At 41.8% G+C, this 576,716-nt stretch overlaps 5 protein-coding genes and 8 long non-coding RNA genes across 42 annotated transcripts in view; 9 read left to right on the forward strand and 4 right to left on the reverse strand.

Annotated features, from left to right (window-relative positions):
* Window positions 1-18,857: 18,857 nt before the first annotated feature.
* GRIN2B (glutamate ionotropic receptor NMDA type subunit 2B) lies at window positions 18,858-303,529 on the reverse strand. 14 transcript variants are annotated; one of them, XM_081928541.1, is made up of 19 exons: window positions 303,273-303,529; window positions 294,210-294,349; window positions 292,287-292,359; window positions 289,876-289,956; window positions 284,140-284,254; window positions 280,818-281,012; window positions 275,492-275,987; window positions 213,666-214,094; window positions 150,613-151,211; window positions 101,027-101,141; window positions 58,793-59,001; window positions 58,034-58,205; window positions 56,538-56,691; window positions 54,717-54,842; window positions 50,582-50,811; window positions 29,310-29,470; window positions 26,945-27,132; window positions 26,164-26,402; window positions 18,858-23,858 (listed from the first exon to the last, which is right to left on the reverse strand). In XM_081928541.1, exons 8-19 carry the CDS (start codon window positions 214,074-214,076, stop codon window positions 21,960-21,962), a joined length of 4,503 nt encoding a protein of 1,500 aa, XP_081784667.1. In that variant the 5' UTR covers window positions 214,077-214,094; window positions 275,492-275,987; window positions 280,818-281,012; window positions 284,140-284,254; window positions 289,876-289,956; window positions 292,287-292,359; window positions 294,210-294,349; window positions 303,273-303,529; the 3' UTR covers window positions 18,858-21,959. The 14 variants fall into 14 exon arrangements, with proteins under 14 accessions (XP_081784667.1, XP_081784670.1, XP_081784661.1 ...); XM_081928544.1 differs by having other exon boundaries at window positions 280,818-280,853; window positions 289,876-289,959; XM_081928535.1 differs by having other exon boundaries at window positions 289,876-289,959.
* On the forward strand, window positions 176,147-235,480 carry LOC309379451. Of its 3 annotated transcripts, XR_014172497.1 has the most exons (4): window positions 176,147-176,291; window positions 194,091-194,180; window positions 230,643-230,808; window positions 235,355-235,480. It is a non-coding gene; the product is annotated as an uncharacterized lncRNA (long non-coding RNA). The 3 variants fall into 3 exon arrangements; XR_014172498.1 differs by lacking the exon at window positions 230,643-230,808; XR_014172499.1 differs by lacking the exons at window positions 230,643-230,808; window positions 235,355-235,480 and adding an exon at window positions 226,830-227,106.
* LOC309379390 lies at window positions 244,832-256,471 on the forward strand. Its single transcript, XR_014172473.1, has 4 exons — window positions 244,832-244,911; window positions 247,357-247,449; window positions 251,213-251,306; window positions 256,184-256,471. It is a non-coding gene; the product is annotated as an uncharacterized lncRNA (long non-coding RNA).
* On the forward strand, window positions 302,785-307,007 carry LOC309379453. Its single transcript, XR_014172501.1, has 2 exons — window positions 302,785-302,984; window positions 306,497-307,007. It is a non-coding gene; the product is annotated as an uncharacterized lncRNA (long non-coding RNA).
* Window positions 307,008-349,699: 42,692 nt separating this feature from the next.
* LOC309379459 lies at window positions 349,700-364,665 on the reverse strand. Its single transcript, XR_014172507.1, has 2 exons — window positions 364,299-364,665; window positions 349,700-349,819 (listed from the first exon to the last, which is right to left on the reverse strand). It is a non-coding gene; the product is annotated as an uncharacterized lncRNA (long non-coding RNA).
* Window positions 364,666-364,673: 8 nt separating this feature from the next.
* Window positions 364,674-386,770, forward strand: LOC309379457. The gene is made up of 4 exons (XR_014172505.1): window positions 364,674-364,786; window positions 368,330-368,358; window positions 375,551-375,589; window positions 385,663-386,770. It is a non-coding gene; the product is annotated as an uncharacterized lncRNA (long non-coding RNA).
* A 17,721-nt stretch (window positions 386,771-404,491) lies between these two features.
* Window positions 404,492-474,233, forward strand: ATF7IP (activating transcription factor 7 interacting protein). 9 transcript variants are annotated; one of them, XM_081928554.1, is made up of 15 exons: window positions 404,492-408,348; window positions 439,766-440,856; window positions 450,075-450,155; window positions 452,645-452,790; window positions 454,081-454,218; window positions 455,373-455,438; window positions 456,359-456,432; window positions 457,297-457,385; window positions 460,133-460,783; window positions 461,015-461,100; window positions 464,156-464,225; window positions 466,067-466,222; window positions 466,768-466,953; window positions 467,338-467,450; window positions 469,523-474,233. In XM_081928554.1, the coding sequence occupies exons 2-15, from the start codon at window positions 439,773-439,775 to the stop codon at window positions 469,937-469,939; spliced, it is 3,357 nt and encodes a 1,118-aa protein (XP_081784680.1). In that variant the 5' UTR covers window positions 404,492-408,348; window positions 439,766-439,772; the 3' UTR covers window positions 469,940-474,233. The 9 variants fall into 9 exon arrangements, with proteins under 9 accessions (XP_081784680.1, XP_081784681.1, XP_081784679.1 ...); XM_081928555.1 differs by lacking the exon at window positions 404,492-408,348 and adding an exon at window positions 408,685-408,833; XM_081928553.1 differs by lacking the exon at window positions 404,492-408,348 and adding an exon at window positions 412,751-412,859.
* Window positions 474,234-479,852: 5,619 nt separating this feature from the next.
* On the reverse strand, window positions 479,853-507,697 carry PLBD1 (phospholipase B domain containing 1). Of its 3 annotated transcripts, none has more exons than XM_081928582.1 (11): window positions 507,381-507,697; window positions 497,074-497,293; window positions 495,459-495,542; window positions 494,752-494,890; window positions 490,731-490,886; window positions 489,112-489,256; window positions 485,238-485,438; window positions 485,003-485,143; window positions 484,325-484,510; window positions 481,027-481,133; window positions 479,853-480,119 (listed from the first exon to the last, which is right to left on the reverse strand). In XM_081928582.1, the coding sequence occupies exons 1-11, from the start codon at window positions 507,496-507,498 to the stop codon at window positions 479,952-479,954; spliced, it is 1,665 nt and encodes a 554-aa protein (XP_081784708.1). In that variant the 5' UTR covers window positions 507,499-507,697; the 3' UTR covers window positions 479,853-479,951. The 3 variants fall into 3 exon arrangements, with proteins under 3 accessions (XP_081784708.1, XP_081784710.1, XP_081784709.1); XM_081928584.1 differs by lacking the exon at window positions 507,381-507,697 and adding an exon at window positions 506,906-507,058; XM_081928583.1 differs by lacking the exon at window positions 507,381-507,697 and adding an exon at window positions 498,911-498,989.
* LOC309379449 lies at window positions 499,976-509,749 on the forward strand. 2 transcript variants are annotated; one of them, XR_014172494.1, is made up of 4 exons: window positions 499,976-500,151; window positions 501,409-501,533; window positions 503,727-503,791; window positions 509,690-509,749. It is a non-coding gene; the product is annotated as an uncharacterized lncRNA (long non-coding RNA). The 2 variants fall into 2 exon arrangements; XR_014172495.1 differs by lacking the exon at window positions 499,976-500,151 and having other exon boundaries at window positions 501,199-501,533.
* On the reverse strand, window positions 509,458-558,838 carry GUCY2C (guanylate cyclase 2C). Of its 2 annotated transcripts, XM_081928575.1 has the most exons (28): window positions 558,734-558,838; window positions 554,167-554,585; window positions 553,007-553,125; window positions 550,714-550,781; window positions 548,885-549,100; window positions 547,219-547,340; window positions 545,388-545,484; window positions 543,166-543,298; window positions 541,612-541,747; window positions 540,931-541,013; window positions 539,756-539,867; window positions 536,578-536,659; window positions 535,580-535,682; window positions 533,952-534,014; window positions 531,665-531,736; window positions 530,888-530,992; window positions 530,214-530,300; window positions 526,863-526,995; window positions 526,137-526,274; window positions 525,319-525,407; window positions 522,548-522,639; window positions 522,210-522,368; window positions 520,547-520,739; window positions 519,755-519,929; window positions 515,711-515,809; window positions 514,962-515,056; window positions 513,973-514,049; window positions 509,458-510,657 (listed from the first exon to the last, which is right to left on the reverse strand). In XM_081928575.1, the coding sequence occupies exons 2-28, from the start codon at window positions 554,372-554,374 to the stop codon at window positions 510,486-510,488; spliced, it is 3,228 nt and encodes a 1,075-aa protein (XP_081784701.1). In that variant the 5' UTR covers window positions 554,375-554,585; window positions 558,734-558,838; the 3' UTR covers window positions 509,458-510,485. The 2 variants fall into 2 exon arrangements, with proteins under 2 accessions (XP_081784701.1, XP_081784702.1); XM_081928576.1 differs by lacking the exons at window positions 553,007-553,125; window positions 554,167-554,585; window positions 558,734-558,838 and adding an exon at window positions 551,964-551,981.
* LOC309379458 lies at window positions 513,061-514,083 on the forward strand. Its single transcript, XR_014172506.1, has 2 exons — window positions 513,061-513,339; window positions 513,954-514,083. It is a non-coding gene; the product is annotated as an uncharacterized lncRNA (long non-coding RNA).
* On the forward strand, window positions 521,581-522,552 carry LOC309379455. The gene is made up of 2 exons (XR_014172503.1): window positions 521,581-521,688; window positions 522,287-522,552. It is a non-coding gene; the product is annotated as an uncharacterized lncRNA (long non-coding RNA).
* A 3,196-nt stretch (window positions 558,839-562,034) lies between the features above and the next one.
* The window catches only part of IFT56 (intraflagellar transport 56), a 29,863-nt gene continuing 15,181 nt past the window's right edge, over window positions 562,035-576,716 (forward strand). Inside the window, exons 1-11 of one of the 3 annotated variants that reach the window (XM_081928885.1) lie at window positions 562,035-562,145; window positions 562,447-562,584; window positions 565,132-565,224; window positions 566,397-566,511; window positions 566,709-566,758; window positions 567,859-568,004; window positions 569,056-569,227; window positions 569,922-569,996; window positions 571,243-571,345; window positions 572,818-572,873; window positions 573,961-574,014. In XM_081928885.1, the coding sequence (XP_081785011.1) occupies window positions 562,447-562,584; window positions 565,132-565,224; window positions 566,397-566,511; window positions 566,709-566,758; window positions 567,859-568,004; window positions 569,056-569,227; window positions 569,922-569,996; window positions 571,243-571,345; window positions 572,818-572,873; window positions 573,961-574,014 (1,002 nt within the window). In that variant the 5' untranslated portion in view covers window positions 562,035-562,145. Of the gene's footprint in view, window positions 562,146-562,189; window positions 562,317-562,446; window positions 562,585-565,131; window positions 565,230-566,396; window positions 566,512-566,708; window positions 566,759-567,858; window positions 568,005-569,055; window positions 569,228-569,921; window positions 569,997-571,242; window positions 571,346-572,817; window positions 572,874-573,960; window positions 574,015-576,716 lie in introns of those variants that run through there. The other 2 variants (XM_081928884.1, XM_081928886.1) reach the window with 2 other exon arrangements.

Consider the following 576,716-nt stretch of genomic DNA (forward strand, 5'->3'; position numbering starts at 1 on the left):
TCTCACACTCAAGGACTAGCTAGACTCTCAAGCATGCTTCACCAACATCATGTGTGCAAATTGCACACACTCTGGTCCTAATCCAGCTCAGTGTTATGCATTCACAAACCTACTGAAATAAAGAGGCTTGCACAGGCCTCACCACACTGCCTTGTGGCCATTTCCTATTGACCCATCCCTACTGCTTTCACCCTCGGTGACCCATGTTTAGCTGATTGTGTCAAGGTAAGTCAGGGCTGATCAGCTCGTGGCCAGGCAATTCACCAACAGGATGGAACTTAAAACTCTTGGATGCTCACATTGTACAGGTTATATTCCAACGCTGAGGGACTTCGATGGACAGACAACATAATAGCACGTTGTGTGCCTTCTTGATGGGCAAAAGGATGGTGCTACAGCACTGGAAGGAATGTATGTCCCATGTAAACTCCCCCTCCCATTGCTCAGTGGTCAGAAGACTCATGTACCCTTACACCATAGGAGAAGTCACCTTCAGCAGACAGCACAACGGAAATTAGCACTAGAACACTGGGGCAGTGGTGTAACATGGGTTGCTGACCATCAGGGCGTCAGCAGGGGTGGGGGCACATGCGAGAGGGACGCAAAGCCCACGCCGAGGGTGAACGGAGCCCGCCTCCAACAGGCCCCTCACCCACTGCTTCCTCCACCTGCCCACTAGACCAAGCCACCTGCTGCCATGCCTCAGCTGCCAAGACTCCATGCCTGTCGTGCGGGCACCTGATTGCATCCCTTCAAAGATGTGCACCTGGGGCCATGTTCCCCCCTGCCCTTCCCCCACACTACACCTCTGCACAGGTGTTCTCTCTGTGGGATTGTCTGCATGAAGTACATGCCCAGCAGACTCTGCTGGAGCATATCCCTGCCCCTGCCTTTTTTCCCTTCCTCCCTGACCAAAGTCCCTCCCCCCTTTTAGGCTTGTTCTGATTGTATTTACTTTAACCGTATGAGACTGCACCACAAATTACTATCAGCCATTGCTAAGCTGTCTTTTTTCTTATGCCGTTTTTATTCATTGACTGTATAGTTGAGGATAACCAAAAAAGAACAACGAAAGGAAAGATTGCAGGTAGGGAGACAAAGCTCCACATGAGTGTGTTGGCAGTTTGACTGTGGGGGTAAAGACAGCATGAACTAGAGAGTTTCAGCTGCAAGTTAGTAGAATTCAAGGCAACTCAGAGGGTTGTGTAGGTCCACAGTTTTGTGCTCTGGGAATCTAATCTAGGGCTTAGTGGCTGTGCTACCTATTTTATAACAGCCTGCTTGCTGTTTGTATGTTAAATAAGCAGTTTACCAAAGATACCTTAAGAATACCATGCTCTTTCTCCAAAGAAAACGAAATAGAGGGATGCTATCCCTTTGCTTCCCACTGCTTGAGGAAGAGGAGAGCACTTAAGATTGGTCACAAAGAAGGAAATTACCCACCCACCCTGGAGGGAAACTGTGAGTTGGCGTGAGTCAAAAAAAGAGAGCAGCAGAAATTACAGCAACTCCAAACAAGAATCCGGAGGTGGCATATCAACAGGTAAGAGCTTTACTGGATCGTCAGCTACAAGGAAGTCAAGACAGGCCCAGAGACCCAACAGAAGAGCTGCCATGTGGATAGCTAAGGAGTTCCCTATCAATTCTGAATGTGTTGAAGGGTTAGTAGCTGAGAAACAACAGACTCTTGTCTGTCTTGGGTGCTTCCAGCAGTGATCCAAATGAAAAGCTAGGGGAGAGTCCTATGAACTGAAAAAGAACTGGAGATCATGGTACAAAGGTAGAGTAGCTGAGGCCTGCAGTCAGGGGAAAGTGGTAGAGAATATGTGAAAAATGCAAGGGAACATGCAAGGTGGCTTGGAGGATGACTGACTGCAAGCTGTAGCCATGGATGAGGAGAAATCCCTTGCCAAATGTATTATAGCATGTGCAGCCTATGAAAGCTCAGGCCCTTACAGCTGTTGTACTCCAGGGTCACGATCCAAGAGAAGGAGTGATCCAGAAGCCCATGAATTATGAAGGCACTTCAGACCAGGAAGCCTATCTGCCTAAGCTTGGGAAAAGGCCCAGTATAAGTGACTGGGATGGTGGAAAGAAAGGAGAATTACTAGCAGTCAGTCCGAGTGAAGTATCCTTGGGCCCTCTGATAAAGACTTATTGGTTTGGACCAGGCATAAGTAAGGCACCCTGAGCCAGGATTGTCCCTGAGCAGTCATCAGTCCAGGGACAGAGCTTAAAGGATTCATTTTCTTTAGATGAAAGAGGAGCAGGGTCATATGGTGGCTTCACAATAGCTCAAGTATACACAAGTATTCGTGGAAGCAAAGTAACTCCTGAAGCAGGCAGCAAACCACTGATCCTATACTGGATTCCTAGAGAGCTACTGTGTGGATCTTCACAATCCTCCAGACTTCTTACATTCCTTCTGAAATCCAATATAAAGTATATAACAGGCACCATTCACCAAGAGGTTTTCTTGTGCAAGCCCCATTGAAATGAGTGGCAATGGAGTCACATAACTCCCACCGATGTCATAGAGTTTGTGCAGATTACCTGGCAGGTGGTGCTCCCAAAGTATGATCCAGTCATACTTAAGCACTTTATAGACACACTGATTTAAATGTGAGGCATTGAAAGATAAATTTAAATTTTCTCACTGAAATCAACTGGCCCTAAAAGTGGGGCTGGATCGTGCCCATAGCCTGCAGTCTCTGATTGCTTTTTGTATTATTTGTAAATACCCAATTTATTCATCAGCAAATACTATGTAATTGTGTACAAGGCAAGATTATGCAAAACAATTTGCATAATGTATATAAATGATAGCATCTGTCAATTTACCAGTTAATGTAAACTCTTAACATAAACACATTTAAGGTTAATGTCTAGATAGTCAGTGAATCAAAGGAGCGGTCTTAATCTTCACACCTGTCTAGAAACCATTTAGATCAGGCATAGGCAAACTTGGCCCTCCAGATGTTTTGGGAATACAACTCCCATCATCCCTAGCTAATAGGACCAGTGGTCAGGGATGATGGCAGTTGTAGTCCCAAAACATTTGGAGGGCAGATTTTGCCTATGCCTGATTTAGATAGTGTGCAAATCCATGATAAAACATGACACTCAGAAGTAGGTATCAATGGTGAGGTGTTTCAAGACTTACTTCAAAATGGCCTGATATAGTCTTCACTGCAGGCTCCATGAGATTTTAGTCTGCATATGGAGCTGAGAGGGGAACCTCTGGCCCAGAAGCTGAATGCGACCCTTCAGATCTCTCTATACAGTTCTCAGGACTTTTCCAAGGTAATTTCCTTCTCCGCAGGCCTCACCCCTCACTACCTCTATAACACACCCTCCTTGAGATGGGCGGGGTATAAATTATAAATTATTATTATTATTAGCTTGGCTGGAATGTGTCCTTGCAGAGGCAGACTCTGGGTTTTCAAATTTCAGTGGTGCCCTGTGCAACGCCAAAATTCGGCACCCTCTGGTGAATTATTTCAAATGTGTTTTCAAATAAATTGTAGTTTTCAAAATGGTCTCTGACAAACAAACAAACAAAATCTATTGGAGTGGCTAGAGTGCATGATTGTCCCAAATGCCCCTGGGGGAGTGATGGCATGTGGTGAGGTGACATTCCTCACAGGGAAATGGTACAGAAAAAAAAGATGGCTGCCTAAATGGGGGCAGCCATTTTCTTCCCATACTGTAGCCCTGTGAGGGACTTGCAGCCACATACTGTATAGCATGCAGCAGATATTGCCTGTTAAACAAAGCGGATTTTAAAAGAAAAGGAAGGAAGGAAGGAAGGAAGGAAGGAAGGAAGGAAGGAAGGAAGGAAGGAAGGAAGGAAGGAAGGAAGGAAGGAAGGAAGGAAGGAAGACCGCCTCATAGAATTGGTGGAAGCCTGGATTCTGTAGAGTGCTATGTTCTAATCCACACATCAGTCCCGGAGACAAAGTCCACTTCAGATTTCAGCCTGCCAAATTCCTCGAGCATCCTCCCTTTGAGATCCCCCTTTTCAGCTGTCTGACTTTATGAGATTAGAAAGGATTGAATTGTTTTAAATTTGCCACATTATTTAAATGTGTCCCTATCAATTGAATTATGACTTAATCTAATGAAATCTAGCACTGCTTTTCTTTCTCATGGTTGAAAGCTGCTTGATACTTCCCTGTTTAGGAATAATTTGTTTTTACCACCATAGAAACTGAAAAATGCACGTTTGCTATGAGAGAAAGGTTTGCCTTTGGGCCACAACTTTGTAGACACAAAGATAAATCAAAATAATTTAGAAAACTACCTACTTATAGACAGGGTCTGTCACTACATGTTGGCCCTTAATACTCAATGGGCATATCTGTGCCAAACATGGTCATTCCTTCCTTCCCCAGGGAAATATAGTTGAGCGGGGTTAGGAATCTCTTACAGAGAATGCTCACAAATCTGTGGGAGAAATCATGGCAGTGAAAGTAACACAAACTAGTGTAGACAGAGCAATGATGACCCGCCCACCCCATACTCTAAGCCATCTGTGTGCTGTATACCAATAACCTCGCCTCTGCCCCTCAGTGGCTGTCAGACAGTTGTTCTCCCTCATTCAAACCACACCGTTAGATATTTGCAAACGTGTTGTCATGACCCCCATTAACCTGCTTTTATGACATGCATCAGTCTTCCCTCTCCTGGGCTGCCTATATGGGCATCAGTGACAGACATTACAGAAAAATTGACACAACATCCCAAACCATCATGTTGGATTTGGCCGTGGGTAGGAGATGCATTAGAGCACCCAAAATGGCAACCTCATTGTTTGCACTGTGTAGGGAAGGTTTTGCTTGAATTTTAAGGGGAATTTCTCCTTGAAAAAAAGTACTGAAACTATCCACAGTCCCTCTGCATGCAGGCACACGTACACAATCTCCCACATTACTTATCTTCAGAGAGTTCCACTCACACAGAGAAACTCACTTAACATTCTGCAGTGTCCACCACAGCTAATAGAAAGAGAGCAAGCTGCTGAAGGGCAATTGCATAGCCCGTACTTAACCTTGAGCAAGAGGATTTGATGTCCAGGCCTCAGTTTCGCACCTCCTTGGCAAAGGCTGGCTAATCGGAGAGAACAGCAGAAAATGCTTCATGGCATTCAGCTTAACAGTTCAGATAAGGAAGCAGCCCAGGAAGCCATTCTTTTCTGGATACAGGAGGGATATATAGCTAGTGGTTAAGATAGGGCAGAGAAAGTCACAAAATGCCTGGAATTTCTGCTTGTGTGATGGAAGGTGATTTTCCACACAGCGGCTCAGAGGTGATAATATCTGTTCCTCTTTGGTCTAAGATCTTACCGACCCAGAAGAATAAGGGAAGGGAAGAAGTGAACTCAGTAGAGGCTACCTGGAACAACATTCAAACCCTTATTGTGTGCTGGCATTCTAGGGAAAAGAGCCCGGTTTACTTAACCACCGCAAGAGCGCACTTATGCATGATCAAAAAAGAGGAGAAAAGGGTATTTATCTGCATAAAATTGGCCTATGCTAATTTATATGTAGAGATACAAATTTAGAAACAATTTCCATAATTTATGCAAAAATGCAGTACATCTCATTTGGGAAAGACTGTGACGAGATTGGCTTGTGTGCCAGCTGATTCTACCACCCACTGTTGTTGATGGGCAACTTCCAACCTCCTTTTCTCCCTCCTTCAAGGCCTTTGCTGTGCTCCCTTCTTAGGTTCCTTTCTCTTTAAAATGGACATGGGCCAGACAGACGTTCAAACAAAAGATACCTTCATATAGAAGGCTGTGCTCTGTAAAGTAGAACCTATCATCTGCCCTGCACCTGATTAAAGAATGGATGGAAGGGGGAAGTTTTACCACATTTCCAGATTTACTTTGAAGTAATAAGACAACCTGTTTCAGTAAACTACCAACCAATTTTTGCTGTACCACTAAAGCCTAATAGAAACTGGGCAGTATATGCAGAGTGGATGAATAGATTTGCTTCCTGTGATTCAATATTAAGATCTTGGCCAGTGGTCCATTTGGATATGAAGATCAAAATTATTTCTGGAATCAGACAGATCAGGAGGGACGCCAGAAATTATGGGATTACTTTGAGGGCTAGGTTTAAAGAGGGCAAGGGAACATATGTACACAGAAAAACCTCAGGGATGCACAATACAAAAGCCACACAAGAAGTGCTAGTTGGTGCTTCAAAATATGCTTCTGCTAATGGAATGCTTGCAAGATGGTAAACACCAAAACAGGTGCAACTAAAAGTCTAGTTGTACATCAAAAACAGAACTGGGGCACAACACTCCAGTAAAGTTCTCCTGCACAAACTCCACTGAAGTGAATGGGAGACGTGTAAGCAGCTCTCCCAGATTGTTCCTCAGATGTTTATTTGTTTTTAAAGGGAAAAATGGAATGGTTACAGGGTTGTAGAATTTTAATGTTAATGTTTTCACAACCCAATACTGTATAGCCTTGATGGTGTCTGTATTATGTATTGTGTTACAAGCTGTGGTCATGTTAAGGACTCTGGGAGTATATATATTTAATAAATAACAAAAAAAAACAAAATTTAAACCACAGAAGATAAGTGCAGCATTTGAATTTGCAAAATATCTAATGAGAGTTCACATGTTTAAGGAGTTGAAGAGAACAGTGAGTCTTTTTATGCATTACATGCAAAGAAAACAGACCCTTTGCCTTTTACACATTTCACCAGTCAGGCGTGTCATTTTAGTGGTGAAACTTAATTTCAGCAAATTTCTTCAGTGAAGAGCGGTGAAAATAAGTTTTGGGGTGTGAGGAATTCAAATCTGCTATTATTTTTGTGATTGGACAACATTTAGCTTGGCAAATCTATGTTTGATTAGAAAACACATAAAATGCTTTTGGAAAACCAAAGAATTTTAATTTTACCTTCTGGTCAGGTAATGCTAAATAATAATAATAATAATACAAGTCTCCTGCCAGTCACCAAGCAATACAATGATATCAGGCCCACACAGATCAACAATCCAGAGAAAACCTGGGAACCCCATGTGCAGAACAAATTCCTCAAGAAACTGAGCCAAACCACAAGCCACAAGTCAAGTCACACATGAGATTGATTATATGATCAAGATACTGAGGGTGGAGAAAACTTTCTGGAACACATATTCAGGTAAGGGAAACAGGATGCAAAGCGTAAGAAATGAACAGACAATGCCATTACCTTCATGCCCTGCTTATAAATTTTGCAGAGGCATTTGGGAGGCCACTGCTGTAAACAGTGCTGGACCAGTTGGAGACAATCAATTTGTTCAAGGCCACACACCCAATACAAGGCAGAAGTGGGATTTGAGCCCTTAAGTACAATTTCTTTGACACTACATACTGCTGCATCACAACAGCAACTTTACACAAGGCCAACCAGTTAACTTACTATACAGATCCCAACCCATATTGTTCCCCTTGAAGAGATCTACTCCCTAAAAGAATTTCACCTGCATTTCCATATATTTACCCCCTCTCCTTCCTCCCACCCAACCCTGAAGAAAATATCTTCTCCCTTTTACCCATCTCCATGGCAGGGTCAGGCAGACAAACTATGAGCTTCCTATCCCCTTAAATCTCTCAACTCTTTTTGACAGGGAAAAGAGGTGGTTGACAGGGAGCTCCTGGGGTAGGAAAATTACGGTACAATAATTTGGAGAAATCAGTGGACCAATCAAGCAGCCAACCTCCAAGGAATGCCACCAATGAGGAGCCAGCCTTCTCACATCACCCATTGGCCCCAAACCACAGGAAGCAGACATGCACAACTGCCAGCAACCCACAGGGGCAGGCAGGGAGCAAGTTCTCTGAACTACATTTGCATTCCCTCAGGAAATTTCCCCTCGAGGTGGCAACATGATATGCTGTGCATTGGCCAAATCCCAGCCTATTATTTCCCCAAATTGTAGACAATTTTTGCCCCAAAGTGCCTCAAAATGGTGTACAGTATTCATGCACCCAGTTTGGCAGAGGCCATCGTTGTACACATATTGTCGAGTGCCAGTCTGGGAAGCCACCCCCTGGGATGTCCTACAAGTACCACAATTGCCTTCCCTAGTAAGAGATGACCTTTACTTCAAGGTGCTTCATGTTTCAACAACACATAAACATTCATGGCTGCCATTAACCCCACCCCACTCCCCATCATGCATTGCAACTTCCCTCCCTTCCACACAAACGTTTTCCCCACAACCTCCCCTTTTCCCATCACCGCCCTCAATCAACAAAACTTCTCGCCACAACTTCTGTTCTTGATCATTTTATTTTGGTGACTTTCATGCTACATAAAAATTAGCTTTTCTATAAAAAAGTATTCACAATTTTCCCCCAAAATATTTCAAGGTTATTTTTTTTAATATTTGTAAGTTTTCTTTTTGCAGCGAGGGTTACCAGTCATCCCATATCCTCCTGCTGCCATCATCTTCGTTCTCTTTACATTAAAAATAAATATATGAGATGACAAGATTCAACACAGGAGGGATTTATTGACTCTAACCAAAAGACTGGGAAAATCCAGGTTTTCCCCAGTGGATGGAGATACCCACAAGAACATGGCACAGAGTGCCAATGAAATTTCACTGGGGAGGAACATTTATTTCTCTCCTGATTTCTGAGTCGCCCTTCTCTGTGAATGGGTGTGATTTCATAATGCAAAATAGCTGGAACAATTGGAGGAAGCTCCAAGAATTGTGGACAAAGGTATCTGGGCAAATGTGAATTATTTTAAAACTTCAAACACAATTTCCCATCTCTCATACTAGAATTTCATAGAAATTTCTCAACTCTACCAGATTTAAATCTAAAACCTGAAAACAGACTATCTATACTATAACCAACAGATCAACTAACTAGGACTTCTAACCAGAAGTCTTGACTGTCAATTCTCTTTGACAGACATATTTTGGAACTGTTTATGGCACTTTGGAGGTTGTTGATTGTGATAAATGCATTGTTTGATCCAAAGTTTACAATTACCCACCTAAATTGGAGTGAATTGGTTTCCAGTGGGTCTTGTTCACCCAAACACCACTTGCATGCATCTGGTTACATACATGGGAGATTAAGGAATAATATATTGTTTTCATCTGTCTCTTCATCTTGTTCTGTATGAATTCCATACTCCCTATAAGTGACTACAGATGTTCATGGACCAATTGGTAACTTACCAGGTACATATTTATTGCTTGGTATGCCAGTCAACTGAAACATCCTGCCAAGTGATGAATTTTATTACTACAGTTTCTAAATATTTCTGAGCAGATTAAGAAGTGTGGTAAATGTCTCATCACTTGACAATCTGTTTCAGATGACCAACATTCCAAGTGTTGGAATGTATATGATGTGCTTGGTAACTTGCATAGGCTTCAGAAAACTGTCTTCCCCCTCTTCCCCAGTAATGTTAGCTCCAGAAAACACTGGAAGAAAGACCAATGGAGGTGAAGAGAAGGGCAAGACTGAGCTGCAATATATGTTACAATGCATTCAAAGAGAATGTGGCTCTGATTTACACAAGTCACTATGTGAATACCTATATGCATAGCTCCTGCTTCCTCCAATCCTTTCAACTATCACTCCATTCCCTATTATGAGATGACACCCACCCACATAAAAAGATGACTAAGAAATACTGTATATAAGTAAATAGCACAATATAATATTCAGGACCCTCAGCAATCCATGTTTGATTAACAGTACTCTATATAATCAATCATAGTGATTCTATGTATCAATCAATCAATCAGTCAAGCACACACAAACACACACACACACACCGTAAGGAAGCACTAGCTGAAGTAAATGTACAGAAATCAGATTTTGAATGAGACAACCTGGTGGATTTAGCCATTCATTATGGATAAGGATAGGGAAGTTGTAAAAACCCATAAAAGAGAAAAGATGAAGAGCATTGGGTCTTTGAACAGCAGCAAGCCTAGAATCATACAGTAATGCGGTTCATGCTGACGTTCCTTGCTGTTTTGGGAAATGCTGCTTGAAATTGTTATTTCTGTCAATTGTAAATTGTGTTCTCTCTCTATAATACAGACAAAAGAATGAAATCTACATTTTTAGTTACATTCATTTTCAGAATCTCTTTTGTTTCAGATGAATCATTCTAACTTGGTCTCACCATTCATTCCACATACACAAAACATTCATTTTAGTCAGTTTAAATTATCAATTAAGCTCCATTTCAGTCTGGAGATTTTTCTTTTCTTTTACTAGTGGCCAAATGTTGGCAAAGTGCTTTTTTCCCACTAGGAAAGTTTTGTTAGAAACTTCCTAGTTAGTTTTTAAAAGGGAGGGGGCTTTCCAGATGATCAGTTTGTTAAAGCACATTCACAGTCCAGTCCTACACCAAGTTTGACATGCTTAATCCTACAAAATTCAGTGGCTTTAGGGGCCTAACTACACATTACATTAATGATGTGATTAGCAAACACATTGTGTGTTGTTAAAAATTAAATATCAAGTGCAGCGGAAACAACTGTTATCAGGATCCTTCCTCCTCTTGGCACAATCTCCATAAAATGCCCCCCACAGCACAGAAATTACCATTGGGGAGGGAGAATCTCCACTGATGCCAATGGGAGCTTGGTATGTAATGCGAGTAGCTGTGCTGGGCAGGGAGGGGAATTTCATGCAAATTGCATCTGAGTAGAGCTTAACCCTTCTCATCCTGTGCACTCTGATCTTATTGACACTCACATCCCTGCACCTGTATTCTTTTTCAAAAAATAGCATGCAATGCGATTGTAAATCATACTGTTAATATTATATGTAGTTAGGCTTCTGGATGCACAGAGTGCTGCGCAGAACTGGAGTGTAAGTGTGTTGCCATTACTCATTTGTGATATGGGATCTACATTTCTAGCAGTGTCTCTATTGCAGCATTTCCACAAGCAGTGAAGGCAATGACTGCACATTACCTGCAATACCACCAGTGAGAAATGTGCTCACTTACTACCACAGCTTGTGACATTCTTGCATTTACAGTTTTCAACTATTTATTTTATAGAATGCCCTTGTTTACTGTGCACTGTATCAGCTGTCTACTGCAGTGATGGTGGAGCCATTCTGTACTAGTTCTAAACAAAACTTCAGTAAGCAAGGCAAACACATGTTGCCAATGAGGATGTTTTACGTGATTTCCCTTAAAAACGTCTTTGCTGGCTGCACCCTTTCCAGCTGTGCTTTTCGAAAGCTGTGAACGACAGAACTGCTGTCTCCCACAATATGGTGATTTTGGAAGAAGATGCTTCTGGAATCAGGGCTAGCATCGCTATATAACTAGAATAGGATGCAGGGTTTTTTGCCCCCTAATCATTGGAAAAGCCCCCACCCCACCCCAAATGAGAGAGCATGAGACAGAACAGCAACTTCCTGTTGCACAAAAGACCAGAGAGGTATATTGCAAAGCTCTGCTCTCTAACAATGACATCTCAGAACTGTCCTACCATCAAACACATTACAAACACAGATTACACGGCCTCCCATCTGAACAACACAGACTGGAAACTATCTTAACGTTGTATTGTAGGCTACGCCTCCTTTACCCCCCACCCGAGCTCCCCTGACTTACCTAAAAGTATGCATACAACATGCACACACATTTCACAGTGGTTTGTGTGCGCCTGCCTGCCTGTTTGAATAAACACAGTAATTGAGTCAGGCTTCCAAAGCCAATGATTTTTCTAGGAACTAAATATTTGACTGTGAAATGTTATGGACTATAAGGAGACTTTGCTCCTGTCATTCCCATGCCTCTTATACCTCCTTTATGCTTTCCTTTTCCCAACTCTCATCTGTATCTCTAGGCTAAGGTGCATCTTAATACCAAAGACCTATGATTGAACCTCTCAAGTGTTTCTTGCTTAGGCTTAAAGCAGCCATGGGAAGGAGGAATTTTATCATGGCTGCAGAAGGGTGGAGGTTCAACCCTTTCCTGGTGCTTCCTTCCCAATATGTGTATTCCCACCGAAAGCTTCTTTTTAGGCATAAAGGGGGAAAATTGGTCCCTGCAGTGCTTCATGCTGAAGACTGACCTCCACCCATACAGCTCTCCTATCAATCCACAAACTGGCTTTGGGAAATGAGAGGATTGCAGTAAATGCACCTTCCCACTTTCCCCAAATGACCCTGCCAGAGTCTTGCAACAAGACAGGATGTCAGGTACTGGCTGTAATATGCCTTTTAGCAATTGCATTATTCAGCAAAGAAACACATTAGCCTAAATCCAAATCAGTTATCTGCTAGCTAACAAGACTTAGCTTATGGCTCAAAGTCTAAATTTCATCCTGTTAAAGAGTAAAGGTGGCCATGATAATAGTGCAAATTGAACCAACAGAGTATGAACAATTAATTAAAGGGTGTTGATGGGTTTGCCATAGTCTCAGGAGTCACCCAAAGGGCATTCCAAGCAGAGATGTATGAGAGGTTACTCAGTGATGTATGCACCACAGCAGTTGGTAGCAAGGCAGAAAGAAGCTTGGCACCAAGTGAAAGACGCCTGGCACCCGGCTGTGAATAAGGAGGACATGGCAGAAAAGCAAGGCGCTGTGCTGCAGACAGTGCAGCCCTTGGCTGTGAAGCAAAAGAGGCTGGCACACTAACAAGGATGATGATGCAGTCGATAGCTGAAACAGAAGCAGCACGGAGGAGAAATGTTGCACATAAGAGCAATAGGCAGTCACCAGTGACAGTCAGAGGCATCTGTGACATACTGTCCACATACTGAATAACACATTGCCCTACATCTGACAGCACCATCCACTAAGAACATAAGGGAGTTGGTGGGTTATGGGAATAACAGAATCCAAGTTGCAGAGGGGCAAATTCTCCCACTTCTATGGAATGATGTTTGGCTAGCAAGGAATCCTTCAAATCTGTTCTTAATCTCTTCTGCCTATCATGAATTGCACAGAAAAATAGGCCACACATTAGTCCTTCCTGTCTACAAATCTAGCTATATGTACACTGTGAAGCTACTCTCAGTCCACTTTATTCAGGTGGCAAATGTGCACCACGTGCACACAGGACTTTTGAGCTGTAAAATCAACCTTTCAGAGGGAGCCAAAGTCCTTTGCCACACCCATTGAGCCCCCAACCAAGAGCTTTAAACAGTTTTATACTTGGCAAAATAATAACTCATTCCACAAGGCTTTACTTTTGCTCTCTGCTTACAGCAAATCACAAAAACTAACACCTGCCTTTAAGATAAAACTATATATACTCTCAGCTTCCCTCTCACAAACTACTATGCAAGTGGAGCTTATATCTTAGTAGAGAGAAACATCAGCATCCTCTCTGGCTTTAGTCATGGCTCTTCATGATATTCTACACATTCTTTATCCAGAACAGAACTCCCCATGTCCAGTTCTTGCACATTTGCTCATATGGTTAGATGGAAGGGTCACAGAGACAGTAGAAGGGCATGGCTTGTTCCACAACCCTGTATATATTCTGGGATGTGATCTCTATAAAGGCAATTGCCCCTGCCTTTGTTGTAGAACAGTTAGGTCACACAAGAGTAGTTCTATGGTCCAGAGAGAGGGAGGGGCGCAAGATTCCCCCTGCCCCTAGGCAGCACCCTGCGATTGGGGCTTGTACAAAGGGAGAATTGAACTTGAGCTAGGGAGATTGCAAATCATTGTTTCAGATGCTGCTACTAAAACAAACAGATTGGATTGACCTGCAAATTGCTACATAAATGAAAAGCACACAATAAGCATTACATAACATTATGGTAAAAATCAGTACAAATAAAGCTAGTTAACTGGCCAACCAATAGATTTCAATTACCAGTTTTCCATGGGAAGATATTATTAAGCAAAGTTATTTCCAAATCAGTAAGAATAATACAAAGGCACAATGCAAATCCAGGTGCTTTTAACTGAAAAGGCAAATTGTTGGGCTGAAAGGCTACCCTGAACCCCACTTTACTTTAAAAGATGGTCAGGCTGGCATGCGCTCATATCCCCACCCCAATACACAGTTCAGAAAGCCAAACAAAACATTAATATCCTTATTCTGCATGTGACAGAAGGGTGAGGGCAGTTCCTTGGGTAACCTGCAGCTGCTGAAGAAAACATCAACTACCACAAGCCCTTTCTTTCTATTTTGTTTTCTCAGAGAAAACATTCTAAGGCCATTGTTTTCCACACCACTACTGGTAGCCTAAAACACATGAACTTGATGCTAAGAACATTTGAAAATGACCAAAATAAAAGGAGCAGGTGAGGATTATGTAATGCAGGAACATCCCTTAATGCAGTGAAGGGGGGTGAGGAGGCACCTCTCTACAAACAATGGGCGGAATCCAGCACAAGGAGTGCTCAATGGAGCTTGTGCAAGAGAATATTCTGGTAGGTTGTACTCCTCCCAAATGGAAATCATACCCTCAGACACTGAGCCTTTGGAAATAAAAGAAGGCCTGTTTCCTTCACCAGGGATAAGGAGATATGAGTCAGGCTGGCTCAGTGAAGAGGGGAGTGAACATTGGCCACTTTGTGGGAGGAGCTCATTATTCTGCCTCCACTGTTGAAGGCAGTAGGTGTCTGAATACCAACCACTGGGAATCAAGGGTGGGGAGAGGGCTGCTGTGGTCAAGTCCTGCTTTCAGGCTTCCCATAGGCATCCCATTGGCCACTGTGAGATGCTGGACTAGCTGGGCCACTGGCCTGATCCAGCAGGCTACCTTGTGTTTTTGGATAACAAGATCAGGGTGTCAAAAGGGCTGATGTTAGACAACAAGGGCAGTAGCAAGAGGGAACAGGGGAGGGTAAGCGTACTAGATATACTTTTGATTTTATTTTGCACTTTTACAAAAGGGTGTTGAGAAAATAACGATGAGCAACCATCCATATAAAGACTTATGAACAAGATTTCTTGTAATAAGAAGGCAATTTTAAGGTAATACAATGTTAGATGGTTGATATGAAGGCTGACAAAGTGCATTTGATGGGATTTATGAGGACCCTCATGAAAGAAAGCATGGTGAAAAGGCTTTGTGTCCATGCCTCAATTGTCAAATCATGCCAACTGTTTATTAGAGTCAAAAGAACTTTTCCAAGGAGATCACAGATGGTACACTGCTCTGCCGCTACCTGACTAGCTGAAGAGCAATACCAGGTGATTTCAGAAATGTACCTATTAGCATGTGGGTGGCTGGGTAACAACATCTTTCAATTATTTACATTTTAATCATATTAAATAATTAAAATCCTGCCCTTCCTTCAAATAGTGCAGGGTGGCATATCTAGGATAATCCCAATTTCATCTCTCCAAGAGTAGGCCATCTAGCAAGCTTCATGGCTGAGTAAGGATGTGAAGTACAAATCTAACACTCAGTCTACCACACTAGTTTTACTACCCACAATGAAAGGGTTCTGCTTGGAAAAGAGATGCCATCTTTAGATGCCCAAAATCACACATGCACAGCAAGAGAGCAGGAGGGAGTGAGGTGACAGCCAAAGAAGCAGAGTAGTCTGAACAAAAAAATGAGGTACAAAACCTCAGAAGAGATCTGAACACAGTTCAGTAAGGTGGGGTTATGGTCAGATTTGAACAGGGGGAGTGAGGCTCTGACATGGGTTTTACGTAGAAGATCCAGAATAACAACCTGCTGTGTAGGAGGGATGTTAGAAAATGGCTTTTCCTTGCAGAAGAAGTGGGTGAAGAATACTCTTGAACAATGTCAGAGAAAGACACACATATCAAAATGGTGGGTGTTACTAACATCCCAGGAAAAGGAAGGGAGAAAAACATGGGACAGTTTTCAGAGGAGAGAGAGGGGGGAAAATAAAGACAGACAATCTAAGGAAAGGGGTAGCCTGGTGTTTCAAACATATAATCTCAAACATGTAATCTCTAGCTATCAATACATGTTCTAATTAAGGAAACTATTAACACCCTTTTCCTCCCCACCCGCCACCAGCCCCCAAACCTCCCCCAACATGAGTCCCTTTCTTAGCACACACATAGAACATCCAGATAAACTTCCCAAACTGGCAAAAGCAACCACTGAAACAACTTCAAACACCACAGACCAAGGAAAACCACAACTCATAAGTCATTTCCCCCTTCCCCATGCCTTTGCTTAATATGGAAATACTGTACATATAAAAAAATTACCCTCTTCCCCCAACCTGAATATAGCTGCTGTAATTAGCTCCTGTACATATGTACACTTATATTTACATATAACCGCAATCAAATAAGCGGATGATATATATGGCACAACATGAATACATAACATTAAAAACAATGTCAGGAAATGTTGCATTGTTTCTGCTTTGATAAAATGTTTTATTGTGACTAAAAAGAGTCAAAAATGTTTGCTGAAATATATTGATTTTGATGTTTGAGATGTGTCCATACATACTCAGGCTTTTTGCTGAAGTTATGTGAGACCTACATATATATTATTCAGCTTTTTAGTATGTGGTGTGTGTGTGTACACACAAACACCAGTGTTTATGAAAGAAATGCAGTTAACTCAGTATGGAATAGGTCGGACCTTCCAAGAACTTAACTGTGGTATTCATTACAACCACTTGTGATAGGTTAAATAAATTAAATTATGAATAACTGATAACACAGATTTTATCTTGAGCCCAGTTCAGATGATTGAATTGGCATGATGGGCTTGCTGACCAAATGGATCCAGCTCAGTCTGACATGTGGTCAAATCATTGCATACCCCACAGCTTCGCAGATGGCATGCCATGTGAGCTGGGTATGGTATTAAGCTTTACCACGGGCAGACCTGAACCTGGATCCACTCACTCCACCAACTCATCATGGAGGAGGGCGATTTAATTTGAAGCTTATGGGGGTGCCCTTTGTCTATGCCCCTCCTTGGCTCACTGGTCTATCACCAAGCTGGTCTGGTTGTGTGAAGTGATCTTCAATTTTCATAGCACTGCTTTGTTGTTTTTAACTGGACTTTACTAATAGAGAATATTCTAATTTTGTCAAGATGTACTCTACACTAATTCACATTATTGTCAACAATAAAGGGAATTTGGTAACATTCAGAGGCTGGAAAGGGCGGGCCTTCAAAGTATTTAAAATAAAAGTTTTTAAAATGTGGTGGTTTAGTTTGAAGTTTGTCTGGATGGGTGCCAGAAATGGAAACCCATCCATAATGAAAATGATGCTATATGTCTGGATCTATAACTGGCGGTTATAACCCTAACCAACTTTTCCAGTGGTGAGGGTGTAGGGAATATTAAGAACAGAATTATGGCTTGGAAGCCTATTTGGCTACAAACTGGAAATAAGCCCTTGGGGGACAAAGCTAGTGTCCCACTAATTACTTTCTTCATATTCGAGCAGCGTCCAGAAGTAGAGTGGACGTTTTCCACTTGGACAGACCTGGTATGTTCAATATGTAATTGTAGGGAAGCACTTATGGGAGAGGATGCAAAATGCAAGCTTGAGGGGTTGAGGTCCTCTTCTATTGTTGCCAGGAACTTCAGGGCCCGATCTTTCAGGTAGCTTCATGCGCATATATCTGATGGATGTGATGGAATGAAACCAACACAAGCCCCATTTGGGAGCAGGTGGGCAATATGGAGTACAATCATGAATATAGGCTGCCAGCTCTTTTGGACAAGAAGGGATACGGCCATGCTTGATCTAAGCAAACTCATGAGGCATACATGTTTGTTTTGACAACATCCTGGAACAAAATAGTTCCTCTGTGCAACTAGCCTCTGATTATCCTAACGATGACTGTATTTAGGAATGATGTAGATTTTTATTAAAGGAATTTGAAGAAGAATTCCCAGTGGCAGGAAGTAGGTTGTAAGAAACTGCCGGAATACCTGTGCCCAAATTGGGATTGTGTTGGATTTTGGCAAGTATGAGAGATACTAGTTGATTTACATGTGCAAGGGAGTATGGGGTGGGGATGGAGAGGGGCAGTATACCTTTAAAAACCTGTAGATTAGTGCTGATGCAGGGACAACCCATTTTCTTTGATATGTTTGTGTCATGCATAGTACCCCACTCACCAAATTAATGGAGCACCACACATTATGGCAGGATATAACATAACATAACATGGTGTATTGCTACATTGGCAGACATACCACCTCCATTAAAGAATGCCAGAATAAGTGGTCCGGCAGCATGCCATACTAATGTCTAACAGCATGGGAAGTCTGCCATTCCCCCACCCCACCCCATCTTTTCCTCCTTTATACCATAACATTTATTACATACATATTGCCATGGCTCCAGAAGTATGAGCATTTAGAAAGTATTTCAATATATCCTCCCAAAAGACATTAATGGCAAGATATGCCAGACTGGAAAAAACACCATACCAGTTACATTATGTATGTTCAGGTACAGAACCACTCACCCATGCAAAACAAACACCCTTAGTTCATGGTAGGGGGGATCAATGTTATGAAATGACAGAAATATTAGGAACACACCTCATTTTTCTAAGAGGAAGAAGAAACTGGGTTTCTGAGCTGATAAACATTCACTTTTGTTGGCCTCTCGTACAAAGTCTCATGTATTTTTTTGGCAAGTTAAGTAACCAACATCACAGCCTCCATTCTAGCATAAACAGCACCTGCTGCTAAAATTTCCTGTTATGTTCACTCGATTATTTTTAGTGAAATAACACTCGGAATTTTAAATTATAAAATTGTAATCAGTGTTCCAAGAAGTAAGTGTGTGTGTGTGTGTGTGTGATATCCAACCAACCCTTTCCCTCTTGGTCAAATTTCAAGAGAAAGAAAAATGTATGTTTCAAATGAAAGAGAAGGGGAAAGAAAGCCAGAGGCTCATTTCATGTGTCAAGGCAATACACAAGACACCTGCAAATGGATTGTTGTTGAAAGTCCTCCAACATTTCCTGTTATCCTTAAGCAGACAATTTTCACACTCTGTGCACACAAATTAAAATTTGTAAAGCACTTTAATATTATCAAACCTAAACACTATAAATGTAAACATGTCATTCAACGTTTAAATTGAGCTAGGGTCAGAGAAAAAGGTTATAAGAAAATGTGAACCATAGTGAACCGTCATCCAAAACAAAGATCTGGAATCATTCTGAGAGTTCAGTTAGCATCTTTTTGGTTTGTTTTTCAGTTTAATTTTCTCCGAAGTAGCATTCTCAACTGTATTTGGTTTCAGCTGAGGGATGGGAATACTGACATAGCTGCCAAAGGCAAGCTTAATCAGTAGGATCAAACCCAGCTGCTTAATAAACCTTAAGAAGTACTAGTAAACTGATTTCCCAGTCCCAAGGTTTCCAAGCCAACATTAACTTTGGAGAAGTCCCTGTAGTGTTGGGTGATGATCTAAACTGAACATTCAAAATGATGGTTTGCTTCATCACCAAGGGAAAACAGCACAATGCCCAGGACCCAGATTCCAGAGAAGGGTTATGGTATGGAGTTTAGAATCAAGCAAGGGAGATATAGTGTGCTTCCATTAGAACATGAAAGCCCTGCTAGCAAGGCTAGAGGTGATCTAATATATTTTCGAACCATGAAGAAAAAAGGTGGCAGGTGTGTAGATAGAGGTATTCAATGCATGCAGTTTTCTCTCCTTCTCCCCCATTTTTAACAGCCTGGGCCCACATCAAACAACTTCCAGACACATCGCCTGAAAGTTGCAGGGGTGGGAGGACAACCTAAAATCCCTCTTCTCTCCAAACCTGAATATTCACAAGAAGAGAAGCACTAGTTTGTACAAAATGTAATAGAAAAGAAAACCATATTTACAAATGAAATGAATGCCTTCTCAACTGCTCTTGTCAGAGGGTTCACTCCATGTTCTGCAGACTGCTAAGCAAGCATTATTTTCTTTACAGGAGAAAGAAGAGAGGAACCAAAAGGCGTTCTACTCCTTCAACCATAGAGAGGGCGTCCCTCCTTCCATAACTTGCTTAGTAAATCCAGAGGAGGTGGGGGAATCCGATTTCACAAAATGTTCAGGCCCTTCCTCCTGGCCTCTGCCTACCAAAAAAACAAGGCCTTCAGTTGGCTTAAATGCAAGAAAGGTATTAAGATAAAGCCAAGTAGGGTATGGTTGGAAAGATACACGAGAAGAGAATCAGCTGCAGGAAATGTGGCTCGAAAAGAATGGCTGCTTCCAAAGCTCAGGGCCTGTGCCTGTCCATGCATTCAGTTCTACTGCAATGTGCCCAAGATAGCCGAAGAGCACTTTTCACAGTCCTTTCCAGTTAGGAAAGCAGAACAACAGACCCATGAAAAAGTGAGGTGCTTTGCCACATTTTTGGGAAGCAACAATGGACCTGTTGCCCTTACCTGAGGGTTCCTGCTGTAAACGAAACAATATCGCTTCTAACAAGTGTCTCATTTTAACTTGCATTTACAGTTATTCCTCCTTGGTAGCCAAACTGCTGTTATCAGTACCATATGCACTGGGGACAGGGCCAGAACAACTCTCAAGATGCTAAGTGATACCGCTTTTGCACTTTTGAACCTGCCGGTCCCCTTCACAACAATATTCCCCACATCTTTCCAACTCTGCTCTCCAGTCGTCACCATAGCATCTGTAGGATCTGATGATTCATCTCCTCATGCCCTGTGGAAGACAAGCCGTGTATTTCCACAACACTATAATTATCAAATATAAGAATATATTCAATAAATACACATATACATATGTCTGCGTTGTGCTGGCCCTATTCCCACCACCACCACCGCCGCCTTCTTCCACTTTCTACTCAGAGGAAATACACCATCAGCAGAGAAAGCCTTTCCATTATTCATCTTGCTCGTGTTGCATGATATGCTAGAGGGGGAGCAATGGCTGAGCCTTCTCCCTGCCAGATTAAATTCATCAGAACAACAGTGAAGCTTGAGTTGCCAACCCTGCTCTTCTTTTCATTCACTGCCCTTTATGTTCCCTTGCATTGGAAAGGTTTGCTCTGCTGGGTTCGTCTACTAAATCTCATAGCGATAAAAAACTCATGTTGTTATGATGGTTCGTGTCAATTAATTTTCACATTTAAGCTTGTGCATAAACCAACCCATATTTGATATTTCACCATTTCAAAATTAACAAGTTGTTCATGAGTAGCACAAAACCTGCAACAAAACCTCCCCTGGGACCCCAACATTTGAATTTTCCCAAGACTTTTGCTGAAAGTTTCACTGGCATTCGCTTTTATCATTCCAATTCATCTCTCAGAAGTGACCTCACTGGGTTACTGTTGACTGGACCACTGGCTAGATCTGCATACATATCAAACCTCCCCTCCCCCTGGTAAATATACCAAGATTTCAATACATTTTTATCTTCAGTATATATATATATGTATATGTATATATGCAACTCCATATTTCAGCCTTTAACCCACAGAGTCTTCACAAAAGAACTGAATGATTTTTTGCATGTAATCAACATAAAATGCATTAAGTTGATCCCACACTATTCACGTCCCATCAATTTTGCTTAAAAGTACATATGTAAGAAGACCTGTATCTTCTTCATGCCCATTCTATCTCTTCCATTCTCCGCCTCAGGCCACCTTCTCGTATCTGTACTAACCATCACAGTTTGGTGCCGAGAAAACCCCAAACTCTGTGGCTATTGCTCCCACTCGTATGCTGGCCTCTCCTCAACCATGCCTTTGCCTTTCCCAACTGTGAAAACACAAGCTAAGCTACTAAGCTCTGACATGTGATGGCCAGGAATGGAACTGTGAGTGGAGAAATGAAAAGAGATCATCGGGGATGGGGGATCTGGGGAAAGAAAGAGGTGGCACTTCGCACCAGCGCTGCCTAAGCAGAACTCCAATACTCCACAAAGAAAAAAAGAGTAGCAGAAGAGTAGCAAATGGGAACTAGGTCTGAACCCACCACCTGCCCCTCCCACATGTTGCATTTCCAGCACCATCCCCTCCCATGCTTTTCCCCATCACTCAGACATCAGACTCAATACTGGAAAGTTTCTCATAAACATGCCCGTTGCTGGAGCCATTGAAAGCCCTGGGGTTTTTGTTGTTAGGCACACAGGGGTTGGACTGGTTCCCTATACAGATGTCCTTCTGGAAACGGGCTGGCACAGCCCCATGGAGGGCCGAGACCACCGGCTTGTTGGTGGTGACAATGGCTCGGAAGTCTGGCCTGGCCTTGGGCCCTCCTGCCACCACAGGCTGCCTGAAGAAATAGGATTTGCTGCCGTGGAGCAAGCACTGGTCATCCCCAAAAGTGGGGATGAAAGGGTTTTGAGTGACCCGGTCGGGGTAGAGCGACTTGCTGAGCATATAACCACCACTAATGCCAGGATTGTTGTGGTGGTGGTGGCTGGTGGCGGGCACTGAGGACTTGTTGTTGGCAAAAGTGGACTCGCTGGCTGGCATCTCAAACATGTGGGCATAGGGGCTTCCCTCCAAAAAGCGGCCCTTGTCCTTCAGGCTGACGCTGCGGGGGGCCAGGGCGGCGTCTTCCTTCTGCAGATCCACAAAGGTGTCGTAGGAGTGCTGCCGGCGTAGCTTGTTGCGATTCTTCTTCTGCACCTTGGAGGCAGAGTTGGAAGGGCTCTGAGGATACTTGGTAGTGGAGGTGCTGGTTGCCACGGGCACAGGAGCAGATGGCTGATCCAGCTCTTGGAGGGAGTTGTCCTCACTGATGTCGTAGAGGTTTCCGGCCTTCTTGCAGGCTTCACACCGGATGCATGGCTGGCGGGTGGAATTCTGACCCACCACGGTCGGAGTGTAGTTATGCAGCTTTGATGGGCAACTGCGGCAATAGTTAGCGCCAGGGCGTTCCTCCCAATCGAGATTGGTGAGGTTTTTCTCCCATGGCGCTGGTACCCCACTCACAACACTGTGCTTGTGCTCATTGTTTGCTCCAAACTCCCCCGACCCGTGTTTGTGGTGGGTCCTGTTAGTACATGTCCCTGCTCCCCCTATAGTGTCACGCTTGAAGTCATCTCCCCGCTCTTTATAAATATCCGTCAGATCCACATGTTCCCAGTGCGGTGAGTTCTCCTTAGCCCGGAACTGGTCCAAATAGAAATCCCGTAGCCCTTCCTTGTCCCTAAAGTAGCGCTTGTGGTCAGGGGAACGGGGACGCCGGCGATAGGCCAGTTCAATCTCATCAAACTCTCTCCGTGACTTGGCCGAGGCTGGCCGCTTCTTTAGACTATCTTTATACTGCTGTTTTCGCCGCTTTGCAGCGTTGCCCTCAATGTTGCCATAAGTCACGGTATGAGTCGATATGTCCGAGACATCTGAACGAATCAAATCGTCGTGTGCCCCTCCACCGCTGTATCGGTCACTCTTGAAAGACAACTTGCCATAAAGGTCACCTAACTGGCCATGTTTGGCCGGCGGCAAACCGATATCTAATGGCTTCTTACTGAGAGATCGAGGCTGTGCGGAGAAGGGTGGATTATCACAGTCATACAGTCCATCGATGGAGCTGGCGCTCCCTATGCTATGGGGGCGATGGTGATGATGATAATGGTCTTGGTAAACATTGCTTTCTTTCAGCTGCAGATTACCAAAGGTCCTTTCCACCTCACTAATATAATCACTGAAGAGGTTTTCCTCGCAGGGGGGGTTGTTATAAGACTTGCAGTCGGAATGAGTGAAGCTACGGCGGTGCTCAGAGATATCGTAGACAGAGGATTCGCGACGGATAAAATCCAGGGCACTTTGTGGTGAGCCATTGACACCTGAAAGGTTTGCCATGTTCTTTGCTGTTCGGAGCAGGCGCAAAATGTTGGAATGGGTATTGTTCATGGTGGCAGTGGGGGAGTTCATGGAAGAATGGCGGTCCTCGATAGCCACTCCGTGGATGCAGCTGTAAATACCCTGCAATGGGGGAAAGCAAAGGGAGGTTAGCAGAGGAGCATTCCAGCAGGGGAGATACAGAGCTTGGAGGACTGAGACAAAGAACCTTGTCCTTTGCTAAATAGGATCCTCAGTGGGATATCATTGGGAGATGAGACAATCTAGACACTATCATAATGGTTCCACTTTTAATCTTCCTCCACCTTTGCCCCTCTATCCCTTGCCCTTTCGTTATTAAATTGAAATAAATCTAGAAATTTATTCAGACCTTTATTGAAGTGGTTTGGTTTTTTTAGACATGGTTGCAGATGTTTCTTACAGATCAGATGCTCAGAGTGCTGTGGTCAGGAGTACTGTTTAAGGGTTACACCTTAAGCACTAGCTGCAGGATTGGATCACAGTTTTCCAATGCCCTGGTAAGCACTTCAGACAGTTTGTAATCATGCACATGAGATTATTCTGAATCTCCAACTACTGCAGATAGGCCATTAGACAAGCCTTTGATCCACAGCACTTGTTTACATTTAGTTTCTAGGCATGATTCAAGGAGGTACTTCGTACTTAGAATACCTAAAAGAGTCCAACTCCTTCCTTTGCAAATATTCTTTAGCTTACAGATTTTGGAAACGGGTCTGAGGAAACATATAACCAGTCAGAAATTTGAGGCTGTCAGGACATGACTTTTAGAGGTACAACATATTGGTTCACTTGGCACAGTTTCCTGACCCTCTGCATAGCCTCTAGTCATTGTTATTCATCTTGATTACAGACTCTGACCCACAATTGCTGTATGAGTTCCAACTCTTTCTCCCTAGTCCTGATAAAGAATTGTATAAATTAGGAAGTTGTACAAAATAGATTTTCCCAACCAGAATTATGCTGTCTTAATACTTTGTCTGAGATTGACTCTTTTGGTCAAAGAATTCCGCATTTTAAAAGCATCCTAAAAATGGATCAGAGTTTTACAATTAAGAGCCTAGTCTGTTAAGCAAAGAAAGTAATGATGAAAAAATCCACATTTTAACAATGAACATTTACACTGTCAACTCCAAATCATCTTTAATCCTAGGAACTCAAACTGATTAGTTTATTAAGTAAAAGGCAGCTTATGCAGGAGCATCTGATTCCTTAGTGCAGCATCACACAATGTAATAATATTAGCTGGGATCTGTCAATGCAGCCTTGTGCAGTTCATAATCTCTAACTGGACAGAGAAATGAACTTGTATATTTTTCACAGCTCACGAATTGGAGTGATAAGCAGGGCCTTCTTACTGGTGGTGCCCTGGCTATGGAATGCCACCCCTCAGGAAGTTCTGCTTGTGCTTTAATTGTTTAGTTTTTGCTACTTTGAAAACTCATCTCTTTCTGCAAGCATTTGGAAATAATTGGATTTTTCAGGCTCTGATCTAATGATAGCTGCTGTTTTAATGTTTTTAATGTAGTAATATAATTGTGTGTTTGAGAGAGAGAGAGAGAGAGAGAGAGAGAGAGAGAGAGAGAGAGAGAGAGAGAGGCAGACAGACAATTTGTTGTGTAGCTATTGTATGCTGCCATGAGATTGTTACTGCTGAAGGGAGATTTTAAAAATCTACTAAATAAATGATAATATTTGAAATAATGAAAGGGAAAGAATTTTGGAATTCAAGGAAATTCATACAGAAATTATTTGCTAGAGAGAAAGTTTCTGATCTAAGAGTCCTTTGTTTCTGTCAGTAAAATCTACTCAGAAACATGGGAGGGGGGAGTTACCTAAAAGTCAGAGTTCTACACAATGTTCTGCTCCAAAGAAACCCCCCTTCTTGTTTTGAGTCTTTCATTATGCTTCTCCAAGACATTTACTCTGAAGCAAAGCTGAAATAGTGGCCACTCTCCAACCCCTGAACCAACACTTGAGAAAGTATTGCTGTACCATTCAGAGACCAGGTCCTGCTTCATCCAAGGACCTCTTATAGTGCTGCTTGAAACAGGTGGCTTCCACCTGCTGCCTGGCAAGGATGCTCTTGTTCTTTCAGATAAATTACCAAGAATTACAGAAAACCTTTTCACACCTTGTTGAAGAAGTGGCTGAGGCCACTGTCCCAAGAATTTAGATTCTCCCAACCTTTCAAAGTTCCATTTTCTTTTCCTAGAGGCCAAATGCCTCTTACATAGAGGCCAGAAATGACAGCCATAGGCACAAGGGGAAGTAATGAGAAAGGCTAGTTTGAGGTCTAGAAGCATAGTAGATAAAATTGCTGAATAATAAAGCCACAGGCCTGAGTTGGCTTGGATGGAGGGAACAGTTGTGATGGTGGCTTTCTTTCCTTGAGGCTGAAAGTACTCACCCTGCTGATGGAGAAGACAACGCCAGGTTTGCCAGAGCAAACGCCCATGAAGCAGTGGCGGAATTGCCAATAAAAGAGATGTTCACAGATGAAGGTGATGAGGCTGAGGGCCATGGCTGCTCCCAACATATAGAAGACTCCGGCCATGTTATCAATGTCCAGCTGGCTGCTCATTACCTCATTCTTCTCATTATGGCAGATGCCAGTGAGCCAGAGAGCTTCTAGCTCCTCCATCTCACCTGGAAAAGATGGGTGGGAAGGAAGCAGAGTGAACAGTGGGTGAGTTTTAAGCACAGTGTTTCCTCTCATGAGCCACTATTTAGAAAGGAAAGATGCTCCCCAGGGCTTGTTTTTCAGCTGGAACTCGCTGGAGCTCAGTTCCAGCACCTCTCTGGTGGGCGCCATTGCCATTCTAAGAGAACAAGGGAGGCATTCATGGTGAGTTCCAGCACCTCTTTTTCTAGAAAAATAGTACTGATCCTCCCTAACCCTCCAGTCCTCGAATTTCATTTCCACTTATGTTGGATTTACCTAGCCGGAAAACTATACTGGGGCAGTGGGGTGGTGGGTCCACATATAAATTTATTTTTAATAAATAAATAATAGCTACAAAGTAGAATAGCCACAATACACCAGAAGTTCATAGTACGGGTGAGTAACAAAAAAATGATAGCATTGCTGCTGACTAGTTGTTCTTGTTGTCTTAGCATTAGTGGTAAGTAGGGGATAATAGCTTCACTCAATGGAGACGCACTCCTAGTTCCTCATCCAGATCACTTACCATCACCAAAGAGCTGTAGGATTGCCAGATCCACTTGCCGCTTCCAGCCTGAATTCTTCTGGATGGCAATGCCGTAGCCCGTTGAAGCAAAGACCTTCCCACTCCCAATTGTCACCAGTTTGCAACCTTCATCTCTGCCAGCCATGTAATTTAGCACAGCTGCATCATAAATAAAAGCATCCAGCTTCCTGCATGATGTCAAGAAACAAGAGAGAATGAAGTAAAGAGAAGAGTCTGTGCAGACCTAAATCATGTGATGGTGAAGGAAGTTGAGAACTCCCATGTGACCTCAGGTAACCAAACACAGAGGAAGCCAGGCTGAACAATTGCTTGGGCACAATCAACATTGAGATGAAGGAAGGTTGTAGCATCACCACACAAATCTGCAGCATCTTCCAATGGATCTAAACAGACAGTATGGCCAATGGTCAGAGATGATGGGAGTCTAGCAACATTTGGAGGGCCACAATTTAGTTAACTTTGATTTAAAGATGCCTATGCAGCCCATGTAAACCATTTCATTTATGACTGAACAACGCTTTCTTCTTCAGCTTGTGAATTCAGCAGCATTTCTACCGTAACTTTGTTGTGAATTAAGAAAGCAAAGCAGACCATTTCCCCAACCAAGCAGCTGGAAAAATAGCATTAACCAAAATGTAATTACTCAAATTAGCTTCAGCCAGGACCCCTGCTTATGGGAAGAATCCCATAGGCATCTTTAAAGATGACAAGTGGTTAGAAGATCAAGTTATGTCTCCCTATGAGGGCAGTAACGTTAGCTTTATGGTGTCCCACTAACCTCAAATGAAAGAAAGAAGAAAAAGAATTGGTGCCCAATTGGAAAAATAAATTACTAATCCCAGCAATAAGGGTGTGTTTGCACCAGCTACATTTTGAAGCATTCAAAGATAGAATTGCTGCCTTGTTCTGTTGCACCATGAAGCATTTCCTGTCTTCATTGCTCAAATATTTCCACATGGATTTACATAATGTGTAGTTTGTCTTTATATGAGTAGAAAGGGTGGCATAGTGATATTCCCTTCCCCTCCCCCTCAAACAAGAAAAATAGACCCAAAGCTACCCTGTCTGGTCACCTGGAAATTATCCTTATTTGTTCCAGGTTATCAGGTGAGTAGCAGCCTAGCATGACAAATAAAAACTTTAATTTGCATTCTCCAGGGAATAAACTGTGTATAAGCAGTCCTCCCTCCACCAGTAGAATAATCTGATTTCTGGGCAATGTAGAGGAGGAAGAGGAGAGATAGGAATTAATAACATCAAATGTAATGGAAAAATCATAGCTTGTCAGGTGGGTCAGAAGGTTTCTGGGACAGCAGCAGCTGCCCCCAAAAAGAAATGTGTTGAGAAATAACTTAAGTCACATGGCAAGCCAGTTACATAGGTGCAGAAGTTGTATGGAGCCTTTGCAAAATGATTCAGTCATAGTTCCCTGGCACCCAAGAATTTAAAAGTTCTATTCAGGCAACCTGAATCATGCCTTGCAGCAAAGCATAAGTGGAGCCTTTACCCTCTCCCATTATAAAATGTGCACCGACTAGCTGTACCCTAGTATCCCCATCTGCAGGGAGGAAGCCTTTGAGGCCCAGCGTGACATGTGAAGGCCTCTTCCTTGCAGACATTTGTGCTTTATGTGCAGATGCCAAAGGCATAATGGAAATATATTCGTTGTATGCAAAAATGACAGCTACTGAACATAGAAGACCCCAAAGAGGTGCTGTGATTCTCCACAAATGGTTTTTACTCATAAAATTGCTATTCTGTCACTGATGATCTAGACTCCTTCATAAAACACCTGTGTCATCAAGAGCAGGGTTAGTCAGTGTAGTCCTGCTCCCAGTTCATATGCGGATACAGAACACGAGCTGAATCAATGGAATAGGGCTACCTGTGAGTTTACACAAGTATAGTATGTGTGTGGAAAAGATGCAGCCCTCATATAAAAGTAGTTAGGATCCCCAACTTACTAATATTTTTATATAGCAATTAACATTAGGGATTAAGATAATATCATAGTTATTTCAATAATAAAGAATTTTAGGTGATGTCTGGCCACAACTATTGCATTGCAGCTTAAGGCAGTATTTCCACCAGCTAATCTGATTTTCAGAAAGTCTGCATTGATGCAAGAAGGGGAAGAATCATTGTTATATTACTTGCACATATCTAACCAAAAAGAACAAAAAATAATACTAATTGATGAGATAAATTGTTCTTGACAACGTTGTGGTGCATGGATTATATGCAATGTTTTAGCAGTAGGAATATTAGGGAGAAGGTTCTTCAAAATCCCAAGAGAATTACACACACAGGTTTACATTAGCAACCTTAGAAAAGGCAATCTCACCCTGTCTTTAATGAGGATAGCGCATCTCCCACCGATCTTTGGTTGAACTTCACCATGTAGGCGTGCATCAGTTCATAATTGTTGCGAATGTTCCTCTCTGTACTGCCATTAGGAACTGTCCCAAAGCGGAAAGGTGGTGAGAAAGCATTTGGGTTTTGGAACTGGAGAAAAAGAGAGAAAGAAAAGCTCTCAAGTTGTTTTCTCAGTGGTTATTTGAGAAAGAACCAGATTTTCTGGGATATCAAGTTGGTAGTTATTTCAGAGCTTTAATGGCATGTTGGCAACCAGGCCACAGCATGCCATGCATAAGGACTGTAATCCAAGAAAGCTATACATGTTCATGAAGGAGAGCCATGCACGATGCAGTAGCTTTATTTGATATTTTCACTGTAACACTTTCTACTGCCAAAGAGACAAGAGGCTGAATTAAAAAGTGGTACAGCGATTCCACTATCAAAACCAAAGCAGGGGAAACAGTGAAATCACCTGCTGCATTTGCAACCACATACAATGTATTTCAACTGTAATATTTGTTTTAAAGCTGACACAGAGCAAAATTTTTCCCTAAATAGAAAAATATTTTCTACTACACTGTTGAAATTATCTTCAAATGTGATTGCCAATCCTGAGATGGCAGACGGAATGACTAGCCATTTTAAAAAAATCTACACACAAAAGAACATTCTAACTTATAATAGTGGTATGCAGATGAAGAAATGCAGCTATGCAAGTATAAGTAGGCTTAGACATCCTGGATAGCTCAGTTGCTTAGAGAATATGATAATGCCAAGGTTGCAGGTTTGGTCCCCATATGGAACAGCTATATATTCCCGCATTGCCGAGAGTTGGACTGAAATAATCCTCAGGGTCCTTTCCAACTCCACAATTCTATGATTCTATGTAGAATGCTCACGATTCCCATTGGCTGAGTCCACTGGCGTTACCAGTCTCAGGAAGCAAGTTTAGACATGCACAACAATATCCATTAGTTCACCTTTTTACTTTCTCCTATATAAATTGATTGCTGCCATTTTTTTCCTAGGGAGGAAAGTAAACTGCTGCATTTGAGGATATTGGTACAGTAAGGGGGCAAAACTCTTCCCCAAAACTGAATGGCCTATCTCATACTTGTTGGGGTCTCATTGTGTGTGCAGTGGGGGGTGCAATGAATGTTTGTAAACAGAAGTACAATATATTACATACAACCTCATGAGTCTTTAGTATATACAAACTCCCTTCCACTCATGATCATGACCGAGATTTTACTTGCCGTTCTCTTCTGGGACCCAAAGGTAATAATAAATAAAGAATATAGAAAAATACAGCTGATACAGAAGGGACACCATAATTACACTGGAACTAAAACTAACAACATCATCTGAAAGCCTACTTGGTCCTAATGATTCTCTGAACATTCAGCTGGCATGGTCTGAAACAGGTGTTGGAAACTCCCCCCCCCCCCCCAATGTTGCTGAACTTCAACTCCCAACAATAAGAGCTGGTTACCAGGAATGATTGGAGTTGAACTTCAGCAACCTCTGGAACTCCAGAGGTTGTCTACATCTGGTCTACAATCTAAATCAGTGAGATCCACATGTATCATCCATTTTAATTTATGTAAATTTAAAATTGCCTGCCATTGAAGTGGAATTGAAAAAATACAGTGACTCGTCTTCCTACTAAACATTATAGCATTTTATGGAAATAATTTCTCAAAGAAATAGTATGATCTATTGCAAGAGCTTCAAGTTATAAGTTCATGAATCAAAAATGTTAATGCAAGATAATGATTTCTTAAGAATGTTTTGCACATTTTCCTAAAGGGGAAGACAGAAGTTTACAAATACTTCTGGGAAGTATTTTCCATATCCACAAGCCCCCTGCAGAATAAGTATGTCTGCGTTAATTCCCTCTGCTGCCTTCACTTTCTTCACATAATGGATTTTGAGTAAAGGGGATTCTAATCCCCGTCTTAATTTGATATGTTGAACAGTTTCCATACATCATCCAGTCAAAAGCACTGCTGTGAGTATTCACATTGTTTAATAATATGCTCTGTGGCTGATTCAGAACAACACTTCTTCAAGCTTCTGTACCCTCCTCTTCATTGAGGACATCATTATCTAGACCCACAGTCAGAAGACCCTTGAGAAATTCCACTTCAATAAGTTTTGACCCCACCATCGAGATCAGACAAGAGCATTCCATGCACCAGGTTCACTTTGGGCAAATACTGTGTCCGGTAATGGTCATATACATAATCACCACTGTATACTGAAAAAATGCTGAACACCTCTCATATCTCTACATTGTCCTAGTTCCTACCCAGAACATACCACAAGGCCCATCGTCTATGTGAAATTTAATCTGTTTTAGTATTTCAAATTATTGTATGTTCTAATGTAATGCATTTTTTTCCTGATCTTATGGAAGAACTGGAAGAAAGAACAAGATCTTCAGGGTCCTTGCTTACTGTGGGCATTCTTAAGCAGATGATTACAGAGCAAACAAAAGTCATTCAATAAAAATAGAAGTATTAGAGGAAAAATAGATACAAAATTGACAAGATTAGAAGGAGCTGACAATGAAATGAGGAATGAAACTAAACCAGAGAGGATTGAAATGGAAAATGGGAACAGAAATTACCTAGAGGATCATTTCTCAGATATCCCAACAATACTTGTATGGAATTTAATCATTTTCATTGGGACGGCAAAGTTTTAATCCTTCCCCACCCATGAGTCTGACAAAAATGGCCCTCCACCACAATTAGTATTACAAAAAGTTTCCCATTGGCACTAATGGAGCTTGCTTCCAATGCTGATTGCAGTTTAATGTTGGTGTTCTGTGATTGGGGAGGAAATAGTTAATTGTCCCCTCTTTGTGCATTGTGGTTCCAATAAAACACACACCCTCCTTCCATGCTGGGTGGCAATTTTTCAAAAATTTGTAATCCATGCAATTATTGTCTGTTTTGGCTATGAGACAGTAATTTCTACCTTCCAGGCTTACAACAGGTGTTAATTAACATAGCAAAGCTAGGGTGATTGTGTTATCCCCAATTACTTGTGTTATGAATGGTCACTTAGCTTATCTTAAGCTTCACACAGAATTTTTACAGACCGCACTTTTTGCAACTCATGGGAATATGGCTCCATCTATAACCTCCACCCACATGTGCATGTGTGGCCACACAACTGAATATAACACTTCATGCATCTGACAAAGTGAATTCTAGTCCATTAAGACTTATGCCATAATACACCTTTTAATCTTTCAGGTACCGCAAGACACTAGGTTACTTTTTTCTGTAGCAGATTCACAAAGCTATTTGTTTCGAAGATGCTTCCAGATCTTTTCTAGGACCGCTGGCATCTCCCTTCATTTGAAGTGATGCTCCTCATTCCACAATGTATTGAACAGACCATATCTAAAGGCAGCAAAGTTTAACTGATGGCTACAGTACAGAGAACATCTCACTCTCACTCCTCTTATTTTATTTTGGCAGAAAGGGGTAGAAAATGGGATGGCAGCCATCTTGCAGGCCCCTTGCTGCTCCTGGTAAATTCATCCCTCATAAAACTCTTTTCAGGCTGAACTGCTGTAAGATTTTATATGCTACTTGGTTTACCCAAGTCACAATCAATGCTTTCTGGGGTTTTATGAGCAGTAAACTTTAGCACTGACAATTACGAAAACTCCTTAAAATCCATACACAGAGAAATAGTGGTGGGAAAAGTGAGCCGAGATGTAAGCCAAGGGCCCAAAATCAGAATTAAGAGGTGGAAATTATGCCAGGGGCTTTCAAGTAAATGGAAAATTCCCACCTCTCTGCTGCAGAGGGCATTTTGTGTGGCTTAGTAGCTACTTTTGCCAATCTAATAACGGGCACAATGAAGGAGACAGTGAAAGTTGCTTAACAGTCAAACCTGATATTGATATTGTAGCAAAAATATCACACCACATCTCTGAGCAGTGTGAGATTCCAGGGGTCAGGCACTTACCCGGGGTTTGTGTTTCCTTTAGCAATGAGGCATTGTGGAGAATGTGGTGTCTTTATGATAATATGGTTTATTGACAAATATATACCACCTGAGCTATGATGGAGGGGCTTTCAGCATTACACACTGAGAGGGTCAGACAGTCAGCCCACATTGCTCTGACACCCGCTTTTTCCAGCTCACAAAATGCAACTATCTTTCCTCTTGCTTACATCAGGCAAAAACTCTTGTCCTGAATACAACTGCTCTCCTTCCAACTCTAAAACTCTACTTCAGAAACGGTTTGTCTTCATAAATAATTCTGAGTTGAGAAAGAGGCCCCTCCCATTTGCTCTCTGGCACTGAGCCACTCCCTTTGTCCCAGCTAATGACTCATCATTAGTATGCTATCACCAGGCTGGCCCCTGGCTTGTATTTCAACATGCTAAATTCAATCAGCGCTGGATTCAGGGAGGTGCAGGTGGTTCCCCCATAAAGGGTGCCAAGACGAAACAGCACAAAATTGAGAAGATCCATAATTGAGAAGATCCATTTTGGGTCACCAAATTTTGGCTTTGTACAGAGCACCATATGATGAAAGATGACCAAAGTCTGTCTCTCATTCAGTGTCTGGCATCCCAAAGTTAGGAGGGGAGTCCAGGAACCCCACAAACTTGTAACCATTGGCGTAGCAAGGTCAGGTGTTACCAGGTGTGGAAAATATCTTGTAACCTCTCCCCCATTTATAACCAGCCTGCAATAATGGTCTGACTCTTTTGGGGAGAGCCAGATTTGTTGAGCTTTTCTGGGGAACGTTTTGGCAGTGGGAAGCCTGTGCACGCAAAAGCCACGCTGTCTCTCACAGACGCTGAGTGCCGCACAGCATTTTGTCACCCCCTCAGAGATGGCAGCCGGGGCGGACCACACCCAACACACCCACCTTGCGACGCCTTTGCTTGTAACCATCTAAACTATGGGCCTATGCGGTGCACACACAGTAAACTTATCTTACATGGAAACAGCAGTTACATGAAAACTATACTAGGGTTGCCATATTTCAAACAGTGAAAATCTGGACAGAAAAGTATTCCATATATGTCTGGGGAAATCCAGATGTATGGCATCCCTAAGTATACAACATCACTTCCTACTGTAAAAAACATCAGACTGCCAATGTGTACATATAGTTCAAAACCTAGAGCTCATTGAAAATAGCTGTGATCCTTACCAACAGGGGTGGTACATTTTTCTGTGGTAATACCAATACCTTCTGCTGGCAGAACAGGTAAAATCCCCACCAGTACTGTGCAGAAATGTGCATTAAGGAATACTGAGGATGGCACGAGCGTTTCTGTGCTGCTAATAGGTGGATGGGGGGGAAAAACATTTACTGGAATACAGGACATTAAAAAAACTTAGACATGATAAGCCTGATAAGGTACATTGCACAGAACACAAGAATACATTGCAAAGGGACAAAATAAAAACCTTTTAGAAAGGCAAAGAAGGCTTTGTACCTGTAAGTCATTCCAAATCAATAGTACTTAGATGTGCTTTACTCTGCACAGTAGTGGGTAGGTAGGTGTGGGAAGGGGTGTGGGATCACATGTGTTGCAAAGTATCATGCCACATTTTATTGCCATATATAAAGTGCAGGCTAAATCCATGATCCCAGCACTCAGCCCAAGCTACCCTAGGAATAACCAACAATGGGCTACATGTATGTTTGCCAAGGTTATGCAGATGACACAACCTTGATGGCAGAAAGTGAAGAGGAATTAAATAACCTTTTAATGAGGGTGAAAGAGGAGAGCGCAAAATATGGTCTGAAGCTCAACATCAAAAAAACGAAGATCATGGCCACTGGGCCCATCACCTCCTGGCAAATAGAAGGGGAAGAAATGGAGGCAGTGAGAGATTTTACTTTCTTGGGCTCCATGATCACTGCAGATGGTGACAGCAGTCATGAAATTAAAAGACGCCTGCTCCTTGGGAGAAAGGCAATGGCAAACCTAGACAGCATCTTAAAAAGCAGAGACGTCACCTTGCCCACAAAGGTCCGTATAGTTAAAGCCATGGTTTTCCCAGTAGTGATGTATGGAAGTGAGAGCTGGACCATAAAGAAGGCTGATCGCCGAAGAATTGATGCTTTTGAATTATGGTGCTGGAGGAGACTCTTGAGAGTCCCATGGACTGCAAGAAGATCAAACACATTCATTCTTAAAGAAATCAGCCCTGAGTGCTCACTGGAAGGACAGATCATGAAGCTGAGGCTCCAATACTTTGGCCACCTCATGAGAAGAGAAGACTCCTTGGAAAAGACCCTGATGTTGGGAAAGATTGAGGGCACAAGGAGAAGGGGACGACAGAGGACGAGATGGTTGGACAGTGTTCTCGAAGCTACAAACATGAGTCTGACCAAACTGCGTGAGGAAGTGGAAAACTGGAGCGCCTGGTGTGCTCTAGTCCATGGGGTCACGAAGAGTCGGACACGACTAAACGACTAAACAACAACATGTTTGCCAATACACTGAGCCAGCTCGTGTTCCTAGGGCTGTAGAATCCAAATCTTGAAGATATGAGCTCCAGCATCTTTTTAAAGAATTGCTAATTGTTCAATCAATGGCAATTGTACCTCTGCAACTTGCAACCACTCCTATCCTCCAGGCACCGTATCCAGCTCTGCAGTCCAGTGCAGAGAAATCTTAAAAATTAAATGCAAAGATCCATAGGATACACAAACCCTGAGATCTTTGGCTGCAGACTTGACAGGAACACACATAAATATTCATCCCTGGTCTGCAGGTTTTGTGTTTGTAACACTGAAGGGAACTAGCTGCCACTCACGTACCCATGGGGCCTAGAGGAGTGAAGGAAGAGACTGAAGAATATGCCTTATTTTTTCACAGAAATTATTCTATCAGAAAACACCCCCCCCCTGAAGAATAGCCTCATTTCTGCCCCTAATAACTAGTGATTTGGACCAATTCATTTTGAGCCTGTAATACCTGCAAATGCAATAAGCCTTAAAGGGCCAGGAAAAGGGCGGGCTGTGAAAAGAATTTGTGACTCTGCTGCTGCAGAACTGGGAAAATTAGTGAAAGAGCAGGAAAGTGGCTTCCTTCCCCTCCCCCAGAAAGCCTTAGCTGCCTATCAGGGCCTGGTGCATACCAGGTCATCATAGTACTTTTGCCAGGCCAGGGAGCTAGAGGCTGGAGGGAAGTCTGGGCATGGTGAGGCAGAAACAATTCAATGGCAGAAACAGCAGGAAGACCCCAAATACGGAAGCTTTTAGGGGATGGGCAGGGCCAGTGCGGGGTGTGGCCTGTGAAGAGGGTATGTGACCAGGGAGTGGGTGTGGCTTAGGGAGAGTCCTGTGAATCTGATAGGCCTGGAAGACCACATATTGCTCCTAGGCCTGAGGTTCTTCACCTCTGACACATAGGGTGAATGCCTCAGGACCCATTGCAGGTTTGAGTACCTTAACACTTTCAAATGGAAAGCAAGTATGTCCTCTTGCTAATAGGAAATACGTAGAAGGTGGGTTTTTAGGAACTCTCGGATGTTCTGAACTAGGAATGCTTAAGAATTCTGTTTCATTTGCATTTTTTAAGCAAAGCAACCAGATGTACAAATTGAAACAAAGTTATCCTTTGGTTGTCACACTCCTCCAAACATTCTGGTCCTGTTCTCAGCTCAAAGAACTACCAAAAAGCCTATTAAATTGTGTACTTTAGGCCAAAGTGCACACAAAATCATATATTTTAGGATAAAAAGTATATTTTATCTAAAGATATGTAAAAAGATGTGTGTCCTGTGAGGAAATAAGTAACAAAGAATGCAGATTTCCATGCAGATTTATGAAGAACAAGAGAGAAGGCACTTACGAATGAACACCACCCAACCATTCCTTCTCAACACCCTTCTCTCTCCTCTGTTGGAAGACAGAACTGGGTGTGTCATGTGGCTTGTCATGCAACCCCTGCACTTAGGCCTGTTATCCTCAGGTGCAGTGGAGGATGCCAATATTGAAGTAGAATTCCACTGCTAGTCCAGTCCGCTTCTGAACACGGAATCAGGAACAGTTCATAATTCTATGCATTTACCTGACAGGGTGATGCTGCAGTGATAGCTTCCAAATAGGAGCATCACTGCTGCTTACAGGGATGGGAAGGGGCAAGATGGCAGCAAGGTTGGTGCTGTGCAGCCACACTGGTAGAGCCAATCCAGTGTTCCCACCTATGCATCCACACAGCCCCAGCCTTGCTGGTGCCTCACCCCTACCAGTGTGTGGCAAGTGATACTGCTATCCAGAAGCTATTGTGGCAGCTCTGCTCCACTGGGCAAGCCACACCTGCATGCAGTTGGTGTGTGTGGATCATCTTTTTTGCCTCAGGCAGCAAAATGTCTTGGGCCAACTTAACCATCAATCATTATTCTGAACTCACTTTAAAAAGGAAGAACAAATGTGTTCTAAAGAAACATCAAAGTGTAACATTGCAAAGAATAAACATATAAAAAAATTGTCCAGTAGCACCTTAGACACCAACTAAGTTTGTTCTTGGTATAGGCTTTCATGTGCTTGCTCACTTCTTCAGATACACAAAGGATACTTTTGCGGTTCATATAATTGAAGCCAATGTCTTGGAAAAAACAGAATCAGTTTACATTCTTTGGCAAGTTATTCGTGAGGCAAAAAAGAATAGATGCAGCATTATTTAGCTATAGCTGCTCTTCTAGACACACAGGGGAAGCAGCTTTTTAAAATGAAAGTGTCGCTTTTTAAAGTTTGTCTTTAAACAGTGAACAGAATTTTACATGGCAATTTAACAAGGAAGTTTGCATCTGGGGGATATTCAGCAGGGGTAAATGTTTGGTGCAGGAGGTGTTTATCTTGCAGTTTTGTCTAGTTTTATCATATCTGCTGTGGACTAAATTAGTGCTGACTTAAGCTTAACCACAAGGCTGTGGTTTTGAGTTTCCATAAAGCAGTACTCCTGTTTTGCTAGGTGAAGATAACCTCGGGGCTTATTCAAACTCCTGGAAGGAACATGATAGGCAATATTTGATTTCAACAGCTAAATATAATATTATTGATTTCTGATGTTCATAGTGCTATCAGCAATATCTAAATAAAACAACAAAATTGGCAACAATATGATTGCAGGGAAGGAATGTGGCTATGATAAGTTTTGAAAATACAGCTTTTCAAAATACAAAAAACAAACAAACCCAGGCTTTGTGCAATTATCAGAGTGCCAGAGCTCCCAATTCAATTGTTTTCCAAACACCCTAGAAATTTGAAGTTTGGTTATCCCCCAGACCTATGAAAAAACAGTTGGTTAATATTTCATCAACCATTTTGGTTATTATTATTAAGTCTCTATAAATCCCTCACTAAAGTCCTGTTTAATGTGAGTTAATGAAAGTCATTCTGGATAAGATATCTGGAGTTATTTTCTTTTGCTCACTCACCTGCCTGATAGATGCCACTCCTGCCCAACTGTAGCATGTTACTTACATCTCAATCAATCCTACAACCCAACCCCAAATACATTCATGCAGGAGAAGGTCCCAATGTGTTCTGTAAAATGTACTCTCTGGTAAATAAATAAGTTTAGGGGTTCAATCGAAAGGCTACTGTCTTTGTGAGAAGAAAAGAAGCTTTCTTTTACTTTTGTTTGTTTGCCACTTGATCTGCCCCTCATTTTTTTCATTATTGTCTTCTAATGAGAAGTTTGTTGTTATTAGGAATTTACAAAGCTGCCTTATACGAGTCAGACCAATGGTCCATCTAGCTCAGTATTATCTACGATGGTTGTAGCTCCCCAGGGTTTCAGAGTCTTTCCCAGCCCTACCTGAGGGAGCTGAGGAGCAAACCTGGCACTGTCTGCACACAAAACAGATGCAGGCACCAAGAAATCCAGTGAGGGATGTTTTCCTTCTATACTGATGCATCACACACTCAAATGCTGCACCTGTTGCTTCTCTACCTATCACAAAGCTCTGAAACACACAAGAGCCAGTAAACAAAACAGGCAGAAACTCCCTTCATCTGTAATTTAGCTTAGTAAGTTCTCATACATTTTTGCCCTTTTGTGAGCTTAAATGGGAATTGCTGTAGCTACGGGTGGCACTAAATGGCCAAGGGGAAGGGGACCCACCAATTTCCTTGCAGCCAAGGGCCCAAAAAAACTTGGAGTCGAGCCTGTCTATACAAAAGTCTATATGAAGGAGGAATATTTCATCTTCCAAATGTTGACATGCGTAACTCATGTTGCCTCCAGTGTGCTGAATGTCCCAAGATATGCAACCACATTGCTCAGTGAACTAGAAGCCATCGTGTGTCCACAATACCCCCTTTTGATATATTCCTTCTGACAGGAATTTGAGATGGATAGGATCCACCATGTCCTCATCATGAATCTCTGACAACGAATTTCAACTAAACTGTCACTCCACTTTTTATGTTCTACATAATGATGTTGATAGTGTGCTATCTATTATCACTGATGCTTGTTTCCTGTCTGGATTAGAAAACACTTCCCAAATTCAGTGTTCATTTATCTTGTAGGAGTTTTAAACTAGTTTCATGATGTAATGCATTGCAGGGGTGGAGAACCTGTGCTACTTCAGGCCTTGTTGACTCTTAACTTTCATTAGCCCCAGCCAGGATCTTGGATTGTCAGAGACAATGGGAATTGTAGTCCAACAGCATCTGGAGTGTCATAGGTTCCCATGCCTGCTATAGCACCTCAAGGCTGTAAGAAAACACTGCATTTTTTAAAAAAAATCAAACCTGGTTTCCCTTATTTCCCCTGACCTTGCATAACCCCTGCAGTTTCAAAGTGTTACCCCCTGTATTGTTTTCAACACACATTAACTATGTAGTATGGATTACTGCAGAGGGTGCCAACCTTGGGGGGGCAGTGGCCATATCTAGAATTTTGAGGATGTTCCGTGGGTGTGTCCCAAAAAGGCTGCCATGGAGTGTGGCACAATAAAAAAATGGCTGCCACATCTAAAAGAGCAGAAAAAGCGAAAGGACCACAAAATTACTTAGGCATCTCCCCCCCCCCCCCCGGGGCCTCCAGTCAAGAGGTAGAAGGGCACCTGCATTAGTCACCACCACATTCAGTCACAGAGGAAAGCTCTTTGCACCTCTCCTCTGTTCAGATTTTTCTATTATTGTCTCTTGCAGTTATTACTGTTGTGAATTGCTTTGGTATTCACTGAATGAAAAGTGGCATGATGATGATGGTGATGCCTGGACCTCCATTGTAACCTATCAAGGAAGCTAGACTGGATTACCTTTGAAGTCCCTTCCTGTTCTATGATTCTATAATTCAGGAGGGAGGAAGCTTTCTGACTCCAAGGTCCACACTCCCTCATTGCTAACCATCCAGAGTCCATGCGTCAGCAGCGGGAAGGGCCATACCCTCATACATAACCCACATTCATATTCTCTCTCTCTCTCTCTCTCTCTCTCTCTCTCTCTCTCACACACACACACACACACACACACACACACACACACCATTTTCCCAGAATTAAAAGTAAAAATTGGTCAGAAGGTATCCAAATTGGAAATTGAATCTGCAAGAATGCCACACAATCCCTAATCAAGATATATGTGGGTGACTGTCTAAATCTGATCCCTGGAAGAAACCCCATGCAGAGGTGTATTCTAAGAAATTTTCCAGACGATTTCCTCAAGAAGCCAATGTTAGGCAGAATCCTGATTTGAGACCTCATGAGTCCCAAGCTGGCTGAGTTTACTTAGGGCATCTCCACACAATACATTTAAAGCACATCTAAAGTGCATGGCTTCCCTGGAAACTATAGTTTACCTCTCACAGAGCTATCATTCCCAGCACCCACAAAACTACAGTTTCCATGAGTCTTTGAGGGAAGCCATGTGCTTTAAATATAGCATCAACTTTTGTCACTATTTCCCTCAGAAATGCAGATTCTGAATCATCCTCTCAGATATACCTTTACCAGATCCTAAGTAAGAAATCAAAGCCAGGAACTCAAAGCAAACTCTGAGACTTTCACTTCTTCCCTGTTAACGGTGAAACATATTACCAAAGTGCTTCCTGAGTAAGCCACTTCCGATCCTGGGGAGGAGATGGGGTGGCGGGCTTCACGCCCATCCCACATGCGCGGGGGCTGGCTTCAGCCCCCGCGAGACTGAGGGAATCCTGGCTGCATCGCCCACCCAGCCAGCCAATCGGGTGGCTGGGGGGCGTGGCCTGCCCTATTTAGGGCCGGCGCGGCCGGGGCTCGCCCTCTTTTCGCCGCGCCAGCCAGCTGATTTTCCCACCCTCCCTCCCTTTAGGTAGGCTCCTGACATTGCTATGGGCTTCGGTCGGTTGCCACAAGGGGCCTGGTAGGAATTTTTTTTCCAATTGGCGATTTCAACCAATCGGTTTTTCACCTACCTCATAGCAACTCATCACAACTCCTCGGCATTGGCGGTTAGGCATTGGTAAGAAGGGTTTAAGAGGATGGGGGGGGGGAACGCCATCACCTCCCCCCAAAAGCTAAGGGTAGTCCGTTAAAGGATTCCGGGGTGTGTGTGGCCCTGTCCGAAACCTATGGGGGTGTGGGCCTAAGGCACGCCCCCGAGCGGTGACCCGGGGGGAGCTCCTAGTTGACGTGCCTCAGCAGACTCCCCCTTCTGGTGTTAACCCATGCCGGTCTTCATGCAGTCGTGCTGGGGCCGGTTAGTCGATAGGACCAATGCCTAAGCCAATACCTCTCATTCCTGAAATCAATATAGTTGTGGCCTAATTTGCCCATTTAACCTTAATACTTGGTGTCCTATGTCATTATTTCTCCTTCCTGTGGGGGGCGGAAACTTGCCACGCAAATGTTGGTGCACTGGTGTTCTCAAATATGACTTGTGCTTGGCACCAATATTTTAATAGTTGTCACTGTAAATTGTAGTCAGTGATATCACTGAGTTGGGAATAAGAAAAGAAATAATTAGCAAGGAACTCTGAGATTAAAAGAACATAAAAAGAAGCTAAAAATAGCAAGTTTAAAGAAGGTTGTTCTTCTAAAATGGCTAAAATCATAGCAGGGATCTAATTAGCAAAGAAATCTTCCATCACATTTTGTCACATGCAGTAAAGTGCACATAGTAGGTTCAGTAGCTTGACTGAACCTCCATGCAGAATTCAAATTTATGCAATCTCTGCGTTAACTAGACTGTTTAGTGATTCAGAACTACACAACCTCTTCTCTGACTGTATTGAATCTCTGATCAGAGCAGCTTCCTGCAACCAAGTTACTACATAGGCTCTGCATTGACCTTGTTGCTAGGCTACATCATCCCTTCACTGCATAAAAATTGAAGACTTATAGAATCATAGAATTGTAGAGTTTGAAGGGATCCTGAGGATCATCTAGTCTAACCCAATGCAAAGCAGGAAGCTCAACTAAAGCATCCAAACTCCAAAGTTCTCCATGCTGGCAGAGATAAGGGATCACATAAGCCCTCATTGTTACATCTGAAGCAGCACCCCAATTCTACAAGTTGTATCCTGAATTGAAGAGTTCACTTTGAGTGATGTTTTCCATGTAACTTCATTGTAATAATTCAAAGGCAGGTATCTGGGTGTCTGCCATTCAATAAATTTTCTGTTGGTGATAAATTCTGGCAAGAGGTTTTTTATACAGATGTATTTATGGGAATAATGTCAGGAGATAAAATACGGATGCAAAATGTTAGTGCTAAATTTGGTCACCAGTCTTCTCAGCACAAATATGCACACCAGAAATATACATCATTTTACCAAATGCTACCAATATCTGAAGCACGTAAATCTCTCTGTGGAGGAAACATGTGAAGCCACTCTTAGTGCACCAATGTGAAAAGAGGATAAGCAAAGCAGTCAGTCACACTCCCTGGACTGCCTGGTCCTGAATAGGGTAACTGAGCTTGTGAAGGACCAGGTGCGCAGCCTGGGAGTCATTTTGGACTCACAGCTGTCCATGGAGGCGCAGGTCAATTCTGTATCCAGGGCAGCTGTCTACCAGCTCCATCTGGTACGCAGGCTGAGACCCTACTGCCCGCGGACTGTCTCGCCAGAGTGGTGCATGCTCTAGTTATCTCCCGCTTGGACTACTGCAATGCGCTCTACGTGGGGCTACCTTTGAAGGTGACTCAGAAACTACAACTAATCCAGAATGCAGCAGCTAGACTGGTGACTGGGGGCGGCCGCCGAGACCACATAACACCGGTCTTGAAAGACCTACATTGGCTCCCAGTACGTTTCCGAGCACAATTCAAAGTGCTGGTGTTGACCTTTAAAGCCCTAAACGGCCTCGGCTCAGTATACCTGAAGGAGCATCTCCACCCCCATCGTTCTGCCCGGACACTGAGGTCCAGCACCGAGGGCCTTCTGGCGGTTCCCTCATTGCGAGAAGCAAAGTTACAGGTAACCAGGCAGAGGGCCTTCTCGGTAGTGGCGCCCGCCCTGTGGAATGCCCTCCCATCAGATGTCAAAGCGATAAATAACTACCTGACATTCAGAAGACATCTTAAGGCAGCCCCATTCCGGGAAGTTTTTAATCTGTGATATTTTAGTGTATTTTTGGTTTCTATGGAAGCCGCCCAGAGTGGCTGGGGAAACCCAGCCAGATGGGCGGGGTACAAATAATAAATTATTATTATAATTATCATCATCATCATCATCATCATCATCATCATCACACATTTCTTCTTTCCAACTGATCCAATTAATGTAAATGACCAATTTGCTGCATCTCCAATGGATTAAAATACTAGGGATAAAATACCTAGTGTGAGTGAGCTCACAAAGTATTGAGGAGAAAATAAGGGGGCAGGTATGTTAAACACTTGTGCAATCATGGCAACAGGGTGAGGAGGTCAGGGCAGTGAAGTCTTAATGCAACTGCCTACCTGGTACACAGGCTGTGGATGTCATGTGCCATGTAGATCATGTGAGAGAGGAATGAATGGTTTTTGCATATCAGCACCAGAGATACTGGGAAATATAGTTCTGAGGTCCCTGAGCAAAAATATATGTTACAATGATTCTCCAGTGCACAAAATTCTATGCACAGAGCCTGCTACACAGAGTGTCAGAGTCTCAATGCATTGACATCTGTATGTTAGCCCAGCAGAGAAAATAGCAGCTTTGAGGGGATTTTAAATGGACAAACAACATGGTAGAAAATAATTAACATCCCTCCTCCCTGGCCGTGGTCCTGATCAAATTTGCACATGCTTGGCTGCTTTTAAAAGAGACAGGACATCTGATTTTGGGCCACCAATGTCTCGTTTAATCCGGCCCTTAGGGAAGGGGGTTAAACAAATGCATGGAAGATAGGTCTATCAACAGCTGTTAACTACGACAGTTAAATGGAATCTCCAGGCTCAGAGACAGAGACAGTGTGCCTCTGAATATCAGGTATGAGCAAAAGAAAATAACGCATGTTGACTGTTCTAGTTACACAGGCTTCTTGGAAGCATCTGGCTAGCTGAACTAGGTGGACTCTTGGTCTGACTTAGAAGGGCTCCTCTTATTTAACTCAGTAGTCGAGCACAGTCCCTGAAATCTCTAGGCAGAAAACCCCTTAGCTAAAACCCTGGAGAGCCACGGCTAGTCAACATAAACAATACTGAGCTAAATGGACCAATAATCTGACTCAGGATAATGGAGCTTCACATTTTCCTATTTTCTTATGGGCAGCTTCAAAGGGAACAAGAGCAGAAATATAATGTCCAAAACCCATCATGTAATATTGCAGCGAGATAAGAGGGAAAGACAGCACAGAATTACTGTTAGCCGCACCTTGAAACTGTAATCTTTTAAATCATGTGCTGATTATTACTTTCCATCTTGCCTCAAGTGTAGCCTATTGGGAGATTTTCACACATGCCCCTCTTCCAGCATGAGTGAAATCCAAGTCCAAAAGTCAGCATGCCTATTCTCTGCATGTCTTTAGGCTTTATCTGCTTAAGGTACTGAGAAAAAACACATTTGTACTCCCATTAATCCTGAAGAGTCCCATTACAAGTTTTTACCACCATTAATCCCTGCAGCGTTGAGGAAGAGAGAGGATCCTATGAGGAATGAGTCAAAGCTAAAGCACATCACAGTCATACCAGTGTTTTAAGCCATTCCACTTTGAGCTGAGATTTAAAGGGGGGGCAGGAAAGACAAAAAATATATCACATGTTGGTGTATTTAAACATTCATAACTTTATAACTAACCAGTCTATTTTCTTCCAACAAAGAAGCTTCTATTGAAGGGCACAAGCAACTTAAAAATGCCAAATCTGAAAACTCAATGGTACATCGTGATTTGCAACTCTTTGTCCACAGACCTCATAAATCACTTTTATTCTTCCTACTTCCTAATGGTAGCAGCAGCCCTTAAACAGTGTGTAAAATTGAAGCATCCAGCTAATGTGAAAAGTATTCAATGAAGAATTCAGATCAGGAGTAGGAAACCTGTTGCTCTCCAGATGTTGTTAGACTCCAGTCCCCCACCCAGTCCCATCTATCATGGTTAATGGTCAGTGATGATGGCAGAGCCCTCCGAAGAGTCACAGGTTCCCCACCCATGTGCTAGGTGAGATCTCTTCCTGTAACAAGTGTTCCATAGCTTAAGAACTGGAAAGTGCTGCCTGGCACCTCAATCCTGAATATATTTACTCAAAAGCAAGCCTAATTGATTTGAAAGGAGCTTAGTTTCACAGAAAGTATGCTTAGGATCCCAGTTTATAACAATGAGGATGTACTTATCTTTAAGTAAAATCCTACTGATTTTTAAACTAGGCTGTTCAAGTGTTTAAAGGTAAGGATGTGTTTTGCTAGATTATGTTTCATATCCAGGGGCCTAGCCGAATAATAAGATTTATGTGCCTTGGATTTTAAGATTAAAATGTTGAAAAGAATAACACTAAAAACCAGTAACATGGACAAATCAACTGCACCAAAAAGCACAGAATCATAGAAATAAACTGCAATCCTATTTATATTGAGAAAAATAACCACTTTATTTCAAATAAGTTCAGCATCTTCTATGAATGTATACATTCAGAGATATGAACACCTGCCTGTTACACTATCACCAATTTGTCCTTTAACCATTGGCCCTTTCCTTTGATCTTAAAGAATAAGGAACTGGGAAATGAATATTTAAGGGAACAATTATCTGAAGGGGGAAATAATTGGAGGCATATCTACATGGAAATTTGTTTGGAAGGATCTGCTAGAGAAAGAAAATAGGTTCAGCAAAATTGAGCCATGAGAATGACGAAACTGGGTTTAGCTATGGCATCAGAACATAGGAAGATCCCTGCTAGACTCACAGAAAATCCCAACTAATTCTACATTCTGTTTCAACATAAGCAAGATGTGAAAGTGAGACCAACACTGCCTTTTTCGTTTATTAAGAGTGAGGGGAACAGGGATCTCCTAACAACTCCCAGCACCTTTCACAAGCTATAGGTCTCAGACTTGCCTGGAGAAAGCCATGACTGTTTATAGTGTTATCATAGCGCTGTAAATATATAGTGTGAATGTGGCCACAGAGAAACAATACCAGTTGGCCTTACCATTAGGAAGAGTGAGGCAGCCACCTGAGTCAATCTATTTTTGGTATCGTTAAATGGTGCCAAATAATTCAATAGCTATTACCATTGTACTTCTCTAGTAGTTAGAGAAGGGGAGAGATGCATGTGTTTGCATCCGATGCCAAAATAATTTAACTGGCCTTAGGTACTATGGATCCTAACTGGGTGTGGGGCAGGGAGAGCAACACCTTTTTCTGCTCCGCTACAGGCAGCAAAATGTCTTGGACTGGTACACACACAAGCATACAGAGAATACTGTCACTAAGCTGGACACTCAAGTAGCAGTTAGCTCAGTTGGTTAGAGTGTGGTGCTGATAATGCCAAGGATGTGGGTTGGATTCCCATACAAGCCACATGCATTGCAGAGGATTTGCCTTGATGACCCTTGAGGTCCCTTCCAACTCTACTGTTCTATGATTCTAAGCAAGATACTACAGTGGTACCTCGGGTTAAGTACTTAATTTGTTCCGGAGGTCCGTTCTTAACCTGAAACTGTTCTTAACCTGAAGCACCACTTTAGCTAATGGGGCCTCCTGCTGCTGCCACGCCGCTGGAGCCCAATTTCTGTTCTTATCCTGAAGCAAAGTTCTTAACCCGAGGCACTATTTCTGGGTTAGCGGAGTCTGTAACCTGAAGCGTATGTAATCTGAAGCGTCTGTAACCCAGGGAACCACTGTATACTGTAACTCAAGAGACCCAGAGGTCTTCAAGTATTTAACACTGGATTTAAATCAATCACACCAAAGGCCAGAATTTAGGGGCTGGGGGTGAAGGGACAAGACTTAGCTCATAACTAACACTCAAGACAGACACAAACAACAGCAAGAGAAATCAAAATTAGGATGCAAGGGATTTTAGGAAAGTAATGTTCTAGATTGGAATAAGAAGGCCACACCTGCAGACTACAAGCCCCAACAGCTCTAACAATGTCAGTGTTGCTGCTCCCAGCAGGAAAGGATTTATAGGTGTGTGTGGCATTAGGGCCACATGGGTCTGAGGGGCCTCCAAGCCATTAGTGTGCCTTGTTATCTGAGAGGATAGCTTTGAAATGTGACTACAAGCAATGAATTGAGATGGTTGAATTCTAGCATTTTAGTTGTTTTGTTTCTACTGTTTGCGTCTCCTTCTTTCCAATTAAAATCAGTGGAGGCTGGGCCGTTAGGGCAGAGGTCACCAACCTGGTGCTCATGAAGGCCTTCATTGGCATCCCTGAAGGAGGTACCAGACTCAGAGCTTTCATTAAAAAAGAAGAAGTTTCTAGCCCTTCTAATAAGAAATTTATCAATCATAACATGCAGGTACCTTTCTGAATAATTTCTTTCAAATGAGCCAGCCTGGCTGTTACTGCCTCTCAATGTTTTTAGCCAATAAGTGAGGTCAGAGCTGTGACTGATATAGTAAGTTGTTTGGACCCCAGGCAATAGGAATCCATGCAGTGCTAACAGAGATGGATTTATAATGGTGCAATTGCAGCAATTGCACCAGGGCTCATGGCAGCAGAAGACCCAAACACTGAGTTTTAATTTTTTTAAACAGTATGTCTTCAGCCCTTCTAGAAATAAAGCTACAAAGTGTAATGTGCAGGCAGCCTTCAAAGCTGTCGGTTGCCAACCTGATGCAAGCAGAGGGACGACTATAATCTATCCTCAAGCTCTGCAGCGTGAAGCATTTGCTGGAGTTGGAAGGACCCACCAACTTCCAACTCCCATTGGCTATGATACTAACTTCTCCCCTACTTTCTTGAAGGATTTGCCTGGGCGGCTGCTGTGGGACAAAATGAGAGGAGAGGAGAGGAGAGGAGAGGAGAGGAGAGGAGAGGAGAGGAGAGGAGAGGAGAGGAGAGGAGAGGAGAGATAGCTGCTACACCTCTGGTGTTGGGGATGGGGGAAAGTGCCAAGACCATTTCACCTCCTCTTCTTTGGCTGCCCAGGGAAGGACTTTCTGAAAAGATGGGGAGCTAAGAAGTGTGGAGGCAACACACATATAAAAAAATGATTAAACTCCCTCATCCAAATCAGGCAGATCTTTTTGTAATGGGAAAAGACAACAGGAATTCCAGCCACAGAACCCTTACATTACATGAAGTTTGGCCATCTATCCAAGAACCTGAAATCCAGAATACACCTTAAGGTAAAGAATAGCCCATGGTTTGGTACAAATTGCATTTAATATCTCAAAAGGGAGGGGGGGACATAGGAAGAAAAGCCTTTCCCCCAAGGATTTGAATCTACCAACAATAATCCTGTGCTTCTTATATATGCTAATTCATCCATCAGCAACCACCGAAGATTCATCATCTTTGATGGTTTGTGAGGTTAAAATGGGACAGAATGAAAAATAAAAAAGGCACCGAGAAGGTCACAAATATTACAGACATCCTTCTTGAGGACATCTAATCTAGGAGACTGTAGTGCCACCCTTGCAGCATATCAGACAAGCCTGGTTTGAACAAAGTATGATAAGATAATATTGTACTAATAAATATTATTATTGTTAAAAAATAAACCAATGCACTAATGATAAACTAGAGCTTACAACACTATATTCATCAATAGCTATGACCCATAAGCACAAGGAGTCCACCTCTGTGACCACAAGCCAGTGACCTCTGTCTAATGCTGCTGCACAGCCCAGCCTACCATAAAACATCTGCATCTATAATTCACACAATTAAAAAAAAATCAGGAAATGAGAGCAAGGAAGAAAATAAATTAAGAAAATGGGTGAGGGAAGATTTCCTTTCAGGGTTGCATCCCCATCCCTCATTCACCGATAACAGCAGAGCCCCAAATTATCAACTACATTGTAACTACATTAACTTGAATGAGGGTATTTTTCTCTCTCCAGCTTAAGTACTTCCAAATATAGCTATTTAGCTGATATTCTTCCATTTTCTGAAGCTTCATGCTAAAATATATAACCTATCGCTGCAATCCTGTGCACACTTATTTGGGAGTAAAGCCAATTGAATATAGCGGGATTTCCATATAACTATGCATAGGAGTGGGCTATTGTGTATGGGGTGTGTGTGCTTAAATCCTATTTCTGCCATGGACTTAAGCATATCAGTGTCTGTTCCTCCTCTTTACAGGGAAGATAATCATAACCTCTCAGAGCATTGCTGTGCAGCACTTCTCAGCTTGTGAGAAATTCCTACAGAAACTGGAAAGCAGGAGAACAAAATCAGCCAAAGACAAAATGTTGTATTTGTCATACTTGCCCCAAGCAGAGTTCAAGTGGATTAAAGGGTAGCAGAAGGAATGGGAGGCAGAGCACTAGTTTATTAGTTCACAGTTGCTAAGAAGAGAGCAGGCACACTCTATTTCTTTGCCCAGTCAAGATATATACAAAATCTGGTTTTATCAGGGAGGTTGTTTCAGTTCTCCTGGCAACTGTTCATACAGTTATAGGATGCCAACACATAGGGATGCTCACTTTATACTTTGAGAAACTTGGGTTTAGATATTCACAAATCAATTAAAAACACACACACAAAATAAAATTAAAAAGTTTTCTTATTATTTGAATTATCATGTTATTTATTACTGACATCATAAATTAAATTATGGCTGCATTATTGCTAACCAAGCTCAGGGTGCACTCAATTAAAATAAAGAAGAAGCAAAAGGATTTCATGACAAGGAAGCAACCCTCTGAGGTTGCAAATGCATTACCTTTTTGTCGCTCAGCCCAGACACCTGGTCTACATACTCCTCTTGGATCATGAAGGCAGCCAAATTGGCAGTGTAACTGGCCAGAAAGATGACAGCAAAGAAGGCCCACACAGACACCATGATCTTGCTTGTAGTTCCCTTGGGATTCTGCACTGGCACAGAGTTGTTGAATACCAGGCCCCACAATAGCCAGATAGCTTTGCCAATGGTGAAAGAAGGACCACCAGGCTCTGAAATGACCGAAAACATAAGCAGAAATAGTGATCAGACTGGCAAAGTCCGTCATTCCAAGTAGTTAGTACAAAATCCTGACACTTTACTCTTATACATCACTTTGTCTAATTGCGCAAACATAGGTTGGTATACTGGAAGAATCCCATAAATTTGCACACTTTTCTTCCTCTCTTTCTCTGTTCTTCCTGGTTAATATCAACTAATTTACAGCAGAATTCTAACTATGTCTGCTCAGAAGTAAGCCCCAACAGGACCTACTCCCAGGTAAGCGTCCATAGAATTGCAGTGTTAAATCTGAAGAGGTAAAATAGCAGTTGGCTTCTAAAACAGAGACTGAAACCAGGATTAGAAGTTTACCTCAATCTCTGGTTTAGAAGCTAACTATGGTCAGCGGTAACTGTTCTTATGCCAGGTCAGGTGTAGCAATGAAACCTTGCAGTTAACACTAACCAGAGAAAGATGGGGAAATTCATGCAGCTAGAGGAAGTTGGGAGATGGCACAACCTTGTTGGATGTTCCCAGTTATCAAAGCATGGTTTGGCAGTGTGATGGGTCAGTGGTAGGCTTCAGGTTTCATGGCAGAGCCAATCAGTTATCAGCCAATAGGCTTCCCAGTTCCCCATGTAACTGAAGAAAGAAGTCATGTTTGGGGAGAGCCTGACTAGTGTTCTGGGAGGGGGAACTCCTTTTTACTACTCTAAAACAAAACAAAACAAAAAGGATGTGCTCTCCAACCCTAGAAAGGGAAAGCACATCAAAAATAATAAAAACTATTGAAAAACACTTGGCACTGCTGATGTTCACCTGTTGTCTTTTGAGGGCTAATGAGTGTTCTTGGGATTGAATGATCCTCTAACAAAAAGTAAAAACAGTCCCCAAGAAAGCACAACTCTAAAAGCTGAACTTTAAAAAGTACAGAAAATTGTGTTATGAGTGTAAATGAGTGAGGGTGGGGTGTTTTGCTCATCTCTATTTGTTGTGACACTGACATTTAGGTGGGTACAGTGGAATTCCGGTGGCCACATTCTGCACAAAGGACAACAATTTGCATTTCCCATCCATAAAATGCTGTAGGTGGAACGCAGGGGAAATGTGACAGTCCTGTAGCAGAAAAGTGTCTTAAATAAATATGCCTGGATCCCACAAAATAAATGAGTAAAAGGACCCTAACGTTCTGTGGGAAACCCGGAAACAAATCTGTCCTTGGCTGCTCAGCTCAGTGGGTGACCTTGGGCAACTCACCTAGTCATCATCTTCTGGTTGCTGTGAAGCTAAAAGGTCATTTTGAGTACCTCAGATGAAGGGTGAGGTATAACAAAATGTCATCTGCCTTAACAATACATGCATGCATTTTTGTTTATCCAAACGTTATCGTAAATACAGTCACTGAAGCGACTAACTCCGCAAGCCACTCCTGCAACCTAAACTGCAACAGGGAGGAAGTGATACACGTGCCTCCCCGTAAGATGAAAGTATGCAGTGCTGCTCTCTGAGTCTTGGCATACTTATGTATGACTTGCAAACAGAGGCACACATAAATCTTTTTCACATCACGAGTTTTAGACATTCAGGAGCACTCCCATGAGTAGGACAGAAATTTCATGACGCCTCTAGCTCTATAACAAATTGTGGCATTTGGTATCATAGCTATTGCTGTTCTGTTAAGTAAGTGTGAGCACAGGTTTTCAAAAGTTCTTTAAGTCCTACAAGGTCACTGTGATCTAAACAACTAGAAACATCCATGCAATGAAGTACAAGGCCAAGAGAGTTCCTTCACACAGCTGCTCTTTTTCCGTCTGCATTTTAATGGAACTAACCCAAACCAAGTTCACAGAGTCTATTAGTTATGCTTATTAATGCAGGCTTATGTGCCACAACTCCAGCTGACTTTCAATAAGAATTGAATGAATGTATCTGATGGCAAATCTGGCTCCCACATATGCAATGCAGATGAGATAAGTTATTATGAGAAACATTCATTTTGCATTTTTTGGCTTTTTGAATACTTAACAGTGAAGCATTTCATCAACATTTATTTTTGCATGCAAATTAATTTATCTCTGTATTGATGTTTATAATTTGCATTTTAAAAATTTGAGGAAGTGAGTAAGAAACTTTTAAAGGAAACTTTTAAAGGGAAAATGGATAAATAAAATAAAACTTTAAACTAGCTCCACTGCATAATTGCAAAGAAACATTGTTGAACATTGCATATTTTCAGTTTTGCATGGTTTATATTTGCTGCTTCTTCATCCAGAATCACCATAGATTTATAAAGCAAGAGTACCTTTTCAGGATACCTTAACAGTTAAGATATGACTATCATCCTCAATGACTACACAGAAGTAAGTCCCATTGAGTTGCATAGGCTAACATCATGTGGACTATGCAAACAGCTGCAAACACACAGTGAACTCTGTGTAGCATTTGGTATCCAGAAAAAAACACACATGAACATATCCATATTGGCCTTGTGCAATGCATGTTTCTCATAACAATGTATGTCATCATTTCACATATAGAATCCAGTTTTACCCCAAATAATTCATTCAAGCTATTCACCATTCGCATCTGTTCTGCTACCTGTACAAAAAATATGTGCATGGTGTGTATACAGAAATTTCAGCATGAGCATCTTCATGAATATTCACAACTCTGCATACATCTCCTTAGATATGTGCATTGGTCCATGTATGCTGTCCACAGCTTGTGGACAACAGCTCCCTTTGGCATGACTATACATAAAGCTCTGACTAAATTTCCATTTCAAAATATCTTTTCTTCAGGGCTCAAAAACTTGGTGGCATAGATACGTTCAGGGCAAATTTGAGAAGCGGGTAAAACGATTTTCACACAAATATCTCAGTTCAAGCATCTTCATATTTTCAGCCTGTGGGTAAACCAGAAGGTCTTACGTAGGGGGCCATTTCACAGCTCAACGAAGCCAAGGGAATATACCAGTATCTTACCAGCATCCAAGTGCTTTCACTTATTTTCTGTATTCTGCCTTTGCCCTTCACTCATAAATCAACTCTCTAATCAGACAGCTTTGCACCTTTTGCTCCCCGTCCCTCTGCAACTACTCCATCTACATCCCCCACCCACCCGAGGATATTAAATTAATAGTTAATATGTCTCAAATTTATGGAGACAGTAGAGTATGACACTGGAGATGGTTTGTCGTTTCTGCTGCTTCAAGCACCCCTAGATTGCTGTAACTTCCTTATCCCTGTCCTTCTTCTGACACACAATCTAGATGTGAATTAATTTGCAAGGGGTTAATGTGCAGAGGTTCTCCATTAGGCACTTTGGGTGAATCTCTGGAAGGAAATAATTCCATTAATGCAATTAGTGTAATGAGAGATAGATGAATGTAACATTACATAGCTTTGTAATATCATCATCATCATTGTCGTCATGTAAATTTCCAGTTATACAGCCAAGGCAAGCAGAACCAAAGTAGGAAAAGCAATCAAGGGTTGCAAATTTATTACGTTAAAATTCATATGCATGACAAAATTTGCAAAATTTTGCACATTTGCTGGGTACCAATTCAAATGTGAACAGTTGTCCAAGGGAATATATATTTCAGTTTAACAAAGTAGCATGTTTACTTTGGAGAAATTATGAGCAAACACACATAGGGTCAGGAAGATAATTTCAGGTCAGCTGAAAATTAGTGGCTCTGTATTGTGAGCCACGCAAATGCCCAATCATCCAAAGAGATCCATTTAAATTTTCTGCTGTTTGTGAACCTATTGATTCAACTTCTTTCCTTGTTTACCCAGAGAAAATACAAAATCTGTAAATGGTTGACATATATGCAGGAGGAGGATAAAATGAAGCCAGGCTAAACAAGCAAGACCATAATCGTTGCATGTTGAGAGATATGTCTCCTTACCTCTGCCATCAGCCAGACACCGGTTGTATCCCACAGGGCTGAAGTACTCAAAGACAAAGACAGCCACCGCAGAGATTATAAGCAGCATTACAAACATCATCACCCATACATCAGCACTGAATGGCTCTAAAGAGAAAAAGACAGAAAATTTGTAGGTACTTTTCCATCCTACCCCAAAATACAAGCCAGCCCCATCAGTGGAAGCCAAGTGCAAGGACTTCTACTTATGGAAAGGGCCTTTCCCCCTCGTCTCCTCATACTGCCCCCTAGGGAGGAGAGCTGGTATTGTTCCAACTGGCAAGCAGAATTGCTTATGTGGGTGGAAAGATTGGAAGAGACCATCATTAAATTCCACCCCGAACTGATTTGTTTACTTCTTTACAGTTACTGTTACTCTAAATGGCAGTTGCTTTCAGGTACAGAACTTACACAGGAGTGAGTTTTTGCCAGCACCTTACAGTATATAATGAAGGGGTCAGGTGAGCTTCCCTGGAGAGAGCATTCCACAAGCGAGAAACTACTGCAGAAAAGGCCAGTTCTTGTATTGCCACCCTCCAGAACTCACACAAAGAAGGGCCTCGGGCCCTTCTTGCAGGCTCTGGGTGGGTTAGTATGGGGAGAGGTAAAGGTAAAGGGACCCCTGACCATTAGGTCCAGTCGTGGCCGACTCTGGGGTTGCGGCGCTCATCTCGCTTTATTGGCCGAGGGAGCCAGCATACAGCTTCCGGGTGATGTGGCCGGTGTACAGCTTCCGGGTCATGTGGCCAGCATGACTAAGACGCTTCTGGCGAACCAGAGCAGCGCACGGAAACACCATTTACCTTTCCGCCGGAGAGGTACCTATTTATCTACTTGCACTTTGAGGGACCAAGCAACGGCAGCTCACCCCGTCGTGGGGATTCGAACCGCCGACCTTGTGATTGGCAAGTCCTAGGCTCTGTGGTTTAACCCACAGCACCACCCGCGTCCCATGGGGAGAGGTGGTAATATGCAATTGCAGTACTTTGCAATATGTTCTAGTGGTCCTGCCTTTGAAATGTGTTTAAAATACTGCTTTCAGGCTGATGTTGGGATCCTGTTCTCTGGAGCACGTGACTCCATTGTTAGTCACTCTGCTTTGACTCTCAGCCTGGTTTAACCCAAGCTCTGGAACTCTCTGCCCCAGAAAGCCAGCCTAGTCCTTTCCCTTTCTGTAGACTGGCACAGAGTGCCATATTGATGTAGATCCTCAGAATGGAAATGCACTAGCCAGTTAAGAATTAGTATTTAGTTTTTTTGTCAGTATATTTTCTCTGCTGCTATTGTGATTTCATTTGATTTTTTAAAGTTTTATGGTGCTTTGAGGGCTTTGCACACAAAAAAAGGCTTACAAACTTCAAAAAAGAAAGCAAGAAAGAGACTCTGCCTTCACTTTTTTGGATATAAGGCAAAGTGATAGGAAAAGCTTCTTCTGAACGTCTGCATGTCATACTGCTGGGATGCCAAATGATTGTCATAGGTCAACTCCGGGCTTTGGGAAGCAAAGATCAGGGGAAAGCTGAAGAAATGTATTTGAACATAATTAAACTTCTAGTTCTGGAACCTGGGACCAATATTTCTGAAGTTATTTGTTAGTATTCTCATTTTCACATCTAGAACCTGGTTCTGAAATCTAGTTCAGGATTGAACTTCAGGGTGTATGAAGTTTCTTTCAAGCAGTGTGTGTGTGCTGTTTGTTTTTTAAATTTGAAAAAGAACAGCAAACATTCTGGTTGTTTTTCTTAAAATATTTTCCCCTGCACTTTGCCTCAATGTAAATATATATAATTTTAAAAACTTTACCTAAAAAGGCAGAAGGTGAGACAGTCCCATTGCTTCGCGACACCATTACACTAATGCCTGTCTCAATGAAGGGTACAGAAAAGTCTACCACTTCTGAGCGTTCTGCATTTATGGTGAGGGATCCCACCGCCATATAGGCACGTTTGTCAACCACCTGAGACAAGGAGACAGAAAAATAGTTAATGCAGAGACTAGAGTCTAGCATGCAGGAGCTGGAACCTGTTCAAGAATAAAGGATGATTTCGGGTAAGTTAAAACAAGGACAGGATGCCACACATTCATAAGGTTTTGTATATATGAGGCAGGAAGGGAAAAAGCAAGGGCAAATGGTGTTGACATCACATTTGGAAATGGGAACTGGGAAAGATAAAGGAAAAAGAAAATAGGAGGAAGGTGGCACATTGTGCAATAAGCGAGGAGAAAAAGAGTGGCAAGCTAGCTAAGGATTATTTCACATCATATTTGAACATTCAGAATGGAAGGTCAGATCAGTGAAAGGAAAAAAATAATTCCTGGGAAGGACCATCCTTGTTTTCCATTTCCCTGGAAAATAACAACAACAACAACAACAACAACAACAACAACAACAACAACAACAACAACAACAACAACAACAACAATTTATTATTTGTACCCCGCCCATCTGGCTGGGTTTCCCCAGCCACTCTGGGCGGCTTCCAACAAAGATGAAAGATACACTAAAATGTCACATATTAAAAACTTCCCTGAACAGGGCTGCCTTCAGATGTGTTTTCCCACAAGTGTGCCCTTTTAAGGCAACCAATTGGTTGTGGGTTGGTTTCAGTATTTGTGTACACACATATGTACACATACCTGCAAAACACTTTGGGTGTTGGGATCAGAGACGATGTACATTTAGGAACACCATAGGAGGCTGCTTTATGCTGAATTAGATCACTGATCCATCTAGCTCAGCACTGTGTACACTGACTGGCAGCAGCTCTCCAGGGTTTCAGGCAGGGATGTCTCCCAGTGCTACCTGCAGATGTCAAGGGTTGTCCCTGTGACTGAGCTGTTGCCCACAGATTTAGAGACTTGGAGAAAGGTGGCAAAAATCCTTTAAACTTTACAGTTGTATATACTGGTGTTTCCCTTTGTGTTATTGCAAGGCATACCTCGCATCACCTCCTCCATCAAACACATGCTGAGAAATACTCTGGCAGTAAATGGACCACAAGCAGCAGAAAACAACATTATTTCTATTGCTCTTCATTTCCTGCTTGTTCCAGAAAATATTTTTTCTTACATTTGCTTTTATATTAAAAAAAAACCCATGTAAATATCATATAACTTCACAAATTTGCTTGGTGATAATTCCAAGATGATAATTTTTCCCAATGGCAAAATTCAAATTGCTACACAGATTTGGAAAGCATGACTCAATTTCTGCCGTATTATCCGGCCATAGGGGGGAAATAATTCATTCAGTCTGTTGGTGAGCCTGTAAGTAAAAGCAGGTACCTTTCATGGCTTACCTCGCCTATCATTCCATTCCAAGTTCCATTGATCTTCTTCCCATGTTTACCATTGGTTACCAAGTAAAGGTCATAGGTGAACTTGACAAACTTGGAGATTTTCTTGAGAATATCAATACAAAACCCTTTGCAACATTTCTTGGTGTACGCAGTCTCCTCATCCGTCTTGTTGCTAAACAGCCACAACAAAAAGTGATTAAGTGTAACTGATAAATGATATTTTAAAACTAAAAACAAAAACATATGGCCCATTTTTTCCATCATGCTGCACTCAGAAAGTGGATTTAATCTTGAGAAATTCCATATGATCCTTGAAAAACACAGAACTACCATGTTTAGTTCCAAATTCAAACTTTGTGTGGCATTCTCAGCAGAAACTGAATGTTATAAGCAGAAATTTTGAAAATATATTCTTGTCATTTTTCTATTTTCATCTTCTTCCTTTTTTTAGACAAAGGTGCTAATTTCCAACAAAAATGTGATTTGGACAATTTTGATCTGTGCTAGAATTTAGAATTGTTGAAAATTGCCTACTGTTATCCCCTACTTCTTTCCTTGGCTACTCTCTCTTTCATTCTCCATTACATCCCTAGCTGAAAACTCTGCTTGATGTTTTGCTGAATGAGCCAAGCTGATTGGAACGTTGAGTTAGTGGCAAGTGGCAACAAAGCCAGCCTGAGACAGTCCAGCTGGCTTTGCTGCTGTGGAGAGAAACATGCTAGGAGGAATCAGCTGGAGAAAGATCCTGTTGGCACTTACTCTGTCACATTTCTTTTTTGGCATGGGACAGTGTTTCTCATACAGGTACCGCTTAGGGGGTCCACATTTTCCACAATGACAAACGGTGCTTCTTCTAGGGTCACTATGCTGAGATGGTCGTCCGCACGCTCCTCACTGTCAGGGTAAAGCTCAGAACGTGGCCACACATAATATTTCATCTTGAGACGCTTGTCCTTCCACCATCCCACCTGAAGCAATGGAAAAACAGAAAGAGATCATTGCTAAAACCATCACCCCCAAATTACAGTCCACATGGTCAACTGAACTTTGTAGAAATACATGAAAACTGAAGGTCTGGATTAATTAATTTTAAAACTACTCACGAATCCCTGATCCAAAAATGAAGCCGGTCTTAATGAAGCAGCAAAAGCATCCCATTAAAACCCACAGAAACAAAAAGCCTCAGCTGTTTCCCAAAAGACAAGCAGCGATGGGGCCAAACACATATGCACAACCCTCAGGAAGGTGTCACACAAAAATAGCTCTGTCTCTTATGCCCATTTCCAACAACAAGAAGGCTTGGAACAGGGCTCAGAAGTAGATCTCAGTGCTTTGATCAGGTTCATATGGGAGTAGGTGATTATTGAGATTCCCTGGTCTTAGACCATTCAGGGCCTGAAACGTCAAAGTCAGCACCTTGAATTTAGAAACAAACTGGTAACCAGTGGAACATCAGAATAATAGGATCTAACTTGCAAACTCCGTTTAGAACTCTGGAAGCTGCTTTCTCAACCATCTTCAAAGGTAGTGTACATTACAATAATCTAACCTGGGTGCAACTAGGGAAAATGGATAAATGGCCATGCCCAGTTTCTCCAGAAAAGGGAACAGCTGCAGATTAGCTTGAAGTTTTTAAGAAGATTCCTGATCATGATGGCACTGTTCCCTGGACATCCAAGAGCAAAGCTGAATGCTGACTTTAAGAGGAATGTAACCTCTGCTTCTATGTGAAGTACTTGAATGGGATGTTACCACAGCTAACACCACATTGCAAAGATAAAGGTTTTCCATGTTCCCTGGCTGAATTATTATTATTATACCTATTATACCTTTAATAAACACCCATTTAAGATTTTGCTACAAAAAAGTAAAAAAAGAAAAGAAAAAAGAATATATTGTTCAGTTTTCTGCAACACATGACAAGGAAGCTTAAATAAGCTTAGTTTTATGCTACTATGTATGACATTATGAACCTTCATCTTCCATTAATACCCAAAGTAAGTTCCTGGGAACTTGACATTACTGTGTTTTCTACATTGAGTACAAGATATAGGAAAAAAAATTCTTTGAAATTGGTTCTGATCCATTCACAAGTTGACATTTTTAGGACTAATGCTCCTTGAGGTGCAATATTCCCCACAGAAAGTCCAGAATACCTATCAATGATGCTTTCAGACATGAAAAATCCTGCCTTTGTGCCCATTATTTCCATCACCATTGACACTAATTACTGCCTTGGTTAGCAGATATGAGACAAGAGGGCACAGGCTGAACAAACTCCCCTATATTTTGTGGCTGTGGCTGTGGCTCCCTCAACCTCCACCCACTGGGTTTTGGTCAAGGCAAGGTGAATAGGGGAGCAGTGTGGGTGGAAGACTAAAGTGAACTTTGGTTGCTCACTCTTTACCTGCTTTGTGGGCTTTAGTTCCTCATGCCTGTCAGTTCACCCTCTTCTACTATTGCATCTGATGTTTTAGAATCACTGGACAAAAGCACTTGTTATAGCCTCTTTGGATGTCAAAGGTTACGTCAGTATAATCAAGGATTTTTGGGTATTCTGAATTTAACAGCACCCAGATCATTAAATATTTATTGCTCCTTTTGAAAAAAATAATATCAAATTAAGGTTTTAAAAAGAGAGAGAGAATCCAATGTGGGCTTAGTAAACAAGTTATTTCAAGAAAGGAATAAAAGTCATTTACAGGCATAGGTGACCTGCTTACTCAGGACAGTGGCGTAGCGTGGGTTGTCAGCACCCGGGGCAAGGCAAGTAATTTGCGCCCCCTAACCCTAACCCCCAGATGTTGTGCCCGGTGCAGCCGGCCCCCCTGCACGCCCCACGCTACGCCACTGACTCAGGATCCCAAAGGGTTTACAGAGGACTTGAACAGTCAAATCCATAGGTATTACAAGAATTATGATAGGTGGGTCCGACATTCTCCTGAGTAGGCAATAAAATACATTGTAGTGTTATGAATTTTGGGTTTGTTTAGAAGCCTAGAAACTCATCTTGGCATATGTGTGCAGTGCGGAATGTGTTGCACAATGTATGGAGGTGATACTAAGTAAAACACTGCTAAAACCTTCAGTTGCTGGTGGAAAGTTTAAACACTTTGATGGATTTCCATGTGCACAAACCTCCATTACAGAATCCCACATGGGTGGTAGGTGCATCTAAACATTTAACCACAGGGGCAACAGGAAGCCCCTATCGGTCTCTTTCACAACAACAGCACCAAGTTTTAGGTGATGGGGCTGGTAAGACTCCCTTAGCCCTGACCATATAGTTGGGTCATATAGATGTTCTACAAAACATAGAACAACAACAAGCAAACATATAGTGGAAAACCGCAACTGTTAAATGCTTCACAAGACAGGGGATGCTCCAATCTGCAGTACAAAGGGTGGTCAGAGTCTGTGCTAGCAGCTTTTGGCAAATATGGCAGTGTGAGCAAGCTGACACACTACAGACAAGGAACTTTGTGTGGCTACAATCCCTTCAAGACATCAGGCAAGTACCTCCAGATGGCTGAGTGAACATTTAAAGAGCATTTCTGTGTCTTAATGAGGTCTCAGAGTTTAAATGATTAAGGCAACATCCAGTCACCTGTCAACAGCAAACTATCAACTGAAGGAACCCAGAAATAAGTATTATTAGGCAAAGAGGTTCTGACTGCATGGTTACAATCCTATGTATGCTTACGTAGAAATGAGTGACTCGGAACTGAGTAGGGCTCACTACTGAGGATCTTGGTGTGAGAGACATTCCTTTCCTTTCTTTTTAGGGTATATCAGACATCACATCATTTTAGATGAGAAAAGCATAGCAAGGACATGAGTGCAGCAAACACAGCATTCTACAACCTGACAATCTGTTTGCATGCCTATGAGAGGAGCAATGAAATATGAAAAAATCATTCCATTCCAATAAGCCTCATATCAATTGCCCAAAGTAGAGGGAAAGGGAAAGTTGTATGTGTGTGTTGGACCAGGTAAATACCACTGACACAACATTTTGTATTTAAAATAACACTTTAGCACTTCTAACAGGCAGATTTGAGTCTCTAAGTGTAGGCTACAGATATCATGTTAAAAACTCCTTCCTCAGAGAACTGGATCGGAAGAGAGGATCCCCTTTCGTTTTTGAGGTGGATAATGCATTTGCATGGATGTGAACATGCATGACTGACTCTTATAAAAACAGGGGAAAGATCTGAGGAGGGAGGCACTGTGGAAGGGGGGAAATATCCAAAGTAGCATTTAATACTATATGCAATTTGGAGGGTGCAATGTGTTACAAAGATGGCACTATTACTAACAGAATTAAAAGTCACATTTTTCAAGGCAAAGTAATTAAAAGCTAAGGCTTCCAATTAAAATAATAATGATAATTCTGAAAGGCTGTACAAACAAAAGGAAAGCATTCTGGAATTCCTGCAGATTTTGAGCTAGCAGTAAGTACATTGTTACAGCCATGGCTTTCGCACTGCACCAGCTCACCTTCTAATTGGTAACTACCTGTGCAGTTCTTAGAAGTCACACTTGTAAACCTGTAAACCTCCTGTTTAGTACAGGGAAGTACAGCTGGGAATGCCCCCTGTCTGAAACCCTTGAGAGCCCCTGCATTTCAGTGTACAGACAATAGTGAGCTACATGGACCAACGTTCTGACTTGGCGTAATACAGCATAAGATTCCTATGGACCTGGAACTTCGGGGCCTTCGCAAAGAAAGCAGGTTCCCACAACATTTTTATATATGCGTGACTCATTTCATGCACTTGAACACACTGAATTGGTCTTCTAATTGTTCAGTCTGCCTAATCCAATCGTTATCACCCACTGGAAATCTCTAGATGAGCTGACTGAACTGGAACGAACGACAACTGGGCATGTGCTAAATCACTCACCAGGCTGGTTCAGTTTGCAAAAATCCATTTGTGTTGATCTTAATATGTGCAAAAGGAATAACGAGAAGCACCCCCAAGTAACTTTATTCATTGCCTGACTCATCCTGAGTACCCTATTCAGTCAGTCAAGCTATGTTTTATGCAACCCAGTGGATGCTCTGCTTTTAGTTGGAAGCCCCTGTTGGCAGCAGCTCTGCTATTCTTTATGTCTCCACTATTAGAGCCACACATCATCAAAGAGGTCAGCATGCGACAGTTGGAGAAGGAGTATGTAGAAAATCTGTTTACAAACACTTAGGGTAATTAATTAACCATGTTGGTCAAAGGAGATTAATATTGGTGGAAGCTTCGCGTGCAGAATTAATTAAAATGAAACGTGCTCCTTCACAAGCTTCAAGTTCACCTTTCAGCAGCATCTGGCAAAATCTCTCTTTTTCACTACACCTGCAAAACAGGTGATGGTTATTAATGGGCTTTAAATTTTGCAGAACAGGACAGCTACAGAGCTAAAGAGATCGCTGCTTCTTCACATTCGTATAGCACCTAACAAAGTGGATGTGCAGGAAATAAATGTCCTTAAGAGGAAATGTCATTATTTAGTTCTCATCTCTCACTTCTTTCAATAAAATAATCACTTCCCAAAAATGCATTCTCCATATCACCCCCGATTGACATTTATGCAACTCTTGCCAATTTGTTTAAAAGACATTAATTATGGGTTTCCTTATTTATTGCTCCATTTGCATGCTTTCTGCAGCTGCTGAAATCATGCCCTCTGACCTAATTAGCTGAGGAGTTTAACAAGGTAAACTTTAAAAGCTTCTATGTTTAGCACAATGGATCAAATATAGTGGCACAAAAGTGATAAGGACTACAAGAGTCATGTGTGGTGCACCCTTAAATAATTATTGATGTCTTTTGGTACCTTATGGCAAGCAAGCTCACAAATATTCCTGAAGACGGGCCATGTGGTTTCCTGTTCAGGATGGTAGAATCCTTACAAGTACTGAAAACTAATAGAGTTTAATCTATAATAAAGGCTTTGTTGACAGCATTCTTATACTGCGCTATATGCCCTCATGTAGATGTTCAAAGAGAATTAATGCTATCATTACTGCTTCACCCTGTGTAAAGTGAGGGTCTTCTGGTGATATATTGGAACTCACAACTGGGCTGCATCAGTATCCCTACTAACATATACATACATAGTAAGTAATTTAAAAAGTAGATTTCATGTGGTATGCTTAAGCAAGGGTTGGTCTTCGATCTACAAGCTGAAGGCCTTTATGTGGAGTTTTCTCCTCCTCTCATAATTCTAGAATTTGGCATCATACAATGAAATTTATTGCAATAGTGCCATTGCACTTGGAGTCCTGCTTGAAGGCTCCTCATGAACTTCTCGTTGGCTACCATGAGTAAAGGGTGCTGGACTAGAAGGATACTTTGAATGATTCCAGCAGAGCATTTCTTATATACTTAAATAGATTTGGGACAGGCAGAAGCAAAGGCTTCTTCGTACCACATAGAATCATTGTATGCAATTCACTGCTACAAGATGAAATAGTGTCCCCTAACCTCTGATTCCTTTAGACGAGGCTCAGGGCTCAGCCACACTTCTGACTGACCTGATGCTTTTCTGCAGTTTGGTCCCTTCCAACTCTACAATTCTATGAATCTCACCATCCCACAATGTCACAAGAGACTTGGCAGGAGTTGCAGCCTTGCCAGCTGAGAATTCACCCCCCACCCACACACACACAACATTCAGGAATCCCTCATATTTCATAAGTGCAGGCCATCTCAATAGCTCTCCCTATCCTGCAGCATTAAATAATTCAGCCCAAACCTCAAAGTACATATATTAGGGGAAGTGTTTCTAAAAATGCATGTATCAGTGAAAAAAACAAACAAAAATGCATTGTATTAGTGGAAATTGCCCACAAAAATGTGTACAGTAGATTAGTCAAAAGTGCAAACAAAAATGAGCGCATTTGAAAAATCTGCACAAAAATGCTGCTGGATTTTCATGAATAAATTTTATTTTAAAATTTGCATATTGCTGCAGAAATGCAGAGAACTGAATATAAGAAATGAGGGGAAATGATGAACCAAGAGAAAACGAAATTCACAACTTTGTTGATTCCTATCAGTGATATTTATACTATATCTTGGCTATGCAAAGCATGCCAGAAAGTCTGGGGTTCATGTTTTACAACAGCAGAGAGTTTCTACTGCCGTATGAAACTATCCAATCTCCAAAAGCACAAAAATCTGCATTATACAGGTTTGTCTCTGCACATAGTACGTGTCCAGGCATGTAATTCCTTTCCTAACGATTTTTTTCCCCTTGGATTTTCTTCTTGAGCAATATTTTTTGCTGAGCTTTCTTTCCTTTCACTCAAGTTTTTTCAAGCATGTTTTCAGCAGGAGGGGATCTTGCCAATCTACATCATGGCCTGAGAGACAGTTTAGCGCTATTACTGATTAGAAAAGTAATGAATTTGCTTGCTATACAGGAGAACTATCTAAGATCCACTGACCACTCTGTAAGGCAAAGGCACAGGTTATTTAACTAACAAGCAACCTGGGCAGTTCTGGGATCAGTCACTGCCTTAAAACTGCAGACCAAAGAGAATGGATGTTGAAGGCAGACTGTGGGCAAGGAAGAAAGAAGCATACAGGGTTACAAAAGAAAGCAGATTGTCTTTTTCAAAGTTGTTGTTTTTTTTCTGAATAGAGCAAGGCCAGTAGAAAGATCCACTGTGGGGGGGGGGCAGGTCCTGTGGGAATAAGGAATATCTCCCCTCCCCCCAAAAATTACTTGCTACAGTGCCACGTTTAGGGAGTGCATTCTTGCTTCTGTCAAGTTTTCAGACAGAAAACACAGACTTGTTCCAAAAGCACTGCACAGACGGCCTGGGCACCTGACCGTTTTTTTCAGAGTTCTGCAACAGACTGCTCAAAATCCAGTAAAAAAAAAAAGCAGCATTTTTAAAGTGTCACTTATTTATATATTTATATATGAAAAGAACATGCAGCTGGATTGTGCCTACTATTTCTGTGACCTTGGATAAGCTGTTTAACCTCTCTGTCACTCATTTTCCTCATCTGTAAATTGGGAATAGCAATTCTCAGTGCATCAAAGATAATCTAATCAATGTAAATGCATCAAAACAGATGTCTCGGGTGACAATATCCTAATTAACAGATTCCTTGACTTAAGAAGGTAGTGCTGTGCATTTAAAGCAAAATTACCAAAAAGAAAAAGAAAGCAGCATTAATCCTGTAAATGGGCACCCTTCCCAAGTAACTTTGTGTAAATCTGTAGATTCCTATTAGTGGCAAGAAGTTCTCAGCATTAATTTTTAAAAATACATTTCTAGCTTCTTGCTTTTTTCAGATAATATATTGAAACAGTGGTGGCAGTGTGTCTTAATCGATCAGAATCAGGAAGGCAACTAGTATGCATTGGAAGTATATTTTCTTTGATTTCAGATTTCACATCATCTAAGCCTATTTCATGGTTTTGAGAGACTTAGCACACTCTTTAAGCATTTTCTACCAGAAGAGTTCTGGGTCTCATGCTCACTCGAGGGAAGAGGAAAACTCGGGAATCATTTCACAAAGCCGACTTCTTTGTTTGGCACTACGTGCCTGAGTGAGCAAGCTTTTTACAGTTGCAGTTAAGTGTATGCCTGTGTCACAGAACTGCTCCCTCTCATACATTTTCTTGGAGGCTTGACTTAAATCATTCCTCTGGGTCTGCCTCAAAGATAAATAGCTGCTACTCACTTCACCCTGGTAAGAAGCACCTGAGAAAGGCTACACTTCAAGGCAGACCTAAGACCTCTAGTCTCTCTGGGCACTGAGTCTTTTCCACCTCTCTCTATCCCGCTCCTCTTAAATCAGGATTGAACATGATGTTTAGACATAGGGGCAGGGCAAGAGTGAGCTTCCAGCAGCACACCAGTCTAGATCACGCATATATTTATTTATTTATTTATTTATTTATTTGTGTGTGTGTGTGTGTGTGTGTGTGTGTGTGTGTGTTTGGGTGTGAAATAGCTTTATCTAAAACTGTTTAAAGAGGTTTGCCATCTGCCTGCCTCTGTAACACAGTTGGGATTTCAAAAGAACACTGTGGACCAAGATGCAGTTTTAAGAACATTCAGAATGGATAGGTAGCCATGTTGGTCTGCCATAGTCAAAACAAAAAAAATTCCTTCCAGTAGCACCTTAAAGACCAACTAAGTTAGTTCTTGGTATGAGCTTTCGTGTGCATGCATCTGAAGAAGTGTGCATGCACACAAAAGCTCATACCAAGAACTAACTTAGTTGGTCTTTAAGGTGCTACTGGAAGGAATTTTTTTATTCAGAATGGAATCTTTCTAACCACTGTGGCATGTGCAGAAGTGTTCCTGTTGTTGTTGTTGCTGTTGCTGCTGCTGTTGCTGTCATGGCTAACATTTTATTGAAAAGTTTCTGATTGTATACACGAACAAACAATTCCTCCACCACCCCCATCCCCCATCCATTTACCTCCTCCCAACTTCAATCGTAGCATGGAAATCCCAAACACTTTTGATTCTTCCCCGCCCCACCCCGCCCCCCATTTCCTTGTCTGATAAACAACAATTATGGTATGGTGGTGGCGGCGGCTGCTGCAGGGCAGCACTTCTTGTTTTGCCTCAAGTGTCTAAATGGAACATGCCACCCCTGCTTTCAGATTTCCTCAAGCAGAGAGTGTGAGTACTGTGTTCAGAAGGGGAGCCAGGACTTGTCCTTCACACAGATCTCAGTAATACATACCAGGTATAGCACCTCATCCATGATCAAATCATGGAAGATAGATGTTTTATAATGTGCCAACCTGGCAGATGATCAGTGTCTCAAAATAATATCCAACATTCATGACCACATTTGCAAATCTTACACATCACTTGTTATAGTCCATCCTAATCACACGTCCATTTCTTGGTTGCTGATTTTAGTGATAGTACCTATTTTACAGGATATGGAATCAAAGCACAAAATCTCTCCATGTTCTGACTAGTCCAATTTTGAAGTGCTCTTTATCCAGTCTCATTTTCTCGCCTCTAATATTCTATTCATTTTGGAGTGTGCTTTCCCCCCTTTTCTTTTAACATTTTAAATCTGACAGCACATCTACCTTTTCACCAATCTATAATGACCACCTTTGTCACCATCCGCAAATCCTACCATGTACACTTCCCACAAATAAGGCAAACAGTTTCCCCCCAGTCCCTCCTCTTTCACATCCATATGCTACAATAAATAATCTGCACAGCCCATTGACTTTGTATTGGGCACTCAACAATCTATATAAACATTTGTTATTGCTCAAAATAAAAAAAACTCTCCCAAATGTTTTTAAGTAATACACAACAAACATGAGAGAAGAGAATGTGTGCAGATAGCATGCAAAGTACTGAATGAGGACAAGAAGGCACAAAGGCAAAAGAAAAGGCTACAGAGGAGTGTTGGCTCAAGGACATCCAACATGTCTGTGGAAGAATCAGTAAACTGATCATCTCCTGAATGTTCTGGGAACTGCCTTTTCCAAGTTGAAATTTCTTGCATGGTGTTATCCAAAAGCACAATATGTCTACCGTCTGTGGCCTTATCCATCTATGCAGAGCACATACATTTTGGGGAGATGTAGTCTGCATATGTGGCTTGATACATATCTTGCCTACAGATAAGTATGTACATTCTGGAGTTCAAGTATATTTGCATTTATAAATATCTTTAAAGTTCTCTTTGCTTATTTCGATAACGAATACCTGCCAAGTGTTTGATATACTCTGGTTTCACCTCAGATTGTTTGATATCCAGTTTTCAACGTATCTGATATCTTACGGTATTTAGAGTTTGGCATACAACAACAAACTGGAGACTGAAGCTGGAAGGCACAAATCTCACTCCAGAAACTAAGTGGAACAAATGTTAAGTCTATGTGACATGGAACTGAATGTGCCAAACATGGAGACGTTATCTGTGAAAGTTACCTCTTAAATTGCAGAGGACTATATATATTTCCCCATAAAAAGAAGATCACGAAGAGCAAAAGAAAGCTGGCTGGCATCATGCTATATGGCTCTCTCCACCCTGTTCAGAACTAACAGCAATGTACAACAGATTACAAGTCCCTCCTCAGAACATGGCATCTCACATGGTGTGAGCCTCTTCACATTTAGTCAGAAGTAAGTCCCAAATAAGTATGCAGCCTTAGACAATGAAACTGGGATTTGGCTGGAAGGGAATGCTACCCAGGACTTTACCGACGTGGATACAGATAGAATGCAGATAGGTTCTGACAAATTACTGAATGATGTCTTAAACAGTCAAAAAGCATTCCCTTAAATGCTAACCAGCAACTATCTAAAAGACCCTGTCCAAGTCTAAATTACTTTTTGAATTTTGAGTCCAAATTTAAGAATTTAAATCCAAATTCATAAATTTGAAATTAATAGATTTTGCAAGTCTACATTTAAAGAAAAAACAGCTCAGATACATTAAAAAAAATCTTGCAGCATTTAAAAAAAACCCCAGAAGAGAATAAATAGTTTATATGCTGAGTTTAATTGCTAATGTCAGAGAGACAGCAAGTGATGGATGAGAATGAATGGATGCCACAGATAAAGACTGTATAGGAGGATAACAATTCAATAGCTGTTGTAAAGAGTTGCCTACCTAAACATTTGAAACTCCAAGAGGTTGTTATGGAAACATCAAGTTCCACAAAAAATTCAAAATCCTGCTGATAGAAATGATCTTTCCCCCCTTTTTATCCCCATCACATATTGTTCCCTGGGAGCAGAAACTTTCTTCTTTAGTGCAGACTATTCCAGCAGAAGACCCTTACATAGTCAATGCACTGAGAACAGTTTCTTCAGGGGTGGCCTGTGGGGACTAATCTTGGGGGCAAAACAAGAGGAAGCAAAAGAGGTCAGAGTTTTGTTGGCAGCGGGAGGGGGGGGGTGTGGATTGCAGTGCAGCATCTTGCTAAGGGGCAAAAAAGACACAAGCCTTTTTTACAGGTAAATGTCAACATATAAATTTTTTTTCCCAAATCTATGCATATATACAAATATGCCAGAAAAAGACTCATACTGAGTGAAGACACCAGTTATAGATTTACAGAAGTCAAACACTTTGAAGGTCAACTCTGTTTAGTCATAGATTTTTCTTTTCACTTAACCGTTCATCATTATTAGTATTTTTCAGCCCAACAAGCTACATCAGTTTGCAGATATATAAAATACACAGAGTCTTGTGTAAGCTATAGATACAGCCAAGCAGAATTTTCTCCCAGGCTATGAGGAACCATGTGCTGCTGGGAAGATAAGTTCCCCAAGGTTTGCATTAAAAATCAGATATGATGTATGACCTAAGTGTTCATAACCTCTACAAAGGTAATGCAAAGGCAAATGTTCCGTCTGTCCTTTGTCAGTTTTGCTAAAATGTTACTAATATGCAAGGGAAGCCAAAGAGCAGAACTAATTAATTACTGTAACACAACTTGTTTGTACATCTGGAAGTTCTCTGCTCAGGAGTAAAATATTTGGGGCACTCTCCAACCAAAAGAAAGTGCATTTAATTCTCATAGCATTTAGTGAGAGATTTAAGCAAGTACTCAGCTCTTCTCCATTGTCTTCAATGAGACAAATGTTTGAGTTTGGATGTCTTTCATGTATGCATTTGAGTATATGTGAATGTATGAAACTGCTTAGTCCCAAACTACTGGATCTACAAAGCATTGCAATTATTTAATCATGCACACTTGGTTTTATTTTTATTCTGCTAAGAGACACAAGGGTCCAGTCATTAAGTAAGAAATACCATTCATTCATTTCGCTGATATGCATCCTATAGTAAATTTTGGATATTACTTACTTAATTATTTTATATCAGCCTACATAAGAAATAAGCAGATGCCAAGGGATGGACAAACTGTATCATAAGAATGTAAGAAGAGCTTTGTTGGCCAATCTAATCCAGAATCCTGTTCTCATGGTGGCCAACCAGATGTCCATGGGAACATCTCAGGCCTGTGCAAAGCATGTCTGAATCCTGGGGCAGGAGTCTCGTTAGAGTAAAGTAATCAACTTAAAAATAAAAGCAGCTGATCCCTGCTTAGCACCCTGAGGCCTGGGGAAAGTGTACCTAGATCCCCACACCCCAAACGGGCCTGGGAAGCCTGCAAGCTCAGTCACAGCTTTGTGATTTGGGCCTGTTTGCCTTTTACCTAAACCCAGGGGAGGCTGTCTGTTAGGGCAAACGGGGAACTGTCCATGGTCCTCAGTCTGCCTTCAGTCAGCCCCCACCTGCCTGCTTACTTTCAGTCCAGGGTGTGGCACTAGCTGTGTGTTTCCTCTTTCTTCGTCTCAGAGTCACTCTTGTAGAACTTAGCTGGGAGGAGCATTAGTCTGACAATCATTGGCTCTGACTCCACCAGTTGTTGACCTCTCTGTCTTCTGCTCTACTAGTCCCAATAGGCACTACCTAAACTGGCGCTGTGGGTTCAACCACAGAGCCTAGGACATGCCGATCAGAAGGTTGGCGATTCGAATCCCCGCAACGGGGTGAGCTCCCGTTGCTCGGTCCCTGCTCCTGCCAACCTAGCAGATCGAAAGCACGTCAAAATGCAAGTAGATAAATAGGTACCGCTCCAGCGGGAAGGTAAACGGCATTTCTGTGCGCTGCTCTGGTTCGCCAGAAGCGGCTTGGTCATGCTGGCCATATGACCCGGAAGCTGTACGCCGGCTCCCTCAGCCAATGAAGCGAGATGAGCACAGCAACCCCAGAGTCGGTCATGACTAGACCTAATGGTCAGGAGTCCCTTTACCTTTACCTAAACCTACATTTACAGCCCAGTTCCAGCCTTCCTATTTCCACCTCCCTACACCGATTTCTGTCAAGGCTCTAAAAGAATGATTAGGGTTAGAAAAACAACAAAGATGGATCTTTAGCAGCTACAACCTTTATTAAAAACAAACCAGAGCTTGTTCTGTATTCTTCCATGCTTGCTTAAACCTTACTGAAGCATTTAGAGGTACGAAACTCCACTTATGGAACAAGAATGCATGTTTGCCTGCTAAGTTCTTTGCAAAGCCAATCACTGTGCCATGTACCAAGCATGTCACACCTTTTGTTTTATTTCCTCTGGCTTATCCACTTGTCATCCAGTTAACGATTGGGCAATCAAAGCTATATAAATTGCCTGTATTTCCTCTTGGGGATTTCAACAGATTGCACCCACTCTCATAAAGTTATTATAAACTTGCTACAATACATGCTCAGTTTAATAGACAAAAGGAATCCTTCCCCATGCATGCCCTGGGCCTTTGGAGACTCTAGGGTCTTTGTCACAGCTCCTTTTGTGTAGGCTCTACCAATGCCTAATTCTATACCTTATAAACGCACTGCATGTTGCTTAAAAAGCTTTCCTACCTATCACATTTCCTTTTCTTAAAAAAAAATAATGCTGGATTTTAATAGATGCACATATGAAGTGTTCTTGACTAAAGCAGTGATTTAAAGAGCTTGAAGAGCCTTTAGGAAAAAATGTATACAATATTACTACTGTGCAGCATTGTTGAAGGTTTAGAAAGGAACAAGGTAGGATAAAATATAACTTTGATTTAAAGATACAGATATGTTGTCATAAAAGGAGCTCAAAAAGTCAATGAAGAAGCCTGTATGAGCAGAGTTTTTATTTCTTATTGCTTTCATTTGTACCTCGGAAGCTTACATCATATGAAAGACACTGCTTAAGACGCTAGCCACTTTCTTTATGCATTTGACAGTCTCTGATTAAACTCCTGGATAATAACCTTGTAAGGCAGAGCCAAACTCACAGAAGTACAGGGTGTTCTTATCATTGCCTCCCAAAAATAACTCCTTGCCAATAACAGTCAATCAATTCAGCCTCTGCCAAAGAACACTTGCAGTGTCCCCACATCGGGCAACTGCTGACTATGTTTGTCCACGTTACTGGAGGGCTACATGGCACCCAAAATAGATGGCAGCTACAAATGTGGACAAATCTCATTGAACGTACTTGTGGTTTGCAACAGTGGATTAGTATCCCCACCCCAATCAGTACTGGGCAGCTTGGTCTAACCATATTAATCTCTCACAATGCCCCAGAAGAATGTTATGTCAGGGTGGGAAATATAAATGGTGGCTAGGCCCAACTGCCCAGCACCGCTCAGACTGCTGGGTCAGAAAAAGGAAGTAAAGGTGGGTCTTGGGTAGGTATCAGCACTGAGCTGTGAATTTGTCACATTAACGTGTCCAATTTATTTCAACAACACTTAAATTAGGACTAAAGTTTGCTAGATTAGGGCCTGTACGTATAACAATCCAGTGAATTTCCTTCTGCAAACTTTGTTTTTGAAACCCGATGTTTGCATTTGCCAAACCCCAGGTTTTCCAGAAGTTCATAATAAAGCAAATTCATAATCCAAAATCTGGTCTCAAATCTATCAACAGAAAATAGTCTACTTAAGTATAGGGCTGTCTCAAAATAACGATCATTTCACAGCCATTTCAATCACATCCAAATGGGTTGTTTCGATTCATTAATTTTGTTGTGTGTGTTGTTTATGTGAAGTGGCAAATAAGGAATAAATAAGAACGTCTCACTAAACCTCAAAACTATGTCGTGCAAAAGGAGACCCAAAGGATTAAAAGACCAATTTGAGGGTGATCAGAGATTAACTGTGCAATCCTGTACATGTCTTCTTTTTCTTTAGAAGAATTTCATTTATAAACAGAAGGAATGACAAAAAGGGAACAAAAGAAAGAAAAAAGTGAGTGAGCATGAAGAAGGGGGGGGATACTCAGTTACATTTCCATACACTAGAATACAAATGTCTATAATCTTCAATCCTGCACATGTCTAATCAGATGTTAGTCTTTCTGAGTTCAGTAAGGCTTGCTCGAAACACACTAAAGTAGGTGGCCAATGTCATAGCTCAGTGGCAGAGCATAGTCCCTGGTTCAATCCCAAACATCTTTGGGTCAATTGGAAAGAGACACCTGCCTAAAATCAGGGAGAGCTACCAGTGGTGTTGCATGTGTTGACAGCACTTGGGTCAAGGCAAGGAATGTGCACCCTAACCTCATTGTGGGTCTTGCATGGGAGGCAACAGGCGGGCTTCACTGTACCCCTGTGGCGGCTGCTCCTCACAGAGGTCGCCTTTTGGTCCTGCGTTCATCCTCCCATCTCAGCGAGCTCCCGGCAGGAGCAGTGGCTGGAATTCCTTGGCAGGCTTGGCAGCATCCCAGCAACACCTGAGACACAGCTGCAGCAGAGAAGGGCTGAGGTACCAAATGCAGCCCTTCCCAGTTGCCTCTCCTCAGCCACACAGTGCGAGGACAGGCACCAGCAGGTCCCAAACAAGAGGTTGGCTCTCCTCCCCCAAGCGCCTCACCCAAGGACACAGGCCAGGAGGGAGACCCCAGGGAAGGATTGCTATGGGCCAGGAAAAGTCCAGGCTCCAACCGGCCTAGTTCCACCCAGGGGCACAACTAGCCACAAGGAGAAGAAGGCACTGCCACAGATCTGAAGGCCCATCCCAGGTGTGGCTTGCCTCCCTGCGGCTCTGGAAGGCAGCAGCCATTCAGCCTCAGCAAGGCAACCTGTTGTGGGGGGCACAGGTTTGTGCCCCCTCAGAATTATGCACCTGGGGCCATGGCCCCCCCCCACACACACACACATGCTATGCCACTGAGAGCCACTGCCAGTCAGAGAAGACAATGCTAAGTTTGATGAACCGATAGTTGCAGATAGATGGAGCTAGATGGACTGATAAAGCAACTTTCTTTTTTTCTGTGTTCCTATCAATCTGATGTATGGCTCATGCCATCTTTTTTCTTCTTTTCTTCTTTTGCTTTTTGATGCCTTAGCTTTCTTAGCTTCTTTTTTCTTAGTTTCTTGGGGTACTAAGAAATAGCTGGCTGTGTTTTAAAGGCTGAGGCCCTCCTTGTATTGTATGACTGTGTTTTATTCATGTTTCATTATAGTTTTAAATTGCTTATTCTACTCTACCCTGGGGTAGATCATTCATGAAGAAGGGCAGGCTAAAAATATTTTAAATAATACATAAATAGCAAAATGAATCAGTGAAACGAGGTTGGGGGAGCCATTTCAAAACCCATTTCTCCCTGAATTACCAGATCAGTTTCATGAATTTTGGACTGAACGTCTGTTTCCCACCAGCTCTAGCACAGGGCCTTCAAATACAGTGTAAGGGAGGGAGAGGCATATTTGAGCTCAATATCTAGAAATTCAAATTTTGCAGGCATTTGGGGAAAAACCAAACCATCTGGTAAATTTCTTTACAAGGATTTGCACTGGCCAATTCACCTGCTAGTTTCACAAGGGAGATTTATAACAAATCTTTAGACAATTCTCTCCCCTTAAGTCAGTAAAAGCTAAAATGCATGTATGGTATACTCTTGGTGAGTTTAGAGAAGTGAGACTGTAAAGAAGGAGCCGTCTTATAAACCAGGGATTGCAGGAAATGCAAGCTATAGGGAGAAGGAACAAATCAAGAGATGGTTAATGGGACCTTTAATTGGGAAAGGCTGGCCAAGCCAGCTTATGGTAAGTCATTTTAACTTAAGACAAATACTCATAAGGCCAGCTGATATAAATACATTACCTTTCCCTTATATTTCTTCCAATCAAAACCAATATATATAATTGGTATCATGGCAGCTGCAGAAAGAGGGCTATGGAAAGCCTAATAGAACCAAAGGACAAGAGCATCTGTCTGTGTATGAAAAGGAGCTGGAGAAGCAAGGAAACTGGAGGCATTTGGTCAGTGGCCTGAAGATGTCAAGGACACAGGAGATTGAATTTCACATATTGATTTGAGCAAATCAAGCCAAACTTGGACTGAAGATTACCTTAACTGCTTGAGACAAAAGTAAGTATCTACTTAGGACAAAGGTGAATACCGGCCCTCTAAGAAACAACTGCACTGCCTTTACTCAAATCTGTGCTTATTTAGTGCCAACCAAGCCAGGTGCATCTGCACAGGATGAGCAATTGGATGCCTTTATATGAAGTGGCAGCCCCCACAGCATGAGGATGGTAGCTGGTGAGGCAAGGGCCAAGGGTCCCCTGTCAAAATCTGACTAGCACACAATGGTGTAAAAAGACCAAAAGTAGCTGAAATCTGTGGAATCCAGCAACCTGTTTTACTCATACACTTCTAAACATCAGCATTTTGCACAGAATTTTGCATGTCATCTGCATCACAAAATGCTCCTGAAAGTCAGGCAGCAACAGAAAGAATACACTGGTGCACTGATTAAGCAGTGCAAACAACCGCATGCCGCAATTTCACCCTTTTGAAGCTGCTGCAGAAAAGCTCATTTATCCACAAGAATGCTGTGTTGTTATTCTGTGTCGTCTTGAGAGGGCTCTGATCTCCTTCTGCAACAAACCACAAGGCCTCTTCCCCTACCAACCATAAAATTGTTCAGAACATATAACTTCTAGCAGTGACTGAATGTTATGGAACTGTGCAGACCTTTCTGAAGCCAAGGGTCTGAAAAACAGCCCAAGAAGAAGTGATTTATCTTGTCAGGTAAAAAAAAAAGCCCATATGGACTTGGCTGTCCTGGAGTCATATTCCTGTTTTAGCACTGGGTATATTTCAAAAAGTGAAAATCCACAAAAGCTGTGGATAGCTTTTTGAACTATTTTTAATGGAATTTACTGAATTCTACACTTTTGACATGGGTTGCCATATGCCTGGATTTTCAGCAAATTCTGCCCAGACACTGTTTGCAACGGCCAAATCCCGGTTATGTCCAGGAAATTCTGGACGTACGGCAACCCTACGACTGGGCTTGAGAAGTATTGACTACTCTTCCAACAGCCCACCTGAATGCAGAATCAGACCCCAACAGAGTGCAGGGATGGAGCTGCCAATTGGTTGGGAGGGGGGATGAGAGGAAGAAGTAGTCCCCTTATGTGCATGCAAGTCCTTCTGCACATTTTTTTTAAAAAAAAAAAACCAACTGTTTAGATGTGCCCGTTTTTCTCATAAGGAAAACAGGGTTGGAAACATTTCCAGTGTGGCAAGGAAAATTTAAGAGAATTAATTAATAAAGGAAAATCAATCTGTTTTGCTTAAGGTTGACTAAACGGTGCATAGTGTGACATGTGCTCTGTACCTGAACATTAATACCACAATAGCAGAAATACAGTCCAAATCAATAGACACTGAGAACACAGAGTCCTCCCACTGAAAAGCTGACAATCAGGTTACAGTAATTTCAAGAACTGTGCCTGTAAACACATAAAAATAAATGCAGGAGCTTTGCATTGCAGGAGCATCTGTAAATGCTTCTCACATGGAGATAAAGCCATGGGATGTGAAACAGGGAAGAGATAGATTCAATCACCATCCTTTTTTATACATACTGTAATCTCCCTTGAATACGCAAAAAAAAAAAAACTGCTAAGAATAACAACTTCCAAAGAAGATTTCAAGAGTTCGCATTTGGCACAACAATGAGAACAAGTGCCTTGGGATGAAAGCTCTGTGACTGGCAACAAGCTACTTCAGGCCAAATCTTCCAGTAGCAAGAGGTTCAGGAGGAGGGCAATAAAGTAATGAGTTTAATCCATCTCAGGAACCTTGATTCCTGTTTACAGCTGATCAGTTCTGACCTGGGGCATCCACACTGGGCTCTGCTCTGCTAGTTGTTCTCGGACACTGGAATTTTCTTCCAGTTAGGGATCACTTAAGGGATGTCCTAGCCATATAATCTCATACCAGTAGAATCCACTCGAGTTTCCGACATAGAAATTTGACAAGAGGTATTGTTTTATGTGGGAAATTCCTAAATAAACTGCTTAAGACATAACACAATGAGAGAAAGCAGTGGAAAGAGGGAGCCATATTCTGAAAGCATGACAGGGCTTTTTTCCCAGTCAAAACTCATTGGAACTCCGTTCCGGCACCTCTCCAGTGGGTGCCATTGCCATAATAAAAGAACAAGGGAGGAACTCGTGGTGAGTTCCGGCACCTCTTTTTCTATAAAAACAGTACTGCAACATGCCAATGCTGAAAGTTTAGCTGGACAGGGCTACACAGTTTCATCACACACAGTTCCACAATACAGACTGTATTCTCTTGTTGTATTGCCCTGTTCACCCCTTCTACCATCTCACATTGCTCTCATTGGAAGACAGTGCTCTATACTTTCAAACATGGTCTCTAAGAGTCACCACTTGTGACACTGCAATACTTCATTATTTCTATATTTCTATACCACCCTTCATTCAAGGATCACAGGGCAGTTTACAATATAAAAAGGCAAAAATATGTAACAAACAGAAACAATAACTCCCCCCAACAAAGTTTTAAAGGCCATAGACTGCTTAATTAGCCAAAGGCTTGGGAGAACCGGAATGTTTTGCCTGGTGCTTAAAGATATGTAAGGTGAGCCTCCCTGGGGAGAGCATACCACAAACATGGATCCACAGCAAAAAAGGCCCGTTCTCATGTTGCCACCCTCCGGACCTCTCATGGAGGAGGCACACAAAAGAAGAGGTTCAGATGAATATTGTAGAGTCCAGGTCAGTTCATATGGGGAGAGGTAGTTCTTTAGTAATTGCGGTCCTGAGCCGCTTAAGACTTCATAGATCAAAACTAGCACTTTGAATGGGGCCTGGAAACTCGTTGGCAGCCTGCGCAGTCAGGACAGGATTGGTGCAATATGCTCAAACTGTTTTGCCCTGGTGAGCAACCTGGCTGATGAATTTTGCACTTGACAAAATCAATTTCATAGCATCCCCTGCTATTTTAGTCCATTCTCCCCACCCCTTAGGCCACATATATATGCACAAACAGACAGAAACCCTGTCCATGTGCCTCAGCTATGGTTCACAGTGTCTGTTCCTAATAGTCTCTTGCTAACTCCCATCTCTAATACGAGGATTTCCAGTGCCTTTCAGCTTGCCATTCCAAACTGACGTAAACAGTTTATTCATTATACTTTCCACCTGCTATTTGAATCAAAATCATTTATTTATCTTATGTTTTTAACCCTACCTTTATTTTCCAAAGGTAGGAAAGACAGCTTACAACACAATTTAAGGTCTTCATACTAGTTGTTCACATCAACAACGCTACAGCAGAGCTTGCTGTCTACTCCCTTCACTTTGCGTTCCTCCTTCATAGGATGCCTTTGTCACCCCACTAGCCTTTTCTCAAAAAAGCAGAGCAGGAAACTCTGAGGGAGCCTCAGGTTACTGAACTTGTTACTGCATTGTGGAGAAAAGGTGAAGCATGAACATCATAGAAGTGCAGCTTGCTTCTTTAAATGTAGGCAAAGTGGATATGTTCACATCACACTTACTCTGCATCCAGTGCACTCCCACTGCTAGTTTTTGAAGTCACATTTACACAATGTCAGCCACAATCCATATTGACCCTGTAGTTTCTTGAGAAATACTGCTGTTTGGTGTGTTTTCCTTTCCTCAAACCAGCTTCAATCTGCCTAGAAAACTGGATGAAGATTAAGTGATCATGTGAGCATATTCCAACAGCAGTTATGCATGTACAGTGATGCCCAACCTGGTAATAACAGAATATATGGTGTAAGGAGGGAGCTACAGCTCAAGATAGGAAAAGAGGTAGTAAGGGAACACCAACTACTTTAAATAAATTCAAATCTCCAGGGCCTGGTGAGCTGCATTCAAGGGTACTAAAGGAGCTTGTGGATGTAATCTCAGAGCTTTTGTCTATGATCTTTGAGAATTTTTGGAGAACAGGTGAGGTCCCTGAAGACTGGAGGTGGGCAAATGTTGTCCCCTTCTTCAAAAAAAGTGGAAGGACCCAGGTAACTACAGACCAGTGAGCTTGACATCAATACTAGGAAAGGTCCTAGAACAGATAATTCAACAGTCGGTCTGTGAGTACTTAGAAAAGAATGCTGTGATTACTAAGACCCAGCATGGGTTTCTCAAGAATAAGTCATGCCAGAGGAATATCATTTCTTGGTGGATGCAGAGAATGCTGTGGACATAGTGTATCTTGATTTCAGTAAGGTTTTTGACAAAGTCCCCCCATGATATTCTTGCAGAGAAGCTGCTGAAATGTGGGTTGAACGAGGTAACTGTTAGGTGGATTTGTGGTTGGTTGACTGACCGAACCCAAAGAGTACTCATTAATGGTTCCTTATCATCCTGGAAAATAGTGGCAAGTGGGGTGCCACAGGGTTGTGTCCTGGGCCTGTTGTTCAATGTCTTTTAAAAAATGGATTAAGGAATTGAGGGCATGCTCATCAAATTTGCAGATGATACCAAGCTGAGAGGGGTCGTTAATGCCATGGAAGATAGAATCGGGATTCAATATGACCTCAACAGATTGGAGAACTGGGCTCAAACTATCAAAATGAATTTCAATAGGGACAAATGTAAGGTTCTGCACTTAGGCAGGAAGAAACAGCTGCACAAATATTAGATGGAGGCCTGCCAGTAGTACATGTGAAAAGGATCGGGGGGTCTTAGGAGACCACAATCAACAGTGTGATACAGCAGCAGCAAAAGAAACCCCCAGAACTAATGCTATTCTAGGCTTCATCAATAGAAATATAGTGTCCAGGTCAAGGAAAATAATAGTCCCACTCTATTCTCCCTTGGTCAGACCCCACCTGGAGTCCTGTGTCCAGTTCTGTTGTTGTTGTTTAATTGTTTAGTTGTGTACGACTCTTCATGACCCCATGGACCAGAGCACGCCAGGCACTCCTGTCTTCCACTGCCTCCTGCAGTTTGGTCAAACTCATGCTGGTAGCTTCGAGAACACTATCCAACCATCTCATCCTCTGTCGTCTCCTTCTCCTTGTGCCCTGAATCTTTCCCAACATCAGGGGCTTTTCCAGGGAGTCGTCTCTTCTCATGAGTATTGAAAGTATTGGAGCCACAGCTTCAGGATCTGTTCTTCCAGTGAACACTCAGGGCTGATTTCCTTAAGAATGGACAATTTACAAAAGATATTGACAAGCTAGAAAGTGTGCAAAGGAAGGCAACCAAGATAATAAAGGGTCTGGAAACCAAGCCTTATGAGGAACAGTTGAGGGGGTTTGGTATGTTTAGCCAGGAAAAGAAGATACTGAGAGGAGATATTGTAGCCATCTTCAAATATGTAAAGTGCTGTCACACAGAAGATAGAGCAAGCTTGTTTTTTCCTGCTCCAGGTGGTAGGACCCAAACCAATGGCTTCGAGTTACAAGAAATGAGATTCTAACTCAACATCAGGAAGAACTTTCTGTTGGTAAGAGCTATTCGAGAGCAGAACAGACTCCCTTGGGACACTGGAGGTGTTTAAGCAGAGGTTGGATGGCCATCTGTCAGGGGTGTTTTAGCTGAGATTTGTGGCAGTGCAGGGAGTTGGACTAGATGACCCTTGGAGTCCCTTCCAACTGTACAAGTCTATGATTCTATGTGAACAACACTGTGCAAATGCATCCTGCGACACTGCGGGGGGGGGATGACCTCACTGAATTTCAAGCTGTGAATGTGGATATAACCTAAGTGCCTGATGCTGCATCACTCTGTTTATATGTATGCAGACTCTGCACAACTCTGTAACTCTGTCTGACCCAGTCCTTGGTTAAATATTAACTTCACAACTTTTGTGATAGTTATATGAAGTGATGGCTGATGAGAACGGTTTGGGGTGAGAGTATGGGAAATGTCTCTGTGAGATCTTATGTACCTTATTCTGTGCTATAGTATTAAGCTGAGGAGATGAAAAAGCCTTATCCAGACCCCTAAGCAAGAAGAGTATGGCATAACCCACCGCCCCATAGTTACATTACTCCCAGGATGGTGTGTACAATGCTCCCTGAACTGGTCTTGTAACTGCCCGTCTGGAATGCAGATAAGCAAGTAGACAAGGCTGTTCTAAAAACTTTAGCAATACATGGCTTGCAAAGGATTAGATATGTTGGGCAAGTGTGTGCCTGATCCCAAGAACTCTGCTACGCAGATGAACCTTTAAGACAGGATTGCCAGTGGTGAATAAGAATGCCTTATTTCTTGCAGAAAAAGGGAGGAGTATCAACAGGGCCAGAGAGAACTTCAGTTTTGCTGAGTGGAGTTAACAAAGAGAACACGCGCAAGGAGTGTTGCATCAAGGAAGTTGAAGCAACTGAGACCGTTGAGACAAGCATAAAGCCACTGGGTTTCATGGAAAGAACAATTAAATGGTATCCTGGGGAAATGGTGTTGTATCTGGGATGAGCTCTGATGGGCCAAATGGCATTTCTGTGTTCTGAATACCGCCCGTGTTCTTTCGCGCGGAGAAGGGCCTGGGTGCTCATCAATTATTGAGATTGTTTAAAAAGGCATTTAGGAAAGTGCACAGCAGGCAGATTTGCAATTCTACCTCAGTCCCAGCTGGGTTGCTCTTAGAAAGGGAGCACAGTTCACAGCCAGTGAGAAGAGAACAGGGAAAGTATAGGACGGAAAACGGGTAACCCAGACCCTTTCAATAGCTTACACGAGGACACAGGGCAAGTCCTCATCCCAATGTCTGCTCTGGGTTATTGTTATTATTAACCAGACCTTTTGAATGCTTAAAAATCTGACCTCACAGATTTTTAAGTTTTGCTAAGTCCTATGCATATTTTATTCTCTAAAAAAAATGACCTATCAGAACTGCATTTACTTTTATCACCAACAGAAGCGCTTTTGGATGTGCCACAGAGTGCAGTTGTCCATCGGGCCACAGCAAAGAGAGCCTTATCTGTGGTGCATCCGCACTCTGGAATGGCCTCGCTGCAGAACTAAGGTGTGCCGCAACAGAAACATTTTTGCCCCATGCTAAAAACTTTGATATTGTGTTCCACTATGCTCATACAAAAGGATATTTCTACTTACTTGCTTTCCGAGCCCTCACTCAGTAAAACTTCTGGCATTTTAATATGCATATATTTATAATGGCTTCCAGACATGGTTAGTATGTCTTGATTCCCATGACTCTCTGGACAAAGACCCTTAAAATTAGGACAGGATCTTTAAATTTCTATGATTTTACTTTGCAGTAGGTTCCTAAAATACAACGTTCCAAAAATAAACAATCTCTTTCTAATCCAGGTATCAGTCAACTGTCTTCATTTCTGCAAATGAGACTAACACTGTCAACCAAACGTCGCCTTGTTAATCTAGTACTCCACAAATCTTCAGAAAAAGGTTCTAGCAAGTCATGGCTTTTTTCTAAATAGCAACATTTATTCCATGTGTTCCTTTGACAAGTCCCTTTATTCCTCAAGGTGAAAATTTGTCTATATGTACTGATGACAAGTTCAGAAAGCAGGCTTTTATTAGTATTCTGTAACCACTTACTAACTAGGAACACAAACTGAGCATGCATTCAGATTGTTTTAGATTCAGAAAAACAACTACTGTTCATTGTTATCAAATGGATACACATTTCTGTCTACATTATGGAAGGGGTAATGGGCTCCATGCAAGCATTTGCTGAGCCCAATCCCCCATAAAACAACTGACTGACTGCATGAGAGAGCAAAGGAATATAATAAAAAAGTGTCCTCACTTCCTCCTCCCAACCCCCCACCCCCCAAATTTATTGCAAGTTCCCACTTGCTTTCTTTAAAGCATCCTTTCTTTAAAGGATGTTGGTCTGGCCACATGAATGCACAGGGATCATTTCAGCTACCTGTTCCTGTCTCTCTGAGGTCTTGAGAGCATAAAGAAATTTTGAAATGGGACTATCTGGGTATTACAGGCACTGAAATCCGCATCCTCTTATCATCATCCCATATGCTGTCAGAGGACTGCAGTGTATGTATATGATGTTGCAAAGCTGACAGCTTTTCCAATGCGGCGAGGCTTCTACGCAAAGAGCAAGTGCCAAATGAAAAGTCAACATTGTATGCCCCCACATCACCCTAACATGGGCAGATTCAGTTGAGGCCACAGATAATTCCATTCAGTGAACAAAGCACAATTGAAGTGGTTTGCTACCATTCCTGCCTTAAAAAGAAAAAAAATCACTTGACTGGTCCCTATCATAATAGCTTGAAAATAATTAAAGAGCTTGTAAAAGAATTCTCCTCATTCAAGTTTTCTTACGGTGCATTAGTATTTTCATCCTTTAAAGTGGAAGCCCAAACTTCTCACAGGGGCAGGATGTGTGTGTGTGTGTGTGTGTGTGTGTGTGTGTGTGTGTGTGTGTGTGTGAACTACCACAGGATATTTTGAACCTAAACATTCCACTACTTCATGTTTAATTGCTTGATCTTATATGACTATCAGTCGGCACACACGAAAAGCTGTTTTTAGATAGTGCTTTGCAAAGCTCTAGAGAGAAGGTGATCTACTTGTCACTATATAACAATGTGCTAATATTAATCAGACACTGTGAACATGATAGTATGATAAGTCCTCCCTCGTGAATTTCCTTGGAAATCATTTTTGCCACACATTTTTGGTATACACATTTTAATTACAACCCCCAACCCCAAGTGTACCTTTCCATATGAACTGATGCTTGGCTTCTGACCTCTTGCAGAAGGACCTCAAAAGTCAAAGGTCACAATTCTGTGCACTGTTACATTTGCACATACTTAGAATTTGCGCTTCCCTTTATGCCTGTTTCCAGTAACTAAATTTTGATCAGTTCAATGTATTATAACTCTACTCTTAACTTTTTTTGGAAACTACCTTAGGCAAGTACTGTTGGAAAGCCAGGCTAAAAATAAATAAATAGCTTTTTTTAAAAAAAAATCTTAATTCAGGTAACAGTGTGGAACTAAAGCAGGGATAGCAGATCAACCTATTTCTGTTCTGTGTTAGTTCAGCTTGTGCTCAATCCTAGGACCATTCCATCCTGATTCTTGCGTATTTTTAAAATAAAAACATACACAATTTTTTTTCTCTTAAATAGTACACACTTTATATGCACCCCCAATACTAGGTTTGGTGTGCTTTTCAGTGCATTTCTTCCTAAAATATACATTTTTATGCATTCCTCCCACATTTAATAAACATTTGTGTTCATATTTTTAAATCAAAACAAATTCCAAATTCAGAGAAGTGCTTAGTCTGACTGATAGTTGTGTTCCAATTTATATATAATACAGGTCCAGTGATTTCAAACTGCAAACCAAACTAATGTCTCTTCAATGCCCGTTTACAAGAACCTCAAAATATTGCAAAGAAGCAGATGCATCTGATTACAGTATAGGTATTACAGAGTATAGGTATATACGCTTAATGTGGGTGTCTGAACCTTCAACTGTATTTTCCCAAGCTGGCGTACAAAACAAAGCAAGGCACCTAGAAATGACTCTCTACTTTACAGGATAAAAATACTTTACTGTAAGAAAACTTAAAAACTAATGCAGAGAAGAAGCTTATTCATTATATTTAGATCTGCTCTTGGGACATAAGCACTTTTTACGAGAGTAACTCCAACAACTTTCTAATCTGCTCTTTCCCATTAACCTATAGCCCATATTATTTGCTACCTTTAATCCAAATCATTTGTTTAAAGCTACAGTAATTACAGGTCAGCAACTGACAGGACCAAATCCAGACTGGAGGGGGGCTTCTTCTACCTGGCCCACCCATGTGAAGAAACTGCACCTAAGGCTGCAAGCAGAACTAGACAAAAATGTGGGCAGGAAGAAAAATGAATGGGGCAGCATGGCAAGCGAGAAATTTATAGAAGAATGCCCACAAGCTGGTGTGTAGCCTGCCACTGCACTGCAGCTTTCCAAAACAACCATCTAAAACTACTATACTTTCACTTTTTTCTCCTGATATAAATAAAAGCATTTTGCTTTTACACAAATTTCTCATATCTGCCCTAGAATCTAGTTATTTACATCTATGGAACATTTTGTGGGAGAATCTGTAAGATGCACCATATTGGAAATTAAATTGTATTGTTGTGTGCCTGCAATTATCATGAAGTAGTTTGTAACCATGCAGCAATTTCAAATGCTTCAAGTTATTTTAAATACTTTGATCGAAATCCAGATGTTGACCAAGTCAGCTGTGTTCTAAGAATGTATTTCAATAAGTTGCTTTCCTCTGATTTTTATTTTCTGTTGTGGGGCGGGGGAGTCGCTGGAAAATTCCATCAATATAAGTGGAGCATGGATAGCAAGCATTGGGGGACAGCTATATGCCTCAGCATTCAAAGAGAGACACTGAATGGTAAAGTGATACGTTTTATGGGCACAATGAATTTAAACATTTTGCAAGCTCCATTTGCAAGCCACCTTACCAAAATATAAAAGGTCATACACCAACACTCTGGCTGCATTCATACCGTTCATTTAAAGCACACTCACACCATGGGAACTGTAGTTTACCCCCTCACAGAGCTGCAGTTCGCAGCACCCTCAACAACAACAGTTAACAAAATTCTAGGGGTGGGTGCTATAAATGTGCTCTTAATGTATTGTACGCTGCCTCATATTTTACTGAAAAGAGAAGAGGGGCTTTTCAAAACAGGCATCAGAAAAGGACAGAAAAAGTGACTTGCTATGAAAACTAAAATGTTCAATGAGGATTGTTACACTATCAGAATAAAATCTCTGCTGGCCCAAACTCCACTAAGATGTACAGATCAAAAATGAACACTTTTGCATTTAAACATCTGCTGCAAGTCATGGGAGAACAGAGCACTCACTGTAAATGCAGCGAAAGCAGGGAACTAAGGAGATATATGTCTCATCAAAATTGGGGACTTAAATTGTCTCCAACATACAGAACACATGCACGTGGTACTCTAACACCAATTTTTATTCATTAAAAAAAATCTAAAACTGCAGGCTATAACCCCTGAAAAAGCCTAGTTTAACTAGCCTAGAATAAGTGAGCTAGGATTATCATTCTGAACAGAATCTAATGTGAGACAGTTCATTCCTTATAGAAGGAGAAGTGTACTAACTCTGAATTAGAAAAAGACCCTTCAGGGTTTTGGGGGTCAGGCATCTAGAATGTGGGTCTTGTCGACTTATAGACTGTGGGATGTGGTCTAGCAAGCACAGGGGGTGAGATTTTGGTAACCATCAGCAGAGGTTGGTTGATTAGGGCAAATGGGTTATTGCCCCACCAATCTCAGCCAGCTCCTAGCTGCCTGACTTACAACCAATTAGCAGTAGGCTCTGCCGGTTATTGGCTTAGGCTCCACCTGCTGTTGGTTTCCCTGCCTTCTGCCCTTTCAGTCCCAATGGACAACCACCACCAATGGCTTGGAAAGTTGTTCTACAACTGAACAGATATCTCCACTATAGAAGATGTTAGTATATTCAGTTTGCATTTTCTGTAGCTTTGTTTCATCCAAATATAATGCCCTCTTGGATCATCCCAAATAAACCTGTGTTCTTGCACGTTTCCCATCAAATATTTGTAGATTGCTTTAAAGACTGCACCTATTCTTTGTTTTGCAAAACCACATCATTTATACACATGCTAAAAGCTCTTTTAGTAATAGTGTAAACCTCTGAGAAACCTCAGCTGCCTAATAGATGTGGGAATTCATTAGAATGCATAATCCTTCATAGTGCCTTAAACAGGGTGTGAGACAGGTGGTTTTTTATTTAAAGTGGGATTTATAATAGTGCAGGTTTTACTATTATCTTTTGCATGTTTTTAATCTTTCTTCATCTATTTTTCTCCTCCCCGTCCTCTCCCATAACAAAGCAGTGAGTGAATCCCCGTATCAAAGCTGCAACACTAAAAATGAAATCCAGACTGAAGATAAGGTGGGGTGGAAGTTAACTCGGAGATATGAACATACCTCCCCAGCACCTTGTGGCCAGAACTATATTTTATGAGGCAAAACACAGAGCTATCAACCCTGCATAACTGCCTTGGCATTAATGTGGGAAACAGAAGCATTTAAGAAAGCCTGTCTCTAAGCATCTTCATGCTGCAGGTTGCAGGCCAAACTAGATGTGGCATAAAATGCATGTCTAACACGCATGTTTTTTATTATGTAAATAGCAACCACTTCAAAGCCTTGAGATTGTAGGGTGGAGAGTTTAACTCATTCGTTCCCTGCCGTGGTCCAGACACCCACCACCACCACCCCTTCCTAAGTTGCTATTTGCTTTTCAAGAGAAGCCTCGTTGACACCAGTGGGAACCAGCGGCGGAGCATATGCATGCGCTGCCCAGGGCAGGCGCACTCCCAAGGGGGACGGAGCGCACTCCCAGGGGGGTGGGGCATGGTCCCAAGGGGGCGGGGTAAGCTCCCAAGCGGGAGGGGCACGGAAGGTGCCCTCCCAGGTGCAGGATTGCTGCTTGGGTGCATGGAGCGGCGTGCACACCCTGCAGCTAGGGGCAGAGCGAGCCAGAGCAAGCCGCCGATAGCGGACATTCGGCATGCTGCCCGTCCGCGACTCCCAAGCCTCCCCCAAGCTGTCAAAACGAAAGGGGAAGGGGGGAATGCCACCGGCAAAGTGGAACAGCTCCCTGCTTCCCCCAATGGCTCGGAGTAGGCTTGGGAGTTGCAGGCGGGCGGTGCACCAAATGTCACCCCCCTCAGCGAAGACACCTGGGATGGTCCGCCCCCACCACACCCTCCTTCCTCCGCCCCGGTGGGAACGTCTCCTAAAATACAAACAGCAGGTTCAAATTGGTGATTTTTACCAGGCCTATAGCATGTAGAGAAAGAGTTAAACTCCTACTCCACAATCCTGAAGCTTCGTCACAGTTATTGTATTTATTAAAGATGTTCACATTAATGGCATTCACACAATTAACATCACATCCAGTTTGGCCCTGGGGGCAGAGATGAAGAAGTGAAGAGAGTGATCTTGGCTGCCCTAATGGTGACAGAACTAATAGTACCAGAACATGAGGAACAGGCTGTCGCTAAGGTACTATGCAGGACCTAAACCACTGAAGACTTTATGGGTGAAAAATAGCAACTTGGATAGTGTCCAGAGGAAATCAGGGCACCCAATGGAGTATTGAGGTAACCAGGGATGAGTCTTGGGGCAAGTATAGATTAACTGTGCCTTGATATACTTCATTCCTGGCAGAAAAACAGGAACTATTCTGTTGTGTCTAGACAACTCTGACATGGAAAGAGCTCACATAAGCTAAGCAAATTTTGATCCAGTAGCTAAAATCCAGCCAGGCTCCTCAGTGCAGGACTGAGCAGGTGCTGAGCCATATGACCCAACAACTCTTGAGCCAACATGCCTATATTGAACTGGAAAAATGAACTTATTCAAATGATGTTGCATAGAAGTAGTGCAAAGCAAAGAAGCTGGCTACATATTGTCATTTAGAATCTTCTGGTAGTTGTTCCTAAAGCTGGTGATGATAATTCAGGGTTGCAAGCAAAACTGCAATTCAGTTAATTATGTGCTGTTGACTTGAAATTCCTTCTTTGTTTGTGGCTGTTGGGTACTGTAGTATCCCTCACTTTCTATTCAAAATTACTGCGCAGGGCTGTATTTTGCAGCACTGATTTACTCCTCAACGTCAAGAGTAAGCAATGCTGAAAGAATACCTGTATTTATTTATTTTTTGTGAAGCATCTAGGATCCTTCTTAACAAACAGTATAATAAAAAGATACATTGTCATCATCTATAGTGGATATGAAATATGTCCATCATAAACTGTTTCACAGGTGAAGCTGACAAGAATATGGCTATCACTAAACTATACCTTGGTGCATAAGAACGGAAGATGTTACGGAGCACAGTAAATTCATGAGTATTAAAATTTAAAACCCTGTAAAAAGCCTGACTCTGTGAAAGATGGCACAGCTCTAGAATATAATCAGAAAACTGAAATCCAAGCAAAACTATGAGGCAATGCAAGAGTGAACACTAGTGTCTAACATTACTGATGGCAGATTGGAAATCCTTCAGACTCAGGGAAAATACGATCTGGGCACGGGGACAACAAACAGCACAGATACATTACATTCATAATCAATGACATCAAACACACAGAGGAGTTCACAAAACGTGACTGTAACATGAGCACACTGTAAATATAGTAACAACCACCACTGCCCATCAGGCAGTGTAGCAAATACCATAGAAATCCAAAGAATTACACAGAACAGAAGCACAGTAGACGAAGTGCAGCCCTTAAAATGATGAGAAATTATTTGTTTCTATCATTTATAAATTGCTTTTCATAAGTTCCAGAGTGATTTAACAATGAAAACCTTGACAATGAAAACATGCAAGTTCAAATGCAATACGGATTAAAATGCCCACTTAAAAGGCTTGTTGGAAAAGGGTAATCTCCAATAAGTGCCAAAAATATAACAGAGGCGGTATGTAATGAGAAGGAGTTACAAAGAATGGATGCCACCACACGTTAAGGCCCTACCTGTAACACAACAGACCTCCTGAAGAGATGTTACCTGCAGGAAGCCCTTCACAACAGAGCACAGTAATCAGTTGGATATATAAGTAGTGAGGCAATTTTTTACATCCAAAAGATGTTCCAATGGGTGGGGAGGAGAGAGGGAAATGCTACACTAAAACAAAAACAAACCAAGTTTTTCAGTCTACTGCAAATAAATATTTGGATGTGATGGCAGGTAACACATTTGGTTTACGATGGCAGTAAAAAGTTGAGAGGGCAAACAACAACAGGTTACCAACAAGATTATGGGCTAACCAAACCAGTATCTGCGGTGGGAGAATTGGCTCTTGGCAAGCTGAGTGAAACTTACAACAGAAGATGTATTAATAGTATATTTTGCCTGTTTAACGTCTCAATGAAAGCAAACCTCCAGCACTAAAAAAACAAAATTTCAGGGCACACTGAATATGCAAGTAAAATAAGGCATGCACCCTTCCAAAAGTCCAAAGGAGAAAACAATCATCTCCTGTTAGTGAAACACAGCAAGTAAGCAAACGAAAAAAAGCCAAGGACTCTCAGGCCAAGAAACAACGTCAAAATGAGGCACAGTCTCAAGCAAATGGAACAGAACAGACGAAAACACATCCTCAGGCTCTGAGAGCAGTTTTATTCTCTGCAAGTTTCCTTAAGCACAAGCTAGGCCTGCTCTTATTGTTAGATTTTCCTCCTCCTGATTTTCTGCAAGCTTGAAAATGTTACGGCAATGAATGTTCCCTTGTTTCTTCCTGCTGCTATTTGCTAATGTACCCAGCAAAATGTATTAAAAAGCAGAGGTGGGCTCATTCAACAATGCCTCGATGGTTCATTTTGTTCATTTGTGGTTAAAATGTGATGTTTATTGGCTTCACTGATTTACAGTAAAGCTGAAGGTGCCAACATATAGAGAAATGCATGTCAAGTGCGGCACCTGGGGCTCCCAGAGAGATGCAGGTCCTTTTCCACTTCCCTGATACAACTGATGCAGCAAAATGAATTTAAAATATCACTACATATATAAAAATGTCACAACACCTTAGAAGGAAGGTGCTTGCATTATCTGTGTATCTTGAAACAGTAATAAATACATCTCAAGTGGTTATGCACATCATGTGTGTTATTGCAAAGATCCATGCCAAAGCACTATAAAGAAAAACAGTATCATTGCCCCCGTGCTATATATTGGGCATGGGGCAAGAGTTGGACTGAGAGAACGATAGCTTGTCTAACACAGTGAATCTATGGCTGCATTCACACAAGAGTTTATTATGTTTTCCTGATGCTTCCCTAGCTGTCAATATCTGCATTATATTCGAGCCTTCATGCTATATAAATGACATTTTCCTCAATATACTGGAATATTGTGCAATCTTAGCACTAATTATTATATGTGTATTATTTCATCATTTCTTAAATTTCTATACCACCCTTCCTCTGAGGATCACAGGCGGTTTCCAACATAAAAACACAAAAATATATACAAACAGAAGCAATAATCTTCCAACCCACCCCACACTTTATAAGGCCATAGACTGCCTAATTAGCCAAAGGCCTGGGACAAGAGAAATGTTTTTGCTTGGCACCTAAAAACATATAACAAAGGTGCCAGGCAGGCCTCCTTGGGGAGAGCATTCCATAGGTGGGAGGCCACCTCAAAAAAAGCTGTTTTTTTGTGTTGCTGCCCTCTGGACCCCTCATAGACAAGGCACACAAACAAGGGCCTCAGATGATGATTGCATGTCATTTCCATGTAATTCGCAAACAGTCTTTTTTTCCCCTGGAAACAAATAACAAGTGCTAAACTCATGCTATAGGGGACGCAGGTGGCACTGTGGGTTAAAGCCAAAGTGCCTAGGACTTGCCGCTCGAAAGGTCGGTGGTTTGAATCCCTGCGGCGGGGTGCGCTCCCGCTGCTCGGTCCCAGCGCCTGCCAACCTAGCAGTTCGAAAGCACCTCCGGGTGCAAGTAGATAAATAGGGACCGCTTACCAGCGGGAAGGTAAACGGCGTTTCCGTGTGCGGCTCTGGCTCGCCAGATGCAGCTTGTCACGCTGGCCACGTGACCCGGAAGTGTCTCCGGACAGCGCTGGCCCCTGGCCTCTTGAGTGAGATGGGCGCACAACCCCAGAGTCTGTCAAGACTGGCCCGTACGGGCAGGGGTACGTTTACCTTTACCTTAAACTCATGCTATATTCTGCTATATTTCTGGAAGTGGTTTTTACGTTGTTTGAGAGCTCAAAAATAATCTGAAAATTAGCAGTTAGGGAAATGTCAGAAAAATGGAATTAACTGTTATGTGACTGCAGCTTATGTCTGAGGTGAATTCTGCAATGGGTTTTCCCAGGACACTCTTGTGGCCGTTGTGTTATACCAGCAGAAAAATTAATCTCAATCAGGAAAAAAATAGATTCTTATAGAGTATAAACTGTGGAAAGCTTTGGGACAGCATTGATGGTAATGAGTCACAAAAGCTGGGTTGATCAGTGCATCCTCTGTGCTTCCACTGGATTTGGGAGACATGACTCACTATAGCAATCTTTGACAACCTGACTACAATTCCCATCACCCCTGGTCATCTGTAGGGCACCAAGCTGGTGAAGACTGCACTCTGGCTTTCAAAAGAAATGAGGTCCTTTGAGGAAATGAAGAGCTACCTCAGCACCTGCAAACCTTTTTTATTTGATACCTCTTGACAGGGCTATTTTGGACAAAAGCCACTGAGAACACGATACTTAATTTATTGCAGGGTTGCTCTAAAAGCCATGCATAATATTCCTGTGCTAAGTCTAGCTGAGAATGACATAGGCTCAGCGTCACCTGGTGATAGAGCACATGCTGCTTGCTTCTTATTTTTTTTCATTCATTCATTCATTCTTATTGTAAAATTTTCTCTCTTGCCTTTCGGCAAAAGCTTCCAAATCACTGTTTTGGTACAATCATCACTGGCAGCTAGTAGAAGTAAAATTAAGCCATGCAATGAAAAAGTAGGCAGGGCTTGTGCACCTTTAATAGTCGTGTGGAAAAGTGAATTTCCACAGGTGCAAACCACACCTGCTACAAACATCACTATTAAACGTACACGATCCCTGTTCCCTTTTCCATCTTAATCATTGACTTTTGCAATCCTTAGTGTGGCATCTTCATTTTTTTGTGGCTTGCAGCCTAAATCTTGAATGCGGTGGACTGTGCACACTTCATTAAAGGATCTGACAACTATAGGAAAAAATCTGTATAAATGGGTCACTGTCAAAAAGAAAGAAAGAAAGAATAATAAAAAAGCTCAGGTTATCCAAAGGTACTATGCAAGGCTGGCTGCTTTCTCCTCTTCTTTTCATGTTAGCCACTGAGCCTCTGGCGACAGAACTGAGATTTAACATAATACATTCCTGGGGCTAAAATGAAGGAGAAAGAGGGGGGAAATTAAATTATATGCAGATGATATAGTACTTGCAGTAAAAGAACCCACTGTTTTGCTGAAGGAGTACAGACTGAAATTCAAATATACGGGAAAGTGGCAGGATACAGATTGAACATAGGCTAAACAGAAGTAAAAGGCTTAAATATATCTACTGATCATAAAAAGCAAAAACATGAAAATCATATCTGTCTACTATTGGACAGCCAAATCAGTAAGATACTTGATTATAAGATTATCAGGTGAGATATAGGACCTTTATAACAAGAATTACAAACACTTATGTAAAGAATAATTACGGTATATTTGTTGCTAGAATGGCAAAAGCCCACATTTTTTCATTTTCGTATAGGATTGCTGTTGTAAATATCAAAATTTTAGTTTTTATTTCAACATCTGTAAATGCAAAAATCTGCAAAAATAACTAATAAATAAATAAATGGCAATAAATGACAATGACGTTTATATGGAATAATAAAAAGCCAAGGTTAAAGGCAATGGTATACAATGAGGGGAGGAAGAGGAGGGCTTCAAGTGCTGTATTTAAATTTAAAATAGTTGGTTGATATATTGATTTTTTAAATAATTTTTTTATTAAATTTATAGAATACAAAAACAAAAACCAAATTACAAATTTCAGCGAATCTAATGTTGATATATTGAATGGTGTGTCCCTATGATGGGATGTTACTTTTTGAGCAAAAGCTGACTGATGTCCTGCAGCAAAATTTACTATGCAGACATCATAATGTAAGATCACAGAAGGTTAAAGATAATACAGATAATACCTAACTTACTAAGAATCTGGGGCCATTATAAAAGACTATTGAGCCTGAATCCCTCGCCTCTGGAATGAATTGTGGATAAGATGATAGAAATGCAGAGAAGGTTTAAGAGGTGGGAGGAATAAATTGTTTAGAATCCAAGGCCTAGCTACACAAGAGATGTGACAGAATCTAAAGAGCTTATACTGAAGACAAATAAATATGTGTTGGCAAAGATTCATTAATTATAGTTCAAATGCAACACAAAGGAAGAACAGGTCAAAGACCATATGCTCAAATAGGCACAGAATATCAGCAAAAATATCCTAATGGAAGTGTGGGGAAAGCTTTGGATCTTGAGTCTTAGATCCCAAAATATTGGAATCAGAGAAATTATCATGTCCCAATGATATACTATCCCTGTATATACTATATACTATACACACACAAAATGGTAATTATCTAGCTCCTTGCTAGAAATACCACTAGGAGAAGGGAGAGTTATTTAATCTGTGGCTGGATCTAGACACATAAAGAAAAACATGTTGTAAAGCTCATAATGCAAAATCACATCACCGAAGAATCAAACTCTACAGCACCATCTGGTGTAACAGTGTTATAATGCTTGCTTTTTTTTTTACTAATGTAGCTGAGTCCCATCTTGGAAATGTGAATGGGGGGGGGGGGGAGAGAGAATGGTTAAAGATAAATTGATCAGGATTCTGGGCCACAGAATTCTACTCCATCCAATAGTGTATTTGCAAAATTACTTGGAGGCATCAGTAAAATTTGGGCATGTGGAAATGGTTTCTTATTTAATAGCAGCAACCAGAATTCTGTATGCAGGGAAATGGAGGTCTAGAAACATCCCATCTATTACAGAATGGGATAACAGATGTCGGGAGGATACCCTGAAAGCTAAGAGAACATATTTCCTCATGTCAAGAGAACAGAATAATTGACAGGACTGTTTTTTGTTTAGACGGAATGTCTTTATTTCACATTGTACGATAGGTTTTTCTGCCAGATGTTAGTTATAGATTTAAAACTGTATGAGTATGAGAATTAAGCTGTTTAATTATTTGCTAATGTGACTGTCAGCTTTAAATTAAAGAACAGAATTGTAAATAATTTATTAAAGGTCATGTTTGATTCTTGCTTTGTATTCTGTTTATGATGTATCTATATTGTATATCAATAATTAAAACAATACCATATTAAAAATATTAAAAACAAAGGATCTGGCATCAACTTTCACATAAAGTCATTAGTGGCATCCCTACAAAAGAGGCAGAGGTAAAAGACATGCATTTGTCATAAAATAGATGTTTGGTTATCTTATTCTTCTGAACAACAAAAGTAGGTCAGTAAAAATTAGTAAAACTGTTTGAAACCTGACCAAGAAATTTTATAATTAGTTACTTTTCCCTATTCAGAAGCTGAGGGACTCCGTGAGAAAGCTACGCTTTAAAGATTCTACTGCATTTCAATTATTAGATCCATTCCTTTAAATAATTTTTTTAAAAGCTAAGATTGTTTTTGTGCTTGTTAACAATGTTTGAGTAGTCAAAATTTAAAGAGATCAATCATCTCATGGACATGCTATTTGTAACAGGAAAATCCAGACAATAATCTTCACCAATATGCTTTCTTTGAGGTGGCATGTAAGCTATGGGTAAGTAAATCAGAAGGACTGAACTGCATATCAGTCTCGAAGGAGGAGATCTGATCAGTTTGCATTGGAGTTCACAAACATCAAATTCTTCAAGTATCCCCAGTTCACACTAATACAATATTATCAAGTCCTTGTGGTGAAATAGATGCCCAGACTCATTTTTGGAGTCTTCCATACTTCCTTTTGTAGAGCATCATCCAAGAAAAACCATTCACCATTTAATAAGAGAAGGAAGCATCATGGGAAGAACAGAAGATGACATGAGATGTATTTACTAGTTTTCTTCAAGAAAGATACAAAGGAGACTTGTCCTAATAATGAAGGTCAGCAAAAATGTGAGCTTTCCAATGCTTCCTTGCTTCTGCGGAGAGCACTGGGAATAGCACATATCTAATAGAAAATGCATCTCATAACTTATTAAAAGATTCTGGACCCTACTGAGATGTTGTATCCTTGATGCTTGGCATAACAGCACATTGACAAGGAGTATTTTTTGACTCACAGTGGAAAAGACTCAACCAATTATTTTTTAGGTTAAATGGGATGCAGTGACATGTGGTACATTCCACCTTACTGACAGAGAGTTACATCATAGCGACAGTACGAACATGGGATTTGGTTCTTCCTTTGTGTACCTCACTCTCAGAACCTAACTACTGCGGATGAAAAAGATTGCACCAATCAGCTATGAACGATCCATGTCTTGATGTTTTCCCAGGTATCTGTGATTCTTGCAGGGCCCTGGAGAGGATACCTATAAACTCTGGCACGACCTTTTCTGAGAGCAAGCAGAAATAATAGCACACATTACAAGCCCCTGGAGGATCAAAGGGTTTTGTGGTCAGAGAAAGCAAGACAGACCTGCGTACTTTTTTTTTAAGAGTTAATTTGAATATGTCCAGGAAAAAGGAGAAGCAACACATGTTTACAATGGAGGCATTAAGAAACAAGTGATTATTCAGCATGATTCTGCCAGTTTTCTAAATATGGAGGCAAACAGAAATCTAAGATGTTCTTGAAGAGGAAACATAAAAATTTCAAGCTGAATCAGTTGTAATGCTCTTCAATTCATGCAACAAGAGTAGAAATCAGTGGACAAACTTATTAATAAACTGCTGAAGGGAGTAGGCAGCCTTGCAAAGTGGAATGAGATTGTGTGCAAGGAATGTGGTTGTCGGGTGTCTCATTGTGACAGTGCTGACCTGGACTCACAATGCTACACAAAATCCATGAAAGGGTTTGTGTAATAACATACACCAAAGTTATAGGTTGTAATTATACAACATATAAAGATTGGACTTTATGAGATAAAAGGATGTCATAATTTAGTTATGAAATGCTGAAAAGGATGTCATCATTTGGTCTAAAATGCTGAAAGCATTCTAAAGTTTGTGAGAGTCTAAGATGAATTTCAGTGCAAGGTTCAAGGTCTCTCAATTTGTTTATTAAATTATTGCAGTGTGCTTGATTGTGGTAAGGTAATATAAACCTTCTGAAAGTAATAGAAATGAATTAAATGTACACAGAGATCGCATGACTCCCTAATGTAGGGTTTGTTTTGGGGTTTTTTGACACCACGTTAACCAAGACCCCTATGTTCAGGAAGATCACTCACTGTGCTCCTAGCTAGTTAGAAATGCTCAGCAAGAAAAGCATAATGACAGATTCCTAAAACGTATTGATGCTGCTATCCTGGAGGTATGTACAGCTGGTGCTCTGCATAAAGAAACTTATTCTGCATGACGTTTGCTTTGGTATGCGTAAGGGCAGGGGTCAGCAAACTTTTTCAGCAGGGGGCTGGTCCACTGTCCCTCAAACCTTGTGGTGGGCTGGAGTATATTTTGGGGGGGGAATGAACACATTCCCATGCCCCACAAATAACCCAGAGATGAATTTTAAATAAAAGCACACATTCTACTCATGTAAAAACACTCTGATTCCCGGACCGTCTGCAGGCCGGATTGAAAAGGCCTTAGTTTGCCTATCCATGGTTAAGAGTGTCCAGGCTCAGTGTTTGCATTCAGTAAAATAGAGCTGCATGAGCAATTGCATGAAGAGAATGGTCATATTTCCATATGAGCAAAGGCAATTTGTTGGAGTATTCTTATTCAGGGTTCCAGCCACCCGTGCCCTCTTCCAGGACACAATTTCTCTCCCTTTCCTTCCGTCAGTCAGCATACCATACCCACTGTTCAGCCTTCAGTGGGCTGTTTTGGTGTTGCCCATTTAACTTTGCTTCCCCCCCCCCCACAAAAAAATTTTTTTTTGTTTGTTTGTTTCTGCAAATCTTAGAATTCCCCCAAGCCTGCTAAGAATTCCCTGTTGTGGATACATGGCTATAGGGACAGGCACTCGGAGAACTAAGTATGCTGTTATTAAATATGATTCCACATCTACCCCACTCTTCCTTTGCACAGCTCAGAGCTGAACACGTATATTTCACAGTGGTCTCTCATCCAGGAAGCTTGAAGTGCTAGACTGGTTCAACATCAGCAGCAGGCCCTCATCATGTGTCTTCAGATCATCCTCTAGGTTATTATGTGAGTGGATTAGGACTGTTACCAGATCAAAACTGAGAAGATTAGTTTTATTAAGCTTATATTCTAAAAGGAGCAAATGCAAAAGAGAGCTCACTGAAATTGCCATTCTTTTGCTGAGGGTGAGTGTAAATCAATTCTTGAGCATTAAAAGTCTCCAGCTCCAGTGATGTAGCTGCAGCAGAATGCTCTTCTCTCACACACATAGTCCTCAAAGAACACCTGCAGTGTCTGTTGCCAAAGTGATGTCAGCCATTTCAGAGTGAGCTAGATGAAGTGCACAAGAAAAAGTCTCTTTAAGAGAAAAGATTGGTGCTCTCTATCTATTCATACTTAGAACAGAGTAAGAATGGAGAATGTTTGAAAGAAAGCAAGAGAGAGTCAGATAGCATCTCAGAAGCTTCATACATTAAGCCTGGAAAACATGAAGGATAACCTAGTGATGAACAGGAGTCAGATGCTTCTAGGGATAAGGCAAGATCTGTCAGCCTCTAAGGCAGTGTTTCTCAACCTTGAGTCCCCAGATGTTGTTGGACTACAACTGCCATCATCCCTGAGCTCTAGCCTTGCTAGCTAGGGATGATGGGAGTTGTAGGCCAAAAACATCTGGGGACCCAAGGTTGAGAAAGGCTGCTCTAAGGCATGGGTAGGAACCTGTGGCCTTCCATATGTTGTTGGACTCCATTTCCCATTATCACCAGCCAGTATGGCCAGTGGTCAGGGCTGATAGGAGCAGCAGTCCAGCAACACCAGGAGTGCCACAGGTTACCCACCTCTGCTCAAAGGGGTTGCATGCTGTTCCCAGGGCTGGATGGAATAGCATCTGACTCCTTTCTTCCATTCACTCCTTCCAGGGAAAGCACAGCAAGCCGTTATAGCTGACTACTCATTATCCACTTGTCTGCATTATGTATCTTGGAGTGAGGGTGGGGGCACTATTCCTTCTGACATTCACTCTCTTTAAAATAAACATGAGGCTACAAGAATTAGGGAAAATTCCAGGGGAAGTGGCCTGGGCTGTCACCAGTGTGCTGATGATGCATTTCTCAGCTCTACATGTTTTTCTTTGGCTTCTTATCTATCAGTGGTGACAAATTGCAGAGGGATGACTGTGTTACTCTGTTACATCAAGCACACACACACACACAAAGAGGATTGTGACACTTTAGAGATTAATAGATTACCTGTGCCAAAAGATTTTCATGGGATAAAGCCCGCATCATTAGGTGCATGACTTGTTATGCCCCATTGGTATGTGAGAGTATGTACACAGATACAGTATAGAGAAAAAACTGTTTGCATTTCATGGCTTTTGGGATCAAGTTTCCCATTTTCTTTCTCTCTGTACATATATGCCTAACAAGTTAAGCTAATACTTTGTGCATCTGAGATAGTAGGCTTATGTCTCCAGATAAGATTACTGAACACAAAAATTTTATGAAATGTGCAGCATGCGGCATATCTAGTATACAGGAGGTTCCAAACTAAAGAGAGACAAGATGCAACATTTACATTTATTTCTACCGTGACATTGTTGTGGTCACCTTGCCGATGATCTCTCATCCTCCCATCATCATGTTTTGATAGTGCCAGTTCAATGAAAATAAAGTATCTCCTCTCATATGCTGCAACTGTGCTCACAATTAATCTGCTTAAACCTTACTGGCCTCAGTGGGATTAAATGTGTAATTCTACGCACATTTTCTCAAAAGTGAGTCCCACTGTGTTCAACAGAGCTAACTCCCAGTTGAGTGTGCAAAGGACTGCAGCCTAATTACGCAGGATGGCAACCATGGCATCGTCAGGCTTCAGTTTATGCTCATTCGTAGGGGGAGCCACAACTGCAGGGATGTACAGACTGATCTAATGCCTCCTTACTTGCCAACGCATCATAATTGTCATTGGGTATGTTAACTTTACATGTAAAATGCAAAGGGGTAACTGACACAATAACACCACGTGATCACTAGACTGGCAACATTCAATGGAGATTCGTCAGGTGATTCCATCTCCGCGTGGGTTCTGTTGTACAGGAGGGCTACGAACTACAGATTATAGTATAAAATAAAACCTATGGAAGTTTCAGGCAAACTAAAGAAGCATCTCATTACAATATTAACCATGCATGCTCATGTGTTACTCAGTAAACAACTGTCTCAAATGAACCTCTGAGATGGGAAATGGCTAGCAAACTCTACTTCTTGAATCTCTACTAGCCCTTAGAAGAACATCTCTACCCCTTTGCCTCCCAGCCCTAGCCTAAGAGTTACCAAACATATCCTACCCTGTCCCACGTCCTCGTCTTGGTCAAAAGGATGATAACCAATTTTGGGTGCATCTGGTAGCCGTCCTCACTGAAAGACAAATTCCTCCCTTCAAACGTGACATTAATCAGGTACCTAGAGAAGAAAGAGAGAGAAAAGAAGATAACAAAATTAGGGTGCATGGCAAGAATACCAGGAATCTCTCTCTCAGTAGGATGTACAATTTGAAGTGTAAAAAAACCACTGAGAACACTAATGGCTAGCCTGGAGCAGCTGGGAACAAATCAGGAAGCAGAAAGAAAGAAGAGACAGAAGGAAAGAGAAACAAAAGGAATCCATAGATATACAAAGATTTCCGAAGAAAGCAGGCCACACAATCTCACCTGTTTCATGAAATGGGCCTTGTGATTATGATTTTTTTCCCTAGCTAAATTTCTATTGAAAATGCCGTCATTATTTTATTTCATTTTCTAAATAAATGAAATAGATATTATTATGCAAAGAAATTATCACATAGCCATGTGTGTATAAATATGTGAACATGTATACAATTACTCTGCATAATAACACTTAAATAATAATATTTTTAAACAATTCAATAAAATGCTAATTGGAAGAAAGCCATTTAGTTTAATTGCTTGCCTTGAGCTGAGCTGAGCTGAGTTGAGTTGAGGTGGAGGGGAGAGAAGACACAGCCCATTGAGTTTTTCACTATATGCACCTGTGGTATTCTTTACACTTTGGGTTTCAATCAACTAAGTCCTACTCAGAGAAGTTCCACTGATATTAATAAACCTAAATTAGTATTATACATTCAGTGGGACTACCTGAGTAGGACTAGCATTGACTATCGCCCACTATAAAGGTAAAGGTAAAGGTACCCCTGCCCGTACGGGCCAGTCTTGACAGACTCTAGGGTTGTGCACTCATCTCACTCTAGAGGCCGGGAGCCAGCGCTGTCCGCAGACACTTCCGGGTCACGTGGCCAGCGTGACAAGCTGCATCTGGCGAGCCAGCGCAGCACACAGAACGCCATTTACCTTCCCGCTGGTAAGCGGTCCCTATTTATCTACTTGCACCCAGGGGTGCTTTCGAACTGCTAGTTGGCAGGCGCTGGGACTGGACGATGGGAGCGCACCCCACCACAGGGATTCGAACCGCCGACCATGCGATCGGCAAGTCCTAGGTGCTGAGGTTTTACCCACAGCGCCACCCGCGTCCCTATATCGCCCACTATACTTACCTATTAAAACAAATTAAGTAAGCATGTACCGTAATATTTGTAAAAGTATGTACTTTTTATTTTGCCAAAATTCAATAAACAGTTTTCACTCCAACAAAGATCTATTTTTACTCTTTCTTCACTTACTCTAATATAATTGGTTAACCAACTGTGTAATCCAACCTAGAATCCATTGCATCATGTGACAGCATTAGGCCCGGTGTGGGTCCTGTTGCACCAGCAGCCAAGGTAAAGATTGCACCAACAGACATGACTGCACAGTTATACGTTTTATGTTCCCATTCCTCCTCAGAAGGAAATGATGTTAATCTGTGTTTTATGGCATATCATATTCTTGCTGCTGCTACCGTGTACAAAAGCTTTTAACAATGCTGCAAAGTTAAATTCCTTTTGCAGCTTAATAAAGATGATAACAGATCCATCTCTAATTTGGCATGTTATTAATTCTATCATATTTCTTATTTTTAGCCAATATGTCCTTGCTTGTTCACAGTCCCATCACATATGGATGTAACTTTCATCTTCTTCTTTTTCATGTTGCAACATTTCATATAAATGCTACTATATATTGTATGATGTTTTGCTGGAAGTTAAAATACTTTTTTGCTTCGCTTGCCCATAACATTAGTACAACAGCATTTCTCATTTAGATTTCCTGTGAAACTCCCTTATTGCATCCATGACAAAGGAGATGTTCACTTTTAATTCAGATGATGTCCCTGCCAGGCAATATATTTGCAAGTCCAGAAGCTCCTGGGCTCCTGTGTTCATTGTCCACAAAGAACAAAGAAAGTCCCATTCGATATTAACAGAAATGCACTCTGAAGAAACTCGGGGCAGTCATGTCTCTGCTGTCACTTAACATGATTCAAAGTTCAGTACTGAAAACAGGTTACCATCAGTGAAGTCAGAAGCCCCATACTCTACATATGCTCAGCAGTCCTAGTGCCACTGTGCTAAGTGAAAAATCTGCTAATATTAGAACAACAAACATGAGATAACAAAATTAGGGTGCATGGCAAGAATACCAGGAATCTCTCTCTCAGCAAGATGTACAATTTGAAGTGTAAAAAACCCCATGCCTAATAGCTGGGCTGAAGCAGCTGAGAACAAGACAGAAAGAAGTGTAGAGACACAAAAGGAATCCATAGAAATGCAAACATTTAATGTGTTGTAAAATGAAGATTTGTTATAACCTTAAGTCACTGATCTCTGTACTATTGTCATCATTGTGGTTTGGATCCAGAAGTCCCATGTGTGGAACTCTGCTCATGGGATGCTCCCACTGGAGAAAGGGAGGGAGGCAATTTCTGCAGGTTTTTAATGTCCCCTTGAAGCCCTGAGTGCCCTCTGAAAAGGCGGGGGCCCTTTGGGATAGCATGGGAAGTGGTGCTGGGGGCAGCAGAGGGAAATTGACAAAAAATAAAAATAAAAAAATCCCCCTCCCTTCTCCAGCAGGAGTCTCAATTCCTTCCATCCACAAAAGAAGGCTATCTGTCCATGGAAAGACAACTCTGAATCTGGATCCAAGCCAATGTAGATTTGAAAAGAAGTTAGAAACTGCAAACCAAAATGGAAAGGATGAAGGAAAGCAAAATGCCTCATTGAACAATGTACGGTATCTTCAGAATGATTGACAGCCTGATCCTAAAGATGCTTACTTAGAAGTAAATTCCACTAACTTCAATGACAGTAATTTCTGACTAAATTTGCATAGAATTGGTCTGTGAGGAGCTTATGAATATATGTTGATTATTTTTTTTATTCATGAATCAATTTCCAACTACGAGATGCAAAATATAAAGCATTATTTTTGAAAAAGTAGAGACATATGTGAAAAATGCACCTTCTGCCAAAACAAATCTTACTGATGTTGGCCCATAATGCTTTCAATAGCTTATAGGGTGTGGCGTGTGTATAAACATAAAATGCCCCTCAGCATCATCTGAGTCAATAAGATTAAGAAGAAGCAGAGCTGACAACAACAGAAAAGGGGTGCCAGATTGTTTTGTTTTATTTCCCCCCTCCTCCTGGAACATCTGCCCTATCGAGGAATTGTGCTGCTTTAAGTGCATTGAGATATTATTTTTTTAGCAGCTCCAGAATGCAAGCAAAAGGAAGTGAGGCTAACCCTTGAATTCCTCAGCACCTGAGCCAGTTCTGGGCATGACCTCGGGATAAAAGGAGGTGCTGCCTTGGGCAGTGGGCTGCTCAACAGCATGGGGTTACACCAAAGTCAGTCATCTTTTGTGGGAAGAGTGAGGAACAGGAAGCATTCTCTTTGTTGTATTAGTAGTAGACCCCTCTCTGGGTGAGCTCCAGGGAAAGAGCTGTGTTGGGTGGAGCTGCCCTGTGTAAAAGGTAGGTTGGTTTCACATACATACTCTAAGGTCAAGTACATACGATACATTTCAGGCATGTGATTTCTTTCAGAGGATCCTGGAAATTACAGCTGTGTGTGCAGTACAATAATCTACAGTTCCCAGGGTCCTTTAGGGGAAATGATGTGCTTTAAATATGTGGTATGTATGCTTTAAATGTATATGTATGTATGTATGTATGTATGTATGTATGTATGTATGTATGTTTTAATTGTATGGTACAGTGGTACCTCGGGTTAAGTACTTAATTCGTTCCGGAGATCAGTTCTTAACCTGAAACTGTTCTTAACCTGAAGCACCACTTTAGCTAATGGGGCCTCCTGCAGCTGCCACGCTGCCGGAGCACGATTTCTATTCTTATCTTGTAGCAAAGTTCTTAACCTGAAGCACTATTTCTGGGTTAACGGAGTGTGTAACCTGAAGGGTATGTAACCTGAAGCGTATGTAACCCGAGATACCATTGTATGTATGTATGTATGTATGTATGTATGTATGTATGTATGCTTTAAATGTATGGTATGTAGACAGCCTTAGGGTGTGTGGATGTGAAATCAATCTGCCGTTCACACATGGAGCACAGCTCCTTCGCTGGATCTCACCCAAGGAGGGTTCTATAACTAACACAACAAACAGAGTTGTATTAAATGTGCATTAAATATATGGGGTGTTAGGGGTACTACTCCAGTGGGGGACACATCATGCTCCTTCTGCGGTAGCTTGTCCATCTTTGGTCCCCACCCTGCACTCAGCTCTCACCCGTGGCTCCTAGAAGCTGTCAACATGCGACACTGGCCACAACCCAAGAAACAATTTCGACTGGCTGGCTAAACCAGGTGAGGGTAGCCAATGGGTGTCAAGCCCTTGGTGAGTTAGGGACTTCTACTGTATGCATAGACGGGCTCCAGCAGATTGAGCAGATGAGACCAATAGTGGGTCCAACGGTGGAGAAGACAGCTTCTGCACAAGCTGTAGAGGGAAGTGAAGAGCAGTTGGGGTTCATCAACCTGAGAAGGTAGCCCATATAGCAGAAGAAAAACTCTGATCCTAAACGTGCCCTGCCTTGTGGGATATTTTCAGGAGAAGAAAATGCTAAGAACACCCTACGCAAATCCTGAGTGGAGTCCCTAAGATGGGTGGATGGTGCCTTGTACGCCTCCTTCTGGCAACTCCTGCAGCCAAGCTGGTGCCAAACATAGTGCTCTGCTTTCCTTTGGACCACCATCAGCAATGCCAAGAAGAGGGTCTTGTCATCTGGGCAGCCCAGGTCATACAGACATACTATCCAGGCTCATGCCTCAGGGAGGTGACTTAGTAGCTGCTTTCACAGTGGTCTGACTTCACCCCCAGAGGCACACTCCATTGCGTCTTGAGACAGACGGTTGCCAACAACAACAGCACAGTCTAGGTTTCTTGGTTATTTGATTACTTTAATGGGAGCCTGGGGTGAGAGGGCAGACCGAAGGAGGTGGCTGAAGCCAACTACTGTTAACAAAAGAGTGGCTCCCTGCAAAGACTGATGAGAGGTGATTTTAGAGTATCTTAAAGTATATGATCAAACTGCAATGAATTGTGAGCTTTAACTGTTAGCTTCCATGCATTGGTATGCACTTCGAAATATATGATCTACAAATTGTTATGTACTTCATAATATACGATGAAGCTGCTAAGAACTGCATGCATTTAAGCTGTTAGCATCTATTAATTATCATGTACTTTATTTGTCAGTCATTGCACTATTTTGCAAAGTACTGCCAGGTAGGAGTAAAAAGCACTTTAATATATTTGTATGCTATTGCAAGTTTTAAAAAAGAAGTATAATGGAATTAAAGTATTCTGTTTATGCAGCTTGGGAAATATGGTTATTTCAGTTCTCTAAAAAAGCATTGAGATTTTGCACATAAAAAATTTGTGCCCTGGCCCTGTGTGCTTTAGTCTTACCAGTATCCTTGTTGGGAAAGGGTATTAAGTGATTATCTTTGTAGCCAATGACCACTTATATGTTTATATATATATATATATGCTTTCGTAGATTTTCACGGGTACAGGAATGCAGGTTTTGGTGTCCTCGGGTGTCTTCCCGTGTAAAAGTTGGGGTGTCTAGGCGACGTTTCGACGAGGTCTCACTCGTCATCTTCAGGCTGGTGCTTTCGGCTTCTTGTTACTGGAACAGAGCAGGATCTCAGTGTTTGAGTTCCTATAAATACTGTTGAGGGGGTGTGGTGTATAGCCTCCAATGTTCTGGGCAGAGAGGAAGTTCCCAGGCTAGTGTGCCTTTTCTTCTTTTGTTCCTTAATTACTTGAGGGATATCCTGAGTGATTTCTTGAGTGATATCCTGAGTACCACTTAGGTGGGTCATTAGGTGTGGATTAGTTGCTAAAGTCTTTGTGTCTTGACCTCTTGAACTTTGTGAAGAGTTTTTCTGAGAAGATGGCTGTACTGCACTTAGTTGTGCTCTGGCTTGCTTCGTGTATAGGGGCGAGCTGTGGTTTTGTGGCTTGTGTCAGCCAGATCTGTGTAGGGATTGCAGGGGGGTGCAGCATCCGGAGGTGCCTCCATGGTTTGGCTACTGGATGGTGTCTGTAATTTATCTGTGGAGAGGGTCTGGGTTTGGGTCTGGTGTGGTTGATTGGTGATGGCGTTCTGTGTGCCTCTGGATCTGGTGTCAGTTTTTGTGGGGAGGGCTAATTTCCAGATGTCTGGCAAGCGGGATGTGTCGTCACGCTTGTTCATGTTGTGAGGGTGTTTCTCTATCTCGATGGCTTCCATGATTATTCTCTTGTGGTGATGTTCCATGTTAAAGAGCAATTTGGAATCTGCAAAATTAATTTCGTGTCCTGTTTCTTTCATGTGTTGGAAAAGAGAGGAAGTTTTTTCTTCTTTTTTGACGGCATTCTTGTGTTCTGCGATACGTGCATTTATTCGTCTGTTTGTTTGTCCAATGTACGTGGCTGGGCAGACTTTGCAGGGTATTTCATAGACCCCTTGGTTTTCCAACTGGATTTTATCCTTGGGGTTTCTGAGGATATTGGCTATTTTTTGGTTGGTGCAAAAGGCTGTTTTGATATTGTGTTTATGGAGGATTTTGCTAATTTTATCTGTAGTGCCCTTGATATAAGGAAGGAGGGCCATGCCATTGTTTTCTTCTGTGTCTTGGTTTTTGGGGGGTGTTTCTTTTTGGATTAGCTTCGTAACCCTGTTTTGCTGGTATCCATTGGTATCCATCTTTAACATGGAACATCACCACAAGAGAATAATCATGGAAGCCATCGAGATAGAGAAACACCCTCACAACATGAACAAGCGTGACGACACATCCCGCTTGCCAGACATCTGGAAATTAGCCCTCCCCACAAAAACTGACACCAGATCCAGAGGCACACAGAACGCCATCACCAGTCAACCACACCAGACCCAAACCCAGACCCTCTCCACAGATAAATTACAGACACCATCCAGTAGCCAAACCATGGAGGCACCTCCGGATGCTGCACCCCCCTGCAATCCCTACACAGATCTGGCTGACACAAGCCACAAAACCACAGCTCGCCCCTATACACGAAGCCAAGCCAGAGCACAACTAAGTGCAGTACAGCCATCTTCTCAGAAAAACTCTTCACAAAGTTCAAGAGGTCAAGACACAAAGACTTTAGCAACTAATCCACACCTAATGACCCACCTAAGTGGTACTCAGGATATCACTCAAGAAATCACTCAGGATATCCCTCAAGTAATTAAGGAACAAAAGAAGAAAAGGCACACTAGCCTGGGAACTTCCTCTCTGCCCAGAACATTGGAGGCTATACACCACACCCCCTCAACAGTATTTATAGGAACTCAAACACTGAGATCCTGCTCTGTTCCAGTAACAAGAAGCCGAAAGCACCAGCCTGAAGATGACGAGTGAGACCTCGTCGAAACGTCGCCTAGACACCCCAACTTTTACACGGGAAGACACCCGAGGACACCAAAACCTGCATATATATATATATATGCAGGTTTTGGTGTCCTCGGGTGTCTTCCCGTGTAAAAGTTGGGGTGTCTAGGCGACGTTTCGACGAGGTCTCACTCGTCATCTTCAGGCTGGTGCTTTCGGCTTCTTGTTACTGGAACAGAGCAGGATCTCAAACACTGAGATCCTGCTCTGTTCCAGTAACAAGAAGCCGAAAGCACCAGCCTGAAGATGACGAGTGAGACCTCGTCGAAACGTCGCCTAGACACCCCAACTTTTACACGGGAAGACACCCGAGGACACCAAAACCTGCATTCCTGTACCCGTGAAAATCTACGAAAGCAAATATATATATATATATATATATATATATATATATATATATATATATATGCTTTCGTAGATTTTCACGGGTACAGGAATGCAGGTTTTGGTGTCCTCGGGTGTCTTCCCGTGTAAAAGTTGGGGTGTCTAGGCGACGTTTCGACGAGGTCTCACTCGTCATCTTCAGGCTGGTGCTTTCGGCTTCTTGTTACTGGAACAGAGCAGGATCTCAGAGTTTGAGTTCCTATAAATACTGTTGAGGGGGTGTGGTGTATAGCCTCCAATGTTCTGGGCAGAGAGGAAGTTCCCAGGCTAGTGTGCCTTTTCTTCTTTTGTTCCTTAATTTTGTTCCTTTTGTTCCTTAATTTCTTTCATTACATGAAAGAAACAGGACACGAAATTAATTTTGCAGATTCCAAATTGCTCTTTAACATGGAACATCACCACAAGAGAATAATCATGGAAGCCATCGAGATAGAGAAACACCCTCACAACATGAACAAGCGTGACGACACATCCCGCTTGCCAGACATCTGGAAATTAGCCCTCCCCACAAAAACTGACACCAGATCCAGAGGCACACAGAACGCCATCACCAATCAACCACACCAGACCCAAACCCAGACCCTCTCCACAGATAAATTACAGACACCATCCAGTAGCCAAACCATGGTGGCACCTCCGGATGCTGCACCCCCCTGCAATCCCTACACAGATCTGGCTGACACAGGCCACAAAACCACAGCTCGCCCCTATACACGAAGCCAAGCCAGAGCACAACTAAGTGCAGTACAGCCATCTTCTCAGAAAAACTCTTCACAAAGTTCAAGAGGTCAAGACACAAAGACTTTAGCAACTAATCCACACCTAATGACCCACCTAAGTGGTACTCAGGATATCACTCAAGAAATCACTCAAGATATCCCTCAAGTAATTAAGGAACAAAAGAAGAAAAGGCACACTAGCCTGGGAACTTCCTCTCTGCCCAGAACATTGGAGGCTATACACCACACCCCCTCAACAGTATTTATAGGAACTCAAACTCTGAGATCCTGCTCTGTTCCAGTAACAAGAAGCCGAAAGCACCAGCCTGAAGATGATGAGTGAGACCTCGTCGAAACGTCGCCTAGACACCCCAACTTTTACACGGGAAGACACCCGAGGACACCAAAACCTGCATATATATATATATATATATATGTAGTGTTTGGGAAATGGAAGGAGGGAGGAGGGAGGGGAATCACCATCCCAGTAGTTATGGGCAAGGGGAGATATGGTGTTGGGAGGCAGCCCAATAGAAGGAACATTGGTTAGTAGAAGACCATTGCCTCTCCTTGGCTGCCTCTCAGCTTGCAGAATTTGGGTGATGGAGCCTATAACTGCCCTAATCTGACAACACTGTTAAATAAAACATTAGTGCTCTATGATTTAATCATGGAGGAAAGGGCTGACCTGGTTTGTATCACTGAAACCTGGGTGTATCACCAATCTGTAATTATGGTTGTTAAATAGGCAGATAGACATGAGGCACGTGTGTGATGGCTGATAAGCCTGCTCTATTCATGTGGCAAGAATTATCCCACTGCCAGATACAGAAAAGGACAAATAGTCTGAAATCATAGGCATATTTTGCAAAATATGTCCAAAAATGCCTTCAGTTACTTGGAGTCTGGGCTGCTGGATGCTGTACTCACATGATCTCAGAGTCTTGCTTATGGTCACTTTTCCCTCACATGCATGAGCTGATGCTGTGAGATTAAGGATGGACAAATCTGTCATGTTGGGTTTCTCTCGATTTGTCATTTTTCCTATCTTAAATTCAGCGCTCTACATTTCTATAAGCAATTTGAATTTTTTTAAAATTCATCATGGAAATTCACCAGCATTTTTGTGCATATTTTCCCTCATATACACATTTTTTTGTATGCAGCTTTGACCATTTTCAGTAATATGCACACTCCCCCCCCCAAAATGAGCATTTTTGTACACATTGTGCAGTTTGAAAGCTCCACTTCAAAATTTGGAAAAGTATGAATTTTGAGGTATAGCAGTGTTTCAGTTCATGTACTGGTTTGAGAAGTTCAACTTAGTAGTTTTTCATTAAAATGCAAACAAAAAACTGTGGGGGAGAGTGCCATATACAGTTCTTTGCTGCAAGACGTCACCTTACTTTAAAGAAGCAAAATTGTTCATCTAAAATCTAAAGTGGCTTCAAGCCTTTTCCAATGCTGCTTCATCTGTTTAATTCTTCTTCTTGGTTCTTTGTTAAAATCAGCCCTCATGGGCAGTTTGCCTACCCAGGTAGTGAAAGAATTGAGATCTGCAGATAGAACACTAAAGGCCATTTGCCAAATGTCCTCAGGCTGTGATATTGGGAAGCTGTGAAATGCCAGCATCAAACTTTTGTAGTTGTGCTTTAGCATTTAATGAAACAGCATTTAAATAAAAATAATGTTCAATATTGAACATCCCTCACAAGCAGCAGTGTTGCACAGTTCTCTTAGCCTCCAAACAATGATCAGATCCTGGGATTTTAAGCATGGCAGCTTTGAGATACCATGCACGTGTATAGAATTCTACAAGGGATCTCTTAGAATTATCAGCCAGTCATTTATTTCCTTAAATCCAATGGTCAGCAAAATGTATTACCAATTGGCTCTTATTTGCTTGGCAATTCTTCATTCAGAACCAAAACTAATAATGGTGGGGGAGAGGATTTTTTTGTGCTACCCCAGAGAAAGGAGCATGCTAAGCTTTGCACTCAAAGCAGTTTCACACTTCACTGGTAAGATTTCGTCTCCCAGTTGGACATGCAAATGCTTCAGTGAGCAAATGAATTCTCTAATTCTTTGGGAAAATTTGTACACATCAAATATTTAAACAAGTTTCCTCATTAAAGTGTTACCTTGTTTTGCTCAACACAGTTGCCATACAGAAAATTCCAGGCTACACACATACATGCACACTTTACATCTTCTGATAATACAACAAATGGAAGTCTGACTTTTAAAAAAAATCAACTCATAAAACTTGATTCTCCCTCAGTTAGGGTAATTGATAACTTGTTTAGCTCTGTAACAGGCTTCCATTCTCCATCGCTGCAAGCCTGACTTATTGGCTCAGTGGCTTGTCTCAACACAGAGACACTGAGGAGGGGAGATAACCTGCAACTGCAGGAGGTATAAGAAGAATAGATGCTCATGGAATATGCAATAGGGTGCCTGGTGAGCAGTGGGGGGAATGGATGATTTCTCACAAGCAGTTCAATAAAGGGTTAAAAGGAAAGATGTGCATAGCATTTCTGGATGAGAGCGATGAAAGAGAGGAAATGTGTCTGACACATAGATGGGCAATAGAAAGTGGTGAAGAAACTTGAAGCAGAGGCAAACAATAGCTACAGCAGAGGTTAATATTTGCAGCAAGACATCAGTACCTGAGGGATATTTGGTATAATGAAAGCAATATCTGCAGAACTGATGATTTATGGACAAAAGCACTGATGTACCAAAAAAAAAGGCACTGAACTGCTGTCCCCCGCACTTCATATGTAGGGAGAGAGACATGGGAAAACAAAGGAACTGGGAAAGAAGCCCAGTTCCTGAACTCAAGCAGAAGGCATGTGGAGACAGAAGGCATGTGTGCAGTGGGTGGTAAATGTGGGTGAAGTAATGTTAGGATGATGAAGTCACAAGTTGTAGGTTGCAAGGGTTGGATGAGGACTCTAATGACTTCCTAACTTTTTAATGGTTATGTCGGTAACATATGCAGCAAATATATGAGGCTTTAAAATCTTTCTAATTCTGCTGGGTGCACTAAACCCAGTTTTTAACCTGTATTCAAAAAAACACTATTGGGTCACATGCTGTCTGCTCTTAGAGACTCCTTCTGGAAGGATTTAGTACCAATGACCTATGATAATCTAGACTGAGATGTTTTATCAAGACCTGCATCAAAGACACTAGTTAGAAACATTAAGGAACAAAAGCCACCCGGTATATATTTGGTTTCAGACTTTCCTCAGTCCCCAAAATTCAAATAGTTGCATATTTATTTGATAAAAGTAATGACTCAAAAGCAGACCACTGGAAGACTCCATAAAGAATTAAAAAGTTTGGAATTATAACTTCTGAGATATACCTTCCCTCCCAAGTTAATAAAAAACAGTTCCAGCATGTGACACACAACTTGGGGGTAACAGATTCCACAATAATGAAGTGAATCTGGTGAATTGCATATATCCCTGTGCTTATGGGAGACTTCAGGCTGAAAGGCACACTATAAATACAGTAAGTAAATAAATAATAATGATGAAAAAATATTCTTTTATTCTGGACTACTGGATTCTCTATTACATATTTTGCACTAACAGTCCTCTGCTACCAAGTGTTGCCTCTCAATCCTTTCAGTGAACTTGAATCAGGTATTCTTCTGCTTTCTAAATTATTCACTTGTCATGAGGCAGACCCAGTAGCTGGTAATTCAGCCCTTCCCCGAGGCTTCTGCCTAGGCCTTAGGCGTAGAGAGGAAAAAGAGCTTCACCCTGGTTTTCTTCTTCTCTGGATGCACCTCTGCTTGTCTCACCTGCCCAACTTTTAAATAGTCACTCTTTTGCTGGGATACATACCATTGATGGCCAATGGAGCTGCACCTCCATGCCACTACTCTCTGCACTGACCCTGTTCCTAAGCAGCCGGGATCTTGCTGATTTGCTTGTGCAAACGGGCTCCTTTTTTTGCAACAGCAGGTGACCCCACCTTGGCTGCCTCAGCAGGCATTTGAGATGGACCTTTGCAAAGAGGCTTTTGCGAGTCTCCAACTGTGCAGAAGCTGATGTCTAAGCACTCATTAACCATTCACAGAACAAAAGTCTCTTTTAGGTTAATGGGACTTACTTACAGGTAAGTGGGTACAGGATTTCATCCTTGGCAGCCCAGTATGTTTAACATTGTTTTACAAAAATAGGGTGTATAACATCAAATAGCCAGTTGAGGTTTTCTACTAATTTGAAAAACAAAGACTGTATGCTTTTCCTTACTGTTTTACCTGAATAAAAGAAGAACAGTGAGGAAGTGTTCTTCTGTATGCTACAAAGTTCTGCATTTAGGAACAATGTAAACACAAGTTGCTTCAATTTCAAGATAATGGTGTGCATTTTCTGTTACAAACAATGGAACTTCAAAGAAAGCACAACTTGAGTCACTCTGAAAGAAGATACGGGAGCACCTCAAATCATTTGCCCATGTATGTGTAACTAGATCTAGCATGTGGCTATCTGCACTGATCATTATAATGCACCCAATTATTATTATTATTGCATAATATTAGAAGGTTGTATGATCTGGCTGTGCAAGGGGGTGACTATGGTTATCATGAAGGGACCCTATACTTCTGAATTTGGCACCACACTACTGCTGGCATTTCTTATTTTAATAAACACTTCAGGCTGCAGGGATGTAAAAGTCTGCTGCCTGGGACTTTAGCAAGCCACTGCTAGTCTGAGTATGCAGATGTTACAGTAGTCTGACAGAAGAAGGCAGCCCTACATTGCAATGATCAGGCTAATCTGGGCCTGCTCTTTTAAACCTGCAAAGGTCTAATTGGGATCAGGGTGTACAGAAGACCAACTATGACAGATTAAATTAATTTTCATATTAATTTTGTTACTAATTTAATGTTTGAAGCAAGCCATCTTTGCTTAACATTACCTATAAAACAGATCTGAAGTAAGTTTGAAATCCGAGATAACCCTGAGCCATAGTATAGGCAAATTGAAAAATGCCCCAATTCAGCCAGTAGAGGTCTCTCAGATACACTTAAACACACACACACATACACACACAAACACACAGACAAATACAGTGTTCTGTCAGTAGTTGTTACAATACAGAGTCATGAACATCCGGTCTGAAAACTGCATGCTTATTCTAAGGTTCACAATTTCCCAAAAACATGCAGTTGAAAAAAATAGAAAACAAAAACACTGCTCCAATATTAGTAGCAGAGGGCCCTTTCTATTTTCAATGTGACAGAATCTGACACATAAACAAAAGAAGCAAGAGGAAAATGCAAAAAAAAAACCAACCCAAAAACCAGAAAATCAATTTTATTCTTGGTAATATATGCAGAGCATAATTCTGAGGAAACAAAGGCATTCTGAGAATGGAGAGAAAGAGTGCTGATGAGCTGACAAAAATTAACACTTGAGAACAGCTGAATCTTAAAGACAGAGCAGTAACATCTATGGGCATTGTTTTTAGATCTTTTAGACGACATTCTCAAAGGGATGGAGAGAAGAAATCCTTTGTTGATTGACACGCCTTTTAAAGATGTATGTCAATCAACTTAGGATTTCCTATTCCTGTTCCATATGGTCATCCTTCATCAGATGACAAGGGCCTCCTAATTAGAAATGATGGCAGGAAAAGAGATAGCAAAAGAAACTTTTCGAGTTCCTGGCTCAGCATCTTGGCCACACCTTTGTTCTGCAAACAATTACGTAAACTGTGAAACGCTCATAGGGCATAGTTGATTTGGTGGTGTATAAATTAATTAAATTAAATACATGCTACATGTTTTCCCTTCCATCTCATCTACCTTTATCTTGGAATCCTCACAATGAGCTGACATGCAGGCTTACTTTAGACCTTAAAAATTATCAGAACAGCCTGTTCTCATGAGAGATGAAGAGCAATCTAAGAGACCCAAATGAATTCAGTTCAGTTCCAGATTAGACTCCTACTGTTTTCTGGTACATATCACAGGTGAACTGCCAAATCTTGTATCACTCATCCCGCACCCCAACCCATGCTCCACCAGCATCCTGTGCCACGTCAACTACTATGGTGCTGACGGCTTGTTCAACTGAGGGATGTAGGTGCATCTGGTTGTTCGGGGAGAACATCTGGGAAGTGTCAGGTAGAATTTGTGGCAAAGCAATTCCATGCAAAATGCCTAAGAAATGATGGTTGAATGTGGGGGTGAGAATTTTTCTTGTGCTTCTTTTCCCATAGGAACAGGAACAGGTGGGGTTAGAATCCTGTACATCACAAGATTGACATTTAAACAACTTTCTCTTCTTTTATGGACTGTTTCAGTGCTTTCAGATTTATTTACTAAGGAAGATTACAAGTGGACAAGAGACAGTACTTTTTTAAGAGAGCTAAACCTTGGCAATAGTCATAGACAGAATAAACCTTCCCTTCTCTGCAGATGTATTTCTGTTGCTCAAGAAGAAGAGATAATGCAGAAAGGACAGAGGGGGGCAGGTTCTGACACATGAAAGGCACAAATTGGAAAGTATCCCAAGGACAGCAGAAAGTAAGAAGGGGTGTTCAGCATGGAGGGGCTCACAGCATTCACACCCCAGAAGGTATTGCTTCTCCCATAGTTACAGTCGTGAATTCAAGAAGAAATCTAGAATGGTTCTGTTTCTCTGGCTTCTGCCTGCTTCTAGGCCAGCTCTCTCATATACAACTTTGTCTCTCTCACTACCAGCCAGGTGATGGAGTGGGCCCACCCATGTGTCCTCTGCCACAAAGCCACCCCCGTAATGACCATACTGTACTGATGTAGTACTTGTATTGGTGGTGACCATGACCCTTGCCTTGCTAACTCAACAATGGAATTCTCCATTAGATTTAACCCTTGGTGGATTGGGGATTAGAAGGGACTCGGGCATCATACAGACTGACAACCCCCCCAAAAAAAAAAACCTTACAACAATATAATGTCTGAAGCAACCTTACTGTCCCAAATGAAAAGCAGAGGAATGTGCTGACACTACTTTACTGGGACCACTCTAGAAGACCTCAAAATTTAATGAAAAAATGCTATGCTGCCCTAAGCCATCACCATCTGAGTGACACAAATCCTAGCATGCCTCATGTAGGAACACTGGATCAAATTCCAGCAATGGAATAAAAATATTGTTTATGGAGCTTCACGTTCGAAAACATTAATGTACTGTGGCACCAATTTTTATATATATATATATATAACAAGAAGCCGAAAGCACCAGCCTGAAGATGACGAGTGAGACCTCGTCGAAACGTCGCCTAGACACCCCAACTTTTACACGGGAAGACACCCGAGGACACCAAAACCTGCATTCCTGTACCCGTGAAAATCTACGAAAGCATATATATATATATATACACACACACACACACACACACACACACACACACACACATTCCGTGGTTCAGAGCTGTTTCTTCCCCCAACATCATATTTTTAATGGGAAGTCAATTAAAATGAACAGTTATTATTATTATTTTGTCAATATTATGTGGGGGTATGAGCATGGCGGTTCCTCCTTTCCAAAAAAAAAAGTAAGTTCCCAATTTTCTCTATTCTTCCCCTCTCTCTCTCTCTCTCTCTCTCTCCTTTGTGGGTTGATGTTTCCATAGAAACATGTTCTTTAAAGCTTCTGAAATTACTTTGGATTTAATCTATTTACCCTTTCCTAACCAAACCACATTTTCAAACTTCCTTGAAGTTCATTTTCATTTTCCTGAGACATCATGTTCACAGTTCACCTTCCAAGAGGGCATGGTTCCTCAGGGAACCAATAAGACTGAGACTACTTATCAGAAGCAGCTCATTTAATACTATGTATTCATTTGTTTGTTAGATTTCTATACCACTTTTAAACAGTTCCCAGGACTAATTAAATGATAAGACCGCAATATTAATAATATTGTGTGTTAGAGAGAAAGAGACAGAGTGAAACTGTGAGAGAGGCATGAGGGAAAGACAAAAGAAGAAGAAGATAAAATCAGTTCTCTTATGTAGCTAAAGTACAGCTTTAGGATATGTCTCAATAAAAGCACTGAAATCAAATACAACTCCAGAGCCAACAGTAGCATCCTGAATCACAGGCACAAACATCTCAGATTTTCCATTAGTCGTGTTCCTCTTCTTCATCACAGTCATGTCCCCGATTAGCCACAACCATTTTCAGTGTCATTTTATTTAAACTGCCATTGTTGTCAGTGACTCCCCTTCACTACCAACACCTGAACTGCTTGCTACTTTTCATCATTACCATAACCACCATCATCCTACTTTTACCTTTCTGGCCTGTGCAGTAATAGCACCATTCCTTACCCACACCAACTCCAACAAATTAATTTCACCTCTCACAAATACCCTTAATGTTTGCTATTCATGACACTGTTTCCTTACAGCCCCAAAAGTAGGAGTGGGTAAACAGGGGATGCAGCAAACATGGGAAGATGAGGCAGGACAACATATCCAAAATTTAGCTGACACTGGGCTTCAAGGAATGACTCGGATTTACCTCAGAGAGAGCTTTGTGTTCATTCCCGTGGATTACTGGGAAAGTAATATGGGTTCATCGACAGAGAGAGTACTATTATATGAGTACTACTTTTTAAATTTTATTTTGCTTGGACAAGAGTTTTGTAGCATCAAGTAGCAGCGCCAGGCAGTCCAAGAAGAATCCCCCCCCAAAAAAAAATCCTATGCAGTATCATACAAGATACTGAGGCAGGTTGACAGGACATGCTGCTGTGATCACAGAGGACACAAGACATCACACACCTGCACACCATCAGGAAGGTTTTGTGATTTTTAAAGAGGAAACTGAAGCCTTGTCCCTAAGCCTTCCTCAAGATAAAGCATCTTAATGTATGAAACAAAAGGAAGGGGATCTGAGAATTTTAGTTGATTATAAGTTTTTCCATGGCAACAGGCTTCAGAAACAGAAGAAGAGGGTGGGATAGGAAAGACGAGAGAGAACAGAGAGACAGAGCGCAGTGTGCTGGATACTGTTTCCATGGCAACCCTGTTACATACGCAGCTAACTGCCAAAGTAAGTCAAGATCCCAGCAAAGGGGTTGGAGGGAAGTAGAAGGAGGGGGCAAAGAGGCCGGGAAGAGTGTTAAGACCTGGTTTACACATATAGCCCTACCATGCATCTTTCCCCCTAGATTTGCTCAAAGAACTACTTCATTTGATGCAGTTGCAGGTAACATTCCCAGCAGCTCAAGAACGACAAGAAACCCAAAGCCCAGTGCAGTGACCCCATCAGTGCTGAATGAAATTTTGTGGAACTATACATACATACATACATTTGTTTGTATACCACCTTACCATAGTTCAAACCATGCTCAGGACGGCTTACCACATGGGGAAAAAATACATACAGTATGACAAAAGTAGTAATTATAAGAAATAAATAAAACATCAAAAAAATGCACAAACAATTTATTCACGCAACCAAGTGTAGGGCATGTACACGTGTGGACAGACTTGTAAATGACATTATGAAATGGAGAGGCATGATGGGGAAGAGCGTGGGGAAGATGATTTTTCCACAGCGAGAAGTTTCCTTTCCATCTTTTTCAGATCAATTTGGGCTACGCAGATGCATTTGCTTTCACACCCCAGATGGTTCAAGAACTAAGATGTCATTTGTAATTGCAGGAAGCAATATAGAAATGTTCCTTCCTCATAAATTAGCTACTTAAAAAAAAAAAATCAGCTAACTGATTAGCTGTTCTTCTAGTCAATTCGTTTTCCCTTGGATCCTCCTCATTTTCACAAGCCTGCCCCAAGACGTCTAAGACGTACTTTGAATAAAACTTGGCAACTCCCTGGCTATACCCGGACCAAGCTTTCCTTTCATTGCATACTCCACAGACAAAAGGAGGCTGCCTTAAGCAGTGAGCTGCCAAAGAGGTTTGGCCAACTTGGTACTAGTCTGTGACTAAAGCACTCCTCCTTGTAGGCACACCTGAAGCCTGCCTCTTGGCCTAACTGCTCATAGGGACAAAATGCATCATGGCACCCACCTACCTCCTTCACCACCTTCCACCTCTTTACCCCCTTCTCCTGTTCCCTGTCTAACTTCTAGGGCTAAGCCAAAAGGTCTCAGAAAGTAATGTACTGAGAATTACCTTTGTTGGGTAGACATGTATAAGACTGCACTGCGTAAAGAATTCAATGTCATGTTCATGAAACATTTCCCCCACTGTCTTGTAGAAGGATAAATGAAAATGTATAGTAAAGCACATAGAAAAGATCTTAGGTTCGATCCTCAGTGTCTCCAAGGAAGACTGGGAATGACTCCTGTCTGAAATCTTCAGGAACTGCTGCCAGTCTGTGTCAACAAATACTGAGCTAGATAGACCAGTGATTTGACTCTGCATAAGGCAGCATCCTGTGTTTCTAATTACATGAAACAGTAATTCCTACTGATTACCAAGGAGAAAAAAATATGTAAGGTTGTCTTGACATTCCAGTGGATTAAAAAAAAGGCAATTTTTCAATAAATCTGTCCAAGAGTGGCTGGTGGGGTTTTTTTCTCTCCTAGTCATGCCGCAGTCTGGACTCGTTTGTATCCTTCTGTTAAAAGGGCTGCTCAATACATCTTTTCTTGCCGTTACTAAACAATTTGCTAATTGCAACAGTATATTTTAAATATTCCAAATGTACTACATTGGGGTTAAGTGGACCTTTTAAATTATTTCCAAATTACTTCTAAATATTTTCGGTAAAACACTATATGATATATGAAAAGGATCATTATTATATGACATCACCAACAATTATCATACTACAAATTATATATGATTTATACTTTAATTTCATTTAGTTCTACCGCCATTAAAATTGTACCAACAAAACTATTTTTAAAATAATTTCAAATGAACAAGCAGTCACATTTTGCCAACTTCTGATAGATTTTCCCCAAGAAAAAAGTTCTCATTTATGTCTATAATTAAGAACTCTAATGTTCTTAAACCTGATCAATTCTTCCACATTAAACCTTTCAAGCTAGCTGTTGTTATTAGGATTAAAAATCTACAGGGTTTGGTTTGGGGTTTTTTTTTAAGATGACAGTATGCTGAGGATTTTTTTTTAACGATGAGATCATAATTATTTGTTGATAACTGCAATGGGTGAGATCCAAAGTAGCATGAGCAGGGGGGCATTTGTGCAACTGGGCTTCACCTGTTTTCCTTCACCCTGCAGCCCCTGAACCCCTTCCTCCCGCCAGACATCTGCTTCTAAACAATGGGGTACCCCAGGCCCTCAAGGGGGCATGCAGATGGATGGGGGGGCAGGGATTTTTCTTCAGCTGGAACTTGCAGGAACTCAGTTCCAGAACCTCTCAGGTGGACACCATTGCCATTATAAGAAGACAAGGGAGGCATTCATGGTGAGTTCTAGTACTTCTTTTTCTAGAAAAATAGCACTGCCCTGTAGCAACGAGGGCCTGATGCTATTGCCATCCCTGTCAGGAACACTTTAAGAGCAGCATGGCTGGGAAAGGCTGCCCCATGAACCATTCCTGGACTAAAATGCTTATCAGACTGTAGCTCTCCTTTGGAATCCACACTTCTGATATACAGTTTATACCAGGTGCAGATCCAATGAGTTTTCTTTGGAATCCGGATGTAATTTCTCAAGCATCCCTAAATGTAAAGTGAATCCTTAGAAAGCATACGGACTTTGTTTAAGGTTTTATTGATGACCGTCTGCCTGAGGTCATGCCTTCTCCTCTATAGATTTGATTGATCCCACAGAGCTGGTCATACCCCAGCTTGCAGAAGTCCATCAGGCAGTGACCAAAAGGACAGCCTTTCCAATTGTGCTTCTCCCCACTCCCAAATGGAACTGCTTCCCCTCTGAATTGTCAGAAGTCCTGAGAGGGCCTGCTGAAAACTTATGTACTGTACTCTCAGGCCTTTGGATGCCATGAGTTCTAATTTGTTTTGGAACTATTTGTGGACACTTATGTGTCATGCAGTATCATTTATTTTATCTTTGTAATGTATTGATTTTAACTGTATTTTAGATGGCTGCACACAAACTTAGTATTTTTTTCGAACAAAAAGTGATGTATAAATTATTCAAATAAGTAAGTACTCAGCAAAATGCTGTAACTTTCTGACAGAACTCTTGCTCTTTGTGCACATTTTCAGATGGTATGTTTACTCTGAACATTCTGGAAGTGTTAGAACTATTGTATTATTTAATTTTCATAGAATTTTTCAGCTAAATGTCAGCAGGAAAGCACTGCCTACTCCTACACCAACAGATGTTTATGCAATAAAGGCAAAGGGCACAAAATCACCCAAGTAAGCCATGTGTAAGTCCCACTGAAAGGAAAAGAATGAGATTTAGTGGTGACTAACTTCTGCTCACTGGTGGCCCAAACTTTGCATTCTACCTTTGGGCGCATTTTCACACTGGAGACTTAAATCTCCTTTGTCCACTGTTGGTGGTCCAGTGCCTATGCTAGAGGATTTGGGAAGCAAATATTAAAAGCCATTCAAAGTTTGGAGAAAAAATTACTTTAGACCCTAAAATAGACTTGTTAACAATATTAAAAGGGACAGTATACCAAGAAAATGAAGCAATGTCATTTTACATTACTGTAACAGTGATACTGATCTATACTAAATACCAAAAGAATTATCAAATGTCTAAATTAAGAGATTGGCTGTGTTAAATTTTGAGATATATTGCCATTTTAAGTAAACTAACATGGGCATTATGAGTGAAACATAATGAAAAACTATTTTAAAAATAAATAGATTTGCTTTATGTAGTCCTGGGATGCAAGACAAGGTATATTAGCAGGAAATTCACTTTTGTTACTATGGATGTATTTTTCATTTACGATTACTTATTTTAAATGATTACATACTGCACCTCTTGGGGCATTTTCACCCCACAACCTTAATTCTCCTTTTGGGCCTATGATGAACTTTTTAAGTTAGCATCTGACTATTCTTGAGGTGCAAGAGAATGCAAGAGAGAGCAATGCAAATAAATATTTTGGTCCATATAGGAGTTGCACTTAGATTACGATCCTCTAGAAGCCAAATAGTTACAAATAAAAAGACCAGTTCAACCAAAGCCGGGGGGAGGGGAGGAAGGTTTTACAGCCCAGATCTTCTATCCTAGTAAGGGTGAGGGTCTCAAAGTTTTGGAGCCATAGCTAAGGAACATCAACTCATTGCAAATATTATCCTTAAGGCACTATAAGGATAGAATGGACTAGAAAACTAGTTGACTAGATTTCAACCAGTGAAAGGCTTATGGGTGACCCAGCAGGCAGCAAGAATAATAGCAGGGCGCACAGAGGCGAGTGACAACAGGGCACATGGCAGAAATGGGTCCTAGTGATACTGAGTGGAGTATAAGGCTGCTGCTGTAGCAGCTGAAGTGAACAACTGAACTCCGCAATTGGCCTGAATGCAGTGTCTCTCTAGAGAGATGCTTCACTGGTGCAAGGCCAAGGTGCATTGTGGGGAAATATGAATGATAGCTTGCTGCAGTTACCCAGAGCATTCTTAATAGCAGGGATGGAGGTGGGAATTAAGGGCCCCAAGCTATGCAATGTTTTAATGCCTAAAACCAGCCCCTTGAGTTGTGGCCGGAAACAAAAAACTGGTAGCCAGTGCAACTGATGCAGAACAGGCTGAATATGGCTGCACCTTCCAACATCTACAAGAAGATGTGCAGTGCATTTCAGGTAGTCCAGACACACCTCATCTTCTAGACATACTGTGAACATTGAGGTTAGTAACTGATGCATCCCCATCACAGTACAATCAATTTTTATGTTAGTTAACATGTGGTAACAATTTAATAAAACCAGAGTAGTGCAGGCTCTAGTTATCTCCCGCTTGGACTACTGCAATGCGCTCTACGTGGGGCTACCTTTGAAGGTGACTCGGAAACTACAGCTAATCCAGAATGCGGCAGCTAGACTGGTGACTGGGGGCGGCCGCCGAGACCACATAACACCGGTCTTGAAAGACCTACATTGGCTCCCAGTACGTTTCCGAGCACAATTCAAAGTGTTGGTGTTGACCTTTAAAGCCCTAAACGGCCTCGGCCCAGTATACCTGAAGGAGCGTCTCCACCCCCATCGTTCTGCCCGGACGCTGAGGTCCAGTGCCGAGGGCCTTCTGGCGGTTCCCTCATTGCGAGAAGCAAAGCTACAGGGAACCAGGCAGAGGGCCTTTTCGGTAGTGGCGCCCGCCCTGTGGAACGCCCTCCCAGCAGATGTCAAAATGATAAACAACTACTTGACATTCAGAAAACATCTTAAGGCAGCCCTGTTCAGGGAAGTTTTTAATGTATGATATTTTAGTGTTTCCTGGTTTCTATGGAAGCCGCCCAGAGTGGCTGGGGGGGCCCAGCCAGATGGGCGGGGTATAAATAATAAATTATTATTATTATTATTATTATTATTATTATTATTATTATTATTATTATGTATTGCAGTATAATCTGTTGTAAGCAGTTTTGAAGCCTTTAGACACAAAGCAGCACATAAGTCAAAATGAATGAAATGCTAGGTTCCAGGTCAAAGCATCAACTCTCCCTCACTGAGAGAAGGGTAGATATTATTATTATTTATTAAATAAAGCCAACTCAAAGCAATTTACAATCACAGTCTTCAGGCTCTGCCTTGAGCATAGTTTTGCTATGAAGTCTATCAGAACACATTGTTTACTTCAGAGCTGTCTACAGGCCTTCAGTTCTTGAATTCAGATGATTCCCTGACTTACGATGCAAACACACAAACCCCTTTGAAGCGCATAAATGTAGTTTTTCTCAATACAGAATTGTTCATGCTCATCTACATTGGTTCTATTTCCTGCCATTCACAAGGGTGGATGTGGTTACTTGCTACATGTTTGAAAATGCACCCCTTGGTTAGGTTATCCACACCTTTTCCATCACACACATGTCCCAGTTGAATGAAGAAGGAAATGGCATTGCAATCTTCGTATATGCCTCCACACAAAGTCACTGGGCAGGGGTTTAATGCCACTCCTCTCTCCAGCTGCCCTTCACTGGCTCACTATATAGCCATCCCAATCGAAGTACTGTATCTACTGTTTGCAAACTACAATCTCTCCCTTGTGACTGCAGTCTCTCTCCAGTGGACTCTTCAGTCTCAAGCTGCCAAGAAAAAGACATTGATTACGCTAACTCTTCTCCATGCAGTCAGACATTCAAGTAGGCAAATAACTGGAGAAATTCCGTAGTGTGAACAGTCCATTAGTTGACTTAAGATGGACAAACATATGAACACAAATCACAGTTGCTGATGGAAACACCTAGTCACTGGTGTTTTCCAGTACAAAGATGTAAAGTTGGAAATAAAATATGCCTGTACACATTGCCTTAAACATACATTTACATGCATCTGGGAAACCTGGGCCAATCAGGTTCCCCAAGCATGTGTACACAGATGTTTAAAGATGTATGCCTATACTTATTCAGTTCCAGTTTTTTGCCTATACTACACAAAAGACCAATGGAATAGTGATGTTTCCCACATCAGCTACAATATAAATTGCTGCCTTTACTTAATAGATTATAAAGAGTGGTCTATACTGTATATGAAGTATTTTCACTAATGCTCCACACACCTAATCAGTTTTCCAATGACATTTTTGCTAATGTTTGTGTTCCTCCTTACTGTTTCTGTTTAGGCAAGATTCCATTTTTTTTTAAAAAAAACCACCTCATTCCTCTTTACAGGATCCTTGACTGCTGTTTAATCGTGCTGCTGTCATTTTGAATGTGTATCTACCTTTTCTGCTCTGTGGCATATATTTCAGTTGAGCTTCTATTATAGTTGTTTAAAATAACCTCAAAGCTCTCTGAAGGGAGCTGGCCTTCCTAACTTTTTTTCCCCATTTTCCTTTTAACTAATCTTCCATGCATCAGCCAGGTTTTGATCTTCTCCTAATATCTGTTTAATTCAAGTAATGAAAAAGCAAGAGAAGAAGCAGAACATGCAAAAGTATCCTTGTTGCCGGGGGGGGGGGATACTAGTTCTACTGCCTCCAAACTCTGTCCAACTCTGGATGCTAAGCCACCAGATCACTCAATTCTAAGCCACCAGATCACAAGGCAACCCCTGCCTGCATGTCCGCACTCCCATCCCATACTGAACTCTTTGGAAGAAACACTTGGCCAATCATATTCAGAGACAAAGGGAATACTAGTTTGAAGAGAGAGAGAACTGCTTCAAAAGGATTGTTTGTGACAAAATGATTTAAAATGAACGCTTTGTTTCAGCATTAGTACATTTTTTCCTCCCCACACAGTTCGTCACATCAGAAGACTATCCACATATAAACATATATCATTTACAAGACCTTCCCTAGCCTTACATTTTGTATCCATGTCTCTAAGATGGGCATAAGAGACATCCCCTTTCCCCCCATATTCCATTGACAGATTTAGTCTGTCAGCTTGTCAGCTTTCATTGGGCACAGCTTGACATAAGTCCACATTGGGGCAGTGAAAATCTGTTTGCAGTCAGCTTTTCCAAAGGCTCCCAATGAATGTAGGAGCTTACCCTCTCCCAAAGATGCTGTTTCTGATTGCTATAAAAGATCCACAAATTATGCTGGTCTTAGAAACAGCATTCTCATTATTATTCACTGTCATTTATGGATGAAACCTGTTGACTAGCTCCTTAGAAATCTTCGGAAAAGAATTTGGGCTCCCACCCAAAGCAAAAACTTGCAGCTGAAACATGGCTTAGCAAATTCTTTTGAGTCAGATGGAGTCCCAGGATTACTTACTGGGCAGGAGTCCTTAGGGAGCTGGGTCTAAACTCTACCTTCTCAAAATTGAAAGAGGTTACCCTTCCAAACTTAGATACAACCGGTTTAAAGTGAAATTCAAAGCTAAAAAGTAAATATCACACCAGTTCAGTGGATCTCTGCTTTAGCTACAATAAAGACTTCAGTGGTATATTTAAGACTGTGTCTTATTCAGTAAATATTGTTACTTATGGTGTATCTGACCCCTTACTAACTTCCATATTCTGCATATAAGCACCACTGATAACTGCTAGAAATGTGGATCCTCATAAATGTGGAACTCATCTGAGGCCCAACAGTGACCCCCCCCTTTGTAGTTAGAGTTTGCAACAGGAAAAACATGTCTCTCAACTGATCTTTCAAATAGCACATGGTCTATAAATGGACTAAATGAATGGGGATGAGGAATAAATGATCCCACAAAACCAACCCTTTGAATGGAGCCTGGAAACTAATTGGCAGCCAGTGCAGTTGGGCAGGATCGGTGTAAAATGCCTAAACTGTGTTCCCTGGTGAGCAACCTAGCCACCAAATTCTGCACCAGCTAAAGTTTCCAAACTGTCTTCAGAGGCTGCCCCATGTATAAAGTGCTGCAGTAATCTAACCTAGAGATTATCAGAGAAGAGACAGCAGAAGTTAGACTGTCCCTGTCCAGATAGTGGTGCAACTGAACCACCAGCCAGAGCCGTCTTTCCTATTGGGCTTACTGGTGCATTGTGCCAGGGCGCTGCCCTCTCAGGGGCACTCCAGTGAGTAAGGAAGCTGCGCGGCTTTGCCAGTGGCCTCCCCTTTCCCTGCACCCCTGCCAGCTGTGCCCTGTCAACCATATGGCTGGCGGGCGCGCAGCTTGCCTCCCAAGCCTCCACGGGAGGAGAGCGGTCCCCACAGAGGCTTGGGAAAAGGTCGACAAATGTGGGAAATGGGGGGGGCGATGCCAGAGGGATCTTTGCACTACGGTGGCGGATATGCTTAAGACATCCCTGCTACCAGCTGAAGCTGATGGAAGGCACTCCATGATCCTGAGGCCACCTGAGCCTCAAGCAACAGCAAACGAAGGATCCCCAAGTTACCGTACATATCGGGCTCCTTCAGACAGAGTGTAATCCCACCAAGAGCAGGCAACCTCCCATGGGTCAAGGGAAACACCCACTAACAGTGCTTCAGTCTTATCTAGATTGAACTTCCATTTATTGACTCTCATCCAGTCCTTTATCAAGGAAAGATAACGGTCTAGCACACCCCCTGCCAGACAATACAAAAGTAGTTGTTTGATGAGGGATGGCTCTGAAAAACACCCTCGTCATTGGAGTTCCTTAACCCTTACAGCTGTGAAATGCCATCAGTCATTCTCAAACTTGTGCAATGAAGCCCTGCTGTGACAGGGAGTAGCAAGGAAGGGGCATAACATGACTGGCAAAGCTTCAAGTAGCACTAAAAGGTAAATTGCTCTGGTACATCAAATGGCCAATCATTTAAAATGAGATTTTGGGGCTCTTTTTTCTAAAATGTCTTCAAAGAAAATCAAATTGTCTGATATTATTGAACATTTTCTCATTGGTGCCTTCACAGAAAAGCAACTCTGGGATAAAGTGACATGAGGGAAGCATATTCAGTGCTGGAGTTCATTACAGCATTTATTAGTATAAAAGCAGCATATCCCCCCAAATTTTCATACGTAGGGCACAGCTTTTGTTTTCCCCTGGAACAGATGCGGATACAAACTTCACTTTTAAAACAGAAAAGGTAAATATTGATTTTCTTGTTCGGTCCCCAGATAAAAGCGCTTCACAGCCACTTGCCTCCTGCCCCCATCTCACCCTAGGCTGGCCAGTCTGGGCTTAGGGGTAAGATTGCGTTTTGTGAGCAATGGGAATGCTTGGGGGATTCTACGCAGCTCTAGCAGAGGCTGTCATCAGGGAATTCTGATGAGTCCTTTCTTCCTCCCTTGGAATGGTGCCAACACTGGTCACCTGACCAGTCCATGCCAGTTCCGTCAAAGCGCTTTGCTGTGACATTTTTGATGCAAGATCAGAAGAACAGCCAGTAAAGGCACAGTAGTGCTGGTGTCCGTGGCAGCTGGGGGACAAGTCCCAGCACTGATGCAGTATTTTGTTTAGCTTTGATTCCGTGGTCTTTGGCGCCAGAGAAGCACAACTCAGTTAGCATCATCTGTCTATTACCCCCAAACAATACTGCCAGTTTAAATGTGAAAACCACAGCTAACATGCTTCATGCAAAACTGTGTCTTGTTTATAACATTTTGAAACAGACAAAAGAATTAAGTGATGCCAGATAATTGCCATAACAATAGGTAGGTTATTTCTTCCTTTTGAAATATTTCCCCCCATTTCACTGAATGTTTCAGTTGGGGGTGGGGGGGGAGGGAGGGAGGGAGGGAGGGAGGGAGGGAGGGAGGGAGGGAGGGAGGGAGGGAGGAGAGAGAGAGAGAGAGAGAGAGAGAGAGAGAGAGAGAGAGAGAGAAGATAATCTATCGAATAGCAATAAACATGTATCATTTGGCCTATTGACCAATATAATTCATATTAAGAAAATAATATTAACTGTGGTAAAGGGTGAATCATAATTAAATTGTTACTTTCATATATATTATTTCTTGTCTGTCCTCCGCTAGACTGCATTTTTTTTTATCAAATGAATGCCTACATTCACTGTTGCAAGTGTTTTCCCATTAGTTAATTCTGTTGCACTTCTGCATTAATCTGCAGATTTAAATATAAAATATGTGCGAAAATTCACACATTATAATGTTTTTGAATATATAAATGCATTTCCTCTCAAAATATTCATTTCCAAATGCATTTTCTTTTAAAATGTGCATTTCAAAGGTCATCTGATAATTTTAGAAAGCTAAGGAATGTGTCAGAATTTTCAAGAAAATGCAGAAGATAGTGAGTAACTAAGAGTTACAATCCAGACATTAGTTTAGGAGGTGAGAATTAGGTCAGTTTGTATCAGAATATACAAGATCAAATTTGTCAAGCATCCCCAGAGCCAGATGAAGCTCAGCCATTAACAAAGCACAGTTACCAGCCTTGGGCCTATATCTAGTTGTCATGCCAGAACAAAACTGTGTGCCATGGATGCTGTAAAACTTCAAATAAATGCAACTACCTATGCTCAACACAATGCATTTCATATTGGAACTTAACTTTCCAACAGTCCTAGGAAACTGTCGTCCTTATCATTTCTTCCCTGCCTACTATGTCTACAAAAGCTTGTTCTGTCCAGAGGAGTCTCTAATCTGTTCTTGGAATCTTACTAAGCTATTTGCTTTCATATTATTCTGCAACAGCAATTTCCACAGTCTAATTAGACAGTGCGTTTCCTTTCTTTCATCCATTTTACATGTGCTGTGTTAATTCCACTGACTACCCCTTGTTGCTGGATAAGAGAACAAGGTACGACAGTCCATGAAGCAGCATTCAAGCAATTAACACCAATCTAGTTTGCATTACACAGTCACAGTTTCACTCAGAAAAGGGGGGGGGGTACTTGCTGCGGCAACTAGGAAGGAAGCTGGACACCTAGATGAGAGACCAGGAAAGCAAAACCTTTCGGCTATAGGACAGAAAGAGTGGACATGCCATTCAGAAGATGATAGTGAATATGTGTCCTAGCTAATCACATTTTCCCCTTGCACAATAGTTCCACATGTTCCCATTTAAAAGGCAATCGTCAGGTGCCGTGTTTCTACATTATGGATGAGGAAGAGAGAGCCTCAGTTGTGGCAGGGGAGGGACTGCCATACTGCTGTTCACCCATTATTTAAAAAGTCAGGGAAGATATTATCTCCCGTGCTGAAGAGGAAGAACACACAGCCTTCAAACTACTAAATAAAATAAAAGCAGCAGCTTCAGGAAAAGCTAGAGCATTGAAAAGGGTGAAAAGAGGCACCCCTGTGGCACAGTTCTCAGTCTCTAAGGGAGATATCCAACTTAGTCATACTGAATGTCAATGGATTTCAATGGGTCTGCTCTGCATGTGACTTGGGTGGACAGCACCCTAAGATGATTTGTTTCTTGGGACTGAGATTATTCAAGATATTGCTGGAGCTGAAATTTGTGAGTAATAACTCCACCCTTTGCAAATCGCTTTTGCTGAGGCCATAAAGTTTGGATTGTATATATCTGTCTTTGTTTTATGCCAAAGTGTTTCCCATAGTTGTATTTTGTATACTTCCTGTTCAGCTTTCAACAGTGGATCATCATTATTCTTGATCCAATCAATAACGGTTGAAAATTTTACTTCTTAATAATATCTTATTAAATTTGGTATCCTAATGCCTCCATGTTTTTTGACATAATTTTTTTATTTGCTATTCTGCTTCATTTCTTTGATCACATAAACTGCAGTATTTTCTTCTATAACAAATTAAGTTTGAAGTAATCTCTTTCGAATGGTGCAGCACAGAAAAAGAATAAAAGCTTTGGTAGAGTGTTCCTAGAGATAGCTGCTACTTTACTCATTTGACAGTTTTATTTTTTTAACTGCATTTCTATACCCCATTTCCTCCAAGGAACTCAAATGTTTTTTTCCTCTCCCCATTTTATCCTCACAACAACCCTGTGAGGTAAATTAGGCTAAGAGACAAAGACTGGCCGAGGTCACGGACTGAGCTTCTTTGCCCATCAACATCACAGATGTGCCCCAGCCGCACAATACTGCTTTAAATGGCTACCATGTGTTAAGCGTTTGTGTGATTCCAATTATTAGGATGCTAGAAGAGTGGCAAAAGGTGAGCCTGTTGTAAATTTTGTAAATGTTTATGAATTGTTTTCTACTTCAAGGAATACAGAGCTGGATGCAGTTCAGAAGAAAGGGGAACTAGGGACCTACAATGAAAGTCAATTCTTGTCCATCCCCAAGCTCTCTTTCTTTATTTGCTACTAAAAACCAATGGCTTTCCTTTTCCCCATAAATCCTTTCCTCGCTGTGCTGTTTCTTTTCAGCTGCCAGCCATTCTCCTTCTCGTGATACTCCTTTTAATACAGTCTTTCCCCAACTTCCAAATCCTTTTCAGCAGCTCCTTCTTTTTTCCACAACAAACATTTCTTTTCCCTTCTTCCTTCTGAGCCATCATGCAAAAGCTTCATAGCATTTATCTCTCGGAAAGCAAAATTGCTGCTAACCTTGTTTTAAAGCAAAATCATTACTGCAACACAAACATCGACTCAAGATCTAAGTGACAGGGCAAAAGAGGGAAAACAAGGCAGCCAGGCAGTGGCAATATGTAATATGAGAGCAAAGGAAGTGATGACATATATTTATGTGTCTTATTAGCCCAATTTAATTAGGACTAATGCCCTTCACCATTTTATTAGAGGTGGAAGTTTTTCTAGAAAACCCCTGTGGGAATCAGGCTGTCGTCATCTCCTACAGAGCTGAAGAAGTTAATGCAGTGCCCAACTATTGCTTCCTCAGAGTTCCTGCTGAGTTTACAGCATGAAGCAAAGCACAGGTTTCAGGCTTCATGATCTTCACACCATGAACAAAAAACAAGGAAGAACGGACTTACTTTATTGGACACCAGATTTGGCCAAGCACATAATGATTTAATAATTCACCCACATGCATCTGCTCATCTGAGCTGATACATACTTTTTCATCCACTTTCACATCACACATTTACCACTGAGAAAGACAAATCATCCATATAGGATGATTTGCCAACTCAAAGGCTCCTTCTGCATCTGCTATCTACTGAAGCTTACATTGCCCTCTCACTTTTTGCATTCAAAAACCATCTCTTACACCACCTTTTTTCTCTCTAACATGACGTTTGACAGTTAATTCAGGAAAGTTTTTAAAAAGTCATTTCCCTCCCAAAAATATGTATCAGGAAGCCAATCAGAAGCTTAACTTTGAGGCACAAGAAAAGAGAAAAAAAGGCTTGTATCTAACTATGTTACATAGAGAGAAAACCAGCTGAAATAAACAGACCTAATTTAGTCATGTGTATTGATTTCAGTGAATCTAGTCTCTGTATGACTTAGCAGGATACAGTCCAAAAGACATGTGATTAGTCATTGTTAATGTTCATTTTATGTTATAAGTGATATTTAAGTTGTAGTTTATTTCAACATTAAAATAAGAATTAAATAAGAAAAAGCAGCACATCAACTAATTCTAACATATTCCTGTTCACTTGATCTCATATCCAAGGACTCTGCTACATTAGTAAAGAAAAAATGTTTTATATGCGTTATAACACTGTGACACCAGATGGTGCTGTGGAGTCCCATCTTTCACCAATGTGATTTCTCATAATAAAGTTTACAATAAATTTTCCTGAAACACATTTCTGATATGTCTAGATCCAGCCCTGGCTTCAAAGATTCACCCTTTCTAATGAACTCCTTATAAACACTGGGCTGGATGCAAAATTATTGACCTGTCACAACTAAGTGATTCCTACAGAACCTGGAACATCTGCACAGAACTAATTTGTTTTGTCTGGACCAAGAACCATTTCTTCTGAACAAAACAACTGTTTTGAGAAAGTAGAAGATTGAGTGGTTTCCTTTATTTTCCTTTATTTCCCTTTGTTTAAGCTTGACATCTGAGTATCTGATTTGTATTTATAGCCAGACATGGCAGTTTAGCATGATTTGGTATATTATTTATACACAAGTGACAACTGCCCTTTAGACACTGTTCCCTGTCCTTGGGATCTAGTGTCAATTTTTTTAATGCACACTGAAGATGAGATTACAAATGCTCTAGGCCAGTAATTCTTATCTGGCTCTCTTTCTCCTTCAGATAACCATCAGAAGCTTCACACAAACTCCTCCTCTCATTAAAGAACACAGGGGTAGGCATAGGAGCTGTGTGGTCTACCCCTGCCCACGGTCTCCACATGGGCTAGCCCAGCCCATCAACACCACCGCATGCCGCTTCCACACTCCCCCAATGCCTGCACAGTCAATGGATGTCAGAAGTTGTTCTACCCACATATGGTTATGTGTACATGTGTATATAGGCAGAACTCCTTCCAACATCCATTGAATGCACAAATATTAGGGAAGTGTAGTGGTGGCAGTGAGTGGTGATAGATTGCCCACCATCACAACTCCATCCACACATTTTGTCAATGGACAGATGGATTCCTGTGACAGACGCCCACACACAATGATCCTATTTATAATGGCACTTGTCCTTCCTTCCTGCTGCCACTCCCAAATGGATCTGTCTGCCTTTGCACAAGAAATGCCAGCAGTAATGAAGAACCTCTCATACTTGAAATCGTATATCATATAGAGCAGGCTTCCTCCAGATGTTTTGAGACTACAATTCCCAGCATCCCTGACCACTGGTCCTGCTAGCTAGGGATCATGGGAGTTGTAGGCCAAAAACATCTGGAGGGCCGAGGCTGAGGAAGCCTGATATAGAGGCGCTAAGGGAACCTCCACCCTGTGGGCCTAAGTAGACCTGCCAGGCCTCCTCATTTGGTCTATATTAAGCCAAGCCAAGTGCAGCTGCCTTACACCTGAGGTTGTACATGTGGGGTATATAATAGTGGACTGAAAGGGGGTTTGTGCAAATCTCTGTGCACAGTATTATCAATGATTGCAAGGTGCTATGCACATGAGACCTGGGTATCTCAGTTGGTTAGAGTGTGGTGCTGATAACACATAGTTTGCCAGTTTGACCCCCGTATGGGACATTTGAATAATCCTGCATTGCAGAGGATTGAGTAAATGATCCTCAGGGTCCCAACTCCACAATTCTAAGATTCTATGCCTTTGCCTACATGGTTTACTTTCAAACCATGTGGGCAAAAGTGGGTCGCCTGATACCATTTTGACAGCAGGTGCCTGAGAGGTGGGCAATAAAGAAGAGTTCCTGATCACATGAGCAGTTCTACTTGCATTAGAGTGAACATGAGCAAAAAACCCTTGTAGACCTTTCATGCACAATACAAGGAAGCTGGAGGACTGAGTGGGTAGGACCATATGCATGGGGACATTGGGGCAGGGTTGCCTTGCATGTCCCTGCCCCACCCCCATTTTTACCTCAGGTGTGTTGGTTGTTTGCTGGCTTGTTTAAAAAAACTATTAATATGCTCCCTCACAAATTATCAGGACTGTGCACAGCAATACAAAGACATTTCAAAAGCCTATTAAAAGCAGTACAAGAGATCAGGTGAATGTCTGAACATCCCTCTAGTATCTTTACAAACTAGAACAAGATAAGATCAAAGTTATGCTGCTGACAACCATCTGCATTTCTCCTCACTTTATTTCCACCCATCACAGTTCCCGCTTTAACCTACAGCTGGTCAAGTCATAATTAATTTACTTTCCGGAGCACAGTGCTAGAACAGCCTTTGACTCAAAATACTTTTAATGCCTCAAGACTATGGGGAAGTTGGGTATGAAATGCGTCAATGATCACCTTGCTTTTATTTAAATTTTTCTGCTTTTCTGAAACTGCCTTGCTGAGGACAGAAGTTGAAGAAAAACGCAGGTTGTTCCACCCAGCTGAAACCAACTTCCAAAGCTCTTAAGGAAAATAACCTAATCTTCAGAACGACGAATTACACAGAAGGCACCCTACTGCTGTGTGTCTATTAGATTTTTCCAAATCAATTACATGGCAAAAGAAATTGGAAAGGAAGTGTTTGGGAAGCTAGTTCTTCTCACTGCCAGTCCTAAACACAAAGCTTACATATTTAGCTGGGGCTTAGTTTCATTTTACAAAGTAAACAAGAAGATAAAATAGCCGTGCAAAGCAGCGGCCCACTGAGTTGGCTACCATTAGAGTACTTCCATAAGGGCTATTCACCTCCACGTCTAACATCATCTCTAAGAGATGTGCTCCTAGACTCAGTTGAAGCTTACTCTTTATGGCTGAGGTTTCTAACAAGTTAATGTTCGAAGCAATACCTACCAAAATAGGTTGCTCTGCTCTGTTCCTTCACCTAATCCTGTCTAATCTCTCAAAAACTCCCACATCAGCCCCCTACACACATACAGATATTTTGCAGGGGGGGGGAGAGGGGACCTTGCAACTGCAACATCAATGACAGATTGCTTCACAGCCAATGCTTAAGGATCTTCAGCTAGGGAGAGCCCACAGACCTTGAGAGGAACTTGATCCGTTCAACAGTTCTCTCCCTTCCTGTGTTTTACTCTAGCAAACTACACCAGCAAGAAAGATACTTAAGCTATGAATTGGTATATTAATGGGGCAAAGACCTTAAGGAACGGATAAAAAGAGAGGAAAGGGAAGATGAAGCAGCTGAAGAGACCCATAAGGGGGGGAGGGCAAGATGGAATGCAGATACAACTCATAAAGCCTGACCACAGAAAGATTTGAGAAGGAGATCTGCAGAAAAAGAAAGAAAGAAAGAAAGAAAGAAAGAAAGAAAGAAAGAAAGAAAGAAAGAAAGAAAGAAAGAAAGAAAGAAAGAAAGAAAGAAAGAATTTCCTGTTTGTATCCAAAGAAAGAGAGGAGAAGTGGGGTGTGAGGGGGTGAGAGACATATGGAAGGAAGGAATGAAGGAAGACACAAATGGATGGAGGATAGAAAAGAAGAAAGAAAGATCACAGTATGCAGTGGGCAGCGTCTTGGAGGCATAAAAGCCACCCCCAGAGCTGAAATACCAGCATTTCAGTACATAATTCTTTTCTTTATGAATACGTGCCTGATATTTTTTCAAAGGTCTTTTTAGGCCTTTCTTCAGAATGTTCTCTTTAAAACAGTGTAGGAGTAAAAGCCGGTGCAAATAATCTATTTAAAATATTACTAATGGGAGGAGCACAATCCTCCCTCCCCCTTGCACCCCTTCAAGCCATAATAAATTCCTTGAAAATAGTAACCTCTCAGGGGAGAGCAGGAACACATTTTACCTTCTTATTCTATGCTTCCAAGACCTCTCAGAATTGCCATTTGTGGAGTTCAGCTTTGTTACTGTACATTACATACCCTGGCGATAACTCTATTATCTTTTTCTGTAAGTCCTCAATGAACTTACAGAACTAGCTGGGAAACAAAGCCTCTCCAAGGGCACTCGCAGGGAAGCAGAGTCAATGCCCTGCCAAGTGGTACAATGGCAAAAAAATACATTTCTGAAGGAAATAAATGTTTTCTGTTGGTTTTTAGAAAAAGTCATGCCACCTTTTATGTGGTGAACTGAAACCCATAACTTCTTAAATCTCTTAGCCATTTAACTACAGTGCCCAGAATTCTCTGAAGGTAAGAAGTGCTTTGAATTTGCTTTAAAATATTGCTGCAGCCACCCCAATCTCCAAGCAGTGCGAGATTCCAGGGTTTCCAGGCTCTCACCCAGGATTTGTGTTTCCTTTGGAATGATGGGCAGCAGAGACAGTGATGTCTTTATGATATATGGTTTATTTACACATATATACAACCTGAGCCTACAATGGAAGAATTCACAGCATTAACACCCCAAGAGGGTCTTGCTTCACCCATAGCCACAGCTTTGGAGGTGAGCAGAAATCAGGCATGTTTCTTCCTCACAGGCTTCAACCTGCTTCTTCCTTCAGCTTCTAGCTTACCCACACACAACTCAGCTCTGGCCTTTGTATTTTCTAACTAACTACCAGCAAGTTATGGGACATGGGTGGCACTGTGGGTTAAACCACAGAGCCTAGGACTTGCCGATCAGAAGGTCGGCGGTTCAAATCCCCACGACGGGGTGAGCTCCTGTTGCTCAGTCCCAGCTCCTGCCAACCTAGCAGTTCAAAAGCATGTCAAAGTGCAAGTAGATAAATAGGTACTGCTCTGGCGGGAAGGTAAATGGCGTTTCCATGCGCTGCTCTGGTTCGCCAGATGCGGCTTAGTCATGCTGGCCATATGACCCGGAAGCTGTATGCTGGCTCCCTCGGCCAATAAAGCAAGATGAGTGCCGCAACCCCAGAGTTGGCCACAACTGGACCTAATGGTCAGGGGTCCCTTTACCTTTTACCAGCAAGTTTGGGTGGGGGCTCACCCAAAGAGAGCTCACACATTTGCACAAAGCCACTTCCTTTTCTACCTTAAAAGCCTATACTTAGAGGGCCATTACCAAGAGACCTGTCTGGCTGTTTCAACAATCTGAATCCTTGCTTAGATTTTAATGTCATGGAATTCTACTCAATATTGATCCAGAGTAGATTCCAATGTAATCTGCAGAGTGAAAACCTAAACACATTGCAGGATTCCCAAAAAATAGACCAGAGGCAATTAATATTTAACACTTGCTGGATCCAAGAATTAGAAGGGTATCAGCATACAGCCTTCTCCCCATCCCAATTTGTAACAGCATAGTGCGGTCACAGACTTTGAATGGTTTCTACAAACTGGAACATGTCAAGCACAAGGCAACAAACATGGTGTCTAAGCTCTGTGTGGAAAGATGGAAGGAGTTGGGTATGTTTAGTCTGGAGATGAGGTGGTTAAAAGGCCATACAATAGTCAACTTCAAATATCTGAAGGGCTGACACATAGGTGACAGAGCACATTCCTTTTCTGCTGCTCCAGCAGGTAGGACTTGAGCACAAAATACAAGATATCTGGATGAAGGCAGTTGATAGGAATCAACTGAATCTGAAGTGTGGCTCTAGCAACTTCAGCTCAAGTCCCACCCCCCACCCCCCACCCTCATGCTACGCTGGAAAAGCTGCTGGAACAATGTCTGTGTACCTAGCCGACCTAATGAGAACAGTAGGATGACTCTACAGAGTCCCTAATTGCTCTGTAATGGAACATTTATACAGGAGTGACAAACATACTTTGGCCAACACTCCGGGACCATCTGCCATCAGTGGGTGTAACCACACAACACTGCCATGCCCACACAATGTACAGGACACAAATCTCACACACATAAAGTCCACCCACCACAGTTCATCTGTACAGCTTATTGCTCCTCCTTGCTCATTCATCTGATGACCAGAGCAATTTGCATCTCTGTCAGAAGGCTAGTTAAAACCTCTCCACCTACCTCAGCACTGTGTCTACTTTGAGTCATTTTGAGCAGGGGAACAGATCAAAAGACTCTGTCTTAAAATTCTGATCTTGTCAGCTTGCCTTAAAAATGTATAATCTGTGGTTAAGGAAGAAACCCTGAAAAAACATTTCTGTGTTCCTTTACAGAATTTACAGAATTCTGTATTTACAGAAAAGGAATATGAATGAATCAAGCAATTAAGCAGAAATTTTTGGTTTTCTTTTCTTTATTATTATTTAGAAATACACGTTTAGCCATAGGAGAACTAAGATGTTATAATGTAATTTTATGAATGTAAATTGAAAGAAACCAATAAAGATAATTAGCAAAAAAGAAAAGAAAAGAAAAAGCATTTCTGAAACTCAAACCGTATGTTAGATGGAGTTATTGTTGTTTCTTCTTGTTTTTCAAGCTGCAAACAGCCTGGGCAGACTGTGAGTTGTCAAAGTGGAAGAAAGGGTAAGTAGTATACTTAAACGCTTTCTCTACCTTCAGCTCAAATTCATTCTTTCCAAGTTCATTTTTCCCGTGAGGGAAAGATAAAGGGGGAAATTGTGGAATCTTATATTCTTCTTTTCAATGGGTGGAAACACAGTTTTAGCATGGAAAATGACCAGAGGGGAAATGATTACACTGAGATTATGCATCTATGTACCGTGCCTCTATCCTGGGTCAAAGCCTGCCCAGGTTAAATTTTGGTTTTTCGTTTTTTAAAAATGCAAAAGAAAATAACCACGGAACTCCATGTAACATGTAGTTTTCTTTTGTTTATTTGCTTCTTTGATTTTGATACCCTTACTTTCATATTCTACAAAAGACAGAGTCTCAGAAGCGTCACATTATTACTGTGGACAAAAGAAATCAACAACAACATCATAACAAACTAACTAAACAGCCAGTAGCCAGTTATATGCCCAGCAATACAGAAAAGAAGGAAGACAATGATTTCTGATCCTGCTCAACTGCTGTAGCTTACTTATCCCAGCTGAACTTTCCCAATAGACATATGACAAATTGGTGGTTGGAGTGTGGGATTATAGACGATATAAAAGGAGTCCAACTTGACCAAAAAGATTTATGGCCTGTAACCTATAGCTTGAGTTTTAAGCCCTGTTAAGACATTGTATTAAATACGCATGTGATCAGTGTACACCATAAACACATGGTTTGTGGGTGTTGTTCAGTAGATGTGTGGTCATTTTACTGATGTACTTTGTTGATCTAATTATCTCAGATAATATACCAACTGGTCTCAACAATGGGGATGAGGTAGGATATAAGAAGGCAAGAAAAAGCTACAAAAACACTAATGACAAAAAAGTAAACATGTGCACCACTGTTCTGTGGTTTGCTGATTTAACTTTGGACACAAACATGCAGTTAAATTGTGTTCAACTATTCACACAACTACATGTTCATACAATGCACAGTCACCACCCCAGATTTTAAGGGGTTCTCCCACACAGGCATGTTTTGTGTAGGTACCATGTATTCACTTATGCTTGAATGTGAGACTAGCATAACATTTGTACGAGGCTTTATATATGCCAGTCCAAGGTACTTACCCATCTAGGAAACTTAATTAGTGGATGCTGTTCCCAACCAATGCTCTTAGGCAGTGCTTTTTTTCTAAAGAAATGTTATGGGGTACCCTCATTTTGAATAAAAAAAATCACCTTTTTATAGCTCAAATCGGTGAAAATAAATATAGTAAATGGACAAAAGTACAAAGATTCACAAAATGTTTATGGGTATGCATACCCCTATGTCCTGTCCCCCCCCCCCAGAAAAAAGCACTGCTCTTAGGGAGTCCTGGTGAACTCAGTCAGTAGATTTGCTTTTTAAAACGGCTACTGTAATAGCAGTTGCCTTTGTTTTTCCATAGCCAGCACTAGGACAGAATATGTTTTGCTCCTTGCTTTTTTGTGAGCCGGATATACACATCTTATTTCCTAATCACCTTCTAGGAAAAATAGCACATAGTGCAATAGAGTATAAAGTTCTTTGGAGTAGTCTTCCAAACTACCAAATGGTAGTACTGGAGCTTTCAATCACAATAGTTGATGGTGCATACCCTTTGAAGTAGGTCACCTGGTCCTGAGCTAGTTTCCACAAGGACAGTAAGCTCTTTATGTGATCATCAAGCATTCATCTCTCTTGTTCTTAGACTCAAGTCTCCTTTCTACCAGTTCCCTACAAGTACACTTTATTGGTCTGCTGATGAATAGCTGGGACGAGTGTGTTAGAACAGGTAGAACAACTGGCACTTCAATATAAGGTTTTCATGCTGATAATCAAAACAGAGGACAGCAGGACACAATCAATAATGAGAATTCAATAGCTTGACCAAAGTCTGGCTACTCCATCTTATTTTCTCTCATTTCTTCGATTCTAAAGTCAAACTCTAAATAAAATGCCTAGGAAGTTCTGGTTATTGCTAAACATGCTGCTTCACAAATTAGCCGGAACTACTAGGGTCCCCAAATCATGATGATAACCAAGTATGGCTGTTGGTGTTCAAAACAATTCAAACACTCTGGACCACCTTTATGTGGAAAGGTGGGCTTGACATTCTGAGAACAAACAAGCCACCTCCCATGGCCTTTGTATTAAATTCAGTTTCACGGTGCTTTCAGAAATTATTCATGGTCAGTTTTGTTGCTAAGATCAGCCCTTATCCAGTTTGAGTCTTATCAAGGTGCACCACTTGGTGTCTGATTCATTCCTACATGTATGGAAAAGCTTGTACAGTGGTACCTCGGGTTAAGTACTTAATTTGTTCCAGAGGTCCGTTCTTAACCTGAAACTGTTCTTAACCTGAAGCACCACTTTAGCTAATGGGGCCTCCCACTGCTGCCGCACCGCCGGAGCACGATTTCTGTTCTCAACCTGAAGCAAAGTTCTTAACCTGAAGCACTATTTCTGGGTTAGCGGAGTCTGTAACCTGAAGCGTATGTAACCTGAAGCATATGTAACCCGAGGTATCACTGTATATCAAAATGGATGAAGTGCAGCAGAAGCAGTGGTTTCACTGTGAGTACACAGATTCAGGACCTGCCCAGTTGCCGAAATTATAGCAAAATAGCCACTCACACCTTACTTCATACATATTGGAATACAGGCAACTCCCAGTTCACATGGGGGTTACGTTCCAAGGCATCACATGTTTAAGTGAAATCGCATATATTTGAAACACCATTGAAAAAGATTGCAAACACTCTGTGGTGTGTTCCCTCCGGTTCTGCCCCTTTTTGTGACTCTTTGGATCACTTCCGGGTTCAGTGCTATGTGCATATGCCCGGTCCCACACATACGGTGCTGCTGCATGGCAGTGGCAGCATGCAGCCGCAGCAGCGTGTGGTGGTAGCATGCAGCAATAAAACTAGGCTGACGGCATGCCAAGGGCCTCCTGTGGCTTGTCACCAGCCCGACTTATGATTCTACAAAACTGGGTAAAAGAGAGCCTTCCGCGGATGAATATGTCGTGGTTGGAAGAAAACAGAAGTGTGTTTTTTATTATTTTTTAAAAAAGCAAATACACTTAGTCAGGACAAAGATTGTCGTGAGGGGGCTTATTACAATCCAGGACAAGAAGCAAAGCAGTTTGCTGACTGATGCAGATAGACTGTATTTCCCACCCTCAATACTTGAGCACCTCTGTGAACTTTGCATTTCCCCACATGGGATTCAAAATTAATATTGCTGTTCTTCATCAAAAGCTAGTCCTGCTACAATTGGGTCCTCTTTTCTGTGCTCCATGCAACCAGGTTCCCCAAACTGCACCTGCTCCTTGGTGACATATCTGTAATCAAGCTCACTAAGCACAAAGAAAGGTCTGAAGACTCCTGATGTAGACCCCCCAGGGCCAGCATCAAAACCTGGCATCCTTGGGCAGCAGCCCATAGCTCTCCTGCCCCACTCCACCTTCCTAAAAGCCCTCTGTATGCCATACCCTGAATGCTTTGGTGGAAGAGATGAAAACCTGTGTACAGTGGTACCTCGGGTTACATGCGCTCCAGGTTACATACACTTCAGGTTACAGACTCCGCTAACCCAGAAATAGTGCTTCAGGTTAAGAACTTTGCTTCAGGATGAGAACAGAAATCGTGCTGTGGCGGCGTGGCAGCAGCAGAAGGCCCCATTAGCTAAAGTGGTGCTTCAGGTTAAGAACAGTTTCAGGTTAAGAACAGCCCTCCGGAACGAATTAAGTACTTAACCCAAGGCACCACTGTAATAGTAATTTTAAAAGACCCTAAAGAGAATAATTTGTTAAGAACCAAGCTGATTCTGGCACTTACATGCTGCAAACACACCCCTGTGGCACCCAGACCCAATACTTCACACCAGAGTTGTTTGCATTTCAGCAGTTATTTCTACTGTCATGCTTTCAAAATACAAAATGCTATAACTTCGGCTCATTACAAATAAACAATAGGGAACATGAACGATGCAAAGTTAACAATATAAATGGCAATATTCCTGCTTCAGAGGAAGAAGCGTGAGGAGTAATAGAGGCAGTGCTGCTAAAAATAGGAGGAAGAGAATAGAAAAACAAATTCATCCTAGTTAATAAGAAATTTAACAATATATTACATTATAATTGCAAATTGAAACTAATTGTTTCATTTCCATATAATTGTTTCCATATAGATATTTTTAATGATTCTAAATTCACTTCCAATCTGAGTCGGCCTGTCCATTCCACCAATGAGAAGCCTCCCAACTGAGCTGGCTCTCTCTTCTAAGAGACTTCATCTATCCATTAAAAAGCTTTGCTTATTGCATACTATTCATTATATTCTCTTTTAGAGCATCTCTCAGATGATGGTCTTTACTCAGCTGATTAAAACAATGTATGGCTTTTAAATGTGTTCCAACGTACAAAGGAAAATCATAATTCATGTCTGAATATGCTGTACAATTCAATATTTTACTAGATAAATGATGCAGGAGAAGAGGGTGAAATAGACAGTTTAATAGATTTTCTCTCCATAGTGTTAATTTTTCAAAGTCATATTTGTTTTACAGATGATAAATAATGTCTCAGAATTAGGAAGCGACGTTCACCCAAATTTTTAGACAAATGACATATGCAGGACGTACATTGCGAAAAGGGAGGGGGGTCCCAAGCCATCGTGTTAAGGCGAGGTGTGTTATCTGCAAAAGTTAATACATTTATTTCAAAACCATTTTTCCAAGCCTCTCAAGGAAGGCATTCTTCACTAAATATTCTATACACTCTGAGTTTGAATGCTTAAAACTTAGGCGATTTGAATTAATTATTCACCCCCCAAAAATCTCACAACTGAACAATTATTTGAGAGCAGAACTAATGCATTTATTTCACACTGTCATAACTCAAAATTGGAAGAACTGTTTTTGTTCAGATTTTTCAAAACATTTGCCTCTGGCTGAATAAGAGCATGAGAAGCTGCAAAGCTGCAGAGTGAAGCAAAAGTTGTTGAGAAAGTTCTGCGCTATCTGAAAACAGACTGACAGAAATAGGTCTAGCTTACAAAAACCTTTTGCCCCTATTTCATGCAGCTGGATTCCTGGATCTAAATTCTGATAATGGGCAAGGAAGGGGGAAAAAAAACCTGTAAAAAAATAAGGGGAGTTCTGCCACTAAATTCAACAGGATGTCTGTTGGATAAAACAGTGAAAAGTTATTGCATCTTGTTCATCACCTATTTTTCACTTCCAGCTCCCCATAACTTCCTGTCCCAGTTGGTAACGCTGACTATAGATATAATAAACACAATCAGGTCCAATCTATTATGAGCTTCATAGTGAATGGATAGCTATGTGTCCTACTTTACAGAGGACACTGTTCTGTTTGAAGGCTGGCATACATTGGGGGTGAAGTCAAACTGTTGGGGAGAGTTTGCACCTGCTGTGGCTGTAGAAACAGAGGCATCTTTTGTTGCAGTTGGGCAGATGAAGGTGTTTGAAAAATCCTTCTATTTCCTCAGTGGGGAACCATTTTGGCTTCATGGACCAGACCCATATCAGGATTGGCCTCACAGGCCAAATTTGACAAAGGGCAAAGGACACCCACCTGTCAATCACACAATGTCACTATGACATCACATGATAGTTGGGTTGCCCTGCCCATCTGTCAAAATCCCTTGCATGGGGCTCATACAATCCCTGTGCTGAGCATTTCTGGAAGCAGCCAGGATAGGGCTATCAAAGTATTTATTTCTCCCCTCCCCATGGCAGGCAAGAGGTAGGAACAGCACAGAAAGAAGCCTGCATTTTACAGGCATTGGTGTACAAGAGAGAAGTCCCTCTTGCAGCCAATGCCTGCAAAAAGCATGTTTCTTCCTCTCATTCCAATGGTGAGAGGAGAAAAAAATACAAAATAAAAACAGGAACAAAAACAAAATGAAATAATACCCCCCAAAAAAACACACTTAAAAGTATAATAGGATGTTAGTCAGCCAAAGGTCTGGTTGAAGAGGAACATTTTTGCCCGGCACCTTTGGTTTTCCCCTTTGGTAGTGACGGCACCATGATTTAAGTGAATTTTGTGAAACTGCACATGCTCAGAGCACTTCTTTTTTTAAAAAAAAATGGGGCTGGAAAACTTATTTTGCTCTAACGTATCAGGACTACAGAAATAGTGGTAAAGCATGAAATGATAGGGGAGAAAAGAAGCAATACACAGGGGTCCTGTGGAAGGTATGATACAGGGGTCCTGTGGAAGGTATGATATTGTCCATTGTGTGTGGATGACCCAACAGAGTTGAAAAGGTCTGTACGGCTTGAAATTCCTGGTTTGTATGTTTTAAGTATTGCTATATCAGGACAATCTCTTACAACACTGAAAAAACTGCTTTATAGTCATGTGAGCAGGCAATAGCCTATTCTTTCACATAAAGATTACGGAAAATCAGAAATATGTGTGCAGCGCTCCATGTGGAAAGCTGATTGCGTGAGGTGGTGTCCAGATGGCTGCGTGGAGATTGCACCCATTTACCAGGCTAGCAAAAAAATCTGAAATCACAAGAACCCACGGGGCAGGTAACACTGATAGAAAAACACCGCAACCTTCTGGGTCCTGCATTACAGAAAGAGCTTTCCTCATTTTTGGCAGCGACAACACCACTAATTGAACATTCAAACTAAGTCCTTTTTGTCACTCTTAGGGAGTGATTTCAGTTTTATTCTTAAAGTAAAGAGGGTCCATACAGATGACCAAACTAACAGGTGGTAAGGAGAATTATACCACAAATTGGTTATGGATGAGTGATAAAATCTGTGGTAGAATGTACCCATCATATGTACCCATCGAAAGTCCATGGAATGAGCTTTACAATATCTTTGCAGCACCAACTTCAAGCAGCTGCAAGCTTCCATTCAGATAAAAATTGTGATAAGAATTCACCTCTACACCACCTTTAGAATAAACAACAGAACCAAGGAAACTATTGTCAAGTCCAGCATCCAGATTTAGAGACCCAGTGTTTATTACAGCTATTGCAATAGGTCAGAGCTCACTCAACTCAACATGCCAATTGAGAAGGTCTGCCCCGAGGCACTTCAGAACAAAAGCTTATATATTAGTTCAAACACAGCAAACAAAGTGTTATAAAACATCTTTACATACATCAGGGAAGGTTACAGGTCATGAGAAGAAAAGCACACATGGCTCCATACTGGTATCTTCACCCCCACATCACTTTGGAGAGGCCCCGATGTGCCCAGTCCATTTGACCATTTTAGGTCTTGGATGTCTGGTGTTACCCTGGCAACCTAGCCTTCATTGAGGGAACAGCATCATAAAACCCTCTTCCTGGGTCTCAGATAGTTTCAAGGATAGCTGATTTACACTCTGGTGCTAAAACATCCTGCCATTTGTACCACTTTCAGGGGTGGATAGGGAGAGATGGCATGCAGCGTGGGGGGGGGGACTTGCAAATGCAGAACACACAGAAATCAAGAATAATACATTCTAAAAGGTACAATGCAATTAAAGTGAAATATTAAAACATTATTAAAACAATAAAAATATACACCTGGGGTCACTAATTCTTGTATCAAAATGAATGCAGTTTAAAAAAAAATCTAAGCATTTGTTTAAGCACATTGTTGAATGTGGGCTATAAGGCAGGAAACATTTCCTTATAAATTGCTACTTCCCTTATGAAGTGGAATATTGCGACTGCTTGGCAGCTTAGGCCTGGAAAAATGAAACAAACAGTTTAGTCAAACTGTGAATCTGCAAGATATTTTTTGAGGTTATTAATTGAATTGATGTTCAGGCTGGAAGCTACACTTCTGCTGTTTGCAATGATCTCCTAATGACCATGATTATTGTCAAGGTTTCCCCTCAGGACGTAACCACTAGGGGACGCACTGGGCTGGTCTTTTGTCAAACCAGATTTTTATGTGAAATTGCATCAAAGAAAATGGAAAGAGACTCTAAAGTTGTGTGGGGAACCATGGCAGCACGGCCCTTTCTATTTTTATCACTTGGAATATAGTAAGAACATTTGTGGGGGAAGGGAGGAACGTCAATTAATAAAATGGAAAATAGGCAGGCATGTTCTTTCATTAATCTAATTCTTTTACAGGACCTTGACATGATAAAATTACCAGCAGTTAGTTACTTAAGTAACAGAGATTTTGCCATTTTTTACTTTATTATTCTGCTGTCATGGCCAATTATTCATCACATATTAACAAATTGTTTAAAGTTCCCCTGATTTCATCTGGATTCTGCATACCAAATAGGAAACTGTTACATTTCATTTCTATGGAGTCATCCTTCTTTGACCAACTTTGAATATCAGGGGTAGAATTCTAACTTAAGAATTCTAACTTAAGGTAAGCCCTAAGAGACATGAGGCATCCAATAATTATATCAAGTTTTGCCTCATCACAGGCCACGATTCAGAGTTATGTATGTGGGCTAGGAGGCAAGTCACACCAACATATATATTGAAAATTCTAAGGAGTTCTGGAGCCTCCTGAAGTGTATGTGTATTACAATGACTAATAAAATGCAGTATACCAAATTCTTACAGCTAAACTTTTTGACTTCTGCCTTGTGCAACTGCTCTAAAGGATGCTGTAGTCAAGGTTGCTGTTATGGAACACTGAGGATGGAATAATCAGAAATGTTGCATGTTCTCTAGCTGAGTGATACCAAACATAATCCTCCAATTAGAGACCATGTAAAGTGTCATGTGTATGAATTCAGAAGTTCCCTCTTGCTTCTAAAGTTTTGAACTGATGGCATTTCTGCTGCAATAACTGAAAAATCAGGGCTCCCATCCCCTGCAGCAGGCATTTAGTCTACCAAGCCCCAAAGCATAACTTAGCTCTGTTCCTCCCCCACACCCTTGAAGAAGTTTTGCAGTGTGCCTCCAATATTAACAAAACTGGATAGGAGAAACAGCTTCCAAGAATATGGGTCCCTCAGAGCGATACCTTGCCGTTAGCTTTTTCATTTAGAACTGCAAGACCTCCTGCTTATATGTTCCATTCTCAACTGTGATAGCTCATCTGCAGAGAAGACACAATCTCACACATAGATTCACATAGGTTCACTGAAGGCTTTATACCGCTGACTGCAATCTCTTTGCATTGTCAGCTCTGGATCTCTTCCTCTCCCTCAGGCCAAGACAAGAGGTTTTGCTTTATGCACGGCTGCCAGTAAAAGCAACAAGCCCATATCTTCCCCATTCTCCCCCATAACACTGAGAAATGAAAAACTGTCTGAGGTGACAATTGTGAGGTGCTCCTGTGATGTGCCAAGCTAAGCCCGAGTTTGGCTTTACACTTCGATTCGTGGTTTAGCCAGACTAGCCATGAATCATAAACAACAAAGCTTGGCTATGGCTTGTGGTTAGTCTGGTTAGAGCAAAACTATGAACTGTGGTTTGGATGGCATGTTAAGTAACCTTAGTTCAGTGTGGCAAAGAAGGGAAAAGCATCTGCGAGCTTCCCTCTGGGAGGCTGTACACAGCACAACATGAGAATAAGATTGGGGTGAATATATCAATTTCGGTTTCCTCCAGTTTCTTGTATTTCCAATCTTAAACTCAGCTTTCCACATTTCTGCATCAGTTTGCAAATTAAAAAATAATAACACTCATGGAAATTCATCAACATTTTGGTATGAATTTATCCTAATATATACATTTTTTTCAGAGCAATTTTATCCAATAAAATATATTTTGGTATGCCATTTTCACTTATGTCTGCATTTTTAATGAGTAGCGAATTAAGCTGAGCAAAAAAGTGAGAGGGAGGATGCGCCAAATTTTGGCCTTGCACAGGGCACTGCTGAAATTTGAAAGACCAAAGTCTGCCCCTCTCTCAGAACAGAACAGAAGTCCCCTGTGCAAAAAGGGTTCTGGATCAAAGCAAGCAATTGTAAAATATATTACCGATTGGCATTTAAACCTTAGTTTAACAAGTCTGTCCTTGCTGCACAACAGTACCAATATGCCTTTCCCTGATAGCTGAAACTATCACAGTAGCAGCAGCAACAACAACAAAATTGTAATGATTTTATAGGCAGGTAAGATGCAGGCTTCATTCCTAGCTTAACCTTTTAAGGTCACAACTTTTGACACATTTATACTGAGGTACATGCTGCTGAAATCAATAAGAACCTGGTACCCTACAAGACTGTCAGTGGGAGATTCCTTCTTGTGGGTTTATACCACAGAGCTGCTACAACATTTAAAGGCCCACAATCAGTGGGGCCAAATTGTTCAGGTCCGTAATTTGAAATCATCTCCTCCTATCCTGGTCTTTAAAATTAACTGAGTCCTCCCTGGAAAAGATATCCATTAAGGGCTGGCTGTGGCAAGCCAGAACTGTAGTGAAGATTTCTGCTGCCATGTCCTTGCCACCCTTTCCGTTCAGCCCTTACGCTGTCTAGAGAAGGCACCCAGAGAACAACACAGCCAGTCGCTGAGCTCATATTGCAAGAAGCAGACGGCTGTGCTTCCTATTGCAGGATGTCCTGTCCTTCCCTTTGGGCCACATTTGGTGCAAGTGTGTTGTCCATCCCAGCATGGGGGAGGCTGCTTTATGCTTCAGGAGTAGAAATAGTAGTGGACAGCATGGTGGGACTAATCCTCCCTCCAGCTTAGTCGCTGCTGCATGGTAGGATCGAGATTTTGAGGGATGAGGCAGCGGTGAGGCCAGGGAAAGGCAGATACACCAGTGGAGCCAATCCAGTGCTCCTGGTGTTGTGTTTGCACCACCCTGACCTAGTCACCGCCTTGTGCCTTCCCCACTCTCTCTTGATATGCAATATTGACTCAGTCAGAGGGAGGTCAGGGGAGTGGAACAGTCCCATCACACCACCCAATACGGATCAGAAAACTTCCCAAATGTCCCCTATCTCCCTTTATTATAATATCATTGCTGGTTTAAAGTGCGTTTGCGATACTTTAATTACTGTTTTTAGCTAGATTGTTTTTATTTTTATTTTCTAATGTTGTTTTTAAATGTCATAAGTCACCTTGAATCCCAAAATGTGAGAAAGGCAGAGTATAAATATATTGAATGAATGAATAAATAAATAACCCAGTTCCTAGTACATTTAACTCATGAGTGTCCTCACGTCCTTTGCCACTCTTGCCCTAAGACATTTCTTTCTTGCCACTCGTATTCTTGGTCCTTCTGCTACTGACCTGCCAAGCCAGTCTAAAACCCATCTCTCTTTATATAGCACGTACAGCTTTCGCTTTGATAAATCTTAATAATGTACTGTACTTTACAACGTTGAAGATCAGCTCACTTGCAGAAAGTGCTCACATATAAATTAACAAAAATAGCTTTCATCCTTAAGTATGTGTACAAACACTGTCCATATGAAGCTGTTACTCTGCTTCTATTTTCTGTTGACTGCCACACAACCAATGAGTTTATAATCGACCAGTTCCTCATTCTTAATTAATTTCCAAGCTACTCTTGAGTTAGCATGAATGAACACTGTACAAGAAACAAAGGACCATGACAGATTACCTGTTTACCCCAGAAATCAGACCCAGCTGGAAGTTTTCTTCCTAAAGCCTTCAATAAGACACATATCCATTGTGATGGTTAGAACATGCCAGTTACTGACAACCCATTGTGCTGATTTCCCTTACCTATTTAACATGTTTGATTGGTAGATCCTCTTGTCCTGTGTGTTGTAGCAACTGCTCTTGGGCTCAGGAATGAAGCTGTGCTCAGACAGCATGTCAGAAGCAGCCGTGGTTATTATGGCTATTCCGTCTTTCACCCTGTCGCGAAGGCCATAGTCCCATTCATCATATGACACAGAGATAAGTCCAGTGGGGAATTCAGAGGGGACTGTGTCTGTATCTCCAGCCACCAAGCTGGGTACAATCCATGTGTAATCGTACCCAGTCAGACCCACAGAGTTAGCCACCTCAAAGATATAGGTGGCTTCTTCCTTAGTACAGTAAAGGAGGATGACAGGACTCTGGAGTTTCTTGAGCTGATTCTGGATCTTTGAGTCTCCGTCATCCAGAGACATATCCAGCAAGAGCACCTCTTCTAGCTCCCAGCCCACAAAGCTGTTCTCAATAGTGCTACGGACCTTGTTGACAAAGTCCTGGTAGCCAGGAAAGTAGGTAGTGACAATGGAGAAGATGTACCAGTCATATTCTTCCATGATGTTGAGCATGACAGAAGCTTGCTGTTCTATTGATGGACCAAACTGGAAGAACATGGACGATTCATCCTGTAAGAGGAGAAAAGAAGGCGCAGGTGTTAAAAGAAGGAAATGGCAGGATATGTGGACAGCATAGGGAAGAGCGAACCATGCTCTTGTTGCTTTGCATTTAGGTGCATGGCTGTACCTATAATTATGCATGTGTAATACAGCAAAATACAACATGAGAGAGGCATAAGATGCTCGCAGATTGTTGGTTGGTTTTCTTTAAATCCTACAATCAGAATTCGAAGGAGGGAAAGCGATTTAGTCCAACAGCTTTCCTACAGAGTAAACTGTTGGTGACCATTGCTCTGTCCCCCATTCCCATTCACCATGTACAATCTAGACCAGCCTGCTCCAACTCGGGATGCCAAGATTCCCATCATCCCTGACCATCTGTTAAAGTGGCTGTTCTATTACTACTGCTGCCAGTTCAGCTTCACTGCAAAATTAAAACAGGGAAAAAGAAAGAAGGCAGTGTGCTGGGTGGGTGGCTTTTGTAGGATAGATGGAGCAACACATTTCTGACCCAGGAAAATCCTGTGCCAATCCAAGGAGAACTTTTGAGAACCAGGCCGCCTCTGTCCCCATTTTCCTATTAAACATAGAGATAAAATATCCCAGGCCACACACAGAAACTTGGAGGGGGTGGTGAAAGTGATTTTCAAAGTTTTCCACAAGGAGCTCTGGTTACAGTTTAGCAAAGCATTGCAACCGTTTCAAAAATATTGTTTGTGGTAAAGGGCTAAATCAAGTAGTGGGTGACTGATGGAGCCCTTGGCTCTCATCTAGTTTATTACCAACGTAAGACATTGGTCCAGCCCATTGTTGGCTTAAGCTGTGTACGCACTATGCCCTTAAAGCACATTCAAAACACATTTGTTCACCTCAGTTCTGAGCACTGTAGTTTACCCCTTGTAGAGTTACAACTCTGGCAAGCCTGAAACTACAGTGTCCAGAATTCTTTAAGGGGGAAATATGTCTGTGTGATTATAAGCACTTGTCACTAAATCAATAATTTTGATTTTATTATTTTTTTATATTTTGCCAGATGGGTATAGTATAAATAATAACATCATCATCATCATTGTTGTTGTTTTCTGTAATTTAAAATTAAACTACTACAGAAATACCAGAGCTGAAAGTGGGGTTGCCATATGTCCTCTTTTTCCAGGACATGTCCTCTTTTTCATGGGTATGTAAATGTGTCCTCTTTTATGCTTTTCAAAATATGACAACTGTATATGCCACAAAATACGCAATAGCCACTGGAGGGGGATAAATGAGCAGGGTTTATGTGTTTTGACTACCAAAAAATACTTGGAAGGGGTTGCATCTAAATAAATGAGAAAACAGGGTTATGTAGGTGGGATTGAAGAGGTATATTACAGGTTTTTGTAATCTCCACTGTAGCAAGCATTTTTACTGTGAACATTTGTAATTATTAGACAGCAAAGAGTTTGGGAAGCTGAGATCAGGGAGCAGTTATTTTCCAGAGCAGAGTTTTCAGTTTCCATCTGGAGTAAACCTAGATGGTTCTCACTAGCAGAAGTCTTAATGCTTTGCAAGGTGTGGCGGAAGGGGAGAGAGAATTTAATATACATATAATTTCCAAGATGGATATGCATGCACACCATGACTTTTCATCAGTTTCTGCTTCAGCAGGCACACCACCAACACTGCCACCAAATTGACAAACCAATTATAAACTCCAACAACATTTTTCAAAAGTGGGTCAGTGACCTGGCAGGGGGCTGAAGCAGCAGAGACTGGAGAAAAAGCAGGTGTGGATAAAGTATGGGTCATAAACACTATCCGTATGTATATGCATACATACATACATATGAAATCCAGCGAAAGTTAAATCTCACTGAAATAAATTGTAACAGGAGTTTGGCAGTGTGTTTTAATCCGGTTGATTTCACGAGTTTCTGCCTGTTGCTTTATCTGCATTGCATCCACATCGTATACATGTTGGCAAGCATTATTTAGATTATTTCCTTCCCAACATTGAAATCTCCCTGAATTAAAATTAAATTTTAACAATACTACTCCCATTATCTTTTCCATACATTAAAATGAAGAGAAGAAAACTCTTTACAAAAACCATCTCCTTTTAAATTTACCGTTGTTTAATACATCCAAGCAGCCCACATAAAAATGTCATAGGCTAGTTCACAAGGCATCTGGTCGCTATTCTAGAGCCACTGTAATTTTGCCTAGTATTGTAACATCAGCAGGAGGCTACTTCAGTTCGAGCAGAGGGGCTAAGATTGTTCAAACCAATTCAACCTGGCACCTAGCAAAATGCTCTTGAGTTTAATCACCATGACATTTCAACTACCCAAATGAACTTTAACAAAATTAGCCAAATCAGCAATCACAAGAGTGAGATCAGCTATCAGATAAAGAGTGGCAATATCATGGAGGGGAAGAAGTGTTTCTACAGCAAGTGAATCAGACTGAGATTCTAATGAAGCACTATTGGAAATATCAATGAAAAAACATATCCATGGCTCAAAACCACACACAGGTTCTTTAGTATTTCACAACTCCAATTATTTTATTTGCAGCCTTTCCAGCTACAATGACTACTAAGAATGAGATTATTGAAGGAGAGCCAGTAGTTGGAGATAACATTCAGGTTTTGAATCAAGAGCTAAATAACTAATTTAATTTGTCATAATCCCAACTGAGGGTACTTCCAGACTATTTCTATTTTGAGGTGGAATCACACTTTCTTTGATGCAATTTCATTTAGCCTTCCCACAAATATACCAGTGTGAATGCTCATCAAACAGCCAACACCATCTAATCCCCATGCCAACAAATCAGGATGAATGCTAAATAAACAGGCAGTATGAAAGTGCCCAGAGATATAATATTATTCTCTAAAATATAATTCTCTAATATTCACCAGGTTAATAGCATCTTCACAAGAAGGCCAATGCTTCTGTATGATAAAACTCACCAGTACAGAGCATTGCCCTCTCTTCTTTTTACTGTCCATTGAAGCCATTTTGTGCCAGCACCCATGGCACTTTTATCAAGATATGAGTACTGGCACTGAGTACCACAGAATGTCCTCTTGCCTTTCAATAGTTTGTCTTGCAACACATAAATGCCACCTGATAAACAAAATATTAATATTGCTATTTTTAAAATATTCAAATCCAAAATATAATCTGCATAGAGGAAGAAGTTTGAAAACTACCATTCCCAAATAGATGAATTTGAGAGGGGGGGCATGAAATAGCTGAATTGAAACTAAAAGCAAAGATTGATTCTATTTGTATGAGTCTGGATAGAGATAATAGGAAAATAAAGAGAATCATAGAATTGTAGAGTTGGAAGGGACCCTGAGGAACATCTTGTCCAACCCCCTACAATGCAGAAATATGCAGCTGTCCCATGCAACCTTGGCATTTATCAGCACCATTCTCTAACAAACTGAGTTATCCACTAAATAAATAAATAGCTGTACTTTTGCGGCACCTTTGTTTCAACAAGTCAATCCAGACACACACAGTAGATGTTTATTGACAATTTTAGTATTTCTTGTAAACTGCTTAGAGGTTCTCCTACAATCAAGCAGTATATAAATTTTGTTAAATAATTTTTTTTAAAAAAAATCATAGTTTCCTACCTGACTACAAATGTTAATTTAGTCTTATCACCAATTACTGCCATTGTAAATAGCTGTGTTAAATTCTGTTAAATAAAATAGTGATATGAATAATATCAGATCCCCATAAAAGTCTGGGCACATAGATGTGTTTTCAGGTGGCTCTGAATAATGGATAAAGGCTCTTTCCTGAGTAACCACACACCCCACTTGGCTCTGTGGTGGAGGGCTCCTCTACAGATCTTAACACATAGCCTGATAGTGGGAAGCTAATCAAATGAATAAGTGCTGGTCATAGACTCTGATTTTTGCATTTCATTGCCACCCAAACTCATATTTTATACTTTCCCTCCTGTGTGTTCAGAGGATGCCACTTCACACGTCTGATGAAGTGGCCTCTACTCAAGGATCGTTTATGCCAGAAGAAATTTAAGGTGCCGTGAGACTCCGCTATTTTTGCAGCAACCAACTAACACAGCTAGCTCTCTGGAAGGTTTGGTTCTGATCCTCAAAAAAAATTGTTAGATCTTTTATTAAGGCATTTGAAATTATGCTGGAATTAAACCTATAGTTTAGGACTCTTTATGGAGCTTGAATATATTATGACTTCTTTAATATTGTATTTTTGCTTCTGGTACATCTGCTATCTGTCACAAGAAATAGGTCAACCAGCATGATCTATGAATCAAATGTAGGGGTACATTTGCATTGGCATTTTATCATTGGTTTACTGCCAGAACTACTGCTTTATGTGCTCGTACTGGGGTATGGTTTGCAACTTGATCAGTAGTTGTTTGCTGTAAATTATTGCTGGAAGTTCCAACAGTAATTTATTACTGTTTTCTGGTGTACCGTTGAAGAGATATGAGCAGTTCAAGAACATACTATTTCTATTCTCATAGGCAAAAAGAACTATGTCATTTTCAAGTGCAGTTTCACCCACCTTATTCAGTGCAAAATAATATGGGATAACCACCATTTTTCTTCTCAGGCTGGGGCAAAGGGAAAAAAGGACAACTTTTTCAAAGGCAGCAAGCATATTCATCTCCACTGCAGAGACAGATCTGCACAGCGCATAAGTGAAATACCTTATTACAGAATTTAATGTGGGATTAAATGTCACTTTGAAAAGGCAGCTGAGTGTAGCTATACAATTTCAGGAAATGAAGAGGTTAAAAAGATGGTATTTTCTAGAACTGGTTTATTTATTTGTTGCATTTATTCATGACTCTCTATCAAAAAAGTCTCTAAGCAACTTACAGATATATAAAATACCAAGCAGCTTCTGAACCATTTAAAGCCAAAGAGAATAAAGTACAATAGATCAAAAAAATTCCAAAGGTGTATTTATCCAACAGAAAAAAACAGAAAGGGCAAATCCTACCCACCTTACTAAAAGATCCACAAACTTAGGTCGACAAGCATCAATATGAAATAAATCTTACCCTGTTAACCTATTATATCCTTCAAATTCTATAGCTGCAGCAACCTTTTCGAACATTTTAATCCCACATTAAATTTAGCAGTAAAGTATTTCAGTTATGTACTGAATAAACCTGTCTTCTTCCATGGGGACAAATATGCTTTGCCTGGCCAGAGTCTCGTCACATAATCCATGTCTTATAGACTCGATACAGTATTGGTGCTAAATAAAACTTGCCTGAACCTTCAAACTGTTTTGTTGAGTTCTAGAAAATATACACGCATCCTTTGAAAAACTAATGAAATGCTACTGTACTGAGATAATTGATTTAATATGCTTCCCAAACACGTGCATTGTTTTAATTATGGGGAACGTTAAAGCTTCAGATTAAATTCTGATTAAATAACATAATTTAACACTTTAAAAGTATTATATGTGGTCCAATTCTAATATAATGGGGCTAATAACTGGCTTTTATTCAGGTGGAAGAGTATGGCTAGAGCTGAGTGATGATTAATTCAAGTGGGATAACGCCGTCATTGTCTGCAGGAATCCAACCAACTATTATTCCATAGTTATGTCTCATCTATCCCTCCCTGCTGTGTGCAACACAGGTCCTATTGCTAGGTGCTTCAGAGAAAAAGCAAAATGTTTCACAAAATCCTCAAAAGCCTGGAGCATATTCTACTGCCAGATCCTCTTCCTCCAGAGTCCACAAAGCTCCCTCATTCTGAATCCATAATCAGCATCCTTTCTTCAGCTCTGAGGAGCTGAGTGAGATTTGGATCCAATCTATACAGTGTGCTGGCCAACACAAACAAGTTTCTTTACTGAAAATCTATTCTGAAGGGACTATTGCTAGGACAACAAATTTCACTATTTTTTAAATCAATTTCTAACCATTTCAACTCTGGAAATGATACATCAGAGTAGTTTATAGCATTAAAATACATGACAAGCAAACTATGGATCTGTGGCAGAAACATGGAACACTTCTGAATAGTTGAAGATTCTCTCGTTTTGGCACAGGTGTCTGCTTTCAATGTGATGATCATTTCTCCCACACCCCTACTTTGGAGTGTTTTCCCAACTGGGAGAAATGTACCTGGAAAAATGCTTTGCTATATCACCTTCCTTACAACAAGAAATCACTGGAAAGATGTGGATCAGGCCACAGTAGCTAGATCAGCTGAAGCCTGCCTCATTGGCTGCCACAGCTATGATGTAAGGAATTGAGCAGAACAGAGGGTGAGAGGCAGGGGTGCCAAATTTGGCCTGGCAAAGGGCACCGCTGAAATTTGAAAGACCACAGTCTGCCCCTGAACCTGTCAGTGTAGCTTAGCACCCATTTTCCCCAGATGTGGCGGAGGCAGGGAGTGCTTTGTCCATCCATCTCCTTATTTTTCCTAAAGCAATGACAACATACCAAATGACTGCTTGCCTACTGTGAGAACAAGATGCTGAACTAGGTAAGCCGCTGGCCTGAACCAATAGGCTCTTCTTATCTTATTACGACAGCATCTGACCACTGAAATCTGGAATAAGAACTTATGACTTCGCACAGTACAATCTATGGAGCCTCAACAATCATATGAAGGCATCTGATGACCTCAGAAACCAATGAAAAGTGAAACAAATTCTGCTGCACACTCTCATTTTTGCTTCAGTGGCCCCTGTGGAATTCTGAATTGCTAAGAGGCAATTCTTCAGTGATCATGCCTCCCTCACTGTGTTTCTGCAAAAGATATCTCTGCATTTATCAAAGCACCTTTACCATTAATGAAGGAACTTGCTGCAGCTGCCATATGGTGCTGTGACAAGATTGTTCTTTGGATACCCACCCCAGGAGCCACGTTTTTCCTGAGAAAGGAAAGAGTTTCCTGATTTCTTGATGTTCAAGTATCATCACCCATTAATGTTAGCTGGTTGTTTAGGCCATTCTATAATCTAGCAAAAAGGACACGGGTGGCACTGTGGTCTAAACCACAGAGCCTACTGCTTCCCGATCAGAAGGTTGGCAGTTTGAATCCCCGTGACAGGGTGAGCTCCCGTTGCTCGGTCCCAGCTCCTGCCCACCTAGCAGTTCAAAAGCACAACAAAGTGCAAGTAGATAAATAGGTACCACTCTGGCGGGAAGGTAAATGGCATTTCCGTGCGCTGCTCTGGTTCGCCAGAAGCTGCTTAGTCATGCTGGCCACATGACCTGGAAGCTGTCTGCGGACAAACGCCGGCTCCCTTGGCCTATAGAACGAGATGAGCGCGCAACCCCAGAGTCGTCCACGACTGGACTTAAAGGTCAGGGGTACCTTTACCTATAATCTAGCAAAGAAATCGCAGTTAGATAGCCACTCGCATGCTGCTAAGGTTTTTTGTGCACAATGATAGAAATGGGAAGCGTGGTTAAAAACAACAGCTACCACCTGTATCAGCCCAGTAATGGTTATATTGGAAGGAAACCAAATGAAACAGGAAAGCAGATGATTTCTAAGGTACAGTGATGGCAGGTGTTATAGAGATCACATTTTCCTTGGGATGGCTGACTTCTGGAGATGCTCCAAATCTGGAGGTTCTCCAAAGTTCAACCCAGCTATAAAATGAATTTGTGACCTATAAGGAAATTGTCTTTTCTTTTAACTCAGGTATTTGGGCAGTTTGCCAAAGGTTTTGTGGAAGGAAGGAAGGAAGGAAGGAAGGAAGGAAGGAAGGAAGGAAGGAAGGAAGGAAGGAAGGAAGGAAAGAGGCAGGAAGGCATTGTGGTGTGGCTGTACCAAAAATGTACAGCCACACCACAATCCACCCATTTCCCCACCTTTAAAAAGACAAACCAGGAAGGCATCATTCCCCCCACATTTTTGGTGCACAGATTAATTCATTCAACAACTGAACTCTGGATGGAAGTTCAAAAAGAAAGCTATAGACTCTTATAATTAAATTTTCCATATTCTTCAAATCTCATTTATTACAAGAAAGCTGACATGAAAGTGGGATCTTTGTTACTTAAGAGTTCATTTACCACTGACATAGACTAGCCTGCAGCAACAGTCCTCTGCTTTTTGTTTATCCCTGCATTAATTTTTTACATTTATTTTTCGAAGATTCAGAATAACACTGTCTGCAGTACTGCAGCTTATAATGTGCAGCATAAAGTGAAAGTGAATCCTTCATTCAGGTCACCACCCTGAAACATTATGAAAGTACTCTGGTTTTTCAAAAGAAAATGTATATACCGCTCGATTGCTAAAAACAAAATAACTTCAAAGTGGTTTACAAAAAGTTGTTGTTGTTGTTGTTAATCCAATTTATAAACTGCCCTATACCTGGAGGTCTCAGGGCGGTTCACAACAAGACCACAACATACAAAATCAAACGAAAAGCAGTAACCCAATAACCACCCCCCCAAAAAGCCATATTCTAAAAGGGTGTTGGATGTCAATAAGATCAACCAAAGGCCTGGTTAAAAAAGAACACTTTTGTCTGGCACCTAAAGGTGTATAATGAAGGCACCAGGCAAACGTCCCAGGGGAGAGCATTCCATAGATGGGGAGCCACTGCAGAGAAGGCCTGTTCTCATGTTGCCACCCTCCGGACCTCTCAAGGAGGAGGCTATCAGCAAGACACAGCATTGGGTGATAGTAGTCTCATGTTAATATCTATGTAAGGCACTATTTTCAAAGATCAGGCTGAGGAGACAAAGCAACAACCTTGAATTCCTCATTTTCATTATTTTATCATCATCATCATCATCACTACCACCACCACAGGTTTGAAACATTTTAGGTACCATATTTTTTGCTCTATAAGACTCACTTTTTCCCTCCTAAAAAGTAAGGGGAAATGTGTGTGCGTCTTATGGAGCGAATACAGGCTGCACAGCTATCCCAGGAGCCAGAACAGCAAGAGGGATTGCTGCTTTCACTGCGCAGCGATCCCTCTTGCTGTTCTGGCTTCTGAGATTCAGAATATTTTTTTCTTGTTTTCCTCCTCCAAAAACTAGGTGTGTCTTGTGGTCTGGTGCGTCTTATAGAGCGAAAAATACGGTATCTAGCACCCTGCACACTTGGCAATAATTTGTGGAAACTGTACTCTCTCCAAAAGTTCTTTTCTGTCTTCCTGATCAAGGCATGATTATGGTATTCCTGATTTATTATATGGGAAAAGGTTATACTAAAAGTTCACAAAAAGTTGATGCCTTACTACACAACACAATTAAAATCAGGAGGATAGTAACTGGTGTAGCTTCTTCAGCTAACAATCTTTTGCCTGATTTAGTCCTGGGGTGTGTGTGTGTGTGTGTGTGTGTGTGTTTTACATACGTAACAGACTGTTATCCTAAATACACAACTTGGAAGTAGAGTAAACCCCACTGAACTCAAGATACCTTCAGCATTAATAGATATTAAATTACCCTGTGCTTTGGCAAGTGCAGCCATGGTTTCTAACAGGTCATCAAGGAACATTACATCCCACAGATCATCTATATGCTGTCTGAAGTCATATTTATACTACCATTTCTAAATTAGCCATGCTTTCCTTTAATCAAGTGTCTCATTGGCATGTTGTTGTAAGTAGTGAGGAGAAAGCTTCAAAGCGTTTCAAAATTCCATTTTTAATTTAGTTCAGAAATGCATCTACAGCCATCTGAACTTATCCAGAGCTAGCAATATGTATTTAAATGGGGGGGGCATGCCACACTCTACGGGTGTGAGCAGAGCACTGATATGCCAAATGGCATCATTTCAATGCAGCTGAAGTTAATCAAGTGCCCCACTGAAACCAATTGGACAAGCAAATCACAACTTATTTAAGTTCCACTGCTTTCACTGGGACTTTGGTCATGCACTGGGGTCTACACTACCCTGGATTCAGTGCTTAATCTGTAAAAAATCAGAGACAACAAAGATGAAAGGCACAACATCCTCTTCCTTGGAAGACTGTGCCCTTTAAACCCAGATGTATGGAGTCTGATTCAGGGGTGATAAATAGGATGTCTGCAAATGCATTCATCTTTGTTCATATGCTCCATGGTTAAGCTCTAGAACTGAAAACAGGTTTCTCGAGTTCATGCAACCATGAGTAAAATCCCCATGCAAACCTTCCCTGGTTGAGTAGGAAAGGTCAGGGAGTGAAAAAGTGCCGCTGAAGAACTTGGGGACATTGGGATGAGGCTTGCAGGCTTCTCCCTGCCCTCAGCCACACTTTTAACCATTATGTGCTCAGAAAAATGCCTGAATACAGCTTTAGTCCCTCTGTCTAATCTTCTGATCAAAACTGAAAAGTGGCGTGGCAGGAGTAGACAAAGAATTAAAATGCAGCCAACATAAGTCTTAGGGCACAGCATTATGGGGGTGTCTATACAAATGGTAGCTCTACAGTTGACCCCTGGGAACTATCACAAACCAAATAAGTCATTTAGAGGCTTTGCACTTTCATAGTTTTTCTGTTGTTGTTTATGTTTTAATTATGTATTTGTACTGATATATTATTTCAGTTCTAAATCACTCTGAACACTGATGTTGAAGGACAGTATATAAATTCTGTAAAATAAAAGTCCGCCCTGCGGAATGCCTTGCCAAGTGATATACATCAAGCCCTGCCACTGTTTTGTTTTGGACAGAGAGTAAAAACCTAGCTGCTGCTAATAACCTTGAGCATTTTGTTTTGTTTGTTTTTTAAAGGCAAAGCAGTAAAACAATCCATTTTCCCTCTTATCTAGATTTCTTTTCCAATCAACCAGCAAGCAATAGGTGCAGCAGAAAGCTACTGTTACACCTTCTTTGCTCAACTAATTGATCTTTAAAGTTTTAAATGATTATTGATTCTCTCCCTCCCCACGAATGAGAGACTGAGACCAATGAAGCTCACGAATCTATTTACAAGAATATTAAAGGAGACAAGATACTCCCAACTCAACCTTTGTTGTCCCTGATATCCTGAGAAAGGTATTTTTGCAATCTTGTTCAAGAAAATACAAATATGATGCAGGTACTATACTCTCTTACATCTGCATTCCCATGCTTCTGTCACACTCCATTTGTTGCGCCATTAGGATCTGGCCAAGTCAAAGAAAGTAACAATTTCCCTTGCCACCACTGATCAGGAAAATAAGCAGAAAGACGCTGGGTTTGCATATTACTCAAGTAAAGCTTATCTTCTCTATAAAAGCAAAAGATGATCCTGCTCAGTGGAACCATAATGACTCTTAGGAACTGAAAACTAAAACAGAAGTAAGTATAATTGTGCAACTAGCAGCAGCCAGGTCTAGTGTTTGATTGTGTTTGTGAACACATACACATATAGAAAGATAGTTAGATAGCCTTGGTATGGCAGGATTGTTTCATCAGGGCCACAGGGAGGAGAGCTTTAACCCTTCCCTCACTAGCCACAATTCTCCTCCAGGCCATAAATTCCCCACTGCACTTCATGAACATTAGCTAAAAGTGCAATTGTAATGCTAATTTCAGCATGCAAATAATGTTGGTTTACATCACAATTATGGCTGGGGAGAGAATGGTTAAACCTCTTCTCCCTACAGAATTGTGGTCCTGATGAAAAATTAGGCTCCCTTCACACAGTGCTGGGTGTTGGATGTTTTAAAAAGCAGATATGTGCTTGAATTCAATTAGTATTGCTTCAGTGACGGAAGGCATTCATCTACATAACAGGGAGGGGGAATATTTTGTAATTCTTTCTTTCCCCTGCAGCCCCCCAATCTTGCAAAAACTTCTCTGTAGGGTCTCCCGAATCCTGGCATATGTGTGCAACAGTGGCCAAAACAAAGGACCTCCCAGGCCATTCCAATTAGAGAAAAGAAAGGTGGTGGTCATAGTTGCTGAGTATTCAGAGTTGAAGCTCAGCAGGAATCACAGGTACCGGACCCTGGCAGGTGTCCAAGGGTGGCCTGTGGTGATGACAGGCCTGGTGGAGATCAAGACAGGTATGCATTCTAAGCATAAAGAGTTAACAAAAACAGTCTGTACCAGCTATAGAGCCTTTAACCACTCACACCTAAGGGTCTGAATTGAAGATGAACCAGTTAACCTCTGTGAAACTCTCCATTCCGTTTTTACATTACTGAAACTTCTTTCATACAAACTCACAGCAACAGAAAGCAGACCAAGAAATTGCTTAATGAAGACAAACTCTGCTACAGATTTGACCTACACAAAACTTACAGATACTGGTATGTGATTTGTGTATCACACATAAAAAATAGATTCGGGGGGGGCACTCTGGAATTTAAGTATGTCAAACTGTGGGGTAAATTTCAATCAGAATCAAGTATTTCCCTTTTAATTCTATCCTTCTTCTCCTCCTCCTCCTTCTCCTCCTCCAATCTTGTCCAGATTTAGAATTTCCCCTTTTAATAGCCATTCAGCCTGAGCTGCAGCTTTCTCTCTAAGAATGATGCACGTAGAGGAGCAAAATAGATCAGTGGCACATGTGGCGCAAGATTTCTGACACAGACACTGAGCAGTAGGAACATTTGCCTTTGTTTGCCAAACGCAGGGATAGCAGTATTAACAATAAAAGAGCCCGCAAGAATAAAAAACCAGGGAGAGGCTTGTAAGGTTTAGAAATAGCTCTTTTGCAAGCTTAAAAGAGAACCCGAAACATCTTGTTTTCCTGCATCTCCTGTTGTCTGTTCTCTTTCTTAACCACACTCTGTCACAATGGCAAAGTGGGCTGTAGATAGAAGCAACAGCAGGAGCTACAGCTAGTAAGAAAGAAACAGGCTATTCAGTCAGAATGTCTTCCCAGTCAGAGCACTCAACAAAGAAAGCTAAACAAGGATATAAAAGGGGAAAGAAAATATTGCATCCAGCCTTTCACATCTTCTAAGACCACCAATACTACTTTATAGATAATTATTCTTCTCTCTTCCTGTAATATTTTCTCATCCTTCAGTCATTTACTTGATGCACAGGCACTTACATTTCAACAATGATATTGGCTCTGCTTTCAAATTCTAAATGCTAACTGTGGAACTCACTCCCACAGAAGACAACTCAGATGGCTTTAAAATTCATGGGCAACAAGGCTGTTGAGGGCTACTAGTCATGATAGCTATGTTCTGCCTCCACTGTCAGAAATGGTAGTAGCTGGGAATCACAGGTGGGCAGAGTGCTGCTGCACTCATATCCTGCTTATGGGTTTCCTATGGGCACCTGGTTGGCCACTATGAGAACAGGCCGCTGGGCGAGACAGACCATTGGCCTGATCCAGTAAGGGTCTTCTTATGCTCTTATGTTCTTACTTTAATAGCAAACTGAGTAGGAATCTCTCCCTGTGTAGGCAAAATGGTACCATCCACACAAGAAGGATATATGAGTAGGCTTGGGGCAACTCTAAAGTTTGCACAATTAAGAAATATATATGAATGGGTGGAACCCTGTGAGGGGACCCCAAAATCAAACTACTGAGAGCTGAGCATGTTCAATGCTGGTGGGAAGCTTGCTGTCCTTTGGAGAGTGGGACCAGAAAATTGAGGAGAGGTGAACTGGTCCATGGTTCTTACAAATAGCCATATGTCTCTGGCATAGAAGAGGATAAGAAAGAGAGAGCGCAGGAGAGTGAGATTGAATCTAATTGCATCCTTCTTTAGTAATCAATGAGCTAAACAGGTGTCAAAGTCCTACCATACCCCTAAGGGAAAAGGGATTTGTTAGAAATATAAAACGGAAAATACAGATGTGGCTTATTCAAACATTCTTCTGGACTCACTCACTGGGCAGAGAAAAGGCAATTCATTACCTCCCACAGCAGGAGCCAAATAAACAGTGTAATTTGCTTTGGACTGGGTCAAAAGAAACTGTTCTTATGAGAAGAGAAATAAGTACAAGATGCTCCCTTCTCAATGGGGTTCAAGTGGACAAATCAAGTTATCATATACAGCAGCTTTGATTAAGGAAAGTTTTTAAAGTTCCAGTCTGGACCCTGGGATTATGCTCCTCAATATGTTCATACATCACACCCTCTCCCCCAACAAAAAACCCCCACAGTGTTCACAATCTCTGCTTGCTTTGTGCAGAATGTGATGCTATACTTGCAAAGAATAAGTTGGTTGGTGCTTTACTCTTCTTTATGATGCCCCTAATAACATTAGGGCAGTGAATTAGGAGATGTGTAAGGGGGGAGTTTTGTTATTTTACTAATTTCCATTCTTAAAATATTCAATGATTTTGTTTTTCATTCTTTAGAATAACATTAATTTCATTATAAATTTCAACCATTTTCATTCTTACTCATATTTCATTTTCAGTTTGATGGGAGACCCAGCTGCTCTTCTGCTGCCTATAACTTTTTGTGTTTTCTATTCAACTGGCACAATCTTTTCAGTCCCCATCAAATGGATCTGACCTGTCAAATTTCAGGTGTATAGGAAATACGGTTCTTACTTTATAAGCAATTAAACTGGACATTGTATACATAGAATAACTCCTATCCGAACTATTAGGTATGGCAGAAAGTAGCAAGGCATCAAGCCAAGACTGCAGATTTGGGCACAATGGACAAACAGCTACAGGTAGGCCCAGGCACCCAAAGAGGTAGAACCAGGTGGCAAGCTAAAACAGTAGACATTGAGAAGGCACTAGTGGAGGGATCAAGCAGCCAGAACTGGGAAAGAGGCTTTAAGGAGCAGGTTTTGCAAAGGTATAGGAGTGACTAGGCAGGTAAAAAAATGCTTCTTAAAACACTACACCAAAGCCCTGTGAAACACTAAGGAGAAATCTCAAATCTAGTCTGAGTTATGGTATAAATGAAGAGAAAAACATTTTCACTAATTGGCAGGAAATGGCAAGGGGTGGGGCAAGCAAAGCTAGTGGAACAAGATATCCCATAATCTAGGTGTCTCCATTGAGAAGGCCCTTTCTCTTGCCCCAACCAATTATGCCCCCACCACAGGTCGGCCACCAGATCTTAGCAGGAGGGCAGGTTGGTATAGGGGGAGGAACCTCTTAGGTACCCTGGACAAAAGCCATGTAGGGCTTTACAGGTCATTGCCAAGACTTTGAATGTGTTTATTTTTTTATTACCAATATTTGTATACTGCTTTTTACCAATGTGTGGTCACAAGGCAGGTTGCAAAAATACTCAGTAAAGAAACATCAAAGTAATGATAAATATTTTAAACTGTAAAACACAAGTTAAATTATAATAGATTCCCTAAACAGTCATACTATGAAAGCATAGCAAGCACTCCTGTAAACAGGTCACCATAAGTCCAGGTGAACATATGTTTTGAGCTAGAGAAAGAAGCTCACAGAAGAAGTAGCCATTCATGCCCCTGGAGAAAGAGGGTTCCCCAATCAGACTGCAGCTGTTGAGAAGGTTCTATCTCACGCTTCCACAAAGCAACAGCATGTACCCAGGGGATAGCAAGAAGTACCTCCACTAGCCAGAAAGGCCACACAGGCTAGTAGAGTCACAGGTGAATTGTGCCCTGAAGCATACTGAGAACCAGTGAAATGGGTAGATGTGACATGATCCCATGGGCAACTGCCCACTAACATCCTTGATGCCTCATTCTGGGATAACTGAAGCCTCTTAGACTGCATTGCACTTATCTAAGGCAATATTATTATAAGACTATATAAAAACAAAAAAGACCTTCATATACCAAAGGTTGATCAGTTGATTCAGTGGGAAATGGGTGACTGAGGTAGAACCTGCACCAAAATGTTGCAATGCATCCTTCCTCCTTAAAAAGAGGGTTCCTCTTCAGGGTTCCAAACAGACCTTCCATCCAAGCAAATTATTCCACTTTTCCCCGCTCCCCCGCCAAGTTCCATTTTTCTTCTTCTACAACTTTCAAATGTGTTTTAACCACAGGAATTGCAGGTTAACAATGCCCCTGTAATGAATGACGGTCTGTGTTTCTAGCAAGCAGAGAATATTAAATTTTGGCCAAAAAAGAGAGAAAAGTAATACAATCCAAATCACAAAATTTGTTATTCTAGCCTGTAAGGTTCCAGCAGAGAAACTTTATAAACACCAGCCGAAAGCAATCATTTCATCTTGGTACCCATTAGCCTTTTCAAATACACTTCTATTATGAGACAGACTGGAAAGGAATCAGGGAAATTTACTAGAAGCCTTTCTTAAATTTGTTAAATCTTTTGTGTGTCTCCAGAAAACCTGGATGTCCATTCTTCTTCTAATACTAAGGGGTTGCTCATTAATTACTTTCTATTATATTATTTGCAGGGAACGTTTTTGCTGGAATCCAACTTCTCCCCCTGAAGTTTTTAGCTCAGTAGGCTAAAACCTTCCACGAATGATACATTAGTACATCATTCTTAGAATAATTCTTGAAGTTACCAAGGGAGGAGAAAGTGGATTTGTGGGCCCAGGTGCTGTGAGCCTGAGGCTACTAGGGCATGAGGGGAATGGGAGGCGTGAAAGCAACAAAAATGACATGATAACAGCTTGGGATGGAAATGACCACAACTTTGTTGACTACAGATGTCAGTAGACTTTGGCATAGACATTGGGTACTATATGTACCCATTGAATCAAATAGCCCAACTGCTGGCTGATTACTTCTTCAGGGGCAATCCTGGGTTAAGGATCCCCCCCATGACACAAATTAAATAGAACAATCCTGCCAGGTTGCAATTTGGGGAGTTTTGTGAACCATTAGACTCTGTCTGGGCCTTCAGACAGAAACCTTCTCCTGGACCCCTTTACCAAGGTACCCTGAAATTTGAACCTGGATAATGACAATGTCTTTTTTCCACCAAAAGTTGCTATGAGGAAGGCATAGCCCCCAGGCTGGCCCAATTTGTCTGCAGGCAAATTCCTCCCTGGCCCTGAATACGGCAACCAATTAATTCCACAGCAAGGCCATACACACACAATTTTGGGCAGAGCCACAACATACAGGGTGGGCAAGTGAGACGTCCAGTGCCAACTGCACTACTTGCTCCCAGCCAGTTTATATGCTGTGAAGGTGGATCTGAGTAAAGACTAGCTTCACCTGATCCATCCCCAGAGCCTCACCTCTCAGAAAGGCCATGATTGGCCAATTCAAATTTTCGTAGGAAATCCTATTAACCTCCACAACCAGTTGAGGGCAACTAACAGCATCACAATTGCCATTGCCATCAAAAACGGTAAGTGGTCTTTTTCTCTCTTTACCTCTCTGTACCTTGGGTTACAAACGCTTCGGGTTACAGACTCCGCTAACCCAGAAGTAGTACCTCGGGTTAAAAACTTTACTTCAGGATGAGAACAGAAATTATGCTCCGGCGGCGCGGCAGCATCAGGAGGCCCATTAGCTAAAGTGGTACCTCAGGTTAAGAACAGTTTCAGGTTAAGAACGGACCTCCAGAACGAATTAAGTTCTTAAACCGAGGTACCACTGTATTTTTAGAAGTCTGTTTCTTAACAAGTCCAATCTTACCATGATAGCTAACTGCTCTAAGGTAGAAAGGGCACTATCCTTGGAGACTCAATTAGATTCTCCTCAAGAGTGTCTCCAATAGACAACTTCAGCTCCGTATCTTCTCTTAACTAAAGTTTCATCCCACTAATAAAGTCCTGGTCAGACCTCTTAGAAAGTACAAAATGCCCTTGCTCAACTTCTGTTTGGGCTTTAACCTGTATAACTGCTAGGGCTCAGAAGTGGAGATCTAATCATAGCCTTGAATACTCAAATAAAGTAAGATTCCTATCTTCAGCAAAAAAGATATGAAATGGTGGTAGGTTCTGCAAAAGTAAACAAGAATTCTGAGCCAGAGACAAATAAAGTCCCAACAGCTTTTATATATCCACATGTTCAGGATTTCACTGAAGCAAGCTGCTCAGATGGTAGATGGCTATCAACTTACTACTCCAAGTAAAAAAATATCCATTGATGGGAAAAACCACTAAGCTGATTTGAAGAGATTGGAATGCTGATTCATGAAGCATCTTCCCTTCTTTATCACTTTGGCCAGTAGCAGCCAATTAAGAGCAGCCAGGTACTTGAAGGCCAAAGGATCTTGTGGGTCCACCAAACCCAGAAATCTTCTTACATTATCATAAATTAAAATTACATTGACCAATTACATTGGTCATGTCCATTTTATGTATAAAGATGCATCTATAATTTATATACATTTATATACACTCGTCATAAATTCCTTCTCATAATGTTTTATTTCCTATTTATCAGCTGGTTGTTGGCAACTTGGGAAGTGCTGCGTAAGAGCTTTTGCAAGAATTGGCAATCAGCTGATTGAAAATGACTGCAAAACCACTTTCCTCCAAACCCCGTATTTTCCTGCTCCACACCTGATGTCAGGTGTAGGGCAAGTGGATGTGGTTTGGCTGACCTCACTAGACAAATAGGGAGGACTGGCCAAATAACAAGCTGGAGATTCCACACTGCTGCTTTACAGGGTGTCTCTTTTTCACTGGTTGCTGCAGGGATCTGTGCAAAAGTGACGCTAGAGATGACTATAAATTGTAATGGCAATCCCCTGATTTGGTAATTCTATTATTCATTTTACTGCTTTTTAGCCCCTGTTTTATTGCTTGTTTATCCTCTGGTTTTTATTTACTGTGTTTTATATACATACTGTTTTCAGGAGTTTTATTTGCAAACATGATTTGTTTTACCCTTTGAGCCTCTCCTAATTTTCGCATTGGCATTTGACCTCAAGCAATAAAAGTTTTATTTGAACTGAACTAAGCTGTCATTCTATACTCTGTGGCTACTGAGCATACTCAGTCTTCATTGGGCTGGTATGATTTTTATTTGATTTTGATTTTTTTACTTCTGAAAAACTTGGGGTTCCCCTGAGCAAGCACACCTAATTTCTCAGTGATTATAATCCTACTACTGGCTACAATCCTATGTTTGTTATTTGAAGCAGTAAATGAAAACAACATTTCAAGATATATGTAGAGGAGAACATAGGCTCTGAGCCTGACTAATACAATTGTGAGAAGAAATTGCAGAAGTCTGATGGCTGGCAACATTCATTTTTAAGGGCTCCTGACCCAGGTGAGTTCTGACTGATAGGTGACTCTGACCAGCAGTACACAGCCAGGTAAGGTGCGTTTATTGCCTCTTGGAAGTTAGGAGATGGGACTGTCACAGTGCTAATGATTGCTGGAGTTACCCAACTTCCCTGCCAGAAAGAGATTTCCACAGCTTGTGGGCAGCAATGTGGTCTGCCCACCCCTAGGGAATGGAAGGTGAGTGAACTGTAGGCTTATAAAGTGACAACCACACTCCCCACCATGATTTCTCATTCCCATTATCATACTTTGCCTGATATGCCCACAAATTTGTCATGCTATGCCACTCATCCTCAAATCCCCTAAATTTTGTTCAGCCTTTTGCCAGTTTGGAGTGGTTGAAAGAAGGAGAGAAGAACATTGTGGAATTTGAGTCCCGATTTAGATATTCAGTTTTGTTACTATGACAACAGTAGCAACAAAGTCCATTCCAAAGCAGCTATTGAGGGCTCCCAGTGCATCGTTACATTCTTTAATTGCTACCAGCCATTGTCAGGACACACCACCAGTGACTGATTGTGTGTGCATCCCCTGAATAATGCCACTTGTGCACAATTCCCTCTTCATGGAAGGATTATGTGCACATTCTTCATGAGACCTAGTGAATGTGCACAGTAACCAGTTATTCTGCAAATTGCATTCAAATTCTATTCATTTGAACACACAAACAAACACACATATTCTCTCTCTCTCTCCCTCTCTCTCTCTCTCTCACACACACACACACACATAACCAGTATTACAAAGACACTCATTTCCCTTCCTACCAGTTATCAGTACTTGTCTGCTGGAATTCATTTTAACAACATAAGTAAATCAAATCTTAGGAACCATATCATAGAATTGTAGAGTTGGAAGGGACCCTGAGGTTCATCTAGTCCAACCCCCTGTAATACAGGAATGAATATGGGGATTGAACCTGCAAACTTTGTGTTATCAGCACCACACTCTAACCAACTGAGCTATCAGCAAGGCTTTATGTGATGCGAGTTGGGGGGAAGTAGGCTGCATGATGCTTGGATCCTGGGTTAAAATCTAATGGAAGTTTCCATCATTGAATTAGCTAGGCAAGGGTACTCATTTCCACCTAAGTACAGTCCTTTGTCTAACAAAGGAAGCTGCTCTGTGCCAGAGGGAAAATGGGTAGGTGTACTTGGCTGGCAGTGAGAAAGACAATAGCCTGATCTGAGCTGTGTGGCAGCTGGGTTAGATGCAAACAGAAGCCAGAGAATGAGAGCCATGCTTGATTTCTGCTGGAATCCAAAGCTGTGGCTGTGGGAGAAGCAAGACCCTCTTGGAGTGTCAATGCTGTGAGCTCCTCCATCTTAGGCTCAGGTTGTAGATACGTGTGAATAAACCATATATATCATAAAGACACCACAGTCTTCGCTGTTCTTCATTCTAAGAAAAATGAACCCTAGGTAAGTGCCTGGAACCCCTGGAATCTCTCACCACTTGGAGATTGGAGTGGCATGCAACACTACATACAACTGTCAGCACATAACCTGCTTGTGTTTCTAGCTTTTCCAACTGAAGATGCACTGCCAGCCAGTCTGCAACCACTCTCATTTTCAAGTTCCAGGACAGGTTGCTCTTAGGTACACCTTCTCACCAAGGGGGGACACTATTCTTTTCTTTTTCAGATGACAACACAATTTCAGTCTTTCTGTAGTAGACCATACAGTCAAAAACCAGCTAAGCAGAAGCTGGAAGATATACCCTTTTGACCAACGTTTTGCCAAGGAGTCACAAGAGTTGGGTGATATTTATTATGCATAACTAGCAGCTATTCAGCAGCAGGCAGCTGACATCTTGGTACTCAGCATCATGGCCTGTTCCTGGAAATGTGTGTAAGACCACAGTCCTAAAATCTTCCATTGGATCTGACAGATTTAACATGCAAAGTTCTTGAGTTACCCAAAACAAGCAGACTATTTTGTAGAGAGAACATAATAAAATGGATTTCCTGTGCCTGGTCTGTGTCTCCTCCCACTACAGTCTCTTTAACGTACACTACAGATGCTCGTGTGGGAAGTTGGAAGGAAGGTTTAAGGTGGCTTATTAAACTGAACAAGCTGCTCAGATTTTGTCTTTCAAACTAATGCTGTAGCTGCTTCTGTCCTAATCATACTAACCTGAGTCATGTGCAAATCTCAGTAAGTAGAACAGGCTGACATTATAAAGTGAGACTTGATGCTGCTGACCACCAATGTGCAGCCTGGCCTTGGCCACATTTAGTCAGAAGTGTCCTTGGCTTTGTTCAATGTGACTTACTTCTGAGTAAACAGATTGCAACCACAGTTGTGCAAAAGGGAGTGGGAAACAATTAATGGTGCTGGTTTCTTCTGCATTTAACTTGACCTCATTACACCTGATATTTTACTTGCCAAAAAAACCAAACCATTTTGTGCATTTTAACTTCAAGCTCACCCATGGAAAGCAAATTTCAATACTATATGCATGAGTACTCACAAAAACTAAATGTATGCATGCAAGTGTTGAAGCCAAAATTATCTCCCTTTTTCATTCAACAAAGGAACAGAATTCATACTTTATGACTAAATCAGCCCTAACTAAAAACCAGGGCTAAAGTTTGAATATTGTCAACATACCAAGTTGGTGTTGTTTTGTTAAAAAAAATGATATCAGTAGAAGGAAGCTAAGATAACTGTTACGTGTGCCATAAACAGAAACAGAAGCACAATTTATTTACTGCATAGCCAGGGGAGGGGATGGAATACATGGAAGCTCAAGGTTTACTACAGCTCCTTCTTGTTCCTACATATCTCGTTTAACCATGGTTTAGCATGAAGTGCAAAGTGGATGTTGTGTAGTTTTTATCAACCCAATATTTTTCAGGTGCTGCTGCCACTAGCCCCACAAAAAATGTGTTATTTAAACTTCCAAAAGAAGTTGCTGTAAGTTTGGGGTCTTATTTTAAATTCTCTAGGCAACTGCAGTACACAGTAAGAGGTCAGGAGGAAGAAAGGGACAAAGATGGAGAGAGCTGTAAATAATGTCATGTGCCATTGCTGTAAACAAACTGACCGCTAAAAAATGCAGGGGATCTAGTTGAATTGAAGATGCCCCCTGCAGAGAAAGAGATGCTACAAACACTGCAGGGAGAAACTAAAAAGAAGGACTTTAAAAGGCAGAAGGGGAAGGCTTTGAAGCCCTTACTCCGAGCATCAAACAAGGGTAATGGCCTGGGTTTGGCTAGCTTGATTGCAAGGACCTTTAACAAAACAGTTTTAATGTTCCTTGAATGTTTATGGATGGTGCTGGCAAGGATCAATTCCTCTGTAGCTGTGGGGCGCTCAGACCTGGGCTCTACTACAGCATCTTGGCTGTGAAATCTGGAAGACCCGCTCCGTGCCTAGGAGGGCAGGGCCCTGATGGATTCCAGCTACAAAAGCTGAGGCTGCTGAAGAGGCTGGAGACCATCTTCGCTTTCTCTCAGTGCAGTCCCAGGTAATATTTTATTCTCTTGCTAATGATGCCGTTTTAAATGTGCATTTTATATTTGACTTCCTTGGTAGTGTCTTATTTTGAAATATTTTAAGATAATGTTTTAGTTTCCTGTTAATTAGGTGGTTTGAATGTATGCTTGACTTTCTTCAGTAATGTTTTGTTCTGGATTGTTTTATTTGATGTTTTAATGTAGGTTGCAAACCACTTTGAATTTTTTTTCTTAAACATAAATCAGTATAGAGATGAAATGATTGATGATGATGATAATAATAATGTTTGAGAGGAAAACAGCAGTTTGGAATTTAAGATGCCTGCTTCAGATTCTCTTTGGGAATCTGGTGCTGTCTACTTATAGGTATGTGTGCTTGCTTGCACTTAAGCTCTGCTCACATATTTGTAATTAAGGCAAACATTACAAGGACACCAAAGTTTCCAGGCCTGTCTCAGCCAAAGGTAGAGGTGGGGATCAGATTGTATAAAGTCCTTTCTGTGTGAAACACATTCTCTAAGACAGTAGTGTTGATGTGTCCTTTGAAGTAGCTACTGAGATAATTCTGAAAGCATGCTGCAAATGCCACGTATTTGGACTCTTACATCCATGGCTCCACTGACTGCATTCCAAGTGGAAAGGAACAAAATCATCATCAGTCAGATGAATACAGTCCTCTTTCCCAAGAGCATCATTTTAATTTTGAAACTTTGTCTCCTCCCTTCCCTTCCTTTCCCCCCCCCCTTTCAGACCCCTATTCCAAGGATCACTAGCCTACCCTTTTCAACAAGAGAGAAAAAAATGAATTGCTGCATGCAGAGGGAAAGGTTCTTGCCAGAATGTGATTTGCCTTATTTTCTGCAAGCAAAAGCATGGAGGGGAATTGTCCAAATTAAGTTGCTTGATTACAAAAATTAATCTTGTCACTTAGTGTCCCTGTTCCACAGAAAAGGGCCTTTGATTAGCCTCCTTGTTTCAGAATATTACAAGCAGAAGGCAATTTTCCAGACAAGGATAGGAGAAGGCAAGAGTGAAGGGGACAAGGCCAGACAGCTGATTCCAATGCCCAAGACATTCCGCACACATGATACAGGCCATCCTTCAGAATGAAAAGGTATCAGTGAACACAGCCAAGGAAAACGGAAGATACTATCTGTGAATGCTTTCAGTTCTTACCAAAGATGTCTGCAGCACCCTGAGCCTCTGTATTTTACGAGACAGATTCAAGTGCATTCTGGATATTTAGGTTTGCACATTTAAAGCAGCTTAGAGCACTCTGTTACCTTAATGGAACACATCTATTTTATTTTTTAAATAGACAATTTGTAGTTTGGAAAATGACAGGGAAGTGCATTTAAAAATGTGAGATGAACAAAAGTCTAATGGAAGATGTGTAAACACCCTGTGCATCATGAAGAATGCAGGAAGAATGCTCAATGTCATTTAATTGCCCCATAAACAAATCAGAGTGAATGCTCAATAAAGTATAGTTTGTGCAAGCAAATCAGGATGAATAAACAGGACATCTGGAGATGCTCACAGTCAGTGATTCCTCTTATGGTTTGCACACGATTAAATTACAACGTTATTCCTAGTGATGTCAACAAGACTTATATTTTGGGGCTCAGAAATACAAGTCTTGTGGGCTCATAAAGTTTGCCTCAAACACAAGGTGAGTCCTACAGTCTTAAATTATTCTATGTCTTGAATTTTAATCTCTCTCTGTTCTTCTTCATCATCATCATTTATTATTTATACCCCGCCCATCCGGCTGGGTTTCCCCAGCCACTCTGGGTGGCTCCCAACAGATTAAAAACAGAATAAAATATCAAACATTAATAACTTCCCTAAACAGGCAAACAGGGAAAGGGAGAAGGAATTCTCTCTCCCCACTACCCCTGTTTCTGGTCTCTGCCTTGCTGCAGCGTATCACACTGGGTGGCAAGAAGTCCCTAGGAAACGTTATTTCCCCCAAAGCTAGTGCAATATCAGTCTTCAGGAATGATTTTCCAGAAGGACATTCCGGAGTTTGGAGCCACTACTGTAAAGGCCATGATTCTAGCAGTTTCCTGTACTAACCTGCTGCATGGATAAGATAGTGTAGCAAGCTGGGCATGGCACCTCCCTTCTGCCACCTCCCCTTGTATGGAATCAGATTTAGAGGAGAAAGAGGTTTAGTCTCCTTTAATTATCCTCTCTCCCAAGCCTGCTTTCTCTCTCCTGATCACTCTACCGTCTCCCAGCAGCTAGACTTCTCTTTGTACTCCCCAACTTTCAGCCTGCCTCCACCATTAAATGCTTTCCAGAAGACTTGTCAAGTATCTGCTACCCATCTCTGAGACAGCCTGGGCTTGCAGCAAAGGATGCAGCATCTGTGTTCCTATAGCAAACAGAATATCTCCTGCCACCTGCGTTCCTGTCCAGTTCTGCCCTTCCAAGATACTGGCTCCATTACCAGGGCAACCAGCTTGTTGGGCCACCAAGTTAGGTGTGGCTTGCTGGCAATGTCCACAGGGATTCCTTCTGACCCCAATCTGGCCAGCTCTTGTGGGTGAACTTAGTCCGCAGCAGATGGTAAAGAGTGCCTGGCAGGTGAGCTTATATAGGGACAGATATGGGAGTTCTAGCCTGTGAATGGCCTTTAAAACTTGTTGTAAGGAGGGAGAAGGCCTCCGCACAAAGGCTGGCCTTTCCTTTCAAGTAACAGGCTGGGTCCGGAAGAACCCCTAAGCACAAATAGGATAACTGTAAACCCATTGATGATGAGCAGGCTTATCTTTTCCACATCATAGTCATTCCCTTCCAACATCACCTTCACCTTTTGAATTTAATTTCAGTGGGTTCCTCCTCCTTAACCAAAGGGCTAGTATCTAGTACACTTTTTCAAAAGTTGTTTATCTGTTTGCTGTGCACTTGGACACCTCTTAAGATAACCAAATTCTGCATGGTTTTTGAGATCAAGGCAAAGGTCTTAATCTATGCTTGGATACAGTTAGATGACATTTTGAATCAAGATGGCAGACTTAACCTTTCAAATGAGGACTGACATCATTATTATTATTATTATTATTATTATTATTATTATTATTATTATTGGTTTCTTAGAATTCCTGAGCAGCACCAGGTATGAGGCTGATAGTTAATAATACCAAACAGCTGAGATTTCTAACAATTCTGGCTTAAATGTAACATATAATACTTTTAAGGCAATTGCATAAATTTAAGAAGGTTTTTATTTATATGTCTGACATCCTTCATTTTAATAGCAGATTCTAAGACTAAAACGCAAATCAGTTGATGTTCTTAAACATGTCAAAACAAGTTAAGAAATTAAGTCCATGCATTCAATTACAAAGTATCCTATTCAACAATTTTTTAAAAACAGTCTCGAAGTGGGAATGCTAATTTTGATGATCTGATTTACAGTACATTTTTCACTAAAAGAACTATTTTGCATTATGGTCTCAATTTCCCTTTTGTTTGACACATTATGTTGAAACTTTCAGAAAACCATACTATTTTTGTCCTATTTAGTAATCAGATTACTGGGAATTTGTGAAAACAAGGATATTATATGAATAGCCCCGTGAATGATTTGATTCACTTGCAGAATTTTAGAATATGCATATATGTGTTTACTGCCATATATGTGTTTTTACTGCCAGTTTTAGCACATGATCACTGTTTTCCATAAGTGTTTAAATTACTGTATTCTCTCCTGCTTTTCTCTATCAACAATGTTCACAAAAGAATGCATTTGTTTGGTACAGGTAGCTGAAAATGATTGATATAAAAGTTGAGTGAATATTCTGACTGTTTCTGGTAGGTGTGGGTCTGACTCTAATTTAAACAACATTTCAGAAAGGGGGAATATATGGCTGCCAAGTCTGCAAAATGATAATGTCATGGCAATTACATAAATTGAATTCCAGAAGAGTGATGCTCCTAGCTACCATTTCTCTCCCAATCCCTCTCTAGTCTTGCTGGTGACCAAAAGAATAATATTTGGTGCTATGAGCTGTGACTCTACTTGAGTTCCTAAGATCAGCCTAGCACTCCTGATGTCAGTGCTTGATTGACAATGCAGCAATACCAACAGACCCTATTAAGTGACCATCCTACGCACAGTTTTTGCAACAGTAATAACTCAGGTTGAAGTTAGGCTTACTGAAAAATATGGTATATTCAAACTAGGACAAAGAATAGATCCATCTGTCAACCAAACTGAAAACCTTGACGGTCACAGGGAAGACCGTCTCCTGCTCTGGAGGGTAGGACTCAAACCAATGGGTTCAAGTTATAAGAAAGGCGATTCCGACTAAACACCAGGAAGAACCTTCTGACAGTAAGAGCTGTTCAACAGTGGAGCGGGGTCTCTCAGCAGGTTGTGGACTCTTCTTCATTGGAGGTTTTTAAGCAGAGGTTGGATGGCCATCTGTTATGGATGCTTTAGCTGAAATACTTGCACTGCAGAGAGGTGGACTAAATGACTTTTGGGGTTCCCTCCAACTCTACAATTCTATGACATTTATTTAAAGAAGCCACATATAAGGAGAAAAGACAGGCTTTTAAAAAAACCAAAGTGTTTTAATAATAATAATAATAATAATAATAATAATAATAATAATAAATTTTATTTATATCCCGCCCTCCCCAGCCGAAGCTGGGCTCAGGGTGGCTAACCACAATCAAATAATCCAACATTCTAAAAACATTTCATTATAAAAATTAATTAAAATCAAATTGATGGCAACCGTTAAGCAAAATTCTGTGCAGGTTGCCAGAGGAGGGAGTCAGGCTGGGCCCTGACCAAAGGCCTGGTGGAACAACTCTGTCTTGCAGGCCCTGCGGAAAGATGTCAGGTCCCACAGGGCCCTTGTCTCTTGTGACAGAGCATTCCACCAGATTGGAGCCGCAGCCGAGAAAGCCCTGGCTCTAGTTGAGGCCAGCCTAACCTCTCTGTCGCCTGGGACCTTCAGGATGTTTTTATTTGCAGACCGTAGGTTCCTCTGTGGGGCATACCAGGAGAGGCGGTCCCGTAGGTACGAGGGTCCTAGGCCGTATAGGGCTTTAAAGGTTAAAACCAGCATCTTAAACCTGATCCTGTACTCCACTGGGAGCCAGTGCAGCTGGTATAGTACCGGATGAATATGATCTCGCAGCGAAGACCCCATAAGGAGTCTCGCCACGGCATTCTGCACCCGCTGGAGTTTCTGGGTCAGCCCCACGTAGAGCAAGTTACAATAATCTAGTCTGGAGGTGACCATTGCGTGGATCACAGTGGCTAGGTCAGGGCGAGAGAGATAAGGGGCCAACTGCTTAGCTTGGCGGAGATGAAAAAATGCCGCCTTTGTTATAGCTGTAATCTGCGCCTCCATAGAGAGGGAGGTATCGAAGATTACACCCAAACTCTTAACGGATGGTGCTGGTACTAATTGCACCCCCGCAAGAGATGGGAGTTGCCCCCTCAATCCCATATCGTCCCGTCCCAGCCAGAGGACCTCTGTCTTTGAAGGATTTAACTTCAACCGGCTCCCACGTAACCATCCAGCCACAGCTTCCAGACATCTGGTCAGTGTGTCTGGGGCCGAGTCAGGATGGCCATCCATCAACAGAGTTGTTTTGTCACAGATTGTATTAGCACAAGTAGAGTGATGAATACAGTGAAGGGTAGTGTGAGGCAACATGTAAAAGTCTGTATTCTAAAGAGTTGCTTCTTTTTTGTACAGTTGCATGCCACCCCAATCTGAGTGGTGATTTCTGGGGTTCCAGGCGCTCACCCAGGGTTCATGTTTCCTTTCAGGAATGAGGCACAGTGAAGACTGCAGTGTCTTTATAGCATATGGCTTATTTACACACATATATACAACCTGAGTCTTCAATGGAAGGGTTCACAGCACTAACACCCCAAAGGGTCTTTTTTTCTCCCATAGTCACAGCCTTGGATTCAAACGGGTATCAAATATCCTGTTCTCTAACGTTGCTCTCCCTCACTCTATCTCTAGCCTGCTGCTTTCCTTCTAGGTCCCATCTCTCCTCCTCTCTACTCTAAACTCTTGCATTATCTGTTGAGGGAGGAGGGCCCACCAATTTGATGTCTAACAAAAGCCCTTTATTCTCATAATGGAGAGGCTAGCCTGGCTTAATTAGCTGTTAAAACTTGCTGAATCCAGGGATTAGAAGTGTCTAGTATCCAGTTTAAATACCCCAAGCCTTTATTAAATTCTAACACTTACTGGACCCAGGAATATAGAGGTCTGGCACCCACAAACTCATAACAGTACCAAAGCTACGCAAATCATTGAAATTCCATTCTGAGAAGTAGCAAGCAGCAAAACCTGGTTTCTATAGCACTGCCATGGAAACGTCTCACTGTGAATCTGTGCCTTCAGGCCCCTTTGCAACTAAAGCATATTTCTTCCCCAACACCCACTTCCACATCACATGCCCACTCCCTCCAAATGATTAAAGGGTATGGTATACTTTGGCAAAAAAGGGCTGGACTAGCTCCTTCCTGACTATTGATACAGAATGGTGTCTTCAAAACACAATAAAGGAATAAATGTATCTCCATTTAGGAATCCTTTTATTTTACCTAACAATGTATTAAGGAACAGACCCAAAGATCTTATGGAAGGGATCTTTTGAAATGCCCTTTTTTTTCTTTCTTGGAATGATGTCTTCCAAAACTGAAGTTAACTATCAGAATGTAGAACTAAGTCCTCTTAATCTACTGTTTTGTCTGTTATCTCATGGCTCCTTCCTCCACCTTGGACTACTCTGACTCTCCTTCCTCTTCTGGCTCCTGCCTTGTGGGTGGCATCAAATCCTATAAATCACTGATCCCTTCTCCTGGGTCACTCTCCCAGTCCTTGCCTCTGCCCCACACTCTTCAGAGTCCTGCCAGTCCCTGACACAAGCCACTCAAAGTGTTTTGCTCTTACTCTTTCCAACTGGCCTCAGGCACACCTTGCTCACAGGTCCTTCTCTAGAAAACATGAATCCCACTTTTGACACCAGTGTTGCATTCCACCCCAATCTCTGAGGACTGCAAGATTCAGTTTCCTCCGAATGAGGGACAGCAGAGACTATGATGTCTTTAGGATATATGGTTTATTTACACATATAAAAAACCTGAGCCTAAGATGGAGAGGCTCACAGCATTAGCATCCCAAGAAGGTTGTGCTTCTGCCATAGCCACAGCCTTGGATTCCAGCGGAAATCAGGCATGGCTCTGCTCACAGATACTTCTAGTTTGTAGCTCACACATCCAACTCTCAACTCTGCCCTTTTTCTAACTACCAGCAAGTTGACTCAAGGGGACCCTCCTATTTTCCATATGGCACAGAGCCACTTCCTTTGTTACATTATAGGCCCATATTTAGAGGGCCATTACCTCACTAGGAAGCTAGCCTGGCTATTCCAAGAATTGAATCCATGCTTGATCCAGGAATCAGAACAGGTCTCAGGAATACAGCCCACCCCCACAAAACTCATAACCAAATATTGCAAGGGATTAATGGGAGCTTAATTACTGATTTTCTGACTTTCTATAAATATATTTGTGTCGGTATTGTAGTTGTAGGAGCCATTTCATGCATTTTAATTAACAAGCCTAGTATGGGAGTACTGATGCATACATAATTTCATAAATATTAGTTAAGTGTAAATTTCATAATCTCCAAAATGTTAGCTTTAGGGTCCCCAGAATAAGTGACTGTCTGGCCAGAAAGCAGCAAAGGAAAAAACACATCTTTAGTAGAACATGGGGCAACAGAAAACACTTAATATTAATCAATGCACTGTCAGGGTGTAATCAGACAGCAGGTTCTCATATTTGGGTCAGTGCTTTAGTACTAAACCACAAGCACTGGAACAGTTCCTGGGAACAAGACCAAACTGTTCTCACAGGAGTTTGCATCCTACCACTTTGAAATTGGTTGTGCAGTCGAGCCCTGGAACTTTGATATGTTCATGCCAGGCATCAACATGAGCTGAAGCTAATAACACATAACCACTGCATGTGCACTAGAAATACAATGACTGGCAACTCCCTATGTAGGTATGCAAGTTAAATCCACTCATACATACCAATGAACACATCCAACCAAGCTCTGTCCTTAATTTCTAATAGAATAAGCTTATGCAAATAGCTTAACTGATTTCTCATTTGCTTCTTTACATTTTTCTCCTTGAAATATGTGGACTTCACTTTTCTTTGCCTTTTAAAAACTCATCTTTTCCCCCACCCATGTGGAGTTTTGATCCTGAAATTGACATCTCTCTGTTAAACTCCAGAACCTGCAGGAAGTCAGCATCTAATCAGAATCAAGCAAAAGTTTGCATTTTACGGTGCTGGAAACTAATGACATGACTGGGGCATCCAGGACTGTTTATTCACGTGTGTGCCCATTTATATGTATAGTAGCGGGTGGAGTCTAATTTCCCTCCCAAAATTCCGTGCATTCACCCACACATATGGTGTAAAAATTCAGTCCCCGTCCCATCTCCACTTCATACAATAAGAGGGCAGATTTCTGAACAGACGTAGCCCCATTACATCTAGTTTGGACCTTGAAATCCCCTAAACACAACCTTTATTTTTCTTTATATAAAATGACTAGCAAATAGAAATTGAAACTTTAATGCTGTATAAGACACTGTAGTTGATCTACCTGTTTACAGAGTCTCTTCTGTGATTTGTTTAAAATGTGGGGGCAAGTGAGAGGGCTATGGTTCAGCGATAGAGCACGTAGTTTGGGTGCCAAAAGTTGCATGTTTAGTTCCCTGCATCTCCAGGTAGGGCTTGGGGAGACTCTAGTCTGAAATCCTAGGAAGCCACTGCTAGCATAGACAGTAATGAGCTAGATGGAACAATAATCTGATTCAGTATAAAGCAGCTTTCTACGTCCTTTTAACTAGAATTGTACGTCCTTCAAATATTGACTGTCTTTCCTCCAGACTGCTAAGATTCTCTGGCCATGACTCAAAATTACACTAATACCTTGCGAAGATCCTAAAGCATCTATCAACTGATGCACGGTCATTATAAAGGGCCGTCTACTAATGCTGATGGAAATGTCCAGGAAAGCAATGTAGTCAGGATTTTAATATTCAGCAAGGATTACAAGAACGCTGACCTGTTTGAATGGATCTGCTCTTCGAATCATTTTATTTACTTTTCCTGTCTTCTTGAGAAATGCGCCTTTACAAATGTTTATTTGAATTTTGTCCATTCCTGGAGAAAAGCACATTGCTTTTAATGCTTTTGCTTATCCATCCCTCAGTTCTTACTTCCAAGCAAAGTGAACTAGTTGCAGGCATATGAGCAAGACTCAGGCTGATGCTATTCCTAATCTTTAGTATGTTTTCCAGAAGGCTTTCATCATTTGTTTGTATTAAACTGGTGGAAGGGAATGGATCGTACTATATAGGAGGAAAAATATTACATTATAGAGGGATAAGGAAATGGGCATGTGTGAACAAAACAATCCAGACTTTGCTCTGATGTTGGGATTGTAATCAAGTAGACTTGAGTACATTCCTGAAAGTTCGGGATTTAAATCTCATATCCAACAGCTGTTTCCAAGGTCACAAATGGCTCCCAAATCCTGCAGATTTCCTGCAGGAAATCCAGGTGAACATTGATCAAACGCATTCATGTCACTGGCATGGGGAATAGCTCGCTGACAGCTGCCACCAGTCAGAATAGACAGCAGTAGAATAGTAGCCTGGGTCTGTAATGCAGCTTTACCGTCGTAGGACACAGACACTCATGTTCTGTGGGCACACTCAAGTCAACAGTACCAGAGTGCTTTTAGCTTCCTCCTGTGGACTCTGCATGTACATGGAAAATGCTAAATGAGATTTCCAAATCCCAGCAAATTATTTAGGAGAGATATGTGAGTAGGAGACAATGGAATAATGATGATGCATTGTACAAACAGAATAAAAAGAGAAAGGCTGCCTAGAGACTTATAATTCAAAAGACTTGAATGGCAAGAAGACAAGATTTTATCTTTTTTAAAAAAAAATCCATGTATATTTTCAGTTCTAATTTAAGTGCTCCTCCACACAAAAAACCCTAATAAAACATTCCCATGAAGGAAACTGTTACATCATCATCAGCCTGATGAAAAAGATGGCTTGGGATTAACTTTGAGCCACTTCCAACATAATGTTCTGTGCTCACAGAATGACTTTTAAAAGCAATTGGATGAGCGCCTCCATTTGGAAATGTTACACGGGGACTACAACATTCCTCAGATGGATTAATGAACATGCTCATCAGTTTCTGTCAGGTTCTGTTCACAGTTCGCTCAGGGATGGGGTGGGGAATGTGCCTGCCGAATTCACATGTAACATTGCCACGTGCAGGCACTGTGACTGCGATAAAAGAGATTGCATAACAGGAAAGTAAAAAAGCATCGTTGTGAACCAGGGTCTCTCCCATATGACCTATTTATTGAACATTCATTCTGATTTGTTTGCCCCCACACTTTCCGGGGCATTTTCCCATCACTTTCCTCATCACAAAAACAATAATTGGGGGGGGGGATAAACAGATATGTTGCACAAGTGTGTCAAACCAACTTTAACTACACAACCTAAATTAGCTGGTATGGGATTCAATCCCACCCAAAAGTACTGACAGGTCTGGAAGTGCCTCAGGAGGTCTCTTGTTCAAATCTCAGCTCAGTCATAAATTCACTCAGTGATAGTAGCAAGCCACTATCTCTCCAGCCCAATCTTCCGTCTATAATATGAGGATGATGATAGTGCTGGCATATATTACACCACTGTATTGATTACTAAGATAATGCAGATAAAGCACTTCAAACACTTAAGGAAGGTGCTATGTAAATATTGTTGTTCTTCAGATTCTATCAATAAGCCCTTAGTCTGTGTTGCCAAGGTTGTTGTTTTTTTCAAGTCCCAAAACCATTTTAGGATTGCCACTTAAATGCTAAATAATCCCCTGCAATTTCTTGGAAACAGTGCTATCCACAAATTTCCCTGCTGTACCAGTTTTTCTATTTGCTTCTTTTCCTCTCCAACTCTTATACTCCCGTCTCTCACTTACAGGTGTTTTTAAGCTCACATTTCCCACTTGCTACTACTTCTTCCATTCATGTTCAGCCCTGTAGTTTACCAGCTTGCAAATTCCAGAGAACGCACAGGACCACAACACAAAACAGCAAGGACAGAATGAAAACATCTCTGGAATGACAGGAAGAGATTAAACTAAAATGAGAAACGACCAGAAAGTCACTCCTGAATCCCAGGCCACTTCATTATTGTGGTTGTCCCTGCATGCCAGCTGGGACAGAAAGTCAAGGTAGCAACGTATTGCAAGGAAAAGCTATTTTCAGTGTACTTCAAGCACAGCTTTAATGATGAAGCACTGGAAATCTTGTAAGAAAAGTCTGTTCCTGGCTGTTTTCCAACCTGTCTTCAAATCAGAAAGGTCTGACTAAGCATCTAAACTTTTGGAACTGGCTCACCAAATCTATGGAGATTAGTTCATCACTGCAAGCAGCAGTAGGAGCACTTGGGTTGGATAAACCCCGTAAGAAGAACTTCCACTTCTCCTGCAGTCAGAGGTCTCGGATTTTGTCTTTATCATCCCATTCAGTCTCTTTCTTTCCTGTTCATCACATGCTTCAGTGCAAGGGGGGCGGTCAGGAAAGGATTTGTGCCGCATTTGTTTTCCTGACATTCTTCAGGGCCAATGCTAAAGTTTCTTCAGTGACGCAGCTGCTCTCTTCCACATCTTGCTGAGTGAACCCTGCTCTAAGCAATGTGCTTTTCCCTCCCCAAAGGTGGGAGTGTGTAAGATATTATTCCACTGCAGCTGCATGAGCAGCCCTGGCATGCCATCAGGAAGGAAACATTAGCAAAAGGCACTGATGATGTCAGAACAAAGATTATGTCAGCCATAGCTTCTCACAAAAGAAAGGCCAACATCACTTCAGTTTTGGCATTCACACAAAAATCAACTCCTAAGTATATAACGATTCCACTGCGCCTGCCCCAATTCTGCAACCTGAATACTCAAGTTCTGTACATAATACATCCATATGCTTATTTTTACATGAATGTGCTGCATCAGAACCAGTTCAAATCTGATTTGAGACTTATGAATCCACTTGAAGGATGAAGAGCAGACACTGGGCTTAAGCCAAGAACCGAACAAGCACTGTCCATGAGAACCAGCCATGGGTGCAAGCTGGGGGTTTTGACTATGACAACCAGATGCTAGACCATGCCAGAAACAACTCATAGACAAAGTAGTAGTACCCATTTGGCAGCTCAACATCTACATCCTTAAGAACCAAATGGCATGTGATGCTGAACATGTTATTAGCAACCACATCTTAAGGGTTTTCTTATTTAATACTAGGCATGGAGTAGGTCTGGTTTCCATCAAGTCTGCAGTGCACAGAGAGGGGTGACTTTTCTCTTCTCAGCTGCAATCCTGGGCAAAAATAACCCCATGCATGCTACAATTGGTTTTTGTCCCTAAGGCTAACAATAATAGAGGAGGAGCAATGTCGGTGCGACTGCAGCTGGGGAGGGAAAAGTTAAGGCAAGCCTTCCCACCCGTCAACAGCACAGTCTCATTGGAGGCCAGGGGTTGCAAGTCCTTAATTTTAAAATTTTGCCATAAAGCTTGCTTTTTTCCTTTCCTTTTTCTTTTTTTGAACCATCATCAGCCTAGGCTGAGAAGGGATGTGCAAGTTTGTTTTATGGCAAATATTAAAAAGTAACTATTATCAAGAGGTTTTCTCTACCAACTCACTTGTCATTGTTTTCTAAGTCCTACCCTTTGAAAAATGGAGATTAGAGAATAGAGGACTGGGAACGAGCGCTCTGGCAGGCTTGAGTGTGAGGAAAGGGGGGGGGTCCTACTTTGGGTGAGATGGGGAAAGAATATTTTAGTGGTAAATTAATTGAAAGAGAATTGATTTGTGGGAGTCTAGGTGGGAAAATAATTTCAAGTAAGTTAACCAATGGGGAAATTATTGGAGTTTGGTTATTTGCACTCAGATCTTACCTCTTTATTTTGTTACTCTGTGGCCTCTCTCAACCTCACTAGTTAGCCTTCAGTACCATGTATGGGGTACATCAGCAAATGCAGAATCAGAGGAGTCGTTCAGTGAAGTTCTGTGTACTCAGTTTGTGGTCTTGGCATGTTATTTCTCTCCATTTATCTCCTTGTCAGGCAATCCGTTTCCAATAGTGACCAGCCCTAGGCCTGAGGGTGTTTACAAAGGGCAGGAGGGCAGAAGCACCCCTCTGTTTTTTACTCAGCTATTGTGCAGAAAACAATATCTGTCTTCCACGGGCAGAGCTGCTCTAGAGCAAGCAGAACAGACTTTAGTTGTGTGGACCAGAAGGGTGGGTGGAACATTTAGCATTCCCATTTTTGGGCATCGCCAACTACCCCTAGTCCACTGATCTATTTACCAGATACTATGTGAAAAAGAATACCTTTGGTCTCACAGAAAATAAACGGTCCAGGATGCAGTTCTGAATTCTTCATTTTTTTCTAAATAAGCCCCTGGTTCTTGCAGTGCTCTGATCACAAGGGGGCTGGTTCATCACTTCCACAAGTTCAATACAGGACAAGTAAATTTAAATTACATAGTGTGAAATTTGGCACAGCTGCCTGTTTTGGCACAAGATTCATGGGAATTAATGCAGACTCATAAAATATTGTCCTTTTCAAGGGGTGAGAGGAAAAATTGGTAACATTCTCAGCTATAGCATCATTTTTTTTTTAAAAAAAGAAAATAGTAAAGGAGAGAGATAAGACAAGAGGAAAGCTCATGTAGAAAAAAAGCAGCAGGAACATGTCCTAATTTGGAACGACAGCCCTCATTGCCATGGCAACTCTGAATCACCCCACAGCATAAAGAACTGGCTATTTGTGCTGTTAAATGGTTGAACTTCTAGAAGAGGGGGGAAATGGGATTATGCAGTGAAAGATTATAGTACCAACTGGTTTCTTTCTTGCAGATTTTCTAGTCCATTTTATCATGGGAAATGTTTATGTCCAGGAATCCATGTTACACACATTTTCTATCACTCAAAGGGCAAGCTATTCTGGCTTGTCAGTCCCTGGGCAGTACGCTGAAATCAAAGAGGACTGAATGAAGTGTTAGAAGAAGCAAACACCCAGTTTCTCTTACTAACACAATTCTCAGCAAGTGAATTCAAGGAGACCATAGAGTGGACAGATATTGAGAACCAGCGACATTTAATGAAGTTATCAGAAACAGTTCCCTCACATTCATCACTGATCAGCAAAATATTGCCAATAACCATGTAAAGAATCAGTAGAAATAATACAGTGGATGTGTAAGTTATAGAACTGGATTCAAAAATATAAATACCACCTATCTCAATGAAAACAACGGTCAGAGACTTGCCTCTAAAAAGGATCTGTACAAAATGCAAACAATGAAATAGGCAAGAAAACATAAAGGAAATGTCTTATGCTGGTCACATTCAGATAACTCTTCAAACCACAAATGGAGAACCTGTGGACCTCCAGATATTGTTTATTATTGTTGTTTATTGTTTATATTTTATTGTTTATATTGTTTATTATTGTTGTTGATTAAGGTATACAGACTCATTGTTAAAACCGTGTTTATGGAAGACAATCTTACTCGGCTACGAGTGATCGCCAAAGAAGAAGAAGATTGTTAGACTACAACTCCCATCATATTTCACCATTGGACGTGCTGACTAGGTCTCATGGGACTTGCAGTGCAATATCCTCCAGCACTATAGCTTGGAGGATAGAGAGCAGTTGAGAGGGAAAGGATTAGAAGCTTCTGCTTATACTTAAGGTAAACCATAGATTGCCATTTTGCCCAAATTATAATTTGCCCTAAAACTATAATTGAAACAGGATGTGGGCTCCTGATTTCTGACCAAGCTACAGTTTGCATTTGGAAAGAAATAGTGATGGTGATTTCCTGTGAATTAGAAGCAGAAGATTCTAATATCCTCCACTATCGTGTGGGAGAAGACAAAAGGCACAAGGGGATGCAAGAGCCTCTGGTTTGATTTTGAAACAAGCTATAGTTTTGGGTTATGTCTAAATGGGGCCATTGAGTAAATATTAGGTTTCTTTAGCCAAGTACTGTGCCTAGGACTTTCCAAAATCTAACAGAATCTCCCAACTATTCTACAGTGGTACCTTGGGTTACAGACGCTTCAGGTTACAGGCTCCGCTAACCCAGAAATAGTACCTCAGGTTAAGAACTTTGCTTCAGGATGAAAACAGAAATCGTGCAGCAGCAGCAGCGGGAGGCCCCATTAGCTAAAGTGGTACCTCAAGTTAAGTACTTAATTCGTTCCGGAGGTCCATTCTTAACCTGAAACTGTTCTTAACCTGAAGCACCACTTTAGCTAATGGGGCCTCCTGCTGCTGCCACGCTGCCGGAGCACGATTTCTGTTCTCATCCTGAAGCAAAGTTCTTAACCCGAGGTACTATTTCTGGGTTAGCAGAGTCTGTAACCTGAAGCGTATGTAACCTGAAGCGTATGTAACCCGAGGTACGACTGTACTGCAATTCTTTTAACTAGAGAGGTCTGGGCTTGAAATTGGGACCATCTACATGCAATGTGTCTTCTCCAACAGTGAGTTAGTCCTTCAGAACTACACTAATAGCATACTTCATTTTTCACTATGAGCTTCTGATGGATCCTGTCTGCATAGAACCATACAGATGTCAGCTCTGAGTATTTTAGCTGGCTCCTACTAATATTCCTGATTTTCACAAATATCTCTAGCCCATTTTAAATCTGATTATATTACTGGCTATCAGCTCAATCACTGTTCCACTGGTGAGCTGTGCACAGAACCAAAACACCCCCTTTCTTGTTTTAGATCTGATGTGCATTAATTTCAGTAGGTTCTCTCTGGTTCTTACATTAACCAGAATAAGCAGCTCTTCTACTGTCATTGTTATTCAAAACCACACAGAAATGCTTTTATTTTATTACCCCTTTGCTGCCTGTTTTCTGTCCTAAGGCATCCTCTCCCTGTATGGAAGTCTTACATACCCATGGTTATTACAGTTTCTTTTTCTGAACCTTTTTCCAGTTTCCTACTGTATTTGTTTTGAGATGAGGTAGCTAGAGCTGTTTATAGTACTCCAACAGTGAACAGAATGTCACCGATCTCCAGCATCAGAAATTATTTCAGTGACACAACAGACAACTGTGTCAGTGCTAGAAGCAAGCAGAGTGGGTGCTGAAATCAATCATCTGGTCCAAGTGGGAGCAAGGGAAAGGGAGAGAGGAGGGGAGGAAGGACTGTTCGCTAAAACTCACACAATGCATATTTTATTGCTCTGAGAGCAAGATTCGTCCCTCTGGTCATTAATTAATTATTCAAATATTGCCTTAAAAACTCTGTTTGCTTTAGCCCATGAATGACACTAAACATTACTCTTACTTTCTCTGCCCCATGATGCTTCCTCTATCCCCCTCACCAACTTTCACTCTGAACCTCCCTGGGGCTGCGACTGCAAGACTTGCTGCTGCAAGCTTTATTAAATGATGCCAGGGGAGACTGAAGTGTGGAACAAATAAAACTTTACTTAACACAGTAAAACACTACAACTGATCCTAAAATGGCTGCTGTCATTCCCTGCTCCTCTTCTTGCATTATTACTTCCCTACATGCAGAACAATCTGCTTCCTACTACATCTCCCTCTATGTGTGCGAATTGATTTTGTGTGTGAGAGAGACACAGTCACACACACACACATACATTGTATCTGGTACACCTTATTCCAGCACACTATGTGTCAGCACTGGTCCACCTGCTTGAGGTGGTAGACGAACCCAAATGTCTACCTGGGTTCCACCATAACCAACAATCGTTCCATGAACACTGAGCTGGACAAGTATACTGGCAAGGCAGCTAAGGCAATGGCTGTAGGTGCACTCTTCTACTGTCTCCTGTGATAGACGGGTGCCAACAACAACAACGATGCAGCCACAGGTTATCTCAGTGACCAAACCTTTCCTGGACTCACACAGGCACTTGGGCTACAAACAGTTTCATTTGCTCACCTATGCCCTTGATAGAGCACTAGCAACTGTTACCTGTCTGCCTGTACTTGATATTTATTTAATGTTTGTACCCATCCTTGGATTCCTTGGAGTATATAATGCAAACATTTTCACAAAATTGGCTCCTGTGGATTATGGTTTGTTTCCTCCATCACTGATTTTACAGAGATGAATAAATGGAATTATGTATGGCCCAACATGGTTACCAATATTTATTTTCCTATCTGAGCACAGATTATTTATTTTTTTGACTGTGCAATAGGTGAGCCTTTCTGCCACAACAATACAGCACCTAATCTTGCAGGGAAATGGTTCGCAGATTCAGTTCCATTCAGCTGCTTTTGTTAGCTACTCTTTAACTGTCTGGAAACAATTTCATGGATTTACATCCAGTAAAACTCAGTAATCTTATAAACCTTATATCTGTCAAAAGTTCCACTGAATGTACAGAACCTAGAACTTCTGTCATTCATCTGAATTTCCCAAAAAATCACTACTGGTAATCAAGAACTATAAATTGTTCTTTTCCTGCTAACTTACAGGTGATCTCTTGAGTGAAATGAAAATATTTCTTGTTCATACTTTTCATATCCAAACATATACTCATCTGACCTTGCATATGCATGTCCATAATTGTACAACTACTGAACTGACCTACTCTCTAGAGTCTTCTGGATTATAACCTTCAGTTTTTCTATGTGATTTATTTCCTTTTGAATTTGCTCCTTTAGTCAGGACTACCTGGTGTGATGGGGCAGAACCACCTACCCAACACCGGCATCCACTGCAGCTTATCAGGGCAGGGCAGGTGGAGCTGTGCAGGAGCACCAGCAGAAGGAGGAGATTGGCTCTGCCCTTGTGCCGGCACAGACCTCCCTATCCAGGTGAACTGCAGCAATGCTGGGTGAAGATGGTAGCTTAGCCATCACACCAACTGCTCCTAGTGCCACTGGACTCTTTATCCCTCAATGCCCTGAAAACTTACACATTCAACTACTTTAAAAGAGTATAAAATAGACATTCATGGTGGTTAGTACATATATTAGGTAAAGGTAAAGGGACCCCTGACCATTAGGTCCAGTCGTGACTGACTCTGGAGTTGCGGCGCTCATCTCGCTTTATTGGCCGAGGGAGCCGGCGTACAGCTTCCGGGTCATGTGGCCAGCATGACTAAGCTGCTTCTGGTGAACCAGAGCAGCGCACGGAAACGCTGTTTACCTTCCCACCGGAGCAGTACCTATTTATCTACTTGCACTTTGACGTGCTTTCAAACTGTTAGGTTGGCAGGAGCAGGGACCGAGCAACGGGAGCTCACCCCGTCGCGGGGATTCAAACCTCCGACCTTCTGATTGGCAAGTCCTAGGCTCTATGGTTTAACCCACAGTGCCACCCGCATCCCTAGTACATATATTAGGCTCTACTCAAAAACTAAAATTTTAAGAAAATGAAACTTTTATGATGCGAGTATATTTTTGAAATGTGAAGTGTATATCTCTATAACAAATTTGTGTTATTAAAAAGCAGCTTTAAAAATATGTAGCATGATATTAGAAAACAGTTTGCTCTTTTTGAGAGTTCCAATACAAGTTGATGTATGTGGGCATTCAGAATATTTTAAGGTAAGATATGGGTGTTGATTGATCTAATGCATTACAGGTTGTTGTTGTTTTAGATTTTGAAGCAATTTTGTCCTTGAGGCTACTCTATTCTAAATAGGTCTTTGCAACATATGAATACTGTAGTAGTAGTAGTAGCAGCAGCAGCAGCATAAAGCTTAAAATAAACTGAGCACTTCACAGAACTGAGCACTTCACATCCGTGCTCAGAGGCTTGCGGACAAAAATGAGCAAGGTACAAGAGGGCAGGGGAACAGAAAGGGAGCTAAGGATGTACAAATGGGTAATTTATAAAGCACTTCAAGCTGATAAACCTTTTAATTTGTAGAAGTCTCACATCTTAAATTGTCCTGGCAATAATAATAATAATTATTATTATTATTATTATTATTATTATTATTATTATTATTATTATTACAGTATAGAACTGTGGATATAAGAATCAGCATTGCAATGCATGGGTTTATTGTGAACCAAAATAAAACAAGGAAGTTTGAAGAAAAGACTGAAGATAATTCTACGTATAGTTGCTATCCTGAAATGATGAAAATGCTTGCCATATTAAGAACTGAAGGAACAACATGTTCTAGGAAAACAACAGAGTATCCTATTCTGCACATGTTTAGTTACAGATGGAAGGATGAGATCTATTCATTGAACTACAGTATCTCGAGTAGATTTGTTTGATTTGTTTCAGAAGTTACTTTTAATTTTAGAAAAACCATCCTTCTGGACTCAGTGTATTTTTCAAATTACAGAAACTACATATCCAAGATGACAGTGATTAGTGGTGCTGCCTGAGAAATGCAGCTGAACAACATCTTCACAGCCTTGCCCTTTGCTGCATATGGCCCCTTCAACATTGGTTATTAGCAATAATTTAAGATATATCTCTCCCGCTAGCATGAACTAGAGGAACAGAAAAGAGAGAATAACTAACTAAAGCTCGTGCTACTGCTAGTTAATAAAATGCCAATGTATTATTCAAGAGCGTGTCTATATTTTATAGCTGCTGCACAGAGGGAGCCGCCAGCTTGCTTCTGGCATTTTGGTAGCATAAGACACATTGCAACAGCTTCTTCCCACCCTCTGAGCATTGCAGACATACATCCGGGCAAACAGACATGGATGCAGGCAAATATACTGTTGTCATACGAATTTGGGGGACAGAGAGAAGATAGAAAATGGCTACAATACATTAGCACTGTTCCCAAATTGTGTCAGATCCTCACACCTATTCTGCTTGTTGCAATCTTAATTTCTTGATGATTTTCCCCTGCAGTTGGAAGCTGCTAGCCAGAACTACAATTTACTATACATCAGATTGGAAGAGATACCACAGAACATGATTGCCCACAAAGATACAAATAGTTGGGAAATTCAGTCTGTTGTTGCTCACTAGCCAATGTATCCAAAGTTGTGTTTAGTGGTATACAAACAAGTATGGCTTCTGTCTCAAAGCTTCCTACACTTTTCCTCTTCAATACAGAATGTGGTTCATTTCCTTATTAATATCAATCATCAAAACAGAAATCATTTTGGGTGGTAAGCCAGGGTCAAGACCACCATCTCAATTTCCTTCCTCTGTCTTACCCTATAATCATTTCTTCCTCTTTAGTTTGCAATTTAGTACTTTACCCAGCTACAAGTAAGACTACTGTCTCCTCTTGGCAGGGAAAGAGAAAGAAATTTCCATTCTTCAACGGAGCACTGGGAGAGTGTTGTGGCATCTTTGAGGCACCATCATGTTGCTAAGATACTAAGGTGAGCAGATACCAAAGTTCCCAGACTAAGCCCAAACATCAACACTGCTCAAACAGTAAAAAATGTATTGTACATTATTTTAGAAATAACCAGGAACAAAGAAAACGTTAAAGGAATTAACAATAGAAAGCCATCCTTGAGGTTTGAAGTTATCTAATTGACCTAGATCTCAAAATTGAGATTTATGGTTCAGAAACTATTCCAGGAAAGCTACATCCACTGCACATCTCAAAGAACAGCAATCTACAGGTAAGAAAAAAAGACCCTTCCTCGCACCGTGCTGTGAAGGCAGTAGTCAAATATAGCAGATGAAAAGCCAGTGCTATCCCTAGAGTCATTTCTTTCCTTTAGCCAGGTATGGGGAGCCTGTGGTGCTCCAGATGGTCTTGGATTACAACTCCCACCATCCCTGACAATTAGCCATACAGATTCCCCACCCCTCCCTTAAAACTCATGGTCCATACAGAAGACACAGAATGACAAAGCCCCAAACTCTGAAACCTTATAGGCAAAACTGACTAACCAGTACAGCACTTGGTTCCTTTAACAGTAGAATAGCAATGGGCTCTCGAGCAGATTGCAATAAGTAGACATTCTTCAAGTTTGGGAATAGGAGCCAGTGGACACAATATGGGTTCATAACAGCTTCACTGATCAAGAATTATTAAATGTGGACATACTGTACATGAAAAACAATTAGTCCTCTCTCTCTCTCTCTCTCTCTCTCGCTCTCTCTCTCTCTCTCTCTCTCTCTCTCACACACACACACAGGTTACTAGGACAGCACCTAAGATAGACACTTTGCTACCTCCTTGTTGCTGAGACAGAGTAACATGCACACAGAGATCCAACTGCTTAAACTGCATTAAACTGACAAACTACTGTATTGAGAGCAGAAAAAAACCCTATAAAATAACCTGTGTCCAGGAAAGAATGACAAAATAACCTATGACATGTTCTCATGAAATTGCTTAGAGACAAAATTCTTCAGTAAAATCATGCTAACTTGCAATTCCTTTAAGTTCACCTAAGGAAAGGATGGCTCAAAGGTCTGTTAGAACTATACTATGGTCTCCAGATAAATATAATCACTGTTATCTCCACTTCTGCATTTTTATACAGACCTTGTATAGTGCAGGTTATTGATACTAACAAAAAGTGTTAAGCAAATAAGTAATAATAAAATTTAAAATTGGAAGAGAAACAATAGGAAAACAAACATTTAGAAGAGCAGGTACTGACATAATGAAACTGAGAAGCTTTTTAGATGGACTATGAAAATCACCATTTTGAATATTTAGTACTCTGCTATTTTCAGTTGTTTTACATGAATACTGCAGCTTTTATGTTTAATGGGGGATAATTCATTGTGTGTCTATGTTTGTAGTGTTTTAATTCTGTTGCTTTTGTCCCTCTATTGTATGCCACTTTGAATATGATTAGTCCTACAAAAATGTTATAGAAACGTTAATAAGAATAACAATGATATAAAAACCAGTTTTTAAACATGGCAGGATCCTATAGCATAAGGCCTGCAGGCAGTAGTTGGAAGGGTGAGAGGCTAGTATTTTATCCGAGTCAGGCTGAAGTCAGGATCCAGAACAACTGAGAGGCCAGAATTGGGTGTGTAGTAAGGTCAGATCTGGAACAACAAACACAGATCACAGGCCAGAGGCAGGAATGTTACCAAGGTTGGACAAATGGCAAAATTCTAAATGAATGAATGAAGTATAGGAGGCGCAAGGTAAGGGACATACATCCATATGGCTACTCTTTGACAAATTAGACTGAGGATGAAATCTGAGTTAGTTGTTTATATAAGATAAGGCATCTACTGGTTCCTCAGTTCACCTGGTGTAGCTGGACAGATGAGCTGCAGTACCCTTCTCTGACCATTATTTGGTTCATTTGGAATGAAAACTGTCATGGTAGCAACAGGAAGTAGGGGGCTTGGTCCCATGTCAGAAAACAGCAAAGCAATAGATTTAGATAAAATAATGCAACCAGCTATCTTGTGAAGTGGTGAGATCTTTGTCCTTGGATAGACACTACTTAGGGATATTTAGAAACATCCTGTCTTGGGGCAGGAATTTGGACTACATCATCTGTAGAGTGTCAACTCTGATCTGGTCATAATCATTCTGAGAAACAGCAAAGGCTAGCAAAAAGGTTATAATGTTAAGTTCCAGTCGCATCTTTGGGCAACAATACAAAACTAGACAAACAGTAGGAGAGCTGATTTATATGTTTGCATTTGGTGGGCAGAGACCTGGATATTGTTGTGGTTTCCAATACATGGTTCTTGTGAAAAAAGCAGGATATTTAAACAAGCAATTCTGCCAAAGATATGTTAAGATTATGCTTGCTTATATCCAGAGAGAAGAAATGCCATGGTGTATGTGCAGCAGTACAACTTGATGCCTTCATCTGCCCTAGCTGCAACAAAACATCTCCCATATTGGTCTCTGTGGTGCTGTAACACTCCAATGGTTTGACTTCACCCCCAATGGTGCACTCTTCCGTTGTATCTCAGGACAGACAGATGCCAACAATATCCAGATAAAGGAATGCATTTCCAGGCTACTGGAATATGCACTCTCCAAAAGGCAAATCCTTCCCACCAAAGAAGCCCTTTATTGTAGCAGCGTAGTGTGGGTTGCCAGAGCCAAGGGCAGGCAAGTGTTGCACCCTCTTGGTGAACTGGGCAGCTGGGGTGGGAATGCGCACCAGGAGGGCATGCACGGAGGGTGAACAGAGCCAGAGCCGTCTTTCCCATTGGTGTTAGTGGTTCGTTGCACCAGGGCGCCGGCATCTCAGGGGCGCCCTAGCTAGTGGGGGAGCTATGTGACTTTGCTGGCAGCCTCCCTTTCCCTGCACGACTGCCAGCTGAACCCCACCAACTATATGGCTGGCTGGCGGGTATGCAGCTTCCCTCCCAAGCCTCTGCATCTGCTAAAGACAGCTCTGCTCCTGATCGCTGTCCTCCTCCTGCTTCCTGACGAAAGGTGGTGTGCAGCATTCCCAGGCTGCCTTCTCAGGTTCTCCGACACCGGAGAGCATGTCCGCCAGCACATTTTCCTGCTTGATCGCTGCAACCACGCCAGGGATTGGGGCAGTGGGGGAGGCAGAGGACATTTTCCACCACCCCCTCCCTTGTTTTGGAGTTGCCACTGGGGCGCCGGAGGGATCTTTGCACCACGGCACCGGATATGCTTAAGACAGCCCTGAACAGAGCCCGCCTCCAACAGGCTCCTTGCCTGCTGCCCTCCATCCACCTGCCCACTAGACCAATGTGCCTGCCTGTGCACCTGGGGCCACAGCCCTGCTGCCCCCCCCCATGCTACGTCTCTGCTTTACTGTCAAACAAAAGGGAAACTAGATCAAGGTGCCAATGTAACGGCAGATAGATTCTCCCCCTTACCTTCAAACCCTTTTTGGTGAGTAATGGCTATCTTATAGAGAGTGATTCTACAACAGCCACTCTTCTCCAACCTCTGAAATCAAAAGAATGGCCGCTGTCTATAGGAACCTAAGCTGCAACAAATATCTGATTAATCATTCCAGTGTCGTCAACATAATCACTGTAAGACACTTCATATTATAAAAGCCATTTCTGATAAGTTAGCGCAGGTGAGGTGGGCTATCAGTTGTTCCTTTTTCCCTTCCCCACATTCCTCCCTTTTCCTCCACTTAATCCCTTCTGCAATGACACTCTGCAGCAAGCAGATTGCCACCCAGGTTGAGCCTGTGATACAAAGAACTGTGTTAACTGAGTAATTAAATCATTTCCGTAATTACTCTATAAGCTTATAAATAATTTAGACCTGCACATTCACAAAGGGAAGGGAATACAAAGAGGCATATGCAAAGAGAAGAGCCAGAAATAAAGAAATGTTAGCATTTATACAGCACTTCGAATTTTCAAAGCACTATGCAAACAGTAATTAAGGTAGTAAAAAGGAGAGAATGGCAGGCAGAACAGGGAGAGGCAGGGTGTGAGGAAGAGAAAAACCTTGTGCCACTTGTTTGTGTGAACCAGACTTCAGATTTACAGCTATAGGAGCTGATCTATTCTATTCAGGTCCAGGGCATATTCAGCGGATCTGTTTTTAAGATCTTTAATTTTCAGTTTGGATTAATTTATAATGCAACCCTATTCATGTCTATGCATAAGTAAGTTCTGTTAAGTTCAATGAGGATTATTCCCAGGAAAGTATTGTTACCGGAAAAATCCGAGGGCTCCCTTGGACAAAAACAAAGACACCAACAAGGATAACTTGGAGCAAAACAGCAGCCTGTAGGCTTGGCCTTTATTGAACTGTTGCAACAGGGTATTCCCCTCACTTGCGGGAGAGAGGAAAGACACAGAAAAATGGTGTGCAAGACCTTATAAAAACTTTTGAAATTCCCATCCTGTAGGTCAAGCCCACCCCCAGAAACATCATGCATACATTACAGAAAGGAGGGGTTGAGTCATTTTCAGAAGACAAAAGGTAGTCGCAGTTTCCTGCCCCCTGAGGGAAGATCTGATCATTGTCCTTTGTTCCAGTCCATGCTGAATCCACTCCCATATGGAAGTTCTTTGTGATCTTGATTGTCTTCTGTCTAGGACCATCAGGGTTGGCATAGCAACTGGGCAGGGCTCCTGTGGATGTGCTGGGATGGTGAAGGGATTATGGCTGGCCTGTATCAAACCTTCCCCATTTTGTAGTCCTTCCTTCATGGAGTAAAATAAAAGTGGAACAGTGCAAATCCGATGTACTGTATGGTTGATTTTCTATGAATTTATAACAGAAGCGTAGCGTATGTAGTGTGTGAGTGTGAGTGTGTGTGAAGTTTGTACAAACTGAATGATTGGGGGGGTTGTTTCCTGCTACAGTATATATAGGATTGCATCCTTATTCAGTCAACTTTATGAACATATTTTCCAAGCCTTTCGAATGATTTGATATATACCTAGGCACCTAGCGCCATTACTGATATGATTAGATACTTGACTGAATATATTTTCATTTAAGGCAGCTTTCCCTGGGGTGTAACCCAGTTATTTATGGAATACCAATTGTATTACCTGCATAGATTGTTTTACTATTTTTATAATTTGTAAATACGTTTTTTTGTTTTTTAAGTTTATGGAAATTGTTTTACTATTTTTAGCACTCGTGTTTTATTCTGTTTTTGTCTTATGCACCACCTCAATGACTTTTAAAGTAGTCTATCAATTTGTTAGATAAATAAATAATAATAATAAATATATTATAGGCCAAGCTGTTTTTAGAAGCCCCTAGGCTTCAACATGTGTATAGTCACAAGATGGAAACAGCACAAGTGTGTTCAAACCAAGTTAATAGAAAAATATAAACTAGTTTGAGAAAGTATGAGAAGAGAGTAGTGTGAATTCAAAAGGAAGAAGTTCAAGAAAAATCACTGGTTCAGTTTCCATGGCTGTCAGCCTATTATGGAGCCTTAAAAGTAATAACTCATCCTGAGGTACAAGCTATGACCTACAGAGCATTAGACATGCATTCGTGACCAAGGCATATTGCTGAATATATGGTAAACCATGAACTGTTACATATTTGGGCCAAGGTGCAAGGGATAGATTTGTAAGTCAGATTGCATAAGCTTGCCTCATATCTTGAAGTGCATAGGTCAAATCTTGCTGCTGACAATATAAAGAAAGCTTACACATGATTGTCAGTATTTATTATATGGTGCCCTTTTAGAAACTAGACATGTTCTTCCCATCACATCTTTTGTTTCTCTCTCCCTCTTTCTTTCTCTCTCTCTCTCTCTCTCTCTCTGTGTGTGTGTGTGTGTGTTGTTGTTGTAGATAGAAAAAAACTTATGTGCACAGCTGAGGTATTCAATTGTGCATTGCTAAAGTTGATGCAGTGACATTCAGCAAGGCATTTGTGGAACTAGAGAGATTCCTGAGACAATGATTTCCAGAACTGGGCATTACACTCTGGACACAATGACTCTCTTAAGTTTATATCTTCTTTATTCCTTGTCATCCCATCCTGCATTCATCTTGCTTTCCCAGCCCATCCAACTCTTTCTGGAGCTTCAGATGATAATTCGCATATGAAACCTTGACAAAGATGGCTTGGAGCACAGAAAGATGGCTTGGAGCACATCAGAGTACAGAAAGGAAAAGAATCATGTCTCCCTTTCTTTTGTAAATTGCCTCACAGGTTTTACATTTAATGAAACTTTCCCCCTTTGATCATACCAGATTCTCTTTACAACCTGCCCTTTCCACATATATTTCTGCATCTAGTAGTTTGCTCACCTTGCAGTTTCCTCTTATCTACCTCTCACCCACCCTGGTTGTGGCTCAGTTGGTCTCTGCAATGCAGTTTCTCATGCATTGTCCATTCCTATTTTGAAACAGCTTTACGTTCCAACAGAATGTATTTTTCTCTGCGGGATTGCACTGTTCACCATGAAGAAACACATTCCACTAACCGGTCTAAATAATTGTTTTGTTTTTGTTCAATTTTGTTTCTCTTATTGGCAATATTTTGCAGACTACCTTGACCATTTTAACCCATATATATATATATATATATATATATATATATATATATATGCAGGTTTTGGTGTCCTCGGGTGTCTTCCCGTGTAAAAGTTGGGGTGTCTAGGCGACGTTTCGACGAGGTCTCACTCGTCATCTTCAGGCTGGTGCTTTCGGCTTCTTGTTACTGGAACCAACCGAAAGCCGAAAGCACCAGCCTGAAGATGACGAGTGAGACCTCGTCGAAACGTCGCCTAGACACCCCAACTTTTACACGGGAAGACACCCGAGGACACCAAAACCTGCATTCCTGTACCCGTGAAAATCTACGAAAGCAAATATATATATATATATATATATATTTCCCTCAGTGACTTTTCATTCAAACAACAGTACACTGATCTAGTTTATCTGATCTCACCTCCTAGAAATACAGTAACACTACAAACTATCAGTTTATTCAGTGGTCAATATCAGCTGCTTCCTAGGGGAAAATACAAGGAGCCACAGAGCAGTTAGTGAAATCATCTGTCACCTGCTGTTCAGAATAACAGAAAATCCAACAAAACATCCTTAATAGAAGAGAAAGGACTTTCTAAGTAGATAAAATGTTATGCTAAAGAATAGGCTTCTTTGTAATGTTAAGGCTGAACTGCTTTTATGACCTATACATGAAGACTACCCAGAAGATAGTTCAGAAACTGTATCTGGGACAGATGGTAGAAGTTCAATAATTTCCAGGGTGGTGGTTTTGTTTTGCAAGTTCTTAGTAGTTTGGGTCTACCATACCAAAAACCTATTGTTGTGCCTTGCTTCCTATCCTGAATTTTAAAGTATGGCTGACCTGGAGGGCTACACTGCATGGTGACAAACCATTTTCCTCTGTGCCTGGTTTGGATGTGCATGTAGTGAAATAGTTACCCAAATAACACCCACACAAACACATATTACTGGCCGGATTGTGATAAGAAGCTTGTGGAAAGTCATCCTCCATGCCAATGGCTCACAGTAAACTACTCAGATGACTAGTTCAATCCCAGCAGATGAAAAATACCACAATACACTTGTTTAATAGTGAGAATATTCCACTTAAATATTCTATTTCTTCCTCAGTAATCCTTTTGGCTAGTAGATATTACTTACTATTATAGCCACAAGCCTATCATCTTCCCACTATCTTCCATTTTTAGGTGATGTATAGACAGACAGAGAGGTCATGTATCCACAGCAGTGACCAGAGGAGGAGTGACTGCTGGGAAGCTGCGAAACCAGACACCTTCATCTGCCCCACTTGCATTAAAACATCTCTCCCATATTGGTTTCTACAGCCACTATAACTTTCCAACATGACTTCCAACATGACTTTACCCTAAAGGCCACACTCTTCCATTGTTTCTAGAGACAAACAGTAGTCAATTCTCTTAGATTCTAGAATCCTTTCCCTCCAAACTAATAATGGGAGGGAGGCAAAGAAAGTAAGTGACTCTTTGAAAAACAATTGTGAATTGCACATAAGGCATTGAATTTTATTGGGTCAGATCAACAGTATATCTAGCACTGATTTAAGTGCCAGTAGCTCTCTGGGATGTCAGGTAGAGGCCTTTCATGGCACAACTACTTTTCAGGTAGGGATGGCAGAAATTGAACCTGGAACCTTCTGCATGCAAAGCTTTTCCACTTAGCTATGGCCTTGCAGTTACCAATGAATGATTTGAGGATCTAAGAAAGCAGGATAAGTCAATTTCACACTCTAGTGTTTCAATTTCAATTTGATGCTGATTTGGGGCAAAGAAAATATTGAATTAAATTAATTTAGATTGTTAGATTATAATAAAGGTTTGCCTATTCCACAATCAAGAATCTAATCTACTTGACCAGCTGTGAATAGTGCAAATTGATTTAATAAATGTGTGTGTGAAACACACATATTTAAAAGAAAATGTTGTATAATGCTTATTAGCAATAGCGGCAGCACAGCTCTTAAAGCGTTGGTCAGTCTGGCTAAATAAGCAATTGTGAGATTAGATGTTTCCCACATGCTCTTAGTGAGCAAATCTAGGCTCGAAAGACATTTTTAATAGAAGTGGTGTGGACTTAAACAACCTGAACCAATCAAGATTCATGGTTAGCTAAAGTTACACAGAGAGAGAGAGAGAGAGAGAGAGAGAGAGAGAGAGAGAGAGAGAGAGAGAGAGAGAATGATGTTTATATATAATGGATATATTTCACAGTTTAGACACACAAGCACCAATAATTGCATTTCATTCATTCCAAGTCAATTTAAAAGGCTAAGGAAGAAGTCCTATGTTTGAGGTGAGCAACGGGCAGCCTAGGAGCTACAACTGGCCTGTGGGTCCTTAGCATTGAACAGTGGCAATCAAACTGGTCAGACTGAATGCCACTGAAGGCTAAGCTTGAGAAGAGGCTCATTATTGCATTGCTTTCTTTTTATATTCCTTGCAGTTGGTAAGAAGAGTGAAATCCTGACTCTGCCCACCTGCAAGTCCCTGATCTTCTGCTGGAGATAGGTGGGCATTAAAAAGAGGATCATGGAATTGCAAACACATCCTTTTTGGAATGAATATGTGCCTGTAGGGAAGGGCTGTAGTTCAGTGCTACAGCATCCGCTAAGCATGCAGGAGATCCTAGGTTCACTCCCTGGAATTTTCAGGCATATCTGAGAGAGGCTCCTGTCAGAAACTCTGAAGAATCACTGCCAGTCAGTGAAGATACTACAGAGCTGGACAGACCCATTGTCTGACTCAGTATAAAGCACAATGTTGGGTAGCCTATCATTTAATCCAGGGCTATTTCCCCACCAGCTGGCCCCCATCACTGCCACCTCCTCCTCCTTCCTCCTTCCTCCTTCCTCCTTCCTCCTTCCTCCTTCCTCCTTCCTCCTTCCTCCTTCCTCCTTCCCCCTTCCTCCTTCCTCCTTCCTCCTTCCTCCTTCCTCCTTCCTCCTGTTGAGGAATGAACCATCCAGCAGCCAGTTGTCTGGGACAGAAAGAAGTTGTGCCATATTCCATGTCAGGCACTCAGCCATAAAGCACTTTTCTTCCCAGCAGCAGAAGCGAGGCAGCTCCAGTGACAACAAATGGGCAACCAGTGAGGTGTTTTTCCATGGCCTTGCCTCCCCCATCTCTCTCTCTCTGCTTTTAGTTCTTGGTATTATCCCACTGATATTTATTCTTCCAGTTTGACAGCCGAAGGTGTCCTGCTCCCCCCAAAGACTCTGCCCTTAGTCCCTTGCTGTCCTATACACTTGGCACTGACTCTTAAAACATGTCACCTGCCTTAGTCCTTTCAAAATTCCTCTCAAAGCCCACCTTTTCCATGACATTTTTGCTACAACCCCCTATTTGCTATAACCCACTCTATGGATGGGGAAACTACTGCCCTCCAGATGTTGCTTGATTAGAACTTGTATTGACTGAAACTGACAGGAGTTGGATTCCAACAATGTCGGGGGGGGCAAAGGTTCCTCACTCCTGCTCTATAGTCTTAACCTTTTCTGCCACCCAGTAGCTCCTCTGTGGGCTTCAATCATGATTGGGAGAGCTATAGTCTTGCACATGGATATGTTGTTGTTTAGTCGTTTAGTCATGTCCGACTCTTAATGACCCCAGGCACTCCTGTCTTCCACTGCCTCCCGCAGTTTGGTCAAACTCATGTTAGTAGCTTCGAGAACACTGGCCAACCATCTTGTCCTCTGTCGTCCCTTCTCCTTGTGCCCTCAATCTTTCCCAACAGCAGGGTCTTTTCCAAGGAGTCTTCTCTTCTCATGAGGTGGCCAAAGTATTGGAGCCTCAGCTAGAGAGCATCTCCAATACTAGACAGAATCTTAAAAAGCAGAGCCATCACCTTGCTGACAAAGGTCCGTATAGTTAAACCTATGGTTTTCCCAGTAGTGATGTATGGAAGTGAGAGCTGGACCGTAAAGAAGGCTGGTTGCTGAAGAATTGATGTTTTTAAATTATGGTGCTGGAGGAGACTCTTGAGAGTCCCATGGACTGCAAGAAGATCAAACCTCTCCATTCTGAAGCTAATCAGCCCTAAGTGCTCACTGGAAGGACAGATCCTGAAGCTGAGGCACATGGATATAGGATGAAACAAAAATGGGGGAGGGGTTCCAGCTACATTAGTGTCAGTGCCCCAAAGCCCCCATCAGATGGATGCTTTGATGCTTTAAGTGGAGACAATGCTGATAAAGCCTGGATGTCTGCTTAGTGAAGCCTTAACAATCACTTTTAAGCATCCAGTGGGTGATAAGAAGCAAGGGAAAACATTCTGACATTCCCCACTTAAACTTCTTATATATTTATGAAAGAGGTGATAGTATCCTTCGCTGACTCTCAGTTCTTTTATGTATCTGAATAAACTCAGCCAGATACTTAATAGCCTGAAAACATGAGATGATTCTGCAACAAGGCAGAGTGCATCCATCTTTCTCTCTAATTCTGTGACAGTGATGGAAGGAGTAGACTATGGTCCACAGCAGCAGTCAGGGGTGGTGCAATGTTAATAAATTGCTGTCACCACAAATAAGCAACCAAGGCAAGTGCATGCAGGCATGCATGGGGGGGGGGAGAGAGGTTGGGTTCCAGGCCTTTACTGGCAGGTGTCACTTGGTAACGCTTGATGTAGGGATAGTGAAGTCAGCACCATGTAGCCATAAAACTGCTAACTGACCACAAGTATCTGCTCTTGGTCAGTCAACAGTCAAGTGCCTGCATTATTATTATTATTATTATTTATTAAATTTCTATACAACTCACTCTTCATTCAAAGTTCACAGGGTGGTTTGCAATATAAAAACACAGAAATGCATACTACAGGGCTTTCTCGGCCGCGGCGCCAATCTGGTGAAACGCTCTGTCACAAGAGACTAGGGCCCTGCAGGACCTGACATCTTTCCGCAGGGCCTGCAAGACAGAGCTGTTCCACCAGGCCTCTGGTCAGGGCGCAGCCTGACCCCCTCCTCTGGCAATCTGCACAGAATTTTGCTTGATGGTTGCCATTAATTTGATTTTAATTGATTTTATAATGAATGTTTTTAAAATGTTGGACTATTTTGATTGTTGTTAGCCGCCCTGAGCCCAGCTTCGGCTGGGGAGGGCAGGATATAAATAAAATTATTATTATTATTATTACAATGACAAACAAAACAATACCCCTCCACACACACACAATTTAAAAAGCCATAGATTGTTTTATCAGCCCAAGGCCAGGGAGAATAAGAACGTTTTCTCCCAGGCCCTAAAGATATGTAATGAAGGCACCAGGAAACAGCTTTCATCTCTATCCCTAGTCCACCAGGGATAATTGACCAGCACAATCAGAGTGGCTGCTCTTATTATTGTACTATCCATGCGCATGGTGCTTTACAGAGGGCAATAGGATAGGTTTCCTGCCCTGAGGAGCTTACAAACTGTAATTTCACATGGGGAAAAGAATAGAGGAAGAGGAGGGAAGTGAAGGCACATATGTGAATCACACATATTTAGGTGTGGTTATAGACTCAAGGCTTATCCACACTTACCTTTCCTCTGCTCATTCCAGGCACAGTTTGTGCTTTAAAGCTCCATGTCCAAGCACCCCTTTTTTGGCTCCAAAGTGTTCCCTATGAACAGCTGCTATTTAAAGTTTTATTGGAGCAAACATTAATCCACAGAAAACCCAAATTGACATTTGCTCTGCTTTAGTGCTAAGCAGTGGCTTTTTGCAGGTTTTTGCTCCAGGACAAAAACAACAGCAACAATGCTCGGACATGAAACTTTTAAGCGTGGACCTGTGCCTGGAAAGAGTGGGCGAAAGGTAAGTGTGGAATCTCTGTCTGTTGCTGCAGACCCAGTATGTGCAGATCCAGTTGTAGATTGACTACAGGTTTTGGCAGGCAGGCAGGTGTGCAGTGCAACAGAATACATAGTGCAGGCACACTGTCAGAGTCCATGACAATGCACTGTGGGAGCTGGAGACAAGACTAGTTTCTCCTCCTGCCCGGCTGCCCCATTCGCAATGTCCTTAAGAGGCCAGGTCTGAGCGTTGGGCCATCATATTAACTGAAGCTGTGGTTCTGTAGGGTTTCATGTTAGCTTTCGAATTCTGGGTCCCATATTGTAGCAAATGTGTGGGTGTTTTTAAGAGGTTTTTTGTTCACTTTAGCCATATTAGTTAATGTTGTCTTGGTTGTTATACTCTGAATGCTTTGCTGGGGAACTGTAGGAGAGCTGCACTTCCCCAACCTTTGATCTACCCATCCTGTCTTTGACTGGCTAAGAGCCATTTTCAAGCTCAAATATTTTCTTTTTCACATGTGAACATCACCATGGCCTTCAGTGATATTACGTAGAGCCACATTAAGAGGCCTGACCAATTCATATACAGTGGTACCTCAGGTTAAGTACTTAATTCATTCCGGAGGTCCGTTCTTAACCTGAAACTGTTCTTAACCTGAAGCACCACTTTAGCTAATGGGGCCTCCTGCTGCTGCCGCACCGCTGGACCACAATTTCTGTTCTCATCCTGAAGCAAAGTTCTTAACCCGAGGTACTATTTCTGGGTTAGCAGAGTCTGTAACCTGAAGCGTATGTAACCCGAGGTACCACTGTAATACAAACACACACACAAAATTAAACACAAATGCCACTTCCAAAGGACATCAGTGTGTGAGGCACCTGACTACCCCATCCAACAGTCGTGTGTGCGCGCTCACATGGACACATAAAAACTATCTATACATGCCCTTATCTTCACTGAATCGAAGTGGGTTCAGCAGCAGCAGAGGAAACATTCAAGACATTGAAGATAAAAATCACCATTTTACAATTTCATCCTAAATAATGCAAAACATTATTTTTATTCTGAAAGTGTGTCCCAGAGAAAAAAGCTTTAGAACCACTGGGATTAGCAGAAAACTGCTCAGAGTCATGCCTTCTAGGCATAGGACAAGCAGAAGTGTAGGCAAGCCCTATGTTGCTTCGGTACCTAACTTTGTGTTTCAAAGTGTTTGTTTGTTTCATGCTTCCTGCCTCTGTTTCTGAAGTTTTTCATCTGGAAAACGTAAGAGCACGTCATGCCAAGTGACAATACAAAATGCGTACATTTGCTACATTCTAAACATGAAAAAGTATTTGCGGGCTATAGGAAACTATACATTGTGCCATTAAAAGACCTTCCACGTTAACAGCTTCTAAAACAGTGGCCATATTAGTCTGTTGCAGCAAAAACGTGACTCTTGTAGCACTATAAAGACGAACACATTTAACATGTTATAAACTTTTGTGGATTAAAGAAAAATTATGCCATAATAAATTTGTTACTCTTTACCGTGCTGCAAGACTGTGTTGATGATGAAACTAGTATTTTATAAATCATTTGGCAAAGTATATACTAAATTAGCATGAAATTGGCATTTTCATTACTACACTATGTATGCTTGGCTTACTTAATTTAAAAGAAGACATGTTTTCCTCTGACAAATGTTAGTGGCAGATATGCTATTTCACCTCCATCTTCTTTTGGAGCCTGTCCTCTACTAGTATTTTTCATCAAAATTATCAGGCAACACAAAGTATTAAGAATGATAATTTACATTCACAAGGACAGGTATGTAGAAGAGTAAGTCTCACCTGATCAAATTCTCCAGCTAGATTTGCAACTGGACATTCTACCCTTGATTATTTATTTAATAGTCTATCAAATTCTATCAAATTCAGTAAGCCCAAGTCCCCTGTAAAGAAAGTCATGCCAACTGGCATCTAGCCTGAACATTACTCTTTTGCTGTTTGTACCCTATATTCAACATAGTTTCAGGGCAAAGTGAATAAAAAAGAAATTTCCTCTGGGCTCCTTTAATCAGGGAATAAATCCAACATTATTTCCCTGGAGTATGTACTATGATACATCTATGGCAGGCTACTCTTGGACAATATGCATGCCTCATTTGAGAAAGCCCTAAAGCTGTCTTGCAGTGCTGTGGCCATGTAAAGGCTCCATAATATGCAACTGTCAAGAATCCTGGAACCTGTGAAGCCTAACGTTCTAAATTTTCCATATAGTTGGCTGAAATAGCAGGCTCCATATCATATTGTTCTGCCAGTCACCTGCTTAACCAACATCTCTTTGACTCTGCATCGCTATACGAGGAAAAGCATGCCCATCTTCATCCTAATTCTCATCTTCTAGGGGCAATTGCTGGCATTTATTTCCTGTTCCTCCAGCATCCCCTGCCTGCATGCCTCCCATTGGTCAATTGCTCTTCTAGCTATCAATTTCTATCACCTCAATTAAGCAGCATAAAGCATAACATCATGCTCCTTTACTTTGTCACTCATCTTTCCAGCATCTCCACAAATTACCAAATGTGTGTGAAAGTAACCCTCAACAAAAGTCTTTGCTACATGAGTTTGCCTAGTGTAAGGCTAAATAGATTAATATTCCTGGTTGAGTTGGTGTTTTTTATTTTCCTTTTGATGGTGCATACTCAATGTTTCCCCCATTTCCCCCTTTTTATACTTCCCTTGAATAAATTTCTTAATTGGATTCCTGGCCTGTACCAGTTTCTGCTCCCACTCAAGGACTGCCAGTCCGTCTCCTCTGCTTATTATTTACCTGATTTTAGTTATAGCCTGCTCTTCACCAAAGAGTCTCAGGGCAGGTTACAAAAATGCCATAATTAAAATAAGTCCAATGTAGAATTGAAATAAATAAAACAGCAACGACGTCCAATTTCTGAATAACGAAACAGAAAGACATAACGGATACTCAGCCGTGCTGGAAGAAGGAAGTCACCCATTCAACCAGAGGCCTGGGAAAACAGCTATGTCTTGATCAATCACTGAAAAGTTTATTGTGCTAGTACAAGACCTGACTTAGAGGGAAACTCATTCCACAACCTATGGCCCACCACGGAGAAGACCCTCTCATGTGCTGCGGACTCCTTGAACCACAGCAGGTGGTGGCACGACCAACTGGGCCTCCCCTGGTGATGTTAATACCAAGGCAAATAGATTTAGGAGGAGGCAATCCTTCAGATATTTGGGGACCAAGTCATTTAGGACTTTATATGTCAACATTAACACCTTCAATTGGGATGCATAGTGAATTGACAAACAGTGCTGATATTTTGAGACCAGTATGCTCTGGTGGTGGAATTCAACTAAGTTTTACTTGGAGTAGAAATTAATAAACATGACTAAACTATGTTCATTGATATCAATAGGCCTTCTCTGAGTAAAACTTAGTTGAATACCACCCTGTGTCCTGCTGGGCCATGTGTCTGTCTACATTACAGATCCAGGTTCTTGGAAAGCCATGAGTGGTGATATGCTGAAGATGCCCAGCAGGAGATTTTCAATTCAGCTGGAAGTCCCCCAACTCCTGAGCACATCATCTCATAAGCCAGTGGAAGTCTCATAGTCTTTGACCTAGCAGTCAATCCAACAGGTGGTAGAAAGAAGAAGCTGAAATCACAAACTGATTTTTTTAAACAATCAGTGTGTGTGTGTGTGTGTGTGTGTGTGTGTATTTCATCACCTTAACCAAATTCTTGGTGAAGCATCTTTGGGCCTGGTCCTACTTTTTCCTTCCCCATGTCTTTGGCACCTTTGGTGGCTAGCAGGAGCCACAGAAACTGTTGGTGCACATTTCTAGGTGTGCAGAAGGGGGAAACCCATGCCCACTGCCCAACCAGTTCACTGCATGTCCTGGTGGGAAGGGAAGGAAGCTGTGCCCCACTAGGTCTCTCTGCAGCATGGTGAGAACATAGCTCTACGAGTGCTTAACCCAGAAATGACATTGACACCACCTTATACAATGGACATGACTGTAAGATGGAACTGCTACATACACTGCCTCTTTCAATGGCTCCCTGGACTCAAGTCCTTATAGCTGCCAGTGCCATTTTATCTCTCAGCCAGGCAGTCCAAAGGAACATACCTCCTCCATCTCTCAGCTATCCTTAGCGTCCCACCGTGATATGATATCCAGTAATACAAAGCAGTATGGTCCAGCTTATATGCTTAGCAAAATCAGATGGCAAATCTTTTCCAGGATTGTATCACTCTAGGATGCAGATGGCAGGAAACACCAGTATGACCACTTCCCATCTTTAAAACTTATTGCACATACAAAACTAGTATGTTGGAGAGATTGATTCAACCTAGCTTTCTCCCTGACATAGTGTGGGGGGTTTTCTCTTATTTTCAGGGAATTTCATCCATAGGATAGCATTCAAACATGCAGCCTCCCCCACCTACAGCCTGAAGTGGGGCAATCCAGAAAAACTCTGCTACTTTTTTCTACTGGATGTCCTATGCCATTACACTAGAGATGCAAGACTTCAGCAGATTATTTTTTTTATTGCACATTTATGATTATTTGTGCTCATAATGCTATACATTATGTAGACAATCCTGCTTTTAATACTGTTTGTTCCTGCAAAAGTTTTGGAGTGGTCATACTGCTTCATTTCCAATCAGCACATTCCCTGTAGCTTCATGCTAAAAATCCAGTAACTTTTCATACCACAAATGTTCTGGTTATTTATTTATTTTGTCCAGCAGAAAGAAATAATGTGGTAGTAATGGAGGTGCATTGAGAATAAAGCAGAATAAATCCACCACTAATGCACTATTGTTGTGTTAAGAGCATGTTGCAGAATACACCCACAATAAAACACCAATCTGGAGGGACACAAAGAATAAACATGTTGGTTATCACTTGAGACTCTTCGGCTGGAAGGGAAAGAGGTATTGCTAGTGGGATCAAAAACATAGTTAAAAAGGTAAAGGTAAAGGTACCCCTGCCCGTACGGGCCAGTCTTGACAGACTCTGGGGTTGTGCGCCCATCTCACTTAAGAGGCCAGGGGCCAGCGCTGTCCGGAGACACTTCCGGGTCACATGGCCAGTGTGACATCGCTGCTCTGGCGAGCCAGAGCTGCACACGGAAACGCCGTTTACCTTCCCACTGGTAAGCGGTCCCTATTTATCTACTTGCACCCGGAGGTGCTTTCGAACTGCTAGGTTGGCAGGCGCTGGGACCGAGCAGCGGGAGCGCACCCCACAGCAGGGATTCGAACCGCCGACCTTTCGATCAGCAAGTCCTAGGCGCTGAGGCTTTAACCCACAGCGCCACAGCATAGTTAGCGCACAGCATAGTTAGCTGCATACAAACTGCTGGTAGACTGAATATCATTTACCATTGTCCACATTATAGAAAGACCTCTTCATAGTAGACTAGGTATACAGAAGAGCAACAGATGAATACCAGAACTGAGAACTTACCTTATGAGATTGACTTTTTAATCTTAGATACAGTGGTAGTACTCTACAAATGAATTGGAGGCAAGTGCTAACACCACAAAGTGGGGAGCTTCTCATATTAAAGCAGATTGGGGACGAGAATGAATGACTACAAAATGGCCACACTTTCTAGAGTGGACTTGCTCTGTGTTTATGACACATCATAATTCTAATTATATAGACCGATATCTATAACGTGTGGATTGTCAATCCTCTGGGCATAGAATGAGCAAGGTCATCTGTGGACCTAGTTCTATAATTCTCTGAAAACACATGTTTGTCATCATAATCTACAAAGTAGAAGAAAACTACTCATATCTCCTGATATATGCAGTGCTTTTTTCTTAAAAAAATGTTTAGGAGTTCTCTCATTTTCCTACTCATATTGAAATACTGCCCCTCAATGAGGCCAAACTTAGATTCACAAAATGTTAGGGGTATGTGTACCCCTGTGTCCCCCCAGAAAAAAACACTGGATATATGTATATGTGTAGATGCTCTGGGTTATCACTGAACTTCCTCAAAAAGTCCCTGGGGGACAGGGGAATGTTAGGTTAAACCATTTCCATTTTCTGTTTTGTTTTGTTTTACATGTGTTTAAAACTAATGAATGTTTTGCAGGAAAGCTGGTTTTATTAATGGTTTGTCCATGACAGTTTTGTGAAACCAAAATACTTATTCCTGTGGTCTTTGGTGGGAAATTCAGATTAGCTGAGGCACTTCCAGTTTTATCATCCTGGTTTCTTAATGTTCTTCTTAAAGAAAAAGCAATTAAAATAAGCAAGGCTTCTTATGGGTGTGGGGGGATGTCATGGGTCTACAGGATGTATGTGCTTACTCTTTCTTGGTTTGGTAGTGCAGTTGTCCCTGGGTAGGAAATGCTGGCAAGCAAATGTACCCAAACATCCCTATGTGCACCTCCCCATCCTCTCCTGATCTTCTGCAGGAGAAGATGCTAACTAGTGAACATAGTTAGAACGTTCTCTTCGATTGGGCACCCTGGTTGCACAGGGTCTTTTTTTAAAATCTTGGAGAAGATTCTAGTCATGTTCAACTGAAGGGATTTAGAGCCCTCCTTCAGATCTTTGCACATCAGGCAAGGAGGTGGCAGGTTAGCACATGCAGGAATGTTGGTGGCAGACCCAGTGCGCGCACACACACACACTCCCCAGTTGACACCCTCGTGCATTATTTTTAACAACATGCATTTAATTGTTTTTTAACCTCATATTATGAGTCATAACACTGGCAAATGAGTGGTTAAAATGGGGCATAATGATTGCCACACCAACACAATGTCCTCAGCCTTGAACTGTAACTGTGCAAGGTCACAGAAGGTGAGGGACAGCAGAGTGAACTTCTGAAGGTTTTTCCGCCACTCCCACGAAGCCAAATACATAGACCCAATTCTGCAGACCTGGTATTTGGTAATAACTGACAGAAAGCAAAGCAGGACAGATCTGCTTCACTTGCCAAGGACAAGATGCTGCTTGTTCCAAGAATCTCAGTGACAAATATCTAGATAGTCAGGGCTTGAATTCTTCCAATGCAATTGACCGAGTTTGTCAGTGCCTTTAACAAACAGTATGCATTTTGTGAACGAAGAAGCTAATTTCCAAGCTCCCCTCTAATGGTTGAGATGGGAAGAAGCAATAATTTACCTTGTCTGCCATGATCATGGAAGAGCCTCCATGGATACCTAGGATGGGTGTGAGGGTCTGGGCAGAAATGAAGTCCAGGATCTGGGCAATGGCTTCCTGGTCAGTGTCATCAGCAAACACCACACCTTGAACCCTTCGATCAGACATGATATCACAGATGCGAGTGATGATGCTCTTGGGATCTGTCTCATTCATGGCCACCAGTTCCACACGAGGCGTGAGAGAGAGGTGATGGAAGTCATCTTTCTTGTGGGCATCTGTGATAGCTACTTCGTCAGAGGTACCCACCAAGATGACAGCAATGCCAATGCTGGGGTGGTTCTTTTGGGCCCAGGCCCCACCACCTGTTGTCGCCAGGACTGCCAGCATAAGCCAGAACTTTGAAGAATAGCACTCTGCTCGGGGCCTCATTTTCAGCTCTTGCACTCCCTAGAAAGAAGGGAAAAAGAGGGGAAATAGTCATGTTAGCTTCCTTATTATTTGTTCCCTTTATGGATCAGAGCACTGGCCATGTTGAACACATGCAGCTGCTTTAGGTTAGAACAGACCATTTGTCCATCTAGCTCAGCACAGGCTACAGCAGAGACTTTCCAGGGTTTCAGGCAGGAGTCTTTTCTCAGCCCTTCTACCTAAGCTCATTTTAACTAGAGGTTAACTAGAGGACATTCTGCATGCAGTATATGTGCTCTACCATTGAATTCTGCCCCACTCCCCCAATCTCTTGCTCAATTTCAATTTAAAGCTCATTAACTGGACTTGTTGCTTCAACTTTAGTGGGAACTAGAGAAAGCTCTTTGATGTTAGCCTATATCTGGAAGCTTAATAAGAGCAGGAAAAAGAATTAAATGACAGTGGTAAAAAAGAGAGGATACCCAAGACATAATTACACTGTTGTTCTAACCCAGAATTACATGTTCATCAGTGACAGAGCATCAGGGTCCTCTCCTCATCCACTTGAAATGAGCGTGTTTGGAATCTACACTTTGTTTGTGCCAAAATATGTGTCCACTTCCAATCGGTTTTGTAAAAGAACCTTCCACCAGTCTTTATGCAAAAGATTCTAAAGATAAGGGGAACGGAGAAAGAAGGCAGGACTTCCCTCCCTCCAGCTAACACAGTCGCTCCAGGTCAATCTGAAGTATCTTTTGTTCCAGTATTATTTACATGACCATAATGTAGTCCTTGTGAAGATAAATGCAAGATTTCAGGCTGTAGAATTGCTAGTGATAACTTTTTGCCAATCCTAATTTTATTTGAAGGAAGACATCAGTCAGCAGGCAACACAGCCACTTATGTACCGTATCTTCCTTTCTTAGCATCTTCAGGTGATTACTTTTGCTCTCGAGGCGGAAGATCAGTTACCTCCAAGCCTTCAAGCTAATGGAGCTGCTGATATAATTTTGATTCACTCCCTGGAAATGTTGGCTTCTTTTTCTAAGCACTGAAGTGATGAAGAAGACCTATGAGGTCATCAGTGCAACCCTGCTAGTGCCAGATGACTCCCTACAGGATACTTTAGTGTGTCTTGTTTTAATAACATTGAGCTCTTTTCATCTGCAAAGCACTTTACAAGCAGCAACTAATTAATCCTCAGAGCTCCTCAGTAAGGTACATGTTGCTACTATTGTCTTACCAGCCTGAAAATCATAGCAGTGAGGTTTGCCCTGTGGACGCAGATGCAGTCAGTATCAGCAAAAACAGAAGTATTGTCTAGTCATATGCACAAACTAGAGTTTCATGTTACTCATCCAATTAAAATAACTGAAAAATACCTCTCAGATTTATGATCTGGTCTAGTCTCTAATTCTATATCTACAGTGTTTAACAAAGCATCCCAGGTGTCGGAATTTCCATTGCATCGCACTAAAACAGCTCTTGTCCTTCTGCTATGCCAGAAGCTGATTGAAGGAATGCAAGTGGAACCTCTGGAATTTGTTGCTTCATGACCCACACCCAAATCGTCACTCATTTCCATTACAAACCAGATAAATGTCAATAGCCAAAGTAGCAAATTCCTGGATTTATATTGATGGCAATCTATAACTAATAAAGTAACTGCTAGGACTGCAGTGCAAGGTGAGGAAACTTTTCAATTCACGAAGTTGACCCACAGAAAGTCCAGGGGGGCAAAGCCATTAATGGGCAGAGCCAAGAGCAGGTGGAGCTACCTGGTTCATCTCTCCCTCTCCTCTGCTCCCCTTCCTCCCCCTCTCTGTGCCACTTTCTCAGCTCTTCCCCCACCTCTCCCACCCTCCACCACTCCAGTTTTCCTTCTCTTCCTCTTCCCCCTCTCCTTAACAAAAGGTGGTAGAGCAGTTTCAGTATGGTGGGTTTTTTTTTAAATTTTCTCTCATTTAGACACACTGAGAGGAAGTGGTCATGAAGTGAAAAAAAGCAGCATACTGGACAGAATCAGTAATGGTCAACATGTGCATGCACCTAATCTGGCCTATGTATCTATCACCCGACTGTGACCAGCTGCTGGGCAATGGCGGCTGAATGTTGCTGCAAATTAACTCCTGTGTATTTCACTAACCAGGCTCTACCAATGGCAGAAGGGGTGGAGCCACTAGAGCAGCTTGGCATCATGGCCTAGATGCAGCTGAACACAACTTTTTAAAATTCCATTTGCTCAAAGCAGAACTCATAAAGCATCTTGCTTATACAGTAATGCATTGATCGTTTAATTACCATTTACACTGCTATAGTTTAACACTCCTGAAATCAAATGCAAATATACGTGCGCACACTTCACCCGTAACCCTCAACATGTCATTCTCAGGGCTGTACACATTGTCCTGTCATTAATAAACAAAACAAACAAATGCATAATTACAATTCAAAGAAGGATCCAAATCCACTTAAAGGCTGAAAGAAATGAGTGGATGACATATCCATCGATTTTTATTGCTCTGGACTTCTGTTCATAGAACAAGCTAATAAAGAGGGGGAAAGAAGACTTTGAGAACGTAACAAAATGAATAGCTAACTTCATTGTAGCAGGACTATTCCCTCTAATTACAAGTCAGTAAATTAAGTTCTTTTACAAGGGAAATGCAGTCCTCACTACTCTGACAGCTGATTAATGCACACCGCTCATGCTCTTTCACACATTTAATGTTATTTTTTGCCATTCTCCTGTGACTCCCCTTAGTATTCTTAGCGTATTGCACTTGGTTATGCAACGGCTAGTTGCAATGCTGTGAGTAGCTTTGACAGTCATCTCTTCACACTGCAGCTACATTGAAGTACTCTCTAAAGCAGAAAGGGTAGATTCTACCAGCCCAGGAACTTACACGGACAATAGGGAAATCTGTAATGCAACCATAACTCAACCACATCTATAGCCAGAAATATTGTGGTACTTGTAGAAATAGCCTAAGGGTATAACAGTTTCAATATGAAACAGGAAAAATCTATCTGGCAGTTTAATATGTTTAAATCAAAGTTATGAATAATTTTATTAGAAGTTTTCTTTAAAAAGAAAAATTCAGCTGCCCACCAATGTTTTCAAGTCAGCCAACACAGCCATGAAATTAAGGGTATGATTCTTCACCCTGCGGCACCCCACTTGTCACTTTTCCCAGGATGGTGAGGAACCATTCATGAGCACTCTTTGGGTTCGGATAGTCAACCAGCTACAAATCCACCTAACAGTTACCTCATCCAGTCCACATTTTAACAGCTTCTCTGCAAGAATATCATGGAGGACTTTGCCAAAAGCCTTACTGAAATAAAAAAAAAAAACAATTTTGTCCACAACGTTCCCCTGATCCACCAAGCTTGCAACTCAACATGTTTTTGAGAAACCCACGGTAGGTCTTAGTCAGGGGTAGACAACCTAAGGCTCATGGGCCACAAGCAGCCCACAGGGGTCATTTAACCGGCCCATGAGCCGCCCCCAAACCAAGCCACCCGCTTGGCAAGTCCCCGCACGCTGCACTAAACCGGCGCAGTGCGGCGCGGGGACTCACTTCTGCGGTGCCAGAAATCGTGTCTGCGCAGATGCGATTTCTGGCACTGCGGAAGCGAGTCCCCTCACCGTGCTGTGCCGGTTTAGTTAAACGTGCTGCACCGGTTTAGGTAAACCTTGCCGACCCCTGGTCTTAGTAATCACAGCATCCTTTTCTAAGTGCTCACAGACCAACAGTTTAATTATGTGTTCTAGGACCTTTCCTGGTATCAACATCAAGCTGACTTGTCAGTAGCTACCAGCGTCTTCTCCCCCCATCCCATTTTGAATATGGGCACAACATTTGCCTACCTCCAGTCTGCAGGGACCTCAGCTGTTCTCCCAGAATTGTCAAAATGCTTTAGTTGAGATTCCTGCATTGCAGGAGGTTGGGCTAGATGACCCTCAGGGATCCTTCCAACTCTGCAATTCTTTGGTTCTAAGTCCATTGTGCATCAAGAGTTGGGCCTTGATTAACAGGGCTCTACGATTTCATGCCAGGAGCAGGGAATCTGTGGCCCTCCAGATGGCGGGCTACAACTTCCATCAGCTCCAGCCAGTAAGGTGGGAGGGGTTCAGCACTTTCTGAAGGGCCACATGATCTGTGCCAATGCCTCTGTGTGCAGACTCTGTAGCCACTTAGGAAAGCATTTACTCCAGTTTTGTGTTGCAGCCAACAACACGAATTTACCATGTGTTGCATACCTTCCTCTGACTTTATTTATTGTAACCAGGCACCTCATATCTGAGTACAAAGTACCCGTGTGTCCCATCAAGTGGGGGGGGGGGGCTCAGCATCTGTGCAGAATTAGATATGTGACACTTTAAAAAAAAAGCTTGGAAGTGGCATCTTGATCTTTTCCTGGCCAAAACAATCAAGCTGAAACAGCAAACTGGAAAGGAAATTCTCTGTTTTGCTTATATACAGTGTTATATGTTTAAATTTGGCTTGAGTATATATTTGAATAATTGGTTTTCTTCATGCAAAACATGTCTATTCGCAAAAACACAACAGTACCAATTTAGGAAAACTATTTATTATTCACTATTCCTTTCCTATCAAATGACATAGCTTCCACTCTTAAAATGCAGCTTTCTGTGTGATAGAAGGTAGCTTGGTTTAGTACAGCAATAAAACATTCCACAATTACTTTTGTGAACTTATGTCACAGGAAGAAATGAAGAATAACTTTTTCAATTGAACCTGCAGGGAGAATTCTGGTGAGCAGAATTACTGAGGCTGGAATTTAGCCAGGATATCAAACTAATAAACCAAAATGCTACGAGAACTTTATTTAACACTGTACTTTTATAAAGGTTACCTGTAATGCAAATATCAATAAAACTGTAAGAATGCACAGGCCTATTACTAATGGCATGTAGCATTATGGAAAACACAGTTCTAGATTTGGAGAGCTCTGGATCCTAAGTTTGGAGATGACCAGTGCTTTTTTCTGGGGGGATGCAGGGGTACGCATACCCCTAAACATTTTATGAATCTAAGTTTGGCCTCATTGAGGGCAGTATTTCAATATGAGTAGAAAAATGAGAGTACCCCAAAAAAAATCTCAGAAAAAAGCACTGGAGATGACCATAGACAACCTGTTCTTATAGAAATGTTCATTTTCTAAAATCTGTGTGACATAATGACTGGATATGATTTAAGAATAAGGGGCGTGATTTTGAGGCCAATGTGTGCATATGCAAGATACCAAAATCCTATCAGGCCTATTTCTAAGTCTTTACTGGGGGGTAGAGGTCTGTATTTAATATTCTTTCACTGGCAATAATTTCCAGCATGGTTAGGTTATATAAATTGACAAAATGCAGGATTGGGAGGTTATAGCTGTTTAGTGCTTCTGATTAATAAGCTGTACTGAGAGGTCTCCTGAAACAAAAAACATTCCTTCCCCACAGAACGCAGTAACAGCAGGTTGCACATTCTTGCCAGGGGCAGATTTAGGGCTGTGCGAGCGGGCACCATCTCAAAGCCTGGTAGGCAAGGCATTGGAGTTTGGGAAGGAGGTGTGAGGCTCTGGCAGGGTCCGAGAGTACTCATGCCTTCTTCCCAATGTCTATAACTCCGACATAAATGGAAAATTAATAACCAACCTATTGAGCAAGTAACATCTTTTAGATATCTTGGAATAATTTTTGATGAGAAGGGATCTTGGTGCCATCAGATTAAGAATTCCATTGTAAATGCGCAAAGATCTTCCAGAGCTATCATAAGATTCTTTTACAGAAAAGGAGGTCAATATGTTCCTGCTGCCTCCCAGGTCTTTGTTGCAAAAATACTTCCACAATTGATGTATGGCACCCAGATATTTAATTGTCAAAAACTCAAGTCCCTGGAATCTGTACAAACTAAATTTTACCGCTCCCTACTAGGGTTACCTACCTGTGTCTCCAACACAGCCATCAGGCTGGAGGTAGGTCAACTCCCTATTAATGTCAGGATATGGATCCTGAAGATTCACTTCTGGCTAAAACTCATATTTTTCCCAGTGGGAGTGGCTCCATTGACTCTACTAGACCCGTTCCAGTCTAAATGGAGATTGTGCTTTATGAAAAATTGAAGGGCCTGGGGCTTTCCCCACAAGAACTTATAGCCTCAGGTTTTGAAAAAGCTAAAAGGATGGTGAGCCAGCGAATAGGAGATGTAGAGCTTCAGGACCATATGAGCAAGATAGATAAATATCCAGCTATCCAAGATTATGGAAAAGGGTTTAATCTAACACCATATTTGCTGGATCTACAAATCGCAAAATACAGGCGGGCGTTTACCCGTACCAGATTTGATGTACTGCCATCTGCCTTACTAAAGGGCAGATACGAGGGCACACCCTATGCCAGTGTTTCCCAACCGGTGTTCCGCGGCACACTAGTGTGCCGCCGGACGTTGCCTAGTGTGCCGTGGGAGGGAGGCGGGCGAGCCAGGCTAATCCTCCGACGAGCTCCACCTCCAGACCCATTGCTCAAATCCTTTAACCCAGGAGGGCGGGGAGGGGGGGGGAGAAAGAGAAAAAAGAAAGGGTGGGAAAAAAGAAGGGGAAGAGAAAATATTTTTTAAAAAAAGGAAAGAGGGAAAAAAGCGAGGGATGGAGGAAGGGGAATAAACAGAAGGGGAGGACAATGAAGAGGGGCGGGGCTTGGCAGACAGCAGATAACTGGGGAGGGGGGCGCGGCTGGCGGCGGCTCAAGGCAGGAAGGGAGGAGCTGCCTCGCGGAGAGTCTTGGGCTGCAGAGATTTCCCATTCAGGAGCGCGGGAGGCCACGCCGTGGATGGGAATCTCCTCCTCCTCTTCCTCCTCCTCCTCCAGGAGAGAGGGTGGTCCGCCCCACCGAGTCGGGCGTGCTCAAGCGTGGGAGCCTATAGTTAGAGCTCAGCTCCTTTTCTTGCCTTCCCCGCCTCCCCACGGAGCACATTTTCCTCGCCCCCCCAACCCCCGCATGTAGAATAGAAGCCCTCCAGCCTCCACGGTGCACAAACTCTCCCCTCTGCAACGAAGCGCTTTGTTGCATATCTTTGGTGAGGTTTTTAGGCAGTCTTGGTGCACCTTAAATCAGCGCTAATTGCGCCTGGACGCAGTATTTACTTCCGAGTAGGCCCCCTCCCCCCCGGTAGCACCTGACGTTGCTATTCGTATCATCAGGTTTGTTTGTTGATAATTTAATTGTTTTAAAAGCATCATGCTAAAGAGCTCTCTCCCACCCCCAGACCCTTGGGCAAAACAGAAACACACACATACACAAACACAGAGATTGAGCCCTGCAGGTTTTATGAAATGAATGGATTCTGAATGCCTGTTTCAGTGGCTTGTCCGCCTTAGGCTGCTGGGCCAGACACCTGTTACACGGTGCAGTCCGTAAGCTGTGAGCGCTGCTACCTGCCGCCGAGACCACGTAACGACAGTCTTGAAAGACCTACATTGGCTCCCAGTACCTTTCCGAGCACAATTCAAAGTGTTGGTGCTGACCTTTAAAGCCCTAAGCGGTTTCGGTCCAGTATACCTGAAGTAGCGTCTCCGCCACCATCGTTCAGCCCAGACACTGAGATCCAGTGCCAAGGGCCTTCTGGCAATTCCCTCACTGTGAAAAGTGAGGTTACAGGGAACCAGGCAGAGGGCCTTCTCAGTAGTGGCGCCCGCCCTGTGGAATGCCCTCCCATCAGACATCAAAGAGATAACCATTACCTTCTATGCTGTTACTATTTTTTTATTTTTTTTTACGTAAGTAAAAAGTGACCTTTCCCCATCTGGCATGGTGGTGTGCCTCGAGATTTTTTTCATGAAACAAGTGTGCCTTTGCCCAAAAAAGGTTGGGAAACACTGCCCTATGCTGAACGAGTTTGCCCATGTGGTCTGAAAGAGGTGGAAACGGCTTCACATGTGTTGTTACACTGCGACCTTTACGGGGATATTAGGTCACTGTTTATCTCCCCTATCGTTCAGAAATTTCCAGGTCGATCTGAATCTCAGCGGCTGAAAATCCTACTAGGAGATAAAAACCCAGAAGTAACACTGAAAGTGGCCAAATTTTCTGCGGCTGCGATCAAGCGGAGGGCATTAGCTGTAAAAAAGTAAAAGACTTGACCCCTGGACAAGCCCCCCCATTTTTTTAAGTCTATACATATACTGTAGTGCATATATGTGTATATATGTGTGTGGGGGGGTGTGTGTGTGCATATGTGTATTGCTTTTATGTATAATTTTACAATTTTTAATTGACACCATTATTCCCTTTGTAAACTATTGTTGTTTTTTATGTTTTTTCTGGTCTATGACCGTAATAAATTCATTCATTCATTCATTCATTCATTCATTCAATGTCTAGTTAGTACTTTTGGAAGGAGGTGGATGGGCTCCTCTTCTTCAATCCTAACAAGCCCTCACACCTCCTTCCAAAAGCTGAATGCATCCTTACCTGCCTTTGGGAAGGACTGGGGGAACCAAATTTTGGCCTTGCACGGGGCACCATAGTACCAAGTCTGCCACTGCTCTTGCACATGATCCATCATGATTCTGGGGGACAATAGCAACTTCTAGTAATGCTGCAGGACTAACAGATCTTCCAAAGTTTGGAGGAGTCATTTCTAATGTTGATCAGATGCTGTTATGTTGTTTTAACAGACATTACAATATGATAGTTGCAGGTACATAAGATTAGTGGGGTGGGATAGCAGAAGGCATGGGATAATGGCATGGGCACATGTTGAATAAAATGGAGAGAGTAAACAGTTTGAATTAAATGGCAGAGTTACTTTCAGCAGGGCAGTTATGTTTGGGAGACACAATTCAATTTCTTTAGCTGGTATATCGGACTAACTGTGAAATAACTCCTTAGATAGTCCCCATCAGCTCCACCACTCTGAAAATCATTATCATTCTGCTCTTTCAAGTCTGCCTCACTCTTCGGCAATCTAAGCCTCATGGGGGGAAATTAAACTTATATTTTATTGCCATAATCTTCTCCATCATGTGTAGTTTTATCACGGACCAGCCTGCCTGCCCCCACCTCCCTGCAATGGGTTCCACACAAAGAAAAATGCAAGAAGTTCGTGTCGTTCATGTAAGAGTGCAATGCTTCATTTAGATAGAAGGCTATTTGGGATAAATTCCTGACATATTTTATTTGTCTGTAAAATGCCATGTTCACTTTGGGCACTGATAACTGAAACTAATAATAATAAAGAATAAGAATACACTCAGTCAGTGAGGAGCCAAGGCAGCAGAGGCTACTGACATCTATAAGCAAGTAACCAAACCTGACACACAGTGTGGCAAGGGCAAGATCCCTTCAGAGCAGGAATTAAAATGGTTCATTCTGGAGGACTAGAGAGCATTCTCCCACAAGCTGTTCCTCAATTTTAGAAAGAGGGTGGTACAATTTAGCTAATTTTAGCTGTTCTTTAATGCAACATTTCTTCTTCCCTCCCTTCATCTCCCTTGTCTGTGTGGATGAAAGCCTGGCAAATATCCACACATCTCAAAGGATCCAGGATTCAAGAATCTGACATATGAAATCTTTTATTAGACCAGCTTTTTGGTAGAGTAGCAGGCTTCTGAACCCTGCCTGCTTGATGGCTTCAGACTCTGATATACCCACAGTGCTGGCTCAGTATAAAGTATCAGCTGAAATATGCTGGATCTACTTTGACTCTCTTCTCTTCTGAATCAGCCTTTTCGCCAGTTTCTTTCTTTTTTAATAAATAAATAAATTTAGTTTTATTGATTTCCAATATATAACAACAATTACAAAAAAAGGAAACAGATACCAAAACAAAATCCCAACTTACCCCCTACAGGACAGATTAAGCTAATTAAGTTCACCCAAGTCCAATCTGTAATTTCGGTGGTTGCTATTCTTCAGGGTTATATTTTATAAAAGCATGTTGAAAACACAATGTCAACAAAATCATCTACTATTATTCAATGCATGTAATCTCTTTGTTATTCTTTTCTGATAGAGCAATAGATCATACATTCTGTTTCCAATGAGATACACACAGACGTTCCAATCCTTTCCATTTCTGTGCCTCTAGTAGGCGTGCTGCTACAAAAAGAAAAGTAATTAGTTTGTTGTAAGAAAGGTCAGATTGCCCTTCTTTAAAAATAGTTAAACCCAAACTTGAGGAGCATTCCACATGCTGACCCGTAATTTAGCTTATTTCTGTAAATGTCTTCTGCCAGAAGGGCTTTATATGTTCACATATCCACCACATGTGAAATTTGATTGAGATTTTGATTGAATCCTATACTCATCAGTTCTCATTTCATTTTATCTCCCTCTTTCCCCCTCTACAACTACATACACTTTTAATTACCAAAGGGCTTGGGCCAGAAAACCTGACTCGATTTTCAAGTCAGACCCAAAGTGACTGAAGGTTAGGTAGAACACTATATTGCTTTGTCTTATCTACCAGTGCTGAGTTACAAGATTGATAAATGGCCCTCCTGAAACAAACTAAAGGTTTGCAATTTATTTCAGTGGCTGCATAATTCCTGATAATTTCTCTGTGACCTCCCTGAGAATCACAGAGTAGCTGACATTTGATGGGATTGTATTGTAAAGATCACTTATTACAAGACTAAAGCGAAACTAAGTACAAAGCATGTATATGAATTTTCAAATGTTTTCAAGCAAGAAAGGATTGGGCCCCTGCTCTCATATATGTTGAATGAAACAAACACAGTTTAACAATTGACCAAAAAAAGTAAAATTGTTCTCATGTTCCATACCTAAGACAAATAAGGCTCTCAAATGTGTGAAGGCAGCTCTGTGGATCCAGTTCTGGAGGGGAAAACATGGAGAACCTTTACATGACTGACAAAAAGCTAAAGAGGTCAGGGATACTTGATCAGGAAACAGGGTTTGAATCTCCCCTTTTTGTCATTGGTTGGTTCAGAAAAAGCTGTCTCTCCCCGCCTCCTTTTTTATTTTTAAAGCCAGTGGGGCTAATGCAGCAAGAAGTGTAGCCTCCAAGTCCATAAGGCTACAGCAAACCTATTCTCTAGCTGCACAGGTAGATGTGGAAGAATCTGCATGGCATTTCAGATGAGGCTAGTTACCCATCCATGTGCACTTGTCACACCTTATTCTTGCAACTTGTCAGGTTGTCAGAGTCCTGACTTATCTTTAGCCCGTACCTGTTTCTTGTCAATGCTTGTCCATCTTAGACCTACTTATCTGTTTGCAGGGATAGCACAGGCTACTAAAAGTATGATGTTCTACCATACAAGTTAGAATCTCTCTCTCTCTCTCTCTCTCTCTCTCTCTCTCTCGTGCATGTGTGTCCAGTGCATGCATGAGAAAGAGAGAGAGAGAGAGAGAGAAGATGGTGGGTGGGTGGGCATTAGTTATGTTTCTGTTATCAGTTAATCTATCCTGTAAATAATACCCAAACATTCCTTTAAAATCATGAGGCTTTCAGAGGCTTAGGCTCTATGTATATTATTTTAGTCTGCTGTTGTTTTTTTATTTAATTGTTTTATATATTTTGTAAAGAATTGTTTTATTTTCGTTTTATGGTATCTGCTTCCAGGGAGGGTTTTGCTCTGAAATGCTAGAATGAATGAATGGAATAAATAAATTAGTAGAAACTGTGCTAGCCCACATGACCATAGCTCAGTGTTGCAAAATCAAAATGCCATTGTAAATAAACATGGGCAGTCCGTGCCAGCACCACAGCCAGCTTCTCTGTGTCCTAAACACTACAATGTCTTTGGCTCTTTACTTCATTTAGTCACTAGGTAGTATACTAGGCAAGCCCTAAAAATTCTGCAAAGTTTCATATTCTCTCTACAGCTTCATGTATCTCTTTCCCTTTGTTGCCACTCCAGAGAGAGAGAGAGAGAGAGAGAGAGAGAGAGAGAGAGAGAGAGAGAGAGAGAGAGAGAGAGAGATGCTAAGAAGAATGCATATTTTCTCATGGATAATTTATATAGTAACAGAACCAAAGTTAATCCTTCCTTTCAAGCCTATCCCATGTATGTAATTTACACATAGGAAAATAGATGTTTTGGCAGCAGCTTCCAGGGATTTGAAGAGAAAAGCACTGCTTGTGTCACAGAAATTATAAATGAAATGCCTCCATTTGATAATCTCATTTTTCCCCTGGTCAATTTCAAGATTGTTCTCCATAGAATATTCCCTCACTAGTTATACTCTAAAATGATTCAAGCAGTAGGGCTGCTGCCATTAGAAGATTATCCCACATTCTAATAAAGCACACCCTTAGGAACTGTTGTCTGATAATTCGGACTAAAAAAATTCTGGCTCTCAGATTTATCCTATTATATTAATTACGCTCCTGTAGTTTAGCTTAAACAATTCATTTCACCATATGTTGATTCTGTCCTTCAAAATACCTATCTGTGATTGTCATATCAAGCCACACATACAGCCATCTTTTTGCCAAACCAAAGATGATTAGTTCTCTTAACCTTTTCTTGTAAGCTAGTTTTATTTGGTCTTTCAGATGACAAGCCAGAGAGAATTAAGACAAGTGCCAAACCATTACGGATGGGGTTAGTCCTGTCTGGGTTATATGAGCTGGCACGTAGCAACTGACCTGCTGGAGCAAAATTAACACACACACAAAAGCCATTAAGTGAAACAGCAGGTCACTGTGACACTGCCCAGCTCTGGTGCATAAATACCAAGAGATAGCAACTTGGAAAGCATGCTCTTTCCTCTGTTTTGTCTTGCAGGGCCAAACTGGAACTGCCATGCATATGCCAGGAGGACCGTGCCTTTGGATAAGTAGGAAGCAATGTAATCCTGCTTCTTACTGCCAGGTGGTTGGTGGGGGGACAATCCACCCGGACTCGGCAGGACTCATTTACAGCAGCTGCCACTCTATAATGGAGCAAACTGAGGGCAGAACAAGACGTTACAACAAACGTGAAGCTGCCACCACTCTGTATTTCTTTCTTCCCAGCAATGTATAGCACAAGAAGGGGTGCAATAGGATACCATTGCACCATGTATTTCCTTTTCGCTGTTGATCAGTTATGCGAGGAACAGGAGAATGAAAAACCCACACCATGTTGAATCTCAGAGGTATGAACAGTGATCACACCCTGAGGCCATCCCATGGCTCATTGATTGCTCCAGTCAGGGTCAGACTTTAGAATATAATCCTAGGGCCCTGAACCTCTGGGGCCTCCCAAGGATGTTAGCAAATTATGGGTGCTGATGTCATGATAGAAAACTTGTCCAGCAGCCATCTTGGGCATACCAGGAATGAACCTGGTCACCATATCAGCTCTCCTACTCCTCCATCCCTTAATATGTGCCATTTTTCTCCCTGCGAAAGAAAACGATATAGACTACATTGTTTAGAATATGATGGCTGCTTTATCATGTGCTCGGATGGAGGAGGAGTCCAAGCTGTGAACGACTTTAAAATTACGAATGCTTTGGATTACGAGCTCCGCTAACCTGGAAATAGATGCCCCTTGTTGCAAATTTCGCCCTGGGATGTGAGCGGAAGTCGCGCGTCGGCGGCATGGCAGCAGCAGGAGGCGCCATTAGCAAAAGCAAGCCTCATGTTAAGAATGGTTTCTGGTTACAAACAGACCTCCGGAATGAATTAAGTTCGTAACTGGAGGTACCACTGTAGTGGCAACCTTCCCCAGAACTAATAAAACAATTCTGTTCTTTATGCCATGACCCTCATACAGGGCAGATTGGGATAAAAGAAAGAGGCCTCTCTTGCTGCAGGGGTAGTCATGTCTCCTGCTATGAAACTACTGCATGAATACAGGCTCTTCCCAATATATGGGAAAGCTTTGTTGTTGTTGATTATCTGTATGCCTTGGGGGACAATGGAGGAGTGTGCCTTTGGGGGTGAGGTCAAGCTCTACAGTTGCAGTTCTTGCTGTGGCCGTAGAGACTGATGTGTATGTGAGACGTGTTTTGTTGCAGCAGAAGCCGATAAAGATATCCAGTTGTACTGCTGCAGATGCACCATGGCATTTCTTCCCTCTCTGTTCCTCCCAGCGGTCATTTCTCCTCTGGTCACTTCTATGGATACACGACTTGACTGCCTGTCTCCCAGCACTGCTGTCATCTGCAAGGGATTCCCACATGGAAGGATTGGTGTTGCCAGCCGTTGTGTCACATTTGCAGACATCTTTGTAATGCATATGTGAAAAATATGCATCTGATTAGGGCACCACTCCTTTTAAAACCTGTTAGCCCATTTAATTTTTTTAAAAAAAAATGATTCTCTAAGACTGATTCAGTAAAAACTGCTTAATTTGTGTTCTCTGCAGTCTTTCTAATCTCTTCCCATCTTCCTTTCCCTCCATTTATCTTCAATTTTCCCTCTTGCACACTTTCTCATCACTTCCCTTTCTTCTCTTTCCACTCCCCAGTCTCTTCCTCAGTCCTTTAGTTATAATGATCAGTGAAGAGAAGTTGTCAAGCTGCTGGATATGATATATTTTCACTACAAGTTAGGGCTATGCACTGGACCATGCTGTACCTGTGATTGCATGACAATTCAAGGCTCATTCCTCTTTCCAAGGTCTACTCTGGGTGGCAATTAGAAGGCACAGCCAGCTTCAAAAGGATGGTGTGGCATTTGCTAGCCTCTCCCATGGTACAGAGCAATGCCCTTTTTATAAAGCCACACACAGAGAAAGACACAAAGCCACAATGGCCAGTGACAGCAGCACATTGGGAAAAGGGAGTGGCAAGGGAGAGGCAGAATGCGTTCAAAGGAGTGACATGAAAGTGCAGATTCAGCTGGCCAATGCTGCCTTCTTGTATTGTTCTATCAGGCACCCTCCCTTTTCCTTTTCTCCAGAGAGAGAAATTGAGCTGCCTGTCAAGCTCATTTATGCTCTCCGCTCCAGTCATCTCTCCTAGTAATGTACCTACTTTATTCACTCCCTTCTGCCTGCCTTCAGACACGTACAAAGATGTGCATCCACATTTTTCTTTCTTTGTCTCTTTCACACACACACACACACACACACACACACACACACAGCAAGCATGCTCAGCTTTCCCATTCTTTTCAGAAGGAAGCTTCAACCCTTATTGGCCCTGATCCACTTTTAGATGGGACCGCTTGGTGCAATTCTAGAGACCTGACTTCACTTACAATAAAGTATTCCTATGCCAATGTAAAAAAGAAATTATACAGATGACATGAAGAAAATGTTCCCCCGCCTTACAATCCCTTGTGATTACAGTGAAAAAGTACCATCTTATAAAATCTTGCTTTTAAAATCTTCCTAAAATCAACCCTTACGGTTTATTATTCCTCTGCCCATTCTCCACTGGTTGTACTGTACAAAGCAACCTAAAAGACTATCACATTAGTATCAAGAGGAAAATGTACAATGCCTCCCAGGAAATGCAAAATAATAATCCATCCATTGACCATTCCTGGACTTGAATAATCTGGTGATTACCAAAACAAACAAACAAAAACAAAACAAAAAACAGAATATTAGAAAGAGGGAAGCTGAGGGACCCTTACATGAAAGGGACAAGATAGGCAGTGGAGGGGAGGAAAGCAGAACTGAAGACACTGTTGAGCAGCACCAGTCACCACTGCCTTATCCTATTACAAATGCAAAGGGTGAAGACTACTGGTCAGCTTCTTTTCAAGTAAGGTCCTTACAAAGTTCTATTGTAAATTGCCAGTATTGGCCACACGCATGCAGATACAAGTCCTTTCAAAATAAAAATACAAACTGCTAAAACAAAAAATTGAAGCTCCTATTTACGCTAACATCTCTAACGAAAATTGCTTCACACTTTATGTGGCAACAAACCTAAGGGCAAAATTAGAATGAAAATTCTAGTTATATATATATATATATATATATATATATATATATATATATATATATATATATATATATATGCAGGTTTGGGGGGCCTCGGGTGTCTTCCCGTGTAAAAGTTGGGGTGTCTAGGCGACGCCTAGACACCCCAACTTTTACACGGGAAGACACCCGAGGCCCCCCAAACCTGCATTCCTGTACCCGTGAAAATCTACGAAAGCATATATATATATATATATATATATATATATATATATATATATAGGGATAATTACCTGCAAAAGGATAAGTGCAACTTTTGATTTTAGATTTGTCTGGTATTGTATCCATTCAAGTTGAACAATCTTACATGTTTTTATTAAGTATGTTATTAACCTTATGAAATAATGCATTTCTAAAAGCGGAACATTTTCTACCCTATATCACTTGCCACATATTTACACTTTTTCTTAAAAGCAGCTAGGGGGATCCAACTCAGACAAAGGAGAACAGTACTGGCAGGTGGAGGGCTTACCCAAGCCTGCTTTTTGCCCCAATGGGGAAAACATACGGGAGGGACAGTGGAAGATCAGCCTGTGAACCTCTCCTCACATTCACACCTTAACAGCTCTATGAAAGAAACTGCATGATTAATGTATTTGAAAACATATTTTTGCATTCACCATTTACCTTTTTAGGTGTATATCTAACCATTTATATGTGTGATTGTGACCTTAGGCTACCCAACTGAAACCGAACACTACAAGCAAGTAGGTTTCCTTTGCACAATTTCCACTGCATATTATGGTAATTGATGCAGCCTCAAAACTACAAAACACACGACAGTACCCTTGTGCTACTGCTCTGACCAAATTCAGGACTGACCAGGCAACACACACACAAGGTGAGTGGGAAGCATATTGAGGCTGCAAATAGAAATATGCATCCATACTGCTCTTGTCCTCTAAATAAAGGGCTTCAAATGTCAGAACTGTCAATCCCACAGCTTCTCTGTTGTTAATATCTACATTAAAAAGACAGAAAAGGGAGCAGTCACCTACAGGTTAAGATGAAAGAAAGTCGACAGGTGCAGATCTTGGGATGGAGGGCAAAACTTACAAGAGAACCACTATAAACAAGTTATGACAAATTACTGTAGAAAGGGCATCCTTTTTGGAAAAGAATTACCCAACACTGTAGTGCTCATGAAACAAGCCCAGAAATCCAGTCCTATATTCCATGAAATATAAATCATACCCATTTGCCTATCACTAGTTATTACCCATCGTAAAATGCACCACACTGTTTTATTCCATTCTGAATTAAATTCATTCTGTACTTCCTGTGTAGCACACCATTCTTAAAAAAAATATTTTAGATGTTTTCTCTAAGCCTACTGGTATTCACATCCAGTGAATGTAAATTAAAATAAGGACAAATCGGGTCTGGTAACTGAAATAAAGAGAGGAATGGAAACTGTGACATAACTAGCATTTGTATGCAGCAGGGCACCACTTACAGTATCAAGGCAAAAGTTATTCATGCCATGTTGGTAGAGTTATTCAAAGGCTACATTTCTCAACATGTCCATGCAGAAATCAAGGTCAGCCAGTTGTGAACCCACAGAAACCTGAAAACTGGTTGACGTTGATTTCTGCATAGACATGTCATGGTATGTGGCTATCACAAAACTATGCAGATTACAGCTGGCTCCATTCTCAACAGCAATCATTGAGTTCTACAGAGCAAACTAAACAGGCAGCAATTTGAGATACATTTCAGTCTGACTGTTCTCCTTGGCACTGAGGCAGGGGCAGGCCGAGATCTCTCCTAGTAGTGTCCCTGAGTGTATCCCTATACTTACACCAAATGAGGGCCATATGTATGTAATTTAGAGATAATAGTGTAGTGGAGGCAAAACCCACTCACTACCCCAAGAGTGAACTGCCCAGCCTCTACCAACAAACACCCCACTGGAATATATAATTATTACAAGTTCTCATACATAGGTGTGGGGTGTATGGGGTATTAGGGGAGAAGTAATACCTCCATTGGGGGACACATTATGCTCCTTCTGGGTAGTTTCTCCACCTTTGGTCCCCACCCTGCACTCAGCTCTCTCCCATAGCTCCCAGAAGCTGTCAGCATGTGACAGCGGCCACACCCCGGGAAACGGCTTCAACTAGCCAGCTAAGCCAGGTGAGGGAAGCTGATGGGACTTCCCCTTCATGCGAAGACATGTTCTGGCAGATGGGACAGACAAGACCAATAGTGGGTCCAATGCTCAAGAAGGCCATTTCTGAACATGCTGTAGAGGGAAGTGAGGAGCAGATGAGGCTCATCAACTTGGGAAGGTAGCCCATCTAGGAGAAGAAATACTCTGATCCTAAACCTCTGCTACCTTGTGGGATATCTTTGGGAGAAGCAAAAGCTAAGGAGTAAACCCTACACAAATCTGGAGTGGAGTCCTGAAGATGGTTGGATGGTGCCTTGTGTGCCTCCTTCTGACAAGATGATGCCAAGCATATTGCTATACTTTCTGTTGAACTTCACCAGCATGGCTGAGAAGGGGGTCTTCTTGTCTGGGCAGCCCAGGACCTCCATACACATTGCCCAGGTTTGCATCCTGGTGAGGTCACTTCGATGCCACTAACACAGCAGTTTGACTTCACCCCCAGAGGCTCACTTCATTGTCTCTCAAGACAAATGGATGCCAACAACAATCATACATAGCCAAATGAAATCATTTTGCTATCATAAGTAGCACTTATGGAAACAGAGGGGATCAAGAAGATATGGGACAACATCAGTACTGGCTACTGTGCATAGGATAGGGCAGAAAGCCAACAGTAGGTGGGGCTAGCACCAATGGCAGGCACAGCCAACTAGTTCTAGTTTTGTTTCTGTCCTCCTATCCATTGAGTACTAGGAGGACATCACTGAGACCGAGGAGCAAAGTGACAGCCACTCTTGGACCGCAGGCAGATTGGGATGGCTGAGGGCACACTGAGATTGATGGAGTAGTGCCCCATTTGCCTAAATATTCCAGTCTCTGCTGTCAAGCAATTTAACAATGGAAAGCCAACTAAAAAGGCCATGGCATTTAAGGAGTCGAACAAAATTAATTTAAAGACTGATCAATTTGAAGCATGATCTTCAATGGTGGGCACATAACATAGACTCATCACCAGTAATAGCAACTTCTTTCTCTTCTGAATATATTGGTATTCTGCATTCAGTTGCCACAGTCATTAAAGGCAACTGCTGTAGATTTCAGCAGCTTCGGCAATGCAACGTAATATGCAAGAGAAACTGTTATGTGGCAGTGAGGGACATTAACCCTGGCCCTGATTATTGCTCCCTATATTCTACATACATGTGTGCTATTTGAGCTTCCTTTGCAGCTGCAGTAGCCACTATGTGGGGACCAAAACTTTCATGTGAAACATTTTCCATACATCTGCAGCCACATTGTCAAATAATCTTCTTGCCATGGATGTAATCAAAGATGCATACCAATGTACCAGTACTTGCAAATGCAAGTGGCTGTGAGTGAGTTCTTCCTTTTTACCCTTGCTCTAGTTGGATTGTCTATTTAATTTCATTTATGGGCTTCACATGCTTATTCATTCAAATGTTTGTTTAGCACTTTGTTGTTGCTGTTGTTTATAAAATAAAATAAAATCCCTTTGTTTCAAATGTCACACTGTTCCAAGGGTAGTTGGGAAATGCTATTGAATGGTCACAGAGCTGGCCAATCAGCTCTATATTTCTGTTCCAATAAGGTAAAACAGGGTTCTGCTGAACTTGATCCAAAGGAAAAGGTTATACATCTGTCTAAAAATGTAGTGAGCACATTTCTACAGTAGCGTCATTGCTAAAATTATGTACATCTGTACATACCCTAAGGCAGTAAGTTGCATAGAAACAGGTTAAACTGAATTCGCTGGCAACTAGCTCACACAGTCAAAGGGGCGATGAATAGGTACATACATCTGTGATAAAACTCAGTCACATGCTTCTCTTTTGACAGAAATTTCAAACTTAAAAGAATATATGTTTGGTTGTGCCTTCATTCATTACCTGAGAATACCTGAGTGGCACACCCTGGAAGGAAACTGCTGAGCAAATGCCTCCACACAAAGAGGAGAGGAGAGGAGAGGAGAGGAGAGGAGAGGAGAGGAGAGGAGAGGAGAGGAGAGGAGAGGAGAGGAGAGGAGAGGAGAGGAGAGGAGAGGAGAGGAGAGGAGAGGAGAGGAGAGGAGAGGAGAGGAGAGGAGAGGAGAGGAGAGGAGAGGAAAGGAAAGGAAAGGAAAGGAAAGGAAAGGAAAGGAAAGGAAAGGAAAGGAAATGCGCTTCAGGAGTTCTGTTCTCCGTAGTTGATAGTGCTTTACTTTTGCTTCTCAGTCGGGTCCATTAACATGCAACTAGCATTTGCTGCTCTTCCACTGCACTCTCGTCAGTCTAGGTTTAGTTTGAACATGTGGCAAACTGGTTAATGCATGACATGCACATGGATAAGCCGCCAAGAAGAACAGAAGAATAGTTAAGTGGGATAAAAGCAATCTCTGGTCTGGAGAGAAAGTAATAAGAGAGGGATGGTCCAATGTTAGAAAGGTGCAGTTACTTTTCAGACTGTGGCTAAATACTTCCAAAGCATTGAAAGCACCTAATGTGTAAAGGATACTGTCAGGAGTACCATGCCACTACCTATCATTCCTAAATATTTAATCTGATGGAGAAGCTGCTGTTATTTACTGTATCAATGCAATGTTGGGACTAGCCGCTCTGAGCCCGGCCTTGGCTGGGGAGGGCGGGGTATAAATAAAAATTATTATTATTATTATTATTATTAGATATTGCTGGGAAGCCAGTGAGTATTTTACCTGGGGAGCCAACCTTCCCAGCTAATTTGTTGCATCTCAAATTTCAGCATCCATCTGGGCAAGGGTAACAAAATGTTTTGCGCTCCAATCGTTTATAGTTAATTTTCAAATCAGCTCATATTTATGTACATCTTTAAATGGATCCTGAATTCTAATAATCATCTGAAATGAATTCAGTGTCTTCATTGTGTTCAGCTATATGACTTTTAAAACTGGCTACATTTAAAAAAGCAGAAATGCGAAGATCTGAAGTGCAAATGAGACACCTACTCAGTAATTGGCACAAATGCAATTGTTTTTGTTTGTTGCATCCTATTGCCCTAAATTTTTGTGATCAGTGTTTCTTTAAAAATGTCACAAATGGGAGGAAGGATAGTCATGGTACTTTGGGGCATATTATTTCTAAAACTGCCATCAATTCACATCAACCTTTGTTTTATATTTAGAGAAACATGTTTTGAATTATTTTTTTAAATTATGATGTTTATGTCCATGGTTAACATGGAACAACCCAGGATACACCAGAAAGCCAAAAATGTATTGAATATTTTTCCTCCCTGGCAGATCTGGGTCTCAGATCCTTGCAGAATCATCTACTGTGCACACATCTCCTCTTTCAAGCTTGGCCAACATACCGGAAAACAGAGAGAGATCCATTGCATCCAGTCTCCCAATAAATCACTAATGCTGCTTTGTTGTCATTGCTACCATTGAGTTCCGGGGGAATCTTCTATTAAGCAAGGTCAAGGGTGGAGAAACGATGGAGCAAAAAAAAAAAATGCTATTAAAAATAATGGTCTTGCCAAGAAAAAAATAAAATCCTCCATTCTGCATTACTAAGTCATGACTGGAAGGCCAAAACAACAATAAAATATAATCTAAAAACTTAAAATATAATCTAAGTCCCAAAACTATGAATAAAGAAATACTGTAAAATAAACAAATAAAAGACCAATGGCTGTTGTACTGTGTATTCCTGCATTGTTATCTGGGAACTAGAAATGTTCCAGTGCTTGGACTTCATCACTAATGAATGGTCCACTGTGCTGTGTCTTCCATGAAATCCCTGTATTTCTTCTCTACATCCTACCAAACGTCTGACCCAAGAACTGCTTTTTTGCCATTAGAGTAAAATACAGAGATTAAATAACTCTTTATTTAGCTTGCAGTACTCTAATCTCAGACTTTGGGTTTTACACAGCAGCACCATTTATACTTCAGATGGATACAACTGCTGATGCAACTCCGGTTCTACTACAGGTTAGGAGCACTGGCCTATACTCTAGTATTCATTTTAATACAAAATTGTTTTGTCATGGAATGATTTGTCCCATGACAGTAGACATCTGTCATGTATGAGTTTACTGCATTACAGCGGTTTCACTAGAAGACCCTCAGAGTCCCTTTCAGAAGGTAAGCCATTTGGGAAGAACCCAATAATAATAATAATAATAATAATAATTTATTATTTATACCCCGCCCATCTGGCTGAGTTTCCCCAGCCACTCTGGGCGGCTCCCAATCAGTATTAAAAACAATACAGCATTACATATTAAAAACATCCCTAAACAGGGCTGCCTTAAGATGTCTTCTGAACGTCAGGTAATTCTTTATCTCTTTGACATCTGATGGGAGGGCGTTCCACAGGGCGGGCGCCACTACCGAGAAGGCCCTCTGTCTGGTTCCCTGTAACCTCACTTCTCGCAATGAGGGAACCGCCAGAAGGCCCTCGGCGCTGGATCTCAGTGTCGGGGCTGAACGATGGGGGTGGAGACGCTCCTTCAGGTATACAGGACCGAGGCCGTTTAGGGCTTTAAAGGTCAGCACCAACACTTTGAATTGTGCTCGGAAACGTACTGGGAGCCAATGCAGATCTCTCAGAACCGGTGTTATGTGGTCCCGGCGGCCACTCCCAGTTACCAGTCTAGCTGCCGCATTCTGGATTAATTGCAGTTTCCGGGTCACCTTCAAAGGTAGCCCCACGTAGAGTGCATTGCAGTAGTCCAAGCGGGAGATAACTAGAGCATGCACCACTCTGGCGAGACAGTCTGCGGGGAGGTAGGGTCTAAGCCTGCGTACCAGGTGGAGCTGGTAGACAGCTGCCCTGGACACAGAGTTAATCTGCGCCTCCATGGACAGCTGTGAGTCCAAAATGACTCCCAGGCTGCGCACCTGGTCCTTCAGGGGCACAGTTACCCCATTCAGGACCAGGGAATCCTCCACACCTGCCCGCCTCCTGTCCCCCAAAAACAGTACTTCTGTCTTGTCAGGATTCAACCTCAATCTGTTAGCCGCCATCCAACCTCCAACCGCCTCCAGGCACTCACACAGGACCTTCACCGCCTTCACTGGTTCTGATTTAAAGGAGAGGTAGAGCTGGGTGTCATCTGCATACTGATGAACACCCAGTCCAAACCCCCTGATGATCTCTCCCAGCGGCTTCATATAGATATTAAAAAGCATGGGGGAGAGGACAGAACCCTGAGGCACCCCACAAGTGAGAGCCCAGGGGTCTGAACACTCACCCCCCACCACCACCTTCTGGACACGGCCCAGGAGGAAGGAGCGGAACCACTGAATAACAGTGCCCCCAGCTCCCAACCCCTCTAGACGGTCCAGAAGGATGTTATGGTCGATGGTGTCAAAGGCCGCTGAGAGATCCAGCAGAACTAGGAAACAGCTCTCACCTTTGTCCCTAGCCCGCCGGAGATCATCAACCAGCGCGACCAAGGCAGTTTCAGTCCCATGGTGAGGCCTGAATCCCGATTGGAAGGGATCCAAATGGTCCGTTTCCTCCAGGCGTGCTTGGAGTTGTTCAGCAACCACCCGCTCAATCACCTTGCCCAAGAATGGCAGATTTGAGACTGGGCGATAGTTGGCCAAATTGGTCGGGTCTAAAGATGTTTTTTTAAGAAGCGGTTTAATGACCGCCTCTTTCAGCGGGTCTGGGAAGGCTCCCTCACAGAGGGAAGCATTCACCACCCCGCAGAGCCCATCACCCAGCCCTTCCCGGCTCGCTTTTATCAGCCAGGATGGGCAAGGATCAAGGAGACAGGTGGTCGGTTTCACTCGTCCAAGCAGCCTGTCCACATCCTCGGAGGTAACAGATTGGAATTGATCCCATGTAACAGGACCAGACAGAACTCTAGCACTCTCCAGCCCTGGCCCTGCTCCCACGGTGGAGTCTACCTCCTTCTGAATCTGAGCGATTTTATCTGCAAAAAACTTTGCAAAAGCATTGCAGGAGATCTTGGGGTCCCTACCAGGCCCCGGTGGTACAGGTGGTTCTGATAGATTGCGAACCACCTGAAAAAGTCTCCTGCTGCTGTTTTCTGCAGATGCAATGGAGGCGGCGAAGAAGGCCCTCTTCGCCGTCGCCATTGCCACTTGGTAGGCTCGACGTTGAGCTCTAACCCGTGTCCGGTCTGATTCAGAATGAGTTTTCCGCCACCGGCGCTCTAGCCGTCTCAACGATTGTTTCATCACCCTCAGCTCCGGGGAAAACCACGGGGCTGTCCGGGCTCCATGCAGTCGGAGAGGGCGCTTCGGAGCCAGACAGTCAATAGCCCTGGTTAACTCCGCATTCCAGCGGGCCACCAGGGAATCAGCTGAAAGGCCATCAACTTGGGATAGAGCATCCCCTACCACTCTCTGGAAGCCAATTGGATCCATTAAGTGGCGGGGGGCATGACAATGTTTTTTGGAATGTTTAGAGATGATGAACATATGCAGAATTTTCCTGGTATACCAACGCTAACTTCAGTCTGTCTGTTTTTGGACATCTAAGATGAATGATGCAGGTGGAAACGCAATCAATATTTTTACAAAATCTATGGACAGGAATGCTACTTAGCATTATGATGGCCACCGCCTATCCAACACTAGATATAAAACCATAGTATTAAGATAGAGAATTATATAATCCATGTTAAGTTCTTTAAAGTGGATAGCCTCCTAGATTGCTAGAAATTTTAATCTGTTCTTGATATAAGCATGCTCATTAAATAGTGCAGATATAACATACTATTACTGATGACACTTTACATTGCAGGGCCTCATTTTAAAATCAAAGATGTCCTCACTAAATTTAATTTGTAAGCATGACTGCTCTGCTTTGCTTTGCAATGCTTGCAGTTAGGCCACAGAATATAATTAATTCTGCTTTCTATCTAGGGACTTTTAACCATTAATCTACCTAATTGTTAATATATATTTTTGTATGATTTGTGCCTTTCTATCTTCCTGGTTCACTTATTCTGTTTTTAATTCAGTTACTCAAACTCATAACATCCTTAAGCACCTATAGTGGCCCAATCATTTAGGAAGGCAGCAGTCTAATAACTTTAACTGAAAATACAACATTAACGAAGTAGGATGACAAGTCTATAGCCAATTAGTCAGTTTACTGAGCAGACTTCTGAACACTTGATTATTTGTTAACAAATAATCTTCAAAATATTTTGTGGGCTTGATCCCTATGTGTATTTTTAAAAATCACAAACTGTTAATAAATTAAAAGCATAAATACTTTAGCCAGTTATCCCCTCCAGATTATATTCCTGTCACTTTTAAAAATACCAGGTATGATTGTGTGTCTGTTATCAGATCCTTTACTTAGCGATCTGTAGGTGCCCTCTTAAGTGCACTGCTAGAATTACTATAATACGTATACTGCACATAAATGAATAGTTAGATTTCAACAACCTATTGCACAAACCCGATCAACCATTTTAACTCAGAACCACAATATTAATTTAAGGTATCCAGGTTTGTGGATACATTTATAGAAAAGATAAAAATATGATATTTCACATTTGCAATAAAAGCATTTTCACATTTTCACTCTCCCTCTCTGCTTTACTAAAAGGAAGTACCAAGTTTCTTTCCCCCTCCTAATAACATTTGTTAGCTAGCAAATGGGTCTATGGCCTAGCCTGCTTTAAACACATGGTGTGTGCACCCCTTCCCCAAAGAGAGCTCACCCACCCCCCAGTATACCAACCACATCACTAAAAATTAAAGTTGAATTATGCATCAGCACTTGTGAGAAGCAGTGCCGAGCACTCACAACACCAAGGGCATATCACTGAATGAGACTGAAGCTTTTGGGGTTTCTTTTTTTAGATTTAAAGGGAAACCTCCTTTACCCATTTTTTCTTTTCTCTAATTACTTCTCACTCTGCTTCTCACTTGGGACATGAAAATGAGGCTGGAGCCGTAGTGTTAGTCAATGCAGAGATCCATTTTTGTATCATATTTGTGAGATTGCTTGCAACTGTATTAAGTTTCACTACATACCCTGTTAAAGGTTTTTTCTATTTACAGAGTGGCTTGGAATGGCAGCTAAGTCCCTATGTAGATACAGGCACAGAGAGAAAAACAGAAAGTTTGGGGCGAGTTCCCCCCTCCCCCCTTAGAATTAATTACTTCTCTAAAAATAACCAACATGCTATTCACAGTCTTTCAAGACTGTTCGTCAAGTGATGCCTTTTCCCAGGGCTCAGGAGAAATTAGAAAAAGGTAAAAAATGCTGACCCGTCACTGTCTGTCTGCTTCAATGGGTGCTTGGAGCTCAGAGTATGACTCAACAAGTGGACCAAACTACTAGACGAGACAAAAAAAGAACAGAAACAAACCCTCTTGCACCTAGCAAGCTGAAACATCAGGGCCATGTGTCCTAGCTTGTCCACCAACCTGCTGCAGGTCAATGACTCACGGAAGACGGCCTTCATTGACTGTTAGCTGAAAATGCTCAACATTTGCTTAAGTGCTCTACAGGAAACCAGACTCACTTCTAATGGCAACCTCCAATAGAAGAACTACACCTTTTTATGGCAAAGAGGGCATCGAGAAGAACCATGTATTCATGATGTAGAAACTCTCTTCTGTCTGCAATAGAACTGCCAACAGAGGGCTCAGAACACTTGTTCTTCCTCTGCCTCTCAACCACATCATCCAGTTAACATCTTGAGCATCTACACTCCCACCATGTGCTCTGACATACGAACAATGGACAAGTTCTATGAAGAACTAAACCAAGCTGTCAGGAGGGTTTGAGCTTGCAGACACCTAGCCCTGCTGGGATATTTCAATGCCAGAGTTGGGGGCAAGTGTCACACATGGGACTACTGCATAGGCTACTTTGTATCACTGCCTCTGCATCACAGACATGTTCTTCACTCACAAATGTATGAATGCATGAAGAAAGCCTTTGGATCAACAGTCAGGAAAACTACTTCACGAAAATCAGCACAGACTGCAGCAAGCAGATAAACCGATGGGCAGAGCACTATCATGAACTGTCCTTCCCCAAAACACGGTTGCTGATGCAGCAGTTGACAGCATCCAGACTCTACCTGTCTTGGAAGAGCTGGATCTCCCTCCCTCTCGCCCTTAATGAGCTGAAGAACAGCATCAACTCCCATGCATGTGGTAAAGCCCCAAGACAAGAGAGAATCCCAACAGAAGTGCTGAAAGCCAGCTGCAATGGCAGGCTCTATCCCAAGTCAGAATGTGGCTTTAGAGCTCAGAGGTCAACAGCCTACATGATTTTCTCACTGCATCAGCTGCAGGAAAAATGCCAAGAGCAGAGACACCCCTTGTACATCGCTTTCATAGACCTGATGAAGGCCTTTGACCTCATCAGCCCAAAAGGGCTCCTCACACTGCTCAATAAGAAAGAATGTCCACCTAAGCTCCACAAGATCATTGTGTCCTTCCTTCCACAAGCACAAGTGCTGCACCATCCGGTATGATAGCTCATCCTCAGATGCCTTCCCTATAAAGCGTGATGTGTGTTCTCTTTTTGGCATATTCTTCTCCCTGCTGCTCTCAAATGCTTTCAGCTCAATTTAAAACAGTGTGTACATCCATTCAAGGAGCTATAGGGGTCCGTTTAACCTAGAACATCACCGTGCCACAATAGAAGTATGGTGGGCCCTTATCCAAAAGATGTTGCTTGCAGATGATGCAGCCTTGCCAGCACACTCTGTGGAAGCTCTACATATTCTTATCAACCATTTGCCCAAGCCAACATGGAGTTCAGCCTTATCATCAGCCTGACAAAGACCAACATCTTAAGTCAGGATGTTGCCAGCACTCTGTGCATCAGCACTGGTGACCACACGCTTGAGGTGGTAGATGATTTTGTCTACCTGGGTGCCACCAATATGCATAACCAGCAACCTCTCCATTGACACTAAGCTGGACAAGCATATTGGCAAGGCAGCTACAGCAATGGCTCATCTCTCCAAAAGGGTATAGGAAAATGCTAACTACTAGGCTTGCATGTTGAGCACTTTGTTTTATGGTAGTGAGATGTTGCACCAAAGCACCTCAGGGAAGCTGTGCCTGCAGCCGCGTGGAAGAAGCAAAGGGGGGAGAGAGCGGGGGGTGGGCAAGCAGTGGCAAGAAAGATGCGGCAGGGGGGGGAGAGGTGGCAGTATGCTGTACCAGCATGTATCACCTCAAAAAAAGCTTGATAAAGGGTCTGGAAATCAAGCCTTATGAAGGACAGTGGAGGGAGTTGAGTATGTTGAGCCTGGAAAAGAAGAGACTGAGAGGATATATGATAGCCATATTCAAATACATAAAGGCCTTTCACATGAATGATGGAGCAAGCTTCCTTTCTGTTGCTCCAGCGGGCAGGGCCCAAACCAATGGATTCAAATTACAACAAAGGAGATTCTAACTAAACTTCAGGAAGAACTTTCTGATGGTAACACAGCTGTTTGACAGTGGAACAGACTTCTTCAGAAGGTGGTGGACTCTCCTTCATTGGAGGTTTTTAAGCAGTGGTTGGATGGCCATCTGTCATGTCTGCTTTAGTTGAGATTCCTGCATTGTAGGGGGTTGGGCTAGATGACCCTTGGGGTACCTTCCAACTCTACAATTCTATGATTCTACTATCTGGATGAAATTCCACCACTGAAGTATTTTTTAAAAAAAACTTAGAAAAGTTCCTGAAATGACATGGTAGTGCACTGAGGAAAGGATGACATTGCTTCTTTTCAAACCAGCACTGAATAGGTACTCTAGAGAAGAGGTAGCATAGCAGAATCATGTGGTGTCCTGAAGGTACATCATCTTAAAAGAAAGAGAGAAAGAAAAGAGCTAACAAAACGAAGCCAGCAAGTGTTGTTTGTGATGTAACAGGCTTGGTCAAGTGCCCAAGACAATCATGCATCCCATTCACCTATCAAAGCAATCTTCTTGAAAGTCCCACTGACAAAAGTGCCTGCCTATAGTAATTTCTTGGCAAATCTGCAAACCTGAAATCAAATGAGTTTTCAGAAATGCCTGTATCTATCATATTTGTTGGTTCACAGTGAGACGGAGGGCTGGGCGGAATCATGCAACGGAGTAGTCACCCTGTGACCTCTGCCATCACTTACATGTTGCCATTAAGTGTTGGACTTGAACATGGAAAACTCAGGTTCGCATTCCTGCTCAGCTCTGAAGATCAGTGGGCACGGGGCAAGTCTCAGCCTAATCTCTCTTAGTTGTTCCGAGGCTAAAACAGTACCATGACTGATTGGAAGAGGAAGAATGTGAATCACAGTAAGACTAGGGGCCACAGGAGCAGGACTTCCATTTCCAGGATTCCAATAATACATATATGAAGCAATTCCTCCTTGGGTTTGCCTTCATTCTGCACACTCCTCCCTGTATTTGCCTACAGCCCTGGGAATTCCTAAGCGGCACAGATGGAGCCCCTGCTGCATCCATCCTAACATTGACAAATCAGCCAGAGTGTTTAACTTCCTCATTTGCTGCTTGAGGATCAAGTTTCTATGGAGAGAGACCCTCAAATCCTTTCAATCAATTCTGCTTTTCATCTCTGCAGTCCCATGGGTGTTCTCTTAAGTGCTTATCTCTGAAGAAGTCTGAGGTGATAACAACACCCAAGGGAATTCCACCATGATCCCAGGGTTAAAATTGTTTCTCTTTGCTGAATAAGGCAAAAAGTGGCAGAACGAAGGGAGGGGAGGCAGGTAGTTGAAACAGGAAACCCAAAGAAAGTTAAGAATGCATATGAATTAAGTTAAGCTTTCCATACAAATTCTATCCACTGAGATAAAAATACAAATAAATGGAAAGGCTGTAATGGGCTGGGGGTGGAGAAATAGAAAAGATTATTAGGCAAAGAATGATAGCATAGCTGTTGCATTCCATCTTCACTGCCCAACGCTGTAAAAGGATAGTTTCCCTTCAAGGGGAAACTGTTCCCCAGTAGGAAGATGATAAGGGACTTATGTATAATTTGTGCATGGCTATTTTGATTCCACTCAAATCACGTCATTTATTTCCTCATGTGCAAAGCAGTCCCTTGAAAAGACAACTACACCATAGAGGTAATATATAAATCAGATACTGCATACATAGTCTTCAATCATTTATTAGCTTACATGCTTATTTGTGGGCCATTATTAACAGCAACTGCTATATTTCTCTGCAACTTCTTATATTCCAAGTCAGTAGTAGTAACCAATGTTTTTGGCAAGCGTGCCATGAAGCCCTAAGTATGAGGCAGTGCTACAATCTTATTTATTTCATAAAATTTATACACCACTTGATTGTAAAAAGCACACCCTCAAAGTGATTTCTACAAAAAGGTAAAACAGTATGATCAAGAAAAAGCCACAACCGTACTTTGAAACATACTAAGGTTAAAATACCAAAACAAATTGAAATTATCTCAACTCTCTTAAGCATCTGGGTAGGCTTGTCTAAACAAGAATGTTTTTGCAGGCGCCCACCAAAAAGAGTACAGTGAAGGCACCTGCCTGATCTGAATTGGCAGGGAGTTCCAAAGGGCAGGTGCTGCCACACTAAACGGTCAAGTTCTTACAAATGCAGAGCAGGCGCCTATTATGTGGCACCTGTAGCAGTGCTAGTTGCGCTGATCAAAGAGGTCAGGTGGGCACATGTGGAGCAAGGTGATCTCGTAAATGCACAGTACATGTGTACTGTGACTCATGGAGGGTTGGACCACTGAGTTCCAACTGATGAGGAGACCAACCCCAGACACTTCCTGGAGGGGGGGCGTAGCTGGGTCTGCACCACAATGAATGAAGATGATGATGGTGATGATTGGCCTAACAAATGGACCATTGATATAAGTAAGGTCTTTTTCTTTTGCCCCTGTGATACTATCAAAATACATAGTATGTTGGTACAATGATCTGTGCATTCTGTATGTGTGCAGACTCCCTTCTACATATTGCCTGGAATGGGGGTTTGATTGATAATAAGTCAGTAGGGCCAACTGGCCCCCAACCACACCTCCCAAGAGAACAGTATTTCTTCTAACTCTATCTAAGAAGTGTGAGATAAAAAATAAAATAAAATATTACAAATAAAATGAGGAAACATTTTCATATCGCCAAGCACAATCTTTTTATACATTGGGGGGCCCAATGTGTGCGTTGTTTCTATTGGTAAGTGATTGGTGAGTCCAAGATACCCTTAGAAATATTAAGCCCAGCATTTCAGGCACTGGTGAACTATTGCTGCCAACTGGAAAACTGAGGCTATATGTGTAGCTATCAAGAGAGGCTAAAAATATATGACTAGTCCAGGCATAGGCAAACTCGGCACTCCAGATGTTTTGGGACTACAACTCCCATCCTCCCTAGCTAACAGGACCAGTGGTCAGGGATGATGGGAATTGTAGTCTCAAAACATCTGGAGTTTGCCTGTGCCTGGACTAGTCATTCACATACACCTTTGCAGATAGTGCTTATTCCATTTCAGTGTGAAGACCAACATGTGAAGAAACTGCTAAATTTCTCCCCCTAGTGACTGCAGAGCTTTAATCATTTATGAGCTATCATGAGAGAGGGCTTGAAAATTGTCGCCCTGTCTATCTAAGCCCTAACTTCAGTTTTCCACACACATCTTAAGACGATAATTTTTAAAAGCAGGGAATAAACCCAGTGAATACTGTAGTGCCTACTTCCAAGTAGATGTGCAGAGGGTTACACTATGTGGTTCTTTCCTCACCAGTTCATATTCCTACATTGTCCCACTAAAGGGTATGGAAAGGCACGGTAGTGCCTAAGGCAAAGTCTACTGAGACATGACAGATTCCATCATAATTCTTCTACTCACCCCAGCAAAGATAAAGCACTGTTAATTCACTTAATCTCCTATCCCAGGCACCTCTACTGCTTGTGCATGGAGATTTATTGACCGTTTCCTTTAGTCCATCATACTCTAGGCTTTTCTGGGATATCAACAGGAATTTACGGCCTATGGAAGTTAAATAAGCTGCAAAAAAAGTGCTCTCCTTTGTCACTTTGTATTAGGCTGCCCCACACCTATCTGTTACCTCTTAGCTATGAGGGCAGGACTTTGGGGCAGAAGTCCAGAACCTCACTCAACAGAGTAAGCAAGAAGACTGCCAAACATAGCAGGCCTGACTGACCACCTTTTGAAGTAGAAACAAAGTAAGGGAAAACCTCAAAGAGGGAGAAGAGTCGGTAGAAGAAGGTTGGAAGAAATTTAAAGACTATCTACAGAAACATTGTAAAATTAAGGAATGTTAGAAGGATGCTGGAATGAAGTTATGTGGTTTTAGCAGTAATGTTACAAAGGAGTATGTAAAAATGGATTGTTAACAGGTGAGAATGTAAAGTTACAATATATTAAGATAAATTATTAAGATAAAAACAAAGATGGAAAGGACTTGCTGAATTAACTAACTGAACTAGAACACAAAAAAGGGAGGTGTGAGGAGGTCAAGGAAACAAGCAAATGAAAGATAAGATATGGAAAAATTGATTTGTTTTTAATTGTTTCTATTTTTCTGTATTTTGTATTTTTTGTTTTATTTTCTTTTATTTTTGTAATTTTGTTGAAACTTCAATGAATATTATTTTTTTAAAAAAAGAAAAAAAAGAAAACCTCAAAGGTCATCTGCGCCCCTGCCAGTACAGATAATTCACATAACCAACTAAAGAGCCTGTCAGCAGCCTATCAGACTGCTATGTTTAGACATTAAAATTACCTATCTAAAAAAACCCCTTTTGCTCAGTTTTCCAGCTTCGAATGCTAAGAAAGGAAATTGCTTCAATCAACTAAACCCTTGAGGAGCTGGAAGTTTATTGGACATAAAGAGCTCTGCTGGATCAGGTCAAAGGTCATCAAGTCCAACATCTTGTTTTCACAGTGTCCAGATGCCAACGGGAAGACCACAGCCAGGACCCAAGTGCAACAGCAACTCTTCTTCCTTGTGTTCTCCAGCAACTGGTATTCAGAGGCATCCTGCCTCCAACAGTGAAGATAGAACAACAAAGCCATGCCACTGATAATCGTGTCCTGGCTGGTATGTAGGAGAACAACTGTAAGAGTTGTTGTGTGCAAGCGGAAGGGCTGGGAGCTGGAGGGAGAGACATTCCTTGCTCTGTGCTGAACATAATCTGTGGCTTTGGGCACCCCTGGAAACCTAACGGGAAGCCAAATCTATGGGAGTGTTAATGCTGTGAGCCCTTCCATCCTATGCTCAGTGTATAGGTGTAAACAAAACTTTAAATATATATAAAGTATAACTATTTATCTTAAAGACACTGCAACCTCCGCTGACCTTTATCCCAAGGAAACTGAATCTTGGGTAAACACTTGGAACCCCTGGATTCTCTTGCCAGTCAGAAATTGAGGTAGTGTGTAATAATATTATTTTTTAAGTTTAGTTGCTAGAACTGTACACAGTATTCCAACAGTGGTCACACCATGGATTTGTACAACAGCATTATAATATCGGCAGTTTTATTATCAATCCCTTACCTAATGATCTCTAACGTGGAATTTGCCTCTTTCACAGAGCTGCTGCACACTAAGTGAAAATCTTCATGACCACAATGTCCATTTCTGGTCAGTGTGACACTATTGGATTTCCTTGGCAATTATCCATTTACATATATGTTGAGTTTGATAGCGCTATGGTCACTGTCCCCATTCAGTTCAACAGCATCATGTACATCCCACTTCTGCTCCTGGGCACCACTTCTAATTAAATCCAGTATCACCACATCTCAGATCCCTGATCAAGGGGAACAGCCATTATGGGTATCTGGACATGTTACCTCTTTGCAGTGACTGGCACACACAAGCACCCATTCTATGTGAGGGTAATTGAAATCACCCATTACTACAGCATTTCCTCCTCTGGATGCCTCCTTTGATTTCATTTCCCATCTCAAGATCACCCTGTGCTTTTTGTACAGTGGGATAATTATATGTTCCCAGTACTTAACTACTCTTGGATCCCAGCATTACCACTCACAGTGATTCTGTGGAGAAGTCTGTCCCTTTTTGGATTCCTAGCTTCTTGGTCTCTTATGTCCTCTGTGATGTACAGAGCAATATCACCTCATATATATTGTGTTTATAAATGATGAACAGATGAGGTCACTTCCAAGGTAACTTTGTGGCTTCACGTGCATAGAAACCTTGACATCATCACAACTAGCTGTCAAGTGACTGAATTAATTGTTCTACATCCAGATTCTCAGAGTAGGCAAAGGCACCGGTATTAAAATGCTTAAATGTTTCCATAGTCCATGATCACATAGGACCGTTTAAGATGAAAAGCCTCAGGAATCAGGATAAAATCCAGCTCATTTCCCTCTCACTCAGGTATCCTGCAAATTCCACATGAGCCTATTTATTTGAATTAGTCTGGCTTTTTATCGTGGGGAGGGGTGGGGAGAGATGGTGACTATTTTTACACAAGAACCAGCCAACTATTTCAGGAGAGACTGAATAACATAAAAGGGAGGGCATGCAATAGTTAAAGAGTCATTTAATATGTTTGATAAAGATGTGTTCTCACTTCTAAGCGAATTGGGTCTAAGCTGGAATCAGAATCCAGAATTGAATGAAACTATCAACTTGAGGAATCCTTCTGAGTAACAAGCCTAGCACAATTATTACCCATTCTATAATAAGTCCTGAGTACATGCCATGTTCATAATAAAATATCCCCCAAGTTACACTGCAGACTACTATAGTATACATGGTGTTTTCATTAGCAAATGCTTGCTTTTTAAACAAAGTTTCCAAAAGCTCAAAACTGTCAATATAAATATAAATAACATAAATAACACTTCAACACACACAGTTTCAAATGCAAAGAATGCTGTAAATACTAAGCAAAGCAGGGAGAAAGACATGATGCAATGGTGTGTAAGTCAGTGATTTTAAAACACCCTCCAACATACCTAGTATGAAGCCAACACGCTTAAAGCAAATATATGAGCTGCAGCTTAGCTCATCTGCATACACATCAAGACTCATTTAACTGTTAGCTCTGAATGAAAACCTACTCTCTAACACCCTTATCTTGCTTATTCTCATGGTGCACTTTGAACTTCAAAGCTATTATTTTACTCAGTTTGGCTCCCATCCTTCACAACTGAAATCTCACTATTTCTACTGAAATTAATGGGACTTCAGCGAGAGTAGCTGAATTGCAGTTTGGGAATTTAAAAGACCTATAAGGGTGTGTTTTGCTGCCCCTCCACATTATTTTTACAGCAGCAGTGGGTTTTGTGTCCAGCTGGCATCACGTGTGAGTTGATAAGAGAAACTTTTCTAACTGGACAAGGTTAAGTCTTATAGAAAGCAACCACTATGTTTGCCTGGTTCAGACAGAAAAGGCAGGAATAGTGAATTGTGGTACATAAAGGCAAAGGAGGAAACACCACAATCACAGAAAGATGAACTATAGGAAATGGCCAACACTGAGGCAGGGGGACAAGGACATACAGGGTGAATCTAAAGGCTACCACAAGACACTTGCTTGCTTTTGCTGCTACCATAGGCGCCGACTCCATGGGGCCTGAGGGGGCCCGAGCCCCCTCAAAAATTTGTTTGGGGGGGCTCTGCCCCCCCAATAATTTAAGAAAATTATTACCGTATTTTTCCCTCAAAAAGAGGAAGCGGCTGCTTTCCTGCATTCTGCCTCAGGGTCTTACTGCCCACCCTCCTCTGTTTCCTTTCTGTGTTTGCTCAAACGGAACAAAGAGCAGGGAAAGCCCCTCCCCTCCAGGCAAGCAGGCAGGAGGGAGAGGAGAGAGAGAGAGAGAGAGAGAGAGAGAGAGAGAGAGAGAGAGAGAGAGAGAGAGAGAGAGAGAGAGAGAGAGAGCGCACTCGGGAGCTGGCTGGCTTGGGTGGGTAGGTGAGGGAAAACTTTTGCCTTCCTTTCCTCCCTGCCGTTATACCCCTCCCCTGCATTCTTAGCCAGCTGCTTCTCTGCACACCCCTCTCGTGCTCCTTGTCCGTTCTGTGTTTTTCCTTCCCTCCCCACTTAAAATGTGGTTTAAAAGCATGGATCCACATGGATCCTCAGGATCTTTGCATTGGGTCACCCCAAATTCACCAACAGATCACATAGCATGTCCATGGCTACAGCCTGCCCCCCCAAAATCACGTACCCACTGTTGCCTGGGGCTGCAGTGGTGCAAAAATGTGGTTAAAAAGCATGGATCCACAGGGATCCTCAGGATCTTTGCATTGGGTCACCCCAAATTCACCATCAGATCACATAGCATGTCCATGGCTACAGCCTGCCCCCCCAAAATCACACACCCACTGTTGCCTGGGGCTGCAATGGTGCAAAAATGTGGTTACAAAACATGGATCCATAGGGATGCTCAGGATCTTTGCATTGGGTCACCCCAAATTCACCATCAGAGCACATAGCATGTCCATGGCTACAGCCTGCCCCCCAAAAATCACACACCCACTGTTGCCTGGGGCTGCAATGGTGCAAAAACGTGGTTACAAAGCATGGATCCACAGGGATTCTCAGGATTTTTGCATTGGGTCACCCCAAATTCACCATCAGATCACATGTCTGTGGCCACAGCATGAAGCACAAAAATGATACATCATTAATATTCACCGCCCACGGTGGCAGCCAACCTCACAGGTTCACTTAAGGTCGGGGCAGCCCGGGGCTCGCCCCTTTCGTTCCCCCAGCAGCAGCGGTTTGGAGGTCTTGGCCCCCCCCCAATATTTTTTATAAGTCGGTATGGGCCCCCCCAATATTTTTTATAAGTCGGCGCCCCTGGCTGCTACAGACTACTCTTGAATTTCTCAGCAAGGATAAAGCTAAGATTTGTACACACATAGTACTTAATAGGCATGTAGTACTTTAAATTATGCAAAGTACTTCACATGCATTATCTAGTTGTTATCCTTACAACAGCATAGTATGGTAAGTGAGCACTTTTATTCCCGTTACTGGAGATAGGAGGGCCACTTCTCACCTACAGTACTACACCAGCCCATGACTCAAGGAACCAATTACTTGAAAAATCAGAAAATGTGACACTTCATATCTTTATAATCCTTACACTGGGGAAAAAGACAGATTACTAATGCACTAAGGAACATATTTGTATTTTCAAAATGCAGCCTGTACTGACCAGTGGGGTGGTGATGAGGAACTGGATCTGGACAAGGTGCCAGATTCCAAAATCCCCAACCCTCACAAAGCCAACTTTGACAGGTAGGTGAGACCACCAATCTATCAATCGCCAGATTACATGTGGGCAGCAGCAGGGGGGAGGGGATGATTAACATGTAGAGTCAAAACTACATATAGGCAAAACAACCCCTCGGAACTAATAAATTTTACCTTCTAGAATAGGTGCAAGATCTTGCGATGGCCTTGAGAGCCCAAGCAATAATCTCTCAGAGACCAGTAAGCAAGTAGAAAGCTTAAAAGCTCTTTCTGTGCCAGGAAAACCCAGTAAAAAAAGAGGTTTTAAGCCCTCTGCCTTGCATGCATTTAATTTGAATGATTACAGCTGACTAGCCACCACATGCGTAAAACTGCAACAGAGCAAGTGAAATCTACATAAGTTGCAATCCTACTGTAATGGCATCTAGTGGTTGACATCTGTCAAAGTTCAAAGGTGGTAACCGCCGATCAGCTGATTGGAACCTCATTTGAAGATGTGCTTTCAGCACCAATCCAATCACCAACCCAGCGTCAATCAAACAGTGCCTTCAAAGAGCCTTGCTCTGGAAAGGGGAAAAAACCACTCTGTTTCTGAACAGAGTGTTTTTTTCTAAGTGGAACTTCATTTCCCTATCTCCAGAAGAAGTGGTTTGGATTCAAAGCACTTACTCCAGTGCTTTAAACCCAAAGGAACTCCTCTAGGGAGCTCCCTAGTGCCATGGATCCTATTGGAGTACCAATCAGAGCTGAATGGGAGCCCTGCTTGCAAAGATAATATCATAGAATCATAGAGTAGGGAACCCAAAGGACATCTAGTCCAACGCCCTACAATGCAGTGGGGCAAGCAGCCATGGTTTGTGGGAAGCTGCCTTGTGGACCCAACTGGCAGCTGTGGCAGGCCTAATTAGACCCACAGGCTGCAGTTTCCCCACCATGATATGTATGGTAGGGGTAATGTGCATAACAACCAGCCACTGTGTGCATTCACCATACCTCATGGATGATGTGTGAATAACCTATTCATTAAGAAGAAACTGTGTGCACATTTTTCAATCATTATATATCCTCTCCAACAGGCCTTGGGGAACTTGCATATTTCAACCAATTTTTGTACACTCTCTGAACAATACACACTCTAGTCAAATTCACACTTTCCAATAAATGTGCCCTTTGTTCCTATCTCAAGTTCAGGGGTGAGCAGCCCATTGTCCAAAAGTTCCATGCAGAACACTGTATAATTTTATGCATGCACATAAACAGGACAGAACTTAATAGACTTAATTTGACGTAGTAATCTGACATTTGAATTAGCCCTTGCTAAATAAACTGATATTGGAATGGTTATTAGAAATCCCAATGCAACACTGTTGCCACAGTCATAGTTTTCTGCTTTGCATAAACTGACTTTCCTTTTAGACACAACGTAATTGTCTAGTTTATGGGAAAACCAAAGTTATCCAAGATGCTTCGACATGGTAATTTCCCCAGAAGTGGGGAAAGTAGTAGCTCCAAGAGATTATACCTAGTAGAGGTGGATTGCATGGCTATCATTTCTTCCTATCACAGGCATACTTGAATGATGAGAAAGCTTCCCCAGACTCAAATCAACATGGGCTTCCCTAAAACAAGCTAAAGGGGTATAAAAGGCTGCAGGCTCAACTAAAGGGTTTGCATGGTGAGGACAGCTTTGCCACAACCTACCTGGTGTGGCTTTGTGACCCACCTATGGGTCTCCACACACTGGTTGAAAACCTATGCATATAGGATTGCACTTCCTCTGAAGTACCGTTTTGCAGCTTAGGAATGCTGCTAGATTTGGCATTGCTGAATATCCAAGAGGTACTTGTGGCTGAGAGTGTGTTTGTCCAGCTTTGAGTGCTTACTGAATACCTTCCTCTTTCAACAAGCCTTGTATTTTGAGCTCTTTCTCAGCCTGCATCGGTATTGCAATTGCTTTTAAGATGCTTTCTTGTTTTATCACTTGTTTGCTGCTCTGGGTTCATCTGGGGAGAAGGGCTGGGATATAATTTTAAAAAATAAAAATAAATTGAGGTTGGTTAGGGACAGGCTTGAAAGTTAATTTTAAGCTCAGGCGCATTCTGCAGTGAAATTTCCTAATGCAAATCAGGAGCATGAACACAGCAAGGTCTAGAGATCTCACCTCTTGCACTGCCATGTGCACTTCCCAACTCTCACCCACCTCCACTATCTCCTTCACTTTTTCACTGACAATTATTTTCACTGACAATTTTGTGGCAGTGATGAGGACAGATACTGTTGTGTGGCCTTCATTAGGCTCTGAAACACAGCACTAGGACTCTGAGTCCCAAAATTTCAAGGATCAAAGACCTTAACAAAGGCCAGGGCAGCAACCTTTTTCATTGTCACCAAAAAGTATGTTTCATTGAGACAGGGCAGCTGTGTGGAAGGCAGTAGGGCCAGTGCCAGGAAAGTTAAGTACAAGCCGAAACTGAACTGTTTGGATAATTGGACTTCATAACCAGCTGGAAAGCTCCAAAGTGGAGGAGTTATATTCTCTCAACACCACAATTCTGAACTTTAACACTGCCAATACTGGACTCTATAGCAAGCACTATGTCTAACTGAGAACTATATTGGAACCTACATTTGAAAATGAGAGAATCAAAAATTAACTGCCCTATCAGAAGGATTCTGGCTCATTAATATATAGCATGTGTATTGCAGGTAGGTGGGCCAGAGGCGCACCTAGGCTGCCTTGCATCCCTGTGGAATGCCCACCCATCAGATGTCAAAGAACTAAACAACTATCTGACGTTTAGAAGACATCTGAAGGCAGCCCTGTTTAGGGAAGTTTTTAATGACTGATGTTTTAATGTATTTTTTATCCGTTGTTGGAAGCTGCCCAGAGTGATGTGGAAACCCAGCCAGATGGGTGGGGTATAAATTATTTACTACTACTACTACTACTACTACTACTACTACTACTACACCCTGGGCAAGGAGCTACCCTCCACCCCCATCCCTTCACCTGGAAGCCAGAGTGGAGGGCCTTTTGCACACACACACAGTCCTGCACCCTTGACAGGGGCCAACCTGGTCAACCCCTAGGTATGCTCCTGAGATGGCTCCAGTTAAAGGATATTTGGGAACAGATCTGGACACATCTGCCTAAGACCTTAGAGTGTTGCTGCCTAAAACAGTAGATTAGACAGTACTGGGTTAACTGTACAAGTGGTCTGGATCAGTATAAGGTAAAATACATGTTTCCAAAATAGAACCAAGCTTGTTTATGTATGAACCATATCACATGCCTTCCAGATGTTCAAAATGATCTTATACTTGATGCACATGCTTGCAAGTGAATAAATGCCTACGTAAAATATAAACATATTTCAAGCCATACAGGAGTTGAAATCTAGAAAAACTCTAGCTTAGCATCACTAAAGTGGAAAGCTTTGCAATCAAAGTGGGGTTTGGGTCAGCATTATTATTTTGACTGAGCACTATGATAAATTTTAAAATCGTATTTTATAAGAGTGTACTCTTTCATTTCTAAGAACTCACCTATCCTCGTCTGATATATTTAAAAATGCACTATCGCTCCTGACACAGCTGCCATATGCATGAGAAGTATGAGGTTGTTTCAGAAACTAACAGCAATTTTGACGTACAGCCTAGGCAGCCATTACTTCCAAAATGCCACACTGACAGTCTCTTTCTCAGACATATGGACTTGAAACTCTCTTCTAATCATTAGCGCTTTAGGCAAACCCAAGATTGTAGCTTACTCATGAATACAACTTTTCCCATTTTCATATGACTTCAGAAGATTTTCCTCAAGACTTCCCAGCATTTCCAAATGCAGACTGGGAAAATTCCTATGCTGATATAAGCAGGATATATATGGTGTGTTGCTTGATTCACTGATATTCCAAGTTCCATTGTGTTCCACTTTCTTTTTTCTTTTCCCTCTTCCACCCCCCTTTTTTGTAGTCATTGTGAATTGCAGATTAATTTCAGCCTCAGTTTGTACAAAGAATGTAAGCAAATGAAGTGCAAGACCAAAAGAACAGATGTGTCATCTTGTCACTTTCATTAGGCTTTCCCTTGGGGACATTATCATTCTCAGATGTTTCCAATAACCACATCTATCACAGGAGAATTTCCCCTGGCATCTGCAGACCATGGAAAGCAGTAACCAATGACGCCCCACAATTAGAGCCAAAACTAGAAAATGGGCACATGTATGCAAGTTCTTGGATTTGTTTTATACTGTAAATGCATACAACTATTCATCGGATGTGTTGCTGTGTGTATTCCTTCTGCTACAGTGCACTGCAAAGGCATTTCTAAGCGAAATGCAGTGACTGAATACAAGTCGATTTTCTGTTATGTGCACAAGAACATAAGAAGAGCCTGCTGGATCAGGCCAATGGCCCTTCTACTCCAGCATCCTGTTCTCACAGTGACCAACCAGATGCCAGGAGAAAACATGCAAGCAGCACAAGAACCAGGGCCAGATTTATATATGGGCTGAGCAGGCTGCAGCCCAGGGCCGCATAAACTGGGGGGGGCAGATTTATCTAGGCCCAGTTGCTTAGTAACATTAAACACTTGACGTATGAGTCTATGAGAGTTACACTAGCATGTATTTACTGTTTAGTAAAGTTCGTGGAGGCTTTATCATTTGATCCTGAGCAGCTTTAAAGTCAGCAATGAAGCATTACAAGAGTTCAGATCACTGTCTATCATTATATCATGCATTTTGAGAATGCATGAGGATGCTTTTATATCACTGTGAATCACAATATTTAATTTTGACTTTTTGTGAAAATGGTGAATAAACGATATGGAGGTGGTACTGGTAAAAGAAAGCGGAAAAAATAACAGAAGGAAATACTCAAAAGTTTAAAGCCAATCACGTCATATGGTTTGTACAGCAGGCAGAAACAGCCCTACATAAACCCTCAGATACAATACATTTATGTTTACAAAAAGAAGAAAATCAAGTACCGTAACTAGAATGACCAGTCTGAGCAGACCGTAGAACAACCAGTTTATATACAGAATGCAGCCTCCCAAGAACTTCACAGAGAACTGTTGTCAGTAACTACCTCTACAAGTAAAGAAACTTCTGGAGAAAAGTGTGAATGAAATGACAGGACCTACAGCCAAAGAATTAACACAAGGCGTTGAAGAAACATGCCACGAGACAGTTACACCAAAAGAAGCAGTTCAAGCGCATTACAGTCTTAAAGAATTGGAAAACAAAGCAGATGATCTCAGCAAAAAACCTTGCATTACAGACACAAAAATACCAACTGCACATGCTACTAGTGATTTCAGAGAAATCAGGTTTGCAGTTCACATCAAATAACAAGGAAATATCATTCTGGATTGAGAAAGCTCCATTGGAATGTCAGCACTCAGGTGCAGCTTTTACCACTTTGAAATAAACACGCAAAAACCAAGCCTGGTTCTGTTCAAATAATTTATTCTATTCCACCAAAGTAAATGGAGAAACCAACCCTCGATAATGGCTAGTGTATTCTCCAAAAGAAGGAAAAGTCTCCTGTTTGGGTGCAAACGTTTCTGTAACCAAACTACCTCAACTACAGCTTTAGTTTCTATTGGATTTAATGATTGACATCACACTTTTCTTTTTCAAACCCACAGAAATTCTAAAAATCAGATGAACTCTCTGCTAACATACTTAACAATAAAGTGTGGTCAAATGCTCACATCAAAACTCTGACAGCAAATCAAAGCAGAGCAGGATTACTGGAGGCACGTACTTGCAGTGATTTCCCTTTTGGCAGAATGTGGCTTGGCATTTAGGGGAGACAATGAAATATTTGGTTCACCAAGCAATGGTAATGTTCTTGGATTGCTTGAATTAATTGCCAGAGCTGATCCCTTCCTGTGTACTCACATAAATCAGTATGGAGGTAAAGGCTCTGGTCAGTCATCATGCTTATGCAAAACCATATGTGAAGAGGTTATCCAGGTGATGATTAATACAGTTCGAGAAGCAAGTTATTTTAGTTTATCAGACAGTTCAACCCCTGATGTTTCCTATATTGATCAACTTACTGTACTGTCATTGTTAGATATGCTTCTCCTAGTGATGGATTTCACTGTTACAGGCCCCCACTCCATTATTATGTTCTATTTCCATGTCCACCAAGGAAAACGTACAAGAGAGCTGAGCTGTAATTGGGTACCAGGGCATCCAGTTCTAACATTAAATATCACCAGAAGATGTAGCTCTATCAACCTCACATATTCTTCCTGTAACTGTTTAATCTTATGTGTTGTTTATGTGCTTCCCACCTCATCTGAAACCCATTACTTCATGATCTGTTCTTAATGACTAATACAAATAATTGGACCTTGCCCTTTTTTAAAAAAAGTTAGTGGTACATTCACTTATGTCTCTGCCCACAGTAGTATTTCTGAAGGCTCAGTGTGATTCGCTCACTGAGATTTCAAAGATGTTGGATGGATGACTCGTTCTTCTAAATTTGTGTAGTTCTATGTTATTAAAATGCAATGCCCAAATTAAACATTTAATAATTCTGTAATGAGAATGAAAAGTCCATAATTATTTGTGTTGGCTAGCAAATCTACTGGAAGGTTGCTTCAAAAGCAAAAGGAAAGGAAAGGAAAGGAAAGGAAAGGAAAGGAAAGGAAAGGAAAGGAAAGGAAAGGAAAGGAAAGGAAAGGAAAGGAAAGGAAAGGAAAGGGAAAGGTCAGTCCCAACAAACAAACAAAGGAGCAGGAATACCAAGAAACTGCCCCAGCTAAATAACAGCATAATCACAGAGCTATTAATTACAGACCTTATTCTATATTGAATGGTAGTGGAAAACATAATTTTGTTGTTTTTGCAGTTATAACAATATGAAGAATGCATAGAAGAAAAGCTACACCTTTGTAAATGCCCTAACTGGAGTCTATCAAACAGAGTAGTTGGGCACTCTTGAACTGAACCTGAGAGCCTATTTCACTCTTTGCTTTAATCATGGGCATTTATTTTGCAGAACATACCAACACAATTTCATACTGCAATTAAATTTTAAAAGTTAATAGATCTGGCAATTTCTATAAGTCTGGAATTAAAAATGTAAAACATTTACAAAATAAAGTAAAAGATAATAGCCATCTCAGTTGTCGCAGAAAGTGAGTCTCGTCCAAGAAAGGGAAAATGTAATGTACTCTCAGTAAGTGCTCCAATCAATTAGTGCATAAATACACATCGAACAAAATTACAGCAGAAACCACTGTGATATCTACTTTAACTAATGTACTGGGATAAAAGGGCTTCCAAGATTTTAAACTTCAATGTACAGCAAAACCAGGAAAACTATTCCTGAGTCCTGACCAGCATTTGGTAACAGGGTGATCAGATAAGAACAGAACTCCAGCATTAATAGTTGTTTAGAAGAGGGAATTGCAGCAGATGTAGCTTATCATTCAAAAATTCCCTCTTCTATACAGTGAGAGATGCAAATAGTCCTGTACTCTCTACACCCTTCCTAGTAGGAATGGGTAGCAAGTCATAGTCGTGAGCATTCTTTAACACAGGGATGGCTAATTTGCAGCCCTCCAGCTCCTATCATTCCTGACTATTGCCCATGCTATCTGGGGGTTGAAGGGAGATAGAGCTCAGCAACATCTGGAGGAACACAAATTAGACTCCCTTGCTTTCAGACCATCTGAGGGTCACAATTCAATAATTGAGATATGCCCCCTGCAATGACTGATAAACAACATCCCATACACACTGTAATTAAATCTAATTCTAAATTGTCTTTCAGAATGTAAGGATGTACTTGTATTATTCAGGACTCTCTTTGCAAGTCTTTTGCCTCAAAGTCTGTTCAGTTGTATGTTTGTGATCTTTTCCCCCATTGTATATAAAACAATAATAATACCCATCAGTTTGGGGACTTTGCCCATCAAAATGTCATGTATCCACCTCCTGCTTTCTCCTTTCGAAAGCTTTGCTTTTTTATTATCATCCTTCCCTAGGTCCTTTCGTTTACCCCTCTCTAAGATCAAGCTGTGGTGAAAAGTTCAAAGAAAGAAAGTGCTCCCCCATACCCTTTGCATTTACATGGGATAAGGAATTTGGGCTGCTGCAACTTCTCATGCAGATGTGGAAAAAAGCTGCTCTTGGTTAGTTTCCCTCCTCTGCACAACTATTGAAGTGACGGAAACCGAGGGCAGGACTCCAATAGGAAAGGCTTCGCCAGTGGCACCCAGAAGTCTTTCTGCCAACTACATTCCTCTGGGATATTAAAGCAGTGGCTTCACTGCCATCAGTGCTGCCACCACAAAATTACTTAATGTGTGTGTAACATAGAGCAGCAGCAGTGAGCCAGCACAGATATCACACAGGATCCCTCATTATCTTGGCTAAAGGCAAGCTGTAGGGCCAAACTTTCCCTTCCCTTCCCCAAACCTCTGCCCTTTCAGGAGTAAATAGATTATTCCCTCCCACCTTAAGGGAAGCACTGGCAACAAGTTTTAACTGCAGTTAGCATTAACTGGGCTTCACATGTGAAACCAACGTTAGATTACGACTTCAAATCTCATAGTGGCCTCCATCAAAAAGTGGAGCCAGCTTTATACCTTGATGCAGGGAAAGGGGGATTTACTCCACAATTCTACAACAGGCTCACACAGGCTGCAGTTCTAATCCCACACACATAGGAGTTTACTTCAAAGTAGATTGGTTAAGACTGCAGGCACTGTTGCTTAACTATTCTTCATGCAGCATCCCAGTGTCAATAAAAGGTGCTAACAGGAACTGAAAGACTATGCCAGGCTTCCTCAACCTCGGCCCTCCAGATGTTTTGAGATTGCAGTTCCCATCATCCCTGACCACTGGTCCTGCTAGCTAGGGATCGTGGGGGTTGTAGGCCAAAAACATCTGGAGGGCCAAGGTTGAGGAAGCCTGGACTATGCTATGGTGTATGGTGCTTTTGCGGGGGTGGAGTTTCTGTATTAATATCCTACCTCATATGTCCAAGGCCAAATCCTAGCACTGAGAACAGTGTATGAAGCTTACCCAAATAACTTTCATGATAAAATTTGTCATGTAAGTCCCAACCTTCTGCCCTGCTTCCCCCTCCCCACCCCTGTGCCACATCTCTTAATTACATGGAATACCAGACGAGGGAAAGTATGACAAATGAAAGCAATACACCAATTCTGCAGTATTTTTCAACCAATCTGGCAGTGGAACCTACATTAAGGGAAATACTTCTAACAGCTTCTCAGGATAGAACTTATCTTTACTCAGAACCATTTCAGCCTAACTGATTTTTATCTGCACACTATTAGCTGAGCTATTTAACCCCTAATAGTTGACACGGCATATTACAAGCAGTGACATATTAAAGACATGTAAGTTGAGTGGGGCACTTGCAAGAGACAGGGTTGGCCAAGTGGCTGTTAACTCAGGTCTTACCGGGGTTAATAGCAACTCTAATTTATATTAATAGGTATCAACTACTCAGTATTAAATTAGGGACGCTGGTGGCACTGTGGGTTAAACCACAGAGCCTAGGGCTTACAGATCAGAAGGCTGGCGGTTTGAATCCCCACGACGGGGTGAGCTTCCATTGCTCAGTCCCTGCTCCTGCCAACCTAGCAGTTTGAAAGCATGAAGTGCAAGTAGATAAACAGGTACCACTCTGGTGGGAAGGTAAACATATTTCCATGTTCTGCTCTGGTTCGCCAGAAGCAGCTTAGTCATGCTGACCACATGACCCGGAAGCTGTACGCCGGCTCCCTCGGCCAGTAAAGCAAGATGAGCACCGTAACCCCAGAGTCATCTGCGACTGGACCTAATGGTCAGGGGTCCCTTTACCTTTTTACTCAGTATTAAACAATGTTTATTAACTAACTTTCAAAAATCAATAGCTTTGAAAAATGAATTAAGTCAAACGGAATAAAACTCACTGCAAAAATACACTAATCTTTGCAAGGTTTTTGCAATATTTTTAGCATGTAGCCCGCTGGAGAGAGGGCAAATGGGGGTTTAAAATGCAGACTTTCCATATGGCACTGCAAGCACACTAACACCTGGGACATGAAGCCGTGATGCCAAGGCAGTCACAGAGGGGTCTAAACAGCAAATGGATACTGGATTCCTTATAGTTACTGTTTAAACCAACAATTATCTTTCAAACTCTGTGAATTCCATTTTAAACTAATGCTGCAATCCTTTCCACACTCGAGCACATTGAGCTCGAAGGGACTTCTTTCTGAGTAAGCATGTGCAGGGTGGGACTGCAAATTTTAACAATAGAAAGGGAAGGATTACCAGCACACACTGGTTTCCTGTTTTATCAGTGATCTCACCTTTAGCAGTGGGGAGAGTGCAATGTGTCTGTGCAAATAAATGGGGTACAAGGCACCTGCATTTAACTGAGCAGTGGCTTTGAGTTGTGGAATGAGTGGGTAATGGAGGTGGCAATTTAACTAGATTCATCTTTCCTGCAGCCCAAGATTTTTTGTGGTTTTTAATTTTTGCTGAACTTCCCTGTTTTCAACATGCATATGCAATAACTTTTACACTGCAATCCTGGTCATAGCTACTCAGAAGTAAGTTCTATTGAATTATGCAGGGCTTACTCCTAGGTAAAGGGTTTAGGGTTGCAGCCTGACATACAACCAGCCGCCTAATCTCAAATGACTACTCAACAGCAATGACAGGTGGCCTAAAAGAGACAGAATCCAAGGATTAGGCCCTGCAAATACCCAGATGCCAGCAAATAACCTAACAATATGCAACCAAGAGTTCATTGACCTGCTCACCCACCAACATGATCTACATCACAGCCCAACCAAACTTTCTGCTGTCTAAAAAGGGCAAACAGTCCCAGTGCAAATGTGTCCCAATGGTTACAAATTTGCCATCAAAAATACAACATTCAGATACATGCTAACAAAAGTTTGGGCCTTTCAAAGAGAGGTTACAGTGTGAAACCGAAGAAATAGAATGTATCAGTAAGTTTGACTGTTGCTTTCAGCTAATCAAGACCAAAATTCTCTCTCCCAGTACAGACCTTAAATTAGCACAGCAAACCCAGGAATATTGTTATTGTCAATGACAGCTCTTGTGAATGAAGTCAATCCTTTCCTAATATACATCTGAACTTTGCAGAGAAAAATCACAGACTTTATCTCTTGAATTTCTTGGCCTTCTACAATTTTTCTCTCAGCCCATGGAAGTGCATGTTTGTAAATATATATATAGTTGTATATATTAAAGCTGTATATACTACTGTGACCACAATATTTGGAAGAAGTCTGATCTGCTATGTGGCATTCCAATTTTATTATTTGGGTCCAAAACTCAGAAGAGAATCACAACTCAAGAAAAAGTCTGTTTATTTACTTCAACATCCCACCTCCAAATCACTGTGGTTTGAGTTGCACTGGAAAATAATTCACTGAGATTAAAAGCTATACTGTTCCCCAAAACAAAATATCTCTCAACTGCCTCCCCTCTGGAGCTCTGGGTGTTTCCCAAGACACTTTGGTTTTGTTTCTCAGAAAAGAGACAGGGGAAAGTTTACATGTTTAACTTTTTGGAAAAACAGATGCCTCGTGGTGATTCCAAAGCTTAGGGGATAGCTCATCTCCACTGAGACACCTTATTCACAGTAAGTTCATGGCCCAAGTCATCCTGATTTGCCTTGTTTTTCACTCTGTGTGTGTCAAACACACACATACACAGAATAACACTTAAATGTTTCTGCCAATACCTTATGCCATGGTAAAGTTCTTAGTCCAGACATAGGAAACCTGTGGCCTTTCAGATGTTGCTGTGCTACAGCTGATATAATCCCTGACTATTGGCCATGCTGGTTGGGGTTCATGGGAGTCAGATTCCATCTATGCTAAAGAAGCTGTAAGACTTTTTTTGGTATTTGTTCATGATTGCATACAAACCATACATTTGAAGCACTTGACTTTCCCCAAAGAAGCTTGGGAACTCTAGTTTGTTAAGGGTGCTAGGAATTGTACCTTGGGGGGACAGTTCCCAGGATTATTTTGGGCAAGCCATCAGCTTTAAATATATGGTGTGTGCACAGTCAATATCTTATGTAATTGTTCCACTGTCTGCCTGTATCTTGATAAAACGTGTGTGTTGTTCAGTATCATAGTGCAGAACTGTACTGGTGACATTGCATTTCACTAATAAAAATCAAGTAGGTGACAGTTCTTCAAGCATTTACTAGATAATTGTTTATCAACCTCAGCCCCCATCTGAAAAGTGCAAGTAGGGTTCTTGTAAGTCCCCACCCCATTCTGCAATATCAACAGTGGACTACATTACAAGGCTGTCATAGTATCTCTGTTATTATAAGGTTATTAAAAGTGGATCATATTAAATTAGATTAGATTACAGGGTTCACATAAACCCATCAGTCTTGTACTTACCCCATCCCCACCCCCCAACATGCAGGATGGGGATGTTAAACTACTCCATAATTCAAGGTTGCCATAAGCTCATAGCTCAGCATCAGCCCCTCACTCCTCATAACATGGTATTTCTTTCTCATTCGCTGCCTCTCTGTTATATGAGAACATTAATATTAGTTTCCTTCTTCCCTCCTAGTATAGCATTTGCAGAGCAATTTTGATTCGGGCAGGGGTGGAATCTTCATCACATTTTCCCCACACAGGACCTGAGTTTGGAAAAATCATTAACTTCTGTTTTTGCTTATTCTATATATAGGCAGTGAAGGGGGGGCACTCTGCTGCCAAATCACTGCAACACGGTCCTAAGAAAAACCTACCACATTTACCCTTCTAACAAAAGAAATCTATGGCATCAAAAATAACTAGGAATTTCAGTTTTCATAGAAAGAAACTGTCAGTCAACAACTTCCTTGTGTTTATGCTTTTCCTAGAAAGTATTAAGTGGTACTCCTCTTAATGCTTACTACAGAAATAAATATTAACATGTTTACTCTATACAAACTGTAGGTAGAAAAGATCAGAAATTGAGCTGTTATATAGAACCAGGGTGTTTCTCACTGTGCATCCTAATCCCATAAATTTTATTGCCATTGTACTTAGGAAAACAGCTGAACAGTCTTACATATGTTTGCATTGTTGTGTGCACATGTTTACTTGAAAGTAAGTCTCACTTGTGAGTTCATTAGGATCTACTCCCAATGCACAGCACAGGTTTGCATCCTTAGTTGCATAGTTTGGACTCAGATTTCTCTTTCAAATAACAGCCTCCTCTCTTTCCTTTGAGAGAAAAGTAGTTAAAATGACCATTTGTGCACTGTAGCAAGTCTTCCTCAGACTGAGCCAGTTGAGTTGGCATTTTCCCTGAAATAGTTACTCGTGTATATGAAATGGAAATAAGATTTACCTTTCTTCCATAGTCCATGAACATTTCCTAATGAAGTCTGCGTTGCAGACAAATGATCAGAGCAAACTGTTTCCTGTTTGCTTTTAATACAATGCTGGAGAGCTGCTTACAAAAGGTCCATTGTTACAAAAACAGAAAGTATAGAATAATCAGAAGGAATATTTGAGCAAATATTAATTATGAAACAGGATTTCCATACAAGAAACTGCCCGTACCTGTAGCAACTTTCTGCATAGGATATCTAGGAAATAGATTGTAACAAGCTAATGGATGGTACCAAACTGTTTTTAAGTAGAGGGAAACATTACAAATGTTTAACAGCTTTTACTGGCACTCCTAACAGCCAGTGTGTGTGTGTGTGTGTGTGTGTGTGTGTGTGTGTGTGTGTGTGTATCTCACACACAGAGGAAATCAAAATAATCCTCTATGGCACATTGAAGTTAGAGATTGTGACTTGTCCCAAACCACCTAATGTGAACAATATTGTATCTGTTGCACCTGAAGACTAAGAATTATGGCAGGGTGTTTGTTTGTTTTAAAAAGTTTTACATAAGCATATGGAACCACAAGGAAATATTAATGCAGAAGCCAGGATAATGTATTTCCCAGTGCAAGCGATGCCCTTCAAAGATAATCATTTAGGCCGCAATAACATTTGCCACCCTCATAAAACCTAATGTGGGGTTTTTTTTTCATTCCCCAACAATTATTGCAGGAGGTTGGACTAGGTGACCCTCGTGGTCCCTTCCAACTCTATAATTCTATGATTCTATTTCATTTATTATTGGTCACAATGGAACTTCATACACACATTTTTTTATACAGCTATTCCACAAGTTACATGAAATCACTTATTAAAATTTAATAAGTTTTGGGGGAAAGTAGTTGATTATATAAATATGACTGTGAGGAATATATTATTTTGAACTACATACCTACTATACAGAATTTGACAACTGGAAAACATAAATGGATTCTTCATGCCCTATGGCCAAAAGACTACTGGTGCACTGAATGGGTAAGTGTACAACTCCATTTAATCAATGAATTGAAGATATGACTACACTTGCAATTTATGAAGGGATTGCTTATAGACATAGACTTTGCATAGACAAGTATAGTGACATCTGGAATGCTATTATACAAAATATAGTGGGATATATATATATGGATAATAATAATATGTATACTTTAGATAATAATATATGGAATTGTAATTGTTAAATTTTATAATGTTGTAGTATACCTGCTCTTTAGTTTTATTTAGTTCAATTAAAAAAAACAAGTTATAGGAAATCACAACCAGGCCTGGATTTTTTAAATGGTAGCTCTAAGCCAGGGGCAAGGGCATCTGGTCCTTCAGATGCTGCTGGACTACAGCTCACATCATGCCTGAACACTGGTGATGCTACCTGGGCCTGATGGGAGTTGGAATCCAACAACATCCAGATACTCACAGGCTCCCTATCCCTGAATGAAGCAAAAATAAAAGAAATGAATTTTGAGCCAAAGAACATAAAATTAGTTCCACTGGCATTGCTATTGCCTTTTCCTTTTAGGTCAGGAATCCAACTTCCCTGTCTTTTTTTAAAATTCCACCTGTTACAGATACAGGTTGAGCATCCATTGTTAACCTGATAGCTTGTTAAGGTCAGGAGAAGCAGCTGTTACTGCATCAATAGAAAACAATAAAAAGAGATGATGATGATGATGATGATGATGATGATGATGATGATGATGATTTATCTATACCCCACCTTTCTGGCTGGGGTGACTTCCTGATACCTGGAAATCTTTCTCCAGGTTTTGAAATGTGATGCTATCAGAGTTTAGGATAACACCCTGCATATAGTGTATGGGGTAGAGAAATGGTTTGGAGAAAGGTTGAAATTAGTTTAAACAGGAGGGAAAAAGAGTTTTTAAGAGCTGTGAGTTAACTTGGAGCTCTCTCTGGAAATGTGATGTACAGATATCGGGGAGATGACTGCTGCTTTTAGGAGTTGGCCAGGTTCCAATAGCTTCTGCTTGTAAGTAAAAACAAACAAACAAAGAATTTTCATCCAAGGGAAACAAAACTCTATCGTATTTCCTGAGATGATGTGACTAGCATGTGCATCATTCCTAAACATGCATGGTTACAACTGACCATTTTGTATGTTTTCTGGAAATCTGTTGTGTTTTCCTTTATGGGCTAGCATAATTTAAAATCTATCCTTAAACTTGACTTTGATACCAATCTGTCCTGCACTTCCCAAAAGACAAGCAGAAACATAAAACATTCACGCCATTAATTGTACTACAAATTGAATACGTACAAATTTTATAAGGCTTTGCTTTAAAAGTACAAGCTGTTATAGGGCAGTGATGGATTCAAGATGATCCACTGCTTCTAATTGTCTTGACTGGACCAAAAATGCGAGAAGATTTTTCCTCTAACAATTAAAACAAAAGGATGTGTATGCATTCCCCATATCCTGAGTTGCTTGTTAGTGCTGCAGGAGTGAAGGGGGTGTCACTGGATATTTTCCCAAACTTATTGCTTCCCTAGTAACAAGTCATGTGCTCTCCATCCCTCCTCCACCTTATTGCCAAGGGTCAAAAAAACCAAGAGTTTGTGCCAACTCCTGTTTAAGAAGGATTGTACTTCAGGGCCGCCAAATACAACTCCAACAAGCACTGCCATGCATGCGCCTGCACTTCTTGCACATTGTGCAGGTTGCGTATGTGCAACCAACTCAGGGCAGCTTGCAGCAGATATACAATGACTCCCACAAATCAGTGCTGCTGCAGAGAGTCGTGAGGACTCCTGATAAAGGAAAAGGAAATGAAGAAAAGCTTGCAAGAAAGTAAAATCTCACAGTTCAGTGTGGACCGAAGAGGGCTGTTATTTCCTCATCAATGAAGTCCTGATCGTGAAGACAGCCAATGGTTTCACCACGATCATCCCAGGGAGCAAGCAAGGAGCTCAGACAGCAGACTCCCCTGAACTTCACTGTTCCAGTGACTGAAGAAGCCTCTGCTCACATTCACAGCCTGCTAGCAGGTGGAGCCGTTTGCCTGGGCTGCGGCCAGCTCACTCGCTCTCGCCGAGCAGAGGCGGATTAGCCGGCAGCCGCTTGCCTCTTTATAGAGGCGATAAAGAAATGAAGCAATCCAAAGGCACGAGAGGGGAACTGTGCCGCTCAGGTTGCTGACAGAGTTTTCCCCCGGCTGCTAGATGGGCAGGTTGAGTCCGGAGTCTGATGCGAGTGCGGAGGTGCAATGCCAAGGACAGGCAGCTCTGGATATGGGAGAGGAGTGGGGTGGGAAGGCAGAAGCCGGGGTGCAGATTTGGACAGCTGGGGCAGGCCGCATAACGTGCCTTACTACTGTATTTCAGATGAATTGATCCAGTCCAAGGGATCACTGCCCTCGTCCCCTACTCGCAAGTCAGAGCGATTCGAATTACTGCCATCCTCATGTATAACATGAAATAAAATTATGTTAAGATTTTCCACTACTATTTAGCCAGTTCTGGCGTGAGCTCTCAAACGGGGGAGAATGTATTTTAACCAGTCAGCGTTAGTCGTTAAGGCGCTATAGGGTATTTTGTTGCTTTTAATCAGCATTAAATGTGTGTACGAGGGAGAAGGGGTGATAAGTGTGCACAGAAGGGTGGAGCTCACTGTGTGTGTGTGTGTGTGAGAGAGAGAGAGAGAGAGAGAGAGAGAGAGAGAGAGAGAGAGAGAGAGAGAACGAGAACAGTTGTGAGGAAGCGGTTTGGGAGCGCGACGCGTGTGCGCTGCTACCGCCTTGCGATCCCCTCGAGGTATGGCAGTCGGTGGCGCAGCGCGCGCTGCAGGGAGCGGACTCTGTGCAGGCCCTGAAGGAGGCGGGAAAGGTCAGGTGTGGAAGGAAACGAGTTCTGATTAATCACCCTCACCTCCTTCTGAAGGATTTGCGGGCGCCTCAGCGGAGTATAATAAATATTAAGGTATGATTGGGATACTGTTGGCGGGTAAGGCACGGCTATAATCGATACAAGAGAGACAGGAAAAAGAAGCGGGGAGTTGGTAGACCCTGCGAAGTGGCAACGCGCGCGCGCAAGACAAGAGCGCGCAAGACAAGAGACTCTGGAAGGCCTGGCACTGCGAACGTGCCCAGCCGCAACAGCGCTGCCCGGAGGCGCCGTCGCCCTACTGCGGCTGACAGGCGCCTGCGCGCGCGCTCTCCCGCCAGGCACGTGCCTCCAGCTGCAACAGGCGGGGCGAGCAGAGGCGCGCGGCGAGCGGGCAGGCTCGGCCCAGGGCTCGTGGCGGTTCGCGAGCGCCTGCTTGCCGGCCGGGCCTGGACGAAAGAGGTTGGGCGAGGCCAGGTCTGCCAGGACAGAAATTTATCGCCTGGAGGTAGACCTAGAGAGAGGAACGACGGCAAAGGGGCCTCGCTTGGTCCGCCTCGTCTGGGAAAGGAAAAGCGAGCCTCCTGGGCGAGAGGGAAGCCGTGCGTGGCTGCCAGCCCGCAAAAGGTGCCCGCTGTGTGGCTTTAGGGGTCTCTTCGGGGTATTTATACGCGTGCGCTGCCTCCAAGGAGCATCCAGCTGCAATCCTATATGCACAATTGCCCGGGAGTAAGTTCTACTGAACTCGGTGGCCCATACGTCTGAGCAGGCGCGTTGAGGAAAGCACGCACTGCAGTGGCCAAGGCTGCCTGGCGAGCTTCCTCACTAGGGTGCGAAGAAGTTTCGCACGGAGCCCATCAGCTACAGAACCCCAATGTCCCAAGGAGGGACAAGGATGTAAGATGGGGCATGGAATGCAGGTCGTCGTACCCGACAAGTTGTATGTGTGCATGTAAATATAAGCTCTACATGTTAACAACATTTCCCCTAGATGCTGGTTCTCTCTGTCAGAAAATGTTGCTATGTAAAGTGGACCTTACAACTCCATAGCTAACAGAATTTTTGATACACAGTAGTTCCCACTGTATATATATTGATATTAGTTGCGGGGAGTAGAGTCGCCTAATAGGGTACCAATAATTTCTTAAGTTAGTAAATGTAGATTATTAAATGCTTGAAGTCTTCACCCAGGTGTGAGACAGTTTAGCAGTGTAGAAATGCAGGCTGAATCAGTTTCCTAGCCAGGAATTACCGGTACCTGGGGAGAAGAACCATAATGCAGTAAACGGAAGGCAATGCGTGACTGACACAAACAGTTACCCTATGCTGAAGCAGAAGAGTATGAGCCCTTCCTCCCGTGAGGGGATGGGGCACAGATACAATGGCCAAGTTTAGGATTTCAGTGTTTGATGATGTAAACTGGGAAGGGGAGTTTCAAGTGCACAGGGATGGTAGCTGAAGGGAAAATTGTAGCCCTTTTTTTTTTTTTAAGAGGCCTTTTAAAATTTGAAAAGCCAGGCTGGAGGAGAACTTTGAGCAGGCTGGCAGAGGCAAGCTGGAAGAGATAGACAGAGGTGGTGCTTTGGGTGCCTTTTAATCCAATGCGGTGCTCCTGCAGGAAGCAAGCCCCTCCTGAGGTGTGAATGCTGGAAACTCCTTCAGTCGTAGACTCAGGTGTAAATAAACCATATTTCATAAATACACTACAGCCTCCGTTATGCCTCCTTTCCGAAGGAAACACAAACCCCGGTTAAGTGCCAGGACCCCTAAAATCTTGTGCACCGCTCAGGAAAGACTGGGTTGGCCGGTAACAATATATATACACTCTGACTGCTCCTACGTAAACTAAAATGTATGTGTGTCAGCATCACATATTTTAATTTAAACATTATTTTAATGGTTCTTTCATTATGGGAAAATATGAAGGTCATTACTGTGATTTTTAGCGTTGCAGTTAAAAGGTCTTCCAGGGAAGCAGATGCAACAATAGTCACTGTTTTCCAATTTTTCTTTTAATTTCTGTGCACTTTTTGTGCTATCTATGTGTTATTTTTTGTGTGGTACTGTTTGTGATATGCATTGCTGTACTAATCCTGCAGCACAGAACTCTCTGCATGTTCACATGCAAATAAATGCCACGGAGTCCAATAGGGATTACTACCAAGTGTGCAGAAGATTGCAGCCCTGATTTCTAAAATGAGAGCTGCTACAGCTCAAACTTCCCAGAAAGATACATCCATTTGGTTGGAAGCCTTATCTCTACTCCAGGTTATCTGGGGCTTTTGTCTGAAGACCACTTCACAGATGGGGGTTTTCTGATATAGAAATATTTTGCATCTACTGAAAAAAATGTGTAGACCCAAAGAATTCACAAGTATCACTTTTTCAGTTTTTGGAAGCTGCTTGCATTGTGACTTCCCAACATGTCGAAACACAGCAAACTAAACAAACTAAACAAGTAGTTTATACAATATGTATAAATGGGTGCCAGAGATTGTGTGGTGGTTACTACATTGATATCTCTGCATAGAAAAAATGTCCTGTAACAACTTCCAGCAATACTGTAAAAATGCTGCAGATTCAAAGGCAATTACGTCACATATTTCAAACCTGGCCTTGGCATTAAATAGCTATTATATTTACATATGGTCACTTCGGGAGTTAATCATCTTCATCTATGAGTGCATGTATCAGTGTACATTTCTTTTTGTGTCTTCTTCTGTCAGTATGCAAGAGTGGATTCATGATAATGTTGCATGATATGTATTCCATATTTTCATCTACCTATCGTGGTTGGTATGTTCTTTATCTATATGGTGAATATGTCCCAGGAATAATGTGTGTGTATACATCTGAATGTATATGTATCACATTGTGTTTGTTTATTCTCCATACCATCTGAAGTTTATGCCTATCAATATGTGTATGCTTGTATCTCTCAATGTGAATGAATAGGTAATTATGCTGTCATTTTTAATGCAGTCACAGCTAACTATAGCTCCCACCTATAGTCACACCTCCCACCTTGACCTTCCACAGATATCTGCCACTCCTTTGCCATTGCTTTACCATTCACTTCCTAATCTGCCTGCCCATCTTCTGTCACCAGTCAGACTTTGTACAAGTTAGTTCGTAATTTTATCGCAGTCCTAACCCCATCTGTTTTCCGTAACATGTTGCAATGGCATCCAACTTTGGCTGCTTTAACAGGAAAGTAGACAAATTCATGGAGGATAAGGCTATCAGTGGCTATTGGTCCCAATAATGGCATTCATAGTTCAGGTATCAGCCTCTGTATACCTGTGAATGCAAACTTTGGGGGATCATGAGTGGGACAGTGAAGTTGCATTAATGTCCTGTTTGTGGGATTAGCATAGGCACCTGACTGGCCGCTGTGGGAATACACTTTTGGACAAGCTGGGACTTTAGTCTGATTCAGCAGAGCTCTTATGTTTTGAAGCCTCTTTGAAGTTCACCAACCCACATACCAAATTAACAGCAGGCATCCAATGAATTGGAATGGGAAAAGAACAAAGGTCCAGATTATTAACCAGATTATTCCAGATCCAAGGATAGAAGTGGCTTTGTATGCCTTTCCCACATAGCCAAGTTGCCCAAGCTATTCGGGAACCATACTGTGATTTGAGAGGCCTGCATTTTGTTGGATGTATTCTGTTGTTGGTTGGTTGTACTACTTGGACACTGATTCAAGCAAGAGAAGTAGCAAATAGTGGTGGCATGAAGTAGAATAGATTAAAGAGGTGGCTGAAAATACATTTAATCAATGTTTGAAGAGAACTGAAGAAGTCAAACTGTGCACCTGAGTATAGCAGACCTGGAGCTGCTGCTCCCCTTCCCTCGTTTGGACTTCCCTATGCTTGGACTGCTTTGGAACTGGAGAATTTAGAGGCTAATGGCATTTTCACAGATGAGGCTCTGGATACCTTTAAATCAGATTCCTTCCAATGCATCATTTGTGAGCATTATTAAAGCAAAGCAGGAGAGAATCCTAGTGAGTGACATTAGCTCTCATGATGCACAATTTGCATTTCAGCTTTCCTGTCCTATTTGCCTGAATAGATGATTGCTATTGATGGAGATAGAAAGCAGGAAAGGCCAGTTTTAAAACTGTGTGTCCATTCCAGTTTGTGAAGATGTGGGGAAAGGTGCATTAAGTGTCCTGTGACCACTGCAACCTGCATTCTAATCATATATAGGGATATTTTCACACGTGAAGCTTAAATAAGTTTGCATTGAGTCTAAAACTCGACCTTGGTAAGAATGTGCATCCAGTTTCCTTTCTGCGTTCTAAACTTCTCACGCCACATTCACTTCCTATGACACAAATAATAGGAGAGAGCTCCAAACTATATTTTAAGCGCCTCATCGAAACGTCTACATTCGTGCATTGGAATGACGAGCGAAACGCAACCGAGAATCACTGGAGAACCGAAGGAGCAGCTCAGGTGCATCGAGGAAAGTTCTCCGCAAGGCAAGCGCATCGCTCGAGGCCACCCATCCGCCGCCCGGCGAGGCGGCCACTGCGCGGGATCTCCGCAGCGCTGCCCAGCCCCGCCTGCCTGCCCCATGCGGGGCCTGCATGCCCTCGAGCAAAAGACGAAAGGCGTCCGTCCGCTCGCGGGATCCTTCCCGGGGCGTGCTGCGCTCTCAAGTCCGCGCCCTGCGCTCCGCAGCGATCCTAAGGAAGGGATCTCTCCGTAGTCGAGGTGCCCCCGGCGAAGGGGGCGTGGGAAAGGCAGCCGGCGCTTCTACGATCCCGCCAAGCGCTCGGCAGTCCGCTCCGTCCCGCCAGCCGCGAACGCTTCTTGGCGGGAAAGCCCGAAGGGCGGGACGAGGGCACGGGTCCAACCCCGGTCCCCTGGCGCCGAAGCAGTGCCGCAAGGCAGGGGAGGAGGGAAGGAGGCGCCCGGCAGCAGCAGCAGCCCCGCGAGCAGCGGGCACACCTGCCCGGGCGGAGGGAGGGAGCCCCGCCCTTTCCGAGGCAGCTAGCCACGCCCCCTCTGCCCCGCCACGCGGGCCCCGCCCCTCGCGCACACGCCCGCCCGCCCGCGCTCTCTCCCCGCGCAGGTAAACTTTAGACTCCCACTTGCGGCGAGGGGGGCGCAGGCCGATGTCACCGAGATCCTGCGCTATTTATAGACGCGCCAGGCAAACGTGGCGGGAGGGGGATCCTCCCTCGCCCCCGCCCGCCCCTCCCTCCCTCGCCCCCAAGGGCCGCCCGCCTCGCCGGGGACGGGAGAAGAGCGCCGGAGGAGCCGCCCGCCTGCCCAACGCTCCCGGGGGACCGAGGAGGAGGAAGGAGCCTCCGCTCCCCTCGGGGGCGCCAAGAGGCGCGGCAGCCTCCGCCGCCAGCCTCACCCCCGCGCGGTCCTTCGCCACCCGTCTCGCCCCCAGGCAGCCCGAGGGGGTGTGGTAGGCGCGGACGGAGCCAGGCCACCGGGCCCAGCGCCGTCCGTTGCTCCACGCTGCCGTGATTCCCCGCCCCCCCCCCCGCCTCGGCATGCGAGACGCCTCTCGCGGCTGCGGGAACGTGGGCAGCGCGGGGAGGCCGGCCGGCGGGGGGGGGCGCGGGCAGGGAGCCCCTCTGGGGGGCGAGCCAGAGGGGCATGCAAGTTCAGTCCTTTCCACCCCCGCTCCGAAGGTGGCCAGAGAAAAAGCCCCTCTGAGCCGCTGGGGTGGAAGGAGGCACAGGGGCCCGGCGAAGCGGGGGCGAGGACCGGTCCGGAGGGGCAACCCAAGCGGAGGAGAGGGCAGCCCCCGCGGCTGGATGGCGACTCAGATTAGCGCCCTGGCTGGCGTTTCTCCTCGGGCAGCAACAGCGGCGCCTCGCCATCCACACCCACTCGCGAGAGAGCCCGTCCTCCTTTGTCTTGCCACCATCTTACGGAAAACGAGCACGTCCAATTTCTCTCGTGCCTACACTGGGGGGATGTGTGTCGCGTAGGCACCGCCGAGCAGCCAGAGAGCCATTTTGCATCTAGCGAGGAGCAGTTCGCTCGCGAACGCGTGTGTGAAGTGGGTGGGTGGGGGGAGAGAGAGACAGAGAGGCTGCATGGCTCGATCAGAGAGGAGGGGTGGAAGAAGACGGAGACCTCGGGGGTGAAAACCACCAGCCAGAAATGCAAACCCGAAGCAGCCTTAAATAAATAAATAAGACCATCCAAGCATGCAGTGGGTTTTTGCAGCCTGTCTCCTGGCGGGCTTGGACGTGGAGCAGCCCTCCTGCACCTGCCCACTCCCTGGGCCGCCTGCTCTGCTCCTGCCCCCTCTCTTGAGGGCAAGCCCCCTGGCGGCCAGTGGCCAGCAGCCCGTCCCGGGAGAAGCCGCCTCGCTGCATCAGGCCTCCCCCCGAGCTCCAGGGCCTGCTGCTGCTGCCACCGCTGCCTGCCATGCTCCAGCCAGACTGAATGCACCATCTTGCCAGCCCACTACCATGTTGCACACTTCGATTGGCCGCCGGGGGAGGGCGAGGAGGCGGCTGCCCCAGCGGCTCGCCAAGGCCAGGGGACTCGGGCATGCAGGGGGAGAGGCAAGTCCATCTTGATCCTGTCCTAGACACCTGCCTCCTGCCCCACCCCCCCCACCCCCTTTGCAAGCGCCAGAGGAGCCGCGACACCGTCGTGACAGGCGGGAAGCTGCCGGGGGGGGCGGCTTGCCTCCTTTTGCTCCATCTCATCTGAAGAGCCAAGCGAAGGAGGAATCAACATGTCTGCACTGCTCCCCATCTTAAAATTGTACCTGCTCTCCGAACAGCATGGCTGGCTCTTTTGTGAGCTTGAGCTACTGCTGCTGGGCGGGTGGTTCGTGCCATTCGTACAAATGAGCCCCTAAACATGAGTTGCTACTTTTCCATGGCAGATTTTCTCTTCCCCACCCCCGCCACCCCCTCTTCACCTTTCCTGCAAAGAAAGAGAGAGGCGAAGTCCTTTTTTCCCCTCCTACCTTGGTTTGTAGAAGCAGAACCTCTAGGCGGACAGATTAAGGGAGTGAGCATGTTGGGAGTATCCAGTCTCCTCTTCTTGCTTGCATATCCACATAAGAAGAATGAGGTTTGGGGAGCAAATGGGGAGGGGGCGATGCAAGATGTTTCTAATTGGAGGGGGAGAAAAATCTTTTTCTTGCAAGAAGGCTTGGCTTTGGCAATCTTTGTGTCTTGAAGCGGTGCAAATGTAAAACGAGGTTGAGAGAGGGAGGGAGGGAGAGATCGGCTTCGAAGATGAATCAGACCGTGTGGAGAGGAGGGTCATAAAATGCAGGATCCATAGAGATCATTAAAAAAAAAACCAAATCGTGATGGTTCTTCTAAGGATGCAGATAATACAATAGAAATATATAAATATATATTCCTGTGAGCCCTAGTAGAAGGGGCTGGCTCTGGCTGTCGCGGATGTCGGTGCTGGTCCTCTGAGAAGCATGATTATTCCCCAGGCGTCCCCTCCTGAAAAGGAAAAAAGGGGGAGAGGGTCGGTATTGAGCTGGCTGCGAGAAAGACCGAATCGCTCCCGTAGCGAGGCACTAGCACGTTTCCAAGAATGGCAAGGAAAACGCATTTCCCCACATCAGCCCCCACTAAAGGAATGGCCAACAGCTGGCACGGCTCTATAAATATTTCAGAGATGCTCTAGCTGTGCCGTTGCTGGGACGGGCACCGAGGCGAACTGGAGAAACGGGCGAGCGAGAAACCACCGAGAGAAGGAACCCCGTAACGCGCGCACACACACACACACGTACACACGAGCGCGTGCGCACGACAGCCAGCCCCCCACTCGCGAGGAGCATTTCGCTGGCGAGCAAGTGCCGTTCCCAACCCCATCTGCATTGCTGCTGACATGTCGGCGGTCGCTTCCCCACCCCCCACCCCTCCTCCTCAACCCACCGCCACCCCCAACCCCCGGGAATGAATGGAGGAATGAATGAATGGGAGGCGGGCGGGCGGGCGGGCGGGGGTCTCCGGGCTGAGCAGCGAGGCTGCATTTGGCTGCTCTGGGAAGGTGGCGGGGAGATGCACACGCGCCGCTGGCGGGCACGCGGGGCTGCTGCCCAGCGCCCATCACCTGCAACGTGTGTCTACGGGAGCAATGGCAGCAGCAGCAGCTTCATCTCCGGCAGCCCCTTCCCCGCCGTCCATCGGTTACCTGTTAGCTAGGCGTTGTTGCATGCAGGGGAGGCGGATCGAGACCCGGGCTGCTTAGGGCACGGTCTTCCCAATCCCAGCTGAAAAAGCAACGAGCCATCGTGCGCTAGAGGAGAAGAGCCCATTACGTACCGGCAAGAGCCTCTTCCCACGAGCAACAACTGGCAAGTCCACGGGGGAGCTGCCTGGGCTGGGGTGGGTGTGTGGCTTTCTTTTTCCTTCCCCCCACTCACTCCCTCCCTCTCTCTCTCTCCTCCTTTTGGGGAGGGGGGCAGAGGGCCAGTGCAGATGGACCACGCTCGGCTCCGCGCAGCTCACACGCGGGGTCTTCTCGGAACGGGCGAGCGATCGCGGCTCAGCGCAATCCGGGAGAGATGCCCGCGCGCATCGTCCTCCTCTGCAATCATAAATAACAGGAAAAATTAATCCCACGGAATTCCTCGGAGGTGTTGCTGGCGGTGAAAGGAAAGGAAGGTGAAAACCATGGCGAGAGAGAGAGAGAGGAGGAGGGGGGGGTGGGAGGAACCAAGGAGCCACGTCTCACGTAAGGTGCGCTCTCTGGGGCGCAAGGCAAAATGCTCCTGGGGACCCAAGGGGGTAGGGAGCTGGGGCGGTGGGCCGGGGAGGGTCACTCTCCCAGGCGCCCGCCTACGAAGTCTCCAGCATTCACACGCATCCACGCAATGAATCTGGTTCTGTACAAGTGTGTGCGCGTGTGTGCGCGCGCGCGCGCGCGCGCGTTCAGCCTCGAAATGGAGGCGGAGGAGGCATTTCTTCTTCTGGGCCTGGCTTCCTCGCCTCGCTTGCTGAGCCACTGGCCGAGACAGCTGCCAACGTCACGTAGCCCGAGGGCAGAAGCGCCGGCTTCGCCCAGCCTCTCAGCGCCTCCTACTGGCGACAGCGGAGAACCGCGAGCGGCGCCAGCGAGCGGGATTGGGGGGCAATCGGTGACCTCAGCCAGGCTGGGCCTCCGCTCGCCATCCCGGAGAAAACTTCCCTTCTAGAGAGCTTCTCAGGTTGTTGGCGAGGAAAGAGCCTCACTGAGGTTTTCCTTCTTGTCTTCCTTCCCCGCGGGGCTTGCTGCTGGTGGAGCTTCCCTAGCGCCGATCCCGAGATCGGTGAAGAAAGGCAGGCGGCGAGGAGGACAGCAGGAGACCCAGGCGGCTATTCTGCAATTAAGGCCGGCACATTCATGGCCCCCCTCAAAATTAAGTAGCCAAGCGGTGGGGAATAAAGCTGAAAAGACTCAGGCCCCTTCCCCACACGGAGGTTCCACTCTCCCCAAATGAAACATAGCAGTAGCATTTAGGCAAAAGAGCTCTGGATCTGAGCATCCTCACACCTGTGGAAAACTTCTTCCCACACCTCTGGATTGTATGATTACCATTATTTATTAACTTTGTATACCACCTTTCATCTGCAGGTCTCAAGGCGGTTCACGCAATAAAACAAGATAAAAACAATAAATCCATGTAGACCATATTAGTTAAACAAAAGTAACTGCCATCCCTTCATAGTCTGTAGGGCTGCACACTCAAAATCACTGACTATATAGGAATTTCACCTTCATCCATAATATGCACTTCAAAGGTGCAGAAGGTTCACCTGCCAACCAGTCTCTACTCAGCATAACTGGGTCTCTGTGACTATGGGATGGGTTCACACAGGCCCCTGAGATTTCCAGTACACACAAACACACACACCTCAGTGCTACACACTCTTTTCAGTAGATTTAGACACACCGAGCTCTGTACAGGATTGAGCCCCCCAAGATCGCAAGTGCTTCCCCCACATATAGAACATGCTTTGTGACCCAAGGTCTACACACGGGTATCATCCATATGCTCACCTTCTTTCTTTCTTTCTTTCTTTCTTTCTTTCTTTCTTTCTTTCTTTCTTTCTTTCTTTCTTTCTTTCTTGTACCACCCCTCATCCAAAGACCACAGGGCAGTTAACAACATAAAAATACAAAATGGTAACACAAAATACATAACAAAACGAAAACAAACCAATAACCCCCACACCTACAAACACATTTAAAAGGCCATAGAATGTTTAATCTGCCAAAGTTCTGGTGACAGAGAAACCTTTTCACTTGGTGCCTGTTCCACTGTGTTACATGTTACACCGGCGCAATCACACGTGTCAGGCACTTCGCATTTGTGTGCGCATGAAGTTAGAGGCCAAAAGCCATCAGTTATGAAGGAGGGGTGGGTGGCCAAAAGGGTCAACTTCCAATTGGAGAGGATCTTGAATGGTTCACTCAGTTTGCAAATTAATAGAAAACTATTTAGCACCAGACCAGGACTCCACATGAGTTAGGCAAGGCAACAAAGCAGCACCTTCCTTGTCCTGGCAGACAAAAGCTTTTTTAAGAGGGCAAGGTTGTTAGTCTTGATTCTGGTTTTGCTCATTTCATTTTTCAAGATCTCTGTTATGGTAATATTTTTTCTTCCAGAAACTAAGAAGGTGATGGGACATTTCCAAGGAATCCTGCTACAAGGAAGAGACAGACACCAGCAGTGGCAACTCAGCCCCACAACTGTGGGTGTCTGGGGCTGTGGGTGCCATGCAGAGTGCATGGCCCTGGCACTGAAATTTGTGGGTGCCTGGCCCCTTCATGGAGAATTTAATGTTTTCCAAAAAAAATATTAATTTCCCCAAAATTTTAAAACAAACACAAATCTTATCTATACCTAATCTTCATAACATTATTAGGTGACTTCCTCTAATCCCCCTGGCTGAATTTCAGTGTATATCATTGTAACAGTTTTCCAAAACTAAATTTCTCATAAAATTAACTTAATCAGTTAACATCATTCTTTCTTTTCATTTTGACTTTAAACATTTTATTATCTAACATCACCTATTTAAATCCTAAGCCTATCTGGTATTTGCAAGTATTCCCAGTTAAGTTATTTTGGCATATTTAACTAAATAGACTTTAAATTTCATCCATTCCCTCTGGTACTCCTCCTCCTTCTGGTCTTGGACTCTTCCAGTCAGGTCGGCTAGCTCCGAAAAGTCCATCATCTTCATCTGCCATTCCTCCACTGTTGGAACTTCTTGTGTTTTCCAATTCTTAGCTAACAAAATTCTAGCTGCAGTTGTGGCATACAAAAACAATCTTACATCTTTTCTTAATAAATGTATATTTCAACATTTTTTTCAATTCATTATAAATCTTCTCCCAGAAGTCTTTCATCTTGGGGCAGGTCCATCACATATGATAAAAGGTACCTTCTTTTTCTTTACATTTCCAGCATAGATTATCACTATTATGATATATCTTTGCTAATTTTACAGGAGTTAAGTACCATCTACAGTGGTACCTCGGGTTACATACGCTTCAGGTTACATACACTTCAGGTTACAGACTCCACTAACCCAGAAATAGTATCTCAGGTTAAGAACTTTGCTTCAGGATGAGAACAGAAATTGCGTGGCTGCAGCACAGCAGCAGCGGGAGGCCCCATTAGCTAAAGTGGTACTTCAGGTTAAGAACAGTTTCAGGTTAAGAACAGACCTCCAGAACAAATTAAGTACGTAACCAGAGGTACCACTGTATACATCATTTTCATAATATTTTCCTTTAACACCATACATGCAGTGAACTTGACCCCTTTTCTCCACAACCTTTCACAATCTTCAAACATTATGTTATGACCCACATCTCTTGCCCAATCTATCATCCACAGATTTAACTTTTTCATCCTTTGTATGCCACCACAATAATAAATTATACATTTTAGGCAAGTTTTTAACTTTAGAGTCCAACAACTCCGTTTCCAGCTTAGTTTTTTCCTTCATGGGGAATTTTGTGGGTGCTCGGGCACCCAGGGCCCCAGGGAATTGGCACCTATGACAGACATTGACTCAGGATGTAGCCTAAAATGTGGAACATGCTGCAGGGGTAGTTCTTTGTGTTTTAAACAAATAATTAAATAACCTTCAGTCACTATTTTCAAAAGCAGATTGTCAGCAGGGTCAATTTGACACAGCAGACACTGTTGTCACTTGGTCATCACACATCCCCCTAGAAAGCATCTGTAACATGTCACTGTAAACAAGATGGAGACATTAAGCAGAAAGCTAGAACTAATCATAGCTCCCAATGTGTCCCACTTTACTTACCAACATGCAGCTCTCCTTCAAACATTACGATGTTCACTGAAAGATGAATAAGTGGAATGGGCTGGCAAACTCATGACAAGAGGTATGAGACAGGCCCAATAGGCAAGGCGGCGAGGAAGCACTCTTTAACAGGCTAGTGGTGGAGCTGCAACTCCTACTTTTCAAGCCTGGGCTTTTGCCATAACAAGGAAGAAGCTGTTGGGGTAGAAGAACTCTTAATTATAATATGTTGGGGGTGGGGGTTGTTGTTGTTTTTTGAATACATACTACATCCCTGCAGTACCATGGCAGAACAGGCTTACAATATATGTGTACAGCAGTTTAGGACATTATTTTAAAACAAAGCTCTTTTGCACTGTGTGCAGTGACATGTCTTAATTTACACCTGCGATCACCGCAATGGCATATTTATTAGGCAGCAAGGTCTGTAATTATTGACTGTCACCACTGCTCCACACCTGGAGCTCCTGTCTTCTGAGTGCCACACTGAACCACAGCTACACTTTTGCTTTCTCAAGGAGGGTAAAGCAATCTGGACTTCTTTTTTCCAACATTTCCATTGCCTATATATATTTATTGTGTGGTTATTTATTTCTTTATTTTCATGTGTTCAAAAGTATGAGGTGCACATTATGATCCTCATTGCATGCTGTTGGCCCTACATAACTGTCTGATTACCTAACTTGAGTCAGTACATAAAGATTTTGATTTTCCTAACTGCTTTAAGTTTATTTATGAGTGTATGAGAGAGAGAGAGAGAGAGAGAGAGAGAGAGAGAGAGAGAGAGAGAGAGAGAGAGAGAGAGCGCTATTATATAAAATAAATTGCAGAAAGACATTTTGATTGTTACCTTTCCAAAGGCAGGAGCCATTATAGCTATGCAAGGGGTTTGAATTCATATCAGAAGGACCAATGTGTATGTAAGTATAATAGGGAAATGGTTAAAGGAAATTATGTGGGTTATGGCACTGGGGTGGTGGTGTTATTAAATAAATTAACAACTAACTGCTCCACTGCCACAATTATGAAAGTAGACCACTGAGTTAGTGCTATTAGCATGAGTAAGGCTTGCGGGCTTTGACCACAGGAAAATTTAGGATGAAAAGGAAAATGAGATTAAGAGGATATATATAATAATAAATGGCATAGAAAGACCAGTAGGCTGCAAGAAAAGGTTTGTGGTGAAATTTAAAGTAAAATAGATATAACAAAACCTCAGTTGTGCAACCTATAATTTATGCATGAAATTAACTGACAAAAAAAAGAATGATTAGAAAAATACTAAGATTTTTCAAAAAGGGTTGAGAAAGTATAAATGAGACTCATACAGAACAGGGTAGGCAGAATAAAGGTAGTTTGGAGAATACTGCTGCTGTTTTAAAGCTTGATCACTTTTGTGATTGTTGGGCATTTTTCTATAGTATGATTATAATGCGCAGTGGTTGTGGTTGTTTTTTTAATGCTGGTGCATATTCATCTGACAATTAGCCACTTTCAGAGATACTTCAAACTTGCTGAATTAGACAAACAATTAGCTCACTCTTCAGTTACAATTAATTAGCTTTTGCCCTCTGTGGAAATAGTGTTAGAAAAGTGCAGCCCACACAACTTTCCAGACACTTGCCAGGAACGGCATTGTGGGCTTGACTTTTTGTTTACTAAAGAGCAACTGGAAGGATTTGGATCCGAACCATGGTTTGGAGGAAGACTCTGCTTCAGCTGTTGCACTCCCTGTCTAGCTTAGGGTTGCCATATGTCCAGAATTTCCCGGACATAGCCGGAATCATGCAGTTGGAAGCAGTGTCTGGGCAGAAATTGCTGAAATGTCTGGGGAAATCTGGATGTATGGCAACTGAAGTTGGAAGTCTCAATTTTTAAGGCGGATCTCCTTTAAAATAGCTCAAAAACTTCATTTTTGAAAAGAAAGAAAAAAAGCTTAACAACACTTGTGTCTGGATTTTCACTTTTTGAAAGATGGCAACCCTAATCTAGATTCTCACCACACAACTGCTGTTTACTAAACAAAAACCCAGTACACAAGTAGAAAAATACCATCTATTTGGGCCATCACTCCTGAAGTGCTAGGAGAATCACCAGACTGCAGAAACAACTACTCTACCTGAAATCGATGGCCTTTTAAACTGTGGGGGTGTTGTTTTTGTTTGTTAGAACGCTATATATTTTCGTGGTTTTTATATTGTTAACCCCCCCCCCCTGTGATCTTCAGATGAAGGGTGGTATAGAATTTTAATAAATAAATTAAACAGCATTTGCAAAAATGGTGAGTTCAAAGTTCCAGCTCTCTGCCCCGCCCCACCCCATCCACACCATACATTTAAAGCACACAACTTTCCCCAAATAATCCTGGGAACTGTAGTTTGTTAAGGGTACTGTGGTTTGAAGCTCTGTGAGGGGTAAACTACAGTTCCCAGGATTATTTGCAGGAAGCCATGAGATTTTTAATGTATGGTATGTATGAAGGCTGAGTTTCTGCTTTAGGGGCAGTATGCTAATGAGGAAAGGCTTGGGGATTTTGGCCATGTACCTCTCCCCCCACCCAACTGACCTCAATCTGAATTGAGAAAGAGAACAACTTGGCTGTGTTTTAAGCTGGTAATGGGTGTAGCCAGGATTTTTGTAAGAGGGGCAGGACTTGGGGGGGGGGCAGAACTGACGTGACTGGTCAGTTAGTTAAGTATTCCTATTGTTTTACTTATTCGGAGGGGGGGCTGCCCCTCCGTCCCCACCTTGGCTACACATGTGTGCACATCACCTGAGCTATGAAGAGATTCTGGATGAATGGCGGAGAGCAGAGATAAGGGGAGATAATGGGGAAATGAAACAGGTTGTGAGGAGGGTTGAACATAATGAAGGAGGGAGCAGGGAACCACAGAGTTGGAGGGACCTTGTAGGTCATCTAGACTTCCTTCTTGAAGCAGGAAATCTAGAGCTGAAGTAACTGGTTACAGATCTCTCACTGAAAGCAGATCACTGCACATATTCTTGTTCCTGAGAAGTTAAGATCTTTCCAAAGCTTTCTGTATTCATCTGCTGTCTTTGCCATTCGGCCTCAGGCAACTTTTCATAGAAAAACAGTTTGGTACCTCCTGCCCTTGTTGAAATTACAGAGCAGCCACCGCCCCCAAGTGAAAATATCGGATGAAAAACAGTCCAGTAAGCCATCTTTCTAAAACGTTAAACTTATGCATTGGTGCCATTATAGACAGGATGATGTAAGTAAAGGCCAGAATTTAATTTGCTCGGTATAAGAAAATGATAGGTTCCAAATTATCCCAATAAATAATACACCCTTTTTGCTCACCGTGAAGCATTCCTCTCTAACTTAGACGTCATAGAGGCAATGAATTCCATTGTCATAAAGGAACACCATCTTGTACCCTGTATATCAGATCACCGAGTCCCACTCTGTTACCCACCTATCAAACAAAGTATGACAATGACACAATTCTTGTAAATCTGAAACATACGAGTATTTCACAGTCAGAGAAACAGAGAGATCATGACTGCTAAAGTGAGTAGGAATTCCAGGAGGCCTATATGCATATGGGGTTTCAGAGGACAGAGCACTTTCAGTGCTTCCTAATAGTTAAGCTTGCAATCCAAACTTCAGCTGGTGAACTATGGGGTTTGATGGGGCAGTGGGGCCACCGTCACAACAACTAGGGGTATTCATGGGCTGCTGCCATCGGGGATTCCACTGGTGGCACTTTTGTGGGTAGAGCAGGGAGCTCCATACTGGTAGAGTGATGCTGGTGTCACTCCACAGGCAGAGGTCAGCAGAGACCTGCAGTGCTGGGTGGAACAACACCTAGGTCCACCCAAATGACCTATTTGCCCCGCCACCCCAGTGTACAGGAGGGCTGGATTGTAGTGTAAAGAGTGGGCATTAACAAGAACATCTAAAAACAAATGACCCAACATTGTTGTGAAAATCATTAAATTCCCATCTCTCTTTCTTTCTTTCTTTCTTTCTTTTTTGTTGTTGAATGGGATCTAGTGCATCCTATATAATCCCACAAAGACTCACCAAGCTACAACAAAACGCAGAAGATCTCATTGTCATGCAGTGAAAGCGGCATCCTAAGCATGGCAAGTGTAGTTCATCCATCATGTTACACAGGCAGCTGCAGTCCTATTAAGCTACTACTAAATGTTAGGTGTGCCAGTTGCACCAGTATGACCTATGAAAACTGGAATGTCTTTAGTATTTTGTTTTCTATCCCAGCTTTAGGTCCAGCAGGATCCCCACAGCAGCTTGTATAGATTAAAGAAAAAATGCACTACAAGAACACTGTAACAGCTTCTACTGCCTCTAGCACATATGCCAATGCAGGAGTGTTTCTAGGTACTTAAAGGACTCAGGACACAAGGGCTATGATGCACATTTGCACATCCTGATTTTGAGGGTTTTGATTCCTCAAGAAAAAATAAATGGCCGGGTCTCATCAGCACTGTGCTTTGTAATGTACCCAGAACCCTGTAGGCAAAGTAATAAAGTGGAAAGGGGCCTGCTGCTAAAGTCCAGGGACCTAAGCCCTTGATTCGGTGATAGCAGTGCCCACCTTTTCCCCAAGACTGCAGGACTTTTTACGGTCCAAGGGCAGGGCAGGAGGAGGAAGACACAGCACTTGGTCCTCCTAGGAACTGCTGAGTGTCAGCAGTTGGATCTTCTGTTCCCTAGCTAGGCACCCTTCACTCTCTTTCCTCTTTAATACAGTTATAGCCAGGGTCCCATAGTCTCTTATTGAATATTAAGTAATAAATGGTAGGTAAAGGTAAAGGAGACCCCTGACCATTAAGTTCAGTCACGAACAACTCTGGGGTTGCAGTGCTCATCTCGCTTTACTGGCTGAGGGAGCCAGCATTTGTCCATAGACAGAGTCCAGGTCATGTGGCCAGCATGACTAAGCCGCTTCTGGCAAACCAAAGCAGTGCACAGAAACACCGTTTACCTTCCCGCCAGAGTGGTACCTATTTATCTACTTGCACTTTGATGTGCTTTCGAATTGCTAGGTTGGAAGGAGCAGGGTCCGAACAATGGGAGCTCACCCCGTCACGGGGATTCGAATCACTGACCTTCTGATCAGGAAGCCGTAGGCTCTGTGGTTAAGACCACAGTGCCTCCCACATCCCTTCAATAAATGGTAGTATTTACATAACATTTAGGATATTGCAGGGGAAAAGACAGGCTGCAGCAGTTCCCCTGAACTGTGCCAAACATGGAAATTCCAGGTTTTAGCTAAGCTTATTAAACTAGTTTCTAACAATACATTGTATCCTACACCCACCCTGCCCCTCTCCCTTCACTTAAAAGCTATGCAACAGCTTCATGCGGCACTTCTATGCTGCATTTAGAAAAGGTAGCTGTTCCATAGGCAGTACATAGGCGCAGCAATTGCTGGCCTACACCCTAAATCTTGAACTGCTGACAGAGCAGTTGATAGGGTTAGTTCAATAGAGTCTACTTCCTATAACATGTTTTCTATGACAACCAAAAAATAATGGCACGGTGTTAGTAAATAGGGAACAAACGCTGTCATTTAACTACCTAGAGTGAATGAATTGCAGCAAGTTAAACATAGCAATGTAAGAGTTGCCATAGTGAATCAGACTTGTGATCCATCTTAAGAAATGTCCTGGCTAACAAGAGGCATTCATTTTTCATTTTAAAAAATGAATGAAAACTCTTGAGCAGGTTGATACAGATAATCTTTCTAGAGTGCTAGATCTCATTCCAAGCTATAATATTAAGAATTGGCTTAATCCCTGCCCATATGAATTTCTGCTGTTTAAAAAAATTCAGCACTAGGTAGCATTCTGTGTTTTTGTGTGTGTGTGATCTGAATAAACTATACAGTTATGACGTTAAAAGGGGCATGAGACCAACCTCTGGCCACACACCAACCGCCCCACAGAGCTTATGATAATAATATTCTGTAGCTGGTAATAGTATTTGGTGGAATACCCTCCCAAGAGAGGTCAGATCAGCTCCCTCTTATCCACTGACAGGCTGAGACCTTCCTGTTCAGAGAGGCCTTTGAAAACTAAGGTATGGTGCTGATCACTGGGCTGCTGTCAGGGCAAACTGTATTTTAATTGCTGGTTATAAATGTGTTCTGATATATTTTAATTATTGTTTTTAACTGGTTTGTTTTTATAACTTTGTATTTTATAAAGTTTTTTTTAACTGCAAGCAACCTTCAATCCCAGCTTAGAAGAAAGGTGGTATATAAATACATTATTTTGATGGTGGTGGTGATGATGATGCAAACCCTACCATAATAATAATAATTTAATTAAGTAAATTAAAATCCAATCTACTTAGCCAGGGTTATGCTTTCTTCCCACCTAGACCACAGGAAAGGCTTCTCCAGTCCAGTGGTGACCAAAATATTTTTAATACAACTCCCATCATCTATGATAACTGCTGGCTGGAGCTGATGGGGGTTGTGGTCCAAAATATATGAAGGCCACAAATTGGGGGAGGCTGTCTTGGTGGGGAAATGGCAGAGGGAGAACTCCATTTGTGACCAAAAGGTCTAGTTTGAAGTCACCAAATGATTTTACCCAGCAGAAAGCAAGGCTTTTTTTTTACTTCTACCCCTGCAAAAACCTAGAGTGCCTGGAATATGAAGCCCCTGGACCAATTTATAACAATTTGACAGGTTTCTTTCCTATGGGCGCTTTTCTCATGTCTATAATTTTTAGACCAATTGCCCACAAAATATTGGGAAGAGTAAATGATTCCTTTTGCAGCCCACCAAAACTGTAAGAGCTACTATTGAGTAAAAACCCACAGCAATTATCCTTCTTAAATCTGGCAGGATTCATGCCCTCAGAATAAATTATTTTGCCTGCAAATTTCATCTAATGCCACACACAATTTTAAGTTATAGACAATTCCTTTTAAAAAAAAATCAAACTTTAAACTGAAGGGCTAGTATGCCTGCAAATTTCATCTACTTCAGTCAAAAGGGGGGGGTTACACAGCTGTTCACCATCATCACCATAATGAATGGGAGAAAATGAAGCAGACTTGGACAGATTCCAGCCTAAACAAGCAGCCTACAAAGCACCTTGGATCAAGGTGGGCTGTTTCCCAAGCACTGGATCAGAGTCTCAACTGAATCTTATGGTCAGTGCCCTATATAGATTATGAACACTGAGGAATCCTGAAGTTCATATTGAAACAGGGACATTTTCACAGATTTCTTGCTTTTTTTTTTTTAAAGGAATAGGGAAACATGCAGAAAGCATTTTTGTTTTCCTTTTTATGTTATGGGCTTAGGTCAGACGTGGCCAATTGTACTCAACAACTTCCTGTGGAACTATCTCAGGTTGGAGGTTATGCTTTAATAGTTTTGAAGTCGTCTGTTACATATGCCGCCGCCACCACCAAGTTTTCTGTCATATTTAATCTGACAGTTCAGGTGGTTTTTCTCTCTCCGTCATGATTCACTACACTGAATACGTACTTGTTTCATCCATATGTTCATTTCCAATAAACACATAATGATTTTTGCTTGGAGGTGTTTGGCAAAGCCACAGGAGGTTTAGCTTTGCTGATCTAGGAAAGGCTGCAAGAGTTAATTCAATTCAGTAAATCTCAATGTAAAGGTTCTCAGTCTGTGAATGAAACTCATTCCAAATAAGAAGTTGGTGTGGCATGTGCAGCTTTTTGTTTGAAAACATTTGCTATGAGCAAGGGGATGTGAGGAGCCCAGCTATTCAATGTCTTTGAGGGTAGGAGCTAAATTCATAGTTTCATAGTTCTGCATTTGGAGAAGAATTTTGTGAGAGACAATAATTTGTGTCTCACACTTCATACAAAGAGTTCAAGGATTTACATTTTATCTTCACTTTAGCTGCATGAGGTACATATCAGGGATGGGTCATAGAGTTTACTGTATGTTTTTTGGGGGGGTTAGCCCTTATTTGACTGTTGATGTATTTTATGTGACTTCTTTTTTCATTTTTATATCTTATGTAAACTAGAGATTTATTTTTGTACTAAGTGGTATACACATTTTATAAATGAAGAGGGCTGAAAGTATAAGATCCTGGCACCAACTGGAATCAGAATTGGATGGAGCACCTGAGTTATGGCATAATGTAGGAAACCGGCCTAAAGCAATGCAGGAGAGTCATTCTAGGAGCAGAGTTGATCTCATAGCCAGAGCCAAGCAGTCCATCAAAAATGTTGGCTGGGACAGGTATATAGAGGAGGACCAAGTAGGTAAATAGACAATGAAGCTGAGAAGTTGAAAACAAAGCTGCCAAGGAGCTGAAGGCTTGGTCAAGGAGGAACTAACATGTTGTTAAGAGATGGTGAATCACTCCTGGAACCTGAGAGGACAATAGTGGCCCTTCTTTTCCACTATATAGCTTTAAGTGACTCATCACAAACAACACCAGTACACAAACCAGGAGGCTCCAGTTACAAATCCAAAAAGATTTAACAGGAGGTTAGATGGAGTGAAAGTGAGATTCATGCCTGAATGGGGATCTGAAACCACGTCATCCATGATATGCAAATTTTAAAGGAGATTATGAAGTTCACAGGTTCAAATTCCCTCAAACAATTTTGTCAGGAATACTTTAGTTAGAGCTAGAAGTACAGCCTTAAGGAAAGAAGTTTGCCTAGAATGCCTTTCTGAAACTAGAATTGTAAATAATATTTAAATTCTGTAATACAGATCAGATTCCAACTGTTGTATTTCATACCACAGAGCCACCAGGAATAAGAAGAATTTATTATTTCTATGTTGCATTTAAAAAATGCCTTGAGTTCTACAATGAAGGCTTCATCAGAGCATTGAAAACTAAATCAAAATTCCAGCAAGGAAGGAAGGATTTAAGTTTAGGCTTAAGCTTTGAAGTTGTTCCCAAGAAACAAATTATTATTGGATGGGAACCAACAAAGCAATTATCTAGTTTGCTGCTCATGCTACTGAGGGCTGCTGCCTGCACCCAGAGGGATCTGACACAAAGGCCCTTACCTAACCAGGCTTGTATAAAGGAACAAAATATTACTTACCATTATTCTAAACACTTCAGTTTCCTGGCTATATGCCACTGTGCAGGGAAAGGGGAATCTCTGTGACTATGATGCTGACTGCTGCTGAGATTATATATCAAAAACACTTTATCAAAATGATTGGGTTGCTATGGAAGTAGGCAAACTTATCTGATAATTTCATATTAAAGTTTTGCTTTTGAATGATGCAAGATCAATTTATTCAGAAAGCCAAGAGCTAATCACTGCAGAAGGCTCACAACTCCTGTTTTGACAGTGAAATCAGAATTTCTGAGGTATATTTTTAAGGTTACCATATGTCTCTGCTTTCCCAAGATGCTTCCAATTTTCATAGTGTCCCCCATTCTTCTGAAGCCTCTAAAATGTCTCTTTTTCATCTAATTATTTAAAACATCTGAGGTTTTAAATTTCTTTGGCTTTTTCTTCTTCAGCTGGTTCAAGGCCCTTTTACATTAACAAAAGCTACCAAGGAAGAACCTGAAAACAAGGGGACATGAGGCCCTGCTCAAGAGAGTCCAACTGAGGGGACCCACGGGTGTCAAAGGCACATTTATATTTACACTTCTCATTGGCCATGCCCTCTTCAAGTAGCTCAGCACCTAATTTGCTTCTTTCTTCTCTTCTGTAAGCCAATTCAGAGATTTTGACAGACATTCCCCAGAAGCAGGTGTAAATTTGAGTCTTTTTTTATTTTCTCAGGAGCCAAACAGGAGTAACAATGATTCCTCTTGTACCATCCTATGTGGTGTATTTATTTCTTCAGCACCAACTGACACCCTCAACTGCCCTCCGGTGCTTCCTACTCAAAGTGAATTCTTTGATTGCCCCTGGCAACTCCCACAGCACAGACCTGGCTAGTAGTAGAATTTTAAATCTTAAGGGTGAATTTGGTTAACTAAATCAAAGAAATACTTTTGCTCCTCAGAACTCTGAGAAGTGGCATCCCTCAGGCTGTGAGGCTGGCAGCTGAAGAAGCATTGGGGAGACTGGGGGACTTATTTATACAACAGTACCTCCAATGGCTGACTCAGATAAGATCATATACAGTAGTTAGGTAGTTCAACTCTCAGCTGCTAAATCATCCCCAGCTTTTATATTCAGTTCTCTTGCTGTGTTGAGATTACATGGCTGCTGGTAGCTCAAAAGCCATTACCTTTTTTATATAAAATAACAAACATCTTGGCCTAATGAAACGGAGAGGTATATAGTTTAAAGTAGCTGTGGAAGGGATCTGACACTGACTTCTTGTGGTGAGGGGGTGCTAAGAACAACTTCATGAAGACAATATTCATTGGCCCTGAGGATGTGTTTACACCTAAATTTTCAAAACGGTAGCCATTTACTTCCACATTCATCCTTCTTTACAGTATGAAGAAGCCAAGGAGAAAATGGACATAGTTAAATTGTGAATAGCAGGTCCTGTTTTGAGGATGGGTTTACAAAACCTGGGAATTAAAGCTTTGAGTATAACACAGAAAAGGGACACAGGTGGCGCTGTGGGTTAAAGCCTCAGCGCCTAGGACTTGCCGATCGAAAGGTCGGCGGTTCAAATCCCTGCGGCGGGGTGCGCTCCCGCTGCTCGGTCCCAGCGCCTGCCAACCTAGCAGTTCGAAAGCACCTCCGGGTGCAAGTAGATAAATAGGGACCGCTTACCAGCGGGAAGGTAAACGGCGTTTCCGTGTGCAGCTCTGGCTCGCCAGATGCAGCTTTGTCACGCTGGCCACGTGACCCGGAAGTGTCTTCGGACAGCGCTGGCCCCTGGCCTCTTAAGTGAGATGGGCGCACAACCCCAGAGTCTGTCAAGACTGGCCCGTACGGGCAGGGGTACCTTTACCTTTACCTTTATAACACAGAAATGTTGCATACAGCTAGCATGCCCTGACTTGGCCATCCTAGGTTCACTGCAGAATGTTTCCCAAGGATAGGACAGAATCCCATCAAGAGCCAGAGGCCTTGTTTGCTCTAGGAACCAAGAGCCCCAGTGACAAGCACAATGCCATGTCATTTATCTGGTAACATACATTGGAGAAGGCACTTGCCCTCTTCAGTGAACTGACAATGAGGCAGGAACAGGTATTTCAAGAAAACAGCACGAACACTTATGTTATCTCTTTACAGGAGTTGGTAAAATATTTTTAATTCATTTATTGAGCTGAACTCACGATGGTTATTTGCAAGGCTGTAGCCAATGAATGGATGCCCTCATACAAATGAGGTACTACTACACCCTAGCCAGTGATGTTCCCCACCCCACCTCCACCCCCACCCCTGGGCTTTTAATGTATAGTTGGATAGGTTTGATTGAAATAATGAAATCTTGTTTTTAAGATATGAAAAAAGTGTGTGTGTTGTTTTTTAAGTGAACACCCAGCCGCCCACCCAAAAAGATGCATTCTCCAAATTTTGCTTACCTGACCCATCCAGCTTTCTCTTCCCAGACTGAAATTTAAGTATTCTGTTTTCTTCTTATTTGCATTCACAAAGCTGTACAGACACAAAGTCTAGTGTTCAGTCATTGGCAATGCCATGTCACTATTCAACAGATACCCATGAAACTAACTTCCATATTGCATTTCCTACTTGACATGCTGGCAACAAGAGAAAATAATATTTTTCCAGTAGCAAATTATTCCACATTGAGTACTGGGAAAATGTGATATACTAACAAAGGAGTGATACTTGTCTGGATTATCCTTGACAAATTAATAACTGTTACACAATAAATGTGTAGCAGAAACACAATCTGAAGAGGCCCGCAATTATAGCATCACAGAATTCTATGTGGCTGCACATTGACTTCAGATAAATACGAGTTTTCAGATAAAAGGGGGATCATCTTCTGTAAATAAGATCCTTCTCCTAAGTAATTAACTAAAACCATAACCAATTCCTGCAGTCCTTCTCCCTATGGCAACCTTCCAGTGCTGACTTGAGCTGGTAGGAGTTGTTGTGGAATATATATGGAAGGCAGCAGATTACAGAAAGCTGTTCAGTAGAATATTCTAACTATGTTGGACAGTTCCAGCTCCAATGAAACATTAAATATATTTGTTGCTTTCATCTGGCTGGAGGGATGTTGCATTCTCTTTGCTGCAAGAACCATTTCCTCTCTAGATAGCATGGATAATTATACCTGCTTCCACCCACAGTTTAACTAAAGTGGCATTTCTTAAACAGTTTATACAGAACAAAATTATTCAAAGGTACTTGGCATTCAGTAGTTCTCATTTTTCTTCAATACTAAGAATCTTGCAAAAGGCTATGGGGGGCAATTATTTTCAAAAGGCTATTTTGCGAACCTGGAAAACATAAGAGGGAGGATTTTTCTTCAGGCAACCTGATTCCCAATCAGTTGTTTGTCTGCAAGTAATGGAAATTTCACATTAAAATGTGGGTGATATCAGAGATGGCTCAAGACATTTGAGTGCCTGAAGCGGAAAAAATAAATTCCCCACCCCCATGGTGGTAATGGTAGTAAAAGAATAAACTAATTGACAATTTGTTGTCCTTAAATAGTACCCCAAAAGTTGCTGCCTGAGGTGGTTCTCCAAGTGGAGCTATGATAAAAACCAGAACAGGCCAAATCACATAAGGATTGTTGAAACAAAATGTGGCTCTAAACATCACAGCCAGTTATTAAACTGGCAATTGTCTAATTTAGAAAATAAGAAATGAGTTTCACTTTGATTTCTGCCAGCTAAAATCTAGATGGATGCGAAGTGGTTTGTTTCTATTTCGTTTTACCAGAGTCATTTTGCTAGAAAACCTGATCTCTAAGGTTGGGTAATACTTGTTCTGCATTGAAATGAAAGTGCCAGAATCCTACCCAACCCAAGACCCAGAAAGACATTTTAAATGGTATCCCAGAGCTATGGGAACAGAAATATACATCTCTCTTGACATTTAAAAAGCAATATAAAGCTCATGCACATATTCAGCCTCCTAACTCCCCCCACAATAAAATTAAGAGACTTAATTGAGCAGAGGGAAATCTTGTTTTAGAACTGGTGAAAGAATTTCACAACTAGTTTCTCATTTATATGTTGTTGTTTTTTTAAAAAAACTTTAACAATATTAAGTAGGAAACAAGTCTGTGTTAGGGATGAAAAATGTGTCATACAGATCTATTCCTAATTAACATCTGGTGTAAGTTTACATGGAGACAGAATGGAAGAATAGGGTTGTGTGAACACTGCCATTTTGTCTGAGTACAGTACTTGAGTGTTCCTGCTTCAGGTCCTGCATTAGAAGGGAGCATTCAAGAGTTTAGTCAGTTTGTATTCCTGAAGTCCCAACTTTTTTTACATATCTAAAATCAGTCTTGATAGATGTACTTCCCATGGCACAGATCTTCTATCTGCCTTTCCTCCCCTCAGTTAGTACCGCTGAAGGGACATGGAGTCTGATTTCTCTGCATCTTCACTCAAGACAATCTTCGACATGGACACATCACATGCTTGTTTCTGCCCATGCCCTACATGGAGGGGGGATATGCACCACGTTATGTGTGAACAGGAGAACAAGTGGCTTGTAAAACAGTGATTGAATTGTCCCCCAAACCTCAGGCTTTTATATACATTATTTACACAATGAGTCCCATCTGATTGGCTGATTCTGCTTCCCTCCTGGAGCCTGACTGGTCTTTTCCTGCAGGCCAATCAGTTGTTGCATTCTAGGATCCTACCTGCCTATTGTTCTAGGATCCAAGCTTAGTACATAACAAAGTGTCAGTGTCCTTTTGGTCAGGGAAGCTGCTTATGTGACTTTTCTGAACATAAAACACAGCAAAGAACAAAAGAAAGCCAGTTCACACTCCAGTTTATATATTACAAAGTAAACACTTTTTTCTTACATGGAGATTAATCTCTGTGATGGAAAAGCTAGCATGAAGCAAATCATCAGAGCCCCCTGGCTAAAGTATAAAGACAGGAGCAGCGTGGCTATTGCCTGGGCTGAATCTGTTACGGGACTAAATAAAGGACTTCGTCCTCTAGGGTCTGCCAGCCTTTCACCAGGACTAAATTCACTCTTTTAATAAAAAGATAATGTTATCTCATGGGAAACAGACTCCCTCCTGCCTCTTCCTTTGCTCTTAAGGAGCCAGCTAGCTCCCAGTCTCCCTCTGCAAGACAGTTACATCGTAATGAGGCGGGCTGGTTTCTCAAGGATAATGAATGCAAAAACAAGCAGTGATGGAAATGCCAAGCCAGGGTCCATCACTCATTCCTGAGCTCTGGAATCCATTAGGAAGTGCACCAGGGAAATGGAGACCCAAGCAGCATGTGAATAGGGCCAGGGTTGCAGGCTGGGAATGATTAGGAATGCAGGACAATCAAAGGTAACGTTTATTTCACTCTCAAAAAGCACACCCTTTGTCTCCCAGTAAGGAGAATCAAAATGCCCCCCTTCTCTCCCCAGAGTCTTTGTGCTTCTGATCTGTGGCATTAATAGAGTTCAAGCATGGGGACAGTCAGTTCATTACCAAGGTTGATTCATGCATTTTGGAGACATTTTGTGTCTAATATTTTTTCCTCCCCAAAGAGCTTTATGTTTGGCAGCTCTTACTTTTTTTTCACACATTTCACCTCCTTCCTTTCTAACAGAGGAAAAGGGGAGGGGGAGAAGAACCATCTATGCAATTTTCTTCAGTCATTCTTTAATGCAAATAACTCAATTCATACTTAGACATGGTTATTACACAGCCCCATTCAGCCGGGCAGAATTGGCTTCCCAAAGCTACTTTCGCCGTTTTGCTTCTATAAATGATTGTTCATTTCCCTTTTAAATGATTTGTACGCTGTTGCTGTATTCCTCTACTTGTTCATTTAGGAAACAAATGTCTCTACGCCAGAGAGGGTATCTTGTGGGTTCAAATCTCTGCAAAGGTTAATTCAAAGAGCTTCATCCCTTGCATCAGTGAAAGCATCTATGAACGCAGGAAGCCCTCATCCCATTTAATCAAAGGACTAGAAATGGGCAAATTGTTCTTGAGTACACACTCCTGATTCCAGGCAGATCTCTCCACAGATTAACCTACACAATAATGTTGGTGCAGTGCTGGGGTGTTAAATTTAGATGAGGGAAGCCTAGGTTCAGATTTATGAGAAGGCATGATGCCCACTGGATGCCTGACCCGAGCCAAGAAGCAGAAAGAGATACAGAAATAATATTTTGCATAAAGCCAATTCCTGGGTTGCACCCCATGATTGCATGACCAAGAAATAGAACTGAGGCAAAGTTATGAAGATCAAGAGATAGGAGGGCATCAGGGTAGCGAAGGGGCTGAAAACAAGGCCTATGTGGAAATAGTGAAAGACCTGCCTATGTTTAGCCTGAAGAAGGTAAAATTTAGAGAAGACACAATAGCCATCTTCAAATATCTGAATTGCTCTCATGCCAAAGATGAAGCATCAGGATTGCTCTCAGTTGCTCCATAGAGCAGGATGAGTCCCAATGGAGAGTGGTAGGAAAGCAGATTTCATCTAAGCATTAGGAGAAACTTTCTAATGGTAAGAGCTATTCGGTGGAGGAGCAGGCTGCCCCAAGAGATGATGGGTTTTCCTTGGCTTGAGGTACTTCAAGCAGAGGCTCAGTTGCCATGTGTCAGGAGTGTTGTAGTTGCATTTTGCACTGAAGATCCTGCACTGAGCAGGTGGCTGGACAACATGTCCTTCAAGGTCCCTTCCAACTCTATGATTCTTTGTGTATAGGTGCTGACTTGGTCTTCAAAGGTTCCCACTGAGTCCAGGAGACAAGTACAGCAAAGAGGGATGAAATCTGCTTTCCAGCCCCAACCTTTCCCACCACCACCAGATTTGGGGATCACCACAGGCAGTGGGCTGTTTCCCTCCACATAATAAAGGTTCTTTTGAGGCTGCTATACTTTCCTATGGGAACAGATTGGAAACATCTGCATTGGAAACAAAATTATTCCCTCACCCTTGTCACGTGGTGCAGACTTCAATGATAGGGATTTCATAGGTGTTGAGGTACAATATACACATTGTTGAGCATTGACTCATTGCAGCTTTGTGTTCCTGAAAAATACAGGGCCTCTGTGAACACCCACCCGCTCACACCTATCATGACAGACATTTTGCTAGCAGTAAATCCAGATCACTGTGCCACAGGCAAAGAAGAATGAACCTGGAATCTACAGGGCGGATGGCTTCAGGTGATTTAAATAAGTAAGCCAAGCTGTATCCTTCTGTGGAAGAAAAATATTGCCATGCTTAGGAGCAGTAGTTACACAATCAACACAGAGCTAATTCCTCTCATGTCATATCAGTGGTGTAACTAATACTTCCTTCGCACCTATTGCCAGCACAGTAAGACAAACAGCACACACAGTATTCAAACACATAATCAGATAGCACAGATGGCGTAAACGATCCTCCTCAGTCATGGTATATAGAATTTGGTAGAAACATTTCCCCAAACCACAGTTATTTAAAAGCTCAAGCTATCCAAATATACTTTGTGTCCCTTGTGAAGCCTCATATAAATGAAAACTCATATAAAATGTACTCTTGGTTTAATTCTCTCAAGGCCATTCAAATAAATGAAAATATATGCCTCTTTAAAAATCCACATATGGATGCATATTCGTCAGAATCATGTTTCAAAGGTTATTTGGGTTTTTTTAAAAAAAACTGTTGGGTTTGAAGAATCATGGATCAAATTCCAGCTCATTTTAAAATAAAATATAATAAAAAACTTGAAAACAGCAATGCCAGCTTCCTGGGTAGCCTAGGGCATCATGACCTCTCAACCTAATTTCTCTCAAGATTACCATGGATGCACCATGATGCAACCAAATCAAATTCAGCAGGGACTTCTGTGTGTAAACTTCTGTGTGTGATTCATTGTAATTACAGATCAGATTTATTCCTTAAAATGGCCTTTCACATTTGTGTATGTATGTACAGTATGTATGTATGTATCTGTTTTCAGTGATGCAGCTGCAGGGGCTAGGATTGAGGTCCAGGGCTTCACAGCATGTTTTAGAGTTGGCATTAAGGGAGAGCAGGGCTTTCATGTTTTTAACAGCTGCAGAAAATCAAAGGCTAAGCCTCTTCTAGTACTGTATATGGAAATGCTATTACTGTTATGGGGAAAGCTTCACCTGTTGACATTCTGTCTTTCAGATATCTTGTTAATTGTGTGTGGCCCTTGATTTATTGTAGAGCCCTTCATTATTACCTGCGAAAGATGTTTACTTATGGCAAAAAGTTTATGTGGATATGTGTCTTCTGTGAGTGGGTTGTGTTTTAATTGTTGTTAGCCATTCTAGTGCCTTAGGGTGAAGGCCAGGTGGTTGTTGTTGTTAATTCAGATATAGAAAACCTTTGGTGTGCCAGATGTTTCTGAACTACAAGTCGCATCAGCTCCTGCAAGCATGGCCAACAGCCAAGGATGATAGCAGTTATAATTCAGCAAAATCTAGAGGGGCAAAGGTTCTCCACACCTGCACTAAGCCATTATTATTATTATTATTATTTCTGTGCACAAGGGTCAGTCTGCAGTATGAAAAGAAAGGTTCCCAAGAGCCAGGCATGTGTGCTCGAGATTTGGCCTATTCATGTGTCAGATATCTATCCACTGGTCACAATTAAAAGCAAATAAAGCTGGTATCCACCAAAACGGGATGTAGAAATCAGCAGAAGCAACTTAGGTTTTGTTTGCAAGTAACACCAAGCTATGGTTTATTAAATGGAGCCACAGTAAAACAGGAACTGCCCTGTTCCAGTAATGCAGGTATCAGACCTGACTTGCCTAAGGAGCTGTGCTCTCAACCATCTACTTTCGTACTCCAGCCCAACTGATACACAGAGCTGCGATTGCAGAGACAGCGGCACATGCTGACATAGCTAGTGTAGCATCCTGTACAAGGCAAATGGGACAAATCCATCATGCTGCAGTAGCTACACTCCCATTATAACAACTTATTATACTACAGGGATGGCCAGCCTTTCAAGACAGGAGCCTCTGTACTTTCACCGTTGTGTAGGAGAGAGAATCTCAGCAGGTGCAGCTTTGTCATTTCACAGCACAACAGAAGTCTGAAAAGGTACACCTGCTACGATTCTCTCCACCTGACATCTGAAAGGTACAGGAGTTTTTATGTTGCAAAGGCTGTACAACCTGCTATGCTACTGTAGATACATGCGCTTACACTGACAAGGCTGCCTCCACAGGGATATATAAACAAGTCCTCTCCAATCCTGCCCTTGTCCCAATCCTGGCCAAATGTCTTCACACCCTTCTCTGCAACATGATAGCAACACATGCCATCACTACACTGCTTCATTGTCATCACCACCATCCCTCAAAATACAAGGCACCTAATATTTTCTAAGTGCTCTGCATATATTTAAATACAAGTTAGTCCCTGCCTACAAATTCACAATCTAATAGACACAAAGCAAAGGGGAAAAGGAAAGGGGAAGGGAAACAATGGTGTCAACTCTTCATTCCTTTAGTTTTTCATTTGGCATGTCCATATGTGAATTTCTTAGTAGGGTTGCCATATTTCAAAAAGTCAAAGTCCAAGCACAAAAGTTGTTGAACTTACTTTCTTTCTCTCTCTCTCGCTCTCTCTCTCTCTCTCTCTCTCTTGCAAAATCACAAAAAGAAGTTTTTGAGCAATTTTTTAAGGGGGGAAATTGCCAAAATCTATACTTCCAGAACACTCCAGCGTTTTTTGACCAGACACTGCTTCTGACGACCAAATCCCAGCTATCTCTAGGAAATTCTGGACGTATTGCAGCCATAAGGAAGTGCCTACTTGCATGGAAAGCATTGCAATTGTCATTTCTTGCTGGATCTTATGTTACATATGATTTTAGTGCAGGAGGGGGTTCATTATTTCCTTTTGCTTGTATCCCCTTTTCCCATAAGGTGGGTGATGAATGGGGCCCAACTGGTCTCCCTACTATATTATCTTTCCGGGAGGCATGGAGGTGAGCGTTCCAGTGGCCCTGGGTGTCTTGGTTAGTGACAGGGCCTGGAGCATGCATCCTTTAAATTTTGCAGTCTGCAGTGTTCTGAGGTATGCGTAAATGATATTGTGTAAATATTAGAGTAATCAAGGTACACAGATATGGGATAGTACTTTATTGGCCTGAATATAAGCCTCACCTTTTTCCAAATTCCGGCCATGAAAAGTTAAAGGGCGGCTTAAATTTGCAACCTTACAAAAATTGGCTTTTACAATATCACTGCCGAAACAGATGTACAGTAAAATGGGTGTGAGTGCCTATGGAATTTTAAGGGAGCGGCTTATATTCGGGTGTGGCTTATATTTGGGCCAATACGGTATGTATCTGCTAGATGTGTAGGTAAGTATATTAGGTGAAGTAGGATTAGTGTTCATTTGGAAAGAGGAGAAACAGTACTTGGAAAGTTGGAAGTGAACGGTGATTGGATGTGGGAGAGGGTGTTTGGTTTATTATGGCAGGGTTAGTGAGATAGAGTGGGGTCAGCATTGTTGCTAGTCATGGTTTGGGCATAAATGGTGAGGGAGGATTTAACTTAGGTATATTTGGAAGGGTAGACTAGATAGGAGTCTTTATATGAACCAAGGTAAAATCCAAGAAAGTGTACAACTGAAACCTTATGCTTCTGTGCGCTGAATTACCATCAAAGCTTTTATTACTTCTGTTATCAATTAAACTATTGCAGCATACGCAAAGGTGGGGTCATTCAGATACTTGGTATCTGTGATGGCAGCGAAAATAAAGAGAGTTGAGAATACCTAGCAGAAACCCAGCTCAGGGCTTAGTGAGAGACAGGAGGTGGTGCAGGGAAATTGAGGTAGGTCAGATGCTTGGGCCAGAGAACCACATAGCTGAGGAGAAGTGGTGCAACGCAGTCCTTGAGCATCAGGAAGTTTGGGCAGAATGTTCTTTCTTGCGGAGAGGGGCAAAGCAAAGACCCTCCAGCTCCTTCTCTGACTGAAGGATGCCAGGTTAGCCTCACCCTTGCTGTTATGTTTGTGCAGCCTCCTGATGACCCTAGCACACCTGGCTGGTGACAGAAAGTACCATGTGCCTTCCTTCGGCTCTTTAGTCCCAGGTAACATCCAGCAACTATAGCTGCTGATAATGCAGGAGCACAGCATCCCAGCCAGTGTGCTGCAACACCAGCACAACGGTACAAAGTGTGATGTCACACCAACACCATGCATATCAACTTGTTTGGCAGAGCTTTGTCTCATAGGTCTCAACTACAGAACCATGAATAAAAGCATTCATTTCCTTTGTACAAGCCAAACAATCTCATGTGTGAAAAAATAAATGTCATGGCACTGGGAAGAAACATAAAATGCAATTGAAACCGGCTTGGAAATTATTTTGTTCAGCTTTTGTGATGATGCAGAGAAAAGATTGCAACTGATGCCCCAAAGAGGCCAAACTCTGGTCAGCTACCTCAGAACAAAAAGGCAATTTAATAGCTCCCAGTTATTATATATTTGCAGTCTGATACATACTTCCTTCACCATATCCAAATTGCTGCTAAGTAAAGGTAGAGTATAGAAAATAGTACTGCAAACAACCCATTTTCACAGAGCAATAAAAGTGCGTTTTAATATTTATTTTGCAGGCTTCACTGTAATTTGCGCTAGAATACTTTTTATCCTGTAATGAGATATAATTTCAGTGGCCTGGCAGCCTTTTCTTTAGAGAACTATCCCTCAAGTGAACTCCTTAATTGGTTTTAGTCTACAATCCTATCCCCTAAGAGTAAGTTTCCACTGAACGTAGTGGAACTTACTTCTGAGTAAACATGCCTGGGACAGCATTGTAAATTCTTTCTACCACCTCATTGTTGTCTCCCACTGTAGGACCCACTGAAGTGAGTGGGGCTTATTGTAACGAGTGCTTTGGTGACGGCAACGCAGATAAATCTTGTAACAGTATACTTAGAGAATAGAGATTTGGTCCCAGCTGATCCAGACTATGAGGCACACTCCCTATTAATTCACCCAGATATGCACATGCACATATCTACACACACACCCCTTCACATATTTTTATGCATGCAGGTTGTTTTGGTCAGCCAATAGTACAGCCTCTGCTACAAGCAGTGCTGTTCCTATTATTTAACATTTATCCAGTTCCAGCAATGTTCCAGGCACCATAAACCACCACCACTCAAATGTTAATGATTCACAAGTTCTCTGTAAAGCATCATACCAAGCCAACTTGGGGTAAATCCAAGTTAATTGAATATTGTTATTTTACCTCTTGATTCAGCTATTCAAGCATAATTTGGTTTGACTTTTTATGACTCACACGTTGCCTTAAAAGAAGAATCAGAAAATGGCCAAACTCAAAGCCTGTGCCATGTCATCTTGGCTGCAGGACGTGCCGACTCCTCTTTATGGAGTCAGTTTTGGACCTTTACATTTCAGCTGCCTTCACTGAAATGAAGTAGTCCCCAAGTCCACATTTAAGTACAGTTGACTTTAATTTTGTTCTCAGTGTTAAGAAATCTGCCAGATAGTTTGGTTGAAGGATTACCCAGCTTTGAACTTTGCTTCATAGCAAAAAACAACAACACAAAAAACCCCCGATTTTGGAGGACCACCAATAAAATAAAGCAGCAGAAGAAGAAAGTGAAGAAATGTAGAAGTTCCAGGGCATGGCAAGAGGAGTTTAGGCTGATAGGCAGAATCAAGGTGGAGTCTGATTCAGAGGACAGCAGGTGCCACCTCTACAGTGGCCCCACAAGGTCATGGTAGACTCTGCTCCAAGTGCTTGAACTAGCACTGTCGTACCTACACATGAGCAATTAATACTGAGGCCTAATATGAATAGTAGAATGCTTGATATCTGGTGGGCGGGGCTTGTGGGTAATGCTCCGGAATCAGCCCCCCTTTCAATGTGTGTTCAGTTAAGAATGTCAGTTAAGAGGGACCAACTGCCTCTTCTTGCCTCTTGCCCCAGACTTGCCTCATGTTTTTGTATTTAGTTTCTCTCATTATGTTATTTTTTACAGTTTTCTCTCAGTTTATTATTAAAGCTTGTTTACATTTCTGTGAGTCACTTATTTTTCTCAAAGAAAAAGAAACTCTGCTGAAGAATGGTGGAATATTCTAAACTTGGGTGAGTGAGGGGGTATTCCCAGTTTGCCAGGAGGATTGGTTTTGTTAATCACCCCCCCACCTCCACAACATAATTAACAGAAGTATTGGCTGGGCGCCTAGATTCAAAACACGGGGCCTCCAGTGGGAAAGAGTTAAAAACACTCTCAGAGTTAACTGGCAGCATAGCATGTAATAAAACATACCCTTCTGCACATCTGGTCTCCTTACAGCTCTTGCCCCTTTCTCTCTACCCCTCTGGCAATGAACAGACCACACACTTTTAAGTAAGTTTAAAATATTTACTTACTAAATCCAAATATCTGGTTAATGCGCTAATCCAAGCAGCAGCAAGGAGATCACAGGGTGCAAAATGCAGCACATAGTTTCAAACATGCAGTCTGAACTTGGATCCTGTTCAGACACAACCGGCCTAGTGGATTACATGGCAAGAAGAGAGAGAGTGTGAGGAACAGGAAGAGAAGAAGATTCATTTTCTCCCTCACAAAGAAGAGAGGATGTGCCCTAGCTGAGTCTAGGAACAGAGTTCTATGGTCTTAACCCTTTCATGCATTAACTAGCACTTATGCATAGTTATGTTTGACTGCAGTTTCCCAGTTTTTTTTAATGCCTAAGCTAGCTCTTGGGCCAGAGAAAGGTGGGATGTAAATAATAATAATAATTTTTTATTTATACCCCGCCCTCCCCAGCCAAGGCCGGGCTCAGAGCGGCTTACAAGCAATAATAAAAACAAGATGAATGATTACAACTTAAAAACAAAAATAAAATACAACATTAAAATAATGGAACATTAAAATATTAAAATGTAGCCTCATCGCAGGAGGAGAAGGAAAAGAAAGGGGGGGAAAAGAGAGGGAGGGAATCAAATGTAAACTAAATAAGTAAATAGATTGTACGATAGGCAGTAACTTAATCCATGCATGTTCAAAGAAGAACTTGCATAATGTGCAGCATCAAGTCCACAATGAACCGCTACTCAGAATTATAGCATCTGCCTTGCTTGAGGAAGACCCCAGGTTGAACCACCAATATTTCCAGGGGCTACAATACTGGGCTTGTATGGTCTGACTCAGTATAAGGTAACAAAGATACCAAGTCACAGGGACCCAATTAAAACTCATATTGATATAAACATATTCAAAAGATACAAGCTGCAGCCACTGTGTATTCAACAATCCAATTCCCCAAACAATACAGCACATGCAAACAATAAAACAATTCTCCCAACAATACAGAACAAGATCTCCAGGACTGAGCTTCTCTTTGTACTTCTTCAGACACCAACTGGAGAATATGCATGGAAGGCAGCTATTAAATCTTTACTGTCTCAATTTTTCTTTGTAGATTTTTCTTCCTTGGACAGAAGTATAATTGCTATAAATCCTAAAATGATATTATTGAATATCACCTTTTGAACAATATTAGACTGCACAATATGAGGCCACAGTCGATAATAGGATTAAAATACCTCTTGAAATTCTCTTACATATTCCTGCGTCTAAGCACAGCCAAGAAGGATGGAACGTCAAGCACTGGAATATACAAAATTATCAATATGAAAATTTTTGTTTTCTAAGAGGACATACTATCTTATTTTAAAAAAATATTCTGAATTCAAATCCAAACCTGTGGTACAGGAATAAGGAGCTTTCCATTCATAGAAGAAGGATGAATATACTGAGTAAAGTTTGACTGAGGTCTTACATAGGAACAGAGTTGAAACAGCTGTGATTCTAACATGTGGCTCCTCCGCACCAATGAATTACTGGCTCTAATGCGTAATAATAATAATCCTTTTTTTTTTTCAGAATCACCATGGCTGAACCCTTATTGCTGGTTTAATAACTGTAAGTTGTTGGCCAAGGAATCCAAAACAGCCTTTTCATGCCAACATAAATATGCCATCTTTTGGAAGACTTTTGTTCTATTGTCTCTTAACACCACTCTTTCAAAGGCAGCTATACTGTACTGGGATTAGTAATATTTGGAAGATATCTAAACTGGTATGTAGTGCTCTATGTTATATCATTGAACACTTGTTTAAGCTTGAGTAATCGAATTAAAGTTTCAAAAGATCAGTCCTCATATTCAAGGCATTGTATCCTGGCATTGGTACCTATGCTGCCTGGAAGTGCCTTAAATAAAAATAAGTTATGTCCTTTAGGAATACTACTCTGCCTCTTTACTTCCTCCATAATTTTAAATGGATATGTCATCCTACAGGCAGAGCAGAGGGTGAGGGATGCAGTCACTGTCATAATTATGGAATGGGGCAAGCAGCTTCTGCTTTATAGTGGTGACTAGATGCAAGTAAGGAGAAGGCTCATTCCAACCATATCTTTGTTTTGAAGAAAAGGGCTGGTTCAGTTTTTCTCATCCCTTTGTGACAAACTTCACCTGAGTTCTACCCAAAATAAGAGCTTTCTCTTACTTATGTGTACTCAGATGTTTCAAGTGTATACCTAACATTTTGAAAGAAACAAATACAAATACACTTGCAAATATGCATTTCACACAGGTACGACTCTCTCTCGAGTGACAAACCTGGCTCTGCTTCTGCACTGTGTGCAAAATGGGCTCCAGTCCCTTCTGCTTTCTGCTCAAGCTTCCTCTGGCTGCATCCACCCTTGAGTATGCCCATGCTGGGCCAAGCATTATTCCAAATATGTAACCAGTGTGGCCTGGGGTGCCACAATAGTACCATCTCCCGCCACCCAGGAAACACCCCAAAAGGGGGTGCTGTCTCCTGGATGACAGCACAGGCCCTCAAAAACTCCTCTCCTAAAGCAGATTTTTGCCTGAGAGGTTCCACAAGCTGTGATTTCAAGCAAGCCAATTTGTGTTCATTCTCCATGCAACATCCACCAGTTCTTCTGAATTGCTTTAGAGCCGTGGAGAAAAGGAAATGCTCAAGAAATAATTATATGCTAAGAACTCCTTGCCCAAGTGCTTTCTACTTTTTTCACTGCCCCCTCTCCACTTTCTCTCCTCCTCCCCCTTCTCCTTCTCCTTCTTAGTTTCCTTTTCATCTTCCTCTTTTATGTATTATTAGCTTTGGAATGATCTTTACTGAGGAAAACTTGAATCTGAAGGAAGGGTCTAATTGCACTACCTCTGAGGACTAATTAAGCCATCTGTGACTGACAGCCTTTCGAGCTTCCTTGTTTTGTGGTAGATAGAGCTGCAATGCCAGCTGTCCTAACTCCCCCCGCCCCCTTTCTGCAAAGCAAGACAGGAAAAGGAAGGGCACAATTAATAGTTTGTCATTTTTGTTAGCACATTTCTTTAAGAAAATATCATCAATTGGCCTCCCTAGCTGAGACAGTTTGACATCTGTCGTCTTTTCATCTTTTCCAAATGGGCTGCAACAGGAGGTGCTGCCCGAGTTTGACACTCGGAGACCCTCTTCAGCCATGTAAAATATGGCCAAATTATTTCCTTGAAACAAAGAGCAGAATGTACTGTGTTGAACATTGTTGCCCTGCATAAATTAAAATTAACGTCTTTTTCCAGGTTGGATACTCCTCCTCTCTCATAGGCCAGAATGCACATCATTCAGCAGACGACATTCTCCATCCAATATATCATCTGGACTGGATAACAACTTGGAAGAGCATCCTGTGAAGGCTAAAATGCAGTTGAGGCATGGCCAGGTCCTCTAGATAAGACCATACGGGCAGCAGTGGAGTGTTTTAAGGCAAGGAAGGTTTCCAAATTAAGCTCAGTGAGAACTGTGGAAACAGCTCCTCTGTGTGCAGTATTTAAAATGGAAGATTATTATAGCCCAAAGCAGACAAGGACCCTGTTTTCCTGCATACCTGCACAATGAACAATCTCCCGTGCTCCTTTCTGCCTTTCTTTGTACAGTCCTGCTGCAGCTCTTGCCTTCCTCTTTCCTTTATCCCTTGTAATTTGCACAGAGGGTTGCTTCTGTGGCCAATTTATTTGTAAAGTTTCCTTCTGCAAGGGGAAAACACCGGTGGTTAAAAAATAGGAATGAAAATTATAGAACTGCTTTCCAGAATGACTTTTTCCTTTTTTTTTTTATTTGCAGGATTTGTTTTAAACGGATTCAAGCTGATAGGAGGGGGTGGCATTTCTTCACCTCCAAACCCTGCCTTTGACCCAACTGAGCAGGGGTGCAATTTAGGTGGGCCAGGGGCAGCCTCCCTCCCCTGCATTTCAGGCCACCTGTGATTATGCCTCAAGAGCATCTGTAAAGCCAGCCAACTCAGGCTGTTCCCAGGCATGTCTTCAAATAGGAATGGATGCAAATCTTTCAGGTGCAAGGCGAACGCTGCTTTCCTTCCCTATCTAGTGAATGATACATCATGCGCGCGCGCACACAGATCCCCACTCCCCGCATATAAGAGGTGAGCAGCCTATTAGTTGTCATTTTCTGAGCACCTTTTCTGCTCAGACATCAGCTGGGTACCTTTTACCGGTACATGTTTTTCTGCATACCATTCTATGGTTGAGAAACAACTCTGAGAAGGAAGCACTGTGGCTTCCTCAGGGGTGGTGGAAGGGGGTGTGGTGGGGGTGGGTCACCCCGGGTGTCACCACTGAGGGGGGTGACAAATTACCTGGCAGCATGCACTGCGGGGCCTGCAGCATGCCCAAGCCACATGTCTCTCCTGCCCCAAACGGTCTGCCCACCGCCTCCCCCTCAGCTGTAGGGTGGCTGAGTGGGAGGAGGCAGGCAGACTCCTTGGAGGCCCTGCGGAGCATCCTGCCCCGGCTCACCCCGTCCCATGGGCAGCTGGCCCTGCCCTTGGGCGCAGGGCACATGCACCACCCCAGGCGCCTGATCGGCTTGCTCCACCGCTGGGCTTCCTCACTGGCACCCAGGGCCACCTGGGTGGTGCTGTGCAGATCTGGCTCTGCTGAATGCCTGAAGTAGAGGCTTTCCTGGAACTTGATCCAGGAGAGAAGATGGCAGGTGCACCCAGCATGTGGTGAGTGCACTTACACAGCAGGCAAGTAGACAGGAAATGAAAGCAACAGAAGACAACCTAAACAACAACAAACATTGCAAGAATATACAGTTAAATGTGAAAATGCTACTTTAATGCAAAGCTACTAATAAATATAGCCTAGTATTGGTTCATTTTTCTTTCCCTCTCAGCCTCCTGACTCTCATCCAAGATCCAGGGGGGATGTCAAAAACATTTCCAACACTTATACTTGGTGGCATGTGCTGCCTCTTGCCTGTGTGGGGTGCTCAGCCCTCCTAGCAACCCCCATTTGTTGGAGAGGTGTTGTATGTTCATGTCTGCAGTCCCTTGCTTTTTGGGTTCTAGCCAGAGAATTGTTGGCAATGTAATCAAGTTCCTATCTGTGTTGTGAGGCCAGGCTATTTTGTGCAAAGCGCTCTTTCTCCATAGCTTTCCATCCCCAAAGTTTCCCCCTTGTGAGCTCTGAGTATGCATGACATGAGATCATAAAGATACCATGTATTCTGTTGTCTGAGTTATGGTCTCTCTATAGGGTTCATATACTGGTGGCGCTGTGGGTGCCGAGTTACACCATATCCATGTTACAACATGGCAGGCAAACTGTTGACGCAGGGACGGCTAGTTTTTATTTAATTTCCACCTTCCCATTGGTGTCAGTGGAAGAGGAATTTCCACAATACCAAGTCTGCTACTAATAGAAAGTGGTACTGTCAACAGGGACATGGTTGTTGGTATGGGATCTGTTTTAAGTGCCAGACACATCTCACCCATGACTCCACTCCATTTCAGCCATTCCACTAGCAAATCTGAATCTCAATGAAACTGTTGCTGCACCGTCATATCTCATATAGCCTGGCTTTCATCAAATACTATAGCTCCTCAGCCAGCAAATCTCCTAACCTCCCTGAACCTTGACATCTTGCCCACGCAGGCTATGTACACATTTAATGGCTTACAGTGCAGCTACATTGTTCTTTTTCTCAATAAGGAACAAAGCTGGTTTAGTGGGAATATGCATCAAAATGCAGACTCCCATAAGAAACTACAGGATAGATATGGATTGTGGCTAAGGTTGTGCATACACTGCTTCCCAAACCAGCAGTGGAAGCACACAGGATATAGCAAATGGGAGTGTATATACAGGTTTGAATTGCCAGCTAGCTGCCATATATACTGTATTTTTTCGTGTACAAGACTAGGTTTTTTCCTTAAAAAATAATGTCCAAAATTTTGGAGGTATCTTATGAACGGATAGATCTCCCCCCATTTTATTAAATCAGAGTCCCCCAAAATAGGAGGTGTCTAGGGATGTCTTATAGACGGAAAAATATGGTACCTACAGTGGCGTAGCATGGGTTGTCAGCACCCGGGGCAAGGCAAGTAATTTGCACCCCCTAACCCGTAGATTTGCACCCCCTAACCCTAACCCCCAGATGTTGCGTCCGGTGCGGCCGGGGCCCCCTGCACCCCCCACGCTACGCCACTGGGTACCTAGAATGTTTCATTTCAAATCTAGATGTAGAAAATATGGCATGCCTGATTGTGAGAAAATAATACATGTCTCAAGCTTCTCCCTTATTTCTTTACAACATTCAAAAATGTATGCTTGCTTTAAATTAATTTCCCTACAATTTTCAACAGGATTAAGTAACTCCTTTATTTTTAAACAAAAAACATTAAACAAGCCTATCCATGTTTAATTTTTAAAGCCTCCTATTTAAAAAATGTTACCTGTTTTCTGTTGTTGTTTTTGTTGTGAGGAGTACAAAATCTTCCAAGTGGACCCCAAGAACGGACCTTGCTGAACCACGACATCTTCCCAGACTGATTTTTTTTAGCTGTTGTACACACTGAGCAACATTTCATTTTTAATCAACATTTTGAAAATATGGGTGTCTTGATTCTCTCTTCTATTACATCTGTAAGCAGTATTGCTTCACAAATTGTGACCTATTTAAGGGTTCTTAAAGTGAATTCTACCCCCTATGGCTACAAAATTTGATATTCAAACATTAAGGCCAGCGAACAATCTTTTGTGGGAGCTTGTTTCTGTGAGACAGAGAGAGAGAGAGAGAGAGAGAGAGAGCACTGATCCAGTTTGAATGAGTATGCAGTCACTAGTTTCTGCAATAAGTTCACCAAGCATCTAGGTCACCAGCACACCTGTCAACGGTTGTGTACAAAAACAGTTAACGCAGCCCATGACAAGCTTGTAGCAATCTGGGCATATGATGAATCTATTCATAAGAGCAAAAATTTGGCATAGACTCAAACAGGGCTGGCCCCAAAAAATCCAGCACATTATAAAGCAAACCCCAAAAGGTAGTAGTGAATGGTGCACATTGGTTGTGTCACTGCTGCATACCAGAAGCCAGAGGGGAAGGGGCCATAGCTGTCAACTTACAGATTTGAAAATAAGGGACCAGCAGCCTTGAAAATAAGGGAACAGCAGCCAAAATAAGGGACCTGCAGCCTCACCTGTTCCAGGTACTCCAGTCTTCCTGTCCTCCTGCAGTCTGGTCAAACTCATGCTGGGTAGCTTCAAGAACACTGTCCAACCAACTTTGTAACCAGAGGTTCAACTGAATAGAATCTGAATCACATGCACCACAAGGCCTATGCAGCCTCAACTTAAGATGGCTCCCCGGCCTGGCTTTGCACTGCAAAGTTTGCAGCAGCACTTGCAACAAAATGGCGTCCAGCATTCAAAAACCTCCTCAGCTTGCATTAACTAGCCACACACAAGGCATGCAAACTGCACCCCCCAGTCGTTCTTAGACTTCTTATTGGGTGAGCAACACAGCCAAGCAACACAGTTGGAGCCTCCCTCCTCCCTGGCCGGCAGGGAGGGAGGGAGAGGAGCTGCTTCCTTTGAAATTTAAGGGACATCATTTAAGGGACATTTAAGGGACATCCATCAATAAGGGACAGCAGCGGGACATGGCGCTGGAATAAGGGACTGTCCCTTCAAATAAGGGACACTTGACAGCTATGGAAGGGGCAAGGCAGCAGCGAGGTTGTCACAGTGCAGATGCACCAGCAAAGCCAATCAGGTGCTCCTGTCTGTGCATTTGCAAGGCACAAACTCCCTGCCTCTTTGTCCCTCCTCCACTGCCTCCCAGTAAACAGCAGCAATGCAAATGAACAGAGGTCAGATGAGCTGCTGCAACCCACCATGCTGCTAAAAAGGAGACACTATCTTGCAAGTATCTTGTGCATAATTCTTGTTAGAGCTGAATAAAGGCAATGCTATGCAAAAATAAATAAATGGCTTTCTGTATCACAGTCACCCTGCCTACCCCTTCACCTCCTCAAATAACATTCCAGTCCAAATGAAGAAATTTTCATTTCTGTTCCCAAGAACTGTGCAGCTTATCAAAAGCTTTCCCAATGAGAAGATTGGTAATTTTAAATGTTGTTTTTAATGTTTATACGATGAAAACCTGCCAGCCTGGATAGCTCAGCTGGTTACAGCATGGTACAAGTTGCGGGTTTGATCCCCATATGGGACAGCTGCATGTTTCTGCATTGAGGGGGTTGGACTAGATGATCCTCAGAGTCCCTTCCAACTCTACAATGCTATGATTCTATGAAAGGTTGGGGACCACGTTATTTGAAAGACTGCCATGCAAGTCTACCCAGGTCTTAAGGTCAACCTCAGAGGCCCTGTTCTCTGGCCCTCTGAAATGGTCCATCAGGCTGATGGGTATCGAGGACAAGGCCTTTCCAGTATTGTCTCCACACCTATGAATTTTTCTCTCCAGAGGGGTACATATGGCCCCATCTGTAGTGGCCTTTCAACACTCTGAAAACCTTTTTGTTTAAGTGTAGCATTCTGGGGGTGTAAGTGCCACCGTTTCAGTTTGGGGGTGGAGGTATTTGTGTTATTTAATTTATTCTGTTTAAAGCATTGGGAGGGCTGTGCTCTGAAAGATGGGCTGGAAAATCCATTAATAAAATAAATAACCATAGTCAAGCAGATCGTTTCTTTACCCTTACTGATTTTTCCACTCAATGTGCAGCAGCAGACAAGAACTATGCCTGTTGTAGGGTGCAATATCTATTCACATGAGACTCTAGCAAGGGACAATATAGGGCTGGTCAGTGCACTGTGCAAATCGAGAGACTGTCCTTAAATGAGTCCCAGAATTCTTGCCAGTGCACAGGGATTCCATGGCAAACGCACACCGAAGGGCCCCAGCAGACAAATCTGTGGAGAAAAGCTTCCTAGATGAGTATGAAATTTGAAATTCACTGATCTAGAAGATGCCTAGGCATTTGTGCTCAAGCATCAGGAGAAGGATATTGATTAAAGAGCAGCCGGCACAAATTTCTCAATGTTCTCTTGCCATTTTATGGTCGAAGGAGAACAATGTCCAAGGAGTGTTAGTTAAGGCTGAGCTACACACCACACAGGAATCAGCTGACTACTCCATGCCAGGGGCAATTGCTCTGTTCACAGAGCAAGGCTTTCCCCCTTCCCTTCTCCTTCTGCAATCCCCTTTGCATTTGTTCCTAGGAATAAGGGGTGAGAATAGTGTGGGGTATATTGCAGGGGGGTCCAGATGGAGGGAGAGTTGAGGAGATACCTTCTTCCTCCCCTCATGGGCGGAGGAGCAAACGAGGAGCAACACTTAAAATGGAGGATGCAAGCCAACATGCTGAGTGGCTCACTATGCAGATCCTCTGCATCACATGCAAAGCCTCTAATGCAGTGGACACCCCCCCCCAAAAAAAATCCCCCCATGTACTGCATGAAAACTACTGAGGACCTCTAAATGATTCTTTTCAGCCTACTGCAGTGATTGTCATACATTGTACAGAATGCTGTATGATTTTGTAAATTGTATTTTTGTTGCTTCTTTTAATGTGCTTTTTCATATTACCATTTGAATTCCATGGTGACATGCTACAGACCACCTGAATGAAGCTTGCAGAACACAGTTTGTGGACCCCTGCTCTAGGATAGAATCACAGAATTATAGAGTTGGAAGTGACCACAAGGGTCATCTAGTCCAACCCCTTGCAATGCAGGAATGTTTTGCCCAAAGTGGGGTTTGAACTCTCAACCCTGAGATTAAGAGTCTCATGCTCTACCAGCTGAGCTATCCACAGGTGGGTACTGCCAAGAGTTTCTGGTGGTGGCTTGGAGATTCTGTGCATGATGTAGCTCATCTGTGTTGTGATATATTATTACGCTTTCAGTATGGAGCGGTCCCAAATGGACGTTGCCGTTGCCACTGGTATCCCCTTGGCTAGCCTAATGTGCAGGCCGGCAATTTGGGATATGTGCCAGAGGGGAAACCTCGATTCCAGAGAGTCCTACTTGAAAGACCTCTCCCCAGCTATTTGTCTGTGGATTGTGATCAGTTGAGCACTTGAGAAAAGGTTGGAACTGGGCTGATGACCAGAGGAGAGGTTGCCCCAGCTTGGTAGCAAATGGCAGGACTGGTTTCCCAGCCATCAGCTGCATCCCCCATCTCTGGTGATGGCAATACCTTTTGCCCAGAACCCCCATTGTCCCAGAGTAGGCATCTGGGTCTCCTATGGCTTGGAGAGAACGAGACTTTGAAAGCACTACATGCCAGCAGCTTTCTTTTCCCCCTTTACTTTTCTAAAAGCTATCCTTGTGTTTCTCTTCTGGTTTGTTCCCGCCCCCGCTCTTCACCTCATTTTTAATAAGTGCTTTTCATGTTCTCCCGTATTCACTCCCAACTCAGAGGACACACCAGCTGTTCCATTTGGAATTATCCGTTTTTTGCAATTCTGCCAGGTTCTGTATGTGCTGGGTATAGGAGGAGGAACAGAAGAGAAGGCAAAAGGTAGTGGGCTGAGAAAGGAAAAGATGCAAAATAGCAAAGGGGGAAGGGGGAGGAGGAGGAGGAGAATAGGAAGGGAAAGAGGAGAGAACAAGGGAGGAAGAAGGTTTCCAGCAGAACAAAAGGTAAGCTGGGGGCATTTTGAAATGGAAAGCCAGTCATAAGGGCAGCAAGAATAGGGTACGAAAGATTGATGGGCTTCCCTGCCCCAACAATTTGCATATGTGATGGCTTCAAGAAAAGGCTGCTCGCGCTGAGCTCTGGTCCATCCCATCCTGACATGCAGGGGAGGCATTTTCCTTCCTACTGGCTAGGCTCAGGACAGCACAGTAATCAGAGCTGCCTAATGTTCCTCGGCTGATACTGGCCCACAGTTGTCTCAGGGCTTATCCAGACTTCCTTTTGTGCTGTGTGTTTCTAGGCACAGGGCTACACTTTAAAGCGCCGTGTGCAATTCAGCATTAAAGGGTGAGTTTTTTGCAGAGAGTGCTGGTGCAAAAAAATGAGTCCCCACAAACACATACTTATACGGAGAAATCTGTATCCTTTCCATGGTTTTGTGAAAGTGCAGAAAACACACAGAAGCTGGTATTGGGTATAGCTCTCAGAACCCTAAATCAGATGCTTTCATTTTGAGGAGAGGGGTCAACTTTCTCTCTCCTGACAGTGGAATCAGAACACTGCTCCCTGACCACTGGAGACAGGAGTGTGGGCCAAGTCTGGTGAGATCTCCAAAGCCAGGGGAGCCAGGTGTGGTTACTAGTGCCCAGAGGGCAGCGTTTCCATCCCAATATGACAGGGACGATGGTGCCAACCCTCCTGCTATGTTTTCTGAAACCCAGTTGGTCTTATGAAGCACTTTGGGATCTCAAGGAGCAGGTGTCTGAGAAGAGCTAAGTATGGCTGTCAGTTTTCTTTCCATATTACAAATATAGATTTATTTATATTTTACCAGGCAGATACTTCCTGGGTTGCTTAGTTACGAGAGAATCATCATGGAGGAGATTTTTAGCCTACATTCTGCAGAGAAAGGAGGCTGTGGAGTGGGATCATGTCAGATGCAGCCACCTGTAAAGCAGGGCAGGATCTGGGCTCTAGATTAGAGCCCTCGTCCTCTTTGTGCTAAGTACACATTCAGAACATGGGAGAAAATGAGTCCTGTCTGTTCCTTCTTGGTGCACAAGAAATTATAGATAAGGAGCAAAGTACATAGAAAGACAAGTGTTCCCTGTACGAGGTTGTATTTGCAGTTCAAAGCCTTCTGGTGGCACCTCAGTGACTCGGAGCAAAGCTCCTTGCAAGCCACCAGGAGGTGTGTTTTCCTTCCCATCACGCACTTCCTCTTTAACGCTTAATTAATTTGGTGTGCACTGAATGCAAACTCCCTCTGCCATGAATCTTGGGTTCCTGCTGGCCTAATAACTCCCATCACTATGAAGAACGAGCCCCTCTAAGTCCTTGAGCAGGGAGGACAAAAGTTTTTTATAAACACAAAGCCCCAAAGAAACAAGTCCTGCTGGCTGTATTATTCATAATGGCACTTTACTTTCTGATTATAGCATGGGATTATAGCTTTGTTCTCTATTGCTGAAGTAACTTTGGATTCTTACCTGAAGATCTGTTGGGGGTGGTTCCTCAGAAACCTGCGAGAAGTTGTAGGTGCAGCTGTTTCTGAGATGAGGAGCAATGAGTTCTGTCTTCCTAGGCTCAAGCAGTCAGAAGTAAACAACACACATCATTTCATTAAAATAGGTAGCTTTCACATCCACACCATACATTTAAAGCACATTTAAAGCAAACAGATGCAGGGGACTGTAGTTTGTTTAAGGGTGTTGAGAATTGTTGCTGTACCACAGTTCCCAAGGAAATTCTTTGGGGAAAGTCAAGTGGTTTCCATGTATAGTGTGAGTGTGAACCTGAAAAACAAGAACAGCATAGACAAGTAGTGGAATTTGGGGAGGGGGAGAACCACTGTCTAATTAGGAAAGCAAATTTTGACTACATTCTGGGAGAAATGTCCACCTTGTAAGTGCTGTGTGACAGTGGAACAGGCTGCCACAGGGGGTGGTGAGCTCTCCTTCTCAAGAGGTGCTGAAGCAGATACATAAGTCACGGACTCTGCAGTCACAACCTGTATGACAGATCCTGTGCTGAGCATGAGCAGGGTGTTGGCCTAGGTGGCTTCCAAAGTCCCTACCACCTGTAATTCTAGAACCACAGGAATGCATTTTGGAAGGGGTTAATGAGGCTTGTTATGTGCATGTGGATTAACCCCAAGGAAAGAAATTGCCTGTGAGGTTTTACCACAAGAGTAAGGCTGAGAATTAAGGGGGGTGAGAGACCATGTAAATTTAAAAAAATATATATTTTGAAAGTTTGTGAGCATTACTAATTGATGCCCAATGTCTCAAGTCTTCATTACACACAAATGCATCTAACGGTATCGCACTGGCAAAAATGGATCAGGAAACTGCACTTTAGAGAGGAGTAATCAGGAATAGAGGAGCGGGGGGGGTACTTAACCCTTTGCCTGCCTGCTATTCCCACTCTCCCAAATCTCTCCCATTGCTTCCTTACAACAAGGAGAAAAAACTTTCCCAAGTTCTAAAGAATATGGTTATAGACACAGTTCTTAGAAAATGCACTATCCTTACAACTGGCCCATTGTGTGAACTCTGTGCCATGAATTAGAAGAAAGTGCACTTTTATCACCCAGTAACCCCTTTGAATGCTTTTACATGTAAAACTAAAAAATGCCTCTGAGCTTCTCTTTTATGTTTGAGAAAAGCATGGTTGTTGCTTAAAAGGCAGAAGACAAATTGAATGCATAGTCTCTACTCAGTGTAGATTTTATATTTCACTATTAAATTATTTTATGTCAGACAAGCTGAATCGAGTCTTACCTTTGAAAACACCTTCAGCAGAACAATTTTGGAGAGACTCAAAGCAGGATATGCATACTGTTACATCTTCACTAGGACAACCCACAGGCTTCTGTGTTCTGCAAGTTGCACAACTAGATTAATAATAACAAAGTACAGTGGTACCTTGGGTTACAAACGCTTCAGGTTACAGACTCCACTAACCCAGAAGTAGTACCTCGGGTTAAGAACTTTGCTTCAGGATGAGAACAGAAATTGCCATGGGGGGCCCCATTAGCTAAAGTGGTGCTTCAGGTTAAGAACAGTTTCAGGTTAAGAACGGACCTCCGGAACGAATTACGTTCTTAACCCGAGGTACCACTTTATTATTCAGTAGTACATTAATTTTAACTAAGAAACCATGCCCCCTTCATGGATCACTGCCTTGCCATGGCAAAGGGGCTTGAACAACTCAGAGAAGCTATGAGCTATGCCGTGCAGGGCCACCCAAGATGGACAGGTCATAGTGGAGAGTTTTGACCAAACGTGATCCACCTGGAGCAGGAACCGGCAAGCCACTCCAGTATCCCTGCCAAGAAAACTCCATGGACAAAGGCAACAGGCATATAAAAGTTATGACGCTGGAAGATGAGCCCCTCAGGTCGGAAGGCGTCCAACATGCTACTGAGGAAGAGCGGAGGACAAGTACAAGTAGATTCAGAGCTGATGAAGCGGCTGGGCCAAAGCCGAAAGGACGCTCAGTTGCGGATATGCCTGGAAGCGAAAGGAAAGTCCAATGCTGTAAAGAAAAATATTGCATAGGAACCTGGAATGTAAGAACCATGAACCTTGGTAAGTTGGATGTGGTCAAAAATGAGATGGCAAGAATAAATATTGACATCCTGGGCATCAGTGAACTAAAATGGACGGGAATGGGCAAATTCAGTTCGGATGACCATCATATCTACTACTGTGGGCAAGAATCCCATAAAAGAAATGGAGTGGCCCTCATAGTCAACAAAAGAGTGGCGAGAGCTGTACTGGGATGCAATCTCAAAAATGATAGAATGATCTCGATACAAATCCAAGGCAGACCTTTTAACATCACAGTAATCCAAGTTTATGCACCAACCACTGGTGCTGAAGAAACTGAAATTGACCAATTCTATGAAGACTTACAACACCTTATAGAAATGACACCAAAGAAGGATGTTCTTCTCATTATAGGGGATTGGAATGCTGAAGTAGGGAGTCAAGAGATAAAAGGAACAACTGGCAAGTTTGGCCTTGGAGTTCAAAACGAAGCAGGGCAAAGGCTAATAGAGTTCTGCCAGGAGAACAAGCTGGTCATCACAAACACGCTTTTCCAACAACACAAGAGACGACTCTACACATGGATATCACCAGATGGGCAGCATCGAAATCAGATTGATTATATTCTCTGCAGCCAAAGATGGAGAAGCTCTATACAGTCAGCAAAAACAGACCTGGAGCTGACTGTGGCTCAGATCATCAGCTTCTTATAGCAAAATTCAAGCTTAAACTGAAGAAAGTAGGAAAAACCACTGGGCCGGTAAGATACAATCTAAGTCAAATCCCTTATGAATACACAGTGGAAGTGAGGAACAGGTTTAAGGATTTAGATTTGGTGGACAGAGTGTCTGAAGAACTATGGATGGAGGCTCGTAACATTATACAGGAGGCAGCAACTAAAACCATCCCAATGAAAAGGAAATGCAAGAAAGCAAAGTGGCTGTCCAACGAGGCCTTACAAATAGCGGGGGAGAGAAGGCAAGCAAAATGCAAGGGAGATAGTGAAAGATACAGGAAACTGAATGCAGATTTCCAAAAAATAGCAAGGAGAGACAAGAAGGCCTTCTTAAACAAGCAATGCAAAGAAATAGAGGAAAACAATAGAATGGGATAAACCAGAGATCTGTTCAAGAAAATTGGAGATACGAAAGGAACATTTCGTACAAAGATTACCATAATAAAAGACAAAAGTGGAAAGGACCTAACAGAAGCAGAAGACATCAAGAAGAGGTGGCAAGAATACACAGAGGAATTATACCAGAAATATATGGATGTCTCGTACACCCCAGGTAGTGTGGTTGCTGACCTTGAGCCAGACATCCTGGAGAGTGAAGTCAAATGGGCCTTAGAAAGCACTGCTAATAACAAGGCCAGTGGAAGTGATGATATTCCAGCTGAACTATTTAAAATTTTAAACAATGATGCTGTTATTTTTTAAATATATATATATATTAACAAACCAATCAAATCACATTAGTTCCAAATTACAGAGCCAAATTTTAAATTTTTGTTGGGGGTACCCATGCTTCGAGCTCAGAAAGGGATCCAATCATCTCTATTGCTGCTGCTTTGATGTTCACAGTTCTATCCAAATAATGTTCACAGTTCTATCCATTCCTCTCTTTGTTGTTTTCCTCATCTCTTCTTGTTGTTTTCGTATATATTTCCTTTCTTTGTGACCTCTGATAGTCTCCACAAGCGAGTTGAAAACAAGCGTTTTTATAATCCTGTGTGGATTTTTCCATTCATCCAAGAGTCATATTCAGACAGCAGATGCATTTCATCACTTCCATAGAAAACAATCTTAACATCTGCTCATTAATCTTCGCAGGCCTATCACTCCCTTCTCGATCTTCTCAGGGGGTTCTGCCAGCTCAGACATAGAGTCCAATATAATAACAAAGCCATGGCTTCCTCCACCTCTTGATCGTCAATCCTGCAACAAAGCCTGCCTGTCATGGCGAATCTCATGAGAAGACTCCCTGGAAAAGACCCTGATGTTGGGAAAGATTGAGGGCACAAGGAGAAGGGGACAACAGGGGATGAGATGGTTGGACAGTGTTCTCGAAGCTACAAACATGAGTCTGACCAAACTGCGGGAGGCAGTGGAAGACAGGAGTGCCTGGCGTGCTCTGGTCCATGGGGCCACGAAGAGTTGGACACGACCAAACGACTAAACAACAAGAAGAAGAAGAAGAAGCCGTGCCTAAAACGCAATCCTAACCATGTCCACTCAGAAGTCCTATTGAATTCAATAGGGCTTATGTCTAGGTAAGTGGGGGATGCGGGTGGCGCTGTGGTGTAAACCACTGAGCCTTGGGCTTGCCGATTGGAAGGTCGGTGGTTCGAATCCCCACAACAGGGTGAGCTCCCGTTGTTCGGTCCCAGCTCCTGCCAACCTAGCAGTTCAAAAGCACACTAAAAAAGTGCAAGTAGCTAAATGGGTACCACCCCGCCGGGAAGGTAAATGGCGTTTCCGTGCGTTGCTCTGGTTTTGCCAGAAGTAGCTTAGTCATGCTGGCAACATGACCCACAAAAACTGTCTGCGGACAAATGTCGGCTCCCTCAGCCAATAAAGTGCGATGAGCGCCACAACCCCAGAGTCGTTTGCAACTGGACTTAACTGTCAGGGGCCCTTTAACTTTACCTTTACTAGGTAAGTGGGGTTTGGATTGCAGCCTAAATTTGCCACCCCTCCAAATCCCTTTTCTTTTTGTGCCATGTCTCTCCCCCACACACACCTTTTTTAAAAAATAAATAATTTGGGGTTTTCTTTAACAATACAGTCAAGAAATAAAAACAATACAAAGGAAGAGAAAAATCAGCAATGGATCATAGAAATTCAGAATACAGTATCATACAGATAAAGTAAACATGACCAGAACAAAACTAAAAGCAGGGAGGGGGTTGGGTTGGGGAAGGAGGGAGAAAAATGGGGGGATATGCTCCAGCAGAGCCCACTGGGCATGTATGTCATACCAACAATCCCAAGTTCAGACCCCAAATGTCAGAGTGTTCATTGTCTTCATGCCCCCTGCTTTTTCCCCTGTTGCAAGAGTAGACAAATCTTCCAACCAGTGAGTAATTTGAGGGTGGAGACCTATGCTTCTTCCAGTGTTGCAGCACTAGTCTTTGGCCACAAATAGAGCATGTAAAGACCAGTTACACTGTCCTTCCATCCAGGCCCGCAGCACTGAAATATAACTGAGCATAGCATAAGCATCCAATAATTTTGGGATTTTCCCAGGACCAAGTAACACACCACCCCAATCTCCGAGTGGTGTGACGTTCTAGGGGTTCCAGGCACTTACCCATTGTTCATGTTTCCTTTGGAAATGAGGCACAGTGGAGATTGTGGTGTCTTTATGATATATGGTTTATTTACACATATATGGAACCTGAGCCTACGATGGAGGGCTTCATAGTATTAATACCCCAAGAGAGTCTTGTTTCTCCCATAGCCACAGCCTTGGATTGAGACAGACAACAGCTTGCTGCTGTACTTCTAGTTCACCTCAAACTCTACTCCAAACTCTGGCTTTGTCTTTCTAACTATATCTGAGTTGAGGAAGAGGTCCCACCCAGGCCCATGCAAAGTTTGTCTGAAGCCCTGAGCAGGAGTCTTGTTAGTATAAAGTAATAAACTCAAACCAAAAAGCATTCGGTCGGGGGGGGGGGGAATTAGCCCTCCAAAGGCCAGGGCAAATGTACCTAGCTGCCCCACCCCTGCACAGGTCTGGCCCCACCCATTTTCCATCTTGCACAGAGCTCTCTCAATGGCCATCACACAGGCGATTACTTCAACACAGGAAGTGAGCCTGGCTTATATTTTAACACCTGCTAGATCCAGGGGTTAGAAGGGTCTCAACTTCCACCCCACCCAAAGTCATAACAACATGTACACTGACTGTCAGGAGTTCAGCCTACACTTGAGTATGACCCTGGCAGAGACACATGCCCGATTGGCATGTTCTCTCCCTCCTGGTCGATGGTTCAGGAGCTTCAAAAGCTTTCTTCAGCCCGAACATCACAGCGACCAATGCCAACAGACATCAGCACACTTAGGGATCCACAGAATTTGCGCGTCTCACGTCACAGAACTCAGCATTTTGCCTCATCTACTTTATTTACATATAAACACACACAGAGAGCACTGCAACATGGCTCCCTCTCTCTCTAGCACCAGACAGCAAATAGAAAGAACAAAGGACAATAGTCCCACTTCATGGAACACAGTAACACAAACATCCTCTCTCCGTCACCTCCCACTTTGTGGAGTCAAAACATATACCATCATGTGATAGACAAAAATCCCATGACTGCAATCATGGAGCAGGAATTCTAACACTGACTTCTATCCAGAACACTGCCACTATAGTGCATGACCAGATCACATGTTTCAGTGCCAGGAGGCCATGTCTTTCAGATTGTAAGACTGAGGGCAGGGAATGTCTTATAACCAACACTTCTAAGCCATCTGAATTCCTCTTGCGGGGGGGGGGGAGGCAGGGGTGTAAAAATGCTGTAAATAAATAAATAATACCTACTGTGAATGTGAGTGAGCATTTCTATGATTGTTTCAGCACATGGCACTTGAAGCAGAGCCAGTGTGCTATAGCAATCCAAGTGCTAAACTATTCATTAGAACCCCGGAGACCCGGATTGAAGTCCCCAGTCAGCCATGAAGCTCCCCAGGTAACCCTGCACCAGTCAGTCTCTCAGCCCAACCTAACGCACAAGGTTGTAGTGGGAATAAAATGGGAAGGTGCCTAATCATGTCTGCCATCTTGAAGAATAGCGGGAAGTGTAAACGTAATATAATAAAATTAAGTAAATAAAATATGCACTGAAGCAATCTCAGGGTCACTTCAGCTTGGGCCAAATGCTGTCTGGGTCCCCTCAGCCTAGGTTCTAAAGATGCCTTGGCCTCAGTACCTATTGTTTGTGCAGAGTAGTGCCTTAAATAGACAGGCAGGCAGGCAGGCAGGCGAGGGGGGTGCGCGCACACACACATTTCCTTCCTTTCTTCTTTTCTCTTTAAAACTCAGGCTTTGGAACACACTAATGGCCGCTGAATACTTGGGAGTTTACAGTACATTGTTCCTCCCAGCACACACATCTCAGATAAAAGCTCCTACTGTGTATTTTAGCAAAAGAAAAGTGTCCTGACCAGTTTTCTGCTTGAATTCTGTCTCTTTCTGTAGCGTTCTCGCCACAGTTTCTCATGGTAATCTTGTCCTGGCAACTGTGGGTTAGCAGTGGACTGCTGCCATCTCACACCTGTTGTGCTGTGCTTGTTCGGCAGCTCTGTTCCAGGGATGGCTGTGCAGGTGAGGCCCTTGACCCCAAGGCATCAGCTCACCCTGCCAAGCTGCTTCCTGGCCACTCCTGAAGTGACACCCTTTTGCGCCTCTTTGGAAATGCAGTTCAATGCGAAGACCTATAGCAGAGAAGCATCGATTTCCGGTCAGTTTCTTGGATGCACTTGGGGTTTCTTCAAGATCACTTTAAACCAGCAATTAAAAAAAAAAAACCATACCGCAACAAAAGTCATAAAATAATCCCAGCGTCTGGCATCATTCTCCCTTTCCCAGACCATCATCTGTCGACTTGGCAGCAAGCTGTCAAGCTGGGGGGGGGGGGGAGAGGAGGAGGGGGACAAGAAAGACTGAGATGGTGCAATTTCCATTTGTGAAATGGTACAACTGGATTCAAGCATCAGTGATCGCCCATTAACATCTGGAGAAAAATCAAAGAAGCAACGAAAGAAAGGGAGGGAGGCAGAGGCGAGAGACAGTTGGCATTAAAATCTCCTCCTGCACTTCTACAACACTGCAAATTGACTCAGTCAGTAACTCATGCACGCAAACACACTCTAGTAATGGACTCCTCTCCCATTGGCAGAGATGACAATAAGATAAGCTCCCACCCTCCCGCTGGTGACAAGCACACTCTGACGGAGAAATTTCATACACACACGCCTGGCTCTGCGGAGGGAGAAGGAGCTGCGGCTCTCACCTGGCTTATGGATAGGCCAGCTAATAATGATTCAGGCTGATGGTGGCTTACATCTCAGCGCCTTCCTAAAGAGCACCAAGGGCTCTGCCTCCAACCTCTTTTGAAAGCTAAGAACCACACAGCTCATCAGAAGCACCCTTACTGCACCGGGCAGGTGCCTGCCTCAGGTAGCGGAAGTGGTCTGGGGGAGGGCACTGAGAGAATCAGTAGAGGCAATAGCCAACAGACATGACTCATGGGCACAATCCTCTGGAAAGTATTCCTGTACCATGTGCCCCACTGAAACAGACAAGGAAAGGGGGGCTAGGAATATAGGAAGCCACCTTGTACTGAGTCAGGCCACTGATCCATGTAGCACAGTATTGACTACACTGACAGGCAGTGAATTTCCAGGGTTTCCGGGGAAAGCCATTCCCAACCATAGAATTGCAGAGCTGGAAGGAACCCTAGTCCACAAATACAATAATTTGGGGGATAAATTATTCCAGTGAATAACTTTTAACATTTATTGCAGAATGCCCAGCATGGAGAGAAATGTGACGTCCCCATGACGACAGAAGTGGGGCCATAATGGAAGGCGTCTAGACAGTGTGCATGACAAATGGGTGGCTATGGATCATGTCTCATGCTCCAGACATAAAACCTAAAAAGTTTCTCAAAGGAATTTTTTTGCTCCTGAGGGGGTCAGATGCTAAGCTAAAGTCTGGGAATGAATTCTGGTAGGAACACAACCAGAGCAATTCTCCGAGAATGAAAATGTATGCTGAGGTGACATTATCCGATGGCTGCACCACTTGCCACCACCTCACACCTAACCCCAGTCATGGAGCACTGAGCACGGTATGATAAGAGAATACGAAGAACCCCATTTTGTAATTACTTCAAAATCATGAAGCAAAATCTTAGAGCGCCTGAGGGTTGCTTCAAATGTGATAAATATTTTCTGTACGCAGGTAACAAAGCAACCTCGTGTGCGTATTTGACACATAATGATATATATACAGTTTTCTATCATGAGAGTGTTTATGCAGGGAATGCATCGTATTTGAGGAGTTACTGCGTTTCATTGACTTTCGATATCAGACTGTTGAGGGGGGCATTTTGGTTTAGTGATAGGGGCTTAGCAACTAGCAGATTATTTTTCATTACTGTATTTCCTGTTTTATGCTCGTATGCGTTTTAGATGGCTATCTGGCTTAAGTCATGCTGTTATACATTTCAGAACGCTGCACAATAGAACACCAGTGGAAATCACCCAGTTCTGAAGAAGCCAGGAAGTCTCACAGAAGCCTAACCTGGATAGGAGCTTGAAGTGACAGGCATCAAAGGCAGCATGTTCAGAACTGCAGCCTACTGCATGCCCATGACCAACTACAGAATCAGGGCTGTGAGGCATTGATGACATTGGAAAGAAGCAGGGTTTAGAAGGGTTTGGTACCAGGAAACACTTTTAGATAAGCTGAGCTTTTACAAAAGAGACAGATGCCACTCAATACTCAGTGGAACTGGACTGCTGGCAATACCAAGAACTACACAGTGCAGCTTTCATTTAGAATTGAGAGAGTCAGTGGGATGTAGTTACAGTGGACATGAAATCTATGGAAGAGACAGGGGCAGGTATATTGAGGAAAAATATTGCTCTGTATGTCAAGGGGGTGTAGAGTCCAGGAAACTGGAAATGTTTAAGAGGAACAAAATTCTTCACAGAATTTTGAATTTTGAACAGAATAACTGTTGTTAGCCGCTCTGAGCCCGGCTTTGGCTGGGGAGGGCGGGCTATAAATAAATTATTATTATTATTATTATTATTAATTGCTCTGAGCAGAAATAGCAATTTAGTAGTTGGGGTGCAATACTGCCCAACCCACCCAAAATTCTCAGGGTCTTCTTGAGATGCAGAAAGAAATCAAGAAAACAGTCAAAGGAGAAAAATAGTATAATCATGTATAACTGCAACTACTTTCTCATGGGCTCAGTAAATGTGGATTCAAACAATGTCCATGAGGCACGTTTTCAGAACTGATAAATGACACTAACCTGGAAAAGTTAGCCATGGAGCCACCATATATCAGTAACCTGCAAAAGCCTGATAAATGTGTTATCAGAAGAAGCAGAAAACTCAACCAGGTTGGTGCCTGTCTTACTTCCAGTGGGAGATGGGCCCATAAGCTTTTGCCACCAAATATATTTCCCCAAGAGGGCTACATCTTGAGATCTCGGTAGCCAAGCTAATCTATATGGGCACAGGTGCCACCTCCTAATTGATCAGGGCTTTATAAGCCAACCATAAAACCTTAAATGGCAGGCAGTGTTTCTCTTTCAACAGGGTTGTTATATCAGAGGAGGGAAACATTTTTCAGCCCAAGATCCACATTCCCTTCTAAGCAACCTTCTGGCAACCACAGGCCAGTGGTGGGTGGGGCCAGAGCCAAAAGTGAATGGAGCAACAAATGTGAATTTCACCTTTGTACAGTAGATTTGTTTTTGCGCACACACACACCCTTCTCTCCAATCACCATCCAAGCAAGCAAGGAGCATTATCAGAGTTCAAGGACCCATTCCAGCCAGGCTAAAACACCTTGATGAGGGGTGTGGCTTAGAAGGAGCTACAGCCTGGGGAGAGTTCTGAAGACCCCCATGCCTGAGGATCCCCAAGCATGTTATAATGATCATGGCATTCTGCTTCCATTTGCAGTCTAACCACTCCATTTTTGTAAAAATTGCAACTACTGCACCAGCCTTCAGGGCAACCCCACGTAGAGCACATTACAATAGGTTATGTAAACATGGATCACTATGGCCAAGCCACCGCTGCTGAGGAACAGCCATTTCTGCTGCACCAGCCAAAGCTGGAAAAGATACTCTTAGCCGCTGCAGACACTTGGGCCTTCAGTGACAAAGATGGTTCAGTGAGCACCTGCATAGGACGTACCTGCTCCTTAAGAGCGTTTGCAACCATGTCCAGAGCAGGCAAACTGCCTGATGCCTAATCCAGTGAGCAGTAACGTCTTGGGGCCACTTGACTGATTTAGCAGCTGTGACTCCTTTCCAGAGTATTTGTCCTCTAGGATGCACTTTTGACTTGCTTGTCTATCCTAAGGACTATTCTTGACCACTGCTTTAAGACAGCAAGAACCACAGAGGACCAGGCTCATGTCACAACGTCAGGTCAGAACCAAATCTGAACTGGCATCAAACTCAAAGCAGTTGCATAAAAAATAGGAAACTCACCCAAGGACAATCTACCAGTTTCTTTCTCTGCTACAGGGGGATCATAGTCATTCACAAGAATAGCCATCAGGCCGGTGGAAAGTTGGGGAAGCAAAAAATACCATTAAAAGAGTGGAGGGAAGGAGGGTTATTACTGGTGGGGAAAGAGTTGGGGTAAATTGTTTATCCTTTGTGTTGGATGAGTGGTTTTTGCAGGGAAGCCGTCCATTTTCCTGTACCATCACTGCAGAACATCCATCTGTTGTTGACATTCAATGTGTTCAGCATCTCCTTCTTCATCACAGCCACAAGCTGGTGATGCAAGATTCATTTTTCCCATCCTAAAGCTTATTTCCTTCCTTGAGATGTGTATGTGCTGGAAGGGACTAAGAATCACATTTGTCCTTCCTCTATTCCTGGGGGCCCTGATCTTTTAAGCATATCTCTCTCTCCTGTTATGCTACATTTTGCTTGCTCACATCAGAATCAATACAGAATTATTTTGGTTGTTAAGTTGCTTTGAATTGCATTTGGCAAGAAAAAGCAACCAATATAATTAATTAATTAATAATACAGAATATAGAAAAATGGAGAGGTAGAGATGATGGACAACAAACTGCGCTGGCTCAGAGTGGTGGATACAGCAGATAACTCTAGTCCACAACACAAGATTCAGCCTCACCATTGAGTCCTTCATTAGAGACCCATGCTGGATAGCTATTCCCAATCCATTCTTCTAGTGGGGATACTATATAATTGCGGTGAAGAATCAGATGTTTCTAGAGTACAGCTCCCATCACCCATGACTTACTGGTCATGGGATTGATGGGAGTTGGAGTCCAACAACATCTGGAGCAAGGACGCTTGCTTTATATGCTCCTTTGGGTCACTTACAATTATATGTCCATTTTGCTTAGACATGAGTTAACCACCTATCCCTCTTTGACAATAATCACAGTGACAGTTTCACTTCCTGGCTCTGCAGTGATTATCTACAATCCAGTGCTTGTTAAAAACAAAAACAAAAAAGTGGATCCATAAATAGATCAAGAAACAAAAGTAATTGAATGCTTAAAGTCTGACATTATCATATCATTATGTATTAAAGACTACCAAGGCAAAACTAATGCATTATCCCTGAAGCCCTAAGCTTTGAGGAAAATATGCAGCCAGGTTTTAGTCAAATATTGTGTCCATAGGGCTCTTGTGTGCAGTCCCAGCACAGTCCAGCAATAATCCCATGGTGGTTGCAGTGCCTGGGGATGCAGTGAGCCCATTTGCCATGCTGACAGGAATTCACGGGGCTTTTTCTGTGGAGGGTTGTCCCTGCCTACAGGAATGTACCCCTTCCCTTAAGCTTGGTGGCACTGGCTTCTGAGTAAGCATGTTTAGGACCAGGCTGCAAAATAACAACTTTGCGTGATCTCACTTAGAATCTGACAAGCACACCCTTACCACATGGCATTTGTAAAGATTCTGCCCAAGAAGCACTCCTACTCTCCAAAAACAAGTTTTTCTCTACAACGATAAAGTTAAATTCCAAAAGTAGTAGATGTATTCATCATCCAGCTGCTAATGTAGCCAAGAACTAAAAAATTAGCTATGAAAACATTAACAAGTGTTGCTTTAATGTGTTACCTGCCTTATTTACCATTTTGTTAAAAAAAAATGAAGAGCAAGCTAGTTCAAGATATATTGCTGCCAGATGCAAAGGACAAAATCCACCCAACCCCCTCAACCCCAAACACAGAGCAGACTGGCAACTGAAGATGGATAATCTGTCAATTTCAGTTTCTCTCAGTTCCTCATTTTTCCAAGAGTAGGTTCAGTTCCCCACATTTAGGCATCAGCGTGTGATTTTCTTTTTTAAGTCCTCATGAAAATCCATCAGCATTTTAGTGCACATTTTGGATATACATATTTTTGTATGCAGTTCTGAATTTTATACTGTTTACATTTTTGCAAGCTATTTCCCCCTAATGTTACATTGCTGTATGTCATTTTCACTAATATATGCATGGTATGCACCCCGGTGTGTGCATTTCTGTACACTTTTTTTGGTTGGACAAGTACACCACAAAATTCAGTGTGAATTTAGAAGGATCACTGCAGTTCAGCTTGCATATTATTTCGGAAAGTATGAATTATATAAATTTGAATTAAAATGCAATGCAAACCAAAGTTCTCCCTACTGGGAGCTGACCCTTACTTTTGCAACAGGATTCTATGTTCCCATGCCACACCTGTCTTCTAATCTCTTGCCCGGCACCCGCTTAATGCCCACCTAAACAAACAGTAATGTAGTACCAGAATATGCAAAGCATATGAGCGAAGCAGTGCATGTGTGATGCCTGCTAAGTTGTGCAGCCTGGGCCGGCTGCTGTCTTGGTCAAAGGCTTTTCCCAACAGGGCTGTTTGGGATATATTGGGAGAAGCCAACTAGGCAAGCCTGGCAGCAGCTCTGGCCAGAAGTAAGCAAGCCCCTTCTCTGGGGCCCTAGTTCCGCAGAGTGGGAATGCAAAGGGCCTCAGTGAATAGCCCGAGGCAGAGCTCAGGATTGGCTGGGGGCAGGTAGTAGCCACAGCTAGTCCTGCTCAGCATCTGCCACCTGAGGCAGTTGCCTCATGTTGTCTAATATAGTAGGAATGGCCCTGAAAGCTATTTGTATCTTAAGACAGTTTTTGCTTGATTCTTGCTTTATCCCATCTGGTCTGCCTGCATACCATTCAATTACCTGACAAAATTGAGGTCACAAAGTATTGCCAAGGAGTGTATTTCGTTTGCTTCATAATTATTCATCTCATTTAAGCAGTTGGTGTTAATAAGGCTCATGAAGAACTTGTAGCCTGGTGGAATCAATCAGGGCCGCTAGGGATGGGACACAAAGCCTTTGCACCTCAAGGTTACTCAATGCAGTCTTCCTCAGGTTGTTAGCAACTGAAGATTGTTCCTGATTGATGCCAAGGTCCAGCTGTCAGCCTGCATTATTAAATGAGCAGGCAGGACACTGCATTTCTTAAAGGACAAAATGTCTAAATATATGTCCCAATGGCAACTTTAGAGGGAGGGCACTTGCTCATTTATAGCCATCAGTCACGCACACACACAAAAAAACCCAAAGTAATGATTGTACCTGCATTTGTGCAGACACTCATTTTACTGATTTCCTGTGTTTCCAATTTAGTATAAAATCAGCAAACTGTAAATGCATGCATAAGACAGGGGTGGGGAATCTTTGGCCCTCTGGTCTGGGGTTTATGGGAGTTGGAGGCCAACAACATTGGGACAGCCAGGTTCCTTGCTTCTTCTCCATCTTGACCTGCACTATTGTCACCAATTTCAGTGGGACTGCTGTAGAAAAGGGGGCTGAGGACTGCATCAGTCCCATTTATCCACACAACCCAAACTACCCAGGCAACTTTGAACTGAAAGGGTCACAGAGACTGGGGCCCAGTTCACAGAGGCATTTTCTTCATGTAGTTACTTTTGACCATCATTGGGTAGACTGCCACACAGATACAAAAATACAGTGTGCCCCAGAGGACCACAGAGATTAACTTAGCTGTGATTTATCACAACACAGTCAGCAATTTTTGGACCTGCTGTGATCCAAAAAAATGACTTGTTGAAGGCATCCATGTACTGATGATGGAAACAATATTTTCTCTATGTAATGGCAAGCGTGAGTGGTAGTGGGGCATTTTAGAGTCTCATTGAAGTAACTGCCTCCTACTTAAAAGGACCTACAATAAAACTATCCTACTTGAGCTTCAGATGAGCCTCAGTTTATTCTGAGACAAAGGAATAAATGTTCATTTGTGTGGCGAAGCACCCGCCTTCATGTGAACGTTGTTGTTTCTTGTGCGCGCAAGCTTGAAAAGGGATGCCTAGATAAAGCACTGCACAAAATACAGTATGATGACGATGTTGTAGTACATGTAGGTGATACTTGAGGGGCTGCCATGACATCAGTGGACAATGGACATCACGTGGCCAAGATTCTCTTAGGAGGCCCCATCCCTGAGGGGTTCAGCGCCTTCTCACTACTGTTCCCACTGCAGTGGCGAACTTCAGGCTCTCAAATTTCACTGGCACCTTGTGTTACGCTAAGATTTGGTGCTGCCTCCCTGCCTCCCACACTCCATTCTACATTATTGTTGTGGCACCCCCTGTGGTGCCAGCACCCGGTGTGGCCAAACCAGTCGTGCTACACTAAAGCCGCATCTGCCCATTGCCTCTACGCTTGACATCTTCCTCTTGGCCCAGTCTGTATGGACAGAGACTGCTCCTTCACCTTTTCATTCCTCTCACTGCTCACTAATTCGGAGAGGCCAGAGGAAGAGACAACAACAAACAGCAAGAAGAAAGAGCAGCCAGGCCATGGGGTCTGAGAGGTCAACAGTGGGGACCCTGCCAGGATCGTGGCCTTGGCAGCTGCCTGATGATGCCAACCTTTGATGCCTACCCTTTATGATGCAATGAGAGAACATAGTGAAGGAGGGGAACAACGAGGAATGAACACACTTAACAAGAAAGCTGCACAAGACATTTCTAATTCAGAAACTGCAGTTACATTGATACATAAAAGTACACCCTAAGTCCTCCTCCTCCTCCTCTGTTTGAACAGCAAAGTTTTCATAAAAGAAATGTGAAAGGGAGGTTAGGGACACACTGTATGCACACACACACACACACACACACACACACACACACACCCTCACATAAATGCATCTCTTGAATCCCAGTCTTGCCTGGAACCTTTGACACAGCCAGGAACGAAGAACATCATTGCATGGGGGTGGGGGGGTGATGACATTATTGGTTATGGAGGTGCAGAAGAGGAAACTGGACATTTATGGTGCTTTGCAAGGCCCCTCTCCCACCCCCTCTCCCCACATAGCTGAAGAGAAGAAAATAACCCTAGCAACTATACAACCAAGGCAAGTACTGCTAAATGGCTCATTGGTTACTATGGCAACCGACTCGCTCCGCTCCAGCTGCTTATCCCACGGTCCCTCTGTCACCCTATTTTTAGCTTGAAACGAAAGAATTGGACTTTTTAAAAAGATGCACGCAATCTTACTTTTTAACAGACAAATTAAGGCTCATTGGTAAGGCCATTGCTGGGATGCTTGAGATCCAGAACAAAGCACGTATTTTGGCTTTGCCTCGTGATGCCTCAGCTGGAACAAGCGAGCCGCTAGTCCTCCAAGTGGTGAGAGTGGAGAGTTGGAGTTGTGCTTTCTGGCCATTAAAAGAAACAGTTTCTCGGAGATCTATGAAAGGTAGAATTGAGAAAACTTGGTGGCCGTTGTCGTTTCTGTTTTTCAGCTGTCTAAGCTGATGCTTTCACACTTAAAGCATCAGAACCCAATAAAAGTTATCTCTGCCTTCAGAAAAAGGACACAATGCAGTCCGCCTGATCACTTCAGAAACTTCCCACTTCAGAATGCAGGTAGGGAAACACATGACTGAATTATCTAGCACAGGAATAAAACTCTTTGCTTGCAGAAAGCTAACTCACTAGGGAGGAAGCTAAGCTAGAGCCTTCTCCCTGACGAGCTAACTTTTCAGTAGCAGGGAGTTTTCCACCCTGGGTCTCACACTTACATTCTAAAGTGGTGCAGTCCTAAGAGGGTTGTTGTACACAATTCAGTGAATGGAGACAACAGCTTACCAAGCAATAAATTAGTTCCTATTTGGCACACCGGTCGTCTGTACAATCCTGCCCAGTTCTGCCAATTTTATTAATCTCCTGATCAGATTTCTGATCATTAATGTCTTTTATTTTCTTGGATCCAAATGATAACAGTACTCTAAAAATGAATTTGCAGATCACTGCCAGGATTACTAACTTCTGAACAAATTAAGGAACATGTGTCTTTAATGACTACATGGCAAGATGTTCAGCGTGTGCAGTTTTGTTCCATCCTACTGCTTCACTGATAGAAATGACACATGGAAAACTTCTCCTTTTGATGTCCCTCTCAAAAATGCAGTCATGCTCTTCAGGTTCCATCTTAATACAGTATTAGCTGGAACTGATTCCACACAAACAATCTATTTCTTCTTGGAGGTTTTCTCAGAGTTGTGTTATCTTGGTTTGGGGGTGGAGGTCATGTGGAATGTGTGGTTTTCCCTTGTGATTCTTGTGCTTGCTCACTGCTGGCCTTTTCAGGGACCCACCATGTTCCTTTGACTGCAATCTGCTTTAACTGCTTTTAATTCTGAATTTTAAATGGTTATAACTCAACCTGGGACCTGCTAGTGAAGGGCAGGTGATAAATTTATCACAGCAATAAATGTTCATACGTAAGGCTTAGATGAACTTTTGGACTTCTTTTTCACTATTTGTGTCATGTTGCTGTTAATACAGTATAGGAAAAAAGAAAAACTGAATCTATATAAAAACCACAATGTCTTGTGACACCTTAAAAACTAACTTATTATGGCATAAGCTTTCAAAGACTACGTTGGCTACAGGAAAGTTTTAAACTAAGGTACCAAAAGACTCTTGGTTCTTTTTGCTGCAAGAGATTAATACAACTGCTAACCCTCTGCAAACCAAATTTACATTTGCAGCCAAAATGTGTTTTACATTTGTGTTACAGACTGATTCAGCCTCACATATGAAAATGCTCTATGATTAGCATGACCTTTTTTCACAGGTAGTTGACGAGCTGCAGAGTGGATACAAGGCCCTGATTCACCTTGGTAATTCTGCTTTGGTTTGAGCCTTAATTTTTATGTCAGCGTTGGGGATTATAGTAGCGTAATTAAGGGCCAATTCACACAACCAATGTGGCATGGTGAACATATGGGCCAAATTGATTCAGGATATTTGTTTAATATAATTTATACTTTTTATGTGTTCAACTTTTAATTTTATCTTCATCAAATAGAGATATTGAACACAGTTGTACCTTGGAAGTCGAATGGAATCCGTTCTGGAAGTCCATTTGAATTCCAAAACGTTTGGAAACCAAAGTGGGGCTTCTGATTGGCTGCAGGAGGTTCACTTCAGGTTTCCAGTCACTTCTGGGTTTGCAGCATTCAGGAGCCAAAATGTTCGAAAACTAAGCTGTTCGAAAACCAAGGTATGACTGCAATGGTGAACGGTCACTTTATTTTTTCATGGTACTCACTTCACTGCTCTTGGGGATGCCAGATTCCAGTTTCCCAAATCTAAGTGGCTTAATTTGCATATTGCACATATTATTTGCTAATTATATCAATTCTGTGGTGTGTTGGGAAAGGGTTGAGCAACCCCTCTCCTGCTGAATTCTCCCTCAAAATGATTTCTTACAAAGCTCCTTGACAAGAATGAAGCATTTTATATTGTCCTAAGGCAATATAAGGCCTAATCCTGTCCTGAGAGTAAGCCCCACTGAATATAGTAAACCAGGCATCGCCAAACCTGGCCCTCCAGATGTTTTCGGACTACAATTCCCATCATCCCTGACCACTGGTCCTGTTAGCTAGGGATGATGGGAGTTGTAGTCCCAAAACATCTGGAGGGGCAAGTTTGGCCATGCCTGTAGTAAACCTTACTTTTAGTAGGATTGTGCTGTTAGTCTATTTAAAATAAGTAATTATCACCTGTGAAAGCTATGGTATCCTTCAGAATCTGTCCTTCCTTTTCTTAGGCATGGAAATTCATTGCTGAATGCCTCTGTTTAGTGGTCTTTTCTTTTGCTTCAGAAAAATATATTGGTCACTCTTAACACCTTTAAGTGACATTTTTAACTCTGATACCACCATTTAAAATCATTGAGTTCAGAGCTGATATAGTCGGCCTCATGAGGAATCTGTGCCTATAGTTCTAAAAAATGCAAATATAATATTTCAAATTTAAATTTTTGTGATACGAGTAGCGTTGTCTCTCTCATGACCAATTATGAATAGTTTTCATTCACCTGTTCCTTTTACTCTTAACCAAAGAAGCTCACAGTTCAAGAATGGAAAGCCTGAATTATTAAACAGTTACACAGATCAATAACCTTTTTCATGCCAACAACTGAAAACAACATGAAACAAAGTAAGTTCTTCAGGTCTGGCACAAAGATGTTCTTACTATTGGTGAAGATAGGTGATACATTTATAGGGCCAGTAATGTTGCACATAAGACACACTTAAACAGTTGTCAGCATAAGAGTATCTGCTATACACACCAGTCTTTACTCTAGCACTTTGGTCTTGCATGTTTGCATGCATTTGTATAATGTTGGGATGCATTTCAATGTACCTGAAGGATCCTAGTTTGTACTCCTCAAGTTCTGGTGCTGGCCTTTCTTATTTATATTCTGTTTGTGTTTCATAAGGGAAGTCCCCTACTCTCAGCAGACAAGTGACTACTTCCTTTTCTGACGGGGTTCATAGCATGCCCCAACCATGTTCTGCCATTAATTCCAATTGAACAGATTAGATATTCTACAGATGACAGCAACAAGCGCCAGAATTAGCGACAGACCAAATACTGCATTTCCCTTCCATCCTCCTGGTTAGACTCACAACTTGGCTTGGAATGAACTAAGTTGGTACCTGAGGTTCTAGGAGAGATATTGGCTCAGGATTAGGTTTCAGAAATTGAACTTACCCCCCACCCCAAATAATGGAAATGTTTCATTTTATTCCAAACCTTGTTATAACCCACATTGGACTCCATCATGCACCCAGTGATGTCATCTGAAGTATGACAAGGCCAACCCCTCTCCTAGTAACATTGGTGAGCCTCTGAGCCCCTCCTTGTCCCAACCACCACTAGCCTTTGTCCCAGCTCTATCTCACCCACAACCCTCCAAGCACCCTCTTCTGTTCCATCTCACCTGACTTCTAGCTCTGGTGGCAACTAGAAAAAGAAGCGTGGAGTGCCTCATTTGACACTAGGCCTGAGATTCCCCACCTCTGGCTTAGCATTAAAGGCAAGACAGCTCAATATTGAGGACTTGAAGGTCTTTTATTTCCACCAGTACATTGTTATAGGTTTGGGGGACACCTCCCCAAACCATAGAAATTAATCAATTTTGATTGTTTGGGATAGGAAGGGAGAAATACAAGCTGCAGAACTGTGCCAGACAAGCAATCTCTGTGCTGGCGTTTGCAAACCAACTTGGCTGGGCTGATGAAGAGCAAATCCATTAACATGACAAAAGGTGTTGATGACCCATCTAAGAGAAATCCTTGGGCCTGGACAGACAGAGGTTGCCAAGGTGATGGGGTGTGAGAGAGGGGGGAAAGGAAAGGAGTGTCTTTAGCAAGACGTGCTGGGAACAGGAAAGGAGAGAGATCCATCTTGGGCAAGCTGGCTGAAGGCAGGCTGGAAGAGGTGCCTTCAACTCTAGTACTACACTGCTGTGGGGAACAAGCCCCTCTTGAGATGACCATGCTGTAAGACCAAATGCCCTCCCATCCAAACTCAGGTGTAAATATGTGAATAAACCATATTTCTTAAAGCTACAACAGCCTCCGCCGCATTTTCAATTCTCCAAAGGAGCAGAGACCCTGGTTGGGGGCCAATACCCTGAAATCCTTGGCAGGGATTGGGATGGCCTGAAATGATACTTTCACATGTTTAATTCTCTGCCTTGCCAAGTTCTAATCAAACGAATTGTATTATGGCATTAACTTTCACGGACTAGAGTTCACTTCATCAGCCACAAAAAGTAACACATAAAGAAAAGCACCTCTTGGGTTTTGTCTTGGTTGCATCTTCCATCATGCAAACATACAACTGTTTCATTTGGTATTTTTTCTTATGCAGTTGGAAATGACTCACTGTACTTTTCTAGAGAAGCTATCATGCACACGGTATTTTTAAAGTCTCCATGGTGTTCTGCCTAAATGCAATGTGATTATTTCTACTGCTGCCAGTTTTTTGCTGGTTTGAACATGCTAGCATTCGTTCAAACATAAGCAAATTGATATCTCTGACACAGCCAATGCTCTCCATGTTAATTGCTATCTAAGTAATGGTCAAGGCCCTTTGCATAAATAGAGACAGGAATTCCCTAGTCTTCTAGTTTGGTTGCCAACTTGGTTTAAATTTTTCAGCAGTGTGCCTCACATTGCAGAGGCAATGACTCTCTGTTGTGGATATTTTCCTATTAAAGGAATAATGTCTTCTGAGTGATCTATCAGATACCATTTGCTATGGAGTTATTTCCCAGTCAGCAAGAGAGGGCACCATGGATGTTGTCTAAGGAAAAGCAAATAAGAACTTACTAAATCAGCCAGTAGGTGCTTCCAATAGGAAAACAGTTTGGAGAACAAGTCTCAATCTCCTGTACAAATGGTCAAAGCAGGGCTCTGTTGGTACTTTCAGGCCCCTAACAGGAGAGCCTTTCAGAACTCTCATGAACTGGGACTTTGGTGATTTGGGGAATCATTTTATTCTCCACTTCCTGTTATATTTCTCACACAGCATATTTTGATATATCTCTCTAAGCAACATCTGTGAGTGAAGTTACTAGGCTATTCTGCATTACTTTTGCTTGACTACTTCTCTGCCACCTCATATTACAGACTGCCTCTGGTTTGAGCCTCTGACCTGCCCTAAAGATCTTGCAGTAGCTTGTCTCTTTTGTCAGGTATCTAGATGAAGAGAAGAGGACAAGCAAGTGTTCTGTCCAAGTTTCCAGCAATGGTTGTGTATACAGTTATGCTGGGATTTGACTGCATATCTCCCTACTCTACATTTTTTTCCATGGTAAGATCATACTTAGGACAATGTATGAAGTGGTACAGGGGTAGGAAACCTTTTCTGGCCAGTGGGCTGGATCCTCAGCTTCCCCATGGGCCATTCTGAAAGACGGGGCCACTCATCAATCAATCACCTGACATCATTATGGCAACTTCAAAGGGCCTCACTGCAAAGGGGCTCACCTGCTTTGTCCTATTGCAAGCATGGTTTGAATTCAAACCACACTTGCAAGTGGGCATTTTCCCAGACAGGGGACTCCCTGGCACAGCTGAACTGAGGAGCTCTCTGTCAGCACTGATCAGTGACTGGCCCTGTCCGTGAGCCCCACTTATAAAGGAACAATTGAGAGCTCCCTTTATACTCCTCATTGCACCTTTGTAGCCATGTCCTTACTGACCTCACATATGTCAAGTGTCAGAGCATGGACTGGGTGGGCGTGGCTTGCAAGACAAATTACAACCACATTAGGCCTAATTTGGCCTGTGAGCCAGAGGTTTTCCATGCCTGAAGTTGCAACTGAAATGTTGATTAGCCATGGGCTTTTAGTACACACTGCCAAACCTATTAATGCTGTCTCCTTAATGACATGATTAAGATAGTAAAAATATTTCTGGCTGCTACATCTAAATCTTTGAATCCTATACTGTTTTTAACATCTATTGCCCTTCTTTCTATTGCACAACAGTAAGGATGACAGATCAACTTTTTAAAAATGTAAACTTTTTTAAAAAAAAGTTAACAGCAGAAAAAAAGAGGGGGGGAATAAAGGGGGGGAATTATTTCCATCCAAAATCTATACAGTGTTTTATCTCTTGTCAATGTAAAATTGGTTAATTTGGCTGTAATTATTATCTCACAAACCTTATGCTGCCATCCCTACTGTCTGGGGCTTGGACTTCCCCCCACATACACCCAAAAAAATCAAAATTTTATTTAACAAAAAGAATTATATTAATTTAATTTGCATCACTTATTCCTAATACATTTCCTTTATTAAAAAAAAATCAGAACTGGTGACTTTCAGAAGTCGGATGTGCATTCTCGTCAGGTTCTCCTTGTGCTACTTAAATGAGTATGAGCTATTTCACTTTGATATATTGCCCTTTTATTGGGTATTTTATTTTGCTAAGTTTATTTTTTTTTCTATTTCCCATGCTACTTAACCACTGAGAGGTGTCATCCAGAGATTTAGTGTGTGATGATTGTCACCTGTATGTAGATAACACTCAGCTCTAACTTGCCATTCCATCTTGTCAGGGAACTGACATTGGAGCCAGAGGTGGAAGCAAGGCTCCCAAGCGATGCTGGAGAAGGGCCCAGCAGGGAGAGAGGGAGCTCATCGGCTGGGGAAGGAAATCAGCGTAACACCAGGGATAAAGGGGGGCAGATGGGGGAATTGGTGAGGGGGCTCCAGGACTCCTCGCTGGAGACCAGCGGCGAGAGCACAGGTCCTCCACTACCCACACCCACCCTGCGCAGAAGACTTCCGCGCAGGGAAAGTAGGTGTAGACGTGGCGTCAAAGAACTTCTTTGCTGGAAGAAGTTCAAGAAACGCCCACTGACGGATTCTGCTAGTGACTGAAACAGCCATGAAGTGAAGGGCTGTCCAGACAGAAAAGGTTTAACCAGGCAACCTAGCCAAGAGTGGCGGCAACTTACGCACAAGCAACCCCTATAACTATTACACATCTGAATCAGGAGAATCTATACAAGTGCTGGACCGGTGTCTGGAGGCAATGATGGGTTGGATGAGGGCCAATAAACTGTTGAATCCTGATGAGGCAGAGGCACTCTGGCAGAGTAGTTCCCAGGTCCAAGAATTAGGTAAGTGACCTTTACTGGATGGGGCAGCAACCCTCTTGAACTCCCACGTGGTGGAGATTCTGCTGCCACCCACATTACCATATTTTAGGTGACAGCTGAAAATATATTACCGGTAATTCCCTCATGCCTTTGGCACATAGCTGTCAGGAAGTTTGATATCACTCTTTGCTCTACTGATTTTTGTTGCTGGTTCTGGTTTCAATCATTGTCCGCGTTGATTTTATCAGTAGTTATACGTAGGTAGGCACCCTGTGCTCCTGATGGCATGGGTTAGAAATCCAAATATCCTAAACTAATGCATAGCATTTTCTGCAGCTTTATTGCTAGCTAACCTTTGCCCACATTGAGTCACTCACAGGAGTCATGGCAATTTGTGGTCCACTTTTCTCTCTCATCTTCTTTATGAACAAATTTGAAGCAGGGTCACCCTTGCTATTAGAAGCGGTAAAGTCCACCACCTGAGGCAACAGAAAGAAGCAAATGGACAGTTGTCAGATTTTAACCACAGGCATGGGGGAAGCCATTTCGCTTTCCTGCCACCTTCAGCAACAGTGTGTCTTGGGCCAGCTCTGTGTTGGAAGTGGAAACTTCCAAAGCACTAATAAGACATCATTATCATTTTAGTTGTGTTGTCACTTTCCCGGGAACAGAACAAGTCACCTGAGAGATCCTCCACTCGGTTCTCTAACATCTTTTGAGAGAAATTTTCTAAAGCCCTGGAACTAAAGCCCAACATTATCATTGTTATTCTTCCGTGAAATGGAGTTTTAGCAGATAACTAATAAAGCCAAAATAGAGCTTCCGCTCATTGAACCAGTCTTAAATTACCAAAGCTACCAAAGAAAGAACAGTTGTCATGCATGAAAAATGCATATGGATTATTTTTCAGTGCACCCTGTATCAAAGAAGACCATTTTTCTACCGTTATGAGTGCCCATCAACCACTCCCACCCCAAGCCCCAGTAAGCATATGGTCTGCTTTCCAATTTCAAAATATGTTCTTTCAAGATCGGTCGAAATTGTGGCCCAACAGCTCCACTTAGTGGCTACTAGCATTCATGACACCAAACATTCAAAAGCAAAATATCTGGAAAAAATATTGGGTGCCCTTAAATTTGTATGGACTTGCATGCAAAACTTTAAAAATAAGTATTTTTCTTTTCTACAGAATTGCTGTGTGTGTGTGTGTTTTCAATCTGCCAGTAATTATGATAACCAGATGAGGTAGTACTTTCTCCAGGAGAAGACAGAAGAGAGTTCATTGATGGCTTCATATGGAACTCTAACATCAGAGGTTTGCCCAACAAATGTTTGGGGAAGAAATTACACATTCACTGGGGGGGGGACTGAGTGGGGGGGGACCCCACATCCGCTATGAGCACTTGGCTTCGGAAGCAATGAACTCTGGGATTGGTTGCCCCTATCATTGCCATGGGAACCAGAGAATGATAGTTGGGCCTTCAGGGCCTTCGATACAGGGAAAAGAGAGTAGTTGGGAAGATGGGCAGGTTTGGATTGACTGTAAGGATGTGTGCTAAATCATCTCAATAACTGAGCATAAAGGAAGGGGAACATAGGAGAAATAGGAATGAAAATTTGAGAAGAGGGAAGAGAAACATACTCTTGGTATACTGTGCTATGTGTATATGTGATTCTCTTCAGTGAAATTTTGCATATTCCTGCTTTACCTATATGTTCACCAGAATTCTGTGGTATGCCACACAAATGCACAAACCGTACATTTCTGCACCATATCTGAATACTAAGCCATGATAGTGGCTTATGTGATAGAGGCAAATCGGTGAATATGGACTGATTCGCACAATAATTGTTTACATAACTGATATGACATAAACTCATTGGTTTCACTGCTTTGAGGTGGTTTTCTGATGATGTATACATGCTCTTATGTCGTGCTTCAAGCAAATCTGGAGAATTTTATAATAACACGCAATAGTAAAATGTGAACTAGAGACACCAGATACATTCTCTAGGATAAAGGAGCCAGTTGGGCTTTATTAGCTGTCTTCTAAAACTCCATTTCATGGGTGAATAACAATGAAAATGGTGGGGTATTCAGTGGTAATTGATGGTGGATATACGATGCTATCTTCTTATCACAGGTGGCATGTGGACACTTTTAATTATGGAGATGTTTTCTCATGCCCCAGCACTGCAGCTTTAAGTACATTTTCTAGCTACTGTAGCTATAGGCATTTCTGACAGGTGCTATCAACCAACCGTCTTTGACTGTTAACATGCATACATGAGGCAAAGTTGTATGCTTATTCCTCAATCCTGACAGAAATCTGAAGGATACAGTATCCCAAGCAATGTTCCTGACTCTTCTTCAAGAACGAAGGAGAAGGGAAGATGGTGCTTCACAAAGATTGCTGGAGCAACCAGTAGGCAGCAAGTGTACAAAGCAGGGGAAATGAATTTATATCAAGATCTAGCAAAGATTAGAAACAAATGCCTTGCTTGGTCGTACTCAATTCAATTTTTATGTCTGCAGTCAGATGTTGGGTTGTCTTTCTAAAATCATGGATCATTTGGAGTTGTGGGATTCATACATGCAAGCTCCTGGGAGTCTTTGCAGGGTCTCCGTTGTAGCGTGACATGCAGCCAGTAAGCTGGGAGACTCCGGAGAGAGGCGAGGCAGTCAAATCTCAGCTTCTGATGCCATGGAGAATCATAGCCAGAGTCAAATAGTGCCAAGGTCATACCCAGCCCCCAGAGAGCCTGTCCAAACAGGGCAGGGAGTAAGGGCAGGGAGCTGGGAGTGGCTCAAGGCTGCAGGTAGTTAGAAAGGAAGTACAGGCTGAGATGTTTTGGCCCCAAGCAAGGCCAAGTAGACTGTTGCTGAAACCAAAGCCAGAAGAGTCACCAGTGGTCAAGCAGAAATGCCATGGGTGGGGATAATTGGAAGGGACAACAAGCTCTCCACCAATGAGCCCCCTCCTGGGAATGAGGATGCCATTTTGAAACCCTTTAGTGCGGATAAATTTCTGAAATGAGGGACATCTATTGTGCTTTATGGAAGCATGAAGTGTAGAAGCAGAAGACGTCTATGGCTGTCCTAAACTGAAATATACTCGGAGCAACTCAGTACATAACATAAACTAAGCAATGCCCCTTTATAAATACAAGCATTCCCTTAAAAGAGGCAACTGGCATCAACTTTACTCTGATCAATAGGGACTAGACAGTCCAATTTCAATAGCTAGAGCAAAAAGATTCCACGCCCTTTTTATGAAGTGCTCAAGCTTCGATTGCAACATTTAAATCTTATCACATCAAGTGATTCTTGTGAGATTGATGATTTTTTAAAATTTGATAACCTTGGCATTATTTCTTTTTCGTTTCCTTTTTTGGTTTTTATAAACTTTGATGCTTCTCCATTGTCTTTTGAGATAGACGGATGCCAAACAATGCTTCCAGTTGCAGAGTTACACTGAATGGAGTATTTCCTGGAAAGTCTGGAACCAAAAATATGTGTTAATCTTGAAATCATCATACTATTTCAGCTCTCCTTGTTTCTTTCTTTTTAAAGTACTAGCCAATGACCCAAAAGCTAGGGAGTAGAAATTACTGAAGTTATTATTGCTTTTACTATGTATCCTCTATAAAGATAGATACACTTGTCTCTGTCCTGCTTTTAAACAGTTCTGTGGACAACTATACTTCTTCAGAGAACAACAATACAATCTTGTCTCTCTATAAAATGCAACTGGGAAATAGATTGACTGTATTATAGAAACTTGGAAAAAGCAATCACACATCTGTTATGTGTTCTCAGGTCTGGGAAGGTTTACAGATGGCCAGTTGTGGACAAGGTTGCAGTCCCCTGGAAGGAGCAAGTCCAAAGTTTTGGGGCTGCTTGTGGATCCAGCATTCTTACTTCACCCTTTACAGTCCTTTTTGAACAGACACGACGTGGACACACTGCTCCAGAAACTTTCACAATGTGCTCTACAGGACGCTGTCCAGGAAGAGGACTTAGAATCTTCAACTAGTCCAAAATACAGATTTCTGGCTGGGGTTCCATTTAGAACTCACATAGCTCCTGTTCTAAACTGATGCGCAGGTTGCCATTTTGTTTCTGTGCTCAATTCAAAGTGCCCACATTTGTGTTTAAAGCCCTAAATTACTCATGCCCCAAATATCTGAAAGACTGCCTCTTGTTTATTTGTTTTTATAACATCACACAATAAAATATTATGGACGTTTGTAATGTTAAAACATACGCATTGTTCCATACAGAGCCTTTTGGGTGTTCAGATCCGCAGAGGGGGACTTCCTGGCTGTTTCACTGCCTCCAGAAGTTTGGGGAATGGCAGCCCACGAGTGCATATTCTCTGTGGCAGCCCCGTGGTTGTCAAATCCCCTCCCCAAAGAGGTACACCTGGCACCTTCATTGTGTAGCTTTCATCGTATGCTAAAGATGCATCCCTTTACCCACCATATTCTTCTGATGCTAACCTTTTGAACCGATTTTAGTATAGTACTGTATTTTTATATTGTTGTAATTTACACTGGGACCTTACGATGAAGGGTGGGTAAGAAATCCTATAAGCAAATAAATACCTGGAGATGCCAGGATTGAGCCTGGGAGCTTCTGCATGCAATAATAATAATAATAATAATAATAATAATAATAATAATAATAATAATTTATTATTTGTACCCCGCCCATCTGGCTGGGTTTCCCCAGCCACTCTGGGCGGCTTCCATAAAAACCAGAAAACACTAAAATATCATACATTAAAAACTTCCCTGAACAGGGCTGCCTTAAGATGTCTTCTGAATGTCAAGTAGTTGTTTATCGTTTTGACATCTGATGGGAGGGCGTTCCACAGGGCGGGCGCCACTACCGAGAAGGCCCTCTGCCTGGTTCCCTGTAGCTTTGCTTCTCGCAATGAGGGAACCGCCAGAAGGCCCTCGGCACTGGACCTCAGCGTCCGGGCAGAACGATGGGGGTGGAGACGCTCCTTCAGGTATACTGGGCCGAGGCCGTTTAGGGCTTTAAAGGTCAACACCAACACTTTGAATTGTGCTCGGAAACGTACTGGGAGCCAATGTAGGTCTTTCAAGACTGGTGTTATGTGGTCTCGGCGGCCGCCCCCAGTCACCAGTCTAGCTGCCGCATTCTGGATTAGCTGTATTTTCCGAGTCACCTTCAAAGGTAGCCCCACGTAGAGCGCATTGCAGTAGTCCAAGCGGGAGATAACTAGAGCCTGCACCACTCTGGCGAGACAGTCCGCGGGCAGGTAGGGTCTCAGCCTGCGTACCAGGTGGAGTTGGTAGACAGCTGCCCTGGATACAGAATTGACCTGCACCTCCATGGACAGCTGTGAGTCCAAAATGACTCCCAGGCTACGCACCTGGTCCTTCAGGGGCACAGTTACCCTATTCAGGACCAGGGAGTCCTCCACACCAGCCTGCCCCCTGTCCCCCAAAAACAGTACTTCTGTCTTGTCAGGATTCAGCTTCAATCCATTAGCCACCATCCATCCTCCAACCGCCTCCAGGCACTCACACAGGACCTTCACCGCCTTCACTGGTTCTGATTTGAAAGAGAGGTAGAGCTGGGTATCATCTGCAAAACCTATGGTATTTCCCCTACAGAGCTACAGCCCTTTCTCAGTGATGTCTATGATCTAACAGTAACAATCAATATGAGACGTAACAGCAGGTGAAAGCAAATTTGCACTCCATTAACTCTCCAGGAGCATCTTCTCAGGGATGCACACAAGTGTAAAGCAAAGATCCAGAATTCACAAATGGTCCCCACAATATGCAGTGTTTTTTCAAAATCAGAAATAATTATGGATCTCGCCAAGGAACTCACCATACATCTCAGGAATTCCTGATTTATTTGGGGGAACATTGACTTTTGCCACTGATGTTCAAAGTAGTTGGCATTTAGATAGATAGCATTAGTTCATCTTGATATTATGATGGCTGCAGAAGGAGGATAGTGATGTGCCAATAGCAAGGAACATGCGTCAGTACTGGCACGCACTGACTAGCATGAAGTGTGCAAGCATTTTATCCCAATATAGAAAAGTAATGCATCTCCCTCTGTGTCGCTTGTGGTAACTTTGGCAGTCCATGGAACAATGGTAATTGCTTGTTACTGTGGAAACTAGACCTCCAGAAATATCACTAATGAGCCAGTGGGGTTGGGGGAGAAACACAAGTATGCAATGTACTGAAAACAATCAATGTAACTGCATAAAAGAGATGGGGAGGACAAGCTTGAACATTACATCAAATTGTAGGGGTTGGCGTTCACAGAAATGTTTTTAAAGCATTACTTATTTCCATATAAGCTTCTTCGTCTCACCTTGGAGCATAAGGCACATACCAAAAACAGAGTGAAGCTGTCTCCAGCTATGCCCTAGTCTGGACAGGGATAATCTGAATTCATTAATCTATGCTCTGGAAACCTCTGAGTGAGATTACTGCAATGTGCTTTACATGAGGCTATCTCTGAAGACTCTCCAGAAAACATCAGCTGGCGCAGAATGCAGCAGCCAGATTCCTGATGAGAACAGAGTGGCCTGGTCATATAAGACCAGCTGCACTTGCTGCTGATATGTTTCCAATCCCAATTCAAAGTCCTGGTTTTAACCTACAAACCCCTATGCAGCTCAAAGCCCAAATACCTGACAAATGCCTCTTCTGACCTGTACTGATCTGGTCCCTAGGGTTATCTTCTAAGACCTTTGTTCTTTGACCTTTTTTTTCTAAAAAAATGTTTAGGAGTACTCTCATTTTCCTAATATTGAAATACTGCCCATCAAGGAGGCCAAACTTAGATTCACAAAATGTTTAGGAGTATGCATACCCTCAGAAAAAAGCACTGGCCTTGTCTATGTGCCCATTCCAAGAAGAGGGTGGCAACAGCACAAGAAAGGGCCTTTTCGGTCGTGGCACCTTGTGTGTGGAATGCTTGCCCCAATAAGGCCCACCTGGCACCAACTTTAACATCTTATTGTCACCAGGTTATAAGTGGTGGATTGGTGAATTGCAACAAGTTATCGTGGTGTAGGGAAACTTGTGTCCAAATCTCTGCTCAACTCACTGGGATATCTTGGGTATGTCATTATCTTTTAGTTCAGGGTTGGGTGTGGCCCTACAGATGTTGCTGGACTACAGATTCATCATCCCTGATCGCCAGCCATGCTAGCTAGGACTGGGAATTGGAGTTCAACACATCTAAAGAGTAACAAGTTCCCCATTCCTGTCTTAGCCTAACCTACATCTTGGAATTGTTTTAAGAATAAAGCAAGACATGCAAAGCAGGACAATAATCATGTGCATGACACTGTGACTGATGAAGGGAATAATATAGGTGAAATAAATAAAATTATATCTATAGGTATGGGATTCCAGTTTAACTTAATAGGACTTACTTTTGAGTAAACCATAGGATTCCGCTGCACAAACTTGGTTAGTGCATAACATAATTACAATACAGAAATCTAATGATCACAATAAGCTTGCCTTCCCTTATCAACGGAAGTTGTCCTCATCTCTCAGTCTAAAGATAGAGAAGCAGAAAAAAATCTGATGAAATGTGAAAGATGATCAAACACTTAAAATAATGTAGCAAATGAGATGGCTGCCCACACCTTGGCAACAAAATGCTGCTTGCATTCCATTCTTTTTCCAACGTGAAACGAAAAGTGTGTCTTATATGGGAAAACCTGTTCTAAGATCACTTGTACTCAGTTTATTTATTTAATATAAAGCAGCAGCAGAACAAACTTCAGCTACCTATCATCACTGGTCTTACCTGACTAGCCTCCAAAGGTGAGGGTTGCTTTGACATTCATCTTAATAAATGGATGGGCTCAATTGCATACCAACATCTTTGAAAGTAGCTTTGGTACATTACAGGTGATAAAATAACCAATGACAGTAACCTTCCAGTGTTGGGTTGGACAAATGTGCAACCAGCCTGTGGAATTCAGTGTCATGCAATAGATACAATTTTGGACTTGTCTTAGTAGACTTGAGTTCAAACCCCCAGTCAGCTACAATGCTTACTGGGTCACCTTGGGCACCATCTTGTAGCCTAATGCACCTCCCTTGGTTGTAGTGAGGATATATATGGGAAACAAAGGATTATATACAATGCTGCAGATCTGCTTGCACAACAGAGTTCCATGTGCACAACTGAAGTTCCTCTTCCTCTGCTGTCCTCCGCCAGCTCCCCAAGCACGCTAAACCAGTTTTGCTTTTCAAGGCACTGGCCTCATACAGCAAGATCCGCAGGGGCAGTAGTTCCAAATGTAGATCTTTATTGCCCTCTTATTCCTGATGTAGATCTTCACTCACACCTTCTTCCCTGGCAGGGAAGGGTGGGGTGCTGTTTTGTGGTTTGCCTCAGGTGCCAAAATGGCATGAACTAGAAGGACAATGGGTAGGAGTATAGCCAGGACTGGGGCAAGCAGGGGATGGGGAAGGAAGTACTCACTGGGTGACAGAGGATGGCAAGGAGGTGGAGGTCAATGCACAGGAACCAGAGCAGCAGGACCCACCACCAGACCCAGAGGGGAACCTGTCCCCATGAACACTGTGGGCTCTGAGGCATAGGGAGCAACAGGAGTGATGCTCCAAGAGGCTGAGGCAGGCAATGGTCCCAGGGGGAGGTTACCGTGGGGCGAGGTCCAGGACCTGAGTCGAGGGTCGGCAGACAGTCCTCCACGGGCGAAGCGGGGTCCAGGGCAAGGAGCAGGGCAAGGACAGGAACTCTGAAGGAACAGGACAGGGTGCTGGCCGACACAGCTCTTCAACGACGTTGCTCCCGCAAGCTGGGACCGGGCTGACTGGCCTTTATCTCCTCTGGGGCCTAGGGCGGTCCCGGCCCCCAGGAGACCCGCCTCTCCTGGCCTTAAGGCGAGCACTCCTCCTGGGAGAAACCAGTTCCCTCCGTCTCTCTGCCCTGAGCCTCTGCAGCTCAGGAGAGGCTGGAGGGTAACTGGACCCAGGGGGAGACTCACCTTCCCCTGACAGGGCTGGGAGAGGCGCATCTGTAGGCACTGTGTCCTCAACCACCTCCGGAGCCAGAGTGGATTCACCTGGTGCCTGCTCCTGAGGATCCGGCACAGGTGCAGGCGCTTCAGAATCAAGGCCCTGCCCCAGTTCAGCCGGCCCTGGAGGCGGGGACTCCTGTGCAGGCTGGGGTTCCTCCGGTTCAGCCTCTGAATTGGATTCCCAGGCCATCACAGGCCAACAGCCCAGCTCCCTAGCTGGCCAGGTAGAGCTCACTAGCTCTGGGAGGAGGTGTGTGATTCCTCAACTGGAGTAGGATGGGAAGAAGTGAGGGTCACATGCCTCATCAAGCCCAGATGCTGCAATCAGCATGCAAAGTGCAAAAGGGAAGCAGAGATGAGATGATGTGTCTGCTCAACTGCTCATGTTGGTGGACCTTGGCTTGGATGCTCCTGGACCTCTATGGGACTGTGCTTCAGGTTTGACTGGACTGTGTCCAGACTGCGGGACTTCATACTTGACTACTTGGCTTGACTCTATACTGTGTTTCCCGTCCTTTGGACTTTGCTTGTGTGGTTTGACCCCTAGACTTTGGGCAGTGGGCTTGACATACTGGCTTGCTACCAGGTAGGCCAGGGGTTCAGGACACAGAAGGTATTGGGCTGGCCCTGCAATAGCAAAACTGAGACCAAGGAAGTTGGCAGCCAGTGTCATCCCCTCAGCTGGTAAGTAGGCAAGAAAGAGGGTGCTAGCTGAGGGCAGGTTGTAGTTGGTGAGACAGTGCCCCATTCCCCCTATGAAACCAACCTCCACTAGTTACACATGATAGCAGCACATCTCTGTATTTAAACCCAGATCACCCAATCTTACAGAAAGTGGGAGGTCCAATTTCAAGAGCAAAAAGGGTAGAATAGGTAGAGGCATTATATTCTTCCTTCCATGTGGCTCACTGTCCCTGGTTGCCCCCAACTTCCCTTTTCTCTCGGCCAGGCTCCATCACTGGAAGGAAGCCTGGCTCAGATAAAAGCTGTGAAGAGGTAAGCAGGGGGAGAGTTCAGCACTCCTCGCCCACATTCCCTATTTGCTTTTAAGAACAGACTTTCCCATCCCACATTCTATGCATAAGTGGGGTGGATTTTAAACATACACACAGGCTACTTTCACGTGTAATTTGTTTTGAGCTTTTTTACAGTGTCGAGTTTTCTTCTGAAATGTGATTACTGGAGACTTTCATTTTGTTTATTTACAAATAATGTGTTTGTTTGCAAATGTACACTGAGAAAATGATGTGAAGGCAAGTACCTCAGTCAGCGGTAGTTCCCTCAAGCAACCCCCCCCCCCACCTCGCAGTTCCTTTGTGCCAGGCAGCTGCCTACTTCTTTTTCTTATGCTGGCTACATTTAAATCTGCCTTTTTCCTTTGGCCCCAGCTGGTGGGATGTTCTCTGTTGCTAGCAGCTACCAGCAATCAGGATCATTAAGCATGCAAGCTATATAAAAGCCCAGAGGAAAAAGTAATCATGTAATATACAATAACATTCGCATAGCAAAAACTTTTCTTATGTTGTTTCGTGGCTTCAGGCAATGTGGGCAGCACTCTCTTCAATTTCTGAAATATTTTCTGTTCGCCTACAATGGAAGTTACAAAGGAGGGTCAAAAAGTGGTATCAATAGATTTCGAGAGGAAATTACAGTCTTGCTCAAGTTTGGAGAGGGACTCTATAAAAGATACATTAAGATAGGGAATGAGATTTGGCCAACAACCTTGGCCCAAGCCTCATAAAACACCTGGAAGAAGAGACAGGTTCATTTCTTAGCCCCTCCTCAGATCTCCTTATAAAACACGTTGCCCACAGGTCTCGAGCCTGTCAGAATTTTAAAAAATAAACAGCATTTCAAGGATAATTCTACAGGCAGCAGCCACAGAGCACCCACAAAGTCTGTTGAGTTGCCATGGTGACAAATTTCTGCTTTGGGTATGAGAGCACAGTTCTCTATAGAAAGGCGTTTTTTAAGAAATCTAAAAAGCATTAACCCCAACATAGCAGTTTACAATTCCTCTTGCCAAAACTACCTAATCGACATGGATCCTTCTTTGTGAATGAGCATTGCCAAACCAAATAAATTAGTTGGGCAGTTCCATTGATTGAGCTTCACTTGCAAGTTCATTTGCTGAGTTCAGACTGACAGCAAAAATATACTTGTCTTCACTTTACACACACTGGAATTATTCATCGTTCTGCCATTGGGAACATGGACCAAACAGGCTTGACTCTGAATCATGATCTGAAGTCATTTAAGGCAGCACGACTGTGTTCTGAACTGGGCCTGCGTTACACAAACTTGCAACTTTTAATATACTTAGCAGAGCTTGTAACTTAATGCCATGGCAGTCACTCAGCCCAAATTATATATTAGCTAATGAAAGACTTCAGAACAAGCCCTTCCAGTGCCCAGCATAGGGTTCGCAGGTAATCGTGATGGATTAAACCAGCATTTTCTCGCTCATTTTGCAATCTGAATCCCACATGAGAAAAGAACTGCATGGAGTCCGCCCACTGAACAAATTTCACTCAGTCACAAAAGAAGCGCAGCTGAGCCTGCGGGCAACTTTGCCCTCCTATACAGGGACAGCCCTTGGCACAGGGACATGGGCTCCATCCTTGGCAGGTGTCAAGTGACACATCTCGATCCAACGGGGCCATTCCTCAACTCTTCCAAGGGGGTGTGGCTGTGCTGAAAATAAACTTGCTCAAATTGAATTCCTCCCTCTCTTGGTGTAGCCTGACAGGGGTCCCCATTCCCGCCAAGCACCTCCTTTGCTCAGCCTTCCTCCCCCTTCACCCCTGCTGCATTCTGAGCCAGGGGGGCTCACTGTCATGGAGGCAGCAGAGGGATCTGACTCCACAACGTGGCTTCACCAGCCTTGAGGTTGAAGCAAGGATAAGCTGATGGGTGGGAGGATAATCCACATTTTAAGAACACTTTCATAGAGATACAAAAAGGGAAACACTGCCGCCAACTCCCCGTTGTTCATAAAATTACAGAGCAAGCAAAGCCGTCACTGCCTGCTTTGTCTCGGCATGTCAAGAGGCAAGGACAGCAAAGGGGAAGGAATTCTTTCTTCTCTCCCTCCCTCTTTTCTCATGCTAGAAACAGCCCTCTCCACCCCAGTACTGCCCCACACTTCTCACTACTCCATGATACCACAGCATTTCCCTGCACCATACCTAGAGCTATTGAACTGTACAGTTACATTGTGCTTAGTACAATAAGAGGGTTTGCTGGTTGGCCTTGGTGCATTATTTAAAATACAAGAGCAATGGAGTCCAACTTTTCAGGAGATGAACTAGGCAAGTGTCTGGATGCAGTTTTATTTATTGGAGTTCTGCTACTATTGCTGGATCAAAGGTATTTTTACACACAGAGGCTGAAAGTAAATCTTGCTGCAGTCGGGTTTGTGATGAAAAGGTAAAGCCTACATTTACCACAATCACAGAACTGTACAGTCGGACAGGACCACAAGGGTCATCTAGTCCAACCCCCTGAGATGCAAAAATATTTTTGTCCAACATGGGACTCAAACCCATGACCCTAAGTTTAGGAGCCTCTTGCTCTATGGACTGAACTATCCACTTTGTTCGCAGTGTTTATGTGCATTACAAATGCCCCCCCCCCTCAGCTTTCTCTTCTGCATTAACAAGGATCAGAAGCTAACATAAATTGAATACTCTGGGAAATGTAAAGAAAATGAAGGTACATTCTTTCACCTTTGGTGGACATGCCCAAAGATTAAGGCGTTCTGGGAAATGATATATAATGAACTGAAAAAGGTATTTAAATATACCTTTCTGAAGAAACCCGAGGCCTTTCTCTTGGGTATTGTCGGCCAATTGGTGCCAAAGAAGGATAGAACATTTTTTATGTATGCTACAACAGCAGCAAGAATACTCATCGCAAAGTATTGTAAGACACAAGACCTTCCCACCTTGGAAGAATGGCAGATGAAGGTGATAGACTATATGGGACTGGCAGAAATGACTGGCAGAATCCGAGACCAGGGGAGAGAGACAGCGGAAGAAGATTGGAAGAAATTTAAGGACTATCTTAAGAAACATTGCAAAATTAATGAATGTTAGAATGACGATGGTTTAGAAATTATGTGGTTTCCAGTTGTAATGGATAAGTAAAAAGAAAAGTCAAAAATTAAATGAAAATTAAGGGAACGGATTTGCTGAATTAATAAATTAGAAATTGGAACACAGAAAGGGGAGGTATGAGGAAGTCGGGGAAGTAAGTTATAAGAAAACAAGGGATTGAAATTATACTTGTTTTTACTTTTGTCTGTTAGTATTACTGTTTGTATTATTGTTTGTTTTGTTTTTATATAATTTTTGAAACTTTAATAAAAATCTTTTTTTAAAAAAATTGAATCTCTGGCCTTTGAGGCCTGAAACGTGTGTTTTCCTTTGAGAGTAATTTGTTTTAACTGTTTTAGTTCTGAATTTTAAATTGTTGTACCCTGGGGCCTGCTGCTGAAGGACAAAGAGTAATAATAATAATCAATTTCTTGTTAATCTCCTGTTTAAGCCTTGAGTAACAATGCAATCTTAACCTACAGGTGTGCCAACCAGAAGAGTTATGATAGGGCAGATATCCCCACCCTGTGGAGAGGACCCTATCTATGCTTGTGGATCTGTAGCCACCCAACCAGAGAAATCCCTGTAGGGTTAAGTAGGAGAAGAACCTGCAGAAAAGGCAAAGTGGGGAAAGTTTTGTGCACACCCACCAAACACAGCAGGCGGAAGGAAACCCACTCCCATAAGAGATATGCAACCCCCTCACCAAAGTCCATGTTTCAGGGCAGATCTCCTCATCTTCCCTGAGAGCTGCCTTGGACCTTGACCCCTGGCTGATTCTAACTACATGTCTGCTTCTAAACCCCTAATCCTCTGTTGATGCCTTCAATCATGCCTCCAGCTTGGCCTTTTCTGCACACATTTTTGGGGTCTCCTGATCTTCTATTGCTTATTTGGAAGAAAATCCCTCTCTCACTTGGGCTGTGTACCTGCATCTGGGCCTCTTGACCTACTATTTGTCCCTTGGTACGAACCCTGTCATTTCTGGACCATGCTAGCATCTGGCCCCATCAAGTGATGGTCAGCAAACCACAGACCCTAGAACCTCAGCACTAGGAGCATGACAATTGCTACTTCTTATGTATGTACGTACATAACATCATTCTCTGCCTTGTAGAACTATATGATCTCTATTTCTAGAAAGATAATGTCATATGATGTTGGATCTAGTTGAAAACATACCTTGTGCTGAGAACTGTGGAAATAATTGGCACCAGATTGTGATTTGAAATTGTTTCAGCAATGTTTTGATAAAAATGTGTGCCTTGTCAAAAGAGAGAGAGAGAGAGATTCCAGACTGAAAATCAAAGTCTGACAAATTTGATGTAGTATTATGTAAAGGTGCAATATTCTCCTGTATTCATCAATTAAGGATGCTGGAACCAGTTTGACAATGAGCAACTTTAAATATACAGTCATATAAATAAATTAGCAAGTACAAAGTGTTAATTATTGGCAGTGCTTTTTTCTGGGGGGACGCAGGGGGACGCATACCCCTAAACACTTTGTGAATCTAAGTTTGGCCTCATTGAGGTGCAGGATTTCAAAATGAGTAGGAAAATGAGAGTACCCTTAAACATTTTTTAAGGGGGGAAAAGCACTGAGTATTGGTGTGTGGAAGAGAGAAGATGGGAGAGAGAAAACACCTTTTACTCCTCAAAGTTTATCAAAGCAATCCAAGGAACCAATGATTCTCCCTACTTAAATCAATATTGCCGCCACAACTTTCTTTGTAGTATTGCTGAAGCAAAAAGTAAGTAAGTACATAATTCCCATCTCAGAAGTGGCACTGTTCCCGCAAAGATTCTGTGTGCCCAGAACGTTCATAAAAAGAATTACAGAAATGTCAAACACCTGCTTTATTGCCATCCCTGTGATCCCTTCCAACTTTGCAATTCTATGATTCGCTGATTACACCATTTGCCATTCCTTCTTCACTTACAGTTGCCCTTTTTCTTCAGGAACACCTTGCAGCCATTGAAAAACAAATAGAAATGCTTCCAAAGTTGGAGGGACTCTAAAGCATTAACCTTTCTGTTCTCCTGCTTGAGACATAATAAGCTTACCCAGGATGGATCTGGCTGATATGAACAAACCGGCGCCACGACTGCAGGCTTGTGGATCCAAGCTCAACTTGGTACATGGAACCATAGAGCAGACTGCCCACCCCACTGCAATCCCCAAGTTGGTTCTCCCATCTTTGCTTGAAGACCTTCCGTGAGAGATGGCCCCCACCCCCAGGTAACTTGTTCCACTGTCAAACTGCTCGTAATGTTCATAAATGTTTAACCATAATCTACCAGGCCGTTTTCTGGCCTATATGTTTATTCTGCAATCAACAAAGTTGAGTAAAATGTATCCCAAATGCCATTATTTGCACTTTTCACAACACTCCCACAAGATCTAAATGACTGCTGGTAGCATAATATCCTGGCCTCATGAAACCTGGGGTGGGGAAAGAGCCAAAAAGAAAAGAACCAATGCAGCATTCAATCACAACTTTAAAAAAATTGGCTGGAGTAATTGCTCTAGTGCTAGCTTTGCATGTCAAAGTGCATACCAAGGAAATATTGTTTATAACAGTAGGGCTGCATGGCTGGGGGAAGGAGGAAGGAGGCATTCTGTTTTTCTTCGAAACTAGCAGCACTGCATGAGTGCTCCAGTCCTAGAGTTGCCCAGTGGAAGCATGCATAGTTCTCAGCATTCTGCTGCTTCCTGTTGATCCTCCCTGCAGCATGAATGATTCATTGCCTATTAGTCACTTCTTGTATTCTATTGTTCTATTATTTTGCTTTAAGCTTTAAAAAATGTTTTTCTCCTCTTAAAATGTTTGTGAAACAGCATTACCAACATATGCCCAGCAGATGGCAGCATTGGCACAAAAGTGTTTGACAGACGGGCATTCACTGAAAATTCTTTCATCTTTCAGTTTTCAATTTGGTCACAACAAAGATGCCATTGAGTTTGCTAAATTTATTTGTGCAAGTTTCCATTCAGTTGTGGGGAGGGCTGTTAAACCATCCTGTAGTATATAAAGTGATAAGTGGAGTGCCACAGTGTTCTGTTCTGGGCCTGTTGTTGTTCAATGTCTTTATAAACGACTTGGATGAAGGAATTGAGGGGATGCTCATCAAACGTGCAGATGACACCAAACTGGGAAGGGCAGCCAATGCCACTAAAGATAGAACTGGGATTCAAGATGACCCTAACAGATCAGAGAACTAGTCTCAAACTAACAAAATGAATTTCAACAGGGACAAGTTTAAGGTTCTGTACCTAGGCAGGAAGAACCATCTGCACAAATATAAGATGGGGGACATCTGACTTACTAGTAGTAGCACATGTGAAAAGAATCAAGGGGTCTTCGTGGACCACAAGCTTAACACGAGTCAAGAAGGTGATGCAGCAGCAAAAAATAAATAAATAAAAGCTTACGCTATTCTAGGCTGAATCAACAGAAGTATAGTGTCCCAATCTATTATTATTATTATTATTATTATTATTATTATTATTATTATTATTATTATTATTATTATTATTTTATTATTATACTGAAAGTTTTTAAGCAGTTGTTGGGTGGCCATTTGTCATGGGTGCTTTAGTTGAGATTCCTTGCATTGCAGGGGGCTGAAATAGATGACCCTCAGAGTCCCTTCCGACTCTACAATTTTATGATTCTATCATTTGTATAAAGTTTTAATCCTCAGTGTTTATGCAGTACTTTAGTTAGGAATGGCTTCCCCCCCCCCAAAACAAAACAAAACTTAGGAATCAGAATAACTTCTAAGCACCAGCATGGGGCCCGCTTTGAGACCTGTGGGTATAGGGCGGTATACTTACTTACCTACTTACTTATAAACAGGGCTTTTTTCGGGGGGGGGTAGGGGAACGCATATCCCTAAACATTTTGTGAATCTTTGTACTTTTGTCCGTTTAATGTATTTATTTTTCCCGATTTGAACTATAAAATGGTGCATTTCTTGGGTAAAAATGAGAGTACCCCTAAACATTTTTTTAGGGGGGGAAAGAGCTCTGCTTATAAATAATAGGGAAATGAAAAAGATGGATCCAAGATCTAAGATGTTGTTATGGAAAAATGCAATGAGCAAAGGAATGTGAAGTTGATTTCAGCAGCAGTAAGTAAGGCCAGGAGGGGATGAACTGGCGGGAGGGTGAATTAATCATACTGGTTAAAACAGAATAAAATAGCACAGAAGTTCATCTTTGAACTAGCTTTACCACTAGTTAATTTTTATTGGCACTACTTAATTTTCCTAGCCACATACACTGTTGCAACATAGAAAATTAAACTGAGAAGTTACTACAAAAAGGGAGAATAAGTCTCTTAAATAAAATAATATACAAATTATTTGCTGATGGGCAATTCAGTTTCTTTTCTACTCTTAACCTCTTTTGGGGGTCATATACCACCTGGGAGATTACACTTTTAATATTAATGAAGACATTTGGAAGATGTATCTATATTTTGTTTTAGGTATCTTGTTTTTTGCAACGGTTTTGGCTGTGCAAATAAATAATATTCATATTCATCTATAAATACTAAAGTCTATGCTTAAACTTAAGCATTTCTGTTCTCTAGAAAATCTGTTTTAATATTCTGTTTTTGCTGCCACTAGTTAGAAGTCCAAAGACAGTTTATACAATTGAGATATCCAAACCAATGTCAGAATTTAAGTGGGCAGACTAAACCAAGTAGCATATAACCTGCAGAAAGTAAATTTTAGGGCATTAATCAGTTGTCATGCTCATAAAGTTGACCAATAATTAAATGCATATAAATAAATCATAAGTACAGGTAGCAACACCATTTAGCACACATGTATTCCATGTACTGCCAAAAACCAAAATCTCAGTTGTAAAAAGGATCTGTAACTAAAGTTTCAATTTTATAATTTTTTAATCACAGGAAACTTGTTTCCCCCTATTTGTTTCCTAGAAGGCCTGTGTCCTAGCAACAGACCATTTGAACTTAAATTTAATATGTTCCAGCAGATGTTTCCTCCAGCCATCTGAACTGGAAAACACATAGATATCAAAAGACTTGACCTGTTCAATTGCACGAGAATCAATTTACCATTTGTGCTACCTGGCCTCTGACTGGAAGCTACCACTTTAGTTTTCAAATGACAGAAAATTTAATTTACAGTAATTGCCTTTGGTGTATTACAGTCTTTTCTGCACTACTGAAGAAAAAGAAAGGAATATCATGCCATCTGCACATAGGAAGGCACATGGAAGTTAACTGAGTTCATTTACTAGCCGAAATAAAATGATAAAGGACCTAAAATAAAGGATCTGAAGGGCTTCACCAGAAGCCTTTCTCTGGGTCGTCCCGTCCCATCCCCCCACTTACTGAGATCCATTGTGTTGGGCAGACTTCCCCAACCTGGTGCTCTCCATACTTGACTGAGTACATGTCATCAAAATGAAGCCAAATCAGAGTGAGGGCTATATGTCCTTCCCTCATTCTGGAATAGCTGGGGGAGGAAAAGGGGGGAAATGGTGCCAAGCAAAAGTAGAGACCACATTCTCAACCACCAGTAAATTGAGCAAACATTTTATCTGCGTTCACAAGGCTTCCCAATAAATAGTCCAAAAGTGGTGGAAGACACACACGCACACGTCAAAAGGGCTATTGGCTGTATGGAGAGGTTGCTACCTTTGAGCATGCTGCAGTAAGATTAGCTTGAGAAAACTTTATAAAATTACCTATGTATGTTGTATGAAAATTGCTAGTATTTACAAATTTTGGAAAGGCCCTTGAATATTCTGCTGTTGAAACCTTTTACTTTGTTTATACGCTGCCCTATCTGAGTGCCTTACTGCAGCTTCTTCAGTATCTGCTCCTGACCCCAAAGCATTGTCAATATAAATATTATGTTTGGATGGCTCAAGGAAATAAAAGGCAAATTAAAACAATACATTCCTTTAGACTCACTTTTTCTTGCTCCTGTTACTTCCATACTCCCGAAACACAGGTTTCTCAAAACATACTTAGTTCTAGTTCAGTTCCCATACAACTTGCACATTTTTGACCACAAACAAAAACACACATCTAAAAGGGGAGGCCACACCCTATAAATTCACACTTTTAAATAAAATGCATATTGTCGTATGCATTGTATAAGATGCCCCCATGTATAAGACGCCCCCTAATTTGGGGACTAAATTTAAAGAAAATTTGGGGAGATGGCCCAAAGTTGTTGAACTTTTTTTTAGGGGGAACTGCACGCGTGCCATCATCCCAGCAGGGCCATTGGCAAAGTGGGCAGCTGCTCCCCCCATGCCACTGCGGGTAGAAAGCTCCCTAGAGCGCAGGCCAACAAGCAGCTGGTGGGCAGTTGTGCAGCTTCCCCCCCCCCACTCCGCTGCAGGAAGCACTCTCTAGAGCACGCACCTCCCCCACGCCACTATCCATGTATAGGACAACCCCAGTTTTTTGACATGATTTTTTAGTCAAAAAACCTGGGAAAATACAGTATAGTCCTTAAATAGTCTGCTATGGAAAGATCCAGGGCCTGTTCCAGCTGATGATCCAGGGCCTGTTCCAGCAGTTTTGTAGAGATGGCAGTGACGATAGTGCATATAATTTGCTAGCAAAGCAGTTGGGCAATGCCAGCTCCAAAAGTTATGAGGTTTTTAGGTGAGGGGTCCATAGTGGGCCCCTGCAAGCAGGAAGAAACAACGTCTGCAAACTTTCTGATACTGCTTCTTGGGTATTCCATGCAAAACGAAAACCGTAGTGTTGTTGGGATGGTCTGGGCAAATGCCTAATTTCTCCACCTTCTGAAACTGGCTTTGCAAGTGGTTCGAAGTGGCCACTGAAAGGGAACAATGAGTCCCATCCCAGCTTGTGGAGTGGCAACATTTGGTAGACATGGCAGTTCAATTTGCTTGCTTCTCTCATACTCCTGCCCCTAAGGCAGCTGTTTTAAATGGTGTATGCAAGGATGGTGGGCTTGACTGAAAGCAAACTAGCTGAACAGAAGAAATCACATATGCCTCATTGTGGCAAGCTCAGAATATAGTCTCAGATTGTTACCAGTCCTTTACCTACATTACAGTTTTATGAAGTTTCTATTTTATACATAAATCTATTCTCCTATAAATTAATATATGGACAGTGCTTAAGATAAATTAATCAGTTAATTTTGGCTGATTTTACCTTTATTGTATCTTTTGTAAATTTACGCTATTTAGGGAATATAGTGTTAAGTGATATAAAACTTGTTTAAATAAATGAATGAATAACTTTAAACAAATACTTCGTTTCACATTTGGCATCACTGGGAGTGTCACACACTCACCATGTATTTTCTTCACAAACACCACACTTATTTTGTGTTTCCTTCATTGTCTATTTTTTAATTTCAGTATTCACACTTACCTTGAGATCCAATATATATACCTTTTCTTCGTCAATGCCTGTGCTAGCAGTGGCAGCACATTGGAAATCATTGACCTTTGGTGGGACCAGGTTGGCTATCCCTGCCCTAGAACAACACTATGTCCCGGCATCCTGAGGGGGAAATGGCGGCTGCCAGGAGTAGCCACTGATGTTTCTGCTGCTGCCACTGGAAACAGGCATCTCCCATACCAAAGGAATGAATGGTAGACCATAATAGAATTTTTGTTTATGCTCTGTGAATTTGTCTCAGGATGCATGCAAAGTGGAAATTTCTTTTTGTCCCAAAATAAAAGTACACACTTGTATTTTGTTGCCCATTCATCTCGCATACCATGGTTTGTTTCTCCCAAGCTTGGCTTGTTTTCCAGCTGCTCTTCTCCTATGCCTTTTTAGTTTCATGAGCATTTGGGATAGAGGTGGAGAAAAAAATTATGGTTAAGCAAGGTAACTGGGTTCAGATATAAAACCAACCCATAGTTAAAACAATTCCTGGCTCAGAAGTCAATACAAACCATGGTTTCACACCATGGCTTATTGGCATTAGATGACCCATGGTTAATCTGCCGTGTTGGTTTCACACATTCATACAAACCATAGTTGGGCTAAACAAATTACAGCCTAGTGTTATGTGAATACCAGGCCACTGTGTCCCTCTCCAGATTCCTTTTAAACGTGCAATTTCTCCTACAACTTTTTGATCACTTTAAATTGCAGTGATCTCCTTTCTTATAGCCAAGTTACGCCCAATCCCCACCTTGATGACCTAAAACATTTACACTATTGTCACGGCCACCCAGGACGGGTCCCAGCTCACCAGAGACCTCACTCCGTTGCAGTTTATTTACAGGAAAAGTTTATTGAAGATTTCTGCTTCTCGTACAGTTCAGCATTGTGGCCGTACGTCTGTCACGTTAGACCGCTGAAGTCCCCTCTGACTCCTCCCCTCTTCCACACCAACTTAATAGCCTGGCTCTAGACCACCTCTTCCTCTCCTTTCTTTTCCGCAGGGTCTTCCTGCCCCCCTGGGTTCCCTCTCTCCGTGACTCGCCTGAGGCTGAATCCTCTGCCGCCTCTTCCCCCCTCCTTCTGGCTTTAGGGCCGGGCTCCTCCCCTGAGCTCTCTCCACTTCCGCGCGCCTCTACGTTTGAACTTGGCGCGCGTACGTTGCTGCTGACCTTTCTTTCGACCGCTACACCACCCCTTGTTCTGCTCTCCACCCTTTCCGGCTGAACACCTTGCTCCAACCCCCTTTCTCTGTTCTCTCCTAATCCTGCTCCCTCCGAGAGGCTGACGACTCCCCCCCCTTTTCTCCGTTCCGGCTGAGACGCCTCTTGCTGCGTCTGTCTTCCACTGGGCTCCTCTCCGCTTCTCCCTTCTCCTCCCTTTTGCTTGATTAAGGTAACCCCCTTTTGAGAATCCTCTGACTCGCTGCTCAGACTCGTGGATTCCCTCAGAATTCCGTCATCTTCTTCCTCATCCTTCTGCCCCTCCTCCCACTCGCTCTCCGTCTCCTCTGTCATCTCCTCCTCTCTCCCAGAAACCCTGACAACTATCATCCTTAACGTATGAGAGTTGTCCTAAACTGGATGCTTCCCAGCTCCTCACAGCTTCCTGTAGCTTTGTTTTCAGAAGCTGACAAATTTGCTCTATTTGCCAGAATCTAGATTTCCTTCAGTCCCCAAGGCAGTGTGCGCTTTCACCTTTGCCCTGTACTATGTTTGGCACGTCTCCAGTGTTTCATGCATGACTGAAATGTAACACTCTAGTTAGCAATTTCCCTCTAGCTTACATTCTGACACATGGCTAATTTTAAGTTCCATTAAAATATTCTGAAGGTGAATGATAATCCATCATTTCTCATTCATTTTTAAATACACAGCTTCACACAGAGACAAAACACATATACAATGAAAGGTTGAAGCGTGTTAGAATATGCAAAAAGCTAAAATCATCAATGAAGCAATGGAAACACTATATCCTTGAACATTTGCAACATAAAATAACTAGGAATGTGTATAAAAGAAAAGGGTACCTTTGACCAGCAGAGGGAGACAAATTAAAACTTCCAAGAGTGTGTCAAATTGGCTACTGGAGGATGTGATAGGATAAGTAGTCTGCCTATACAGTGGTACCTCGGGTTAAGTACTTAATTCATTCTGGAGGTCTGTTCTTAACCTGAAACTGTTCTTAACTTGAAGCACCACTTTAGCTAATGGGGCCTCCTGCTGCCGCCATGCTGCCGGAGCACGATTTCTGTTCTCATCCTGAAGCAAAGTTCTTAACCCAAAGCAATATTTCTGAGTTAGTGGAGTCTGTAACCTGAAGCGTATTTAACCTGAGGTACCACTGTAGATCTTTTCAGAGAAATCAGGCAGAAAACGCCAGACACAAAACAGTCAATTTCAAAATGTTTACTGAAAGAGTTAGTATAGTGTAACCACTAAAAGAATGAGCTCTAGGAGGTGACTAGTTCAAATTTCATCATAACCACAAACTCACTAGAGCAGAGTGGTCCAACGCACAGCCCAAGGGCCACATGCGGCCCTCAGTGCCTTTTGGGGTGGCTCTCGGCAACATTTGATTCCCGCGCGCCCAGCTCTTGTGCTGCAAGGCATTGGGATTTGGAACAGAGACATTGAGTCCTCCCACCTCCTTCCCAAAGCTCAGTTAGCGCTTTTCCAACTTGGGAAAGGAAGTGGGAGGGCTCTAGGACACTGCCAGAGCCGCTTACCTCCTTTCCAAAGCCCAGTGCCTCACTTACCTGGCTTTGGAAGGGCAGCATGAGAAGAGAGTTGGCTCACTTGGTATTAATAGTTGAACCTCCCTGTACTAGAGGGCCTTAGGCAAACTACTACCTTTCACCTTTACCACTGCACCTCACCTCAGCATAATATGGAAATAATAGTACCTTAAAGGGATATTGTAAGAATTGTTGTGGTGATGTATGTGAATAGCTCTGAATGCTGAAAGTGCTATATACAGTTATGATTTCTAAATATGTTGTCTCTTTTCTGTTGCTTATGGATGCAAGATAGATTACTTTGATGGTACCTCTGGTTACGAACTTAATTCGTTCCGGAGGTCCATTCTTAACCTGAAACCATTCTTAACCTGAGGTACAACTTTAGCGAATGGAGCCTCCCGCTGCTGCCACGCCTCCACTGCACAATTTCTGTTCTCATCCTGAGGTAAAGTTCTTAACCCGAGGTACTACTTCCAGGTTAGCAGAGTCTGTAACCCGAAGTGTTTGTAACCCGAGGTGTTTGTAACCTGAGGTACCACTGGTGGTACCTCCAGTTACAAACTTAATCCATTCTCGGAGGTCCGTTTGTAACCAGAAACCGCTTGTAACATGAGGCACACTTCCGCTAATGGCACCTCCCACCATTAGCGAAATTACTTCACACTTGTAATTTTTAAGTTTTATTTTTCTAAATGTGTGAAAATAATACTGTGAGACCCAGATACAAATATCTTAATATGCTTTCTGCAGAGTTGATTAAAGTAAAATTAGGATATTATCCCTTGTTCTGTACTGACAAAATCTGAATAGAGTTTGACATGCAAGGGTTATAAACCCCAGAACTTAAATTGAGAAGCATCTCTAAAAATCGTAAGATTTGATACACCATAAACATTTATTATGGGGTTCCACTTCTACTTCCCTTTTCCCACCCTAATAGGAAGGACTCCCTTTCTTGCACTTTTATTCTTCTTGAACCCTAATTTCATAGCATTCACTGCCCTTTCTCTTTCTATATATACTGAAATCCGCCCTTCCAATCCCAGTGGAATTTTTGCCTGTGCTACATATGGTGTGGTTTCGTGATTTGTGATTTCCTGAAGAGCTGATATAGTAACACTAAATTCCTCCTCCTTTTTTTTGCAAAAAAAGTTTTTGAGCTTTTTTGATGCCAAATTCTATGCTTCCAACATGGGTTGCCATATGTCCAGATTTTCCCAGACATTACAGCGAAATTCCAGATGTATGGCAACCCTTTACTATCAGCTTTGCAACCTCATACACACTGCAGTTTGACTTCACCTCCATTGCCTCTTGAGACAGATGGATGCCAACAACAACAATACAGAACATCAGTTCCTTGGTTTAGTGCGGATGTGGGCATTCAGCCAGTTTGGGTCTCTGATATATATTTTTCCTTATATGCTACAATACAATCACATCCACATATTTTGTTATTTTCTCCAGAGGAGGATAGTGTTGCAGGTATGAGGTTGTAACCACGATTTTGGGAGGTCTATATTTTGTGTCTTGTTCTGCCACAAATTATCTTTATGTCTGTGTGGAAACAGGCATTATTTTTTTATGAGTAATCAGATTCCTACATCTAAGTAATTTTACATCAGCAATTCAGGTGCACATGCGATTGGTTCTATACAGATTAGGTCTGCTTCAGGTAATTAATATAGGAAATCTGCAATGCATGCAAAAGGCTGTGTGTTGTTGCACATTAACCACATTATAAGCATCTCTCAGGTCCTAATGTCTCAGTATAATCATGTAGTAACTATTTCCTACCTCAAAGGGGCGCTGTGAGTATAAATTGTTGAAAGGGCGGTGAAGCAGCCTGATGATCTGTGGAGAGGTAAATACGATCCCCCCCCCAATTTGGTCTCTGAGGGTCTGTCAGTTCTAGCTTGGGGCTCATTTACATGATCATGTGCACACCCACCCACCCTTTGTTATAAACGTGGCTAATTTGACGTAGCTTCCCTGAGTCAACAAATTCACCTCAGCATACCCGGTTTCCTGTCTCAAATGTCAGTGTAACAACCCTAAAGGAGCACAACACATAGACATCAGCTAACAGAGGAGGGAAATTTCACCCAGCCCCTTCTCACTTATACAGGTATTGAGTGTACATGCTTTCACAAGGACAAGAGAGGTGAGACACCCAGGAGCTGTTCCTTTGCTTTCAAACCCACTTCAATCTCTGATACACCCTTTGATAATACAAAGAGATCTGAGATGGAAAGAAATTAAGCGGTTGCTATCTCAGGCTAATAGTTTGTGTAAATGGCCTCCTGGACTCTGGGTTACTTTGAAACAATATGAGGGGAAAGCTGATATTTTTTGTTTAAGGAGGTGCGACATTTCTCTCAGGAGGATGTCATTGCTGGATTTCTTGTGCAGAAATAGTAAGCACTTTCATTTCCTGCCATCCTCCAAGAGAGGAACATAATAACAGAGAAAAGCACAGACTGTAGTCCGCCTCATTATTTAATGTTCTGCTAAGAGGTTTTTCCTCTAAAGTTATGCAAGGATAGAGGGCACTATGGCCTTCCCCATCTGGCTGCTTATGTAAGAATGGATATCTTGCTGGAAACATGCCATATCATCTGACACTGGAAATCCTTTAATTAGGTTTTTATTACTAAGGGGGGCTGTGGTGGCTAGTGTTGTGGGCTGTGGGGGCGCTGCAGATGAGATAGCATGCTATCATTTATCAGGAACATTGAAGGACCAAAAAATTACATGCACTGGAGAGAGGGGCCAGTAAACACCAGTAACCGCCCCCTCGGTGGGAGATTCAGTATCCTCTACCATGGTCAGCTTTATGGGAAGTTTGGGGGGAGAAGCACTCGTGCTTGTGGGGAAGTATTCCTCGAAAGATTTTGGAGGGAAAAAGACAGGCGTCAGGGTATCCCCTGCTCACAAGGGTCGTGTGGGTTAAAACAATGACTTTATTCAGAGGAGTAGTGGGGGATTCTGCATCTCTGCATATTATTGGGGTGGGCTTCGAAGTAGTTCAAGGGCAGCACCGAATCCCCCACGTAAAAATAGAAATAAGCTTCTCCTCAGTGTTGTTTCTCTATGGGTGGGGCAGTGAAAATTCATGGGAGGAAAAGAAGTGGCTCAGACTCAGCAGCTATTCTAGCAGGCCAGGGCCGGTTTGAGCCGGTTGAGACTGGTTGAGACTGAGCTGGAATGAGACATCAACTGTTGTTTAGGCTGAGGTTCTGCCGCACCAAAGCTGACTGGAATCTCTGGACTGGATCATTCCCAGAAGATCCAGGAGCCGCAATCCCTGCTAGAATATGCTACTGGAGCCAGAGCTCAGAGCAAATGCCAGTAGCAGCAGGGTTGCATGGAAGCTGTGGACAGGCTTTATGCCTGGAGATGGAGTTTTTGCCTGCAGGAAGGGCAGCCAGAGCTGCTCCAGCTCGGAATCCAACCTGGGTTTTGTTTCTCTCCGTCTTCCAGCTAGAACTGGTTTAGGGGGAAAAGAGGCCTCTCAAGTATCGGTTTTCAGGGAGAGCAGCTGGTGTGGAACCAAAGTGTGGGGGAGGGGTGCCAGCTTGTCTGTGAGCACAGAGTGAATGTGGGAAAGGTGGGGGGGAGGGGAGCATTTTCCTTTTGTCTCTCACACGCATTCACAATAGAAATGTGCTGTACAGACACCAAAAGGAGAGAGCCTGCCACAAATACATTTCACAGAAAACCCCACCTTCACATATAGTCATGTGTGAACAACATACAGGCTGCACAGCTCCCATAGCTTCACATAAAAACAAAGTAATGAGGTTAAACATCAGTGTGTGATATTCCCCCCCCCCCAAGCACTGAGGCAGGCAGAATGCCCATGTGCAGAACAAAGGTCATATTGCATCATGCACAAGAAATGTGTGTGCAATACCAGAATTAGAAGCATATCTTTATAGGTCCACCAATACAAATATATGGACAACGCAAAATATACATACCTTAGAGTGATGCATGTGCTTCTTGATAAAAATACTAATATAACTTTAAAAACACTACAAAGTACATTAGTGTTGATTATCTAGAAAGTTAAGGGTCTATTATTTTTATTCTTCAGTTGTTCATTTGTGCCATAATGTAAATATTCTGTTCTAAAGACAAGTTTCTGCTTGTAAACTATCCTTTATATATTGTAAAATAATACATGTGATTCACTGGTATGGGAAGATGCTTGTTTTGTCTAGCCCATTCTTAACAAAATCAAAATCTTTCCTCAGACTGTGCCTCCTTTTTGTTTCAAAAGTAAAATTATGCAAATATTCTTGTGTTACCCTTGGATATGCCTTCTCTGTTGTTTCAAGTTTTAACAATTGCCCACAACTACTGAAAGTCAAAATTGCCTCTGGAAAAAACGAATTGTCACAAGACAGTGGTAAAACTTTATTTTAAATATACAAAAATAAAAATCTCAAATGAAATATATGTGTGCGCGCACACACATGCACACACACATCCCACATATTCAAGACTATAATTTTTACATCATGAATTAATAAAAAATTGAAGTGTGATATTCCACAGCTATTTTGAATTTTTTCCCTAGCATCCAAGGATGGAGCTACATATTACCTTGCGAAACATGTGTTCCATGTTTGATGAGGTAATATGAATACAAGAATAGGGGAGAATCAAAAAAGTGGGAAGGTGAGGTGTTTAACCCTTCCCATGCCAACCAGTTCTACTCATTTACACACACACACCAACACATCAACTGCTTCCCCCTAGCTAGGCTTATTCTGGTCACATAACTCAGTCAGGGGGAAATACTGTAGGCTCAAAATAGCCAGAGGAAGGAAACTTGGCAGGAAGTATCAGCAGGCAGGGGATGGGTTAATACATTCTCCTCCTCCTCACTGTTTCTTCCCTGAAGCATTATCAGATACCATCAATCACTGATTTAGCCCTGTTGTTTTCCTCTTTCCTTTGTGTTAATCTAACTGTGCTTTCACTATGTACAGGTTTCTCCATACCTAAGGAAGCAACAGTATTATTAAGACATTACAAAGATTACTTTCAGTCCATTGACTTGCTGGAATCATAAACAACTTTTCAAAGAAAAAGCAAATAAATTTAACTAATAATTAGCTCATGTCACATTGTCATTTTATGAAGAAGCTACAATATAATTATAATAATACTGCCTGTGTCCTGGAGGTAACATATGAGCAAAGTGCTTGAAACTGTCTTGTGAAATCTGGTTTTGATTAATAGAATCAGAGTGCTTGCAGGAAAATACCTCAAAAGGTCATTTAGTCCAACCCCGTACCGATACAGGAAATCCCTGGTGGTTACCATTCAACATCTGCTTAAAAACTTATGTCCCACTGACAAATAGAAGTTCTTCTGAATGTTAACCTAAATTCTGCTTCTTGTAGTTTGAACCAAATGGTTCAGGCCCCACTCCCTGGAACAACAGAAATCTATGTAACAGCTCTTCAACTATGCAAATATGGCTATTACAGGTGGCAACAATTTTGCACAGAGCATCCATTCCTAGCCCCCATGCATGTCAGCAGAGTGCACATAAGCCTGTCCTACACCTGCTCCACCTGTTCTGTCCCCCATTCCACCCTCTTCTGGGTCCAAAAGGACCCATGTGTTGGCAGTCACATGTCAATTGGATGCGCGCATAATGTATTTGTTTGTTTGGTTCTCCCTCTAAAATGATATTTTATAGCCTGCATCTTTGCTAGCCCAAAGTTTACAGTATCCTTTTTGACCAAGTTACTTTCTTAAGACATTTGGAACCTTTATCTTATTCATTTTTTTTCTGCCCACAGATGGAGACTTGTTTCCTCTAACTTCTGAAAACTCTGTGAGTAAAATATGCACTTACTAGCTATGCTAAGTGTCTGTGATTTATTCTAGCCTAAGTATTTTTGTGGGGAACATTTGTATAAAATGGATAAAGGCAGATATAAATCTAACCAAGTTTTAATGTGCATGGAGCAATCACCATTGTGCTGACTCTGCTACAAGAGATTAAGAATCTCTCTTTCCAACACAGATTCTCTCACTCTATACAATGAGCTAAATTACGCAGTACTTGGTCTCATGCATTGAGGAGCACATCCCCGTGTCTGGATGGTCTAGGATAAGGTTGAGTGTATGACTTGCTGAGTCATACACTCCTATTGGTTCAGGAAATATGCTTACATGTAGAGATGGGTATAATAGTCTAGGTTATTGCTTTCATTATGCTTTGTCCTATCCTGGTCTTGTCCCTTTCCTGTCCTATTTGCTGTCAGGGTCTGACTCTGAATTGTGAGAGTCAGGGGAAGAGACTGTGGGTTTTACAAAGCAGCATTAGCTAGCATGGTAATAGTGTCAGTGGATCTCTGTACATATATATCTTTACCTCAAAGACCAGAATAACTTCTTATAGTAGATAGTAGCGTTTAGCTTTGTATTATGTTTGGAGACAATAAACACTTTGCTACTTTGAACTTTGTGGGAGAGAAATTTTCCCCTTAAATGGGGACTCTGGAAGAAACTGTTCTGCTGGGAGCAGGAAACTCTGAAAACACTCTGAAGACTGCTGGGGTTCCTCATACTCTGCTGATACAACACACTGTTTGAGGTGTGGTGAACTACCAACTGACTTTCACAAGTCACCAACAGACACCCACCTTGTGGGGATAATAATTATACATTTTATCTGTACTGACATTAGCAGAGTAATTTTTAAGATCAATGAATCATTACATTTGTATGCCCCTTTCCCAAAGTTAAAACCATGTTCAATGCAGCTTACAATATACACAAAATTATATAACTGCAAACATAACAAAAGTAGTAGTCATAAAAAATAAACAAAACATCAGAAAGTACACAACCAAATAGAACCATTTCCACATAAATCATAAGATACAAAATAAAGATACAAAAACAGTTATATTACTAAGAAATAGTTTAATTCTACATAGGAGGTAACTTTAGACTATGAAGGTTTTATCTCACCCACAGCTGATATGGGTCAACAGAATTTAGAGATAATTGTTTCCACTGAAACTAATATACAAGCTGATGAAACATCCTGCATGGCAGTCCACATATGTTTGGCTCTTGGCAGGAACCAAATGATTTATATCTGTGAGTCTTCAACACCCAAGGCTATGATTACCCGAACCTTCTCATCCTGGCATGCCCAGGCTTCTTCATCATCTGGGGGTTCAGTAACAAGAGTCCAAATTCCCACTCTCTTCAGGAATATCTCTATTTTATAACTCCAGTTTGAGTAGTTTGAACCATTCAGTCTCTCAAGTGACAAACCAGAGTGTATTCCTTGAGCCATAGTGATACCACAACACACTTCACCAACAGGTCACTATGCTCTCACCTTCTTGTAGACCAGACCAGCAAACAGAACTTGAGAAGCTGCAACTGGAGCACTCTAGACTCTCGCTGGCTTACTCAGGCTCTTGCAGATGTGTCCTGGGCCCATAACCTGTTATTATTTCTGAAAGTCAGTTGGCCCATAACCTGTCAGACATGAACCCACCATCTATTGATACTTCACCAGTGTGACTAGCAGAGTTTGCTCAACTCCAGCAAAGTCTTCCAGGAGAACATCAGAGTTTTCCTGATTTCCAGTAGTCAGTTCTCACTCAAAAAACCTCCTTCCCTACTGAGCTGAAATTAAAGTATAAAGTGTTTATTGTCTCAAGAGACAAGAGAAATCTACTAACTGCTATAATACTGTTCTTCTGGTCTTAGAAGTAAAGAAACAAGCATACAGAGAGATCCACTAGCACTTTACCATGCTAGCTCACACTGCTGTGTACACCTAACACAGGGGCTCCAGACTCTCCCCCTGTTGCCCCCAGATAGAGAATGCAATGCAACCTTGACTTTTATACCCATCTCTGCATGTATGCACATTCCTGAGATAAAATGAGGGTAGATGAGTCAGCAAGTCAGACTTTTGGCCTTGCTATGCTACCCAGTACACCTGGTGTTCTATCTCTAAACAAGATAACAAGATCCAAACATGGGGGGCATGCTAGCTCAAGACAGAGATCAAGCAATTAGTGCAATTTCACACCTTATTCAAATTACATCAACAAGCTACCTATATCTTGTACTTTCTATATATACCCTAATCTTGCCGAGTGGTAGCAAGATTCCAGAAGTCTTGGCACTTTACCAGGCACAGTGGAGACTAGAGTCTTTAAAAACTATGGTTTATTTTACACATATTTATACCTGAGGGGGTGCACAACATTACATCCTAATAGTGTCTCTTGTTGCTTCACTCATAGCTTCAGCAAGCTTGCATCCAAAGCAGCAGCCTGTAATGGCCCTCAGTCTCCCAGTGCAGCCTCTCCCAGCCAGTGTGCATGTAGTTCTTCCCACTTTTATTCTTCCCAGCAGCTTTTGCAGAAAACACCACCTCCTTTTCTGCTTCCAGCATCCCCTCTGTTACCCTGGCAACCTCCATTTCAAAAGCCTCCTGTGAAAAGCACCTTTTCCTGTGGTCACATCACAGTCCCTGCAATCCTGGTAGCCTCCCCCTTTCTTGTCTGATGCTGAATGTCTCATCTTTGGCAGGGAAGCTGCCTTTGTTCTTTGATGGCACCTCTTTAAGCCAATCTCCTGAGGGAGCTGGCAACTTCAAACTCCACATTTACTAATTTAAAAAACTATGGGGAGAACCTGGCACCCAGGAATTTTAGGGGATCCTTGCCTCCTGCAAACCCATAACAGAATTAAAGCACTGCTTTCCATTCAACCCCCAAAATGTTATGTCTGACAAAATCTGTGGTAGATGTCTATCCCAATTTCTCTGTTTTTATTATAGCTGGGGGGAGGGGGCTGATAAGGAAGGTAGTCTAACCTTATCAATCACATGAGCCTGATTTGTGGCACATCATTTATCAAATTTGATAATGGAGGTTCCACTCACTATCATCAAACCTTCCAGACACTGTACCAATCAGTGCTGCTCTTCTCAAATACCATACTCATTTCCCCCAATTTGGGCCTTGAGTTCACTTGCCTTAAGTTCCTCCCACATTCAAATACCCCTGACTCCATGTCTCCATCCCTCAGTATTAATCAGGCTGGCAAAATAGTTTTCTACATGGAAAATTTCTATTAGTGATTTTGACTCATTGGCTGACAGCTGGCCCACGCTACACTGAGATGCTGTCTAAAGCATGTAAAAATATTGCAGAAAGATGTGATTTTGACATCAAATATCACATCTTTCTAGTACAAAATGACTGGATCTCCATATGTGGCAAAAGGCTTTGAACAGAAACAATCCTGAGGTACTACTACAACACTGCATTTCCCTCATGAAGCCACTATAATCTGAAGCAACTAAAATATTTGCATTTATAATTGACTCTGTTCTTTCTACTATAGGCTAATATTTATATTTAATTATTTTATTAAGCATATTTATTTCTAGCCTGTCACAAAATGTCCTAGAGACGGGTGGATAGCATCACAATAAAAACAACAGTTAAAACAGCAATGTACAAATAGACAAATAGCTATGACTACATCCTGCTGGATGAATAATTTGATATTATCTCCATAGCTACTACACCAAGATAAATTGGTCCAAAACTCACCATGTTACCTCTTACTCTTTGTGATAAAAAAACTTATTATTTTAATTACCTAGTATCACCATATAACAGATGGAGTTAAAAATAATCCATATACTTAAGCTTTCGAATGTTAATACCACTGTCCCAACTGTCACTCTGTCATTTCAAACTGCCATCTTTTGTTGATTCCTTCAGTTAGCACCTAGTTCTGAACCTCTTTTCCACTGACTATCCATAGCATTCTATGCAGGCCCACTGAATGATGTTTTACTGACCTGCAGACAGTTTTTCCGGGTCATGTGGCCAGCATAACTAAGCCGCTTCTGGTGCAACGGAACACCGAAAGCAGAGCAGTGCATGGAAATGCTGTTTACCTTCCCGCTGGTCGCGGTACCTGTTTATCTACTTGCACTTTTTTTGGTGTGCTTTCAAACCTAGCTCCTGTTAGGTTGACAGAAGCTGGGACCAAGCAACGGGAGCTCACCCCGTCGTGGGGATTTGAACCGCTGACCTTCTGATTGGCAAACTCAGTGGTTTAGACCACAGTGCCACCCGTGTGTGTGTGTGTGTATATATATATAATTACTGAGCATTATATCCATATTTGGTTATGCCAAGTAAGCTCAATATCTATGTTTCTTTGTGAGCAAAGGTTTGATTTATTAGTTTGCAATCCTAAACACACCTGTAAGGGAACAAGCTCAAGTGAACTTCTGAATAAAGAAGCAATGCATTGTGCTTTTAATCATCTAAACCATCTTAACAAACACTTCTTAAGTACAAACATAATGTGTAGCTCTCTGTAGATTAATATATATATTTTTAAATCACCAAAGAAAAAATATCAGGAAAACATTTGTTATACTCAAGCTAGGAGTTATGACTGCATAGAAACCATTTTCTCAGTGTGAATCCCCAGCTGGATGGGAAGTCACTCTTGCAAATGGAAGTTACACGGGCAATTTCCCAGCTCAATCTAGCATCTATATGCATGTAGCCATTTAGAAAAAAATATAGAAATCCTATTTGTTCAGGATGGAGTGGAGAGTGCTAGATTCAGCTCCTCCTGCTCCCCACTCCCCACACAACTGCTTGGCATGATTTAAACCTTCCCCCTAAAATGGCTGAGCAGTGCGTACTGTATTTTTCTGTATATAAGACTAGGTTTTTTCCTTTAAAAAATAATGTCAAAAATTAGGGGGCGTCTTATACACACACACACCATTTACTTAAATCTGAGTCCTACCAAATAGGGGCGTCTTATACATTGGGGCATTTTCTAGATGGAAAATACGGTAATTTACTTAACCCAGGACCTTAAGAGTCTAAATGTTAGCGTCTGTGTTACAACTTTTCAACATCACTCTGATTATCTCTATATTTCAAGGTGTATGTGCAGCTTGGACTAGTATTGCTTGCAAATATTAGTATATGATAGAAAGCACAAGAGAGTCATTTTTTGAATCAGGTATACACATTCTATTCAGCAGAACCTTTTTTAAAAAAAGTTTATTATAAGGATACAAGGACAGAGAGAGACAAAAATGTTTGCACTGGTGAAAGTGCCCTTAATTTACCTTATACTATGCACTGAACCATATTGGTTTCAAGAACTCATAATCCTGAAACAGAATTAATTGCTGTGATAACATGATTTGTAAAGAGCTGCTGGGCTCCAGTTTTAAAAAGGCAACATGCTTCCTGCTATAATCACACAGAAACAGGTGGTTCTCCTTACTGAAACACACATACCCTTCAGCAGTGCTTTTTTCTGGGGGTACGCATACCCCTAAACGTTCAGTGAATCTTTGTACTTTTGTCCATTTACTGTATTTATTTCCCCAATTTGAACTATAAAATGGTGATTGTATTGAGTCAAAATGAGAGTACAGTACCCTTAAACATTTTTTTAGACAAAAAGTACTGCCCTTCAGCACTTCAGGACACACACTTTGATCCTTTTTACTGGATTGGGACTACATTACAATCCAAACATGTGAGGGTTATTATTTTTGTTTGTTACTATGTTATTTTTTATGGTTTTATGTTATACACCATGCTGTGATACTCAAGGGTGATATAGAAACAACAGCAATAACAACAAATTTGATGTCCCCTTCCACTTTTCCATAATACATAGATTATTGGAGCTATCAAATCAGAGAGCCTTTGAATGGCAATTTGCATAGGATAATTAGGGCCCTGATATTTTAACAGCTACAGATTTCTCTTAGTAGAGTTTTTGTGTGTCGATTAGACAAAATAACAAATCCCTGGTTGACAGCTAATTTTGACCAGGGGCATATTTTGAACGGAAGAAATGCTGATGGACTAGCTAAACAGGCTTCATCTACTGACTTATATCCACATTGTAAAGACAAAGGCTCTTCAACTAATTAACTTTCACTCCCATAATGTTTGAGAAGGTTCTGAGAGGATCATTATGCACCTCACTACTCACCACCATGTACATGTTTGAACACATCCAAACTCCAGATGAACAGCATCACATGTTCTATCAGACCTACAGTATATACACCTCAGTAGTTGTCTCTTGGTTTCGGCCCCTTGTGTCTGTTTCTGTTTCCACCAGGAAGTCAACCTAGCCCTGAACTTTAGCCAGAATCACACTCACCCCAAATACTGCAATGATTTGAATAACTTATTTGTTGAATTTAAACTGGAAGGGATTTGAAGTTAAAATATCAGGATTATATTTAAGCATCCAACCAATTAAACCGATTCACGTTCAATGGCCTCGACCAAAGAGACACTTAACGAATATGTGAAAGGATTTTATACATTTGGGACTCATCCACACTTCCATTCACTTCAAAGCCTGGGAAGCAACTGGCAGGAAAGATACTTGCTTTTTTCAAAGCTACCACCCACCACAGCACACTGTAAATTAAAACAGTGGAAGAAGAGGGGAGAGCAAAGAGGACAGCATATTTGTACGCTGTCGAGAACAGTACCTATGCTGTACTGCACAGCTACTCGCTGTGGTAGTTTAAATTGTTGTGGAAACCTTACTATTTGAATCTTTGGCCTAAAGGGCATTCTGCATAGTTATTTATTAAAAAGTTAGTTCTCTTCAGAAGAAGCATTGTCTATGGTGTTTAGGCCTGCAGGATGCCAGGCAGTTCAGAGTGCAACAGCATCCAAGATCCGAGGTACGTAGCTTCAACGGTGTAGGGATGTGGAAGTCTGACAACATTGGAGCGGGTGATGGGTTAGCAATGTAAGAGGATGGAAGAACATTTTAGTTCAACTAACTGTGTTTTGATTGTTTATGGAAGTAAATGGAATTAATCCCAGGAGCAGTCTACCCCTTTATTAATCTGTGACAAAAATGGCAAAATGATTTAGTTTTAAAGACTAACTGATAATTTTGACTATGATTCTGAGGGAAGAGTGCATGGTAACTAGTGCTTTTTTATTTTTTAGGGAAAAAAGGTGCCAGTACTCACCCATGAAGTTGTTACAGTAAGTGCCACACTTTTAATTTGGGGGGAGGGGGAGGTGCTGGTACAGCATACCCTTGAGTACCCCCAGAAAAAAAGCACTGAGAATAACATTACACCATCACAAAATGGATATACGTCTGCTCAAAATGGCTGGTTTCATATCTAACAGGTTACAAGCGCAAAATTCAAAATGGCTGTTTTAACCAACACCTTTCCCCAGTAATTATTTTTAAAGGGCAAAAAGATCCTGTATTGGCAGCAGAATTTGTACCAAGGTTGCAGGCTTCTTTCTGTTCTCCAAAGGGAGGGTTAAGAAGTAAACCACTGCTTCCATTGTGACTGCTAGCAGGTAGGCGAGCCAATCTTCTGTGGCTCCTGCTGCAGCGCTCTGCTTGTCTGGCACTAAGGGGGGCGGAGGGAGCAAGGAAGAGAGGGAGGAAGCCCTGCTGTAATGAAAATGTTGTGGCTTCCTGTTATGCTCTCACCCAACCCCCTATTTATTCTGCGGGAACATTCAGCTAGATTTCCTACGCTAACATGAACTCTGGCTGAAACATCTGTATTTGATTCAAAGAGTTTATTTTGCATTTTGATGTGCTTTTCCTTTGGTTACTCTCCATTCATTATCTGCTTAACTATTTATGAAATCATGGGTCGACAAATAACTATTTTATTCAGTGTTTTACAAAACAAGGTATATTCTGGGTCCAATAGATATATATATGCAAAATAAAAATGCAAGTTTAGTTTGTGGGTTTTATAGTGTTAATACATTATTGTTTCATTATATTAAAACTGCAATAGAAAAGAAAATATGCTTGAATTTATGATACCTAAGACAGAGGGAGAACAAGGTGTTCACATATTTGGCAAATAAACTGTGGTCTCTGATCACAAACTGAAGATGGGAGAGGGATCAATAGTAGTTCAACAGAGTATGAAGAACAGGCATATTTCTTTTTGAGCAAAAGGGGCGCAAAATGTATTTGCATTTAATTAAATTACAAAATGTCATTCCCTGCAAGAATCATTTTGGAGGCTGTGCAAGAAGAGCTTTTTCTTGCCCAGAAATAGTGCTCAAACTGTGCCTTGCTCAAACATGTGAAAACTCTTAGCATGCACAATGCCAGTGCTGGCTCACTACTTCCCCTCCTCCCACAGTGCATATTTAAATGATGAGTCATTCACTGACTCTAATCTGCCTTTCACGATTAGCTGACAGGGAAGCTCAGCAGCAAGAGGCTGTTGGTGCAGGAGCTTCAGGAGCCATGTGCTATTTGAATCATAAAACAAGCTTTGTAAAATAAATGATCCAATCCCTTTTGTTTACTGTTAAAAAAGATTTTGTTTAGGGATATGTGTATACTTTAGTATTCTCTTTGGGATCTTTGTGGTTTCCAAGGGACTATACTGTTCCTCTGAAGATTATATAAATAGGTCAGAGAGCACTTGATCCACTGCTTTTTTCCTACCATGTGACCTGGTTACAGAGGCAAATGGCACTTGTTTTCCTCAGCTGATTTTTTGTTGTGAAGTGATCAAACTGGATTGTGAACAGTTGGAAGAAGGATGTGTGCTGTCGCCACCACCCATTTCTGCACTGTTCAGTTTACTTAACAGGGTTGTACACAGGAGTTGCACAATCACATTGTGTTCATTAATCACTTGTAATGGTCAGAGGGACTTGTGCATGAGACATGTAATTGGTGTATACTGTCCTTGCTGTTCTCCTAAAAGCTGATTGAGAAACACAGATAAGCAGTATTTTTAAAGTACTCCAAGTTAAATATATGGTGAAACAATTAAAAACAGGCCAGGGTTTTTTTTGTTTTTGAAAAAAAACTACTATTTCAGAGCCAAACATGCCATTAGAGACGGTATGTCAATATTCTTAAAAAAATTATTTAATAGCTAATGTAATGAAACATGATTTTCATTTGAACTGCAGCGCATAGGGAGAAGAGATTTAACCCTTCCTTCTCCCAATATGATCCTGATGAAAACTCCCCCTCCCCCCCCCTTAGCTCCATGTGGGGAGGGGACACTCCAGTGGGAGTTTTCCCCCTAAGGCTAACAACGAGGGAGGTGATTTTTGTCAGGATGACATCTGGGGAGAGATTTAAACCTTACCTTCCAGCATGCTGCCAGGATGCTTGGGTTCTATTTGTTCTTTCACACTGATTGTCGTAATAACCAGATTTCAGCATAAACAGTGGTTTGTTGCACCACATCCAGTTGATTTATTTACTAGATCAGGGATTAGTGCCAATACTGGTAGATGAATGTTGTAATAATTTATTAGTCTGGTAGAGCAAGTCTCATGTTGAGTGACTCCCCACAGGACATGTGCAGGAGTATATATATATATATATCAGTATGACCCTGGGGAAGTTTATCTGCATGTCTATATTATGAGAGCAACGTCCGTTCTACAATTTGCTGGGGGAGGGGTAGCTAATCCGGATTTCCAGCTAACAGTCACATTTTGAGAAGACGGCATTTTCTAAGCCTGTTTATGGTGTACCTATTGTTTTTATCGAGTGAAACAGTAAAATAATAATAATAATAATAATAATAATAATAATAATAATAATAATAATAGGAAAAATGATTCTGGCAACTATCAGGCAATCCATGTGAAGTAAAATGCTTGCTCCCCAGCCTTTCCCCCACTGCAGACAAAAGCTAAATCTAGCCACACCCCCTGCTAAAAACAGCTGAAGCTACTTGTGACCACACCTCTCTAAAACTGCTGTCCAAACTGTCACGCTTTACTTTGAATGTGAAACTCATAGCCACTCCCAGTAGCATAAGTAAACTGCCTCCAACAGTTTAACAGCAACTGTAGTTAGAAGCCTCCCCCTCCCCCCTGTCTCTTTTCTCATTTGGCCAACAGAATTGCTAGGGCCGTGTGCAAAACTAGGTTTTAGGGCTGTGTGCAAAAGCTTTTGATGCAGCCAAATGCACAGTGTTTCTCCTCCCTGGTGCGTTGTTCTTCATTTGTGCTCTTGTGAGCAACCTATCCTTCAGCGAAAGGGCCGAGAGCAGCACAGAAATCACTTGATTTTCTTTGTATACATTAACTTGGTTTGTTAAACTGTAAGCTTATCCATTCGACAGTCAATAACATACGTTTTCAGTGTGCCGGCAGCATATAGGAAGTGTAGAATTCTGAGATGAAAAGCCATATGGCAGTGGTTCCCAACTGGGGGGCCAGGGACCCCTGGGGGGTCCGTTGAACACATCCAGGGGGTTCACAGCACCATCCCCTGCCAGGAACTCGCTTATCTTGTTAATTGCACAATGAAAGCCCCATTGATGATCTATGGATCACCCAGGCTCTGCTCGTGCCCAGGGCCTGCTTGCTGGCAGGGGAAAAACTTGTGACAGAGTTGCTGGATGGCAAGTGAACTGGGACTGGGCAAAAACCTGACACAGTTTATTTGGGCTCCTGCAATGGGGGGGGGGAGTGCAAACGGCTTGCTCCATGGGACAGGTTCACATGTTTATCATTTTAAAAATGTAAGGGATCCCTTCCCCTTGCTGGCCACATGACACATGACGCCTGTAAACTGTGCACCCTAATTCCAAGTTTCAAAGCATAACTCAATATTTACAGAAACACACTCTGCACATGTTTATTCCCAGTCAGCTTTGAAAACAGCTTCCTTTATCTGAGCCTGTTTATTCAAACAGTTCAAATGTAAACTCAGATAAGTAGCCTAGTGCAGGCACATTTCCTGATCTTTTAACCTTGATAACAGATTGGGAACACTGTGTTTTCTTACATGCTCCCTTTCCCTTTTCTCTGCCACACAAATTCCCCTCTTGCTACCTTTCAACGTTAACCATAGTGTGGTGTTATATCAACATCAGAGTTCATCTTAACTATGATCTCAGTCAGAATTTGAAGGCAGATTTTAAGCTGCTTTGCAAATCCTGGTTAAAGCTTACTATGGTGCCGACATGACAGAATACCATGGTCAATACTGGGGGAAAGGGAGAAGGGGGGTTGTCCAGAAAAGAGCAAGAAAGGCTATGCACTGGATTCTCTGGCTCTCTTCACAATAAACAATCAGAGAAAAATACACTGGGGCTGCTTACACTGGGGATAAATACAGTCGTACCTTAGTTTTCAAACAGCTTAGTTCTCGAACATTTTGGCTCCCAAATGCCGCAAAGCCGGAAGTGAGTGTTCCAGTTTGCAAATTATTTTTGGAAGCTGAACATTTGACAGGGCTTCCCATGGCTTCAGATTGGCTGCAGGAGCTTCCAAGTATTATAGGAATTCTAAGGTTACACACACACAAACACACACACACACATAAATGTACAAGGCAAACACATACATAAGTATATAAACCACGTGTCTGAAATAGTACAGGAGAACAAACCTGAAGCCATTTTGACTCTCCCAAACTGACCTCAAATACTTCTCTGCAAGGAGGAAGGAAATGGGAAAAGCTTTCCAATTGTCTTTGGACTGCAGGGGCTTACACCTCCCTGTAAATACTGAGGATATTTCACCCCTCCCATTGCAAGAATCTGCTGATTTTCCAGAGAGGAGGGGGCGGATTGTGTTCGCTACTTATTCCGCTCCAGCCTCACTTCAAAGGGAAAGACTGAGTGTTATCTCTGTGTAGATAAGGTCGCTGCAGAAAGCAGCTGTAACACTCAGTGCAGTCCAGCGTCTCCATTTGTATATAGTTTGTATAGTACAGTAGCTGTTAGTGAATAAAAGAAGATATTCTTCAGCGCTGTCGTCCAAGTGATTTATGCTCTGCTATACTCTGCTGTGCACGGCTGTCTTCTGGAAGTGAGTTCGGTGCTCACAGCTCTGAGTTGTGAGTCCACAGCACTTAGACCTGTTCCTGAAGAGAAGGTCTCTGGAAGTGCTACCCCAGCTCACCTGGCCCAGTCAGGGCTGAAGTGGTTGAGCTTAGTCGGTGGCACTGGCTCAAGGGTGAAGCTGACATCGGTTATGGGCCCAGTCGTTGTCCTCGTTGTCCCAGTCGTCCCAGTCGCCAGAGGCTTCTGATGCTGATTGCCGGATGGCAGAACGGAGGCTGCGTGCTGGACTGATTTGTGGTGCCCAGAAGCAGAGTTGTTTCAGAGCTGTTGTTCAAGCTGTTGCTGCTGCTGCTGCTTGATTTATGGAGATATGTTGCTGGCTGCCAAGAAAAGAAGATAGCATCCCTGTTTGCCTGTAAATTGCGCTCTGAGTGGGAGAGAGAGTGGCTGAAGGAGTCCAAGGCTCTATCTGTGTTGCACGTAGGGAAGTGTCTTGCTTTAATTAATAGCAGACATGGCCTGTGCACATTTTGGCCAGTTGGCTCTTTCCTCTCCTCATGCCCGAGACCTATGCAACATGGCAGGTCAAAATGAAAGCGCTTTTACAGAGGGAGAAGCTATTTGACACCATAGAAGATGACCCTCCCCAGGAGGATGCAGATGAATGGCCTGAGTGGCATGCTGCAGACATGAGAGCCCGGGGGACAATTGTTTTGAGCGTTTCAGACCACTTGTTGGTAAACTTAGAGGGTCAAGAGACTGCATGAACTGTTTGGCACAAACTGAGAGATATGCATTTGAGGCAAAATGCCGGTTCCAGTGTGATTTTCTTCAAGAAGCTGTTCAGGTTGCAGTTAGAGAAAGGTGGTGATTTGTCTAGCCATCTGTCTCAATTAAAACGCTTCAGACAGGACCTTGTTCAGCGAGACCTGGCTATTTCAGAGGCTGTGTTTGCAATGCTGATGATAAATAGCCTAGACAATTCCTACGACGGAGTAGCAGCTCAGATTTCTACCATGCCTGCTGACCGGCTAACAGAAGATTATGTGTCTAGCATGCTCTTGAATGAGTGGGGTCGCAGACAGGCTGTTAGAGAAAGCCGTGACAGTGCTGTTGCAAATATGCCTGAGTCTTCAGCAGGGGAAAGTGAAACTGCTGCTAAAGCTCTGAAATTGTGGTGATGCTTTTCATGTGGAGCCCAAGGCCATTTGAGTTTCCAGTGCAGCAAGAAAACTTCAAAGAAGAAGGGAAACTTCAAAGGCAGAGGGGGAGGGGGACGAAATTCCCAAGCACCTGCTTCTTCAAAGGCTTTGATCTCTCGCTGCTCCAATCAACGTGGGCGGAGTTTCTTTGTGGTCGACTCTGGCTGTACCAACCATGTGGCCAAAGATAAGAATCTCTTTGTTCAGCTTGAGAAGCAAGAGAAAGCAATTCATCAAGCTGATGGGACTGTTCTCACGAGTTTGGCTAAGGGAACTGTGTTCTTAAAGAGCCTGAATGCAACAATTAAGAATGTCCTGCATGCTCCTCATCTTCAGGACAATCTTTTGAGTGTTTCGCAGCTTGATCATCAAGGGTTTAAGGTGGTTTTTGCTGGATCTCGTTGTGAAATTCATCGAGATGGCAAGCTCATTCTGTATGCCAAATGTGTTGATGGTTTGTACCAAATGCCTTTTGTTACAGGCACTGCTGAAGCAACTGATAAAGCATGCTGTAACATATCTGTAGATAAGAATCAGAAGCTGCATGATCAATGTATTCATGATTACCTCCGTCTTTATGGTCATTTGAATTTTCAGGCTGTGGCAAAAATGCCTAATATGGTTGAGGGCATGAAGTTGAAAAAGTGTCCTTACCGTATGAAATGTGTTTCTTGTGCTGAGAATAAGGCAAGGCAAGCTCCCAAAGGTGTAAAATCTAGGAGAGAGGCCAAGAAACCATATGAAGTCATTCATGCTGACTTAGTGGGGCCTCTAGCGCTCTCTAGAGGCAACTCATGGTTATTCATGGTGTTGATAGTCTCCTATTCGAGATATGTTTGGGTCTATATGGTACAGAAAGAGTCTGAAGCTTTCACCAAGTTTTGCCAATTTTGTACATGGCTCAGGAATGTACACAATGAGAGCATACATTGTCTGTTCACTGACATGGGTGGAGAGTTTTGGTCAGAAGAGTTTGAGAATTTTCTTACTGAACAGGGCATTGAGCATATGACTGCCACGGCCAGATCACCCTGGCAGAATGGTTTATGTGAGAGAGTAAACCAAACCTTGCAACAAGGTATCAGAACTCTTTTGCACGATTCGGGCCTGCCCAATCCCTTTTGGGCCGAAGCTCTTTCATGTTTCTCTCACGTGTACAATCGATGGTATCAGTCTGCTATAGATTGCACCCCATAGGAGATGCTTCACAAAAGGAAGCCGTATGTAAAGCATTTTAAATTTTTTGGTTCGGAGGTATGGGTGCATACTTTGCAGGATAACAAACTGAGCAAGCGTGGTGAACATGGTGTTTTTCTAGGGTATGAGAAGGGTTCTTATTGTGTCTTGATCACTGACACGAAAACAATCAAGTTGACCAGAAGCATTGACTATAATCCAAAATAGGACAGAGTTGGCATTTTTCAATGTCATCCCATTTGTGATGATGGTGCAAAAACAGTTAAGAGGGAGGCAAGTTCTGTTGTGGTTGATGATAATTCTAATGTTAATGTAGATCCTGGTGATGACACAAATGATCAAAGCCCAAAAGCCTCAGATGAGTCTGACGCTGATTCAGACTCAGCACCTTCATTTTCTTTAGGTCACCATTCTCCCAAAGAGGAGGAGACACCAGACCCAGAGGATCAGAGAGTTTTGCAGAGATCTGAAAGAACTACGAAGGGTGTACCAGCTAAAAGGTTCTCTAAAGAGTTCGCTAAGGCTGCAGTCACAAGCAACTCTGGTGCAGTTTTTGAACCAGCCAATTATAAGGAAGTTAAGAACCTGTCCGCAAAGGATGCTGAACCTTGGCTGAATGCCTTGAAAGCTGAATTGAATTCCCTAAAACAGAACAATACTTGGGAATTGGTTCCAGCAGAACCAGGCATGAAGTATGTAGATAGTAGGTGGGTCCACAAGGTAAAAACTGATCAGAGCGGAAAAATAGTCAGACACAAAGCCAGATTAGTGGCGCGAGGTTTTTCTCAGACACCTGATCAGGATTACCATGAAACGTATTCTCCAACAGTAAGGTTTGAAAGTGTTAGACTGTTGTTGAAGACAGCTGCCCAAGAAGGTATGACAATTTCCCATCATGACGTTAATACTGCATTTTTGTATGGCATTCTCAATGAGAATATCTATATGTCACCGCCAGATGGTGTGCAGATAAAGAGGGAATGGTTTGCAAGCTGAAAAAAAATCCCTGTACAGAGTGCACGGTGCTGGCACACCAAGCTAACTGAAGTATCTGTTCTCCTTAGGTTTTGTGCAAGGAAAGGCTGATTCGTGTGTTTTTGTTAAAGAGTCTAATCAGCACAAGCTTTATTGCATTTGTTTTGTAGATGACATATTATTTATGTGGAAGAATGAAAACATCTACAAAAGCACTCTGGCAAAGTTGCAGAAGCATTTTGACTTAAAAGACCTAGGAGAAGTCAGCAATTATCTCTCGCTTGAGATTGAGAGAAATGCACAGGGGGATGTTTTGCTGCATCAGTCACGTAAGATCATAAGATCACTGATGTCATAGAGAAGTTGAACCTGAGTGACGCCAATCCTATAGATACCCCCATGGTCGCAGGTTATCAGCATGATGCTAAAGCTGATGTTTTTCCTGATGCAACACTTTTTAGAAGTGTATTGGGTAAACTTAGTTTCATAGCAAGATGTTCAAGACCAGACATTGCTGTGACTGTGAATTTAATCAGCAGATATCCAAATAAACCCACAGTTCAGAATTGGAAAGCACTAAAACGAATAGCAAGATATTTGAAAGGAACTGTGGATTACAGATTAAGATTTACTAGTCAAAAATCTGGAGGTCTTGAGATCTATGCAGACGCCAGTTTTGGTAGTGACACAATTGACGGCAAAAGCACATCAGGAGTGTGTTATCAGTACAATCAATGTCTTTTTGATTGGTGTTGCAGAAAGCAAGCAACGGTAAGCTTAAATTCTTGCGAGGCAGAGATTAATGCTTTAACTCTTTCCATGATGGACATAGAGTGTTTGCAGCAACTGTTTGAAGATATAAAAGTGAAGGTCACTTTTCCTGTTCAAGTGTATCAGGATAATAAAGCATGGTGTTGTAAAAGTGTCTTATATGCCGGGGAAAGAGATACCTGCAGATGTTTTAATAAAGGTTGTTAGCAAAGAACAACTTTTGGAGTGTGTACGCAAGTTGCAGTTATGCTAGATTCTGCAATGGTTGGAATGAAAGGGGGAGGATGAGGATATTTCACCCCTCCCATTGCAAGAATCTGCTGCTTTTCCAGAGAGGAGGGGGCGGATTGTGCTCGCTACTTATTCCGCTCCAGCCTCACTTCAAAGGGAGAGACTGAGTGTTATCTCTGTGTAGATAAGGTCGCTGCAGAAAGCAGCTGTAACACTCAGTTCAGTCCAGCGTCTCCATTTGTATATAATTTGTATAGTACAGTAGCTGTTAGTGAATAAAAGAAGATATTCTTCAGCGCTGTTGTCCGAGCCATTTATGCTCTGCTATACTCTGCTGTGCACGGCTGTCTTCTGGAAGTGAGTTCGGTGCTCACAGGTCTGAGTTGTGAGTCCACAGCACTTAGACCTGTTCCTGAAGAGAAGGTCTCTGGAAGTGCTACCCCAGCTCGCCTGGCCCAGTCGGGGCTGAAGTGGTTGAGCCTAGTCGGTGGCACTGGCTCAAGGGCAAAGCTGACAAATACAGTCTGATAAGTATCTGTTAAGCTGAGCACACTATCAATATGCATAAGAGATTCGGGAACTAAGTATTTACCATCTCAAAGGAATGGCCAGGCTACCCAGAAAAGGCAATCAGATAATGCATTATCAGGTATCCTGGCAGACAGGAGAGAAGCAACACACTCAAATTTCTGCTGAGGACCACCTCTTTCTGTGATGTATGTATGATGTTTTTGGGGGGTAGTCTTGAGCTACAGGGGGGGCAATTTCAAATGTCTATATAAGAGCTTGGACACCATTGTTTTGGGTTCCTGTCCTCCCTCCCTGCATGGGGTGAGCAGGGACCCTTTTGCAACAGTTTAATAAAGATCATGCTTACTAGCTGCTTTGCTTCTCAATATTCTCTGTTATTTTCTCCTATCAATAGAAAACCTACATAAAGACTCTATACGGGCTCTTGGATACCCGATAAGGGATAAAGGAGTAGTTTTTTCTTATAACAGTTTGGCGAGCCAGCCAGGAGTTTTGGTTGACCGGATTCTGGGGGCAAGGAAGGACTGGTGGCCCAGTGCACACCAGGTCTTTGCCAGGAGGAGCTACTAGTCCTCCAGTGATCCCAGGGTCTGGAAATAACTGGCGTCCCAGCGAGGTCAACCAGAGGAAGCAACGCTTGATTGGGCCAGCCTAAAACAACCAGTCAGAGATCCCAGGATCATCAGGAACAGCACATGTTGAACTGAGTATAACTTGCATGGGAAAAGGGTAGCAGGCGGGTTCTCTCAACCCACAGCAACTGAAAATTCTCCCTGCACTATTCTTTTCTATTCTTGCTTTTTTTGCGGACTTGGTATTGGCTTAGCCAAAGGTATGGAGAGAAAGCCAAGTCGGGAAGGGAAGGGGTCACTTGTGAGAAGAGAACCCGACCCTTGGGGCAACAGTCTCCTGCATTGTAAAAGTCAGTGTTAGAGGAGAGACAACCCCATGCTTGTTCCTGTTAACCTGACAGCAAGGAATCTGAGCTCTATTTTCTCTTGATGCCAGGTTGGCTCTAACCATTGGGCCAATTTTGGTAGCAAATATTGCATTTCTTCTGTTTCCATTGCCCCTGTCCTATCCCCCGTTGGGCGTAGCCTAAGGACATCCTTTTCCTAATTTCCTCTGTACCGCTATTGGACCTTTCTGCCCTTGGCATCCGAATTGCAAGATGGTCCTTTCTGTAGCAGGAAACAGTTGCTGTGGGCTCCCTGGCTGTTGAATGTCCATATAGAAGGGGAATAAGGGAGAAAACCCATGCCGCTGACAGCTTAGTAGCTAAGAGAAAGCTAACAGCTGTGACCACTCAGTAGCTAGTATACAGCGAACAGTTGGTTATTTGATTTGTTGGAAGGATACCGACTGGAAGGACCACTAGGTCCTGAAGTTATTGTTTCCTAGTTTAGGGGAGTACCTGCCTGCAGTCGAAAGTCTAATACCAGGCACCTTAAAGAACCATTGTTGTTCTTTAGTCGTGTCCGACTCTTCGTGACCCCATGGACCAGAGCACGCCAGGTACTTCTGTCTTCCACTGCCTCCCGCAGTTTGGTCAAACTCATGCTGGTAGCTTCGAGAACACTATCCAGCCATCTCATCCTCTGTCGTCCTCTTCTCTTGTGCCCTCCATCTTTCCCAACATCAGGGTCTTTTTTAGGGAGTCTTCTCTTCTCATGAGGTGGCCAAAGTATTGGAGCCTCAGCTTCACGATCAGTCCTTCCAGTGAGCACTCAGGGCTGATTTCCTTAAGAATGGATAGGTTTGATCTTCTTGCAGTCCATGGGACTCTCAAGAGTCTCCTCCAGCACCATAATTCAAAAGCATCAATTCTTCGGCGATAAGCCTTTTTATGGTCCAGCTCTCACTTCCATACATCACTACTGGGAAAACCATAGCATGCCTCAAATTGTGCAAAGGTTCGACCAGTCAGACTCGTGCTGAGAAGAAAGCCTGGGCAGTGCTTTCTTCTCAATGGGACTCTGAAATAGCTCTCTGAAATAGCCCTCCTGTTAGAGATCTTTGTTTTCTCTAGGAGTGAATAAGTTTTGTACCTAAGGTTTAAAATGTTAAGAAATGTTTTTCCTTTGTTTAAATAGGCCTTAAAGGTAACGTTCAGCAGCTGCTCTTCAGAGAGTAAAAAGTCTTTTGAGGAATCCTAGGAAGTATTATTTCTGTATAACCAAAGGAAGATTAGCATCTCTCCTAGAAAAAGGTAAAACTGTTTGTAAGATAGAGCTTCCATGAGTTGTGGTTGTCTATCCGAATTTGGGCTTTGACTTGGACTAGTTTAGCTAAAAATGTAATTGGAAGGCTTGTGTGTCCATAAGATTAACCCAGACACCTGGCTTCCAACACATGACAAACGGCAGGCATTGCAGAATTGTTGTATGCTTCCGTCTTGATGGCTAAGTAAGGAGTTGAACTTTATCTGCATTCAGCACTTTACATAGTGATGAGTTCTTCAGGGCAAATTGCTATGTAACAAATTTTCAGTGTAACAGTAAGTACTGCTTACTACTATAGTTAGCATCTTCTGTACCATTCAATATGCAACAAATGCATTTTTTTAATTACAAACATGCAACAGCATATTTTGTGGTGTGGCATCAATTAGACTTGGAGATGGATTTTGTCCAAAGCCAACCAACTAGTATTAAGCCTATTTTTTAAAAAGAAGAAGAAGAAGCCCAAATTGTTGTTAAACATTCACAGGGCTGTGCTCTGCAGTTTAAGATGAGCTGTGCAAAAGGCCTAGTTATCCAAATTAAGAGCTTAGAGTTTAAAAACATATATCTTATTAAACATTAATACAGCATTGACCCAAGTCTCAGAGTTCCCACAACCTCAGAGTTCCCAGAGTTCCTATCAGGATTTGCGACTGATAGACCAAACAAAATGCAGGTGCATAGAGGCTAAGTTGTAAGCAAGTACAGTATCTTTCAGCACAGCTGTGGCACACATTGCCCATTGAGCCTATGCTCTGACATTGTATATATTTCACTGAAAGCTAAAACCTTTTTTATTTTTTAATAGCCTTTCCCAGGGGATTGAGTTTACTCACAGGCAGTGTTTCTTTCTTTCTTTCTTTCTTTCTTTCTTTCTTTCTTTCTTTCTTTCTTTCTTTCTTTCTTTCTTTCTTTAGTGTTCGACCTGCTTAATTTTTACTGTCCTATACCTCTATGTATTGTGATGTTTCAAACAAATACTAAAGAAAAAGCTGAAGCTTATGAAGTCCATTAGATTGCATATTGAACGTATCTTTCACTATTACATCCATATGCAAGTATATTTAGATATAGAAGATTGAAGGGATATTTGATGAAACCTCCCATGGCCATGTTAGATTCAAAGTCTGTGCAAAGTAATGTGAAGTAAACCATAACATCAGTGTGTTTCAGCACACATAAAGAAATAGGATATTTAGGCATCAGTCTTAAACATAATCTGTTCTATCCTATCTGCTTGTGTATTCGGAGAGGTTGTGTGTTTACAATGATTATAAGACTAGGAGAGTTTGGCATTATTCCTTCGAAAAGGAACTTTAATTGCTTTGTACTATGAATTGTCATCCTTTGTTGAATCACTTTATGCAGAGGATCCACATGTAAAACTGTTTTAGTCCTGTGTTTTCTAGTTTGACCTCCTGTACTATTCAGACCTGATTTGTAGCAATTTTTCTACAACAAAAAGGGAACTGGAATAGCAGTGTGGAACAAGTACAATAAAGCACTACTGAGGTTTTTCAAAGGTCCTGTGATTTTAACAATGTTTCCTGTTTGCAGGTCTTGCCCATTTTATTGCTGCCCATTGATTACAGCTTGTGTGTGCTGTGTGTACCTCTTTAATTACTGTACCTCTGTGTCAATTTCTAGTTTTGCAGTGTAAGCTTAATTAGTTGCATAATTTTTCCCTTTCTGTTTTCTGTAGTGAAATATAGCAATTTTTTTTGCTAAAAATGGAAAAAAGTGGTTAAATCCTCCCCCTACTGCATCCCACATAGGTAGAGAAACTGACATTGCAACAATTAAGTGAGACTGTTCAAGGGGCATTTAATCACCATTTCCTCCAGCTACAATAAGCAAGGAAGAATAAAACAGAACGGCCTTAGGAACACAAACCTTCTAATTAATGTTTGAAAGGGAGCTTTGGTTAATGGAACTTTCTAACGAGTAAACAATTTGCAAAGATTTTAGTCATGAGAAAGGATATAACACTATATTGAGTTGCTGCATGGACTAAGCTGCAATAATGGACTGTAGCATAGCAGAAACCATTGTTGCTACCACCACAGAACTAAGAAAACACTATTCCTTACTTCTGGTTCCCATCTGAAAGTTGTTATTTGGGGTAGGTGAACACAGATATGGGAAATTGCTGTACCTCTGACTCTAGCATTTTCACATCTGATGCTTAAATTGGTGATGTGTCAACAAAGCAAACAACCATTCTAGCGTGTGTGTGAAATTATAAAAATGTAATGATAGAAATTATAATAATAATAGAATGCTTGAAAAGCTGGTTAAACCTCGCATCTGAAAACACTGTCAAAGGTTCTTATTTGGGGCTCTTCTCATAAGAAATCCACCTCCTGCTTAAAGGGCACAAAAATTCAAGTATGTTTCAACCCCAAACCCATTATTCATTTCTCATATTCCCTGGGCATTGTGCATTGGTCACTGTACAAACTTTGCACTTCAGCCCCCTGCTCTGTATATCAGAAAAAAGAATCCTACTATTCTTTATATCAAGGGTCGGTAACCTTTTTGGCCTGGAGGGTTTCATTGAATGATGGGCCAGACACAAATACACCCAGGCAGACAAACACAAACCCACAAGCAAGCAGGAAGGCAGCATGTGCTGGAGTCATCTCCCTAATCCCTTCACAGAGCCCAGCTGATTGGTGCTGGAAGGACCTCTTCAGCTCTTCTCCAGTGCTAATAACCTGGGTAGTAATCCCAGCTGATTGGCACTGGGAATTGCTGAAGGGGTTACTGAGCTCTTCACAGTGCTAGTAATCTGAGCTGGAAGGGAGGACAGGAATGGGCAGATAAGAAGTTGTCCTGTTCCTCCTGCCATGACTGTATTCACCACACCACCCTTGTCCCACCAGACAGCTGTTGGGCTGACTGAGGGAAGCAGGATTGTGATGCGCAATCCCCATGCGCCTTCCTCCCCCGCCTAGGTAAAGGGACCCCTGACCATTAGGTCCAGTTGTGGCCGACTCTGGGGTTGCGGTGCTCATCTCGCTTTATTAGCTGAGGGAGCCGGCATACAGCTTCCGGGTCATGTGGCCAGCATGACTAAGCCACTTCTGGCAAACCAGAGCAGCACATGGAAACGGCGTTTACCTTCCCGCCAGGTCGGTAAGCCCTAGGCTCTGTGGTTTAACCCACAGCGCCACCCGCGTCCCTCCCCCGCCTACAGACTCCCAAACAGCTGATAGATGGAATGAAGATATCATGGTGATGAATTCCTTGGGGGCAGGAGGGCTGTTGCCACTGTGGTATACATTTATGCGCAGATGAATAAATTGTAACCAAAAAAGCCACTGATTTTGCCAGGAATATTTCAGCCTACAGTGGTACCTCGGGTTACAGATGCTTCAGGTTACAGACGCTTCAGGTTACAGACTCTGCTAACTCAGAAATAGGACCTTGGGTTAAGAACTTTGCTTCAGGATGAGAACAGAAATCACACAGTAGTAGCGCGGCAGGCCCCATTAGCTAAAGTGGTACCTCAGGTTAAGAACAGTTTCAGGTTAAGAACAGACCTCCAGAACGAATTAAGTTCTTAACCCGAGGTACCACTGTACTTCAATGCCTCCTCAATCTGCAATTCTGCCCTGAAGCAAATTAGAGTTAAAAGTGAAAAAAATGATTGTATAAAATGTAGAGAGTCATGACACACCTTAAAGACCAGCACTTTTATTGTGGCAGGAGTTTTTGTGGACTGCAGCCCACTTCATCTGAATTCATGATTGTATGAATTAGTCTTCACAGCCAGCTTCCCATAATAGCTAAGGGCTGGGCTGCCACACCCCCACCCTGTGGCTCCAGCCTGTCTGGCTCCATCTCCCCCATGATCCCAGCCAGCCCTGTAGCATGTCTATTGGGACACTCCTGTGACAGTGCTATATAAGGAGCAGTTTGTAGCTAGCTTTCAGTATAAAGCACAGGACTGCTTGCACAGGTAGGACATCCTACAATAGGCATAAGGGAAATCAGCTTCCTCTGAATGCCTGGCTTCTTCCCTTCCCCCTAGACCAGGCTTCCTCAACCTCGGCCCTCCAGATGTTTTGAGACTACAATTCCCACCATCCCTGACCACCGGTCCTGCTAGCTAGGGATCATGGGAGTTGTAGGCCAAAAAACATCTGGAGGGCCGAGGTTGAGGAAGCCTGCCTTAGACCCTTTGGGCATAGGAGGGTGAGCCATGCCTGCAAGGAGTGAAAAGTAGAGGGAGCGTTAAGGTGCAGGCCAATAAGAACAGCAACCCTCAAACAAAGAATGGGTGGGAGCTGTTCAATTCTCTCAAATCCCAACCTCTGAACTGAGGAACAGCAGCGACCCTTCGGAATAAGAAGGGGGTGGAGGGAGAATTAGCATGCAATGAACTACCCACAAAGAACATTCTCCATTCACAATGAGAGTCTTCCTTTGAATTGCACACAATTGCAAAACAAATAAGACTGCATGTTCTGCATTGTCAAGCAAAAGAATTCAAATTTCATTACAAAGGACCCACAAAAGCATGAACATTGTTCAGAGCCATTGACTCTGTACATTTTCTGGTCTCTTTTGTCAGACTGCCTGTGCTTTATGCCATTAAATGCTTCACTCCAGGAAAGGCATAGAAAAAGTAATTGTAACTTGCCTTGGTACAACCAAACGTTCTTAAAAAAAAACACTTCCCTTTCCTTCTTCCTCTTATCTATCCCATGTTTTTTTCCTGCTACTCCTTATTTGTGTATGTCAGAATGTTGCAACTACCTTTTTGGTACGTAGGGCAAGTAGATGACACACATGGAAAGCGTATATGAACTCATGAAGGTTGTATTCCTTCCCCATGCAGAACACAAGGTGGGAGTCTTTGGAGACTGGAACCTCAATGCCTCCCTTCAATTGTGGCTTCAATCATGGGCGTGCCCAGGATTTATGGGGGGGAGCAGGATACCCACCTGTCCTGCTCCAGAACCGAGCCTGCAATGTGATGGGTCAGTTTGTGGAAGCCATGCCTATCATTTAGTTGGGTTTCCAGTTACTTCTCGAGATATATTTTTTTGACAAAAAAACAGTTTTAATATATTGTCACCCCTGAGGCTTAGAACTTAAATGACATGAGGGGAAAGGGTGGTAGAGGAGAGGGAAATTAATTAAATTAAAGTTTTAGTTCTTGTAACACACTTGAAAACCAACCCTTCCATGGACATAGCCAGGGGGCAGCTGCCCCCCCATCAAGTAAATAAAAAAAATTACTTTACTGACCAATTGCTTCACAGATAACTAAGCTCTGCCCCCCCCTAAAATAAATCCTGGCTAAGCCATGAACCCTTCCCTACAAAAACCACTCCTGTCCCATCAGAGCTGAAGCAAAGCAGGTGAACTTGTTCAGGGAAGGGCTGCTCCTGCCTGTCATCCAGTTGTCTCAGACAGCTGAAATGTTTCTATCAACAGCTATTTGCAGAAAATAAAATAAAATAATTAAGACATAAGCAAATGGTTAAACGGTCACCAAGTCGAGCTTTTTCTTCCTCTAGCTCTCATATTTCCTTTGTGTATAGTAACTAGCTCATATTTCTCATTCAATATAAAATTGTCAGAATTTTTGAGCAGCTATCTATTTTTCCTCCTAATGGCCATGAGGATTTTACACCACCTGGAGATGGGGCTTTGTTCTCCTAGGGAACATTCCCTCCTGCTGCGGAATAAAGATAACCAATTTGACTTCTGTTGACTTTTTACCTAGCACACAACCTAAATTAATTTCCCCCCTTTTGCCAACATAAAGCCTGGCTCATTTCTCTTGATATTTTGTTTCCCACTTGTGAAGAAACCTGTGTTTTGCATAAGGATGGAGTAACTGCCTGTTTTTGTAGTTCCTGAGGTGGGAGACAGACCTTTGTTATGCTTCTTGTTCCCAGCGGGCCTTGATGTAACCTGATACCTGCACTGCACCTAAACAATCTCATTTAAATGTCTGTTAGCAACTCCTTCATTCCATCTGAAGACTGTGAGGGCATGGATGCAGACTCCATGGCTTCAGTATCAGCAAACTCTCTCCCCACCCCCCACCCCTCATTGTTCTATTTACTTGAGTAAGCATTTGGGGGAACTCAAAGCTCAGACACTATTTTGTGATATTTTGGTTGGTCAAAAAGTTATTGTCGTAATAAAGACTTTGGAATTTATTTCTTACCCAACATGGCTATCGTTATTTTGTGTGTGGCTTGTCGTAGCTTTCCATGAATGAGCATCTCTGCTGCTTCACCCATCACCTATTGTGATATTGTGATTTGTTGTTTCCTAATCCATTAGGCAATACCAAATGACAACTTCAGGATGGCTAGTGATCATATCATGTTAGGGAGAAACAAACCAAGATTCCTTGTTTGGACATAATGGGAAGCCAAGGCTTCCTGGATTGCTTTTGTTGCCTTACACCATAGGAGTGAAGCAGAAGCAATTGGGCACTATGCACCAGCACACTCCTTGCTTGTAGTAAACTATAATCCAGGAACCCTGGTTTTTACATGTGAAAATCCTCAAGGTCTTGCAGGGTCTCTGCTAAGATACAAATAAGATCACCCCAGTGACCTATCACAGAAGAAGGTGGCTGGCATGTGATCCCCAAATCCTCATGCAACTGTGGCACCTGTATCCAGTTACTGTTTCAAAATATTTTTCATTGTTTCATTTTAGTATGGAATGCTTTGAAATGTTTTTTGTTTTTTTAAATGATCGCTGTGGGCTATATCTTTACCTGAAACCTGATAAGTACAGGGTGTTCATTGTTTCCTACATTTGCCCTCTGTGAGTTGGGGAACAACTAGAACTGCAAAGGAGTGGGGGTGAAGGTAGCACACTCACCCCATGCCCCTCCTGTGCATATGTACTTAAAACTCATAAGGGTGCCCAAAGATGGCTATACAGAGTCTATTTTCTTCTATTCCAAGCTTTGCAACAAGATTCCCAGCTGCCTGTAAGCACCGCCTCCTCTGCCTCCCACCTGCAAACATAATAAAAACATCTCAGGGGAGGGATGAGAGAAAACAGACCCACTGAAAGCAGACTCATTGAAGCTGACTTCCTGGGAGGGGCTGTTTGCTTGGCTGAAACTCCAAGCAGTATTCAGCAGATAGTTCATTCACACTTTCCTCCTTTCTGCCAGGAATTCAATATTACACCTTGCCTCAGCCTCGAAGAATTACTGAACTCTGCCGCACTCTCACCTTTTTTGAAAGATATGTAGGGGATTCATCTGAACCTCCCATATACATTCAAAATGTGGGAGGGGGAAAATATCCTCACTCTGCAGCACCTGGTGGTCACACATCCCTACCCCCCACATCCTTTGTGCATATGTGTTCTAGATGTCAAAGAGATGTCAAAGAGATAAAGAATTACCTGACGTTCAGAAGACATCTTAAGGCAGCCCTGTTTAGGGATGTTTTTAATATGTAATGCTGTATTGTTTTTAGTACTGATTGGGAGCCGCCCAGAGCGGCTGGGGAGACTCAGCCAGATTGGCGGGGTATAAATAATAAATTATTATTATTATTATTATTATTATAGATGCGTATCAATGGACATAGTTTTGCCCCAGGTTCTAACCTTGAATGGAGCTGATGCTCATAATTTTGCATGTGCACAAAACCCATTCTCAGGGGGGCAAGGGCCATGCATACTATTGGAGGATGTGACCTCCAAGTGTGATTTAATCCTCAGCTCCTGAAACACCTTAATGGTTTGTTTGGACACAGCTAAGGAGATAATCTTCCTACTGCAAGTAGTCTTTCATTTCAGTTCATTGGTTATCTTATAGGAGGATGCTACCTTGCATGGGTAGCAGCTGCCCCCCCCCCAAGCCTTTCCCCCCAACCAAAGCTTCCCCCTCCCCATAATGTCCTGTCTTGGGGATATTTTTACCTGTGATTTTTACCTGCTATCTTGCACTATCTAATGGTTGGAGGAGGACTGAGAGTAGTGGGTTGCCAAATTACATTCTTTAGAAAAGTAGCATGAGACTAAGCATTAGGTACAGGATGGTACAACTGTTCTCTCTCATCAACCCTTATAAGCAACAAGCAGAGTTGTTGTGGTTTCTCAGTAATTCAATCCAAAACTTTAACCTTGCAGTTGGTTTGCTTAGTTTTCTTGTGGGTTTGATCAGTGAATTTCAAAAATGAAATGTCTTACACATGTGGATGTCACACTGACATCCTGCGCCCCTAGCTCAAAGGTCAAATATGTTCTCCTTAATCTCAAACAATGCAGAAGAGTTGCAATTATTCAGCTGTCCCTGTGAGGGATCCCCTGTGCATGGCCAGAGGTGATTGTTTTACATTTTCATGTCTGAACCATGCCACTGAAAATGTACTCATACGAATATTACTTTTGTTAACACAAGCATACAGTCACCAGTTGTCACCATGAATACACCTTTAGAAACAAAGGGTGCACAGGAATTTCAATCACTCACCTTTTGGCACCATTTCCCATAATGAAAGTTGTATGCCATAAATGTTAGTCTTGAAGGTGCCCCTTGGTCATTCTTTTTGCTGCAACAAACTACTGTGGCTACCTCTCTAGAAGTTGTTTCTAAAACCACATCAAGACCAAGCAACTCTTTGGGTTAATTGTACAGTTGGGCTGGTCCAGGGACTTGTAGAGGTATTGATACAACACAATTTGGCGCATTTATATTGATTAAATGAAAAGGCTCTAAGAAACAGTTTATGAAGAATCCAGATGTGTCTCCATGTTGTCTGTGATGTTGTACTATCCCTTTCCTTTTGGTGATTCCTCTGGGAAGAAAAGAATGTTGGCAAATGCATGGCACAGCAGAATTTCTGAAGCATACCAACTTTTAGCATCTTACATCAAAGTTTCATTGTAAAGTCAGACTACTCTCGCTATCACTTCTGCTAGTGGTACTAGTTTTCCCCTAGGTACCTACTTTTCCTCCCTCAGGATTGTTTCCATTTTTCATTTTCCCCATACCAAAGACTGTTTCAGTGCCCTTCAACTCAATTTTCTCCCCTCCCCCAATCATTCCAGTTGTTGCTTTCCTAGCTCTCTGTGGAATGCTCATGCCTTGAAGCCCTCACAGTTGCTAAGCAACATCCCTCACTTCTCCATGTGGCTAGCTTCCATGGCAACATCTCTCTATTTCCTTTCTTTCAGCTGTTTGCTACCATAGTACCCCTGTCAAAGCAACCATCTGTGGCAGGGAGCAGCCAAAAAATACCATGAATTAATTCCATTTTCACCTTGCTCTAATGTTTTGCAACAAAATGTCTCAAAGGTCTTGCTTTGACCACTATCAGAGAGACATACATTTTTCATTTCTAGTGCAGCTGTTCTCTAATCCTAGTTTATTGCTCTAATTTTCTTCAGTCATCACATTAAGTATGCAAAGTTTGTTGTTTTTTTAACCCAGTCTCATTCATCATCAGAAAAACTCTGGGGAGGTAGGTAATTTTTATTCCCATTTCACAGACTGGAGAACTGTGACTGATCCAAGACCATTCACAGTTGATAGAAAATCTAATCCAGGATCAATACTTGCCCCAGGGACTCCAAGGAACTGGTACTCTGTAAATGACTTAAACAAATGTTCACTAATGAAGTAGGTTGGTTGCTACCCCTGCAACCATCTAGCAAAAAATGGGAGTCAAAGGTTTAAACACTGAGTTATGTAACTATTCACATTTTTTTCATAATCTACATGCACGAAAACTAATTTTGCAGATGTGAACTCATCAAATATTATACCAGAATCCAAACTTTAACTCCTGAAATGTATTTCTTCTCAATTTACAATACTACTGTTTAAATATATTTAACTATGGGACAAGGTGTAAATTCTGCCATAAATTAGAGACTTTTTCTTACCTGTGTGGCTGGGGAGAAAAGAAGGATGTGACTTTAGTAAGGTTACCAGACGTCCCCGTTTCCTGGGGACAGTTCCCGGATTTACAAATCAGTCCCCATACAAAAGCCATTGAAGTTGAAAAGTGTCCCTGGATTCATTGAAAAAAAATCTGGTAACCTTACTAGAGGTACCCAGGTAAGAGCACCTTATCAAAGTAAACACCTTCAGAAATCCTCCTGATGTGCTTGCATCTGAGAAAGTGGTTCTCAAAGGGTGTGGCAGGAAGATTCAAGGACCATCAAAGGAACATTTAAATATTTAATATTTGTGTGCACACAAATATTTGTGTGCACACACACAAAATATGGATAGCTATCTTTTCTTAATCAAGCACTGTTGGTTGTTTCATTTTTGTAATGAAATTTCAATAAAAAATGGTGTGACATGAGCAAGTTTTTATTCTTAAAGTATGGCCCAGAGAAAAAGTTTGAGAACCACAGCTTTAAGATCAAGTAGGCTGGCAAGCCTCCGCAGCTTCCCTGCATACGGCAGGCCACCCCCAGGAAAGGGGTGGCAACACTACTGCTGCTTCTCTGCCACTTCTGCCCCACCCCCACCCCCTTGTCAGGCCTGACCCAGGAGTGGAGCAGCGGCCAGCTGGTGGTGTTGGGCCATTGTGCGAGAAAGCTGCCTCTGCAGCTCCCTCAATGCTGGAGCCAGGCCCTGAACGTCTGGCCCAGGTGTGATTTCCCTCCCCATGGCTCTGGACTTAATGAGGGAACCTGTCGTTGGGGCACCTCACTGCACTTCTTTATCTTGAGATCAAAATTAGCCTGCGCAAAACCACCTGTTCACGTATCCTTTAGACTGAAAAACCCATGATACAGTGTGCCTGTACTATGCATGACAAAAAACATCCAGCATCTTCCATGTAAGAAAGAAATCAATCATTTTGTAGAAAAGGGAGCACACATCAGAACCTGCCATAATTCAAAAGAGCAGATGGTGTTTCTGTGATAATTATCTGAAGACATAATTGAACCCAAATTTCTTTTTGGATTTTCACATCCCTCGTGCAGCTGAAAGTAGTTTCAATCTTTTTCTTTGTAATCTTGAAATACATAATTGTTAAGACACCCCTGTACCCCTTCATCTTCCACAAAGCTTTTAAGGAAATGCTTGTAAGCTGCATTGTTATTCTTGAGTGGTGTGGCGAAGAGTAACTCAGTTCTGAAAGTGTTGATGAACAGTAGCAGCATGATTGACCAGAGAGACCTATGGTCATCTTATGACAGCTGGGAACCCTGGGAGCATGACAAAATCAGTGCTGATGGAGCTTGAAAATGCTCAGGTATATCAGAACTCCCCCAGTGGGGGGACACCCCAAAAGCAGGCAGCATTGGAGAATGTCAGGGAAGGAGCAGAACTAAGAATCCTAAATTTCCACAAAACTTTGTAAAGACCCCAACAATGTCATAACGTTGTGCTGGCAAAAGAGGTGGTGTGTTTACACTCCCACTGAAGTAACTTGAAACACCAGAAAACACTGCCTCCACCAATTCCTATACAGCCATGACAGCACAGCATTGTAAGGATACAATAGGTGGAGGGAGAACCGCCTTGAGCTCCTTTGAGATAAGGCAGGATATACATGTAGTAACTAGTTCTACAGCCAATCATAGCACATCAACAGTAGCATATTAAACCCTTCCAGGAAAACTAACTTAAATGATAGATTTGAGTTACATGGGGTTCTGCCTCTAGTATAGGAGGCAACCATTTTAGGTGCGTCCAATTGATGTGTGATTGCCAAAGCACACTACAAATCCTTTAAATGTCACTCAGTTCTCACACTCTGTCCCTTCAATGTTGAAAACTTTGTGTAGGCTAAACAAATATCTCCCCAACAGATAGTAATGGAAGATCCTACACAGGAGATACATGGTACATTTGATACTAAGAGGAAGGTCACAACAGCACTCAGGAACCTCAGCGCTGCCAGTTAATGAATGGCAGAATGCTGTCTTGATTGCACTGAGGCAGCACCCAAAAGGTAGATATGTTCAGGTGGAAGTTAATATCCAAGGGAATAAAACTTTGGGTGTAGGCCCAAAATGAAGATAAAGTATTTTATAAAGGACTTAAGAGACGGGTTGATGGATTTTTCATATGAAAATTGTTGCCTTATGAGAGACTACAATGGGGAACTGAATTGGGGACTGGAATGTCCCCAATACAGGACAGAACTTCAGAGAAAAATATTAAAATTTCCCAGGGTAAACTACCTAAAATTTTCTTTGAAATGATGGATAATTTGGAACTTGCTGACATCCGGAGAATTAAAAATGGTGGTGTAAATGAATTTACATCTCTGAGAGACACAAATCTTTCTCAAGAATAAATATTACATTGTTGTCTAAGATGCTGGCTACTGTTGACATATTACCAAAGGCTTTTTCAGATCATAACCCAGTTATTATGACTTCCAAAAGGAAAAATGGTTTCTTTAGATTGAGGATTAATGGAACACTTTTACAACAACAACAACAACAACCAAGATTAAATGATTATTTGAGAATAATTTAGATAAAGACATAGGGATACAAATGGTTTGGGATGAGACTAAATCTTTCATAAGTGACTATTTCATATAACATAATTCTTTACTTAAAAGAAAGACAGGAGAAACTACAATTCTTTTGTCTGAAATTAGAAAACAGAAAAAGAACTGATCTCCAACTAAGATAAATATTATACTTTGCAAATTAAAATGTTGTAGAGACAGTTTTCTATGTTAACAATGCTGGAGATAGAAACAAAACTGAATTTTGCTAAACATTTTTTTTTATTTGCTAACAACAAAGTGGGGAAATGGTTGGCACATAAATTGCGGAAGGCGAAAGAGAGGAAAGTGATATTGAAGTAACAATATGGAAATGCTATAACAGATAAGACAAAAAATGAAAAAGTATTTCATCAATATTATTCTAAGTTGTATAAAGGTCAAGTAACAACAACAACAAAAGGCCGCACCTGTGCTGTACTTTGGAAGTCCCTGCTCAGTAATACTAGACCGGCATCCTCACTATGCTATTTTAGATGCCTGTTCAAAGCTTTATTTCAACAGATCTTCCGCAAGACATAATTTTGTTATGTATAATGGTTTTTAGTATTTGCCACTGCCACCTGTGTTTTGTGGTTAATTGCCTTCCTTCTGGTCCTTCCTTCTGGCAAAGGTGCAGTGGTAAATGGTAAATAAAACAATACTGTCAACACAAAAGTTGTTCCTGGAACTAGAAGTAACCAACAAATGATTCCAGTCCTTATAAAATACATAATTAAATTTTCTCATTTGATTCCATTGTGATGGTTCCATTCTATGGGTATGGTGGTGTTATAGCCAGCAGTACTTCCAGTGAGACTTATTTCAAGGACTTGAAATGTACAGAAATCAAACTTATAACTCTATCCATGCACCTGGATGACTTCTTTTTAGGCATATTCAGTCATGGAAGGGCACCAAGAAGCTTGATGCTGTATCTCAAACTACATCTGTGATCAATGAGGATAGAAAATAAAAGGTTCAAGAAAATTTGACTATTCAGTATACTAACTGAGCCAAGTGAGGTAGTGGAGGATTTCTGCAGATTCCCAGAATCACATTTAACTCAAGACAATGCTGAAGAGAAAAGCAAATTCAGTAGCAATACCGAGGAAAGAAATGCAGATAATGTACTAAGTCTAATTTATGAGAATTATTAAAAAGAGGTGATCCGTGGATGGCAGAGAATCATCATTGTGCAAGAAGTGATAAAGTCAAGACAGTTTGTGCACAACCAAAGACATGCAAGGAACCATCCCAGTCGAATATGCTTTGTAGGCACCACCAACGTGAAAAGCTGATCGATCAACTGATTGCTGGCACGTTGGAAGCACTGTACACAGGGCATTGCAAATACTGAAAAGTACCCTAGTCTCAGACTACCAGCTGATCATAGCCATTTTGCAAGTTGTTTTGCTTGCACATGTTGATTCTGAATAACACAGGCAGAAACAGGTTACCTGATTTTTTAAAAATATATTTTTATTAAAGATTTTCTTGATTTACAAATGTATGTGCAATGTCTCTCTCTTGTATTTTTTTCCATGTAACACTTAAAAAAAACCAAACAAATCAGTTTCATTTGTTGAGACATTAGGAAGAATAGGGGGAAAGAGGTGGAGGGGGTAAAGATGAGTGGGGGTGGGGTCTGGTGGTGATGTTTCTATTTTACTTAATATATGTGGGGTTTTGTGTCAGTGTTGCTTGTGCGGGTTCTCTGCTGTTCACTTGTGTTCCTTTGGTGGTGAGAGAGGTTGGAATTGGCCTAGAGTGTGGCTGTTCATTTGTGGTTGGATGTGGTGGTCTGTTCCATACAGGCGTCCTACTGGGAAGACCCAGTTTTCCGAGTGCATGTTCTGGAAGTTGGGCAATAGGGGCAGTGCAGGATTCCTTTTGGTGTACCGACCTCCCCGCTGCACCAAGGATTCCCTGCCCAAGCTGCTTCAGGTCGTGGCGGATGTTCTCCTGGAGACACCTAGTTTGGTCATCCTAGGGGATTTTAACATCCATGCCGACACGACCTTACAAGGGGTCGCTCGGGACTTTGTGGAAAGCATGGCCTCCATGGGCCTGTCCCTGAATAAGTCTGGCCCAACCCATAGCCGCGGACATGCCTTGGACCTGGTGTTTACCTCTATGGATGTTGGTGATCTGACACTATGTAAAAGCGGAACGAAAGAAGCGCCATAGTCAGATCACTTCCTGGTGCAACTGGACTTCTCTGCGACCCATCCCCTCTGCAGGGAGGTGGGACCAATTCGGATGGTCCGCCCCTGCCACTTAATGGATCCAAATGGTTTCCAGAGAGTGGTAAGGGATGCTTTATCCCATGTTGATGGCCTTTCAGCTGATTCCCTGGTGGCCCACTGGAATGTGGAGTTAACCAGGGCTATTGACTGTTTGGCTCCGAAGCGCCCTCTCCGATTGCATGGAGCCCAGACAGCCCCGTGGTTTTCCACGGATCTGAGGGCAATGAAACAATCGTTGAGATGGCTAGAGTGCCGGTGGCGGATAACTCATTCCGAATCTGACCGGACACAGGTTAGAGCTCAACGTCGAGCCTACCAAGTGGCGATAGCGACGGCGAAAAAGACTTTCTTCACCGCCTCTATTGCATCTGCCGAAAACAGCAGCAGGAGACTTTTTCAGGTGGTTCACAATTTAGCGGAACCACCTGCAACATCGGGGCCCAGTACGGGCTACATGATCTCCTGCAATGATTTTGTAAAGTTTTTTTGCAGATAAAATCACTCAGATTCGGGAAGAAGTAGACTCCACCGTGGGAGCAGGGCCGGGGTGGGAGAGTGCTAGAGTTTTGTCTAGTCAAGTTGAGTGGGATCAATTCCAATCTGTTACCTCCGAGGATGTGGACAGGCTGCTTGGACGAGTGAAACCAACCACCTTCTCCTTGATCCTTGCCCATCCTGGCTTATAAAAGCTAGCCGGGAAGGACTGGGCTTCGTGGGGTGGTGAATGCTTCCCTCCGTGAGGGAGCCTTCCCAGACCCACTGAAAGAGGTGGTTATTAAACCGCTTCTTAAAAAACCATCTTTAGATGCGGCCACGATGGCCAACTATCGCCCAGTCTCAAATCTTCCATTCTTGGGCAAGGTGATTGAGCGAGTGGTTGCTGAACAACTCCAGGCACGCCTGGAAGAAGCGGACCATTTGGATCCCTTCCAGTCGGGATTCAGGCCTCATCATGGGACTGAAACTGCCTTGGTCGCATTGGTTGATGATCTCCGGCGGGCTAGGGACAAAGGTGAGAGCTGTTTCCTAGTTCTGCTGGATCTCTCAGCGGCGTTTGATACCATCGACCATAACATCCTTCTGGACCATCTTGAGGGGCTGGGAACTGGGGGCACTGTCATACAGTGGTTCCGCTCCTTCCTCCTGGGCCGTGTTCAGAAAGTGGTGGGGGGGGAGATGAGTGTTCAGACCCCTGGGCTCTCACTTGTGGGGTGCCTCAGGGTTCTGTCCTCTCCCCCATGCTTTTCAACATTTACATGCAGCCGCTAGGATAGATCATCAGGAGGTTTGGGCTGGGTGTTCATCAGTATGCGGATGATACCCAGCTCTACCTCTCTTTTAAATCAGAACCAGTGAAGGTCCTATGTGAGTGTCTGGAGGCGGTTGGAGGACGGATGGCGGCTAACAGATTGAGGTTGAATCCTGACAAGACAGAAGTACTGTTTTTGGGGGACAGGAGGTGGGCAGGTGTGGAGGATTCCCTGGTCCTGAATGGGGTAACTGTGCCCCTGAAGGACCAGGTGCGCAGCCTGGGAGTCATTTTGGACTCACAGCTGTCCATGGAGGCACAGGTCAAATCTGTGTCCAGGGCAGCCGTTTAGCAGCTCCATCTGGTACGTAGGCTGAGACCCTATCTGCCTGCGGACTGTCTTGCCAGAGTGGTGCATGCTCTGGTTATCTCCCGCTTGGACTACTGCAATGCGCTCTACGTGGGGCTACCTTTGAAGGTGACTTGGAAACTACAACTAATCCAGAATGCGGCAGCTAGACTGGTGACTGGGGGCGGCCACCGAGACCATATAACACCGGTCTTGAAAGACCTACATTGGCTCCCAGTACGTTTCCGAGCACAATTCAAAGTGTTGGTGCTGACCTTTAAAGCCCTAAACGGCCTCGGTCCAGTATACATGAAGGAGCGTCTCCACCCCCATCGTTCTGCCCGGACGCTGAGGTCCAGCGCCGAGGGCCTTCTGGCGGTTCCCTCATTGCGACAGGGAACCAGGCAGAGGGTCTTCTCTGTAGTGGCGCCTGCCCTGTGGAACGCCCTTCCAGCAGATGTCAAAGCGATAAACAACTACCTGACATTCAGAAGACATCTTAAGGCAGCCCTGTTCAGGGAAGTTTTTAACATGTGATATTTTAGTGTCTTTTTGGTTTCTATGGAAGCCGCCCAGAGTGGGCGGGGTATAAATGGGCGGGGTATAAATAATAAATTATTATTATTATTATTATTATTATTATTACATACGCTGTTCTACATCTATTTCAGTGTGGTCTCAAGCTGTTTTAGTACCAAAAGAGTGGTGGTTACCCCGTGTGATGATGTTTATTGGGAGAGAATCAGGAGAGCACAATCCAGGAATTGGATTTCTCAGCCTTTTCTGGGAGGGGATGCTCTCCTTAAAAAGGTTCATATTCTAGAAGTACTATTGGGTTCCAATCTGTCACTAAATCCCAAGTGTTTTCTGTGGAGGAGTACTTATGCCCAGCTTGGCTGGTTCATCAGCTATGGCAACTCTTACCTGAGGAAGACTGGCCTCAGTAGTCCATTCTCTAGTGACTTGCCTTGACTACTACAATGCACACTCTATGTTTGAAGATAGTTCCAAAGCTGCATCTAGTGCAGAATGCAGCTGCTAGGTTGGTGGCAGGAACAACCTAATGGAATCATATGTCATCAGATTAAGAAGTGCTGCACTGCCTTCCAGGTCCAATTCAAGTTGTCAACACTAGTGCAAAAAGCCCCAAATGGCTTGTGACCCAAGTAACTAAATGAATGCCTTCCCCACTATCAACCATCTTGGGTCCTATGGTCAGCAAAGGAGGCCATTGGTGGTAGTGGTGTTGCTATGTGCCACCTGTTTGTGCTAACCTAGGTAAGGAATTCTTGGTGCCAGTCCTCAATTTGTGGAATGCTCTCCCTGGTGAAGTATGTCTGCCTCTTTTATTATTAATATTGAGAAGGAACCTTGATATTACTAGCTTAGGGTATGAAATGTTTAATCCCTTAAATTTAATTTTAATGAATTGTATTGTTTTGCTCTTTTATTTGCCACCATGGGCTCATTTGGAAGCATAAATTTCAGTGTCAGAGGCAGTATATCTCTGAATACCAGTTGCTGTGAATCACAAGATGGGGGGGGGCTTTTGTGTTTAGCTCTTGGACGTGGGCATTTTTATAAGCACCCTACTGGCTTTTGTGAGAACAGGACACTGGACTCTATGGACCTTTCTTCTGATCCAGCAGAATTCTTCTTTTGTTCTTATACATACTGCTCATGGTACACTCTGGGAGATGAGTTACATTGCATCCTATTCTTCAGGATGCAGATGGAAATAAGATGATTGCTGACATGGAGGCAGTTACATTTTGTTTCCTTCCTTCCCATTCAGGGGAAAACGTTGCCATACATTGAAGCAATATAAGTGTCTTCCTTGTGCATCTACATTTTGCCCACAACTCTGCCAGCATACTATCACTGGCAGAACAGCTCTGCTGGTAGGGTGTACCACTGTTGTATCTTATCATTTATTTATTTAATTTCTCTATTGCCTTCTCTTGAGGATTACAGGGCAGTTTACAATATAAAAACACAACTATGCATAAAATAATAGCAAACAAAAACAATATCTCCCACCACAGTTTAAAAGGCCATAGATGGTTTAATTAGCCAAAGGCCTGGAAGAACAGAAATGTTTTGTCTGGCATCTAAAGATATGCAATGACGGCACCAGGTGAGTCTTGCTGGGGAGAGCATTTCATAATCGGAGAGAGACTGCAGAAAATGCCCATTCTTGTGTTGCCATCCTCCTGATCTCTTGCAGAGGAGGCAGACAAAGAAGGACCTCATATGATGATTGCAGGATCCAGGTCAGTTCATATGGAGAGAGGCAGTTCTTGAGGTATTGTGGTCCTGAGCTGTCAGGGGGTACTTAAGGGTATGCAGTACCGGCACCACTCTTTTTTTGTTGTTAAAAGTGTGGCACTTACCATAACAGCTTCATGCTAAATACCGGCACCTATTTTTCTAGAAAAAAAGCACTGGATACATTATTTAAAACATGGAACAAATTCAACAGCCACAACACAACCAATTATTACATATTTAAAACCAATCCAGAATTCATTCCGTCACATGGGCCAGGAAGGGAGTGCCTGACTGGAGCTTTAGTACTCTCTTCTCCTTTTTCCTACTGAATTTGAGAATTGACTTGAGACTTCTATTCTGAAATATGAAGTAAAGACTGCAGAAGCAGAAGTAAGCAAACATTCCTTTTGTTACGCCTGCAGTGTTCCAAATGGTGGCCATTTCTAATGCAGTATATACTCCAATCCCTGATAAAAGTCAACATGTAATGGCTTAGAAAAGAAATCATTGTTCTCAAGAGGAATTCATGTGTTTGCACACAATAGGGCAGGCCAGCTGGGAGTGCTGATCCAATACTGAACCTGGCAGGAATTATGATTCTCAACTATTTCCCACATGATCAACCACTGTGCACCAAAAATGCTTTCCCCCAGTATTGTGTACTCCCACAATTTCTTAACTGTGCTGAATTCACCCTGACATGATTTTCAGAGCAGTTTACAACAGCATTACTACATAGAATTGCCATATTTCAAACAGTGAAAAAAAGTTGTTGAGCTTTTTTATGGAAAAATAGCAAAAGGGGCTGCCATACATCCAGATTTTCCCTGACATTTCTCCAATTTCTGCCCAGACACTGCTGCAAACTTCAGTATTATGGATATGTCCAGTGAAATCCAGACGTATGGCAACCCTAAGCACACAGGATTTGTAGAGGAACAATGGTTTTATTTAGTGCCCCCACCCCAAAGCAGGATTGAACAAAATTGAGCAGCTGTGAGTTGCATCAGCCCCCCCTCCCCATATTGCCAGATTAGCACTCCTTTCCTGGCACTAAATAGAATGGGAGAGTTCATAAACTCAGGACAAATAAAAAATATTGACAAAATACCATAAGTCAGAAGTCATGACACAGTAACTATCCACAGAGTGCCCATGACATTCATGTAACCCTGACCCATAAAATTTGTGAGATATTGTGCTGTCTTCCTTCACGAAATACTGGACTTGTTAGCACTAAAAACTACTTCGTATGCTGGGGAATGAGAGCTCTGCAACAGAGAAAAAAATAAAGAACTCCTGTAAATAAAGTCAGTGTACAAATCAAAACAATAAACTTCACACAGGCAGTTAAAACTCATGTCCTAGTATACCTTCTTTTTTTTTTGCAACTCTAGGTAATTATGGATAAACAATTTAAAAGTTACACTTAATAAATAAAATAAAACACATGGATGTAGTCTTAGTAAATAAATGGATACATCACCTAGCTGCAGTATCAGTATTTATAGCCAATTTAGTGTCAAGGGCACCAACTACTGTGATAAAAGGAAAAGGAAAAAGTGGCTGCTAGAAACACAACACTGGTGTTGTTAGGACACCAGTACCTAACAACAAACATTTTTATGTTATGCTTGCACAGAACAGCAGTGCCCCTTGTTTTACTTAATTTTTTTGATCTAGCAGTTGCACTTGGGAAGAGGCGCTGAGGACTAGTGACTCATCTCCGACTAAAAGGTGGAGCTTCCCTCCAGGAACACCATTATTCTCACACATATAGAGTTACAAGCAAACAGCGCCTGCTGAGCCAGAAAGGGAGAACATCTTAACTTCCGTTCGCTTTATAACCCCAGAAACACCACCCCCGTCCTCCCTAGTTAACTGGGAGCAAGCGAGCACTGCCGTTCCACCTTAAATCCCTTATCAGCAGCTCGTCGCGCTGACCAATAATATCCTTAATCCTAGGGGGGGAGGAGCAACGAGCAAAATATGCTAAATAATTGTGATTCATTTGCATAACTGTTGAAACGGCCAATATGCGGATTGGCCGGCGGAAAAAAAAGCAGCTCGGCGCATCCGGCCCCCCGCTTCCCGGTAGGAGGTGTGGCCAAAAGGGAGTGGGAGGAGAGATCGGTGCTCATTTGCATAACGGCCAAGCGTATGCTGTAGGTTGTGTTTTTTTGAATCGGCGGCGGCAGCGGAGGCAGACGGCAGCGACCGTGGGCAGAGCTCCAAAGCGCGGGCGGCGGCAGCGGAGGACGCGCGCGCAGGTACCACTCGGACTCTGAAGGGCAGGGAGGGAGCGGGGCTGCTGGGGACGAGTCAGGGCTTGCGTCGGAAACGGCGGCAACCAACGGCAGTTTTACCAGAAAGCAACTGGACTAATCACTTCAGGCTGCGTTTTGTCGCGAGGGGAAGGCTTCTTCTTTTCTCTCGGATTCCTCCAACCTGCTTCTCACGGATCTCGGCTGCTCTGGAGGCTCCCTGCGGCGCTCTGCTGCCCCCAGCGGCAGCTCCTGGTTGCTTCTTTCCCCACCCACGCGCTGCCTGTCTGGCCGGGAGGAGGAGGAGCCCTCCCTGCTGGCAGGAAGTGCTTGCTCCCGGACATGCGCAGTGCGTAAGCGCGCGCGAAGCCCTCGCCTGTAGCTCTCGTGGGGTGGAGAGGCGCCACGAGGAGCTGAGGCTTCTGAGCGAGCGGCCGTTCGCTTTGCTTCTAAGCACTCGAGGACGAATAAGCTGGAAGTCGGAGCAATCGGTTAGTGTTTTAACTTACAGTATTCTGTGCATGTTGGTTGGTTGAATGCAAGTAGTCTTCTTTATTTAAAAGTTCATTCCGTTGCTGCAGCTTCATTATGATTAACCAGACAGCTGTCATAGGACCTTTTTTATTTCTGTTAGCTTACTAAAATGTTTATTTCAAGTGGGTGAAGGAAGTAAAATTGGGTTGGGCAACTTTTCTTGGTTACTTTCATGTCCTCATTTAGAAAGTTCCAGAATACTTTTAGTGCTAGAGGAAAATGTGATCTAAATCCAATACATAAAGTAAAAACAAGCACTGCTCTAAAAATGTCATTGTCCCATAAAAATGTCATTGTCTGTCACTTGTCTCTCCGCCAGCACCATTTGTGTAGTATTAAATAATGATAGCACAATACTCTGGCCTTCTGACTGCAAGCTGCCAAGTTTAATTTTGGAACAGGCTTGCTGCTGGGACTGGCTATATAATAAGCAAGTCATGGCCCAATAGGAGGGTAGTTCTTTGAGGATCTCTATTGTCTCAGGATAGGCTACAGAATAAAATCTGAATGTATTTGTTGCCCCCATTTATGCATGTGTATCCAGGAGATCAGTTGTAAACAGCAACAGTGAGATACTGTTTGTTGGTTCAACATAGCAGTAGGCTGTTGTGTGCACGTTCGTTAGGGAGTGTGCCTTTAGTCTGCTCTTGTAAAAATAAAAATATCTTATTGATGATGTTGACAGAAATAGGGAGAAGATAATGGTTGGTACCTGAAGAACGGAAGGAAAAGCCTTGTTATTACATAACAGCAACATCTATCCGTATTAACTTTCATATTAAATAGATCTGCATAAATAAGCATACTTTTATTACATGATGGCAGAATGTCTGGCCTGGTTATATCACAGATTAATTTTGAGTTTGTTGAACACTCAAAAGCACTATATAAATGCTTATTATGTCAGAATGGCCCAATTAGAACTTTTCTAATAAGAACCCTCATACAGTTATTGCAAGATTGAAGGTGCAGGAAACTGAAAATAAAAATCTGTATTTCATGGAGTCATAGAATTGTAGAGTTGGAAGGGACCCCAAGGGTCATCTAGTCCAACCCCTTGCAACGCAGGAATCTCAGCTAAAGCATCCATAACAGATTGACATCCAGTCTCTGCTTAAAAATCTCTAAGGAAGCAGAGTCCACAACCTCCCGGGGGAGACCATTCCACTTATTTGAATAAGTGTATGGAGTTTTTATTTATTAGTTTATTGCTAAAATGGTAAATTATCAAATCTAAGTCTTCCCACCGCACTCCAGTTCTCATCTTCTGATACTTTTCATAGTCTTGAGTGGCTTTTCTATATCTATACATAAAAAACTAGCTTGTATTCTGGACACAGTTTTTGTGGTGCAAAATGCACTGCTGTTAAACTCAAAATGGCTGTCTTTCATTAAGCTTCAGGGTGTAAGCATAATCCTCACATGCGCAAGTGTAGTTTCCCCACATGTGAAGGGATCCCCATGGGGCACAAAAGAATACTCTTCTGTTACTGTCCCTCCTTGGGAACATGGGCAAGCGCACCAAGTTATTATGGGGAAATAGGAAGTGTGCGCGCCTTCCATACCTCTATCAAGCCATCTTTGATTCTTGGAGGGGGGTTGGAATGAAAGGGGGAAGTGCACACATACCTCTGACTTCCGTATAAGAGCCTGGGGCCTTTGTGCTTCCAAGTGGGGAGGTGGAATAGAGGGAAATACTGTGCCTCAAGTTTCTGTCTATATGCTTTATTTAAGGAAGTCTGTTCATCACCCAACTGTTTAAAGTTTATTTTTCACTAAATATACCAATTAAGTTTTTAGTTAAATGAACTCAGTAGGGTATGTGATGTGCAATGTGAATCCTTCACACTAAACAAGACTTATACTTGGTAGTTTGTGTTATGTTTTACTTATCCTTCAAGAACAGTGCATATATGCTTTATATATCTGGATTGGACTACATAATATAAAGTGCAGAAATAATAGAAATTAAAGGGAAAATATCGGTTGCAAAACTGCTAGCCTATCTCACAGAGAATTAGTTCATCCCTTTTCTATTCTTCCCTTCCTCCAAGGGATTTAGAGCAACATACATAAGATGTTTCCCACTTAATCCTCACAACAATCCTGTAAGGTAGATTACACTTTGTGAGGAGAGTAGACAAACTTGCTAAACTTCATGACTGAACAGAGATGGCTTTGTGTTCTGATTTATCCGCTATATTGTATTTTGATTCTAGATTCAGGTAGGTGTTGGTCTGACATACTCTGTCTTATTACAAAGCAATTTCAGAAATAGACTTGAAAGAGAAGTTGCTGAATTACAACTTATTACGAAAATGAAAACTATGGAGAGACCTGGTGTGAATAGATATATTGGATTCTTGTCTCATTACACATGCTAAAGCTATTTTTTGTCATCTGCATACTATCCCTTGCTTTTTCTTGTAAGACTAATTACAGTTGTTAACAGTCGTTGACAGGTTTACCATACCCATTGAGCCAATCACCCATCTCTTACTACCCTTCTGAGAAATACCCCACCCCACCCTCCCACAATATATAAGAGTGACTTCCGCTTCAGTGTTTCAGAAGAAGTGTACATGCACACAAAAGCTTATACTAGAACAAACTTAGTTGGTCTATAAGGTGCTACTGGACAATTTTTTTTATTTTTTATTTTTTATTGTATTTTGAATACATCTTTGATTTATTGAACAATGGTTACAGGATCAGTATCAGTATCAGTTTAGACTGGTGGACCTGAAGCTGAAACAAAACACTGAGTAGCATGCAAGTTTCTCTTCCCAATTTGCCAAACTTTGACGGGGGGGGGGGCACCTTTAACATGGGGGGGGGTTCCTTCCTATTGTATCCAAAGCTAATAAATATTTTGCATTTCAGAGTGAAGTTAGAATGGGTGTTTCCTTCTTGACAATAGCACAGACCATTTAAGGTGGCTATTCAGCTGAATCACTCCCAATGTGTCTCTTTATCTAGATATTCCAGAGTACTGATGGGATTTGAACTTTTTTCTTTTTAGAACACGCGCGCACGCACACACACACACACACACAAAACACATACTGTTACTTTAATAGTAAATAGTACTGTTACTTTAATAGTCTATATTTCTGACTCCTAAACTTTAATAAAGGAAAAAGCGTAGATACTACTGTCTTAATAATGTGTGGTTCATTAAATGGCAAATTCTTACACATTTTCTTCAGAAGCCTACAAATTTTGGTTTACGTCCACCATTATTTTGTTTGCACCAACCCTATTCCCTTTCTGAAATTGTCATGGCTTATAAAGGGGAACTTGGGGTGGTCTGAAGGAGGTAGGGAAAATATGGGGTCTCTCCTGAGCAGTGCAAGATATTCCTGCTGTTCCTTGCCCCCTTCACAATCTGCAGCATAAAATGAGAGGTGGTTGCTTCCCTTCCACAAAGTGCTCTTCAGTTCGCTGAGAACTAGGAGGCAAAGGAGAGTAGTTGTCATGGCTGGACATGTTTGTGAACCCCTGCTAGTCTATCCTTAAATGGTAATTTGCATTGAGCTGTGGTATTTATAATATTAATTTATTAAACTGCAGTGATTAAGCAACTACTTGTTGTTAAAAGTGAAAACTTCTACAGCTTTAAAGAGAGGAGAGTGGGTCACTAATAAAGCTATATCACCATAAAGCCATGTATTGTATAATAAAGAAAAATTCTGGCCTGAATCAAAATATGCAGTGTACTGAAGACTGCATATGTAGTGCTCATCATACCTAAATATTTGCAAATCACCTTTCATTTGATTATCTCATACAAGATGCAGCTTCCTTATTATGACTTCATAGTAGAAAATACACCATTGATTTATGATGAATGGATGGGTAGTCATCTAGTTATTTATATACTAATGAGGATTCAAGTGTCCCTATTCTTGTGCTTTTTGTCACCAAAATTGTACTACTGAAACACAAGACAGCCGTACTTCCAGACTTGAGGTAATGCTGAGGTATGTACAAGCAGGAACAAATGTGGGGGGGCGACCCTGCCCCAGCTTTTAATGAATCAATAGGATGGATTGTGGAGACTGAGACACTGTGGGGGGCAGGCAGTGGAGTAGAATTGTGTGGCTGGAACCGGAAGACAAAAACATATAAAGAGTAGAAAAGATCAGTTCATTGTTTGGATAGAAGCCATTTCTATCCAAAGTCATTTAGTTTTAAATTACTCTGGGAGCAGAAGATAGAGTTGCTCATAGACATCAGTGAAGAGATTATATAATTTAATGTACAGGCAATCCTTGTTTTGTGCAGGGGTTATGTTCCCCCATGGGTGTTAGAAGACACCTCCCCCCCACACACACTGCCCAGGCTTGTGCCCCGGGAGATCACTTTGGTTCTGCTAACACAGCAGTTTGACTTTACCCCTCAGAGGCACACTCTCTTGAGACAGAAGGATGCCAACAAAAACATGCCTGTCGATTGCCTGTTCTAAACTCCTTTGTGAGTCTCTCCTTCTTTGTGAGAAGATCATGAATATAATGCAGAATCTTTTTTCCACTCTCTAGATTATCACCGTTTTGATGTTTATATTCAGATTCTTTCTTTTTAGATATAATATATTTTACAGTGGTGCCCCGCAAGACGAAATTAATCCGTTCCATGAGGCTCTTCGTATAGCGGTTTTTTTGTCTTGCGAAGCAAGCCCATTGACAGCTTAGCGGATCAGCTGATAAGCAGCTTAGCTGCTTAGAAAAAGGGGGGAAAGGGGGGGGAACCCACAGGAACTCGCAAGACATTTTTGTCTTGCGAAGCAAGCCCATAGGGAAATTTGTTTTGCGAAGTGCCTCCAAAACGGAAAACCCTTTCGTCTAGCGGGTTTTCTGCCTTGCGAGGCGTTCTTCTTGTGGGGCACCACTGTATTAGTTTTACATATAATCACATTGCGTAACATCGTATCCTCTTATTAAATCTCTTTGGCTCAACTGTGCCTAACAACGTCCCCTCACTCCCGCCTAATGGTTTACAAACTTAAATTTTGTATCTTTGCATTTCACTTCCTTTCCCATTCTTGTTGTATCATTACCTAAGTTATTACATTACTTATCCAGAATAGGTAGTAATTTCATCTTACAAATCTTCAGGTAACACTGCTAGTGATGTTATATTCAGGCTCCTTCTACTTGGACTCTTTTTGGTTGGTGTTGTGTATTGCATTCTACTAGCTGCTCAGGACCGCAGTACTTCAAGGAACTCCTCCCCATATAAACCAAACCAGGCTTTTGTGTTCATTATCTGAGGCCCTTCTTCATGTTCCTCCATGAGAGGTCTGGAGGGTGGCAACGTGAAAACAGGCCTTTTCTGCAGTGGCTCCTGTGACAGAAAAGTTTGTTTTTGCTGGGCAGGTTGGGTCAACAAGTGTTTTCTTTTTCCCTGCCAGTAAATGGTTAAATGAATGGCAGCTTATGACTGGCTGGAGTTCCAGGAGAGGGAGTTGAAAAGGGGAGGTTTTGGAGAGACAGTTGGTAGGTAGGGAGATAGGGAGTGAGAGGAGAGAGAGTTGGTTCTGGGTAGAAACATCCACTCTCAGGAATATATCAAAATCTAGAGAAAGAAGTCTCTGAGAAGGACAGTGTGTGGCGTCTTGTAGGAGTAATTAGACCAGGAATTAACTGGGATGCTGAGCCTGAGCCAGGAGAAGCTGTGAGAATACAGTCTATTTAGGACTCATTCCAGTCAGGAAGGGAGAGATTCTTCTAGAAAGAGAAAACTCTCAAACCAGTTAAGAGGGGTGTGGTGATCCCTTGAGTCTGTTTCTTGGAGTACCTCAGGAGTAGGGGTGTGTAACTGACAGGAAGTACCCCCTTGTTTAAGAACCAATGAATTAAGCGGCAACAGCTGTGCAACAACAGAAAGAGCTGAAATAACATTATAATCTGAAGTATCCTATGTTTGACCCACTTGTGTCATAAACTTCCTTTGTTTAATGACATCTTTATTGTTTATTTGATCAAATCCTGCCTGAGACTCCAAATTATTAAGTTTTCCCTCACACAAGTCCCCCACAAGATAATCTGGGGTAGTTTGTAAGAATTCATGAAATTGGTGTTCTGTGAGGTGGGTACACTACATTTCAATAAGGGTGGGCCCAACGGCGCCAGGGGAAATAGTGCCATTGCGCTGTGGCAGCTCCCCATTGGTGAAATGCTCTCCCCGGGGAGGTTTGACTGGTGCCTTCATTATATATCTTTATGTGCCAGGCAAAACCTTTCCTCTTTAACCAGACCTTTGGCTGATTAATATTCTACAGCCTTTTCAATGTATTTGTGGGAGAGGGTGCAATTGTTTTGTTGTTTTAACTAGTGTTTTTATATTGTAGTTTTATCTTGTGAACTGCCCTGAGATCTTTTAATGAAGGCTGGTATATAAATCTTAACAAATTAATAATAATAATAATGACAACAGCAACTGATCAAGGAGGCCTTCATGTTTCTAATCAGGGTTTTACTTTGATCCTCTTAGTCTGAAGACAGTTCCTCCGCTATCATTGATTGCATCGGTGGGGAAGGATGATCAATTCGTTTTATCCTTTTAAATGTCTGAGCAGTTCCATCAGGTAATGTACCCAGTTTTAGTTAGGTAGTTATATGGACTTTTCTTTAAAGTTTCCTTTTCCAGCAGCTCTTCAATTGAGGGTCTCTGAGTAACTTTGGACCAGTACCTGTGTCTTGGCCTAACCTACCTCACATACTTGTTAGGATAAAATAGGGAGATGAAGTACCATGTATGGTACCTTGAGCTCCTTGGGAAAAAACAGGGTATAAATGTAATAACTAAATTAGTAAGTTTGCGTAGTAAGCAAATGTATTAATAGTAAGAATTTTTCAAAAATGTTATTTCAGTAGTGAATATTAAATAGGAGAATGCTAGAAAAAGAACAGGTTCTTAGATTTTTTTTAGTATGAAGGTTTTTTTTGTTTTGTTTTGTTTTTAAGGAACTCAAAGGCATTGTTCAGGAAACTGCTTCATGTGTCAATTGCTTAATATCTTAAGCATTAGTATCATAACACATAGCCTGGACAACCAGGCACCTGGGATTTGTTTAGCCAGGACAATGAAGTAACATTTATCTCTATGACAAATCCAGTTTCTAGTTCTTGTATGACAAATCATCTACAATTTGAAATTGAGAGGTAGGATACAAATATTCCAAGAAAATCCTGTAATCGTCAACAAGTGTATCTGGATCCAACTGGATATAGCCTTGGCCTTGAAACATGCATCCTGTATACCTTTCCTCAACAAAGTTTTGAGTGACCCATTTATGATTGTTCTTGTTTTTTATTTGACAAAATCATAAAAGAAGAGCCACAGATCAGCCATAGTGCCACATGCAGAAGACCCCAGATTTATTTCCTAGCAGGCATACAAAATACTCCATCCCTGGATGATGGGTAGTCAGTCTAGATAATACTGAGATGGATGGACCAGTGGTATGAGGCAATTTCCTATGATCTTAATGTGTATTTGGATGTGCCTTGGAAGTCAAATGGCTTACGTGGCGTCTTTCAATTTTCTCAATGGGAATTGCCGACAGCCCTTTGTCCCTTGGTTGTCGAATGTTTCAGAAGTCAAACAGTTTTCTGGAACAGATTACTTTCGACACCTGAGGTACCACTGTATATTATTTATTTGGGACCTCTTACTATAATCTAAGATCAGCAGGCTCTGATAGTCAGTGACGCGTGATAGCTCCCCTCCCCCCATATTCTGGGCAATTTTCCTCTATTGTAGTTTTTCATATAAATTTGGTATTTCAGAAAATTCATTGCTTCATAAAGTTAATTAGTAACCTCATAAATTGATCCAATACTAGTTAAACTTAGTTGTTTCAAATATATTATCTTTTTCCAGATTACTATACTACTGAAAGGAAATACACTCCTCTTTGGGTGTGCTAAAATTAGTGTGAATAAGCACCATCATCCGCTCTCCCAATGTAAACAAGGGAAATGTATGCATGTCAAGTGTTCAAATAAAAATAATTTTGAATAAAACTTTGATTTTAAAAAAGCAGTATACAAGCCAAGCTAATGTGCTCTGTTTCCAGCCCCCTCCCCATCAAATATTTTTGTTTAACAATTTTCAGCTATTGTTATTAGCATGGTGTGTATGATTTGGTTTGGGTCACTATGTAAAGACACTGGGAAATTTTCGAGGGGAAAAAATGGCATTATGCATGTTTCATTAGGGTTTTCAATGAATCTGACAATGTGGCACTGCACTTGGCTCTGTGAAAGACCAGGATTCCAAGCTTGAAATGCTGGGCCTGATTATAATAATTTTATTGAGTTAATTAGCATTTGTTTGACCCATTTTCCTTTTAATGATTTTCCTGCAATGTACCCTGAAGGGATATTTCTCAGATCTTACCATGCACATTGCATTGTTGCTATATCATATGTATCTGTGGATGTCCTACGAAAACTAATACAAACTTGAGAATTTTTGAAGTGGTTCTTCCTTTGTTTTTCTCTGAGAAAAAAGAAATACTTAAAAAAACTATGGAAGACAAATGCAAGCTTTTAAGTTGCCTAAAAAGAACTATAAAAAGATTCAAATTGTGTTTATTGTATTCTATTTTGTTTCACATATTCACAAATGATTAGTTTACGACTGAGACTCATTAAAGACTTGTAATTCATTGTTATTTAATGTTTAAACCCATTCACGTTAAATGAAATCAGACATGTTCATAAACTCTGAAAAATGGAGTTGAATCCAGGCATAGTCATGCATTACTAAGTCTAGATCCAAACCAGTTTGTATCTAGTATTAAGATATTTACAAATCTGAAAAAGTTTTGGTTTGGTTACATGAAGGCTATACACATTTGGAAGCTATACTGGCTACTCAGCTGGTAAAAAATGTACCCTTTTAATCTTCTTTGTTATACTGTTTTTTCCCGAGCACTCAAATTTTCAGAAAATTAAGTAGTGAAATGGTAGTCATATCTAGGCTGACTTGGAAGTTGCAGAGAAGTAGAGCTGGATATTGTCTTTGTGTTGATGACTCCTTGGCCTAAATCTTCTACTGACTGCTTTATAAGATCTTCAGTCATTTTGGGGACAAGGTGGAACCCTAACAGTATAATTGCCATGAGACAAGTATAATCACCCAGTGTTCCTGGAAGTAAAGTAGAAGTAGGACCACCAAATACAAGGCCTCTCATTTCCATACCACATAATCAATTCAGGAAAATTGAATTGAATTGGTATTGAAAGTTGTAGAGCTCAAGGGGAAACAAGGCCACACATCTTTGTTATTTCTAGATTGGCCTGAACTCTTTCCCCCAACTTTCAAAGTTTGGTTGCGTAGTAGAAAGCCGTTTGAGCTGCATTTGCAGGGTGTCCATGGTAGCTTGTTTCAGGTTAACAATCTTGCATTTTGTGATGGGGTAGCCAGTTTGTGTGGCTTATAAAAATTCTTTCATTGAGGAAGGCTGAAGTAGCTCTGAGTCAGCAGTTGCCATGTTCAAAAAACAAGATTTAAGATAAACATACAGCATTTATGTTTGGCACGTTTTAAAAACTCCATCACCACACCCTCGAATTGAATTTTTCATTACATTCAGATCATAGTGCTCCGAACAAGCTTGTGTTGTAATGCTAGCTGCTTCGAATCTTGTTTGGAGAAACACCTGGCACAGTAACAGTCTGAATTCCCGGAGAGGGTATCTTTTGAACATGTTTACATGTTGCAAAGTGAGTTGTGTGTGTCGCTTTTTACCACATTTTTCTCCACATGTTTTGAGCCAAGGTTTGGTCTGTAGTAACTGACACTACAGTCTAGAACTTCCTCGAACTTGGCCCTCCAGATGTTTTTTGGGACTACAATTCCCATCATCCCTGATCACTGGTCCTGCTAGCTAGGGATCATGGGAGTTGTAGGCCAAAAACATCTGGCGGGCAGAGTTAGAGGAAGCCTGGTCTAGAAGTAGTAGAGTAAGACCAGAGATAATAAATCCCCTTAAATGTTGAAACCAGATTTTTGTTAAAAGAAAAAACTTACCAGTTTTGATTTTCAGAGTGTTCAGCTTCATATCATATCTTTCATTATTATTCAGATTTTGTAATTTAAAATCACTTGGCATACTTTTAACATAAAATTTGTAAACATTTTAAAATAGCAAAATTAAGTGAGTAATAATTCAGATATTTATAATGGATGTGATATGAAGTTGAATGGTGTTTTAGTAAAAACAAAGTGAATTCAAAACTTAATTACAGATATATCTTTGAAGATAGTACCTTAGGGCTCAAAAGCACGTTGCTAGTAGCAAGTAATTAAAAAGTATAAATTGCTGAACATGTTTCTTTACTTCATTGCCCTATGCTTGCATTTTGTACTGAGGGGACAATGTGTCGCAATCCCGTAGAGCCTTTGAATAACTCTTTTGTAGGGTTACATTTAACCACTTGGATTGTCTGCAGACTGCTTTAGAATTACCTTTTACATTACAGGTCTGCAGTGCATGCTCATCACGTGAGTGCCTGTTCCATGTTTTGGTGATGTGCAAGCAAGCAGGGTGCATCATCACTGTATTCTCACAAACATATATATAACCAGGTACAGTGGTACCTTGGGTTACATACGCTTCAGGTTACATACGCTTCAGGTTACATACGCTTCAGGTTACAGACTCCGCTAACCCAGAAATAGTACCTCGGGTTAAGAACTTTGCTTCAGGATGAGAACAGAAATTGTGCTCCGGTGGTGCGGCAGCAGCAGGAGGCCCCATTAGCTAAAGTGGTGCTTCAGGTTAAGAACAGTTTCAGGTTAAGAACGGACCTCCGGAACGCATTAAGTACTTAACCCGAGGTACCACTGTATTGAAGTCCCCCCCACCCTTTTCTCCCTTCCTATAAAACTGTTTGTGCAAAGAACTTGGGAATCTGGTGTAATAGCTATCTGTGACTTTCACCATTATAAGCTCATGAACAAATTTGGGCAAAGCCTCTGACTCAATGTTTGCTGTTTCTTTCAATAAAGAAAACCTCCCTGTCCATGGAAATAAAGTTTGGGAGGGGGTTAAAAGAAAAACGGGAAAGCATTCAGATATGCTCCTCCCCCTGGTAGAATCTGAAGTGGTACAGTCAGCAAAACGTTCCACATTACAATAGATGCTTGAATCTGCTTGAAGTCAGGATCAGATGATCTCATTGACGTTCATGAATTTTATATAGGATGCCAAGCAAATTGTCAGCAAATCACAGAACGTACCTGTAGAACAATGATTTGAACAATCAATGATTCTTTCAGTTAGCCTCTCTAAAAACAACAAGGACCCATGTTTTTGCACCATACAAGTCCTGGAAAGTGTAGTTTATAACTTTTATATTTCAGTTAGTGAAGACAGATATAATCTGTAATTTGATTGCTGTATTTGAGAGGTGGTGTAGCCTAGTAATAACGAATGTGAGTTGGCAGCCAGGAAGTCTCTAGTTCAAATGTTAACCACAACCACAAACATGCTATGCCACTACTATCATGTTCAAACAGGGATGATAGCAAGAATTTCTACAATGATGTATGTGAGGTGCAACACTATAAAACACTATCTACATTATTCTGATGTTCATAATCATGGAATATGATAAGTATGATTAACCCTTCATACATAGAATAGGAAAATGCACAATAAAAATATTATACATGCAAAAAGAAAGGAAAACTATATTATACTTGGTCACTGAAATCATGCTGAAATAACTAGAGTGAACAACAAGCCTACAAATTATGATTCTACTATTATGACATGAGGTATATTTAATCTCTCCTCTATTCTATGTGTATTCTGTCCTTTGTGGCTGAAAGGACAAATGTTACTGCAAATACTTAATCTGTCTTGCATTTTTGCTTCTGTTAAAGCAATTTTGCATCTCTGCATACTATCCTATGTTAGACAGAAGTCTATTGTAGGTCTTCAAACCAGAACATATTTAAGGAAGGAATTGAGTTCATTGGTGTTTGAAAAAACCTAATTACCTATTCCCCTGCACAACTTTTGAAAAATGCTTCCGTAATGTTTATAGTGTGGATGATTTGAGTAGGGTTTCTAATGCCTTAAGAAAAGAGAGAACTGAAATCTGGCTCCTGAGCAGCATTCCCTGCCTGCCAGTAATATTTGGCTTCATTCCTGTTGTCAATAATATGTGACATGGACTTGCAGCTGCTTGGATTCAGATCAGGATTGGAGTGTTATATCCTGATCTACCGACTGGTTCAGAGAGGCACTCTTTGTGCCTTGTGAGTTTTTTCTGTTTGTAGCACTTGTGCTCCAAGATACTGCAGCGTCTCTGCAGCATGTGCACTAATAGCCACTGTGTGTGTGTGTGTACTACTGTGTAAGGAGGGAGGTGCTTTGTGATAAGTGCTTTACACACTGCTGCGTTGTTACTGGCTGCTGTTGAATGCACACAGTGCAGCCATCTTAGTCGCACTTTCAGTGTAGCTGAAACAGTGCAGTCTCAAAATGGCTGACGAAATGTTCTCTGGAGCTGTTTAGCCTGCCTGTATGCTAATGAGCATATCTGGTGAAGTCACATGTTACAGATTCTGAGGTAAGAAACAATTCTGGATTTTGCTTTTCTATAAATAGTTCAGGGTGTGTGTGTATAGAAGTGTGAGACCAAAAACCCCAATTATTGGCAAAGTGGGTATTTTTTAAGTTTTCAGCTGTTGGTGAAGGTAAGTTTTACACGTGTGTTTCACAAGGACTGTGGAAGTGCTTGCTGGGGTCAAAGGTCACTGTTCTTAAAAAGGGCTGTAATTTGGTGTCGCCACCATTTTGAGAAGTCAGAATCAGCTGATTTTATTAAGAAAAAGAAAATAGTGGATCTTTGCTAGCTTTGTATTCAACTTTGTATAAAGGATGAAGCAGTAGCGCAGCCACCAGCATTATTTTTTTAATCTTAAATTCTTGAGATACTTAGATTATTGTAATTTTGGAAGAATATAGAACCCCATTATATTTCTAAATAATTACTTAACTACTTTATGCATTTATCCAGTGTGGTGTTGTCAGAAATAATAATTTTAGAATTTACTGTATTGCAAGAAATAATAGAAATAAAATTTAAGTTTTAGACCTTGATGCTGTTCCATTTTAGATATGAGATAATTTAAAACACAAAAACTATGGCATATATTTTTATTTAAATATATTAAGTGTACCGTGAAGATTTTCACTGGCCCAGAGAATGAGGTAAGTAACAGCACATGCTTGCAAAGGTAGCATTTAGATTTCCAGCTTGAAGACTATTTTCCAAAACATGGGCTTTAGGGGCAGAAGCTGAATATTGCTCCTGAACTCAGGACCCATAATGTTGCGCATTATGTCCTCCATAAGTGAAGTCTACATAAGAACAGTTTAACATTACATAGACTTCTTAATTTTTTAAGCGGTACACCACAATTAATAGGGAAAATGTCAGGTATCTTTCTAAAACGGAGTTCCCAACATGGTCACACTGTTTTGTAATTTGGAAACAATTCAGATCTCAGTGGACCTAATTCTTAATGGTTGGAGTAATGGGGGAAACTTGCTCACGGTCTTGACTCTGCTGACAGAAGCACCATGGTGGGGGGCAGTGTCTTCCCTTTTTCTTTCTTATGACCATTCTGGGGAGGAGCCGATGGGTTTGCGTTCCTTGCCACCTCAGAGGTTCAGGGGAAACAAACCATATCTTCTCTACTTATCCTATCAAAATTGATGATCCTTCGTTCTCAGTAGGTATCATTTCTTACACTGAGAATTAATTTGTAGAATTATGGATCTCAAGTGATATAGTGGGCAGTTTCACCCTGAACTAAATGCGTGTCCTTTGTAACTGCAAAATGGGCATATTGCATTCTCATACGGATATGAGAATGCGATATGTGAGTTGGACCCATATTTGACATAATAATAATAATTAATAATAATTAATAATACATTAAATAAAAATAATTTATTATTTATACCACGCCCATTTGGCTGGGTTTCCCCAGCCACTCTGGGCGGCTCTCTTGTGGCAAATTTGATAATTGTAATGAAACTGAAACAGTAAAAATACTACTGAAAACAAATTCTTTTAGATTTCACTAAAGTTTACGTAAATTGTTTTAAGTACGTTGAATGGAATGTGGTTTTGTTTACCGTGGTACCTTTTATGTAGAACCAATTTTCAGTATTTATTCATTAAGTTTAGTGTTCATACTTTACCTGTCTGCCAGTTGAATTTCTTTGTTAAATATTGCAAACAATTAAAATTATATGTTGGAAGGTCTCTTGTAAAATTAGCTAGATTTATTTGTTAGCTGTTAAATCTGGAACTTTTTGTAATATCTCAGCTAGTGGAAACAAGGAGAATAATTATCAGGGAGCAGACCAAAATGGTTTTGCTTGGCTGTATCTTTATGCCACTGTTTTTTCCTGTTGACTCTCAGTACTGTGCCAGTTGACTGAGGACAATGCATAGGTACGATAAAAAAAAGTTCCTAGAGTTTCCATTTGCTGTCTTATGCATTGGTAGGCTATTTTAATTATATTCAAGAAATACTAGCTTAGTAATTAATGTGGCCCACAGGCTAGAGGTTCCCCATGCCTAATTGGAGTCAATTATTACTCTGTGGGATAAGTAAATTTCAGGTATGTTTCATATTTTTGTGTGAGATGCAGCTGAGGCCAAGTGTTTTGATCGCTGTTGATTTCAGCATGACTCTACCATTTGAATTAATAGGATTCAACTGCACTTAACTTTATAATGGGTGTAAAATAATTAGCTTAGGCACCACTTTGCCTAAATCTCTCTAATGTAGTTATCTTATTCATATTCTATATATTTATGCCACATTTGTGATGTTCTATCATATTATTATTATTTATTGTTTGTAAGCCGCTTTGGAATTCATTTGAATGAAAAGGGGTACAGTATAGAAATATAATCAGATCAGATTAAATCATCCCCAAATATATTGACTGCAGGGCCATTGGCTTCTCAAAATCTTCTCGCTTGCACATTATTTTCAAGAGTTTTATGTCATAAATATACACTTTCAGGGAAGACCAGCATAACAATTACAGTGTTAAGGAGAGCGCAGATACTGAAACAATTTATTCTATATTTATGATGTACAGTACAGATTGATGACTGTTTGTGTCTCTAGTACTTAACTGACTTTATAAAGAGACACTTAAAGTGACAGTCATGAAATGTTTTTATTTGAAATATTAGTTTGTCTTCAGGTTAAATACAGCCTGTTGAGAGTGTTTGTAAAAGTCTGATTTTGGGGGTTGCATTATGTCCCATATTTCCTGAGATTTAAAAATATTGTCAGCATCAGCACTGCAAGATGATTTGCCCTTTATGCAGAATGAATACCATTTCCGCTGTCATGATCCCTTAATGAGATGGTGTTGACTTTCAAAAGCTGTGTTTGCTCTTGGAACTGCTTAAGTATTTTGATTGGTCTGATATTCACAAACAAACATAATAGTTACCATCTTAATAGTTATAGACTTGATCAAAATCTATATAGATTATTCAAGAAGGTGCTGGCAAGAAACTGCATGGTAGACTGATCTTGCAAAATCCACATAGGTTTTTCATTTATTGCTTCATAATATTCATTCTCCTCTCCCTGGTAGAATCTGAGGAGTAAAATTCTGCTGGAAATTAAAGCAAATAAATTTAATTCAGTTTTGTCTCCAAACTGATCATTTCATTAACACTAAAAATAGTACTGCCAAAATTATGTTATATGACTCCTGGGTTCCAAAAAATCATTATTGGATTACTCTTTTAAAACTAGGTTGAATAAAACATGATTTGTTTTTAAAGGGTTATATTATGTGTCCCTTTTAAAATAAACATCATTTTAAGAACTTTAAAATACATTTACATATTTTAATGGCATCAATACAATCAAAATCAAATATACACTCATCTCGTAAAATTGAATCAATGGCCCTCCATCAAGTACATTGTTTTGATGCTTTTCTAGAAAAAACAATGAGCCAGAGGAAAATTATAGATCATGTGTTGTGTTTATTGTGCAAATTTGGATTCTTAAAGTGTAAACTGAGGGTGGACCTCTTTGCTTTTCATTTCATAGACAAAGGTTTGCCTAGTTGTTACCACCCTTTGTTTCTGGAAAGTTCTGAGCATTTTAAGTGTTCAAGTGATACTGCCATTACAGATTGCTGCTTAATGCCTGTTGTATTTTCCAATTAGTTTCTGGTTCCTTGCTAGTCTGGCATGAAGTCTTTCTCAAGAAAAATATTTGATAAAACATGGCTGAAATGCAGATACTTTTCAGACAGAATATATTATTAGAAAGTATTATTAAACTAAAGTATTGAAAGGAAGAAATGGACAAAATAGCAAGAAAACTAGTAATATAAGTGTCTACTTGGACCGATGTCTTTCTTCATTGCTTATCTAAAATTGGATTAGTAAGCAAAGCCACAGAAATTTACAAAGCCTTTCTTCAGGCATTTCACAGTGAGTTCTGCCTAGAACTATTCAGGACAGTATTCCATATGGTGGGCATCAGGTAAAATCCAGAAGAGAGAGACTTGAAAGCTGGGCCAATTATGAATGACAACATTTACCAGAGCTATAAAATTATGCTAGGCAATAAGCTTATCATTATTTAAATGAACAAAATTGCATAATAAATTAAATGTGAGAAAGTTGATAAACATTTTAGAAATCCTTTGAGAAATAATGAAAACTATTTCTAATGACCAAATTCCATTATTTACTGGTAAATTCAGTCAATCGTTTTATTTGTAGGCCACCTTTCCAAAGTTAAAGCCACACTCAAGTCATCTTGCAATATATAAAAAACTACATAACTACAAACATAACATCAAAAAGTACTCAACCAAATTAAACGATTTCTATGTAAATAATAAGATCCAAAATAAAGATACCAAAAAACCACCATCAACAACAGCTGCCTCTTAAAAAAATGCCCCAGCCGAAGATTCAACACCAAGAAGGGCTCAGGAAACCCAGCCAGATGGGTGGGGTATAAATAATACTATTGCTGCTGCTGCTGCTGCTGCTGCTGCTGCTGCTACTACTACTACTACTACTACGACTATACAGAATTACTTTATTACATTTGTCAGTCACTTTATACAGAAGGCAAGTCTCAAAGCAATTTAATAAGATAAAATACAATAAATAAAAGCAATGTAAAATCCGTAAAATGTAAAACAATGAACAGTGCAAAAATGTATAAAATGTGTTTACCCAGCAATATATTAATACGCACAAGTCGTATCCATCTAACTAAAAGATGAGCAGTCAGAGGCAACTTAATTACCAATTCCTGGGTGAACAAAAAGTTATTAGTTTGGTGCTAACGATGGTGGCAAGTACAGGCAACAACCGATTTGGGTGTATCTGAATGACACGCAATCATGCATGCATGTATGGCCCATTATGTAATAGACAGTGGATATTTACCCCTCTAGACTTGAAGTACAAATCTCTTAATGACAATGAGGGCTCACAAAGTTCTGTCAATCCCCATACTTTATAATTTATAATTATAATATAATTTAGAAGTACTTGAAAATCTTAAGATGTCAAGGATTTCACCAGTACAAAATGATGCCGATAACAACACCAGACCAAAAAGAATATCACTGGGCAAGCCCATGTAATGTGCTTCAACTAGGCATCCTCAGTATTACACCTCTAATACATCTGTATTAGAACAGTGCCTTCCTATGCAAATGAGATGGAGCCCAATGTACTTGAAATCTTGGTGGGGGGCCTGGATCTTGCTTAATTGCAAGTCTAAGGAAACATGCCATATAGATTCACAAGTAATATACCATTGTTTAGGCTGTGTGATACCTTCTAATCCCCTATTCCACACATCTCTGAGTTGTTACAAAGTTCTGTTAAGCATTTACACACAGCGGTTTAACTTTTTGAAAGGATCCTGTAATTCTGTCCAACAGATTAAGTGCTCAAAAGAGATGGGCCACATATATAGGTACCAGAAACTGCTGTAACTGTAGATCTGAACTTGGCAGTAATTGATATTTAAATCATAAATAGATTCAGATTGATAATTTTTGTCATTTCCTATCAGCCGATTAATAAATATATCCCATATTCAATCCATTTCCCCCACAAAGAGTTTATAAAGTGGATTAGAATTTTATACCTCTCTGCTGAATTACCAGTAAGAAAAAAACAGAATTCTTTTAAGGGTGGCCCTCCAGATGTTGTACTTCAGCTCTTGTAATCTCTGACCATTATCCATTATCAAAGGGATTAATGAAACCCAGGCTTCTGGTCAGTTTGCAGGGCCCCCCCCCCCATTATTTGGTATGTCACAAATATGCCCTAGCCAATTACAGGAATATTCAGTGTTTAAATGGTAACACACCGCCCAGTATACATCTTTATAAAACTGATCAAAAGATCTCGACTTTTCACAAACCACAATGGTGTTTTAGTGAGGTAACTTGTTTCAAAAAGTTGTGACCATTGGAATTCTCAAGAGTTTTGAAAATGAAAAGGACCCACTAACTGAAATAAATATGGCTTACATTTCATCAACATTATACCCTTGATAAAGTTGTATTTTAATACACTTCTAAAAACGTAGCCTACACAATTCAAACTGACTGGAAAAGAGATACATACTATGTTGTTAGTCATATGGAGTATAAAGGGAAAGAAAAGTAAGAACATATATTTTCCAGTAAGCTAAATTGTCTTGTTTTGTGAAGTATACATAACTTCAAAGTAAGTTTTGCAATAGATCATATTTGGAATTTTCTGAGGCTAGAGGCAACTGATATTACAGAATTTTATGTGAATATTTAGGAATCAAAGATGAGCGATAAATCCATGCATTTTCATACAAAGCATGTTGAAATATTTCATGTGTTAAACACTAACTTATTAGATATGTGAAAGTATTGAGTAAATCTCATTCTTATTTGATCATTTTGTCAACAAACTGTTAAATGGCATGTTCAGAACCAGTCATTGGACATGGAGGACAGGGGATGTTTTACCTTGCAATATCCTGCAGCAGTTGTTTTACAAAACGAAGGCCCTTTTATGTACAGCTATAACTGCACTCTGGCTTGGCTTTGGGTTATGTCATGGATTCTGCCTTGTCTAATGCCCAAGCTTGTTTCCTGCACTGAAGAATTGTAGTAGATAATAGTATATTGTTTAAGGATATGGTAGTTTTATTAAGAGTAATAAATCCAGAAGCAAGACTTGCATGCAGACACTGATTTTTCTCTATATGGTTTAATGTACTGCTTGCTTTTGAGTTCTGATATGCATTTTTTTCTGCTTCTGCATGGCATAAGGGAGATATCGCACTGCACACGCTTCTGGGCAGGCAACTGCTAGCACTGCAGCAAGCAGTACAAATAGGCTCATTCTGAAGACTTTCCATCGCAGCTGGCATTTGCAGACTATGTGCTTTATAAGAGCTAATGCAATTCCTCTAGGAGCATTTATTGTGTAAATAAAAATCTCAGCATGTGCTATTCCACAGATGTGGGTGACTAAAGGAAAGGTCACACAGTAGTCAGGTTTTAGTTAAAGTGCAGTATGTTTTGCTTGTGTGAAGACAAATAAGGTTTGTTCTCAAGATGGCCGACCTAGAAGTGTTCTTCTACTGTTTTGATATGTAAGCTGCTGAGCTGAGGAGGAAGTTCTCTTGATGTATGTCAAGCTGCCTCCAGGTAAGACAACCAGTTCCTTCATAACATTTTCACAGGCCCTGGCAAGATCTTACTGCAAACTTACTACATTTTTTAAAAAAAATCATGAATTTTAAAAGCTGTATGCTCTGCTGTGTTGTAGGAGAATATGTGTGGGCTTTTGGGGTTGTTTGTGAGAGTCACAGATTATTGTGGAACTGATGGTTCTAAAATAAGATGTCTGAGCAAGTTAGTGGTTCTGTCATAAAAGGGGGTTTGTTTCAATCCACATTGTTATCAGTGTAAGCCCATTTGGCGGGAAATTGTAGTTTCCTTCAACATAAATAATAGTAAATATTGGGAGTTGTTGTGTATATTTAAGAAAAATGGTAAAAGAGACTGCAATGGTATGGTATCTGAATTGACATACAAGCATGGGTGATAAAATATGGACTACCTTTTGATCCTACCCTCCCTCTCAAAAAGTTTATGTTCAGCCTTTAGCTTCTCAGGAAAATTCTGAGATTCACAGATTATCCTGATGTTTCTAGCCCTCAGGAGTGCATGGAGAAGTGCTGGAAATTTGACATCAAAATATTTTTTTTTAAAAATCAGTAGCCCAAGTTGATTATTATCTCTGTCAAAGTTTTTTCAAGGGTTTAGTTACTGTTTTCACACTTGAGAGTAGCAGTCCCCCCCACCCCTGCATTTTAAAAAGCAACCAAATGTTAGTTGAAGAATAACAAGTGTAAAAGGTAAATTACTTATGGCAATATACCTGTTATAGGTTGTGGCCCTTCGTGCAAATTGCTCATCTTAACTGCTGAAAGTTGAAAGCTTATTACTATGAGCAATTATTAGTTTATTTTAGAATCTAATTTTAGTTTACTTTTCAACACTGATACATTTGTGAGTTCTCTGATGAGCCTTTTTTGTACAATAGTTTTTGTATCATAAAAAAGATGTTGTGGTAGCAAAAAGAAGCTAAAGTTAAGTATTGCAAACAGTTTTGGTGACCCAGAGCTAAGCTATCTGATGAACATGGTTGGTTCCATCTCTGCCTTGAACATTTCAGTCCCTGGTTGTGTTGGTCTGGGCAGGATTCTCTGTCATCATTCTTTCTTAAGATTGTAAATTGCATCATCAAAAAAGATGGGTAAATCATATTGATTTGTTTTAAAATGGAAATAATCTTGGTTTTGTTTCAGAATGTTGTTTGTTTCTGCAAACTTGTAATTCCATCCATTTGATGGGCAAAAAAATGATTCTTTGCTGCCTGAGCCAGTTGTGAGGATGTTCCTTCAGTATTACCTATTATCCTGCCATCATAATCTGTTCATGCTATGCAGCAGTCAAGCTTTGAGAGTATATTCTTTTCTTCTGTACATCTACACATCAGAACCACTCATTTTGTAGGCAGATTTATTGCTAGGTTAAACCTTTCCTTCTGCTTGAGCTAAATATGATTGTGTATTCTTATGGAAGTAAATATTGGCTCTAAATGATACAAGCACCAGGCAAAAAAAATCAAGGAAAGTGGTGAATTAAAGCGTGTGAGCAATATTATTTTAAATAGTGGAACAGGAGAAAACCCTTGTATTTTTTTATTTTTATTTTTTGCAAATTAAGAGGCTCTGGTCTTTCTTGAAAATTCAGTGAATTGAAAGTTTCAATGAAGCTGCCTTAAGATGAATGGCTCATTTATCCCAGTACTGTCTAGTAGTCTATGGTCCCTCAATCTAGTGCTCACCAGATACTTTAAACTAAGATTTACATCATCCCCTGTCTGCATTGACAGTGGTAAGAGATTATGGAAGTTGGTGTCCAAAACATCTGGAAGACATTAGGTTGGAAAAACTGGAAACTTGTGATTGGCAGCTCTTCAGGGTCTTGGGCAGAGAGAAAGCCATTCCCAGACCTGCTACTGGAGTTATTTTAAGTGGAGTCGCCATGGATTTTTGCATACAGCACATAAATTCTACCAATCAGCAATGGCCTCTTTCCGAACTCTATTATTATTATTATTTGTTCTTCTGCTTATTTTAGTTCGGTACTAAAACTGTAAAAGTAATGTACAGTGCCTTTTGTCAGGGCCAAAACAGTTACAGAAGCCACCTTAACATATAAATCATAATACCCTGTGTCTGATTTTGTTACCAGTGCCACTACCGCTGCAACAAATAGTTCAAGCTTACTACAATTAAAAAAGATAAAAACAATGGGATCCTAAAAGTATGCTTTTCACTTAGCCTACTTTTAACGATAGCTTGGATCCAAAAGTGGTGGTGGGCAAGCAGATAGTGACTTCCTGATTTACCCTTTCTACTGTAACCGCTCCATGTCACATCACATATTCTTTTCCAGAGAGCCCCTGAGCCATCAGAAGTGTCTTATTGAGGCACATGGGAGTAAAAAAACACACACAAAAAACTGTTTTTTAAGTGAAATTCTGCTCATGGAAGCTGGGATTCAAGCTGTTACCACCAATTACCGGAAGAAGCATTTGTACAAACTCCCCTGCTTCCACCAATTTCTGAAACATATGAATGATTCTCCTCAGTTTGACAGATCTCAGGCTTTCCACTATCCAAACGCTCATTACAGGTGACTCCCCACTTGGGGGCTGTGTTTTGGGGGCCCTGCACACATAAGTGAAATTGCATAAAGTGTATACGTAATCATGTGTCAGTAGGGCACACGTAAATGCAGGGACGTTGGTATTGCAACATTCCCTGTCTGTAGCTAATCTCACTCCTCACCTGCTCACCAGTGAAGTTGATGGTTAGTGTCATGTTGACTTTGAATTCCAGTTAAAACTTAATGTTTCACCACAAGGTCAGCATTTCCATTGTGCAGATACACAAACAGTAAATCCATGTTTTAAAAGAAAGCTACTGTGCATATTGTTTCATGTACGCAAACCTCATGAGTATTTTGAGAGCTTGGTGTAAAACATGAGCAAATAATTAATTAAATAAGCAGTTATCTAAGAAAGTACAAGAATGTTCTTTAAAGAAATGAATGTTCATCCAAGAAATGTGTAATTAAAAAGTACCCTCATACTGGCAAATCTGGTGATTTGCCTCTGCCTTTGCCTTTACCCTGGCGGCGGGCTGCCTCTTTCTCCTGGTTGGTTAGGATTCAGTGCTGTTCATACCTCAAACCTGAGGGCACCTCAGAAAGAGCAGCAGGGAGTTCAGGATTCCCCAGCAGATCTCCAGACTGCTAATGATCTTGGAGAGCCATTGGATTGAGATATCCCAACCCCAAGACTGGAGGAGTGAAGTGAAGATAAGCTACTGAAGATAAGCTGAAGATAAGCTTCAGGCTGCACAGAAAAAGCATTTCGGTTCCTGAAGTTCATTCTACTTGTGCAGGTAAAAATATAACTGATGTAATTCTTCAGAATGTGGTATTAGTGTGTGAAAACAGTCAAGATCCAATGGTCATAGCTGCCGACTTACAGATTTGAAAATAAGGGACCAGCAGCCTCAGAAATAAGGGATCAGCAGCCAAAATAAGGGATTTTCTGGGCACGGGTATGTTCAACTTCTGAGCCCCTCCGAGCCAAAGGCAGAAAGCCCCGCCAGCAGCCAAACGAAGCCTCAAGCGGTGGTTCCCACAACGCAGCAACCCGGTAGATGGGATGCAGCAAGGAAAACCACCGTCACCTCTCCGCTGGGAAGCGCTGAGCAAAGGCAAGTCCCCAGGCAACGCAGCCAATTTGATTGGCACAAGGCATGCAAGTTCCACCCCCCCAGTCGTTCTTAGACTCCTTATTGGGTGAGCAACACAGCCAAGCAACACAGTTGGAGCCTCCCTCCTCCCTGGCCGTCAGGCAGGGAGGGAGAGGAGCTGCTTCCTTTGAAACCTGGGAAATTTAAGGGACAGCAGCGGGACACGGCGCTGGGATAAGGGAGTTTCCCACCAAATAAGGGACGGTTGACAGCTATGCCAATGGTCCCCAAGCATGCGCCTCCAGATGGTGATGTCAGGCACCATCCTAGCACTGAGGCATCTTCACTTGTGGTCGCAAGTAGCCGATAGTCAGGTGCAAAATGCTCCTGGCACCTGGCTAATTTCAAACACATGATACAAAGATGACATATTAGCATGACTATTAACAGGTAGTTACCCTTCTAATATTGGTTCTTGGTGAATGAAAACAATTGGAATAGTTCTTTACATGTGCAAACGGAATTGGCATAATTTTCTAAAATTACAAAAATTGCATACCTGATATTTGGGAAGTATTTCCTTTATTCTAAAAAAACAAAATATGGGAGAATAAATGTTCAGTACATTTGTGAAAACTGCACAAAAGGTTGCTGTGCATGCATGATATATATGCTGATCTGCCTATGCTATTTAGAGAGCATTAGGGGTTGGTTAATCTTTGGTGAAGAGTATGCCCCTCTATTTGTATAACTTTGCATATAGAGGCAGGAAGGCTTGAGTTGTGCTCTACTCCTGGTTTCATACTGTTACAGTGCTTCGTACTGATTCTATTTTTAGCCTTGTTGCCAGGCAGATCTTCTGTGCTTCCTGCTGATTCTCAGCCTCTGGTATTCATGGGCTTTTACAAACTGATCTTCAGGAGCCAACCAGCGTGACTATGCAAATCTTCAGTCCAGTCGTCTGACATCAGACGAGTCAAGTTTACTTGCTCGGCTTGCTGATAAGATAACAACATGGCTTCAGGGGGCTTGTTATTAGAGTATATTATTTACACATGCAAAACATACTATACTTTTTAATGTAGGCAAGTAAGAAACCAGGGAGAAAAGCTAACTCAGTATTGTAACTAGGCTTTAATTTGTCACGCTGCCTGAACTTGTAGTCCTGCCTACTTCCCACATTTATGACTTTGGTGGGAGGTTGGCAGTGACCTCAGTGTTTGACTGTGCATGCGCAAACAGATGCATTTCATTTCCTTGAGGAAAGGAAATCTCCTAAGAAAAAAGAAGCATGCAAGTAAGATGTTTCTGAGAAATCAGTTGGCTACACCTTGGGCAAGGTTTTCAAATTGCCTTTTTCGATCATGAACATTAAAGTCTCTACACACTAGAACATTTAAATTATCGTAACTGTATGGTTCTTTATAAATACTAGTTTCTTAATGTTGAATCTCCGTGTTTTTTGCACATCCTTTCTCTTCTCTTTTCCCATGAAATTTTATTAGTGACCTCAAAGGGCTACTAAAGATAACACCAGACTATTGTGAGTTTAAATATTCAGTACCGAAATATAAAGGTCACACTTGCATCAACTCAGTTTATAGGACATGAATGGAAGAAATCGGTAAAAGATGTACAAGTGCATAATAGTTTTTGTTCTCTTTTGGCACATTACCATCTTTTGCAAGAGATTGGTAATGTTAAGTATTGCATAACTTTAAGTATCACTTAAGTAAATATTAACTTGCTTCTTTAAAATGAGTATATATCTTCATTAGGAACTGAAAACCTACCAGAGAGTTGTTTTCATATTAAAAGCCATGTATTACCATTCCTCTTTTAGCTCTAGGAGCTGATGTCTGCATGTTTGTGTGAAAATAATTAGTTTTGCACATGCTATTTTGTGGTATTTTACTTTAGAGGCAGTGTTCCATTTTCGGTTTCAGCCTGATAAAGCTGTTGCTTCTGATGAAGTAAGAAGTACAGTGGTACCTTGGTTTTTGAATGTCTCGGAAATTGAATGTGCCACACGGCTTCTGTATTGAGTTTTCCAGAAGTAAATGCTTTGGTTTGCGAATGTTTTGGAAATAGAATGGTCTTCCAGAACGGATTACGTTCAAAAACCGAGGTACCACTGTAGTAGTGTGTTGTATAGAATGTAGACTAACTTGCACATGGGTAACTGCTAGGGGAGACAACTGTTGTCTGAAAACACCTGTAGATTTGAGAATTTCAAAACTTTGGTATTGAATTTTGAGGTAAAATGAAGTGTAAACCGTTTGCTTGTCCTCTGGACTTCTTTTTCTTTTGTTTTTCTGTTGAATGAAATGTTCTCATGTCTTCTTCACTGAAGGGGAATGTGCAGGTTGCACGTCTGAGTTATACAAAACATACGTAAGTTCAACTCTGGGCTAGGCTACTTGTTTCTTACCATTTCTGAATCAATTGCAGTGAAAACCTCCAGTTCCATATTTTCCTGTATATTTTTGTAAGCAACCATTTTTAAGCCTTATGCTTAAAATGTCAGTTAAATGTGGTGGTTAATCTTCAGACTCATTTAACAAAAACATTTGAAAGGATTATGCATTTAAAGTTTTCTAATTATTCAGCAGTTATTGTCTGAAAATAAGAAGTTATCTAAATGTTCAGTAGTAACATCTTTTTCTTGTTGCTGGGCAGATATGAGAGTGCATACTCCTGATTGGTAGTTGAGTATCTGCTTCCTCAAGCCAATCGGATAAGGTAAAATTATACGGGGGAGAGAACTCGGTAACAATGAAGCAAGCTGCCGATTTATTTTCCCTGTGTGAAGATCACACAAACTAAGAGTGGCTACAGCTGGCTCCCTCTTGGGTATGTTTCAGAAATTACAAGGTCTCAAAGAACAAGGGGGAGGAGGAGTGCTATTACTATTATTACTATTATTTATTTTTTTCCTCGTTAATGTTCTTTTGGAATGCTGAATATTGTGTAAAGGAGAAAATAGTTTTCTGTGTACAATAGCTTAAACAGCCCAATCTTAATTAAATGCTTAGGAGGTAGAAATAAGATACATAAGCGCTAACTTGCAATTAGACATAATTCCTCTTTGTTGGCGATATGCATGCTTTTCTTTTTCAAAGAGATATACTTCATTTTTATTTAATGTAGTAGAGAACATTTGTGGCATGTAAATTTATATTTGTTCTTTTTTTGTAAATTTATACATAATTTTAATAGCTCAAATCAAGCTTATTAAATATATATATATATATATATATATATATATATATTGCATTTTTTGATGAAAAACTAATGTATTTACAGAATGTGATGAAATTAAATATGAAAATGAAAATTAATCTAGAACACTGATTCTTCCATATGACACTCAACACGCTCCCAGATCTTCTTTGTGTGGTATGCATAAAGTTGAATTTTAATAGGTAATTTGGAAATGTTCCAGCCAGATTCTAGAAAAGGAACATTTTGTTTGGTACTCTGTTTTTGCAAGGCTGGAATCTACGACCCTTTATCTAGAACTAGATACACTGGCCAATGACTGTCCTTAATTTCTTTGCAGACATTACTACATGCAAGTCAGTTTTGCTTGTCTAGATTATATGGAGTAATAAGTTGCAGGGTTACCATGAATGCTACATGATTATATAATTTTATTCTTGTAGAGATTCTATTAGTGCTTTGGACAAACACTATGCTTTTGCGAATGCAATGGCTGTGCTGTTCTAGAGTACTTATATTATGTAGAGAACCACTGTATGCAGTCATTTTGTATTCTAGCTTATGTTGCTGCCTTTTGAGAATCCTTTTACAGTCTCCCCCCCTGTTGCCAGGCAAAACCCAAAATACTAGCAGCTGATTGGCTAACCTTTTCAGCTACTCAAGAGCTGCTCACATGAGTTTACGATTATGGGCTAATCCACAGCAGCTATGCTAATACTTTGTTGCCATGCAGCAGTGATCTCACTTAAGGGAAAAACATGGGGGAGGGGAGGGGAGGGGAAGGAAAACTACCTCATTGGTAGAGCAAGGATCCTTTTGGGTATCATTTTAAGATCCAGTGGTACACTCCTTTTACCATATAAGCACTTGCAACTACAACATGGGGTAGCTTATTACTAAAGGGGGGGAGCAATGACTTGAGGAATCTTTTGTGTTTGCGGTGATTTTATACAAAAGGATAGAATGTTTAGCATATTACTGTGACTTCTTATGGAAGGAGAATGTGTGGTGTTTAGATACAACAGTACTATTCACTACTATTTATGCATTTGTATACTTTTCTAAAGTGAGCATTAGGCGCTGTACTGTAAAACATCATTTTCTTGAAAGAAAGCTGTTGAATTCTCCTGTGATACTTCTTTATTTGGCACACAACCAATAAGGGCATATCCATAAGAGGTGTGTTTGGATGCATTGAATCAAACCAAACAGCACTGGAACATAAACTTCATTAAAATACCAATTGTCTCTGGGGCAGTTTGAGAATCCTCGCTTACACCAGAAGAGATCAAAACTCTCACAGTGCAGTATATTTTTAGATACTACTGCTTTGTGTACATGCAGAAATTAGCTTAACTTTCTTATGAACTTGGTCTTGTGAATCATAACACCATTTTTGAAGAGGCTTAAAGTATGGAAGTTGTTACTCACTGAATAAGATGAGTATGATCTCCCAGAATCAAATGAATATACACCTATTTTCAGGTAAGAAAACAATTTTACCATTCCTCTGCTCTTCCTAGAACCAGAAAACATATGAAAGAGAACCGCTGATTGGCTTGCACGAATATGGTCAAATTATCTCAAGTGCTCTGTGTGATCTAAATCCCCAACAGCTTTGTGTGTCCTATTTCCTTCAGTACTCTTGAGTTCTATTAAGTGGTACAGTGTGCACCCTTGTGGATGTGGATTGAAATTGTACTGTAAAACCTGCATATGATATATAGGTAGCTTAGCAAACCATCTTTCATTTGTTGTCTTATTACTTAAACATTGCATAATGGATAGGGTTGCATGCCTTCAACAAAGATCTGGATCCTTGGCAATATAGAGAAATTTCTGCGTAAATAAGTGAATGACAAAATAAAGATAAAATTACAATTATTTTGTTAAGTGTTTTAGCTTCTATGATTATCAGTTGCAGGTCACATAATATGGCTGTCATGATAAGGCTTAAATACTTTTGTGTGACAGTCAAAATATCTTAATGATAAATGCAAATTTAAATAGGTTTAAGGCAGCCAGCCAGAACTTCAATAATGTTCTTCAGGAAACCTTTTAACTGTTGAATTTGTTAACTCATCCTGCACAATGAAAATCCGCTTCTATACATTCATTCTGTTAGGAATGTTATGTATGTATAACAGTTTTTGTTACATAAATAACAAGTTGGCAAGTTGTGGTGGGAAAATGCAATATCAGTTTACAATACTTGTTTCAATGTTTGTTCGTTCGGAGCCATTTGGCAAATGTTTCTTTTTAAAAAAATTGTGGCAGAATTACAAGATGAGCAATTTGGTGCATGTTCAACTAAATGGTTTTAGGAGTTTTGCGCAGACAAAACCATTTTTAAAAAACATCCCCTCCCAAGGTCTGTTTTGCACATCACATTAGACCACAGTTTAAATAAAAGTTAGAATAAAAAACCTATTAGTGTTCCGTGTGAACTCAGTTTGGTACCATAATGATGCTTTGTTAACAATGGTTTGTGTGTGGAAAATAAACCATGGTTTGTTGCTGTTTTACTGACTTTAATTATGGTCCAGTATTGCATGTGAGCTTTGGCACCTCCTTAACTGATTTAAGTGTGGTTTGTTTCATTGGCATGTCCAAATCACCCACTAAGCAATGTAGAGACTAGGGAAGAGAATCTGGAAAATGTAACTGCTCTCAGCAACTCTTACTTTACATTTCCCAAGGATGACATCACTGGCTGATATAATAATTTCCCTTTGCTGAACCCAACTCTGTTCCATTCCTGCTTTGATTTGCTTCTGCGACTTGAGAGGGAATTGAAAACTTAAATGGAACTTCTTTGAACTATAGCTTTGGAGATATTTCGACTAATGGGTGATTGATTGTCACTATAGCAAACTAGTGAAAGTACTTAAGTTTGTATTAAGCAGCCTTTCAACCCTGCTGACAGCAGAGAAATCTGGTAATTCCAGCGTAGGTGATCCTAACTAAACAGATTGAATTCATGGTAACAACTGGTGGTTGGTTGAGAGACAAAAAATAAGAAGTGTGATTACAGAGGAAAGGACTAGAAGGAAAGGAGCATGAGCACTTCTTTCTTGGAGGAGTAGGTGGGGAAAGCAACTATTTGATGACAGTTGCAGAAAATCAAGTTTCCCATACCCTTGCTTTCACAGACAATCCATGGAGGAGAAATGGTGATGTGGTGAGGCTGTATCAGCTGTTACGCACCACAAACAGGTCAGGGAAGTTGGGTGGAGAGATAGCTAAAGGCAGGAAGTAGGTGGGATGGAAGGAGAGCAGAGTATGACAAGGCAAACCATAGTTTCTTTGACCATCTGTGGCTTGGCTGTAACATGGTTTGTTCTATAAAGCACAATTTCAGAATGGTGATGTGATGTATGAACCAAGCCTACGTGAACTCTGAAGTTCCTACATTTATCTGACTATTTCAGAAGTTATGTTCTGCAAAAGAGCAAATTAGGGGAAAAACATGTTAATTATATATTTTTCATACTGAGGCTTATAGAATAATTAACCATATTTGTGTACTGACCTTTGTGGGTTATTTTTTAAGTCAAGATGGTAAATAAAACACCAAGGAAAGGGCACATTTCAAATCATCATGTTTAATCTAGTTCCCATTTTTTGCTTAAAACATATTTCCTGGGAAAAGATGCATTTTGCTGTGACAAATTACTCTGTTACAATTTAATTTTTAAAAAAATGGTATTAAATTTACTATTTATTACCTTGGGAACATATTTCAAAGCTTTTAGTCATGCAGCCTCATGCATTTTGTATATGTGTGTGAGTGTATTTGCTTTAGAAGAACAGTTGGGAAATGAAAGATTTCTGTACGATTCTTTCCTATATGAAGGACAGCAGGATCACATACTTGAAGGTTTGAAGTGCTTAGAACTTTCCAGAATCAACAGCTGGTAGTTAATGGGCAAAATAGTGTTTGCTCATGATAAGAAAACCGAAGACCCATATTCAGTATTCATAATTTACACAATTTATGATCTTCTGTGTCACAACATCCACAAAGAATGTTGATGTGAAGGGAACATGTGTAAAACGCTTGTTCCTTTTACAGTGAGAAGTGTAGTGTTTGTAATGTTTTGTTTTTATAAGTGCAGGAATATACAGACTTTTTTTGCAATAACAATAAATGTATACCAGTGCTCTTGATGGTACCAACCACACCAAAGCCAGAAAAATGGAACAATGTGATCTTTGTAAAGTGTGTGTGTGTTGCATTAACATTCATTTTGCTTAAAAATGTATACCTTTACAGAATCAAGATGGAAAACAATGAAGAACGTCAAAGAAAGGTTTTTAAGGCCCGCAAAACCATGAGAGCAAGTGACAGGCAGCAGCTTGAGAGTGTCTATAAGGTAAAGGATGAACTTCTGAAAACCACAGATGTCAAGTTGTTAAATGGGAAACATGAAAATGGGGATTCAGATCTTAATTCCCCGTTACTCATTTCTGAATGTACTGAGGGCAAAGAAGTGAATGGCCTAGAAGATTTATGCCTTGATTCCGAAGGACAAAAAATGGACTCTGAAGAACTCACGGATGCCAAAAGTCCAGATGTGAAAGAGAACCAGGTTAGTGACCTGACTCCTAAACTTGAAACCCTGACCCCTGAGAACATTGTTTCTGAGCAAGAACATGAGGATGCTAGCACTGCTCCAGGCTCTGAACCTGAAAATCAGGTGCTTGACTGTAATATTGATAATGACTTGCAGGACGAAGTCAAAGTCAATGATGATTTGGACCACAAAGATAATTGTATAAAAGATGTTTTGGACCAGAAAGCCACACCAAGTGAGCCTGAAGAGGAAAGCAAAGTAAGCTGTGATATTAATGACAGCTCAGTAGAACCAGTAGAAACAAATGAGTTAGCTCTTGCTCCTGATACACCTATGGAAGAAGAAAAGAGTACCAAGGAAACTCTTGTAAAAGAGAACATTGATGAGGAAGCAATATCTAGTAGTATTGATACAGATGTAAATCCAAAGGAAGAAGCTACTCAATCTGCAGAACCTTTAGAGACCAGCACTCAAAAAGCTGTAGAAAATGAACCAGCAGAAAACATTTTGGGAAATGCAGCCACAATGGAAACAGAGGAAATTATTCCAATTTTAGAAAAGCTGGCTCCAGCAGGTGAATTAAGTTGTTTCCCCAAATCTACTATGCTTCCAGTAGAAAATCCTAACTTTGATGCAGAAGATAAAGCAGAAAACCCATTAAATTCTTTAGCCAAACATGAAAGCAGCGAAAGTTTGCCCAAAGAAGCTTTCTTGGTACTTTCAGATGAAGAGGAACTCTGTTCTGTTAAAGAAGCTGAAGTGATAATGCCGAATGATTCAACCCCTTCAGGTGAGTGGTATTTTTTCTTCCTTTAAAAAAATAAGTCTTTTCAAGACTGTTCTGAATTATCTGCCCGTGTTCTTGGAAATTTGCTTGCTTGTTTTTTTAAGGGAATGTGCTATTCAGCAGTGGACAAGTTAATGTTAAATTTAGTATGAATTTTATCTATTGGTTTTATGTTAGATTATTAAAGGATGGTTTCAAGAGTTCTACAGAGCAAACTGCTGGTTTACCTGGAACAAGTCCTGTCTGAAGGCTGTCCTAAACATGTATGACATATGCTACTGGTTACTACTTGTGGTTTCTAGTTACAACACATGGATAATAGAAGAAGCTTGATTTTGTTGCTGTTAACAAGTTCTTGGCTTTATGGAATATTTGAATGCAGTCGGACTGGGTTTTATTAGTTCTAGTTTCGCCTTCCCTACTCAATGTCTACTTAGCTATTTTGTTTCATTTGTGAATCACTTACTATAAATCTTCTCAAAGCATTTTAACGATAAAGCTATCAACATTAAAACATATATAAAACAATTTCATATGTAAGAGCAATTTCAAATCCAATATAGATATACAGAAATCTCACTCCCTATTCTGCCAGCTGGAATACTTCAGTGACTATTTCCAGATCAAGGTTTATTGTGGAATTTGGTGCTGTTGATTCACGCAAGATTTTCACATTGTCCACATAATATCATCATGAAAAGTCAACCTGTATTTTTTAACATTTAAAATTGGAATTTCCTCTTCCTGCAGAAATTCCATTAAGTAAAAACAAGCCGTTACCATATGAGTACAACCTAGTTATTTTGTTATCAGCAGTCTAAACAAGAGGAACATGCCTATTTCACTAATTACTGTATGCTGAAAACATGTCTGAATTTCCACTACCCAGTTCTGGGGCTCTATATTCTTAAGACTGCAACATATGTGGGGTTTTAACTAGTAGGTGGCGGGCTAGATATGTTTTTGAAAATGCCTGCACACAAGTACAGAACTACACATGCACCCATAACAGGAAAAGGCAGCAGAGGACAGGGAAGTAGTGGTTGAGGAGAGAGGCCAGAAAACAGCGTAAATATTTCAGCAAGGACTGTCCATCAGTGCAAGTGAGAATAGTGGAATACCTATGAAAAAAGTCTGAAACATGAAGTGTGTGGGCAGTCACATTCCAGTGGTGCTCACAGAAAAAACTAAATCCAAACAATCCGTTTCTGATACAAAGTCTCTGTCTAGAAGCATGCTATATATGCTATTTCCTTTCCCTTTTGAGGAAAAGGGATTCAGTGCAAGGTTGTATTTTATAGACTATCACCACCATCTTGATAAATTTTGAAGCCATAATACAGGTACTGTAGATCGTTCAAAAGTTGTGTAGCTATGGTCTATACAATCATCTGATACTCATCATCTTCAAGGGTGATCACGAGTCAGTACTTGAAGTTCAATGGATTACAGTGCTCAGATACCAATTATTGAGGAAGAGGGTAGAATTGACTTACCTGAAGCTGATATGCTGGACTTAGCACCGCCTGAACACCAAGTAGCAAACTTCAATGTGCACTGGAGGCAGTAAAATTGCTTTAGCAGTTAGTATGAACTCACCTTCCCTCAAATAAAGAAGACCACCCATATTCTCTGCCTAATCTGGATTTATATTATTTCATTTACCCTCAATCACCGTTACTCACCATTAGACACTGGTTCACAGTGGAGGCAGCTGCTCTGGGATGAGCAGAAGATGAAAATGCAGTTGGGTATCATCAGCATACTGAGGAGTGTATGGACATAAATTTGACCACAGACTTCACGTAAATGTTGTGTTGGGGACACAAACACTTGAGGAATGCAGGACAGTATCTCATAATTCTATATTCTGAGACACTAATTGGTATGAAATTAATTGTATAACATCTCTAGACCTTTACAAGCCCAGAAGAACAAATGGTCAGTATTTTCAAATATAGTTGAGATATTTTGGATCACAGCTAAACTTTGCAATCAGTGGAACTAGAACGGTCTCTGTAGTTCAGTCTGCTCTGATATTATTTCCACAAAGAATGCCTCAGGCCACAGCCACGTCCCACTTAGTGCTCCAAAATGTAAATGAGATGGCCACAATCTTGATGTAAAGTTGACTTCTTCAGCAGTAGTGGTCACTGCTTTTTAAAGATTAATGTCATACGCCTCTCCCAAAGAATGGCACTGATATATTCCTTAACCTTTGGAACTATGTTTTATGACTGGATGCAACTAGCCAATGGAAAGAATAAAAACAAACTAAAAGAAACAGCTGTGATGAGCAGGTGCCCTAATGTCATGGCATCTAGTTTGAACAAAATCCTAATAGTTTTATACATAAAACAGATACCTGTTTTTGAGCTCCACTAGTTGAAAGGCTCTCGGAGCAGCTAACAATTTAACATGTAACAAAAATCACATACAAAAAAACCAAGTAGCCAAGGTAAGTAAGTCTTAGACGAAATCAGCAAGTTCTAAAACACCTCGTCCAGGAAAAGGTTCTCCATCTCATGCCAAAAAGTCAACAAACACTGCCCTGGAAGTGCATTCCAAAATTGGGGCCTTTTCAATACATCACCCCAGTTTTGGTCATGATCCTTTTCACATTCAGTGGTGGAGGAACTGTTAAGAAGTGCCTTTGAGGAATATCTCAGCAGTGAACCAGTGACATATCTGGACATACTTTCTGTGTGGTGGTAGTGTACTTCCACAACCTCTGTTACCATATTTAGAAGAAATCAGATGAATGACACTTTGGATGCGGTGGGTGCAGGTAAGAACATCTCTGCTTCCATCATCAGTATACCATAAGTCAAATGTATTCCATATATGTTTGGTTGGATTCAGCTGAGGGTTGCACCATTTGTCTTCAAGCTGTCATGATGCTTTATTATCTGCAATCCCCCGATAAACCAGAGGGTTGCCCAACTGCAGCTACAACAGAAGCACCTATTTGCATTTTCCTTTGAAATATTGGATTACAAATCCTTCATAATTCTGGACAAGGTGAGATCTCTGAGCTTCTGAGGGCAGATCATTTTGACTATTAGGAGTGGCAGTTCTGGTTAGTGTCCTGGCATTCTAACCCTGTATCAGAAAATAATATGTCCATGATAAGTGTATCATTGTTAGAATGATCATCCTATTTTTGGCTTGTACAAACAAATTAATAGTCTATGTCAACAGTATATTAGGAAAGTTCTATGTTGTTGTTTAGTCGTGTCCGACTCTTCGTGACCCCATGGACCAGAGCACGCCAGGCCCTCCTGTCTTTCACTGCCTCCCGCAGTTTGGTCAAACTCATGCTGATAGCTTCGAGAACACTATCCAACCACCTTGTCCTCTGTCGTCCCCTTCTCCTTGTGCCCTCAATCTTTCCCAACATCAGGGTCTTTTCCAGGGAGTCTTCTCTTCTCATGAGGTGGCCAAAGTATTGGAGCCTCAGCTTTTTGCCTTTATTTACATATAAACACACACGGAGCACTGCAGCATGGCTCCCCCTCTCTCTAGCATCAGACAGCAAAGAGGAAAAGAGCAAAGGACAATAGTCCCACTTCACAGAACACAGTAACACAAACATCCTGTCTCTGTCACTTCCCACACACTGGACTCAAAACATACACCATCATGTGATAGACAACAATCCCATGACTGCAATCATGGAGCAGGAATTCTAACAGTATTGATGGATATGGTACTTGGCTACCTTATCAATAAAGTTCTTACAGAAAACTTTTTTTTACAAAAGCACTAATTTATATTTTCCAAAAACTATGCAAGCATATTTAAGGACTGTTGTGATCTGTATAGGTTCTGCCTTGTTAAGAGACTTCCTTTTTTTAAAAAAAAAATTATTAACAGGCCAATCACATCACATTAATTCCAAATCACCTTAATTCCAAATTACACTGCCAAATTTTTATACTTTTTGTTGGTGGTACCCATGCTTCGAGCTCCGAAAGGGATCCAAACATCTCTCTTGCTGCTGCTTTAATGTACACAGTTCTGTCCAAATAGTATTCACAGTTCTTTTCAATCTTCTCTATGTCATTTTCTTCATCATCTTGTTGTTATCATATATTCCTTTCTTTGTGATCTCTGGTAGTCTCCACAAGCAGGTTGAAAACAAACGTTGTTACATCCTGTGTGGATTTTACACTCTTCCAAGAGCCATATCAAAATGAACAGACGGCATTTCCGCACCTCCGTACAAAACATTCCCAAAGTCTGTCCGTTGATTTGCACAGGCCTGCCAGTCTCTCCTCAATTTTCTCAGGGGGCCCTGCCAGGTCAAACTCACAGTCCGATATAATAACAAGCCATGGTCCTCCTCCCCCTTACTCATACTATGCAGGCCTGCCGTAATAAATCTCTTTTTATAACTGCATCACAAAGAGCTTTCATTCCTTTCCCGATGTTTCCACAACCCATGTCTTTGATTAGTGATTTATTTCCACACAGTTCTTAATCATCCTGCTTGTGATCAGTAATTGCAACGATTCTTTCTCGGGGAGAGGGTTATTGGGTACTCCCATAAGACAAAAAAAAAAAGTCCCCCCCCTTTCAGTCCCGCTCCGACATACCGATCCTTTGATGAATCTTCTGCTTAATTTATTGTTTAAGTCCAGCCCGTCACTCCACTTCACAGAGACCCCTTTGATTAGCAGTCTCTACTCCCGATCTTCGCTCGAAATATGTGCATTTGCTTCTTTCCAATTGTTTATTTTGAGCTCCTGCAACCAGGCTGCGCAATCAGAGACAGCGTCTGGGAGAGCCAGTCCCACACAAGGGCTTTGTACCTAGTGCCCTTACCCCCTTCTTTCGAATCCGGGGGTGATTTATGGCAACTGCAGGCAAGGCAGTGTTCCCCATTCCCTTGGGGTAACAAGGGAGGCTGCATACTCCCATATCAGCCTCTTTATTACCTCGTGTGAGCCGGAGAGATGGTATTGTCGGCCATCTTCCAATGCGCCCCTAGTGGCCCCCCAAGAGACTTGCATTCCTTCAAGAGGTGCTTAGCTGCCATTGAGGAATCCTGAAATTGATCTAGAACCAGGGTTGTTGACTGCCTCGCTTTTTTATTTTAATAAATAAAACTTTTTAAAATAATAGTTTAGTAACTATAAAATAAATATACAGATTTAATAAACAATAATAATAACTGAATGGCAGAACATGAGGTTGAAATGGTAGAGTTGGAGAGAACAGATGGTGAAATTGAAATGTATTACATCTCTGGTCTCCACCTTGAAATCTTCGTAGCCTTATCTCTCATTAAAGTAAACGCATTCCTTTCCCATGAAGGAAGGATCAAGTGGCAGAGTTACTTTTGCTTTCTAGGCAACACTTTGGTCAAAAGAAGAGGGGGGGGGAATAGCATTCAGAACTCTCTTGTTCTTTTAAACAATTAGAGCAGGCTTTTGTTCTGCCTTCAGGCCTTTAATGAGCAACCTCCCTTCCCTTCTTGAAGCCAGAAAGCAGCTCACATATTGAATGTAAATTTCAACTGGCAGATGGTGAAATCTCTGAGTCATAAATTATAACCCTCTCAGAAATAATTAAGAAACAGAGGCTTTTGCAGACCCCATACCCACCAGGATCTTATGGCTTTTGGACATGATGTTGATTCCTCCACTCACAATTCACTTAACCTTTTCAGGGTTCCAAGGAGCTGACAGCTTCTTGTTCTCCTGACACAGAAAACGTATTTCAGAACATCAGGGATTAGTCCTCTATTCACTGCCCCCCCCCCCCCGGGGTAAATTCTTTAGCAAAGAATCATGTTTGGCTATCATTTATCGCCACATAATTATCTCCATCAGCAGCCTGCTGACAAAAGATGTTCAATCTACCATGTTCCTCCCCTGGAAGTTTGCCTCACTTACTTCTTGGCTCTAGATTCAATCTAGTATATATTGAACTGGGCTCCTTTGGGAGGAAAAGTGGAATGGAAATGTAATAAATATATAGTGTGAATACCAAATCTGCAGGAACACAGATGTCTCCCTAGAATCTGATGCCAGAACTGGATATGATCAGCATACTGATGATCCCTCAGCCCAAATCTCTGGATAATGGTGACCTCCCCAGACATTTCATGAAGATGGTTTCATGTAAATGTTTTACAGACTGGAGGATGAAATTGACCTCTGCAGCTATAGCCAGTAATATCAAAAGCCACTGAAAATTCCTGGGGATTAAGATGTCTGTACTCTCCCTGTCCGTTTACCATTTTAGTTTCAAAACAAGGACAGAAATCGGATTGAAGTGAATCTAGATCATTCTTTTCAGGAAACTCATCACAGTCTCTAGAATTGAGCAATTTGGCTTCATCACACTGTTCAAAATCCATGTATTCTGCTGGATTGCACCCTTAGAACTAATAGCAGATAAGAAACCACTCTTTGTTAGTGTGTGGGCAATCATAATTGGCCCATACAATTTCATGAGGTTGGTGGAGTGGTTGGTGATCTGGACTAGGGCCTGAGAGATTAGGATTCAAATCCTCACTCAGCTGTTAAGTTCTTTGGGTGAACTTGGGCCAAGTCCCTGCCTCTCAGACTAACCTACCTCATAAGTTTGTTGTGAGGAAGGGCCATAACTATGCATGCCACCTTGAAGTCCTTTGGGGAAAGGTGGAATAGAGATGTAGTGCAAAAAATAAGATAAGCTACTCTGTAACCAGCTAACAAACTGGTCGTGATGAGAGAGATCTGAATACCTCAATTACACATGAATATTTGTTCCAAGTCCTACACATTATTTATTCAGATGATTTCTATGCTGCCTATCAATGCAAACATTCTCAAGGAGGCTCATAACAATAAAAGCCAAACACAGCAAAACATTTACTGTTTAAAAGTTTAACAGATAAAACTGGCAGCACTAAGACTCCTATAGTATTTACAGTCAAGCTTCTGAGAAAATCAGAAAGTCGCTACCTGACATGGAAAAGAGCCTATTTGGGGAACAGAATTCCATAAATAAGGTGCCACAGCTGAGAATGCCCTTTTCCCAGTCTCCATCTGCCTTTAAAAATTCTGCTCTTGCTTCACTGTTGATAGTGGAGGCACCTGAAGGTGGGCCTCTGACTGCTACCTCAGTCTTCTGATGTGCTGATACAGAGGTGGTATTTCTGAAAGTTTGCCTGGAATCAGGAGATTTTAAAGTAAGCAGCAGCACTTTGAATTGCTCTTGTAAACAGTGAAGAGATGCTCTCTTTGATTGGTCCCAGTCCAACAATTGACCTGCATTATGAAATAAGCTATGTTAACTTACAATCTCTCTGTGGCTTTTGATGCCATTGGCCATGATATTATCCTAGAACAGCTCTATAGAATGGAAATTGGGGACATTGTGTTACAGTGGTTTTGGTCTTTCCTATGGGATCAAATCCAGAAAGCAGCACTCTTTGGCCCCGTGGCAGTTACGCTATGGGTGCTACTGGGAGTGGTCATTAATATTTGGGGGGCAAGGTATCGTTAGTAGTCTAATTCCCTATAACATCTGAATCCAGAGAGGCTGTGCAGGCCTTGGATTCATTATCTGGCGACAGTGGTGGGACAGATGACAGACAACAAGCTGAGTTTGAATCCTGGCGGTTCCTGGTCCAAGAAGGTGGTCAATTGCCTGCCCTGGATGGGGTTGCACTCCCCTAAGGAGAAAATTCAGTTAAGGGAGTGCTTCAAGATCAGTCTCCTGAAGCGTCTCCAGATACCGTATTTTTCGCTCTCTAGGATGCACCTTGTTTTAGAGGGGGAGAACAAGAAAAAACAAAATCTCTCCCTCTCTGCTCAGCGCCCCTTCAGCGAAGTGGTAGGAGAAACAGAGCCCCTTCCATTTCTCCTCCCGCTTGGCTGAAGGGGCGCTGCGCAGATCTCCCTTTCTGCTGAAGCCAAGAGAGTCTTGCTCTCCCGGCTTCAGCAAAAGGAACCCAAAGCCTCTGGAGTGCAGCTGGACCTCCCGCTGTGTTCCGGAGGCTTCAGGCAGCTATCCCTGAAGCCTTCGGAGTGCAGCGCGAGTTCCCGCTGTGCTCCGGAGGCTTCAGGTTCCTTTCGCTGAAGCCAAGGAGCCTGCATTCACTCCATAGGACGCACACACATTTTCCCTTAATTTTTGGATGGGAAAAAGTGCGTCCTATAGAGCGAAAAATACAATATGTTCCATGTCCAGGATGTGGGTATCTTTACTTTTACCTATGTTTCATGTGTTTTATTTCTTTTTAGTTACAATTGATTTTTATTATATTTTGAATGCTTTAAAAACACCCAATTGAAACTTTTTAATTACAAATTTAAATGTTTCGTAAACTGCTTAGAAGTGAATTTTTTTAACAAGTGCTATATAAACTTTGTTAAATAATAAATTTCATAAATCCCTGTCACTTCTTTAAGTGATACTTTGGGTTTTATCCTTTCCTAAATACTGCAATCAACCTACAACTGGAATCCCATCTTGCTGAAACTAAAAGTTTTGAGGAAGAGACCTGAAACTTGAGAAAATAAATGTGGCAATAACATTAGTGCTTAGAAGTGAGTGCTTGCATATTGATTAAATAGTAGAATGAGGTTTTAAATGTTTAGAAAACATTGTGATTTACTTGTTCGAGGAGTAATGCTAAGATATTATTGGTTGATGTAACTGTGGGATGAAAGCATCCAGAATGTTAACTAAAGGGTTACTGCTCTCAAGGACTGTAGAACTCTGTGATGTCATATGCCTGAGACAGTTATGTCAGTTGGTACAGTAATGTCAGTTAGTAGCAGTATTTTGTGTGAGAGCAGCTGAACTGCTGTGCTGCTGTCTGCCTCAGAGTTAAGTCTGTTATAGTTTTGTTGTAGATACAAATCAATGTAATATGTATTGGTAACGTAAGTTACACCTTCCTGCCTTGTATATTTAACAAGTGCAAGCACACTGAGTAAAAGTTACTTATTTAAACTTTAAAAGAGAGTTTTTTAGTTTTTATAGGAGGGAAAGGGTGAAATGGCCTGGGCTCTCTTTTGCATAACTCTGTAAAGTCTAATTCCCACAGTAACTACGTAATGGTGTATGTGGTTTTTTAAACTAAAATTTCAGGGGGGTTTTCTGTGTGTTTAATTGTACACATAAGAAAGTAACTTACATAATTAGCTGTGAACATCTTTTTCAACACATAATTGGTCAGGCTTTGTTCAATAAGGTAAAGTGGTTTATCTTTCTCGCAGAAGGCAAAGATGATGAAAAAGAACTGGAAAAAGTAGAAGAAAAGGAGCATGACAAGGAGGAAGAGAGACCACCAGAAAGAGGTATGTATGGCAAAGATGAAAAATAGTTTTGCTACAAGGAATTGAATTACTGCATTCCTGTATTCAGACACTGTTGGAAGTTGTGTACATCCATAATATCTTCACTAAAATGTTTGCATATATTCCAACCGTCTTAACAGGAGCGCTTCTCGCCAGCCATCTTGAAACAGGAGCTTTACAGTGCTGTTCACGCTTTGTTTTCCCCATCTAGCTATGCTTTGCTATGTGTTATAGTACTAGAAGGTTCAGGGCTAAATAGCAGATGAGTGAGAAAGGCTAAAAGATAGTCTTTTTTGTTCCTTCTTCCTGAAACATCCCTGTATGGTGAAGGGGAGCAGAGTTTTTACCCTTGTGATATATCTTCCCACCCTTATATCCCGCAAATGGTTAAATGAGAGTTTATTTTGCATTTTCAAGTTTACAAACAACAAAGAAAGCAATTAAGATCTAATCAATAAATCCCCCTTGACTTCCCTCACCCCTTTTGTGGATCCTTATGCCAACCCTTTTCTCCTGCATCTCCTCTGTTACTCAAATTTTACCCAATCTTTAAATAGTCCATACTTCAGCTTTTATCTACAAGCAGTGCTTTTTCTCTGGGGGGACGCATACTCCTAAACATTTTGTGAATCTTTGTACTTTTACTGTATTTATTTTTCCCGATTTGAACTATAAAATGGTGATTTTCTTGAGTCAAAATGAAAGTACATCTAAACATTTTTAAAGAAAAAAAGCACTGCCTACAAGTATTATATCAATCCTACTAATGATTTTAATTGTTTACAATAATTTCTCAGCTACGTTATGTACTTTCCCAATCCTTATTAAAATTCGATTCTTCCTGATTGGTACCTAATTCTTCCAATCAGTTTTGCCATTTCGGCCTAGTCCATTAGTTTTTTCTGCCATTCTTCCTTGGTAGGTACTGTATTTTCTTTCCATCTCTGAGCTAACAAAATGTGGGCAGCTGTAGTAGCATACATAAATAGTCCCTTCTGGTCATTTGGAATCTCTGCACCTAAAACCTCTAAAAGAAAAACTTACGGTTTCATAGAAAATGTTGTATTTAACATTTTTTTCAATTCATTGTATATCATCTCCCAAAATGCTTTTACTACTTTGCACATCCACCATAAAAGGTGCCCTCTTTGTCTTTACATTTCCAGCATCCATTTGATATTGATTTATACATTTCGGCTAATTTGCTAGGGGTTAAATGTCAACAATACATCATTTTCATATAATTTTCTTTCAAGGTACAGTGGTACCTCAGTTGTAGAACGTAATCAGTTCCAGAAGACAGTTCAACTTCCGAAACGTTAGACAACTGAGGCGCAAAGGGCGGTCGGCAAAGTCAATGGAGGGAGGGGAACACAGTGAAAGCCGTTTGACTCCTGAGGCGTGTTCAAAAACAGAAGCAATTACTTCCGGGTTTTCGGCATTCTGGTTTCGAAATGTTCGGCTTACGAGACTCTTGAAAACTGAGATACTACTGTATAGCAGGCACGTCCAACTCACAAGAGACTGTGATCTACTCCCATTATAAAAATTCTGGAAATGATCTACCCATGAAGGAGGGGGAGCCTAAGCTGCCACAGTTATTTACCTTGGGGGGGGGTGGGACATCAATCACTCACCTATAACGATGTTGGAGCGGTAATCACTACTTTCGTTTCTTAACTTGCTGGCAAAATACAATTAAAGACCGCCCATTTGACGAAATGGAAGAACAGAGCAATGTAGGAGGGGGCGGGAACTTTCAATACATTTAAAATACAATAAAACCAGATGTTAAAGTCAATCACTGAACAGGACTTTCTCACCCCAACTGCTGCTGATATGTGTTGCATTTGCTATTGGGACAAGAGTAGCTGGGAGGCAAATGTGTTTCAAGGCCTCCCTCTAGTTCTCAGACATATCAACTGCCACTTTGTTACAGAATCTCTGGGCTACAACAGACCTCAGAACAACATATTCAAGTCCTCATGAGTATATGTGACATAGTGTTGGCAGTAATTGATGAGGTGGGACCACTGAGTCAACAGTGCAGTAAAATAAGTAAAAGTTATTATGCCATGCATTTTGTATTCCCTTTAAACTGATGACAACAACAACAACAACAACAACAACAACAACAGTTCTATAATTTATACCCCACCCATCTGGCTGGGTTTCCCCAGGCACTCTGGGCAGCTTGCAGCATATTCAAAAACATAATAAAAATATCAAGTGTTAAAAACCTGCTACAGAAATCCCTTCAGATGTTTTCTATAAAAGTTGTGTAATTATTTTATCTCCTTGACATCTGGAGGAAGGGTGTCCATAGGGAGAGCACCACTACTGAGAAGGCCCTCCACCTGGTTTCCTGTAACTTTGCTTCTCGCAGTGAGAGAACCAGATGAATATTTATTTTTCAAGTTATTTGTCTTGAATGAAGAATATATTGGTGGTCAGTAGAGTTCCTTGAAGAGTGTGCTGTATCCTTCTAGGTGAGGCATCAAGAAGAAAGCGTTCCAAATCAGAAGATATGGACAATGTCCATTCTAAACGCCGTCGACATACGGGTGAAGAATATGAAGCAGAATTTGAAGTAAAAATTACAACCAGAGGAGATATTAATCAGAAACTAGAAAAGGTAGAGTTGATTCCCGCTTATCTTGCAGACATTTGGCCTTTTAATTTCAAACACTTCTTTTCCACCATCAAACTTGCAAACATTTTGTCTTGAAGATCAGAATATTTGTCTGTGTTATGGTGAATTGAGTGAAAGGAAACTATTGTATTATTATTAAGTTCCCATCGATCCCATCAGATAGAAATATTTAATACTGGAGTCGACCAATATTTCATATTTAGTTTGGCAACAGTCAGACCAGGAAATACATTCTTCCTCTTTAGCTCCTTATATCTGTGGTGAACACAGAGTAGACCTTGGACCACTGGCCAGTTACTGGCTGACCACTTGTTGGTTGTTGTGGGGGCGGTTGTTGTTTTTTTGCAAAGAATGCTGGTTAAGTCTTTAGTCCTGATCTGACTTTTTAATTTACTAATTAAGAGCGTATACCAAACATCTCTTAAAATGGCTTAAGTAGGATCCTGCTGTATCGTATCAAGACCCTCATGCAATATATTCCTTCACATGTGAGATTAGGAAAGTCTCAGACTAGACTGATAGTATGGCTTGTCGCTTAGGAATGATGAGTGTTGTTGTCCAGCAACATCTGGAGGGTTCTCTAAGTTGTATGCCACATGTAGTGAAGCCCTGTGGATGCTTGTTTATATGCAAATCAGTAAAGGTGATTTGTTTAATGCACCCAAAAATAATATAATAATCAAAATAACAATAAAAATGTATAAATACAGTTTCATTGACATTGTGGTCAAAACTGGGATAAATATATCCACTTAAATGGCTTGTTGGGAGAGGAAAGTCTTTAGTGGTTGCTGGAAAGACACTGGAAGTTGTTGTCTATCTGTAACTTTCTATGTTATATACAAATAGCTACCCTTAAATAACTTGTAGATTTTGTGCTCTAAACTATAAGAGGAAATCCCTTTTCAAATGCATGTTGTAAAGAACAGTCTACAAATAAATATGGGACATAGTTGGCATTTTAGACACGACAAACTAACAAGTGTGACTCTTCTCTAAAACCATTAAGGGTGTGGATCCAAAAAGGAATGCAGAGAATGACTTCGCTTGCTTGCAAACACTCAAATCCAAAAAAGATTTTTCATAGACATGTTTAATGAAACTACATGATCAACAAGCAAAAACCTAATTATTGACCTTAAGTTTTGTTTAAATACTAAAATAAAGTTTAATTAGATAACTTAATAAAGAGTTATGTAATGCTGAGTGACATATGTGCTAATTGTACTGTATATAAAATGTTAATATTAGCATTTTCATGTGTTTTCGTAGGTCATCCAGCGGTTGCTAGAAGAGAAGTTCAACGCACTGCAGTGTGCCGTGTTTGATAAAAATCTAGCAGATCTGAAAACGAGAGTAGATAAGATTGAATGTAGCAAGAGACATAAAACTGTCCTTACCGAATTACAGGTATATATGCAGATCTGTTTAAGACTTTGTGGCATTGTTTTTCAAAAAATATTTTTTCAACATTAAAAAGTAAGGCTCCTGTTGGTGTGTGTAATTTTTCCTTCAGATACTAGTACTCTTTTTTTGGTTTTGTGTTTGTTTTATCTTTTGTGTTGAAATAAAATCTACATATCAGTTTAGTGCTAGCTTTTGGCAAAAGAAAAGGTTCTTTTAGGAAATGCTTGTTAAGCTGTGTTTAATGAGCAGCTACAGCTTAACCACTCTCACAGAAGGGAAGGGTCTGGGCCTTGGGCAGCAATTATAGAAGCGAATGGAGGTGGAGAGAGGGATACAGCCTCAGAAAAGGGCAGTTAGTTGTGCAGATAAATCATTTGGAAATAATATTATAACAAAATGGGGAAAAATGTACTAGACTGTTGATATTCAGAGTTAGTCAAACTTATGAGTAAACTCATTTAAATGAAGGGACCATTTGTTACTTAAATGACTTAGTTATTGCCCATCTTTGTGTTAGCTTTACTTAGCTTCCCTACATGAACTGTTGTGATGGATGTCCGAGAGCCTTGTATTTGATGTGAAATTGAAGGCCCTGCCAATAGACTTGAAAAATAACTTTTCAATAAATATTGGGTTTGTTTGTTTGATGAAGGGACAAATTGAGACACTACAAACAGAATTAATTTATCATTTTCCAGTTTCCACTGGGAGCACTAGCATCCTGTCTGACAAAATCTCATTGATTGTGAAGGTCTGTATTGGGGCTAGGAATGGCCAGGTAGGTGGGACTCTGCCTCAGAGCCGGCTACCCAACAGCAGTGTTACCGCTGCATACCAGAGCAGTGCAGAGTGGGGGTGAGTTTGAGGTGGCACAGATACAATGGTGGAAGCACCAAATTGATTCCACCAGTGCTCCTGCCTTGCCCCATCCACCAGCCTGGTAAGCATCACTGACACCCTGTGCACCCAGATGCTCCTGATAAATTGGATACATAATCACTGGAAATGAGGAATTGTATTTATTTTATTTTTATTATTTTGACCTCATTTGTTGATATGACTAACCATCAAAGCAATAATAAATTGAAGTAAACTAAAATACTTTTTGAGATTGTATCTGATTTCTCTGTCATATTTCTCTCTCTTTTTTTTTTAAGGCTAAAATTGCAAGATTAACTAGACGTTTTGGAGCAGCCAGAGAGGATTCAAAGAAAAGACAAGAAGTAAGGACAGATATTTTTATCACGTTTCTGATTACTGTTTAGATCAAAAATTACCTTGGTGGTAATCAGATTGGACTTCATTGAAATGACCATAGCTCACAGTGTGGAACTCAAAAGGCCACAGTTTTCTTCTTGAAGTAGGAAGGAAAAATAAAGATTAATAAATTTATTCAGTTTTATGGACTCAAGCCCACTTCACTAGATGCATGAAGTAAAATCTTAGTTAGCAGGTATATAAAGCAGAAAACTGGATGGCAGAAGTTGAATGTCAATGGGATGCAAAAATATAGTCTGTGATTGGAATTGTTCTGTTATTTAACCCCCAATCTGCTCTGGAGGGGTTTTGGTTGAGATGGCAATGAGATCCCTAGTGCCCCCTTCCAAATGGGAAAGCAGAAGTGTCACCAGCAGAAACCCCAGAAATGGGGTATTGAGGGGGCAGAGCCAGAACAGGATCTGTGAGATCCTGAACTCTCCTACTTCTGCCATGTGACAGCAAACTGCCCCAGCTTAGGCCTCTTCACTGCACCAACCAGGGCACTTATTCAGCAAGGAGGCATTTTATCCTCCCCAAGCACCCCTCCACCCAATTTTTCAGCCTTGTCTGGTGGGAGTAGTGGGACTCTGGATTTGGCAGTGAAGGATGCTCTGGGAAGCTCTCATACATGCTTGGGAGGCTCTCATAAGATCTTGGGTGGCCCTTTTGTGTGTTTAATTTGTGTAATTTCAGTTGGCCAGCCATCAATAACATAAAGCTGCGATTGCGCAAGTTAAATATATGCAAGTTGTGAGTCAACTGTATAATGAAGTGCTCACAAAGCAACTTAATAATTTTGGAGTCCTTACAGTAAAAAAGCATATCATGTATGCTTTGTGACTTTGAGGACATAGGTCTCACCTTGGTTTGCGTTACTTTTTAGAATCTACAAAACACACCCCATTCCCCAGGAAAAGCAGTGGGCGACGCAGGCAATATCAACAGTGTGGCGTATCGGTAAGCTTTGAGAATATAGCTGTTACACTCATATTGTGGACTTGTGGAACTTGCCTTATGTACTTGGAATGACACGTTTGCATAAAAATACAATATATCTTGGCTGATGGACTAGTTTTCCTGTTATATACTAGCCCAGTTCACACATCATATTTAACCGTAATTAAAAACAAAGTTTGGTATAATGTGAACAATCTGCATGCTGGTGCACACTTCTTCCCTGTTGCTGCACCTCTGCTGGGAAACAAGCCAGTACCTGACTTTTCATGAGATCCAAATCCAAGCTCATTTCTTTCAAACAAACCATGAGCATATCTTAAGATCTGTTCTTGGCTTGCTATTGTGGTTTGTTTGAGGGAGACAAACCACAAGTCGAGGTTCATAACAGGCCAGCAGCACAGAGGCAGAGCAAGAACCACTGAACATGCTGCTAGTTTACATTAAACCAAAGTTTGTTTTTCACTATGGTATATAATGACATGTGAACTAGGTAGTTGTGCCCTGTTCTCTTTTACTGTTAAAAATATGAATGTTATTATCAGTTCTCATGCAGTCATCAAAAATTAACATACCTGTATAAAATTAGAGCCAATAATAGTTTTGGTTCTCAATTTTTTCAGGAATTCAGCTTAATAATAATAATAATAATAATAATAATAATTTATACCCCATCCATCTGACTGAGTTGTCCCAGCCACTCTGGGTGGCTTATTACACTCCTACACATATACAATGGAACTAGTGATATTGTGAGATACTGCTTAATAAATGGATAGAGATAAATTACTTAAAATTTCAAAAATAGCTTTCCCCTTTCTTCACCACCAGCACTTGGTACAGCTAACAAGAATCTTTATTCCACAGAAATGCCGGAACAGTGAGACAAATGCTGGAGTCCAAGAGAAATGTAGGAGATACCACATCAAATACTTTACAGTCCCCTGTGAATACAGGTAGAATGTTTCTCACGTCTCAAATATGTATTTACCCCCCCCCTTTTTATCCAGGAAAAGTGCCTTAGTATAAATCTTTCAGATGAAAGTTAGGAGTATCAAAAGCAGCAGCAGATGCTTCTCTCCTTTTTGAACTCAGTGGTGGCAGTATATGATGTCTTGTTATAGAAACAACATCTATTCACTACTACAGATCACCCATTATTATTCAAGAGCTGTAATGAACACAGAAATGAAAAGTGTATGCTCTCAGTTTTTCTGCTTAGTGCAGGACTCTTCTGCTCTCCTGTGTTCTCTCTCGTCCCCTCCCCTGGCCTCTCCTTTCATAAATCAGTCCTGATATCAATAGTGCATTTAGGGATGCCACCATCTCATCTGAAATAAATGAATGAACTACATGCCATAAGCATTCTGATGACACAGAGCCCCATACTTCAGATTAATTTTATCAGTTGTTTCATGTAGATGTTTCAAAGCAAAGAAGAAAAAAACAGAATACTATTCTAGCACCACTTCCCATAACTTTCTGTCAAGAAAAGAATCAGAACCACCGCAACACAGCACACACACCCCAATTTCCAAACCAGAAGAATACTGTAGTATTGAAAACCACTGGAAAATCCAGGGTTGCACCCCTTACATCTCTCTTCTGGCATCCTCCAAGAAGGATGCATTAAGCTTCATGCTAAGAGGTTCAGTGTATGCCAACTAGCCCATTAGAAGCCAAGGAAAACAAGGGTTGCAACTTAAGATTTCTGTTAGAAACTTGTCTGCTCTTGTCAGCATCCTCTGGTGTAATTAAATAGTACTCATCCAAACTACTACAATAGATGTTTACGTAAGAGCATTTTCCATATCAATTCTGAAACCAAATATATATAAAAAATGTCCAGTAGCACCTTAGAGACCAACTAAGTTTGTTCTTGGTATAAGCTTTCGTGTCTAAGTCAACACAGGTACTGATGCAACAGACAGCTCTTGCATCAGAAGCTTTGTGATCAGAAGAGCCTTTGAGGGCACAACTATAGATGGAAACAGCCAGTCTTTACCAAACCTAGACCCATAGAAAATCTTCAAATAGAGTACATATTCAAAGAAAACATTTGACATACACCTCTGTGTTGTAATATATAGAATGCTAGTCTTATTCTGTTTCCAGTGGCTTCCAAGGAATGCTGTTGGCAATAATGTTTCAAGGGAACCACAGGGACAGAGTCATCCAAACTTTAAAGAAACAATGAAAATTGGGATTCCACAAAGGTAGCACAAGAACCTTGTGAATTTGCAAAACTAATTTCTGTTCTGTTAAGCGTAAACTTTTATGTGAGACAATTATCCTCAAAAGACCAAGGTTTTGCATGCAAGGAAGGGGTGTGTTACATAAATTTAGGGATTCACAGATGTTGCTGCCAACAATTGAGGGACAGATTTTAATGGTTTGGGGCGTCAAACCCTTAACCATACAAATCAAATTCAAAGCTGTAAACCTTTGTCATAAGATCTTTCAAAAATTTCTAAAAGTTGCCAATCAAGGGGGAAACTCATATCAGTTAAAGCTCTCTAGAGCTAAAACATTTTTACTTCTCAGTTTCCACCATTTGCACACAGTTTGCAAAACCTCTGCCTCACTCATTGCAAACAGGCTTTGTTGCCAAGAGCAGACAGAAGGAAGTAACGTTCATAGGAAACCTTTTTTCCTTCAAAAAATTCAGACTACCATCTGAATTATATCTCTAATTTAGCCATATAGTGGCATAGTATAGAAGAAAGAAGGAAACACACACAACTTGCTTCATGCTTTCTAGGTGGCATACATTACAAATAAACATGTCAGGTTAAATTTTGCATCTCAAGTCACTCTTGCTGCCAGCTTTCTCCACGAGTCTTATGTAACAAGATGTGTCTGACTCAACACTTGTGTCCTACACATACTCCCAAGAGGTTTAGAATCTTTTGCTAGGTTCTCTCTGTTTGAGAGGTTTGCTCTCCACATCAGTAACCTGTATCAGCAAGGCTTCAGAGTCACTCTCACCCTATTCTTGGTCCATGATCCAGTGAAGCATGGGGCTGTTCCGTGAGATCATTGAGTGGCAAAGAGGGGTTCCCTTTTGAGCTGTGAGCTACCCAGCCATTGTACTATTTTTAGTCAATGTATCCTTATTTCTTTGTTTTATTGTTTATTTCCTACAAGTTTCTATCTTTTATTTTATTTACCATGGGCATTTTGAAATTTGAAAGGGCATGACCCCAGTGAGAAATGACTAATTGGTTATCTATATGAGATTACTTTTAGCGGAAGAGTCTATTGTCTATGCAGAACTACAGGGGATGATAATTAAGTTTGCTGATAATACCAGCTTCCTGTGCTGTTCTTTACATTAAGTATTAAGAGGTCAGGATATTTAGAGTGCCTTCCAGGATACATTTTAAGATAAGGTCTTCTACCAAGGTTAAAATAGTTAATTGAAGGCTATATTTTATATCAAGCTCTGACAACTTTACTGGTGCCATGATCTATAGAAATAAACCACAGAAAAAGGTTCAAATTAGCACACGCCATTACAACGTTTTAAAGAGTGAATTCCAAAGAATGTTCTCTATAATAATGATTCCTGTTTCCAGTCCTGTATAGGCTTATTCAGTCCATCTTGACCTCAGATACCAAGTTGATATTATTCTACTTTATTGATGGAAGTAGTTCAATTGGCATAGATTTTTAAAACCATTATCTTTTTACTATTTTGTAGTGTCTGCTACCCCTCTTAGTACTCCACAGACAGTCGTCAGTGGACATCCCAAGCCACAGACTCCTGTCACCTCTGCACCATTGACTTCGGGCTCCTTGTCAACTTCTGTTCTACCTGCGGCCAACACAGCAACAGTAGTCGGCACGAGTCAAGTGGCTGGTGGAAGCGCACAGCCAATGTCTGTTTCATTGCAGTCTTTGCCAGTAATACTGCATGTACCTGTTGCAATGTCCTCCCAGCCTCAGATCCTGCAAGGCCATACTGGTACTTTGGTTACTAACCAGCAATCTGGCAACGTGGAATTTATACCTGTACAAAGTCAATCTAATGTTGGCAACTTGACCAAAACTCCACTGTCTCTGTCATCGGTTAATTCAATAAAACCAAGCAGCTCATCTGTGCCCAGCTCTAACATTCAGAGGAACTCTTCAGTCGGTGTTGGGTGTTCTATAGGGACAACTCTAGCTGTGCAGGCTGTATCAACAGCACACCCTGTTGCACAAGCCGCAAGGACTACTTTGGCTACTGTAAGCACATCAGGGGTGTATACTCCTCCCATCAATAGGAATTCCATACAGATGAAGATACCGCTGCCAGCCTTCAGCAGTACAACTCCTTCTGAAGCAAGCACTGCAGCAGCACCTAGAGTTGGTAAGTTTTATATGTCCACTGCACTTGCACTAGGGTAGAAAACTGGTGTACGGGGGAACATGTTGATTTTGAAAGAAATCTGAACTTTCAGAGTTCCATATTTAGTACTCAGTTCACCATATATGATTGACAGTTAAGTGTTTGCAATGATTGCTGTTAAACTAAGTATATGTGTTATAAAGTACATTGCTTAATAGCCAATGAAATGTGGTGGTTTCTCACCTCCTTCAGAGAGTCAAACATCCAGGTTGCTACCACCTTCGCTGCTACCAGCAGATATTTCAGCAAACAAAAAAGCACCTGAGACAGCTGCACAGGTAGGTTGGTTTTTATTTTTCTTTATATGGTTTCAGTTTCTTCCTCATTCAGTAAATCAACTTGGACATTGTTACATTTATAGCAAATACAGATTTTGTTTTTCAAAATGCTAGCAGAAAATTAATGTTACTAAAAAAAATTATACCAGTATGTGACAGGTAGTTGATATACAAGATTATATTTATTTTATTTACCATTTACTTGCCAAAATGACTTCATCTGTGAAGGAACACAAAGATCTGTGTTCCTTCACAGATGAAGTCATATTGGCATGTAAATGGTAAATAAAATAAATATAATCTTGTATAGCTTGAAAAGCCCTAACGCAATTGAACATAAACATTATGCGTGCTCCACCTACATGCATGGGAGTCAGGAATGAAACCCCTGTGTGAAATGGTCACTGCTTGTATATGTACCCTAAATTATGAGAAGAGGCAAATGTGTGTTTATATGGAAGAACAAGAGACTCCGCAAGTTAAAAAGTTAACTCTTGTTATTGACTATAAAAATTAACAACAAATATAAGGACAACATTAAAATGAAAAAAGGCATTAAAAGGAGACTATGGATGCAGAGATTTAAAAAAAATCTGCAAAGGCATTTTCTTTAGAACAGAAAATATCTTAATTTAACATTTTAAAACTACAAGTGAGGAACTCAAACTATATCCTTGTCCTTTCTGTGTGTGGCAGTTATTCTGTCTGCAGTGTTTCTTTCTGTCCCGGTAAGATCTTATGTCTTTCTTTCCACCGGTTGTTGCCTTGGGCGAAGCTGATATTCCATTGTTGTTCCAAAAATTTATCCATTGCTCCATCCCATGCTTCGTTGTTTTGCAACTTTAACAACAGCTGCAAAAATGACTGTCCCAATAAATAACCCGTTTTCACCATTTTCCCTCTCAGCCTGGGAAGAAGAGTGGTTTGTTGAACTGCAAATGATTCAGTAAATCTCAAAATCTTTGAAGTCTTTGCAGTTGTTTATGTTCTGCAGTTCATGATTCATCTTTTCTAGCATGTGTCTGTACTTTAATCCAATTAAACTAATTAACAGGAAAACCTCTGTTTTTTAATGGCGGAGGGTTTTCAGCAGGCAAAGTGCTTTTGCACTCAGTACCTCCCTGCCTCCCGCAATCCATGCCAGAGCAAGAGCCAGGTACCAAGACGACCTGCGAGTGAAGCCCATTCCCCCTTGTCCTAGGGGGAATTTGCAAGGATAATTACCCCCAAGCATCCTTGTTTTTCCTTCGCCAACGATCTCCCCAGTCATGGGAGCTGCATCTATTCAGACCGGAACCAGAAGCCACCTTTGTACTAATATTAAAACATGTCTGTGCAGGCTTCCATAAACAATTTTTTTATTGGGCACCAGAAGTAGCAGAACAAATGTACCTACCTAATACCAATAGGCAGGGAGTTCAAGTGTGTATGTTCTACCACAGTAAAAGATTGGTTCCTCACAAGTGCAGAACAGACATCATGTGACAGTTATAAAACTGCCAGTTCCACATATCAAGTTAAGTAGGTGGGTATATATGGGTTAAAGCAAGTAAGATATGTGAGCTGAGTATCCAGCCCTTCTTTACCATTGGGCAAGTACTAGAAATGAAGTTACTAGTCTGCATTATCTCACGTAGATGAAAGATTTACAACCCTTTTCATTAATATTTTCGTTTCCTGATACTTGTATATATAGGCAAAGTGAGACAGAATGAAGCAAAAAAAATTCCTTCCAGTAGCACCTTAAAGACCAACTAAGTCAGTTCTTGGTATGAGCTTTCGTGTGCATGCACACTTCTTCAGAATGAAGCAGTTACTGGTCATTGGCCAAGCTAAATGTCTGCCTTGAAAGAACCATATTGAGCTGAACCAGGTCTCCAGTTAACCAACATCAATAAGACTAATACTTAGTAGTATTAGTAAGTACTAGTAGTTGGAAAGTATGGGACCTAATAAACATTCATAATATAAAAGAAAGCTCACTTTATTTTAGAAGCTGAAAAAGCATTTGACTAAGTGGAGAGTAAATAGAATATTTCAGAAGTTTGTCCTTTATCTGTGTTTTATACTTACTTTAATAGCCTCAGATAGCATCTGAATCATTATCCATAGCGGTTAGAGAAACAGCAAAATTCAAGGATTAAAATGGTACAGTGGACAGGCAGTGTTTATTTGAATGAAGATTTAGTATTCTGGCCAACACAGATGAACTTCCATGCTAATAAATGCATTTTTTAAAATCCTATAAAATAGAACCAAATTGAGTTTGCCTGTCTGAAAGCACTCTCAATCTACAGATTACCTGTAGAACTAAGGTGCTTATATTCAGATAATTTAGTATTGATATTATTTTAGTAAAATTTGGTATTTACAATTTATTTTAATAATCAACAATTTTTTTGCATCTTGCCTGGCAGTAGAAATGAGATAATAGACACCAGCAGCCACTCCCACTCCACCCTGGCAACCCTCACTCCATCATGACAACCCTCAGTCATCAGTTGTAATGTTGCACAAGAGTGCCCTTGCAGGACATTATAGAACCAAATCTACTTTTCCCAAACACAGTGCATTAACATGCTTCCAGGAAGAGACTGCAGCACCTTTCCGTCCACAACTCCTATGGCCAACATTTGGATATTCCTTTTGTAGTATATACTAACATTCTATAATATTTAAACATTTTTTAAAAAGTTTGGTAAATGTGGGTGTGTATCATATTTTTTCCTTCCTTCTTAAAGAACTTGGGTCCCATAAACTGCCACATAATCTCTCTTCCCTTACTCTGCTTTAGATTTATGTGATCCTCTGTATATGTAGAATAAACTACCTTAGTGATTCCTTTGGAAAAGTAAAGGACTTCCTTAAATTGTCTGCTTATTTCTATAGTTTCAACTGTCAGATAAAACCCTTTAGATTTGTCAAGGCATTTGCTGGGATTTATTGAGTTTGTTTTATGTTTTCTTGTGACGATTTTAGATTTTATTGCATGCTACTTTTAAAACTTTGTTGGAAAGGGAGTGGACAAACAAACAAATAAATATTTGTCTTCCAGAGTGGAAAGGCCACAGGCAGTGGAGTAATTGATCTCACACTGGATGATGAAGATGATGGCTCTTCTCAAGGTAAGCCAGAAGTTATGCATGAATCATGATGGACTTTGACTAACTGGACATCTCCTGCTATTGAAGTTTTAAACTTAAAATGCCATCCAGTGTTCTAGGCAGCGATTCTGATATAGGTATTAGTAATATATTTGTGCAGTGTGTCCTTACATCATTAAAGTATGTTCAAGTTTTGATAGATAACCTACCGTCCTGTTTCAATGTGTTTTCCATGAGTGTATAGGATTGTTCCCACCATCTGAACTTAGTGTTTAGATATTTGTTCTTATATGTTTCAATACTTCTATCTTCATGACTTGAGTTAAGCACATTTGCTGCTGAAAACCTCTGTTCATCCATTCTTAAATTAGATGTCTTAATGTTGTGGTTTGTAGCTGATTCTAGTCATAATATTGTGCTAGTCCTTATATTGTCTCTTTGTGCCTACAGTTAATAAACCCATGATTGATTAGCCATACATTATGTGAATATATTCATGCTTTTCTAGTCCAAGCTGGCTTTGTGCCCCCTACCCTCACTTACAGTGGAAAATATCAAACAAGATACTAACTTTCTCCCATTTTTGTATTGGATGAAATGTGCAGACATAGGGGATTCAGGTGTGAGACAGGCTTGGTTTGGAGAAAACAGCTTTGCAGGCCACATTTGAACCCCTGGGAGGTCATATTTGGCCTACAGGCTGTAGGTTTCCCATCCCTGGTTTAGAAGATGTAAATAAACAAGAGGACCTTGTAGAGCAGTACCCAATAATCCTTTAAACACGTGCATAATGGAGCTATGAGCCTACAGTCATGTACATTTATTCCCATTGAAATTGGCTGGCATAATTATGTTTAATTAAATGTGGAATTTGCTGCCAGCGTATCTTGCTACATCCTATATTACTCTAAATAAGGCAGTTGACACAATGTCTTGAGTATTTCAGAAATTTCATACAGATACTTGACTAGTGTAATATTCTTGAACTGTGGTCATTGCTGCCATTCACAGACATTCTGAAACCTTATAAAATGAAGCTACTACTACTGCTAGCCTTTATTGGCATACGTTAAAATAGTAAAATCATCCAAAGTCATCCAAAGTCATCCATATGTTGTTATTACTACATTAATAGAATGTGAGTTAGTAAGGGTTGCTCTCAAATGCAATATTTTGTCTGAGTCCAGGAATTTGGTGACCACCCCTTCAAATTGCAGGGATCGTCTAATGCTTTTCAGAATGCTATGAAAGGCCTGATCTGAGTTACGAGGCTTATTTGCTGGGTCGCATTGTATAGTCAGAAGTAAGGAGGAGTGGTCACTTTCTGTATGGACTCCAATAAGTAAAGGTACAGGACCCCTGGACGGTTAAGTCCAGTCAAAGGCAAATGGGGTTGCAGTGCTTATCTTGCTTTCGGGCCAATAGAGGAGAAGTTAACATCAGAGTGTAGATTTAGAGAACAGATACAGTACTACACTATGACCCCTTGATGAGATAAAAGTAAACTCATCCTCACCAGGAAAGTTATTCAGTCCATTTGTATGGGCAATACAAAACTCCATAAGTTTTAACCCCAGTTTGTTTGTTAATCTATCCTTAGAGGAGCAGGGAACAGACTGCGGGGTAGGTATTATATCTATCCCTTCAAGGCCCAGTTAGGTTACAATATTTTGGTTGTTGGCCCCAATTTGAGCATTTAAAATGAAGCTGTGAACTGTACAGGTGAGATCCTTTAATTGATGTTTTTATTTCATTGTAAAAACTGAAAGAAGAATCTGTGTTGCAATTGACTGCCACTTCAGCAGTTTTTCAGCTGCTTGTTTCTGTTTATAATTGCACATTGATTTTTTTTCTTTCCTAAGCAGGTGGCAAGAAGCAGAACCAATCTATACCTGCATTGAGCCTGTCAACCCAGTCTTTAGCTCGTCCTCTGCAGCCAGTACAGACAAGCCCTCTCCAACAAGCAGGCATGCCAACAACTAGCCTGTCGCAGACAACCATACATGTTCTCCCCACAGGTAAGACTGCATAGCCTAGGGAAAGGAAATAGTTCAGTATGGAAGGAGAGAGATTCCAGAACAGTGAATTGCCTCTTGGATGCAGTATTTGCAGGCGGCTATAGAAAATGTTGTTTTTTTACACTTAAATGATGCCCAGAGGGGATAATGCAATAAAATATTGTTGACCTAGAGGGAACTACTATGAGAATGCCTGCTTAGCTCTGAAGAGCTTACATCCATTAATCACCAAAGGGATGGTGAACTTACAGACTGAGGTTCAGAAAATTATAGGGGGGAAAGGCATTTGGGTGTATGCACCAGACTGATCCATGTTCTGAAGAATCCAGTTGGGTTTTATAAATTATTTTTTTACCGTAGTTATTCAGTAATTTTGAAAGTTATCTTTTTAATCTTTCCTTTATTCGGTAAATCACATTACTAAAATTTAAGTGTCAATGAACTAAATTTGTATTTGTATTGATTTGTATGCTTTGGTTTTGTGCAGCATATGCTTTCTAGGCTGAGAACATTTTATACTCTTTTGATTACAATTTTGCTTCTAGCCCAGACAACTGTGAATGTAACCCATCGTCCAGTGACTCAGACTCCTGCCAGGCTCCCAATACCAAGAGTGCCTGCTAACCATCAAGTAGTCTATACTACTCTTCCTACACCATCAGGACAGAATCCTGTGCGAACCACAGTCATGCAGAGCCCTAGTTTAAGGCAGGTCAACCCCCCAAACTCTGGTAAGCTCATCTGTCAGAGAAAGGTGTATATTTTAGCAGATGTGCAGCTGTACCTTGGTTCGAAAGGAGATGCCAGTTTTGTTAGAATTCGACAAATATATTGTAGCAGAAAGCTTGCCCAAAAAGCAAGGTGCAAACATACGTATTCAAAGCATTTTAAAATTGGACTTTAGGGTATATGTGATATTTGACTATGTTTTTATAATATCCTATGTACATGTAAAAGAAAGTATAGTTATGGCAAGCTTTAATACTATCTTTTTGTGTCTGCCAAATATTTTTTGTGATAGTTTGCAGTGTTAAGCAAATAAATGACCTAAATTCGTCACAATGTATCATATTATTAACTTCTTTAACATATTGTGCCTTTGTGTATCGCTCTAGGTGTGACAGTAAGAGTGCCTCAGACAACTGCGTATGTTGTAAACAATGGGCTAACCTTGGGATCTGGAGGACCTCAACTCACAGTTCACCATCGGCCAGCTCAAGTGCATTCAGTAAGCACCCGTGTCCAGTTGTTGAGATGAATGTTTGGAGAAGAGTTTATCTCCCATGTCATATTGTTTTTTAGCAGTATCTGTTAGCAATTGGGGACTGGCACAGCTGTACAGTCCCTACTTTAAATGGTCTTACATTCACTCACTCACTCACTCATTTATTTAAAATTATCCTACCTTTCTCAAAAGAGTTCTAGGTGGGAAACTATTATAAAACAATAAAATACAAATTTAAAAAGAAAGTATGTATACTCCATTATTGTGAAACCACACACTAGGAATACTGTGTACAATTTTGGTTCATGTATCCTAAAAAGGATATTGTAAAGCTTGAAGTAGCACAGAAAGGGGCAACTATAATAATCGGTAGCTGGAGCAAGTCTCTAATGAGGAAAGATTACAACTTTGGAGGCTATGTCATTTAGGGGCAAAAGGTAAGTAAGGAGGGAAATAATAAAAAGGTATAAAAATTATACCCTTTTGTATGTGTGGAGAAAATGAATAGATGGGTGAATTGTATGAGTGGAGAAAATGAATCAAGAAAAACTTTTCTCCCTCTCTTCAGATACTAGAAATGAGGTTATCTAGTGCAGCTGCATGCGGGAGATTCAGGGTGGACAAAATAGTGTTTCTTCACACAATACATTTACTCCCCACAAGGTGTAATATGCAGTGCATACCGTTAGTCCCCATTGCATATTTGTCAGCTCTTCATTTTGAAGTGACACCACACACTGCAGCAGACTAATTTGGTTACTTTAATGGACAAACCATTTTCAGCTCTTTCTTGCATTTTTTTAGAATGATAAATTTTAGAAGAGTTGGGAGCCATTATGAAGCTTTTAGAGGGGCTGGATGTGGGTAAAGGGTTAGCTACGCCCACTTTGAGGAATAAGCCAATATTAAATAGCTCCTTTACTCCTTTTGTCTTCTCCAACTTGAAACACAGGAGTGTTTTACGGTGGTGCCTCGCAAGACGAAATTAATTCGTTCCGCAAGTTTTTCTTCTTGCGAGTTTTTCGTCTTGCGAAGCACGGTTTCCCATAGGAATGCATGGAAAATCAATCAATGCGTTCCTATGGAAACCGCCTTCAGACCAGGTCCGGGGACAGTCTGTCCCCCGACCTCTTCTGAAGGTTGGGGGGGCAAGGGCTTTTCTTCCCACCCCCAGCATTTTAAAAAACCCCGGGACAGCGGAGGACTTCTCCGCTGTCTGTGGCAATCTTAAAATGCTGGCGGGCGGCAGCGAAGCCTTCGCTGCCACCCGCCAGCATTTTTAAAAACCCCGGGACCTCTTCTGAAGGCCGGCGGGGGGCGAAAGTCTTTGCTCCCCCCTGCCTGCCTTCCTGGGAGAGTGGAGAAACGCAGCGTGTTTCTCCGCTATCCCGGACGGCTTTTGAAGGCAGGCGGTGCGGGAGCAAAGACTTTTGCCCCCCGCCGGCCTTCAGAAGAGGTCCAGGACCTCTTCTGAAGGCTGGCGGGGGGCAAAAGTCTTTGTCCCCCCTGCCTGCCTTCCCGGGGGCTTTTAAATCACCCTGGGACAGCGCTGTCCCGGGGTTTTTAAAAAATGCTGGCAGGCAGTCTTTGCTCCCCCCGGCTGCCTTCAAAAGCCGTCCGGGATAGCGGGAAGCGCTTCCCTGCTATCCCGGACTGCTTTTAAAATGCTGGCGGTGGGGAGCAAAGCCTTTCGGCCCCCGCCGGCCTTCCTGGACCTCTTCTGAAGGCCGGAGGGGGGGGGGAAAGGCTTTGCTCCCCACCGCCAGCATTTAAAAGAGGTCCCCGGAGATTTCCCTATGGGCTTTCTTCTTGCAAAGCAAGCCCATAGGGAAATTCGTCTTGCGAAGCAACTCGCAAACGGAAAACCCTTTCGTCTTGCAGGTTTTCCGTCTTGTGAGGCATTCGTCTTGCGGGGCACCACTGTATTGTCTTTTCAGACTTGCTAGTTTTAAACGTAATCTTGCGTTTGCTGAGAATTGGTCTTGGGAATGCTTGGATGGTAATGTATGCATTTTGACAATAGGATGAGACAGTCTCCTCTGCCATCCTCATTGCATCTCTTCATTATTCCTCAGGAGCCACTGCGGCCTGTGCACCCAGCCCCACTGCCAGAGGCGCCACAGCCATCACGCTTGCCTCCTGAAGCTGCCAACACCACTCTGCCTCAGAAGCCACACCTGAAGCTCGCACGTGTAGAAAGTCAGAATGGCATAGTTCTATCCTGGAGTGTTTTGGAAGTAGACCGGAGCTGTGCCAGTGTGGATAGCTACCATCTGTATGCATACCATGAGGACCCCAGTGCTACTGTGCCCTCCCAGTGGAAAAAGATCGGGGAAGTAAAGGCCCTCCCCCTGCCTATGGCATGCACACTTACACAGTTTGTGTCTGGAAGCAAATACTACTTTGCAGTTCGTGCTAAAGACATCTACGGACGCTTTGGACCCTTCTGTGATCCCCAGTCAACAGATGTGATTGCTTCTCAAAGCAGTTAAACTTCAGACTCTGAAGGCTTCTACTCTTGCCCCACAATTGTGGCTTACTCTGGTTTTGGGTTTATTCTCATGCATGAAACTCACTGTAAAAAATCCCCCCTGCAGGATTGTTTTGGACAGCAATGTCATACACTACACAAACTCCATAACCAAAACCAAAATAAATTCCTATCCTGCAGTGGGAGAGCCTGTATTTCTGATAAGCTCTTGAAGTACGAAGTCCTCTCTCCTTCCCTCACAAGCTGCTCTGCCTGTTAAGCCGTAAGACAGTGACCCCTGGGAATTTGGCTTCCAGCTGATGTAGGCTGAAGAGGAGTGTCATGCACAGGCCAAAGGGCAGGAGGAGTGTTCAAGGGTCAGGTTAGGAGGGAAGTCAGGATTCAGGGTCTTGCTTTCTTTTGTTTTGGAACAGTGACTAGTCTTACAAGGCACAGCCTGCTTTCTAGAAGGCAAAAGACCTTATATGTGGCCAGTGCTTGAGAAATGTAGGTGTGTCTGCTTATTTGAGGGGTGGGGGATTAAGCAGCCCTCTGGCTGGTTTGTAGAATACTTGCCACCAAAACCAGGGAACATTCTGAAGCCAGTCTGAAAACAGATTTATAGAAAACTTCAATTGCATTTCCAATAGTTTCCTGACCCTCATCTCTATGTCCTCTTTTTAAAAAAAGATTTATTTGTGCCTTAAAACAATAATTTCAAAAGTAAATGTAGTCACACATCATGTGCGCGCTTTCTTCTTTTGCTCTTTCTTTTTAGCCCCAGAGTGTCATAACCTTCCCTTATAGATTCCCCAAAAGTGTAGCACACAAAACCTTCCTGAGTTAATTCCCACTTGAGATCATTCAGGCCATCCATCATTTAACCTGCTAGTTCTGACTGGTCTGTGAAGTTGGGTCATGCAGACAGTATTTGACAATTCTCCTTGGGAAGTTGGTGTGCCCTGTGGATTGGCCAAAGGAGATGTGGGCCACCTAAGACACTTCCTTTTCCTCACATACATGAATCACTTTTTGCTATGCTAAGCCAATCTGATAAGGTCGCTTAAAAGAAAGCAATCAACTCAATCTTCTAATAGAACCTTGCATTCTTTCAATGGCTGAGTCAACACAATAAGCAGTACCTCCACGTCCTTACATCCCAACAAGAGTTAGTGCCCACCACGAACACTTGAATCACACCTGACAGATGTTGAAGAAAGTTTCACTATGCCGTCTTCCAGAGAAAAGCAGCACATCTATTGTCTTCCTGATGTCTCAGTTCCAGTTGGGAAGTGGGTGGCAGCTGTTTCCACTTCATTGACTGACCAGGGTCCAGCAGTTTCCTTAACTTGTTACTTCAAATCTGATAAGAGTTGAAACTGAAATTTAAGGTTTGTAAGAGGATGATCTAAAGTTTGTTGATGCTGTATGTTTTGGAAAGACAGGGTCTTAATTCTCTCATTGTGAGAACACCAAGTAAATTTCCTTACATTTTTTATATGGTATGCCTTATGTCCTCTGAGTTATATTCGTTTTGAGTGACATGAAAGCTTTTCTTGTAAATTTCTGGCTTATCTATCTAATGACTAAAGACAAGAACTATCTTAGAGCTAGATCGTATGTATATGGAATACTTCACCCCCAAAGCAAACAGCTGGCATTTCAACACTTTGTCTCACTTGCCTAACAGTGATGCAGTCACCTACAAAAAATATATTTTTTTCTCTGTTTCAGGTATTTTAGGGCCACCTCTAATTTTAATAAGTATAATGTGGGGGGGGGGCAGAATCAACTCCCATTGGAAGTATACCAAAACCCAAGGGAGAATTTCATTACAAAAATAGATTTATTGGGGAAGGGGCTTACCACTCTGCTGTTGACTCAACAATATCAGTTATGTGTAGCCAAAGATGTAGTTTATTATCTGCACTGGGTCCTTGGCGGTGGAGAAGTTCCTCTTCACTTTTTTTATTGAACTTGGGCAATAAAGTCAAGCCTGGGTGCAACTTGAAGAGAAATGTGTTTTTGTAGGGCTTGTAACACTGGAGAAAGCTGGGTCACATTTTAAACAGCAATTATTCAAGACCTTGCCACCGGAAAGGGGAAAAAAATATGGATGAACATTCCCTAAATATATGCAGGAGAAAAATGTGAACCCTAGTCTGAGAAAAGTACATCTGCATACTTTGTACCTCTTGCCCCTTGTTATGGCGATACAGCAGATAATTAGCTAAGATTTTACTGTTGCTTACTCTTTTTTCTCTAGGACTAGATACTGTTCCATTATCAATCAGCTATAAGGTGTACTAATTACAGCTTCTGTTAAGTTGGATCCAAGATACATACCTTGGGACTTTTGCCTTTAGATCTGTGAATAGAAAATGGCAGTGAGGCTATTGTGGGGGTGGGACTTGCACTTTCTCAAGCAGAATTGATCTGGTCAGGCAAATTATGTAGGGCACCACAAAGGGAAAGGCAGAAACAGGCTTTAATTGAGTTAATTGTCAACAAGAGTTCATAATTAGTGACTTTTTGGCCTTGTATCTGGCGCTGTATTTCTTTTTGCTTTTGCCCCAAAGAAATGAGAGTTTACAAATCTTTATAACAGACATTGGACAATAATATTTCCTTTTCATCAAAGTATTATAAACTAAACTGGATTGCACAAATACCAAGCTGCAGAGTCATTGGAATTTTACTACTCTGTGCTTATTGAGAAACTGTTCAGCTCAGCACTCTCTGTGTGTGTTAAGAATTAGGCAAACCTAAAGTTCTTAAAGAAAAGAAAGGGGGCAGGGAGGGATTTCAGTGTCCACACTTTACTGTGTCAGTATTTCTCCCACTCACCCACCCACCCACCATGTTTTCCTTACTGCAGTATATGGCTGGCCCATGCTTGAAAATTCTGTTTTCTACTTCTATTTAAATGTGATACTGAAGTATATCTCCATCTGTATTTCTGCTGTTTTCTCTTCTTTGCCTTTAATACTTGAGAATCCATGTTCTAGTTAGTAACAAGTTCCATGTCTTAGGAAAGGACAAGTGAAATGTTTTCACTGTTTAAAAATGAGAAAGTGGTGTGACTATTGCTGCTAAATTATTGTGAGTCCCTTAGGTTAACTTGTTTGTTTGTCTCTCCCATTTTATTTCTCGGATTACAGCTAGAAGGCGTTTTCAGGAAGACCTCAGTGGCTAGGAGACTGGAGACTTGGAAGGGGTGGGGTGTACAGCATACATTTTCTGTACTTGCCACTTAATGGGGAAAGGTGGAATGTTCAAGCTGGTTGGCAAGTGTTCTCTGAACTTAAGAGGTTTGTGCTTCAGGGATTGCTGAAGCACTAAGATTAGTTCTGAGCTGCATTTTCAGCATGATTACAGTGCTACTTAAGGTACATTTTGCACAAAAGGGACTCATGAGAAATAGTGGCAAAGCTATTGCTGTCTGGGATATTGCTGGGATGATGCAAGTTGTGCTGCAATAAATCACATTGGTTCACCTTTTCATTTAAAGCTCTGTTGAATACTAAGTGGTCTGCGATCTGAGAACCCATGTTACATGTAAGGTCAGCCTGTAAGTACCTTGTTCCCTCAAATTGCCACATTACAGTATTAAGTAGGAGAACTACAATTGCAGTACACAAAAGTCTAGATGGAACCCCTTTAGTATTTTTATTCAGTCAACAGCAAAAAATACCTAGATTTTTTGAAAACGGAAGCTTGATATATTGAAAATACTGCTTTCTTTTAGTGTGTTTTGGCACACAGTGTTTTGTTAACACAAAGGAAGGTCTTTTAGTATTGCCAAAAACAAGTGATCCCATCCTTCTTGGAACCAGTTTTATGTCGAGAGGTGAATGTAGACATGAGTACAAATTAAAATGTGATATTTTATCATTGAATCTAATCAATATTTTATAACACATGGTTTCTCACATTATTGTGCTGGCTTTCCCCATTTGAAAAAAATTTTAAGTGCTGTCTAAGTTGAAGTTTTATCTGTAAATAAAGTAATTGGACAGCCAAAACCTTGAGGTACTTGTTGGACTTCAGTAACTTATCAGCCACTGGCAAATAAACTCCTACAAAACTCCTTATAGAAACTTGCACTCTTTTTTCCCTTTTTCTTTCTACAGAAGAACGTGTAAATAAAGATAATGTAGGACGTACCAAAAAGTCCATTTTAAGCAGGGCAATGGCAAGTTCTCCCAGACTTTTGTATGCATTGTAGATTAGTGTCTGTATACGTGTTAATTGTAGTGGGGTTTTGTCTGACAAGCCTGAGATTTATACTTTGAAATAAACGACTGGGTTTTTAACCTTCGGCGTCTTGTGTGGTTGGTTCTCATCAAGGCCGTACTGGGTTGTTTTTAAAAAGCTGACCACAAGCCTTTCTATGACAGCAACTTGACCTCTGTTCAAGGCTCCCCACTCCTTTTTTTCTCTTAACTTGAATGTTCTTTAAGAGCACATATTGCACTGGGTGCTCTGGTGAAATTATGTGTGTATAAGCTAAATATAATGAATTTATTTTTAATAGTCAAATGCGAAATGTTATATCTAGCAATAATGCAAATAAAAATGTAGGAAGGCAGACACAAACATTTGTTGTTAAACTTCATTTTGAAAACCTCTCTATTTAAAACCTGCTCAAACATCTATTTGGTTCTTTACTTTTAAATATTTTAACAAGCTGGTGTGTTGTTTCTTCACTTAAAAAAATACGCTGCAACAGTGAGGAATAGCTTGTCTTCCACAACTGACACAAGGGCCAACTAATCACAGTGTTGAAATGTAGCTTCTGCTGCAAACTAAGAGGCTTCACCAAAGTCGATTCCAGGGAAGAAGATTGTACAAGTGTAGGACTCATATCAAGTCAGGCCATTGGCCCATCTAGTTCAGTATTCTCCATACTGATTGGCAAGCTGCTTGTGTTATGCTAATCTCCAGCAAAAATATAGGAAATGTTTCACATCCCTTTTTTCTGATTACTTGGCAACAGTTGCTTATGTGATATCAAAAACAGTGCCTCCATATCTGCCTAATAAGCTTTAGAACATCACCTCAGCATTTTGCTTCCTAGTGGTCTTTATACTTTTCCAATTGACTTAGCTTTTGGTTTTGGTTTTTAATGAAAACAGGCCAGGCCTCCTGCAGAAATGAACATGAAAATGAACTCATTTAAAATTCTACCACACAATGAACTTGATTCACATGGATATTACGGATATTTCAGGCGTAGTTCAGCTAGATCATTCTGGGTTAAGTGTTGCGTTTTTCAAGATGCCTTGCGGGAAACTAGAGTTTCCTTTACAAGCTCATCTGGGTTTAGACAAAGTATCCTGAAAGACAGCTCTCTTCACCAGTCCTCTGCAATGTCTAGCTGTAAAGAAATGCTTGGCAGTTTTTTAGGATGTGTTCTTTGTTCATATAGGATGAATAATAGAATTGTAGAGCTGGAAGGGGCTTCCAGGATTATTGAGGGTTACTGAGTCCAACACCCTGCAATGCATGTATCTTAGCAAAAGGATCCATGACAGATGGCCATCAAACAACCTTCTGAGGGAGACCATTCCACTCTTGAGCAGCTCTTACCGTGAGAAAGTTCTTCTTGATATTTAGTTGGAATTTCTTGTAATATGAAGTCATTGCTTCGGGTCCCAGTCTCCAGTGCAGAAGAAAATAAGCTTGTTCCATCTTCCACCTGACAGCCCTTTAGATATTTGAAAATGGCTATCAAATCTCCCTCTCAGTCCCTTCTTTTCTAGGCTGAATATACCCAACTCTCTCAACTGTTGGATTGGTTTGCATATCCTTGATCATATTTGTTGCCCTCCTCTGCACATGTTCCAGCTTGTCAATGTCCTCCTTGAATTGTTGCACCCGGAACTGCAGACGACTCCAGGTGGGGTCTGACCAAGGCAGAATAGAGTGGCGAGTATGGACTCCATGAGTACAGCCAGGATTTTTTTGGGCAGGGGGAAGGGCAGGCTTTCAGTATGCATAGACTAGTCTGTCTATGAAAAAGCTAGAGGTTTCTCCCATCTCCAGCTGCATATTCAGACAGTGTATGTTGGTCCATTACAGCAAATGGGGCCCTACCCCACCAACCTCAGCCTGCCTTCAGTCAGCCCCCATCTGCCTGCCTTCTTGCTCCCAGACCAGGAGAAGATAGCTTCCTCTTCCTCTTTCAACTCAGTATTGACTCTTGCAGAACTCAGCAGGAATTATGACGAAACCTGAATTAGTTGGCTCTGGCGCCACCTATTATTAGGCTCCCTGCCTTCTGTCCTGCCTTAAGTCCCAATAATCACCAGATGCCATTGCATTCAGCCAAGCAAGAGGTATTGTCATAGTTCAAAGACACATTCCATACTGGCAAAAGCCCTCGAGCAAGGGGCAGAACAGAAGAAGAAGAGAGAATGTGAAGAAAAAAGGATGCGTGAGCAAGTCTTGATTGGCTGGAGGGTGGCCTCTGGGCTGGGGTTCCCTTCCCCTGGCTTCCCTACTTGTTGCTTTATTTGTTGAGGAACACACCGATCCCTTGTGAGACAGCAGAAGAAAAGACAATCATAGTAGTCTTTGGATCCCCTATACTAGGGGATAAATTTGTAGGTGCTGCCTATTATTGCCATTTTGTTGTTGTTTTATTGTATTGCTTTTAAGCGACACCTGTAAGGTATAAAATGCAGTAAACTATTTAAGTCACTTGGGGCCAAGTTGGCTAGCAATACCTAGTGGGGAGAAGCAGGAACTCTTCATCTCCTTGTAGAAAATGGTGGGATATAAATGCAATTAATGAATAAGTGTTTGAAAATTATGTAACCCAGAGTCCCATTATCGGGTTGTGAGCTCATCACCATCCTGCAGCCTTTGCAGGGACCCCTTAAGTAGCACATGGGCTTAAAGGATGAAAGCTGTGTTGAAGCAAGCTGGGTAACTTTGAGCTGGTGGTCCTGTCTCAGTCTAACCTACCTCACAGGGGTGTTGTGAGGGTATGCAACAAGGAGAAAGAACCACCTACAGCACATTGGAGGGAAAGTCAGATACAAATGAAACAGATAATTCCTGTGATGTCTACCTTGTCATGTGCTGCCAATGTAGTGAAGGAAAACCCGACCTATCATTTGAGAGGTTCAAAGGCTGAAAAGTCTACCTGTTTAGCAACTTGCTTGCCTAACAAATGACAGAGGACTTCAAATCATTTGCAATAAGCCATTCTGAATGTCGCTGGCTTCTTGTCTGATGCTTAGATAAACGAGGCATCTTTGACAATTTACACTACGGACTACTTCGCCCTTCAGGATCACGAGATACTCATTTGCCTGCAAAAGGTTGTAGCTTCAATCCCAGGAGAGACCTGGGTCTGAAATCTTGGAGAGCTTCCGGCTGCTATTGACAGTGTAGACAAGTGCTGAGCTAGGTGAGGAATGTGACAAGAAACTTTTTGCACAAGTGTCTTTATTTTACTAGGTTTTGTGTTGGCTTCATGTTTCCTCCTCTTTTATAAGGGAAAAATAAAGACCCTACATAGACCATACTTGGAGAGGAAGAAGCAAAGTGAGACAAATAGAAAGGAAAGGGGGATGCCAAGCAGGCAGACAAGACAGGCTGTGTTAAATGCAGCTGTGATGTCTGGAAGAGCAGCTGTCACTCCAACCACAGTTCCTCCCATGGGGGCAGTGTCTGGGTGGAGTTCAAGCCCTCCTGGTCTGAATGTATGCCTAGAGACTCCACAGATGACTTAAAGAAGATGGGCCTAGTGTGCAAAATAAATCTCTTGGCAATAGGAAGTTCTGAAAGCAATACTTTCCTCATTCTCTATTGACCTTATTTAGCCAAAACCACATTTTTCCTCCATGCAAGAGGCTGGGGGGGGGGGGAATCCCAATGTTTGTAGAAACACAAACAAAACCCCAATGGCAGAGGATCCCAAAACAGACCAATAGGAGTTGAGTATGATTGGTTGCTAGCTGGTGGTTGAAGCGGTGGGGGACAGGAAAGGAGGGCAGGGGAGAGAAAATGCTTAAGGCAGTTCCTACCGAAATATACTTGGAAGCTGCAATTTAATATTGTGCAAGATTGCAGTATATATCAACAACAGATATATGTTCCACTTCTAGGGTATGTATTTTACCTAATATTGAAGTCTCATTATATCTGTGATAATGTCCAGAAGGGTAGCTGGGTTAGTCTGTTGTACCATCACTGTAGAAAGTATCAAGTATTAAGGCACAATAATAAATTTATATCTATCTAATTAAAAGTCCAGACCCGTTTTAAGGAATAAAGAGACTTTGTTTTTCCATCTGAATAGAGGAAAAATAATATTCAAATTTACTGAATTAAAACTAATTTATTAGTTTATATATCACGGGAGGACTAGAGGTCTTGAGATTTGTGTTAGGGCTGCCATAAATTTGCTTGGCTAGCTTCAGACTGTAGCACACGAGATTCTGCTGCCACCTAGTGGCTTCTATAGAGAATGCAAGAGCCAATCAAAGCAGAGCATGAAAACTCTGCTGTCCTACCTGGTGCCTGCTGGTCTTTTTGTTCAGGTTCCAACCTGCAGGGGATTTTGAAGATCTGGAACTTCACTGGAAGGAAAGACTGTTTGAATGTTTCAAATGTTTGAAATTTGTGTGAAGATATTCTCTCCTTTACCTTAGTTCAAATAAAATCGTTCAGCAAGAGCCGCAGGTGCTCAGTCACAACGCGTCTGTGCAATTTAAGCTGCCAAATGTCAAAAAGATAATTCCTGTTCTGTGTTGAGGAGTGATTACTATAGTCAAGAACACAAAGCGAAATCAGAGCGGCGAGAGGCAGGTACATCCAGCTGTGTACCCAAAAGGAGTCTTCTAATTACACCAGAAACCATATTTTACCGCTTCTCCCTAAGTATTGTTCTGGCATGGAACCAAGTGTAGCTTTTCAGAGATGCTATACAAAGCCAGGAGCCCAGCACAGCTGAAAGTACATAACTGTGTAGAAAACATAGGGTAGGTTCAAGCAATCTCCCGGTGCCTATCAGACGCTTGCTTTCAGAACAACTGTGGAGTGAGATCCTTTTTCAAGCTAGGTTGCGTAAAGGGGTGAAATTGGCTGGGAAGATTTGTGATTGTCATGCTCTGGACAAGTTGCCAAAATCCAGCATCCTGAAAGCTGACCTGTGGGTGGTATTCCTCTCCTCGCACAGCTGTCTCTGTATTAGGGGCGTGGAGAAGCAAACAGTTCCAGTGCGTTCCGTGTATGACCAATGTTACCTCGACAGCTGCAACACAACTTTTCTTGCTTGTTGCATGACTATGTTGAAGATACAGAAAACAGGCTTGATTTGTATTCCACTGAAAGAGAAGGAGCATTATTCTTGCAGCCATTTCCTTGGTCAGTGGCTTTAAATACCCCAAAACACGCATACGAAATTCTACATTAAGAAAAGCTGAAATTTGCAACTTGGATTAAATTAAGGTTTTGTAAACGGAGCCTTATTAGTTTGGGCACGTGGCAAGACGACAATGTTCTCCTGTACGTCACTGCTGCTCTCCTGCTCCCCAGCATCTGCTGCTTGAGGTGGCAACCTCATTCTGCCTAACAGCAGGGCCACTCCTGAATCTTTCATCTGGGTCCCACAGTAACCAGGCACGTAAAACTTATTCTGGGAACCAGATCAGGCCAGTCTGGTCTGGTCTGAACTTGAACCTGTTATGTGTAATATCAAGAACTGAAAGCCCTTCCTGCAAGATAGCAACTACCTTCCCTACTGTAGAGATAAGTAAACAGCTGCAAATGCAGTGAAGTTACTTGCTTTGGAGTAGTCTGCATCCCATTTTCTGCTGCACTTTCATTTTGTTGCAGGCAGGTGATGTCATTGCACGGCATCTTGGCCTATATCCATCTCACTAAATGCTAGTTTGGAAACCATGAGGCAGAATCCCAGGTGGGCACAGGCCAGTTTATTTGGTATGGCAGTAAAAGCGTAGATTCTTTAAAAAAACTTATTTCCCCCTCCCTAGATGTTAAAGCTTCTGATGCTTATTTCACAGCACTGGCTTCATAATGACAAAATCAAAGTTATATGAATCTGGCAAGCCCTGGTGCTTTGTTTTGTTGAAACGCGTCCAGCTGAACACAGGCAGGTCCTCTTCCACAGTTGGTCCATTAATGGCATAGGCTGCAAAGTTCGTAGCCATAGAGAGGTCTGATACCTGTGAAGGATCATAGGAGAATACTTCATTGTAAAAGGAAAGGGGGCAGTATCATCACCCCCCCTCAAAAAAAGCCACAGAGCTACTCTCTCTCTCAACACCAGCACACTAATGGTCCAAAAGTTATCTAACCTCTTTCCTTCTCCATTTTGCTCGGCTTCTGTTGCACCCGATAATTTATTTATCTCAATTTATTTGTCTCCCTTCCAAAGCCTCAAGGCGGCTTACAATGAAAAGAAGGGCAAATCTTATTTTTTAATATAACTATTTTGTGCATGAAGAGTTCTGCACAAAAAGAGCTGTTTTTAAAATACCGTGAATGTGCCTTCCACAAGATCCAGTGGGAAAAGGCAGGCTGCATTCTTACCCAGGGCCGGATTAAAGCAACTCCAGCTGGAGCTAGGAGACCTTGGGAGCACAAAACTTAATAGAATCTGATCATGAGAAACAAAACTTCATTCTCTTCTTTCTCTACTACTCAGTGAAAGTAGAGCACTACTTATTTATCATATAACTCTATGAGAAGCTTTAAAGCCTCCACAAACTTTACTAAACATACTAAATATGCACTTGTGTAACTGTTACAGAGTCACAGACTCTTATGTCACAGGTTGAATGTTACCAAGCAACTGAGCCTAGGTATCTGTTTTCTAATTTTTTTGGGCAAGAGGCTGAGGCTCTCCTAGATTATGAGGCCCTGGCCTGCAGCCGCCCAGCCCACATATAAATCTGTCACTGTCCTTACCTTTGGGCTGCATATAATGACATAACAGAGGAGGAAGTGTGTGTGTGAGAGAGAGAGAGAGATAAAGAATGAATGGATGGATGGATGGATGGATGGATGAATGAATGAATCCACCCTCTCCACAAGCATCTAGAACAGGCCAGTTCTTCTGGGAGTCGTTACCTTGGAGTCATAGCAGCCAGCTGGCATTGGAGACTCAGGGTTCAGGTCTCCCCTGCAGCAAATGGTATTACAGGGATTGTGCCTTGTATAGGGATCTTTTGTGTAGTCTAGAAAACAAAGGAACCAGAGAATGAGGATTTAAGCCAGTGTTCATAGCCATGAGGACCCACTGCATTTCTCAGTCCAGTGGTACCTCGGGTTAAGAACTTAATTCATTCTGGAGGTCCATTCTTAACCTGAAACTGTTCTTAACCTGAGGTACCACTTTAGATAATGGGGCCGCCGCTGCGCAATTTCTGTTCTCATCCTGAAGCAAAGTTCTTAAACCGAGGTACTATTTCTGGGTTAGCGGAGTCTGTAACCTGAAGCATCTGTAACATGGAGCTTCTGTAACCTGACGTACCACTGTATTTGTTAATTTACAAGCATATCCTCCCGCCTGACCTCAAAGAGTTTAGGCCCTCTCCGGCTTTTATTCTCACAGCAGTCCTATAAGGTAGGTGAGAAAGAGAAAGAGAAAGAGAAAGAGAAAGAGAGAGAGAGAGAAGCCCAAGATCACTCAGTGAGGTGTGAGGTTCATGGCTAAGCCTGGGCTGATCACAGGGCTAAAAGGAGTGCAAAGGCAATGGTGACTCATACCCTTGCATTGGAAACAAATGTTTCAGCCATTCTGTGCTAGATGTCAAATGCCTCAGGGGTTACAGTGCAGAATTCAAACGGCCCTGACTGCTCACAGAGTTAGGTATTTACAGACAGGATTTTAACCACAGTTCAACTTGAGTCTCATTCACACTGGGACGTATTTTGACAACACTGTGGGGACTGCCAGACTTGGCATCAGTTTGGAGGGGATCCAAAATTTCGGGGTCACACATTAATGAAGCTCTCCAGACTGTCAGTATTTTGTGGGAATGTGATTTGATTGCATACCAAAACTTCCAGTCTGCACATTTAAAGTGGACGAAAAGCGCTTTGTCACCCTAGCAAAAAATCTACCGTATTTTTCGCTCTATAACACGCACCTGACCATAACACGCACATCGTTTTTAGAGGAGGAAAACAAGGGAAAAAACATTCCTGAATGAAACAGTGGATGTATCATTTTTGTGCTTCATGCTGTGGCCACAGACATGTGATCTGATGGTGAATTTGGGGTGACCCAATGCAAAAATCCTGAGAATTCCTGTGGATCCATGCTTTGTAACCACGTTTTTGCACCATTGCAGCCCCAGGCAACAGTGGGTGCGTGATTTTTTTGGTGCAGGCTGTAGCCATGGACATGCTATGTGATCTGATGGTGAATTTGGGGTGACCCAATGCAAAGATCCTGAGAATCCCTGTGGATCCATGCTTTGTAACCACATTTTTGCACCACTGCAGCCCCAGGCAACAGTGGGTGCATGATTTTTTTGGTGCAGGCTGTAGCCATGGACATGCTATGTGATCTGATGGTGAATTTGGGGTGACCCAATGCAAAGATCCTAGGGTTCCATGTGGATCCATGCTTTTTAACCACGTTTTTGCACCATTGCAGCCCCAGGCAACAGTGGGTGCGTGATTTTGGGGGGGCAGACTGTAGCCATGGACATGCTATGTGATCTGATGGTGAGTTTGGGGTGACCCAATGCAAAGATCCTGAGGATCCATGTGGATCTATGCTTTGTAACCACATTTTAAGTGGGGAGCGAAGGAAAAACAAAGAAGGGACATGAGAGGGGTGTGCAGAGAAGCAGCTGGCTAAGAATACAGGAGAGGGATTTAACGGGAGGGAGGAAAGGAAGGCAAAAGTTTTCCCCCACCCAAGCCAGCCAGCCAGCCATCTCTCTCTCTCTCTCTCTCTCTCTCTCTCTCTCTCTCTCTCTCTCCCCCTCTCTCGCTCTCTCCCTCCCCCCTCTCTCTCCCTCCCCCTCTCTCTCTCCCTCTCCCCCAGTAGCACCGGAGCACAGAGAGGAATTAGAAGGACTCTGCTTTCCCCTCTCCTTGCCTGGAGGGGAGGGACTTTCCCTGCTCTTTGTTCCGTTTCAGCAAACACAGCAAGGAAACAGAGGAGGCTGGGCAGTAAGACCCTGAGGCAGAATGCAGGAAAGCAGCCGCTTCCTCTTTTCAGGTTTCCCTTCTCCGTGAAGCGCAATTTGATTTTTGCCTGATTTTTCGGCTCCAGGGACCACACATTCGCTCTATAACACGCACAGACATTTCCCCTTCCTTTTTAGGAGAAAAAATCTGCGTGTTATAGAGGGAAAAATACGGTACTTAAAAACATCACCACCATGCTTTGAAAACTGCAGAATGAAAAAGTGTTTAATGAGAAGACGTTTAAACACCCTCAAACAAATCAGACTGAATAGGTATAATCTAACCTCTGCGTAAACTTTCTGCAAGCAAATCACAATGGATGCTGAATAAACAGAAATGTAAGGGACTAAACCTAAAGATCTGAGAAGTTCTTTGGGGGGGGGGACTAATATTTTGTTAGATTTGGGCTCCCACCTCAAAATCTGAATGGGTTTTGAAAACTGTATCCAGGTAGTTGAAGTTCAACAACTTTCTTTCCTTGTCCAAGTTTGGTTCAGAAACCAAAACAGCAAAGGAAAACTCTTATGATTTTTTTCTGAGTTGCCTGAAAAGGCTAGCAAGCATACAGATGATGGCAGTGCTAATTCCTTGCAATGAGCCTTTTCACGTTGTGGAGATGGGAGGGAAAAGGTTTGTAAATAGGGGTGGACAACCTGCGCCATCAGCCTAGATTCAGAAGCCCTCTGCAAGTGAAGAAGAAGAAGAGGAGGAGGAGGAGGAGTTTGGATTTGATATCCCGCCTTTCACTCCCCTTCAGGAGTCTCAAAGCGGCTAACATTCTCCTTTCCCTTCCTCCCCCACAACAAACACTCTGTGAGGTGAGTGGGGCTGAGCAACTTCAGAGAAGTGTGACTGGCCCAAGGTCACCCAGCAGCTGCATGTGGAGGAGCGGAGACGCGAACCCAGTTCCCTAGATTACGAGACTACCACTCTTAACCACTACACCACACTGGCTCTAGAAGTGATCATATCACATCTCTGACAAGAGTGATCCCTCCCTCCCACTGGATGCCAAGGAAGAGTAAAGAAATGGGTGGCAAGGACAGACAGCAGGCTATGGCAGAAAGAGAGATAAAAAACTGGGATGGCCCATCCACCATCAGCTTCTGCCCTTCCCCGTTGCTGGCATTTGGACCTCAATAATTACACCAGAGGAAAGGTCATCCTAGGCAGAAAAAAGGTTCCCTGGCCATATGTTAAAGGATAATTTAAAATGTCATACTGTTGTATCTCATTATGTGCTTCATGGTCTCCATGTCAGTCACTTTCCCTTGGTCCCGTCGGAAGATTTTTGCTCTGGGAGCCATCTCATAAGAGAAGTCTAGGCCGTATTTTTCAACATACTCTGTATATCCGCTCAGATTGTAGATATTTTCATGAAAAGGGACGTTGTAAGAAGGCCAGTATCCTGTAAAAGTAGACACAAAAGATAAGGGGCATTGGAGAAGAGGTTTTGGACACTGCTTGAAAGTTCCCAAAGTTTTGAATTTGAAAGCTGAACTGCAAGAAACACAACCCTCTTTCTAGAGCTTGCTGTCACTCACAAGGAAATAAATGAATGGGACAGAACTTGCAATGGAAGGAAAGTAACAGTTGTAAAAGCAAATTTCACTTGGAGAGGCTGACATACCAAAGAATCTCAGCATTTACCCAAAAACAGTGGAAGTCTTTTGAGCACCATCTATTAACATTTACGCTGCTGCGTGCTAGAGTCACCTGCAAACATTACATTACTACACACACACCCTTTTTGCACAAATACAAATCTGGAATTACTGGCGTGTTACAAATTTATCCTAGACTATTTTCTAATTCTCCCTAGTTAAGCAAAAGTGTTAACTTTCAGCAGAGACTTTTTTAAAAAAAACCCAAACTCCAGAACTCCTATTGAAGCTTTTACCTTTACGGAGAACACTTGTCTGATCAGAATATTCCACAAGTTTTGGGATCTGTTCAACGACATAGAGGGTTCCTTCACCAAGACTCTCTTGCAGTTTGACCCTGTTTGTATTCAGTATCATGTACTGGTTGTTATAAGTACCTAAAGTCAGTGAGGAGACAGTTAAACTTTTAACTTTTGGGACAAGAGGATTGAGAGAATTGTACACAAAGAGATTCACTTCAAATATACCAACCAGAATTTTCCCTTTCGAAGGCTTGTGCCCAGGACTTTCCGCAGTGGGCCATCATGTTGGCAATGCGGACTCTCTGCCATGCAAAGAGACTCTCAGGTACCACTTGTTTGAGAAGAGAATGGTTGTATACGCTGTTTGTGGTCTGCAACATGATCAAGCCATTGCCAAGTATGTAAAAGTCATCTAGGGATACCAAAAAACCTGAATACAAAATAAAAGGAGATGGCTTGTTATCCATAAATGAATGCTTCACAATGTTTATTCTGAGGCTTCTCCAACAAATTTTGCCGGGCTCCTGGATTTGTCTCTGACTGCTGCAAGGCTAGGGACAAGCAGTCTTCACTCCAACCTTGCTAAGAAAGGACACCCTTATAAACAATTTTAAATGGGGAACTGCCATCTATACAGTCAGACATTCCTGCCTTCGTGGAATATTTGGCAATAATGGACTATGGTCAAATACTAGGCAGTCAGTTCACAATATCTTCTTGTCAATCAATGGACATAACAACACACTGTTATGAGGCTTAGCAAAGCAGTCCGTTGACTGGGATGATTTTTGTAAATTTAATTTATAAGCCACCTTTCTTGAGCGCAGTCCATGGATGTATAACAGGGGAGGTGTCAGTTCTGCAGGATCTATTTCATATTTTAGTGGAACTCCAAGTGTCTGGAGCTAAGAATGAAAGGAACCAATGCTGCTGAACAGCTGAACACAGGGATTAACAGAGCTCACAGACCTTCCACACAAAAATCCATTCCTGGTTTGCCCACCTGTCTTCATTTCTGCAGTCTAATTTAGTCATATTGTTGTTCCTATTTTTAAGTGATTAGGTGCCCAGAAATCCTCCTAAATTATGACCAATCAATTAAGGCCCCATCACCTTGAGACTCTGACCTTCCCACAGCTACACAGGGCCTTTGTAGAACTAAGATTCCAATAGATGCCCTCAACATATTTAGAAGGGAGTTATCAAATAATTCCCCATATGGATTGAAATGTATATATGGATGCAATCAGGTAGAGGACATCACACACTATCTTCTGATTTGCCCCCTGTACACAATGCCCAGAGGAAACTTTATACTGCCAATTCTTAATTGGCTTCCAGGTCAATCCACACAGGAAGTGACAGTTGAATTCCTAGCAGATAAACATCTATATATTACACACCAGGGAGCCAAATTTGCGCTGGCAGCCAAGAAGCTCCGTTCCAGCTATGTGAATGCACTCCAATTTAAAATTTTAATGTAATCAATTTCTTTTTATGTTGTAAACTCCTACAGGCTACGTTGTATGATTTTAGAAGAAAGTTTTCCTTTTATTCTCTGCTGTCCATTATAAAGGCCTTTGGCTATATAAAATAACATTGACCAAACTGACTTACACCACAACCACCCAGCCATTTACCAGAGAATCTCCTGACATTGGATGAAACCTCTGTAGTCCATGGAGGACCGAATAATATTTTATAAAACACAGTATTAAAGAAAGATGAAATGAATGCTTTAAGTTAAATGAACAACATCAAAGTCACAATTCAGTTCCATTTTGAGCTTCACAATGGGCTGCTTATGTGACATGAGCTTATAACTCTCTTACAGAGACATCTAAAAACTATGGATGGCAAAACAGCTGACATGACAATTTCCTAGGTGTTCACATTCACTGGTTCCACATAGGTTTCTAAAAGGTATCACACAGAGACATGTACACAGCCCTTAGAGCTAATTTTGTAGGTTGTGATTCTGTAACAGGTATGTGCCCTGGAAAACAGCAGGGGGAAATCAGCATCCCTAAGGAAAAGTACTTGAAAATGAAAACTACAAGCACCGGCGGCTCTCTGAAGTTCTGCCTAGTCAGCATTGTGTTTCTCTATTTGCATGGGCTTATGAGAATTTGATGTAATTGAAATTGCCTCTTGACACGGTTTATCTACTTCATCTGTAAGCCAGTCTCCCTATCGCTCACTCTCAAGGATCCTTGAATGAGCCCCATAATTCTATCAATGCAAACAAAAGTGTTTCTGATTGCATCTTCTGGATCCAAGCCATGTAGCTACTCAGCAAACCTTGTAGAGAACACTGGGGCCTTGCAGCCTCATTCACCACAGCCTTATTAATGAGAGGTGATGTTAGTGTTTCAAGCAGTTCCCCCAAAGGGCCAGACATGATCAGAAACAGGAGTGACTGCTGGAAATGGTACAAGCATGAAATATAATATAATAAAATACAGTCCCTATTGCGATAAAAAATAAAATAAAAGCATGACTACTGCAAGCACTGCACAAAGTATTTCCAGGCAAGTTGTTTTAAATTTTGTGCATATAAATGTATACAGCAGCATTCATCCATTCTCACTACAGCAAGTGAACAGAAATCTTCTACAAGTGCCAAGTGTTGTGTAATGGTTAGAGTGTCAGACCAGGACCTGGGAAACCAGGATTTGAATTCCCACTCAGCCATGAAACTCACTGGGCAACCTTGGGCTCATCATTACCTCTCAGCCTAACCTACCTCACAGGGCTGTTGTGGAGATTAATTGAGGAGGGGAGAACCATGTATGCCACCTCGAGCTCCTTGGAAGGGAAGGAGGGGTATAGATTCAATAAACAAATAAAATAATAAGACCAGTGGCACATTATTAAAAGCAGGCACACTTAACAATCAAACCCTTATACTCAGCACATGCAAAATCTTGCACTCACAAAGTTTTCCCCTCACAAAGTTTGGAGAGGTGCTGTTTTGCCCCCGTCCCATGTGATTGCTAACCGAGCAGAGGAATTTTGTACCAACGGTTCCCCACGCTGTGCTCTGCAGATCCCTAGCACACTGTTGCCCACACTGTTCAAAAGGCTTCCAGCCACCCTTGGAGGCAGGGAAGGAGTGACTGACTTTTCAAGCTGCCTTCTGCTTGCACAAACATAGGATGCAAGGTATTTGTTTATTAATACTACCTTTTATACTGCCTTTCAATCATATTCCCAGGGTGGTTTATAAAAAGATTACAGTACAAATATATATATAAAAAAACATAAACTAAAAGCTACAAAATTATAAAAGCAGCATAAAGCAGTTGACAGGATTACAACTGCAGTTAAAAATTAAAAATAAAGTATCTGCCTGGCACCAAAAAGACAACAGCAGGTAAAAAAGCCAGTTAAAAACATGCTGTTTAAAGTTTGGGGCACAGCTTTAAGAAGGAAAGTTATTCCATCTACCTTTTCCTACACACACTAACTGGAATTAATTCAAGGCCAGCTAGAGGCATCTTGAAATATTTTGACTGGAGGACGCAATGTTCTCAGTAGGTGCAACACTACAAAAACACTACTAGGCACTTGGGTGGTTTGTAATGGTTTGTGGTTGAAACTTGTGTGGCAGACTTGAAAAGCAGGCTTGTGATATCCAGTATCACTGGGCTGGTGCCAAGATCACACACACAGGGATGTGAGTCTCCTTAGGGCAAACTCAATGGTACTTGTTCAGTGAGGGTGAGGGAGATTATGTCAGCTGGTGGTCATGCTATTAGTTTGTATTAATCAAATTTTGAATGGTCTTCCCATTTTTATTGTGCTTTTTTATGAGTGATGACCTTTGGCTAAGCAATAAAGTTTTGGATTTGGTTCGCTGAAGAAGCACAACCTCCTTACCAGCCCAAATCCATATCCAATTTGTCTAACCAGTCAGCAAGCTTTGCTACGTATTAATCTGCAGGTTTATTTGGATTATAAAGCCTTTGTTACCCTATCTGCCTTTGAATTCAAGTTCCTACAGGGCAGCAAACTCTATGAGATTCTACAGCATACAGGCAAGACTCCTGCATTCAAACATAACAAACTCGCACAGAGTTCCATTCACACATCTAAGTTACCTGGGTAACTGCTGAATGAAGCACGGCCTGAGCTCGTTTGTGGATCATCAACTCTAAAGTCCCAGTGCTTATAGATTCTCAAAGTGGCTGCATATGTGAACCAGCTAGAATGAGCAAATAATATATTTTCATATCCAGGGAGGACCTAGCCAAGAGAAGTAGTAGCCATGTTAGTCTCATGCAGTCAAAATGGCAGAGTCTTGTGGCACCTTAAAGACAGACTAATTTATTGTGGCATGAGATTCTGTGGATTCAAGCCCACTTCTTCAGAAGCATGAAGCGAGAGAGAGGGACAGAGGAATGATCTACCTTGTTGGTCTTTGGCTAGTAGACTCAAGAACAGATGCATCACAACAACAGCAGCAGCACAACCAACATGGTTAAAACATTTAAGACACATGTTCTGAGATATATTGGGTAAATAACTTGTTAGCAGAACTCCAGATAGATCAGTAGTCTTTGACATTTTTCAACCTAGGACCCACCATTATAGAATCACAGAATCTTAGAACTGTAGAGTTGGAAGGGAGCCTAAGGGTCATCTAGTCCAACCCCCTGCTATGCAGGAATCTCAACTAGATGGCAGATGGCCATCTAACCTCTGCTTAAAAACCTCCAAGGAAGGAGAGTCCACCACCTCTCATAGGAGTCCATTCCACTGTCAAATAGCTCTTCTTGATGTTTAGTTGGAATCTCCTTTCTTGTAACTTGAATCCATTGGTTTGGGTTCTACCCTCCAGAGCAGGTGAAAACAAGCTTGTGACAGCCCTTGAGATATTGAAAGATGGCTATCATATCTCCTCTCAGTCTCCTCTTTTCCAAGCTAAAAATGCCCAGCTCCTTCAACCGTTCCTCACCCATTTATCATCTTAGATTAAAGGTGAGTCTTGGGTTGGAAAAAGTTGAAGACTGATGATCCAGAGTCCTACTAACAAGCTGCAATCTGGCAATGCACTGCTAGCAATTCATCCAATTATTTTTATTCTTTTAAAAGGAAATAGCACCCATATCCCTGAATCGGATATTCCTTGTAACATTTTTGTTCAACCTTTTCAAGTGCCTGTCAAATCACTGTCAGTAGGGCGCATCTTAACCCTTCCATTTACTTATATTTGAATTCTTATGTTGCACATCTGCTTAGATTCCATATCAGAATACCTGTTGTATATTTCCAAGGTGTATATGAATAATTTATAAATCCAAAATTCTCTCTCCAATAATATATTTTAGTTTGGTATTTGCCATTTCTGTGAACATCAGTTTTAGTAAAATATGCATTTTATGCAAACATTGGTCTGAATGAGACAGGCAATTCTTAGGACTTGACTTTTCTTTCAAACTATTGAATATCCAGTATCTTGATTACATTTTTGACTGGGACACTTCTGAAATTTTCTCCCAGAATAAAGTGGGGCTATTTTAGAGAGAACAGACAATGACAATTTTTTTTATTAAAAAAAGTATAGTAAAACCAACAGTATGAGATTAAATTATCAATGCTATGTATGCATAAGGCTTAGAAAAATGGGGTACAAAGTATAAATTCAATTTTGGGGTGCAGTTGGCTACATCTTTTCTTTTAGGCCTAAAGGTAGAAACAGGAATATTGTTGGTCTCACCTTAATCAGAGCAGAGCAATGGCCCATATCCCATAGGTACTGTGTAGAGTCTCCTGTCATTAAATTAGTCATTGCTGAACCTGAGAATAAGGCAGGAATGAGGTCAAGCAGATCTCCAACTGCATTCAGGAAACAGACTTGGAAGGGAGTGAGAGGCTGGAAGTAAAGAGAGATGAGATATTTGTAATTTTAGACTCAAGTTTGCCATGACAGTGGTACCCAACACAGTAATAGCTGCCCATGCCTGAATGACTTTTTTTCCCCCAAGGAGGGAGTCTGAAGAACCAAGTCAAGTGACAAGTAATGAAGTTTTAGTACTAGTGCACAAATAAAAAGTTAACAAATTACCAGGCCTGGATATAGTACAGGCCTGAAATTTCTTGAAAAGATCAGATGTGAAACTGCCATTTTTCTGCAAAAGGATATGCAACATCACCAATGTTGGCCTCTTTACTCAAGAGCTGAAAATCAGCCACTGCAATGCCAATTTTGAAAAGGGGTTCGTTGAGGAACTCGATTAACAATATGGCTGCCATGTAGATGGTGGACATGGTTCTGGTTCCCTCAGAAGAGGTGACTGTCCATTAATAGCAATTTTGCATCCCATTCTCTTTATACTGAGAATGTAGCTGAGAAGGTAGCGCACATGCTTTACATGCAAGGAGTCCCAGATTTTATCCCTGGCATCTCCAAGTTGGGCCAAGAAGGACTCCTGCCTGGCACCCCAGAGAGTCAAGTATTGACAATACTAAGCTAGAAGAACCAATGATTTGACTTGCCACAAGGCAGTTTCCTTTGTTCCTATGCAGAAAGATGTGGTAGGACAAAACTTCCCTCTACAGTTCTTCCTGTTACTAGGTAGGACTGATGGAAGAGACAGAGGGAAGGTGGTTCTTCCCTCTAAAAAATGCACAACTAGTGAATGACGGAGCCAGGGCAAGCCTCCCTCCTTCAGCATGGTTGATGGGCTGGGGATTAGGAGCTCAAGGAAACAATGTCAGCAGAAGAAACTATAGCTGGTAGCTATGAAAACAGAAGAGAATGTACAGCAAGTCAGTATGTTTCTTCTCAATATCATGTTTAGAATTAGTTTTGCCTTGAGAAACAGGAAATCCAAACTCTTTGCTAATAATTCTTGCAGAAATATCATGACATGGTAAAAGTTGGTTTCCTAATCAAAATTACTGTGTAGCAATAAAGTTTTTCAAAAAAAATATCCTCTCAGTAGGCTTCTTCAGAATATAGCAGGGAATAAGATTGTTTTCCTAGCCTTTTTCCAGATTAAGAAGAGTAGAGAATTATGTGGAGTTTGAATATAAGAGTTTAGATGCAGCTAGTACCAAAATATACCATTTGCCAAGATATTTGCAAGAAGTGGTTTAAGACGGAGACTTTAAACACTGAAATTATGAAATTAAGGAAAGCAACTGTATGTTATGTATACATAGTTCTCTAAATATATTCAATATTTAAACCCCTCATTTCTTTGGAAAATGTGACTATAAAGAAATTCCTTCAGCAAAGAGTTATGCTCTGATCCTAAGATCTAGACTAATGACAGAGCAAAGGATGCTTGGCAGTGCATTGGAAAGGTGGTGCTCAAAGTTATGTGAGGTATTTAAACAGACAGAATAATAGAACTGTGAAGTAGGGTGGGACCCTGAGGAACATCTAGTCCAACCCCATGCAGTGCAGAAATATGCAGCTGTCCCATATGGGGACTGAATCTGCAACTTTGGCGTTATCAGCACCTGCTCTAACCAACCAAGTTGCTTGACTAAGGAGTGTTTTGCATGTCAGAAGTTAAAGAGTTATTGGATCTGGCAAGCATGGGATGCTGCAGTAACAACTGACCTAACAAAGAGACAGATGGAATAGACTTTTGTTTATATAGGCATATGGATCCTTGAAAAACAAATATAGGTGATTATTGCCCAGAGCTTATTTTGTGAGAAGGCAAAGAGAATGGATTCAAAAGCAGCTCATGGAATTCTGCCAGATGCTTCTGTTGGAGCTCAGAACAGGTAGAAGACAGTTTATATACTACTTCTATCATAGTCATCCAGAATATGCAAAGACAGACCAGCTGTTGTAACAGATTTGATTTTATTCTTTCTTCCTGGGTCCCATTTTGCTCTGTGCTGTGTATAATTTCATCTCTTCAGATTGCTGTGCCTCAGATGCTGAAGAGGGAGAATGAATGACCCACTTTAAGAACTGTAGTGCTTTTAAGTACCATATTGACAAATAAGGCACAGAAAAGACATGTACATCACTACTACTGACTCGATCAATGCAACACACACAAAAACTCTGGGGGGAAGGTTGTGCACAACAGCGTGTGGCACTGGCCAAATATTGCTACAGCTGGTATCATAAGAAAAACTGCTCCTAATTTTGGTACACAAAGGGTTAAGTTAATTTTCCAAGTGACTAAATGAGGAAGAGAATGGGATGAGTCGTGTATACATTATTGTATACTGTACTCTGGCTCCTGTGGACTCACAGTTTTTCAATCTGTGTACACATAATGTTATCCATGATGCAGTTCTATCCTGTAGTTTCTTGTAAAATACTATGCTTGACATCAAAATTACCTCCATGCAAATTTTGTGAAACATGCACTTCGTCTGGATGTGACCAAAGTCAGAGAATGAGGACAAAAATCCTGCAGAGGTGGGATATGTTTTTCTTATACTCTGATGGTATCCCTACTTCATGCTAGAATTTTCAAAGGGAACACTTCTTTGCAAGATGGTTTGCATGTCTAATTAAAAGCCAACTGTTGCCTTTCAGCAGGTTAAAGTTCTTTTGTTAAAGATCAGTGCGTTTTACAAAGTGAACCTATGCATTCAGAATTAAGCACCAGAGTTCAATGCAGCTTACTCCCAGGACATCATGCACAGGGTGGTAGTCATGCTAATTAATACATTTGGTATTACATGTGTGCACACAGAGACAGATAAACAATAATGGATCAACACTCCTATGTTTTGAGAATATTTGGGGACTGTTCATTTTTGCACCACAGCTCTTATCCCCAAAATGAGTCCCCCCTTATACACAGCTGCAATCTCACCATTTGGGAGAAATCATTTAGAACACTCACACCCGTTTAGGCACTCACACCCATTCCATTTTACGATATGTCTGTTTCAGCAGTGATATCGCAAAAGCCCATTTTCGTAAGCTCACGAATTTAAGCAGCACTTTAACTTTTCAGTCAGAATTTTTTTGGGGGGAGGCTTATATTCAGGCCAATACAACATATTTGTGTTAACTTCTAGTATAATACACACGTTCAAAATGTATTTTATCCAGAAGCAAGGTCAATGTATTTCAACTGTATTTTTACTTCCAAGGTGCTTAATAGGATCACAGATCTGGTTGTGAAACAATTCTCAACCTTTTTCATTTCTTCTTTGTTTCTGTAGCTTACTTTCAGAGAAAGCTGGAAGCAAAACCATCAGGGGATAAGTGCTATTTATTTTAAATGCTGCTGATCCTGCCTTCATAAACCCTGGGCTCCATGTTTCCTTGCAGTGCTTAGACAAAGACGGAAAGGTCAGTTAGTTATTCGTGTCTCTACTCTCCCAGTGTGAAATAAAATGGCTGAGCTTGGCAATAAAGGTGAAAGCTATTTGTCTCCAGTCAGTTCTCAACTTGCTAATTCTCAATGCTGCCGCCTCATTGATATCCCAGAGGGCTGCCGGCCCACACAACAATTATGGCTACAATGACAGCAGCTGCATGCAGTGTCACTTCCCATTCTGTGTGTGTGGTAGAGCATGTGCAGACAGACCTTCGTCACCCCACCCAAGTTTCCTAAAGGCCTAGAGTTGCAAACAAGAGTTTCTGGAATTAATATTAAACTCTGATACTGTGCACCAATTTGATAGCTGCAATCTAAATGGATTCTTTGATGTAAAGAAAGCAGGAAAAACACCCTTTCAGTTTTTGTGTGTGGTCTAAACTCTCTTTCCCCTTCAAGTGATAAGCCTTACTGTTTTTTGAGTCTTACTGTTTTTTGCTGTCGCTTAGCCCACTCCACTGTTCCCATGTACAGCCCATCCAACTGGGCAATGATGTACCCGGCATGTCTCCAGAAGGGGTCATTCTTGTTTTTTTTAATTTGTTGTCTGGTCCACTTATCTTGTTTCCTGTAGAGAGGAAAATGTGACTTTAGAGTGCGTTTTTTTCACAGGCCAGATAGCCTTAAGTCCAACTGGGATCCATCGGCACTTGCTCCTGAGTAAACATGCTTAGCTCAGATCACACTTTTATCAAGTAAACAAACATTGTAGCCTGCTGACAAAACTCAGGTTGTGTTAATAAATGTTATTTTGCTCAGAGATAACTAAATCAGGTCACCTTTCAACTTGTTTCACTTATAATTTTATAAGGGAACAGTTTGTATATTATATACTCTCAGGGAAATTTACTTGCCCAAGAACCAGGGTGGTGCAGGGCGTTCACTTGCATCTCTATAGACACCGTACACTGTCAACTCTTGCAACATCTCCCAGGATGCTTCTAGAGGATTGTCTATTTCAAACAAAAATCCATTAATGTTGTGCAACCTTAAAGACTTAAGAAATTTATTGTGGCACAATATTTTCCTGAATCAACTTGTTCAACAAAAACAAGAAGATATCACCAGGGTGACTGGAACTTCTAGGCAACTTTTGTTCCTATTTGTGAAAAGAGCATTTTATTTTTATAACATACCGCATAAAATCTTTAACTTTTCTCTCAATGAGGACATTCTTAATCAGCTGTGTATATAGGTTTGCAAGATGGTCACACATGTGTCTGGGGGGGAAAAAGAGGAGGGAAATGTTATAAATACAAATACCCACTGTCCATTAGACAATGGTCTTGGACCTCATGGCCCTGGCTACATTTGGACTTATTTTCCAATAGACCTCAGTTTTGTGTGGATACCTATATGGACATTTGGAGAACTTATATTAACTTACATGTTTAACCCAAGAAGTATGTGCTGATGGTTACTGAATTCACATTGTGATGGCTGTTAATTTTATTTTATTGCTTTTTTTGAGAAAAAAATGTTTTGCTAAATTTGCAAAGGTCTGAATCATTCCATGCCTCCTGACCCCTTGCTCAGCTAGTCCACGGTCCTTGTACCACCACCTACCCACTTCTTGTAGCAAGCAGGACTTTAGCTTTGGCCAACAACTTCTAGAAGAAGAGATGGGCAAGCAAAGATATTGGCATAGTAGGAGGGTGAGGCAACTATAACCTCTCTCACTGGTTCATACTTCTGAAGAAACAAGCATAATATCTAGGTTGGCATGTTATCCCCACTTCCCACACATCCAGTAGAGCATAATGACACACCACTCAGTATAGCGTTATAGCGCACCTGGAAGCACTCCAGGGAAAAAAAGTACCATTAGCCATGCAACAACCAGCTCGTTGGAACTTGTCCCAATCCGCTGATGAAACCCAGCAGGAGCTAGAACAGCCCAGCTCAAAAGGAATTCCTCATCCCACAAATTATAGCTCAAACTATGAAAATGCATTTTTAAAAAAACAATAGACTATCTGCTTCTTGGCCAAATGTCCAGCATGTATCTCAAGTTATACGTCATGCGTTGTGATACATTCATAATGAATGCTGACAGTAATGAATGTTGAAATGAAGTCCCAAATTGGCTTTGGCAAGATGGGCCCAGAACACTAACCAAATATCCAGTTTATCCCAAGTTTTGAATAAGATACCACATTTCATCTAATAAGTTTGGATGCCTCTGAAGTCACACCATGGCAATACAGATCATTTCCGTCCCATCCACTCCACCCATTACTTTGAGGCCAAGTGAACATTAAGACGCTTTGTCCAGCCATGTTTAATAATACTTATGATGCCATAAACCACATTCAGAAATAAATTGTGGATAATGTGTATTTTACTTATAGCTGATCACAGACAGATTTCAGGAACCTGAACCTATTATAGTACAATGTAGCTCTCTCTTAATGAACAATTACATCCCCCATATACCTAGAATTCCCTTCCAGCTACTGTTAAGCAAGCATCTTCAATATTAAATTTTACACATTTACTAAAACTTACTATTCGTGTTCCCTGATGTGTGACTCAGCTATTTATGATTTGTGTATTACAGATGATTCAAATGTATATTGCTTTATATATTGGTTCCATGTTTGTTCACTGAATACACGTTTTATGATTAAAAGGAATATAGATTGGTAACAATAAATATACAATGAGCTCAGTTGGCTCTTCTTCTCTTCTAACATGTATACTTGTAATGCCCCCACCAGATGACTCCATTTAGTTTTCAGAGGTACTTACGAAGCAGTGAGATAGCCCTCCAAGTAACCTGCAGCATACATGAGATCTTCATTGCTTATGGGCTGGTTACCATAGCCTGCTTTGATCTCAAGAACCCCCCATCCTGTAGACTGTACAGTGTCATTATAATAGCCATAAGCATCACCATTCTTATCCAATACATCCTTAACCTGGAAGGTCTTCTCAGTTTTCTGCCAATATACGGTGGCATAGTGAGTATCTGTAAATAATTCAAAGAGAAAATTGGAAAAATAGAATACCATACTGCAAATGGCAGTCACAGAAAGTACTGGATAACTCATTTCAATAGGAAAATATAGATCAATGGGTGGTTCCTTTTAAAAACAACAACATATTTTTATTAAAGATTTATTGGTTTACTAAAGTATGTGCAATGTCTCTTTTTTCAAGTTACATTTTCTACAGATCAGTTTCATTTGTTGAGACATTAGTGTTACTTTAGGAAGAAAAGCGGGAACAAGGTGGAGTGAGTGGGAGTGGGGTTGGGTGGCAATGTTCTTCCATGGGTGGTTTCTAAGTTACACTCAGAGTAAGGGAAAAGTAAAGGTAAAATACCCCTGATAGTTAAGTCCAGTCGTGAACGACTCTGGGTTGCGGCACTCATCTTGCTTTACTGGCCAAGGGAGCCGACGTTTGTCCGCAGACAGTTTTTCCGGGTCATGTGGCCAGCATGACTAAGCCACTTCTGGCGAAACCAGAGCAGTGCACGGAAATGCCGTTTACCTTCCCACCAGAGCGGTACCTATTTATCTACTTGCATGTGCTTTTGAACTGCTAGGTTGGCAGGAGCTGGGACTGAGCAACGGGAGCTCACCCCATCGTGTGGATTCGAACCGCCGACCTTCCAATCAGCAAGCCCTACAGTCAGAGTTGAGCCACTTAAATAAATTAACTTCAGTTACTCAAATCCATTTATTTCAATAGTCTGGGTATGATTTTGCTGGATATCACCCATGGGACTATTAGTAAATGTTAGTGGGAGAGATTTCCCTCCTAGTCAAATTAGTGCATTAAGAACCGTTGTGCGTCTGGTTGGGTACATAAAACAGACTGTCAATAATAAAAACCCATATTATTATAAATGGTTCTTCTGACAGGCTTATGATAATTCCATTAGCTTATTAGAGCTAGAGAACATATATTTTTTTCTTTTACGTTTGTTGTAACATGGCCATTATTTTCCAGGATCAAAATATATCACCATTAAGAATAATTAGCTCCCCTAAAAAAAACAAAACCAAAAGGAACAGTGACTTCAATCCTAAGAATTGCAACAAGATTTTCAATCACTAAATTGGACTTTCATACCTCCCACTTCCAATTGCATTCCGCCCCCCCCCAAATGCTCTCCTAAAGTCTCTGGCCTATTTGTAGCACAAAAATGTAGAAAATATATGATCTTTACAAAAACAAAACCACTTTAAAGGATGTTAAAGCTCAGATTTCGAAGTATTTCCACCAAAAGGCATCATCCATGGCTCAGCCTTGGAGACTTCAAAAGGAAATGAAAAAGATGTTTTTGTGCCAATCAGAGATAAACACTCACATAAAAATGTCGAACAATAAATGTTAAGACCAGAGGATGTATAGGCACCATGCACTTACTCTCTACACACAAATTCAGGTTTTGAATTATTCTCTTTGAACTATTTCTGGATGATTGTGTAATTTTATGCTGCTTCAAGGTAGGCCTAATCTGTCACACTGATAGCTACAAGAAACCATTTTGCCTGAACACTTTGACATTGCAAATAAAAAGCTAGTTTCTTTTACCACTATGAAAATGTTCCTATCTGATTGAAATAAGGTAACTTACTTTCTCTGTTCTCAACATCTGCATTTTCCAATCTCCACAGTATTCTTGTACCTAATTTTCTCATTAGTATGCTCTTTGTTACAGCATTTCAGTTTAATACCTTCACACACCAGGAAGCACATTTTATGTGACAAAACCACTTGAGAGCTTTTATCTTAAACATTGTGAAATATGCTACTATTTAAAAACCCATACATAAACACACGCAAACAAACAACTGTACTTGGAAATAAGTTCCATATGAGCCTTGCTTGTTCACGGACGCCCACAGAAGGCCTTTGCTAACCTTCAACAGCTATTTCTAATAATGAATTGTAGTGTTAACCAGATCTGTCCCATTTAACTAGGAATATAACCAGATTTTAGCTGCTATGCTGCAGGTTACAATCTGATGTAAACCAAAGTGATAAACTTATTTGAATTGATACCAGAGCCGGCCCAATACATTTTAGCACCTGAGGCGAACCCCAAAATGGCAGGGTCCTCTATGCCAGGGAAGTAGGGGTGAGTGAAGATCTAATTTAGTAACTAGTGGGGAATAAAGATTTGTATCAGGAACAAGAGGGGAGTGAATATCTATGTCATGAAGGGGGGGGCGGGTTAGCGACGAACTAGACTTGGAACAAGTGGTGGTAGGAAGGAATCAAATCAAATTTGCCTGGTGGTTGAAGTGAGAATCAAAGACCATTGTGGGGTGGTACGAGTGCTCTGAATCATGCTGGGCAGGAGCAGAACCCAAAAGATCCCAGAGGGCAGCCCCTTCATTTCTTCCCTAGGGGTGGGGGGAGACCAGCAGCGCCTCCTATTCACCAAAAGGTTCCTATCAAGGCAACATTTGGGGTTGGGGTGGGGCTGCCACGGAGGAATCAGATCCAGCCTCCAAGGAACATGCCACAGATGTCATTTCCCCTGAAACAGCACCTTGCCTCCTAGGTCCTGATCGATACCTCTAGTCTCCGTTGTAAGCCACAGTCTCAGCAAAGACAACACACAGAGAGAGCAAAACCTGGATGATGAGCATCCAATTTAACACAACATGACAACAACAGAAACTCTTCAACTAACCTATGTATTTGAAATATTTCACTTAAGATCTTGTTTAGCAGAACAAATATTCATAGATCCATTCAAGGAGAGGTGTATGGAAATATGTCCTTGAACACACAAAAATTGGGAGTCATCGTAGGAGGAACTGAGATTCGTATTCAGGACATACACTTTCCCAGTCCACAGGATTGCAGGTCATTCTTTTAATCACTCCAGCTACCAGGTTGTAATTACTCTTCAAGGCAACTCTTATTTAATAGCAAGTACAGGCAGTGATGCATGTGTGCTTTTGGACCCAGAAGAGGGCGGAACAGGGGCAGGATGTATTGGGCTTATCCAGCTGATGTGCATAGGGCCCAGGAATGGAATCCCCACACAAAATGGCTGGCACCTGTATTTAAGTTCAGGGTTTTCTTTCCAAGAAGCACATCAGTTGATCAGCCAACAGCATTCCAAGAAACAATTTGATAACTTCTCCTTATTAAGCAGTGTTCCTCAGCAACTTTTGTTAAATAAATCATGCACAGAACTTTGTTCAGTTCAAGCAACTCCAGCCTCCAAGTATTTTAAGTCTTTTATGACAAGTGTTGCAATCTTTTTCTTATTCCAGAGAAAACGGTAAGGGACCCTGGGTTGATTTTACACATCTCTCTTTCCTTCGCTCTCTCACAATACACCAAACAGTGTATGATGATGTTTGTGGTTTGATTGTTTTGCTATCTTGACAACAATACAGTTGATTCTTAAATAAAATAGATGGAATGATGATAATTTAACATAGCTTTTACATGAGAGCAAGCTCTCCCAGAAGTTAAGAGAAAACAGTCTAGTCTTGAGTCCTGCCGCACCAAATTTGCTCCTAAATCAGGGCTGACTCACTTGTGACCCTCTAGATTAGGACTGCTATACATCCAGAAGTCAGACATAGCTGTGATACAACTGTTGTAAATAGCGGACGGAAATAGCTGGAATGTCTGGGAAGTGTAGATTTTGGCCAATTTTCATAAAATTAGCTCAAAAACTAAAGAAATAACTTGTGCCAATCAGAGCTACAGACAACTTCAGGTTCACAGTACCTGACTGAAAATGAAGCTTTATTTGTTTCACTTTCATCATATACTTTCTCCAAGGAGCTCATGACTGTGCAAATTATTATTATTGTTTATTAAATTTGCATACTGCCCTTCATCAGAAGATTCCTGGGCAATTCACAACATAAAAATACAAAATACATGGTAATAGAAAAACAAACCAATAACCCCCTCACAATACATTTTAAAAGCCATGGAATGTCAGTCAGCCAAATGCCTGGTTGAAGAGAAACGTTTTTCCTTTTACATCTACTACAACAATGTCCCAGTCTAAGGCTTGTGTGTAAAACTCACACACAGCACGCTCTCAGTCTGCTTATAATTGCTTGTAAGCATAACCTGATGTGTTCTTGCCTCCAGGCTATCACCAGGCAAGATTTGAGCAGTTATAAATGAAGGTGAGGAAAGAAAGAAAGAAAAAAACATGAAATGTTAAGATGACTGTGACAGCAAAGTCTTAGAGGAAAAGGAGGCAAGAAAATGAGGTAAACCAGCACCTGCTTAACCACAAATACCATGGGGTGTTTTCTCATTGTTGTTGGCTTTTTGCTGAACTGTATTACTAAAAAGCCTCTTAACCTTTGGAACTTAAAAAAAAACCAACCCAACTGGCACAACAAACTGAGGCAATTAGATATGGGACGACTAATAAGGCCTCAGACACACTAAAACAAACACACTCAGCTTTGACCTGAAAGGTGTTTTTTATGGTAACATGCATTTTTGAGAAGATCTTCTAAAAAAACCCCACCCTTATTTTAAAAATAGATTGAAAAGTTATCAATAAGAGAAAAATGAAAATAACAGAAGAAAATGCATCCAGATAAAACTAGACTAGCCAATATAAATTCCCAACCCTCGGTTCTGCTTGTAGATGTAATGGTAATGAACTTATTGTTGTTATTACTAAATTCAGAGGGTCATTTTGTTGCCAGCTTTATAACTGCACCTCAAGGTTACCTGATGTTTCTGTCTGGCAAAGCTGAACCTTCACACAGTTTACATATGGCTGGAGTCTGTTGATTAACTTTTATAGTTCCTTCAACTTAACTACAGTAAACTTTCTCAACATTTCCTGTGAAGGCAGAACTGTTTGGCTGAGCAATTCACGTTGCCTTCCATTTCAAAAATACAGATGATGTTGCTTCTTTCGGGCAACCTAAGAACAGCAAGCATTCTCTTTTATTTTACCTGTATTTTCTGATCCCCAAAACCAAGCTTACTATGTGGGATAATAACAACTTTTAATTTCTATCAGGCGTGAGAGGTCTATTTTCCAACCAAGTATTAATAATTAAAACATTTGCCATCTTGCTTCGCTGACACAGCAGTGAATCGCTGGATAGGTTGAATGGTGGCAAATCTATATTAACAGTATTTTTTCATTTATTTTCTCTGGTACTTCTGTTTCAGGAGTGAATGCCTATTCACAGACAAGGGAGGGCCAGCTACAGAAGCCAGCTCAGGTTCAGCCTCTGAGGCAATTTTAACTGGCAGGGCAACATAATTTTAATCAACATGTGTTAATGAGTTTCTCTTAAGAAAGATATTTTCAGATTGGAAGGAAGGAAGGAATACTGGACTAAATTCAAGTTGCTGCCATGAACTGGAAGGACAATGGGGAAGAGGAAGAAGATCCCAGCGAAGGGTGTAGCCAGGACTGGGACACGCCAGGGCAAGCTGGGGATGGGAAAGGAGAGTTTGGTGTAGGAAGCACTCGCGGGGTGACAGAGGATGACAAGGGGATGGGAGTCAGCGCACAGGAACCAGCGCATTAGGACGCATGAGAGGTTCCTGTCTCCATAAATATGGCAGGCTCTGAGGCGTAGGGAGCAGTAAGAGACAAGGGCCCACAGCCCAGCTCCCTACCTGGCCAGGTGGGGCTCACTAGCTCTGAGAAGAAGTACAGTGGTACCTTGGTTTAAGAACGGCTTAATTTATGAACAACGTGGATTAAGCTGCAAAGCCGGAAGTAGGTGTTTTGGTTTGTGAACTTTGCCTTTGAAGCAGAACATGTTCCGCTACCTGTTGCGTGTGTTCTATTTGTAAACTGAGTCCCCCGCTGCTATGGGAAAGCAAGCTTTGGTTTAAGAACAGACTTCTGGAACGGATTAAGTTCATAAACCAAGGTACCACTGTATGTGATTCCTCAACTGGAGGAGGCTTGGAGCAGGTGAGGGTCACCTGCCTCATCAAGACCAGATGCTGCAATCAGCAGGCAAAGTATGAAAGGGAGGCAGAGCTGAGGTGATTTATCTGCTCAGCTGCCCATGTTGGTCAGACCTCGGCGTGGATGTGCCAGGATTTCTGAAGGACTGTGCTTCAGGGTAGGTTACAAAAATATCACAATTAAAAACAAATAAAATTTACATTAAAATCCTAAAATAAAACCACCAAACAACAGCGCCACAGAACAGTGCACATCAATGCAGGCTTTTTGTTAAGGTACACTGCTTTATAGATAGATCTGCTACACCTTTTTTTAAAGCAGGGTTCCTGTGCTTTTAACACCTGCAGGCAGAAATCCAAATGGTACAGCTTTTCTTCCTATGAAGACATACTGATGGAGAAAGCTGCACTTTTTGGATTTTTAAAAGCATGGATCCCTGCCAGAGAAATAGCTGCATATCTAGACTTAGCATAAATTTAATGTGGTTCAATTTCTATCCTCCCTCTAGTTCTTCTTGTAAGGGCGTGGACACTTTTTTCTGGCAAGAATTGCACAGCTAAGCATATTCTACATGTATTTCCCACCCTCTAGATATTCAACTAGATGTGCAAAGTTATGCAAAGACACGAAGGGTACACAAAAATGGAAAAACAAGAAAAATTGCAAACATCACCCTTAGACTCAAAGGGAATGGACAACAAATGAGACCTAAGGAGATAACAACATGCATTCCAGACAAGTCACAATGTTCCATTTGCAGGTTTTCCATCTACACATATGTTAAAGTGTGATAAACTAAAGAAAGAACTATGTTCAGGATGGTAGCACTACTTTGACACTTATTTTCATTTTATTGTGGTAATCTTAACTCTATCCAGATAAATATACAAGTGCTTCAAATAAGCACTAACAAATGGGAGGGGGGAACTATTTTTATTTTATTTTTTAAAAAAACCTTTTAAAATCTTCCTTTTTGGTCAGTTGTGTTTTTTAAAGTGTCAATTTTGATTTCAAAAACATGATCATAAATCATTCTTCCCAAAATCTATTTGCTTTTAAAACTTATGACAGAAAAGGAACTAAAAGGTTTCCCTTCCCCTATCTCCTTTTAGAGGAAACCATTTCTGAATTGCTGAGTAACCACAATTGCAGAACTTGCTCAGAGCTACCCGTTTCACTTTCTGCCACAAAAACAACACTGTGAAGTTAAAGGACAAGCTTAACATTTGTCATCTTCAGAAATGCATGGTTCCTTTCTGTTATTATTACATTATTTGTACACATTAAACAAAATTTTTGTACCCTTTCGGAAATTGGATGTACAGGCAGAAATGACTGATGGTGACAAATATTTCACTGAGCATTTAAGTAGCTCGGCTAACTATCCATTTACCTACATTTGTACAACATTAGGTCTGCCAAATTCTGGCTTCAAAACATTATTAGCTTTATTTATATTGCCTCATCAGGGTTATGATTGCAATTAGATCCGCTAACAAGGGGTAAAGGTAAAGGGACCCCTGACCGTTAGGTCCAGCCGCAGATGACCCTGGGGTTGCGGTGCTCATCTTGCTTTACTGGCCAAGGGAGACGGCGAACAGCTTCCAGGCCTATTTATCTACTTGCACTTTAACATGCTTTCGAACTGCTAGGTTGGCAGAAGCAGGGACCAAGCAATGGGAGCTCACCCCATTGCGGGCATTCGAACCACTGACCTTCTGATTGGCAAGCCCTAGGCTCTGTGGTTTAGCCTACAGCACCACCTGCGTCCCTTAAAGAGGGGTAACTGGTGAACAAATGGAAAAATGTTTCCTATCCTACTTGTGGGCTTCCCTGAAGCATCCAGTTACTGAAGTTTCCTTTTTCTGAGGTGCTGTGAAAGCACAACTTTTTCAAGACTACTGTATGACTTCTTTGCCATGTTCTAGTCCTACTGCAGTAATGTACACCCTTCGAAGCACTTTCTCCCCCTCAAAGAATTCTGGGCACAGTAGTTTACCCCTCACGGAATTACAGTTCCCAGCAACCCTTAAACTGTAGCGCCAGAAATTATTTGAGGCAACTAATGTGCTTCAAATATGTTTTAAAGTTATAGCGTGTACATTGTCTATGTCTCTGCTGAAGCACTAGAATCAAAGAGTTGGAAGGGACCTCCAAAGGTCCGTTCTACTGTCAAACAGCTCTTACTGTCAGAAAGTTAAGAAAGCCAGGCTTTTTGAGTTGACATGCACCTGTATCCAAAAGGTTGGCATGCCCGTCAAAGGAAATACAAAGTGAGACATAAGAATACAGTGGTGCCCCGAAAGACGAAATTAATTCGTTCCGCAATTTTTGTCGTCTAGCGAATTTTTCGTCTTGCGAAGCACGAAATCCCATAGGAATGCATTGAAAATCAATTAATGCGTTCCTATGGTCAAAAAAGGTCTAAACAAAGCCAAATTTGGTACAACAACAGTTTATTAACTGCTCTTTAAAGTCACACATACTGTAAAGAGCAGTTCAAAAACTGAAGGGAAAATAAATTAACTTTATAAACAAAACATGTCTTTGTTTTTAGACGTCGTGAGACGTTTTCGTCTTGCGAAGCAAGCCCATAGGGGAAATTCGTCTTGCGAGGCAAATCGAAAACGGAAAAACCTTTCGTCTAGCGAGTTTTTTGTCTTGCGAGGCATTCGTCTTGCGAGGTACCACTGTAATATGGCCAATGGAAATATGTTGATATGCCATAATATTGTATATTAGATTATTTTTTGAAGACAGCAGCTCTAAAGGTGTGTCCAAGTTGTTTGGGCAATGTTAAATAAAGATTTAAAACAATAGAGACAAGGGGGCGGGGAATATGTTGAGGCAGAAATTGTGCAAGAGTTGCAGCAACTTCAGCTAATAAGTGCCAGAATAGATGGTGGCCACAAGTAAACTGTATTGGTTGAATGTATAATCGAACTCACTATGCCAGCTTGCCCATTCGCCCATAGAATTAATACACCAGCAGTACATATTATCTGCCGGTGTCCAGATTCTCCACACAGATGGACCAATTTGCATGGTGGACCACAAGTGAGGTATATACAGTATGTGGCTGCTGTCACATCTCTTTCAGCTCTCATTAAAGCTGAAGACTGTGCAACATCGTTAATTCATAGCTTCAACTGATTCATGCACAGTTTAATAATATATCCCAAGATTACAAGCACCATTGTTAATGCCACGTGATAGTTATGATGACGATGTGCTATAAAAATACTTTACATTAACACAGTACAGTATGCTAATATTGGAATCAGTGGCTTTTCTTCTATTTTGCAAGGCTTTTTAAAAAAGTACAGGAAACACAACTTCATCTACAAGGCAATAGCTCCTACAACGCTAATATTTTCAAGCTTTGCTGTGGGCTCTTGAGGCTTTTTCACAATTCAGAAAACAGAGTGCCCTGATGGTGCCTCACATCCCTTAAGTGTTGTGTACAATTTGTTCTCCGACTAGTAGAACGAGCAGTTGAGGGATGGAAGACTTTATGTAAGCTATGCAGGCAGCTTCGCTTAACTGCAGCTTATGCCCGCATTTCTTTTTACTGTTGGATGCCCGCTTTTCGATCCATGTGGCCTGACAGCCGCTGAGGTATGAACATTAAAAGTTACAGCTACAAGAAAAAACGCCTTTTTGAAGTACAGTATAGAGTAAGATTACCATTGATGGTGGTGGTGGTCGGAGGAGATGTCTCATTTTGGGATCAATCAAATCACACACACACAAAAGCGCACACATCCTCTTATGACAAGACATTGGGTCTTTCTTGAGGAACAAAACAGCTGCATGAGTTTGGAGACCCTGCAGCCCCACAGCAACCTACAGAGATGCCATGCACCCCCAACTCCTCCAGGAGAAGCCCCTTTGCTTTTGAAATGTTAGAACCTGGGCAGCCTCGACCTATCAGCGCTCGGCGCCGTTTCAGCTCCGAACGAGCGGCGTCTCCGTGAGCATTTTTTAAAAATGTTGCATCTTTGTGAAAACAAGGGGCAGCCTATTCCAGAAAGGTGTCCGGCTGCTCCTCCCTCCCTCCCTCCTCCCTTGGAACCGGGTTTCCCCTAAACGTATCCTAGTACCGAGCCTGAGCAGGCTGTTCCCGGGGACTTTCCAGACACGCGTCTGTGGTCTTTCTCACCTGCTCGAGTTTCTGCCACGGCCCAGAGAAGGACAAGCCCCCAAGAGCAGGACCACCACCGGCTGGAGGAGGAGGAAGGGGGCGGGAAAGAGGCGCCGCCGCCGCTGAGCCGGGCCATGCCGAGTTGCGCCTGGTGTATGTGCGTGTGCGTGTTGTGTCTCCGACGGAGGCGGCCCCGCGACTTGGCAACTTTGGCGTCCTCAGTCAGGGCATGGCCCGCCCTCTGCCAGCCCCGCTGCCCCGGGGTAGCCACAACAGGCCCGCCCTAGCAGGCTTGGCGGGGTGGGATTAGAAGACCGGGAACGTCGCCACCCACCTCTTCTCCCGCCCCGGGCTTTTTCGCCTTTTTCATTTCTTTGTGTATATTATTATTAGTTGTACAAGGAGGCTGAAGGCCAGTCAGGCGCAGCTGGGAAGAAGGCGCTTCTCTGTGAATGAAACGCACGGTTTGTGGTTTCCCTAAAGTTACTGAACGCGAAGGGATTCGCCCCGCGTGCGTTTTCGCTTCCCTGTGGTAGTTGCTAATCCGGGTGGATAAAATAAAGTGTTTTAAAAGTGGGTTACGAACTACCCCTCCAAACCCTACTAAGGCGTGCTTATGAGTCTCTGTTCGGGATCACATTATACGGAATTAGATGTCATTGAGGTGTTGTTAAAACAGTGGTAAAAAATATGGGTACAGTATTTCAAGTTCTCCAAAGCTATTTTTCCAGGCTAGATACTCTGTGAGTAAGTAAGGCAAGCACAACACACACACAAAATATGAAAGACTCAGATGCTGTCTTTCTGCAATGTTTCCAGACCAAGGTAGTTTACAAAATGTGATAAAATATTCCACCCAAAAAAATTTGGGGTGGGTGAAATATGCTGAATAGTATGGTGAAAAGTGCCAAAGTGTGTGGTTTGTAACTCAGAAGTAAGCTGCACTGAGTAATTTCCATTGGACTCAGTGGGGCTTATTTCTTTCTATTAGACTGTATTATTAACTAGGTTAGCTTGCTGTTAGATACCAAACATCTGACATGTGAGCAAAACTGGAGATTAATTTTAGATGGTGAAGTGAGAAAGAGCCAGTAAAGCCAGATCCAGGTAGTGTTACCCATTGGCTGGAGAGCATGGAAATTCATCTTCTACAATTGTAGAGTGGGATAACTTTCTGGAAAGCTAAACTTGTATTTTATGAGAAAAATAAAAAGTGCAGGTAGCCATGCTTCTCTGGAATACTGTATGTTGGGGTTGGAGTTTCACTTCTTTTTAAAGTCCATTTTGTAACAAATTGAGATCATTTCTAAATTTTACACACCACACCAGAAAACAACTATTGTTCTACTAAATTAAGTAGGGATTTGAAACCTCTCAAGTTTAAGACCATTGGATCATTCTTTGATTATCCAAATCCATCTCACTAAACATGAAAAGAAAAAGCATTACTTTCTATAGTATTTTTGTGTGTACAAACCTCTTTTGTGCTGTTATATTGTGAGACACCCAGCATTTTCAGTTGTCCAAATAGCACATGGATTGGCATTTTCTGAGAAAATATCCCAGTCATGTGCTCTATGAAGAAAAGAGTCTCCTATCAAAGTTCCACTCTAAAGACACCAAGCAATCTTGTGATTTAGTCCAGAGGCAAGATCAAAGGACATTTTTGTTCCAAAGGTTTGTTTAGGTAGTGGTATTTTTAATCCCCAACTTCATGACAGTTAAGGAAAAAAATCAACCCAGGGTCAAATAGATTTTCTGCTGTGTGGGAGACGGTGCTGTTCTGTTCTCACTTGCAAGGAGCCAAAATGCTGAGTATATAAATATAGAATGATGTGTACAAACCCATGGTTACCATTCTAATTTCCCTGTAGTAATCTCACATGTGGGTCAGAAGATCATTAGTTCAAGAGTGATCCACACTGGACTTCTGCCCCAAACTGATTTTACATGGAACCTGTGGCAGGAAGAATGCAGTCTGCTACATATGTTACCCACAGGAAGTGCTGGTGTGCCTTATTTCAGGTGTTAAGGATAAAAGTCCTACTAATAAACAGTGACGTGTATGCAGTTATGGTTTTGTTTTCTTAAACCAAAACAAGATTTTTCAGCTATAGATGTACTTTATTTCACAACAAAGCAACTTTTCCTGTTTCACACTTCTCTAAATTACAAGTTCTTGTCAAGGCGAAATAGATGTGCTATTACCGGTACATTGTAGTTTCAGTTTATGATTTACAGCTGACAAATACAGATGAAAAAAATGTTCGTCACACTATATGATACAGCTATGGAGTTTGTTCAATTTAACTGCTTTCTACTTTCAGTTATTTGTTCCATTGCAGCCTTTGCCCATGATATTGAGGGTTACTGCCAAATATATTCAGGTACGCTATCCAAAATGTCATCTTTTCTGGCTTAGCATATTTATACCCATGGACTGTGGCTTAAATGGGTCTCTAATAATTGAAGTATAATGTGACTATAAAACTTTACACTGGCTAGAATGTGACCCATAGTCAGTTTTATACAGTGCATGTACTGCTTGCTTATTTGTTTTATGTAAAACACTTCCCCCAATTCTCAAAGTGTCTTACAGAATATTTGTCAGATGCAGTCTTCCCATACCTCTAAGTTACACCAGACCTCACTCCAGCTGTATCCACGACAATGTAGGCTATAGCAAGAATGGGACTGCCCTCTGACATCCACTGTACCTTTATCATAGTGCAAAAATTGTATCTGCATTGTGCAGGTGCCTAGTTTGCTGTCTTCCTTCACTGCTACTTTAGCCCACAAGCACCAGACTGGATGTGAAGGGAGGTGCCCTCAGGGGAGCAGCCCTGTTTCCTTCCTCCTCAATTTTAGGAAGCAGTATATCAGTAAAGCTTCCAATTCATCAAGAAGCATCTTGCGGTGAGTCATTTGCAGTTTTGCCAATGTAGTAGAAAGAATGTTCTTCCCTCAGAATATTAACTACAGAGGACTCACAAAGGTAGAATCACATTTCTGTCCTCAACCCACCCATACAATACTGCAAATATGTAGGTTGTGTAAAATTTGTCTTATATATTATTTAAATCTAACTTTCAGGGATTCTTGGGTCGTGCTCTTTATCCAGTTTTACAGGTATGTACTGGTTTTTTCTGTAGCCAACTGCAGGTATTCCAGAGTGCCTTTGCGACAACTAGGCACACGTGTAATCTCTCGCACCTGAAATTCTTCTGTTTGCTTTTTCAGAAGACAATTGGTTATCATCTCAGCAAAGTCAGCTTGCAAACGCTGCTGATTCTCCCTGGAAACAGAAGGAGAAAATTGGTTTAAGTGACTCAAAATATATATTTACTATGATTCTTAATTATAAGGCCTTCAAAGATTCTTCTATTCAACCCTCCTTACTTGATATTTGAAATCCGTTCATAATGCTGAAGGCCAACTACACATTATTCTGGAGCTCTCTGGAGCTCTTGATGGAGAATGTGTCAGATCATCACTCCAACCAACTTCCAAGGACTGCCACCTTCCTTAGGAGTTCCTCTGCCATTACTTCCTTTGAACCTTAACCTCTGGTCAGAAAGGTTCTGAGATAACCACAAACACAGTGATCCTGGCCATTGATAGCCATATCCTCCATGCATTTGTTTAATCTTTTAAAGCTATCCAAGTTGGTTAACACCATCACCTCTTATGGAAGCAAATTCCACAGTTTAGCAATGCACTGTATGAATTAGTGCTTTCATTTGGTTATCCTGACTCTTCCAACATTCAGTTTCATTGAACTCCCCTGAGTTCTAGTATTATGGCAGTATGCTAGTGACACTCAGATCTATATCAGAGGCTTAGCTGGACTTGCCTTGGACATGGATAATATCCCTTACTGTACCAAGTCAAGCCCAGCCAAAATTTAGCTTCTCAATCTTAGGAGAACAGCTGTCAAATTTTATTCTCTGTTTCCTTTACGCTTTCTGTATCTTCTATTATTTTGAATATAAAATAGATCAATATCATCAATATATCAACAACATTAATACAGGAAGCTTATTATTGCAGATATTCAAAGTAGTGAAGAATTACCGTATTTTTCCGTCTATAAGATGCCCCCATGTATAAGACGCCCCCTATTTTTAGGGACTCCGATTTAAGAAAATGGGGAGAGATTTATCCATGTATAAGACGTTCCCAAATTTTGGACATTATTTTTTAGGGAAAAAACCTAAAACCTAGTCTTATACATGAAAAATACGGTACTTAATATTTCAGCTCTATAAAAGAAGAAAAATAAAAAGGATAATGTCTGGGAAACAAGTGGTGCAAGAGAAAGAAGGAAGGCTCAGCACAGAAAAATGTAATAAACATTCCAAGAATTATAATCTGACACCAGTGTCACTTGAGTAAAGGATCCCATTCCCCCTTCCTTGAATAACCCCGTATGAACAAAGCTGTACCACTCATAAATTAAAGGCAGAGAAGCTTCCTGAAAAACTAAGTAAGAGCACACACACATCAGCTTCAGTGGTGCATGTCTGTACAGTAGTACTTCGGGTTACAAACACTTTGAGTTACAGACTCCGCTAACCTGGAAGTAGTACCTCGGGTTAAGCACTTTACCTCAGGATGAGAACAGAAATCGCGCACCAGCGGCAGTAGGAGGCCCCATTAGCTAAAGTGGTACCTCAGGTTAAGAACGGTTTCAGGTTAAGAATGGACCTCCAGAGCAAATTAAGTTCGTAACCAGAGGTACCACTGTATTAACATCACATCTTTCATTGACCCACAGGATCAAGATTCCAGATAGAAAAAATAATCACAGTAGTATACTTCCAAATGTTGTTCAAAACAGTCACCTGTGATATCCTATGATTTGTGTTCATATTGTATTGTAATGGCCATTGGCTACAAACAATAAAAATTATTGAATAGAATAAAGGAAAGATATCCTACTCTCTCCCCCAATCTTTTACCTTTTTGTAAGAGCAAACCTAAACAAACATTTTTGTTTTTGTTTTTTAAAAACATGCTTGTTTTAATGGATATTGGGTTTGTATTGTATATAGTGTGTGCACTGCTTAGCAATTTTAAAAACACCTAAGTGCTTTAGAAATGCTTTTTAAATAAAAAGGCAGTGATGCCACCACATGTGTAATTCACCTTAGGTCAAAATGTTGCCTACTTATAGGCCCCTCCCAACACACCAGTGTGCAAGCCTGTAAGGAGTAGCAGGATGTTCACACCAGGAGTTAAGACACGTGACTGACAAAACAAAGAGAGGCCTGAAATTACTGTGTTAATTGTTTAAGCTTTGTCATAGATCTGTAACACAGCTGGATTTCAAACTAGGGAAACTAATCTTCAAGAGCAGAATGACTGGCAAGACCTATTAATTAAACCAAAATACCACCTTAGTTCTATAATATATGTTACAGAATGCAAATGCCCTGAATGCCATCTGCAGCATGTTGGGAAAACAACTACAGTCTTTCATGCCTATTTCAGAAATCTTAAGGCAGTAATCACACACACACAACACCCCTGAATAACCTGTTACAAAATATTTTGACCTTTCAAACTTGGGGATATTTCCAGTAGAGAGAAAAAAACCCATTCTGGGGCAGTCAAAACAAAAGAACTTCTATAGATACAGACTGAACACCATAACGCCACATGGCTTTGCCTTGGGGGATAATTCTTAAACTTTTACCTTTGCCTTTAATTCTTTTTTTAATTATCCCACTTACAGAACAGCTTCTACCTTGTTGGAAATTCCCTCTTTTCTCAGGGGATTCTTAGAACACCTGGACTACCAACTGCCTGATTTTAAATCCAACCAAATTTGTTAATGAAGCAGGCAGAAGCTGAAATGTTTTAGCTAAATAATTTTATTGGGGGGGTATTCAACTATGTTTTACTCAGAGTAGACCAACTGAAATTAATGGCTCTAACTGGGTCATGTTCATTAGTTCTGATGGGTCTATTCCAGGTAAAAATTAGATGACTAACATCCATTGTTATCTGTTTTATCAAGTCATTGACAGTGTGATCCTACAAGTTTACTTGGAGGTCTTACCAAGTTCAATGGAGCTTATTCCCAGAAATATGGATATAAATAAGACTGATTAACACTACCCAGACATAACTTTTGTCATTTCAGATGAAAAGAGTAACGCAAGGAATTGTGAACCTAGGATTTTGCAGATTCATGAAGTAGAGATGCATCGCGTGAACTCTGACCTCTTCACAACCTATGTTCAGACTGGTCATCTGCTTTAGTATGCTTGAGTAAGTGTGAATGGATAAGGATAATGTTTAGACCTTGTTATTCAATACAAAAAAATTGAGTGCAGTATATAGGTGTGTGTTTGGCCATGGCACTCCTCTTTACAACACTCCATCCTCCACTGGTTTTTCCCATTGGGAGAAGCTGGAGGGAGAATAGTGGGTTGCACTATTGAGGAGATCCCAGGATATGTGCATGCACATTTGCACAGTTTCCATATTGATCTCTGCCAAGTGCATGCCAAACAAGATATTCATAGAAAGAGAGAAAAGAAAGGATACTGTAAATATTGATTTGTGCTTTCTGTTAACAACCAGCTCTCCAAGAATCACTTACACAGAAGGAGGTGTTGGAAGATTGTATTTCTGGTCTTTCACTCCTGTCAGCCAGTAAGTGATCTCAGTTCCTTTGCCCTAATACAAAATAAGGAATAATACTTTGAGATTAGATTGCTGTATTGTATGTTTTTGATATTCTTTATATTGCAGCACTTTATAATCTTTGCATAATTTACTTAACGAACATGGGGAGCATAAGGTGTATTCCTACTGGGTGTTTTAAACTAAAGCCAATACATATGGAAAAGAAACCAGAATAAGCTACCTGAGGTTACAGTTTTGTTCACAGAATCAGAGAATTGTAGAGTTGGGAGGAACCCTGAGGATCATCTAGTCCTACCCCCTGCTATGCAGGAATCTTGTCTAGCCTCAATCGCAACAAGTCTTGTTATAGATAACAAGAAAGTCAGGGTGATGAAATAGTTAAAAAGTTGGGCTAGATGTGGAAAATGTGGAAAATGCAGGTTCAGATGCCTACCCACCTATGAAATTCACTGGATCATGGCCCCAACTCATTATTATTATTATTATTAATAATAATAATAATAATAATAATAATAATAATAATAATAATACGTTTCCTCCTTTTAGATATGTGCCACCTCTAGATTGATTTTGAAAAAATTATGGCTATTTGAATACATGCTGTGTGTGTACACAAGCACGTGTGTGTCTGCATGTGTTAGGTCAGCCTTCTATTAGGCAGAGTGAGGCAACTGCCTCAGGTGGTAGATACTGGGAAGTGTGCAGTATTGGCAGCAAGTTGTTGGAAGACAGAACTGTATTTGCCATGTGCATTGCCCTGCACTCCCCTCCAAGCCTAAACTAGCCTGCTGCCTCCCAGTGCGGTGGAGGATGTTGTTGAAATAAAAGTCTACTGTCCGCCCAGTCAGCTTCTCTGGATAGAAGTAGAGGTTGGTACAAATCTTGTCCTTCACCTATGTCAGCAAAATGTTGTGGGTCACCGGGACGTGCATTTTTTGTTACCTTCAAATATGTCTCTCCTCGCTCTTCATATTGGAATTGGCAGTCTGTTCTCTTGAGAATAGCAATAGTGGAACCACTGACATGAATCCGTAGAGCTATAGCCATGCAAACAAACATACAGTGTTTAAATTTGCTTTTTTTAATGTTTGGTTTTGTGTTGTGCCAGTCTATAATATAGTTAAGATAATGAGAGTCTTGTGTTCCATTAGTAAAAATGAGCTGACGCAATTGTCTCAAAAATATGCTCATCTTCTGAATAGCATTTGCAAGCAGAGCAAGGCAACTGACACCATAATCCTCAAGGCATTCATGTAATATTGGACTTGTCCTACCAGCTTCAGTCAGACTGATTGTCCTGAACTAATTATTGTGGCTACTTTAATCTGAATATTTATAGCTGGAAGGAAGGTTAGGTGTCTCACCAAGTAGAGGGAGAAGACCAAGAAAAACACCTAAAATACAGCAGAAATAGAAACTCTAGCAGTCCTTTGAGAAAAACCTTCTAATGGTGTGATTATTTACTACATGTTATCCTACTCTTTCTCCAAAAAGCTCTGGGTGCTGTGTGTAGTGCATCTCCTCTCAGTTTATTTTCACAATCCCTATATGGTTCAGAGAAAGTGACTGGCTCAAGGTCACCCAGTCAGCTTCTACTTTATTATGATAAAATAGGGGGTTTTTTCCGGGTAAAGAGCTCTGGATTTGATCATAAAAAGTAATGTGTAGTGTAGATGTGAATTTGTCCTTACGTAATCCTGTAGATTCCATTCTTGAAGCTGTGTTCACAGTATCTCCAAACAAGCAGTAACGAGGCATCTTAATCCCAACCACACCAGCTGCACATGGACCTGAAAACAATAAAGCACAGAGCAGGAATTAAGAAGGAGAGGGAGTGTTTGCCTAGGAAAAGATTAGCCCACACACTCTCAAGATCACATCATAAACTGAGCAGGAATTAATTTGAAGTCTTCAATGTGACTCATTAGGAATCAGATTTCCGAGGTGCCAAGATCTGACCAGGCCAGTACAAGGTCTGTCCTGCCTGAGTATGTGTGTATATTTCATTTACAGAATTTATAGCTTGGAACAGGGAACAAAGTAATAAAGATAAAAACACACAAGATGATATACAAAAGTTTCAAAATCACAAAAACATGTCCAATAACAACAAATGGACAATTCTATCATAAGATAGACAAGCAAAACTACAATGAAGACATACAACAAAATTTCTTATTTAACCAAATATCTTGATAGAAGCAAGCAAAGGATATTCAATCAGATTAAACAGCACTCCCTGAACAGGGATTCCTGTATGTCAGAGTTTACGGCTAGCAATAAGCAGCAAAGGTTTTCAAGGAAAATCAGACTACCCATAAGAAGTCTAAGGGCTTTTTCTGCTCAACATAACTGGGACTGTATTCAATTTAGTCCAGCTCCAAAGGCCTTCTGGCAGTTCCGTCAATGCTAGAATTGAGGTTACAGGGAACCAGGCAGAAGGCCTTCTCAGTAGCCACACCCACCCTATGGAATGCTCTCCCATCAGATGTCAAGGAAATAAACAACTATCTGACCTTTAGAAGACCTCTGAAGAGAAGACATCTGTATAGGGAAGTTCTTAATGATTGATGTTTTACTGTGTTTGATTTAATTTGTTGGAAGCTGCCCAGCGTGGATGGGTGACATATAAATAAATTATTATTATTAATCCCTAAGTAGACCCACTGAAATGAATGACTCTAAGATAATCAGTCATGTCCATTAACTTTAATGGGTCTACTTTGAGTAGGATGAGCAGTGAATACAACCTAGAGATTGAATTCACTATGAAAGACTGCTATTTGTGATTCTGAAACAGTGCTCCTCTCTGCTTCTACAGCCAGGGACTAAGTTGGTTCAATACCCCGCATTTCAGGAACCAGACAAAGCAAATCTAGAGCTTTGCCACAAAGAATACCCACACGGATCCTAGCATTCACTTTCACAGATTTGCTTTATTCTGTCCCCCACATCCAAAGATAATGCCACTGCTGATACTTTTTCTATGATGCAATGAAGACTACTGTTTCTGGGGAGGAACTTGTCAAATCATGAAGGTGGAGGCAGTTGGTAGACGCATGAACTCCATCGCTTTTCTTGGCATCCTACCCCACCCCAGAACAGACTTGCAGCTATTAAATACAGAGAATAATAAACGAAGGTGTTGACGGACAGCTTGCAACAGGCTACAGACATCTGCTGAATCAACTCACTCTGTCCTCTCCTGTATACATGCCTGTCTCTCTTCCACTACAGTATTGTCATTGTAGATTCTTGCATTGTAGGGGGTTGGACCTTTGGTTCCCTTTCAATTTTATGGCTCTATGTTATAAATTTTCAGGGCCAGAATCTGTGGGTGCAAGTCACCCATAAATCCTGGAATTAGTAAAAGTTAGAATTAATCAAGGTTTGATTAAACTGTGCCAAACACAGAAACCCCTGGATTTAGTTTATGCTAACGAGCGAGGCCAGCTCCAAAGTGGGCTTGTAACAGGCCCCCATCCAGCTAGGGCTTTGAAAGAAGAAAGGCTGGTGATGGCTGGTCATTAACCCATCAAGGAAGCCATCAAATGTTCATCATTGGAATGGCCGAGCCATGAACCCATTAAGAGGGCCATTAACAGAGGCTCTCTGGGCAGGCCAGAAAATGGGGGGAAACCCTTCCCTGACTTGACAGATACTTAGCAGAGACAAAAGACCAGTGGTTCCAGAGGAAGGGAAAGAATTGCACTGGGCGATGAGGTAAAGGAACAGGACAAAAGTGTCACTCTTGCAAGCTGGAGCGGGGCCAGAGCATGAGGGGGCTGTCTGTTTTATGCTGCAGAGAAGGTAAGACACAATGTTTTGGGGTCTCTTCGAATCCAGCATTGGAAGGAACAGGACCCTCTTAGGATGTGAATGCTCTGTACTCTCTGCATCTGGGCTCAGGTTATAGGTATGTGTAAATAAGTCATATATTATAAAGACACCATAGTCTCCACAGTGCTTCATTGCCCAAAAGAAAACACAGACTCTGGTAAGTGCGCCTGGTACTCCTGAAATCTCACACCGCTTAGAAATTGCAGTAGCACGTAGCTCTGTTAATTTCAGAGTGACTCACTTCCAGCTGGGCAGAAGCTACGAGGCAGTAGGAGCATTTGTGGATTTAATGCCTCCCTTCCCACTCTCAGCTACCCACAAAAGGTTTACGTATTATCACTGTACTACCTTCATTCCGTATTTCCTCTGTTCAAAGTCACCCTCTAAAGAGCGGTGAAAAGCATTTAGACAGCCACTGTTGTAGAAGAATTACCAAAGTGGAAATGAAGAGACTTCTTGTTTCAAAAGGGTTTTCGACGGGTCAACAGAACACGTGCATTAAGCCAACATTTTCTATGATCCACAAGATTGCCTTTGAAAATGCCATCACTTGCACAGTTCATCAACCCTTATACTGTACAGAACTTCAGAACTGAAAACAATTATATATCCTAAAACATTTATTCGCTAAGTCATACTTCAGTCTTTGATCTGTTGATTCTTTTCCTCTCAAAGGACTGCAACCTGAACTATAAAGCAACCAATTTCCAGAAGGCTCTTCATTCTCTGTGGGGGGTTTTTAAGGTGCTAGTAGAATATTTTGTCCAAGCAACCATTAGTGATAGCAGACAGTGAAGAGCAGCTGTGTTCAGCTGCTGCATAACTCTCTCTAGTGGAACACTATGTGACTGAAACGTAAGCACTGGGGTCAGGGGAGGGAAGGGAAGGGAAGGGAAGGGAAGGAAGAAAGAAGAGATCCATTCCCCAAAAATGCTTGTGATAAGGGTCTCTGTAGATGTCCTGCTCTTATATCTCTTCTGTGCTGCTGAGCCAGTTACAGAAACTGTAATTATTTTGATAATTAATTTTAAAACAGAGCCTCTAAGGGTCATCCCAGAAATCTGTTTTTAGCATTGCAAACTTGTAGTTGTTATTTATTGCGTGCCGATGAGAGTACGGTACTTCCCCCTTGAGATGGCATTCTGTTTCAGGAATATCACATTTTCCCGTGGATGCTCTGTATTTTTTTCCCTACTTGGTAAAATGTGATTTGTATCCTGTATAATATGCCCACAGTTATTGCTATTACTTTTTAGAATGTGATGGTAAGTGGTAACTATTGGACGCTGCTGGTATGTAAATCGATGCAAATGGCACAACATTCTCCTCCTATGCCATTTTATGACTTTCTGTATGTGCTTTTGTAACTGTACTTTTTTTTTCTTGTTTCCAATGCTTTAGACTCTAGAGATTGAATTTTCTATTCATTGTACCTCTCCAACATGGGAGTGATCATCAAGCATTTTAAGAGAAAAGTGGTGAACATCAGGAGAGATACCTAGTTCCATGCTGAAATGGCCCATAGTTTTCTGAGCGTTTTGCTTTACTTTTCATTTGTTTTATTTCATTCTCTAAGCACCCACAAGTACTGAAGCATATTTTCTCTAATATTATAAAGATTTCCCCCCTAATATTATGGTTTTTAATATAATTTTCACGCTATGTATTTTTCATCCACACTCCCCCCTAATATACTCATTTCTGAACATTGGAGAATGGCTTTGCAAAATTTGGAGAAGTACAAATTTCAACGGATAGTGCATTTTGGTTCATGTATACTTTCAGGAAAAGAGGATTGGGTAGACTTATGTCAAAGGAAGCCAACCCAAGTTTCTTTCCCATCCTCATTCCTTTATTTTATTTTGATCAAATATTTGATATATATCACACCATACCAGAGTGAATTCCTATTCGAATCCATACAGGAAGACCTGGAAGATGTCCGAGTTCAAAGGAGCCCATGAAGCTGAGTATATCTAATGCCATCATGGAAATGTCCACTGCGTGACGGTTGCCATTTCTCTTTGGTAAACCGCTTACTACCATATATGCATCTCCAATCGTCTCTACCTGTTGAAACACGATCCAAAGTCATTATTTTTTAATCTAACGGAAGAGCAATCCAATATAGGAAAAATCTGAAAGTTCCTGTTCTTTCCTGCTCCGGAATGCTTATCACATCCCAATTAACAAACATGTTTACACACGTATTTGGAGTTGCAAATAGTACTCAGTATAATATTTATAGGTGACTGTGATTTTCTCTGAGGTGAAGAACTGTTCTTTTAAAATGTTAAAGAGAAACAAACCTTCCATATTTTGCACAACAATTTTAAACAGCAAAAATAACTACTACCTTTTATTTTTCGTTTTTCTTATATGCTTTGTTTTGCTTTCTGTCGCAGAAGAAAACATTTCCCGCCTTTTATTTTGTCTATCTTAAACTGTTTCCACAGTGGGAAATTCATGCACATGAGGTTCGCTGTTTCCTTACAGACCTTTGCCCAAACATAAGCACTTTCAATTTTCTGCCTCTGAAATCTATCGCAATGTTTCCCGTCCATGCTAATGGGTAAAGCATAGATTAGCCCCTTAAAGGACTGGTGGCAATGCTCTGCTACCCCCTGCCCCTTTCACCACAAATCATTCTACCTAGCCTTCTGTTCTCTCTTCCCAGTTCTGGTCACCTTATAGACATCATGAGGGTCAAGAATTTGATCAAAGTTCTTGTAGATGTCATTGAGCATGTCCACCACTTCCATAGGTGTGCTGTATTTACAAAGGGTTGTGAAGCCTACAATGTCACTGAAGTAGATGGTGACTTCTTTAAACAGTTCTGGCTCTACCCGTCCAGTTTCCTTCAGTGACTTTACCACAGGCCTGTCAAAAGGAAGAAGATAAGTATCGTAGGATGAAGCTTCTCAATTTCAAAGTGCGCTTTAAAAAACAGAAAAATATATGGCAGTACAGTAGTTCTATTAATCCTGGTAATTATAAAAGACAACACCATTCTAAGTAATTGAGATTTTAAATCACAAATGATATGGGCAATCACTCCATCTCCTTTCAAAACATGTTAGAGGTCAGTGGGTAGATGGTCATGTATTGCAGATTTTACAGGATGGCCTTTTGATCCTCTTTCATGCCCAGGGACATTTCAGCTGTACAGATATATAAGCTATTAGTGCTCGTGTTATAATTGAGGAGACAAACCTTCTGCTTGACTCTAACCTACCTGCTCAGAATTGGAAACTGGTGTTGGAACTGCCTATTTGTATGCACAAACTCAAGCACACAATTCCTTTCTCTTAACATGGAAGTTCTGTTTCCTGGCAGAATTCTAGGTTGTGTAATTCTATTCTGTTTTACTAAATTTCTGTCTCTGCTACATCATGGCAGCTGGTGGCTGAAGCAGGCAAAAGCTTATTGGCAGTTGTGTCCCATGCCGGCAGAGACCAGCGCTTCCTTGAAGAGATGGGGTAAGTCCAATTGTGCCCTTTCCAGCTATGTGATTCAAACCCATAGTTAACACAATGTCAGGAAGTACAAGTCTAGCTTGAAACCAAACTTGGATTGACTTCATGTTCATATATACTATTCTGTCTACTTGCCCTTCATTATTTAGCAGTCATTTAAATCTCTGTCTGTCTGTCTGTCTGTCTGTCTGTCTGTCTGTCTCTCTCTCTCTCTCTCACACACACACACATACACACATAACAGAGCGCCTGCAGTTCTAGTTACAACCTCTAAAAAAGAACATAAGGCTGCAGATGATCCAGAAAATGTGACCTAAGATTACGGAGCATCTTTCCTACAAAATGCTTAAGAGGTTGGAGCATTTTAGTAAAGGGCAACTAAGTCAAAATGTAAGAGACATTTAGTAAATGAGCTTTAGGTTGGCAGAACCCCAAGGCTGGGCACACACCTGCAGAAGGCTGCAGCCAACAGCATGCCCCTGACATCACCCCTGCTAGAGTTTTTATTTGTGAGTTTTAGCTGGGTTGGACAGAGACTCTTGGCATTTCTCTGTGGGCTGAATCCAGAGCTATGGGTTTGTGGGGCCTGGAAACCTAGTAGGGAAGCAAGATCCGCTGGAGTGTCAACATTGTGAGGCTTTTTATCCTATGGTCAGATTGTGTATATGTGTAAACAAAGCCATATATTCTAAATACATCAAAGTCTCAATTGACCTTCATTCCAAAGAAACCAAACCCTGGCTTAATGCTGGAACCCCTTGAGTCACATGCTGCTCAGAGACTGGGGTGCACACAATCCTATAAATAAGCAATAACGATAACTTGTTTAGAGCACCCCCCCCCCCGATTTCTTGTCTGATTGGACAGCACTCACCCTGGAAGAAGCATGAAGTTAAGCCTGTCAGCTCTGTCTCGCTCTGCTTTGTACAGCTCAGTTCTCTCTTCCACCAGGTGCTCCAGGTTCCGTGAATACAGCTGAAGGCGACGGATTAAGGTGTCCATGTAGCTTTCATTGGTTTGGCTGTGGTAGTTGCTGGGAATGTTGTAAGGACAAGGGTGAATTTGAAGGCTGACAACACCAGGAAGTTCATGTACATGACACCAGTGTATGGCTGCCATGTGGCCAGAGTGGAAATCTGCCAGACTTCTCCCTCTGAACTATCATTCTGGTTTAGCAGAACTTTTTTCTATCAAAGTAAATCACTTTCATACCTAAATATCTTAGCCAAGGTAGTCTCAATTTTCTTAAAATCTGGTCTCTTCTCTGGGTCTTCCTCCCAGCAGCTTTCCACGAGGAGATATACCTAGGGATGCACAATCCAATACAGGACTACTTTAGATATTTTGGTTTCCATGATGAAAACTAAAATAGTGCTCCCCCACCACATAATCCTTAGCAACCCAAACTGGCCTCAAAGACTATGTTGTAACAATATCCAACCTTCTTCCCACCATTTTCATAACTCAATCAGCCACTCTCTGGAGCACCAAGTTCCACCCCTTATTTTTGCAAGCTCGGGTAGACATGCCCTTTCCAGATGTAATGGGTTGTTGCTGGTCACCTATTCCAGATAGGAATTGATTGTGGAATTGGTGCTGCTCATGTCCAGTTTTAATCCAGTTCTTCCTTTGCCATGGAAAATCTGATTAGTAAAATAATTCATTTTACATCTGCAGTCACTCCTGGTATGGAAGCTTGTTAGTGTGTTTTATTTATTTATTATGGTAAGCAGTTTGTAATGTGTGTGGTGAAGTTTTAGTGGGTGATCTCCATAACCACACCTATATCTATTTTTGATCCTCTCCTAAGCACAAACTATCCCTTTTTTCCTCCTGGTGATCCATCAATACCAAAATGGAGATTTGAACCCAAATACCTTTGCCACATGATCAAAGGCACACACTCCGTTTAAGAGCAGACAACAAAGCAATGCAGACATTGTATTAATAATAACAACAACAACAATAATACAGAGGTCTTGCACAATACCTCTTTATCAGTCTTATTCAAGGCCTTAGCATTAAATTTAAAGCAAACAGAAACAGAAATTGCCCCACCATCACAAAAAAAGAACACACCTCTTTTCTGCCAGTTGTGAAACATGTTAACTAAACTGGCTGGATAACTCTGTTAATTTTTTCTCTTGATCACTTCCCAGATATTTTTTTTAAAGGTATGCCCTCAGGGCTTGTCCATACTGGAGTTTACTGTGTGTTTGCAGCTATTCAATTTGCATTGTCCAAATGACATAATCATCAAACCATCACAGTCTCAATGCTTTCCCCTTGTAAATTTGGGTTCAGGTGATATGGGATTTTTTTAAAAAATCAATTTTTATTTCATAAAGTTTATACACCACTTAATTGGAAAAAGGGGGTGGACTCCAAACTGCTCTACTTGGGGTTGCAGATGGTTCAGTATTTTGGGGTGGATGGATCAGCTGTCACTTTCTGCTACCCCCCCCCCCAGCTCCCTTAAAGGTGTTTACAGGCTACCTGCCAAACAAGACCTGAAAAACAATTGGCTGAATAATACCGGCTGTTACTCAACCAAAATGACCATAATCCATCACCAACCAGCAGGAAGCCTGCAACTGACCATCTAAGCTGTGCTACTCATGAGGAGACTAGAAGCCTGTTTGTAAGTAGCAAGATCAGGCCAGGTAGGTTTTGTTTATTTTCCATATTCCGCTTTGTCCATTTGTCCTCTCATCTTCCTTTTTCATTCTCACTAAAATTTTATATGATTTGGCAATCAGAGGTCTGAAGTGTGTTTATGCCAAACTCTAGGAGGCTTGCAATTTCCCACATGCCTAGCCAAAGAGCACATACTGTAACGGAAGCAGAAGGCTAGGGGAGCCCTCTTATGCCCTTCCTTTCACAACTGCCTTGCAAAGTAGACCAACTGCATACCCAAACCTACTGGTAATTGTTGCCACCACCATTCTTCTAATCACTTAGAGAACTCCAGACAGGAGAAAATTCTGGGCCACTCATGGAAATACTAAAATCTGGAACCCAAAGATAGCATCCAGTTTCCTTGACCCTCTCTGGTGTGCAATAATAATAATAATTTATTATTTATACCCCGCCCAACTGGGTGGGTTTCCCCAGCCACTCTGGGCGGCTTCCAACAAAATATTAAAATACAATAGTCTGTTCAACATTAAAAGCTTCCCTAAACTTTCCTTTCTCCACCAGATCCCTCTCAGTTTACAAGTGGCACAGAGCCAGCACCCAGTCTCCTAGAGACCAGAGCAGCCTGCTTTCCTTTGTAAGCCCCAAGTCTATACCAAGTGGCTTAGTTGATTGAGGTGTCACTAATTTTGAGTTGGCAGCAGTGCACACAAGGCCCAACTCGTCAAATTATATAACATTTATTAGGAGTGAAAAAGATAAGGGAGAGTGCAAAGGAACAATGCGGAATGCTGAAAAGTAAAATGAGATCTTTAGTTCAAGTCTATTTTATCCTGAACCTGTTACACAATATAGCTGATCAGCTGCAGGCTTTTTGATGGTCAGTGAGGGATGAGGGGCTCTAATGCGAGGGACCTGTGATGGAGTGTGAGGAATGAGAACTGCATGCTCACAGTCCTTTTTTAAAGTGTTCCCAACCCAATGAAGCGTTGAGACACACTAGCACTTTTTCAGTCAATCAGAATGCAGGTCACACTTGCCAGGTAATCAGTGTTATCTAGTTAACCTATAGCACCCCTCCCTCCCCGATACCATAACCACTCCAAACTGTTAAAATAACCAGCAGCTAAGTCAGGAGCTACTATGATGTATGAAAGCTCATTACATTGGCTTCTGTGCATTGGAATTGTTAATAGGAGATGTTAATGTGGTGTAAAGGCAAAACACTGAAGAAAAAAGTTGGTTACACTCCTCCCTGCCAAACCTGCTAGTTTTAACCTGTGCATGCCGTGGGCATAACCTCTTACTATTCAGTTGAGCTTGGCTTTCTTTCAACATGGCCTTACCTCTTGCTTTTTCTCTCCCTCTGAATGCAGTAGAAGATCCGGCCGGAAAGGTCTTGCTCCTTTATTGCTTTCTACTCTGCAAAGTTTCTCTAAAACAGGAGAGGGGGAAAAATATAACATACAGAACAATTCAGCACATGAAGATGACACTTTAACACAAGAAGCAGAGCTTTTCTAGCCAAGCAGATTGTGTCAAGGCCGTATTATATAAAACAAGATGGGCTTAGACCAAAATCCTAGAACTTAATGAACACACTCATTCTTTGATAAAGGTCTGCATATGGTGGTTTTTCAATTTGTGAGACATGTGAAATTAAGAGTGCCTACTGGGGTGAACTGACAGGCTGAGGAAGATACCTGCATTTCTTCGGCACGGCACCAAGGTAAGATGCAAGATGAAAAAGAGGAATAAGAATCTACACCCCCCATTTCTCCCCCCCTCTGCCCAGCCATCTCACATCCTGGGTGTCCCACCACATTCCTGTTACAACTATTTGAACATTTGTGGTCAAGCAAAGCTCTTATCCCCATGTTGGAAAGTCTAAGTAGATTTATAATTAACATGCTCCACAGGTAGAAATCCTACATGAAAGCAAGGCAGCTTCCTTTAAACTAAAGGCCAGAGCACATGGGCGGGGCACTGGCGCAGTGCATGCAGCCTTAATGAAAGGGCAAGGCTTGGCCCATGCTCTTTCATTGCCCCTTCATATGTTCAAACTTTCCCCAGGAAAAATTGCATTTTACTGCTGAATGGCAAATGCAAATGGCAATCCCTGGGAAACCTGTCATCAAGCCTTTTCATTACGCACAATGTTTACCTTTATGATCCCGACAATTGTCAGTGTAGAAGGTCTCCTTACGCAGTATGATCTCTTGTGCTATAATTCCAAAGCTGTACACATCACCTTTCTGAGATATGTCACCATGCCGGAGGTGTTCAGGAGCAGTCCAGAGATCTGAGGAGCAGGAAGAGAACTGTGTGTGTGTGACAGAAACAAGCGGATGAAATTGGTCGACAATTGTCTACTGCTTTGGGGGCTCAGCAAAAAGCAAATTATGAAATTTATGAAATGAACTAAAACCAAGCAAAACACTGGCACTGGTAGGGTTGGCCCAATACATTTTACTTCCTGAGACAAAGGAGAATGGCTGGCCATGCATCTCAGAAGAAATGATTGGGCAACATTTGTCACCACAAGCTGTTGCCTCAGTCGGCTCAATTGTAGGGTTGGCCCTGGGCATGGGCATACCTTCCACTTTCAACTGTTTCTGATCCTCATGCAGATGGCATCAGAAATCACAACATACCTCTGTCGGATTCTCATAGCTACACTACTGCTTCAAGCTGTGGTGCTGTGTGGCTTAGCGGAGGCAGTTGGGGGGGGGGAAATATAGTCATACCATAACTATAGTGCTATACTGAAATAACTTAAGTTTAACAGAATATTAATGCCACATTTCTTGACAGTTCTCCTATAAGATGCAGTCAGCCTACAAATATTCATGAGGAATTCCCGAGTGAGGAATTCATCTTCCTTATGTACCTTTTTTTGGCGGAAGAATAGAATTGCAGCCATAATCGGTTATCTTCACAACCATGCGGTTATCCACAACACAGTTTGTAGATTTCAGGCGGCCATGAAGCTCTGTTTTGCTGGAATGCAGGTAGGACATTCCCTAGAATATGAAGAGAGACAAAAAAACCCCACAAGTGACTGTCCCAAGTTTCCTATGGAGGGGGAATGACTGTTTTATCTGGCTGCGGCAGAGGAAGTCGGAGAACTGAAGGACCATTTCCATCAGCTCTGCTGAGAGATCAGCTCCACCAAGCTCTTCCCTCCGGCAACTGTCACCCGGCAGTCATTCCATGAGGCTGCAGCAGCAACAGAATTGGTAACACAGGCCCACCCCATTGGCTCTGCTGAGAGAGGAGCATCAGGCTCCTCTATCCTTATGAGGAACAGTTGAAGGAGCCGAGTATGGTTAGCCTGGAAAAGAGGAGACTGAGAGGGAGATATGATAGCCTTCTTCCAATACATCAAGGACAGTCACGTGGAAGATGGAGCAAGCTTGTTTTCTCCTGCTCCGGAGGGTAGGATTTGAACCAATGGATTCAAGTTACAAGAAAGGAGATTCCAACTAAATATAAGAAAGAACTTTTTGATGGTAAGAGTTGTTAAACAAAGGAACAGACTCCCTTGGAAGGTGGTGGACTCGCCTTCCTTGGAAGCAGAGGTTGGATGACCATCTGTCATGGATGCTTTAGTTGAGATTCCTGCATTGCAGAGGGTGGGACTAGAATGACCCTTGGGGTCCGTTTCAACTCTGCAATTCTATTATCGTATGATCTGAAGCAACCAACCTGATTGTCTTTCCACCACAGAGACAACATATTTCCCTATTTCTCCTCAGCGTCCTCTCCATTTAAAATAAATAAATAAATAAATAAATAAAAATTGGAAGCTGTACACTCACTCCTCCTTAGTTTATTGGGAGGGGGGAAATATGCATATGCCAACAGGCAATAAAAGTGGAAGAACAAGCAAAACACCACATTTTTAGGAGGAAACGAAAACGAGTCTGACTTGCACTTAGAGCTTCTTATTTTTCCTGACACACCCTCTCTTCTGGCATTTTTGACACGGTGAGAGGGCTAAACTACATGGATTGCACCATCCACACCCAACACCCCCCAGAAAGTCGTATGTGATAGAAGCTGGCTTGAGTGAAAGCCGATTTCTTCATTTGGTCTGGTGGATCTTTTCTATGTTTGATAGGCTGAGAGGATACAGAAACTTTTTACCTCTCTCTCCCTATTCTGGAAGAGTACACTCTGTCAGAGTTTTCAGAGAGGAAGCAGCTTTTACTTAAATCAATGTGCAATGCAAATGTGTAACCTGCATTGGGGGCCAGAAATTCTTTTGAATTGCAGAAGCCTCTCTGCCGCAAGAGATGTTCTAAGCCGAGTTAAACCGCAGGCAAATATGGGGTTTGGGGACCCCACAGCTCTTTGTGTTTATCATCTTGCACCATGGTTCTGATTATGTTTCTTCCAGGGAATACTTCTGCCATGTTCCAACTGAAGGTTGAGACACTCAGCTGACTGATCGTAAAATGAGGTGTCAAATATCTGCCTTAGAACTGAAATATAGGCAGATGCTGTTAGAAATGCCCATCTTTGCCTCACATCCAAGCACTGACTGGAAGGATTAAACTCAGAATCAGGAGGATAGCAACAGACACTGTTCCCTTCTGTTGTGAGGCAGAGACCTTGTAGTCCGAGTTTACAGTGAAGACCCAGCGACTCAAACTTCTGTCCTAAACGTGCATCAAAGAAGTGTCAGAGACTAGAACGGTCAGTAACTACTGTATCTTAGCCTGCAGTTATTTGCCCTACAAAGAATGTAAACAAGCGTGCAGATTCGGCAGAGGTGTCCAGATCCAAAGTAAGCCAGAATCCATAAATAATATATATATTATGCTAATAATGTGAGAAACAAATGGAATTGATCAGACTGACCCTCCTGGCAGTACCTTCTGATTATAAAATGAGCTAATGTCTGATTAACATCTTCTGCAGAGGCCCATCTCCAGGTCCCCTGTTGGAGCTGTATTGCATTCTGGGACACCAACTTCACCATTTCTGCTGTGGCACCCCAACTTTGCAGTTTCCTCCCCAAGGAGACAAGTTTTTTTATTTCCAAAAATTGTTATTAAAATTTGAGAGAAAGGAATACACTTTCCAGCACCAGCTGAAGATCTTCCTATATGCACAGGCAGATATAGATTTTAAATTATTTCTCTTTGTTCTAGTTTGTTCTTTAGTTGTTCAGCTTATTGGGCTTTTAAAATTTCCTTTAAATTTGTTGATTTTTTTTTAATGCTTGTTCACTAGTTTTAAATTTTTAAGTTTTAAATTAAATTGTATTTATGAGTTGTGTGTGAATTACTTTTTATTCACATTGTTGTAGACCACGCTGTAATATTTTGATATTTTACATTTTGAAGGGTAGTTAACAAAAAATGTAAAATAAATAATTAACTTCATAATAATATGTTGCTACATAGAAATAGGCCCAGGACACATTAGTCCAATTAAACAAGACAATATGGGAGCTAAGGACTGATAGGTAGCAGGGCCAGGTTTGGGGTTTGTGTATGTACATATTTCCTTCGAAACTGTTCCCATAATTCTAAAATCTTAGAAGCAGGAACAGTATTCTGACATTGATAAGATGACCAAAAAATCGTAAAAATTTAAATGAAGAGGATTATAAGCCAACAATATTTTACATGTGTACCAAAGTAGAAAACGTTTTGAACTCCAGAATCAGGTTTGCATAGACATATACAGTATAGGGCCTAGTTCTCACTGAAGTTGTAAACCTGGGTCACCTATATCTATTGGCAGGTGGGGGCTCACATGAGCAAAGGGTGATTAAAATTCCCATGCATGAAATTCATAAAAGCACTAAAGGTAAAAGTAACTTTTATCTTCAGCTCCAGCATTGTGGATGCACAGAAAGGCCTTCTTAATTTGTGGCTCATTTTGAATTTCTTTCCACTTTAGCTGAAAAGCCTTTTCCTACTGAGAGTGTTATTTTTACATTTCTAAACAAAAATAGTAACCACAATCTCAATTTCTTAAATAAAGCTCAATCTTTCATTTAGGTGCAGTATTATTTCCTCTCTCATTTCAGCAAAATGTCAGAATTTAACAAGCATTAAGTGTCCCAGCTCTCAACAGGAAAAAAAAATCAGATTTCCTATCAAAGGGCAAACAGTACTTATAGAATCCTGTTGTTAGACATTTCAGCAAAATACCTTATATCCCATCATTCACTCAAGGCGAGATTATGCCTCATTAAGTTCCTCATTGCCATCCATCTACTTACTTTTGCAATATCATACATGACAGAAATCTTAAATTCCCAGTCCATGAAGGTGCCATCTGGGTAGGAGATTTTATCATTCAAGACATCCTGAGATGAAAAGATGACAGAGAAGCTGTGGTAAGAATCTTTACTAAAAACAAGGAAGTAGTGTTGTTTCATTTTTTAAAAAAAAATCAAAAATTCATATGTGGTAGCTAATTAGAACCAACCAACATGTCACAAAATAGTGAGCAATCTTTTGAGCTCTCCAGAACTCTTCATCAGGCTAACTAGTAAACAAAAGGGTGTGAAGGGTTGCAGGATAGAAAAGCTGGCTTAATGTTGAAGCCACAAAGGGCTCATCCAAACTTCCTGTGCCTAAAAAGGAAGGGGCTGAGTGGTTTTGCCTTTGCCCCACCGCCTTTCCCTGGAAAACTCGTCCTTTAGCAATAAATTGGAACAAATGGCAATCATTGGAAAGCCCAATTGCTGTTTATAGCAATTCAGCGCTAAAGATTTTGCTTCTCTAGTTGGAATATTGATGGTAGTACTGAGAAATTTACAAGACCAAGAGCAACACAAACTACCCTTCTTCCTCACTGCCTATTTCTTGTGCCAGCAAGGACTTGTCTTTGATGTGATGGGTTATCACCTGTCTTTGTACAAACTGATGAGTGAGCTACAGAGCTAATTACCCGCAATGATCCTCTCTCGCAGTATTCAATCACTCCATAGATCATCGTGTCCATCTTGACAGTGCCATAGAACTTAGTCAGATTGTAATAGTCAATCTGAAGGAGCTAGGGCAAAAATAATGAGCATGTTAGAAGCAGAATGATGACGTGGAAAATTAGATACAGTGGTATGGGAATATGATATCCTCCTATGCTGCTTGGAGATATATAGTTCAGCTACTATCACTCAGCGCTTTCCAGTTCAAAAGTGTATGCCAAGAGTCAGCAACCCTTTTCAGCCATGGGCCGTTCCACCAACCCTCAGACCATGTGGTGGGCCAGACTTTGAAAAAAAATATGAATGAATTCCTATGCCCCACAAATAACCCAGAGATGCATTTTAAATAAATCACACATTCTACTCATGTAAAAACACCAGGCAGGCCCCACAAATAACCCTGAGATTCATTTTAAATAAAAGGGCACATTCTACTCATGTAAAAACACACTGATTCCCGGACCATCCGCAGGCCGGATTGAGAAAGCAATTGGGCCACATCTGGCCCCTGGGCCTTAGGTTGCCTACCCCTGGTGTATGCCAATGCCCGCAGGGTTACATTGAATAAGTTCTGAAAAGTGAGCTTTCTACATTGCCTGTGCAGTGAGATCTGGCACACTGAAGACAGCTTATTGGAAAAGGAAGCGCTTAACATCTGCAATATGAAAGAAATAAGAAGAAAGGAAATTGTGGTCTACATTTTTCAGTGGATATGCTGTGGTTGTGGGTTTAGTGTTTACCTTGTTTAGGTCTATTCTCTGTTTCTCTGTAAAATTCCCATCATTGTGCTTTAAATCCTTCAGGATTATCACCTGGAAAATGAAAAGGGTTGGTAGGAATGAATAGCAGCATCACAGTAATCCATGTATTGTATAATGTCATGAGAGGTCTGGATATGTAGGTTATATTTTAGAAATACATTTACATGAAATGTTACATTACTTAACCATTGATGGGGAAATGGACACCATTATCCTTTGCAAGGGTTGTGATATGATCTAAGTGCAATGACAATCCTTTATACATACAAAGAGGTAACAAAAGAAGAACTAGGTGAACAAAACATTTTATCAGTCAGTTTTATCCAGTTCAGGTCCACACAGAGGCTCCCCACCCCCCTGCAAATGGGCTTTTCTGATACACTTTCTCCTTTTGGCGTGCACATTGCACAAATGACTCAAGTAAGTCCACTCCTGTTTTCTGAGTTACTATATTCATCGCTCTTCCACCACTTGCCATCCATATTAGCTGGTAGAGCTTGGTGGAAAATATCCCAAGTGTTTATTATTGTCCCTTCCTTCAATCACTCCTTCCCTGCCTTCTTTATGGGCACGAGCTCAGGGATTTCTGTAACTGTGTAAGCACCTATTTTAAAAAACAAAAACCACAAAATTCCCAGTAGTGCACAAGACTACAAAAGCAAATGGTGCCAACCTAAGCAATTATGCTTCACAATATGCAAATTGATATTTTTAGGAGGGGGGTATCCATTTCCAGTTGTTTGTTTATTTTAATCTTCAGTAATGGAGGTCTTGCACAAGACTGATATTTGCCTACCTCTCCGCAATTGTATGCAAGTCCTTCCAATATCCACCCAAACCTGAATACCTCAATGAGACCTCCTTACCCCATAATGTGCAACTGCTCCAGTTGCTCTTCAGTGATGATTATTTTATTTACAGCAATATTTCTTTTGGCTGCATCATAGTTCAATTGAGCTGGTGTGGAGGGCAGCAGAACTAATCACAGTGAGAGATGGGTAGTGGTAGCTTGGGCGGCAACCCTGATCTCAATTACCTGGCAGTAACCCCCTTAGAATGAAATAGGATTTACTTCTGAGGACACATAGCCAGGACAGCAGTCTTAGAAGGCTAGATGGACCAAGAGCACAAAATGTTACACTTCAAATATGTGAAGCTGAAAGGAATTGGATGGATGGATGGATGGATGGATGGATGGATGGAAGGAATTGTGACAATATTCTTGCAAAAGCAAGATCAGGCAACCAGGAGACCCTTTTATCCTTCTCAGAGAGCCTTTAAACTGCTGGAGTTGTACTGCCTGTACCTCCCGACGCCTAGTTACTTCATCTTCTTACCCAACAGGCCACATAGATAGACACACATATTTCACAGCTGTACCCTCCACCCCCTGCCTCACCCACAATTCCTCTGCCTAGATACAGTGAGAAATAATTGTGATGGGAGCAAAATAAAACAACAGAAACCATCCATGGCTGGACTTGAACCACCAAGTTTGGTTAACGGCCAAATGTAGCAAAGCACTACAGACACTTGCAGGAAGCTATCATGGAAAGTCAGACGATCTAATCGTCTCTCATGAAGTAGACCAGGAAAGCTTAAGTCACAACTATTCAAATTGTTCTTTTAGAATATAAAATGTCTCTGATGGGTCTGATGACTTAATTGTCATCTGTCCATTTGGTTGGCATTTTCAGAAAATGAATCCAAACTCTTTTTGTGCTAAGAAAGAGCAGCTCTTCTCCTCTTGCCCCAACTCCCATCTCAGGGAGCTTCAAGCACCCTCTCCTCCTGCAACTCTTACCCCTCTCTGTGTTCTTAGGTTACCCTTAACCTCATTGCTTCCACATTCCTGTCTCCCTTCACTGCCAATCCCTCTTTATATATTTTGTCTGCTGGATCCTATTTATGCTTTTACAATTTTAATATAGAGGCTTTGTTTAAGAACAGTGCTGTGCAAAACAGAGACTTGTTGACCTGTTCAGTAATCTAGTCCTCGTCAAAATAGCCTCAACCTTCACCATTGTAAAAAAATAAATCAACTGCAAGGCCAAGTATAGATAATTTCAACAGTTCTGCAGCCTTTCCAAGGACTACCTAAATAGACCAGATAGACCAAAAACGGTTGGCACACCACAGTTTAAGAACCTCTGCTCTGTTATATCCCTGTGGTTTGCAAGGAACTGGGAATGAGCATGAAATGGCACCTTATCTTGTACAAGATCATTTCCAGAGGAGAAAAGCAGAGATGCTGGAGTAAATGTACCTTCTTGTCATATTTGCCTTGACGCAGCCTCTGGCTGGTGTCACGCCTTGTGTCGTCATCAATCTGAGAATCAAAGAAGGCTTATTTAGCTGACTTCAGGAATGCATAGTTTTAGCGTAGTTTTAGATTCAGAAGAGCAGGGTCCCTTCATGATGGTCACAGCCACATTCTTTCTAATATTATACAATAACCTTGTAATTACACAATAATAACCATTAGGGGTGCATTGAATTAATCAGTGCAGGTGCCCTTGTGTTGCCTTTCAGCTAGATCTACTGCTTCTGTGCACATTATATAGGCAAGTTATTTTGAATGTTCCAATATCATATTTCAGAGTGACTTGTTATGCTTTCCTTGAAGTTCTATGGTACTTAGCAGCACTTGCACACCATTCTCTTGAAACTAAGCATCTTGTGTTTTCTGTGTTCCTAAATGCTTGGCTTTGGAGCATATAGTGGCTGGAAAGATTAGGTGGTTCTAGGATGCTGGTGACAAGGACCTTGCTGCAGAAATAACAGGTCTTCCACCCACTGCAACCACAGATTGCAACACCACTGGTAATATATCCCATCCTGGTGTGTGCAAGAAAAATGTAATATAGCAGCTATGTTTCCCACAATTTGTAAGGGCATCAGACTCAAACATACTTCTCCAAACATGAGTTGTGTTGTGGTCCTTTGCGCTTGAAGAGATTTTAAACAATACATGCATACTTGCTTACCATTTCGAACTCACAGTTCATAATTTTCTCTGCTGTGGGGTAGAAGACTGTATTTCTAAGCATTAGATCATGACATTTAATGTCTGAGAAAAGCTGGTTCCTTCCTCACTCCACTCCAATAAAATAAATAATTGTAAGAGTAGCAGAATTGTGAATGTTATTTGGAATGTAAGTCATGTAAGATCACAGACATCTACTAAATATTGTTACTGTGGGTGCAAGAAACCCTAAATTCCAGATCATGTTAGTGTTAGAATTTAATTAAGGTTGGGGCGTTAGAACTGGGAAATAACCAGACTCACGTGTGTTAAAGATGTGCATTTGACCTGTGTACTAGACGCTTCTAATCATTTAATTAGCATGTGTGAAAGCAAATTTGTGTAAATTGCGTATTAGGTACTTCTTAATCCAAGGAAATCAACCTGAGTTGAAAGGAAATTGAGTCAGCCTAATTTCCTCTGAGGTAATGTCTTGGGGGATAATGATCAATTAGCACATCAAAAGTGTGGCACCCCTCCCTGAGTTAGAAAAGCGAGACCATGAAAACTTAGTAGGAACTGTGTGATGTAAGCGGACAGGAGGAAGTTAGAGAGACATGGCTGATTTGCTGCTGGGCCACAAGACTACAGTGACGAGAGAAACAGAAAACTCTTGAAATGTAAAGCTTTGAACCACCTCCGTCTAGGCTCAAGTTGTACAGAGATGGCACACTTATTTTTTCTCCAGCTATTCTCCCTCTCACCTTCCATCCTAGCCAATGTGAGGCCATACACAGAGATTAGGATATCACAGAGTTTTCTAGATAGCGCCTATGGTTCCAACATCATGGTTTACCATGTTCAGGAGGCACCTAGTACCACTTTATTGTGAAGGAGAACATGTGCCATAGACAGCTGCTGTTTCCTACCTTCAGACTAACATGACTTGTCTCGTTAGTCTCCAGAGGAACAATCTTGTCAGATGGGATGTGGGACCATTTTTTCTGGAGTTCAATGGCTCTTCTATATTTCCTGTACATCAGAAAGACAGGTATACTTGCAGCAATTTTTGAAGCATTTGAATCTGGAATTAGGTGCTGTGGACAGGCACGACATTTTAAGAACTTCAGACGCTAGTTGTCTGATAATGAATGGAAATATTGACCTTTTTGACGAATCAGTTTGAGTCAAGCTGAAAGCAGACTTCTTAGAAGTAACCGTAAAGTGTGCACTGACCTCAAGCCAGTATCAAAACTCCCAATGACTAAACTGCTACAACTCAAAGATGGGATGCAGATATTCCATTACTGAAGTTTATCTGCTAGCATGCGTCAGGTGGAGGGGGAAAGGGAAGGAGAGAATGAGAAGGAACCTTTTTGACCAAGTAGGTGACATAGTCAAAGCAGCAAATCCACCACAGGGGGCTTGAACAGCTGGGAGAGCAAGGGGTGCCAGAGCTTATGCAATTTAGCTCATCTATGTGGGTGGTGCTATGGGTTAAACCACAGAACCTAGGGCTTGCCGATCAGAAGGTCGGCAGTTTGAATCCCCGCGACGGGGTGAGCTGCCGTTGCTCGGTCCCTGCTCCTGCCAACCTAGCGGTTCAAAAGCACAAAGTGCAAGTAGATAAATAGGTACTGCCCTGGCGGGAAGGTAAACGGCATTTCTGTGCGCTGCTCTGGTTCACCGGAAGCGGCTTAGTCATGCTGGCCACATGACCCGGAAGCTGTATGCCGGCTGCCTCGGCCAGCAAAGCGAGATGAGCGCCACAAACCCAGTGTTGTCTGCAACTGGACCTAACGGTCAGGGGTCCCTTTACCTTTATGCTAGGTGACCTTTGTACGGAGACTTCAAGAGTGTAAATTTCAGAAAGGATTTGTGGACTTAGGTCAAGGAAGGACAGAGGAAGAGGAAATGAGGACTGTACCTCAGTAGCAGCAGAGCGATGATGAGAACTACCACCACAACCCCAGCAAGTGTGAAAACAGCTATTGTCAGAATGTGCGGCCCTGTAAAAGTGAGAAATGGGAAATCAGACAAACTTAAGAAGAAAGTTCAGGGTAATCAAGAGTGTAATTAACCCTTCTTTGTGTGCCTCCTCCATCCGAGGTCTGGAGGGTGGCAATACGGAAACGGGCCTTTTCGGCAGTGGCTCCCCATTTGCGTAATGCTCTTCCCAGGGAGGTTTGTCTGGTGCCTTCATCATATATTTTTAGGCATCAGGCAAAAATGTTCCTTTTTAATCAGGCCTTTGGCTGATATCCTACAGCCTTTTAAATGTGTTTGTGGGAAGGGCGAAGTTATAGTTTTGTTGTTTTTGTTTTAACTATTAACTGTGTTTTTACCTTGTTTTTATTCTGTGACCCACCCTGAGATCTTGTGAAGGGCAGTATATAAATAGAATAAAAATAATAAATAAAATAAAATAAATAATACCTGCATCCCTCTGCCTCAGGAATTCAGAGACAAACCTAAAGACTCTCAGTTGACATCTCATTAGATAAAGGCCTGTCTAACCCTCTTGAATTAAGAGTGACATAAGCTGATCAGCAGGTGGGCATGATTCTTAAAAAATGGCCTTATATGCCAAATTTGACCCCAAGGTTAGCCTGTGGGCTGGAGTTGCCCTACCCTTGGTTTATAATATCAGTCTGAATGGATGCCTGCCAGCCATTATTCCCTATTATTAATAGCTATGCATGTTATTACTATTGGTCTTCTATTTGAAGCTTCCCTCAAAGGGTGGTTTATAACAATATATTAAAATACACAAATCAATACAACAACCTTAAAACCAATAATATAAAGCAAATATTAAAGCAAAACATCAAAAGAAGAAGAAGAGGAGTTTGGATTTGATATCCCGCCTTTCACTCCCCTTCAGAAGTCTCAAAGCGGCTAACAATCTCCTTTCCCTTCCTCCACCACAACAAACACTCTGTGAGGTGAGTGGGGCTGAAAGAAGTGTGACTGGCCCAAGGTCACCCAGCAGCTGCATGTGGAGGAGCAGAGATGCGAACCTGGTTCCCCAGATTACGAGACTACCGCTCTTAACCACTACACCACACTGGCTCTCATTATGTTATGTATTTTTTGTTTTTATACTGTAAACCACTTTGTAATCCTCAGATGAAGAGTGGTATATAAATTTAACAAATAAAATAAGCTCCATTGAGTTAAGCGTGGACAGGTCTGCAATCCTGTATTGTTTCCTAGGAGTAAACCCTATTAAATGCAATGGGATTTACTTGCACATGTATAGACTGCATTGTTAACCTTTGAAAAAATCAAGCCTGTACAGTCTAGGCCTAATGATTTCCACTAAACTCTTTTGAAAATGCTTGCAGCAACTACTTGGCAAACACTTGACCTTTGGTTTTTTTGGCATATGCCCATGCTTTCCATCTACCTCTTCACTGAAGGCCAATCTTATTTTCTCCTTAATTCTCTGACAACAAGGTCATCCTTGTCAGAACACCGGGGCTGGCTGATCCTACTCAGAAAGCAGGACATTGGGTCACCAATAAATAAATCAGTTAGCAAGCAAATGTCTTTGGCAAGTTACAAGATGGTTTTCTGCCCTGCACCTTGGGCTGAGTGACAAAAGGCTAAATAGCTCCAAGCACGCTTTAAACAAATTACAAGCTGATGTCTGGAATTTAGAAATTGGATGACATATTTATATTTCTGAGGTTCTGCTGCCCTCTAGTGGTTTCAGTCATCCCCTCATGAAAAAGAAGAGCTTTCACAAGACTTTCTCTCACCCTCCACATTTTTGCACCCAATTTAAAGCAAAATATTCAGGTTTCTGCCTTGCACATTGTTACTGTAATACATTACACTAGATTTCTGAATTTGAGATGAAGTTTATGAAAGGGCACTTAATAACTTTTGAATTAAACAAGGTATTGAAAAATAGAAACATTATGTTCTCTACAATATGCTCAGGTTTTCATTGTTCTTTTTCTTTTGTATTGCATCCTCTACTTCATTTCAATTTAACATCTAGTCTGATAAGAAATACAATAACATTTGCAGCCAAAAACAAAGAACCCCCCTTTACAGCCAAGGCATTTCATTATGTAGTTTGATTTGGATATAGAAAGAACAATGTCTAGGTAAATTAAGAAATCATGCTTTTAGAATTTGAAAAAAATAAATAAATTCCCAAGCTGAACCTATGCTGAAAGTTTGAGACATTGTATTCTAGCTAGGCAGCACCATATTTACTCTCTGGTCAACTTCTACACCTGAGGCGTCATATACTTTTAACAGTCACAGTATATTGATATACCATTAGGGTAATTTATTCTTGCCAAGGGTGTGTTAAACATTCAATATCTATGTATTTTATCTCAACAGTAGCAAAGACTGCTATTGGAAATGGGAGAACATTTCTGGCATTAATGGGAATTGCATCATACAATCTGTGAGCTCACAAGCAATTGTGGGGGAGACAAACAATTGGAGAATTCACACCACACAGTGCTACAATGGGAAGCTGCTGAGCTCTGAGGCTAGATGTGCAAATCTCTGCTTAAGTGCTTTAGTACATTTGCCCTAGTTTACAAATTCCTAACATCTGGGGCCAGGTGAATAGGAAACTGCTCATTTAGCTCCAAACTTGAGTGGTACAATACAGGACAGGGGGTATATTTAACTGCTTCCCTGTGGTGTATGGGAGAGTTGGGGAGCAAGATTTGGGCCAAATGATCTGGGTCAAATGATAAAGAAGGGATTAGTGTAAGTGGGTGAATTATTTACCATGCAAGAATGATAAGTAAGGTGGATGGGGACACTGGGAATCCTGCAAATCAAGTAAACTCAGAATGGGCATCAGCACTGACATATTCAGTCTTTTTGAACTGTACGCTCTCAGAAAATACTCCCATGTCGGGTACTGCTGCATACATTGAAGATTGTTTAAGTTGACAAGTTGATTCAGAACTCGGCATTAAAAGAACAAAAAAAGACGGGTTTTGATTATTATTTTTAAGGTAAATTATTGGTTTTACTACCAGCCTAATGGTTCCTGTGTTCAAACTGGATGTACAAGTCTCATTAATTCTGTGAAAGTCCCCTTTGCAAGAAATAGATTGTCTCACCAGTGCCAGGAATATCACTAGGCAGGGTGTTTTTTTTCCAGATGAATGATGGTTTGTCCGTCTTTGGTACTGTCTCATTCAGATGAGTGTCAAACCGTAGGAGGGCCTTGTACTAGAATGGGAAAATAGAGGAAAGTTTTAGTCTGAAACTCCTTTTCCCAAGAAAACTGATGGATATGAATATATTGTCAGCCAAGGACCTCAGTCACTCTCCCCACACTTTTCACCCCTTCATCCTGGATCCCCTGCATCTCCACCATATTGAGCTGGTTTGGGTTGGCTTGTTAACAGAGTCTCTTTGCTCCTTTTTTCACACAAGCTGAGATTGAATCAGGAAGCTTCTAATTAACCATGGCATCCCATTTTACCTGAACCCTGGTTAAATATCCTGGGTTGTCCCATAGCCAGTAACCATAGAGTCACCAGGGGAGATTTCCCTCCTTTTTCCTGTATGCATTTATCCCTCACATTATTTTCCTTCACTCAAAATAGATTGCTTTCATCGACGATCACTCTGCTCATGCTAGGTAATAACAGCACTTTTCAACTCTGTGGGCCAAACTAGAAATGAAAGCATTCACACAATTTAGTAATTGCAAAAATTATTTCCCAGCAGCAAACGGCATCCATGGCGGAATGGGGGCTTCCATCAGGACCACGGCATGAGCTTTATCCCATTTACATTGCTGTGGCCCTTAAACTCTTCCTCTCCAGCTACTTTTTGCATCTGGTTAAATGCTCCCCCACTGTTGTCAAACTTGACTGCTATTTACTTTTAAAAGATTATTTGCATGATTACTAATTGCATGCATTAACAACATGTCTATTTTGGTGCTGTGCCTACAAGACTGAATGGGATGGAGCTAGATAGATAGAGATATATAAATATAATTCAAGAAGTGTGCCCATTAGCTCTGAGTAGGAGGTACATAAAGCCTCCAAATTCATTTTTTGAAGGGTAAATATAGGAGAAACCCTTTTTGGAATAACAGAGGGCAAGGAGAAATACAAACTGGCACAGTTAGGCAAGGGGAAAGCTACTGAAGTGTTTTCTGGTGCGCCATCTAATAGCTGCCTTTGACGCTAACCAACCACTTCCCTGCACCGAAAACCTTCAACAGTTCCTTGGGTTACTTGCAACTACAGCTAGAGGCATGGTTTGGCTCTATACTTACTTCTAAATTATTTGTCGTGTACATAAGGGTGAGATTGACATCAACATCCCCAAATTTATCCAGGACTACAGGACCAAGAATACCTGTAAAGAGAAAAATAATAATCAAAGCCTGATAATTTTCCCTGAACATGACAGGCAAGCCAGCAGCCCAATATTCACCATTCATCTCACAGCACCTCTGTTGTACTGATAATATTCAATAAGAAGAATGAGACTAGTGAGGACACATTTTTTACACACTTTGTTAAGGACAAATTTCGATCTCAATTTCTGTAGGCGGAGCAGAGCATCAGAAGCCACAGCCTGGAAGAGATATTAGATAAGGCTGGAAAAACATGGCAAATGCAACAGGAAGTGGGAATTGAAGATACAGAACTTGGTGCAGACAAATAGATACATAATAAGAAAAGCGTTGTGGAATATTATCTCAATATATGATCAGAACAGAGAGACTCTTATATGCGTAAAGAGGGAAAGATTTACCATTATTCAATATGGAGGCAGGGTTGTTGGAGGTAAAGCTGATACATTTAATTAGAGAAAAACTATTGCTGACATTTATCAATATTTTTAACCCCTTTGGGGTCTTTTTACTGAAAACATTCTGTTTTTGCTTCCAGTAATCTACTGTATTGCCTTGCCCATTAATGAGAATTAAGAGAAACACATATGTGATTACCTTTAAAAGTAACATTCCGAAACTGGCTGTTGAAGCTAGTGGGAGTAATTAAATGGCTTGCAAGAGAAAGTTTCTTCAAGGCATGTCCGAAGAGCAAGACAGCATCCAGGTAGGCAACAGCAAAGTCATTTTTCATCTATAAGAGATAGTAAAAGGAGAGGGATTAAGCCACTGCCTCTCATATTGTTGGGCCCAATGTGTTCCTGAGTGAGTTGCTCAAAGATGGCCTCCTTCTTCCCATTCTGGTTTCCAGAGGCTTTGCCAGTTCCTTGGCTACAGCTTGTGGTTAGGAGAGAAGTGAATCACAAGTCCCAGTTTGGATGATGCGCTAAAGCAAACCAAACCTTGGCTTAGCACAGTAGTAAAAAGGGCAGGGGAAGAACAAGGTGGCTGCAAGCTCGTCTCTGGGAACCTGCATGTTCCCACATGAATGTAGATGAGCATATTCTTAAACTGCTCCTGGCCTGACTGCACTGGCTACCAATTAGTTTCTGGGCCCAATTCAAAGTGCGGGTTTTGATCTATAAAGTCTTAAAATGGCTCAGGATCGCTATACCTCAAGGACTGCCTCTGTCCATATAAACTAACCCAGACTCTGTGTTCATTATCTGAGGCCCTTCTTCATGTGCCTCCTCCACAAGAGGTCCGGAGGGTGGCAACACGAGAACACGCCTTTGCTGCAGTTGCTCCCTGTTTGTGGAATGTTCTCCCCAGGGAGGTTCGATTGGCGACTTCATTATACACCTTTAGGCACCAAGAGAAAATGGTCCTCTTCAACCAAACCTTTGGCTCACTGACATCCTATGCCCTTTTAAATGTGCTGTGGGAGCAGTGATAATTGGTTTGTTTGTTTTTTTATATTTTATTATGTATTTTGTGTTTTAAAATATTTGTTACACAGTCGTACCTTGGTTCTCCAACAGAATGCATTCTAGGTGTCCGTTTGACTCCTGGAACCATTTGAAAACCAAGGCAGGAGTATCCTACAGCCAATTGGAAGCCGCACTGGACGTTTGGCTTCCAAAAATCGTTCAAAAACTGGAACACTCACTTCCAGGTTTTGATCATTCAGGAGCCAATTTGTTTGGGAGCCAAGGCATTTGAGATCCAAGGTACGACTGTATTTATATTTTTATAGTGTAATTTGATGTTGCAACCAATGCTACTTCTACTCCTACAGAGGGATGCCAGCTGGAACGTGCTTATTTATTGAAGGGCTGCTCAGACACAGTTTTGTACATTCAAAATGCCTAAGTATTGGGCAGGCTGGGTGACTGTAGGAGTGGGGGCTTGCACAGATTCAGGATGTCTGGAACTGAAAGGAAAACTGGCAGGTTGACGTATTTGTTGAATATCACTGGCAACCCATTGCTTCACTGTTGCTTAGTTTACATAGTGAAAATCAGCATTCAACGATACTGGTCTGCTGCTGCTCTGTTTAACTTTGCCTTCAGACCCGTGGAACAATTATGATCAGAAAGGGCTCTCTTTCCAGGGCTGTGTTGTAGGAGCACAACAGTAGTGAGCAAATAAATTATTATAAAATAAAATCACCCAAGGCGTTGCATCTGGAGTCCAAGGAATCCCACTACTGTTTGAAACTGCAGTGAAGTTTGATGGTTCCAGAGTCAGGACAAGGACATTCTTCATGTAACTGTATGAGGGAGCATCTTCATAGTACACATTGCTGAAAACAGAAAGCACAAGAGCCCCAAATGTAGTGAGAAGCAAGAGCATTTAGTCAACCAAATGACAAATGAAGCAAATGTTAATTAAATAACTATTTTTCTTTTTTAAAAAAAACAACAACCCTGATCGTTTAATATCGAGACAAGGCTATCCCATGTTTATTCAAGCTACACTAAACCAGGAAAGTAGAAGCCAAGATAGATGCCTTGACAGATGTGCCCCATGATCAGCAAGGATGTTGTGCAATGCCACAGATTGTACTTGCCTACAACTTATACTCTTATTGCACCCATACCTTGGTCTTTCAGACCCAAATCCAGATGAGTCTGTATTGCTGGAAGAATGCCTGTGTACATAGGTGTGTAGAACCAAACAGTGAAAATGTACTGAAAGACCTGTAAACGCCAACTTGGTAGTCAAGATAACCCTGGGACTAATTGGCTTGAGCTGTAAAATGGTATCATATATGCTTATCTGTTTGCTTTGAAGCTGTAGTTTTGGTTCAGTCAGCTACTCCCTTATCCGAGAGAGGGATGAAAGGTGGGAAGGGACCTCTAAGCCAGGGGTGAGTTAATTGGGCTATTGTTGCCAGCTTTTGTAACTTGCTTTTTGTATAAGTAACGCTTAACGTATTAGCCCCCAACAGACAAAGCCATCTTAAGGTGTGGTAGCAAGGAATCCTGCATTGCGTTGCTGTGTGTAAGTCTCTTGCTATAGATCCACAATAAAGCACTAGAACTCATCACTGGGGGCATTTGTGCATCTTTCTTTGGAATCCCTGCAACTGGGGCCTTTGGGGCATCTGTCTATCCTTTGTCTGGTCTGTATTTGGACCTGTGGGACCGAACTATAAGTAGCTGGCAAGATGTGTTAAAGAGGGAGAAGATCAGAAGACCCCTCTAATGCAGTAGGATTGAGACTGACACTGCTGCCAATGACTTGGGGTGTGAGGTGTGTAGCCCTGTTTCCTAGCACTGTTGCAATTGCTGAGTGCATTAATGAAAAATGTGAAAGCAAGTTTTGAATATTGCTCACCCATTTCGCAGATTTTTAAAAGTCAACAAGAAAAAGTGCATGTTGGCAGCATACAGGTGGTGAATGTATTGATTCTGCGAAGGAATGGGTTGCTTATTTATATTTCAGTGCATTTGTATGATTGTTACCTTTTAAAGAGGACTCTCAAAGGAACTTGCCTAGAATATAAAGTTATACAACCGAGCCTACTCATTGCTTTTGTGCAATTTGAAGCAAAGCAGTGGTGTGCTAGAAGAGAGGCCTAACCTTTCCACCTATCACTATATTTTACCTCCAACACCATATACCAAGCCTATGTTATCACCACCAGTAGCATGCCTACTGATGGAAATCTCAACATGGTAATGAATATACATTTTTCTCTCCTTCAGCTTGCAGTTCCAGATCTAGAATAATAAAAAAAATTGAACTCTTATGATCTCATCCAGCATTTTACAAGTTCTTCCCTTCTTAGAACCCCCTTGGTAGTAAATAGTGCTTAGCTTCACGGAAACGTAATCCAGCAGAAAGCTTTGATATTATAATCAAATTCCTTAATGATTTATACTTGTTAGGATCTTAGAACAACCTAAACACATCTGAATGAATGGGCTTCAATTTGGAGGAAATGGAAAACAGATTTACTAAGCAAAACTTTCATAATTCCCTGCTGATATACACCTATTCATTATTGAAGACGTGCATTTCAATTATAACCAATTATGGAAATAAATTAAAACAAAACTTAACAAGCAGCAGCAGTTTAAACGCTCACACACAGGCTTCTCTGCTAGACCTTATGTGGCAAATTTAGAAGTCAATGAAGGGATTCTCCGTGCTTTGTCCCACTCCATTTCTAGCAGAATCGGAACCAGTGACAGAAAATCATATTTATAAAATAATATTGTTTACAGGATTTATATAGGTCTCAGAGCAACCCCCATTCTTAATTTTAAATGAAAATATATACTCAGCACTCAATGTGACTCTTGAGGGGGAAACTATTCCACATATAAAACGGCCTTTTTACTCATTAGATTCCTACCCCACCCCCAATACTGTAACATTTTTACCTGTGAAGATCTATCAGGATGATAACTATGTCCTCATCCACCTCTGCTTTTCCTAGGAGTCTTTTAAGGTCACCTGGAGACCTACACGTGATGATCACTGCAAACAAGAGCATGATAGACAAGAGAGTCAGCGGATAAGCCATTTTTATTCCTACTTTGAAAATACAGGATTTAGAACAGAAGAAGAGGTAAAGCCACCAGAGCAGATCCTCACTGCAGGCATGTGGGTCCCAGAAAACTTCTGCAGGATCTAGAGATCAATAATGTAAATTGGACAACGCAGCAATGTGATGATTATCAGGAGAGGAAGTAGCCTTCCAGTAGTTTACCATTTTGGCATTTAAAAATTATTCCCGAGAGCAAAGGAGAGAAGCAATAGGCTCATTTCCTGTGCTGGAGTGGGAGTTGAGTGTTCTAGGAGACAATGAGAAGGAGGAAGGACATACCGTATTTTTTGCTCTATAAGACTCACTTTTTCCCTCCTAAAAAGTAAGGGGAAATATGTGTGCGTCTTATGGAGCGAATGCTTTCACTGCGCAGCGATCCCTCTTGCTGTTCTGGCTTCTGGGATTCGGAATATTTTTTTTCTTGCTTTCCTCCTCCAAAAACCAGGTGCGTCTTATGGTCTGGTGCGTCTTATAGAGCAAAAAATACATAGTTGCATAAAAATATAAAAAGAACACTGCTGGATCAAACTAATGGCCCATCTACACCTTTTGCTCAGCTCTTTCCAGACACAGGTCTTCGCTTAAAAGCTCCGTGTCTGAGCGTGTGTGTCCCCCCCCAACCTAGCCCTGGGATTGTTGCTTGCTCTGATTGAGCTTTAAAGAGCAGGTTTTTGCAGGGAAAGCCCCAAAGCAAAAAAAAAAAGGGGGTGGCAGCACTTAGACACAGAACTTTAAAGGGTGGACCATGTCTGTAAAGAACAGAGGAAAGGTAAGTATGGATAAGTCCTACCATCTAGTCTAGCATACTCAGTGTTTTTTTCTGGGGGTACTCAAGGGTACATAGCACCAGCACCGTTTTTCTGGGAGAAAAGCACTGGTTTAAAATGTGGTACTTACTGTAGCAACTTCATGTGAGTAATGGGACCCGTTTTTCTAGGAGAAAAGCACTGAGCATACTTACTCCAACAGTAGAAGATCAGATGGTTTCAGGAAGCCCCCAAGCGGGACACCAATAACAATCTTTCCCCCACTGTTTAAACCCATCCAATGACTGCCAGTATTCAGAGGTGTAGTACTACCTCTGATCCTGGAGGCAATAATATATGCCAAAACATGGCTTGTAGCTATCAAAGCCTTATCTTCCACGACTGCCTAATCTCCTTTAAAGCTAAGTTGATCACAGTCCCCATGTCTTCTGGAAACCAATTGCACGTTTTACACAATGCACAGCTAAATAATATTAATAATGATGCTACATCTTCAGAAACAATCTATGCAAGAAGGTCTTTAGAAAAAGAGTCTTAAGACTTCTTCTGGAAAGCAGACCCTGTCTGAGCCCAGTATCAGCAGCGAAACAGACAAGTGTTCAGGAAACAGCAGCGGGGAAAATCTGTACAGCATAGAAATTCTCTCTCTCTCCCTCTCTCCTTCTTTCCTCTTCCATTAATAGAATTCGTCATTTGATATTCAGATTATAAATACCCAGAAAGTGTATAACCAAATGGACTTCAGAGACAAAGTACTCTTATTTATTTATTTTTTCATTAATTCACTTTTCTCCCTTTTTCCCTGACGGGACTCAAGGCTGCATGTAGATAAAAATAAGAACCACAAAAAAGGGAAAAAATAAAAAAGAAACAATTAAACTCTTATTTTCTCCTTACCATTACTTTTTCTTTTTGGATTATTCACAATCCTTTGTAGTTCTATTGAGCTCCTGAGGATCTCCCGGAATTTCATGTTTACAGAGAAGTAGGTCACTGAAGCTTCCATAGCATTCATATACCTTGAAATTGGAATAGGAAATGAATGTTGCAAATCAGCTTGTGGCAATGGCATAGATTTGGGCTAAAGGTTTGGTGTGAGGGCCTCTAAGAAGTAAGGTATCTCACACATATCAGTACTATTAGAACAATTAATATCATGAACAAACCAATATATATTTATTCTGTAAGCATGGGTTCATTTTTTTTAAATCTGCCATCCCCACTCGCCTAGCAGTCATTTACATAACAGTTAATATAGCAGGAACAGGTTCATAGCTTGTGGGTACTTATGGATCAATTAGCCTTGAAAGTGCCGAGTGCTTTCCATCAGTTTCATTTGGTGGCCCAGCTGTGCCTTTATCTTGACAGGGATAGCATAATTTCTGTTGTCTAAGCTCTGGTAACCTTTAGGTTGGACTATTGCAATATATGTTGGGCTGTCTTTGAAGACAATTCGGAAACAGCTGTTGGTGCAGAATTCAGAAACCAAATTTTGAACATAGTATCATAGAATTGTAGAGCTGGAAGGGACCCTAGGGGTCATTTAGTCCAAGCCCCTGCAAAGCATTAACCTCTGGTTAGAAACCTCCAAGGAAGGACAGTCCACTACCCTCCAAGGAAATCTAACTGTGTAACACTCTTACTTTCAGTAAGTTTCTCCTGATGTTTAGTCATAATCTTGTAACTTGAATCCATTGGTTTGGGTCCTTACCCCATCCCCAAGCAAGAGTAAACAAGCTCACTCCATCTTTATGTTTCTATACAAATAATTTAGAAACATTAACCACTTTGCAACCTAAGTTTTACTGCCTGTATTTTCTTACTGCTACAGTATATAAAAAGCACATGAATCTGACTCTTGAAGAGTTTGTAAGTACAGTGGTACCTCGGGTTACAGACGCTTCAGGTTACAGACTCTGCTAACCCGGAAGTAGTACCTCGGGTTAGGAACTTTGCTTCAGGATGAGATCAGAAATTGTGCAGCAGTGGCGCAGCAGCAGGAGGCCCCATTAGCTAAAGTGGTACCTCAGGTTAAGAATGGTTTCAGGTTAAGAATGGACCTCCGGAACGAATTAAGTACTTAACCCGAGGTACCACTGTAAATCATTTTTAACTTACCAAATGTGTGGTCTCTTTCTATGCTAAGGAAAGGGGGAACTTTGGAAGCAGCTTAAAAGTGAATATTTTAAAGTTCTTACATTTCCACACTTTACTTTGCTGTATATTTTGTGATTTTAAATCTCTGCTGGGGTTCTCTCGCCAAAGTACCTGCCCCAAACCTGGATCTTAGGCATCCAGGGAATTCTCTTTTTAATACTATACCCTAATTCCTCCCCCAAACAACACTTACTTTCAAGGGGTGGGGTGTGTGTGATAATAATTCTGGAACACTGAATTTTGGTTCAAACAGTGTAGAAGACTCTGCCAAGCAGGAAATGGCATAGCCAATTCCCATTGCAAGTAGTCAACAATACTATCAATATATGATTTAAGTCTTTTATGTAAAAACAGAAAGAGCTTGAAAAAGAATTGAAACATTGGTTATACTGGCAAAGTTCCCTACCAGAAGCAATCTTCAGTGTCATTGTCTTCCTTATAGATGTAAGTAGTTTCCCATGTGACACTTTTGAATGGCAACGTGGAATTCTTCCAGAAATCAACCAAGAAGTAGTTCACCTTCCTGGCTGGAGTCAACAGCCTTGTTAACTTTTCTTGGTAATCACAAGTCAACCCGAAACTCCCTGCAGAGATCAGAGGTGGGACCAACTCCGTCTCTAATCTACAAAAGAAAAGAAAAGTTTTTCATTTTTATTTATGATTTTAAATTATATACATTTCAGTAGTTTTACAATCATTCTAACATTTCAAAACTGGACTTCCTCTTCTTTATGCAGTTCCTTAAATTTATTTTTTGTATTTCCTGCATATTCTAAATTAACTTAACTGATTCTTTTATTCATCTACTTTAAATATATGCTCTTATGAAACTGCAGGTTATTACAATAATCCTGCCAATGTCCTTATCTGTTTACAGTTTGTAAATATTCAATAAACCATTTCCATTCTTTTGTAAAAAGTTTGTTATTTTGATTTCTTATTTTTCCAGTAATTTTTGCCATTTCTGCACGTTCCATAAGTTTTTGTATCCGGTCTTCTTTCGTCAGGACTTTTTCTTCTTTCCATTTTTGGACAAATAACATTCTTGCCGCTGTGGTTGCATACATGAATATATTTATATACAGTTTAGGTAGTTCTACCTCTATAATTCCCAAAAAGAAAGCTTCAGGTTTTGGGGTTTTTTTTTACAAATGTTATTTTAAACATCCTTTTCAATTCATTATATATCATTTCCCAGTAAGCCTTACTACAAGACCACCACACATGAAAAAAAGAAAATAATTCCAGTATGGCTGCTACATTGATAGATGCTTTATCAATATGGGCCATATTTCCAATCCTTTCTTCTTTTGTTTTTCTGCAATAATTTTTATTAAATTTGTTAAATAATACATCTATTCCACTTATTATTCAAAACATAATAAGGTACATAAAGAAAAATCAGAATACCTCCACTTTAAATAGTATTACAACCATATGTCTTTAAAGATGACTTCCCCTCCACCTCACTACAGGTCCTTACATTTTCTTTTTCTTTTAAACTGTGTCCTTTTTCGCATTTTCGTTCATTGCTCTTACATAACATACTTTATCTATCTGTTCTTTAATTTGCGAAAATTAATCAAAGGATATTAAGAATTTTGTTTGGGAACAATGTTTTTCTAAATATTCTCTATAGCACTCCTACTCACTGTTAAACTTTTGATTTGTTTGGTTTCTGATTACCTGTGTCATCTTTGCTAATTCTAAGTATTCACATAATTTGGTTTCTTCTTTTGTTTGCCTTGATTTCAAAATAAATATGAAGCCAAAAAGTTATGAGTACTATACTACAAATTCTCTCACAAAAAAACTGGGCAGATGGCTCTGAATAGTTAATACCTCTGTGTGAGAGAACAAACATAAAGGAAACATGCTCCCCAGCGTCAGTGCCATCGCTTTGAACCCAGATGTCATCCTATGAAGAATATGCACTAATTAAACCATTAAGAGTGCTCAGTTCTTCTTTCTAAATGGTGCTGATAAAGAGGATTGATGCAAGACTTGCATTTCATTTCCTCTTTCATGCTTTAAATTGGGCAGGGAACCGTTTTTTTCTCACCGCATTCCTTCTAGGGGAATCTGCTGGGAGTCACATGTTGTCAGTAGGTAGGGCAAGAGCCAAAAGTGGCCAGGGCACCCCTTTTTCACAAGTGTTTGCTAGGCTCTTAAGCAGACATCACATTTATTCAGTATTTAGCCTTATTTGAATAGAACACTTCAGCTGATACTTACGAGACCATCTGGAATGTGGCAAAGGTGCACGTTGGGCCTAGAATAGTACACCCAAGTTTTTTATCAGCCTGAAATAGAAAAGACCAACATGAGGCGAGGGGTGGATAAAGTTTAATGGACAATCATGCAGATGCAAAGTAATACTGTGGTAATGGAGCAAATGGCTGGAAGATACTAAGACACTGCAGTAATAAAAACAAGATGAGTGTTGGATAACAGATCCTGCAAATGGAGATTAAAAAGTAAGAGAGACGTTATGGCCTCTACAGGGGCATGAATTAAAACTATGTACAGTAGGTGCCTGTCTAAGGAATAACTGTGCCCTTTAAGTATAGTGGTACCTCAGGTTACATACGCTTCAGGTTACATACGCTTCAGGTTACACACTCCACTAACCCAGAAATAGTGCTTCAGGTTAAGAACTTTGTTTCAGGATGAGAACAGAAATCTTGCTCCGGCGGCACAGCGGCAGCAGGAGGCCCCATTAGCTAAAGTGGTGCTTCAGGTTAAGAACATTTTCAGGTTAAGTACAGATCCCCGGAACGAATTAAGTACTTAACCTGAGGTACCACTGTATTAACGGGACATGGGTGGCGCTGTGGGTAAAAGCCTCAGCGCCTAGGGCTTGCCGATCAAAAGGTCGGCGGTTCGAATCCCCGCGGCGGGGTGCGCTCCCGTTGCTCGGTCCCAGCGCCTGCCAACCTAGCAGTTCGAAAGCACCCCCGGGTGCAAGTAGATAAATAGGGACCGCTTACCAGCGGGAAGGTAAACGGCATTTCCGTGTGCAGCTCTGGCTCGCCAGAGCAGCGATGTCACGCTGGCCACGTGACCCGGAAGTGTCTCCGGACAGCGCTGGCCCCTGGCCTCTTAAGTGAGATGGGCGCACAACCCCAGAGTCTGTCAAGACTGGCCCGTACGGGCAGGGGTACCTTTACCTTTACCTTTACCTACCACTGTATTAAAATGGTAGCACAAGCAGATTTACAGTGAAGCACACTGATACATAACTGGAAGGGAATGTAACAGTTTTTAAATCATGGATTATGATGAGATTTTTAAAACATGTACCTCAAGCCAGTGCTTGATGTACGGTATTTGGTTTCTAGCCAGATTACTTGCTCTTTATTTGGTGAGGAACTCCTGGTTTATGGGAGCAACTAGGCCCACCAGGACTCCCCATTTGCCCCACTAGACCCCACTAGGCCATTGTGGCTAAGCTACACCCAGATGCCCCACACCTGACATAATACCTGATGTCAGGGGTTTGGCAGGTAAAGACACAGGTCTGTGGCAAAAGTGAGGTTTACGAATTGCATGGGCAGAGGAGAAAGCGTGTTCTTCTTCATGGAGAGCACGTGTTGCGGTGGGGTCTAACAGGACACCCCCTCTTGGTTACTGGGTGGGACTGTTTGGATGGCCATGACTGTGATTGGGCTAATTTGGGTTGTTGGGGAGATTTTGATGTTACCATTTAGAGGGTTGGCCTGGAAGTTATATATACTTGGCACGCAGCTTTTTTCAGTCTCTTTCAGTCTGCTGCGTGCATTGGATCGCCTGCCCACCCTCCCTAATTTAGGGCTGTTGCGTTTGACATTGCTATGCCTGTCATGGGATTGTCTGCTTTTGGGGCAGGGGCCTGGTAAGAATTTTGTCCATTTGGCAGATTGGCTGGTGCCATTTGGTTTTTGCCTACTGCGTAGCAAATCGCCACAACTTGTAAGGTTGCGGTTAGGCATTGGTTGAAATTTGGTTGGTGGAGGGGTAAGGGTTGGCTATGCCTGCCCCTCCAATGCTGCTGCTGCAAGAGAATTCCGTTAAAGGAATCCAGGGGTTTGCCATGCTTTTGTCCGTATCCCTGGCAAGGGGCTAGGGCCATGCAAGCCCCTGGGAGCATGCGGGGAGGGGTGACGGTATGGTGCCCAGCCCCATTCTCTCCCCAATATTGTTTTCCCTTACTGGCTTTTGCTGGAATCCGGAAGTCAGTTCTGTCCCAGAGCAGAATGCCTAAGCAACCACTCACATTATGTATTTTTAAAAAGTTGTGGCCAAAAACCTTAAACAAAAATTCTGTGTGAATTGTGATTTATTTAGGGGGGTGGCTTGGGGACCTTGACACGCAATGGTTCCCCTGATATCAGTGTTATGTTATGTGACTGACAGGTGGGTGGTCCTGCCCGCTGCTAAAGTTGACATGCAAGTGGAAGGGGAGCTAAGAATTTGGCCCACTGGCTGCATCCAATTCCCCACTCCTGACCTAAAAGGATGATTCCTACATATGCGCCTTAATACTCACATAGATCTGCTTGATGAATTCCACACCTTCACATGTGCTGGTGCGGCAGCCATTGGAGACGTACAGCGACGTGTCGATGCCATCAAATGCGGCACTGACATTCACATTCAGGTTGTTTGCTGTAACACGAAACGCAGGAGTGTTAGGTATTGAAACTATATGATGTTTTTGTGAGAACAAATGTCATGACGCTGCAGCCTGCTGTTACATGAGTACAAAACAGTCAGTGGCACAGGCAGGCAGGCGAGTAAGCAAGTTATTGAGGGGTGTGGGTGGCGGGCAGCCCAGACGTGCTGCAGTTAGGACAGTTTGTCAAGACATGGGTGGTAGCTAGGTAGTAAGTGGGTGGCAGGTGAGGAATGCAAGCAGGAGGCACCCCCAAGTTTAATAATATAAAAATATTATACCCACAGCGTATACCCACAGGTTTTACCCACAGCGCGGGTGGCGCTGTGGGTAAAACCTCAGTGCCTAGGACTTGCCGATCATATAGTCGGCGGTTCGAATCCCCGCGGCGGGGTGAGCTCCCGTCTTTTGGTCCCAGCTCCTGCCCACCTAGCAGTTCGAAAGCACCCTTAAGTGCAAGTAGATAAATAGGTACCACTTTATAGCAGGAAGGTAAACGGCATTTCCGTGTGCTGCGCTGGTGCTGGCTCGCCAGAGCAGCTTCGTCACGCTGGCCCCGTGACCCGGAAGTGTCTCTGGACAGTGTTGGCCCCTGGCCTCTTAAGTGAGATGGGCACACAACCCTAGAGTCGGACACAACTGGCCCGTACGGGCAGGGGTACCTTTACCTTTACCTTTATTGATTTAAAACATACTTTTAAAAATAAAGTATGATTCCAATTCATAATTTTATTTGACACCTTTTAGCTGTTTTGATTTTATTGATTTACAGATGACGAACTTGTGAATCTTGTAAACCAAGTTGTAAGGAGCAGAGTGTAAATAAGTAGATAAATAATAAAGAGATGATTAGATAAATAATAAATAAGTGTAAATAAGAGTGTAAATAAGTAGATAAATAATAAAGAGATGAAAAGACGGATAATACGTGAGCAGCAGTGCTAGGCAGAAAGGAAGACAGCCTGTGGAAGCATTCTTTTGCATAGACTCAGGGCCTGACATTTGACCCTCAAAAGATACTGAAATGCTCTTACCTTTCAGGTCATCTTTCACCAGTTCCATGCCCCATTCCACAGCTGGTTCTATTTCTCCCGCACTCACTGGAAGCATAGAGTCATTCATGAGCATTACATTGATCATGTAGCCACCTTTGTCACATCTGATCACACCACCAGCATGCCACAGAAGCTGGGTCAAGAAGAGCAGGCCCCCCAAAATCTGATCCACTTTTTGTTCTCTCATGATGCCTCGTAGTCCATGCCAGCGTTGCTTCTTCTTCGTACTGCACGCTTGATATTTTAAAGCGAGGATATTTGCTCTGTGCCCACCACTTGGTCAAGTTTTTCTTCTCTCAAATACGTCCTTCCGTTCCCTTTCTTAGCTCCCTTTCCGCCCGCACCTGCCCAGCTGGTACTTCTGCTTGTGAGCATATAAGAGCAGCAAAACTTGTGAACTGCGAAGGGGCCAAAGGTCGGTTGTTCATGTTTGCCATTGAGAACATTAGAGCTATAAAACCAAGGCATTAGTCACCGTGAGATAAAGACACAACATGATGGGTAGGGGGAAGAGGAGGGGCCAAGAAGATAATGGAAGAAAACCAGTTAAAATGGAAATAAAATTAAAAGACCATTAATGCAGAAGGATAAATCAGATGGCTGCCTCTTGTTTGTTTTGCTTTTCCAAGTAACTTGTGGTAGCTGTAAAATGGGAGGCAAAAAGGAAGTTCCCGTGTGCACTAAATAAACACTGTGCTTTACTTCGAGTTTTTATTTTCATTTTTTGTGTTTGTCCTGCTGCTAACAAGAAATATCTGGCTGTATCATTCTCCATATGTGTACACACACACATATTCATAGGATGGCATTTCCAAAGAACCAATCAATTAAAAATGCCCATGAACAATATACTATTGATCCATTTGTCAAAATTCAGATAAATTAACTCAAATGTATGGATTATAAATGAATGCAGGTTCTCAACCTCTCCCCACTGCCTTTAGAGAAAGAATTAATGTCATGATTAATACCAACAGCTATATTTATATTTGAAGTGATGGAGTTGCTCACAAATTAGATATGGTTAAAACAAACACCAAATGGCACAGAACATTCCTAGAGCGACTCCAATATATTGTGCTGCCCTAAGTAACTGTACAACATGATCTAAGTAGGATCCCTTGCAGGTCTGGTCCACTCGAGGCAAGGTGAAGTGACTGCCTCAGGTGGCAGGATCCACAGGGGCAGCAGATCCCAATATAGATCTTTAATCCCCCTTTATTCCTGATACCAATCTTCACTCCCAATTTTTTTTCTCTGGCAATGAGGCCAACCCCAATCCCTTGAAATGTATAAGGAGTGTGTGATCTCTTCACCTAGGTCTTTTGGGAGTGAGGAGGGGGAGCACTGAGCGGATTTGACAATTATGAAATAGTTGCTTCAGTTAGTTGCATTATGTTTTAAAGGTAGCAGATTAATTTATGGTGTCATAATTGATATTGTGGTTTGTACTCTGTGACCTACCCTGGGATCAGAAACTGACGAAGGGTGGGAGACCAATTTAAATAAATAAATATGTTGGGAAGCACTTTTCAAATCCTGTCTTATTGTCACCCTTGAAAATACTGGTTCTTCTCCTGTTACCACAAAAAAGCGTTTGCTTGGCTTATTTGTGCCTTTAAGATGATCCTGACTATACTCAAATGCACTTTCAGGACATGGATTATTTCCTTTTTAGAAACCTGTATGAGAATGTTCACAGATCAGAGGAATGGGAGGATGAAAGAAGAAACACCACACTAGCAGTTCTAAAGCAGGAGAAGAAGGTAAAGAAAGAGAAATAATGACAGCCCCTATTGTAGCACCCTGCTTGTGGTTAACGCTTAGCTGGAATGAAATATTCAACGCAGCAATAGAGAAATTAAAATAATAATTTATTTGTCAGACAAATAAATGAGAGGCACAGTGGTATATGGTTACCAAGCTCTGGCCTGGGCTCCTGCCATTATGGCCAGCACTTATATTCCCTCAGCCCAGCCTCCTTGCTCCTCCTTTGGCTGCCTCTGTCCAATCAGCCTGGTTGAAATTCCCATTGGCTGTTTGCTAGAACCAATCCTAAAAGATACACCCATTTTCTATTGCCTTTTATGGGAAACAAAAAGCTATATTTTCTTCTATCTATAAATGACAAATAAGTAGTCATATATCTTACATTTGTCTCAACAAGGAACCTTAATTACCAGCTCACCTCTTGCCCTCCTTGCCCTATTGCCCTCCAAAACAGATGGTTAATAGTTTTAATTTTTTATCTTAAACAGATGTCAGAGATCTTGAGTTTATCATTGAAAGATCTCCTTCTTTTGGAGGTCTTTAAACAAAGGCCTGACAACCATATATCAGGAGTGCTCGATGGCGTCTCCTGTCTGGCAGGGGGCTGGGCTCGTTTGCCCCTCTGGTCTCCTACAGCAATATGACTCTATGAAATAAGAATTTAACATTTCTTTATTTCTAGATCCTTTGCATAATTACATTTAAGCTAATATATTTCATACATCATAGATAGCTTTTTAGAAGAATAAACCTTCTCAAAGTAAAAAGGAACAGTTTACAGCCTCAAAATAAAATAGGAAGAAATATCTTCTTCTGTTTACACCCCATTCTCCAGCCAAGCCAGCTGCTTTTCCATTTGCTCTTGGCCTTTTAACCTTAGGAAGATATGGCTCATTTTACTATTTACCAACTCTTAATTTGTAGGGTCAGTGTAACCTTGCTCTCAGCCTGTAATTCCCTTTTTTACGACTTTGAGAAATGTTTTCTGCTATAAATCAGGGGGCCCCCTTGTCCAGGAGGATAAACATTTAGGCAGCTGGTCTTCTGCCTGGCATAAAACATTTGAAAATCTTTAAGCTCATTTTAAAATACAGATCCTGATCAATATATAAGCCTTGATAAAAATGCAGGCTATGATTAGATGCCTCACTATATCATTGCATGAAGTTATAAATGTGTTACCAGGAACTCTTACCTTTAGCTATGACTGAGAAAGCTAATCAGGCTGAAAGATGGAAGGCTAGAAAATATGTAATGCAATGTCTGTATAAGAAACTATCATCTCCAACTGAAGCTGCAAACATTACATACTCTATAGTAGGACAACTGTTCAAATACTGTACTTCAGCATTTTCACTGCTGCCCCACACAGACCATGTCTGTATGTCATACTAAACAATGGTTTAGCAAGATGTAATCCACAGTGAGTATTAGGTTTGTGTGCTTCTCTTCCCTTTCCCCCTCCTGTATAGCTAAGATGAATAATTTGGGAGCTCCATCAACCACAGTTTGCCATGTCATCTAGTTTGGCAAACTGGTCAACACTAATTATGGGTAATGTCCAGTGCTTTTTTTCTGAGGGTATGTAGGGGTACGCATACCCCTAAACATTTTGTAAATCTTTGTACTTTTGTCCATTTACTGTATTTATTTTCCCCGATTTGAACTATAAAATGGTGGTTTACTTGAGTCAAAATAAGAGTACCCCTAAACATTTTTTTAGAAAAAAAGCACTGGTAATGTCAGTTAGCCAGCTTCTAGGACCCCATTTTGGAATGGACTTGTTTGAAAGTGATGATAGCTTTAATCACAACTTGTTGAACCAGAAGACACAATGAAATGAGCCAAAGTTTGGGAAAGCAAAAGCAAGCTTTTTAACTTCTCTTTCTGGCTGTGTGTGTTTGGGGGTGTGGGGTGGACTGTGACCCTGAGGCTTGCTGAGGTTTGTTCTTGTGCATGTTACACTAAATTTACTTTTCATTGATCAATCCACTGTGACTCAAATATTTATTTCCTGGTTAGTTATAGCCATCCAAATTCAGAAATCTTCACTGTATATCTGAAATTAGCATTTACTGTACATAATGTTACATTTTCCTAAACTGAACATCACCTTCTCTTGAGACCTATTAAGTTCAAAAACAGAATGTCTCAACCAGTCATCTACTCAAATTTAAAGGAAAAAAAACTTATTAAAAGTGCATTAAAACAAAAACCCTGTTAATATGTTGTATACACACTCACATTTCATATTCCAAACATTCATAGATTGTTAGAATGATTGCACCATTAAGTTGTCTTTGAAAATAGGAACATGAACTCTAAGATTACCCACAGTTCCCTTGAGCAAACAACATACTGTAACGTTTATAACTGTCGGAGATTATTTTTGAACAAACAGGAAATTGAACACCTATTGTGCAAACAATCCCAGTATTCAACATGCAGCAATTCAAACTGTTTTCCCATGATGTAGTTCATGACATAAACTTCACAAAGGGAATTTATTAAAGTACTGTCTAGATCTACCCTATACAAATGCAAAGGCCAAATTACAAAGTTTAAAATATTCAATACTATTGAGGGATAAATGACAATCAGACCAGTATTCATTTCCTAACATGTAAGGCCTAACTTATATTACAAGCAAGACAATTAGAGAATATTGTGGCACTTTAAAGGCTTATAAATTTATTTTTGCACATGGGGATGTACTCAAACTTTGTATTAAACTGCCACTTTCCCTCCCTCAGTGTTACCCCCTGGCTTACTCTACTCAAATATCTGCTGTTGTTTCAAATCACCACTTCCCCCTCTATGTTTTCTTTATTCAAATCTGTACTCTATTGTTCAAAACCAGTTTAAATTCTGTCTTCTCTTTTGCTCCCCTGCTGTGCACCCTGCAAATCCAGGACTGTGATGAGGCAAATCCTCCAATGGGGCTGCACTCTAACTTCATGCAAATTCAGGATTCTGATGCTGCACTACAAATCCTCCAATGGGGGCTGAATTATGACAGCCTTACTTTTTAAGTATAAAGGAAGGTAATCATTCATGGATTCCTGAACTATGAAGGCTTAGGGCCTGGGGTAAACCACACTATACGTCCCCTGCCTTCACTATACCTCCCTCTGCTGCTGCATCTCCTCTTCATGGAGATGCTGTTAGCAGCCTCTTCTATTCTTGCCACTTTAATGGGGGGTGGCCTCTCCCCCAGTTTAAGGGTTGTATCCAACCCCAGTCCTACTCAGAGCAGACCCATTGAAATTAATGGCCATGACTACTTTTTATTTATTTACAAAACTTCTGCAACTTCTGACCAGCCTTGCCTAACCTCCAGTTAGGTACTGTAGGATCCAGCATCAGAATAGAACACAATACAGTACAGTATTGGGAAACAATGAAGCTTTGGAACTGGCAGCTCCAAGGCTGCCCCAGCATGCCCCATTTGGGCCTCTCTCCAGCCAGAACACCAGTGGCAAAAGACAAGATCACCTCTCTCCCTTTTCACTTGTATGCTGTGTTTTTTACGTTCTAAGTTTGTGCACAAGGATTCTTTAGTTTCAATTTATTGCGCATATGCCATTCTGGGAGCCTTTTTGGCTGAAAAGTAGTGCACAAATACTCTAAATAAATAATCTCTTCCTCTTTGGCCTGCAGCAACTTAAGAGCATTATCCTAAGGGAGAGAAATTACTGTTTTGTCTTTTGTTATGTCTTTTATTACTGCAAGAAATATTTGCTCACTACTTTTAATTCTTATTTGTGTTCATTTACACTACTGTACATGCAACAGCCACTAGGGGTGTCCATCTTCCAAAAGAACACTGTTTTTCCAAAAGCATTTAGGTGTCTGTAACACTGCCTTTTTGAGCCTTTCTTTATATTTTTATAAATCTTTTAATATAAATATTCACTAGACCCTTTTGTAGCTCTTAACGTGTAATAAAACAAGTCACTGAAAAACATTGCATGTGGTATAAACAAGTTCATTAATCACTCAAAGTACACAATCTTTGAGATAATGCAGGTAACGGATATACTGCTGATAGTATGAATTGTGGCATAATGCCACAGTTCAATACCCCCCTTCTCTGAAATCACTATTTCCTTTTTATAAGCAAGCATTTTTAATAGGACTGCCTTGTTTATCAGTTTGGTGATAATTTTTATTTTATGTACGGTACTTCTTTGGGTTCTAAATTCCTGTGACATCTTCTTTATCTAATATTTTATCTAATCTGAGAGCTACTATAGCAGCTAAGAAAATGGCATGGGAACCAGGAAGTTCCTGGTTTAAATGTTGCCTCTGCTATAAATTCACTTGGTGGTCTTAGTCAAATCAAACTTTCAGCTGCATTCACATATCTGCACCATATGGATAAAAGCACTCAACTACTGTACACAGTTCTTGTAACGATGAATAGTCACTTTGGTCATGTGAGGGAGTTTAGGCTGAGAATTAGGCTTGTCCACACCTCTGCTTGTCTCATGCCTAGAAAGCATGGGTCCAAGTAGTTTTCCGCTTGCCCTGCTTGTTTCCCAAGGAAACCCCACTTTTTAGCTCTAAATCAGAGCAAACATCAATTCAGAGAAAACCCGAATTTCCATTTGTTCCGATTGAGTGCTAGAGTGGTTTTCCTTGGGGTGGGGTGGAGGGTCACCGCAAGACATGAGAAAGTGTGAAGAAGCTGGACAAATGTCACCCAATTTGTCCAGTGGCTGGATAAATGTCACCTAATCAACTTCATGGCTGAGTGGGGATTTGAATATGTTTCCTTACTCCTCATCCAAAACTCTGACCTCAATACCATACTATGTAAATACTAAATATTATCAGGTTATATGTCATAAAAGTAGATTTGATACAGGTGGAAGCTTGCAGTATTAAATATATTTATGCTTTGTTCTGCATATCAGCATTCAGTGCTGTGGTATTTTGTGAAAGAATCCCCACATTTAATCTTCAAAAACAGAAATAAGAAACCTCTATCTGCAATTAACTTGGGCATGAAAACACTGATCCCCAACCCATCTAAGCTACTTCTCTCCCACTAAGCAGACCACTATCCATTATGTTTTCCCTAGTGGCAGGAAATACATTTATCTGGTTGCAAGTAAAAAATATTCTTGTGGGTTTGCTGTATGATCACTGTGAATGTGTCTATTGCTATTACTTTGCCTTAAACTTTAAGGTTTAAAGTAATGTCTAGTCAAGAGCCTATGAGTTGACATTAGAATAGTGGTGTGTTTGAATTACTATAATGAATGAGCTATTCATCTGTAGAGCTGGAGTCTGCAACAAATACTTGGCAGGCTGACAGTTTTAAAGATACAGACAGAATGAGGTATCTTTATGTCTCCAGCATTCTCTCATCCAAATAAAACTAAACCTCAGTAGCAATGGTCCTGGAACTTCTCATTGCTCCCTGCAACACGAGAGGAGTGTGTAATATATAGGTAAAGCATTTGCAGAAAGCGCAGAATGGTATCAAGATCTACAAATGCCACACAGCCACCAGCCCCAACCCAAAGCCGGTGATGGGAAGTGGTGTCTCGTTGCAGGAGAAAATGCCTAATAATCCTGTTCAAGAATTACACCTGCTTACTCAATTTTATGAAAGCTAGGGGAGGACTAAAATGTACTAAGAGAGCATTCAAGCAGCTATAGGGACTCAGCTACACAGATGGGCGATGGTAAGCTTGTGGCAAATTCAATATATTTTTCAAAACGCTTTTTAAGAAAAGCATTTTCACATCTTCTTTCATATGTGTCTAGATTCCACCTAGGTCTTCATTTTGATTTATAACAGGAGTCATACAAATGTGCTTTAAATCGCAGGATACTGGTGATAAAGACGTTTTCCACCCTGGCAATCATTTTTTCACATACAAAGAAAAGAAAAATCAGTGACTGGGTCGAGTTGTCTGCGTGTGTCGCTTGAATTAAGAACCTATGGGAGCAGTGCAAAATGTGTGCCTCTCGGAGCAGCTACAAACCAGCGAGCTTCCCAGCTTTGTGAGTAAAGTGCAGCCCTGGTGGAGACTGGCTCTCAAGTGGGCCTCTCCTTCCTCCCCGCTCCCCGAAAAAAAAACCCACGGCTGCGTCCCCGCCTCTGCTGCGTCGCCAGCGCGCACGCATTCCTGAAGCAAATTGGGATAACGTGGCGCGGGATCAGCGGCGGAACTGTGAGTATGGCTGGCAGTTGCCACCCGGTCGTTATTTGATGCTTCCCTGTCCAGATTCCCCTTCCCTAGCTACCGCCCGCCCGCGCGGTTGCCAGGGGAACAGAGTCCTTGGCGAAACAGTAAAGCAGCCGCGGGTTGTAGTGGTTGCGGATTAGGCCTGCGGGCAAAATGGTGAGGGGCAGGGATGTTTTAAGGGGCTCCTCGGAAAATTGGGGGATGGGGGGGGACGGGACTAACGGAGCCTCATCCCGCCCCCCTCACCTATCTCTGCTCTTTCTTCCCTCCCCTCCGCCTTTTGTAGATGCTCTCGCGGCTCAAGCCCGCCGTCGGGGGCGGCTCTCAGTCCGCTGACAAGCGGAAAAAGAAAGGCAAGCGAATCCCGCAGCTGGAGGAGCTGCTGACCCAGCGGGACTTCACTGGGGCCATCGCCCTACTGGAGGTACCAGGGGCACGGCTTGGAAAATGCGGACCTTGCGCCAAGAACCGACAGAGATGGCGCTGGGTTGTTCGTGGGGATGGGCTCAGGGCTGATGGTAGCCTTATGACCAGTGGGAGTTAATGCCTTGGAAATAAGGGGCCTTAACATTCACCCTCCTGTTCCGGCCTTTGATTCCTACAGGTGGAGAGCCTCGGTGCTCCTTTTTTCTTAGCCGGCTTTTATTTTTCCTGCTTTGTGACCACTGCACAGAATTGCGTTCTGCTGGAGACCTGGTACCACTTCCAGAAGATTACTTATACACTCTTAAGTACTGTTCACCATCCTGATACAGTTAGGATGTTAAGTGTGTGTAATGCTGATACTCCAAAGGCTGTGGGATGAGGACAAGACATCAAATGTTCTCCACACACGAAACCACAGGAGGATGAGCAAAATGGATTACAGTATAAAGAGTTTGCCTGTGAACACTTGCATACCAATATTCATTTAAAGCAGGCATAGGCAAACTCGGCCCTCCAGATGTTCTGGGACTACAACTCCCATCATCCCTGACCACTGGTCCTGTTAGCTAGGGATGATGGGAGTTGTAGTCCCAAAACACCTGGGGGGGGGCGAGTTTGCCTATGCCTGATTTAAAGCAAGAGTTTTATACCGACTGATTCACTTTCTAATGTCTAAATCAGGGTGGGGAACTTTTTACAGTCCTTCGTGGATAGCATTTGAGGGTGGTGGGATATGCCAATATCAGCCATGGCAGGAGGCAAAAGAAAAAAACACAGATGGGGCAATGAATGTGATGCATACTTTTGTATAGTAGGCTACAAGCCACACAAAAGTCAGATGTTTCTCTGGCAGTAGTAGATGGTGTGGTGGAGCTGCCCTGCTCACTTGGTCTCCAGTTGCTTTGCTGCTGCAAACCAGGATGGAAAGGGGGAGGGGCAAGCTTGGCACCGTGCAGGCAGATTGTGTCCTGCCAGCACGTTTGCATCATGCCAATCTTGCTGTCACCTCACCCTCTTCTCTGTCTCAGTATGCAGCAGTGATGCAGCTGGAGGGACGTTAAGTGAGTGGCTGTTAGGGACAGGCAGCAGTCCGAGAGGTGGGCAGAAGGGGCAGGGGAGCAGGAGGATGATCCAGGGGAAGGGCCAGCAATTTGTGGGGCTCTGTGTCAGCCAGAGACAGGAAGAGAGGAGGCCAGGAGAGAGTTGCAGGAAAACTTGGAGGTGGAAGAGACAGTCCCAGAGAGACTTCTGCTATCCCTCCCCTGATGTTTCCCAAGGACAAGTTGGGGCTTAAAGTGACAGGAACAGGTGGAGCTGTCACACAGGAGAAGTTGCTAGTTGCTTGCATACACCACACCAGATGGGGTTTAAGTGAGTTGGAAGGGTCACGCTGTTGCTCCAATTATCCAGGTTGGAGCATAAGTCTGAAGAAGCAGATGCCTAGTTAGCTAATCAGCAGGAGTGAGGTGTATATCCCTTGCACCTCAGGAGCTGATGTAATTGAGTGCTTTGCCAGTAAAGAACTAAACTTCAAATTGCTTGTCTTCTTTGGGGCGAGGTGTGCTCAGGACAGTGGCATAGCCCCACCATTTCCTCTGCTACTATACTGTTCCCCTCTAAAAAAAACACACACATGTCTCTGTATTGTCCAACAAGGCAAGCAAGAGGTATTATCACAGTTTAAGGACACACCCTTGCCAGGAAAAGCAGCCAAGGAGGCCATGGAAGAGGAACAGTGAAGGGTGTGGTCTAAGGAGGAGGCATTGTCTGGAGAGAGTACTGAGCGTTGGAGAGAAAAGCATTGAGGGCCACATTTTGCCCTGGGCCTGTGGTTCTTCCGTCCCTGGTCTAAATACTAAAGTTTCTTTTTTGATGGAGGCCTATTCTACAGTAAGGCATAGGCGTATAGCCTTTGTGTTTCTCTGATGAATCATAGAAGTGTAGATTTGGAAGGGACCCCAAGGGACATCTAGTTCAACCCCCTGCAATGCAGGAATCTTTTTCCCTTATGCACTAGGCACTGTACCTTTAACGGCTACTTGTAGTTTGGTTTTGGTTTTGGTACTGGTGATGCTATGACCAACCAATGAATTTCTGCTTATCAAGTTGTTAAAGGCACAGAGTTCAGTTGGGAAAACCAGCTATCAAAGTATTTTAAAAACAAGTTACAGATAGGTAGCCGTGTTGGTCTGCCATAGTCGAAACAAAATAAAAAAATTCCTTCCAGTAGCACCTTAAAGACCAACTAAGTTAGTTCTTGGTATGAGCTTTCGTGTGCATGCACACTTCTTCAGAATTTTTTTATTTTGTTTTAAAAACAAGTTACTGTATGTTACTTGCCTCCAGCCTCCTCGTCACATTTATGTATGTCATAAGGCTTTTGAAGGTGAGCCAGGTTAAAACCCTTGAAAATCTCAACCATTACGTATTTGTGTCATGTGGTTTCATTCTAGAAAGTTGCCAGCATATACTTTTAGGAATAACTTTCATATGAGAGTATCCGTGTTTGGGCATCATTTTAATCTTAATGTTTTCCTTCTGGAAGTTTAAGCGTCATGTTGGGGAACAAGATGAAGATGCAGACCTCTGGATTGGATATTGTGCTTTTCATCTGGGTGACTACAAGAGAGCACTGGAGGTGAGGTGAGGAAATCCTGCTTCCTTTTGGAAGGAAGGGGGATATTGTCTTAATATAAAAAACAGATGGGAGTGGAAAGAGACCTGTCTTAGAGCAGTTCAGCAAAAAGGCATGCCATTGTACTATAAGTCTTGAAACAGAATGCTATATCCTCACACTGGATTATGATTATGCATGCTTATGGAGTAGTGAATCTGAGAGGCATGAGGATGGGAAAGGCAAGATTATTTATTTATTTGACTTACATACTGCACTATTAATCAGGTTAGGTATTGTCAGTTTGCTGCTGCTATTTTCCAAAAGTCTATGTTTGTGTAAAGGAAAATATGTCGGTGTAAAATGAATTGTGTATGTATTTCTTTCCCCATAAGGCAGCACGTTTAATTATGATTTTTCAAAGCACATTTTAAGAAAACTTTATTTGGGATAGCTTGAAATTGGTGAGTTCTTCCATGTCCCCATCTAATGTAAAAGCTGGTATATATGTAAACCTTGATTTAAGAGATCAGGAGCTGGATGAGAAATTGTGTTTATCTCACCCAAACAGCCTATCCCTTTTTGTGCACAGTATCTCAATTTTCTTTCAACTTCTTTCAACCCTGGCTTATAGTCTATACAGTCATTGGCACTGTTGCACTCATAATTTAGAAGTAGTAAGCAACTTTAAACTCTGTCACATTGAACACAGTTGTAATGCCAACTCTTTCATTAAAGACCTGCATAGTCTTTTTTACTGGGTTAAAATTTAGTGTGGAAATAAAAAGTAACTTTGATCTTGCCTTGGAGGATCTTGGTCAGTTGAAAGTGGTCAGTTTAGCTGGTGGCATGCTGAGAACCGGTGTATTGTAGTTAAGCAGGTCAGCATTGGGAATGTATGTCTTTAATCTCCCTCTGCAATTCAGAGGTAATAACACTGATCTGCATTGCTGTAAGGAATCCTGAAAAAATAAACATGAAACATTTAATATTTATACAACATGTTCTCTAAGTGTTAGTAGTACATCTTGCTTGATAATAGACTAGAAGCAAAGAGCAACATTGTTGGTACATATTGATTGATTTACTAAGAGTATGTATAAAATTCTCAAGATGGCTCAAAACTCAAAATAAAATTTATAATTTCTGTTTGATGGTTACGGCAACAGTATATCAAAAACTGTTACTTGTTTCAGGAATATGAAGGTCTGACAAAGCGATCTGGCTGCAACCCTGATGTTTGGGTGAATCTAGCATGCACTTACTTCTTCTTGGGAATGTATACACAAGCTGAACAAGCAGCCTTGAAAGGTAAGACGGATAGCTGATGCTATAATATTATATATATTTATCTCGGAGTAAGTCCTATCAAGTAGAAATGTACAAATTTGTGTTGTTAGGGTGGTGCGCCTGAGCAAATTCATAGTGTTAGTCATGAGTATTTCATGAACTGCTCCAAGTGTTGGCATTAAATTTTGTTTTATTGCTCTTTTCGGATTTTCTTTCAGCTCCCAAAAGTAGACTTCAGAATCGCCTATTGTTCCATCTAGCACACAAGGTATGTCAGAAACAAAACCATGCAGAGGCAAGTAGTAGTTTGTACTTGGAAGTATTCTGAAACTCAGACCCTATCTTTCCCCATCTTCAAATACTACTAGTTTGAATGAGAATCCTGCCCGACTTGTCTAGGTACAGAAAGGTAGGGCAGAGATAGAGGCTGAATAGGCACAGAGGATGAAAACCCAGAAGCGGAGTGGTAAGAAGACCCAAGAAGAAAGAGAGCTAAGGGATAAGTTACCTGTTGGAAGGCTATACTCAGTGGAAAGAGAAGTGGTATCTTAGGGAAATATGGGGTGGAGATGGTAGAGACTTGAAAATATGTGTAGAGAAGCCTTTTATTTAATCACTTGTCTGATAGCCATAGGCAACAAGGAACTGTGTACAGACGAGTGCATGAAATTCCATGTAGGTGAGTGAGAGGGCTAGGAGACAAGTGCGTCCTTATTCTATGGCAAGCACGAAAAGCAAGTGGGCGACCAGAGAAGAGAAGCCCTGTCCTCTGCAGCCAGCATAGAGATACAGCAAGCCACTGGAAGCACAATAGAGAGTTCCATCCCCCTTCTGCTAACTTCCAGCAGACTAGTTAAAAAAGGGCTAGTAACTTTTGAGATCTGATTTACTAGGATAAAGAGTACTGTAGTTGCTTACTGTCAGCTGTATTTATTAGTGTGTATGTAGTATGTCCTGCGGGACGCAGGTGGCGCTGTGGGTTAAAGCCTCAGCACCTAGGACTTGCCGAGCGAAAGGTCGGCGGTTCGAATCCCTGTGGTGGGGTGCGCTCCCGCAGCTCGGTCCTAGCGCCTGCCAACCTAGCAGTTCGAAAGCACCTCCGGGTGGAAGTAGATAAATAGGGACCGCTTACTAGCGGGAAGGTAAACGGCGTTTCCGTGTGCGGCTCTGGCTCGCCAGAGCAGCGATGTCACGCTGGCCACGTGACCTGGAAGTGTCTCCGGACAGCGCTGGCCCCTGGCCTCTTAAGTGAGATGGGCGCACAACCCCAGAGTCTGTCAAGACTGGCCCGTACGGGCAGGGGTACCTTTACCTTTACCTTTAGTATGTCCTGCATCTGTGTAATCCTAGTTCTTATTTCCCGTATAGTTTGGTGATGAGAAGAAATTGATGAGCTTTCACCAGAATCTGCAAGACATAACAGAAGATCAGCTAAGCCTAGCATCTATCCACTATATGCGGTCTCATTACCAAGAGGCTATTGATATATACAAACGTATACTTCTTGATAACAGGTAGGATATATTTTTCTTTCCCAATCTGCCATTCTCTCTACTCTTTGGACATTTTATTGATGGAGAAGGGCTAAAGTTTCAGTGTATCGCTTTCTAACAGTTGGAGTTATACTCTGAGATTCTTGCTTCTTATTATAAATTCACTGTAGTACATCCCACAACACTGGGCCAATGGGATCCAGTAATAAGATTTAAATTTTCCTGGGACCCCCCAGAGTAATTTGGATGAAATTACTTAGCACTAAGATAAGAGATCACAGATTCCTTATATTAGCAATTAGTTCTTATATAAAAGATAACAGAGTTTGGAGATTACAGATCTCAGTGCCTGATGTCATACAATGTCAGGTGACTGACAGGTGGGCATGGTTGCATTCCAGAGGTTTTCTGCTGCTGTCCTTGCCCTTCTGCACTGCAGTTTTTGTCTTCTTTCTTGTGGAATTCAGGTATGCTGCAACACTCTCTGTCATGGCTTCTTTCTTCTGATTTCTAGATGTGACTTTCTGAGCCTGTTTGCCAGCTTCAGTTATAGATCGTATTCCACCTTCCAACCTTTTAGCCAAGCAGAAGAGCTGTTGAGTTTTCCTAAGTTTCTGATTCCCATTGTAACTAGGTTTCTTCTTCACCACCTTTGGGTGTTAGTTTCCTGGGCTCACCTGTTGAATTCCCTGACAATCACAGCCTCTGAATAACCCTGTATTTAACAGAAAGCAACAGACTCAACAGTTGCATTTCTTCACTGATGTCTTAAAATATGCTCAGTATTTTAGGTCTTAGTGCATAGGTCTTAATGATCCCATTTGGGTTGTTGCTTGTAGTTTCAGTAAACTCTTTTTTAACCCTTCCATGCACACACTATTGTTCATAGCAAAAGGCATTTGTAAATGCATTACAAACCATTCTGCCAATGATAGAACATGTATTGAGAATACACATGTGCCGTATTATTTGCACATTTCCATTTAAGAGCATTCTGCTTTAGGTGAATTTTCTGCCACTGAATGTAGTTAAATGAAGAAACTTTTATGTCTTGAACTTTGATGTCTTGCAGGGAATACCTGGCTCTCAATGTATATGTTGCCTTGTGCTACTACAAACTGGATTATTATGATGTTTCACAAGAGGTGCTAGCTGTTTACCTTCAGCAAGTTCCTGATAGCACCATTGCTCTTAACTTAAAGGCTTGTAATCACTTCCGACTCTACAATGGGAAGGCTGCTGAGGTATTTTGTTAAAATGTTTTTCTCACTAAAGTCATAATCTCCTTCATGCAAGTTTCAGTTTTGAAGTAATATTTCAGTTTCCGTAGAGAAGCTCTGACTTTATGCTTTGTACCTCAGTATGTGGTCTGTCTGACTATGTATGTGTTTCTAGTTATGCTGGTGTCACTTCAAATGAATTAGTCATGTGGCAGTTCAGGTCCACATTATAAGATGCAGGACCACTTTCAGAGGGCATCATTTGGCACCTGTTGAGGCACACCGCCCAAAAGAGGCACTACCTGGCTAATTCCTGGAACCTCATAGCTCTATTTGTCCTAGAATCATAGAATTGTAGAGTTGGAAGGGATCTTGAGGGTCATCTTGTCCAATCCCCTGCAAGGTGGGAATCTCAAGGCAAGTGAGCAGTGACTGGAGCAAGGAGAAGGAGGAGCAATTTCTGCTAGCTTTGTTCTCCCTCTGGGCAGTGGTGCAGATTAGGTTCAACAGGAGAGGGCAAGTGAATGGGCAGCAGTAAAGAAGAGGTGAGACAACTCGGGGAGGGGATGTTGAGAGCATTTTTGTGCAAGCCCTCCCCCCAAAAAAATTCTCAAACTGGCTCTGATAATATTTTTTGGAGTAGTGTCAATGGCTACTTCTGTTGATTGTGTGTTCTGTTCTTCCACTCACTGTTTTGCAATTTCTTAAAAAAATTAAGGCAGAACTTAAGAGCTTGATGGACAGTGCTTCAACATCATTTGAGTTTGCTAAGGAACTCATTAAACACAATTTGGTGAGTAACAATTATGAAAGTAACTAGCTTGCATATTTTTTATGAAGTTCCGAATAACATAGGCGGCATTTAAAAGAATGTCTTGTTGGCTGGCCCAAGAAAGTATTGTGTGAGGTGCAAGCAGTCTGTAAACCTAGTCCTCTCTTCCAGTTGCTTCCCCATGTTCAAATGTGCATAACTAACCCCAGCTGTGAAAAGGTGGTTTTGTTATCTATAAAGACTCTCCTTAGACAAGTTTCTAAGTATGCACAACTAACTGCGTTTGCCCATATTCAATCTTTATTCTCGTCATCTTTCCCTCTGTTTCTCTCCCCAGCCCCTAGGCCCACCCCAATAACTTATTTTGGAATATTTGCTTATGAAACTAAGATGTCGTGTACAAAAATAAAGATAATTATTTTGAGCTGTGCAGGAATTGGTATTTTCATGATGCACGAATTGTTGAAATTTAGTGGTGGAGTAAATATTTAACTGGGGGACGCAGGTGGCGCTGTGGGTTAAAGCTTCAGCGCCTAGGACTTGCCGATCAAAAGGTCGGCGGTTCGAATCCCTGCGGCAGGGTGCGCTCCCGCTGCTCGGTCCCAGCGCCTGCCAACCTAGCAGTTCAAAAGCACCTCCAGGTGCAAGTAGATAAATAGGGACCGCTTACCAGCAGGAAGGTAAACGGTGTTTCCGTGTGCGGCTCTGGCTCGCCAGATGCAGCTTTGTCACGCTGGCCACGTGACCCGGAAGTGTCTCCGGACAGCGCTGGCCCCTGGCCTCTTAAGTGAGATGGGCGCACAACCCCAGAGTCTGTCAAGACTGGCCCGTACGGGCAGGGGTACCTTTACCTTTTACCTTAAATATTTAACTTGTAAAATTCAAAAGCAGAAAATATGACACATTCATAATTCAGCAGAAGCTTGTTGCCTCTTAGTTTAATAAACATTTCAAAATGCATGTACAGTGGAACCTCGGTTTACAAACTTAATCCGTTCCAGAAGTCCGTTCTTAAACTGAAACCATTCTTAAACCGAGGTGTGCTTTCTCTAATGAGGCCTCGCGCCACCACTGCTCTTCCACCGTTCAGCTTCCGTTCTTAGACCGAGGTAAAGTTCTCAAACCAGGACACTACTTCCAGTTTTGCGGAGTTCTTAAACTGAATAGTTTGTAAACAGGACTGTTCTTAAACCAAGGTACCACTGTAAGATGATTCACTGCAGGTTGCTTGCTGCTGTACTAATGCAGTGAGGACTTTCTTCTGCAGGTTGTATTCCGAGGAGGGGAGGGGTCTCTCCAAGTATTGCCTCCGCTGGTTGATGTCATTCCTGAAGCCAGGTTGAATTTAGTAATCTACTACCTTCGGCAAGGTAAGCACATCTTCTGGATTTTGACTTCTTTTGTCCCTTAAAGTGATTCTTTTCCACCACATAGGGTACAAGGGGGTCTTTGTTTTGAGGACTGGCATATAGGTTGGTAACTTTTTACAACTAAATAAATTGCTTAGATTCCTAGCTTGTGAAAAAAGACAGTTGTAAATGACTGAAAAAATAGATCAGCCCAAGAAGATACAGTGGTACCTCGGGTTACATACGCTTCAGGTTACATACGCTTCAGGTTACAGACTCCGCTAACCCAGAAATAGTGCTTCAGGTTAAGAACTTTGCTTCAGGATGAGAACAGAAATCGTGTTCCGGAGGCGTGGCAACAGCGGGAGGCCCCATTAGCTAAAGTGGTGCTTCAGGTTAAGAATAGTTTCAGGTTAAGAACAGACCTCTGGAATGAATTAAGTACTTAATCCGAGGTACCACTGTATTCATTTGCTAGTGGAACATTTCATTTTCCTGAAGTTGCTATGAAATAAGATCTATATGCTTGGTTGCAGTTAGAGGCAGCTGAGCCATCAGAAGATGGCTTTGCAACTGTACTTCCATACAGAGGTTTTATAAGGACTTAAATAAATACACCTGAGATAAGGAAGCTACATGGCATCTATCTGCTCCTCACTCCTCTATGTCTATGCAAAATGCCATACAATGTGAGATGTATTTTTTGCCGCATTGTTTCCCATAAACTGCAACCTAGGCATATTAATTGGGAGAATCTGTAACATATTCTTTGTTGTGATGCTAAATGTTTGTAGTAAAAAAAACATTTTTAGTAAAAAAAAATGTCTGCCTAAATTAAGTGTAATTCCAGTTCTTGATTTGTGTGAGTTATACATCTGAATAAATGTTTAGTTAATTACCTTTTATCTCTTGGTTGTAACAATGATGGGAATTAGCACAAAAAAACCAATTTCTAACATCTTGAGTCAAAACACAGCTCTTCAAAATCTTACCATGCAGTTCTGAGCATATGTATTCAGAAGTAAGTAGGGCTTACTCCCAGGTAAGTGGATTTAGGATTGCAACATTAGTCTATTTTCCCAAAAGGTTGCATTATTTAGTGTCAACGTTTTTGAATCATAAATTCTTCTTAGGTGAAGCTCACAGGCTGTTAGCCCTCCTCCTGTCCCATCCTCACAGGATGAATAAATGTATGAGAGAAAAGAATGTGATTTTTTTTTTATCTTGCCCCTGTACTGTTCAGAAGGCATCTGCTAGTCCATTAAAAAAAAAGACTAGTGAACCTTTGCTCTGAAAAAATAGCAGAAAATAAAAAATGACTTAACCCATATTTGTTATAAAGACTAAAGAAATGTATAATCAGCAAGTACACATTTGTTGCAGTTTATGGTTCCTTTTCATCCTTTGTTTTTGAATGCCTTTATGGAAAGATGAATTATGATGTGGGAAGGTGACATGGGAAATACAATATGCACTGTAATGTGTTCTTTCAGATGATGTGCAGGAAGCCTACAATCTGATTAAAGACCTGGAACCTACAACCCCACAGGTAAAAGAAAAGTTTTGGATATGATTATACATATAATGGAAGACATGGTCATCTAGGATAGGTTCTGTCATAGAGTGGAACATCTTCCTAAAAGAAGATACTTGAATCTGTTTACTTTATTTGGACATAAAGTATATCATTCTTGGATCAAAACGAAACAGGCATGCAGATCTTCGTCCGTTTTTAAAAATGGTTGGGTCCAGACTAAAGTTGCAATCCTAACCTCACTTAGTTGGATTGAGTCCCGTTGAATTCAATAGGTCTTACTTCTGAGTAGACATGCTTAGGATTGTACAGTACATTAGTAGCCCTGTTACCACAGAAATCATTGTGAAAAGGTAGTCCTGACTTGTCTTAGATTACACTGAAATCAATAGAAACCGAGTGTTAATAGCTTACTCTGGATCTAACTACACTTTGCACTTTGTTTGATAGAGACAAAAGGATGAGTCGCACAACACATTTGGTCAAAACCTTAAGACATTGTCAAAATGTTTAAGGAGCACAAGAATAGCACAAATAACATATTGCAGTGTCTTTTTTTTTTTTTTACAGTTTAGAGATTTATTCCAGATTCATACGAAACTTTAAAACTGTTTCAATATGCACTATCTTAATCCATTTAAACATGTGTTCTCATATAATATATTGGCTTAAAACTCCAGGGGAAAATACATAGATCTTAAAACCTATTCTTGTTCTGTACTAAAGGACAGTGAATGGACACAGTATTTTATCGGAAGGGAAGCATTTATTTGACAGAGTTTTCAACTTAGGTTCAGAGCTAGTGAATGCCAAAAGAAGAACCGGAAAACAGAGCAGAAGATTCCCCCCCCCCCCAATTTACAATTTCCCTCCTTTTTATAATGTGTTCTCTGAACTACAGTCTGTGATTATTTCATGCAAGTTACTAACTGCGCACGTCCAGATTGATTTTGGTTTATATATTTAATACAGTTACTTAGAAACCATGGAAACAGGCTATTCAGAAATCTATGTATTTGTAAAGCAATTTGAACAGAATACTTCACAAGGTGCTTTAAAGCTTCAGTAAATGGTTGCCTCATTTTATATAATCTTTCACTAGGAGTATATCCTAAAGGGAGTGGTGAATGCAGTCCTTGGGCAGGAAATGGGTTCAGTGAGTACAATACCTTTTTTACTTCAGTAATTCATGTGGAGTAGACAAGAACACATTGCAATTCAGCTAACAGATTGATTTTGATACTAACTTGCCTCTTGCTCTTTTGTATTTCCTACATATTTGCCAGTGAAAAAATGGAATTGTAAATCATCATATACACTAAAGTTGATACTATAGGGTGATATCAGCATGTTTAGAGGAACCTCAGAATGTCTAGAAATAGAAAAAATATTGGGAGTGGGGTTTAAGAAAGCAAAGCCCAAGACACTCCCATGAGGACTGAGTATGCTCTGTGGCCTCAGAATGCAGAGTATTGGTGGAGAGGGAGGGGGAAATGAAAGACTTGATGGTGGAGGAATGAACTATGCTGCACAAAGGCAAGGTTGGATAGCTGGGACACTGAACAGGAATCCTGCATACAGGGATGTCAGGGAACTGCCATCTAAAGCGCCGGGGGCGCAAAGGCTCACTGAGGTTGAGAGAGGAGTAGCAGCGGAAGAGGGAACCAGTAGAGGGCGAGCAAGAACTCCAAGGGAAAGTGAGTCGGAGGGATGGCTCAGAGACGCTTCCAGCGAAAACAGTGGGGAGGTCTCAGGACCTCCTATAGGGACACCCACACCTCGCCGGAAACTGTCACGCCGAGAGGCCAGACGACGTGTTTCCGTTAAAGAGCTTTTATGTTGGAAACGATTCCGAAAGCAGCCACTTTCGGATTCTACTAGTGATTGACGCAGCCATGCTGGAGGGGCTCCGTCACAGGCAGAGGTTTGAAAACCTGATCAAACTCTGAGGGACTTGCATTTTACGCACAAGCAGCTCATCGTCCCATCACAGCAATCCGAAAGTCACCGAAAGCCAGCTTGTGCAGGGAGAAGCATCATGAGCAACCCAGCCGGAACCGGAGGAGCAGGAGCAGCTGGAGGGGGTCCAAGCCTGGAAGAAAGGTACAGGGCGTTGGAGATCCAGTTGGCGCTGCAAACGGCGAGGCTTGAGGAGAGGAGGGCTCAGGATGCAGAAAAGGGAAAGGAGAAAACCACCCCGCTCGCCAGAAAGGTGCCAGGATTGGTGCAGAAATTCGGGGGGGATCCCAGGAACTATCATGCCTTTAGAACAGAGATGCAATACGCTCTAAACTTGCAGTTTGATGACTTCCCCGACGAGGAATCGCGAGTGGCTTTTGTGATTGGCCATCTCGAATCCGGGGCGAAAGATTGGGTTAGACCCCTGATGGCAGCGAATAATGAGATCCTAAAGGACACGAGGAAGTTTTTTCGTGCCATGGACCTGATGTTTTCCAGCGATATTGAGCAGGGGGTGGTGCGAAGGCAGTTAATGGCTTGCCAGCAAGGAAGCAGATCTGTCCGTGAGTACTGGACTGAGTTTACTATGCTGATTCATAAATTGGGGTGGGACCTATCAGCGGAGCCCATCCAAATGCTTTTCGAAGAGGGGCTTTCTTCAACCGTCAAAGATGAGCTTTCCCGGGGGCCCAGGGCGGAGTCTATGGATCAGTTAACCAAATCTGCGCTGTGCATAGGAGCGCGCCAGGAGGCGAGGGCTTTGGAAAAGCGGGAAGGGAAAGGAGACCGTTGGAGGGAGTTCCGCATTCCAGACATTCCAGAGCCACCTTTCCCGCCGGCAGAGCCGATGGAAGTTGGAACAGCGCGGGCGCGCGCAGTTTCAAATCCCAGTGAAGGGCGGAAGAAGGAGGGAAGGAGCGCCAAGAGATGTTATCTCTGCCAACAGCCAGGGCACTTTGCCAGAGTCTGCCCACAAAGAAAGGAATGGCAAGGGATGGCAGGAGCTGTTGGGGGAAAGGAAGAGGAAGGCAAGGAGCAAGTAAAAGCCAACGCCTGGCTGCCACCGTCGGGGCACAGCAGCCAGGCCAAAGAGCAGTGAAAGTGCCCATGCCGGAACCTCCCAGACCCGCTTTAGTGATAGAGGTGTTACTAGAACTGCCAAACGGACACCCACTAAAGATCAAGGCGCTTTTGGATTCAGGCAGCTCCTGTAATTTCATGAGTAAGGAGTTTGCAGCTGAGCACCAGATACAGACCATCCCTTTAAGTAACCCCTTGCAGGTGACTACGATTGACGGCAGAGAGCTGTTGGGGGGAGAAGTTAGCCAACAGACTGTCCCGATGATAATGAGGGTGGCAAGGCACACCGAACAGATAGCGTTTAATGTGGCCATCCTGGGAGGAGCGCCCATCATTTTGGGGATGAGCTGGCTGGCGCTACACGATCCGCTAGTGGGCTGGCATCAGAGGGTGGTCTCCTTTGGGTCAGCGCATTGCCTAGAACACTGCAAGGAGGGGAAGGTTTCGGGAGGAGACAGAGTCACCCTAGCCGGGATGGAAGTAATGGACAAAGGGAAGGTGCCCCCGCAATACGCAGATCTGAGCAACGTATTCAGCGAAAGGGAAGCAGACAAACTGCCACCGCATAGACCCTTTGACTGTCAAATCAACCTACTCCCTGGGGCCCAACTCCCAGTAGGCAAGCTGTACGCCATGTCAGACAGGGAGATGCAGGAGCTGAGGGAGTTCATTGACAAAAACCTGAAGCGAGGTTTCATCAGAGAGTCCCGAGCGGTGGGGGGCAGCCCAGTGTTTTTTGTGGACAAAAAGAACACAGACAAACCGAGACTGGTGTGTGACTTTAGGGCCCTCAATGCAGTGTCGGAGCCCCTGGCTTTC

Source organism: Podarcis melisellensis (genome assembly GCF_964234715.1).
Source record: "Podarcis melisellensis genome assembly, chromosome: 10".
Lineage (NCBI taxonomy): Eukaryota > Metazoa > Chordata > Lepidosauria > Squamata > Lacertidae > Podarcis > Podarcis melisellensis.

Coding starts and splice junctions, on each gene's coding strand:
- GUCY2C (XM_081928575.1), bottom strand. CDS start 554,374: ATGAGAGAACAAAAAGTGGATCAGATTTTGGGGGGCCTGCTCTTCTTG. Junction 549,101..550,713: donor GCCACATTCCAGATGGTCTC/GTAAGTATCAGC, acceptor TTTCTTTTGTAG/ATTAGAGACGGAGTTGGTCC. Junction 535,683..536,577: donor ATCGCTCTGCTGCTACTGAG/GTACAGTCCTCA, acceptor TCTGATGTACAG/GAAATATAGAAGAGCCATTG.
- ATF7IP (XM_081928551.1), top strand. CDS start 415,419: ATGATCAATTCGTTTTATCCTTTTAAATGTCTGAGCAGTTCCATCAG. Junction 457,386..460,132: donor ACAGTCCCCTGTGAATACAG/GTAGAATGTTTC, acceptor ACTATTTTGTAG/TGTCTGCTACCCCTCTTAGT. Junction 460,784..461,014: donor TGCAGCAGCACCTAGAGTTG/GTAAGTTTTATA, acceptor CACCTCCTTCAG/AGAGTCAAACATCCAGGTTG.
- PLBD1 (XM_081928582.1), bottom strand. CDS start 507,498: ATGGCCCGGCTCAGCGGCGGCGGCGCCTCTTTCCCGCCCCCTTCCTCC. Junction 485,144..485,237: donor CTTCGAAAGGGAAAATTCTG/GTTGGTATATTT, acceptor CACTGACTTTAG/GTACTTATAACAACCAGTAC. Junction 481,134..484,324: donor GCACATAATGAGATACAACA/GTATGACATTTT, acceptor TTTGTTTTCTAG/ACTACACAAAAGATCCCTAT.
- GRIN2B (XM_081928536.1), bottom strand. CDS start 214,076: ATGAGGCCCCGAGCAGAGTGCTATTCTTCAAAGTTCTGGCTTATGCTG. Junction 59,002..101,026: donor AGACGAGGACGTGGGACAGG/GTAGGATATGTT, acceptor CCATTGCTTCAG/GTGGGATGGTGGAAGGACAA. Junction 26,403..26,944: donor CCTACAGCTCTTTGGTGATG/GTAAGTGATCTG, acceptor CATCTTTTCCAG/GTGAGATGGAGGAGCTAGAA.